Source organism: Hyperolius riggenbachi, chromosome 7, assembly GCF_040937935.1.
Source record: "Hyperolius riggenbachi isolate aHypRig1 chromosome 7, aHypRig1.pri, whole genome shotgun sequence".
In the NCBI taxonomy this organism is placed as follows: Eukaryota; Metazoa; Chordata; class Amphibia; order Anura; family Hyperoliidae; genus Hyperolius; species Hyperolius riggenbachi.
In genome coordinates, this window is record NC_090652.1 from 197,661,055 (window position 1) to 198,237,770 (window position 576,716).

The 576,716-nt window shown below is 43.8% G+C and overlaps 1 protein-coding gene across 10 annotated transcripts; it reads right to left on the reverse strand.

The window, feature by feature from the left end:
• Nucleotides 1-6,520: 6,520 nt before the first annotated feature.
• ADAM23 (ADAM metallopeptidase domain 23) lies at nucleotides 6,521-475,063 on the reverse strand. 10 transcript variants are annotated; one of them, XM_068244982.1, is made up of 27 exons: nucleotides 474,971-475,063; nucleotides 474,516-474,694; nucleotides 438,180-438,238; nucleotides 405,883-406,109; nucleotides 311,905-311,981; nucleotides 249,978-250,041; nucleotides 206,407-206,489; nucleotides 186,670-186,733; nucleotides 175,412-175,484; nucleotides 168,047-168,129; nucleotides 163,717-163,782; nucleotides 155,570-155,641; nucleotides 112,290-112,456; nucleotides 112,037-112,121; nucleotides 99,319-99,415; nucleotides 97,045-97,096; nucleotides 95,492-95,591; nucleotides 61,589-61,660; nucleotides 60,522-60,626; nucleotides 58,453-58,533; nucleotides 54,461-54,511; nucleotides 49,654-49,717; nucleotides 48,477-48,582; nucleotides 47,469-47,588; nucleotides 47,152-47,320; nucleotides 40,448-40,559; nucleotides 6,521-9,082 (listed from the first exon to the last, which is right to left on the reverse strand). In XM_068244982.1, exons 2-27 carry the CDS (start codon nucleotides 474,680-474,682, stop codon nucleotides 8,934-8,936), a joined length of 2,565 nt encoding a protein of 854 aa, XP_068101083.1. In that variant the 5' UTR covers nucleotides 474,683-474,694; nucleotides 474,971-475,063; the 3' UTR covers nucleotides 6,521-8,933. The 10 variants fall into 10 exon arrangements, with proteins under 10 accessions (XP_068101083.1, XP_068101084.1, XP_068101082.1 ...); XM_068244987.1 differs by lacking the exon at nucleotides 474,971-475,063 and adding an exon at nucleotides 32,668-32,758 and having other exon boundaries at nucleotides 8,948-9,082; nucleotides 97,045-97,093; nucleotides 474,516-474,960; XM_068244984.1 differs by lacking the exon at nucleotides 474,971-475,063 and adding an exon at nucleotides 28,191-28,281 and having other exon boundaries at nucleotides 8,948-9,082; nucleotides 474,516-474,960.
• Nucleotides 475,064-576,716: the final 101,653 nt, after the last annotated feature.

A 576,716-nucleotide genomic window follows, 5' to 3' on the forward strand; every position in this document is an offset into this window, starting at 1 on the left:
TGTAATATATTTATTATCATTTTCCAGCATTTACGTTTTTAAAGAGACACTGAAGCGGAAAAAAATTACGATATAATGATTTGTATGTGTAGTACAGCTAAGAAATAAAACATTAGGAGCAGAGACATACGTCTAATATTGTTTCCAGTACAGAAAGAGTTAAGAAACTCCAGTTGTTATCTATGCAAAAAAGCCATTGAGCTCCACAACTTTCAAAGTCGCAAAGAGCTTTATCTTCTGAAGCTTATTATCTCAAGTGCCTGGCACTGTATTGTTATTTTCCTGCAGAGAACCATTCAAAAGTTCACTAGCTTGCTCTGTAAAATCATTTAGAATGCTGAGTAGTGTGTAAACTGCAAATATTAGAGAAAGATGCAATGTTATTAAAAGAAAAACTATATACCGTATTTTTCGGACTATAAGACGCACCTAGGTTTTGAGGACAAAAATCAGAAAAAATATAATTAAGCCTAGGTGCATCTATGTGCAGGGATGTCTTAGGGACCTTTTATGCCTCAAAACTGTCTCAATCTAAACTACTGTATCTAAGTTGCCCTAACCCCTGCTGCCTCACCCCACCCCAGCTATCCCTACTGTCCTCCAGCAAAATTAACCCCCACAATCCCTCAGCTACTCTAACAAACCTGGAGATGCTACAATGTTGGGATGTCAGAATGGGGAGAGCAATCTACATGCCACAGATTGGAAGTGACATCTGGCACCTCTATTTTACCTTAGGGCTGTGTGGTGGAAGGTTTTGGTGGGCGTAGGTGCCACACTCACGCTGTGGGGAAGCCACTAATGCTCTCCATCCATGCAGGCTACCTGATGGACTCCCTCCCTGTGCGGAAGGTCTTGGTGGGCCATGTGCCGTGGTCACGCTGTGGGGCAGCCGCCAATGCTCTCCATCCACACAGACTCCCTCCATCCTCCTCCCAGGCAGGGTCTCTCACAGCTAACAGCAGACATTTTCTCTTTGGGGTAGGAAGCTACAGGATTCCGGAAGCCTGACAATGCTCTTCTCATCCTTGACAGGTACATCTCCCCGACAGATTCCCTCCGTCCTCCTCCCCTCCAGACTCCTCCCTTCTTGCATTGGGCTTCCTTCATGCATATTCCTTCCTGCATGCATGCGCTGGGGTCATGCTATGTGGACACTGCACACACTCCTCATTCTTGTGCCATGCCTGGCTTCCCGGTGTCTCCCTCCAACTTCCACCCAGCAGGCTCACTCTGCAGGAACGGCAAGTCATCGTTTGGAGAAGCACAGCTAGTGGTATACTTCCTCTGCACCGCCGAGCATAGAAATTGCTATTCCCATGAACACCGTTACCTAGCCAATCATTTTCCTTAACGGGGGACTTCCTCCAATCAGAGAGGGGACGGCTCAGTTGAACAGTGTGCCTGATGCTGCTATTGGCAGCGATACTCACACAGGTGGGACAAAGCTGCCGTTTCCTGGCCAATCATATCCCTTTTTAGGGGACTTCAACCAATCAGAGAGGGAGTTAGTGGGATAAAGCCTATCATTTTCCTTCACAAGCTTTGTACATCTACAGCAACTTACAACTTGTAACGATCATAAGAACAGATAATATATACTGCGATATGAATTGTGATGTAGGGGGAACACTTGGCGCCGGGCTGAATTGTAACATTCAGACCATAAGATACACCCACTACCCCCCCCCCCCCTACTTTTAGGGAAGAAAAAGTGTGTCTTATGGTCCAAAAAATACGGTAACTGAAAATAAAAATATGAGAATATTTTCTTTACTACTAATGTTCTAGTAATTATCCATACTACTCAACCAATTCATTATATCATATTTTTTTCACTTCAGTGTCTCTTTAAATTCACTGACAAATTTGGAAACATTTCAGTGACAAATAATAATTAAAAATGTATGTAACATTATTCCACAGACATTTAAAGATGTAAACTGCACATGTTTTGATAAACAAAGCGCAGACCTCTGCATCACCTTCCTGTATTTGCTAGGGAACTAAGATTATATATATAATGGAGTCTACCATTATGTAATTATTTCTGATATTGCAAACCTCAAAAGTGTCATTGTAATTAATTGAATTAGCAGAAAACTACCATGACTTATAAGAGGCAGTAGTATATTTCTCTGGAAGAAATTTCCCTTGATATGACCATGCATATATGTGTTTTCTTTTGATTTGTAAATATTTATGTCAGAATAACAGCTTCAAAATGAACTTTCATTCAAATGAAACACCATAAAATCTAACACAGTTATAACATAATCTTCAAGACATAACAGAAACCCAAAATAGTAACTAGCAATGTTTGCACATAGCAACATATAACACATGCAGTACTATAAGTTAAATGGATTGTTGCGAAATTTAAAGAATGTTTGAACCGTGTGTAGAATAAGCAGCATGAATATTGACTCCGTACTATCGTATGGTTGCTTTAGGATGCATCTACATTCTTTTGCAATTCAGCAGGGACAAAGAAAAATAAATTCTACATTGTTGTTCTTGAACTCGCATCACAAGTCTACCAAATGCATTTCTAGATAGATACATCACTGAAAAAATCAAATTAGATATTTGATTGTATTTCATCTTCATAAAAATCGTCATGAGCACTATGCTATTAATGAAGCAAACATAATATATTTCTATATAACTAGAAATATCTCCTTTAAGATCCTAAAAATATTTACTAATTTACATTCACCGCTGCCATATCTGGAGCAGTTGCAAGGAAAAAAGTTTGACATTTTTACATATTTAAGAAATATGATAGTGGGTAATGAATAAATGAAGCTTGGTATTCAAGTGCAATCAATGGGCATTCTATAAGTGAAAATGTAATACTGACAGCTTTGTCTTCCATATACTTCACCATGATTGTGTAGATTTTACATTTTTATAGATACCCAAACACAATGTTAAAATAAATCAATTCAATAGTAAGTTATTTTTTAAGAAGGTGTAAGTTATAGGGGAAAAAAATTGTGTAAATCATAAAACCTACAAAGCATCCTCACAGGTGTAACCAGTCTCAGCACATCCAGTGCACTGATCCCATTGAAGGACTCCTATTGTGAAAAATTTAAAATGCATGTGTATGCATACAGTATATATAAAATGTACATTTCTTCCAGAGTAAAATACATTGTAAATTAATATTTTTCTGCATCGCTGTCACTTGCAAAAGGTTTTAAAATGCCATCAGATCTGACAGGTTTTGGACTAGTCCATCTTATCATGGGGATTATCAGGGTTTTTTTTATTTTCAAAAGCACTTAATAAATGGCAGTCACTCAGTCCAACTGCCAGAATAGTCTGCAAGCAAGTAGGAAGGCATTTCCAGGGGGTGCTTCTGTAAAGGATAAAGAAAATACTGAGAATCCCCCATGAGGAGAGGACTAGTCCAAACCCTGTATGATTTGTCAGAATTTTACTGCCTACTGCAAGTAAGAGCATTGTAGGAGGACAGTAATGTATAGTGCATTTGAATCTGGGAGAAACTTAACTTTTATACACATGTACTTTAAATTTTACCATTGTGCATGATAGTGAATCTTTAAGTAGCCACAGGGCACAGAACAAGTACAGCATGGAGACTGAACAAATCAGTAGATATTCATAGACAAAGAGCCTTCAGAGAAGGAGATTTCAGTCCTGTCCTTTGGAAATTCTATCAATGATTAAAGGACCATGCAGAAAAAGTACTGATATTTCCATTAGTGAAGATATTGCCCATATATTTGAGTGCAGAAAAAGAAGGGGGGGGGGGTGAGTATACCTCCATCACACTTATGTCCTAGGGAGTAGGGTGGATGTCATTCATTAAAGATAAATTTGAGCTGGGAGCCTCATCCACATTTTGCTGCACTCCTGTAGTTACACCTCTGAACATCCTCCAGTATTTTAATTTCAGTCCCAACTATGTTTCCATCTCAGTCACAGTTAATTAATTCACCCATAATTTACAACCAAAATAAAATTTTATGAATTACTGCGCTTATTTGTAATCTTGTTGTTTGCATTGCTTCCCTAATTTTTTATGATAAATACTGATACTTATTTTGAATGTGTTTGCACTGTCAGTGTGCAGATTTTTGAAGGGCTTGTGATTCAAAATGTTAATGTAGGGCAAGCTATGCTTTTTAGAATAGAAGGTTAACTGTCAGTGTCCTACTTTTTCTACAATACTTACAACCATTGTAATTTGAAATATAAAGCAACATCTGTAGAAAATTGAAATCCAAGTTTCCAAATGTAAAAAAAAAGAAGGGGGACTCACAATCAGGCACTAATTTAATAAAGGGAATGGAGAAAAATCTTAGTTAATTGGAGAATAAATAAAATTATATAATTTAACCACTTCCTGACCAGCCCATTGGTGGCGGAAAGTGGCCACCCTACCTGCCACTAACCACGGCAGCCGCGGTTGTATTGTGATCGTCTCTGAAAATCGTCTGAAAAATGCAAAAGCAAGACAATTTAAATGTCCATTTTGCAGGAACTGGTTATTAAAGCAATGTGGCATGGGGTGTATTTGATATATTTGTTACGGCCAGAACCCGAAGTTTGGCAATTTCTAGTTCTGGCTGGCCACTTCGGGTTCTGGCCGGCCAATGTGCGAAGTGGCCGCTGCGCTGCGGCCAATGTGAAAAATGAAACGATTCCTGTAACATTAATGTATCTTCTGGCCGCAGCGCAGCGGGCAAATTTATCACAACTTAGTTAATTTCACGAAATTAAGCCGGCGGAAATGTAACAGATGAAGCCGCCGGCTTTTGCTCTGCCTCTCTCTCCTCCCCCTGCCTCTCTCTCCTTCTCTTATGGGCAGGCGGCGGGGACACGCGTGTCCCCCAGAGTCGTTTGTCGCGGCAGGGAAGCAGAGCGGGGAGGCTGCAGGCATTGCTTCTGCCAGCACCCGCTCTGGAAGAACGGCAGGATTCCCTGCCGTGACGAACGACTCTGGGGGGACATGCGTGTCCCCGTTGGCTGCCCATAAGAGAAGGAGAGAGAGGCGAGGGGAGGAGAGAGAGGCAGAGAAAAAGCCAGCGGCTTCATTTGTTACATTGCCGCCGGCTTAATTTTGTGAAATTAACTAAGTTGTGATAAATTTGATAAATTAATGTTACAGGAATGATTTAATTTCTCACATTGGCCGCAGCGCAGCGGCCACTTCGCACATTGGCCGGCCAGAACCCGAAGTGGCCGGCCAGAACTAGAAGTGGCCAAACTCCGGGTTCTGGCCGTAACATATTCACCACTCATTGCATGGATTACTCATCTTTAGTGCTAGATAGTTGTTTTTAGCTATAGAATAGAAAGGACAAGAAATAATATCTTTGCTGCCTAATTATAGGAACCACAGTAGTCATGTTCATGACCACGTCAAAAGATTTTCTTTAAAGTTTGTTGAAACAAAAAAAAGTTGTAAGTTGCTTTTACACTAAACCTCTAGTATGCACTGACATATGACACTTGTGGTAACGCTGCATGCATATTATCAAAGTCAGTAACCCTTTCCACACTTACATGCAAGTGTTCTCACTGGGGTACCTCTGCGTGGTGTAGGTGACTATGCAAGATAATGCATTCTTTTGTACTAAGACCCTGGCTTTTAACTTAACTGTAGGGATAGCAGTGGCTCCTGGATGATTGATTTATGTGAATGCATTTGTATGAACATTTGCATGTGAGTGTGCAAAGGGTCACTGACTTTGCCATTTTGCTGACCATACCCCCTTTAGCACCTCCCTAATAACATATTTAAATGTCCTAAATTGAGGCGATGTGCCTGGATGTATGTGTTTTTTCTTGCATGAATATTAGGACTATGACATTACAGCCTCAAAATAATATTCTGCTGAGCTCTGGTGAAACCCAAACATTTGGATGATCCCTGAATCCCATCCCTCTTAAAAGCCCCATTTTGGAAAGTGCAATGGAACAGACATGGTGGTCAGAATGCATAATGTTCACTCTACAGGTGCTTTAAGTCACCATTTTCACTACTAACTTGAAATCACTGACTGAACATGTTCAGCCTTATTTGTTTAATCCAAATAAGTTTGATAGTGATGAAAACACCTAATGTGTACAGAAATTTTGGATTTCAAAGTATTATTTTGGGTCTAACACATTTGATATCTCAAGCTAGTTTCAGAAAACAAAGTTTGTGCCAGTTGGACCTTATCAATTCCACATTAAAAAGTTGGTTATATTAAATTTTAGACTTACGTAATTTAGGACCTGGGTGTCTGGTGCCCCTAAAATCAAGTCATTATTGTGCATTTCAGCATTTACTTGTGAAATAAAAATGTTTGCTACATTATTTATGATGATAAACCTTTAAACATGGGTTTTACAATCTCTGCAATTTTATAATTTAAAAATATTTATCTATACATCTAAGTTAGGCATGAATATTGGGAAAAAAGTTTAAGAACAGCATAGACTTATTACGTACATAGAGGATTGTCAGACAATATGTCTGATTTTAAGACGTAACAAGAACAGTGAAATGCACTGAAATGCAATGACATTGAAATGTATAGTACAATGATCTTCCCATACTTATACATATAAATACATTCAAACCCCCAATTTGTACCTTTCAATGAAAAATTTGACAGGAAGAACAATTTGTATATTGCAGAAAAAATGGAATTCTGTCAAAACATAACTATGATGCTGCACCCTATACAGCAATTTGCAGCTGACCTCTGCATTACCCCTTTAGTAGATATAACCTAATGTTTGAAATTGTATTCAATAACTCCGTTCAAAGGTAAATGAGATTCTACACACAAAACTAGATTTCATTTCCCAGGACAATTGTGCATGTCTTTCCATGCACAGTGAGATATGAGTGAGACAATTGTTTACAGCCTTCATTAGCTTCCACGGGAGAGACTGAGAAATATAGCATGATGGTAGACCACTGATAGACCACTGCTTTATTAATTGGAGCAGATCACAAAAAAGTTGACTGATTAACTAAAGGCAATAAAGGGCACAACTGTAAAGATGTTCCTGTGCCCAATGTTGGGCCTAACTTGGCTTTTTTCAAGTCACAGGATCTTGAAAACATTATGTGTTCTGTGTGAACAAGAAGGCAGGAGAATATCCTGGCCCCTCATTAAAACTTTCAGCTATGAATGGTGGCCAGCAGACCAACCACCACTGAACCATTACTTAGATTTGCTTGTATTATTTTACTTTTACTATTATTTACTACTTTCTAGCCTATCCTTTTCTACTAAGCATTCAATATTGGTAATATACTATCAATTGCATCTTATGTTTTTTTTATGAATTAGTTTATGTGGATTCAATAACAGTCGGCCAATATTCATTTTGAAAACAACAGTTACTGTTTGACACTTACAGAGAAGGACATTATGGTGCAGGGGACAAGTCTGGCTCTCAGGGCATCTTGGGATGGAATTATTATTATGTATTTATTATTTTGCTACACTATGGGAGCAAGCAGAAAACGGTATTTACTTCTGTAAATATATGCAAAACTGAATTTTGCCTTCTTAAAACAGAAAGTATTTGCAATTATTCATCCCTGTGGAAGTTAAGTAGCAGAAGGCTGTGAGCTACTAAACAAGGCACCTTCGTGTTAAGATGGAAATAGTTTCTTGGACAAAACCCTTGAATGAAGATTACCTGTAAACCAAAAGGTTAACAGTTTATGATGAAAAATGTAAGAGAAATTTAAAATCAGAGTAATGCCACCTACACTGAAAATACAGTAAGTTGTAAAAGGAAAGAATAAATTAGAGGATTGACTGCATCATTTTTTGTTTACAACAGACACCTACATTACCCAGTGACATGATATGCTTATGGATAGAATTACCTATTTACATGCATGTGGGAGACAAGAAGTGAAAACAGTAATGTGCATATGAGCTTGGCACTTTAGTGATTAATTTGAATGTGTAGCTATATCTCTATTTTCATACATTATGTACAAAATCTCCATGAAGAAAAAAATGTAGCTTTTAAATTATTTAGAATTATTACATATATATTAATTTACAGTATTTGTTAATAAAGGTCTATTTTTTGGTTTCAAGCATACAAACCTTATATCATCGTTGTTGTGCCAAAATTTCCTGCATGTACATGCTTAGTCTTCTCTATTTATGAATGCAAGCCCAGCGTGCCTATCCTACATGCTAGAAAAAGAGAGGGAGGGTATATATATATATATGTGTGTGTGTGTGTGTGTGTGTGTGTGTAATACATATGTACATATATACATATGCATCATATATATTTATATGTACTTCATATATTATTTTTCATACACATAAAGCTTTTGACTTCTTAAAATCTTTGAATGTGTTATATTTATAGTCCTATTTTCATATTTACATGTCCTTAATATTTTGCTATTTGTATGACTTCATGTCCACTCTGTCGTAGCAGAGAAATCATGGCTTGGATATTGAGAAAGTTTGTTCTTGATTGAAAGACTACAAAGCATGTTGAAAAGCCATTCTTCCATGTTCCATGATGGTTCCTCTGTCTTGTATTCTGGAGCTTATTTTTTTCATTTGAGCTTCTGTTTAAAGCTATGCCATGCAACTTTGCTCTTTCTTCAGTAAAAATAGAAAGGTTATTCATGCCTTGGATTTTCTGCAGTGTTTTTTGTTTGTTGTTTTGTTTTTTAGAAAAATTAGTCATGCTTAAGTTTGATGATGCTTATTGAGTGCCACCATATGAGATATGAGAGTTCAGTACTTTCATTTTCAACCTTAGAATTTCTAAAAAAAAACTATTGCACCTTAATGTTGTATTGGAAGCTGGAGGTGAGTTTAAAGAGAGAGAGAGAGAGAGAGAGAGATCAATGAGCCAACTGGTACATTTTGGAGAAAAAGCCAGTGAAAATATGTTAAAATATCAAAGGCTCAACTTTGAGGCCATGGAAAAGATGGTGCGGAGATTGCCAATAAATGTGACCTTGGAGTCTTTGACCAATAGTGCACAAAAACAACATCCATTTGAGCTGCCTTATATTCCAGACTGAGATGGGTCATATCTTCTTTTTTTGACATTTCTTCCAGGACGTATCAAAAGAAGATTGAATACAGAAAAAAAAACAAAAAAATCATTAGTTGTGTTCAATAAGTAAAAAAATGGCAAATAATGGCTGTGTTCATGGCAGAGAATGCAGATCTCCATTAAGAAGTGCTGTACAAACTTCTTTATGCAAATCAGAATTTACAATATATTTTTTGGGCTGCACCACCAGAAAATAGATATTGATTCAGTAGTTATAATATATTATTATTTATTTTAGGTATGTGTTATTGTATGATATGTGGGAAATTTTCACTTTATTTTGAAAAGAGCATAGGGCTAATTTGGGGGGTGCTTTCTGCCATGGAATCCTGCCATTTTAAAACAGACACAGTCGAAGGAGAATGGATTCATCATGAGGTTAGTAAAGAAATTACAACAACGCGTACAGCAAATTTGTTAAAATGGTAAGTGCACTGAAAAGTGATGTCCATTCTCCTTACGCAGCATTAATAATACCAAAATATAGCATAACATTACAGTGCAACAACAAACACTTGGTGCAACCTCCCCATAATCTGGCTTTATGTGGGGCATCAAGCAGAAGGGCTCATGCATTCAGTCTGGTAACACTTGGCATATGCACCACTACCGCCACCAGGTTGGCATGCAAAAACACAGAACAGTAGTTTCAGAGTATGCATATGCAGCCATGTGTTCTGTGAAACACTTGTGAAAAGTTTTATTGGTTCAAAAAAAAAAAAAGTCTCAATACATTGTTCACAAACTAAAACAAGCAACTGTAAAATATATGTAAGAAACAAGCACATAAATGTGAGAATCAGTATTACAGCCCTCTCAGCGTTACAGATTAATAGTCCATAACACAATTTATACTACACCAAAATGAAAATTATAAATGAAAAGCAACCAAAGCAAGTCAAAAGACTAACAAAACACTAATGTATATAATAAAAGTGCATTCTATAAAAATATTACTATCAAGAGGATCTGTAAGAAAAAAGTGCCCATATGGGGTACCTACCTCGGGAGGGGGAAGCCTCTGGATCCTAAGGCTTCCCCCGTCCTCCTCCATTCCTGCGCTGTTAGCTGCCAAAGATCCGCGGGGGCTCCAGGATCATAACAATCCTATGTGCGCATCACGCAAGCGCAGTATCAGTTTTCCTTCGGGTTCAGATGGAGATAGCCGAGCATGATCGGATACGCTGTACTGCACAGGCGCAGACAATGATCCGCTTTACAGTGCAGGCGAGGTGTCTGCGCCTGCATAGTATAGTAGATCGGGTTCAGCTATGTCTGCCTAAGCTGAAAAGAAAACTGTTACTGTGCCTGCGTGAGGTGCACACAGGATTGTTATAATCCTGGAGCCCCGGTGGATCTGTGGGGGCTGACAGCGCTGGAACAGAGGGTCAGAAGAGGACAGGGGAAGCCTCATTAGCATCCAGAGGCTTCCCCTTCCTGACGTGAGTACCCAACAGGGACATTTTTCTTCTAACAGATCCTTTTTAAATAATATGCTGACTGGCTAGCTTAATATGAGTGTGGGAACTGATGTCACTGACCATTGAAAGAAAAATACTACTATTCTTCCATAAGTATGGTTTGGGCTTTGTGTATGTCAACATACTTAGACTTGTTTAGTTCCACCTTGCATAGACCAGAGTTTGTTTTTGATTTGTTTTTTAACAATGTTGACCCTGTAATCACCCTGTTTGACTCACAGTGATCACATAATTATGAGCCAATTAAAATGGCTCCTGATCCTTACATACAACTAAGCTGTCTAAAGACAGCTTAGTAAGTGGTGGTGTACATGCTAGATTGTAGTGGGTGCACCAAAAAAAAAAAAAAAAAGGCATAGTTAGCATCCATAAACATGAGAAAGTTTATCTATACTCGGGTTAGAGGAGGTTAAGTAAGAACAGGGGTGGCTTCAATTTCTGATATTAAAAAAAAAAAAACTTACATTTTAATAATAACTTAACTTAAAAGACACCTGAGCTGAAGGGGGATTTGGATGGATATGGAGGCTGCCATATTTATTTCCTTGTAAACAATACCAGTTGCCTGTATGTCCTACTGCTCATCTGCCTCCAATATTTTTTGCCACAGACCCTGAACAAGCATGTAGGTCATATACTTCTGACTGAAGTCTGACTGGATTTGCTGCATGCTTGTTTCGGGTGTGTGATTCAGACACTACTGCAGCCAAAGAGATCAGCAGGGCTGCCAGGCAACTGGTATTGTTTAAAAGGAAATTAATATGATATCCTCCATATTTCTCTCAGTTCAGGTGTCCTTTATTCAGTTATCACAGACAATGTCACTCATTGAGACTCATTATATTCAGTAACACAGCTTGAGAAAGGACATATTGGCCCTTATTCAATTCACTTTTTCTCTTCAGTTTTCTCCTATATGATATTTTCACATCTTGTTATCAATAAAATGCCTTTGAGCTGCCAGCAAGCAAGAAAATACTCAGAATAATTTTGATAGTACTCTTCACCTACTTTCTGGTACTTTTTCAGTTGCTGAATGCTTAAAAGTTATTTTAAATAGAAGTTGAAAATCTCATGGGAGAAAACTTTTGAGAAAACTGAATTAAATAAGGGCCATTGTCCAAAGCAGCAGCCAGTTGCTGCTTGTATTTTAATTACAGTACCTTTTTTCAAAAAACCTTTTTTAGGCCTGGTGCACACCAAAACCCGCTAGCAGATCCGCAAAATGCTAGCAGATTTTGAAACGCTTTTTCTTATTTTTCTGTAGCATTTCAGCTAGCGTTTTGCGGTTTTGTGTAGCGGTTTTGGTGTAGTAGATTTCATATATTGTTACAGTAAAGCTGTTACTGAACAGCTTCTGTGACAAAAATGCCGGCAAAACCACTCTGAACAGGAGTTTTTCAGAGCGGTTTGCATTTTTCCTATACTTAACATTGAGGCAGAAACGCATCCGCAATCCAAAAAAAGCCTCACCCCGGGAGTATGCGTTTCTGCAAAACGCCTCCCGCTCTGGTGTGAACCACCCCATTGAGATACATTGACCAAGCGTATCCGCAGCCGCAAGCAGCTGCAGAAACGCTGAAAAAGCCGCTCGGTGTGCACCAGCCCATAGATGTGACTATTTTTCTGATACCCAATAATTCTGCACTGTTGCATAATATTCCCTTTCAGTAAACACAGATCAGATATGCAGTTTTCTGTTTTCATCCCAGTAGTTGGATGTAAGGCTAAGATAAACATTCAAACTTCAGTTTACTTCTCTTTGAACCCACTAAAACTATAGGTACAGGTATGAGAGCTTTTTTTCACATGGCAACTTTGACTGTTAAAGAGGAACTCCAGTGAAAATAATTTAATATAAAAAGGTGCTTAATTTTTACAATAATTATGCATACATGATTTAGTCAGAGTTTGCTCATTGTAAAATCTTTCCTCTCCCAGATTCACATTCTGACATGTATTACATGGTGACATTGTTACTGTGGGCAGATTATGTAGCTGTTCTGGCTTTAACAGACAGCTATAAACAGCCATTTCCTGTGTGTGTCATTGTTACATTGTGGCAGTTTGCCCAGAGTACCGTACGGTACCAGAGCCTCTTGTGGGAGGGGTTTCAGCACAAAATCAGTCATACAGCGCCCCCTGATGGTCTGTTTGTGAAAATCATTATATTTTTCATGTAAAAGTGGGTATCAGCTACTGATTGGGATAAAGTTCAATTCTTGGTCGGAGTTTCTCTTTAAGTTGTGGCGGTCATATTTCCCTTGGTTCGGTTCCACAGCAGTTCACCTGAATCTGACCAAATGTTTGGGTTCATTCAGGAGCTTAATTTAAATCCCAATGAACTTAATTGGGGTAAACTTCAAGTTTGAATTCTGGTCTGTGGAGAGCTTTTAAAGCCACCAAATGCCAGCGGTATAGGTAGAACACCATCTGTGTGCAGAACACTCTGAAAAAAAAGTGGAGGGAATGTTTTTATTCACTGGGAGGGGCATTTTATTCAGCTTCAAGGGATACCTGGGAGAATCACTAATCGTTCAATTTACAGCATAGTGGGTTCCCTTAGACCTGTTGACGCTGTTAAAGGACAACGATCAATAACCAAGTGTTATAAAACTACAATGCACAAATAATGTCTAAGTATTATTTAAAAGCTGTGCAAAGTTTTTTCTACTTTTCATGTTAAAATCAAATAAAAAGCTCTGCTTTATTTTGTGTCAGTTTAAGCTGTGTTAGAACGATCCACTGGCAGAGATAATTCTGTTTTTTGTGGAATATGTGACAACACAGCCAGTGCTGGTGTCTGCATCTCTCAGAAGAGTACTTTTTTTTCACAATGAAAGATGTTTAGCCTGCCTTGGTATCAATTTCCAACACAATTAGCAGAGAGCGTTTACGTGGGTCTATATGAAAAGGGCGCCTGTAAAAAAGGGCCCCTGGTGGAGCCCATATATACCAACTTCGGCTACAAAAAAGGCGCCTGGTGTAGCCCATATAGAAATTCCGCTACAAAAAAAAGGAGCCTGGCATAGCCCATATAAAAACTTTGGCTACTAAAAAACTCCAGGATGTGTTAATTACTATTCCCCCTCCAGGCCGCCATGGATAGTGGAGGAATGAAATAATGCGGCTTCCAGCGCTTGTAGCCCATATAAAAACTTCGGCTACAAAAATGCTCCAGGATGTGTTAATTACTATTCCCCCTCCAGGCCGCCATGGATAGTGGGGGAATGAAATAATTTGGCTTCCAGCGCTTGTAGCCCATATAAAAACTTTGGCTACAAAAAAAAGGCAATAATATGGGCTACAGAGGGGCGCCCTACTGTAGCCGAAAACCTTGTAGCCGAAAAAATATGGGCTACAAAGGGGAGCCCGCTTGTAGCCTATATCAAAACTCGGGCGCCCTTTTCTACACCTTGTAGCCCATATTTCCAAAAATAACATTGATGTCTATGGCGGCGCCCTTTTCATACAGGCAGCTCAGGCGCCCTTTTCAACCGATACCGTGTACGTATTTAGGAGATAAGAGGTACATAACTTTCCTTCTGCTTAGCCTGACACATGGGTCTCAATGCATTATCTTCAGCCACTTAAAGGGACCCTAAGCACTGAATGAAAAGAAAAAACAAAATTTGGACTTAACTGGGGCCTCCTCCAGCCCCCCGTAGCCTGTAAGGTATTCCGGAATCTTCTTCTCCCCTCTCCTGGTCCCGCTGGCTGGGCCAGTAATCAGCGACTCTCTGGTGAACTTGCGCCACCGCGCCATCATGGCGATCACCGTAAGCCTCCTGCCCATGCGCAATTTAGTCTTTAGAGAATCACATATGCACAGGAGGCTAACAGCGACTGGCCTGATGGCGCCTGATGGCTGCGTGACTGGGGCACGAATGCACAACTTCACCAGAGAGTCACTGATTACCGAAGGCGCCAGCAGAATCAGGAGAGGAGAGAAGAGGATGACGGAGGACCTTGCGGGCTACAGGAGGCTGGAGAAAGCCCCAGGTAAGTCCAAATTTTGTTTTTATTCAGCACTCAGGATCCCTTTAAGCCATCTCTAGCAGTCCAGAATTTTATCTGGACAGCTCATTGAGAGAGAGAAAACCATCAGCTGCAGTAAACTATAGTGCGCTTGTGGGGTTTTCTTCCTACTAAGCCTTGTCTCAGAGCAAAGATAGAAGCTTTCCTTTATATATAGAGATATAGGCTTAAAATAGAAACAGAAGGCCCCCGGGGGTGTCTTCATAACCAAAAATTAGGCAGATCACAAAAAAAGACGCTAATAAAATCTTGTAGTGTTTTCACTTTGTGGAACTGGCCTTTTGCCTGGCTTACCGTTTTGTTTGTATTTTGATATCTCTCTGTATTTCTATTTATTGAGTGATAGGTGTTTTTGGTATATATTGCCCTGTGTGTAGAGGCCACCTGACCTGGGAGGTGGTCCCTGATTGCATTAATTATGATGACCAATGAAAGTAATGGGCTTCCTTATTGTTGGATGGTAAAATATGTTATGTGGGGGCGAATATACCTTGTATTCCTAGAGCTCATATGTTTAATATATGTGTTAACTTGTACTATGTTGTAAATTTCAATAAAACATTTTTGAAAAGAAAATTTCCTTGCTTAAAGGCAAAAGGTCCTTAAACGGTTCTATTTAAAATTGTACATAGACCTCAGCGTAAAGGCAGAATGTCCTTACAGGAGTTTCTTAACCAAAAATAGAGCCGGCCACAAAGTACAGGCAGAAGATGCTGGAAAGGTCTTTTGTGATGGTAATATCATAAATTTGACAGGCTACAGTTAGAGGGCTGATGGCACTTGGAAGGTGGTGTAGAAGTTCAAGTGAATAAGGTAGTTCACAAAGCACAAGCAGCAGGTATTGGAAGGGTTCCTAGTCATTGTGATGATAATTTTGGCAGGCTACAAAGCATAGACAGAACGTTTTTTAATCAGGAAATTGTCCAATCAAAACACTAGGTTTCAGTTAATCAGTGAAAACTCTGCAGAGGTGCTGAAGGCCTTAGAGATCCAAGCCTGGTTAATTTCATTAAGAACTTTGTCTACAAGGAATCCCCCCCCCCCCCCCCAGATAAACTGAATAAGCTTTCCAATAACACACTTGAAACAAGAGAGGTGTTCCCCTCTAAATCCTGATTTGCAAACTCTAGCCACTGGCCTGGTTTGGAACCCATCAATCCAGTGCTTCTTCACTTTAGAGCATTTGGATGTAAGATAGGTTCACACTGTGACATTACATTACATTGTTTTGCATTTTATTGGACAATAAAATCACATTACTAATGCAATGTAATTATATTGTTATAGTACATTCACCTCAGCACAATAGCAGTGCAGTGTGATAGAATCCATTGGCATAACCAGTGACGGATCTAGACCAAGTTGCGCCTGGGGCAAGGTCAGGTTTTGGCACCTAAACTGCCATTCCCCATCCAGTTTTGGCACCTAAAGGTCAAGTTTTGGAGCCTAAAGATCAGGTTTTGGCGCCTAAACTGCCATTCCCCATCCAAATGTTTCCGCCTTTTTAAGAATTCAACAAACTGCGCCTGGGGCAAGAGACCCGTCTGCTCCCCCCTAGATCCGTCCCTGGGCATAACTTGATGCATGCTGTGCGTTATCAGACAACATGCATGTTTACAGTTGAAGAGGCATGTTTTCATTGACTGTATGCTTCACTGTATGTGTCACATTGCGCATACTGCACATTGCGATTTTTCCCCTCCACTGCGTTGCCATCCTGTTTTTACATGGAATGCAATGCTTCAGTGTGAACCTACACTTACTTTAGATTTGTGTCAAGTGTTCTTTTTATTTGTATCCCTTTTTTTCAAGAATATTTATTAGAGCTTTGCATTAATGACAGTACAAACATTGAAGTAATGCTGATATATCAAACATTGTCCACATATAACATTTGACATATAATATTACTGAAAACCCTCACTCGACCCATCCCTACCCTCAAACTACCTTCCAATCTCCCTCTTTCCCTTTGCCTCTATACTCCTCGAACGCCTGGTCCACCAACACCATGCCCAATACCTTAACACCAATACCCTACTTGACCCACTATAGTCTGGATTCCGACCTGCACACTCAACTGAAACAGCCCTCGCCAAGGTGGTCAACGACCTTACCCAAAGGCAGTTATTCCATTCTGCTACTCTTTGACCTTTCCTTGGCATTTAATACTGTAGACTATTCCCTCATCCTCCAATCACTACAGTCCATGGGCATCCATGACTTTGCCTTGGCCTGGATCTGCTCCTACCTATCCATTCACTCATTCAACAGCTCCTCCTCAACCCCTGCTCCCCTCTCAGTTGGGGTCTATTCTGGGCTCTATTCTGGGCCCCCTTCTGTTCTCCATATACACTTCCTCAATTGGCAAACTCATCTCCTCCCTGGGCTTCAAATACCACCTTTATGCCAACAACACTCAGATTTACCTCTATACCCTCTACATCTTATCCACCACCATGGACAAGGTCTCCTCATAGTTACATAGTTACATAGTTATTTTGGTTGAAAAAAGACATACGTCCATCGAGTTCAACCAGTATGAAGTACAACACCAGCCTGCTCCCTCACATATCCCTGTTGATCCAGAGGAAGGCAAAAAAACCCTTACAAGGCATGGTCCAATTAGCCCCTAAAGGGAAAAATTCCTTCCCGACTCCAGATGGCAATCAGATAAAATCCCTGGATCAACATCATTAGGCATTACCTAGTAATTGTAGCCATGGATGTCTTTCAACGCAAGGAAAGCATCTAAGCCCCCTTTAAATGCAGGTATAGAGTTTGCCATAACGACTTCCTGTGGCAATGCATTCCACATCTTAATCACTCTTACTCATGCCTTTCAACAATGGCCTTCTGGATGTCAGTTAGATTCCTGAAGCCTAACCTAGACAAAACTGAACTCCTAGTCTTTCCACCCTACACTGCTGCACCCCCCCCCCCAGACTTTCACCTCACAATAAACAACACAACCATTCACCCTACCTCCCAGTCCCACTGTCTGGGCATCACCCTGGACTCTGACTTCTCCTTTATCCCCCACATCCAAAACATCACCAGAGCCTGCATTTTCCACTTCCATAATATCTCCAAGATCTGCCCCTTCTTAACCTCGGACAGGCGGACACAACAAAGCTGCTCATCCATGCCCTTATCATCTCCTGCCTTGATTACTGTAACTCCCTCCTGTCTGGCCTCCCCTTGAAACGCATTGCCCCTTTCAATCAGTTTCGCATCCAGCTGCACGACTCCTCCATTCTTCGCACCGCTCCGCATCCACATCTCCCCTCTGTAAATCCCTGCACTGGTTTCCTATTCAATTCAGATAAGTTTCAAGATTCTATGCCTGGCATATAAATCTGTGCACAAAACCTACCCTACCTATATCTCGGAGCTTGTTCACAGGTAAACACCAGGTCGTCCCCTCCAGTCCTCCAACGACCTTCGCCTCACTGCCCCTCACATTTCCCACTCCCATACGCGCCTGCAGGATTTCTCAAGAGCCGCCCCCACCCTCTGGAACTCCCTTCCACCACCCATCAGACTTGCTCCCTCCTTCAACACACTTAAGCAAGCTCTCAAAAGCCACTTCTTTAAGATGACCTACCCTCCCCCTACCACACAGTAACTCTCTACTGAAAATTTATTCCACAGCCCTACCTAGTGTTCCAACTCCCCCCCCCCTCCCCCACAGATTGTAAGTCTTTGGCAGGGTCCTCCCTTCCCTAGTGTGGTCTACATGATCATATGCTCCTTTACTATGACAGCCTCATACTTGTATTACTGGGCCTACTTAACCAGCTAAAAATTGCATGATCATGTATCTAGTACCGTTTGCCTTGTATAACTTTGTTCTGTGTTGTATAACCTTGTTACATCTGTCATCCTTGTATCATGGTATATATTTATTGTCCAGCACTGCGTAATATGTTGGCACCTTATAAATACAAGAAAAATTAATAATAATAATACGGTAATACATAAAGATACATCAAACCAAATATTAAAGGCTGGAGATAAAATTTCAATAAACAATAAAATTTGGGATTATCGCCATGTGACTTAAAATAAAAGAGCATTTCTAATGTAGGTGTAACTGTAAACTGAATTACAAATATAAGCTGTAAACTTTGAATATGAACAAAAGGACAAATAACCATAGAAACGTTAAGTAATGAGAAATTTGAATAGCAATGTTAAAGTGGCTTGTAAAATGTTATACAGATCATTCATGTGATCTAGTTGGTCAATCCTGTTTGCATTTTGAATCTTAATTTTGCTTGAGGGTTTTTCTCTAATATGTAAAACCCACTCAAGGATGGAAAACCCCTTACTAAATGGTGGATGAGGTGGACCCCGAAAATAAAGGTTCGTACACATGCCGAACTGGAGGCAACGACGGGTCCGTCGTCACCTCCCACTGGGTGGGCGTTCCAGCAACAGTCCGGCATGTGTACAGTCTGTCTGCAGACTGATACGGCTGTTTCTGAGCGATCCGCCCAGCGGATCGTTCAGAAACAGCCGTATCAGTCCGCCGACAGACTGTACACACGCCGGACTGTCGCTGGAATGCCCACCCAGCGGGAGGTGACGACGGACCCGTCGTTGCCTCCAGTCCGGCGTGTGTACGGACCTTAAGAGAAGTTACCTTTCCCTGCTTTTCAATTGTCATCTAATTTAGTAAATAACTTGTATAACTAAGGCTATGTACACACTAGCAACAGGGACAGTTTTGGGAGCATTCTTTTTTCTTTTTCCACCTCCTGATCACTGTGAGTGGCTTACGGTGATAAGGTTGACAGGCTCCTGACCGATGCATGGAACTCAGCTGTCTTTACATGGGGATTTGCTATTGTGTCCTGGGCTCAGGAGCCTCTGGCATCAAAACTATGCTGCATCAGGCTTAGGCAGCCACAAGTGTGGAGCAGTTTTAACTATTGATGATCCCAAGCTGCTTAAAGGACCACTGTCGTGAAAATCGTATGATTTAAAATATACATAAACACATACAAATAAGAAGTATGTTTTTTCCAGAGAAAAATAAGCCATAGATTACTTCTCTTGTATGTTGCTGTCACTTATGGTAGGTAGTAGAAATCTGACATTACCAACAGGTTTTGGGCTAGTCCAACTCTCCATAGGGGATTCTCAGCATGGCCTTTATTCTTTATTAAAACACGCCATGAAAAAAATGTATACAAAGATGCTGGCCAGCCTCCCTGCTCACCGTACATTTTTTCGACAGTTGGATGGAGCAACTGCCATTCAGTAAGTGCTTTTGAAAATAAATAAATCCCTGAGAATCCCCCATGAGAAGATGGGCTAGTCCAAAACCTGTCGGTTCTGTCAGATTTCTACTACTTACTGTAAGTGACAGCAGCATAGGAGAAAAATTATTTTTAGCTAATTTTACTATGGAAGAAATGTACTTCTTATCTGTATATGTTTACATATATGATCAATTTTAAGATTTTCACGTCAGTGGTCCTTTAAAGTCAATGGGAATTAAAAGAAAAAAAAATCAGCCAGATACTTTCCTAAGGAAAGGCTCTAGGGGCACTACACTGTCAATGTGCAATTTGACCTTTCAGTAATGTAAAATTGCAATTGAAGAATAATCACACCAGATTGAGCATAGTGTGTAAGGATAAACAAAGAACATGAACCGAGAGCCCCAATATGGTGTAGTATTTTTGTCAATCATGTAGTAGAAAGTATAAATTATGGTAGTTATACTCACAAACACAGGTTACCACACAGGCAAGCACTGGAAAGGCAAGTGGGGAGATTTGTGACCTGACCCTACTCAGGTTTAAGAAGTCGCTCTCTGTAGATAGGAAAAAATGGGGATACACCCCTCCACCTAGGGTGGACTAGCCTGGTAGCAATTTGTATACAGAGGCGCTAAAAAGGATGACAACGATTAAAAGCTGGAAGGGGAAGTATGGTGGACTTACCTCCTTTGAAGAGAAACAGACTAAAGCATGTTACTGTAAATCACATTTATTAGAATCGCCAAGGTGCAAGGAGATTGGAAATTCTAATAAATGTGATTGACAGTAACGCGCTTCAGTCTGTTTTTATACAAGGGAGGTAAGTCCACCATACTTCCCCCTTTTAAACAGCTTTTAATCCTTTTTATATTTTTTGGCGCCTCTGTATACAAATTGCTACATAATGTGTAAGGAGCCTAAGAATATTAATGAGAATCTCCCAGGAGTAGATGGACTAGTTCAAAATCTGTGATCCCTTACGAAGCCTTATTGGTGAAAAATATTGGTCATTAGCAATGTTGTATAGCACTTGCATTTATAGTATCCCCAGTACCTGGTCACATACCATCTGGTTTAACACTACAGGGGACATTTAGATTACTCTAGGAATCCCTGACATATATTTCTATGGTAGTTTATTTATATAAGCATTGTACTTTTTTCATTTGGTCCTCTGAACTAGTATCTCTAAACTTAAAGCACTTATGTGTCCGCTGCCGGTATATCTACGCCCCTTGAGATGTCATCTTAGCTACAGGGGGATGTATGTATGTACGTGTTGCAGGTGAGTTGGGCGCAGGACGAGCCGAATGACGGCTTTGCCTGCTGCCGCAAAACTCCCCAGCGCCGTTAAATAGTATTCCCCCTCTGAGTTGTCGCAATTCAGAGGGAGATGTAATCCGAAGTGCCGGAGCCCCAAATTACCATTACGCACCCTGCGCCGCATAACATTGCTGGTATGGGGTGCCTTAGTTTTGGTGCTCAGTGCTGAGTGCCATGCACTGAAACAGCCTGCTTTGCCAGGGGTTGTAGATATATTTACCTCCTGCACATGTTCTCGTCGCCATCTGTTAGTATACTGATGCGTGAATGGGAGCACATGTTCCCATTCACCGATCAAAGTGCCTGTGATCAATTATCACCGGCATCAGTGAGATGCCAGTGGTCAATGACAAAGTGAAAGTAAAAACACGCACACAACATTTACTATGTACTCACACAGTAGTACCCCACTTTATTCATATGTACTGTTCACAGTACAGGAATAAAGTGGGGGGACATCTAGTAGCCATAGTTACCAAAATTAAAACTTGTAAAAAAAAAGAAAAAAAAGTGTCATAAAAATACATAAAGAGTTACCTTAGGGACTCAACTTTTCATAAAAAATATAACATTAACAGTAAAATATTGTTGCCATACATTGCGTGTTCGGGATATAATTTAAACATAATAATACTAGTAGGGACAAATGAGCAAATAAAATGTGTGAGTTTTATCAACAGTAGCATGTTTTATTTTAAAGCTATAATGGTTTAAAACTGAGAAATAATGTTTTTTTTCCATTTTTTCTTATCTTAGCAAAAAGTACCACCCAAATTAAGCCTAATTGGTGGCGAAAAACAAGATATAGATCATTTCAGTGTAATAAGTAGTGATAAAGTTATTAGCAAATGAATGGGAGGAGTGCTGAAATGTGAAAATTGCTCTGGTCCACAAGCGGAACACCACCTGTAGTGGTCAAGTGGTTAAGAGGTGACAATTATATGTGTGACCCATTTCTGATGGTTTATAATTGTACAATAATGCGTACGTTTTAAATTTTGTCTATCGAGCATGATCCCCTTTCGGGGTTAGTTTTTCTAGCATATCTTCTAAAACAATATAATTAAACTGCATATTTCCCAGACAATATAAATATGGAGCATATCCCATTAAACAACATAAATAGGCAGTTTGTCCTCAACCAACATAAATAGGCAGTAATCTGAGTATGTGTAGAGCAGAGGTGCCCACACTTTTCGGCTTGTGAGCTACTTTAAAAAATTAGCAAGGCAAAATGATCTACCCATGTACAATTTTAGGAGCACATTTGTATATACAGAATGGAAAATGTAGTGGGGTCGGGATCTACCATGAAGTCCTTCGCGATCTACCTAATGGGCACCCCTGGTGTAGAGCCACCACTGTTTGAGTTGGGCGCCGGGTGGAGGCGCTAGTAAAAATATTGGTAATTTACATTAACAATATTTTACTATATGCCCACATTGTCACAAGAACCCCTTCTATTGCCTGCCCTAACACTAATCCCCCCACCTAATGCATAATACTAACCTCCCTCCTGGTGCCTAACATCAACCCCCCAATACGCCTTACACTATTCCTGGTGTCCAAACAACCATTATTTGTAGATGATAGATGATCAGCTGCAATCACTATTCCCTATGTAGTTGCCAATCAGCTACTATTTTTTATCAGTTACCCAACTCACTGCCTGGATGCCTGATTACTGATAATTTGTATTGGCATCTACTAGACGTCTGCCGATCATGCACCAATACGACCTGATTCAAGCAATCCCCAATCCAAAACAACTCAATTAAAAACTGTTGCCCTAAACAGCAGAATTAGTAGTTGTAGTGTCATCCAAAAAATATAGTAAGACAAGTAACTCCATACAGGTAGTATCCCGCCAAATACACAGTATAGCAATGTGCTCCAAACTTAATTAGGCAGAGATCTCCCTGCAAAAAAATACAGCCAGTACTATTCAACTACACAGAGAAACTTGGTCAATGAGGCCCAGCAAATATAACTGGAAGTTAGCAGAGAGCATCAACATGGGGTAGGATGATGTTCCATGTTGCCTCCTTCTGACCAAGGGCATATTAGAGATCAGGAAGGGAGGCTATTAAGACCTGGGGAATGACCTGGATACTTCTACTGGGGATTGGGGTAAAACCCTGAAATTCAGGCTTAAACAATATCACTGATCTTTGTCATACTTCTGCATCCATAGGTGTGGCAACTACCGGGGCCCTGCTAACATCTAGAAAACTTTGAATCAAGCAATTTTTTTTCTAAAATAACAATTACTGTAGGCCCTGAATACCAAACAAACAGCCATATGATATGTAATAAAATAGATGGTGTGTGTACTGTTTTATACAACAACCCATTCACACACCTTAGATCATAATTAGGCAGTTTGAACTGGCAAACATATAAATAGGCAGTTTTGTTTGTCTATCTAAGCAACATAATAAGCTAGCATATCCCCTCCAAACAGCATAATAAGACAGCATATCCCCTAAATAATGTAATTAGGCAGAATGTTCCCAAAACAACATAATTATGCAGCGTGACCACCAAATTATGTAATTAGGCAAAGTCTGCCCCAAAATAGCATAGCATATTCAGGCATTGTGTCCTCTCAAACAATTAAATTAGGCAATGTGTAACCCCAAACATCACAATAAGATGACATAATAATAATGCTACTCCAAACAACATTAGGTAGCATGTTTCCCCAAAACACAAAAGCACTGCGGCCCATATGCAGTTTTCTTTTTTTCCTTAGTTTTCTCCTAGGAGCTAATTTTAAAATTGTCAATAAAATGCCTTTTAAACCACCAGCAAGCAAGAAAATACTCAAAATAATTTTGAAAGGTCTTGTTCACCTACTTTTTGGTACATTTTCAGTTGCAAAGTGCTGAAAATGTATTTTAAATAGAACATGTAAAATTATCACCAAGGAGAAAACTCAGGAGAAAAAGTAAATTGCTTATGGGCCCAGATGTAATTCACTTTTACTCCTGAGTTTTCTCCTATGTGATATTTTTAAACTTGTCAATAAAAAGCATTTTAAGCCCCAGAAAGCAAGAAAATACTGAAAATAATTTTGATAGTACCCTTCCACCTACTTTTCGGTACATTATCAGTTGAAAAGTGGTGGAAAGGTCTTTTAAATAGAAAATGAAAAATTATCTCCTAGGAGAAAACTTAGGTGAAAAAGTTAATTGCATATAGGGTCCTGTCTCTTAAAGCATAGTGGCCCATATGCAATTCCCCTTTTCTCCTGAGTTTTCTCCTAGGTGATATTTTTACAACTTTTCATAAAGTGCCATTTAAGTCACCAGCAAGCAAGAAAATACTCAAAATACATTTGATAGTACTTTTTCATCAACTTGTGGGTACGTTTTCAATTGTAAAATGCTGAAAATTTAGTTTACAGAGAAGATGAAAATTGTCTCCTTGGAGATAACTCAAGTGAAAAAATAAATTGCATATGGGCCCGTGTGTCAAGGGAAATTTCTGCAGGAACAATAGCTATTGGACAAAAGTGACCCATCTTACTAAAAATTCAGTAAGACGGGTCACATTTGTCCAATAGTTATTGTTCCTGCAGAAATGTCCCTTGATTCTCTGTAGCAGGGTGTATTTCCTGCTTAGTCTGGAGGCCAGGAGCTTGTGCAGCAAATGTTCCACAACTACCTTCCAAAATTATTTCTAATGCCGGGCATACACGGTAGGATTATGCATCGGCAACGAGCCAGCGGCTTGATGCCAGCGCGTCAGCACTCGTCCGCGCGTGCGCGTGGATCGATTGCCGCTCGTCCCCGCGGGCGCTGCTAATGAGCCGCTCATTTATTGTCATTGTTCTCCCTGCCTGTATCGAGCACAGTATCGATCCGGCGGGGTATCGGACAGGTTGAATATTATCAATCGAGCCATCAGCGGCTCGACTGATAATATAAAACTGTCCGTGTATGCCCAGCATAAGGATTGTTCCAGGTGCTATTTATTTTAAGTAAGTACAGAGTTTAAGGGACTTGTGAAATCTCTCACAGTAAGGAATGAGGTTTGCTTTTATTTTATTTTTTACTGGTTTATTAATGCAATAAAAACAAATATGACAAGTAAATGCTATGTATTGTTTTGACATTTAATAACAGCTTGATATGCTTGCCGAGTAGAAAAACTACTGCAGTTCATAAATTAGACTTTTTGAAAGCATACACAAAAAAGTCTAACAAAAGCAACAAACAGCCCACACTAGTATTCTTCTACCATGTCACATCATAAATCTAAAACAGAAGTTTAGGATGCCAAATCTAATCCAGAATCTACATTTTAGAAAATATTAAAATACGTCCCACTCCTTCAAAATCAACATGCACTTTAAGCTGTGAGTTTAGGCCAGGCCAGTTCAGTGAGGTTCTGCTACAGTCTATACCCATATCAGTTTCATATACAGTGATCTGTCCAAACATATAAATACAATGCTTTTTTTTCTAATAAATGACACTTTGGTATAAAGATTAGATCTTATCAACTAACAAAGTTACACCCTGGCTTTGTTTAAAAATAAATTAATACATACATAGCAAATATTATAGCAAAATGTGTCTAAGATTACTACCTGGCTCTAGTCTTATTTTGTTTCATGTTTCACAACTTTGTTAGCAGTAAACAGACTTGCATTGTTGTTGCATGAAAATGCTCTAAAATTAAAAACCTATAGATCTGATGACTGCTATTCAGTATTCAGCTGCATTGTTTGTGGAGATTTCTTAACCTTATTTAACAAAAAATATATTTTTCCCCTCTACTGTAAAGATAAATTAGTAACTTTTAAAAACGTTGTGTTTTAATTTCAATATTATAAATAGTTTTTATTACAAAATAAAGTACACAAATATGAGAAAAAATAATTAGGGTATTACTTGCACCTGACTATAAGATGCACCTGACTATAAGATGAACCTAGGTTTAAAGGACAAGAACAAAAAAACAACAACATGGTGCATCCATAGTAGAATCCCCACAAGCTGTCTCCATAACCCCCCTACCCAGTTACAGTAATCCCCCATATAACACCCAGCAGTAATCTGATCTGCAAAGGAAACTGTATTCTGTATTCTTTTCGTGCAGTCTAGAAACAGATCTGGCTGTAATTAAACTGTCTAAGCACTGCTGTATGATGCTTCTTTTTTAAGGTAGCACAAGTGACTTTGCAGTTGAGATGTTAGTTAATTAATAAATGGGACGTTATGAATGGCATGCTCTGAGGGGACACTGAGCTTTAGCGGTAGATCAATACCAAAAACTGCAAAGTGAAAGCAGGGAACAGGTTCACCACAAGACTGCAGATATCAAAAGAAAAACAGAAAATGTAGGAACACCTAATAGTACAGAAACATGCCACACAGGCACAATACACTGTACCAAGGGACAATTAAAGAAGCAACAGAAGTACATGAGTGCAGAGTGCACAGCAAAAGCCCTCACTTGTCCAGGCATTGTGCTCTGAGTCCTCTGTCCTGTATTTTCTTCCACATTGTATCATTGCTGGCACCCTCTCACTGCGTGACCTGGTGGAACACATGCACAAAGAGGGGGCCCTAGCGATGATACAAACCCCCAAAAAAAACAGGACAAAGGACTTGGAGTGCACCAGCTGTACAGATGAGGGCATCTGCTGCGATTTAACTCTGCAGTTGCCGTGGAGGAATTATGGGGGCTGGACTGACAGTGGCTTTGGGTAAAATATGTATTTTTCAGACCATAAGACTTAGTGACTTTTTCCTCCCACTTTTAGGGAGAAAAAAGTATGTCTTCTGGTCCGAAAAATATGGTATACATCACTTTCGGACAGTGGGGAAAGGAGTTAACAAGTTGATTCAACTTAGACAGAGCATGCAGAATGTTTACGGGTTAATCCAGTCTAGAAAGTCTAGAAAATCTTGGGTGAAACAGTAATATATGTTATACCAGGTCTGGATTTACCAAAAGGCACTGTAGGCACGTGGTTACAGGTGCCTGAGGATGGAAAGGCAGCTCACTTCTCTTCCCAAGTGCATCCCTCCCACCTTAGTTATGCAAAGTGCCGAACGGAGTGTAAATGAGAGGTTACTCACCCGGGTCTCTGCATTCCACTGACCAGATCTCCTTTCAGTTGGGGGCACCTCCAGCTACCTATTACTTAGGGGCACCTCTATCTACTTAATACTAAGGATAGCTCTGACTACCTTATACTAAGGAGCACCTGTAGCTACCTATGACGGGAAGTGAACTAAAGGGAGAAGTGACAGCTGGACCAGCCAGTACACTTGTAGGTTTATGGAAGTTAAATTCTAAGATGCCAGGACATTTGTGCCTGTAGGCTCCTGTGATGTAACTCCGGGCCTGTGTTACACTATCTAGTAAAAACATATGAGTGCCGCTGCAGTGGCAATCAATACCATGGCATGTATCCACTATATCAATTTAAATAATGTGTTTGCATTGTTATATCATTAGAACATTCATATTAACCCTCTACCATTTACACAATCCCTTATCTTACAGGAAGTTAAAAAACAGAAAAGGTGTGATAAAGCTTCAGCTCCAGTTACCATTAGGTAGGAATAAATTAAGTTTAATTCCATTTATTTAGGAAAGTCACCATAGACACTGCTCTAGTAATGTGTAGTGTACCTTTCATCATAAAAAAAAAATCGAAATTAAATACATAATTTAGAAATACTTCTCATAAACTATGCCAATCAGTCAACAATAATTTGTTTACTGTGATGTACAGAGGTAAATATATGCAAACTTATCAGAAGATATATTTTCTTTCTTACTACTATAGATCTTTCTTGTCACCAAAGTGTCATCTACTTCTTCAGCACTTTGAAAATGAAACATATTATCATTTGTAATGTGAGCCCAATCTGGACTATGTAGCAGAAACTCAAACATTGTGAAAAACGGTAAGCAGTAGAGTCATGGCATAGCCACTGAAGAGAAGACATGCGTTGTTCCTTACTTAAAGCCCCATCCAGTCCCCCCAAGGACAATAGCTGCTACCAGGATGGCACCAGCGATGGACCCTATTATTAGGTTGGTAGCACTAGGACCTGTAGTAAAGGATCATGGGAAGAAAAACATAAGAACCAAAGACAAGGGAAACTCAAACAAGTAATCTTCTAGTTTGTCAGGATAATTCAGTAAAGTTTTGCAGGCGTATTAAATAAAGCAATGAACATAGTGCAGATTTCAATCTAATAAAAAAAAATTCAACAGTCAGAGTTCAATAAAATGAAATCTGGTTAGCTATGTTTTGCACGTCATGAGTGCTCTTCCCACTCCCATTCTTGCATAAGCCCAATTATGCTCTATTATCCTCTTAATATTATATCTATAAGCTGTTTAGTGTTAAGTTATAGCAATATACAGTAGTTTATATATAGTAAATTTGTACTGCTTAAAGGACTACTATTATGAAAAAAAATAAAATTTAAAATACATTGGTACATTTATTATAAGAAGTACATTTGTCCGAGAGTAAAATGAGCTATAAATTACTTTTCTCTTCCGTTGCAATTCCCCACAGCAGGCAGTAAAAATCTGACAGGTTTTGGACTTGTTCATCTCCTCATCTGGGGTTCTCAGTGTTTCAGTTATTATTTACAAAAGTACTCCTTGGAAAGGATCCATACAAAGATGCCTGCCAGCTTCATGACTTGCCTGAACACTATTTTGGCAGTATAACTGAGAAACTGCTGTTCAGTAAGTGCTTTCAAAAATAAATATAGCTTTTAAAATCCGATGAGAAATTGAACTAGTCCAAAACCTTTAGTTTGGACTAGTCCAAAATTTTTACAATCTCTTGCAAGTGACAGCAACATAGGCAAAAAGAAGTTTCTAGTGCATCTTACTCCCGAAAAAATTTACATTTTATATATAAACACGCATTTGAAATTTTGCAGCTTTTTTGCGATAGTGGGCCTTTAAAATCTAAAACATTGTTTGCTCTGTTGCTACACTCACCATATTTTTGAGGAGAGCAGCAGGTTAGCAATTTGTATAGATGTATATTTTAAGCACTGTAGCATATGATTGTTTTTTGGAGTCTAAAAGATTAAGGCATGATTGTTAAGAAGGTAATTTGACGGCAATATTAAACTGCTCTCCTGTTGTGTCAGCCAATTAGTTCACTACTTAAATGTTACATTTCAAATCAGAACATTTAAGTATCTCCCACTATGGGATCTTGGTTAATTATTATTTACACTATAAAAAGCAGGATAAGGGGTCTTCATAAATTCAAAGATATCATTTAGCATCTAAACACATTGGAACATTCTCATAGGACCATTCCAAACATCAAAGCAACCTATTTGACACTTATAAATAGCCATCAAATACTATGAGGAAATGAGCAAGATAAAGAAGAAAAGGGTGGTCCAAGTGACATCCATTTGTGCAATTTTCTCCAAAGAGCAGAAAACACTTGAAGAACTGAAGGGTCCTTGTTATAATTAATGTACACCTCAGTTCACAACTTCCATGACCTAGTCATCTTGCAATTACTTTTATACTTCATTCTTTGCTTCTGAAAATCATTTATATATCCCTGCATTAGATTTTTACTGCAGTTTTGCAGAAAGAGTAGGCATATTTTTCAGCCTTAAGCAGATGTATCTGAGCTAGAAGAATTGGCCTCAGGAATGATGATTATTACAACAGGTGAGGCACTATATTGTGCCTTTATATTAGCAGGGAAATTAATTAAGTCATATTTGCATGTAACATGTTTGCTGTAATACAGAATATATGTTAGACTTATAATCGATGCTGAGTGGACATAAAAACTAGGCCATTGATATCTGACATAGAAACTAGGCCATTGTGGTCTCTTGATCACCAGTAAACCTCTTGCCATTGCAAATGATAATATTAACATAGAACATAGAATATACACTTTTTTGACAAATAATAGAAACTGGTGTACTTTTTTTTAGTAACACTGTATCATTGATTTAGGCTTTGCTTTAAAGGCTGAAAGGTTAAAGATCATATATGATCCTTTAAAACTGACCTCAGTTCATAAATAATTACCAGTTACGTGACAAGCATGAGTGACACTTGTTAGTGTTAAATTAGACCATAACTAGTGTGGTTAACTGCAATAGAAAATTGCTAATTCATGTTCTCCGATTATCTTCAGCTCAGGAGAAATAAATCAGAATGGTTGAATTTTGGCTTTCGTAATTTAAGTGATCAGGTTTAAAAGCAGTTGGAAAAGAGCTTTGAAGATGCACATTTCTTAAAACTCTGTATGTTTACAGAGCATAAACTAGCAAGTTAGCAATATAGCACATGTTCATTGCTGTGCCACTTTTTCTTGTGGCTACTATACCAGTGGCCAGGACTGGAGTAGAGTCAGTTGAATATTGAGTGCTATTTTCATTCCATACCACTAGTTCAAATGCTACTGGTTTTTAAATGTGTACCACACCCATTTTAACAGTAAAACAATATACATAACATCAACTAGACAATGCAACTGGTAGGCAATATTGCAGTATCCATGCCCTTATCTCTTATATTTTCTGCATCATTATTTCTGTTAGGCCAAATGTATTCCTTCAAATATTAACTGGTGTACTGTCTTTGATTCTAACAGGTTTGACAAAAATACCTGCTTTAGGGGTAATAAAGAAACGTGTCTTGAAAAGTAACACACATGCATATAGTGAGTAGATGGTGGTCAAAATGAAGCAAGCCTTTAGTGTCCATTACAAAATAAAGTCTTGTAGAACTTACCTGTGGAAGACACATTTGGAAAATACCATTTACACATCAGCTAATTAAAAAGAGCTAATTATTTGTGAAGCATAATACAGTGTTATTACTTGGCATAGCAAGCCTTTAAAACATGCTATAAAATACATGTTGAATCAGTGGTGTTTAGAAAATTGTTGCCCTTTTTACAAAAAAGCTGCAGCTCAGCAACTTAGATCAAGAACTGGCTGTCTCACATATCTAACCATCATAAGCGGTGAAGGAGTTGTTAAGAAACCAAAATTATCCAACTAGGATCAAAGCCAAACACTTTATATTATATTTTTTAATGTTGTTATTGTTTAAAATGGGTGTTTATTATGACCTATTCAAACTATGTTGCCTTAAATTCCCCAGACTGAAGACTGAGTATTACACAATGACAAATAACTAACCACTACATCAACAACATATCACAAAAAGCAAACTCACAGTTATTCATTAAACAGTACCTTTAATACTACATTAAACAAAAAAGCTATATTTAAAATAGTAATGAACATGAGCTACATAGATACAAAATACAGAAGATTATGTCCAGACAACTAATATATAACAGAATAAAACACATGACCCTTTAAGGAGAATTCACTTGGTTCTATTAATTGTCCATAACCTAAGAATTATAATTGTGGTAAAACACTAGAGATCTGGTTTCTTGTGTGCAATTCAAATTTAAAATGAAATATGGTGCCCTACCAACCACATGTCTCAAATTCTGTAAATAGGTATTACTGAAACAATATGTTTTGTTTTATTAACATTTTTTTCTCACTGAAACTCTTAGCTTAACTCTAATAAGGAAAAAAACTAGAGGAAAAAAACTAAAAGTTTACAAAACACCTTAATATGGTGCAGTTAGACACTTACAGTATATATGGGCACAAATGCAAAATTCCCCTGTGTACAGTAATTCACCAAATTCATAAATTCCTGAATCATTAAAACTTTTCTATCAGATACTCTAAGCAAACTAGCCAAAAAAAAGCGCTGCTTTTGCATGACACTTTCTCCTGCTAGCAACCTCCCAAGAGGTATGCCTCCTACCCTTAATAATAATTCAGTGAGGCTTTTTAATTCCATTTTTATTGTGGAGGTGTTCAGTATTTAACAAATCTGAAGAGACCATCCACTGCTGACATTAAATATTTGCTAGCATGAACAATTTACAGATTTCTTCTGCCAAATTGTATAATTTGATAAACTGCTGTATATAGTGTTATATACTTTTTTATAAGTTACTTTAAGAGTCAAATGAAAATGGACATTATATACCGGTAATGTAAGGATACCGTAAAGAAGAAGAGAACACTTTGACAAAGTAGTTATAAAAGGACTACTGCTTTTAACAAAGGCTGCATTTTACAAAGCAAAACATAGGCATAACTTTATTTATTACTGTATACAATTTAAAACAACAAAAACAGCACATCTATTTCTGTTTAGGCTTGGGAAGAGACAAATTCTTAATATGCCCCACATTTCCCAGACAGGAGAGGATCAACACTGCATGAGCAAATCACATGACAAGGACGAGGTCAAATCACATGACTGTTACGGTCATCACCACCACGTGACACATAGCCAAAGGGACAAGTACACATAAGGCTCAGACACACAATATACTTTCACCTCACACACTTGGCACCAAACAAAAAACTTTTAAAAGTGCTTACTCTATTCCCCACCCTGTGCCTCCAAATATCACCCCCAGAGCCAGAATGGTCCCTGCCACTGCACCTATAAGTCTGTTAGTGGCCATGCTCACTGTGTGGAGGGAAAAGTAAGATTATTTTCACAAGAATAATAACTTTTAAATAATATAATGGAAATAACAATCATAAGTCTCTATCTAGAAAAAGACCCATGGATGTTTCTACAAGAGCATTAAGACTTACAGCAACTATAGTCTATGTATGCATAAATGATTGATCAGCATAAGGCTAATTATAGAGCTATGGCTTTCTAGTTTCTATCAAAGAATATCAATCTTTACAAACACAGTCATGTGAAAAAGTAAGTACAATCCATGCAAATATGTTTTGTCTCTTCTTTATAGGTGGGAATATCAATATTTTATTGTTATCCAAACAGTATATACAGATGATGTGATATAAAGAAACAAAACAAAAAACAAGGTATGCAATATCCTTATATACAAAAAGTAAATAATTAATTAGTTCTAATACTTGGTATTGTTGGCTTTTGTAGAAGCCCCTTCTGGAAATTATTTCTTTATACTTGTGTACCAGTTTGTGGCATCAAGTGGGAGAAATTTGTCTCAGAATTCTCTATACACAGTTTTTTCAGCTGTGCAATTCTTGAGGGATTTATGGCATATACAGATCATTGCAAATCGGTACACAAAATCTTGATGGGATTTAGATCCAGATTTCTGCCTGGCCAAATCATTCCTTAGTGCATTTAATGTTGCGATGGTCTCACATTATCTTCAAGCATCCTTAGATACGAAGAAGAATTTAAGGTGAGTTCCAAAGCATAACATTTTTCACATCATGCTTGTCAGGTGATACCATATTCTCCTGACAAAATGTTGATAAAATGCTAATGAGAAAAGGTCATTTGATATGGTGGCAAAACTTTACTTCTAAAAGCCTAGGTTTTTCCCTAGGTGTTTAAACTTTAGTCTTGAAGTTATGTTCTTCCCATACAGCAAAATGCTTTGTTGTGGCATATCTACCACATCAATCTATAGAGCTTCGTTATAATGCTAGAATCATGTGCTTGAGCTGCCTGTATGTCATGAAATAATGAAATTCAGGGGTTTTAAGTTTCCTTTCAGTATATTATTATTGATTTATAAAGCGCCAACATATCCCATGGCGCTGACATATTAGGCTGCATTAAATGGAAATTAGGATAGCCTTGCTTTGGAAAGCTGATAGCTGTTTAAAATTATCTGCATTAGTAGATTATATTCTAGACAGTGGAATTACTGATGTTCAATTGTATGGTGTTATTCTTAATTTCATATAAAGACTCATGAACATATATAAACTTTCTGGAGGCCTAGGAGAGCTCTTTTAAACTAGGAATGGTAATACCGCAATCTTAACACAAAGAATTGCCTGTGTTTTACATTAAAGTCAGACTCCTTAAAGATTCTTTCTAACAAAGCTCTAAACATTTGCACATTTAAAGTAAGTATTTAGGTAATGATACATATAAGGTATGCTTACTCTTTTCCAAAAGCTAAATTTGAAGTTATTTAAATTACTCAATTCATTACAAAATCTAACCAAAGTGTTTATTTTATTATTATTGTTTAGTCCTCTATTTACAATTGTTGAATAAACGATCAAATATCTGTTTGTTGAAATATGTATACAAAGTAAAAAAGTTTTCTTTGGATGCAGTTACTTATCAACATGACTGTATGTATCATTCATTGGAGCAACAGCTGAACCACCATAATCGCAAACAATGATAAAGGTCCATTTTGGAAGAATGTAAATTTGCCTTCTTTGTCTAAACATTTGATTCAGAATAGATTGTGATGAGTCATTTTCACCAGGCAACACATGTATTTGTCCTTAGCCATACTATTTAAAATATTATATTTGCACTGGTGGCTAAGGTGGAAGAAACCAATGCAACTTATAAAGCTACGTAGGTTGAAGAAAGATTTGTCCATCAAGTTCAGCCAATATAAAACCAATCCTGCACTCTAAGAGACCCCCATAGCTAATTTAGACAAAAGTTAAAAGCCCTTGAAAAACATGGGCTGATTAGTTTCAAACGAGAAATAAAAGCCTTTCTGATTCAAAAGGAAAATATTGCAAAATCCCTAGATAAACATTCTACTTTTAATAAAACTACTATGCAATGGAGTTGAAAAGGGATTTTATCCTCTTTCTTGCCTAATATATACAGGGAAACTTAAATTCCTAAGAAAATACATTTTTGATCAACATAGCCTGTTTGCCTCACAAGTTAAACAGCAAATTTAAAGCACAATTTTTATGGGTGTTTCAACTATCACAGGGTCCATTCAGGTGTTTGAAAAAAAAACATATCTGGGACGCTTACTCCCAGCTACAATGGCCTACATGGTCTTTCATAAGTGAACCAAACATTTTGAGGTTGCTGACCAAAAATGCATACTAAAAAATAAAAAGACTAAACTGTGACTGAAATAAGAATGCTCATTCAGAAATAATAATAGAAATAATATTTTCTATATAATGTTTACCCCTAACTGGCCTTCGAAGATATCAACAACAATATTTTCCCATTTGTTAAAATCACCTCTTCTCAGAAAGCATCATTAAAATATAATTAGCAATGAGCTACTGTTATTAAGTATACTGACACAATAGCATCTTGCAGTGCATCTTGTACCTTCTAAACATATAAAAAAATAAAAGTAAAAATGCTACCTTCATTTTAATTTTTTACTTAGCTTTACCCCAACTTTCTAAGGAAGAGTCATGTCTGTTAGGGGCAGCTACAAACTTTTTCCCTGGCCAACAAATATCTGTACTGAATTCTGTTATTAGATTAGATTTTTGACACTTAGGAGATGAGGTACATCCATTTTAGTAATCAGTCCTCTGAACTCCTGTCTGTGACTCATTGCACATGCACAGATAAAATAAATAAAAGGGGGGAGAGTGCAAAAAAGTATTGTAAATCACATTCTGCATACTATCAACTTATTGTTTTGTTTTTTTACAAGTGTAATTCTTATGCTGGTAATGAATTAAGACTGTTATATGAGCTCTTGTATTATGTTGGTCAGATGCATGATCCCTTAGTTTTATTAAATCAGAGGTAACATTGCTGTACTTATTCTTAGAGTCTAACACATTCATTTTTGCAACGTCTAAAGCCACTCGCCACACACAAAATTGACCTTTCAGTTTACCTTACAAATTATATATATTTATATTTATAGCTTGTCTCTTGGAAATTTTTGTCTTTAACCACTTCAGGACCATAGGTTTAAACCCTCCTAGTGAGAAGGCTATTTTTTACAATTTAGTGCTCTGCAGCTTTAATAGCTTGCTGCAGAGCGATACAACTTAGCACACAGAAGGATCCACCACTTTTCGGCCCACCAACAGCGCTTTCCGTTGGTGGGCTCTGAGTGCTGATGCAGAGGTTTTTTCTATTAATTTATTTGTATTTTTTTTTAAATAAAATCATGCCTTTTTTATGTATTTTCCCCTCCCTCCCCAGACAGCCAATCAGCTGGATCATCTCTCATAGGCATCAACCTATGAGAGCAATGCTTTGTTTTTACCTTCCAGGGGACAGCCGAGTGACACAGCTGTCCCCAGTACAGTGCTGCCATAGATTGCAGCACTGTACAATGTAAATAGACAGCAGTTTCACCGTCTAACAGTCTGATAGCGCCAATCGCCGCATGCAGACTGTTGACGGAGCAGAGCTCTGTCATTCACGCAGGGATTCTTGAGCAGTGGCGTGCGCAATTCCCTGCAAAACCACACCCCATGCCTTGATGCCTTTTGCCGTTGCGCGTTCCTGGGGCTGCCACCTTCCTGATGCCTATCGGCATTAGGCAGTCAGGAAGAGGTTAAAGGATACATACGGGAAATATAACAAAATAAGATTTACTTACCTGGGGCTTCCTTCAGCCTCTGGAAGCCTATGTGTCCCTCGCCGCTCCTAGGGTTTCTTCCATAGCAGCCACAGACTGGCCAGGTTGGCAGCCACCGTGCATGCCCAGCTAAGTAAATCTTATTTTTTTATATTTATCAGATGTACCCTTTAAGCCCAGCTTCTTCAAGGTGGCATTTGTTTTCTTGGAGGCTATGCAAACCCCAGAAAATAAGAAGAAGACAACAACACATTCATAATCTTAACAATACGACATATACAGACATAAGATAATCATTGTCAAAGAAAAACATGTACAGTCAGATTGAGAAATCATCACAAGACTGTACAATGTTTAAGTGTAGATGTTTCCTGTGGCTCTGCGTAGCCCTTGGAATGAAAGAGACCAGAAACCCAATGGCGCAGTATTTTAAGAAAGTTGGTAAAGCTGTAATTGTGATGTAAGTTTATACTCAGTAAGGTGGGTTGCAAATCCTTGCAACCACGGCATAAGCCTGCGAGAATATAACTGTCCTCACTTGGTTCTCTAGGTCTGCATACTGGAACGGGGCAGTGAGTCTCTTTTGGGTGTCTATAGTTTTGTGACAAGACTATAAAGCATAACCTCCTTTGGAGGTTCAGACTAAGAAAAACAATAGGGGTGGAGGCACCCAATATAGGATCTAACCGAAAACTTTTATAGGAGAGGCAAAGCTTTACAGAGAGGCATAGCTATACAGAAGCGCTCACACTGGCAACAGACCTCTCTATGGCACTTTATTGTTTGTTAAACTGGCTAAAGGAAGCGAGCTACTACCAATGAAGTGCATTATGCTTTGATTAAAAATTGATTTTCAGTTTAACTATTGTGATTTTAATATGTATGTCTAGAGAAAAAACCTTTGTGAAAAAAAAGTATCTGGTGCTTCCATAGCTGGTTGCCATCTCACATTTGTATGTAGCTTCATAGTTTAGTTCATATCTACTGATCATATAAACTGCCTTGAAAGACTTAAACCCATTGTAGATATTAAAATGCAGTCAGGCATTCTGATACATTCCGTTGATATTTGACTAGGTGACATACAAATAGCAGAAGCTCTACTTGGCCAGGCATTCACATTATATTTCTGGAAAGGGGAGGAATGAGCTAGAAGTTGGGAGCGGATTATTTCAAGAAAGTGAAATAGTGAATAGGCAATACTAAAAGTACAAATCGTTACATGATCCAGCTGTAAATGACTAGATTGAGAAATTGCCATCTAATATTTATGTGTAGCCTAAGAGTGGCCAAGCCTAATCTAATAAATTAAATTATTACAAATTGCAGCATTATTTGCAGCAATTGGGTAATATGGGTGATAATGATAGGGAGCTAGTTATCAATTCTGAGTACCATAGTATTCAGTGCATGCACTGATTTCATATGTTATAAAACCTCTTCAACTGATTAATCACTAATTCCACTAGGAAGTGAGCAATTCACCAGCTAAACTGCCAGAAAATATTAAGGCTACTGTTAGGAAAACATACGGCCAACAATCTACAATTTACTTGAGCTTCATGAGTCTTAGTAAAAAATCTTCCTATGTCTAACATCAGATGTTCAGTCTGGCAAACATATCAGAGTTGTGGTCACTTACGTTTACCATGTTCATTTCTGAAATATCTTTAACTGTTAACGTGTGATTTTGTTTCGTAGGTAACACTAATACTAAAATATTTGTGCTTAAATACTTATTGTATGCATTTAGAATGCATTTAAAAAAAAACAAATTAACCTTTTTGCATATGAACTAATCAAACACACTGCTTCCTATGGCATGAAAAGTAAAGCATGTTTTTTTTTTCATAAACAAACACTCCACTTTTGCTGTACTATTTTCTTCCTCAATTCGATACAATAATTTGAACGTTGTACACATGTACACTTAATAAAGTGATTAAAATGTTGAATGAGCTCTGGGAGTTTGTCTGATGCAATAAACTTTTAAAGTGATTTTTGTTCAGCAAGCTGTTAGTTTTCATTGAGTTTTTTTCTTTTGTGTTTCTTTTTTCTTTTTATTTATCTTTTTAAACACTGTTTAAAAAAAATCTTAAGTATATAACAGATGGTTTACTTTCAACATTTTTGTTTGTCCTTGGCAAAAGGTAGAAAAAAGATTGATAAAACTTAAACATTTACCATTTTCAGAGCCTTTCACACTGTCTTGTCAGTAAGGCGAGTTTAAATAAGATGTATATAGGAAAGTAAGTAATATTAGGCAGCCTTCGGTACAGTCTCCATACTCTATGTCTTCCCTTTCCCAATGCATGTCCATTTTCAGACTCATATTCTAGTGTATCACTGAACATATCCGTAGTCGCATGTCTGCATATTCCAGCTGTATTTTTTATTTTATGCTCTTTTTTGGGGGTGGGGGAGGGGGTGGGGGTGGGGGGGCTAATGCCTTACATTTTTAAAGCAGAGTAATTGTGCACTTTCCAATTGCTGATGCTCTGGGATATATTTCATTCACCTATTTTCTCACTGCATCTACACTTGGCACATTTACTTGCATATTTTTATATACTTTTACCGGCATAATGATTCTACTAAACTTTTAAACTGTTATGTCTTCTTTAATTGTATACACACAAATGTCTAGGAGGAATCTGATGAATCCAAAGTTTAAAGGGACTCCGAGCACCTCTCATGGGCATGCCTTTAAGCCAGACGACTTCCAACAAAGTTGTGCTATGATCCCTCTGGAGGAGCCTCTTGCAATGGCCATGCGTGTCACTTCCTCTTCCTGCTTCATTCAGTGATGCACTTCTCTAACAGAGAAGATGGGTGACCCGGAAGTTATAACATAGCCAAGATGGCAGCCGCAATTTAAATTTAAATTGAAGGAAAACTATTTGGTGTAGAATGGCGATTCAGTCATCAAATGAAAGAGGAGAGCACAAGCTACAGAAAGGTATCTTAAGTACTTAAGTACTGGTCAGAGTCTTAAAGCATGCCCACAAGAGGTGCTCGGAGTCACTTTTAAAATGTAAATTTAGTCATTGCTTTCACCACCAAAATAATATTGTTGTCAAGAAAAGATTTTTTTTAATTCAACACTTTCCACAGCTGCCCTTATTAACTAAGTGGCTGTCAGATTTCATTGACTAAAAGCGCAAAACTAAAACCCAAAATTGAACAACACAAGTTCTCAAAGCAATCATGCTGATAAGTGCAAATTATAAGCATTACATTTAGAAATTCACTTTTAAAATTTAAAAACTTAATGTAACTCTGGTTGCCTGCAGCAGCTGTTTACCAATCTATACAGGATTCAGACCTATTGTGCTTTGATATTTTCCTGTCAGCAGATTGAGGTTTTGCTCAATTGCTCGCCAGCATACTTCATGTAAATGTAAGTCCATCTTCTCATGTAGACACAAGATTTCTACTGTAATGCAAAGATGTTGGGCAATGAAGTCTGGCACCTATTGTTATCCCTACTTTGGATGTCACAGTTGATTAGACTGCCCACCAGCTGAATCCAGAGAGAAGAGAAAGCAAGCTGTACTGTAGTGGCAAGCACATTAAGTGCATAAACAGGTATGCTACTATCATCTCTTTGCTTCTGTAGAACAACCATACTCCCTTATCATCCTAATTATTTTTAGAAATTGTCTGTTTTTATTTTTGGATTTAATTGGGCTTTAAATGACCAGTGGAGAAACATATTTTGTACCATAAAATATATCGTTATCATAACATCTAATCTTTTTTTTTTCTTTTGGAAACTTGCATGTGACATTGACTCTATTGCAGTTACATTTTCACAGTGTAATATGACTTAATGTGACTGCTAATAAAGAACATAAGAAAATGGCACAAACCCTTTGGTACTTCCTCTTTTTTATTGTTAATCTCTTTCTTGGGGTCATAAATACTGCAGTCAGTTCCTGCCCAGGTTGAACTACATATACAAGTGGCTTCATTGCTGCAAACCTGAAGAGTAAGAGAATAGTATTAAAATTGGACAAAGTGAATCTGCTGTATAGAATGTCTAAAGGAGCTTTCCTGTAAACGTACAGACATGGTCAATGAGAGAAAGCAATGCACGGGACTGTGGCCTTACCCTTAATACTTAGAGTGTAGCTTACTGAAGAATAGTGGTATTGTCCATCAATAAGAGAAAGTGGCAATGCACAGCCATAAAAAATAACCTGTACCACTATTGCAAAAGTTAAAAGAATGTTATCAGGCACCAGCACTGCATAGGAGAGATTGGGATAAAGGCAGTTAGAGGATCAACAGCCCTATTGCACTGTCAGCATGCAGTGCTTCTTCAACGCTGCATGCTGGCAGTGCAAAACATCTGTTGACCCTCAAACTTACATATATGGTAGAACATTGTTTTAATCAAAGGGCACAATTTCACTTAAATCTATTATTAGTAATCTGGCACCATATTTCTCCATCTTTCAGATGTTCCATGTATGAATGAGCTTGAATTTCAACCAAAGTCACTTTTGCATCAGAATATGCATTTTGACATACGGATTTTTACAAAAATGTTCTCATTCCCATATTTTTTCCAAATATTTTCATCTGTGTGAAGTTATGGCAAAAAGAAAATGCCCACATTTGCTCATCAATAGTTTTGCATGTGTGGAATAAAACTCTGATGAAGTTATGCTACTTTTTGCATTTGTTTCTGATTTTTGAATTACTCTATTGAAGGTACCTACAGGTTCTAATAAATACTTTATGCACTTCAATGTCACTTTCAATTTTTTATACATAATGTAATGATGCCAGGTTTGAGGAAAAAAAAGAATACAGATACTAGCATGATTTGGCTGTAGTCCTCATTTCAAAGCAAATTATAATTGATTAAATAGTAGGATGGGCTGATAATCTAGTTCAGAGAAACACTGTGGGCCTGATTCAATTACAAGAGTAAAAACATTCACCTCATGTAAGTAAACTATAAGCCTGCAGTGCTGGCTGATCCAATTACTACTTTTTGTAGAATATAGAAGCCTCTTTTAATATGGGGCTAGAATTTTTGAATCAGGATGATACCATTTAATGGTTAACTTAGAAGAAAAGGAGTAAGCCTTTTTGGCTAATGAGTCTTCTACAGACTCAATTCCTGTAAGATGTTAGAACAGGCAGCTTATATACACTGCACATTTAAAGGAGACACATTCTTTTGCAAACATAAATAAATGTCATTCGATGCCTTGATTAGAACATCCCAATACACTGGTAAAAAGAGTGGCACTCTAGGCTGGAGGAATGGGTGCCCAAGCCTCAATGGATCCTCGCATCCAGGAATCCTATCCAGAAGTCAAGACGATGATGGAGGCTGGCACATCCAGATAAAAGCTCTTTATTATGAAAACATTAAAAGCAGTGGTAATACAGCGACAGCCCGCTGTTTCAGGTGTCAGCCCTTTCTCAAGCTGTTTCAACCACAAATCCTGAGTCAAACATGAATACACGTATTGAATACACGTAACTGGATGCCACCCACTGGGCGGAACTATCCACACGTAACTTGTAAACACAAGACTGCCCTATCAGCGGCAGTCTTAGCAGACATGGTGAGGTTGTTTATATTTATATATGGTAGTTGCCATGGGGACGCTGCGTTTGGGTTCGCCTGCTAAGACTGCCGCTGATAGGGCAGTCTTGTGTTTACAAGTTACGTGTGGATAGTTCCGCCCAGTGGGTGGCATCCAGTTACGTGTATTGTTTTCAGCGTAGTATTCAATACGCATGACGCATGAGCGCACCCTACGTAGCGCCGGCGTGGTGACGCCACGTGATAGTGTGTCACGTGTACCTACATCGGCGAATAGGAAGCCGGATGGTGTGTCTGTTGGGCGTGATGCCGATACAGAGCCTCCGGTGAATGCCATAGCGGCTGCATTTGCATGTTAGAGACATGTTTCCACTCAGGTCCGCAGAACAATACAGGTAACCGATTGGCTGTTGGGGATTTGAATCCATTGGTTGTTGCTGAGGGCAGGCAGTATATATACATGCATGTTTGACTCAGGATTTGTGGTTGAAACAGCTTGAGAAAGGGCTGACACCTGAAACAGCGGGCTGTCGCTGTATTACCACTGCTTTTAATGTTTTCATAATAAAGAGCTTTTATCTGGATGTGCCAGCCTCCATCATCGTCTTGATTAGAACATCAGGAGGGTCTCACACAGGGAAGCGGGAAAAAAGGGTGCAGGCCGCTAGTGGACAAAAAGGGCGCCGCCATTCACTCTCATAATAAATAACGTTTAATAGGCGGCGAGCAGGAAAAAAGGGCGCAGGACATAAATAACGTTTACAAACGGCGCCAGGAGATTTTTAATGATTTATAAGTGTGCTTGTGGTGATTTACGTTTATAAAATGCACTGTGCCAAATAACGTTTATAAAAATACTAAACATATTTATCTTATTTAACTAATTAAAACATTATTTAAAGTTTTATCCCTTACTGTTTCGAAAACACTATTATTCAGAAAATAAAGCGATCAGTACGTAACGTAAATTGCTAAATATTTTTTGCATCCACAATTAGTAAAACATTATTATCCACATAATAAAGGGGGGTCTTAGGTTTAGGCACCACCTGGGGGGGTCTTAGGTTTAGGCACCAACAGGGGGGGTCTTAGGTTTAGGCACCAACAGGGGGGTCTTAGGTTTAGGCACCAACAGGGGGGTCTTAGGTTTAAGCACCAACAGGGGGGTCTTAGGTTTAGGCACCACCAGGGGGGTCTTAGGTTTAGGCACCAACAGGGGGGTCTTAGGTTTAGGCACCAACAGGAGGGTCTTAGGTTTAGGCACCAACAGGGGGGTCTAGGGGTTAGGGGTAGGTACAGGAAGGGTTACTTAGGCACCAACAGGGGGGTCTTAGGTTTAGGCACCAACAGGGGGGTCTTAGGTTTAGGCACCAACAGGGGGGTCTTAGGTTTAGGCACCAACAGGGGGGTCTTAGGTTTAGGCACCAACAGGGTGGTCTAGGGGTTAGGGGTAGGTACAGGGAGGGTTACTTAGGCACCAACAGGGGGGGGTCTTAGGTTTAGGCACCAACAGGGGGGTCTTAGATTTAGGCACCAACAGGGGGGTCTTAGGTTTAGGCACCAACAGGGGGGTCTTAGGTTTAGGCACCAACAGGGGGGTCTAGGGGTTAGGGATAGGTACAGGGAGGGTTCTGTGTAAGAGTAGGCTTAGGTATAGTTTTAGTAAAATTTTAGTAATAATACTAATGTTTTACAACACTTATTACGAACGTAGTTATATTTATATCATCGTTATCAACCAAAATAACTATGTAACTATGTAACTATGTTATAAAGAATATTTTCAGATTTTATTATAAGAACAAACCATAAATGAAGGTTATTCACAATAATATACAATTATAACAATTAAACATATATTATTGTTTTTTTAATAAACGTAATTATAAGTTTAACTTTTGAAACAGGGAAGATTAACGTTTTCACAATTTCCGATTTCATAAACATTATTTAATGATTTATAAATTTGTTAAACATTATTTGTAAACGAAATATAGCACACTATTTTTATAAACGCTATTAAAAATTAATTGTTAATTAGCGTTTACACCCCGCGCCCTTTTTGTCCAGGCGCCCTTTTTGTACGTACGCCTCACACAGATGCTAGCTAATTTAAGACAAATAGATGAGATCACTTGTTTGCTTAAACATCACATGCCACAGACTCTGATTGACGAGGAGACATCATAAAACCAGAATTAAAAAGTAACTTTTGCAGAGTACATACAATATTTGTTATAGGAAGAAATAAGTGTGGCATTTAAAACCCATCTTACTGCACAAGAAATAAAAAAATAAATTGCGATGATGGCAAAAATTGTGTTGATGGCAGCTGGCACATTGTTTCCATGGCTACACAAGAAACATGTAAACAATATGTAAAGGTAGCCATACACTGGTCGATTTGCCATCAGATTCGACCAACAGATAGATCTCTCTCTGATCGAATCAGAGAGGGATCGTATGGCTGCCTTTACTGCAAACAGATTGTGAATCGATTTCAGCCTGAAACCGATTCACCATCTGCTGAGCTGCCGCTGTCACCTGTATCGCCCCCCCCCTCCGCACATACATTATCTGAAGACTGGTCCCGGGCATGTTCTCTGCATCATGACATCCGCGTATAACTTTCTGTCACTCCAGTGACAGCGGAAGTTCAAATAGAGTGCCCTCTATTTGTACTTCCGCTGTCACTGCAGTGACACAGGAAGTTATACACAGATGCCGGAATGCAGAAGGTGATGCAGAGAAGATGCCAGCCGGGAGGTGATGCGGAGAAGATGCCAGAAGCCAGCTTCAGGTAATGTATACCTGCGTTGATCGTACGCCGCTAGCGATGCGCTCCCTACCCGCAGGCGATCGACGGTAATTTCCCGCACGGAGCGATCGACGGGACCGATCTATTTTGGGACGAAATAGATCGAAATTTAGCGTTTAGCGTGAACGATGTGACAGCAGATTCGATCCCAGTGATCGAATCTGCTGTCGATCGGCGGGTAATTGGCCTAGTGTATGGCCAGCTTAAGAGTCTGGAGAAAGTATTACTATATATTGGAATCCAGGCCCAGATTTAGCACTAGACACTCTAGGCTTGTGTTGAGAGGAGGATTCAGTGCCTGTATTTATTGTCTACTAGCATGTCACGGGCTGGTTACTCTGAGCATGTTATTAAGGAACTATGGAAAAGATTAACAGTGGTGGCATCCTCATCAAGTCCAGTCAGTTTCACTGCAGGGGAGAGGGGGGAGAAAAATAATGTTGCTGCACCATCCTAGTCAGACCCACCCCAGACCTTTACTACTTTTGCCTACAACAGCCATTTGCAGAGCAGAGCAGAGAGCTGTGGAGGTAGGGATGTTTTCAGAATGATAGCAAAATGGGATTCAGGTTTTTTGGGAAGTTTTTTGGTATACTGTGGCTGTGAAAGAAAAGGATGGATTGAATCTAGTGCTAGTGGAGGTAAAAATAACTGCACTTATCTCCAAAGGGGTGGGGCTGTGACAGGAGGCTTCCAGATGGACCTCCTGCAGTGGATGAATAAAGATGGTGCCTGGGGAAAAAGCTAAGCACCCTCAACTCCGATACTTCACAGACGGGGGTTTTCTTGTGTCTGCACAGTGCAGCTGCGACCATTCATGGTCAAACCCTTGGTGAATAGCTTTAGAGCAAGGCTTTCCAACCCTGTCCTCAAGTACCACCACCAGTACATGGTTTGCAGGAAACCACAAACATTCACTTGGGAGGTAATTATTGTCTTAGCAGAGCCGATTAACTACCTCTGTGGATTTCTACAAAACATGCACTGTTGGTAGTATTTGAAGACAGGGTTGGGAAGCCCTGATTTAGAAGATTCCAGCACTGGAACTGGTAAGCTCAAGGGGGATGTAGAAAGCTTCTATTCCCTTTTCTAATTTGAGCATCTAATTTTTTTTGTGTGCAAAATTTGCCTTCAAGTACATTTTAATATATGTTATTTTATTTATTCAGTCCACTCTATATTTGCACATGTCTTAAACCTTTATACAACCATAGGAGGACTGTTGCTTGCAGGGAATGGGACTCCATCTCTCAGGCTACAGTTCGGGACCAACTGTTTTTAAAATGTGTGGTTTTATATCATTAGAAGAAAGGGGCATGACTTGGGGTGTGGCCTTGTTGAGGAGTGGAATTAAGGGTGCAAGAACCTTTGACATGCAAATCTGGCCCTGTTTGAAGGTTACTAATTGAATCTTTTTAAAGTTAACAAATGTTGTTCTTATTCAAAACTTTCTAAATATATTAATTATGTCTCCATGCATCTGAAACCAAAGTAGGTAAAAGAGTGATGACTAGGCCTTATTGCTCTAATATGCTAGTCATCCTGTGCAGACCTGTGGCACCAAATATTCAGTCAGTAAGGGCAGGTATGAAATCAAAACTTTCTTTTCCTGGATGTTGCCAGTTTTGGACCTATTACAAAGTTCGTTGGGTTGAAAAAGGACATAAGTCCATCAAGTTTAACCAGAAAATATATTTGAAGAAACAGGTGTCTATACTCAAGTAATTGAAGACATGTTTTTTTTTTTTTAATTGTAAAAGGCTATGCAGCACACTACAAGGTGTCCATACTACAGAGAGGGCAATAGAGTATAATCTACTGAGAAGGTGTGTTTTAAAATGTTAAATACCTGTTAAAAGCCACAGATTTTTAATCTGATTTGACTAGCATATATTTGTAATTAAATGAGTGTGAAAACCTGTTTGCTGTGGTCCAGCCCTTAAAGAACCCCTAAGAAAGCGTGGGGAGTTGACTTCTATGCTGTTTTCCTTTTGATACACAGTGGTGAGTGAGATGTATTATTTTCTATAGTATTGCTTTCAGCCCTACCACACTAGACCATGACTTGTGAATCAATCTAGCACTACAGATGGCATCTTTGTGATTTTCATACTTCTAGCTTCATGTGTAATTAGGCAAATGCAATTGTATATACTCTACTGTTTCAAGGAGACCTAAACTAATCTTACCCCATGTCCAGAACAGACTTTCTTGTTGGAACCTAATGGGCAGCTGCTGATGTTCAGGGTTGAAATAGGTAGGCACTTCCTGTCTAAGCACATCATTGATGGGCCACAGGGTGTTCCATCTTCTACATATCCCATATCAGTCTCATCATCCAAAAGAATATGAGCGCCACTGCAATAAATAAGCCATTACATTTCAGACCAGAAGATATTTATTTTTACAAATACTGCTGCAATACTAAAATAATATCTTTATTAATACTGACTGCAATAAAAACTGCAAAGATGCACATTATGCACACAGAAGTATGATTAAGTACCTGCAGTCTACAACCCTTCCTTGATAATTAATGTATGTTGGTGGGATGTCACCTTCCAACTTGCCAATGCGAGGGGTTTTAGAAACATTTGCACAAAGCAGAAATCCACAGAATACATCACTATGGGAAAAAAAACATTGCAAATGTCAGTCTCGTGGTATACAAACATTTATATACAGTTTGTTAAATATAATAATATTTTCTTGATGTATTGAAAGCCAATAGTACCATCTAGTACTGCACATATACTTCTTTTTATTATTTTAACAAGGGTCCATATGAAATTCATTTTTTCTCTTTAGTTTCCTCCAAGTTGATAATTTCACACCTTGTTAATAAAATGTCTTTTAAACCCCCAGAAAGCAAGAAAATACACAAAACCAATTTTATAGTACATTTTCTATTACTTTTGGTACTTTTTAAATTGTGAAATACTGAAAAAATTGTTTTAAAGAGAAGATAGAAACATATCACCTATGAGAAAACTTAGGAGGAAAAGTGAATAGCATATCGGTCACAGTGTTACATTTATACACACAAGCAGAGATGGTGAATGAGATGCAAATTACTGTGGCCTCCATACAGATTTAATGTAAACTGTTTGCACCTTAACGCTGAGTCGGTCAAAAATATCAGGAAGCATGTTCAACTGGCCCAATTCCAAACGTCATGCCATTTTCAATACATTTTGCATGCCATCTGCAATCCTTAGCATCTTATCAACTAGTTCTACACACAAAGTGCCTTTGTAAGGCATAAAAAGTTTGAATGAGTCTTGTAACACTCCATCAGATGTTTGGTTGGTTTATAATATAACATTTTTATAGACACTAAGCAATTCCATCAAACTGACAGCTGAAATTCAGCCAGTTGGCTGCCTGTTATGTTATGGAACAATTCTAGTTGTTTTTTTTTTTGGGGGGGGGGGGATAATTAATATGCAATCATATTAATCAGTGAATATTTGAGATACTCTACTGTTTAAAAAAAAAACTAAACTGAACTTACTGTTTGCTGCACTGGATCCAATTACCTCCATCTTTCCCACAGTTTCCTTTCTCCGTACCTTCTGTATTCAGTTTTTCATAGCAGTATTTGTCTGATCCTGAAGCTTCTGCCATGACAGAAAAAGGAAAATTTAAAGAGTTGTACGTGCAGGAATAACAATATAAATTCAATATTAGATATTCCAGATTTCTGCAGCATGCATCCGATTCCCCCAATGGTCTGTGTCTGCCAAATCCGAACTTCCGGGTATTCCTGGAAGACAACCGTGGGAAGACGTGGCCAGTTGCGAAGCAGAAAGAGATGCATCCAGCTAATGGAAATGGGCCCTAAAGGGAGAATCTGGATCCTGATGTACTTGGATTCATTTCCAGTGTACAGAAAACAAAAGTCCCTCAAAGTAAACTGCCCCTGATTAAATAAGGTTTAAGGCTTATGTATTATTTTGTTTTTATTTATTAGGGTTAGAAAAGGTAATATATATATATATATGGTGAGAAGTATTATAACTAATGAGAAAAAAATGTGTGCATCAGGGCCTGTAACATATATCAACACTGTGGACCCTTGCATGCAATAGCCCGCCGCGACCCCCGCAATTGCAGGGGGGCCTAAGGGCCTTGAGGGCCCCTTCTCCTTCCATCCACATGCAGAGTAGCATGGTAGTTATGCCCCTGCCTGTGCAGTAAAAATATCTAAGGCATTCAAATCGGAATCACTGCAGTCTTATAAATGGCTAAAAGTGGTTAAATAAAAACCATGTTGTATAAATGTTATGTAAATGTTTTGATAAAATAAACTTCTTGAGGATCATTTTGATTTTTAGTGGTACGGCATGGCTTAGTCGTATGTACATGAAATGTGACCAATAAATAATGTATTTACCATACATGGGGCCATATGCAATTCAGTTTTTCTCCTGAGTTTTCTACAAGGTGATATTTTTACAACTTGTCATAAAATGCTTTTGAATTTACTAGCAAGCAAGAAAATACTCAAAATACATTTGATAGTACTTTTTCACCAACGTTTGGGTACATTTTCAATTGTAAAATGCTGAAAATTTAGTTTGCAGGGAAAATGAAAATTATCTCTTAGGAGATAACTCAGGTGAAAAAAATAATTGCATATGGGCCATAGAGACACAAAACACAACACAATGAATATAATAATAACCTACTTTGTCCCCAGATGTGTTTGCATTGATTGTCCCTTGTCTTGCATTCACCATTGTAACATCGTCCCTAAAACATATTTTATGTAATAAGAACAGACATACATAACTGAAGAATAAAGTTTAATACATAAATTGATAAAACCAACTCTTCTTGGTTCTTGTAACATATTTACAAGTTGAGAATCACAACAGATGGGGATATTTTACCAGTTAACTGGCTAAGGTAAACTTGCCAAAAGTTTAAAGCTATGGGGAAATCTGCAAAGAGCTGGAGTTTTCAGTACAGTCACATGACAGCTGACCAACCCCTAGAAACAGTGAAGGCTAGGAATGGGACCTTTAATTCAGAGACCAGAATCTGCCTAATTAGCTATTTCAGAAATAAGTCTTTTTTTTTAAATCCAGGACTGTAATATATGCCTATATACCAAAATGGCACCTTCTTTTCTTCATTCTTGTTCTCCCTATTCTTTGTAATATTATTTCTTGATTAAAGAACCAGTGAGCAGTCATCTGCTTGTATCTTTTTTTTTTGTAACTGACCAAAAATTGAAGATTTTGCATATTTTAATTTCAGGCAGAGGCTATCCATCGGTCCAGACTAATAAACCAATGGGAATGTTTAGTATCATGTTTGCAAAAATAGATTAAAATTCAACAGTTCTTCAATCAAGAAACAATAATAACGAGGTAAAGCACTGCACGAAAAGGTTGGTGCTTTATGAATAAAAGATAAAAGCAATAAAAATAAGATGAAAACAAAAATACGTTTTTGGAAACCTGATAAATGTATTTTACTTTTGTGTAAGTAGTTGAAGGAACAATTACAACTGCATGGTGGTGTAAGGGGTCATTGCCTTTTTGGGTTGGTGAAGGGTGTTCTTTATAAATAAAAACATTTTAAACAGATAAGAAGTTGATACAGTATTATTTGTTGTTTTATAAACATTTCCAAAACAAGTCCATGGTTAAAAAGCAACATAAACATATTTTCTGGTGGTTACTGCAATCATAAAGTGAGGCATAAAACCCCTTAGTAATTGGTTGAGAGCAGTTGGAGAACATGAACCCCTGGACTGACACTGTGCTAATTTTTTATAATTGTTTAAAGAGCTAAAACACAATTAGAAATATATCATCTGATGGCCTACCAAGCAATCCTCACAAGCCTCCTTCAGCTAAAATAACTGTCAGACTGTAAGAGGGAGACAAACTTTCTGGGAAGAATGCAGACTACGCTTTTGCAAGTCTATCCCACAGAAAACAGCTGGTTATGGGTTTGTGACCAGCTACTTTTCAAATGATTTATTTGGCATCAATAAATCAAGTAGCTGATGCACAAATAACTCATGCTATGCTCACAGAGGATTAGTAAGAGTTATACCTGGAGTTTGGCTTCAGTAAAACAGAAGGAAGAAATATGTAAATTGTTGCAATTAATGAGTAATCTTTATTGTAATTGTAACTTCTAAACTATGCTGCACTTTGTTCTGCACTATTGCACAATCTTGTGAGCTTTAATAATCTACAAAAAGGTTTTCACATACATTTTGACATAAATATATGTACATATGGCATGTATATTATACACTGTATAAATGTAAACTATATTTACACATACAGTATTTGTGGATCTCCCATAAAAACCATAAAAATACCTGGGAACTTCTGCTTCAAAGGTCAAATATCACTTTTATGAGTGGCAATCAACAGTTACATAATATTTATTCACTTTCCTTTCCAACATGAAGCCTATAACTGCATGAAAAATACAGGTCAGGAAAGTAACATAGTTTGATTTGATAGTTAATTTGGTTGAAAAAAGACATCTGTCCATCAAGTTCAACTAGGAAAAAAATAACACCATCCTGAACCTGCACATACCCCAGTTGATCAGGGGGAAAACGAAAAACTTTACAAGGCCTGGGCCAATTAGGGAAAAATTCCTTACCGACTCTAGATGGCAGTCAGAAAAATCCCTAGATCAACTATTCTGGGAATTACCTAGAGTTACAGATTGCCCAGAAAGCTCATGGTGTACCAAACTCCCAAGGGGCTGCAAAAGACCAAAAAGCCTCCTTAGCAAAATGTTATGCAATATAAAAATTTGCCTTCTAAAACAGAAGGTATTTCTGATAATTCAGGTTGGAGTGAGCTTTGAGGTGCCCTACAGTGAATTTGGGAAACTTGTTTGTGGAGGATATTTCTAAAGCGGACATTTTAAATGTTTGCTTTGCTTCTGTCTTTACCAAGGCGATACCTTAAAGAAAACCTGAGGGGTAAAGATATAAAAGTTTTATACATACCTGGGGCTTCCTCCAGCCCTCTCCACACCGATCGCTCCCACCCCATCCTCCTTTGCCTCCTCCTTTGCCCGGTAGAAGCCCTGTTAGCTTGGCCAGTCGGGGTGCACTGCGCAGCCGAGTGTGCATGCCATGCCGCACTCCCGTAGCTGGGACTGCTCTACGCCTGCACCAGCCGCAGGAGCGCAATTGGGATGTGCATGCGGGCGAACTGCACCTGCACTGATTGGCCCCGGCTGACCAAGCTACCTGGGTATCCACCGGGCGAACAAGGAGGCAGAGGAAGATGGTGTGGGAGAAATCAATGCAGAGGGGGCTGGAGGAAGCTCCAGGTATATATAAAACTTTTATATCTTTATGTCTCACGTACACTTTAAGCTCATAATATGCCCTTGGTTGTTCCCACTCTACCTCATTCAGCATGAATTGCCTAACACAGGAATGAGTGCTGGTACAAAAAGTAAGATCAAGATAGACAAGGCACTTGGTCCAAAAGGCATCCACCCCAGGTATTAAAGAAAATGAGTGAGCCAGTCAGAGGCACATGATGTTGATTGTAATTAGCTCATTTTTGAGATGACAGAATTATTAGCAACTTGTTGACCAACTCTAAATACATCCCATTACTATTGCAAATTCAGTGAGTTTCAGACATTTCTCCTTTACTCTCACCCTCTAATTCCCCCTCCCCTCTTTCCTTTCCAGAACCTATATGAGCCAAAACCAATTCCGCAGCTACTATTCTGACCAGTGTTTTTTTTTTCTTGTGAGGCTAAGATAGGAATCTCCTACCTTGTACTGCATCCCTGTGCTGCTGACTGAAGGCTCTGTGAGCTAAGCTGATTTTCAAGGCCCCCTGCAGTGTTGCAGGCACAGCCCTTGACACCTAGCCTTGCTCTGGCTATAAGCTGTCTCTGCTCCTTTTGATCCTTGTGTGTGCAGGGGGCCTAGGAGATCAGCGTTGCTCACATAGCCTTCAGCCACCAGCATGGGAATGCAGTACAAGGTAGGAGACTCCTATTTCAGCCTCACAGGGAGGGGGGAAGGAGTGAAAAATACTGGCCAGAAGATGAGTTGCTACAGTTACACATCAGTAACTTAGCTGGCAATGAGATTCTCACTGTTTCTGTAATTCATGTCAGTGTACAGATTAGCTTTGACCAGCCAATTTAACTATGTTAAATCCCATTTATCTTCCTTGCTCATCTGGTTGCCCCGCTAGATAAGCCAAGTTGCACCTTACTGTGCATGTGTTGGCTCGGGTGTGCCTTCATGATCATGCTCCTGTGGCTGGGAGCACTTTGTGCATACACAGCACGTCTAGCCTCATATGTGCAGAACTCTTCCAGCCACAGGAGCGCAATCAAGGAGGCACGTCTGGGCCAACACATGCACTGTAAGGTGCGACTTGGTTATTCAGGGGGGGGGGGGCAAACAGCTGGGTGAGGAGGAGGACTAGGAGGACAACGAGGGACATACAAGCCTACAGGGGATGGTAGAAGGCCCAGGTAAGTATAAGAGCAGTCTTTTTATTCCCCTAGGGCATCCTTTAAAAGGAACCCGAGATATGAGACCTATTTAAAGGATACCCGAAGTGACATGTGACATGATGAGATAGACATGTGTATGTACAGTGCCTAGCACACAAATAACTATGCTGTGTTCCTTTTTTTCTTTCTCTGCCTGAAAGAGTTAAATATCAGGTATGTAAGTGGCTGACTCAATCCTGACTCAGATAGGAAGTGAGTACAGTGTGACCCTCACTGATAAGAAATTCCCCTTTTTATCTGTTTCTTGCTCTCAGCAGCCACTTTCTGCTAGGAAAGTGTTTTATAGTTGTAATTTCTTATCAGTGAGGTTCACACTGTAGTCACTTCCTGTCTGAGTCAGGACTGAGTCAGTCATTTACATACCTGATATTTAACTCTTTAAGGCAGAGAAAGAGAAAAAGGAACACAGCATAGTTATTTGTGTGCTAGGCACTGTACATACACGTCTATCTCATCATGTCACATATCACTTCGGGTATCCATTAAGCTGCCATATTTATTTCCATTTCAATAAAACCAGTTGCCTTGCAGTCCTGCAGATCTTTCTAGTCAGTAGGGTCAGATTTGTCATAGAAATCGGTTCTGCATGCTTGCTCAGTGTCTAAAGGTGCGTATACACGCACTACGGCCGCCAACGACAGGGCCTTCAGACCCTCCCACTGGGCGGACGTTCAGCCGACAGTAGTACTTGTGTACACGCTGTCGGTGGACTGATAAGCCTTATCAGTCCACCGACAGCGCGTACACACGCACTACTGTCGGCTGAATGTCCGCCCAGCGGGAGGGTCTGAAGGACCCGTCGTGGCGGCCGTAGTGCGTGTATATGCACCTTTAGGCTTAAATTATTAGAGGCAGATTATCAGCAGAACAGCCAGGCAATGTGCATTATTTAAATGGAAATACACATCTCAGCTTCCATATACTGCTCACTACGTACCTATTAGAAGGTGTTTTTACCTGATTTGAATCACAGATATTTCCATCTTGTTTACGAAGATTAGGTGGACACTAGAAGTAAAAACAGAATCAGAATGTTTTTGTTTTATGGAAGTACTACTTTTGCAACAACATATTTAGAAATGGAAGTATTAAAGTAATAATACTTCTTCCAACCAATGTCTGAATAATATATTGCCTGACAACAAAATTGCGATTATTATTCCTCCTCTGCTCCAACACATTGGCCACACTACAATCAAAACAACCTGGTTAAAAAAAAAGTGTCAAAAATGGTTAATAAAATTCACTGCTTTCTGGAACTTTATCATGTAATGGTTCCACGCTCAGTTCTCCCTGCTTACAGGGGTTTTATCAATTCAAAGTACTAGATAAGACTACTTGGCAATTAGAGCAGGGAGACCGGTAAACAAAGAATCTCCTAGGAAGGTTGCATGAAAGAGTGTGGAGATCGGCATCAGTGAGGCACATATGCATGGTGGACTAGGATGGGTATGTATATATTTTTTTGGTGCAGGCTGCAGAAATTCATGGGGGTAATAAGGATAATTCTTTCTGAACTGTGCATGAGTAGAAAACTTCCGGCCATGGCTGCCACACACAGCCTCTCAAGAGCACAATCGAGGAGACTTTGGATAGGAAAGAGGATGCCAGTCATATGTTTTTAAGAAGGCTAACAGCAGCATGATGGAGAGGAGCCAAATCTGCTGAGGGGCCAGAAAGTCTATAGGGGGAGGGGGGCTAGAAGAAGCTCCAGGTATGCATAACTTCTGCTTTATTTTTTTAGCTCAGGTTTATTTTAAGGGGAAAGGGGGTTGTTTATTCTGCCCACACTACCTACTTGTGGGCTCAGGAAGGAGTTCTGTTGGCCAAACATGTTGTGGGGGAGAGGTGTCCTGATACTTATAGGTCCCCTAGTTACGCCAGCTTCCTTTCCATTCCACCACCACTTTGCCAACCTAAATTCATTGGACAGACAAAAGCCAAAGCTGTGTCCTATTCCGTGCTCCTTGTTTGGATGTGCTCCCACTAGGCTGTGTTCAGTCACTACACCCAGGAGTGTTATGGGCATGAGCACTTTACAAGTGCCACTTGTGTGCAAGCAGACGGAGAATGGGCTGAAGAAGCTCAGTTTAACTAGTTTCAGTTGGACCCATTAACAGGAGGCAATGTGCTGCAACAAAAAGGAGGCTGGAATAACCAGGGGACCTGTGAGTATTAATAATAAACATATTTATATATGTATTTTAGGGTATTTTCGATCAGTTCAGGAACTCTTAATTATTTATTATGGGAAGGGTAATGGTGCCTGCATGTGTTGAGGGGGCAACCCTTGTATGCATGGGGCCGGGTGGAACCATGGGCAGGGGCACAATGCAGATTTTGCAGAGGGACGCTAAGAATTTTAGTTACACCCTTATAGGGAACGTATCTTACACACACACACGCACACGCACGAACACACACACACACACACACACACACACACACACACACACACACACACACACGTATCTGACTAAACTGGACTGAGCCTCTTAAACACACAAGAGTATTGTCACCTACAGGTATCAGGACTTGATACAATGCGTGGCTATTCGGGGCTGAGTGCTGTGGAGAAGAATTGCTAGGTAAGAGGATAGCCAGACTTGTTGCTCTGAAGGGTGGACGACACACAGCGCAGGATGAAGTGGTTTCTGGTGGGCAGGATGAAAAGAAGAGCAATGCATTTGGGAGTCGTTTGAGCATTGTTGTCGCTAAATATTTATTATGCCAGATATCTAGGCAATTTCAAGCGCCTCCTACACACATACTACAATCTCCAACTGTTCTTAAAGTGAACCTCCGGACTAAAAATCTACTCAGCAGAACTGAAAAGGCTTGGTGTTTCTTTAACAGTTTCACAGCATCAGAACTTTGTTTTTCTTACCAAAGCATAATTTTTAGCTGTATTTTTATCTAAGCTCCACCCATCAAAGAAAAAAAGCCCGGGCTTTTTTCCCTGATGCTGTGCAGAGCATGATGGGATTTTCTATGTTGTTGTTCACGTTGCTTAGCAACTGGGAGAGGTGATCAGGACACAGGACAGTTGGAACTGTGTATCATGCTCCCTGTCACCTCCTTTCAACCAAAAAGATGGCTGCCATCATGAAATCAAACATTTGCCTGTTCTTTAAAACAGGGTGGGTAAGAGATTATATTACCTATCTATTTTAATTAACATAAGTAATGTAACTTAATGAAAGTATGTTTGTTTTGGCTGAAGTTCCTCTTTAATGTCCACTTTGGCCAAGTTTAATCTTGTGTGTGTACCTACCTTTAATTGAGTAAACACCTACACCACAGAACACACAAACTCAATGCACATAGTGCTTTGGTCCAGATTTGGGTACCCTTGTGGTGCTAGTCAAGAGTGCTATCCACTACTCCCTCATTTCGGCATTTATTATCTAATGAATGGGAAGGTGAATAATGAAGATGAATTTAATGGTCACAAAGATGAGAATTACTTGAAACAACTTTGGATAGGGCATCAGAAGATTGTTCCATGGACACTATAAGAGAATGGGGTAGCTGAAAGAAAAACAGAACCCTAGCAGAAATGTATGCTGAACGACGAAATACTGGGTGACAGCGGCATTGACAGCTACAGAACTTATCTACAAAACAGACTGTAGTCTAAAATCATGAAATCATCTCTCCTTATGAACCAAACCTGGAAGCTAAAAGATCTACCAGCAAGTAGAAAAGCTACTGGCGATAAATGGACTAAAGTCAAGAACAGCAGTGATGGTGTACTTAAAGAAAACCTGAACTGAAAATTAAAAGTCAAAATAAGCATACACAAGTCATACTTACCTTCCATGTAGTCTACTCCTCAATCTCGTTCTCCTCTCCCGCGTCCTGTTTGTTCACTGTGATCAAGGGAATTTACCGTCCTCCATGTTGAAAATGGTCATTACCCATAACAGCTTTCTGGTCAGCACACAGTTAAACTGTAACATCGCCCACTTGAGCCATAGGGAAACATGGACATTACCTGGTACATCAGTTTTCCTCTCAGCTATAACTGACAGCAACTGATATATTACTGACAGCAACTGATATATTTCAGATCTGACAAAATATTGTCAGAACTGGAAGGGATTATTGTCAGAAGAAAATGGTGAGCTTCTGAGAGGAACTGATGGCAAGGTAACTATGTAATGTTCATTTGAAGTTACCTCATGTGTTTATTTTAAATATTTTTACTCAGTACAGGTTCTCTTTAAGCAGCACAGAGTAAAAAGGGGATCACCCCAAGAACTACAAACTATAAATGAGGAAACTGCAGAGATAGACTAAGTTTTAGTATTATTTACTATAACTAAGGACAAGGGACCATAACCTATTTTCAGTTGGTGATAACGTCGCCTGATCTTATTCCTCTTAATTCCCGGCAAGGTGTTAAAAAAATGGATTAAGCAATGTTATCGCCAATCAAAATTTTTACACCCTGTACCTATTCCTGCTTTAATGCTACTGGGAAGCAATGCTTCCCATTAGACATGACGTTAGCTCAGACCACTGGGAGGGCCAAACACGGGTAGCAACAAACAGTGGGGAATATTCTTCAAGCATGATTAATAAGTAAAGGAGGAAATAAGTGAAAAATGAAGAAAAAGAATAATACAGAAAAAAGGATTTTATTTTTCCCTAATAAAGTTTTTTTTATTCTATTCTTAACACTAAATAGTAGGTAATAGGTCAAGTTTTACAACACAGACAGACCACCACTTATGTAGTAGTTCTTAACTACTTTCTTCCAAATCATTGCCTTCACTCGTATGATGGATGTAAATACTGTATATATCTAACATAGATTATAACTAATGATCTGCAAGGGATATAAAGCATGAAAGGTATCTGCATAATGAAAAATTAGTGAAACAAAAAAAAGTCCAACAAAAAACACAGTAGATATGCAGTACAAATGCCTAATCTTGAATTACCTGGCCTGAGTCTCCTGAGCACTGCTCTGTAATGTCACAGTCATTAACTGCACTGCGGCACTCATACTCACGAGGTAGAAACTGCAAAGGTAAAAAAAAGTATAACAAGACATTATTTCATGCTTTTTTGAAGATTTATTATTTTACAGGAATATTCCATTTCAAATACGTGCATTGAAATACCTCTGTAAACCTACATATACAGCGTACTAACAACAGTGATTATGTACTCCTAGTTATAGACTCGTCAAGATGATAGGCTGAAAAGGTAAGCCCAAGTAAGGGAACTCCCAAAGTGTTTCTTTGCCGTACTCTATTTGTATGTTTCGGATATACCTTAGGGCTTGAAACATGAATAAAGGAAGTGTAGTGGTATGGCAGTTCACTCCTCCAGTTTTAGATAAGTTAAGTGACAGGTGCTGTTAAGTGGCAAGTAGATGATGCCTCCTAAGATTGTAAGTGAACCCGAGGTGAAAGTGCTATGGAATCTTCCATATTTGTTTCCTTTTAAACAATACCAGTTGTATGGCAGCCCTGTTGATTAATTAGTCTGCAGTAATGCCTGAAGTACACCAGAAACAAGCATGCAGCTAATCCTGTCAGTTCTTACAATATTGTCAGAAACACCTGATCTGCATATGCTTGTTCAGGGTCTATGGCTAAAAGTTTTAGAGGCAGAGGATCCACAGGACAGCCAGGCAACTGGTATTGCTCAAAAGGAAATATATATGGCAGCCTCCATATAACTCCCACCTCAGGTTCACTTTAAGTACTGAAATATTTTCAAGAAAGCACTCTAAATAAATGTTATCAAGAAAATAAAATGCTCTATAATGCTTTATAGCGCATTGGAATTTCAAGTTTCAGAATCATAGAGAAGGAAGCAGGGTAATTGAGACCATACTACAGGCATATACAGCTTGCTGTTTTATTAGGAAATTGGTGTTCTGGTATTGAATGGCTGAACACCATCTGTCAGCTGCAGTACACAATTACACAAATGTAGCACTGGTATTGTTATTATAAAACCAGCTGCCACTATTGGCCACAATACACAATTTTTTAGCACCTCGCGGGTAACCAGGGCAATGGAAGGTAACTGTTGGTTAGGGTTATTGGTTAGACAATATTTTAGAATGGATAATGTTAATAGATAGGCTGGGGGCAGGATAAAAGTAACAGGATTAGGAGGTTATAGTTAGGTATGGATGGTATGGAGGTAGGTGGCCATACTCCAAAAATGATAAAATGCATTTTAAGCATTTCATTTGCACATTAAGCACAGCATAATAAAAATAGAATATTTATTTCACAGTATTGCAAGGTGTGGACATATTATACATTTTTTTAGTGGATTGCTTCTATTTTGGTCCAGCGAAGTGTGGCCCTAACTCAAAACTTAAAGAATGTATTTTAATTGTTTAACAGTGGGCACACTTAGCAGCTGACTAATATCTCCCAAAAAAGTGTATTCATTTTTTATCTTAATTTATTATTTATGTATTTGGCTATTTTGAAAAATCAAAATGAGATCACCCTAATACCCTAACAATGACATAATATGACATGACAATTTTTGTGAGAGCTGGTAAAATACATTATGCGGTTAATTTTATTGACCAGAGAGGTATAACATAGTAATAAGCTGCCAGGTCCCACTGGTGTTACACTACAGGATGCACACATTGCCCAGTTCCAGAACTTCTTCCATTCCTAGTATTGGAAATCATGATCCCCTGTCTGAGTTGCTGCTGGGTAAAGAAGAGCAGTGACACTTCTGTAATGGCTCTCCCCTACACAGACCACATGGAGACATCACTTTTAGAACATGAGATGAAAGGCAGCTAAGCTTCTCATTATGGGAAACAGTTTATAGTTTCCATTTTTCCAATCTATTTAAACTTTACTGGCTCCAACACATTGGTCCAAATGCTATTAACGAGAGCTAAGCATCTTTAAATCGATAGCGATCTCTGGCCAAACGGTTGAAATTTCAATATTGACTAAAATTACATTTGAGTCTTTGACATTGGACTCCATAATAAAACAGAAATCAAATATGTGCTTACCAAACAAGATGTGTTGCAGCATGGCCCATCACTACATTGCGCCTCATTTGACAGAGAACATTTCTTGCAGCAGTCTCCAAAACAGTCTTGCGTAAAATGTTTTGTCTATAAAAAGTAAAAAACATTGACATATCTAAGAGCAGATCTGATGATGCACACACAGTTTGTGCTTCACAGCATGTCACCAGTAAAATAAAATCTAATCTCCATACATTGATTTTACTCTAGTCAAAATAACATTTCACAGTAACAGCAGAGCAGACCAGAGCTTGAAACCTCATTCTTGTGATGGTAGTGTAGAATATGTAGATATATAGGCTATCTAAAATATAATTAAAATAACCACAAACTGATTTTTTTAGAATTGGCTTGCCAAAGGACAAAATAGCTTTGTTTATGTGATCCCAATATTTGGAACAGAACTAAACACAAGACACCAGCAACTAAGCATTAGGCCCGGTTCACACTGGAAATAAAAACCGGTCCGGTCGCAGATCGTAACTGAACAGATCATAACAGATGTGGACAAATCCAATGTTAGCCTAAGGATCCGTTCACATTGGTCCAGTTCTGCGCACTCTGCTGTACAGACCACAAGTTTGGTGCCGCAGCGATTTTTCCGGACAGCATCGCAACAGCAGAACGGAAATGGACGCTGAAGCACTGCATGGGAGGCAATAAGAAACGGATCCTGTTAAATACACTGGCTAAAAATGGACCATTCTAGCCAGCAAAATCTACTTTGGTGATGTGGGTCTGGGGAGATATGGGGAAATGGAACTGAACCAACTGAATGGGAACGGAACAACAACGGATCCATTCTAATGGAAATCGGTTTACCAGATAAGTGCCAGTGTGAACCGGCCCTAAAGCAAAATTCTTTTTGCCATAATGTAAAAGTTCTACATTGAGAAACAGAGGCTTGGGCTGTGGAGTTTAAATTCTTCATTGCCAGCCCTTGACTAAACCACTTTAGAGCTTTATCAACATCTTAATTGAAAAAAAACCAGGGTTTTGTGCTACAGAAATGTAAGGGTTCAGAACTATTCTTACTACTTGTGACTTACTGTTCGTGAACCACAGTCACATTCTTCTCCTGGCTCCACATAGCCATTTCCACACTCTGTCTCTTCAAAGAGCTGTCAATGTAATAAGAAAATATACATTTACCTTTTGCAGCACTGGTAGACATGTTGTATGCCATGATTTGGAATAACTTCTTAGCTAAGTTTAATGTAAATGAAACATGTAAATGACAAATCAAGTCCTGATCTAAAAAAAATAAAAATAAATCAATTTGCTGTTTAGATCTTTAACAAGAACGTACTAATGAATCTGCAGAGGCTTCCCTCTGTTGAGGTAATGTAAACATCAGGCTCAGGATCTCACAGGTTTGCTTTAAGGTTATTGGTCTCTTATCATGCAAATCTTTACTGCTCCAGGAAAGGGATTACATTCAGAAATCAAAACTTCTAACTGCTGATCATTTAAGACTAGGTAGAAAGAATTATTTTTATCTTTCTTGGTCAGAGAAAGCTTGCAGGTTAGGAGAATTTGTACAAATTTCACATCATCACTAGTGGGATGGTTGCCATTGTTTAAAGTGACACTCCGGTCGCATTTGCAGTGGGATTTTGCGGAGCTGCGTTATAAAGTGTTATAACGCAGCTTACCACACTGCAATGCTAATCCTATGGGATGTTCACAGTGCGACATTAGCGTCGCATTGTAACGTGTAGCGTTATAGTAACTCACTGCTTACAGTGTGTTACCTCTAAACACACATGTTACCAGGTACAGGAAAGCATACTTTTCACTGCCTGTATGCTTTCCTGTACCTACTGTATGCGACGGGAAGGCAGCGTTAATGTGTGTTACCACCTTATTTTGCGTTGCAATGTTGTGTTGTCACTTTAACGTCGCATTACAATGCAACATCTCATTGTGAATGCGACCTGAAGCAAAAAAAAAGTATGATATAATGAATTGTATGTGTATTATGGATAATTAATAGAACATTAGTAGCAAAGAAAAGCTTTTTAGATTTTTATTTTCAGGCATATGGCTTTTTTTTTGCATAACATTGCATCATTCTCTAATATTTTCAGTTTACAAACTATACTCTGCAATTTAAACTATGAATTAGAGCAGAACTAATATCCCTTTGAACGTCTCTGCAGTAAAATATTATCTGAAGTTGTCTTTCATTGTTTCTTTGATGCAGAAATGCTTTAGAAAATAGCATTGCTCTCTGGCTAAATTAGTCGGAGAGCTCAGAAAAACTCTTTTGCATAAATAACAAGTTAAGTAGTCTTAACTTTTCCTGTACTGGAAACAATATGAGACTCATATATTTGCTACTGATGTTCTTTTTCTCAGCTGTACTACACATACAATTCATTACATCATAAGTTTATTTTCTTTTTTTAACAAATCAATTTTTATTTTAACATGAAAAAGGAACAGATACAGTAAGGGAAATACTGAGCTCCCACAACCGGGAGTTATAACAAAGTCATATTATCTTCACGTTTGACATTCCAAGCACATGTAGGAAAAGGAGATATAACATACATAGGTCATGGCAACAAGTGTTCCTACATTTCTTTGCATAGTGTTGATTACCGGAGGTAGTATTATAATCCGCCATTAAAGGGAAGGTTCAGGGAGGGTGGAGGAAAAATAAAAATCAATTTCCACTTACCTGGGGCTTCCTCCAGCCCGTGGCAGGCAGGAGGTGCCCTCGCCGCCGCTCCGCAGGCTCCCGGTGGTCTCCGGTGGCCGACCCGACCTGGCCAGGCCGGCTGCCAGGTCGGGCTCTTCTGCGCTCCAAATCATGCGCAGTACAGCCCGGCGGACGTCCGATGACGTCAGCGCGCCCGCGTGGGACGCAGAAGTACCAGGACTTGGAGCGCAGAAGAGCCCGACCTGGCAGCCGGCCTGGCCAGGTCGGGTCGGCCACCGGAGACCACCGGGAGCCTGCGGAGCGGCGGCGAGGGCACCTCCTGCCTGCCACGGGCTGGAGGAAGCCCCAGGTAAGTGGAAATTGATTTTTATTTTTCCTCCACCCTCCCTGAACCTTTCCTTTAAGTGTCAAAGTATATGCCTCTCAAAGTGTGATGATAAACCACAGGTTACGTGTAGAATACCAGTATCTCCACAAGAAGAAGGGAAGAAGACAGAGAAAAGATGAAAAAGGAGAGATAGAGTAAGAAGGAAAAAGAAAGGGAAGAAGAAAAGGAAAAGAAAAAGACTAGCTCCAAACTCACCCACCGGCCACTGCACAGACAGTACCAGCGTTTATGATTCCGGTTAATGTCTTAGGAAAAGGAGTATGAGACTAATCGGGTTCTATATTCAATCCAGTTGTATTACTGTTATCACACCATGGTGCCCATATTTTATAAAATCTTAATGGACAGTTACGATTCTTGTATGTCATTTGATATAATGGAAGGGCTCTGTTAATGGTACACTTCCACATATTTATGGACGGTAAAGCATCTCCTTTCCATACTCGCAGTATCTATTTCCGTGCATAGAAACACAGTATACGGATTAGGTATTGTGTAAATTTATTGTAGGACGATTCTTCAAACAGCCCCAATAGTGCGAGTTTTGGTGTACAATCAACACATGAATCTAGAATTTCATTTATACTATCAAATATATTCGCCCAGAATGTCTTAATTTTATCACAGCTCCAAAACATGTGGTAGAACGTGCCGTCTCCAGCAGAGCACCTCTGGCAAAGTGCACTATTTGCATTGCAGATGTTGTGCATTCCTATTGGGGTAAGATATATTCTGTGCAAGAATTTGACTTGAATTAACCTATCTCGGGCTGAGATGGGAATTTTCACAAAATCTTCTAGAATACCTTCCCAATCAGTGTTATCTAAGCCCGGAATGTCTACCGTATGTTCGAAGGATTTTTTCATTGTTTTTAGACACAAGAACAGAATAGATCACTGATAAAGATTTTTCTAAGTGTTTGGTCAGGAGAGTATTTTCAAGATCGTGCACAACCAGTTCCGGAGTGCCGCCAGGGAACTGTGCCGTGAAGGCATGCCGAAGCTGTAAATAACAGAAGAACATCTTGTTCGAAAGTGAGTATGTTTGTTTCAGTATGTTAAATGAGGATAGTGCACCATCCTTAATAATATGTTGTAAGCTTTTGATTCTGGCCTTAGCCCATATTTTAGGGTCTGGAATCTGGGTAAAGTGTGGTAGGTTAGGGTTATACCATATAGGGGTATGTGGAGAGAGTTGATTATCTACACCCAAGTATTTAATGGCTGCAGACCAAACCTTACAGACTGTTTGCATTGGGGTAGTACACCGCTCATCGTTTGCGGTCCCTCTAAACAACAGGAGAGTCAGTCTTTCGTAAGAACCCAAACGTGCCACTTCCGACACCACTGCAGGATTATAGTTATCCTGGGACATCCACCATCTAGCTGTGACTAGTATCACTGCATAGTAATATAATTGCATATTGGGAAGTGCCAAACCTCCTTGATCTATATTTAGTTGTAGTGTAGTCAGGGCAATTTTAGGGGTTTGGCCTGACCAGATAAATGTTGAGATTAGGGAATGTAGATTTTTGAAGAATTTTTTGGGAGCCATAACTGGGGAGTTACGAAATACATATAGAAATTTGGGCAAGAAGATCATTTTAAATATATTTATTTTCCCAATAAGTGAGAGCGGTAGATGTTTCCAAGTTTGGGATTTCTTTCGGAAGGCCTCCATGACTGGCTTAATATTAAGTTTAGTATAATCGCATATCGAGTTAGTTATTAGAATACCCAAATATCGAAATTCGGACACCCATCGTAACAAGGTAGAAGGTGTATGGGGTTGAGAACCGTCCAGTGACATGATAACAGACTTATCTCGGTTGACCCTGAGGCCTGAAAATGAGCCAAAAGTCGTGATGATATCTAGGGCCGAGGTCAGGGAGCTTTCTGGGTCGTTTAGATATAGTAAGGTATCGTCTGCATATAGTGATATTTTTTACTCAATACACCCCACTGGTATCCCACGGATCTGTTCGGTATCACGGATTAGAGTAGCCATGGGCAAAAAGGTATGGGGACAATGGGCACCCCTGACGGGTACCACGTTGCAACTGGAACGGTTCAGAGATGTTATTTCCAGTGCGGATTTTTGCTTTAGGAGTTTGATATAGAGCTTTGATCCACTTAATAAAATTAGCGCCAAACCCATATCGGTCCAGGATTTCCCAAAGATAAGGCCATTCTATTGAATCAAATGCCTTCTCAGTGTCCAGCGAGGCAACTATCCGACGGCTGGGCACCAAGGAGGATAAAGAGATGTTAGTAAAAAGCCTGCGCAAGTTAATGCCAGTGCCTTTATTCGGCATAAAACCAGATTGGTCGCCATGGATTAGAGAAGTTATCACTGGTTTAACCCTGTTTGCTAACACCTTGGCTAGGATCTTAGCATCCGTATTAAGTAGTGAGATTGGTCTGTAGGATCCACATTGTGTTGGGTCTTTCCCGGGTTTAAGGATGAGAATGATAATTGCTTCGGAGAAAGACTCAGGTAGGGGTTGCCCCTCTATAGCTTCGTTAAACAGAAGGGGCAACTTAGGCGCTAGGATGTCAGTATAGCATTTATAAAATTCAGATGGAAAACCATCTGATCCAGGAGTTTTGTTGGGTTTGAGCTCAGCTATAGCTTCCTGAATTTCTTTAGTGGATATTGGTTTGTCAAGGATTATTTTATTTTGTTCAGAGAGAGTTGGCATATCTATGTTATTCAGGTATATATTTAGTTCTTCTGGGGAGTAGTGGGCTCTTGAGGAGTAAAGGGTTTTATAGAAGGTAGAGAAAACTTTATTTATTTGTTCTGGGTTCATTTGAATAATATTGTTCTGGTCTGTTATAGCAGGGATAGCTGTAGGTATACTGGAGTCCTTGAACAGCCAGGCAAGCAGCTTGCCGTTTTTGTCTCCGAACTCAAAAATACGCTGTGTTTGATGCAGCATGGTATTCTTAGTTAGGGATATTTGAGCAAGCCTCCATTTTCTGATAAGCTGCTGCCAGGATCTCCAGGACTCCGGGGAGTATGAAGACCTTTTCAGCCTCTTTGGCCTTGTTTTCAAGGTTTAGTATATGTGCTCTAGAGTTTGTTTTATATGTCTTAAGTTCTGTCATGTATTGCCCTCGAATAACCGCTTTCCCTGCGTCCCACACGATTGGATCAGAAGTGGACCCAGAGTTTGTATCTTAGTAGTCCCGTATAGCTTGAGATATTTGGGGTTGTATAAGAGGTTCATTTATATAGAAGCGTGATATTCTCCATAGTCGGTCTTTAGGTTTAGTGGAAATAGTCACTGTAAGCAGGACAGGAGCGTGATCAGATTTGCCTGATGGTAGAATATCAATAGAGTGTACTTGAGGTAGTACAGGAGGGGTAGTAAAGGCTAAATCTATGCGGGACATGGAGTGGTGTGCCGCGGAAAAACATGTAAAGAATTGTTCTGTAGGATGCGTCCACCTCCACAGGTCATGCATGTGATTACTATCTGCCCAAGTTTTTAAGTCAGTGCCATCTCTGGAGGAACTACTAGTTCTGTCTACTGCGGGGTTCATAGTTAGGTTGAAGTCGCCTATTATAATAAGTCTGTCACCATGCCACCTGGAGGATCTAGTAATTATATCCTATAAGATTTGTTTGTTCACTGGCGGTGGTATATACACTCCTGCAATAATATACTCAAGGCCGTAGAGCTCAATATTAAGTAAGACAAAGCGTCCCAGGCTATCACAGCATGAGTCTATTATCCGCAACAGGATAGATTTATGAATAAGTATTGAGACTCCCCTGGAGTAGGAGGAATATGTTGAGTGATAATGCTGTGACACCCAAGGGCGCCTAAGCGATAGAATTTTATTTCCGACCAAACAAGGCTTGTTTTTATATCAACATTGACGGTTGAGCCATCACCTAGCTTGAATGGGTAATCATAGTCCTGTATGATCAGATCATGTACATATGGCATAGTAAGGACTTAGTATTTCTGGACAACCGAGGAGACCGTATACTAGGGCCAGGCACATTTAGAGTGAGGGATTTATGAATGCAGCATTTATTGTAGCTGGCTGTTACAAACACCGCGCATGCGCCAAATAAGTTAGGGGCGGGTAAAATAGAAAGGTCAACACCATTATTGGCGCGCCAGCTAGAATTCAACGGTAAATCAGGGTTTAAGAGATTTATCCATTGACCCAGTATCTTAGGACCCCTGAGCTATCACGTGAAGCAGTGCATATGTACATTCATATAGGACAGATATAAAAGATACACATTGACCACGATTACTAATAATACTAATCACATTCTAGGATGAATATACCAAAGGGTCAGAAAATAAACCTTACTGCGAGAGCAATACTATAATATAAAATTATAGACGACAGATCCAGTCCGTAGGCTTAGGAGCTATGTAGTATAGAACAGTCACTTAACTAATTTACAACAATTCCAGAACGATAGATCTTTCACCTGCTGAAGGGTAATACAGATTACGCTTTGACCTAAAAAAAAATAAAACATTTTTTCATCCAACAGCAATTACAGAGTATACTCCGAATCAGAGCACCGACCGAGTCCAGTATATCTTGGGGAGAGCCTGGGGCGATCCCTTATTAGTTATATACCTCAGTAGTGAAGGATATACGTTGTATAGTCATTAAAGGCAGATTGACTCAAGCGGTGCCCGATAGTCAGTATCTAAGCAGGAATGATGCTGTACTTACAGTTTAAAAGACAGGGAACAGTGTGTTATTTCTCGGGTGGTAGTGGTTGAGCATCCACCCAGGTCATAGCCTCTGCCGGTATCTCAAAGAACTTGGCTTCCTCCTCCGCCTGAACTTTGAGCTTTGCTGGAAAGAGCATGGCATAGGGGATGTTGCGGTCACGGAGCTTCTGTTTAACTTGCGAGAATGACCGGCGCTGCTTCTGTGTCTCATTTGTAAAGTCTGGAAAGATCATCAGACGGTGGTTTTCAAAAAACAGGTCTCCAACCTTCCTCGCAGCCGTTAAGATGTTATCACGATCTTTGAAGTTTAGGATCTTGAAGATCAGGGCTCGAGGAGGTGCTCCCGAAGGATTCTTTTTGTTAGTAACCCTGTGGGCCCTTTCAATCACGAAGAGAGGAGAGAAAGTGTCCTCGGGGAGAAGCCATCATAGCATTTGTTCCACATATGCAGGCACGTCATTCCCTTCGCAGTCCTCTGGAAGGCCGACCAGACAGAGGTTATTACGTCGTTTCCTGTTTTCGGCATCTATCGATTTTTCTTCCAGAGTCTTCATCCATCTTTGCATAGCAGGGATATCGTTGCTGTGTGTCCTGACCGTGTCTTCGGTATCCGAGGTACGTCTCTCCACTGCCGTTACTTGTTAGGGGAAGAGACACAGAAACCACAACAGTGGGAGCGGGCAGATGTCTCCCACCAACAAACAAACATACAGGGAGCTGCATTGCTTGCTGCCTGTCCTGACCGTGTCTTCGGTATCCGAGGTACGTCTCTCCACTGCCGTTAGTCGTTCTCGGATGTTGCACATGTCCTGTCTGAGTAATCCCAGGCCAGCATCCACATGGTCGATTTTTGCTGTGAGAGCAGCTTGGCAGGATTGTATTGCCTCCATGATTGTACCCACGTATGGCGGGAGTGGCTCGGGCTCTTCATCCGCGGCCATGATGTCTGGTTGTTTGTCGCTTTTGTCTTTCAGTTTCTGTGCAGACAGAGTAGCCGTGAGCTGGTCTGGCTGCTTAGATTTGTCGCCTTTCTCTTTGTTCTGCTTGTTGCGTTGCGACATTGCTGGGCCCTCGTAGGGGTGATAGCGGGAGGATGATGCTTTTTCACGGGCAGGGCCTGCAGTATCTCCCCAGTCAGATGCCGTGGTGTTGATTTCTGCTGATCCCTCCGTCGGAGGATCGAACCAGTTCTCCAGTTTGCACCTGGGTGAATCTCAAGCTTATAGGGTGCGTTCTGGGTTAAGTTCAGCTATGTTTGAGCAGTGATACTCAGAGAAAAGAAATCTAGGCAGCGGAGCCTCTTCACCACACGTCCGCTCAGGTCGTCATGTTGACCACGCCCCCATAAGTTTATTTTCACTTCAGATTCCCTTTCCAGAGGAAGAAAATCAGCCTTGCAGACCATCTGCAGAGTTTTAAAATCTGTGGAATTGATATCCTGTTTCAAAGATAGTGAGACTATGAGTAGAGATTAAAATTAAATGTTTATCTAGCATTATTCCGTTTCTGTCTGAACACTCTGCAGCATAAACAAGTCAGCCCTTATGAGTCAGACTGCTGACGAAATGCGTAGGGCGGAGCTACGCCAGACGTGACCAGCTAGAGGACGGCGGGCGGAGACGCGGGAGCATGAGGCGGATTTGACATGAGCGGTTACCCGGCTACCAAACACGCTCTGTTATACACGCTTTAATGAAGGCCCGTTTGTGAGTGCAAACTTTTAATTTACTTTTTTTATTAAATTAAACTATTTTACTCTATGGAGACTATGTTTTAGTTTTGTAGTGACCAGAAGGATTGTCATAAAGATCTCAACTGGATGCAGTGACCCCCACTAAGTTTTCATTCCTACCTCCGGATAGTGTTGGAAGGCAGCTGGGTGAGTGCGGGCATTGTGGGTGTGTCTAGGTCACAACGTGGTGTTAAGTGTGGAAACAGTGAAACACAGGGAAGGTGGTGGTGGATAAATTTATCACACAGAGTTACACTATTGGATTATGTTTTTTCTTCTTTGCATATGCTGTGTCGGCCACTTGAAAAGTTACACCGCTGAGTCTTAAGACTGTGGAAGATTGTAGTGGACTGTTCTTCTGGTGGTAATGTGGACAATTAGACATCCAACTGTTGTATATGAACATTTCAATTTAACCAGATTGATTGGGAGAGCGCACAACAGACATTGCAACTAGTATTTATACTGTGATCTGTTGACAGGAGCGCATACCTATTTGAATTTGTAAGCATAAATTAGCCAGTTTGTCACAGAGAAATACATTATGCCCCTTTCCCACTCACTGTGGATGCACTGACAGAAACCTTCCTGCTGGATACCCTACTCACCAGTAGAACACATTAGGGTATACTGCTCAAACCAGAGAGCAGATTTAGACTTGGCTCACAGCCTCACACTGTGTGATGTATGTGTGGGCTGTAGACGGTTGCCAGGTCTGCTACCACTCATCGGATGAATGGTAATTCAGTTCGCTGTATTGAAATACTGAGTTGGTTGCAGAGCCGGATTAAGGCTGAATGGGGCCCTAAGCAAAGTAACTGATTTGGGCCCCCCCCATCATGTCGTAATAGAATCAGAAGATGCAGCTGCACAGCCAAATGCCGCACTCACAGGGCCGGTTCAAGTAACAATTGGGCCCTAGGGCAAAATTAGCCTGGGGGCCCCCCAACAGACATCCTCGATCCAAAAAGCGTCATTAGAGGCCCTTTGTTGCAGCCAAATTTCCCTCCTGGGCCCCTGAGTTGGCTACTGACCCTCCCCCAATCACCTCCCAACTTAGACTCTGCAGAGTCCCTGGGGAGCAATAGTTAAGATGGGGGAGGGACACCTTGGGGGCCCCTACAGGCTCTGGGGCCCTGGGGCAATTGCCCATTTTTTCCTATGGTAGCTCCGGCTCTGCGCACACATCGGGGCAGCCGAGCTACTGGTTGCTATGGGCAACAGCCCGTTTTCCTCTGTGGGTGCACAATGCAGGGAATAGCAGCGGCAAAATGCAGAGTGAGATGAATGGCTGGGAAATTTGCACTCAGGGGCTGGGGCACCCCTGTGAAAAGGGTGCCAGATATCACAGCAGCAGCATTTTCCCCCTGCATCTCCAGCCTGGCAATAGCAGAAAGCTCTGGACACCGCCAAACAGGAAGCCGTTCCCCAGACAGAATTACATAACCACCCCCACCACTGAACAACCGATTTCCTCCCAAACTAGACAGCCACCATGCAGCCTCCATCCCAGTGAATACGATAGTCCAGCAGAGAAGGCAGCCGCAGCGGGGGAGAATGACAGCACCAGATCACTCACATTCACCTATTGCAATCCAAGCAATAGAGGTCCCGTCATCCGGAGCCCATCTGTCTCCTCTAGAGTGCTGCCGCTATGTTACTACTACTATTTCTACTCCCTACTTCCTGTCTGATCTGAGAATCAGGAAGTTCAGAGCGAGCGGCTGCACTGTAGAAGACACAGATGGGTTTCAGATGATGGGATCTCTATCGCTTGGATCATGGATAGGTGAGTGAGCGTTTGCCATCTGCTGCTATCATTCTTCCGACAGCTGTGGTTCTCTGTGGGAAGGGAGGGAGGAGTGGGCAACGGCAGAGCGCACAGTAGCAGGAGGGGGTCCTAGGAGGAGAGCCTGGCTCTGAAGACAATCAGCAGCGCACGGCACCATTTAACAAGACAAGTCAAATAACATTTATATCGCGCTTTTCTCCTGGCAGACTCAAAGCGCCAGAGCTGCAGCCACTAGGACGCGCCCTATAGGCAGTAGCAGTGTTAGAGAGACTTGCCTAAGGTCTCCTACTGAATAGGTGCTGGCTTACTGAACAGGCAGAGCCGAGATTTGAACCCTGGTCTCCTGTGTCAAAGGCAGAGCCCTTAAAGGGACTCTGGGCAGTGCCTGTGGGTATACCTTTAAGCATACCCACAACTAATTAATTACATCCTCACACCTACCAGCATGATGTTTGTAATTATATCCCCCTGGGTTCCTTATATTTCATTGCATTGTGCTGAATCGAGCTGCCGACTTTGGAGAAAAGTCATCCTGTGTAATACAATGTAACTATGGAAAGATGCATATCATTTTGAAGCTCTCTTTCTACTCTTTCCAATGATAGATAAACTGCCACCCTAGGCCTTTTAGTTTTCGCTATTTTCGCGATCGAAATTGCCGTGGCCGCGATTTCGATCGCGAAAATAGCGAAAACTAAAAGGCATAGGGCAGTGGTTTATATATCATTGGAAAGAGGAGAAAGAGAGCTTTAAAATGATATGCATCTTTCCATAGTAACAGCACTGCTCAGAGTCCTTTTACCATTATACCATCTAGCCACCGCTGACAGGATGGCGAGGGCTGCTTTATGTGCTGATGGGGCCCCTTTGACTCTGAATGGGGGGCCCCAAGCGACTGCTTTTGTTGCCTGGTTGGTAATCCGGCCCTGGATGGTTGGGTTTGTCCATTGCAAATAGACAAGTGCAAACAGGCTTGTAAGAATGCATGAGCTCTTTCTTCATGCCCGTTTGTCAGTTGAGGTAAATTGGAAGGCAGCAGACCTAGTATGAATGGAACCTAAATTGTATTTTTTTTTCAAATGACTGGCATAGGAACATACTAATTTACATGTATGAAGAGTATGGACTGTTTGACTATGACTGTTCTTATACAGTTTATACCATCCATAGGTCCACTCATTCATCTCTGCACCTTCTCATTGTAGTCATTGTGCTAATAATTATGTATACCCTTGCTTGTGTGTATGTTTTAGCATTAATGGTGGTGTGGCTGCAGGCTGTGGCTTTTCTGTCCCTATGGCAGCACATCCCATTTATTAATAGTGTAAGTAGTTGTGATTAGTACAATTTGTTGCTCTCTGGAGAAATGAGACTTATGAGATTTATGTGCATGTGCATGCATGTGGTGTTCCATGCAATGGTAGAACCTGACATTGCCTCCGTGTGAATATCAGGCTGAAGAACATGAAATGTTTGCTTGCTTACTGAATAGCGTAGGTAGAGCAGGGACCATGTCTACAGAGTGGATCTCAATGCTGATGAAATGGTCCAGTACATGTCAGGAACTACTTACTGCCATTTTCTTCTAATTGCCAGGACGTTGTTGCTCCCAGGCCCGAGTCTCTGGACATTTCCTGAACCCTTATCTAGCCCATTGCTGAACCTGTGTATCCTGTTTTTGACTTTGCTTTTTGACTGATCTTTTGTACTGTGCCTTGTCTGCTAAACCTGTAGCTGCTCCTGTTTTCATTGTTGACCCTGCAATTGCCTGCTCCTTTGATACCATGCTGATTGTATATATTTGCATGTTGTAAATGTTTGTATATATCCTCTGTACATAATGTTGTGCACATAGTTAGATAGATTAGTCAGGATTTTAGATATATGTGTGTTCAATTCATGCCCTGGTTGATTGATGATTCCCTGTATATAGCGTTTTGCGCATGTGGTTTGCATGTAATTTTCACTGCCATTTTGTATGCACAATATGGTCTGTAATAAACTCTTTATTGCACCTTATTCCCTGTTCTCAGTACCTGTATTGCTGCAAACTGTGATCATTCCTTGTTCTTCCGATCAGGCTTGTGTCAGAAGTTCTGGTAATTAGCAAGAGGAAGAGGCAGTTCTTAAATAGTCCATGTGATTAGCAAACACAGGATGCAGCTGGCGGTGAGCAATCGCAATTCTGCTGAAGCCATCTGAAGGATGAACAGGGAACTGCAAGTCTTTGCAATAACAGTAACAGGCCACCTGCTGGTGGATGGTGGAGGTTCATGATGATGTAAAGTCCTCAGAGCCATCTGTTGGTTGAGCAATGAGTTTCCAGGGCTGTCCAAGTCAATACTGCCACCAGCAGGTAGGAAATGGCAGTACATAGATCCTGACAGTACAGATTGGTGTTGCATGAAATCCATTTTGGAAGCGTATAATATTTTTGCAATCTAGTTTTTTTATTGTTACTAGAGTTCGATCTTGCTGTGAGGGTGTTTTAAGTGCAGAAGGTTAATGATTGTTTGTATTTAGTCAATTCGTCAATACCAATCTCCTCAGTACTTGCTTTACCCTTAAAATCCAAGTCCCAGCAGGATGAGCATGGCTACACTTGCTTGTGTGCTTGTGCTTATAGAGACTTCCCCTAGAACAGTCAGGCTGGCTACTGTTTTTTCCTCAGAAGTGTCTAACTTGTAGCTCTGAGGAGTAACATAGGCAGGTGACACACAAGCTAACACATATACACACTAGAACGTCTGGGCTCAGCCATAACCCTAACTTTCATCATGGGCAAGCATCCATTCCTCCCTAACATGTGCAGCCTCTATGCATTTCTTCAAAATGTACAGGCAACCATTCCACTCCTTCACACATTTTCAGCCTCCATGCAGCCCCACAACAGGTGGAGGTGCAGCGTGAGCTGACCCCTATACATGTAATTCCAGGTCCCTCTTATAGGAAGTATGTTAGGATTCTAGATGTTACCAGAAGCATTTTGAGATAGGTATAGTCTTTTATCAACCATTGCATGCCTAGCTGTCCTCTTCTTCACCAACATTTTAACGGTTTTGTTATGAATATGAAGAATTGCTCCCCCCCCCCCCCGGGAAAAAAAATCACAAAGGACCCACAGAATATCTTGGAAGAGTCTAGTTGTAATGGTATTGTAATGATAGGTGTCAGCAACCAGAGAGAATCTGATTCTTGGCGATCTGCAGTATCCCCAAGAATACAGATATACCTGATTATTGAGGATGTGCAGAATCGCCAATAATCCAAGTATAACTAACCTCTAGACACCTGAAGCGTGTAAGTGTTTGGTGTAACAGTAGGAATTGGACCACTGGGGTAGCAGGTGGTCCAATAAGTAGAGAAAGACTCTACTGCAGTCAAGGGCTCCAGGAGGGGGAGTCCCTGACTGGTTTTGCAGCAAGGCCCCCTCTGAGGAGCAGGGGACCCCTGCAGGAGGACTGAGCACCCAAGGGGTGGGTGACAGCCAGAAGGTCGGGCAGGCCGGGTCAGCAACACACAAGCAGATAAAGTACAGAGACAGGAGACTGATTCGGTAACCAGGGACAAGCAGGGTCGGCAACAGTAGATCAGATGTGCGAAGGTACCGAATCAGAAAGCAGAAGAGAAGTCAGGAGAGCTACAATTCATAAACAGATATCCAATAATGCCTAGTCTAGAGTGTGAGGTCCGTGGTCCCACACCCAGGAACTGGTCTAAGAAATAACACAGATGATATACAGTATGCCTAGTCTGGGGTGTGAGGTCTGTGGTCTCTACACCCTGGAACTGGTCTAAGGAATAACACAGATAATACACAGTATTCCTAGTCTGGGGTGTGAGGTCCGTGGTCTCTACACTCTGGAACTGGTCTAAGAAATAACACAGATGATACACGGTATTCCTAGTCTGGGGTGTGAGGTCCGTGGTCTCTACACCCTGGAACTGGTCTAAGGAATAACACAGATAATAATACAGTGAACTGGCTAAGTGTGGATTCCCAGGTCCACCTGGTTCCACCACACTGAAGGATCTGACTAAGGTCTGAGTGCTAACACATAGGTATTCGCAACGCCAGACAACCAGCAACTGAACGGCAAGAGATATATATAGCAAAGCGCTCCACAGCGCCGCCTGGCTCCCATCAACCGCGCGTAGCTCTCCATCTGTGTGCACTACTAGGTCCAGACAAACCAGACGCATGTTGCTGCGGGGAAACCGCCGTTCTGTACGCAGACACCGCCGCCTCACTGTCAGAACGTGCGGCGGTTTCTCTGCAATCCATCACAGTACCCCCCCCCAAGTAGTGGTCTCCGGACACTCTCCACCAGGCTTTCCAGGATGTAAGTCATGGAACTCTTTCTTTAATTCTTCCGCATGCATGCGACAATCTGGCACCCAAGATCTCTCCTCTATGCCATATCCCTTCCAGTGGACCAGATACTGCACAGAATTCTGCACCAGGCGAGAATCCAGAATCTTTTCAATCTCATACTCTGGTTGGTCATCCACCAACACAGGAGGGGGGGAGAGGAGTCCACCTGTACTGCTGGTTTTAACAGGGACACATGGAATGATCTCACACCTTTCATACTGGCTGGGAGATCAATAGCATACGTGACATTATTGATTTTCTTGGCCACTGGAAAAGGTCCTATAAACTTAGGACCCAGCTTGGGTGACAATTGCTTCAAGGCCAAATGACGAGTGGACACCCACACCAAATCTCCTGGAGAGAATCTCCACTCTACAGACCGATGTTTATCTGCCTGCTTCTTCTGTGTTTGGAAAGCTTTCCCTAGGTTCCTCTTAACCATTCCCCAAATCTCTTTCAGGGCCCTTTGCCAATCCTCCAGAGCTGGAAAAGGAGTAGATGCGACCGGCAAATGAGCAAACTTAGGTGATCTCCCTGACACCACCTGGAATGGGGAGAACCCAGAACAAGAGCTCTTCAGGTTATTGTGCGCAAACTCTGCAAACGGCAAAAACTTTACCCAATCGGTTTGCGCATCAGCAACATAACACCTGAGAAATTGTTCCAGAGATTGGTTAACTCTCTCGGTCTGACCGTTGGTCTGTGGGTGATAGCCTGATGAGAAAGCGAGTTCCATGTCTAATTGATGGCAAAAGGCCCTCCAAAATTTTGAAACAAATTGGACTCCCCGATCTGACACTACATTTTCCGGAATGCCATGCAGCCGGAAGATGTGCTGGATGAAGAGATCAGCCAATTCCTGAGCCGAGGGGAGTCCTTTCAGAGGGACAAAGTGTGCCATCTTACTGAAAAGGTCCACTACCACCCAAATGACCGACTTGCCTTCAGACCGAGGGAGTTCACCCACAAAATTCATGGAAATATGAGTCCAGGGTTCATTGGGTACTGGCAAGGACTGTAAAGTGCCAACGGGGGCCTGACGAGAGGGCTTACTCCTCGCACATACAGCAAACTCTCTTACAAACTCCTTACAATCTGTAGCCAAAGTAGGCCACCAGGCACATCTAGCTAGTAGATCCTGAGTTCTGGTGGCTCCAGGATGACCAGCATTTTTGTGAGAATGAAAGAATTGCAGGATTTGTAAGCGGAAAGGCAGTGGCACAAACATGACCCCCTCAGGCTTCCCCTCTGGAACATCCTGTTGGTAGGGACTCAAAGTGGCTGTCCAATCTCTCCATGTCTCAGTGGCTGCCAAAACTACCTTTGGAGGTAGGATGGTCTCAGGGGCTGCAGGCTGCACTGACTCGGGCTCAAAACACCTGGAGAGAGCATCGGCTTTGATATTCTTACTTCCGGGAGTATACGTGATTACAAATCTAAATCTTGCAAAAAACAGGGACCACCGGGCCTGGCGAGGGCTAAGTCTCTTAGCCCCCTCAATATACTCCAAGTTCTTGTGATCTGTATAAACTGTGATAATGTGTTCTGCACCCTCTAACCAGTGTCGCCATTCCTCAAAAGCTAATTTGATGGCCAGGAGCTCCCGGTTGCCGATGTCATAGTTTTTCTCGGCGGGTGAAAATCTGTGAGAAAAGTAGGCACATGGGTGCAGCTTGCCCTGCAAGCCTGACCTCTGAGACAACACAGCTCCCACCCCCACCTCTGAGGCATCAACCTCCACGATGAAGGGAAAGGCGACGTCAACATGCCTCAGTATCGGGGCAGAACAAAACAGGTTTTTAAGGGTCGAAAAGGCCGCATGAGCCTCTGGTGACCAGTGATGAGTGTCAGCCCCTTTCCTGGTGAGACTGGTGAGAGGGGAGATGATGGTAGAGTACCCCTTAATGAACCTTCTGTAGTAATTGGCAAACCCCAGGAATCTCTGAAGTGCCTTCAGCCCCACAGGCTGAGGCCACTCTAGGACAGCAGAAACTTTCCCTGGGTCCATCGAGAGGCCAGAAGTGGAGATAATGTACCCCAAGAAGGCTACTGACTCTACCTCAAAGAGGCACTTCTCCAGTTTGGCATAAAGTTGGTTCTGTCTTAACTTCTTTAACACCCATCTGACATGCTGGCGATGTTCAGAGAGACTGGACGAAAAGATTAGTATATCGTCCAAGTAGACCAGAACAAACTTCCCCAACACTTCCCTGAACACCTCATTAATTAACTCCTGGAAGACGGCCGACGTGTTACACAACCCAAAGGGCATCACCAGGTACTCTTAATGCCCGTCGGGTGTTGAAGGCCATCTTCCATTCATCACCATCCCTGATACGGACTAGGTTGTATGCACCCCTGAGATCTAAATTGGAAAAAATCTTGGCGTTGGTCACCTGTGTGAACAAATTGTCAATCAATGGCAAAGGGTAGCGGTTTTCACTGTGATCTTATTCAGGCCTCGATAATCAATACAAGGGCGGAGGCCTCCGTCTTTTTTCTTTACAAAAAAGAAACCTGCCCCTGCTGGTGAACGAGAGGGACGGATGAACCCTTTCGCCAAGTTTTCCCTGATGTATTCCTGCATAGCTAGTTTCTCCGGCCCAGACAGGTTATAAAGATGACCCCTGGGCGTCATACAACCAGATCTCAGATCGATGGGACAATCGAAGGCACGGTGGGGGGGAAGTTTGTCCGCTGACTTAGGACAGAAGACGTCAGCAAATTCTGCGTATTGTCTCGGTACACCTTCAACCTGAATGTTGGTATTACCCATGGTTACTTTCGCTAAACAATGATGATAACAATGGGATGACCAGCTCGTTAGCTGACCTGAAACCCAGTCTATCTGAGACGAGTGAATTTGTAACCAGGGCATGCCAAGAATGATGGTAGAGTTGCCATATGCAAAACCAGAAATTGCAGATTCTCCCCATGTAATAAACCCACACTGAGTTGCAAACTTGGAGTACGGGATAAGGGGTGTCTACTCTGCAGAGGAGAGTCATCTACAGCAGTGACCAGAATCGGCTGATCCAAGGGGAGCATGGGTATTCCCAATTTTTTAGCAAACTCGTAATCTATAAAATTAGCCGCTGAACCGGAATCAATGAAAGCTTCAGTGGAAACAGTCTGACCTTCCCATGTGACAGAACAGGGAAGTAGCAGACGATTGTTATGTAGAGGTAAAGACTGCGCGCCTAGGGTATTAACTCTGACTACTCCTAGGCGGCAGTGTTTCCCGACTTCCTATGGCAATTCTGCACTCTATGACCCTCCTCTGCACAGTACAAACAGAGCTGTTCTGTTTTCCTGCGATTCCTCTCTGGCCGCGTTAATTTGGACTACCCAATTTGCATTGGCTCAGGTGTCGGTGAGGCAGGCGGAGGAGTGGCATAGGAGACATATCTGATCCTGTCTTTACCACGGGTTTGTTTTTGATATCGTAACCGACGATCAACCCGTACTGCCAAAGAGATTGCTTTATCAATAGTTTTCGGTTCAGGGTGTCTCAACATCAATTCAGAGACTGCGTCTGACAACCCTGATAGAAAACAATCCAGCAACGCAAAAGTCCCCCACCTAGCCGACACCGACCACTTCCTGAACTCAGCTGCATAAACTTCCACTGGATCCTTGCCTTGGCGCAAGGTCTTCAACTTCCACTCAGCGGTAGAGGCAATGTCTGGATCATCATAAATTATGGCCATGGACTTAAAAAACTCCTCAACTGACCTGAGTGCTTCATGCCCTAACGGTAAACTATACACCCAGGTCTGAGCATCCCCTGAGAGTAAGGTCTTAATAAAGGTAATTCTCTGTGCCTCTGTTCCTGACAGATTAGGCCTCAGTTCAAAATATGACATTACACGATTCTTGAAATTCTGAAAGTCAGATCTATGGCCAGAAAACCTTTCGGGTACAGACATTCTTAAGTCTGTGACTGGAGGGGATCGCACTGAATTTACAGTCGTCTGAAGGACTTGTAGTGACCCAGATAAAGTAGAGATCTGGGCCTGCTGACCGTCCATCACTCTGATGAGATTTTCCACCGAGGTGGTGAGTGTGTCAAGACGACTGTTAAGTGCGTACATATTGTTTTGGTCTGGCGTTCTGTAATGATAGGTGTCAGCAACCAGAGAGACTCTGATTCTTGGTGATCTGCAGTATCCCCAAGAATACAGATATACCTGATTATTGAGGATCTGCAGAATCACCAATAATCCAAGTATAACTAACCTCTAGACATCTGAAGCGTGTAAGTGTTTGGTATAACAGTAGGAATTGGACCACCGGGGTAGCAGGTGGTCCAATAAGTAGAGAAAGACTCGACTGCAGTCAAGGGCTCCAGGAGGGGGAGTCCCTGACTGGTTTTGCAGCAAGGCCCCCTCTGAGTAGCAGGGGACCCCTGCAGGAGGACTGAGCACCCAAGGGGTGGGTGACAGCCAGAAGGTCGGGCAGGCCGGGTCGGCAACACACAAGCAGATAAAGTACAGAGACAGGAGACTGATTCGGTAACCAGGGACAAGCAGGATCGGCAACAGTAGATCAGATGTGCGAAGGTACCAAATCAGAAAGCAGAAGAGAAGTCAGGAGAGCTACAATTCATAAACAGATATCCAATAATGCCTAGTCTAGAGTGTGAGGTCCGTGGCCCCACACCCAGGAACTGGTCTAAGAAATAACACAGATGATATACAGTGTTCCTAGTCTGGGGTGTGAGGTCCGTGGTCTCTACACCCTGGAACTGGTCTAAGGAATAACACAGATAATACACAGTATTCCTAGTCTGGGGTGTGAGGTCCGTGGTCTCTATACCCTGGAACTGGTCTAAGGAATAACACAGATGATACACAGTATTCCTAGTCTGGGGTGTGAGGTCCGTGGTCTCTACACCCTGGAACTGGTCTAAGGAATAACACAGATAATAATACAGTGAACTGGCTAAGGCTAGGGCCACACTAGCTCCGGGTGCGGGACGCATCCGCGGTCCAGGCTCCGATTTTCAAAACCCGGAACGCAAACGGATCCGTGCTGCCTTTTTTGCAGCACACGTTTTGGATCCGCTTGCGTTTTTTGTTTTTTTTTGCTAGAGGGGGTAGCAGCCAGGACGGGGGGCTGCGGGCAAAGCGGCGGGCAAAGCGGCGGCCAGGGGGGGTCACATCCCCCCCCCCTTGCTCACCTGGGTGCCCCCCGTCCCCGCTCCCCCTCCAGCTCGCATATAATGTAATAATTTGTACCTAATGAAGTTCGGCGAGCCGGGCACTTCCGCCCACACCGCTCGCCGTCACTTCCTGCGATGCCGCCCACTGTATTTCAGTGGGCGGCATCGCAGGAAGTGACGGCGAGCGGTGTGGGCGGAAGTGCCCGGCTCGCCGAACTTCATTAGGTACAAATTATTACATTATATGCGAGCTGGAGGGTGAGCGGGGAGGGGGGCACCCAGGTGAGCAAGGGGGGGGGGATGTGACCCCCCCTGGCCGCCGCTTTGCCCGCAGCCCCCCGTCCTGGCTGCTACCCCCTTCAGCATGGCGGCCCCCTCCTTCACCATGGGACACTGGAAACTGATCCGTTTCCAGTGTCCCAAAATGTCAGTGAAGAGGGAGGCCCGTTTCCCCATTGATTTTCACTACCCGTACGTGTATACGGGTCCGTGAAAAATGCTGCAAGTCCGGACTCAGCGTTCCGGGTTTAAAAACGTATTCCGCGGATCGCACGCGGATACGTTTTTAACTTGAGTGTGTGCTGTTCCTATTTTTAACATTGGTATCCGTGGCTACGTTTTTCGTCCGGGACAAAAAACGTAGCTACGGATACGTTTTTAAATTAAGTGTGAACTAGCCCTAAGTGTGGATTCCCAGGTCAACCTGGTTCCACCACAATGAAGGATCTGACTAAGGTCTGAGTGCTAACACATAGGTATTCGCAACGCCAGACAACCAGCAACTGAACGGCAAGAGATATATATATAGCAAAGCTCTCCACAGCGCCGCCCAGCTCCCATCAACCAATCACCTACTGAGCTGGGATCAGCTGACCGCCTCGATCAGCTGACTCTTCTCCTATTGGCATAAAGAGCCTGTCTTGCGGTGCGCGCGCGCGCGTAGCTCTCCATCTGTGTGCACTACTAGGTCCAGACAAACCAGACGCATGTTGCTGCGGGGAAACCGCCGCTCTGTATGCGGACACCGCCGCCTCACTGTCAGAACGCGCGGCGGTTTCTCCGCAATCCATCACAGGTATGATGCTAACATAATTTATGGGTGCTTAGAAACAAAATGCCTTTTACTTTTAATAGTCTAGACGTATGCCCTGAAAATAAATAAATTACATGTATTTGGTATCTCCATCATATATAAGAATGCAATTTTAAAGATATATATGCTGTAATTTTATATATAAAAACACACATAAAGTGTATGTATATATATATATATATATAAATATATATATATATATATATATATATATATACATATATATATATACTGTTTATACTCGCGTATAAGTCTAATTTTTCGGCATAATAAATGTGCTGAAAATGTACCCCCTTGGCTTATATGCGAGTCAGTGGAACAAAACAGATGGTGGAGCAGGTTTTGTTACTGGCAGAGGAGCGTAAGGATTGTGCATTAGTGTTCCTGCTCTTGCCAGCTGGCACCCTGCTGTGTCCAAGCCCTCCATCCCCTGTAACATGGCGTGCAGAGTGCACTGCTCAAGACTATCCATGTCCCCTGGTTTGTGGAGCGGAGTGTGTAAGCAATGTGTCAGCGGTGCAATGATTGGGGATTCTTGCTGTGTGGCAATCGCTGTTTCTCATATCTATGATGCCATCTAGTGGCTTCTTGAGACACAGCTGTACGATCCTGAGGCACATCTGGCATGGGTAGGGGGGCTGACTTGTACTGGGGGCACATTTGGCTTTGATTTTAAAATGCTTCCACAAATATTTGGTAATAGTATTATTACAGTAAATGCTACCAAAAAGCAATGTTCCAACTGTCCTGTAAAAAATACCAGATTTGTTTGTCTACTGTAAAAATGAAAGAGACACGTTAAGTTAAATGGTCGCGTCACCAAAATGTGACAAATGGCCTGATAAAGAAAGGGATTTAGCATGTCAATAGTAAAGATGTTAAAAGGATATACAAGGACTTGGCATATGAGAACTTTGAGAACACAAGTGAATTTTCCAAGTAGATTAAAATCTGCATGGTACTTCGGAAAACAGTATATCTGCACCACCCGATCAGCTTCTCATGCAGTTTTCTCTGCATGTACTGTAAAATCATTATTATTATTTTTTTCAATCATGTGATCATTTTAAAATGAACACTGACAGTCTCTTTAAATTCTAGCATAAGTTACAACAGATCATTCTATCACAGTTACAATAGTGTGAACTGAATTTCTGCTTGAAATATGAACAAAGTGTGAGGAAACGCGGAAAAGCCGCCATCTCTCGAGGTGAGGCGGCTGTTTCCGCGTCCAGCATGGCGTCACAACGCGGAAAAAACGCCGCATGCCGCATGGGCAGTGCGGCGGAATCCGCATTGGTAAACGCGGAATATACATCAGAGGCGACCCCCGCATTAGATACATTGCAAAACAGTACTGGTGTGGCTGGGACTGATAGTCCACCAAGATTCAGACTTACACGCGCGCGAGCACAGAGGCAGAGTTTAAATAGCAGTTAGAAGGGTGTCGGCTGGCCAGCTGGGTCAGCTGACAAATTCCACTGCTCCCATTGGACCAGCAATTAGGGAGGTCCTGGAGAGGTCCTAGAGTATATATATACTGCTGGTTGTTCACTTGCTCCTTGTCTGGCGTTGCGTTCACTTATGTGGGAGCACCCAGATCCGTAGTTAGATCCGTTAGTGTGCCGGGACCAGCTGGAGCTGTAATCCTACACTAAGCTAGATTCTGTTGATAGCTAAAGTACTAGTTTGATTGTGATTATCTGTTATGACTTTTGCCTGCCTTGACTATCCTCCTGAACTCTGATCTTGCACCTCGATATTCTGATACTCCGTTGCCGAACCCCGGCTCGTTCCTTGACTCTGCTTCTGCCTCCTGATTTTGTACCCCGATATTTCTGATACCCCGTTGCTGAACCCTGCCTGTACTTTGACTCTGCCTTTGCCTCCTGATCCTGTACTTTATCTGTCCGTGTGTGTATGACCTGGCTTGTCCGACCTCGAGAACCGACCTTACCGTTAGAGGCGGTTCCTCGCTCTGTTAGCGATCCTTCCTCCTGAGGGTCACTTTCAGATATCCCTTCCTACTGTCAGTCTGACTCCTCCCGTCTTGGAGAGCTCAGGTCTGCGGAAGGAATCTGTACAGTACTCCTTACTGCATTGAGGCCTTGTCCTCTTAGTGTTACAGTTACACCAAACACTACACTCTACTCAGGTGATCAGAGGTTAGTTTGTATATCGGATTATCGGTGAGACTGCAGTTCACTTATAATCTGGTATATATCTGTATTTCCGGTGATACTGCAGATCACCGGTAATCAGATACTCTCTGCGCCCACCGATCGTTACAGAACGCCAGACCAAAAAACAAAATGGACGCAAACACTGGTCATCTGGGTATGCTTGCCACTTCGGTGGATAACCTCCATCAAGCACTGGGCCAGCACAAAGCTTTGATTGATGCCCTTTCAGGCTCTGTGCAAACCCTCCAGACGTCAGTTGATTCAGTGCGATCCCCTTCTAGTGATGACATACGTATGCCTGTACCTGATAAATTTTCCGGCCACAAGTCTGACTTCCGGAATTTCAGGAGTAGAGTGTTGTCATACTTCGAGTTAAGACCCCGATCCTCGGGGACTGAGACCCAACGGGTCATTTTCATTAAAACACTGTTAACTGGTGATTCCCAGTCCTGGGCATACAACCTGTCCCCCACTAATTTAGCTCTGACCTCAGTCGAGGAATTTTTTAAGGCTATGGCCGTAATATACGATGACCCTGACCTTGCGGCAACTTCAGAGCGGAAGCTCAAACTTTTGCGGCAAGGCAGAGGGTCGGTCGAGGATTACGCAGCAGAATTTCGTAGGTGGTCTGTTACCGCCAGATTCGACAATTTTGCTCTGATGGATTATTTTCTATCTGGGTTGTCGGAGGAGGTCTCTGATTTGATGCTAACCTTACCCGAGCCCGCAACAGTCGATGAGGCCATATCATCGGCCATCAGAGTCGATCGTCGACTACGCCATCAGAGGCAGACTAGGGGCAGTCATCGGGTCAGGGTGACTTCGTATGTGGCACCTTCTGGTACACCCGCAGTAACGGCATCTCCACCGGTGTCACCCTCTCCAGCCTCACCACCACCCGAACCCATGCAAATTGGTCGATCAAGATTGACCCAGGTGGAACGTAGGCGGAGAATAACAGAACAACTGTGCCTGTATTGTGCAGAAGCAGGGCACAGGGTGCGAAACTGCCCTAACAAGTCGGGAAACGGGTCTGCCTAGGAGTAGTGGGGGGTGACACCCTAGGCACTTCATTCTCACCCCAAAAAGAGAAGAAGTTACTTCTCCCCTGTACTATTACATGGGATGATAAGTCTGTGGACACTGAAGCTTTTATTGACTCTGGCTCAGCGGCCAATTTTATGAACCTTGAATTTGCTCGGGAGTTGGGTATTCCTCTCACTCCAGTAAGTCCCCCCATTCAGGTCACGGCAGTAGACGATTCCCCGCTGCAACGGGATCGTCCCCTGTCTCAGACTCCGCAGGTGAGGGTTACGATAGGGGTATTGCATGGGGAACAGCTACAGTTTTTCGTTTTGAACATGTCAACCTCCACTATTATCTTAGGCATGCCTTGGTTACAGGCCCACTCTCCACAAATCGACTGGGCCACGGGTGAGATAACCAGATGGTCTGATCGTTGTCACCAAGAGTGTCTAGGAAAGGTGACATTGGGTCAGACCAAGGTGTACGTGGAGGGTGTTCCCGAGGTGTATTCCGATTTTTCTGATGTCTTTTGTCCCAAGTCTGCTGATCAATTACCTCCTCATCGCCCGTTCGATTGCCCCATTGATCTCCGTGCTGGTTGTATGCCCCCTAGGGGTCACCTGTATAACTTGTCCGGTCCCGAGAAGTTGGCCATGCAGGATTACATTCGTGACAACCTGGCCAAGGGGTTTATTCGGCCCTCTCGGTCACCTGCTGGGGCCGGTTTCTTTTTCGTTAAGAAAAAAGACGGGGGTCTTCGACCTTGTATCGACTACCGAGGTCTCAATAAAATCACGGTGAAGAATCGCTATCCGTTACCATTGATAGACGACTTATTCACGCAGGTCACTACTGCAAAGATCTTTTCTAAGTTAGATCTGAGGGGGGCATACAACCTAATCCGCATTAGAAGGGGCGATGAATGGAAGACGGCCTTTAACACACCCGACGGGCATTACGAATACTTAGTGATGCCCTTCGGGTTGTGCAATGCGCCCGCCGTCTTCCAGGAACTAATCAATGAGGTATTCCGGGAGGTATTCGGTAAATTCGTACTGGTATACCTCGATGATATATTAATTTATTCCAATAACCTCCCCGAACACAGGGTCCATGTGAAATTTGTCCTAAACAAATTAAGACAGAATAGACTCTACGCCAAGTTAGAAAAGTGTATTTTTGAGGTGACATCCGTCACGTTTCTGGGGTATGTGATTTCTACCTCAGGTCTGTCAATGGACCCTGCTAAAGTCACAGCTGTCCTAGAATGGCCGCAACCTGTGGGCCTGAAAGCCCTCCAGAGATTCCTGGGTTTTGCAAATTATTATAGGAGGTTTATAAAAGGGTACTCCACGATCATTGCACCCCTTACCAGTCTCACAAAAAAGGGGGCAGATACTACCCACTGGTCTCCGGAGGCTCAGAATGCATTTTCTAGTCTGAAAAAATTGTTTTGTTCCGCACCAATCCTGAGACATGTCGACACCGCTTATCCGTTCATTGTTGAGGTCGATGCCTCGGAGGTCGGGGTAGGGGCTGTGCTGTCTCAGCGATCAGGGTTACAGGGAAGACTACACCCCTGTGCGTACTTTTCCCGTAGGTTCTCTCCGGCGGAGAGAAACTACGATATAGGCAACAGAGAGCTCCTGGCCATTAAATTGGCATTTGAGGAGTGGCGCCACTGGTTGGAGGGGGCAGAGCACACGATCACTGTTTACACCGACCACAAGAACTTGGAGTACATGGAGGGGGCTAAGAGGCTTAGTCCCCGTCAGGCCCGGTGGTCCTTGTTTTTTACGAGATTCAGGTTTATAATCACATACACTCCAGGTAGCAAAAACATCAAGGCAGATGCCCTCTCCAGGTGTTTCGAACCTGAGACAGCACAGCCCCCCACACCTGAATCAATCATTCCGCAGAAACTGGTGTTAGCCGCCACGGAGTCTTGGGAAGAGTGGACAGAGATCTTGGGTCCCTTTCAGCAGGAGGTTCCTGAAGGGAAACCCGAAGGGGTCTTGTTCATACCACTACCATTCCGGTTACAGGTTCTGCAACTCTTTCACGCCCATAAGAATGCTGGTCATCCTGGAGCTGCCAGAACACAGGATCTGATTGCCAGGTGTGCTTGGTGGCCTTCCTTGGCAACAGATTGCAAGGAGTATGTTAGGGAGTGTGCGGTGTGCGCCCAGAGTAAGCCCTCCCGGCTGGCACCTGTAGGAAGGTTGCAGCCTTTGCCCACCCCGAGTGAGCCATGGACCCACTTGTCCATGGATTTTGTGGGGGAATTGCCCAGGTCTGAAGGCATGTCGGTCATTTGGGTGGTAGTCGATCGGTTTAGCAAAATGGCCCATTTTGTGCCCCTGAAAGGACTCCCCTCGGCTCAAGAACTGGCTGAATTGTTTATCATTCACATCTTCCGGCTGCATGGCATTCCGGAAGACATCGTGTCTGATATTGGAGTCCAGTTTGTGTCTGGATTCTGGAGGGCATTTTGCCACCAAATGGGCATGAAATTATCTTTCTCGTCAGGCTACCACCCACAGACCAATGGGCAGACAGAACGCATTAACCAATCCCTGGAGCAATTCCTGAGATGCTACGTTGCTGAGGCGCAGAGTGACTGGGTGAAATTTTTGCCCTTCGCGGAATTCGCTCAAAATAATTTAAAGAATTCCTCGTCTGGGTTTTCCCCATTTCAGATTGTAACAGGGAGGTCACCCAAATTTTCCCCTTTTCCAGTTGTCTCGTCTCCATTTCCAGCACTGGAAGATTGGCAGAGATCACTCAGGGACAATTGGGGAATTGTTAAGGGGAATTTACAGAAGGCGTTCCAGAGTCAGAAGGGTCAAGCAGATAAGAGACGGTCCGTGGAATGGAAGTTTCGGCCAGGGGATCTAGTCTGGGTGTCCACACGTCACTTGACCCTGAAGCAGCCATCTGCCAAACTGGGTCCCAGGTTTGTGGGCCCATTTTCCGTGACCAAGAAGATTAATAATGTTACTTATTCCATTGACCTTCCCACCAGCATGCGGGGGGTGAGGTCCTTCCACGTGTCCCTTCTTAAACCAGCAGTCCAGGTGGGTCCCACTCCTCCTCCTCCCGTGTTGGTGGATGCCCAACCCGAGTACGAAGTGGAGAAGATCATAGATTCACGTACTGTACAGAACTCGGTACAATACCTCGTACATTGGAAGGGGTACGGGATTGAGGAGAGGCAATGGGTACCTAGGAACCGCATGCATGCGGACGAGTTAGTGAAGGAATTTCATGCTGTACATCCCGAGAAACCTGGTGGGAGTTGTCCGGAGTCCACTCCTCGGGAGGGGGGTACTGTGAGGAAACGCGGAAAAGCCGCCATCTCTCGAGGTGAGGCGGCTGTTTCCGCGTCCAGCATGGCGTCACAACGCGGAAAAAACGCCGCATGCCGCATGGGCAGTGCGGCGGAATCCGCATTGGTAAACGCGGAATATACATCAGAGGCGACCCCCGCATTAGATACATTGCAAAACAGTACTGGTGTGGCTGGGACTGATAGTCCACCAAGATTCAGACTTACACGCGCGCGAGCACAGAGGCAGAGTTTAAATAGCAGTTAGAAGGGTGTCGGCTGGCCAGCTGGGTCAGCTGACAAATTCCACTGCTCCCATTGGACCAGCAATTAGGGAGGTCCTGAAGAGGTCCTAGAGTATATATATACTGCTGGTTGTTCACTTGCTCCTTGTCTGGCGTTGCGTTCACTTATGTGGGAGCACCCAGATCCGTAGTTAGATCCGTTAGTGTGCCGGGACCAGCTGGAGCTGTAATCCTACACTAAGCTAGATTCTGTTGATAGCTAAAGTACTAGTTTGATTGTGATTATCTGTTATGACTTTTGCCTGCCTTGACTATCCTCCTGAACTCTGATCTTGCACCTCGATATTCTGATACTCCGTTGCCGAACCCCGGCTCGTTCCTTGACTCTGCTTCTGCCTCCTGATTTTGTACCCCGATATTTCTGATACCCCGTTGCTGAACCCTGCCTGTACTTTGACTCTGCCTTTGCCTCCTGATCCTGTACTTTATCTGTCCGTGTGTGTACGACCTGGCTTGTCCGACCTCGAGAACCGACCTTACCGTTAGAGGCGGTTCCTCGCTCTGTTAGCGATCCTTCCTCCTGAGGGTCACTTTCAGATATCCCTTCCTACTGTCAGTCTGACTCCTCCCGTCTTGGAGAGCTCAGGTCTGCGGAAGGAATCTGTACAGTACTCCTTACTGCATTGAGGCCTTGTCCTCTTAGTGTTACAGTTACACCAAACACTACACTCTACTCAGGTGATCAGAGGTTAGTTTGTATATCGGATTATCGGTGAGACTGCAGTTCACTTATAATCTGGTATATATCTGTATTTCCGGTGATACTGCAGATCACCGGTAATCAGATACTCTCTGCGCCCACCGATCGTTACACAAAGCTAACAATTATTGTAGGCTATTTATAATATACTATGCCAAAACATGGTGAATTGGTTTGTAGTTACTTCCTTCTTCAGTTACTATCTTACTTATCACCAGCACTGTTTATTGCACTGTTGTACGTGCAGTACAAGGAATAACTAATCCAGGTGTATAAAGCAATCTAGGTTTTGAACTGTTCTCTTTAGCAGTAGCAGGTGTATCGATTAGCGTATACATAGGTAGTGATCACAAATCTCACATTTCAGTCCAGAATAAAAAGCAGCTTTTACCTTTTTAAAATACAGTGTTATTGCTTCAACCTGTCTGAAAAGCAAGACCTATGAAATATAGCTTCAAGACAGTAGACAGGGTTATTCAAATCATTCCTTTTTCCTTTGCTAGCAAGGCATACATCCAGAAGCATTACTTTATGAAATAACTGGGAATCCCATATCACTATTTCCACGAGCCTTACAATTAGGGGAGGCTATGGCCTGACTGGAGATCAGAAAGGGATAACAATAGATGTCTCACTAGTATTAAACCTGCAAAATGCTACCATTTGAAAAACTACACTTTTTTCCTCTTTTTCTGATATGATATAAGGGGCCACAAACTATATAAGTGGGAGTGATCATACTATAAAAATTAATATCTGTGCTTGAAGCAAAGTCACCTTGTGGCAATCTCAGGTGCCTCATTATTTCACAAACTGGTTGTTACCAGGTTAATTGTCAGAGAAACCAGACCTTTCTGCAGGTTTCCCAGTAGTCAGGATTTGTACAGGAAACTAAAAGCATTTGGGTTTAAAGCACTTTAGTAACATCTACCAGAGACATCTCATAAATAAACAGACAGCATGCAATGTGATGACAAGTGATGTTTGGCATGACAAATGTGTCTCCCATTTTCTAGGTGTGGTTAGTGGAACATATATGTAAGAGAGCAAAGGATGCCTCAACCCAAAGGTGCCATGAAATTGAGTGACTTCCAAAGAGGGTAGATTGTTGGACAACATGAACGAGGTGCAAGCCACAGGGAAATAGCCTGTGCCCTACACATTTCATTGTCCACCATCATTCAGGTGATTCTCCAGTTCAAAAGGGAAAGCAAGCTGTGTATTACAGTGTAAAGAACTGAATGTGTCATAAAGCAAAAAAACTGAACGTACATGCAATCTGTTTGAGTCTAGGATTTTAAAGTCTGCAGTGTTGTACAAAGCAGATGATTTACCAGTTAACAAGGATGACTGGCACCAAAATATAACGCATAAAAACACAAAATTAAAAAGGAAAATTGTACACCAATCGTGCACAAATCGAATGGCAAGAACTATCCCAGAAGTAGATGTTATTAAGAGAAATCACCTTGTCAAGGCTAACCGTGTAAATTATTAATCTCTTATCAAGCCATACCAAATGAGTTGTCAGTAGGATCATCGTTGCAATATTATTGACTGAATCCATACTACACCAACAAAATGGAGGAATACCATTGTGCATACATCTAATAGAGGCACCCTAGTAAAATGGGTGCTTGGTAAAACCACATATTACTGCTCTCCTTACCTTACCTTGATTTCTGGTGCCCAAATCACATAGCAGGCTATGGCGGCACCCTAAATACACGCCCATTTTAAACTATTCGTACCATTGCATACTCCATTATGAGGTGACAGCAAGCTTTAGAAGTATAGAGTCTTGCTATTTGTAGCTAAACACTGGAGGCAATTTGTTATATTGCCTAAGCCGATTTCTGCTTTTTACTGATATATTTTTTTATGAGGGAAAAAATCCACTATACCTAAAAGGTTATGAGCAAGGTTGGAGAAAGAACCCCAAGTATCTATAAGCAAGTATCAAGTAGCTTATTTCATTTTTATTTTTATTTTTACTCACTGGATTGAATGTGTGTGTTTGTGTGTGTTTTTGGGGGCTCATTAACTTTTAAAAATGTGTAGCAACTTTGATTTGTGCAACATTGAAGTTCTAAGAAATATTAACAATCCGAGATATGCTAATGGTTCCACTTTGATGGCTGAAACTGAGAAAGAATTAAAGAGCCTAGTTATGAATGTCAAACAAGGAAGTGCCAAAGCTGGTCTACTGCTTAACATCAAGAAAACTAAAGTCATACTATCTGCTTCAATTAACCATCTGCAAACAGATGAGGAAAAAGTAAAGTTGTAACAGATTTCCTCTTCCTGGGATCGAAGATCACTGTAGATGGTGACTGCAGCCCTGAGATTAATGGCCCATACTCACGAGGGACTTTTGTCGCCTCAACATGCGGCGCGCGCGTGTTGCGGCGACAGGTCGCCCGTGAGTATGGGCCGCGCGCACCCCGAACTGTCGCCCGCAACGGGCGCGCACCCCGAACTGTCGCCCGTCGCTGATGTCGCCTGGCGATTGAAAAGTTCAATCGCCTGGCGACAGTCGCCGCCGCAACTCCGCCGCAGCTGTCGCTAGTCCGCGTGAGTACGCGGACTAGCGACAGCAACCTCCATTGAGGTACACAGAGCTTCCGGCGAGCTTCCGGCGGGGGGAGGAGGAATGTCGCCGACAGCTTCCGTCATGCCGCTGGTCCCTCTTCCGCGTGTGTACGCGGAGGGACCTGGCGAGGAGCTGTCGCCGGCCTGTCGCCCACACGCTCACGTGTGCTGGCGACAGGCAACATTTGCTGCCCGTGAGTATGGGCCATTAGAGATGCTTGTTGCTTGGAAGGAAAGCTATGGCAAGTTTTAACAAGATATGAAAGGGCAGAGTTGTCACTTTACCAACAAAGATCAGAATAGTTAAAGCTATGGTCTTCCAAGTAGTAACATATGGCTGTAAAAGTTGGACTAAAAAGTTGGACTATAAATATAGTAATGCATAGAAAAATGGATGCTTTGAAATTGTGGGTGTGGAGAAAGCTGCTATGAGTTCCCGGGACTGCTAGAAGATCTAACCTGTCAATACTAGAAGGGCTGACAGTACTATTAAAACTCCTATACTTTGGTCACATTCTATGGAGAAATCCTTGATGTGTGGAAAAATTGAGGGTAAAAGAAAAAGAGGACAACGGAGACTGATATGGATAGACAACGTATGTGAAGCAATGAACATGCCATTGCAACAGCTGAAAGAAGCAATGATCGACAGAGACATCTGGCATGCAGACATACATATGATCATGAAGAGTTGGAGTCAACTAAACAAATGAGGTGGAAAAATTCAAAGCAACGTATTTAGTGCTGTAGGAATATATGTTGTATATATGAATTACTCTAGTATGTTTAAAGGGAACCTAAACTGTGAAGGATATGGATTTTTCATTTTAAAATAATACCAGTTGCCTGACTCTCCTGCTGATCCTGTGTCTCTAATACTTTTAGCCACAGCCCCTGAACAAGCATGCAGATCAGGTACTCTGACTGAAGTCAGACTGGATAAGCTTCATGCTTGTTTCAGGTCTGTGATTCAGCCAGTACTGCAGCCAAAGAGATCAGCAGGACTGCCAGGCAACTGGTATTGTTAACAGGAAACATCCATATGCCTCTCAGTTTAGGTTCCCTTTAAGACCCCTTCCTCCCCAATTTTCTTGAAATAAAACTTTGATTGCTTGTTCTAGCAACCATTATTTTCTCTGAATTGTCTTTAGGTGCAGTTGGCCAAATGACAGTCTACAGAGAGGCGATTTTGTCCAAAAAAAAAGGAAAAGGATCAGGGCCATTTCACACTATACTGTATCTGTGCATTGTTTTGTATCCTAACATGCACAGTTTTTTCCAAGGTAATGTGGGTGCCAGCCCTATGGGTGAATGGAAACATATCTGCTGGCCAAAAAAATGTATGCAACAGAGCAATAAAAGTTCAGAAAAAAATTATGCACGAGTGCAATATGCAAGGAAAGACCATTTAAAACAGTGGGTCTGTTCTGTGCTGTCTGCTGAGTGCACGAAATCTGAAAAGAGGCTAATGACACTGTGTTAGGAGAGGTGGCACACTGCTTTATATTCTTAAATTTTTTGTGCATTTTTCTAAAGACCGGTACTTTATACACCATTCACCAGTCAGTGGTATTGGTATCGAATCCTGGCAATCTTGTTCGCGACTTCATACTATGCCAAAGGATTACAATTTATAGTTCTTCAGTTTATTCCAGGCTCAAGGAATATGTCTACTCTGGAAGGAAAAAAAATCTCTGTGAAAAAGGTAGCAACACTTTTGGTTAGGTTTTGTATAAATAGATGAGAGTCCAGAACTTCAGCAAGGGACTGAGGAAGGCAGCAATTTAGTTAAGACAGTGTGACGACTGAGCTAGCACTATAATCTTTTCTGTTCATTGTTGCTTCAAATGTCTGTTACTAGTGTCAATAATGGTTTTGACTAATATGGTGAAGTGACAGCTAATTTCCCATTTTTATGTACTGTCAGGACACAAAGGTCCCCTCTCCAGTTCTCTAGAAAGTGCTACCTTTACCAGGAGATGGAAATCACCTTTGTTCTAGTCCACAAGCCCACCCCTGTAGAAAGCCATCCTTTTGAAATATTAATTTCACATTTTATTGTTATCTACTTCATTAGTGCATGCCACCATACTACTGTATTTCTATGAAGTCATATGAAGCTCATTTATCATTTTAGAGAGCAAGACCCTTGTTCACCCTCAGTGTGGTTAAATGAAAGCACTTGTAATATGGTTAAGTGGAAGCTACTCTATAGAGGAGCAGTGAAGTGAACTACTAAGTCATCTTTTAAGCCTCATCTACACAGTACAATTTTCCATCAGATAGACGGATCTATTAGATAGATCTAATAAGAAATTGCATTGTGAGTAGACGTCCAAATTGTTTTAGATCAATTTTGCGATACATTTTGCTTTGATAAGTACCCAAATCCTATTGCAAAATCGAACGCAATCCGATTGGAGCAGTTGGAAATTGTCTAATAGATCCGTTTAATAGATCCAATCTGATGGAAAATTGTTCCGTGCACCTGTTCTAGTTTACAATATAATTCAAAAATAAGTAATTAAAAATAAAATCATTCTACGCTCATGCAAACTTGATATAATGGAAAAAAGTGAAAATCCTTCATCCTGTTCAACACAAATCTAATTTCTTTATGAAGAATTTCACTCAAATTCACGCCTTGGTAAATTACTCCAGAATCCCTTTACATTGTCTTGAACGGCATACTGCATACCATGTTAAACAAGACACAATGAATAAGAGCTCACTTTAGACTATAGTCATAACTTCTCCTTACTTTCTTCTTTTGACTACACTGATTACAATAATCCTTAACTAGAGAGACTAGTGAACGAGCTGAAAACCACAAAGCCACATGATTAAAATGTCATATTAATTAGCATGTGGTTCAATGGGGATATTTACCTTAGTTGGCCTATTAAATAGGCATGATCCACCACCACGTGAAAGAAATTCCTTGAATTCAGCAATACTGCATTTAGAAAATCTCCTGGAATGGTACACTCTGAAACAAATGTCAGATAAAATACATCAGTTACTCAAAAGTAAAAAAGTAGGATAAGTTTTTAAAAGTGTGCTTCCATCTTCTAACAAGAGCAATTGAAGTAAGTAGCATAAACAATAATGGTTGCCTGGCAGCTACAGTATATTGACCATTTTTTCTAAACTATTTTAATATATTAGCAAGTTAAGAAGTGGATAAATGATCTCTGTTGTAGGGTAAAAAAAAATGTACGTATTTTATAGATTCACCTTAATATTATTCACCTTAACTGATTTACTGACTTATCATAGGTAAAGATACTACGGTTTTTATTTAGATGAAAGTGAGAATTTCAATGTGTGTATCCCACAGCAGAAAGGTTTTCGCCATTACAGAGCTATTTGCTAATGCTAATGGCAATATGTTGTTCCTTAGCACACGCTGAATGTTTGGGCACCAGAACTTGAATATTGTACCTGAAATATACACTATAACAATATCTGGCACTGAATATACAATAACCAGCTACTAGCAAAGACAACAGAGGGTGAGTATACTGTAAGTTAGTGTTATCAGCTACTGTATTGTACAAGGGTTAATGTTCGGGTATAGGGTAAGGGTAAGTTAGATTTCATAATTAGCATTAAGAAGTTATAGTTAGTTGTCAAGAAAGAATGTTCCCTGGGCCGAGGTAAAGATTAGGCATCAGAAAGGGGTTTACATTAAAGGGTGGTTAAGGTTGGGGTTGAGGAGGAACTATGAGGTTGGGGTGGTAATGGTTAGACATCTGGAATGGTTTTTCATAAGAGGGAGAAGTAAGAGTTAGCTGTGAGAAAGGTTAAAGAGGCAAAACCCATATGAAACTATTACTGTCAAGCTGATAGTAGAATATCATAGCAGTTTAACAATATTGTAACTAGCAGACTCAGCCAGCACCCAAAAGAATCAGCACTTCTGTCTTACAGATTCATACTATGACCGTGATGCACTATGGGAATAAATATTTGCTTTAAGAAAATGCTGTTGAATTTTAAGGTATTGGTTGGGAAGAAAAAATTTAATTTTCACCCAGGTCATATTGGAGCACAGTGAGAAGTGAGTAAATTTGCACCAATGTGGTTGAGGTAATGCGTAAAAGTACCTGCAACAAAAAGGCTGTCAATTAAATCAGACTGCTTGAATTTATTTCAAAGCAATTTTTATTGTAGATGCATGTATGTGACTAGAATTGCAAAAATACGAATTCACTAAACTTTCAATCAACCCTTGCTATGCCCTTATATGACCCAGGAAAGAGATGTAAACTTTTGCTACCTAGTGCAAGGCAAAATTTGAAGGCTCATTTAAGCTCACTAGTAATCTCCACATCCATACTTATTATTCCATCCTGGGAAAACCTTAGAAAGCCAGGCCCAGAGCTTAAAAATTAATCAAAAGAAGATCTTAACAATGTTGGTCATAAACATGTACTTACCCTGTCTCCTCCATAATACATCCACCAAAGTTCTCTGTACAGTCACATTCTTCTGAAAAGACAAAGGAAATCATCATGATATCGCATTTACAAAATGAATGCATGAATAAATGGATTCAAAAGAGTAGAATTCTCACTATGGAGAATTTCTATTAGGCCAGAGGACAACGCGTGCATGTAATAGAGGCTCCATGAAAGGTGGATGCCTGGGAATAGCTCATAGTAGAGTATTGGGTATTGTATCATAATTCTATTTTAACAGTGGTATTTTTTTGTTAGTAAAAATTCTGTAAAATTGACAGATATTTTACCACAGCAAAACCTAGCACTATTCTCACACAGAATACTCCCTCAGCGATACCTAACCTTAAAGTGTACATGAGACGAAAATGTAGAAACGTTTTATACATACCTGGGGCTTCCTCCAGCCCCCTCCACACAGATTGCTCCCTTGCCACCATCCTCCGCCGCATGGATGATCCAGTAGAAACCCTGTTATTTTCAGCCGGTTGGAATAAGCACGGTATGCCTGCGCATGCTCCCATGTCACACTCCTGTGGCTGGGAGCATTAGGGCTGGTTCACACGGGCGTCTGCTGAGCTTTTGCTTGGCATTGCGTTCAAACGCCAGCGTTTAAACGCCAGTGTTTAAAAGCTAGCTTTTGAAAGCTTTTGAAAAGCGTTCAAGGCTAGCAGTTCTGGTCTCTGCTATTGTTTCCTTGCGTTTACTGCCTCTGAAAGCAGCATGTTGCTTTTGAGACTAGACGCAACGCTGGGATCTACTGCCAGGCTTTCATGAAAGCCTGCAAAAGCCAGCTCTAAACGCTCCCATTCACTTGCATGGGATGGCAGTAGATCCCAAAAAACGCTGCGTCTGAAACGCTGCGTTAAACGCCACAAAAACGCCCGTCTGAACCAGCCCTTATGTGCCTGTGCAGTAGTACTGCATAGACGCAGAACGCTCCCAACGTTGATAGCGTGGCAGGACGCACATGCGGCTGGGCTGCGAATGTGCAGTACGCCTGATTGGCTGAAGATAACAGGGCTTCTACCAGATCATCCAGGAGGTGGAGGACAGTGGCGAGGGAGCTGCTCTCTCTCTCATATGTATCTCCTTCTCTTTCTCTCTCTGGATACACTGAGGGACATCTGTATCGCTGCAAGCGGTGGAGCGGTGCAGCCAAATGTGGCAGTCCCTCTCGTATAGCACTCAGATGACCCCTCCTGTCCTTTTCAACTATGCCTTATGGAACGTGTATATGCCTGTATAGTCTGCTTTATCTAAACTGTACATTATACTGTACCATCTGTACATTTAATGTACCATTACCAAACCTATATGTGCCAGAAGCAATTCCAGGTCATGCTGTACTTGCAAAATAAAGTGATTCTGATCTGTGTGTGTGTGTGTGTGGGGGGGGGGGGGAAGGGGGGTGTCTGGAGGAAGCCGCAGGTATGTATAAAACTTTTCTACATTTTTGTTTCAAGTTTACTTTAACCACCACACCCCCAGATGCCTAACCTTAACCCCCTATGGCTGACCTTAACCACCATCCCCAGCTAACCTTAACTACCCCCACCCTAACTGTAAGTGAACTGTTTACTTTTTCTCTGCTAGAGGAGAGGTCATTACTTCACAGACTGCTCTGAAATAATCATTTTGAATGCTGAGTGTTGTGTAATCTACACATATTATAGAATAATGCAATGTTAGAAAAAACACTATATACCTGAAAATAAAAGTATGAGAATATTTTCTTTGCTGCTAACCTTCTAGTAATTATTCATAGTACACAACCAATTCATTATATCATTTTTTTTTTCGCTTCAGTGTCTCTTTAACAACTGCAGGAAAAAAGACACACTATACATACTGTACATGACATAAATAGGAGTGATACAGGTAACACACAGGTACACAGCATATATGGTAAGAGGTACACAGGAGAAATGGAAAGACATTACAGTAATACCATCGAATATACTTGAGCTAGCTTATTCTTTCGAGATGGTAGATGGTGGATAGTGGATGAGCCTAAATCCACTCAAGGCTTAAGTGCCTCTTTGATGATGAGCTGCTCTATTGGAGCTCCCAGAAGGGTCAGATTTAAACAGAACTATTATTCCTCATCCTATTTAGTCCTCATAGACAACCCTTCCACAACCATGCTACCATCTTCAGAGTGAAAAGACAATCTACATTTAATATAAATACAGTACACAAATATAAATAAATGTACAAAATTGAGTTTCTCCATTACAATCTTATACTCACTCGGTTTCAACTTTCGAGAAGCTGGTTCCCACTGAATACCAAGGTTTTGGGCTAAACTTTGAGTAAGCTGTTGTGCCATAGCCAATACAAAACCATACTGTAGAAGTAAAGAACATCGTTATTGTGAACATTTCTCAGGAACTGCATTGTGGATACATCAATTCCACAAATCTCAATTCCACATATCTGCTAAACCTTTACATACAGCACCAAAGGATTATGTAATATAACACACACACACACACACACTCAGTACAGAAGGCATGGTGTTAGATTTGAACACAGTTTCATGTAACCTTATTCAAAAATAATTGTAAAATAATCTACAGCAAATTGGCACTTCCAGTCGGAAATCGGAAAATGGAAATGCACCTCGATATTTTTAGCCCAATCACAGAACTCAAAAGCATTGGACCAATCAGAGAATGCAGAATTTTTCTGCAAAAATCAGATTATCATGGTAATTTTAGACCAATCACTACCGAGTATTCCAGCATTTTGTGATAGGCCAAAAATGTACTTAGTATTCTGATAAGAGCAGTAAGAGTTTTCATTCTGACAACTGACAAAAGAAATGGCTCCTCAGAAATTGGAAATCAGAAATCCGTGAAATTGGTAATTGGCATTGGCGGAAATTGGAATTTCTGCAAGATCGGAAATCTGCATTTCCGACCATCCCTATTCAGCTTCTCCCACGCACTGACCATGCACTTTCTAGTGCCTGGTATGGGGGTAAGACCATCATACAATCAAATAATGCATAGAACAACCAAAGGTGCTGCTCCAAAAACTGTAGGGCTTTGGACAACAACAAAAAGATTTGAAGGGAGTGCTCCAATGGTGCATTGAAAGACTTCTTTATTAAAAGACCACTAGAGTTCCACTTACAGAATATGATGTTAAAATGCATTTTAATAAGGATGTGACTAATATGGTCAGACTTGATCAGAGTACCTGATCTGCATAATCATTCTGGTTCAGTGGCTTAAAGCAAACCTGGTATGTTTGCAAAGCAGTGTTTTTGATACTTACCTTGGGAGGGGGAAGCCTCTAAATCCTAAAGAGGCTTACCCTGTCCTCCTACATCAAGTGACTCTAGCACAAGGATTGGGCATGCGCAGGAGGATGGGGAAGTCTCTTTAGGATCCAAAGGCTTTCCCCTCCCAAGGTGAGTATCCAGTTGGGGCACTTTTGTCCCTTTCATGTACATTTTAAAGCAGGGGTCCCCAACCTTTTTAAGCCCGGGGCCCACTATCCTGACCAAACTTTTCTCTGGAGCCCCCCGGGGGGAGGGGGGGCGTGGTTAGTGGCGGCGGCAGCCCCCCCTCTTTTCCCTGATTTTGAGTGTAGTATATAGGTAAGTAGGTATCTAGGTATAGTTGCCCCCAGTATAGGTAGCTAACACAGTTGCCCCTGTATAAGGACTATACTTGCCTCAGTATAGTTAGTTAGGTAGTATAGTTACCCCAATATAGTTAGTATAGTTACCCCAGTATAGTTAGTACAGTTATCCCAGTATAGCAAGTACAGTTACCACACTATTGCTAGTACAGTTACCACAGTATAGCAAGTACAGTTACCACAGTATAGCAAGTACAGTTACCACAGTATAGCTAGTACAGTTACCACAGTATAGCTAGTACAGTTGCCACAGTATAGCAAGTACAGTTACCACAGTATAGCAAGTACAGTTAGCCCAGTATAGCAAGTACAGTTAGCCCAGTATAGCAAGTACAGTTAGCCCAGTATAGCAAGTACAGTTAGCCCAGTGTAGCAAGTACAGTTAGCCCAGTATAGCAAGTATAGTTAGCCCAGTATAGCAAGTACAGTTAGCCCAGTATACCTAGTACAGTTAGCCCAGTGTAGCCAGTACAGTTAGCCCAGTAGTTACCCCAGTATAGCTGCCCCAGTGTAGCTAGCAGAGGTGCCCTCTCCCCCCCTGCGGCCGCCACTCCTGTTACCTTATGAGCGGGAGTCCGCTTCCTTCCTTATATTCCTCCAGCCTCGGCTCTCCTCTTCGCAGCATGTCGTATTACAGCAGCACTTCCTGCGCGGCTGCTGTAAGGAGGGAAGGAGGTGGGGTAGCGGCTTCCTGTAGCTGCGATACGCATCACCATTACTATGGGAACCGCTGTCCCGGCTCCCTTGGCTCCTTACAGCAGCCGTGCAGGAAGCGCTGCTGTAATACGACATGCTGCGAAGAGGAGAGTCGCGGCTGAAGGAACATAAGGAAGGAAGTGGACGCCCGCTCATAAGGTAACAGGAGCGGCGGCCGCGGGGGGAGAGGGAGAAGCCGCGGCCCCCCAGAAATCTGCCCAAGGACCCCCAGGGGGCCACGGCCCCCAGGTTGGGGACCCATGTTTTAAAGTATTAGAGGCAGGGGGTCAGCAGGAAAGCCAGGAAAGTGTTGTTGAAAATGAAATAAATATGGCAAACTTCATAGCCCTCTCACTACATTGACATTTTAACCACTTCGCCATATCTGGACGCATATATCCGTCCAGATAGGCAGTGGTGCTGCAGCCGTGTGGTGCGCGCGATCGGGCGCACGCCCGCGCGCGCTCCCGCTGCCTCCCGCTGCCCCCCCCCAATCAGTGAATGGGAATATAATTCCCATTCACCGATCTAAGTCCCCGGCAGAAATACCGACGCTTTCTCATCAGAGAGCGTGGTATTTCTGCCCCCAGGAAACAACTTCTCTTCATTTTAGTTCCTAGATGCGACATCGTTCGCATCTAGGAATTTTTGAATGTGGCCATCTTGTGGCCAAATAGTAAACTGCACCCACATACCTGTATTAAATAAAAAAATACATTATATTACATCTAAAATTGGCTATTTACCTCCCAAACTAAAATTACCTAAATACATTTTTGTATTAAAAAAAAATAAAAAAAATTACAATTAAAAAAAAAAAAACTACATAAATAGTTACCTAAGGGTCTGAACTTTTTAAATATACATGTCAAGAGAGTATCTTATTAAATTTTTTAAAATTATAAGCTTGTAAATAGTGATGGACGCAAATTGAAAAAATGCACCTTTATTTCTAAATAAAATAACGGCGCCATAAATTGTGATAGGGACGTAATTTAAATGGTGTAATAAGCGGGACAAATGGGCACATAAAATGCATGGGTTTTAATTACTGTAGCATGTATTAATTTTAAACTATAATGGCCAAAAACTGAGAAATAATGATTTTTTTCCATTTCTATCTTAATCTTCCTGTTAAAATGTATTTACAGTAAAGTGGCTCTTAGCAAAATGTACTACCTAAAGAAAGCCTAATTAGTGGCGGAAAAAACGAGATATAGATCAATTAATTTTGATAAGTAGCGATAACGTTATTAGCGAATGAATGGGAGGTGAACATTGCTCGGATGCATAAGATTTTCGAAGCTGTAGGCTGAAGTGGTTAAAATTAAAACTCAGTACGCAATAAATAATAATCGTATGCAAACAGGGCTGAATGTATGCACAGTCAAAACTTACAATACAATGCAGATTAGGGACGGATTTGAACTTTTGGTCTCCAATGCCAACTTTTTTGTGTAGCCCCTGCTTCAATGTACAGCAACCTTTCCCTGAAGAGCAGAATACCTTTCTTCCATGAGGAGCACCATACTTTCCTTCAGCCCTCCTTGTGCAGGGCTATTCTCTCTCTTTTTTGATAGACAGATACATTTTTTTCTAACCAAATCACTCAATCAGTAAATGTATTATTTCACCACTATAAGTGTTAATGTTTTATCCATTATCTCAGAATTATTGCTTTGCTTATATTAATGACCAGAGTGTTTCTCTAGGCTTTTTTTTTTGCCAATAATGGGATTGCAAAATCTGATTTTTACTTTTGAATTATCCATGGTAATTCTTACTCTCTTTTCCATTTTAGAAGTTGAAAGGTATGCTTCTCCTTCAATCTTTACACTCCTCCATGTCCAGAAGCAGCCTCTATTTCTGTATCTTGTATCACCTTTACTCCATATCCAGCCTTCTTCTTGTGCAGTATCTATCCCTTCCTTACTCTCCCCAGTGTCTAACCTTTCCCCATAGACTGTGGCCTTTGCAGAGCTCTGGGCCTGATGTAGTGGTGATTTATACATCGGTACTAGTAATTTACTCAATTTACATCAGTACTAGTAATTTATTCAAGTACTTGGTAATTGTTAATAAACAGTCTGAAAGATGCATTATTACTTATTGTCTGAAAGATGCATTGTTTGCTTGCCTGAAAAGAAATAAAAACAAAAGATAGGGTGTACCACCTTCCTGTTCTAGTCAGATCTGATAATAAAGTACAATCCAAAACTAGAAAACAAAAGACAGAAAGAATACCCAAATTAAACAGGCATTACTAGATGCCAGGGTAAGGACTTTTCATGGCACTAAGTAGATAGATGGTTACCGTATTATTTTCTGCAGTTTTCCCAAATTAAACAGACATTTCACTAGATGCCAGGGTAAGGACTTGTCATGGCACTTAGCAGATAGATTATTTATTGCACAATACTGCAGTTTTTAATTATTTGCTTTAATTTATTTGATTTTAGTAACTTGATAGATTTTTTTTTTTTTTTTGCACAGTTGCACATTCATTATTTGGTACATGTGACTGTAGGATATAATGGTCTTAGGACCTCTGTTCATTTTATCACTTTGGCACTCATTGGAGTATGTTTATTTATTTATTTAGGATTGTGAAATGTGTCTTTTTTGGACTAAATCTGTCTTTTGTTCTTTTGTTTTGGATTTACTGAAAACAGATTTTTTTTTCTAAAATTCAATTACTGCATCTCAGCAGAACCTGAATTTATAGCATACTCAAAGTCATTTGACTTAAAGCTGGATTGATTTTACCCGCTCCAGCCATTACTCTGTAATTCCCAATGCACTTTAATCAGATGAGTGCACATTTCAACAATGATTATGCTGTTCCTCTTTGGGTATACTGCATTACCAAATCAAAGGAGAAGTGACAAAATGGAAAAAAAAATCTGAATCAGCAATTTAGGGCTAGTTCACACTGCAAGAGCTTTTTCTAAGCGCTTGTGATTTTAAAAGCTCTTACTAATGTAATGCTATGAGTTTGTTCTCACTTGAGCAATGTGATTTTATAAAAATTCCCCATAGCATTGCATTAGCAAGAGCTTTTCAAATCACTAGTGCTAAGCTCTTGCAGTGTGAACCAAGCCTTATTTTACATTTGTACACTCCAGCAAGCACTCACGTTATGTAAGTTTGCTTAGACTCACTGAAATAGGTAGAAGTAATTTCAGTAAAGAACTCATGGACTGATTCCACTTTCTGCTTACAGAAGCAGTGTTGGAAGTGACTTTGTGAAGGAAGACATGTTTGAATACACCTTTTCTGTATCAGCTGTTAACACTAAACCACTCTGAGGTACACATTATGAGATTTTAAGGCCCTTTCACACTGTGACCAGTTAACTGCATTAAAGGACACCGAGGTGAAAATAAACGAATGAAATAAACAATTTTATCTATCCTACTTCTCCTAAAATAACTTTTTTTAAGATATCCCACAGTTTTATTTTATATTTAAATTTACTTTTTAAGTTTTTACTGCTATTGTTTGTGCTAGGAAAGTGTTTTATAGTTGTAATTTGTTATCAGTGAGGGTCACACTGTAGTCTGACCCAGTCCTGACTCAGACAGGAACAGCCGCTTACATACCTGATGTTTAAATCTTTCAGGCAGAGAAAGAAAAAAAACACAGCCTAGTTATTTGTGTGCTTGGCACTGTACATACACATGTCTATCTCATCATGTCACATGTCACCTCAGGTATCCTTTCAAACACAGCTTCAGTGAACCAGTGACTAGTGAGCCGCAGCACCAGTGAATAGTGAACTGCATTAAATACAGCAGTCAACTGATGCATAGTGGACATAAAGAACATGCCCATGGTTTCCTGTGGTCACTTGTATTACTGTGTGCTGCATTACAATGCAGACATGCATATTTTCCAGGACAACAGAGTGCACTGCCACATATCAAGCAAATGGCATGCCTCCTGAACCCATTCATATGCTAGTCCTGTTATGCTAGGAGATACAGACATCATTAAACAATTTGAAGTGATTTTCAAAGTTCAATTGGAAGTAGATATGTACAATATACAACCCTGCTGTTTTATGAACTTTGGCCTCGATTCACTAAGCTTAACTCCTGTCTTTAATAACTCTTCTGAGCTGTTTTACAGTTATCACAATAATATCACCATGGTGGTAACTGTAAAACAGCTCAGAAGAGTTATTAAAGACAGGAGTTAAGCTTAGTGAATTGAGGCCATTGTCCGTATTACTTATCAGAACTGTCAGGACTGTCTAAAGGCCCATCAATTCACCATTTTCCAGCCCCAGGTAGCATCATACACTGGCCTCTGCATCAGGGAAAAGTTTAGGAAATGATCACATGGGGTAGAGCAAGCCTCTATTTGGGATTGAGGTCACAAACTCACTTAGCTTCAGGAAATCATGTGGGCTCAAGAATCTTCAGTAAAGAAAATGAGCAATGAATTACATACAGTAGAGTATTAAACACTTATATACTACTCCTTTAAGCTACTCACTCCTAATCCTTCTCTCTCTCTACCATCCTAAACTCTATGCAGTCTGACTATACTCTACCACTAACCTCCAAATCTCAGTTATCAACCACCCTCCAGGCCCTGCTTCTGTTTTCTTAGATCACTCCTCTGCATGGCCCCTCCAGCTCCAGTCCTCTGAAATCCCTACCATTATCATGGGTGAGTTTAATATTCCTGTTGATACTAAAAATTCTGTCCCCACCAAACTTCTGCCAATCACCTCCTCCTGTGGCTTGCCTCCTCCTGTGGCTCCAACTCACACTGGTGCCATATGCTTTACCTCATATTCACTTGTCTCTGTTTCTCACTGATTTCACTAATACTCTGCTTCCTCTCTCTGACCCTAGCTTACCAAAGCTACAATACGGATGAAAAGATGCTCTAGAGTAGCTGAACGGCATTGGAGAAAAAGCAACACAAGCAAGGACTTCATTTCATACAAAAAAGCCTTAAACAACTTCAGAAATCCACTCTCTGTGGCCAAACAGTCCTATTTTTCTTCCCTATTTTCCTTCAGCTTCCACAATTTCATTATTTTAACTCTCCATCTCTCTTTCTCCATCTCCCTCCTCATCCTCCTTCTTCACGCTTATCAGCTGAAGAATTTGCAACATACTTCACTGATTATATTGACAAAGTCCAAAGTGTTTTTTCCATGCAGCCCTCATATTACGTCTCCCAACCTCTCCATTGACTGCTATCTCTGAACATCCTCTTTCCTCTCTCTCGCATCTGACCTTTTCTCACTCAGTACACAACTAAAATGTTAATATATGCTCTTCTACTATCTCGTCTGGACTATTGTGCATACTACTTTGTGGACTACCGACTAGCAGACTGGCACCGCTCCAATCTACGTTGAAATTGGCTTCTCGTCTAATTCATCTTTGATTTTGCTCTTCCTCTGTCAAGCTCTTCATTGGATATCAATCAACCAACCAACCAGAGGATTCCGTTCAAACTCTTAACCCTAACCTACAAAGCCCTCCACAATCTATCTCCCTTGTACATCTACTCACTAGTTTCCAAATACCAACCCAATTGCAATCTCAGATGTGCACATGCCCTTCTTTTGTCCTCCTCTAGCATAACCTTCTCGAATTCACATATACAAGATTTCACTTTTCACATTTTTAACCACTTTACCCCCAGTGGTGCGGATTTCTCCGTCCCTTTTTCCATCCTTTCACCCCCAGGGACGGAGAAATCCGCACCTCTCGCCGCTCCCGCCGCTGTCCGCACTCCCGCTCACTCGTCCGCGCGCCCCCGCGCTCGTGCACGCCGCCGCCCACTCGCCCAGAGATCAATGAACGGGAAAAACTTTTCCCGTTCATTGATCTAAGCCCCACGCAATGATCAGCTGCTTCTATGAGAAGCAGCGCGATCATTGTGAAAAAAAGAACGTTTCCCAGCCTCCCTGAACTTCCTGCAAGCGTACTTCATGTACGCTTGCAGGTCGCATAACCAAAAAATTACTGTGGCCAAATAGTAAAACTACACCCTAAAGCATTTTTCATATACAAATATATTAGTTATACACTAAAAATTAACTCATTACCTCCCACACTCCCCAATTTTTATTTTTTTTTGTAATTAAAAAAAAATTACAATTAAAAAAAATACATAAATAGTTACTTTATAAACTATGGGCTTGTAATTAGATTGGATGGACGCAAAACTGAAAAAAATGCACCTTTATTTCCAAATAAAATATTGGCGCCAAACATTGTGATAGGGACATAATTTAAACGGTTTTATAACCGGGACAAAAGGGCAAATAAATTTCATAGGTTTTACTCACAGTAGCATGCATTATTTAAAAACTATAAAGGCAGAAAACTGAAAAATAATAAATTTTTTCCCACATTTTTTCCTATTTTCCCATTAAAACACATTTAGAATAAAACAATTCTTGGCATCATGTCCCACCTAAAGAAAGCCTAATTAGTGGCGAAAAGAACAAGATATAGTTCCTTTCATTGTGATAAGTAATTATAAAGTTATAGACGAATGAATGGAAGGAGCGCTGAATGGTAAAAATTGCTCTGGTGCTCAAGGGGTAAAACCCCTCAGTTGTGAAGTGGCTAAACTCTACCTCAACACTCACTTTTCCGACACGCATACGCTCTATCTTAGGCCATCCCCCTTTGACCTAAGGCCAAGATGCACTTCTACTATACCTCTTGCCCCCCCCATTTCTTTAGATTGTAAGCTCACAAGGGCAGTTCTCTCTCACCTTTTTGTGTCTTGGAATTGGTTATACATTTTAATCATCATGTTACTTTTGTCACTGTAATTACTAATTCTGTATTTGTACCAATTCTGTATTTTGTACCAATTCTGTATTTTACATATTGGTGTATACCATTGTCTGTATAATTATGTACCCATGTTTGTTTCTTACTTTGTACAGCACCATGGAATATGTTGGTGCTTTGTAATTTAATAATAACACTGTAGATCTTAATGATCAGGTTCAGGATTGTTTTAGTAAACTTTTATTTCTGTAGAGTTGAATAATAGAAATCGTTTCATTGGAGGAAGAGTACTGTAATCCATTAATGCCCAAAAACTGATCAGATAGGTTGTTGTTTTTTATCAAAGAAAGATCTCATATCTAGACAATGGTCACATTATGTGTAGTATCATGAGCATTGGCTGATTTTATCCCCCTATCATTTGTTGCAATTCCACGGGGCACTTTATTGGCGTACAGCTGATGGCATTGGCAAGAGAACCCCAGTAGCCACTTGCAGCCTGCAAATGGCAAATGTAAGTTTAACATATATGGGTATGTTTAAAGTCACAAAACTAGTCTAAATAATACTAATAATAATGCTATAACCCAACATTATAACTTTCATTAGCTTTTCACTATTTGGAATTTCTGGCAAATGCAAATCCAGAAAGGCTCAAAACACTCCTGTGGCTCCCACCCCTCAGGCTGTGGGATTCCAGGAAAGTTGTGTTTAGGATTAGGACTGTAGGATACATAGAATACAGTTCATGCAAAAAGTCTATTTTGACATTCCTCTACCCCTGTAGTCATTCATGTAATAGATAAAATAAAATCCTCAGTGCACTTTTTCAGTATCTGACAGCCCCTTATTTGCCAGCAGGGTTGCTATTATAAACATGGATTCCTCTGTTTAGCAGGTCACATACCCTCTGGTACAATCACAAGCTTATGCTATATTCTATAATAGGAAGCTGCACATGCCATGAAGCTACAAAGCAATATCAAGCCACACATTTTCCATAACTATCGTTTATGATTGTTTTCAAGATCTCCTGTGAAAATGTTATTTTTGATGTTCAACAAACTTCTTCTGGTTCTACTTCTTGAGGATTTTTGCTTCTTCAATGGTCTAGAAATTCTGTTTTTTGCCTGGATATTTATGGGCACATTTTATGCTTGCCCTTATGTGGCTTTTGGTAATCTTTGAGACTTCACTCCACATCTTGTTTTCTGCTCTTGGACTGAATTTCTGGTCTGGCTTGGACTGAGCACATTGGCAGTTCCTTGAATTGTTTTCCACAAGTAGAATATCTTCCACATGATGTCAGAATTGATGTCCAATTGTCTCGGTACGTTTTTTAATCCCTTCCCAATCTCATAGGCATCTAAAGCCTTATTTTCTAAGGGCCAAATGGAGTTATTTTATTCATCTGGAAACGATGATATCACCTTTTTAATTATCAATGAGCAATTTAAACTGTCTGAAGTTGCATACACACGCACAATGGTTGTTGCCGACAGGGATTGGGAATTTGTCCCTCAGGCAACAGGTTGGGGGCTGAGTGCTGTAGAAAACATCTTGTCTTACTATACCACAGTGATGCAGCTATTTCTATGAAAAAGGGGAGTAGAGACAATGGTGTGACGCTTGATAAAGGAGCTTCCTGTAGGAGGGCTAAGGAGGAGAACAATGTGCTTGGAGGTTGCTGTGATACTAGATCTTAAGGTCCGTACACACGCCGGACTTTAGGCAACGACGGGTCCGTCGTTGCCTCCCGCTGGGTGGGCGTGCCAGCGACAGTCCGGCGTGTGTACGCTCTGTCGTCAGACTGATACGGCTGTTTCTGAGCGATCCGCCCGGCGGATCGCTCAGAAACAGCCGTATCAGTCTGACGACAGAGCGTACACACGCCGGACTGTCGCTGGCACGCCCACCCAGCGGGAGGCAACGACGGACCCGTCGTTGCCTAAAGTCCGGCGTGTGTACGGACCTTTAGAACAAGCTGGAGGGGCAAACGCGATAATTGCCTAATAGTGTACACAATAAGGCTTAAATGAGACAGAGTACTCTAATGCTCTTTTAGTCATTTGAATCTGATTTGATGCAACTGATTGACATTTTAGATATTAGAAATAGCTTTTTGCATGTATGTATATTTTATTTTCTCAATGCACGTCAACATGTAAATTGTACATATTTGTTATACCACATCATCGTTATCTCTCAGAATTGTTAAAATGATAATCAAATATCTGTATGTAAAAATGTAAAAAAAAAAAATTTTTTTACATGAAATACCTTTATATTTTATATAAAAATGTATATACTATAACTTCAGCTTAAACATTATTATTATTTTTTTTTTTTTTTTGATACAGTGAAAACAAGTTAGAACGTCTGTCAATTTTCTGTTTCTGTTTGTGTACCTGTTTTGGAAATGTTCTCCTCTTCTGGACACTCTAACTGGAATAATTATGTGTTTGGGCGGAAGTGAACAATAATACAATTCCAACCCCTACTTTATTGAAGATCACTAGGACATTGGAAAAGAATAGTAGCTGAGTCAAATGGTATTACCCTGTGAGTTTTAAGGGTAAAAATAATAAATAGGCAGTATATATACTGTAAGTAAGGCTCCTGCACCACTCCTCTGTCATGACACAGAAATGATGCACACTCTGCACTTCAATCAAATAATTATTTCCCCCACTGTAAATATAGGCAACATTACAGCCACAGCACCATTTGTATCATGTGTTTTACAACTGATGTACAACTAATGTACAACTAATTGTCAAAGTATGACTTGATACATACATTTCAAAAGCACCATTACTGGGCAGCACAGTGGCATGGTGGTTAGCACTCTTGCCTTGCAGCACTGGGTTCCCAGTTCATCCCAGCCAGGGTACTATGTGCAGAGTTTGTATGTTTCCCCCTGTTGGCATGGGTTTCCTCTGACATTCCAGTTTTCTCCCACACCCCAAAAACATAAAGATAAGTTAACTGGCTTCCCCCTAAATTGAACCTATATTATAATACATACACTACACAATACATACATAGACATATGGCCATGGTAAGGATTTGATTGTAAGCCCCTCTGAGGGACAGTTAAGTGGCAAGACAATATAATCTGTACAGCGCTGTGGAAGACGTCAGCACTATATAAATACTTAATAATATTCTGTATGTGCAGTGTCCCTATTCTAATATTGCATACAATCTATCCAAGAGTTTGTCCACATACAGTTGTTACATATATGGCAATCTTTCTTTGAGTATCTCCCTCACACAGTTGAGCTTCTGAACTGTTCACCAGATCAATGGACTGTTCAGTCATAGGTGTGGATGATTTTATGTTGCTTAAGTGGAAATTTGAGCTACATCTTAATGGTTAGCTATCGAAAGAGGTAGTTATTATTAGGGTCTCCAATACAGATATACGTTGTAATTAAACACCTTGTTATTTATTCTTTGTAATTCCCTTTTTTATGTTTCCTAACTGGGAGAGGAATTGGAAATAATATCCCCAGTAGAAACACAGTCCACAGTAGAAATCATGCAGATGTTCTAATACTTTCATATGCCACAAAATATGGTGTTCGTATATTCATATAAGTCCTTACTGGAAAACTACACATCACTTCTGGTTTCTGGACACCCTGTAAATGGAATAGGAAGTCGAAAAGGAGGGAAAATCTCACAATCTGGCACCCAAACAGAAATAAAAACTCAGTAGAAGTTCTAGCTCTATCTCACTGTATCCAAAATTACAATTAAAATTAAAGTTTGGCTGGTCTAGTACTTAAAATATACACAACAATCCAAAATAAACGATCTATATTATATAAGAATATTACCTCATTGACTCCAACGCCTCTAGAGAGAGAACACACTCCTCCGAAATAGCTCATACTGCTTCTCTTGTAATGGAAAGTTCCATTCCTTAACATTCAGGGAAATAAACACGGAAACACATTTTCAATTTATAGAAACATTTTATTTAAATAAAAATGGTACATCTATTTAATAGCAATATATTATTTACAGGTACAACAAATGGATTTTACTTATCTGAGTCATATGGAAATGAAAACATTGTTGGGTACATACGAGAGAAGGTGTACAGCATCAGCATGTTGTTTAATGTGATTCTGTCTATATTTGGAGAAGTCATGTAGCATCTTCAGAGGGTCCGGTCCAATTGTTATGCGATCTTTATCAGTCCACGTTTCTACAGCAACCAGAACTACCCGAGTGTTTAGTTGTTCTTTATAAATCTGTGAGTGTAGAAACAACAGGTAAAAAAATGCATCCATAGGCATCAATAGGCAAGGCTGTTTTGATATAAAAATCCTATAACAGGAAATAGTATTATATACATGTTACTTACTCACAACATTCCACACCATTTACCTGAATTTCTGTAACCTTGCAATACAAATGGATCAAATATTCTTTTGATAAAGCTAGCACTATAATGGTTTTGAAACATGAAACTAGGGGCTCCCTACATTTAAAAACCTGGGGACAAGGTTCATAAGTAATTTATAGAATACCTGAATCATGGTAGACCTGTGTAGGCCTATAGGGAAAATTATGACAATCCCAAAAATGTATTTGTTCATTGGTCATGTGACATAAACTATGATTATATGAAAGTAACATGTCCTATGAATATGTAATCTTACAAATAAGAGGATATGCATGCTTGCCTAATGAAGCAATATGAATATCATAGCTTTAAACTGTCAGGTTACAGACAGACACAGTAACTATTGTTGTTTTACAGGAGAGGAGGTGACACAGTAACTATTGTTGTTTTACAGGAGAGGAGGTGACTGCTGGAAAGTTACACAAATCTACAATAACCGCTGATCTATTACAACCAAACAGGTATAGACCAGAGGCGCCAAAAGTATAAAAACAATTATTAAAAGTTCTAAAATGCTTAGGAGGCAGTGGTGGACTTACCTCCTGCAAGCAGACCCAAGAGGCTGTATAATTCAACAAAGTGTTTATTGGGTATACTCCAGGGGGATTTCGCAACGCGTTTCACAGGCTTTGCACCCGCTTCCTCAGGCAATAAACAATAGGAGCATACATCAGCATTTGGTCAGGGACACACTAGGCGCCGAGTGTGTCCCTGACCAAATGCTGATGTATGCTCCTATTGTTTATTGCCTGAGGAAGCGGGTGCAAAGCCTGTGAAACGCGTTGCGAAATCCCCCTGGAGTATACCCAATAAACACTTTGTTGAATTATACAGCCTCTTGGGTCTGCTTGCAGGAGGTAAGTCCACCACTGCCTCCTAAGCATTTTAGAACTTTTAATAATTGTTTTTATACTTTTGGCGCCTCTGGTCTATACCTGTTTGGTCATATATATCCACCCTGGTGGAGGGGGATACCCCCTGTTTCTACTGTCTACAGAGTGCGACTTCTTAATCCTGAGTGAGGACAGGAGAATCTCCTCACCTGCCTACACAGTGGTTGCCTGGAGGTAACCCTGGTTTGTGAGTATAAAATTTATACTCTTTCAAATACCCACTTGTTTTGAACATATTACACTATTGGGCTCTCGGTTTCTCTTTTACATATAGCTGATCTATTACAGTTCTAAACTGTCATTAGACATTTAAATCTGATTATCCTCAAGAAAAATAACAATTCCTGTTTCTGGAGATAATATAAAGTTGAATTATATGCTCATCCCTGTTGACCACTGGCATGTTGCAGGAAAGCACTGACCTCTGAGCTGTTACAGGAAGGTACAGTGGCCACTGACATGTTTCAGGAAGGTTCACTGACTTCTGATATATGAGAAATTACAGAAAACAACATGAATTGGTGTTATGTTACAGGAAGAGAAGTGAATGCTGACAAGTTACAGAAATGTGCAATAATCACTTAGCAGTGATATGTCCCTGCTCTAAGCTGTCAGGCAATAAGTCATTAGCCTCTAAGGGCTGATTCACACTAAAAGAGCTTTTTAAGCACTGGAGATTCTAAAGCTCTTGCTAATGCAATGCTATGGGGGATTTTTACAAAATAACATCGCTCCAGTGGGAACACACACATAGGATAACATTAGCAAGAGCTTTTAAAATTACAAAGCGCTGAGAAAAGCTCTTGTACTTTGAACTAGCTCTGACTAGGGATGATCAATGAGATGCAAAAATGCCCAAGTTCATGCCGAATTATGTACATTTTTATGCAAATATATGCAGCTTTAAATGGACCTATTAATTTAAACCTTGGTGGGACTTGATTGGTCCATTTTCAAGATGCATATATTTGCATAAAAATATGCATAATCCTGCATGAACTTGGAAATATTTGCATCTCATTAATCAACACTACCTCTGAATAGTCTCTGGTGCAGCCGCTGTAAATTCCACTGATTGTAAAGCAAAATCAACTAAGAAATTGAATTTCAGATGACACCTCTAGTGGTCACCGTACTATCCTGTGACATGTCAGGGGTTGTTCTGTCTTCTTCTGGTCACTGCATCTTCCTCTAACATCCCAATAGCTTCTACATCTTCCTTTAACATCTGACTGCCTGCGGTGTCCTTATTTGCCTGCTGTGTCTTTATTTGTAAGGCTGTCTAGGTTTAAAATGACTGGAATAGCTCACTCCTTGGACCATATCCCATTAGCTTTTCTTCTGAGTTTTCTCCAAGAAGTTACAGACTACCCAGTAAGCTCATGGTGAACCAGAACTCCTAGAAGTGTGTAAGAAGGAAACTTTTGCTTTTCTTCAAAATTATTTTTCATTGTATACCCCCAAACTTAGTTTTCAGTACTTTCAGCAATCAAAAAAGTACTAAAAACTAGGTTAAAAGGTGATATGAAACTTATTTTAAGTAATTTCTTGCTCAGTGGAAGCCTTAAGGTGGCCATACACTTATACTGTAGATTTGCAGCAGATTCAACCATCAGATAGATTTCTGTCAGATGCCTGTCAAGTCGAATCTCACAGGAATCTATCTGATGTATGCCACACACCAGGAACAGATTCTGAAATCTTTTGAAAATCTATCTAAATGCATTATTGCACCATTAGATCCAATTCAACCCTATGGGCCATCGATCTGCTGAGCAGATCGTTCTAGATTTTCCATCCTGTCAGATAGATCAAATCGATCGCAAATCGCTGATTTGAAAGAATTGATTTCTGATCGATTGATTCTACAGAATCGATCAATCGATCGATGGCTGAAATCAACCAGTGTATGGGTCCCTTTAAAAGTACTTTATTGCTAAGGTTTGAAAATATCTCCTTGGAGAAAACTCAGGATACAAGTTAACAGGATATGGCCAATTGACAATAATATCCAAATTCAATAAGCATATTTTCTTAATATAAACAAACATAGAGTATATATAAAATCACATAAATCGTGAATGTTAGTATACTAAATTAATTTACAAATTGGAGAAAGCGGAAACAAAAGAAGAAAGAGGGATATTTGTGCTGACCATTAGTACCAATAGTGTTAAATTAGATAAAATTCCACTTTGAAATAAGATTAATAAAGGATTGTTTTTTTATACAAACATCATATAATATGTATTAAACATTAGATCATTGAGGCCATCATTTCAGGTATCATTCACCCGGCTAACTCTGAGCTTCTTAAACACCTGACACACATTTCATTGATATTAAATCTGCTTCTTCAGAGGCCACTAACAATCTTTTTTTTAAACCAAACTAACTTTATTTGAAAAAGAGATAATGTATATGTAACAGAGGACATTAATAAAGTTATTTTAAAAGCAAGTATGTTTGTCTTTTTGGTTTTTTTTTAATTATCTATTAATTATAACCCTGCATAAAATGGATTTTAAAAAGACCCATTGGGGCTCTTTTACACTGCAAAATGCAAACATAAAGCAATTGCATTTGAAAATGTCACGGTGCCTTAGATTTATTTTTTTCTCAAATTGAGCTATGTACATAAACTTACATAAAACTTCCACCTGATTTTTTTGAAAGGGGGAGGAGTGAATCCTTAGTTTCAGAATACACTTAGCTGCTAAGAAAAATTGCTTGTTGTTTGAGAAGAGTAGGTAATTGAGCACATCCTCCAGAACTTTCTCCTAAATTTTAGAATTTTGCGACACAGCCATAGAAGGTGAAAGGGATCTCCACACTGTATATACTATCAATATACTATGTTTTGTAAACTGTATATAATTGTGTACTTTGTCAGAGACTTCATTAGCACACACAATTGCATTCCCCTAATACACCTCAATGGGTATGATCATCTCTGCAGTGCAACAGATTCCCTTATCCTAACAGAAAGCAGGTTTCTGAGCAACCTAAACAAAAACGGGCTCTAGGTCTACGGCCCCCGCCGCCGCCAGTGCGCATGCGCGTGCACGCTGTGCACGCAACCGCCGCGCACCCGACGCAGGCGCGTGCCCGCCCACCTTGCTCGCCCGCACCCGCCCACCTCGCTCCACCCACACCCGCTCACCTCGCTCGCCCGTCCAGCCCCCTGGTCCCAGCTGTCAGTTACTGTGCACATGCGCAGTAACAAAAGTCCTGGGACACAGGGACAAAACTGCTGGACGCAGCGACAGTTAGCTTTTATTAGGTAGGATACATATATATATATATATATCATAGAATGGAGCAGCAGGTAGCAACCACAGTAGTGCAGCTATACATTTACAAAACGGTGGTGTAAGAGGAGCAAATGTAAAAATCAGGCATCCAGAGGTTTCTCAAATCACTTCAGGTTTAAATTAGTTATTCAATATAAATTAATGAATGATAAGTAGGAAATCCGGGAAATAGTTAGTGTATTCATACTTTTTATTTTAATATCAATCTTCCATGATGCAGGCTCTTTCCAGAAAAAAAAAAATCTCAGCGCCTACTGAAAATGGTATTAGGATATCCTCTGCTGTTTTCTGATTTGTTTTTTTGTTTAGTTTTTGTTTTGTTGTTGTTGCAATGTCTGGTTTATGAGAGTGAACTGCACTGTTAATAACCATTTTCTACACAAGAGGATGTAATCTAAACTAATCTCTCAAAGTACAGGATGTGTGAAATCAAATGTCTCAGAGGTCTGAAACAAACACAGTGTCATTCACTGAAGTCCTTTGATAATGTCAATTGCTCATAATAACCCTAATCCTGAAATGCTTTGAAATACAAGTGTGGCAGCACACAAATATTTCCAAACATCTTTCAGAGACTAAAGACTAATTATTTAATATACATTTCTACAGATTTATATAGTGCCAGCATATTTTACAGTGCTTAACAATTGCAATGGCATAAACAGACAATTCCTAATTCAAACCAGGCTAATATAGATAATATAGATAAAGATATGTAGATAAAGTCCCACAGTATACCAAGTAGGTGGTGCATAATAGCAGAAGCTAGGCAATACAGATCAATTACACTTTCATAGTGATGGCTCTGCCCATTCAGTCTAAAGGAAAGTGTCCCAAGTTAGATGTATCTGAAAAGGTGACATTTAGGCAGGGGTCACACTTGTCAGCTTTCATGCACGTTTTCTGCACAGAAAAACTGATTTCAACTGAGAACTCATGTTAATCAATGGGCTAGGTAACACTTGAATGCAGATTTCGCACGCAGAAAAAAAACTGACATCTTGCACAATTTGTCACTTTTCTCTATAAATTACATTAGCTGCTGTAAGGCAGGGGTCACACTTGTCTTTCAGTTTTCTGAAAAGTGTAGAAAACTGAAAGACAAGTGTGACCCCTACCTTCAGGTTGTGCTCAGTTGTTGGTAAGTGCCAAATGGATTATGCCAGGGCTGCCCAATAGGTCGATCGCGATCTACCGGTAGATCGCGACCGCCTGATTGGTAGATCGCGGCCTCCTGGCCGCATCCCATTGACTTTTGTGGCCAGCAGCTGTAGAACGCGGCCAAGCTTGGCCGCGTCCTATCAGATTCTGCTGCTGGCCGCTGATGTGTGTCCAATCAGGAGTGGAGAGAGGCGCGGCTGAGAGGCCAAGGGCGGCATTGTCATGGCTGGGGGCGGCGCTGGAGGCAACACTTTCGCCTCCTCTCACGCTGCCCGCCGAAGCACTCCCTCAGCCGCCTGGTGATGTAAAGTAGGCTGCGCGCACGAGGTGTCGTGGCTGCCCGCATCGCTGCTGCACATGGCCTGTATGGGGAGATGACAAGCCGCAAACTCCACAGTTGAAGGGAGGTAAGTGATTACATGTGCCAGCCCTATACCTAGCCAACCTGTACTGAGGGGACCTATACCTAGCTAACCTGTACTGAGGGGACCTATACTTAGTTAACCTGTACTGAGGGGACCTATACCTAGCTAACCTGTACTAAGGGGGCCTATACCTAGCTAACCTGTAGTAAGGGGGCCTATACCTAGCTAACCTGTACTGAAGGGACCTATACCTAGCTAACCTGTACTGAAGGGACCTATGCCTAGCTAACCTGTACTGAGGGAACCTATACCTAGCTAACCTGTACTGAAGGGACCTATGCCTAGCTAACCTGTACTGAGGGGACCTATACCTAGCTAACCTGTACTGAGGGGACCTATACCTAGCTAACCTGTACTGAGGGGACCTATACCTAGTCAACCTGTACTGAGGGGACCTATACCTAGCAACCTGTACTGAGGGGACCTATACCTAGCTAACCTGTACTGAGGGGACCTATGCCTAGCTAACCTGTACTGAAGGGACCTATGCCTAGCTAACCTGTACTGAAGGGACCTATGCCTAGCTAACCTGTACTGAAGGGACCTATGCCTAGCTAACCTGTACTGAGGGGACCTATGCCTAGCTAACCTGTACTGAGAGGACCTATACCTAACTAACTTTCGGGGGAAGGGGGGGGGCGGGTGCATTTAAAACGTCGGTAGATCTCCTGGCCTCGGCGAATTTTAAAGTAGCTCGCGAGCCGAAAAAGTGTGGGCACCCCTGGATTATGCAAAGGCGTTTCAAAAGAGAGAAGCTCTCAAGAAGTCATGAATTTAGGTGTGTGGGGAAGTGATTAGAATGAACAAAAGAAAAAGTTTATTTTCAGAGTGGATATTACATCATGGCTAGTATCTGATGACTAGTATGGTAATGTATAAAGGGGTTGCAATATATAGAGCTTTATAAATTACTTTTAGAAGGCCAAACTGGATTATATACTGTATATGTAATAGCCAGTGGAAATAATGGCAGAAGGGAACAACTTTTGAGGAGTGAGTAGAAAGGTGGATGGGTAACACAGCAGAGTTCAGGATGTATCTGAGTGGGGCCAATCGGATACCTGGATGGCTGCACAAAAGAGTGTTACAGTACTCTATATTGATATGAGGAGAGCAAGCACTACAACATTTTTCTTGTGCACTGTGCAAGGACGGGGAAGACATGGGAGATTTTTTTTTAATAAGAAGACAATGGGAGGTGGTTAGTGTATTAATGCAAGGTTTAAAGAAAAGCAGAGTCAAGGTTTACTCCAGGACAACGGACATGGTTAGGTGACGTTACTGGTATGGCAGAGGCGTAGCTAGGGTTTTCAGCGCCCGGGGACAAAGACTATTAATGCGCCCCCTAAGGTGAAGGGTCGTGACCAAATGTGGGCGTGGTTATGGGTGCTGCACATTTGGTCACGCCCCTTCAAATGTACATGGAGGTTAGCAGGCTCACGCTCACCCACCCTCCCTCAGTATGTACCTTCCAGCATGTTCCAAGACAAATTCAGCAATCATGAGCCCCCCCCCATCAAGACAAATTCCGCAATCATGAGCAAACATGAGGCCCCCAACATGACCAACTCAGCAATCATGAGGCCCCCATCAAGACAAATTTAGCAATCCTGAGGCCCCCAACAAGACAAATTCAGCAATCATGAGGCCCCTAACAAGACAAATTCAGCAATCATGAGGCCCCTAACAAGACAAATTCAGCGATCTTGAGGCCCCCAACAAATCATGAGGCCCCCAACAAGACAAATTCAGTAACCATGAAGCCCCCAACAAGACAAATTCAGCAGTCAGGAAGCACATAAATAGACAGCATTTCGCATAAATAAGCAGAATGCCCCCTTAATATGGTAGACACCTCTCACCTGGCAGCAGTTCCCCAAAATACACTCAATCTGACAGCAGTGCTTCCCCAAAAATAGGTAGCCCCAGGTCTATAGGTGTACCCAGAATAGGTGGCCAGCAGTATAGATGTCCACAGAACAGGTAGCCAGGGGTATATGTGCCCAGTATATGTAGCCAGGGGTATATGTGCCCAGTATATATAGTCAGGGGTATATGTGCCCAGTATATATAGCCAGGGGTATATGTGCCCAGTATATGTAGCCAGGGGTATATGTGCCCAGTATATGTAGTCAGGGTTATATGTGCCCAGTATATGTAGCCAGGGGTATAATATGTGCCCAGTATATGTAGCCAGGGGTATATATGCCCAGTATATGTAGCCAGGGGTATATGTGCCCAGTATATGTAGCCAGGGGTATATATGCCCAGTATATGTAGCCAGGGGTATATGTACCCAGTATATGTAGTTAGGGGTATATGTGCCCAGTATATGTAGGCAGGGGTATATGTGCCCAGAGTAGGTAGCCAGGGATATATGTGCCCAGAGTAGGTAGCCAGGAGTATATGCCCAGTATATGTATGTGCCCAATATATGTAGGCAGGGGTATATGTGCCCAGAGTAGGTAGCCAGGTGTATATGTGCCCAGAGTAGGTAGCCAGGGGTATATGCCAAGTATATGTAGTTAGGGGTATATGTGCCCAATATATGTAGGCAGGGGTATATGTGCCCAGAGTAGGTAGCCAGGGATATATGTGCCCAGAGTAGGTAGCCAGGGGTATATGTGCCCAGAGTAGGTAGCCAGGGGTATATGTGCCCAGAGTAGGTAGCCAGGGGTATATGCCCAGTATATGTAGTTAGGGGTATATGTGCCTAATATATGTAGGCAGGGGTATATGTGCCCAGAGTAGGTAGCCAGGGGTATATGTGCCCAGAGTAGGTAGCCAGGGGTATATGTGCCCAGAGTAGGTAGCCAGGTCAGGTGTCCACCTCCTCAGCAGGAGGGGAGCAGCGTAGAGAAGAGGAAGAGCTGCTCTCCCTTCCTCGCTCTCCCCTCCAATGTCCGGGTGGCTGGCAGCGGCGGGCGGAACTTACCTACGTCTCGTCGCAGCGCCGGATGGATCTGCCACTACTCTGGTCTGGTCCAGACCAGAGCAGTGGCTGCGCACCCGAACTTCCGGCCGGCGCTGGAGCGAGACAGAGGTGAGTTCCGCCCGCCGCTGCCAGCCACCCGGACATTGGAGGGGACAGCGAGGGAGGGAGAGCACCTAAGGTGAGGGAAGGAGGGGGGAGATGGCCCCCCTTCCCCACAGCTCTCCCTCTTCTCTGCGCTGCTCCTGCTCCCCCCGCAAAAAAAAAAAAAAAAAAAAAAAACCCCGGAGCTCAGCTGGGCGCCCTTGGGGACCAGGCGCCCCGGGGCACTTGTCCTACCCCGACCCCCCCCTAGCTCCGCGCCTGTGGTATGGCACTGATATTGATTGTCATTTAATTAAAGACAATAGGTTTAGAAGTTGGAAAAATTACAAGTTGCAAGATGTTAAAGAGGGGAGATCAGGAGCAGCAAGGTTGATTAAAGTACCAATAGCAAGAGTATGTGATGTTCCGCTCTAAACCTCCGTCCCACCAACTGTGCAGGAACCAGGCTGCTCAGGCCCCCAATATCCGATAGTAAAAGTGTAGTCCACACAAGACCAGATAAGGATAAAAGTGCTTTTATTCAATCAGGCATAATACAAGCTAAAATCGAAGAACACCACATGCTAGTGGTTTGCATGTGGTGTTCATGGATTTTAGTTTATATTATGCCTGAATTAAACACTTTTATCCTTATCCGATCTCGTGCGGACTACACTTTTACTATTGAATTACGAATAGCATACAGGTAATACTAGATAATTATAGAAAAGAGATGGGTACCGAGGCCTGGACCTTACAGCAAGTGACAATGCTAAACCCTACATTGTCAAGATAAGAAAGGACAAATAACATTTATATTGAACTTTTCTCCTGGAGGACTCAAAATGCTTAAGCTGCAGCAACTGGCACTAGGGCACGTTAAGTAAGCAGTAGCAGTGTTAGGGAGTTAGGGAGGACTCCATACTGAATAGGCGCTGGCTTTCTGAACAGGCAGAGCCAAGATTCAGAAGATCAAACCCATGTCGCCTGTGTCAGAGACAGAGCCCTTAAAGAGTAACTGTCAGGCTGCAAAAGCTTATTTAAACCTCTATTCTCCTGTGTTAAACAGTTTAGAAGGCAGCCAAAAAGGCAATACTGAAGTTAAAAATCTCTCTTACTTTGATGTTTGCTAAACAGCAAGGCTCTTTATTCCCAAGCTCCTAAGGAGGCCGGCAGGCCGCATAACAGATACTGCAAAGCATTCTGGGGCTGCTTCTTCTCCCCACTGCACTCCCTTGGTCCTCCCCTTCATTTCCCTATCCCGCCCTAAGGCTGCTTTCACAGTGAGAAGTTACAGGCTCATGTTACAGCAGCTTGTAACTTGCAGCCCAGCTCACAACACTGAAAAATCAATGTGCTGTTCACAGGGCACATGTTTCGTTAGAGTATACTGCAGGAGTCCGCTATTGTTCCTAGTAGTGTTGGGCGAACATCTAGATGTTCGGGTTCGGGCCGAACAGGCCGAACATGGCCGCGATGTTCGGGTGTTCGACCCGAACTCCGAACATAATGGAAGTCAATGGGGACCCGAACTTTTGTGGTTTGTAAAGCCTCCTTACATGCTACATACCCCAAATTTACAGGGTATGTGCACCTTGGGAGTGGGTACAAGAGGAAAAAAAATTTAGCAAAAAGAGCTTATAGTTTTTGAGAAAATCGATTTTAAAGTTTCAAAGGGAAAACTGTCTTTTAAATGCGGGAAATGTCTGTTTTCTTTGCACAGGTAACATGCTTTTTGTCGGCATGCAGTCATAAATGTAATACATATAAGAGGTTCCAGGAAAAGGGACCGGTAATGCTAACCCAGCAGCAGCACACGTGATGGAACAGGAGGAGGGTGGCGCAGGAGGAGAAGGCCACGCTTTGTGAGACACAACAACCCAGGCCTTGCATGAGGACAAAAAGCGTGCGGATAGCATGCTTTGTACCGCCATGTAGTCATAAATGTAATAAAGATAAGAGGTTCCATAAACAGGGACCGGCAACGGTAACCCAGCAGCAGCAGCAGCAGCAGCAGCACACGTGATGGAACAGTAGGAGGCGCAGGAGGAGAAGGCCACGCTTTGTGAGACACAACAACCCAGGCCTTGCATGAGGACAAAAAGCGTGCGGATAGCATGCTTTGTACCGCCATGTAGTCATAAATGTAATAAAGATAAGAGGTTCCATAAACAGGGACCGGCAACGGTAACCCAGCAGCAGCAGCAGCAGCAGCAGCACACGTGATGGAACAGGAGGAGGCGCAGGAGGAGAAGGCCACGCTTTGTGAGACACAACAACCCAGGCCTTGCATGAGGACAAAAAGCGTGCGGATATAGCAGCAATGCTTTTTGCCGCCATGCAGTCATAAATGTAATACAGATGAGAGGTTCAATAAACAGGGACCGGAAACGCTAAACCATCCCAGATGTTCATCGGTCATGTTACTTGGTTGGGGTCCAGGAGTGTTGCGTAGTCGTTTCCAATCCAGGATTGATTCATTTTAATTTGAGTCAGACGGTCTGCATTTTCTGTGGAGAGGCGGATACGCCGATCTGTGATGATGCCTCCGGCAGCACTGAAACAGCGTTCCGACATAACGCTGGCTGCCGGGCAAGCCAGCACCTCTATTGCGTACATTGCCAGTTCGTGCCAGGTGTCTAGCTTCATGCCCGGTTTCAGGTCCAGCGGTGCCAGCCACAAATCCGTCTGTTCCTTTATTCCCCTCCAAATTTCCTCCCCTGTGTGCTGCTTATCCCCAAGGCAGATCAGCTTCAGCAACGCTTGCTGACGCATGCCAACAGCTGTGCTGCACTGCTTCCACGATCCTACTGCTGCTGGTGCTGGGTTAGCATTTCCGGATGAGGTACAGCTTTGAGATGCGTTGGAGGAGAAGGAGTCAGAGAGGTAGGTGCTGCTGTTGTTATCCAGCTGTTTGCGGCGTGGGCAACACCCGCGCCGTAGCAGGTGAGGAATCGCTGCCAGGCTCCACAAGGTTCACCCAGTGCGCGGTAAGGGAGATGTATCGACCCTGGCCGAACGCACTCGTCCAGGTGTCAGTGGTGAGGTGAACCTTGCAGGCAACGGCATTCTTCAAGCTTCGGGTTATTTAGCTGACCACGTGCTCATGCAACTCAGGCACTGCAGAGCGCGCAAAGTGGTAGCGGCTGGGAACCACGTAACGTGGGATGGCCACTGACATCATGCCCTTGAAGCTGTTTGTCTCCACCACTCGATATGGCAGCATTTCGCAGGCCAGAAGCTTGGCTATGCTGGCTGGCTGTTACTGCCACGGCCCGGGGGTCATTTGCTGGCAATTTCCTCTTGTGCTCAAACATCTCAGAGACAGACAACTCAACCGTAGCGCTGCACACCGAAGGGCTGTTGGTTGTTGTGTTTGATGAACACTGGGAGACCTCAAGAGCACTAGTCCGGAAAGTGACAGTGTCAGCATCGTCTGATGTTTGTGAATGTTGTGAACCACGCAATGGCTGGGCTACTGCTGCTGCTGAGGCGGGTCTGGTGGTGAGTCTGGTGAACCCAAGGGAGGCAGTGTTGCTGGTGGTACCCTGTCCTGCCGCGTTTGCCCACAGAGTGGGATGTTTGGATAGAATGTGGCGGCTCATGCTGGTGGTGGAGAGGTTGTTAATACTTTTCCCCCTGCTCAGGCGGGTCTTGCACACCTTGCAAATCGCCATGGTAACATCCTCAGTGCAGTCTTCAAAGAAAACCCAGACTTTAACTGGCTGAGGACTCGGACCTCGTGCGTGATGTGCTGGTGCTGCTTAACCCACTGCTGGACGCTTGAGAGGTCATCCAAGTAATTATCTGGTCCTGTTCTTTTGGATCTGTGAGGGTTGTTGTCCTGGACAACATGGGCAGTATTGAGTGGGTTTTCTTGGGTGCTCCCCTGTGGCCTGTACGTGAACCGTCAGGGGAAACACCTCTTCCCTTGCCCCTCCCTCTTTCACCGGATTTCTTCCTCATTTCACTTATCCTTAAAGTACACGCTGACTGGCAGCAGTACAGTGGCAGTACAGAAATGCTATACAGTGGTGGGTGAGCGGTGTACCACTATTGTCAGCAGTGACACAGAGCACAATGCTATACAGTGGCGGGTGAGCGGTGTACTACTGTTCCCAGCAGACACAGAGTGGAAGTAAACACAATGCTATATAGTGTGGCTGAGCCGTGTACACAGAGTGGCATTAAACACAATGCTATATAGTCTGCTATATAGTCACCCCGAACAGGGTGATGTTCTGCAGAACCCAAACAGTGGCAAACACTGTTCGCCCAACACTACTGGGAGGGAACGCAGATTTTAGTACCTAAACACACGATACAACATGTTTTCCGGGGTCGGACTCTGAGGCACATACAGATGGTCCCGATCATCATCCTCATCATACAACTCTTCTCCTGAGTCTGACCCACCCACCACCTCTGCCACCCCAACATCCCCAGACACAGACCCCTCATCGTCCTCAACATTAACTTGGGATGCTGGCCTGAGCCAGACCTCCTCCTCCACATCAGGCCCCATCATCTCCTCAATGGCAGCCCTCATTAATCGCTCTGGCGACGGACTGATGGACACAACGTTCTCCTCCGGGGAGGGCTGCTGCTGACCACTGGCTGCTGGGGTGGATGTTATAGCTTGCGTGGGGCGTTGGCTGTTGCTGTTGTTGGGAGTGCTGCTCACAGCGGAGGTCTCTGGGGAACTCATGTTGAGCTCATATAGTGGTTGACGGTGAGTGGAGTATTACTGATCCCAGCAATATACACACTGACTGGCAGAGTACGCAATGCTATATAGTGTGGCTGAGCGGTGTACACAGAGTGGCAGTAAACACAATGCTATATAGTCTGGCTGAGCGAGCGGTGTACTACTGTTCCCAGCAGAATCAGAGTGGCAGTAAACAATGGTATATAGTCTGGCTGAGCGGTGTACACAGAGTGTCAGTAAACAATGGTATATAGTCTGGCTGAGCGAGCGGTGTACTACTGTTCCCAGCAGAATCAGAGTGGCAGTAAACAATGGTATATAGTCTGGCTGAGCGAGCGGTGTACTACTGTTCCCAGCAGAATCAGAGTGGCAGTAAACAATGGTATATAGTCTGGCTGAGCGGTGTACACAGAGTGTCAGTAAACAATGGTATATAGTCTGGCTGAGCGAGCGGTGTACTACTGTTCCCAGCAGAATCAGAGTGGCAGTAAACAATGGTATATAGTCTGGCTGAGCGGTGTACACAGAGTGTCAGTAAACAATGGTATATAGTCTGGCTGAGCGGTGTACACACAATGCTATATAGTCTGCTATATAGTGTCAGTAAACAATGGTATATAGTCTGGCTGAGCGAGCGGTGTACTACTGTTCCCAGCAGAATCAGAGTGGCAGTAAACAATGGTATATAGTCTGGCTGAGCGGTGTACACAGAGTTTCAGTAAACAATGGTATATAGTCTGGCTGAGCGGTGTACACAGAGTGTCAGTAAACAATGGTATATAGTCTGGCTGAGCGGTGTACACAGAGTGGCAGTAAACACAATGCTATATAGTCTGGCTGAGCGAGCGGTGTACTACTGTTCCCAGCAGAATCAGAGTGGCAGTAAACAATGGTATATAGTCTGGCTGAGCGGTGTACACAGAGTGTCAGTAAACAATGGTATATAGTCTGGCTGAGCGGTGTACACAGAGTGTCAGTAAACAATGGTATATAGTCTGGCTGAGCGGTGTACACAGAGTGGCAGTAAACACAATGCTATATACTCTGGCTGAGCGAGCGGTGTACTACTGTTCCCAGCAGACACAGAACAGTAAACAGAATGCTATATAGTGTGGCTGAGCGAGCGGTGTACCACTATTCCCAGCAGACACAGAACAGTAAACAGAATGCTATATAGTGTGGCTGAGCGAGCGGTGTACCACTATTCCCAGCAGACACAGAACAGTAAACAGAATGCTATATAGTGTGGCTGAGCGAGCGGTGTACCACTATTCCAAACAGACACAGAACAGTGAACAGAATGCTATATAGTGTGGCTGAGCGAGCGGTGTACCACTATTCCCAGCAGACACAGAGTGGCAGTAAACAGAATGCTATATAGTGTGGCTGAGCGAGGTACACAGAGTGGCAGTAAACAGAATGCTATATAGTGTGGCTGAGCAAGCGGTGTACTACTATTCCCAGCAGACACAGAGTGGCAGTAAACAGAATGCTATATAGTGTGGCTGAGCGAGGTACACAGAGTGGCAGTAAACAGAATGCTATATAGTGTGGCTGAGCAAGCGGTGTACTACTGTTCCCAGCAGTGACACAATGACAGGGGGGACCCTGGCTAGCGTGGCTGGAGCGCGAACTACCCTGCCTGCCTACCCAAAGCTAAACCCACAGACAAATGGCGGAGATATGACGTGGTTCGGGTATTTATTTACCCGAACCACGTGACCGTTCGGCCAATCAGAGCGCGTTCGGGTCCGAACCACGTGACCCGTTCGGCCAATCACAGCGCTAGCCGAACGTTCGGGGAACGTTCGGTCATGCGCTCTTAGTTCGGCCATGTGGCCGAACGGTTTGGCCGAGCACCGTCAGGTGTTCGGCCGAACTCGAACATCACCCGAACAGGGTGATGTTCTGCAGAACCCGAACAGTGGCGAACACTGTTCGCCCAACACTAGTTCCTAGCCACATGGCTAATTAATATTCACTGCACAGTAGTGTTGTCCGGATCATGAACCATTAGGATCTTTGATCCTGATCTTTTTTGTGAGTTGAATCATCAGCAAGCAGGGTAAGGGAGGATATTACATCACAATTGGCTTCATACAAGACAGACAAACATGGAACCTGCCATGAGCTGTCAGGAGCATCATTCTCTGCAAATACTATATAAAAATTCTGTGAAATCCAAACGTGGACAGTGAAATGCATATGTAATGTAAGTACAGCCAATATTTAGCTACTGATATATGTGTTTTTTTTCTTTGAGACCCTACACCTAACAGCTCCTCTTTAACCAGTATTCTATCCAGCCAACATTGTATACCAAAAATATCAGAGGAAAGCCATGTCAGAGTGAAACCCTGGATTCCTATAAAGCAGTGCTTCCCAACTCCATCCTCAATTACCTCAATTATCCTCAATTAACTCAGTGCATGTTGTGTGGAAATCCACAGAGGTAGCTAATCAGCACTACTGAGACACTAATTACCCCACCATTGAACATAAGCAGTTTCCTGTAAAGCGGCTTTGAGGACAGGATTGGGAAGCACTGCTATAAAGGACATACTTCGAAGTGAAGGAGAGTTATGAATAGTGATCAAAAGAAAAGTTGGTGTAAGCCATACAGGAGGTACAGAGAAGGTCAACAATTGTTTCGCCCCTTAACCATTTATGCCTCCTGGACGTAGAAGCTACGTTCAGGAGGTCATGTGCACTCCTGAGCGCTCCCGCGGCCAATCGCGCGTGCATACGCGCTCCCAGCTGCGGATTGTTAGCCCAGGAATCAATCAATTGAGACGTGGTGCCCGATGATTGATTCCTCTCCCCTGCTGAAAAAGCGACCACTTCTCTCGGAAGCCTCGCTCTTTCCGCCTCTTGTGTCCCCCTACGTCCCTCTAAGCGTACAAACTCATGGCTGTCATCTTGTGGCCAAAAAGTAAAACTATATCTAAATGTAAAAAAAAATAAAAATACACATATATTTACATAAAAAAATACTATTTACATCCCACCCTCCCAAAAATACCCAAATAAAATGTTTAATAAAAAAAAAAAAAAACATTACAATAAAAAAAAATGTAAATATTTACCTAAGGGTCTACACTTTTTAACCACTTCCCAACTGAGGGGTTTTACCCCTTGACCACCAGAGCAATTTTCACCTTTCAGTGCTCCTTCCATTCATTCGTCTATAACTTTATCATTACTTATCACAATGAAATGAACTATATCTTATTTTTTTTGCCACCAATTAGGCTTTCTTTAGGTGTGACATTATGCTAAGAATTATTTTATTCTAAATGTGTTTTAATGGGAAAATAGGAAAGAATGTGGGAAAAAAAATATTATTTTTCAGTTTTTGGCCTTTATAGTTTTTATATAATGCATGCTACTGTAATTAAAACCCATTAAATGTATTTGCCCTTTTGTCCCGGTTATAAAACCGTTTAAATTATGTCCCTATCACAATGTTTGGCAGCAATATTTTAATTGGAAATAAAGGTGCATTTTTTTTAGTTTTGCGTCCATCCCTAATTACAAGCCCATAGTTTATAAAGTAACAGTGTTATACCCTCTTGACATAAATATTTAAAAAGTTCAGTCCCTAAGGTAACTATTTATGTATTTTTTTTAATTGTATTTTTTTTTTTTAAATTACAAGAACAAAAAATTGGGGAGTGTGGGAGGTAAGGAGCTAATTTTGTGTGTAAAACTAATTTATTTGTATGTGAAAATGCTTTAGGGTGTAGTTTTACTATTTGGCCACAAGATGGCCACAGTAACATTTTGTTTATGCGACCTGCAAGCGTCCGGAAGGACGCTTGCAGGAAGTACAAAGAGGCTGGGAACTTTTTTTTTTCCACACTGATCGCGCTGCTTATCGGAGAAGCAGCGGATCATTGCGGGGCTTAGATCAACGAACGGGAATGGATTTTCCCGTTCATTGATCTCCGGCGAGCGGGCGGCGGCATGTTTACGAGCCGGGAGTGCGCGCTAGAGCGAGCGGGAGCGCGGGCAGCGGCGGGAGCGCGGAAAGTACGCATTTCTCCCTCCCTGGTGGTGAAAGGATGGAAAAAGGGATGGAGAAATGCATACGCGTGGGATTAAAGTGGTTAAATATCAATGTAAAGATGAAATATTTCTATTTTTTTTCATTATAAGCTTGTAAATAGTGATGGATGCAAAACGGAAAAAATGCACTTTTATTTCCAAATAAAATATTGTCGCCATACATTGTGATAGGGACATAATTTAAACGGTGTAATAACTGGGACAAATGGGCAAATACAATACACGGGTTTTAATTATGGAGGCATGCATTATTTTAAAACTATAATGACTGAGAAATAATGAATTTTTTCCGTTTTTTCTTATTCTTCCTGTTAAAATGCTTTTAAAGTAAAGTGGCTCTTAGCAAAATGTACCCTCCAAAGAAAGCCTAATTGGTGGCGAAAAAAACAAGATATAGATAAGTTCATTGTGATAAGTAGTGATGAGTGATTATCAGCTAATGAATAGGAGGTGAACATTGCTCAGATGCATAAAGTGAAAATGACTGAGGGCTGAAGTGGTTAAAGAAAATGGCAGTATTTGTATTTGTATAGCGCCTTTCTCCTGTCGGACTCAAATCGCTTGCGAGGCAGCCACTAGAGCGCACTCAGTAGGCAGTAGCAGTGTTAAGGAGACTTGCCCAAGAAACTCCATACTGAAATAGGTGCTGGCTTACTGAACAGGCAGAGCCGAGATTTGAACCCAGGTCTCCTGTGTCAGAGGCAGAGCCCTTAACCATTACACTATCCAGCCACTGCTGGGGCATAAAGATCGCCAACCTCCTTCACACCTCCTGTGTGGTAAAACCTTCTGTGATCTGTACTTATCTTGTTTTTAATCTGTGTGAACACTCTACAATGAAATTTTAAAGTGTTTGAATAAAAGATGTCTTTTAGCCTGCTAACAATGTAAAGCACCTGAATTATATTCTCAATATGACCAGTGTGCCAACTACCAACATATATAAATATAAATAAATAAAATATATGCAGAAATTGACTTTTGCGTGCATACTGGTAAACAATAACACTATTGCGCTGTATTACGTATGAACAAATATATTTATTTTATTGCTTCATGAAAGATATCACATAAATATCATACAAAAATGGCTGCTTGCCCTTATAAGTCCAAAAAAGTAGAAACACCACTCAAAAAAGTAGTGTCCAGGATCCATTTAGATACATTTTCATGCAAACCGTTCCCACCTAGGTTCTGTGAAATTCTGTGCAGATTGTTCAATAGATGCTATGTCAATACACCAACTTCAGAAATAGTGGCCTATTACAGCTTCATTCTTTCTCTGTTTTCCCATCTTTACTTCTTTGATCAATAGGAAAATATTCCTGCTGGATTCCTAAAAGCTCACCTACCAAGCGGCGTGTTTGCATAAGCTGACAATAGACATGCCTCCAGTTGTCCAGACAGTAAAACTGTACACTCCTCATACAATCACAATCTTTTTTTCCACAGACGTATATGCAGATAAGGAGGACAAAGTCTTGGTTGTATCACCTCAGTGAAACCAGTCGCATTAATCTGAGGCTCACATTATTGTCCACAAATCCTCGTAATATAGTGAAATCTCATTGTATCATTGATGAGGCCTCAGAGACTTTTAACAGCATAACACATTTCTGACTACATTCTTCCTTGTATGCACCATTCCATTCCATGGTCAATTCTGAGGATGACAGTCCAGAATAAATCCCAAGAGATCTGCAGTGTTTGGCCACATGTGCTCCTATATATTTGATCCGGACATCCTGGTCAAACATTCACCTTACCTCGAAAAGGCATCCTCGATTTCAGTAATTCAAATTGGCCTGCGGGTACAAAGAAAAACAGAATTAACATTTGTAAGTCTACATAACAATTGAATAAAAATCAGACTTCTCTCTAGCAATGGTTTCAGATGCATATTATTTTCCTGGCTCCTTTCTGTACTAGGTACTATCGACACTCCAAAGTCTTTTCATCTTTGTTAATAAGAATCAGTATTTCATGTACAATCTTATCTTGATCTACCTGCATCATTTCTTTTCTCCAGTCACACCAAATCAGTGTTTTCATGTGAGGGAATTAACTCTAGTGCCGTGTCATTATGCACCATGTGTATGTCTGTGGGTGTACCTCTCAGTCTCCCAAACTGTTTCCCTAAATGATCTGCCTTGAATAGCTTTTATTTTAGCTCTACCCTCTTGTGCTTTTTTTTCTGTGATGTTCATGACTAGATCAGCTGTTGTATTGCAAGTTTCAAGACTAAGCATTCTGACTGCTGGTGTCAGACTCAGGACTTTGTCCCACCCTCTGAGGGTACGTGTATGAATTAGCTTCTTGATTTGTTCTATTAACAGTCTATTCTTTCTTTCAGTGAGTCTATTGGTTTGTATGTTATAAGTAATATGGTAAATCTAGATAACAGTATTTCCTTTTAGTGAGTCTTTAACTCAGTGAAGTTAGAATTGTTATCTCAATACACTTCCATTGGCAAGCCACAATACTGTTTAGACAATGAAAGAAATTTCGGTATAGTTGCTTGATCCACACATTTGGTGGGTTTAATAGTTGGAACCCTGCTGAAGGTTTCCTTCTCACCAAAGGAAGTCCACCTGCCATATTTCTAGAAGTCGTGCACTCCTCTAAATGTTGTGTGCCCCTGTAAAACCATGTGCAGGTTCTCACACTGGGAATTTTTGGCAGTTATCTTCTTGTCAGATAAGACGTATTGTAACAATATACTGTGCATGAATACAAGTCGGAGGATCCCTTTCATGTTGAGCCCTTCCAAGGTGCTCTTTGCCTCTTGATGTTGCCTATGGTTCCACTTCCATAATTTGGAAGGAAATGTCTACCAGATGGTAAGTTACTTCTTCATGGGCATCTGCAGATTGTGAGCTGCATTTTCCTTGATTTCCAGATTCAAATTGACATTTCTAGACCTCCCAAGACTTCATTTGCATTCACAGTTTAATTATCATTGTGCCAAGTTGTAATCCTCTTTGTAAGTCCTGTAAAAATAGCCCAGCTATTCCTGTAGATCATCATTGGGCCTGTAGTCTCCTCTGTATCCCTCAGGCTACTAGGGCAAAAGCAGGCAGCTCTGTACACTGGTTGGATCAACTCTTGCTGGTCTGGCATGACATAGTTTCTGAGGTTGGCTTGTATGTAGCTGTATTCCAGAGCTAGCCTTTTAAAGTGAATCTAGCTTTGTGTGCCATTTAATCCTCTTGTCATACCCACCCACAAAATAGGCAAGTCAGTCCTTACCACCACCAGTTGTTTAGTAGTAGATACTGTTTACAGCCATGCATTGTAAGTAGTTAGAAATTGTATCTCCAAGGGGCTGTATCTCCTTTGTGGACTGGAAAATTGGAATTCAATTAGCATTTTGCAGTCTCCTGGCTGTGAGTATCTTTACAATGGTCACCAAGAAAGCCCATGTCCTGGCAAACACATTCAGGGAGTTTTACATTCTCCTTTTCTCTGTGTATAAATCAAGTGCGCTTATTATGACCCAAAGTGGCCTTTTTGCTTTTGAATTCGAATTTACTTTGCATTTGCATACAGACAGAACTGTTCTTCAATTTGCCCATGTAATCCATAGGACTATGACACATTGAACTGGACGATTAACTGAATCCATGGTCCAATTTATCCGTGGCATATAGTCCAAACCTTTTTGTAAGTCTTTTTTCAATAATATTTTAGGATTCTTCTAAAAGCATTACATCTGTGTTATAACAGATGACGGGCAAGAAAGCTTCCAGGTTTCTGGTAACAAGCACATGAAAAAACCTGTCCTTTTAATGCTTGGTGTGATTTTCCTTCTTAAAACAGAAGGTACTTGTGAAAATTCAGCTTTAAGTGAACAATCTGTGGTTATCCACAATGCACTGAATCTACTGAATATGCAAATGATCTCTTTATGCCATTGTAGCCAGGCTTGCATCCAGAACCTCTGATGTATAGCAAGCCTATAGCATTACATTTTACACAGCCATATCAACTCCACATGTAGACAGCCTGTTTTGGACTTTTGGTCCTCATCAGTACATGGTAGGGATTGTATGGCTGTATTGGCTAGTAGGAGGGCTTTTCAGTCTCTTTTAGTCTCCTGTACTTTTCTAGTGGTTTGGGTCACCCCGGACTGCTTGATTACTCTGCTGTCCTTTTAAGAAATCATTTTCCAGTATGTTGTCAGGTATTTCTAAAACAAGAATCTGAACTTTGAAGATAGGATCTGTCTCTTTCTGAAGTATGTAGTGTAATTGAGGTGCATTTGTGATTTGTTCTTAGAACCTTTTGGCTGCATTACACATGGTGTCTGAATCTCTAAAGCTGCAATTACTGTAGAATTAAAAAATAATCCTTTTGTGTCCCTTTGAGTGGGTGGGCCTGATTTATGTCATTAAAAATAAATATTATATATTCAATAGTAATTGTTTTCCATTACTATAAAATCTTTAGTCCCACTGTGTGTACATGATTTGGTGAGAAGATTTAAAGACAACTGTTTCTCTTGGTTTTGTTTCATCATATATTTACTGATGTGATATTTGATGGCTATAGTCTCTCACTAAAAATGTCAGCAATGGAAAGAGAAACTGATGATGGATAATCATGTGTTCAAGCATATCACCTTTCTATTTGAGGCTTTGAGGTATTACCATGTCTAGCTAAGCTCTCTGGTCAGATGTTGTGATGGCAGTGTGGTATTATCAACAATAGCGGCTGCTAAAAGCAATTAGTCTCTCAACAGTTTTTAATCTAATGCTGGGCATACACAGGGTCGAGGCAGGCTTATCAATCAAGCCGCTGATGGCTCGATTGATATTATCCGACAGGTCTGATGACCCGCCGGATAGATTCCCCGCTCAATCCCCGCGGGCGGACAATAGCGGGGAATCGAACGGAAGATAAGCAAGCCCCCGTGGGGATGAGCAGGAATCGATCTGGACGGCGGCGGGGACGCGGCGGGGGTCGAACCGGCGGTATTCCCAGCATAACATTTATCTTGAATCATCTCCCCTGAGCTGCTTTGTGTTGATGTATTTGAAAGTTCTATTCTTTGGATTATATTTTATAAAGCAGCAAGAATATCCCACCTCACAACTCTGGGCAAAGTCTTCTCTGAATGCAACCCCTTGTCCATGCATAAGTTAAACTGAAACAAATGCTGCATTTGGTTTTTCATGCAAGTCAGTCATGAGAGTGCACTGCTCTGAATTACCAGTGATCGGGACAATCAATTGTCCTTGTAGGCTTTGATTTCAGTCACTCTGTCCACATGCAAAATTTCCTCATTGATAGGGTTGTCAATTTAATGAACGACTGATATATTTACCACCACATGTGAGTTCGCAAGTCTCAGGAGACTTGTGGAGAGCAACCTCGCATTCCTAATTGAACAGTCCAATCAATTCAATCTATAGACAGCTAAAAACAACATAACAAACGTATTTCAGACAGAGTTGGTTTTACAATCTGGCTATGATAACCTACAGCAGAGTTCATGGTTTCCAGCACAAAAGTAGGTTGAAGCATTTGTGTTTAGGTGCCCATACTGCATGAAATAATTCCAGTTTCTCAGTGAAATTGAAGTGTTAATTTTCAGAACTTGGCCATAAAGGGCTACATAGCAATGATGTGCACAGCTAATTCACATTTAAGAATGTCTTAGATGAGAACACAGCAGACTGTGAAAAAAAAATCATCTGACGCCATTAATCATATCATGTTGACTCACTTCTGGTACCATAGATGGAGCAGCACAATATACTTCTGGTACCATGTGGTTTATAAACAATAAATTCACCAGAGTGCTGATTGTGATGATTATTATTCTATGAATGGAAGATACAGTTACAGAAAGACACTCTAGTGGCATAAGCTTACAATAATGTTATTAAGGAATTAAGTTACTCAACTGGTTCAGAAGAAAGTCTTATCCAGGCTGGAGGCCTCTCGTTGGGTATCTGTCCAGCTAATGACCAAGGAGTTAGCTATTCCCGCATCCAGCAAGTGACAATAATTATCTTACTCCACCTCTAAGGTCCTTCCTATGAGATGGGAGCAAAAATGATAGCGCGCATAGCCGTTTTATATGGCATAGTAGATGAAAATAAGCCTCAAACCATTAGGAGTGGGGCTTACCTGAAATAGATGTGATTACATAGAATAAGCTTGATTATGAAGGATATTAACTTGTTTTGCAGTCCCTATGGCCTAATGTGTTCCCATATTCATTTAACTTAACCAGATCCTTGCCAAAAAAAAAGACCACACACACATAGGAACCGTCAAGGGATCAGGAATGCATTATACCCTAGAAAGATTGTTTAACCATTTGCATTATAAATTTGTGTCTTAAAAATGTAAGGTGCATTATAAAAACATATAAAACTGTTATGACAAAATGATAAAAGAGTAAGTTTGGTAAGTTTGGTCAGGTGATAGATATGTAAGTCTCTGCCTTCTAGTCATGGTCATATGCTAAAGCAGAACGTGATCACAAAAATCAGAGCATTGCAAATCTATCAGCTGATCAAACAAATCATATGCTTCTCATTGAGTTCTCTTAGATAATGCCTTCACAATACCTCTCCAGCCACTGTGTTAGTGCTAAAAAACAAATATGAACTTGCAACACAAACAATTGCCAAAAGCAGAATAAATCCACAGTTTATTTTTGTCTTTTCAGTCTTCTTTGTTAGTACCAAAAAAGCACAACCCACAGGACTTACACGGTTTTTTGTTGTTGTTGTTTTTTGTGTGTACAGATGTGGTTCTTATTCATAGCCTAATGTTCAACAGCAATGAAAATCATATATATCTTCATAACCCCAATGAAGTAATTACATGACATAGACTGGATTAAAACAATAATACATATATAAAGATTGCATGCAAAAGATAGAGCAGAAACAGATGCACCAGGGTCCCAATGCTGTAGGAAACATTTAATATATCATACGTTCACATTCTTACATTCTAATTTGAATACCACTTAGCAAACTTTCCTGTGATCTGATATGACTCAGGTGAGTAGCAAATCTAAGCCACCTGGCAGTAGACAATTTTCAATATACCATGTGATCAGTTGGGACACATGGCGGTAATTAGGTCCTGCATTAGTCTCTGTAGGAATAGAAGCCACACGTGATGTTGACCAGAGCATACAAATCTACCATCTGATTAAACTGATCACATGCTTCTTCATGAGTTATGCTATAACCAAGCAACTACAATATGCATTCACAGTAAAAACCTAAATCAGATTCATATTTTATATTGCCAATATACAAAACTTCTTTTGTTGCCTTCAGTGCCTGTTTAATCGCATATTTTTAGGTTTTTGCAGACTTTATTTTATCTCATGCTTCAGAAAGTTTGAAATAGGCATAATGCTATTTAATGGATAATTTAACAAAATAAAAAGTGAGCTTTCAGCGTATTATATCGTTTTTTCTTTCGGCTCTCATCCTGTATACTAAACTGGATCCTTAAAACACTTATGCAGATTTGGATATCAGAAAGAAATACAAAAATTATTTTGCTAATATAATTCAATGTTGTTAGTAGGTGCAAAGTTTCTTATAACAGTCTGCCAATAATCAGAATCTGTCCACTACAGGAACTACCACTGCATAAGAATTATTCTGACACCAGTGGGTTGGGCGCAAGGTGAGCCGATTGACAGTTCATCCTGCTGCTGCACAAATTCCCAGCGGCATGAAATACTATTCCCCTGTGCTGAAAGTGATTTACATTACCTGCCCTACTCACATTTATTCCTATCCTACATACATTTGGATATGTCTCACCATATTTCTTTCAAAATACTGAACCATTTCACTGATTACATTCTGGACTGCAATGGCTAGTTTCATCTTTAAAATCTCTTTACTGAAGGAGTGACTCTTAAGGCCCATACACACGTCGGATTTTTGCGAACGACCCGTTGTTTGAACGTTCCGTCTTTCAGTCGTTCGCACGTCAAATCCGACGTGTGTACAGACTATCGTTCGCGTGATAAGACTGCTGGAAACCAGTCTTATCACGCGAACGATAGTCCGTACACACGTCTGATTCTGCGTGAAAACGACTGAACGACGGGACGTTCAAACGACCCGTCGTTCGCAAAAATCCGACGTGTGTATGGGCCTTTACTCAATAAAGTAAAATGGCCCATGATTTTTACTTTAAAATTCTGCATGACACTTGACAGATATTAGCTATGATCATGTCTTCACTTATGTTTAATATACATGTTTAATGTATACACATTTTATGACAGTTTGCCTTTTGTTAGCTGTTATACCTACCTGATTTATTTTAATATAATGTATGTATTAGTTTATATTATTATTTGGAAAATATTCTCCTACTGTGTTTTTTTCTTTGCCTCCATACTACCTGCCATTGCATTTTTTCATAAGGCAAGTACTGGTACTTGCTCTAACACTCCTCTGTAGCTTTTTAAACATTTTATTAATACAGAGTGCTTCATATTCAAAACTTTTAAGTGTTTTATATCCATTGTATACTAAAAACAGAAGACAGCTAAATAAAAGATATAGGACGTAGAATAAAAGAACAATGGATGAGAGAGCATTTTGTATTAAGTCCTTGTGCTGCAAATAACACTTAAACATCTGAGCAATAAAAGGGATTTAAATCTGATGCATAATAGGATTACTGTACAGGTGTATATATATATAAGCTCTTTCCATTATTTACTTAAATAGCCTGATAAGAACAAAGTTAGTCCAATAGATTATTATCTACATTTTCTGTTATGTCACATTTATACATTATGTTGATTGAATCCCTTTATACAATTTTCCAGTAAATGTTATTTATTTAATCCATAGATCTCTGCTTACATACATAAGTGAGCCAGGTGGCGTCACTCAGTATTTATTTACTTTGAATGACTGTGAATTTGTCATGTGGCTGTTGATTTATGTATACCATTAAGCTTGTCATTTTAATAACACCAAGTATACCAAGTACAACAGCATCTATTCTGCTACTGAGTGCATAGCACCTTATGACAATGATACGGACCTAGTTGATCTAATAATGCCTACAATTAATATTATTCTTTCTAGTCTCCAAAAAATTGCTGCAACAACAGAAATCCACCAAGAAGCATAAAGGATTTAACTAGTGAAAAACAGCATTTCTCTGACTCCATGTGCCCAGTGCTTTATAGGTAACTGAGCATAGAGAGAAAAGAAACAAAGAACCGATGTCCAGGGATGGTTCCCCCTAGACATCGGCCACATCTGGGGGGTGTACCAGTTATGCTTCCTCGCTCCCGCCCTCCAAGGGGCAGTTGCAGTGCTCCTGGGCAGCAGATGCTTTGTGGGGGCGTCTGCGCTGCCTCCCATTTCTTGGGGATACAAGGAGGTGTACAAGCGGCACCTCTGTTGAGATGACAAAGTATTTTGTGTGGGCTAACTCCTGCAGGAATGGCAGGGAGTTAGCTTTAGATCCTGCAAATTCTGGTAGGGGAATGAAACATGCAAATGCTGTGCCATTTTTATAGAGTTGGCCCGAACTGTTCGCTGGCAGACAGTATTCTGCGCATTTGCGGCGACCAGCGAACATTTGGCGTGTTCACCCCGCCCCTATACATCTTCATTGAGCTAAACTTTGATCCCTTACTTCACAGTCAGCAGACACATGGCAGCCAATCAGCTAGCCCTCCTTCCCGTGACCCCCGACCCATCTACCAATAAGCAGTTGCGGTAGTCATATTGGATTCATTCTCTGCTGGCTGCTGACTGTTAGTGAGAGCAGGGTCAGGCTTGCTGCAGATAGGTAGGGAAAGCATTAGCTAGGCCTGTGTTCTTGTTCCTCACTTGCTGTGAAAGTACCCAAAACAGTCCTATTGTGGACTAGCACATCGGTCTCCTGTGTTTTTTTGTGTGTGACACTCCACAACCATACAAGGCCTGTGCAGTACGCTCCTGGTGACAAAAGCGGGAGCGAGGACACGGCAACGCAGGTGCAGTGGTTTTCAGACTTTAAAGTCTGAAATTCCAGAAGTGAACCGAAGGCGGGGCCGGAGCATCGGTAAATGGCTGCGCGGGCACAGGATGTCTGCGGGGGACCATTAGAAGCCCCAGGTAACTTCAACTAATTTTCCCCTGACCCCCCTACAGTGTCCCTTTAATGTATGCATGTATTGGTACTTTTTCAGTCTATAAATCTGTGTAACATACAACAAAAGTACTATAAGGGATGGATACTGTCTTAGAATGTGTCATATATCTTAGCATATCTCAGCTGGATAGCATACTAGTTATGGCTGCTGACTTTGATGTAGGATTTGAGCCTTTGACCAGGGTTCAAATACCGACTCAGGTCAGTATGTGAAACGGTAAGCAGTATTTGTGCAAGGCTTCCTGATCCTAAGTGGCTTCAGCCCTGAAATGCTTTGAGTCCCTCAGGAGAAAAGTGCTCTATAAGTGTTACATGTCTTGCCTAGGATGGGACAAAAGATGGTGGATGGGACAAAAGAAAGTTGACTGTTCCTGAAGTGTTTAGGTGTCTCCTGGTGTTCTGTTCACTGGGGTTCTTTATAGTTGTGACAGATTTGGGTGAAGGGATACATTCGTTTTTAGCCCTCTCAGACTAGTTTTGTGTTTGGGTTGTCTGCCAGGGCAGACATCATGGCATCTGATGCAGTGTGTTTCACATAAAGCCAAGCTGTACTTTTTTTTTTTTTTTCTTCACAATTCAAGTTTATTGAAAAACATGTTGAATACAAACTGTAGCCATAAATGATACATATTATGCCGCTAAAGTCAATAAAGAATTACACAACATATTTGTAGTCCTTATTGAAGAATGCGTAACATAATTTCCTAAATTAGCTCAATAAGTAATATAAAGCTTCAATCTATTTAATTGCTAGGGTCATAACAATATTACTGTCGTCCTCTCATACAGAAAAAAGTGTATTATATAAAAAGTTGGATTAACCTCCCTGGCGTTCTATTAACCACCTTAGCGGTATGGACGAGCTCAGCTCGTCCATTACCGCCGGTGGCTGCCGCTCAGGCCCTGCTGGGCCGATTTGCTCGCTGTAAAAAGCAGCACACGCAGCCGGCACTTTGCCAGCCGCGTGTGCTGCCTGATCGCCGCCGCAGCGCGGCGATCCGCCGCGTGCAGCGGCAAAAGAGGGTCCCCCCAGCCGCCCGAGCCCTGCGCAGGCAGAACAAACAGTTCCGGCCAGCGCTGAGGGCTGGATCGGAGGCGGCTGACGTCAGGACGTTGGCTGACGTCCATGACGTCACTCCGCTCGTCGCCATGGCGACGAGCAAAACGAAACAAGGAAGGCCGCTCATTGCGGCCTTCCTTGTTACTGCGGATCGCCGGAGGCGATCAGAAATATGGGTTAGGAGCGCCCTCTAGTGGGCTTTCATGCAGCCAACTTTCAGTTGGCTGCATGAAATCGTTTTTTTTTATTAAAAAAAAACCCTCCCGCAGCTGCCCTGGCAATCTTAATAGAACGCCAGGGTGGTTAAAGATCGCCAGGGGGCAGCGCAGCGCTATTTTTTAATTTTTTTTTTCAATCATGTAGCTAGCCTAGCACTAGCTACATGATGCCCCCCTCCCTTCCGCATCCCTCCCACCCCTCCGATCGCCCCAGCGCTGTAATCCATAAGGAAATCCCGTTCTTGAACGGGATTTCCTTTAGGGCTCTCCCCGTCGCCATGGCGACGCACGTCGTGACGTCATCGACGTCGGCGATGTCGTGACGTCACAGGGAGACCCGATCCACCCCTCAGCGCTGCCTGGCACTGATTGGCCAGGCAGCGCACGGGGTCTCGCCTGGGGGGGCCCTGAATTGCGGCGGGTAGCGGCGGATCGGCGGCGGCGATTGGGTGAGACACGCAGCAAGCAAAGTGCTTGCTGCGTGTTTAAAAAAAAATTATTCAAATTGGCCCAGCGGGGCCTGAGCGGCAACCTCCGGCGGTAATGGACGTAACAATGTGTCCATACCGCTAAGGAGGTTAAGGGCAAAATGACTATGTTCCATGTACCAGTATAGAGACTCATATTTAGTATTTCCTTAACTTGTGTAATATAGGACTAGAGGAGTATGGGAGGTTAACCACATGCCCAGCGGAGAGGGTCAATGTATGTCTGCTGAATTCATGATGGTCTTGTAGCTATCTGAGTGTTGGAAATCCACCCATATAGCCCAAGTCATTGTACATTGTTCTGCACGGTCCTTGGAGCGGGAGTATCAAGTCCTCCATTCTGGATTCGTGAGTTTCATGCTAAAGAAATACCGCAGGGGAAAAAGGTATCGAGGAGCATGTGACCTTTTCAATGAGAGCATGTACCTCCTGCCAAAATTGTGTGATTCTGGGGCAGGTCCAAAAAATGTGTAGCAAGTCTCCAACTCCTGAATTGCATCTCCAGCATTGATTATTTGCATGGGGGAACATTTTCTGTAGCGAGGATGGTGTCCTATACCATCTAGAAAGAATCTTGTATCCCAGCTCTTGAGTGGTTACATTCAGAGAGCCTTTATGGTTCAAAGCAAATATTTTTCCCCATTGTTCTTCATAGCTGTACTTTTTTAAACTTATACTTACATTTCTTATAAGGTGAAAAGTAACTATAATTTTAAATAAAAGCTTCTGTGAGTGAAATGTGGAGGCTGTTTTTAAAAATGCTGTGTTGGTCACCTTTGAATAAAAAGTGTTAAAGGGACTCCGAGCACCTCTCATGGGCATGCCTTCAAGATTCTGACCAGATTCTGCAAAGTACTTGAAGATGCATACCTTTCTGTAGCTTATGCTCTCCTCTTTCATTTGATGCCTGAAACGCCATTCTACACCACGTAGTTTTCATTTGATTTCAATTTAAAAATCGTGGCTGCCATCTTGGCTATGTTATAACTTCCGGGTCATCCCTGTCTTCTCTGTTAGAGAAGTGCATCACTGAATGAAGCAGGAAAAGGAAGTGACACACATGGCCATTGCAAGGGGCTCCTCCAGAGGGGTCATAGCACAACTTTGTTGGAAGTCGTCTGGCTTAAAGGCATGCCCATGGGAGGTGCTCAGAGTCCCTTTAAAGGGAATCCGAAGTGAGAGGCATACGTAGGCTGTCATATTGATTTCCTTTTGAACAATACCAGTTGCCTGACCTTTATAGCATCAGTGGTGTTTAAATCATACCACTGAAACAAGTAAGTCAGATTTCAGACAGACTACTTACACACTGCTCGTCAACAGCATTTCAGTCTCTGTATTGTTCCCTCACAATAGCACACTGACATATGCGACGCCATTAGTATCCATAACTTCATGTAGTTTTTGTTCAGTGTGCTTTTGTGGATCAGTAATGACACTAGGCATGGGATATTATTAGAGGTTGGACATATAAAATAATTCCCCTTTTTTGTTCATTACTACCCCGTTTCCCTGAAAATAAGACCTAACCTGAAAATAAGCCCTAGCATGATTTTTTTTCAGGGTTTTGGAAAAAGCTTGAAATATAAGCCCAACCTCCAAAAATAAGCCCTAGTAATATATTTGCAATATAAAACTACATATAAAAAAATATAAACAAGTCAATTTAAATAGTGTCCAGGCAGCTACGGCATAATCTATTGGCCTTATAATGTAGTGGGACAGATAGAGCCTTCACCAAAAAAAGCAGATACCCCCAAATAATTCACACTTAGATGACCCAAAACAATAGGGGTTTGCAAGTGCTGGACTCTTGGTAAATATGTTGTACATAGAAAAAGGAAAGAGTCAATAATAGGAAATTTAAGGATTTCAGGGTTTGGAAAGTTAGGATGATGTCTCAGAAAAACATAAAATGACTATATATATATTTTTTTTCAATAATAAATGTAGATTGTTGTTTATAGAAAGATAAGACACCCACAAAAATAAGCCATTTGGGACAAAAATTAATATAAGACCCTGAATCACAATATATAACACTGCCAGAACCAGAAAATGGCTGCATTCATAATAGCTGAATCATTGGTTTTGCTTTGATGTTTGGTTCTTTCCTTTAAACCTTTTTATTCCATTACTGTAAAATTAAGAGTAAATAAACATTTTTTCTGCATTACTGAATCAATTGAGTACACATCATGAGCATCTGGTGCAATAAACTCTAAAGCCAAACAGACATTGGTAAACCGGATGGTGCTATAATGATAATAATTTTATTGACATACATTCATTTGCTACCAAATGACAAGCATTCATACTAGTCAGCTAAATGTGAATGCATATTGTAAGGTTGATTCATTAATTCTAGATAACATTGGAGAATACTGGAGAACAGTGAAGAATACTAGAGAACATCATTTAGGCGTACATTGGAAATCGCCACAGACAAATTTCGGCGCAGGTTGAAGCTGAAAGATGGCTCACCCTGCTGTAAGCAAGTACTTGGGTGGTGTTAAAGTGAACTAGAGCTGATTAAAATAAAAAGTTTTATACATACCTGGGGCTTCCTCCAGCCCCACCTGCACAGATCGCTCCCACGCCTCGGTACTCCGCTGTCTGCAGCTCCGATACCGGGTCCCGTCACTTCTGCCAGTCGGAGCCAGTGTAAGCAGGAGAAGTGCGCCCTCTATGTATCTCTCCAGCGGCTGCTGGAGAGATATGCAAAGAGCACACTCCTTTTACGTCAACCTGGTCCCGGCTGACAGAAGTGACGGGACCCGGTGTAGGAGCTGCAGACAGCGGTGGACGGCGGAGTGGGAGCGATCCGAGCGGATGGGGCTGGAGGAAGCCCCAGGTATATATTAAACTTCTTCTTTTCGGCCTCATTCACACTGTGTCCCCTTCTGTCCGCTTTTTATCAGCACATCAATGTTACAGATTGATACATGTTGCTGAAAAGCAGATAGAAGCAGACAGAAGCGGACAGAAGCGGACAGAAGCGGACAGAAGCGCACTAGTGTGAATGAGGCTGCTCTAGTTTCCTTTAATGCTATCCCCTCTCCGAGTTGTTGCAACTTGGGAGTAATGTATAATTCGGGCCCAAAGAAAATCAAAAGGCAGTACTACATAAACTATTTACATTAGCATGTAAACTGATCAATTTTAACTAGGAGCTCAATGTTTAAGTGACTGAAATATGCAATAAAACCTAAAAGAAGGACTGATAGAGGAGAGGCTGACACTAGATGCTTACTGGTAGTCTGGAGTGGACATTGGGCTGGAATTTGTGCTCTTCAACATGTGTACAAGAGAGGAACATTCATTGCAAATGAAAGAGAAAGCATGGCAATATGTCTAAAACCACATTCAAACAGCAGGGTACAGACAAGTGGTGTGCAGTGGGGGGTGAGGGGAGCCTGACAGCTATTTTGCGAGGAGCACGCTTCCTCAGAGGCTATGGAACACAGCTATAGGTAATAATCTGTTGGAACAATTCTGCTCTTATCTGGCTAAAAGAAGCAGTATATAAAATTATTAATCATACATGTATAGCAAGCATGCAACATATCTAAATCCATTTGATTACAAAGAGGTTTGACCCTGCAGGTTGTTTACGTCATAAGGTTTTCTACAGTTATGCAGTCTACTTTTTCCGCAAGGTGACTCAAACAATTAGCACAAGCCTCGTAGAGTTTCATGGCACTGTGATGACAGGATTAGTGTAACCATCTATGCATAACATTGTAACTAAGCAGCTATTGCTTTGGAGCTCTAATATATAAATATGGCAAAGCATTAGCCTGAACAAGCAGAGTGACTGCTATGAGGCCCAGCTAAAGGGTACGTATAATTATCTTACCCATTGATTTGGGTTTTGTGTTCTGCCGATAGAATACTGGTGTGTAATGTATACTAATACTCTACTATTGGCTTTGTGAAGGTTCTTTTGTCTGTGTTATTGGTGCTTCTCCCCCATCATCTGGCTCTCCATAACTGATTCTCTTCACCTTCCTGATATACCCAAGGCCTTGTTTGCACTTGCAGAGCATTTACACATACACATTATTCCACATACCATGCGTCTCATGGAAAAACATACACATTTTCAGCAGCTGCACAATGTGATTAATAGAAAATCTGTGCAGGGTGTCCAGAAAAAGAAGTAGGCTGTCACAACAGATGTGAAACAGCTCAACGGTTAACATAGGCTGACATATCTAAATATCGAATGCATTTAAAATACATCTAGTGGAAATAAGGCCTAACCCTTCCCTCTTCCCAGAAGTACCTGCCTGACACATCCTCCACTAACATAAACCTGTTACATATGCCTAATCCTTATCTCCTAACTAGGGATGAAATAAAGTACACTGCATTGACGTCAATCCCTCCATTCTGCCTTTCCCATTTACTTCAATGCAGTCAGCCTAGTTCTAAATTCCATCGACCTTTCCTTTTCCTACTCCTTCACGTACCCTATCCTCTAACACTAACCCTCCTAAAATGCCACCAAACCCTAACTTTTTAATGCTAGCAGATACTTCAACCTTAGTGCCGTAGTGCCAAATTCGCGCACTGAGGGCCCACAACCAAATATTCTCCTAATATTCCTAGGATTCACACACAAAAATTAATAGGATCATGAAAAAGTCATGGACAACCCAGTTGTGGTGGCAAAGCAGTTCATTTTGGGGCTGTGCATTACAGTGCTGTCAATAGCATGGTGATACTTCCTAAAAGTTGGTGGCATAGCTAGTTTGCCTACAGGCAAGGTACTAGTATTACATTAATATACTCACCTGAGGTCTCTGGTAGGCTAATGTGACTGGTCACATCAGACACACCAGGAACTTTAAGTAAGCTTCCGGGGTTTTTTTTTAAATACAGTAAGTCTTTATTTGAATTTCCCAGCTTAGCTGAGGTAGCCTGCCATGAAAGCCTGAGCTGGTGCCAGGAAGTGTGGACTATTTTCAGAGATTTTTCAAGCAAGCTGACAAAACTGCAGTCAACAAAATAGATGCCAGACTCCAATGAACATTTAAAACGGACTTTAACTCCGAACTTCCTCTCTGCTCTAAAAGTTAAGCAATACCATAATAACCTTTCAAGAAAAAAAGTTTCTTTTATACATCTGATACAAATCCTGCAATAAATTGGCAGTGTGCCTACTTCCTGCTTTCATGGAAGTAGACGTATTGTTAACATCCTGTATTTACCAGTTAGCTGCTCTGCCATGGCAGTCAGCTGACACAGGTGAGAGGTCAAATTACAATACAACTTGTGATCAGTCACACATGAGGGGGAATTACACAGGCTAAACTCTTTAAATACATACTGCACATGGTGCATTTTTCTATGTTTCCTTCTGTCCTGTGCAAGGGTTCAGGTCCACTTTAAAGAACACTGCAATAAATAGGACAGGAGTGCATATCAAGAGGAGGGTCCCATAGTAGAGCTGTGAAGACTGCTAGCAAATTATAGACAATAATATTTTACAACAAACAGTGTTTTTATTGACTTCTCTTTTACACACTTTGGACCAATATTCACGTACAGTAGTCACGAGAGACTCTTTTACATGTTAGTTGGGCATGAGCGCTTATTTATTCTCATCAATTAAAAAGAGTGATCATATAACACATAAACCTTTGCCCCCTATTATTGCGTAGCCTGCTAAGTCAGAAGAGTTCCCATCCACACCAGCAGTGGGCACAGTGCTTTGTGAGACAAGAGTTTCTCCTGTTAGCAGCGTAGAGATGGCTCGAACTGTTCGTCCTACAAATAGTTCACACGAACAAGGCGTGTTTGTGTCTGTTTGCGAACTTATGGTGTGGTCGATTCGCCCTCTATGCATTGTAATGGAGCCAAAAATTGACCCCTCACCCCAGAGTCAGCAGACACGGCAGCCAATCAACTATCCCTCCCACCTGGACCACCCCCAAACCTATCAGAAAGCCAGCACAGCAACCATTTTACATTCTGACTGTGGCTGCTGTGAAGGAGACTAGGAACAGAGCATTTATTCTGATAGGGAAAGTGTTAGTTAGGCCTGTGTTCTGTGTCCCCAGTGGAGTGGAGTGCTGCTAGTGCTGCAGTACCAAATCACCATCTACATAGCCCCAAGAGCCCTTCTTAAGGCTGTGTTTTGATCTTGTGATATTGCTTTTCAGTGTGTCCACACCATTCACTTTAGCTGTTGCAGACAGGTGCAGTCAGTGTTTAGTGCTACAGTAGCTCACCCTTCTAAGGGCTGTTTTCTTTTTCTTGCTATTGTTATATTGCAATTCTGTGTGGCCAGTACACCCATTAGCTGTTGGAGACAGGTCTGCTGGTCCTAGTAGTGCACCGACCATAACCCAATAATCCTTTACTACGACTACTGGCATCTAGTATCCACTACTGCCCTCTGTATACGGCCTCAGTGCAGAATCAGTGTGTTTTTGGTCACTTGTCTGTCACTGAACTACCTCAGCCCGACCATAGGGGCTGGAAAACTGCGATCGCCTGCAGTCCCGTGAACGTGTGCACAAGCACGATGGCCACTGCACACCACTACACAAAGATTGCCACCGAGAGGACTAACATTTATGCCCTGGATGTGTCAACTAGCAAAAACAATGATTTGCTCATCTGATGTTATCACCAAAGCTCTTTGTGGTTGTTTGCAGTGCATTAAACGCAGCGTTTTGTCTGTCAGTGTGAACCCTGCCTAAACCTCACACTACCTTATCGCTGTGTATGCATGCCGGGTGTTTTAAAGCACTTAATTCCACAAATTTAGAAATGTACTGTGATTTCTGCTCTTTAGAAATTAAAACACGACTCTGTGTCAACTATGTAATATTTGGTGGGACTTTTGCCATGGATCTAGGCATGCCACGATCCAGGTGTTAGGCCCCTTGAAACAACTTTTCCATTACTTTTGTGGCCAGAAACAGTCCCTCTAGGTTTTAGTATTCACCTTCCCATTGAAGTCTATGGCAGTTCGCCTGTTACATAGTTATTTGGGTTGAAAAAAGACATACGTCCATCGAGTTCAACCAGAGTTGTTTGTGAACTTCTGCTTTTTTGCGAACTGAAAATGTGATGTTCGCTACATCACCATGGCAGTGTTGCTTCACCCTGCAGATGCCTACAGTGCCCTCTTATAAAAGCTAGACAGAACCCCCATGCTCACATGGATTCCCACTGCTTTTTACCAGCTACTATGCTTCATGGAGGAAGGCAGGGATCACACCAATTCTTATGGGTTTTCATGGAACTGAACATACTCGGCATCGTAGAAACATTCCTGGACAACATTCTCTGAGCAAATATACTGGCTGAGTGTATGTTTGCTAAATTAGGCATGCAGTAAGCTGTGATAGAAGGACATAGACAGTACTTATACTTAGAATATGTATGCTGAAAAAGAACCAAGCATCCCAATGAGTGAAGTCAAATGGGCATTAGAAGGTCTTGCTAATAACAAGGCTCCAGGAAGTGATGGAATCCCAGTAGAACTTCTGAAAAGCCTGCATGAGGATGCTGGTGGAGTGCTGTTGGCAATTTGCAATTAATTATGGAAAACACAAAAGTGGCCTTTGGACTGGAAAAGACCAGTTTGTCAGAAAATTGCACTTATCTCACATTCTAGCAAGGTGATACTCAAGTTCTACAAGCCAGACTGCAGCAATACATGGAGCGAGAACTGCCAGATGTGCAACCTAGTTTTAGAACAGGGAGAGGCACAAGGGACCATCTTGCCAACATTTGATGGATAATAGAGATAGTAAGGGAATTCAAAAAGAATGTCTACTTTTGTTTTAATAACTATTCTAGACCTTTTGACTGTGTAGATCATGATAGACTGTGGCAGATTCTCATGGAAATGGGGATATCAGGACATCTCATTTGCCTTTTGAGAAATCTATATGCAAACCAAGAAGCAACAGAGAGAACTAAGTATAGAGTAACAGACTGGTTCACAATTGGTAAAGGAATGTGACAAGGTTGTATTTTGTTGCCTTATATATTTAATTTGTATGCCGAATATGGTATTCGGAAAGCTGGTTTAGATGAGTCATTCTAGAATTCAAACAGCGGGCAGGAATATGCCATCTGAGATATGCCAATGAAACCACTTTTGGCTAAAACTGAGGAAGAATTAAAGAGCCTAGTCATGAATGCCAAACAAGACAGTGTCAAAGCTGGTCTATTGCTTAAAGGAGAACTGTAAGGAGGGGGATATGGAGGCTGTCATGGGGGTAGCAATCACCCCTGCGACCCCTGCGATCGCAGGGGGGGGGCCAAAGGCTTTGAGGGCCCCTCCTCCTCCCTCTCCCCAAACCGCAAGTGCAGCCAATTAGCAAAGAAACCTACCCATTCACTCACAAAATCTATGTGCAGGAGAGTGTGTAATTTTTTCCTGCTTCCAGAGGCTGCTTCACAGCAGAACACTCTCTGCTGCCATTCGTTGGCTCCCAATCCAATGGGGATCGAGGACAAAGAGGGTCCTTGCTATCATTTTTGCAGTGGGCAGTATGAAGTCTAGTTATGCCCCTGGAGGCTGCCATATTTATTTCCCTTAAAACAATACTAGTTGCCTGGTAGCCCTGCTGGTCTATTTGGCTGCAGTAGTGTCTGAATCACACCAGAAACAAGTATGCAGCTAATCTTGTCAGATCTGACAATAATGTCAGGAACACCTGATCTGCTGCATGCTTGTTCAGGGTCTATGGCTAAAAGTATAAGAGGTAGAGAATCAGCAAAGCAACCAGGCAACTTGTATTGTTTAAAAGGAAATAAATATGGCAGCCTTTACATACTTCTCGTTACAGTTCTCTTTTAACATCAAGAAAAGTAAAGTCATGTCATCTGCTCCAATGAACCATCTGCAAATAGATGGAGAAAAAGTACAAGTTGTAACAGATTTCATCTTCCTGGGATTGAAGATCACTGTAGATGATAACTGCAACCTTGGGATTAAGAAAAGCTATTTGCTTGGAAGGAAAGCTATGGAAAGTTTGGACAAGGATAGAGATGTCACTTTACCAACAAAGATCAAGAAAGTTAGAGCCATGGTCTTTCCACTAGTAACATACGGTTGTGAAAGTTGAACTATAAATAAGATCATGCATAGAAAAAATTATGTTTGAACTGTGGATATGGACAGAGCTACTAAGAATTCCCTGGACTGCTAGAATATCTAACCAGTCAATACTTAAATTAATAAGGCCAGAGTGTTCACTACAAGGGCTGACACTACTATTAAATACTTTGGTCATTGATGCTTGGAAAAATTGAGGGCAAATGAAGAAGAGTACGACAGAGGCTAACTTGGCTAGACAGCATATGTGAAGCTATGATCATGCCCATGCAACACCAGCTGAAAGAAACCGTGATTGACAGAGACATCTGGTGTGCAGAAATACATATTGTCATTAAGGCCCGTTCACATCTGAAAATAGCAAAACGGAAGCACTTAGTGGTTTGCGCAAGTGATTTTACCACGATTATCGGGAATTGCGGGATTACCGGGATATTATCGGGATTACCGCGGGAATCGCCGCTAATCGCCCAAGTGTGAATGAGTCCGAAGAGTTAGAGTTGACTTAAAAGGGCACCAATTCGAAACATTTTCAAATTTTAAATATGTGCAAACATACAAATAAGAAGTATGTTTTTTCCAGAGTAAAATGAGCTATACATTACTTTCTCCTATGTTGCTGTCACTTACAGTAGGTAGTAGAAATCTGACAGAAGCGACAGGTTTTGGACTAGTCCATTTCTTCATGGGGGATTCTCACGGATTTATTTATGTTCAAAAGCACTTATTGAATGGCAGTTGCTCTGTCCAACTGCTAAAAAAAACAACTGTGTAGCGAGCAAAGAGGCTGGCCAGCATCATTGTTTAAATCATTTTTAGGAAATATCTTTATAAAGAATAAAAGGCTTGCCGAGAATCCCCTATGAAGAGATGGACTAGTCCAAAACCTGCCGCTTCTGTCAGATTTCTGCTACTTAATATAAGTGATGGCAATATAGGAGAAAAGTAATGTATGGCTCATTTTACTCTGAAAGAAACGTACTTCTCATTTGTCTATGTTTGCAAATATTTAATTTTTTTTGCCATAGTGCCCCTTTAACACGAATGAGGAGGAAGGAGCAGTGATATTTAGTATACAGTATATATATATATATATATATATATATATATATATATATATAAATATATATTATACAACAGTTTACTGTAATGCTAAATCAGCACCAAATGTTATGCTGGGAATACATGGGTCGATCCGGCGGCCGATTAGCCGCCGGATCGACCCCAGCCGCGTCCCCGCTCTTCCGCGCGGTTCGATTGCCGCTCGTCCCCGCCGGCGCTTCCTAATCAGCTGCTCGATTTCCTGCCATTGTCCGCCAGCGGGGATCGAGCGGGCGGCAGTCGAGCGGCATGATCGGGCCAGCTGAATATTATCAGCTGGCTGGATCAGCTGGTCGATACACGGTACAGAAACGTACCGTGTATCCCCAGCATTAGTAATGTTAGATCTGAATACCATGTGTCTTAAGCTGGTCATACAGGAACGTTTATTGAGAAAAAAACACAAAAAAGTAAAATAGTTATAAAAAAAATATATTGTACAGCAATAATGTGAATCTGTGCTAACTTTTTACTTGGGCCTAATAAAAAAAAACTTACCGTAGCTATTATTAATGTAATGTCTATTCTCTATTTCAGACACCAGACTCAAAGAGCAAATAGTTAAATCTGTTCAAAAAATATATATCCACAGCGCTATTTATAAAAGTAATCAAACCTTTATTTATATGCTGATAGGGTAAAATAATTGATCTAAAACCAATTGGCACCTACCCCTACCACTACGCCACCACTAGGCCACCTGCAAACCTCACACACACCCTCACTGCAGTGAGTTGGGTGCAATGGCACAAAATTGGGACACAGTATAAGATAATGAATTTAACCAGATGGCTCGAGCAAAAATGTAAAATGTAAAAAATAGGTGAAAATCAAAAATAATTATAAAATCAAAAAGCTTCAGCGAAGGCCGAGCATAACAGCTTGAAAGCAGAACAATCTGTATGTGGATATAACCATAATATGTATTCCTCAGCAGTGGACTTGTGGGACTTGTGCATATAACATCTGCATTAACCTGGCAACCCCTGACCTTCCCCGACACTGATAATGGTAAAATTGCTGTGCGATATCTATGCACAGCAACTTTACTGTTGCATAGTGCATCAGGCCATATTCAATACACTTCTTCTAAGTTTTCTCGTAGGTGATATTTTCACACCTCTTGGGCCATTTGCAAATCACTTTTTCTCCTTAGTTTTCTCCTAGGAAATAATTTTTATCTTCGATTTAAAATAACTTTTTAGCAGTTTGTGATGAAAGTACCAAAATAAGGTGAAAACGTACTGTTAAAATTATTTGGAGTATTTGTTTGCTTGTTGATGGTGAAAAAGACATTTTATTTACAAGTTGTGAAAATATCACCTGGGAGAAAACTCAGGTGAAAAAGTGAATTGCATATGGCTCCTTATCAATAAAATGCCTTTTCAGTCCCCAACAAGCAAAATACTATGAATAATTTTGATAGTACTTGTTAACTTATTTTTGCTACTTTTCTAATAGCAGAGTGCAGTAAAGTTATTTTAAACAAAAGACAAAAAATTATCTCCTAGGAGATAAGTCAAGTGAAGAAGGGCACATATACAATTACTGTAACTTTTTCATCTGAGTTACCTCTTACAGATAGTTTTCATCTTCTCTTTAAAATAACTTTTCAGCATGTTATAATTGAAAAAGTAGTTGAAAAGTACTATCTTTGAAAAGTACTATCTCTACTAAAAGTTGTTGAAAAAGTACTATCAAAATTATTCTGAGTATTTTCATGCTTTCTGGTGGTTTAAAATGCATTTAATGACAAGGGGCAATATGCAATTCACTTTTTCTCCTGAGTTTTCACCTAGGAGATAATTCTTCATCTTCCATCCAAAATAAAATTTTAGCACTTTGCAATTTAAAAAGTACCAAAAAGTAGATGAAAAGGTACTGTCAAAATTATTTTTAGTATTTGTTTGCTTGCTGGTGGTGTAAAAGGCATTTTATTTACAAGTTGTGAAAATATCACCTTGGAGAAAACTCGGGTGAAAAAGTGAATTACACATGGCCCCACGTCTCATTATGGTTAAACTTTGGCTGGATCACTGACAGATTCTGGCACAACATGGCTTATTAAATAAATACCATGGAAGTAGATCTGACATCTGACACAATATATTTTGTTGTGTTTGCTTCACATACATTTAATTCATTTGTACACATCTTTAAAGAGAACCCGAGGTGCAGCAGAGCACAGGGGGGAGACTGGGGCAAACAGTATAGCAACAGAGGCTGGGTATTACATGCAGACCCAGCCTCTGTATGCTAATTGGATTCTTAGAACCCACCTCAGATTCTCTTTAAATCAGGATTGTCAGCCATCAAATTCCATTTACCCACTGCTCTATGTATATTATGTAGTCTACATTCTGACCCTGCATTGCAAACACTCCAACAAAATCATAAATGTGCCTGCTGTAATCAATCTTATCTCAACCCTGCTAAATTCTAGTTCATTGTCGGGAGAGGGAAGCTTGTTAACTGATTGGCTAAGGGCAGTTCAGTGTGACAAGAGGCTGAGACGGGATATACACCTCACCCTTCTTCAGAAGCTACTGAAATATGATCTATGCTCTGCTTACATGTGTTTACAGAGCAAACTAGATATGACAGTGCAGTTTTTAGTACAGAGCTTAGTGGGGAGGTGGGCTGGCACAATGCATACACCATATCAAGCAGGAGAAAAACACAGTAGGGGAGGAAATGACACCAGGATTGGCTGCAGTCAGAGGCAGTAAAGATGGAAAATGCCTGTAACAGTTTTCTCTTTATTTACTACTAGTTAAAAGGCCCACCCATTAAAAAAAAGAGCTACGGCCTTGGAACATGCGCATGGCTGTGACTCGTGCGTGTGATCAAGACCCGCGTGCGCATGTTTTGCACACATTCCCATCCAACCTCCTGCACCCATCACTGTCAGAAGTCCGTCCCCATGTCACGCATGCACACCAGGCACAACACACGGACACAGGAACACAGGAAGATGCAGCGACAGGGCAATTATTATATAGGATATAAAATTCACTGAAATCAATGTGGACAGTACAAAGCATTATGTTATGTTCTGGGATAGTATGGCTGTCCCCGCTGCTTTAATGGAACTAGGACACTCCCCTTCTGTGACCACAACATAGTTACTGCAGCATAAGCAAGAGCTGTAAAACTTGAGAATAATTTCATCATTCCAATGTTTTTCATACATATCTATCAGTTGTACAGCTGTGTAAAAACTGTTATGTCAATGATCTGTGACTACTATGGCATATACTCACAGAATCCACCACGTTCACTATAGATTTTGCAAAATTGCTGGTATGTATATGTGAAGACCGTTGTTTTTTATACTGAAAGAAATCAAGAAGTAGACGTTTTAGTTATAGAATAAATATATTACATGTAAAATATTGGTAGCATTCTGCTTTTATAGACAGATACATCTTCAAAAAAATTTAGAAAATATAGAATATGCAATACTGCCACCAACTGTTCAGAAGAAACAACTACCTCACAACATAATCTGCAAAATGCTGTTATCTTTAATTACTGTAGGAACCTTAACATAGTTAAAAGTGATCATTTCAAATACATTTCTATAAAAAAGGAAACTCCAGGCATTTTAGAGGGAAAGGGTTAGGACTAATGGTGGTTTCTTTTCTGTTACCTATGGTGACATAATATCTGAAATTAATTTACGGTACTTTTGCACTAGAACAAAGGTTAACTAGACCTTATACAACACCGAGTTTACACAGTGGAATATATTTTGCAGTGCTTTTTTACTTACATAATGTCACCTACAATGTTACCTACAGCATTTCATTGTTAGGTGAAACAAGACAGCATAGCTAGTTGGAAACTTGTCAAGTTTTTATTGCAGCCTGCACCCTCACTGGGCAGATATCCTTTCTATTGCTGCACCTGAGGTTAGTGGTAGCTCCACATTCTGCTTCTTAGGGAAAGTAGTAACAGATAGGGGCCATATGCAATTCGAGGTGATAAAAAGCTCAAAACATGTGAGCTTCATATCACCTCACATCGCTCAGGTTCACCTGCAAATTCAAATGCCAGTTTCACCTGAGCGATGTCCTAGCGTAAAGGAGCATCACTAGTGCTCCTGTGTTGCGGGCAATGTGGAGCGAGGTATTTATGTAACTTTTATTGACAGACCTGCTACTTTCTTACTTTTCCAATATATGTTTGGATGTGATGTCATGGCTTATTAAAGACTCATTCCCCTTCAGGATCAATAGACAATTTTTAATTAGCATGAATTAGATGCTGAAGGGTTCACTTGAATTCTGAAGGCTGAGATAAATAGGAAACATGAATGTATTTGGTTGCCTTGACACCTTAAAGAGAATCTGTACTCTAAAATTCTTACAATAAAAAGCATACCATTCTATTCATTATTTTCTCCAGGGCCCCTCTTTGCTGTTTCTGCCACTCCCTGCTGCAATCCTGGCTTGTAATTGCCAGTTTTAGGCAGTGTTTACAAACAAAAAACATGGCTGCTAACCAGCATGTGATAGGCTGAGAGAAGCTCAGTCTGTGACTCATACAGAGCCTGGAAGGGGCGTGGAAAAGGTGTGTATAGCTTCTACCTATCACAGCAGAGCAGCACATTCCTTCCTGAGCCGACAAAGCTGACAAAGGAAAGAAGATTAGATTATATAACAGAGATAATACATCCACTGTGCAACTAGGTAAGGCTGCAGTAACACAGACCACTTTAGAACAGATACAGGAACTTATAGGATAGAAGAAATAAGGCTAAAAATTTTGTTACAGAGTCTCTTTAAATAAGCACAAAGACAACAGGAGCCAAAATAGCACAATATGTCATACAAGGTGGTAATTTAAATAAGACAAAGGTTTACTCACAACGGTGGGTTGCATGAGGGGCAACCGACCATTTGAGGCAGGTAAAAATGTATGATCTGTCTCCACTAGTGTGTCCAGCCTGCACTGGATATGGTCGCCCTCTTGAGTAAAAATAGTTGACCTCCACTGTGATAAAAAGAGTGAGAGGCAAACCAACTGGGGTGGCTGGGGGGGGGGGGGGGGGTGTATGTAAGCTCAGAGGGGTAAGGGGTATATAAAACTGAGTTAAATCAGATTTAAAAAAAATCAGATAAAAATGAAAAGGGAGGAGGTGGCTTACCTCAAGAATGGCAATCTCATAAGATAATGAAATGTATTTAGCATAGACGCATGACCCACTTCGTCAGAGGCAAAGTATGTAACTTTGCTTATGACAAAGCAGGTAATTTGCCCGCGAAAAGGCTGTCAGGTCATTGATACTGCAATTTATGTCAGGAATGTTTGGGATGGAATAAAAGTAACGGTTTGATTGCATCCTTTGTAGTTGGTCCCTGGATTCTTTGTGTCTTATGCATCTACTTCATTATCTTATGAGATCGTCATTCTTGAGATAAATAGGACGTTTTCTGCCAATGAGTCCTTTTTTCCATAATACTGGAATTGTCATTCGTTCAAAAAATATTTTGAGAAAAATGTTTCAGATTATTTCTAAAAAGCTATGGCTTTCTTTTATAAAAAACAAAAACAAACCTCTTGTAGAATTTATATTATATTAAAAAATGTTGTAAATTATATAAAATATTACTACCAGTAGAGAATGCTCTGGCAGGTGTTTAATTGCTGTGATAAATACAGTTTTAAAGTGGTGTAGGATATTCCTCACACTTTATTTAACATATTGATGAACTGTTATTATTTACTGCCACCTAGTGGAAAGACAATGTTCCTGCTAATAGTACTTGAGTATGCCACAAGAAATGCAAACGTTCAAACATAGAATTGTTTTTTGTTATTTTATTTTTCCAGCAGATTTCTTTGGTTTGTGACATGAACAATATAAATCGGGTAGTAAACTGGCAACATAAAGTGTGTTGCAGATCTACTATGAATAAAAACATTTTTTTTTTACAGCAATGTTCTCTCAGCTCCCATGGCATCTTTATTCCTATACTCTACTTAAACCTTGAGGCCTGTAATTTTGCTATTTTAGTTCCCTAATACACCGAATACTACTATATTTTTTTTTATAATTTGACCACCTACAAGGGGGTATGTATTCATCTTCGCATACCAGCAACATAGCCCCTCCCATTCAGAAGGTAGTGGAGGTCCATTTTTATAATTAGATTAAGCCACCTTCATCATTTGATGCAAACTAACCAATGTCAAAGTGAAAAATCTTCCTCTGAAAAATGAAAAATTGACAGCCAGGAAAAGGTAAAAGTTATTGAGTTAAAGTTTTATGTTACAAATTTTTGCAGCAAATTTGTGATACAAATTAGGGTGACATATAAACTGACCTATTTGAGACATTATTAAAGGACCACTATCGCAAAAAAAAGTACATGCAAACATATACAAATTAGAAGTATGTGTTATGATCGCTTCTGCAGCAGGTACTGCTGGCAGTAGTAGTGCTGCAGCTCAGGCAGTTCTGATCTCTTTCCATGCAAGCTGCATAGCTTTGTCTGCCTTTTCCTGCTGTCAGCTTGTGACTGATTATCATTCACCTGTGTGGGAATCCGCATGTCTGCTCCCATTGGATGACCTCAGTATAAAGATCTGCTTCCTGCAGGGCTCCTTGGGCTATCATAGCTTCAGTTTAAGCCTGTCTTGCTGTTGCTTCAGCCCCAGATCGTGTTTCTTGTTCTAAAGATACTTTGCTGGTCTTGCATCATATATTGGTTCATTGCCAATATATATGCATACCAGCACGTTTATTATTTTCCTTGTATTCGTGTTACGTTGATACATCAGTGTCGCTGATGTATACGTACACGAACTGTTTATATCCTGTGTTCAGTTAGTCAGCTTTCCAGCACGGTTTGGTAGTTTGCGCGTATCGTGATCACCCGTGCTGAGTTAGTTATCCTGCTCCTGGTTCTGTTTGTGGATTGCGTTCATCTCTGCGAAGAGATAACGAATCCTTCTGAATCCTGTTCTGTTACCGTTTGTGGATTGCGTTCATCTCTGCGAAGAGATAGCGAATCCTTCTGAGTCCTGTTCCCTGTATTGCTCCAGTCCTAGTCAGTGTTCCTGCTTATGTCATATATCGGTTCATTGCCGATATATACATATGTTAGTCAGACGTTACAAATAGTTTCATTGATAGCTGTAATTGTAATACGCTAGGAAAACATACTTATTGTATTTTTGTCTGTGTTACGTTCATCTATCTTGATCCTGCTATTTCCTGACTATCCTGTCCTGTCTTTGTGAGGCACGCCATCGCTGCAAACGCATTGGCTGCCTCATTCCAGTCTGTCTTGTTGTGGACGCTTGCTGTCACTAAGTAGAGGCTAGTTAAGCAAGCGTTCATTCTGTCTACCTGTCCTGATCTCCTCAGTTCTGGTTTACTTTCTACTTTGCGCTGAGACGTTTTCACGAAAGTATTGTTTGTGGCTGTTCGGATCTGCACCGGCTCTGTGCGCCACAATCTCCTATTGGAGTCAGTCCTCTCCTCCACTAAACTGGGGATATCCTGATTCCTTGTGCTGGTGTGTGTACCTCCTTCACGTCAGCTTATGTGTTGCATGCTGACTGTGGAGAATACACCACCAAGCCTGACAGTATGTTTCTTGCAAAGTAAAATGAGGAATTAATTACTTTTCACCTATGTTGCGGTCACTTACAGTAGGTAATAGAAATCTGATAGAACTGACAGGTTTTAGACCAGCTCATCCCCTCATGGGGGATACTCATTGTTTTCTTTATTTTCAAAAGCACCTAGTAAATGGCAGTTGCTCCATCCAACTGCCAAAAAAACTGTGCAGCGAGCAGGAAGGCTGGCTAGCATATTTGTATAAATCCTTTTCAGGGAGTGTCTTTATAAAGAATAAAGGCCATGCTGAGAATCCCCCGTGAGGAAATTAGCTGGTTCAAAACCTGTCGGTAATGTCAGGTTTCTACTACCTACTGTAAGTGACAGAAACATAGGAGAAAAGTAATTCATGGCTCATTTTACTCTGGAGGAAACATACTTCTTATTTGTATGTGTTTACATTTATTTTAAATTTTAAACTTTTTCGCGATAGTGGTCCTTTAAATTGCCTACTAATGATGTCACACTAATTTCTGGACACAGGCAACATAAACAAGTAGCATATTACTGCTATTGGAACAGTAGTTAGTTTTTAATGTAAATAACAGTTTACTGCAGATTCTGTTTTGTGCCAACAACTTTTAACCCTTCTTAAAAAAAATTGTGGTGTAGAAATGAGATAAATAAATTGGTTACAACACATTTCTTACGATTTGATAAAACACTGCCAGCATGGATGTTAATATTTTTTCAAGGCCTAAGTCACTTAAGCAAGTAACTGGGATATAACCAGATGTGCCCCAAGTGTTCCAGTAGGTAGATTCCCCTTATAGGTAGCCAGATGTGCCCCCAGTATTAGGTAGCCCCCTCCCTAGTACAGGTTGCCTGATGTGCACCCAATATTTTGTCCCCCTCAGTATAGGTAGCCAGATGTGTCCTCAGTATTAGGTAGCCTCACTCTGCCCAAAATAGGTAGCCAGATGTGCCCTCAGTATTAGGTGTCCCCCTAACCAGTATAGGTAGCCAGATGCGCCCTCAGTAGGCTCCTCTCCCAGTATAGATGGCCGCCTGATGTGCACTCATTATTTAGTAACCCTCTTCCCATTATAGATAGCCAGATTTGCCACCAGCACCCCAGTTTTTGGTAATCCCCTCCATCCCCAACATGCAGACTAGCAAGTGGAGCATGCTGGAGAAGTAACTTACCTTTCAGTGCCCAGATCTCTCTTCAGCCATGTCTCAGCATTCCCTCTCTGTAACTCCACTTAATTTGAGATGCCGCTGGAGTAGTCATAGACGAGGGGATGCTGTGAAACTGCTGAATGAGATCTTGACACTGAGCAGTGAGTAATGGTTCCATAATGGTCTGCTTGCGCCTCTCCCTCGGCCTGGCCCTGTCTACAGATTTTAAACATTGCACATGTTCAGCTTGACATTTTCTGCCCTGTTGGTGCTGCTGCACTGTGTTACTGGAGAGTGTGGGCAATTGCTGATGTTTGCTATCTCTTTACCACAACACCATCCATACAATATGAGCCATAGAGGTTTTGATGGTGAAAAGGTGGGGTAAAGGACAAGAAAAATGCATGGTATTAAACCATTAGGTGAAAAAGCCTCCATCTACAAAACAACCCCTATTAAAGTGCCACCAAGTATCAAATGGATTAATGAAATTGCAATATGCAGGTAAAGTGCAATGATTATCTCCAGCAGGTATGAAGGTGCTCACTAATAATACAATCTTCATTGTACAATTTTACCAAATTTATGTAGTAGAAGGCTACCATTAGAGAGTATACTTTGAGTGGATACTTTAGGTAGTCCCTTATATTGCACAGAAGTGGTAAGATTGTACATTCAAGATTGTATTATTAGTGGGCACCTTAACCAATTTGGGTCCACCAATAGTTAAAACGATGCTGCACTTGTGGCTGCCTAAGACTGATGCAGTGTAGTTGTAATGCCGGTAGCTCTGAAGCATAGGACACGATCGCGTGTCCCCACCAGCATAGATCTCTGCTGTCTAAAGACGGCAGAGTTCCGTATTTGGATCAGAACCCATTTTCAGTGGCTCCTGACCTCCTGATCACTGTGAGCCAATAACAGTGATCAGGAAGTGTAAAATGGAAAAAAAAAAGGCTCCAGTCCTTAAAGAGAAACCGTGACCAAGAATTGAACTTCATCCCAATCAGTAGCTGATACCCCCTTTTACATGAGAAATGTATTCCTTTTCACAAACTGATCATCATGGGGCTCTGTATGGCTGATATTGTGGTGAAACACCTCCCACAAAAAACTCTGAGGATCATGGTACTCTCGGCAGTTTCCTGTCTGTGAACCTTGTTGCATTGTGGGAAATAGCTGTTTACAGCTGTTTTCAACTGCCAAAAAAGCAAGCAGCAGCTACATCACCTGCCAGCGGTAAAAATGTCACCATGTGATAAATGTCAGAATGTAAATCAGGGATTTAAAAGATTTTACAATGGGCAAACACTGACTAAATCATTTATACATAATTATTGTAAAAATGAAGCACTTTTTTATTACATTATTTTCACTGGAGTTCCTCTTTAAAGGGACCTGTCATCCCCAATGAGTTAAAATGTATAGAGTAAACAGATTCATCAAATACTGTATATCCATTCTATCATCTAGCCTTTTCAGAAAGGCAATATTTAATGCATCTGCTTATTCTATGTATTTTAGACCAGGGACCATATGCAATTGACTTTTTCACCTGAGTTTTCTCCCAGGTGATATTTTCACCTAAATAAAATGCCTTTTAACCACTTGCCGATCGTGTCACGGCGATGGGCGTGGCCGCGGTGTCAGCCCCAGGACCACCTAACGCCGATCGGAGTAAGGTCCTTGGGGCGTGGTTTGTGGGTGATCGCGCATCCTCGCTCTGATGGCTTCAGTCTCCCAGTGGCGATCGACATTACTGACTTTTATTACTGTACAGCGCTGCAATCTAAGGCAGCGCTGTACTGGGGACAGCCGTGTGACACAGCTATCCCCTCCAGAAGCAGGAAAGCGATCAGCTGTCATAGGCTGAAGCCTATGGCAGCTGATCACGCTGATTGGGTGGTGGGGGGAGGGAGGGTTCACTACAAAAATAGAAAAACAAATAATAGGTATACTTATTTAAAAAATAATCAAACAAATATTTATAAAAAAAATAAAATAAACATCTGGGGAGAGATCAGACCCCACCAACAGAAAGCTCTGTTGGTGGGAAGAAAAGGGGGGGGGGATCATTTGTGTGCTGTGTTGTGCGGCCCTGCAGCGAGTCCTTAAAGCTGCAGTGGCCTAATTACCAAAAAATGGCCTGGTCTTTAGGGGGGTTTAACACTGTGGTCCTCAAGAGGTTAAACCACCAGCAAGCAAACAAAAACTCAAAATAATTTTTATAGTACCTTTTCACCTACTTTGTGTTACTTTTTCTATGGAAAAGTGCTAAAAAGTCCTTTTAAATTGAAGATGAAAAATTATCTCCTAGAAGAAAACGGAGGAGAAAAAGTGAGTTGCTTATGGGCCCATATGTAATTCACTTTTTCTCCTGAGTTTTCTCCTAGTTGATATTTTTACACCTTGTCAATAAAATGCTTTTTAAGCCACCAGAGAGCAAGAAAATACACTGAATAATTTTGACAGTACATTTCCACGTACTTTTGGTATTTTTTCAAATGCAAAGTACTGAAACGTTATTTTAAACAGAAGATTAAAAATTACTTGAAAAAATTAACTGCATATGGGCACCTAAATGGCTGAAAGGGCTCATGCCATATGTATGTCTTGAAAACATAAATATCTCACAAAGAAATACAATTTGCTTACCATTTGGTTATCATTTACAATCATGAGTTCAACATATTTCATTTCTTCAAATACACCACCACGAGCCTGTTTTGGAGATTGAACACATCATATATTATACTGACAAATATGTCCCAGTCACTGAAAGAACTGGGGTCACAGACAGACATACAACCTGCAGAGTGTAACAGCTGTACTTTTCTCAAGTATGCCAAAATACTGTAAGCTTTCTAGTGGATGTATGCAGTGAACTGTGTTAAAGGATATCCAAGCTAAAAGAACAAAGTTAGAGTACATACATTGTTCCGCAATGGTATCCAGTCCAGGAGTGCTTTCTCCTTTCCCCCTGAAAGCCTCTGCCAGTGGTCATGTCCTTTGCACCAGATATACTATCTTTTCACACAAGTGCAGTTGGTTCATTGACACCACTCTGGCCACGCTCCAGTCCCTACATGCACTGCTGATAGTGCTGTGAGTGTGCACACCTCGATAAGGAAGCCACCAGGGGCACGGCCAGAGAGGCATCCAGGATAAAATTGTGATCCTGTGAAGCTCGAATATCCATTAAGCAGAATGACAGTATGTGTGTTAAGTCTTAAAGGAAACATCAGGGAATAAAAACAAAAAAAAAAAGATTTACCGTATATACACGCAAGCAAGCCGACCCGCATGTAAGCCGACCCCCCCAACTTTTACCCGAAAAAACAGGAAAAAATGATTGACCCTCATATAAGCCGGGGGTAGGAAATGCTGGCCGCGTGATCCCCCCAGTGTGTCCCGGTAGAGCTAGCATAGTGTCCAGTATGGGTAGGTAGTGCCTCAGTATAGCTAGTAAAGTGCCTAGTATAGCTAGTAAAATGCCCAGTATAGCTAGTATAGTGCCCAGTACAGCTAGTAAAGTGCCCAGTACAGCTAGTAAAGTGCCCAGTACAGCTAGTATAGTGCCCAGTATAGCTAGTAAAGTGCCCAGTATAGCTAGTATAGTGCCCAGTACAGCTAGTAAAGTGCCCAGTATAGCTAGTATAGTGCCCAGTATAGCTAGTATAGTGCCCAGTATAGCTAGTATAGTGCCCCAGTATAGCTAGTATAGTGCCCAGTATAGATAGGTAGTGCTCAGTATAGCTAGTAAAGTGCCCAGTATAGCTAGTATAGTGCCCAGTATAGCTAGTAAAGTGCCCCAGTATAGCTAGTATAGTGCCCAGCATAGCTAGTATCGTGCCCAGTATGCTAGTATAGTGCCCCATTAGAGCTAGTATAGTGCCCCATTATAGCCATTAGAGCTAGTATAGTGCCCCATTATAGCTAGTATAGTGCCCCATTATAGCTAGTATAGTACCCCATTATAGCTAGTATAGTGCCCCATTATAGCTAGTATAGTGCCCCAGTATAGCTAGTATAGTGCCCCATTATAGCTGGTATAGAGCCCCAGTATAGCTAGTATAGTGCCCCAGTATAGCTAGTATAGTGCCCCATTATAGCTAGTATAGTGCCCCGTATAGCTAGTATAGTGCCCCATTATAGCTAGTATAGTGCTCAGTATAGGTAGTGCTCAGTATAGGTGGACCCCCCCGCCGCGGCAACCGCCGCTGCAATTAGCTTACCCGGCGGCTTCCTCTTTTCCCCTCTCCGTCTCCGTGCAGGCATGTAAATAATTCACAGCAGCTCGCCCCACGGCGGCTGCTGTGTTATGAGGGAGGAAGCAGGAGAGCGGCTTTCTGTAGCGGCGATGGATGTGTATCGCCGTTACTATGGGAACCGCTCTCCCTACAGCTTCCTCCCTCATCACACAGCAGCCGCCGTGGGGCAAACTGCTGTGAATTATTTACATGCCTGCACGGACACGGGAATAGAGGAAGCCGCCGAGTAAGCTAATTGCAGCGGCGGCCGCGGGGGGAGCGGACAGGGGAGGGGACCACGGACCACATCACTCGCAAGCAAGCTGACCCCCCAACTTTTGGCCCACTTTTGGGGGGTCAAAAATTCGGCTTGCTTGCGAGTATATACAGTATTTACCTGGGGCTTCCTTCAGCCCCTGGAGGCCTATGTGTCCCCGGCTGCAGCTCCTCTCTCACCTGATGTTTTCTTAAAGCGGTTTAAAACCCTGACATAATATTCAATAAAAACATGTTTTCCTACTTTTTATATGCCATACAGTTATCATATTTGCATTTTTGCATAAGTATTATTATTCACTTAGAAGTTATAGGTTCCAAAAAGTACAGTTTTTTGCTTTGTAAGCTGACTTTGCATTTTATTAATAACTGGTTTTATTCATTCATTCATTCAGGCAGACATGCTTTGACTGTCTGTGTTGAGCAGCTTCTCCACAGTCAGAGAATGTGTCACATTCGTCACTTGATACATTTAAGTAAACACAAGATAACATAATCTACAAGTTCGGATGCGTCCACATTTCACTACACTGAACTTTCAAGCTCTGTATGTAACCCTTCCAATTCTGGTCTAGTAAAAAAAAAAATGTTTGTTGCATATAATATGCTGTAAATAATGTTTTAGAGCAAAGATGAAATGCTGGGTTATATTCCGCTTTAAAGGGACACTTAAGTCAAACAAAAAAAATGAGTTTAACTCACCTAGGGCTTCCAATAGCCCCCTGCAGCTGTCCGGTGCCCTCGCCGTCTCCCTCCGATCCTCCTGGCCCCACCAGCAGCCACTTCCTGTTTCGGTGACAGGAGCTGACAGGTTGGGGACGCAAGTGATTCTTCGCGTTCCCAGACACATTAGCACCCTCTATGCAGCTATATGGCATATGATATATGCTATAGCAGCATAGATGGCGCTATTGTGGCCAGGAACGCGAAGAATCACTCGCGTCCCCAGCCTGTCAGCTCCTGTCACCGAAAGAGAAAGTGGCTGCCGGCGGGGCCAGGAGGATCGGAGGGAGATGGCGAGGGCACCGGACAGCTGCAGCGGGCTATTGGAAGCCCCAGGTGAGTAAAACTAATTTTTTTTTTTGTTTGACTTAAGTGTCCCTTTAAGGCCTCTTTTACAGTGGGACGGTGCGTTTGATGCGACGTTAAGGTCACATAACGTGCCCCTAATGCAATGCATTGAATGTACTATAACTTGGACATTATAGTACATTCTTTAGCCCTGTGTTTGGTGCACCGTTTTCGTCGCACAGTGATGGAACAAAAACGGCGCATGCGTTACATTAAAAAACACAAAAAACATTACTAAGCATGTGCAACATACACAACGCAGCAGATTTATTGCTAAACGCACAGCATGCAGCACTTTCTAAGTATTGCTACACGTTACACTCAACGCAACTTGTGCACTGTGAATGTTGCACAGACTTAGTGTTGCTGTGCGTTAAGCCACGTTAAAACATTTTCTAACGTGCGACTTTAACGTCGCACTGTGAAAGAGGCCTAAACCCGGATGAGTAGAACGTAATCCATGGCATGTATTGGATTGCATTCTGTTCTACTCATTGTGCAGTAAAACTTTAAGCATGTTATTCTGCTTAATGCAGTTCAGTGCTTACAACCCTATTTGGCGAGCTGCTGTACAAAGTAGCTTACATATAGCATTGTGATCCTGAACAATTGCATGACTAAATAATATCTGTGCCATGTTGGGGAGTTCCATTATGAGAACTCCTGAAGCCAAAATGCATTGCTATGGTCATTAGTTAAGTTAGGGCAAGTGTGAGGTTTCCATTATTGCTAGCTGCTAGTTAGTGTATTGTAGTGATGATTGTAATCTACTAATTCCGATTACACAAAATTTCACATAAAATTTCACTATTATGACTACTCGTAAACACAATTTGGAAATTCAACTGATTTTTACGTAATTTGTTTGTAATTTTGCATATTTTTCCGCTGATTTTAGCAGTTAACAGCAAAGTCCCCATATATGGGATTATCACCAAAATTATGTGTATTATGGGGAATAGTATGTACAAGTAAAACATTGATATAGAATTACTAAAAGGAATCTTTGGTGACACAGCCAGTAAGGGCAAGATCCTCATGACTACGTTGAGTGTCCTTGGTGATTGCAAGGGCCAGATTTACCACAAAGCACCCTAGGCACATGCCTACAGACACCTAATTAATCAAAGGCGGCATTTCTTTCATGTCCCCTTTAAATTTAAAAGAATGAAAAGCAATAGCGGCCGCTCACGTCCTTATTTGCATGATAATCCAGCGCGTGGCCATTTTGGTGACAATAGCATGCATGGGGGCTTTGCTATTAACTGCTTAAATCATCCCAAGATTAGCATATTACAATTATCACTACTTATAGCACCCTGTATATGTAAAATGAGTTCTGCACATGCATAGTTCACAGAATGCATTTTTTGCCTATTTATACTTACACCGACTGTTCTTTTCCTTCTCCTTCTTAGCCACTGTGTTTGTGCAAAAAATGGCTGTTGGCTGGTGGCTCTCTCCTCTAAATCTGCAAAGAGAGTAACAGATATTTTAGTAAATACCTATTTTTTACACTAGGTATGTAATCAGTATCATATACATTGACCCACAAAACACACACTATAAATTAACACCAAAGCACCTCAACCAAAGAGACATTGCAAAAGCATTGCAGTAAGTTAAGGTTGCTGTAGAAATATTACCATTGGGTTAGTGCAATCATATGAAAGTCAGTGATTTATGAATGAGCACCAGTGAACATGTATCGTTAGTCAACATGTGCTGCACCCGGATGATGTACCATGCTTAGTAACTGCAGCTTTAGAAGGTTTCCATGATGCTAAAAATGAGCATAATCCCTGCACAAAGGAAGTCTTGATGGACAACCTAATGTTAAAGAGCACTTGAGGTGTAAATGACATGACAGCCTCTGTCTAAATGATGGAGGAATTAAGGGGTAAAATACTTACTTGTCTGGATTTCATCCCTCCAGGCAGGTAAACACTTTGCCTGCCCTTCAGGTTGGGCCCTGGCAGTTTTTTGTTAAACTGACCATCAAGGTGCTGGCCACGACCAGCTGTGTGGCCGCGGCACACCCAAAGCTCAACAGCTGCTGCCTGATTAGTGGCTTCTGAGCTGGGGGTGAGCTGCGACCATGCAAGTGGATGTTTTCGAAGATCATTTGCAGTCTTCGGAAACATTGCTGCTGCCATACTGCCGAGGAGGGGGTCAGAGCGTCTTCTGTGCCCCAAAGACATCAGGAAAGGTATGTATTTATCCCTTGCGACCCTCCCCATCTGTTCTTATGACAGGCTCAAAGGGTAGTGGTTAAGATGTTTTGTTAGCACTCTTGAGCACGGAAAAGGGGAGAGTTTAGGGCTTGGTTAAAACTAGGGAGAAATTATGGCTAGAATAGGTAGGGGAGCATGTTACACTACTTCCTCTACATTTCTGAAAGACAGTAAGCTAAATGAAAATGGTCTACATTTCACATCAGAAATCTGAATGTTCTTATGTGACATAAGAGACATTTACGTACACACGTCTTAAAACATTCCAATACTGGTCCTGTAAAAAGGATCCAGTGCTGACACAGAGCTTATGCCCCTCCCATTTACGGTACCTCAGGCCACATTGGCTCACCTGTCAATACCTGTGCTGTATGACAAGATAAAGGATTCCACACCACACCACTGGCTACTTTATATATGGAGCTAACAGACATCACAACCTCAAATGTACAATTATAGAGCACCATGGGTGAATTTCACACATTGCTGTACATCATAGCACAATGTTTTATTTTGGGGTATTCAATAAACTGAAAGGCTGGAAAAATGAGAGTAGACACTGCAGATTTCTATTATTAAAAGATTATACTAGGTATGAAAATAACTTTTCAGTCACTTGAGTACATAGACATATCCTCATTTTGGTTAGATTGTTTAAGTGCCCAAAGTGAGTGTTAGAATTATCCATTATTATATTTTCTTTTGGTTATTTTCCTTTTGATAACCCATGAATTGGATACACGAGAATCATCTCAAAAGTGAAAGCCAATCACAACATGGAAGACGTTTTACATTAATACAGTGGTGTGAAAAACTATTTGCCCCCTTCCTGATTTCTCATGCTTTTGCATGTTTGTCAGACTTAAATGTTTCTGCTCATCAAAAACCGTTAACTCTTAGTCAAAGATAACATAATTGAACACAAAATGCAGTTTTAAATGATGGTTTTTATTATTTAGTGAGAAAAAAAAACCTCAAAACCTACATGGCCCTGTGTGAAAAAGAAATTGCCCCCTGAACCTAATAACTGGTTGGGCCACCCTTAGCAGCAATAACTGCAATCAAGCGTTTGCGATAACTTGCAACGAGTCTTTTACAGCGCTCTGGAGGAATTTTGGCCCACTCATCTTTGCAGAATTGTTGTAATTCAGCTTTATTTGAGGGTTTTCTAGCATGAACCACCTTTTTAAGGTCATGCCACAACATCTCAATAGGATTCAGGTCAGGGCTTTGACTAGGCCACTCCAAAGTCTTCATTTTGTTTTTCTTCAGCCATTCAGAGGTGGATTTGCTGGTGTTTTTGGGGTCATTGTCCTGCTGCAGCACCCAAGATCGCTTCAGCTTGACAGATGGCCGGACATTCTCCTTCAGAATTTTTTGGTAGACAGTAAAATTCATGGTTCCATCTATCACAGCAAGCCTTTCAGGTCCTGAAGCAGCAAAACAACCCCAGACCATCAAACTACCACCACATTTTACTGTTGGTATGATGTTCTTTTGCTGAAATGCTGTGTTACTTCTACGCCAGATGTAACGAGACACGCACCTTCCAAAAAGTGCAACTTTTGTCTCCTCGGTCCACAAGGTATTTTACCAAAAGTCTTGGCAATCATTGAGATTTTTTTTTTAGCAAAATTAAGGCGAGCCTTAATGTTCTTTTTGCTTAAAAGTGGTTTGCACCTTGGATATCTGCCATGCAGGCCATTTTTGCCCAGTCTCTTTCTTATGGTGGAGTCATGAACACTGACCTTAATTGAGGCAAGTGAGGCCTGCAGTTCTTTAGACGTTGTCCTGGGGTCTTTTGTGGCCTCTCGGATGAGTTTTCTCTGCGCTCTTGGGGTAATTTTGGTCGGCCAGCCACTCCTGGGAAGGTTTATCACTGTTCCATGTTTTTGCCATTTGTGGATAATGGCTCTCACTGTGGTTCGCTGGAGTCCCAAAGCTTTAGAAATGGCTTTATAACCTCTACCAGACTGATAGATCTCAATTACAGTACTTTTGTTCTCATTTGTTCCTGAATTTCTTTGGATCTTGGCATGATGTCTAGCTTTTGAGGTGCTTTTGATCTACTTCTCTGTGTCAGATAGCTCACATTTAAGTGATTTCTTGATTGAAACAGGTGTGGCAGTAATCAGGCCTGGAGGTGACTACAGAAATTGAACTCAGGTGTGATAAACCACAGTTAAGTTATTTTTTAACAAGGGGGGCAATCACTTTTTCACACAGGGCCATGTAGATTTGGAGTTTTTTTGCTCACTAAATAATAAAAACCATCATTTAAAACTGCATTTTGTGTTCAATTATGTTATCTTTGACTAATAGTTAACGGTTTTTGATGAGCAGAAACATTTAAGTGTGACAAACATGCAAAATAATAAGAAATCAGGAAGGGGGCAAATCGTTTTTCACACCACTGTATGTTAGGGAAGTTAAAATTTGATAATTTACTGTGATTCAGAAATACTTTGCACACCCTCATTTATCTACATAAAATGGACAAAAAATAAAAAATGCTCATCTTCCACAAAGTCGCAGTTTACTGTGAGCACTGCAAAAAGGACTTTAGTAAAATACACAACTACGTTTATACACAGTAATTTTAGATAAATTGTCTTAATTTAGCTTGGAAAGAAAAATAATATTTTATACATTGTTCACATACATATAAACATATACAAGACCAATATAAAGGCTTGGCACATCGTTATACCCAAAGGACAGAAGAAAGAAATTCAGCCAAAATTGAAGGAAAGGATATTTAACACCAGTAGTTTAGAAGAGAGTTCTGCAGGGTTCAAGTGATAAAGATAGAATCTATTACTCTGGAAGTACTAATAGCAAAATCATGTATACAATGAGTGGCGCTGGACTTGTTCACTAAAATCTTTGTGAATGAACAGGTCCGGTGCCACTCTTAGTATACTTGTTTTATTTAATTGTTTGGAGGGGTAATACAGGGATATCCCAAATCCTGAGAGATTGGCAGCAGGAAGAAGTTTATTGCTTTGGTTCTAATTGATATAGAGTGCATAGGCAAATCACATTAGAAAACAGAGGGCTATATGTATGTGTACAGCAGCATCCTTCAATTCTTGTTTTTTTACACCTAGCAAAATGAATGAATGAATTTTAAACTACTCCATGTCCTTATTCTGAATGCGCTTTCATTTTATTGTTACCACAGCATGGTGGTCAGAAATAGCATGTTGCTTTCAACTTTACAATATATTTAGTGAACATTGGCCCCTATTCAATTAACTTTTACTACTGAGTTTTCTCACACAAGACGTTTTCACACCTTGGGCCATATGCAATTCACTTTTTCACCTGTGTTTTCTCCTAGGAGATAATTTTTCATCTTCGATTTAAAATAGTTTTCCATCACTTTTTAACTAAAAAAAGTACCAAAAAGTAGGTGAAAAAGTAATATTAAAATTACTTTGAGCATTTTCTAGCTTTCTGGTGGCTTCAAAGGCATTATATTGACAAGTTTAAAAATATCACCTAGGAGAAAACTCCTGGTGAAAAAGTTAATTGCATATGGGCCCTTATTGCTAAAACACTTTTAGTTTGACATGACTTTTTTACCGATTTGTTGGTACTTATTCAATTGTTAAGAATTGATAATTAAAGAACTGAAAGTAAATAAGATACAAAATTATCTCCAGGGTGAAAACAGAGGAGAAAGGTTAACTGAATAGGGACCATCATGTTTTGTAACTGAAAAAAACATTGCATCTTTGCAAATGCAAAATACATTGAAGTGCACTGGAATGGATTTATTGGATGAATTAAAATACTTTTAAAAATGAGAAGCGAGCAATATTGTGCAAAATAACTTTGAAAGGCAGTGGCACCTCTTTTGAATTTGGTTATATATTAGATAGGACCAGTCTAAAATAATTGTTAAGGAGGACTTTTCATCACAGGGCAATACAGCAAATAATAATGAGTGTTTTCACCGGGATTCATTTTAGTTTTAGAGATGGTTTACACCTGTGTAATGATGCTGGTATGGTACATGCCCAAACAGCATCCATACCAGTACCAACAGTGCTTTCCCAGAAAACCACAGAATATGATTATTTGAAGAAAAAAAAAGATGTACTGCAAGATTATTTTAAGTTTAGAAGTATAGTTGTGTGGGTGTCTTGAAGCTAGACTTACTACAGTTCTCCCAAACCAGAGAACACCGGTGACCATTTAAGGATCTAAGTGACCCTGTAGTAGATAGAGTCTGCAAACTCATAACACCTTGAAGTGTAACTTTTTCCTCTAAAAAACTCATCTGTAGCACAGACAATAACAACATGTTATTTACATTAAACAAAAAGGGAATCCACATATTCCCGAAATGCTTATCTGTGCTACAGATGTGTTCTCATGACTGAAAAGTTGCACGTCAAGTTATTATGTGTGTGCAGACTCTATCTGCTATTTTGATTATATGTTGGAATAGTACCAGTCTTCCGGACTATGAACCTCATACACATTTGGGCAATCCATTTTCACTAGCAAAGACATTGGTAGGATGTGCTCAGTTCTAGCGTCTCACTCTCATATGCCTCTAGGATCAATGCAGAATTAATGTCACAGATAAACAGATAAAGTCCACTACCTTTGAATCTACACAACCTGCTGAGTATGAAAAGCAGGACTGATGGAGAGAGCCACCACTGTGGTTTCCAACATAAATGGTAAAGATTTCAGGATAAGAGGTTTTTCGACATACAATTCAAAGTTTGTGGTATACATAATAAGATGTCCATGCAGCTACTAGTATATGGGGAGTGTCATTAAGACCTTGAAGACTACTTTAGATGAACACCTCTATAACATTGAAAAAGGCCATAAAAAACACAGAGTGCCAAGGCACTTTAAACAGATTGATGATTATAAGCATGAGGGAATCAGAATGTGTGGAGTGGAAATGCAAAAACCCTCCTAGTGGTGCTGTAACAAAGAGAGAGAAATTTTAAAAAAAGGAACAGAGTGGATACATGAGATGAGGACACTGTAACCTAAAGGGCTAAACATCTGCATCGATCTAAATTGTTTTATAAGCAATGCATCAGACTGTTATAGGTCTTGCTCCTTCACTGAGATACAACAAAATAATGAATCCCTTATAGGAATGTATGCAGGGGAGATCAGTATGTTCGGGTAGAATGTGGTGCTATCCAAGTTTCTTCATTTATTAACTTCAGTCATATAGGTAAACAATATTTTATGCAATTTCTATTATCTACGTATGATATGTATAATCAACTATGATGCACTTTACAATTGTTAGGATCTAACAAATTATTGTGCTAATTCAGGATTGAGGTTGCTAACACTAATGTAGTCACTATTTTTATGAATGGGGTGACTATTGCTGGTCTATTGTTTTATATAATCTTTTTTTCAAAATGTCATGTTATTATAGTAGATTTTATGTAATGATATTAGTATGAGTGCTAGGAGTTTAATTGCATTGTAAACGTTGTGCTGTTTCCCATGAAAACCACCAGTCAGAACAGTGATCAGGACATTTAAGCATTGAGAGGCATCCCAATGTATAGCTCCTAATGAGTTGCATAGCAATGAAATGCATAGGGTGGGCTAAGGAGCAATGCTGAGGATCACGTGACCACCAATGCGGTAAAATCACAGACAGTGAACTACTGTAGCAGCAGCAAAGGTGCAGGCATGGACAGAGCAGTGTAGTATAGGAAAGTGGTCACCTGGGAGCCAGCGTACCCTACTAAGTGCAGATGATTATCTCAGCACCTGTGAGTGTGATGCTTTTTAACTTGTTATAAAACAAGATATTATGCTATTGGAGGTGGTCTTCTTTAAAAAAAAACAAAAAAAACTATTTTTATTGGAATATAAGACACAAAATGACAACCAGTACAAACATCAAATTGCACTCAGTGTATCATACTAAAAATGGCAAATATATCCCAAAACATTTTCTATTTTCTGTATAGAATCATATAACCAAGATGAAAAAAGATAGATGCAGGAAGTGGTCTTCTTTTGAGGTGATCAAACAACATCCCAGGCATTAGGACCAGCAGGGACATTTGTTTGCTGGAGTGGGCGACGGGGGAGTCAACACCCCGAAAGCGCAACAAGTCCTATTTACCCCTTTTAATCACATGCAAAATGAGTCATAATTTGCAGGGGTTTTATTTTGCCTACTTCCGCATCAAATACACCAGTGATTGTTGAAAGTTAACATGACAGGCATGTGACTATTCCATCCAAGATTCTTGCATTTAAAATATTGAAAATAAAATAAAACACAATACAAATTCCTATTTTTGCAAATCCGGTGCTAGCTAAGAGACCAGACCCTTGTTTTGCATCTAGTTTGACTGGAGTTCTTCTTTAAAAGGAGTGGAAATCAGATTGGCATTATTAATTCCTATTAGATACTTTTATTAAAGTAGGGTGTGCTATCCAGTTGTGTAATCAGGAAATAAGCAATGAATGTGTGTTATGTAATGCATAATTGCAGGTGGGACATACCTGAATGGTGCGGTAAATTAGATATTTGGGATCCTGGTGTTCTCTCTATGACATGTGGGCGACTTGTGCTTTCCTGGAGGACAAAACAAAAACACCAACAACTCCAATCAGATATCAAAACCTAGAACAATAACATTTAATTAAAGGTGCTGATACCTAGAGATAACCTCACCAGAAAAGAGGCTTGTAATAATGAGGGCCTAGGAGACACTGTTTACCATCACACCCTTAAGAATCAAGGTATGTCAAGTGAAATACATTGCAATTACTTAAGCTGTTTGACAACGTTAAAGGGAACCTAAATTTAGAAGGATATGGAAATAATACCAGTTGCCTGACTCTCCTGCTGATCCTGTGTCTCTAAAGCTGGCCATACACTAGGCCGATTCCCGCCAGATCGACAGCAGATTCGATCACTGGGATCGAATCTGCTGTCACATCGTTCCCGCAACACGTCGAATTTCGATCCATTTCGTCCGATCCCGTCGATCGCTCCGTGCGGAAAATTACTGTCGATCGCCTGCGGGTAGGGAGCGCGTCGCTAGCGGCGTACGAGTACCCGACGACCGACGCAATAGAGCCCGCATACATTAGTTGCTCCGCCGACACTACTGCCCCCATTCACCGCTGCTCCGTCTTCGCGCTGGTCTGGTCTCCGGGTTCCGGCATGCTTCACTTCTTCTAGCCCGGCAGGAAGTTTAAACAGTAGAGGGCGCTCTACTGTTTAAACTTCCTGCCCGGCAGGAAGAAGTAAAGCATGCCGGACCTGGAGAGTGGAGACCAGAGTGGAGACGGAGCAGCGGTGATCGGGGGCAGCCGCGCCGGCGGAGCAGGTAATGTATGGCGGTGGCGGGGGGGAGCGACGGCAGCAGCAGCACCAGCACCACCACCACAACAGATTGTGAACGGTTCACAATCTGTTTGCAGCAAAGGTAGCCATACGATCCCTCTCTGATCAGATTCGATCAGAGAGGGATCTATCTGTTGGTCGAATCTGATGGCAAATCCACCAATGTATGGCTACCTTAACACTTTTAGTCACAGCCCCTCAACAAGCATGTAGATCAGGTGCTCCTCTGACTGAAGTCAGACTGGATTAGCGGCATGCTTGTTTCAGGTGTAAGACCCAGATACTACTGCAGCAAATAGATCAGCAGGACTGACAACTGGTATTGTTTCAAAGGAAACATCCTTATCCCTCATTGGTTTAGGTTCCCTTTAAGCACGTATTCACCAATAAGTAGTAAAACACAGTGATTAATCAATAGCATTAGTTAGAGCGAAGATGAAAGGGTACAATTATTGTTATTTTGTATTTATGAAGTGCCAGCATCTTCCATTGCATTGTACAATATACTTTCCAAAATGACTCCCAAGGTTCTCTGTTGGGGAACCACTCCAGCAAGGACTTGCAACTGGGCAGACTAAAGCCATGTGCGCGTGCTCATATGCCTCAAGAACCAATACGACCACCTCAGCCAAGAATCTAGCAAGCACAGTAGCTGTCACATAAAGATCTGGAACTCCAAGCACATTATTTTATTCACCCACCCCGCCTGTGAGAAGCCACTCCATTATGCAGTATACACAGTCCTCTGCTCCCCTCTATAGCCTGCAGGCTACTGACGTGTCTGTGAAGCATTGTGCTCCAAGCTGTTGCCCAGGGGATCAATTCTGATTCCTGGTAGAAAATAGAGAGTTGCTGCAAGCAAGTATGGTGTCCAAACACAACGGAGTCTGTTTGGACATCAGAAACTCTCTGCCATACCTTGACAAAGGAAGGCCACTTCTGAAACAACAATTTTGGTAATGGTCTCTTGCACCCAATTAGCATGAATGACCTGTGTTAGAGCTATGCTCCAGCAATGTGAGGGAGATCATGGGCCACATAGTTTGCATGTACCTGACATGTCTGTGCTATGCCCGGCAATAGCCTTTTGTTTGCTATTATGCCACTAATGACATTTTTACGCTAATTCATTTGTTTTCTTGCAACATTCCTTTAATTCATGTTGGGTATCAACAGGTTCTATTTGCAGTCCCATTGGGATATATGTTAGGCATATGTATCTTTTCAAGCCAAACCCCATTGTCTGATTGTTGTACATTAATACAATTTGTATACATGCCACTGTCACCTGTCATCTTTCAGACTGTTCCATGTCAAGCGCTGTTAAAACAGCACAGGAGATTTGGGCGCAGATGGTGCCACCATAGGCAGTAATAGGAATTACGGCTACGGCTATAGCAGCGCACAGTGAGTAACTTCGGCGCTGTCAGAAGACGAAGCTTAACTTGCTTTTAAAACACTGTAATTCGTCCGCCAGCAATAGCTGGAAGCCAAATTACATAATTCCCTGCAGTCCACGTTGACCTGGTGGGGGAATAGTAATTAACGCCGCCGAGACTTGTGCAGCAGCAGAGTAAGCCATATATCGGCTTTACCCTGCACCCAAGTCTTCCAGTGGCATATTCATAAGTATGCGTTCCATGTACCCTTTTACAAGAAAAGTAAGTTTCTGCAATTCCAGGTATGTCAAGATAAAATAAAGTGGCCAAGAACGCCCTAGTGATCCCCCAGTATTATGTAGCAAGAGATGTTCCCAGTAGCTCCCCTCCTCCCAGTTTAGGTAGTGACAGCTGCTGTCAGTGTATGTAGCTTCCCCATCCAGTTTAGGTAGTGAAAGCTCCTCCAGTTTAGGAAGTGATGGACCCCCCCAAGATTAGGTAGCGATGGATCCCCGCCCCCAGTTTAGGTAGTGACAGGTTCCCCCAGTTTAGGTAATGACAGCCCCCCCAGTTTAGGTAATGGTGGACCCTCCAGTTTAGCTGGTAACAGGTGCCCCCCCCCCCCCCAGTTTAGGTAATGACAGCCCCCCCAGACAGCTCCCCTCAGTTTTGGTAATTACAGCTCCCCCAGATTAGGTAGTGATGGACCCCCAGTTTAGGTAGTGACAAGTGTATTTCCCCCATTTACTCACAGATGAGTGCAGCCCGCCAGCCTGTGTGTCTCATTCCCACTGCTTCCATCATGTCACACTTCTGCATGTACAGTACTGTGGCCGTGGGGTACTATTTGCCCTCTTCACACTTTGTTCACCGCTGATTGGAGGTCTGAGTCTCGCTTCCTGTGACATGATAGAGGCAGCTGAGACAGGACACAGAGGCTGGCGACAATAGGAGGCAGTGATGGTAGCACAGGAAGGGGCAGGCATGACGCCTATGGGTGTTGGGGCGCCATGGCACGAGCCATGCCTGCCCCCCACAAAATACACCACTGCTGACAAAAGGAATAAAATATTTTTCAGCTTTCTGGAAATTTTTTGTGTGGTCTTCATTGCTGTCTGCATTTTAATATTTAAATTTCAAACACTGTTTCCCTTTCCTGTTTCAGTGACAGGATCACTAAGAACAGGGAGTAAGGAGATACCGCTTCTTGTCAGCCACAGAAATTAGTATAAACAGTAAACAACTAAAATTACAAACAAAATAGCTCAAGCTGAATTTTCCTATAAGTAAGCAGAAGTGGAGCACACATGCAGGGCTCGTTCACACTAGGGGCGTTTTTGGCCTTTTTTCAAGTGCAGGCGATTTTTTTAAATCGCCCACAAAACGCTTGTGCAATGAATCTCTATGAGAAGGTTCATATCAGTTTGGTTTATGCGTTGAGCAAAGCGGTGCCTGTACCATTTTTTAGGCATTTTTGCTATAATGGAAGGTATAGGAAAAATGCAAAACGCTCACAAAATCACGCATTTTATTATTTTCCGGGTCAAAGAGCTCACTGCCTGACTTGCGTCACGGAGTGAATTACAAAACCGCTCTGGAAAAGCGTTTAGTAAAGCACTTTTACCAGAAACACAGTGCACAGGAGAGAGCCGGGAGAGGAAGCGCACAAAAACACAAAACGCTTGCGTTTGCATTTTCGATTTTAGGTGTGAATGAGGCCTTAAAGGCTTGTCTTCAAAAATGGGACATAGATTTTTTTTATTCTGCAAAAGGCTAGGCATTTTTTTTCTTGCCATGGATAATAAAGGATTTATGTAAATTTACGTAAAGAAATTGTTAAAAGCTATAAATACTGAATAAATGGTTAAAAGCTATTAATAGTGTACAGTACTTTGTGTCATGAACTGTGGCAGTGTCACTATGATTAATGTCTTTAGCCACAAAATGCATCCAGAGAATGGCCAAGAGCACAATGGTAATGATAACTATACCTCTGCAAATGAGAAATAAATGTGCAGTGTATTAAGGTTTCTCTACTTAACTTCCTCAGCCACCCAGCTATTAACTGGTTTCAGAATATCACAACATTTTCTCAGAATATAATATACGGTAAATTAGCTTCACACTAAGGCTGGCTGCAATTATTAAACCATTTCATAATACTACTTGTTTTTTTGTAATCTCGAGCAATCAAAATGCAACTATTTTTTTTTACTACTGTATGTTCTTTTGACAAACGTATATGGAAGAAAAAATCCTCAGAGAAACAGAGAGGCAGTCATCTGCTGACTTCAGAACCATTTCTAAAGTTTTGGATGGTGGATTTCTAATGTCTCTGGAAACATCCCATTCCTCTGAAGGGAGCCATCAAGCTTAGCTGACAAGAATGAATCAGCACAAACATTCTTTGCATAAGCTGATGTGCTCCCCCAAGCAGAACATTCACTGTCAGATAAAGTACAATACTCCTAAGAATACCCAAATAGTAGACTAGAATGTAAAACCACCATATCCAGAAAAAAAACACGTTTACCATGGTAGTATTTCATTTACAACAGTGCATACATAGGTTCATATAATCAGTATGACCTACTTGTACAAATTAAACATTTGTGTGTTACTGTCAAACAAATAAAGAAGAATATGACTGTGTTGTATTTATTCTGTTCAAATAAATGTATATGAGGACAAGATAGTTCTATTGATCTAATTGTAAAGGAACTGTAAAGCCAATTGTTTTTTTCTTAAGATTTTTTCGTTAGTTTAAGGAATTAAAATGTTTTTGATATTCCATAAAAAGAACAAAAAGGTAGAACACAATATGCTTAGCTAGATATGGAATAGGCAAAGTTACTAAAATGAAGAAATAAAAAGTAGACGGGTGACCACCCTTCATTATCTAGCTATCTGGGCCTATACAGACAGTCTTTTGCCTCTATGTCATCCTTTAAAAAAAACAATTGACCCAGTTGAACAAATTTCTCTGCGCAATTACTTATCATTAAAAAAGTGTTTTATTCCTTCTGAGAAGTGAAAATATTTTTCCCATGTATTCCTACATGCCTTTGATGTGTCATTGTTCAAAGCAAATCAAGTGCGAAAACAGAAAAGGTATTGTTGATTCTGGATAGATGTTGTAAAATGTCCTACTTATATTTGTTCGTACCCTCTAATAGAGATGGGCCAAACAATTCGCCAGCGGACAATTCCTGGCGAATTTCCGATGTTCACGTTCTCTGCAAACTGCGAACATATGGCGTGTTCGACCCGCCCCCTATACATCATCATGGAGCCAAACTTTGACCCCTTATCTCAAAGTCAGCAGAAGACACATGGCAGCCAATCAGCTAGCATCCCCTCCTGGACTCCTGGACCCCCTATTACAAAGCAGTTGCGGTGGCCATATTGGATTCATTCTCTGCTGGCTGCTGACTGTTAGTGAGAGCAGGGTCAGACTTGCTGCAGATAGGTAGGGAAAGCATTAGCTAGGCCTGTGTTCTTGTTCCTCACTTGCTGTGAAAGCACCTTTTGAGGGCTAGTACATCGGTCTCCTGTGTTTTTTTTGTGTGACACTCAACAGCCCACTGGCACCCAGAGCTGTGTGCACACTACCGCTGTTGCTACATTAAGTTGCACTCACAGTACCACTACAGTGCATTATAATTTCACTGTATTCTGATAGTACTATTGCATTTCTCTGTGTGTGACACTCCACAGCCGACACATACGTTAAAAAAGGGCGCCGGGAAAAAAGGGCGCAGAGTTTTAAACGATAAACATGAATAACGTTTAAAAAAACATTGTCCTATATTTTGTTTAAAAATAATGTTTTATAAAGTTAGAAATCAAAAAAATAATGTGTATGAAATCGGCAATTGTAAAAACGTTAATCTTCCATGTTTAAAAAGTGAAATGTATAATAACGTTTTATAAAAGATTAATAAGAATTTTACTAAAACTATACCTAACCCTACTCTCACACAGAACCCTCCCTGTACCTACCCCTAACCCCTAGACCCCCCTGGTGGTGCCTAAACCTAAGACCCCCCTTGTGGTGCCTAACCCTAAGACCCCCCTGGTGGTGCCTAAACCTAAGACCCCCCCCCGGTGGTGCCCAACCCTAAGACCCCCCTGGTGGTGCCTAAACCTAAGACCCCCCTGGTGGTGCCTAACCCTAAGACCCCCCTGGTGGTGCCTAAACTTAAGACCCCCCTAGTGGTGCCTAAACCTAAGACCCCCCTGTGATAAGCATTAATAATGTTTTAAAGAAATATTGTGCTGTTCTTCGTTTAAAAATAATGTTTTAAAAAAAATATTGCACTGTTTTTCGTTTAAAAATAATGTTTAAAAAATTATAAATCATTAAATAATGTGTAATCATGAGAAGCAGTTATAAAACATTAAAAGTCTCCGGGCGCCGCTTGTAAAACGTTATTTTTCTCCGGCGCCCTTTTTTCCTGTTGGGCGCCCATTAAACGATATTTATTATGGGAGTGAATGGCGGCGCCCTTTTTGTCCACCTGCCTCATGCGCCCAAATTTCCTGCTTCCACAGCCGACACCCACAACTGTGCATAATGTGATTTCTGCCCTTTGGGGTTTAAAACCCGACTTTGCGTCAACTTCATAATTTTGGGTAGGACTTTTGACATGGATCCGTCTCTGGCATGCCACAGTCCAGGTGTTAGACCCCTTGAAACGACTTTTCCATCACTTTTGTGGCCAGGAACAATCTTTGTAGGTTTTACAATTCGCCTGTCCATTGAAGTCTATAGTGGTTTGCATGTTCGCAAACATTTGCGGAAGTTCGCATTTGCTGTTCACAAACGGAAAATTCTATGTTCTTGACAACTCTACCCTCTGATCATAAAAAAATTGTGAGGCACTCCTAGCAGTGCAATACTTGCCCCAAGGTAAGTTCCTCTTACATTTTAAACTGTTTTTAAGTGTTTTATACTTTTTAGGGCACCTTGTGCTCTCCTAAAACAGACAACCAAGTTACTTGTATCCTAATTTGCTAAGTTTTATAAATAATATGCTGTATGGAATTTGACTTTAAGGAAATAAATCAGTGTCTAGTCACTAATATGGTGAAATACAGGAAATCAAAAGTTAAGGTTCTCTATTAACAGGTGCCTTTTAGAGATGGCCCAAGCGGTTCACCGGCGAACGGTTCCCGGTGAACTTCAGTGGTTTGCGTTCGCAGTGAACCAGGAACTTTTTTTCAAAAAAGTTTGGTTCGCATTTTTCCCATAGACTTTAATGCCCGCCGACTTTAGCGGTTAATAGCAAATTCCCCTTACATAGTAAAAACACCAAATTTGCAGGGTATGTAGAGGAGGACTACAAGAGGATTTTTTTTTTCAAAAAGACCTTATAGTTTTTGAGAAAATCGATTTTAAAGTTTCAATGTAAAATCGCCTTCTGACCATGGGGGTAATATACCCTCGCTGACTTTAAGGGTTAATGGCAAAGCCCCTTTGAAAGCTAGAAACACCAAAATTGCTGGGAATGTTAAGTACAGTGGGAACAAGAGGGAAAAAAAATTCAAAAAGACTTTATACTTTTTGAGAAAATCGATTTTAAAGTTTCAAAGAAAAAAGAGTAGATTCATTAAAAAAGAATGATTCATTAAAAAGATCCGGCTCATTCATGAGCCGTTAGTATAGCAGAGAATGAGTCCTGAGCAGGACGTGAAGCTGCTGGCTCCGCTGCTGTCTCTCCCCACCTGTCTGCACCTGTCAACCCCCACCTAGGCTGGCACCTAGTGAACCCATGGGTGCACTAGGTGCCAGCCTAGGTGAGGGTGACAGGTGAAGGCAGGTGGGGAGAGACAGCAGAGCCAGCAGCTATGCGTCCCAAAGGACACATTCTCTGCTATGTGGGGTGTGTCAGAGATCTTCAATCAACTTCATTGAAGATTGCAACATAAGAGGATACATTATTCGTTGGATCGTTTACCGAGGATATTGGCGTGGGAAATTTTTTTTAAAGGTACAGGTAAGTATTTCTGGTTAATTAAGAAAATTAAAGGACTTTTTTTGTGGTTGTGTTTTTATTTCATTTAACCCTTTGTGGAAATGGTTAAGGGGTACTTTGTACCCCTATACTCATTTCTCCTGGGAGGGGGGTGGGCATCTGGGGTCCCCTTCTTACAGGGGACTCCCAGATGCCACCACGAACCGCCCCGAGGTGGGGAAGAGTCCTTTGTCCATGGATTGGACAAGGGCTCGGGGGGAGGGGAGGGCTTGGCCACCCCTCCCCCCCGGAGCCCCCCCATACCATGGACCATGCAGGCTGGTATAGCTCAGGGTGCGAAGCCCCAGTCGACCGGGGCTCCGCATTCTTGCTATCCCAGCCTGCATGGGGGACAAGGGGTTACAGAGGCTCGGGAGGGGGAACCCCATGTCATTTTTTTTTCAGATTTCCCACTTTCCTTTCAGATTTCCCACACTCAGCACAAAAAAAAATAAAAAAATATAAATATATATATATATATATATATATATATATATATATATATTTTTTTTTTTTTTTTTTTTTAAAGGACTTACGAGGCGATAAGTGTGAAAAAAGTTAAATACCATTTCATAATCCAGATCCGTAGAGGAGGCCATCCTCGCCCTCCCGTTCATTCCGCCATAGCTCTCGCAGTAATACCGGCCCTGGTCGGGTCCCGACCCCTCCGAACGGGTCGGGTTCTCATTCCCACCTCAATATGGCCGCCACAGATTGCTGCGGCTGTGCCGTCCGCATAAACGCGATTGCGGCTGCGCAGCTCTAGGGCCTCCTCTCACCGCGTCATCAATATGCATGCATACATCGGACACATCGGGAGGAGGTCCTAGAGCTGCGCAGCCACAATTGTGTCTATGCGGACTGCGCAGCCGTGGCAATCTGTGGCGGCCATATTGAGGGGGGAATGAGAACTTGACCCGTTCGGAGGGGTCCGGACCCGACCGGGGCCGGTATTACTGCGGGTGCCATGGCGGAATAAACGGGAGGGCGCGGATGGCATCCTGCATGGATCTGGATTATGAAATGGTATTTAACTTTTTTCATACTTGTGGTCTCGTAAGTCCTTTAAAATATATATATATATATATATATATATATATATATATATATATATTATTTTTATGTGCTGAGTGTGGGAAATCTGAAAAAAAAAATGACGTGGGGTCCCCCCTCCCGAGCCTCTGTAACCCCTTGTCCCCCATGCAGGCTGGGATAGCCAGAATGCGGAGCCCCGGTCGACTGGGGCTTCGCATCCTGAGCTATACCAGGCCGCATGGTCCATGGTATGGGGGGGGGGGGCTCCGGGGGGAGGGGCAGCCAAGCCTTCCCCTCCCCCCCCTCCCCGAGCCCTTGCCCAATCCATGGACAAGGGGCTCTTCCAGACCTCAGGTGCCCCAGGAGGAGGTGGGGGCGACGACTCCCTGGGGGGATTCATGGTGGCATCTGGGAGTCCCCTTTAAGAAGGGGACCCCAGATGCCCACCCCCCCTCCCAGGAAATATGAGTATAGGGGTACAAAGTACCCCTTACCCATTTCCACAAAGGGTTAAATGAAATAAAAACACAACGAACCATGAAAAAAAGTCCTTTAATTTTCGTAATTAACCAGAAATACTTACCTGTACCTTTAAAATATTTTTCCCACGCCAATATCCTCGGTAAACGATCCAACGAATAATGTATCCTCTTACGTTGAGATCTTCAATTACGTTGATTGAAGATCTCCGACGCCCCCCACATAGCAGAGAATGCGTCCTTTGGGACGCATAGCTGGCGGCTCCCGCTGTCTCTCCCCACCTCCTCACCTGTCACCCTCACCTAGCCTGGCACCCAGTGCACCCATGTGCCAGCCTAGGTGGGGGTTGACAGGTGCAGGCAGGTGGGGGAGACAGCAGCGGAGCCGGCAGCTTCACGTCATGCTCAGGACGCATTCTCTGCTATACTAACGGCTCATGAATGAGCTGGATCTTTTTAATGAATCATTCTTTTTAACGAATCGACTCTTTTTTCTTTGAAACTTTAAAATTGATTTTCTCAAAAAGTATAATGTCTTTTTGAAAAATTTTGTTTTCCTCTTGTTCCCACTATTCTTCTTAACATTCCCAGCAATTTTGGTGTTGCTAGCTTTCAAAGGGGCTTTGCTATTAACCGTTAAAGTCGGCGGGGGTATATTTTCCCACGGTCAGAAGGAGAATTTACATTGAAACTTTAAAATCGATTTTCTCAAAAACTATAAGGTCTTTTTGAAAAAAATGTTTTCCTCTTGTTCCCACTGTTCTTCTTAACATTCCCAGCAATTTGGTGTTTCTAGCTTTTAAAGGGGCTTTGCTATTAACCACTAAATCGGCGGGCGGTTAATTTTCCCATGGTCAGAAGAAGAATATTCAAATCGATTTTTTCAAAAACGATAAGTTTTTTTTTAGATTTTTTTTCCCCTCTTGTAGTCACTGAAAAAACTCAGGTGTTAGACCCCTTGAAACATCTTTTCCATCACTTTTCTGGCCAGCATAAATGTTTCTTGTTTTCAAAGTTCGCCTCCCTATTGAATTCTATTGCGGTTCGCAAAAGTTCCTGCGAACCGAACTTTCATGGTAGGTTCGCGAACCAAAAATCAGAGGTTCGGACCATCTCTAGTGCCTTTGCCTTACTGCTTCAGTTCCACATATGTCTTTGGTTTGATTCTATATGGATTGCCCTGCTTTACATGCATGGATTCCCATTCAACATACACAGATGTTCACTACCTATAGTAAAGCATTTGTCCATATCATAACTAAAAGTGATTAATGAAATACTAATGATTCCGAATTGCATGCAATTGGAATGCAAATTGTATGCAACTTGAAATTGAGCCAATCAAAATCAATACAAAGACCATGTCACAGGCCAAATTCTGAGCTGCCTACAATTTGCATTAAATATGCACGGAAGCCCATAATTATTAGTATGTAAGCGACCACCTCACCACCACAAGTGTTATAAATATTAGCTTTTTATCATTAGGAATACTTACACAATTGTGATTTATGTCTATTGGATGTATCGTGTAGGTGTGAGTGCCATCATCAAACATTCCACTGGAAGACAAAAAAACAGATAAAATTCAGCAAAAAACATGTAAGTCCTCTGCAGTCAAAAATGTAAACAAAGGAGTTGCAACAGCTAAGAGTGAAGATATGTTTTCAGGGAAATTCGGGTTATCTAGTGATTTGGTTTGGGCAAAATTAAGTTCAAATTGACTTGGCATTTATTTCAAACTAGCTTCTGAAACACTTTGACAGTGTTGTTTTTAAATAAATGGATTTCGCATAAATTGGAGATGCCATCTGCTGCTGAAGATCTGGGCTTGAAATTTTAATATCTGTGTCACTAAAATGGAGCAAGCATGCACAAGCCATGGATCTATTCTTATAGCGCATAGCATAGAAACAGACTTCAGAAATATAAATTATTTATTAACATACAATAAATGTGTTTAAAAGTACTTTCATATCGCCATTCCTTTTCTGTTCACAGTCACATGACATGGTTGCTAGGAGTGGTAAATTACATAATGCAGGTATAAAGCTAGATCAACTCAGAATTATTTACATCTCAGTTACTACTCCTAGCAAATTTAGCATGTAAATATTTGTAGTTTGAAAATGCACCCATCAAATTCTGCTGAGGTGGGAATCTACTAGTCCATTTTCAAGCTGCATACATTTGCATGAAAAGTGCATAATTCTGGCAAAAATGACAGTCTCTTCACTTCTTTTAATATATGTTTCCCTTAAAGTGCCGAGACTGATCCTAAAGAGAACCCGAAGTGTGAGACATATGGAGGCTGCAATATGTATTTCCTTTTTTAAAACACCAGTTGCCTGGCAGTCCAGCTGATCTTTCTGGTCAGTAGTTTCTGAATCAGAAACCTAAAACAAACGTAGCTAATCTTGTCAGATTTTTGTCAGAAATATCTGACCTGCATGCTTGTTCGGAGTCTATGTTTAAAAAGTCTAAGAGTCTATTTTCACTAAGAGCCATGGGCGTTTCCTGTCCTGCAGCGGCTCCCATACTACTGCAAAACCGCAGCCCGAATCGCTTAGCCGTGCCATACACAGCCATAAGGATCCAGGGGCATGCCATCCCGAGTTTCACAGCAGTGCCATCTGGATGGCAAGCCATTACAGGAATAAGCAGGTTTTCCCCGTGCAGCTCGCATGCAGGGAAATTGTAACGATCGGTGGGCGCAGAGAGTATCTGATTACCGGTGATCTGCAGTATCGCCGGAAATACAGATATATACCAGATTATAAGTGATCTGCAGTCTCACCGATAATCCGATATACAAACTAACCTCTGTTCGCCTGAGTAGAGTGTAGTGTTTTGGTGTAACAGTAACACTAGGAGGCCTAGGCCTCAGTGCAGCAAGGAGAACTGCACGGATTCCTTCCGCAGACCTGAGCTCTCCAAGACGGGAGGAGTCAGACTGACAGTAGGAAGGAAAGTCCGAGAGTGACACTCAGGAAGAAGTGTCACTAACAGGACTGGGAACCGCCTCCAATCGTGAGGTCGGTTCTCGAGGTCAGACAAGCCAGGTCGTACACACACGGACAGATAAAGTACAAATACAGTAGGCAAAGGCGGAGTCAAAGTACAGGCAGGGTTCAGCAACGGGGTATCAGATATATCGGGGTACAAAATCAGGAGGCAGAAACAGAGTCTAGGAACGAGCCGAGGTTCGGCAACAGAGTATCAGAAATATCGAGGTACAAGGTCAGAGTTCAGGAGGATAGTCGAGGCAGGCAAAAGTCATAACAGAAAATCACAATCAAACTAGTACTTTAGCTATCAATAATCTAGCTAAGTGTAGGATTACAGCTCCAGCTGGTCCCGGCACACTTAAGGATCTGACTACGGATCTGGGTGCTCCCACATATGTGATCGTACGCCAGACAAAGAGCAAGTGAACAACCAGCAGTATATATACTCTAGGACCTTTCCAGGACCTCCCTAATTGCTGGTCCAATGAGAGCAGTGGAATTTGTCAGCTGACCCAGCTGGTCAGCCGACACCCTTCTAACTGCTATTTAAACTCTGCCTCTCTGCTCGCGCGCGTGTAAGTCTGAATCTTGGTGGACTATCAGTCCCAGCCACACCAGTACTGTCATGCAATGTATCTAGTGCGGGGGCCGCCTCTGATGCGGATTCCGCCGCACTGCCTATGCGGCATGCAGCGTTTTTTCCGCGTTGTGACGCCATGCTGGACGCGGAAACAGCCGCCTCACCTTGAGAGACGGCGGCATTTCCGCGTTTCCTTACAGTACCCCCCCCCCCCCCCGAGGAGTGGACTCCGGACAACTCCTTTCAGGCTTTTCTGGATGTACCGTATGAAATTCCCTCACTAACTCATCCGCATGCATGCGGTTCCCAGGTACCCATTGCCTCTCCTCAATGCCGTACCCCTTCCAATGTACGAGATACTGCACCGAGTTCTGTACAGTACGTGAATCTATGATTTTTTCCACCTCATACTCGGGTTGGGCATTGACTAAGACAGGAGGAGGAGGAGTGGGACCCAGCTGGACTGCGGGTTTGAGAAGTGATACATGGAAAGACCTCACTCCCCGCATGCTGGTGGGAAGATCAACGGTATATGTGACATCGTTGATCTTCCTAGTCACAGGGAATGGGCCCACGAACCTGGGACCAAGTTTGTCAGAAGGTTGTTTCAGAGCCAAATGACGTGTAGACACCCAAACCAAGTCTCCAGGTTGGAAGCTCCACTCTACTGAACGTCTCTTATCAGCTTGACCCTTTTGATTAACAAAAGCTTTTCGTAAATTATCTCTCACCGTGCGCCAAATATCTTTAAAAGATCTCTGCCAGGCTTCCAAAGCTGGAAACGGAGAGGAGGCCACTGGCAATGGTGAGAACTTGGGCAATCTTCCAGACACCACCTGGAATGGAGAGAATCCGGTGGAGGAGCTTCTTAAATTGTTTTGTGCGAACTCCGCGAAAGGCAGAAATTTGACCCTGTCGTTCTGTGTTTCTGCAACATAGCACCTCAAGAATTGCTCCAAAGACTGGTTGATTCTCTCCGTTTGCCCATTGGTCTGTGGGTGGTAGCCCGATGAAAATGACAACTTCATGCCCATTTGTTGGCAGAATGCCCTCCAGAATTTAGAAATGAACTGGACTCCCCGATCCGACACTATGTTTTCCGGAATGCCGTGCAGCCGGAACACATGTGTGATAAACAGGTCAGCCAATTCCTGGGCCGAGGGGAGTCCTTTCAAGGGCACGAAATGGGCCATTTTACTGAAGCGGTCGACTACCACCCAAATGACCGACATGCCTTCTGACTTGGGAAGTTCACCTACAAAATCCATGGACAAATGGGTCCATGGCTCACTCGGGGTGGGTAAAGGCTGCAAGGTACCCACAGGTGCCAGCCGGGAGGGTTTACTCTTAGCACAAACCGCACATTCCCTCACGAATTCCTTGCAATCAGCTGCCAAGGAAGGCCACCAAGCACATCTAGCTACCAGATCCTGTGTTCTAGATGCTCCAGGATGCCCAGCATTTTTATGCGTATGGAACATCTCTAGAACCTGGAGACGGAACGGTAGCGGAATGAACAGCACCCCTGCGGGTTTTCCTTCTGGGATGTCTTGTTGGAAGGGAATTAAAGTCCCCTTCCAATCCTCCCAAGTCTCTGTTGCGGCCAGTACCAACCTCTGGGGAACAATAGTCTCTGGAATGGAGGGCTGTGCTGTCTCTGACTCAAAGCACCTGGACAAGGCATCCGCCTTAGTGTTCTTGCTACCCGGTGTATACGTAATAATGAAAGAGAATCGAGAAAAAAATAATGACCAACGAGCCTGGTGAGGGCTCAACCTCTTAGCTCCCTCGATGTATTCTAGATTTTTATGGTCAGTGTAAACCGTGACCGTATGCTCCGCTCCCTCTAACCAGTGTCGCCATTCCTCGAAGGCTAACTTAATGGCTAAGAGCTCTCTGTTGCCAATATCGTAGTTCCTTTCCGCAGGGGAGAATCTACGGGAGAAGTAGGCACACGGGTGCAATCTACCCTACAAGCCAGATCGCTGAGACAGCACAGCCCCCACCCCGACCTCTGAGGCATCCACCTCAACAATAAAAGGAAAAGACGTATCCACATGCCTGAGGATGGGTGCAGAACAAAATAAGCCCTTCAGGGTGGCAAAAGCCTGTAACGCCTCGGGAGACCAGTGAGTGGTATCTGCACCCTTCTTGGTGAGACTGGTAAGTGGAGAAATCACCGTAGAGTACCCCTTTATGAACCTCCTATAATAGTTGGCAAAGCCAAGAAACCGCTGAAGCGATTTCAAGCCTACCGGCTGAGGCCATTCTAACACAGTGGAGACCTTGGCCGGATCCATGGACAGGCCAGTAGTAGAGATTATGTACCCCAGGAAAGCGACAGATGTTACCTCGAAGATACATTTTTCTAACTTAGCATACAATAGATTCTGCCTTAGTCTGTTCAAAACGAACCTCACATGGGTCCTATGTTCAGAGAGACTGTTGGAGAAGATAAGAATATCGTCTAGATAAACTAGAACAAATCTTCCCAACACCTCTCTGAAGACCTCGTTGATGAGTTCCTGGAAGACGGCCGGGGCATTACATAACCCGAAGGGCATTACCAGGTACTCATAATGCCCGTCTGGTGTATTAAAGGCCGTCTTCCATTCATCGCCCTTTCTTATGCGTACCAGGTTGTACGCACCTCGCAAATCCAGCTTAGAAAAGATCTTGGCGCCAGTGATTTGTGTAAAAAGATCGTCTATCAAGAGTAGCGGATAGCGATTTTTTACTGTAATCTTGTTGAGACCGCGGTAGTCAATGCAAGGCCGCAGACCTCCGTCTTTCTTTTTTACAAAGAAGAAGCCTGCCCCAGCAGGCGACCGGGACGGCCGAATAAAGCCTTTGGCCAGATTCTCCCTAATGTACTCCTGCATCGCCAATTTTTCGGGCCCCGACAAATTGTACAAACGACCCCGGGGGGGTACACAACCAGAACGGAGATCAATGGGACAGTCGAAAGGGCGATGTGGAGGCAATTTATCGGCAGCTTTAGGGCAGAAAACATCAGAATATTCAGCATACTGGTCTGGTACCCCTTCCACCTGAATTCTGGTTTGCCCCAATGTTAGCTTCCCCAAACACTGATGAAAACAATGGGGAGACCAGGAGGTTAACTGACCCGTGGCCCAGTCGATGTGCGGTGAATGGACTTGCAACCACGGCATGCCTAAGATAATAGTGGAGGTTGACATGTGCAGCACAAAAAATTGTAATTCTTCCCCATGCAGAACCCCTATGGTAAGTCTCACCATCGGAGTCTGTGACAGGGCACGATTCCGTTGCAGAGGGGAATCGTCCACTGCCGTAACCTGAATGGGGGGTCTCACAGGAGTGAGTGGGAGGCCCAACTCCTGAGCAAATTCGAAGTTCATAAAATTAGCCGCTGAGCCAGAATCAATAAAGGCTTCAGTGGATACAGATTTATCCTCCCATGTAACCGTACAAGGGAGAAGTAATTTTTTCTCTTTAAGGGGTGCAATTTGCGTGCCCAGGGTGTCACCCCCCACTACTCCTAGGCAAACTCGTTTCCCGACTTGTTAGGGCAGTTTCGCACTCTATGCCCTGCTGCTGCACAATACAGGCACAGCTGTTCTGTCATTCTCCGCCTTCGTTCCACCTGGGTCAGCCTTGACCGACCAATCTGCATTGGTTCGGGCGGTGGCAAGGCCGGGGAGGGTGAGACAGGCGGAGAAGGTGTCACTAGGGGTGTAGCGGATGGTGCCGCGTACGATGTCACCCTGACACGGTGACTGCCCCTAGCCTGCCTCTGGTGGCGCAACCTGCGATCCACTCGAATGGCCGATGATATGGCTTCATCAACCGTCTTGGGCTCAGGCACGGTTAACATTAAGTCGGAGACCTCCTCTGACAACCCAGACAAGAAGTAATCCATTAAGGCAAAGTTGTCAAATCTAGTAGTGACTGACCACCTGCGGAATTCTGCCGCATAATCCTCAACCGAACCTCTGCCTTGCCGCAAAAGTTTGAGCTTCCGCTCAGAGGATGCAGCAAGGTCAGGGTCATCGTAAATTACGGCCATAGCCTTAAAGAATTCCTCTACCGAGGTTAGAGCTGTATCGGTAGAAGGCAGGTTATATGCCCAGGACTGGGAGTCGCCAGTCAGCAGGGTTTTAATGAAGATGACCCGTTGGGCCTCAGTCCCTGAGGATCGGGGTCTCAACTCGAAATATGACAACACTCTACTCCTGAAATTCCGGAAGTCAGATTTGTGGCCGGAAAACGTATCAGGTACAGGCATACGTATGTCATCACTAGGAGGGGATCGCACTGAATCAACTGACGTGTGTAGGGTATTCACAGAGCCTGATAAGGCATCAATTAAGGCTTTGTGCTGGCCCAGTGCTTGATGAATGTTATCCACCGAAGTGGTAAGCACAGTCAGAGGATCAGTGCGTGATTCCATCGTTTTTGTGGTCTGGCGTTCTGTAACGATCGGTGGGCGCAGAGAGTATCTGATTACCGGTGATCTGCAGTATCGCCGGAAATACAGATATATACCAGATTATAAGTGATCTGCAGTCTCACCGATAATCCGATATACAAACTAACCTCTGTTCGCCTGAGTAGAGTGTAGTGTTTTGGTGTAACAGTAACACTAGGAGGCCTAGGCCTCAGTGCAGCAAGGAGAACTGCACGGATTCCTTCCGCAGACCTGAGCTCTCCAAGACGGGAGGAGTCAGACTGACAGTAGGAAGGAAAGTCCGAGAGTGACACTCAGGAAGAAGTGTCACTAACAGGACTGGGAACCGCCTCCAATCGTGAGGTCGGTTCTCGAGGTCAGACAAGCCAGGTCGTACACACACGGACAGATAAAGTACAAATACAGTAGGCAAAGGCGGAGTCAAAGTACAGGCAGGGTTCAGCAACGGGGTATCAGATATATCGGGGTACAAAATCAGGAGGCAGAAACAGAGTCTAGGAACGAGCCGAGGTTCGGCAACAGAGTATCAGAAATATCGAGGTACAAGGTCAGAGTTCAGGAGGATAGTCGAGGCAGGCAAAAGTCATAACAGAAAATCACAATCAAACTAGTACTTTAGCTATCAATAATCTAGCTAAGTGTAGGATTACAGCTCCAGCTGGTCCCGGCACACTTAAGGATCTGACTACGGATCTGGGTGCTCCCACATATGTGATCGTACGCCAGACAAAGAGCAAGTGAACAACCAGCAGTATATATACTCTAGGACCTTTCCAGGACCTCCCTAATTGCTGGTCCAATGAGAGCAGTGGAATTTGTCAGCTGACCCAGCTGGTCAGCCGACACCCTTCTAACTGCTATTTAAACTCTGCCTCTCTGCTCGCGCGCGTGTAAGTCTGAATCTTGGTGGACTATCAGTCCCAGCCACACCAGTACTGTCATGCAATGTATCTAGTGCGGGGGCCGCCTCTGATGCGGATTCCGCCGCACTGCCTATGCGGCATGCAGCGTTTTTTCCGCGTTGTGACGCCATGCTGGACGCGGAAACAGCCGCCTCACCTTGAGAGACGGCGGCATTTCCGCGTTTCCTTACAGTAATGCTGCAGAATCCAAATGAAGTGAAAACGGGTCCTTAGAGTCAGTGGATAAGAAGCTCAGCTGGCCAATGTCAATTGTTTAAAAGGAAATTAATATGGCAGCCTCCACATGTCTCTCACCCTGGGCTCCCTAGGCTGGTTTCACACTGTGGATAACATGCACATGACGCAATCAAAAATATTTGCAGTGGCATGCAATGAATGCTGGCAAAGAAGCAACTGACCAATAAGTGCATTCATTATATTAATTATGTGATCCTTTTCTTTTTAAAAATGTTTGGGTCCTTGACCCAGAATAGATAGGGCAGATAAAGTGATCTAATTCAAGTCTGATTCCTCTGGCTGGAGGTTTGTTGCAGATGTGAGACTCAGAGACTACCAAAGTCTACATATCTGCATGACAGTCAGGCAACTAACATTTCTAAAAAGCAAAGATAGCAGCCTCCACATTCCTTTGACTACACATTTTCTCAAATAAAGCAATATCTTATTAGTGACACATCTTAAGAAGTGCTATTTCCCATAATGGTAGATGACCAAGGTAAGGCAGAGTTATTAAATGCTTTCTTTGCTTCTGTCTTCACAAGGGAAACATCACTGTTGCAAATTACAGATGCAGAAGAGTCTCAATCTTCCAATTGTAATATTAAATACTTAACGCAGGAAGAAGTGAAGGCAAGACTAAATAAATTAAAAATAGACGAGGCACCTGGCCCGGATGGCATGCATCCTTGGGTCCTAGGGGAATTAAGTTCCGTTATAGATAAACCCCTTTATCTTATCTTTTGTGACTCTCTTTCAACTGGCAGAGTCCCAGTGGATTGGCGTACAGCCCACGTTTTCCCATTATTTAAGAAGGGCAAAAAATCAGATCCAGGAAATTAAAGACCTGTAAGCTTAACATCAGTTGTATGCAAACTATTTGAGGGGTTACTAAGAGATACTATACATGACTTCATAGTAGAAAATAAACTAAAGATAGGTCCTGTTTGGCTAACATGCTCAGCTTTTATGAGGTAGTGAACGCTAATGTGGATATTGGGAATGCTGTAGATGTGATATACTTTGACTTTGCAAAGCCCTTTGACACTGTTCCCCACAAAAGTCTGGTGCAAAAGTTGAGGATGCAAGGACTGGGGAAGAGTCTGTGTGCATGGATAGGGAACTGGCTAATGGACAGAAAACAAAGAGTTGTGGTCAGTGGATCATACTCAAAATGGGTGACTGTTAGCAGTGGGTTCCCACAGAGGTCTGTACTGGGTCCAGTGCTCTTCAATGTATTTATTAATGACCTAGTAGATGCAGTAGAAAGCAATGTTACTATTTTTGCAGATGATACAAAATTGTGCAGAATCATCAACTCTCAGGAAGATAGTGACATATTGCAACAGGATCTGGATAGGATGGCTACATGGGCACATAAATTGCAGATGAAATTCAATGTTAAAAAATGTAAAGTCATGCATTTTGGTCATACCAATGGTCCAGCACCATACAAAATAAATGGAATACAGTTGGGGACATCAAACTTGGAGAAGGACTTAGGAGTACTCATCGACAACAAGTTAAATAATTGTACCCAATGCCAAGCCGCTGCAGCAAAAGCTAACAAAATTTGGGAAGCATTAAAAGGGAAATAAAAACTTGAGATGCTAGCGTAATATTGCCCCTGTTTAACTCTCTAGTAAGGCCACATCTGGAATATGGAATTCAGTTCTGGGCACCACATTACAGGAAGGATATTGCAGTTTTAGAGCAGGTGCAGAGACGAGCAACAAAATTGATACGTGGGATGGAAGGTCTCACTTAAGAAGAAAGGTTAGATAAACTAGGTTTATTTAGTCTAGAGAAAAGACGCCTTAGAGGGGATCTAATTAACATGTAGAAATACATCAGAGGGCAATATAAAAGCTTGGCGGATGAACTTTTTGTCCCTAGGCCTTCTCAAAGGACTAGAGGACATGATCTGCGCATGGAGATAAAACGTTTTAGCCATTTATTTAGGAAAGGGTTCTTTACAGTAAGAGTGATTATGATGTGGAATGCATTGCCACAGGAAGTAGTTATGGCAAATTCTATACGTGCATTTAAAGGGGGCTTAGATGCTTTCCTTGCGATGAAAGACATCCATGGCTACAATTACTAGGTAATGCCCAATGATGTTGATCCAGGGATTTTATCTGATTGCCATCTGGAGTCGAGAAGGAATTTTTTCCCTTTTGGGGCTAATTGGCCCATGCCTTGTAAGGGTTTTTCGCCTTCCTCTAGATCAACAGGGATATGTGAGGGAGCAGGCTGGTGTTGTACTTTGTTCTCTGGTTGAACTCGATGGACGTATGTCTTTTTTCAACCCAAATAACTATGTAACTATGACATAGGTATGGATTTTTTATGTTGTGAGGAGATATGTTGGGGATGCTGCTGGGACATGAAGGAGTAATTGTATTTTACGCAACAGGGAGGTGGACTGGGAGGATTGCTAGCTTATAGAGGGGTAAGGATATTTTACTTTGGAGGGGAAAGATGGATTGTTGATAATTCTCTGTACATTGCTGTTCTGAAGACATAGTTTATTGTATTGGGCTTCTCATCGCATTTTTGTAATAATACTAGCAGGCATCTAAAGGACTTAAAGGATCACTATTTAAAAATAATTGTAAGAAGTACATTTTTCACAAAATAAAATGCAACATAAACAACATTTCTCCTTTGTTCATGTCACATACAGTAGGCAATACAACTCTGACAGATATGACGGGTTTTGGACTAGTTTAGCTCTTCACCGACGATTCTAAGTATTTCCTTTATTCTTTAAAAAAAGAAGTAATTTATAGCGCATTGTACTGTGGAAAAAAATGCAAGTTATTAATAGGCATACACATTTATTTTGGCTTTGAAATTTGTTTGTGATAGTGGTCCTTTAACCAGACCATCGCTGCAAACCAGGTGCATCAATTATTTTACAAACATGAAAATTCACAGTTAAAAAAGATTTTGGAAAAATTGTTAATTACTAAGTATTACAAAATTAAAAACATACTTTCATTAAAATGGAATGGTTTGAGATCTGGCTTATTGTTGCTATATATCAAACTACTGTATATGCCTTCAGATTTTTTTTGGCATGACAAAATAATCAAAAATGGATAATGACTGCTATCCATTATACAGCCAGTAGAGGAGTCATTTTAAAGTGGTTATTTTCCAATGTCCTTTAGTATAAAAACTGCATTATTAAAGGTGTTTAACAATACTGAAGTTGTCAGACTAGCAAAGCATGCTTTCCTACACAGCAAAGCACACAAAACAATACACTTAAAGATGTATCGTGGAACAGGCTGGCACATAATTAATAATTTAACAGTTTGATTTCTGAGGTCAGCTCACAGAAATAGCTGTGGCTTTAGTGTGATAAGTCAATGTCTAAAGAATTGTACAACTGATACAAAAAATATTAATCTACTTGCAGGGCCAGTTCTAGATTTTTTGCTGCCTGAAGCAAATTTGTGCAGTTGTGCCCCCGCCCCAATTTGAAATGATCACACAGCACCCGGCATTTTGAAGCGTGCATTATAGCCGTGGTGCAACCAACAACAAAAAAATTCCCTCAGTATAGGTAGGTAGCCAGGCATCAGTGACCAAGTATGGGTAGCAAGACATAGATGCCCAAGTATAGGTAGCCAGACATAGATATCCAAGCATAGGTAGCCAGGCAGACATAGGTGCCCCAGTATAGGTAGCCAGGCATAGGTGCCCAAGTATAGGTAGCCAGGCAGGCATAGTTGCCCCAGTATAGGTAGCCAGGCATAGGTGCCCAAGTATAGGTAGCCAGGCTGAACTAGGTGCCTAAGTATAGGTAGCCAGGCAGGCATAGGTGCCCAAGTTTATGTAACAAAACATAGGTGCCCAAGTATAGGTAGCCTGGCAGACATAGGTGCCCAAATATAGGTAGCCAGGCATAGGTGCCCAAATATAGGTAGCCAGGCATAGGTGCCCAAGTATAGGTAGCCAGACATAGATGCCCAAGTATAGGAAGCCAGACATAGATGCCCAAGAATAGGTAGCCAGGCAGGCATAGGAGCCCCAGTTTAGGTAACAAAACATAGGTGCCCAAGTATAGGTAGACAGGCTGACATAGTACAGGTAGCCAGACATAGGTGCCCAAGTATAGGTAGCCAGGTAGGCATAGGTGCCCCAGTATAGGTAGCCAGGCATAGGTGCCTCTGTATAGGTAGCCAGGCAGGCATAGGTGCCTTTGTATAGGTAGCCAGGCATAGGTGCCCACGTATAGGTAGCCAGGCAGGCATAGGTGTCCCTGTATAGGTAGCCAGGTATAGGTGCCCAAGTATAGGTAGCCAGGCAGGCATAGGTGAGGTGCATTAGCATATACTGATGCCAAAGCTGCTAACCATGAATTCTGTGTGAAGAGAAGCTAGAGATAATCCGCCCCCCTATTGCCGACTTCAAGCAGCAGCATGTGTACAGAGCAAACTTCTGTCTCCGGGCTTCTGACACAGTTACCAAGTGCGGTAGTCTTCTTGCTCTGCTACTTGCACTCCCAAAGCTAGCAGCTAGTAGGTAGGCTATGTGCTGGCAATGTTTCTTCTTCTTCTTGCGTCAATTTAATCCTGCACCAGCAATGTACGTGTGTGTGTGTGTGCATGCGTGCGAACATGCATATGTGTGTGTTAATGTGTTGTTTTTTTCCCAGGGGCTTTCCCCATCCTCTTCAACCACACCGACCGCAGTCTGGGATCCGCCAAACTTATCTAACAAGAGTTTGTCAAAAATGTTCTTGTGTCACACTCCCATCTCTGCACAAGTGAGGCCACACAGCGCAGGTACAAGTGCCTGCATAGAAACACAAATCCACTTGTGTATGGAGAAGAAAAGCCATGCACAAGCAGCTTTGTGCGGTTGTGCAGGTGTGGGCTGCACTTGCACCTGCACAGTGTGGCCTCACTCGTACAAAGACGGGAGTGTGACCACGGGAACATTTTTGACAAACTCTTGTCACATTTGTCAGGAGGGTTCTAGGCAGCATAGGTGCAGTGGAGGAGGATGGGAGAAGTTTCTGTGCTCTCATAGGTACCCTTTAAAGAGACTCTGTAACAAATTTTTCAGCCTTAGTTCTTCTATCCTATAAGTTCCTATGCTGGTTCTAATGTGCTCTGGCTTACTGCAGCCTTTCCTAATTGCACTGTCTCTGTAATAAATCTTATCTCCTTTCCTCTGTCGTGTCTGTCAGGCTAAGGCTTGAATGTGTGGAATGTGCAGGGCTGCTTGTGATTGGATAGAAGCGATACACACTCTCTGCAGGCCCCCTGCACACTCTGTATGACTCACACACTCTGTTTATGTGAGCCTATCACAAGCTGGTTAGTTTGTTTGTAAACACTGCCTAAAACTGTTAATTACAAGCCAGGATTGCAGGAGAGAGTGGCAGAAACAGCACAGAGGGGCACAGGAGAAAATAAGGAATAGAATGGTATGCTTTTTAGTGTAAGAATATAAGAGTACAGATTCTCTTTAACATAATAATATGGTATATTATTTTCTGTGTTTTAAAGAAAAAAGTGCACTTCCCATTACTCTTCCCAATCCTTCTCTCTTTAGGGCAATCTGTGAAATCTATAACAATAATAATCTGTGTAAGTCTGGAAAGGGGGGGAGGGGTTATGTTGATCAAGGGGTGGCTGGTGATGGTTGGCCTTGGGCGGTAAAAGTAGAAATCCGGCCCTGGCTGCTTGTAATATTTTTAGAATGATTTTTCTTAAAGGAATGTGAAAGAAATGTCAGTTTATCAGCAGGCAAGCAATAAAGTACATGATGACTGTCAGGGGGCTCTTCAATCAACAAAGAAAAGAGCTGGCACATCCAAAGTTAATCCATATTGGCCATATTCTTTTACATGGAACCAATAAAGATTAGCTTTGGATGTGCCAGCGTGTCACGGTCTATTACCTGCTGTCTGGCGGCTGGCACATACGGATGCCCATATGCATCCGGGTGGTGGTTGGGTCTTCTGTTTGATCCGGCGGCTGTCTCCGTGCATGCTATGTGTGGCATTGTTTACCTCTGCACCGGAAGTTGTGGAGGTGGACGTGCTGTTCATACGCATGCGGACGGATGTACGCGAGTGCATGAAGTTACGTAAGTAAATACGCGTGGGATGTGCGCATGCGTGCGTAATGACGCATGACGTCATGTTCACGCCAAACGGCCTATATAAGATGGCAGAGAGCAGTACTCAGTGCTGTTGTATTGCAGCAAGTTCTGGGTGCTCTCCCGTGACGTGACTTATTGTCTGCCTGATTCCTGCTATGCTATTGACCCCGGCTCATCTGACTACCCGATTTGGCTTCGACCCCGGCTTTGTACGACTACCCGCTCCATTGCTGACCTTTGCCTGTCTGAGGACCTACCCTGTTGCCGAACCCTTGCTTGTACGAGAACCACCTGTGTTGCTGACCCGGATCTGTCTGAGAACCTGCTCTATTACCAAATCATCGCTTGTCTACGGATTTGCCTGACTGTTGAGTCATTGCAGTACCAGACTCGACCTGTGGGAGTGCTCCAGAACCTCCTTGGTCATGCCAGTGGTCCAGCGAGCGCTCCTGCCCCTTGTTTACTGGAGATTCCTGTTCCCAATCCAGGAGCTTCAGTTGACGAGCCGCAAGAGTTGCTGCCCTCAGCAAACCGGTCTCCAGCATCTGAGGTACGTGACAGAATACAACAGCCCACAAATGGAGACCGCTGAGGCAGCAAATATTCTCAGCACACTGTGCAAGCAAGTAACCTCTCTGACCGAAGCAATCAAGGAACTTCAATCTGGTCATGTTCAAATAGAGGGGCGTCTGAATACCTTAGTCAGTGGAGAAAATCCAACCCCACCAGCAGTGCCTAATCTAGCTCCTGCAAGTAATCCAGCTCCAGCTGAACCAGTACCTTTAGCAATAGTTCCCACTCCTGAACCACGAGTACTAATTCCGGAACGTTTCTCAGGAGATCGAACACGATTTCGGGCCTTCCGACATTCATGCCAGCTTGTTTTTGCCTTGCAACCCCGAACCTTTTTGAACGAAGAAACCAAAGTCGGATTTATAATCTCACTGCTTCAGGGAGAACCTCAGTCTTGGGCTCATCATGTAATGGATCAAGAACACACGGCTCCCGCTACCTCTCAGGGGTTCCTTGATAATATGGCTATCCTATACAATTATCATCAACGTGGTGCCACAGCCGAAGCTACCCTTCAGCATCTGCGACAGGGTCAAAGACCTGTTGAAAAAATCACTTCTGAGTTCCGACGTTGGGCAGCCGACACAGATTGGAACGAACCTGCCTTGAAACATCAGTATAAAATGGCGCTTTCAGAATATATTAAGGATGAGTTGGCTCGTGTGGGAATACCTGCTACCTTGGATAATCTTATCTTGTCCGCTATCCAGATTGACCGACGCTATCGGGAACGTCAGTTGGAGAAGAGCAGTTCTGATGTTAATCACTCTTTCTGGTCACCCACCACCTTGCCACCTCCTCCTGCTCTATCAGGTTCTAATGATCAACCCGAGCCAAGGCAGATTGGACTTATTTGGTCACCTCTCTCAGAGGAAGAGAGGACCAGAAGAAGACATGGGAATCTTTGTTTCTACTGCGGAACCACTGGTCACTTCCTGAGATCTTGCCCAGTCCGTCCTCAGGGTAAGGAAGATTATCCTGATTTCTTCAAATTCCAACCAGCCGTTCCTCCTTCAATTTCAACTAATCATTTTGTTGTCCCTATCTTTTTTCAGTTACCTGGAAGAATCCTGGAAATCTTAGCAATCATTGACTCTGGAGCCTGTAGTTGTTTTATGGACATTTCCTTTGCCACTAATCATTTATTTCCAACTCAGCCCGGAAAGAACCCTCTTCAGATTCACCTTGCCGATGGTACAACAGTTAGTTCTGGACCTGTAACCTTAGAAACCATACCCATTATTGCTTCAGTTCTTGGAAGACATCAGGAAGTACATAAATTTGATCTTCTTGCTTCCCCTTTTCATCCAGTTATTCTGGGATTACCTTGGTTTCAAGCTCATGATCCTGTCATCAAATGGTCCTCTGGAGAAATAACATTCCCTTAATCATACTGTAAGAAGTACTGTCTATCAGAACAAACAACCATCACCGGCTCTCTATTATGTACTACTGCTCTACAAGATGTAATTCCCAAACAATATCATGTATTTTTGGACGTCTTTGACAAAAAGAAAGCAAATCAGTTGTCACCCCATCGTCCATACGATTGCCCTATAGACTTACTTCCAGGTGCAGCGATTCCTTTTGGTCGGATGTTTTCTTTATCTGAACCTGAACAGGATGCTCTAAAAGAATACATTGAAGACAATTTAAAGAAAGGCTTTATTCAACTCTCCACCTCGCCAGCAGGGGCAGGTATCTTTTTTGTTCAGAAGAAAGACAAACCACTTCATCCTTGTATTAATTACATGGAATTGAACAAAATAACAATCAAGAACAGATATCCATTGCCCTTGATGCCGGAACTTTTTCAGAAATTAAGGGGAGCCAAGATTTTTACAAAACTAGATTTAAGGGGTGCATACAATTTGGTAAGAATTAGAGCTGGTGATGAGTGGAAGACAGCTTTCAGATCTTGATTCGGGCACTATGAGTACCTAGTAATCAGGGTCAGACTGGGACACTAAGGGCCCACCAAGGAAATTTCAGCCTTTGAATATTCAACCTTACTTCTCATCAGCTTACCATCCGCAATCAAATGGTCAGACGGAACGCACCAATCAGATTCTGGAACAGTGCCTCAGATGTTCACCTTCTCTCAAGACAATTGGGTTCTTTTACTTCCCTCAGTGGAATTTGTATATAATAATTCAGTCCATTCATCCACTCAGCAATCACCATTCTTTGCAAATTATGGATTTCATCCATCTTTTCTGCTTAATATGATTATTGAGACATCAGCTCCTGCCACCAGTGTGATGGTCGATTTTCTATCCCGCAATAATCAGTTATTACAAAAAACAATGTCCCAAGCTCAAGAGGATTTCAAGAGGAAAGCCGATCATCATAGGAGAGGTGACTTGGGATTTAAGGTGGGTGATTCAGTACTACTTTCTACACTAAATCTAAAGTTGTCCTGTCCATCACGGAAATTAGGACCCAAATTAATTGGGCCGTTTTCCATTAAGAGGAAGATTGGAAAAGTAGCCTATGAACTGGACTTACCAAGAAAATTCAGGATACACCTGGTTTACCATGTGTCTTTATTAAAACCTGTACAGCCGGATGCTATATCTGGACAGAATGCATTACCTCAACCTCCTGTTATAGTTGATGGTGAGGAATAATTCGAGGTGGAAGAAATTTTAAATTCCAGATGGAAAAGTAGTCATCTTCAGTATTTGATCAAGTGGAAGAATTATGGGCCTGAAGACAATACTTGGGAACCAGCCTCAAATGTTCATGCGCCCCTACTGGTCAAAAAGATTCATAAAAATTTTCCTGACAAACCAGCTTCAAGGGCATCCGGAGGCTGCCCCTAAGGGGGGGGGGGGGGGGGGGGGCATTGTCACGGTCTATTACCTGCTGTCTGGCGGCTGGCACATACGGATGCCCATGTGCATCCGGGTGGTGGTCGGGTCTTCTGTTTGATCCGGTGGCTGCCTCCGTGCACGCTATGGGCCTGATTCACAAAGCGGTGCAAACACTTTGCACGCCTGTGAAAAGCCCTTTATCACGCCTAAACTTAGTTTAGGCGTGATCTGAAGGAATTCGCACGAACTCCCGCGCGCAAAGTTTTGCGCGCGCAGCAAACCTTCTGATTTGAAGGAACCCCATTGGTCTGCTAAGGACCAATGGGGCTCCTTGGAGCCCAAATTCAAAGATGCTTAGAGAGCTCTGAGCTATATAGCTCAGAGCTCTGTCGGGTCTGTGCAGCGCAGACGCGTATGCGGCGGCTGAGTGGCGAGTGACGTCGGGTGCGGCATAGTTACAATGTAACAAAGTTGTTACATTGTAAATAACTTTGTTACATTGTAACTGATAGAACATTTCCGAGGCTATTTCGAGGGATCATTTATTTAAAGGGACAGGTAAGTATTAATGGTTAATTAAGAATATTAAAGGACTTTTTTCGTGGTTATGTTTTTTGTTCACTTAAAATACTTTTTCTAAGTGTTTGTGTGTTTATTTACTTTTAACTCTTAAAGGAAATGGGTAAGGGGTACAAGTACCTCTATACTCATTTCTCCTGGGAGGGGGGGTGGGCATCTGGGGGACCCCTTTTTAAAGGGGACTCCCAGATTCCACCATGAACCCCCCCCCCAGGAAATCGCGGCCTCCACCTCCACCGCCCATCGGAGGTGGAGAAGAGCCCCTTGTCCTTGGATTGGACAAGGGCTCGGAGGGGGAGGGGAAAGCTTGGCTGCCCCTCCCCTTCCGAGACCCCCCAATCCATGGACCATGCGGGCTGGTATAGTCAGGGTGCGGAGCCCCACGCGGCCGGTGCTCCGCATTCTGGCTATCCCAGCCTGCATGGGGGACAAGGGGTTAAAGAGGTCTGGGAGGGGGGACCCCACGTCGTTTTTTTTTTTATATTTCCCACACTCAGAACGAAGTAAGTAAAACTCTTCCCACTTGGGGGAATCTATGAAAATAATACACTATTGTTACCTGTGCAAAAAAAACTGACATTTTCCGCATTTAAAAGACATTTTTGCCCTTGAAACTTAAAAATCGATTTTCTCAAAAACTATAAGGTCTTTTTGAAAAAAAAAATTGTTCCTCTTATTCCCACTGATCCCCTTAATATCCCCTAGGAATTTGGTGTTCCTAAACTTTAAGCAGGCTTTGCTATTAACCGTTAAAGTCGGCAATAGCAGCATAGGGGGCGATATACAGGCTGGGAACGCGAACAATCACTCGCGTTCTCATGCCTGTCGGCCGGTGACGGCCAAACCGGAAGTGCTCGCCGGCGGGTCCTGGGACATCGGAGCGGAACTGCGAGGGCACCGATCGGCTGCTGGGGGCTGAGGGAAGCCCCGGGTGAGTTCATCTCATTTTTTTTAGTTGACTTAAGGTTCGCTTTAACAATAGGACAATATGCCATAAACACACTTTCATTATTAAACTTTACTTGACTCTGAGAATTCCAGGAGACCCATGGATCTTAAAAAATTATTTTAAAAAAGTAAAAAAAATAAATAAAAAAAAAGACAGGGTCATCCTCACCCTTAATAGTGCAAGTCCTTTTTTTTTCATTTATTTAGATTTTATTTATTTTGTATTTATATGGTATGGTGCTGACATCTTCTGCATCTTCGGCATATTGCCTGGGGTGCCAGTAAAGAGAGAACAGACTGTAGGTTCCCATCCTGAACCACACCAGGCCACGAGCATTTTAAAACTGTAAGGGGGAACTGGTGAACCCTCTCTACCTAATCTGAAGCTGAAACTCAAACCCCCCAAATCCTCTCTGCTCCATGCGCACCTTGATTTATAATAGAATTCCCATGCTTATCCTACAATGTTGTACCCCTCCACTGTATCATACACACTGTATTCAAGATCCCACTGATCAACAGAGTGTACTAATTGCCAGTAAACTTTTGGGGGTTTTGGGGGGTTGAGGACTCTTCATAGGGGTTTTTGGGGGGATTGAGGACTCTTCATAGCAATATAGCATTAGGTACTAAGGCATTAGGGAGGAATCCTATAAAAATCATGTAGATAATGTACATGTGTTATCAACCTGTGGGTTGGATGCATACGTAACTCAAAAAATGAGAAAATAATGATTTGTTTGGTTCTATCGGGAAGTGATAACCTGCGTTTACCTTCTGTATAGTGGATGTTATGTTCTCTGTTTTCATTCTGTAAGTATCAACACTGCACAGTAGCTGCTTTGTTACTCTGCAGATTTGGTGTAATGTTTTAAAATTTTCTCTAATTAGGTATATATGTATACACATTGCACATTACTTATTTTCGTGTAAGCAGTATAAATTCAGCTTTTTATGTATGCAGTATACATTCAGCAATATTATCAGATTAAAAAGTAATCTAATTTTCTCCTTACTGTAAACCATTGCAGGTAGATAATGCCACTCTTGAGTTCTTCACATCTCTTATGGTACCATGATAGTAGCAGTGCTCGCCCCCCTGCAGAGTAAGAGAGAGTACAGTATAGCACATTTTTTAATTACAAACAGCTGAGGAAACAAAAGCCACTGTTAATTAAATTTACCTAAAGTATATTAATCAATCAGTCAAATTTGAGAACAGCCAGCTATGCTAATACTAAGCATCATTATACATTAAACCCTTACCATTAGAGTGAAGAATTTATCAAAGAAATGTCTTCAAATATGGTATGCCCTCAAACATGTTGTTATGCTCATGCCCTAAGTCTATGGGCACTGTGTACTGATTGTCATGGATATCAATGCCCATTACAGTGCCACAAATCTCTCCATTCTCCTCCTCCTTGACCTTTCAGCAGCTTTTGACAAAGTGGACAACCCCGTACTTCTCCAGTCCCTCCAGTCTATGGGCATTCATGACCTCGCCCTGGCCTGGCTCTCATCCTACCTCTCCAACCGCACCTTCATGTCCTCCTTCAATGAGTCCTCATCCACCCCCAACCACTTCTTAGTAGGAGTCCCCCAAGGCTCGGACCTTGGTCCCCTACTGTTTTCCCTATACACATCCTCCATTGGTAAGGTTATCTCCTCCATAGGTTTTAACTATCATCTGTATGCAGATGACACCCTGATCTACCTCCACACCCTTTACCTATCCACCACTAACATGGCCAAGGTCTCCTCCTGCCTATCAGCCATCTTCTCCTGGATGTCCACTAGGTTTCTGAAACTAAACCTGGACAAAACGTAATTTATGGTCTTCCCACCCCGGCCATCCCTGACCCTCCGAGATGTGTATGTCACTGTTAACCACACTACCATTCACCTTACCTCTCAAGCCCGCTGTCTGGGTGTCACACTGGACTCCGCACTCTCCTTCAACCCCCACATCCAAAACCTCACAAAGTCCTGCAACGTCCACCTTCGTAACATCTGCAAGATCCGCCCTTTCCTGACCTCTGTCACCACCAAACTCCTCATCCATCCCCTCATAATCTCCCACCTTGACTACTGCAACGCCCTTCTGTCTGGTCTCCCTATGACCCAAACTGCCCCTCTGCAGTCTGTCATGAATGTAGCAGCCAGAATTATCCACTCCTCCCATCGCTCCACCACAGCGGCTCCCCTCTGTGAATCCCTCCACTGGCTTCCTATCCAGTCCAGAATCAGATTCAAGATACTGTGTCTGGCCTACAAATCTGTCCACAAAACCTGCCCAGCCTACATTTCCAATCTTACCCAGAGGTACACACCTAGCCGCTCACTCTGCTCCTCCAATGAACCTCGCATGACTGCCCCCCCCCCACCCCCGCAATCACCCAATCCTATGCATATCTCCAGGACTTCTCAAGAGCTTCTCCAACACTATGGAACTCCCTACCTCTCCCCATTAGTGTTTCCCCGTCCTTCAACATCTTCAATAAGGCCCTCAAAACTCCCCTTTTTACTCTGGCCTACCCCCCCTCACTAGTGCTCTAAACCCACAGCTGAACTCTGGTCCCCTACCTTTCGTGTCCCCACCTCTCCCTCTAGACTGTAAGCCTTCAGGCAGGGTCCTCCTCCTCCTTATGATTCCTACCTGATCACGTACCTCTATTACCATACGCCCATCCTATGGATCTGAGTGAACTCGACTTGCCTAATCTCCATGCTCCCATTCAGTGACTGACTAAGCATTACCTTGTACTCATACTGTGCTGCGTGATCTGATTTGCATGTATTCATGTATTGTCATATTGCTGTATGTCACCCCTAAATATTGTCTGTAACCTTAACTAATGTACAGTGTTGCGTAATACGTTGGCGCTTTATAAATACATTAAATAAATAAATGTCTCACATGCACAAATTCACCTGTCTGCACTACAGCGCTGCATCTTCCTTCAATTTCAACTTCCCATCTCTATGACTACAGCGACGTCACTCTTCCTGTTACCTGCCAGCATGTATCAGCATGTTACGTGTTGAGAGACACCGTCAGAGCCATAGAGATGTGGGTGCTAAAAAGGAAGAAGGGAGATTGTATGACTGGTGCACAGTCAAGTAAGATAATGTAAGCATGACACCTTTGATGGTAATGGTGCCTGCTTTGTTAATTATGAATTATCAATACCCATATGTTTCACCAGTAAAGATATAGGGCAGCACGGTGGCGTAGTGGTTAGCTCTCTCGCCTTGCAGCGCTGGGTCCCTAGTTCGAATCCCAGCCAGGGCACTATCTGCAAAGAGTTTATATGTTCTCTCCGTGTCTGCGTGGGTTTCCTCCCACATTACAAAAACATACAGATAAATTAATTGGCTCCCTCTAAAATTGGCCCTAGACTACAGTACTTACACTACATAATATAGACATATGGCAATGGTAGGGATTAGATTGTGAGCTCCTTTGAGGGACAGTTAGTGACAAGATATATATATACACTGTACAGCGCTGCGTAATATGTCGGCGCTATATAAATACTAAATAATAATAATAAAAATAATAATAATATATGTACTACTTGTTAATTTACAATGTGGATGTTTTCTTGTATTATACAAATGGAGAGTCTAGTAAAATATGGATTATTTATAATTAAACTCGACTTGCAGCGGTGTTCCACCTTAAGCTTGGTTGTGTGGCCGTTCCTTTGACCTAGACACGCAGAGATTCGGTTCTCCCCTACCCTCCCTCCCTTCTCCTTCTGTCCCTGCCCTCACTCCTACTGTCTCTGTGTGTTGTGTCTTGGTGGGAGCGGCTATACAAGGGCGCCGACAAAGGGGGCGGTGCTGCGGGCGTAGTCTACGCCCTGGTGTCCGCCCCCTGCCTTCTACTGTCGGCGCTTACCAAATGTGGAGGCTTGAGCTGGGCTCTGGGCATGCGCCACCCACGTCACTTCCGCAATGGTCCGAGCTACGTGGAGCGCATAGACCGCGCCCCTGTGTGGAGCGCGGCAGACGCACTTCCGCGGACATGCCATGTTTGCCGTGGGGTGACAACGTTGTACCCACAGGCAGACTTCGCACGGCTAGGCGCCCTGAAGAGCCGGGTATCCCGGCGAAACCGGTCGGCTGTTCTTCCATCTCCACCGCTCACACACTATCAAGCTCCCTTGGCTCCTTTTGAAGATCCGGACACCGCGCTACCATGCTTCCAAACGGAAAGTTCCTCCATCAGTACAGGCCTGTACCAACATTGTGGTAGCTATACAACTCCACTCACTATCTTTGCAGTTTGGAACTTTGATGTTTTGGATCAGTATCTCTGCTTGAGACTATATTCAAAGTCCCTGAGAAAGAAGATGTTGCGATTGGACATCTGAACTGTTGCCGAATGAATTCATTGTTTGCACAAACTTGCTTTTTGCAGTGTGGATGCTGCGAGTGGGCATCATTACAACATAGACTGAGCAATTGATATCAAGTGAATTGTTGCTAGCACTTCTTCAACCTTTGACAATATTGTGCAAACTTGTCTGCATATTCCTCTATTCCACTGTGGAGGTTACTATCAGAACAATACATATGCATACTAAAAGGCAACTTGGGCTTTGTTCAAGCATATTAGGCTATTTAACTGACACAGCTATTTGAATTGGCAATTCAGTTTCTATATATGGTGGTCCTTATATTACTACTTTATGCCCTATTAGCTGGACAGTGAGCGTTGTGAACCAATAGACCGTGCCTTAAAACTGCCGTTTTTTATGGGTCTTTTTTTAGGTGTTTACAATTGAATATTTTTAAATGTATTAATAAAAGCTTTATATATTTTTATAAGATCCACGACTCATTGAGTGCTTTGATTTGCTGACTTTGGTCTGCTTTTTTTTCCTAAATCCTTAGTCCTCAAACCACTCTGAGCCATGTTTTGGTTAATAGATACTTTGTTGGCTTGTGGTGATTGATGTTGGTTGGAGCTCACCGTTTGTATCTAAATCAAGTAAGATAACGCACTGCTCATTACACAGCAATGGAGGGCACTTATGACGACCTAATACTGGGGGCTCCTGAGGCTACCTGATACTGGAAAATAAAATATACATATTTGTGATGACTACTGAAAATGATTTTACTGTTTACATTTGAAGTCGCATCAAGAGAGCGCAGAAGTACCGCGATGACGCGAACGAGGGTACGCGTCATCTACATGATGACATGTACCCTCGTACGCGTCATCGCGGTACTTCTGCGCTCTCTTGACGCGACTTCAAATGTAAACAGGAAGTGCGTCAAGAGAGGGCGGAAGTACCAGATGGTACTAGCGCCTAGCATCTCCGGCTGCCCGCTTCCTGCCCTCCTCCTCAGGTACTTTTGGGGGGCTTAAATTTAACATTATAGGGAACCGGCAAAAGGGAGAGCTTAGCGGGGAGGGGTGGTGGGCATTCAGTTGTGCAATGGTGAGCAACACAGGTGCCAAGTAGAGATGGCCCGAAAGGTTCGACGGCGCAAGGTTCCCGGTGAACTTCAGTGGTTCGCGTTCACCAGCGAACGCAAACTTTTACGGAAGTTCGGTTCGCCCCCATAGTGCATCACGAGGGTCAACTTTGATACTCTACATCACAGTCAGCAGGCACATTGTAGCCAGTTAGGCTAAACTCCCTCCTGGAGCCCCCCCTTTATAAAAGGCAGGCAGCGTCAGGCATTGGACTCACTCGTGTGCCTGCATTAATCAGAGAAGGGAAAGCTGCTGCAAACTCTCATAGGGAAAGCTTAGTTAGGCTCTTGTAGGCTTCTTAGCTTGCTCCTTGCTGATTCTTATTGCTAAAAAAAGCACCCCTCAACAGCTCTTTTGAGAACTAATCTTGTTCTTGTGATCTATTTTTTTTGTGTGTGTGTCCCACTGACACTTGTGTTGCATAGACAGCCTTGATAATTCCTACTGTGTGTGCCACTGCCAGGCCCAGCACATTCAGTGACTACCTGTGTGTGTGACAGGTGCACATTGTAATACCCATCACTGCATATACCTACCTGTTGTTCACAGTGTACCCACCTACCAACGTGAGCGCACGCAGTGTCACTGTGCCTGTCCGGTACCTGTGTGAGTGTGTGACAGGTTCACATTATAATACCCATCACTGCATATACCTACCTGTTTTTCACAGTGCACCCACCTACCTACGTGATCGCACGCAGTGTCACTGTGCCTGTCCGGTACCTGTCTGTGTGTGACAGGTGCACATTTCTAATACCAGTCATTGCATAACTGTCCACAGTACCTGTGTGGCCGCACGCTGTGTAATATACCACTCCGAGCATACCTGTTAACTGCACCTGTGTGACAGCTGCACATTCTATTGTAATACCAGTCACTGCATACATTTCACTGCATCTGTGACTGCACATTGTATTATACCTGGCAGTCAGTGCATACCTTTCACTTGAATGGATGGCAGACTTGCCCTCCATAACAGATTCTCGTTAAAGGATTTAAAATTGATTCGTCTCATATACAGCAGGGCCTTGAAAGTCCTCCTGTATTGTTATTTTTAGTCATTACCTCGGAACTTGCATGCCTTGCCTGCTGCCTTCCTTGGATGTGTGGTGGTAGCCGTTTCTCAGGCTCCAACTCCGGACAGGAATTGAACCCTCACCCCCCAGCCGTACGCTTTCTTTAACAATGGTAGAGAAAGAACCATTGACAGTATGAGCAGCGATGGACTACTGGGTGCGCAGGCTTGACCTGTGGCCAGAGCTGTCACAATTTGCCATCCAACTTTTGTCTTGCCCTGCCTCAAGCGTCCTGTCAGAAAGAACCTTCAGCGCAGCTGGAGGCATTGTCACTGAGAAGAGAAGTCGCAAGTCACAAAAGTACCTGACCTTTATCGAAATGAATGAGGCATGGATCCTGGAGGGCTACTGCCCGCCCCAAGACTAAGTCAGTCCCCGCACACCGCATCTCTGCCTGCATGCTGTGTGACTGCCTTCCCCAAGACTAAGTCGCTCCCCACAAAGCACCTCTGCCCTCAGGCCGCTTGACTGCCTTCTCCGCCACCACCAACAGGGTCCAGGACTCCAGGTGGATTCCTGAATTTTTAAGGCCGCTGCTAGCAGTGGCCGCTATACTACTTTTTCTGGTGCGTGTACATGCCTGCCTAATTTTTCAGGCATGTACATTGTACATGTGCCAATTCCCCTTCGTGATCATTACCTTGCCGCGGGGAAGGTACTTGCGTATCACAATGAAGCAATGACCGCCGGCTATATGAGTGTGTCGGGAATGAGTGTGTCTGCACACCCACGATAATAAGGTCGTTGCTTCATTGTGGACAGGCCAAATTTGATCAGCTGGATAGTCACTGTTCTGTCATTCAGCTACCTCAGCCCGGCGACCATATGGGCTGGAAAGCCGCCATCACCTCCACTCTCGTCATGGTGCACACCAGTCCAGCACGGTCGTCACTACACAAACAGCTGTTTGCAGTCACTGCATACCTTTCACTGCATCTTTAACTTCACATTGTATTATACCTGGCAGTCAGTGCATACGTTTCACTTGGATAGATGGCAGACTTGCCCTCCATAACAGATTCTCGTTAAAGGATTTAAAGTTGATTCATTTCATATACAGCAGGGCCTCGAAAGTCCTCCTGTATTGTTATTTTTGGTCACTAACTCGGGACGTGCATGCCATGCCTGCTGCCTTCCTAGGATGTGTGGTAGCCGTTCCTGCTACTTTGCCCACAGTGTGCCTGCTGCCTTCCTTGGATGTGTGGTGGTAGCCATTTGTTTTGACCAGCTGGGCAGTCACTGTTGTTCTATCATTGAGCTACCACAGCCCGGCGACCATATGGGCTTGAAAACCGCCACGGCCTGCACTCTGGCCATGGTGCGCACCAGTCCAGCACAGCCATCACAACACAAACAGCTGTTTGCAGTGCGTTACAAAGTGAGTTTGGTGTGTCAGTGTGAAGCAGTACTCTAATTACACTCCCTGGTTGATGTATACACATGCAAGATGTTTTAAAGCACTTTAGGCCTCCAATTTAGCATTTAATGTGATTTCTGTAAAACGGTGCTTTGCGTCAAATCCAGATTTTTCCCCTGGACTTTTGGCATCTATTCCAATCCGCCATGCCTCCTCCAGGTGTTAGACCCCTTGAAACATCTTTTCCATCACTTTTGTGGCCAGCATAAGTGTTTCTAGTTTTCAAAGTTCGCATCCCCATTGAAGTCTATTGCAGTTCGCAAAAGTTTTGCGGAAGTTCGCGAACCCGGTTCGGGCCATCTCTAGTGCCAAGCATTGCAGAGCAATGTGATAGTGTGCCTAGACCCTTCTTATGTTGACATAGATCTGACATTCCATAAAATTATGTTTTGAGTGGGGGGGGGGGGCACTGCTGAGTTGTGTTTGGGGGTGATTTACTTTCTAATTGTTATTAAATACTGGTGCATACGGCTGCTGATTCAATGATCAAACAAAACTTGTAAAGAAATAAGAAAAACAGATTAAAAGTCACTTGCCTAAATGCAATTAACTTTTTTCTCCAGAATTTTCTCCTAAGTGATATTTTCAGACTTGTCAATAAAATGCCTTTTAAAGGAATATTATCTATGTATGCATTTATTTTTAAATGCTGTATGTTGTAGCACACATTAGGACAAGTACTAGGAGCAATTTGATTCCTCACACAGCTGTTCCTCTCAGCTGTAAAATCCTCTGTCAGTTTTGGCATCCGTGTTGGATACAAAATGTATCTAAATACTGACGGCTCCCAGAGGGCTAGACCATGTCTCTGCACAGGGGAGTTGCTATCAACTCCTCAGTTTATAGTTTAATTATCACCTTGCTGAAAGAATCTTATTGATATGGTGGTAAGGGGTTAAAGATTCTAGCAATGCGTGTTTATTATCTTTGCTTCTCTTGACTGATAAAGATACTAATAATGCTAATTGTAGACAGTGGTCTGCCCCTCTCAGCAGCTTGTAAAGTGGATGCAGCCTGGAGTGAATCACCACTAGCAGGCAGCCAGGCAACCAGTCTGAGTGTAAACACAGACTAGTGTTATAGCTAGTTATTTTCCAGCAATATTACAGCTCATTAAGTTACCTGTTACCACCTCAGATCAGCCTATTTCTCCTCATGTCTGCTGCATGCTGTGAGTGACACAGTGAAATATATTTGTGAGCTGTGTGACAGAGTAACCAAGCAGCTCAGGGTGACCCATACTACTATGAGCTGTGTGAGAAATGAATTTTTAAGCAGGGATAGCGAGAGAGAGACCTGGGTGAATAAATAAAGTGCCCCTAGCACTAGTGGTAATGTGTACACTAATATAGAGTATTAAAAAAAAAAAGTCGTTTCAATCGATAGTATTCCTTTAAATCACCAGCAAGCAAGAACATACTTAAAATAGTTTTCTTTTTAACATCTTCAATTGAAAAGTGCTGAAAAGTTATTCTAAATAGAAAATGAAAAATGATTTCCAAGGAGAAAACGGTAATTGCATGGGCCACTAGATTCAAAAGAAGGATGGGAACAGTGGTAAATTTTCCCAGAAGGTGCCAGCCTGTCATGCTTACTACAACAGTGTAGTAGCAATTCATCTAGTAAATCCCTTTCATGTGCGTTAACCCTACATGCAGCTATCTTTAACCAACCCATACAGTATTGCATCATATAAGCATATAAGCATGATAAAAAATAACTAGGATAAAAAGAAACAGGTATATCCTAAAAGTAAGATAACCTTGTCTTTAACATTTAGTTTTTTTAAGTTTTCCATATTTGACAAGAAAAATAACATTTATACTGCACTTTTCTCCTGGTGAACTCAAAGCACCAGAGCTGCAGCCACTAGGGGTGCACTCAATAGGCAGTAGCAATGGTAGGGAGTCTAGCTTGCGGACTCCTTACTGAATAAGTACTGGCTTACTGAATAGGAAGAGTCGTAGATAGAGTAGAGCAGTGGTGCTCAGCAGAGCTCGAATATTCGAGTAGCTCGAATATTCGAGCTCTTTTTCAGCTATTCGAGCTCGGTATTCGAGCTCCGAATAGCTGGAGCTATTCGAATGCGCTATTCGAGTGAACTCGAATAGCCCATTCACTATTCGCGCTATTCGAGCTAACAGCGCTATTCGAGCTCGAATACCGAGCTCGAATAGCGTCATAGCCCAGATTGATGTCCTTAGAGCCAATCAGAGGGCTCCCAGGCCCTCTGACGGCGGCCAATCACTGAGGGGGACCCTGGCCAGCCCCTACCCTATAAATAGCGGCCGCCATGTTCCGTTTCTCTGTCCTTGCCCGACTTTGCACAGAGAGAGATTTGCTCCTTTGTGCGTTGGCTTAGCAAGAGCTTTATTGTGGTCATTTACCTAGCGTTTTTGCTCACATACACCTCCTATATACACCTATATTGTTGTTAGTTAGATAGACATTGTATTTTAGTTAGTAGCTTTTGTGTTACATAGAGAGAGACTCAGACAGCTGCTGCAGGCTTACAGCTTTAGGCCTCAGGGCCTTGCCTGTGTGGGCAGCTGTTCTCTCCTGTCCTCTGTTTATTTCTCATCTATACCAGTATTTCTGCTGTCCTTTAGTACTGATTGATTGTATTTTGTATTGTAGTTATATACTGTAACTGTACTAGGACACTCATTCAGTCACTGTTCATAGGCTACTAGCTCCTGCGTGTGCGTGCACTCACTGTCTGTGTACTGTACACACACTCTATTTCCTTCTGAATAGTTATATACTGTAACTGTACTAGGACACTCACTAACTGACACTGTTCATAGGCTACTAGCTCCTGCGTGTGCGTGCACTCACTGTCTGTGTACTGTAGTGTACACACACTCTATTTCCTTCTGAATAGTTATATACTGTAACTGTACTAGGACACTCACTCACTGACACTGTTCATAGGCTACTAGCTCCTGCGTGTGCGTGCACTCACTGTCTGTGTACTGTAGTGTACACACACTCTATTTCCTTCTGAATAGTTATATACTGTAACTGTACTAGGACACTCACTGTCACTGTTCATAGGCTACTAGCTCCTGCGTGTGCGTGCACTCACTGTCTGTGTACTGTACACACACTCTATTTCTTTCTGAATAGTTATATACTGTAACTGTACTAGGACACTCACTGTCACTGTTCATAGGCTACTAGCTCCTGCGTGTGCGTGCACTCACTGTCTGTGTACTGTACACACACTCTATTTCCTTCTGAATAGTTATATACTGTAACTGTACTAGGACACTCACTGTCACTGTTCATAGGCTACTAGCTCCTGCGTGTGCGTGCACTCACTGTCTGTGTACTGTACACACACTCTATTTCCTTCTGAATAGTTATATACTGTAACTGTACTAGGACACTCACTCAGTCACTGTTCATAGGCTACTAGCTCCTGCGTGTGCGTGCACTCACTGTCTGTGTACTGTAGTGTACACACACTCTATTTCCTTCTGAATAGTTATATACTGTAACTGTACTAGGACACTCACTGACTGTCACTGTTCATAGGCTAGCTCCTGCGTGTGCGTGCACTCACTGTCTGTGTACTGTACACACACTCTATTTCCTTCTGAATAGTTATATACTGTAACTGTACTAGGACACTCACTCACTGACACTGTTCATAGGCTACTAGCTCCTGCGTGTGCGTGCACTCACTGTCTGTGTACTGTAGTGTACACACACTCTATTTCCTTCTGAATAGTTATATACTGTAACTGTACTAGGACACTCACTGTCACTGTTCATAGGCTACTAGCTCCTGCGTGTGCGTGCACTCACTGTCTGTGTACTGTAGTGTACACACATTCTATTTCCTTCTGAATAGTTATATACTGTAACTGTACTAGGACACTCACTGTCACTGTTCATAGGCTACTAGCTCCTGCGTGTGCGTGCACTCACTGTCTGTGTACTGTACACACACTCTATTTCCTTCTGATTACTGATTGATTATTGTAATTTCTGGTTGTACTTACTGTTACTACTTACTGTACTAGTAGGGACACTCAGTCACTGTTCATAGGCTAGCTCCTGCGTGTGCGTGCACTCACTCACTGTCTGTGTACACACACTCTATTTCCTTGTGATTATTACTACTGATTATTGTAACTTCTAGTTGTACTTACTGACTCTGTTACTACTTACTTACTGTACTAGACACTCACTCAGTCACCTCGCCCACCAACCCACTCCATTAAAGTACCCCACTTTTCACCCGCCCTTTTAAAAAACTTTTGTGTTTACGCCCAAAACATCGAAGATGTCTGGAAGTGGCAGCCAGCGCGGTCTGGGCAAGGGGAAGGGCAGCAAGGGAATCAGGAGGAGAGGGAGCAGCATTGTGGCAAGCCGCGGGCGCGGCCGCGCCACCATGCACAGTTCCGCAGCAGCAGCAGCAGCGTCAGTGGCTAACATTCCTCCTGTAGCCACTGGCCGTGGACGCCTTGGGCGCCGCCCAGCAGGAGCATCTGCAACTCACGCTGCAGAGACACAGCAGCAGCAGCGTGTAGCACCTGCTCCGATTTTCCTCCAGCGGGGTCGGAAACGTCCCATTGAGGAAAAGGATGCAGACACTGTGGTGCAACTGATGACGGAGGATGAGCAGCCCGCCATCAGCTCTGCATCCGAGGCCTCCACCCTCACCACCACCACCCCTGTTCGCAGCAGCCGCCCAGCAGGGCCTGGGGAGGAGGCCAGTTCACCGTCAGTCGCCGACCTGTCACTCAGCACTCTTTTGACCCCAGGCATGATGAGTCAATTGTCTGCTGTTGTTGGCGATTTGGAGGAGGAGATGCTGATGGGCACTTTGGGGGATGAGGGATTGGACAGCACGACTGTGGCGACAGTCAAGCAGCCCATCCATGCATCAGGAGAGGAGTTTGGGGGGTCATCATCCCAGCAGGACATGTTTCAGGAGGGGGAGGATGATGATGATGACGTGGTGACAGACAGAGACTGGGTGCCACCAGCTCCAGGGGATGTCGTCATCAGCAGCTCTGAGGAGGAGGAGGAGGATGCGCTTGTGGGCCTTGCAAGGAGGCGCATCATTGCAAGCATTGGCAGCAGTAGGCAGGTCCCCCAGCCTGCTGGTGTCTCAGGCTCAGCAGCAGCAGCAGCAGCATCTGCCAGTACCACCACCAGCCGCACCCAAGCCCCCCCCCCAACCACCACAGGGAGACAGGCAGCAGCGGTTCCATGCCGTAGGGGGTTGTTTTTGTCACCAATCTGGCGCTTTTTCACCATGCCCACAGTGTACAGCAAGTACGCCACTTGCAACCACTGTCAGCGGAAGTTGAGCAGAGGTGCAGACCCCTTAAAGTTCAGCACCAGCTCGCTCATCAACCACCTTGCTGCGAAACATTTCCACCAGCATGAGGAGTTCCAGAGGCTGAAGGCATCTGGTGCTGGCAGTGGCACCACACCCATCACTGCACAGCCTTCAGCAGCAGCAGCAGCAACAGCAGCCACCCGCCCTCCTGCTCCTCCAGCAGCACCAGCAGCAGTGCGGAAACGCACTGCTCCTCCCCCCTCTGCAACTCCTGCCGCCGACACTGAGGCCTGTTCTGGCAGCCAGTCCTCAGTGGCCTCCTCTGCTGTGTCTGCTGATTCCCGTGCCAGCAAAAGGCCACGCCAGAGCCTTTTGAGCGAGTCCTTCCAGGGGGTGGTTAGAGCTCTGCCTCCCAGCAGCCGTCGCGTGCGGCAACTGAACGGCTTGCTGGCACGGGCCATGTGCTCCCAACTCCTGTCGTACACACTCGTGCAGGAGGGGAGCGACATTCGTGCGCTGCTTGCTTGCGCAGCCCCAGACTGGCAGCTCCCCAGCAGACACTTCTTCGCCCGCAAGGCCATTCCTGCACTGCACCGCTTTGTGATGGCCAATGTGGAGCGAGGGCTGGAGCACGCGGTTGGTGAAAGGGTCCACGTCACCATGGACTCCTGGAGCAGCCGCTTCGGGACAGGCCGCTACCTGTCCTTCACTGTCCACTGGGTCAGCTTGGTGGAAGGGGGTGAGGATGGGAGAGCAGCAGCGGGCACAGCAGCAGCAGCAACACAGTGGGTGGTGCCACCCCGCAGGGTCGGGGGAACTGCAGCAGGTTCCTCCGATCCTCTGCCATCCTCCGGCACACCTGGCCAAACCCCCCGCCTCAGCAGCAGCGTGAAGGCCCGCCACTGCCAAGCGCTGCTGCACTTGGTCAGCCTTGGGAAGACCAAGCTGACGGCAACCCATGTGTTGGCCAAACTCCAGGAGCAGGAGAGGATTTGGCTGACCCCCAGAGGCCTCAGAGTCGGAGAGGTGGTGGCCGACAATGGGGCCAATCTGGTTGCCGCAATAGACAGGGGAAACCTGACCCACATCCCCTGTCTTGCCCACGTGCTGAACCTGGTGGTGCAGAAGTTCTTGCGCACCTACCAGGGGATGGGCGAACTGCTGGAAACGGCAAGGAACGTTGTGCGTCACTTCCGGCGCTCGGCTGCAGCCTGTGCGAGCCTGGAAGACGTGCAAAAGGAGCTGGAGCTGCCACGCCATCGGCTGATCCTTGACGTTCCGACTCGCTGGAACTCCACCCTGGCGATGTTAGAGCGTCTGGTTGAACAGAAGCACGCTGTCAACCAGTACCTTGCCCTGGCCACTGTTTCCGCCGCTCAGAGAAGGGACAAGACCAGCAACATCCCGTCCATCGTCCCCGATGATGACTGGAGGCACATGCAGCAGGTGTGCTTAGTGCTGGCTCCCTTTCTGCAGGCCACTAACATGGTGAGCAGGGACCATGCTATGGTCTGCGAGTGGGTGCCCCTGGTTTGTCTGCTGAACAGGGCCCTCGATGCTTTGCTGGAACAGGGAGCGGCAGCCTTGGACCAGCAGGAGCGGCAAGCAGCTGCACAGTCCACCTCTGAGGGGGAGGAGGAGGAGGACTTGGTGGAGGTCCCTGACCTTGCTGCTGATGAGGGGGATCAGCACAGCGCAGCTGAGTTGGTGCGGGGGTGGAGAGAGGATGAGGCGGCAGAGGAGGAGGATGAGGAGGACAGCACTGCCGTCGATGTGCCAGCACACGTGGCCCGCCTCTTCCCAATGGCAGCGCACATGCTGACGTGCCTGCGCAAGGACCCCAGGGTGATCCAGATGAAGCAGAGGGAGGACATCTGGATCAGCATGATGTTGGACCCACGCCTCAAGGGGAAGTTGAGCCAGTTCCTGCCGCCTGCAGGAGGAGACCCAGCGCAACAAATAAGGAGCTTGCAGCAGGCCCTTGTTGAGCGCTTGGAGGAAGCCTTCCCCCAGCCTTCCACCCCCACTGTCCAGCCAGCACAGAGGCAGCAACAGGTGCCTGCATCCAGCAGCAAGTGCCCCACAGACCTGCTGTCTCTCAGCAACGAGCTCTACAGGACTGTAGAGGCTCCGGCAGCAGTGACTAGAGAGGAGGTGCATGCAGCAGCATTCTCCTCCGGTCACAGCCAGCGCCTGACCCGCATGGTGGCTGACTACATGGGGTCCTACAGCGGGCTTGACAGCGATGCCCCTGTTGATCCCATGAAGTATTGGGTCAAGCGCCTGGAGATCTGGAGCGAGCTGGCGCAGTACGCCCTGGAAGTGCTGTCCTGTCCCCCTTCCAGCGTGCTGTCCGAGCGCTGCTTCAGTGCAGCTGGTGGCGTGGTCACAGAGAAACGCTCACGTCTGTCTCAAAAGTCTGTGGACAGACTGACGTTTCTCAAGATGAACCAGGCGTGGGTGGAAGGCGAGTTCCTGGCCCCTGTTGTTGGCGAGAGGGGGACATGAACTGAAGAACCATCGTTAATGTGCCTTACCACCCTTTACCACCTCCTGGCTCCTGCTCACTAAGCCAGCCTGGTTCACTTTGACTATTACGTCGCCTGCAGCCACACATTTTACACCTACAGTGGGCTGCTGTGTACTGCCCTTCTGCTTTCTGTCTGTGTTTCCCACTGCCAGGGTACACAGAATTACCTTCTGCTGCCACTCTGCCACCAGCTATTACGTCAAACAATAGCTGCTCACATAATTACTCCTCCATTCCTCCTGCTGCTGCTGCTGTCTGTCTGTGTTTCCCACTGTCAGGGTACACAGATTTACCTTCTGCTGCCACTCTGCCACCAGCTATTACTTCAAAAAATAGCTATATCTGTGTAATTGGTTGTAAAACCAAAACTACAAAACCATTAAAAAAAAAAAAAGGTTTAATTTTTCTGAGGTGCCCGGGTTGAAAACTGTGTTGTCCCAGTTGTGTATTGGACACAATGTGGGCTGCATGACCGCTGTCTGGGACCTCCTGTTGTGTTTATTTACAGCCCTGGTATCACCCGCTAGGTACCAGGGCTATTATGTCACGCTGCCTGCCTGCTGCCACACTCACACTACTCCTCCATTCCTCCTGCTGCTGCTGCTGTCTGTCTGTGTTTCCCACTGCCAGGGTACACAGAATTACCTTCTGCTGCCACTCTGCCACCAGCTATTACGTCAAACAATAGCTGCTCACATAATTACTCCTCCATTCCTCTTGCTGCTGCTGCTGTCTGTCTGTGTTTCCCAACGCCAGGGTACACAGATTTACCTTCTGCTGCCACTCTGCCACCAGCTATTACGTCAAACAATAGCTATATATATGTGTAATTTGTTTTACAAACAAAACCAAAAAACCATAAAAAAAAAAAAGGTTTAATTTTTCTGAGGTGCCCGGGTTGAAAACTGTGTTGTCCCAGTTGTGTATTGGACACGATGTGGGCTGCACGACCGCTGTCTGGGACCTCCTGTTGTGTTTATTTACAGCCCTGGTATCACCCGCTAGGTACCAGGGCTATTATGTCACGCTGCCTGCCTGCTGCCACACTCACACTACTCCTCCATTCCTCCTGCTGCTGCTGCTGTCTGTCTGTGTTTCCCACTGCCAGGGTACACAGAATTACCTTCTGCTGCCACTCTGCCACCAGCTATTACGTCAAACAATAGCTGCTCACATAATTACTCCTCCATTCCTCTTGCTGCTGCTGCTGTCTGTCTGTGTTTCCCAACGCCAGGGTACACAGATTTACCTTCTGCTGCCACTCTGCCACCAGCTATTACGTCAAACAATAGCTATATATATGTGTAATTTGTTTTACAAACAAAACCAAAAAACCATAAAAAAAAAAAGGTTTAATTTTTCTGAGGTGCCCGGGTTGAAAACTGTGTTGTCCCAGTTGTGCATTGGACACGATGTGGGCTGCACGACCGCTGTCTGGGACCTCCTGTTGTGTTTATTTACAGCCCTGGTATCACCCGCTAGGTACCAGGGCTATTACGTCACGCTGCCTGCCTGCTGCCACACTCACACTACTCCTCCAATCCTCCTGCTGCTGCTGCTGTCTGTCTGTGCTTCCCACTGCCAGGGTACACAGAATTACCTTCTGCTGCCACTCTGCCACCAGCTATTACGTCAAACAATAGCTGCTCACATTACTCCTCCATTCCTCCTGCTGCTGCTGCTGTCGGTCTGTGTTTCCCACTGCCAGGGTACACAGAATTACATTCTGCTGCCACTCTGCCACCAGCTATTACGTCAAAAAATAGCTATATATCTGTGTAATTTGTTTTACAAACAAAACCAAAAAACCATACAAAAAAAAAAGGTTTAATTTTTCTGAGGTGCCTGGGTTGAAAACTGTGTTGTCCCAGTTGTGTATTGGACACGATGTGGGCTGCACGACCGCTGTCTGGGACCTCCCGCCTGCTGTGTTTATTCACCGCTAGGTACCAGGGCTATTATGTCACGCTACCTGCCTCATTGACTGCCTGCTGCCACACACTCATCCTCCTCCTCCTGCTGCTGAATTTACCTCCTGCTGTCTGTGTGTTTCCACTGCCAGGCCGTATCACTATCAGCTGTCTCCAAAACGTCAAGGGTGAATATATATTATCCCATTCTGTGCATCTTAAGTGTGTATCAGGGAGCTATAGCGCGGAGTTTCTTTGAACTCAAACCAGCCATACCAGGTTTTCCAGAATTGCTCATGCCTATCCTGAATAGTGGAGGTAAGGTCCTCCATTTTCTGAATTTGGTCAATCTCTTGCAGCCATTCCCGCACAGAGGGGGCTTCTGTGGATTTCCAATGTCTAGCGATGAGAATTTTGGCAGCATTAATCAGATGCCTGGTGAGGGTTTTTTTGTACCTCCTGATTGACCAGTTGTTATGGTGCAACAGAAAGAAGGAAGGTGAATCAGGAGGTAAAAAGTCAGTCATCACATGCATCAGCTCCCTTACATCCATCCAAAAGCGAGCAAGGCCCGGACAGGACCAGAATACATGTAATAGAGTTCCCAACTCTGCTCCACATCTCCAGCAGGCGCCCCCAGACCCCGGGAACATTGCCTGAAGTCTAGCGGGTGTCAAGTACCACCGGGTAAAAATTTTATAACCTGCCTCCTGGTTTCTCGAGGAGATTGATGATTTATGTGAGAAAATCAGAATTTTGTTCCACTGTTTGTCAGTGAATTGTTCACCCAGATCTGCCTCCCATTTGGATCTGAGAGCACCAGCCGGAGACCCAGAGGAGTTCAAAAGAGTGTATACTAATGAAATCATGCCCCTAAGTGCTCCCTTGCCCAGACATGTTTGTTCAAAATTAGTGAGAGATCTGCTAAGACTTTCCTTTGATCCTTGGGATCGGAGAAAGTGTTTAAATTGGTTCCAGCTCCAGACATCTAAATTAGGTGAGTTAAATTGTGCTCGCAGCCCAGATAATTGGACCCAGTCTCCATTGGCAATAAGGTGACCGGCCCTAAGCGGAGGATCCATCCGCCAAGGAGCATAACTCCTTGCAGGCAGACCTAGTGGAAATATTGGATTACTGAGCAGAGGAATAAGTGGGGTAGGCCATGGAGAGATCAAGGGATTAATCCTATACTTTCCGAGCATCTTAATGGTATATGCGATCAGGCTCGCTGCAGGATCCGTTACTTTAAATATGGGCGAAGACCACGGGATTAGCTTGAGTCTACCCGACATTAGTTCATTTTCCATGCCCACCCATAGTTTCTGATCTTCATGTCTATGCCAGTCTATGACTCTAATTAGTACTGCTGCCGCATGATAAAAACGAGCACTTGGCACAGCCATCCCTCCCAGTTCCTTAGGGGCAATTTGGAGAGAGTACTTTAGTCTGGGCTTACGGCCACTCCATATAAAGATAGAGAATAATTGTGTGATCTTTTTGAAGTATTGGGCCGGTATAAAGATCGGTAGCGTCTGAAATAGATAGAGCACGCGGGGCATAACCGTCATCTTTAGGATATTTATTCTCCCGAACCAGGAGAACTGAGGTTTATCCCAACGTTGCAGATCTCTCTTAATCCTTTCTAGGGCCGGTATGAAGTTATATGTTAGTAAGTCTTTAGGGTCAGGGGTAATCTGAACTCCCAAGTATTTCAGGGAGTGTGTAGGCCATTTAAATGAAAAATTGTTTTTCAGCAGAGATTTTAAGGGCTCAGGAAGGAGCACCCCAAGGGCTTCACTTTTATCATAATTTATAGAAAGGTTAGACAGTTGGCCATAAGTAGTGAATTCTGCTAGGAGGTTAGGGAGAGAAATATGGGGGTTGGTTAGATAGAAAAGCATATCATCTGCATAGGCAGCAACCTTGTGGGAGGATTTAGGAAAGGGCACACCCTGTATATCTGGGTTGGCTCTAATTTTACACAGGAAAGGCTCAAGAGAGAGAGCAAAGATTAGGGGGGAGAGGGGACAACCCTGTCGGGTGCCATTTCGTATATCAAATGTGTCTGAGAGAACCCCATTGGCTTTAACTTTGGCATTAGGGCGAGAGTATAAGTTCAGTATGCGCTTGCGCATTTTGCCTCCCAATCCCACATGGCGTAGGGTGCATTCTATGAAGTCCCAGTCCACCCTATCAAATGCCTTTTCAGCATCAGTAGAGAGTAAAAGCGTGGGGGTGGACCGGGACCTCACCCAATGCAAGACATCCAGGGTGCGAATTGTGTTGTCCCTAGCCTCTCTTCCCATTATAAACCCGACCTGGTCAGGGTAGATTAGTTTTGGCATTAGGGGGGTGAGCCTATTGGCTAACATCTTAGCATACAATTTAAGATCCACGTTTAATAACGAGATGGGTCTGTAGCTTTGGCATAGAGAGGGGTCTTTTCCCTCTTTAGGTAACACAGAGATATGAGACTCTAACATCTGGGGGGAGAACCAATTTTTATCTAGAGGTACATCTGTGATTGAGTTAAAAGCATTCAGCATATGTGTGGACATGGTACCCCCAAAAATCTTATAGTATTCCGGGGTGAATCCGTCCGGTCCAGGTGATTTGCCCGAGGGGATCTGTGACAAGGCTGTTCTTAGCTCGTCTAATGTGAAAGGATCCTCTAGTTCCTCAGATTCAGAACCAGAGAGAGAGGGTAAATTAGATTCTTTAAGGTAGGACATAATCTGCTTCCTGTGTGCTAGCCTCGACCCAGATCCCTGTGAGGGTGGGAGGTTATATAACCCAGCATAATATTCTTTGAACAATCTAGAGATGTCTTCATATTTATGATGTAGAACAGAGCGTTTATCTTTGATGCTAGCTATGTAATTAGATGTTTGCTGTGCCTTTAAGGCTCTGGCCAGCATGGAGCCGCACTTATTACCATATTCGTAAAAGGAGCGTTTGCACCTATCTGCCGAATAGCGCGCCTTATGGAATAGTAAGTCTTTAAGAGAAGCTCTTTCCTTAGTGAGGGCCTCTAAGGTCACAGGGGATCTGTCATTTTTATGTTTCAACTCTAAATCCCTGATACGCAGCAGTATGTCATTTATTTCTTTCTCCCTAGTTTTCTTCCTTTTAGCCCCTTCCCTGATTAATATGCCTCTCATGAAGCATTTGTGCGTCTCCCAGACTATCTGTGGGGATATATCTTCCTGTGCATTGATCCTAAAGAACTCCTCTAGTTCCCCCCTGAGTTTCTGAGCTATTTGTTTATCTCTAAGCAGGGAGTTATTTAAACGCCAGAAAGCAGAGCCTCGTTTATTATCCCCCAGAGCAAGGTTCACCCAGACCGGAGCATGGTCAGACAATGACATATTGCCAATGGTTGAAGATGAGGATATGGACAATAAATTTTGTGAGATAAATAGATAGTCAATCCTAGTATAAGAATTGTGTGGGAATGAGAAAAAGGTATAGTCCTTCACCGTGGGGTTGTGGAGCCTCCATACATCCACTTGTAGGTCGTGAAGCAACGATCTACACTTGCGAATTAGTTTCCCAGAGATAGGAGTTTTTTGGGAAGAGGCATCAAGCATAGGCTCTAATGCTATATTTAGGTCTCCTCCCAATATTATACTTCCCTCGGCAAAGGACTTTAGCTTACATAAGAAGGACTGTAAAAAGGTTACTTGCTGAGAGTTAGGTGCATAGAAAGAGCCAATTGTAATCTTTTGTGCCAGTAGCGTACCTTTAATAATATTAAATCTTCCGGAGGGATCACAGTATTCCTCCATTAAACTAAAGGGAGTATCTCTGGAGATTAGAATAGCTGTTCCTTTGGTTTTGCTGTCCTGTGGGGTACTAAAGAAGGCTGACCTATAATACTTGTTAAACAGTTTCGGGACTTGAGGGCCCTTAAAGTGGGTTTCCTGGAGAAAGATTACATTGGCTCTTTCTTTATGGCATAGTCGTAAGACAGAAGTTCTCTTCTCAGGAACATTCAATCCCCTGACGTTTAGAGTCAGAAATTTAAGTGACTGCGGAGTCATAGAGCAACCACCGCCCCCTGAGCACCACGCCCCACCGCCCTATAGAAGAGTAAAAAGTAAGGTAAGATAAGAGAGAACAACATAGAAAGGAAAAAATAAAGTAGACAACAAACACAAATAAACGTGTAAAAGGCCACGTATAGCATCTAAGTGAAGTATGAACCATACTTCACTCACCTTCAGACCGTAGGTCTGTAGTATGAGGAAATGATTCCTTTAGCTCACTGGGGAAAAAACAACCCAGTGACTAGATGGCACTAAGCCCTGGGGTGTGGAGACCAATCAATAGGGATCGGTGTGCTCTCCCCTCCCAGACACCCATGTGCCAGCATTAAAGTTGAATATTAAATTTTCGTAACCGAACTGTAATGATCGCTGCTGCAGCAGCTATTGCTGGAAGTAGTGCTGCAGCTCAGGCAGTTCTGATCTATTTCCATGCAAGCTGTATAGCTTTGTCTGTTTTTCCCTGCTGTCAGCTTGTGACTGATTATCATTCACCTGTGTGGGAATCTGCATGTCTGCTCCAATTGGATGACCTCAGTATAAAGATCTGCTTCCTGCAGGGTTTCCTTGGGTTTTCATAGCTTCAGCTTAAGCCTGTCTTGCTGTCGCTTTAGCCCCCGATCGTGTTTCTTGTTAAAGATACTTTGCTGGTCTTTGCATCATATATTGGTTCATTGCCAATATATATGCATACCAGCACGTTTATTATTTTCCTTGTATTTGTGTTACGTTAATATATCAGTGTTGCTGATATATACGTACACGAACTGTTTATTTCCTGTGTTCAGTTAGTCAGTTTTCCAGCACATTTTGGTAGTTTGCGCGTACCGTGAACACCCGTGCTGAGCTAGTTATCCTGTTCCTGGTCCTGTTTGTGGATTGCGTTCATCTCTGCGAAGAGATAACGAATCCTTCTGAATCCTGTTCTGTTACTGTTTGTGGATTGCGTTCATCTCTGCGAAGAGATAACGAATCCTTCTGAATCCTGTTCTGTTACCGTTTGTGGATTGCGTTCATCTCTGCGAAGAGATAGCGAATCCTTCTGAGTCCTGTTCCCTGTGTTACTCCATTCCTAGTCAGCGTTCCTGCTTATGTCATATATCGGTTCATTGCCGATATATACATATGTTAGTCAGACCTTACAAATAGTTTCATTGATAGCTGTAATTGTAATACGCTAGGAAAACATACTTATTGTATATTTATCTGTGTTACGTTTATCTATCTTAATCCTGCTATTTTCTGACTGTCCTGTCCTGTCTTTGTGAGGCACGCCATCGCCGCAGCGCATTGGCTGCCTCATTCCAGTCTGTCTGGTTTTGGACGCTTGCTGTCGCTAAGTAGCCGCTGGCTAGCAAGCGTTCATTCTGTCTACCTGTCCTGATCTCCTCAGTTCTGGTTTGTGCGCTCAGCGCTACTTTGCGCTGAGACGTTATTACGAAAGCATTGTTTGTGGCTGTCAGATCTGCACCGGCTCTGTGCGCCACAATCTCCTATTGGAGTCAGTCCTCCCCTCCACTATACTAGGGATAGCCTGTTTCCTGGTGCTAGTGTGTGTACCTCCTCCACGCCAGCTCATGCGTTGCATGCTGACTGTGGAGAATACACCACCAAGCCTTACATTATGAAAACCCCATTACCAATCCCCATTGTGGGGGGGATTCCCAGAAAGTATGACACTGTTAATTATGGTTCCTGTTCCTTTAAGAAATTTGAAGAACTTAGCTCTGAAACAGAAAATGAGTTTTTCTCTGAATGTGCCAGGTTCCTGACCAATCCTGATCTCCAAGCGACTCCTGTTTCAACCTGGGCACTCCAACTAAGTTATATTTTGTTTAAAGGGGAATTATTCCAGTGGGCATTTGATGTTCTCAATCATTCCGATTTGAAAGATAGACCGCTGGAATTTCTAGCGTTTGTGATCCATAACTGGTTGCGCATAGATACATTGCCTTTTCCTCTTAATGAACTCCTGGCAGCAGGCCAATCAGCTGCTCCTTCAATTGTTTGCAAGAATGAGCAGCAAGCAGAAAGTGTTACTGATAATTTTCCTGCAGCTTTGAATAAATCACCAAAAACCGCAAGGTCAAAGGCAAAACGCAAACGTTCTAAGAAACGTGTCCAATCTGCAGAATCGTTATCCTTAGCGACTGAGACCTATAATGAGATTCTGCCATTAACAGATAATGAAATGCAATTGTCTTTCAGGGGAGTTAAATGGACTTATGAAACTACTAATGAACTTTCCTCCCTGGCTAGGGAAAATAAAGATTTTTGTTTAAAAGAATTATCTGAGTATGATTATGAGGAGATATTACAGAGTATTGAACAAATCAACTTATTTGTAAAGCAAGGAAAGTTTGCATACACTACAGTTCAGCACTTGCTACAGGTATTGGAGATTCTTAGGAATAAGGAATCTGCCAATCACCTGCTAATTAACCCAATATATGTCCCTGCTACAATCATATCTGCAAACCATGATCTGCCTGTTAAGTATGCTTGGAATCCTCCATTTGAGAAAGGAGAGATGGAAGCTCTGGTCAATGAATGGAAGAATGATTCAAGTTCATTTTGTCAATTTTACAGTGCAAAAAGTGAATTGGTATTGAATGCATGCATTAAGTCTGCCTATAACCTAATAAAAACTGGTGTGTGTGAGTATGACTTTGTGGCTCCATTGATTGATGTGTGGGAACTGATTTTGGATGATTTTTTTGTGACTCCGAATTCGCAAATTTGGCGTTCTGACCCGCCTGCTTCAGCACCTTTGGCTGATTCAGCAGGTGATTCGGAGCTCTTTTTGTGTGAAGTTGAAGTTCCTGCAATTCCACCCTGTACCATGGATAACTCAGTGTTACTTCCCAGTAAAACAGAAGCCACTGATACTTTCTTAACTTTGCCCTGCACAAATTTCTCAGCAGAGAATCCAGAGGTCCTGCTGACTTCCGAGTCCAGCCTAGCCAGTACTCATGACTCTTTGTTCAGTGAAACAGACACCAGAAAAATCTTGCCTGTCTCTGCAAACACTTCTGCAGAAATTACCTGTGTTAATAAAGTTCAACTCCTGTCTGATCCAGCAGATGCCAATAGATGCACTACATCAGTTTCCGAGTCCCAGCAATCCTGTCTAGAATCCTCAGAACCCCAGCATCTGAATTTTCCAATTTTACAAATGAATGGTGATTCAGATGCGCAAACATTGTGTCTTGATCTTCCTGTTTCTACACCTCGCTCTAGTTTCGTGAATAGCTCAGAGCATCTGCTATGTGAACCTGAAATCGCAGAATTATTACCTTGTTCGGAAAATTTTCCAATAAATTTGCCCTGTACCATGAATTGTGCAGTAGATCTCTCCAATGAAACTCAGGTCACAGAATCATTATGCTGTCCAGCAGGTGCTTCCATGGTTTTGCCCTGCAATATGGACTGTTCAGTGATCCTGTCCAGTGAAGCTGTGGTCGCAAAGTCTTATGCTTCACCCAGTACTTTGGATACTTTAAACCCTCTAGCAGAGGAGGCTGAAGCACTGCTTACCTCAGTTGGTGTTGCAGTAATATTCACTTGTCTAGCAGCTGTTTTGGAATTACAGTCTGCTCTAATAAAACTTGATGAATTTCTGCCCAGCAAAGCAGAAGCCATTGAAATATTGTCCTCGTCAGCAATTGTGTCAGATACCTTGCCCTGTACACAGTCTGATTTAACCAATGTTGAGTCCCTCTCCAGTGTTGTAACAGCCGAGGAACTCCAGCCCTGTCCTCTGAATGTTTCAGAAGTCTTGCCCTGTAACATGGATAATTCTGATTCTCTGGTCAAAATAATAGAAATCTCAGAATTTCAGTCCGGTCTGATGTGTGTTCCTGAAACCCAGCCCTGTATCCTGAAAGATTCTGGTTCTCTGGCCGCTGTGGCAGAGGTTCCAGAGTCCCCTTCCTGTCCAGGGAATTCCTCAGTTTTGCCTAGTCCAGTGGGGGCTGCTGCAATGCTGACTTGTTCTGCAGCGCCTCATGAGCTCCAATCCAGTGTATTAGATGAGTCTCTGTCCAGTCCAGAGGTAGTTGTGGAGTCCCTATCTGGTTCAGTGCATACATCAGAAGATTTGTCCTGTCTTGTTAGTGCCCCTGAATCTGATTTGTTACTGACTTTGCTGGAATCAGCGACATCTAAGTCTGATCCTGCATTCTCGTGTAAAAATCCAGTAGTTGCGAAGTCTAGTCATGATGATTTTTTTTTGGCCAGTCCTGGTTTTGGTCCTGTCTTGGCTGACCCTGAGGCTCACAGTTCCTTGACATGCCCAGAGGTTTCTCTTGTGCCGGTGTGCCCAGATGTTCTTTGTGTGCCAGAATGCCCAAGTGTGTCTAAGGTGTTAGCGTGCTCTGATGCTTCCTTAGTGGGAACACGTTCTGATATTGCCAGTCTGCCTGCATGCCCAGAGATGGTTCTGGTCCCTGAAAGCCCTGATATTGATGTTTGTCCTTGTGGCCCTGACTCGGGAATTGCCCTAGGTTCCATAGGGGTTCTTGATAGTTCTCCATGTGAGCCTAAGGGGCATTCTGACCTATGGGGATCTCTTTGGAGCTTCAAGGTGTTCTGGGAGGTCTCTGAGAAAACTTGTCCTGGTGCCTTGGACTGGTTCAACAGTGGGTTTTGTGTTGGTAAAGACAGTACCGGTGGGCATTGCAAAGGCTTTGGCGTTTCTGAACTGTTCCTGGAAGGCGGTGGGTATCGCTCAGGGAGTTTCGGAGGGCTTTCTTCTGGAAATCATGGTTCTGATGGGTGTCACACTGGGGCTTGTAGTACTGATGGGCATGGTTCTGTAGGTTCTGGTTCTGATGGGTCCAGTCTTGTGGGGACTGATTCTGGAATTCGGTCTTGCCGGGCTGTCCCGGTCATCATGAATTATCAGTCAGATTGTTTTGTTGGAAATTTCAGTTTTGAAAAGCGTCTGGAATCCACTTTTAAAGGCGGGGGTACTGTAATGATCGCTGCTGCAGCAGCTATTGCTGGAAGTAGTGCTGCAGCTCAGGCAGTTCTGATCTATTTCCATGCAAGCTGTATAGCTTTGTCTGTTTTTCCCTGCTGTCAGCTTGTGACTGATTATCATTCACCTGTGTGGGAATCTGCATGTCTGCTCCCATTGGATGACCTCAGTATAAAGATCTGCTTCCTGCAGGGTTTCCTTGGGTTTTCATAGCTTCAGCTTAAGCCTGTCTTGCTGTCGCTTTAGCCCCCGATCGTGTTTCTTGTTAAAGATACTTTGCTGGTCTTTGCATCATATATTGGTTCATTGCCAATATATATGCATACCAGCACGTTTATTATTTTCCTTGTATTTGTGTTACGTTAATATATCAGTGTTGCTGATATATACGTACACGAACTGTTTATTTCCTGTGTTCAGTTAGTCAGTTTTCCAGCACATTTTGGTAGTTTGCGCGTACCGTGAACACCCGTGCTGAGCTAGTTATCCTGTTCCTGGTCCTGTTTGTGGATTGCGTTCATCTCTGCGAAGAGATAACGAATCCTTCTGAATCCTGTTCTGTTACTGTTTGTGGATTGCGTTCATCTCTGCGAAGAGATAACGAATCCTTCTGAATCCTGTTCTGTTACCGTTTGTGGATTGCGTTCATCTCTGCGAAGAGATAGCGAATCCTTCTGAGTCCTGTTCCCTGTGTTACTCCATTCCTAGTCAGCGTTCCTGCTTATGTCATATATCGGTTCATTGCCGATATATACATATGTTAGTCAGACCTTACAAATAGTTTCATTGATAGCTGTAATTGTAATACGCTAGGAAAACATACTTATTGTATATTTATCTGTGTTACGTTTATCTATCTTAATCCTGCTATTTTCTGACTGTCCTGTCTTTGTGAGGCACGCCATCGCCGCAGCGCATTGGCTGCCTCATTCCAGTCTGTCTGGTTTTGGACGCTTGCTGTCGCTAAGTAGCCGCTGGCTAGCAAGCGTTCATTCTGTCTACCTGTCCTGATCTCCTCAGTTCTGGTTTGTGCGCTCAGCGCTACTTTGCGCTGAGACGTTATTACGAAAGCATTGTTTGTGGCTGTCAGATCTGCACCGGCTCTGTGCGCCACAATCTCCTATTGGAGTCAGTCCTCCCCTCCACTATACTAGGGATAGCCTGTTTCCTGGTGCTAGTGTGTGTACCTCCTCCACGCCAGCTCATGCGTTGCATGCTGACTGTGGAGAATACACCACCAAGCCTTACACGAACAAAAGAACATATTGTTAACACTCTCCCTCCTTTATACACAGTCCCCACATAGAGTGATGCTCAATCCACATATAGGGTAAGTATATCCCAACCACATCTCTACGTCTCCCCTGAGGTCGTGAACCGAAGGACAGGGTGTGCATGCCCTTCTTAGGGGAAGATACGTCAAAGCCCGTGCCCCCAGTCCAGGCCCCCAGAGGTGTCAGCAACTAACTAAAAATTATTTGTGGTTAAACCTCCATTGCAGCATGAAATATATATACCTTCCTTCCTATATCCTTACTTGGAGAACCCCCCGTCCCGGGCCCCCCCCCCCCCTCACCCCCCCCCCCCCGAACCCAGCTAGGAACCTATAACCGGGCCCCCCAAGCCAGCCACACAGTCCCCCCCCCCCTTTTTTTTTTTCTTCCCCCCCCGGCTACCCATGTACCATACATAACATATACTACATTGTGATATTATAAGATCTGTCATCCATGGTGCATAATCACATTTAAAGAGGCAGTACTGAGAAGATTTTTTAGAGAGATTTGCCCATTAGGCCTGGTAGAGGCATATGGTCTTATTGCTATAGCACTGGAGAGACTGCATGGTCCGGGAGGGGGACCCGAGGAGCCATCATCACATGGAGGGGGAGCAGGGCAGCACCCCCCCAGACAGGAGGCCAACCACGGCTGCTGCTCGATTCCAAATGTCACGGGTGTGGTTGTGCCAATCCTCCGAAAGGCATCTGTAGCTGGGGCATAATTATATGGAGCAGGGCAGTAGATTTATGAAGAAAGAGTAAAGTCTGGTTCTATGCGAGGGTAGAAGGGGGCAACATAGGGAATGTCACAGTACTCACATCAGGCTCCTCTCATTGAGGCCTGCGTTCACGTTGAGGACGGGCCGTAGGTAAGCCATCAGGGTCCCATTCCGGAACAGCCACCGTGGGTATTTCGAGTCCTTTGAAGAAGTCGGGCAGCTCACGCGGATGGCGCAGTATACAGGAGCGGGTCCCCTTTTCCGCAATTAGCTGGAACGGGAAGCCCCAGCGATACGTCGCGCCCTCCTGCTGAAGTGCCTGTATCAGTGGCTTTAGGGCCCGGCGTTGAGATAAAGTAGAGGGGGCTAAGTCCTGATATAGTGAGACCTGGGTTCCCTCAAAGCTCACCGATCCATGAGTGCGTGCTGCTGCCATAATCCGTTCTTTATCCTGGAAATTGTGCAGTCGGCATATGATGTCCCGAGGGGGGGCTTGCTCTTTCGGCATGGCCCGAAGGGCCCTGTGCGCTCGGTCTATCTTCAGCTTATGGTCTTCCGAGCGGTTTAGTAGGCCATTAAACAGGGCTCTCATTGATGCGAAAATATCGTCCGCCTGGATCGATTCCGGAACCCCGCGAACGCGGATGTTGTTTCTGCGCCCCCTATTCTGCAGGTCTTCTAGGTTCACCCGTAGGGTTTGGGTGTGAGTGCGTTGCGTGACCCCCTCCGCCTTCAGTCGAGCCAGTTCAGCACGCAGTTCCGTTATGTCGTTCTCAGCGGCCGTCACGCGGCCCGCCAGGCCAGAGATGTCTGCTCGGATCGCTGCTATTTCTGAGCGCGTGGAGGCCACTATGCGCTCGGTCTGCTCATCTAAGTCGTGCTTCGTAGGCAAGCTGCGGAGGTACTTCCATATATCCTCCAGGTTAGTGAGAGCTGCCGGACCAGCTTTACTTAGGCCCGCTGCCTGCGCGGCCTCCGCCATCTTGGGTGTTTCCTGCCCAGTGTTCTGCGCCTGAAAGTATCTTGTCAGCGGGCGCTGAGATGGAGTCTGTGACTTCTGGCTAGCTTGTCCACCCGTATTCTTCTTTATCTTACCCTTCTGGGTGCTCATGAGGGGAGGGAGAGAGGCTTAGAAAGGCTTTAGTAGCACACGAGGCTGGGAGCTCAGGAGAACACGTCCTCACTCTTCCATCGCTGGCTCCGCCCCCACCGGATGTCTTCTTATGAAAGGATGCCAGTGACTCAACTGAGTTGCTGCAAATACCGCAGCCTGTACTGGGGAGACAGAGGATCTCAGGCGGCAACAGACACATATGATAGTGTCTGATGTTTTTACTAAAATGGTTTAGGCATCAGCCTGCTAGATTAAAAAACAAATCAGGCCGGATATGGCCCCGCAGGCTGTAGTTTGTAACTACAAGTACTGTAAGTAAAATAATCATATTTAAAGCTTTTTGGTTTTAAAATACTACCATTTATGTAGTCTACAGGAGCGAGAAGAGTGGGAAGCTGTGTGGGAACATTCCTAGAGAGAAGCTATAAAATTATCACAAGGATTATTTTTAAATCTACAGTATCTAAACTGGGATGAAGAACATTATTACTATTACCCATTAGCAAAGGTGGCACATGAGTAAGAAAAGAGCTGCACAATTCATTATTTCAGCAAGATCATTAACTGATATCGCTGGGGAACTGTGGTATTTAACTGGAGTACACGTAGATGTAATACAGACAAATGCATTACAGTAAAAAAAAACAAAAAAAAAACTACTAAAGATTTAAAAGTGGAAACAACATTAATACCATTTCATATTTAATACCATTTTATCAGACTGTCCCCATACTTGCTACATCGCATTTAATAGCTGTTTAAATTTTTCTGCCCTCATGCTTTTGTTTTTTTAATATATATTTTGTATATTTTCTGGTAATTGTTACACTAAGCTTACCATAGTTTTTAACCACTTGAGGACCCACCCTTTACCCCCCCTTAAGGACCAGCGCTGTTTGTTTGGATCTGTGCTGGGTGGGCTCTGCAGCCCCCAGCACAGATCCGCGGCCACACAGAGCGATCAGATCGCCCCCCTTTTTTCCCCACTAGGGGGATGATGTGCAGGGGGGGTCTGATCGCTCCTACCTGCAGGCATGTTGCGGGGGGGGCAACTCAAAGCCCCCCCCGCGGCGACATTCTCCCCCCTCCCTCTCCTACCTGCTCCCCCGGGAGATCTGGGCTGCACAGGACGCTATCCGTCCTGTGCAGCCAGTGACAGGCTGTCTTCTGTCACATGGCGGCGATCCCCGGCCGCTGATTGGCCGGGGATCGCCGATCTGCCTTACGGCGCTGCTGCGCAGCAGCGCCGTACAAATGTAAACAAAGCGGATTATTTCCGCTTGTGTTTACATTTAGCCTGCGAGCCGCCATCGGCGGCCCGCAGGCTATTCACGGAGCCCCCCGCCGTGAATTGACAGGAAGCAGCCGCTCGCACGAGCGGCTGCTTCCTGATTAATCAGCCTGCAGCTGGCGACGCAGTACTGCGTCGCTGGTCCTGCAGCTGCCACTTTGCCGACGCACGGTATAAGCGTGCGGTCGGCAAGTGGTTAAACTGTCACATGATTTTTTTTTTCCTTCCTAAAAAAATTTAGGGTATTAAAAGTTATAAAAGTTCAACTGACACTGGATGAATAATTTTTTACCTATAGGACCACTGCAGAATATGAATGGCAGAACATGTGCGCCAGCGAACGGTTACCGGCAAACATGCACTACCCGCGTACTCGCGAGTAGTGCAAATGATGCAGGCCATTCATGCCCGCCCTATACTTTCCCATAGTGCCATTTTTTGCCGCTTCACCCTGAAGTCAGGGGGGAAAGGACAGCCAATCAGACCTGATCACCACCTGGGCCATACCCCCTTCCTCCTCATAAAAGGCACAATCAATGGCCATTTTCATTCTGCATTAGTCAGTGTAAGGAGAAGAGCTACTGCAGCAAATAGAACGAGAGCATTGAGAGATAGGCTGTATTGTGATATTGTGCTGTGTAGCTGCTTTTTAGGTGCTCTGCTACTTGCAGTTCACCAGCTAGGAACCCCCCAATAGTCCTTTTGAGGACTCTTCCAGACCAAAAAAGTCCTTTTGAGTATTCACAGTGACATTGACCCTACTGTACTTATTATTTGTTGTTGCTTTTGTGTGGTGTGTTGTAGCAACACAACACCCCAATATACAGTGTAGTGTGTGGCTGCATAACCGTTATAAGCCACCGTCACTGTGAAATGTAATTTATTGTCTGACATTTGTGACACGCTTCGTGCTGTGTTACCCCCACACAGTGTCACAACACCACTCGCTTGACTGACCGTACTGTGTTATCACTGATATCAGAGTGCCACAAAAAAGTGTGACAGATATTTGTGACTTTATCCCTTTGCTGGTGACTCATTGTACCAAACATGACAGGCAGAGACAGGCCAAAGCGTAGAGGTATAAGTAGGGGCCATGATGGTATGTCATCCTGTGGCAATGGCATATGTGATCATATGCAGAAGAAGAAAACTATAAATTCCCAAAATGCAGAAGACGTGGTTGACTGACTCTCCCACCACTCTCCCACCTGTTCTACCCCTTCCACCTCTTCTGCAGCCAATGTTCCTGAACCCTACTCCTCATCCTCTTCTGCTGCTACCGGCTTCCAGTACTGTGCTACTGGCATGTTCAGCCACAGGTCAATCTATCTCTGGCACAAAGTGTTGGGGCTAAGGACAAGGTCCATCTTACCACAGACATCTGGTCTTCAAAACACGGACAGGAAAGGTACATAAACTTCACTGCCCACTAGGTAAACATGGTGGTGATGGTGGGGAAAGAAAGACTTCGTGACTGTAAAGTGGAGTCAGTGGGTGGAGAGCAGGTGTAGCGCCTCAGTGACAGTGACTGAGGCGCTACACCTGCTAATGCCGAAATTCTGTTTTGTCCCCACGTTTATTGCCTGATGAAGCGGGCTGGGCCTGCGAAACGCGTTGCACTTTTTTGGGGTACTATTTAATAAATGTGATTGCTACTATTCAGACAGTCTTTCGTGTTTGCTTTATGGAGGTAAGTCCACCACTTCCTCCCAGCAAATTTTAAAGTTTTTATCCGCTTTTATCCTGCTGGCGCCTCTGTTCTCCTACTGCTATACTGTATTGCAGATGCTGTGCCTGGAGACAAAAAGCCACACCAGAACTGCACTACCATCCACTCTGCAGACACAGGCCGATGAGTGGCTGACCCCACACAAGTACCCCGGATTCCAGGACGTCTTCAAATAGGCCAGTAAAGTGGCTGCCTATTTCCAATGATCCTACATGGCCATGGCCTCACCTTGCCAAGATTCAGCAACAATGCAAAATGCCTGTGAGATGCCTCATTTGCGACAGCCCCACCAGATGGAATTCAATGTTGTTGATTGGCTTTACCAGCATCAACATGCAGTGGATGAATATTTCCGTGCACTTACTAATAGGACAGTCTTTGGGGAGATGTTTGTTTTTTTTTACCTGTGGCAATGGGTACCTATACACGATACCTGCAGACTGATGCATCCTTTCAAGGAGACCACTAATCTGGTCAGTCGCAGTGCGGGCAGCATCAGTGACACCATGCTGTACATTTTTTTCAGAAGCGTGCCGTGGGATGTGTGCTTGACCAGGCCCTGAATGAGCAGGATCGTGAAGAGGAGGAAGAGTTTACGCTGTCACAATTTAGAGAGGGGGCAATGTCATTGGCTGTGCATTGGGCAGAGGCTGCCTAGCACAAAGCAGTATTGATTACTTAACCTCCTTGGCGGTTATCACGAGTCAGGCTCGGGGTGGAAAAAAACAAGCCAAGAGCCATAACCCCTCTTTTCCTCCTTTCCTTCCCCTCTTTGGGATATAGGAGTCCAGATTTGTGGAGAGGAGTGTTGCAGCATTAAATGCTCACTGTAGAATTTTGGCAGTGAGCCAAAGAGGACCTGGCAAATGAAGAGTGATCCAAAAGTCCACTAGAGAAATGTGAAAGACTCACTGGCCCTTATTCAACTTTTTTTTTCTCCTAGAGATAATTTTTCTTCTTCTGTAGAAGAAGAAATAACTTCAAATAACTTGTCAGCACTCTGCAATTGAAAAAGTACCAAAAAGTATTTTCTTGCTTGCTGGCGGCTTGAAAAGCCTTTTATTGATAAGGTATGCAAATATCCCCCAGGAGAAAGCTCAGGAGAAAAGGTGAATATAATAGGGCCCATTGAAAGTCAAAGAAAATGATTAAAGTAAGCCTGAAGCAAGCTGTCAAGAAACGTTGGATACTCACCCATTTAGAGGGAAAGCTCTGGATCCCTTCCTGGCCCTTTCTCTACTACCTCATTCAAAACTGGCACTCAGAAGGCTTTGGAAGGACTCACGTCCCTTCAAGGCCAGATTTTCAACTCAGGAGCCTGTAGGCATAGGAGTTCTGGGGCCCTAAATTCTGCACAGACCACACCCCCTAATAAAAATATTCTAAACTCTAATCCTTGCATAAAGTCACCAGCTGTCTTTAGAATCTTACACACTAATCACTGTCTTATGCTACTAAACTGTCCTTAGGATCTTACACTGTAATCACTGTCTCGTGTCACAAAGGATGACATGATGAGACAGTGATTAGAGTGTAAGGATCTAAGGACAGTTAGTGACAGGATGCAGAGATTCAGGTCCAAAGGGCGACCTGACAAAAAGGTGTTGTAGTATGACCTCACCAAGCAAGGAAAGCCTTCTTAGTCACTACATAAGGCACCTGTAGGCATGAGCCTAAAATGCCTTACGGCAAATCCGGTCATGAGTCCCTTAGTGCTTCCAAAGAACGGTGCACCCATACTACGCATGCATGTGGGCAGACTGGCTTGTGTGCAGTGTGAATCTGCTTGTCTTTGGAAGTACTTGTCAGGGTTCTTGCGAACTGTTGGGATTCTGTTAATTTTGTCACTGGTATCAAGGGGCGGCAAGCCCTAGGGCATGGGGTCTAAGCGAGCACAGGTCTTCACCAAAGCACCCCGCAAGGGATGATGGGCCATCATTCCTAGTGGGTGGCAGACTACTTTGCTGCCTGGCTCGCCAGGTCACGACCCATAGGACTACCGCACCAGTGACGGCAAGAACAGAGGGTACCTGTCGACCTGAGGACAGACTAGCAGGACCGGGTTAGCAAGACAGGAAGGCCTAACCAATAGGGATCCCAGGAAGGATGGGGAAAACCCAGGTAGGGAGCTCACCGTTTGGTTCCCGGGAGGCAACGGACAGACAGGCCGGGAGGTGCAGGCCAGGAAGTGCAGGGAAACAGGGATGCATGGATGGCAGACAGGAGTCTGACAGGGAGTGCAGGGATCCTGGTTGGGCTGCAGATCAGGCAGGCAGGCAAGTGTGAAACAAGGGATCACCAAAAAGGCGAAAGACTTGAAGGGGAGATCCTGGTAGTAGGGAAGCCAAAAAGGGAAATTACTTGGACGGGAATGGCGACGGAACACCGTGGCTGATGACCAGGGATGCAACAGCATTCATCTGTAAGAGTGCAGGGTTTAAATACCCTGCTTCTCAATTAGGGAGGATGCAGTACCTCCTCCGACCACTGCAACATAAGGGCAGCAGAGAGGTGCGCAAACCTAGCAATAGAGAGGAGGAAGTCGGGCTGGAGTCTCTCTGCCATTACAGGATGGAGACGAGAGGTGCTGCGTGGCACCTGGCAACTGGAGTGTAACGAGCGATCATTATACTCCGCTTCCATTACAGGAGAGCCAGCGCAGGAATGAGGAGAGGTAACGAGCATGAGCAATCGTGACAGTACTCAGGGACATGAGTACTTCCAAAGCCTAACCGAGGAGGGCCAAAGACTAATTCAACCTGTGGGTCAAATCATTTCACCAGGGGGACAGCAGGGGAACAAGGAAACTGAGAGAAGACTGGGAAAGCCCTATTGGATACAGAGCCTTCCCTCTAAATAAGTATTTCACTTTTTTCTACAGCTCGATTCATTGTTCACTTTAAAATTAGTTATTTATTCCAAAGTGTGTGCTACTAAGTATAAAGTTGAGGTTTCCAACAATTTTGCCCAGGCTCTTTTTGATGATTTGTGTGGAATTATTTTCTTTCTAAGCTCGTTTGCATTTTTCCAGTGCCAACAAAAGTAATAAACATGACAATACCAACACAAGACAAGACAAATAACATTTATATCGCGCTTTTCTCCTGGCGGACTCAAAGTGCCAAGGCATTTGTAACTGCAACAAGTAGATAATTTTCTGACATAAATGCAAAGCTGCCAATATTTCTGGTCATCATGACTGTATCTCTCCTGGCACTCCTTTTTTTTATCATAAAAAACTCACCTCAACTATGGAACAGGGCTAATAATCATGCCCCTCTACAGTTAATTCCCTGTACTGAGTAAAAAAGGCTCATGTGATATATCTGAACACTCCTCTTTTCTGTTCTGGCTCATCTCTGTTTTGGTTTGCCTTTGTTACGGTACAGCTTGTCTTAGTTCTGTTTATATCCATTTTCCAACACCACCTGCTGGTGCTCCACTGTGCTCTGTAAGACTGAATGCAAACAAACCCATATTGTGTAACAAAACTTTACAAAGGGTCCAGACTGTGACACTAATCCTACTTACAGGATGCTGCACTTGTCAACATGTATATTGCTTGTTCAGGAAATTTCCTCCCCTCCCTTCCCTCTTTTAATTCTGCAGTAATCCGTACAACTGTACGATTGTAAGCCCTTATTATATTTCCAATATGTTCTCCCCATCATTTTTCAATACTTGTGTGGTCCTTTTATGCTCATGTTGTCTATTGTTCTCTTGATTGTACATTGAATAAACAAGCTTAATGGAGAGGGAGACAAATGGGTGTTTGAATTTGAGTGTTGCTCCATTAGGAACGACTATGGAGTTCAACCTCAGCTGTTCTATTGAAAATGAATTTGGTGCTTGTGTTTGAGAATAACAGCTTTTACTATATTTTATGACAACAATTATCTCTTATGCCTGTGTTCTAGTGTTTATAACTTTATGTTGTATTTGTTTACAAGGAACTTTTTGAGTTTTATGATGCAGTAATTTGATACTTACTTAATGAAGTATTTTATGTCTTAATAGGATTTTATGTTTTAGATATGTATCAGTTTAAGGGAAATGGCAGGGAAGGAACCTTGGATATATAATGACAATGGGGATGCTGTGAAGCTATTGTCATTAAATTAGTACTTAGGAGCCTAAAATGTCTGGGGACAAGTCTTCACGCCTGATCATTTTCCTACACTAAGCGGCCGAGGGGAGCAATTTGTATGTTGATAAGTGGAGTATCAGTGTAAACAGTTTCAGTTTCACTCTTACAAAAATATTGTTATGCAATGTAGGTGTGTTTGAAGTAAATAATAGGTCCCCAGCAGAGTGGGGCAATGATCCAATTCAAAGTTTTTTCATACATTGAACCCAATAGCTCAAAGGTTTAGGGCAAACATTTAGCCCTTAGTTATTGTGTGTTTGCATTCAGTCTAACAGAGCACAGTGCATCACCAGCATTTAAAATGTCATTTTTTTTTATTTTGCATCATAGCTCTTGATCACCACAAACCCCTGTTTTTTTACCTCAACTTCATTGGAGTTTTTTTTTACTTTCTTTGCTATATTCATACATTATTATTCAGGAGCACATTTATAACAAAGCTGCAAAGAAGTGAAGTACCTTTTGCTACTGAGATGGTTACCAAGAGCCAGGGGAGATACATTTTAAAGGCTTTTGTTGTCCTCGGTGGCTTGCCAACTTGGAAACACAATCCAATGCAAGATTCTGAAGACAAAGACCTTTGCATGTAAATGTCTTACCAAACACATTTCTAGCGTGGTTGGAGAGGCAGAGAGGATGTGAACTGGGTTATTCATGTAACTGTATTCTTCCTGAAGGATACATCAGCCTAGATATTGCTTTGATGAGTTACACTAACATCTAACTGTCTGCAATTCCTTTGTGCATGGCTGCTGGAGATTCATTAGAGTGGACTGCCTGGTGTAGGATTGATCTGGTCAGGTTTCTGTTTCTCTTAAAGGGGATTTATGTAAGGGGGAGGGGATTATGCATTAATTTGAGAGAGGTTTTTTTATGCAGCCAAATTCGGTAAATTTTTGGTCAATTTTCACCAAAAATCGATTGAAAGTATCGATCGGACAGGAAACAAAATTTTGGTTGGTGGTGGCAGGGTGAGAGAATTGGTAAGAGCTGTCCTTGCCATTCACAGAAATGTACAAATTTTACATTGCTTCTGGCAATTATTTTTATGATTTTTTTTTCTGAAGTATTGATTTTTATGTCTTATTTACTTGAGGAAATAAAATAAGTCTACAGTCATGTAAAAAGGTAGACACAAAGGAGACCAGTAAATCAGATGTAATGGGTTATTTATTTACATGCCTTACAAACTCACTCTAAAACTCACTCTAAAAGAGACTATTTAAACCCTGGAGGCCTAATTAAAGCTAGAAGTAATCCCCTTTAAACTTGGGAGAAAATTGTTTCAGCCAATCAATGTATACAATTTAGGTGTTGCCAGGATAGAAAAGAGAGTGCTTGCATCATAGGTTTAGGTTCATAGGAATGATCATACATGGGGAAAACCTTCAGAAGGCACAACTTACAGAAGAAATTCTCCAATACAATTGTGTCCCTTATAAAGTGAAAAATATTTTGAAAAAAATAATGGCCTTTAAAAAAAAAACATGCATTAAACTAACACAGCAGTGGACATTTGTAAAAGATACACAAGAATGGAACAAAGGTGAACGTTTTCAATTTTTACCTAATCAACTAGTAGTAGGTCTAGAAGTGCTACAACTAGTCAGAATGATGTTAGAATGCAATATTGTGCCAATTAGAACCACAGAGCAGCGTCTGCGTGATGCCATAGTGGGCAGAGGAGCAAAGAAGTTTGCCCCACTTAGCCAAATTTATCTGCCGGACAGATCACTTTCCGAGCGGTCATCGCTGGTTGAGGGACTCTGTACTCACACCTGACTATCGACTGACGCGGTTGTTGTCGGCTGCCTTGGCCAACTTTAGTCAGACGTGTATACTAGGCTTTAGACCTCATATGCTATTTTCTGGGCCGCAAATCGTGCTTCAAATTTCTGCTTCCCACTAGAGCCACAGATACTGCAGTTGAAGCTGGAAGTGGAGCAACTGCATTCACAATAATTGTCTGGATTTGGTTAAGGTGGTCAGCATACATATGAAGAAAAATGATGATCTAGTCTTATTTGGCAACTTGCTTTTGCACCCAGTAAAACATGTTCTGCAAGACTCCAGACAGTGGGACAGTGGTAGGATCTATGACATAAGAAAACTGTAATGACTAGATCAGGAGCATTGTCCTTCTGCTTCACCTTCAGATAGTGACAGCTGATAGCAGGCAGAAAGGATGCAATGTACAAAGTACTGGGGCTGAAGCAGGCAGAAATGGCTGTGGTAGGCAGCAGACAGGAGGTGATGTCAGATTCAAGCAATAGGTCAGGGTTGGTGTCAGACAGGAGGTTGTCAGTAAACAATACAGGTTATTTAAAAGTGAACAGAAGGCTAGAACAAACACCAGTGTTGTTCAAGTACCAGGGCAGTGATCTAAGCTTCCTTAATCTAGGTTGCATAGCCATGTGGGATGAACAAAGGCTGCAGTTGCCATTTTATTGCAACTGCTTAAACAAGCCCTGTAATGTAATAGCAGACAATCAAAAGATGAAAGATGAGGTGATCTGTTCAAGGACAAGCATAAATGGCATTCAAGGCAGAAGACAGGTAGGAATCCATCCATTACCCTCCATTCCCTTAGCATGAGCTCAATGTGACACATCCATCGATCTGGAAAAATCACTGTAGACCCAAACTTACGGTCCGTTCAGAGTAATGGGCCAAACAGATCTGTTTGAACGGAACAGTGTGAATCCGTTCACCTGTCAGCGTCAATTGCTTTATGGTCCACTAAACAAACCACTTTTTTTGTCCAATATGAAACGGGCATAAGATGTTCCCGTGAAGAGAAGTACAAGCAAGTGTATATAAGTTGGTAATGTTGTGACTAGTTAAGCTCCAGGTGTAGTTTTATCCATCTGATTTTTCTTAGTCACAGAAGAGTAGTAGGAATGCAGCTCTATAGAACTAGAGATATGCTGCACATACAATAAGTGTAGTTGTAAATGCAGTCTTCTTAAGATATTCATTTTAAAAATTGCAAAAGAATCTAAATGTAAATGTCTTAAGATGGTCTGTTTGAGTTCAGATCTAAAATTTCAGTTTCTCCTATTGAACTATTTATCCCTCTATACATTCCTAGTGGTTTGGGTCACCCCGAGCTGCTTGGTTACTCTGTTGTACTGGTCCAAGCCCTATCCCATTCAGCCATATCAATTCCTGCTGTGTACTGATGAGGGCCAAAAGCCCGAAACAGGCTGTCTACATGTAGGGTTGGTGTGGCTGTGTAATATTTAACGCTATAGGCTTGTTATACACCAGCGGTTCTGGATGCTTGCCTGGCTTACAATGGTGAAAAGGAATAATTTGCATATTTAGTAGTGGTGCACTGTGGGTAACCACAAATGTTCACTTATAGCTGAATTATTGCAAATTTCCTTCTGTTTTAAGAAGGCAGATTTCTCCAAGCTATTGAACTATTGAATCACAAATTCAGCTGAACAATAGCTATTGAAACATGTGGTAAGCAGGTGGCCATACATGGTACAATAAAAACGTTCGATTATCCCGTTTATTTGATCTAAATGATCAAATCGAATGAAAGTTGAAAATATTTTTTTTTCCAAACAAGAAATTTGAACGATTATCCCGTTTTTTTGAGAAAAATCATATCGGACATGCTGGAAACATCTTTATATTCGATCTAACGGAATAATCAAACTAAATTATCTAATTGAAAAAAATGAAAAATTGTACCATGTATGGCCACCTTTATTATGCTGAGAATACACCATGAGTTTTTTTTTGGGCAGATAGATGGCTCGATAGATCATTTCCAACAGGTCCGATCTGATGTAGATCACTTTCCTGATCGATTTTCTCACAGAAGTGAATAGAAATCGATCAGAAAATCGATTGACCAGTAAATCTGCCGGAAAAAAAACATCCTGTATTCCCAGCATTAGTCTTGTGTTCCTTTTTGTAGCCCTGTTTCTGTATTAGTAAAGGAATGAAAAACAATGAGCCCCATCTGACCGTCTGTTGCATTACCTTAGCAAAAAGAAAATAGAAGTAGATAAATTGCCGAGTGCATTGTTGAAAACTGCTATACTCGCATGATTGGCAATACTTTGAAGCAAATGGTATATGTGCCTTGGGGGTAAGTCTAAGCATCTTAGAGGTATATTCACTAAACTGCCATAATGAAAATAAGGTACATAAAGTTGTTCGGAATGATGAGTAGAGCAGAATGCAATACATTACATGCAATGCATTACACTACTCATTGGGCCTGATTCACAAAGCGGTGCAAACACTTTGCACGCCTGTGAAAAGCCCTTTATCACGCCTAAACTTAGTTTAGGCGTGATCTGAAGGAATTCGCGCGAACTCCCACGCGCAAAGTTTTGCGCGCGTAGCGCGGTGCGCAGCGCACCGTGCTTCGCGTGAAGTGCCCATTAAGCCCTATGGGACTTTGCGCGCACGCGTACGCGCGTACGCGCAAGTTAGAGCACAAAGCGGTGATAACTTTGCTGGTGCAAAGGTTATCACGCCTAAAGTCTTTTAGGCATGATAACTGAGTTATCACCGCTTTGTGAATCAAGCCCATTGTGTGTAAAATTTTAGTAGTTCTGATTACTGCAATATAGTAAATATACCCCTAAGTATCATATAATGGTCACTCTCTTGACAGAAATAGACACTCGCTGGGATGCAGGTGGGGGTTATAAATCTAGTGCTAGCAAAATATCAACAGATCTTCAAATTGAATCTAATGATGAGTAACTCTTACTCACACTGGCATAAACATTGTGTTATAAGACAATGCTCATGTCTATGTTGCTCTCGTTCCCTCCCTCAGCCCCAAAACATACTAAAGCGAAGTACACACTTTAGATAAAAGGCTTTGGAAAATGAAAGATCACAGACCAATTTTACCCCTTACATGTAGTATAAGAGCATATCTACACAGTCTATTCAATTGAGCTGAACTCCCATCAGACAAAAATCTTTGCAAGATGCTGCACACAAAGATGCTGTACACATATAAAAGATCAGTATCTGCAAAAGATCCGTTCCTGCAAAATATCAGTTCCTGCAAAATGCATTCATAGTCTATGATATCTGCAGATCTCATACACACCTTGTTTAAAGAGACACCGACGTCTCTTTTTTTACCTTATTTTCTTATAAAGTCCTCTTCAGTATTAAATTCTAAGTAAATTTGCTGCATTCCCATGGCAGAACAAGTGATTTATTGCCCAGAAATAGACCTGCAAAGTTCCACTACTTTGCAAGTTGCATATTTTGCTGCCCAGGGAGGCAGAGCTTTTCTCAGTAGCTCTGCCTCCTATCCAGTCAATCTCCGCCGATCTCCGCCACTCCGTGCCCCTCTCAGTGAAAGAAGAAATACCCCAACAAAGTTCCTGGGCTCACAGATCTTCCTTCATGGTAGAGGCAGAGCTGTACGCAGTAGCTCTGCCTCCTCTCCAGTCAATCTCAGCCAATCTCCGCCTCTCCCTGCCCCTCTCAGTCTTCTTTCACTGAGAGGCGCAGGGAGAGGTGGAGATCGGCGGAAATTGACTGGATAGGAGGTAGAGCTACTGCGAAAAGCTCCCTCTCCCCGGGCAGCAAATTATATTTCTGGGCAATAAATCACTTGTTCCGCTGCGGGAATGCGGCAAATCCGCTTAGAATTTAATGCTGAAGAGGACATTATAGGAAAATAAGGTAAAAAAAGACTTCAGTGTCTCTTTACTGGACACTCATCTGCAGATCAGATGGATCTTCAGATCTGCAGATGATTGTCTGACTTTCAGATGAATGTCCGTTAGACAAGGTGTGTATGAGATCTGCAGATATCATAAACTATGAACGTATTTTGCAGGAACTGATCTTTTGCAGGAACTGATCTTTTGTATGTGTACAGCATCTTTGTATACAGCATGTTGCAAAGATGTGTATCTGATGTGGAGTTCAGCTTAATAGAATAGACTGTGTAGGTATGCTCTCGTACTACATGGAAGGGGGTAAAATTTGTCTGTGATCTTTTATTTTCCAAAGACTTTTATCTTAAGTGTGTACAGGTAGTCCCCAGTTAATGAACGAGATAGGGACTGTAGGTTCGTTCTTAACCTGAATCTGTTCTTAATTCTGAACATTGAGCCATTTCTGTCCCCTGTACCTCCTCTCTGCCCCCCTGTGCCTCCAGTGTCACCTCTGCCCTGTGTACCTGTTTATACAAGTTTAAAAGCCATTTTTTCTTGGATTTTTTTAAAATCGATTTTCTCAAAAACTACAAGTCCAATTTGAAAAAAATGTTTTTTTGACTTGTTCCCATGGAAACACAGAATCCATGCCGTTCGTATCAGCGGGTCGTTCGTAAGTCAGGCATTCGTAAGTTGGGGACTACCTGTACTAGCTTTAGATAATTGGTTCCCCAGTAAATCTGGTCCTATAACATGGGCCCTTTGACAGGCAATAAGTAAACAATGTCCTATATAAAGCACTGTGGAAAATGTGAAAGGTGCAGGGTGGGTATGTGGGAATGTCCTGTATTCTCTCCAGTTTCCTGCTGCACCACCAATACAATAAAAACCTCTCTATATTCACCTCTAGGGTTCTTAAATGTTGTGTACATGTGACTCCACCTTCCGGCCTAACAGCCGTGGTAATGTTTTTTCTTTACCCTCAATCTACAGCAACAGATCTGCAGGGAGTTTGCACCAACAATATTGAATAAGTGAGCTGGACCTCGAAGTAGTTATGTCACAATGTCTTAACCTCCTTAGCGGTAATCCTGAGTCAGGCTCTGGCCGGAAATCCGCAGCTCAGAGCGGTAACCCCAAGCTGAAGTCATGGAAAGTGTGTAATGTGCACGGCCGCCGCAGATCTATCTAGCAGTATGATTTTTAGGGTCTAAGACAGGCATGGGCAAACTTGGCCCTCCAGCTGTTAACGAACTACAAGTCCCACAATGCATTGCATGAGTATTACAGTCATAGTCATGACTCATAAAGGCAAATGCATTGTGGTACTTGTAGTTCCTTAACAGCTGGAGGGCCAAGTTTGCCCATGCCTGGTCTAAGACCATGTGAAAAAATTGCACCACTTTGAGACACTAAAATCCAGAAATAATTAGAACACCAAGGAGGTTAAGAACATCCCAGTGGTCTGGCAATGATGAGCATTAACAAGGATCTGCCTAAAAACGGTAATACGATTATAAGTCCTACATTTACAAACCAAGGTATCAACAGAAATGAAGGATGAACTGGGTCTCAGAAGGGACCTCATACTGAAAATAAAAGTGGTCAGTGTTTAGCTGCTAGGGCTGCATGGTGTGCAATCTTACCACCATAAAGCAAACTATAGTCAAAATAAACCCTCTAAGTGAATATGAGAAATTCTAGGAACAAACTCCTGTTTAAAAGAAGAAAAATGTTAGGGAAATGGTCACTTCACTTACCAGTCACTTTGTCAATACAGCAGAAAGCTGCCACTTATGTGAATCATACACAAGGTGAGGATGATATATTGTAGGGCATAGGAGACAATGTTCTTTTATGAAAATATGTACAGAATAATGAAGCAAAGTTACCTTGTTCAGTTTTGGTTTTCCATTGTCGTATTCAATCTCCACATAGTCTGAGGACAATAGACCACTAGAATATAAAGCATAGCACAAATAATCTTTATATTAGACTTATAGACACTAATAGACTTATACATGAAATGTTTGTATTGTATACAATGCTAAAATGTATACTATGCTAAAACGTAGTACAATAAACTTTGAATTAGTTGTAACCAGCCCATTCAGGACCTGTGGAAGCTGTACTCTGGTATTAGAGACCATACCATAGGGCATGCTGTAGGATAATATATGTTATTTTAAACCGGAGAAAAACAGTTAATTTTTACTTACCTAGGGCTTCTTCCAGCTCCCTCCCCGTTCTTTGAGTCACCTCCATTGTGCTGCTGTCACCCCTGATTTAAATCTCCCACCCGGCGGGTTTGTGTCTACAGTGCCATGCTCTGTCCCGACCATGTTATATGCAGTGAGGTGGGTTAGTTATATGCAGTGAGGTGGGTTCACTGAACACAAAAGGTAGTTGTGCCTTCTCGGTTGCACTTTCATAGCTAGGAGCATTTAACAAATACGCAGTTACATGCCTTTATGAACCGTACATGAACAGAAGGACCCAGGACAAGCTCGTGAGCAAGGGCTGTACATGCGAAACGGCTGTTGTGCTGTCCAACTACCCCCTGGTCACCCGACCCTCTCCATCGCAACACATGTAAAGGACACCAGGTTTGAAATGAACTTTGTTTTTCATGTCACTCTGGAACTGCTTGTAATTCTATGATGGCAATCTTTTTGGATGAATAAAAGGTAAACAGAGAAATGCTGCCCAGATCTTTCTCTTCAGTATATCATGAACAGAATGCTCCCGCCCATGGGAGCTCAATCGAGGAGACGTATGGCTTGGGCAGTGCACAAGCTGTGGCCACGACCCAGCCAGCTCGGAGATTTTAATTAAGCTTGACAGCGGGACAACGGAGGGAGCACTAAGGACAGTAAGGAGCCTCAAAGACTATGGGCGCTGGTAGAAGTTCCAGGTAACTAAAAATCAACTTTTTATCCAGGTACAGGTGTGCTTTAAAACAATGCAGTCAGGTGAAACTTTATGCATACATCCTAATAGGTACTTGTCAAACATGTTATCAAAACATTGTTTTTGTATCCCACTAGTCCTTTGATTTTGACAGCCAATGCAAACAAATCAGTTTTGTGATCTCACTTTCTTCCTAGCATAGCATGGATAGTGGCCTTCATAGCCTGCTGTCTAATATATTTTGCTATTTAGATTATTGTGAGTTTTCAGTGAAAATCTTGAGTGAGTACAGGTGTCCCCAAATGTCATTTTCCTCTCCTTTAGTAATTCAGTGTGCTGGAATACTCAAGCCCACTTATTATTTTGAGTTACTGTAGTTCCCACAGCAGGATGCATTGCGCTCATGCTCCAATTTCCCCAGAAAAGAACAAGCGGCTTGGCAGACAACCAGCGCATCTGCACAGTGATCATTCCTAAACTAAATAATATTTCAGTGTGCACATAGCTTTTCGAGATGGCCCGAACCTCCGATTTAAGGTTCGTGAACTTCCGCAAAAGTTGGGTTCATGCGAACTTTCGCGAACCGCAATAGACTTCAATGAGGAGGCGAACTTTGAAAACTAGAAACACTTATGCTGGCCACAAAAGTGATGGCAAAGATGTTTCAAGGGGTTTAACATCTGAGTTTTTGCATGGATGAGTGGGATAGACGTCAAAAGTTCCGGGGGAAAAAACTGGATTTGACACAAAGCAGCGCTTTAAGGGCAGAAATCACATTGAATGCTAAATTGCAGGCCTACAGTGCTTTAAAACATCTTGCATGTGTATACATCAATCAGGGAGTGTAATTAGAGTACTGCTTCACACTGACACACCAAACTCACTGTGTAACGCACCGCAAACAGCTGTTTGTGTTGTGATGGCCGTGCTGGACTGGTGCGCACCATGGCGAGATTGCTCTTCCTCAGTGATATCAGGTAATGTCTGACTGCCTTATCAACTTTCGATGGTTCTTTCTCTACCATCGTTAAAGCTTACATCTATTTTTTTAAAATTACATTTTCTGCTGGCTGTTCAGTACCTGTAACGAGAATCTGTTATGGAGGGCAAGTCTGCCATTGTGAGTGACCACGGGTAATGGCCGGGGAATCAGGGTTCGATTCCGGTCCGGAGTGGGAGCCTGAGAAGCTACCACCACACATCCAAGTAAGGACCCATTTGCTGTATAAGTAAGGTACCTGCCCTGACCGTGCTTTGCAGACCAGGCTTCTGTGGTCAGATGGACCCTTTACTCAGCGCAAGACGAACCAAATCGAAAGCATTTGCCAAGAATGTGTTATGGAGGGCAAGTCTGCCATTTATTCAACTGTGTGAAACTTTCGATATTACTTTCTCAGGAGCATGGTGACCACGGGTAATGGCCGGGGAATCCTGGTTCAATTCCAGTCCGGAGTGGGAGCCTAAGAAATGGCTACCACCACCACACATCCAAGGAAGGCAGCAGGCACGCTGTGGGCAAAGGAGCAGGAACGGCTACCACCACACATCCAAGGAAGGCAGCAGGCACGCTGTGGGCAAAGGAGCAGGAACGACTACCACACATCCAAGGAAGGCAGCAGGCATGGCATGCAAGTCCCGAGGTAGTGACCAAAAATAACAATACAGGAGGACTTTCGAGGCCCTGCTGTATATGAGATGAATCAACTTTAAATCCTTTAACGAGAATCTGTTATGGAGGGCAAGTCTGCCATCCATTCAAGTGAAAGGTATGCACTGACTGCCAGGTGCAGTATAATACAGTGTGCAGTCAAAGATGCAGTGAAAGGTATGCAGTGACTGCAAACAGCTGTTTGTGTAGTGACGGGCATGCTGGACTGGTGCGCACCATGATGAGAGTGCAGGTGATGGCGGCTTTCCAGCCCATATGGTCGCTGGGCTGAGGTAGCTGAATGACAGAACAGTGACTGACCAGCTGATCAAATTTGGTCTGTCCACAATGAAGCAACAACCCTATTATCGTGGGTGTTGGGTGTGCCCCCCCCCCCCCACACACACACTCATATAGCCGGCGGTCATTGCTTCATTGTGATACACAAGCACCTTCACCGCGGCAAGGTAATGATCACGAAGGGGAATTGGCACATGTACATGCCTTTTGTTTTGTTGTAGAAAAATTAGGCAGGCATGTACACACACCAGAAAAATTATTTACTTAAAAATTCAGGAAGCCACCTGGAGTCCTGGACCCTGTTGGTGGTGGCAGAGAAGGCAGTGAACCGGCCCGCGGGCAGAGATGCTGTGTGGGGAGCGACTTAGTCTTGGGGCAGGCAGTCACACGCGGTGCAGGCAGAGATGCTGTGTGTGGGGACTGACTCAGTCTTCGGGCAGGCCTGAGCATGCTTTGCAGACCAGGCATCCGTGGTCAGATGGACCCTTGACCCAACGCTGTGTGCCAGAGATGTCATCACTTGCCTTTCAACATCACGGGACAGTTTAGGTATCGCCTTTTTTGAGAAAAAATTGCGGCCTGGTATCTTCCACTGTGGTGTGTGGCTTTGCTTTTGTGTGCTGCTTTTCCTCAGGTGGTCACCCCATTGCAGTTTGTGCTTTGTAATCATGTGCCTTCGTAAGGTAGTTGTCCCTACGCGGGTCTTGGTCTTTCCACGGCTCAATTTTTGGTGGCAGAGAGTACAGATGGAATTGCTCTCATCTCAGGCAGACACACAAAAAAAGTTCCACACAGCTGAGCCCTTTGGTGGAGGCAGCCGACTGAGTGTTAAGTGGGGTGCCAGAATCAGAGCAGGAGGAAGAAGATATGTCACGCTTCCGTGCGGAAGCTGAAAAAGATGAGGTGTTCTGTGTTAAATAGTCAACTACGTCATGACAATATTGGGGGTTGATGGCACATGCCTTCTTCTGAACACTGTACTTTGGTCGAGGGCCGCACGAAATCACACTAGCGCAACCTCGAACAGACCTGCCAGGTGGCCTGCCTCTGCCTTTTGTTTTGTCCATATTGGGGGGGGATGAAGTGAAAGGTATGCACTGACTTGACTAATACAATGTGCAGTCACACAGGTGCAGTTAACAGATATGCACGGAGTGGAATATCACACTGCATGCACTCACATAGGTGAGCACTGAACACAACAGGTAGGTATATGCAGTGATGGATATTATAAATGTGCACCTGTCTCACACACACGTACCATGAACAGGTACAGTGACTGGTGATATTAAATATCACACTGCGTGTGCGGACGTAGGTAGGTGGGTGCACTGAACACAACAGGTAGGTATATGCAGTGATGGGTATTACAAATGTGCACCTGTCACACACACGTACCCTGAACAGGTACAGTGACTGGTGGTATTGAATATCGCACTGCGTGCGCTCACGTAGGTAGGTGGGTGCACTGAAGTGAACAACAGGTAGGTATATGCAGTGATGGGTATTACAATGTGCACCTGTCACACACAGACAGGTACCGGACAGGCACAGTGACACTGCGTGCGCTCACGTAGGTAGGTGGGTGCACTGAAGTGAACAACAGGTAGGTATATGCAGTGATGGGTATTACTATGTGCATCTGTCACACACACACAGGTAGTCACTGAATGTACTGGGCCTGGTAGTGGCACACACAGTAGGAATTACCAAGGCTGTCTATGCAACACAAGTGTCTGTGGGACACACACACAAAAAAGAAGATCACAAGAACAAGATTAGCTCTCAAAAGAGCTGTTGAGGGGTGCTTTTTTTTTAGAAATAAGAATCAGCAAGGAGCAAGCTAAGAAGCCTACAAGAGCCTAACTAAGCTTTCCCTATAGGTCTCTGCACAGCAGCTCTCCCTTCTGTAATTACTGCATACGAGTGAGTCCAATGCCTGACGCTGCCTGCCTTTTATAAGGGGGGGGGGCTCCAGGAGTGAATGTAGCCTGATTGGCTACAATGTGCCTGCTGACTGTGATGTAGAGGGTCAAAGTTGACCCTAATGATGCACTATGGGGGTGAATCAAACTTCCGGAAAAGTTTGCAGTTTTCCACGAACGCAAACCACCGAAGTTCGCCGGGAACCATTCGCCGGCGAACCGTTCGGCCATCTCTAATAGCTTTAGGATTATAGATAATGTAGATACTGTATTTTATGTTTTAGATATTTTAAGTACAGAAAGTAAACTGGAAATTAAATACATGTGATGAGAAAATTGATTGTATTTTTGTAGTACTACGGTAATAATAAATAAATTGAAAATACAAATTTGAGACTCCAGTAAAGTTCTAAGGGCTGGATTTCTAAGAGTGAATTCTAAACAGCAACCATGACTTTGTAATGTAAAATCTGCTTCATTCACCTGCAAAACTGAAGTAACAGCCTTTAAACTTTAGAACCCTGTCTTCTAATTAGGATTGTTTCCTCAGCCAAATAGAAGTGTTTAGGGTTCTGTTTACTTTTAAGGAATCCAGCTGAATTCAGCTGCTGTTCTACTGTCTCATTTGTATAGATAAAGGCACTTTTTTAACTCTTACAATATAAATAAGTAAAAAAAAATGGACCATCACACAAGTTATGAGGAGGACTAATACTATATGTACCCATTTATCTCATTATGGGACATGTCAGTACAGGTGTAACATCTGCAACTTTGGTGGCTGCGGACATGCAGGGTATACCCGCAGCTGCCTTTGTTCCCTGTTCACAGGCCTCATCCGTTCCATCGGCGTCTAGCACGCCGGGAATGGTACTGTCTCGTGCTCATAGGGTCGCTGTATCGCGAGGCGCGCGCGTAGACAGGACCTTTATGCTGGAATAAGGCGCGTCAGCTGACCTGCCGGTCAACTGACATCAGAGGTGGCTCATGCCGCTCGGATTGGCTGATTGGTAAGGGGCGCGGTTGTGAGCTCTCCTCGGCTTCTTAAGCCTTCACTGGTCACTTGCAATTTGTCTGCTGTTGCGAATACACTCGTGTTAGCGCTCAGACCTTAGACTAGTATCCGGTGTGCTTTAATCTGGGAGGAAACCAGGGATTTCACACAAGACTAGGACTATTGTTATATTGTATTACTGATTACCTGTGTATGATTCTGGCTATACTCTGACCTTGCTATTGCTTATCAATTCTGTACTTCTGCCTATCTGACCTTAGTTGCTGAACCTCTGCCTGATATCTCACTATTCTTCTGCCTCACGTTTCTGTACTGTATTCGCCTCTCAGTTGCCAAACCTTGCCTGTCTAACCTCTCTACTCACCAGTGGGCCCTCGCCACTAGTGAGGTGCTCTTTTGACTAAATACCCACCAGCTCCTCTGGTGAGGTTTAGTTTAAGTTATACAGCTCCTGTGACTGATAGTACCTTGCCAGCCCCTCTGGTAAGGTCTAGCCAAACTTTGTTGTCACTGTTGCTGTTAGTACTTTACCACCTCCTCTGGTAAGACCTATTATTTATACTACTGTTGTTGCAGCTAGTACCCACCAGCTCCCCTGGTGAGGGCTAGCACTGTTGTTACAGCTAGTACCCACCAGCTCCCCTGGTGAGGTCTAGCACTGTTGTTTCAGATAGTACTCACCAGCTTCTCTGGTGAGATCTATCCATTTAATCTACTGTTGCACCAAACACTTAACACCTCTGTTTCTCAGCCTTCTATACTTGCATTATTGGTGATACTGCAGATCACCACATAATCGGGTATAGAATCAGAATCAGAATCAGAATCACTTTATTCGCCAAGTGCGACAGGCGCCGCACCCGGAATTATTTGTGAACACAAGGCATATTGGCAAGTGCAAACAGTACAAGTAACATTACACATAGTACAATTTATAAGGAAAACATTTCGACATAGCAAAAGACACATAGAGCGGTTGTCGCTTAGTTATGCAGAGATGAACATGAGTGACAGCCTATGGGCATGCATTCGTCCTCTAGTGCCCCGAGGAGCAGAAGGGGATTAGGAGATGGCATTGGAGAGAGATTCTGAGTTGAGGAGAGTGATCGCTTGAGGGAAGAAAGTGTTCCTACGCCTGGTGGTTTTGGTGTAGATGGACCTATAGCGACGTCCCGAGCGAAGAGGACTGAAGAAGTGATTGCCAGGGTGGGAGGGATCGAGTGTGATTCTATTTGCCCTGGACCTCATTCTGGATGTATGGAGAAGGTCTAAGGGTGGCAGGGGCGACCCAATGATCTTCTCAGCCACATTGATGACTCTCTGGAGTTTGAGCCTATCCTTCGCATTTGCCCCCGAGTACCAGACAATGATGGAGGAGCAAAGGACAGATTCGATGGTCGCCGTATAAAAACTGGTCAGTAGCTCCCTGGGCATGCCAAACTTCCTTAGTTGCCTCAGGAAGAACAGTCTCTGCTGGGCCTTCTTTTGGGTAGTAGAGGTATTTTCGTCCCATCTCAAGTTCTCCGTGATGGTGGTGCCTAGGAACCGCGCGCTATGTACCCTGGTGACTTCGGTGCCATCAATGATGACCGGGCTGGGTTGTGGAGCGTTCCTTCTGAAGTTCACTATCAGTTCCACCGTTTTTGCAGTGTTTAGTACAAGTTTGTTGTCTGAGCACCATCTGAGAATCCGTTCGATCTCGCTGTGATATTCCAGTTCCGCTTTATCACCCATGAGTCCTACGATGGTGGTGTCATCTGCAAACTTAATGACCTTGACGGTATCCGTGGAGGAGGTGCAGCTGTTTGTATACAGGGAGAAGAGCATCGGAGACAGTACACATCCTTGCGGGGCGCCTGTGTTTGTGGTTCTTACACTGGAGGAGCAGCCTCCGAGTCTCACTAGCTGTGTCCTGTTCGTAAGGAAGTCCTTGATCCAGGTGCAAAGGGTTGGGTCGACACCAAGCTGTTCCAGGTCGTCGTGCAGAATGTTTGGGCAGATGGTGTTGAACGCGGAACTGAAGTCCAGGAGGAGGATCCTTGCGTAGGTCTTTGGTTTATCCAGGTGTTCAGTGATATGTGCAAGGCAGATGTTAATGGCGTCTTCCACAGACCGGTTTGCCCTGCATGCAAATTGTAGAGGATCCAATAGGGTGGCAGTGTGAAGCTTCAGGTGGGAGAGGACCAGTCTCTCGAAGGTCTTCATGATAATCAGGGTTAGGGTGACAGGTCTAAAGTTGTTTAGGTCCGTGACTCCTGGCTTCTTGGGGACCGGGATGATGTCGGCTTTTTTGAGGCAGGAGGGAACTTTGCCCAGCTCCAGGGATCTGTTGAAGATGGAAGTGAGGACCGGGGATAACTGTCCCGTACATGTTTTTAGACAGGATGGGGATATGCCATCTGGGCCTGAGGCCTTCCTAGTGTTTAGCTTCCGGAGGTGCCGCAGCACATCGGTCTCCTGGACTGTTAGCTGTATTGAGGGAGTATGACCAGCGTGTGGAGGAGAGGAGGGGGGTGGATGCCTGGGTGAGGATGTTTGATCCTCCGGGTGGGTGGGCTGGGCCTCGAACCTGCAATAGAATTTGTTGAGATCCTCAGCTAGTGCAGTGCTCGGAAGTATGTGTTGGGAAGGAGGCTTGAAGTTGGTGGCTGCCCTTAGGCCTTTCCAGACCTCCCGGACATTGTTGGACTGGAGATTGCGTCTCAGCTTGTTGGAGTAGTCTCTCTTTGCCACCTTCAACTCTCTTTTCAAGATGTTCCTGGCTTCCCTGAAACTCTCCGGTGTTCCAGATTTGTGGGCTTCCTCTTTTTGCCTCCGGAGCCTGCGTAGCCTTCCGTTGAACCAGGGCTTGTTGTTCGGAAAGACCTTGATGGTTGTCGCTGGGATGCATGTCTCCTCGCAGAATCTAATGTAGGAGGTGACATTCTCTGACCATTCCTCCAGGCAGGGAGCTTCCAGGACTGACCAGTCGGTGCTGTCGAAGCAGGCCTGAAGTTGCCCCTTTGCCTCCTCTGTCCACTTCTTCACAGGCTTGACTAGCGGCTTTGTGGTTTCAAGGTGTCTTCTGTAGGTGGGGATCATGTGGATTAGGTAGTGATCAGAGCTGCCCAAGGCAGCTCGGCTAATGGCCTTGTACGCGTCTTTGAGGACTGTGTAGCAGTGGTCCAGGGTGTTCTGGTTCCTGGTGGGGCAGGTGATGTGTTGTTTGTAGCGGGGAAGCTCTTGGCGTAGGTTTGCCCTATTGAAATCCCCCAGAAAGATGAAGAGGGAGTCTGGGAGGTATGTCTCCCACCTTGAGATGGCATCACTGAGTGTGCCCAGTGCATTACTGGTGTCAGCATCCGGGGGGGTGTAGACGCCCGCCAGGACATAGGAGTTGAATTCCCTGGGAGAGTACTGAGGCCTGCAGTTAATCAGTAAGAGTTCGATGTCTGGCGAGCAGCCTTTCTGCAGGATGGTCGTGTTGGAGCACCAGGTGGAGTTGATGTAAAAACAGACACCTCCGCCTTTCTTTTTCCCCGAGAGTGCCTGGTCGCGATCTGCACGAAAGAGGTCAAAGCCCGGAAGATGAAGGGAGTTATCCGGGATGTTGTCGTTCAGCCAAGTCTCTGTGAAGCAGAGTACCGGGGAGTTGCTACTAAGCGTGGGTTTGCTGCCAAGCAGAAGAAGCAGCTCGTCTAGCTTGTTCGGGAGGGAGCGGACGTTCGCTAGCAGAATGGCTGGGATAGATGACCGCAGTCCTTTCTTTTTAAGCCTTACTTGTGCGCCTGCTCTCCTCCCCCTGGGCCGGTATCTGGACCTACGGGTCCACTGGTCTAGGTGAGCCTGGACTGTGTCCCACAGGGGCAGTACCTGGGCCTTGGATTCCCATACCAGGAGCTCAGCTCTGGTATAGGTGATGGTGCCCTGAGATGGAAGGGAGTGCATCGAAGATATTGCGGTTTCGACACCGCACCCGCAGCGTGTCAGTGGCATCACGAGAGGATTGTAACTCGCTAGTTTACAGTGCCTATTGCGTGAGTTGTAACAGTTGACAGTGAGGTATCATACAAGAGTAAGACATGTGTGAGCTGTGCTGAAAGGCAGCATCAGTAGGTTTGTCATGCAAGTGATTATTTGAGATTATACACAGCAGTTAACAGTTCATCTGTAAAAGTCCATATGGGAGAGGGGGGTAGGGGGGCGCGGCAGGCTCGTGACAGTCTGACGCAATGTAACAGTCCGTGTGGGGGGCAGTGGCAGGCAATATCACAGGCAATAAAAGTCCATATGAAATAGTCCGTGCATAGCAGCTAAGTCGCAGGCTGATTAGCAGTCCATATGAACAGTCCATGCTTAGCAGTTAAATATCACAGGATATGTCTGAAACATTCCTTGCATAGCAACTGATATCACGGCTAATGAAAGTACATATGAGGCAGTCTATGCATAGCAGCAATCAATCACTAATTGTGCAGGGGAAATACTCACACAGAGGCAGGTAGAGGAGCAGGGCAAGGGTTCTGCGGGGTGTTCTGGTTGCCAGGCTTGTGTTGGTAGGCCGCACACCATGTGGCTGGAGCAGGGCAGAGGTTGTGTTGGTAGGCCGCACAGACCACGTGACGAAGCAGCCAGCAGGAATGGAGGTGCCTGTCCCTGGCTTGCCCCCGGAATGGAGGTGCTTGTCCCTGGGTAGTTTGCTGCGGCTGCGCTGGTCTGTGCTGGCAGCGGCGGGGGTCCCGCTCGGTGTGGTGGTGGTGGTGATGCTGTCGGCGGCAGGAGCCTTCTGTGACGGCCCGGAGCTGGCTGGGAGGGCAGCAGAGTCGGGTCTCCGGAGTTGTGGCGGGTTTCCGTGAGGGCTGATGCTGGCTGACAATGGGAGCCAGCAGCGGAAGGTCTGCGGAGTCGGCCCGGCTGAGGCTGGGCGGTTGGAGCTCCGCTGTCGCAGACTGAAGATCTGCAGTGTCTGGAGATCTGCAGCGGTAGGTCTGAGGTGGCGGCTCAGCCGAGGCTGGGCGGCAGGAGCTCCGCCGTCGACTGGGAGCCAGCAGCAGATGGTCTGCAGCGGAAGATCCAGGCAGCGGGAGATCAACAGTAACGGCCCGGCAGGGTGGACGGCCGAAACTCCGCTGTCGGCTGTGTCCGTTGCGTCGCTTCCGAGGAGCCTGGGCAGAGGCTCGAGTCAAGGTCGCTCACTGGGAGCCGGATGGGATCAGACCGAGCCAGCCACGGCTGTGGAGCGGCCCCGGCTTTGGTCACTGCAGGCAGCGGCAGCGGCGGGGGACCCGCTCGATGTGGCAGTGATGCTGTCGGCGGCAGGAGCCTTCTGTGTCCGGCCCGGAGCTGACTGGGAGGGCAGCAGAGTCGGGTCTCCGGAGTTGTCGTGCAGGCTGGCGGTCTTCAAACTAAAACTACAACTACACTACATCTACAACTACAACTACAAGCGTAACTACAGCTATCTGTGAGTACACAAAGCCTATGTACCTGATCAAGTAAAAAAAGTAAAAAGAAAGTTGCCAAAAGTAGCTATTTCTAGCTAAAAAACTAAAAGTTTTCTGGGAGCCATGTGTCCGCACATGGCTCCCAGAAATCATCACACAATAATCAGACGTCTGTGTGCTACACCAATCGTTACAACAGGTATGTGAATCATTCACAACATCGATTTCTAGCAGATTCGATCAATTGATTGAATCGGCCAAGTATTAATGCAAAAAAAAATCGATAAGTATATGGCTGCCTTTAGTTTAACATATTTCCCCTCCACCACTTTTTTCATAAATGAATATAGATATACAATTACCTGTGTCCGTGCAGTGCCTTCATACCGTAAGGTGCCAATTAGAAGGAAGCGCTCTGCTAGTTATACACTTCTCTGCACCCAGGGACGGATCTAGACCAAATTGCGCCTCGGGCAAGGTCAGGTTTTGGCGCCTAAAGGTCAGGTTTTGGCACCTAAACTGCAATTCCCAATCCAAATTTTGCCGCCTTTTTAAGAATTCAACAAACTGCGCCTGGGGCAAGAGACCCGCCTGTGCCCCCCCCCCCCCAGATCCGTCCCTGTCTGTGCCTTCCCCTTTGTAGTGACACACTGCCATGGCAGAGCTTGATGCATCACTCAGGAGTGGACTCAAACTTCGTGGCTGCCACTGACCCAAACAGGCTGTCAGTCACTGTGATACCAACGTGTTTGGGCTGGTGGTGGCCGTGGAGTTTGGGCCCATTTCCGAATGCCACAGCAACACATCACTACAAGGGAGAAGGCAGGGAGGAGAGAAACATAACCAGTAGAGAGCATCCTTCTGATTGGCACCTTCTGGTATGAAGGCATTGCAGGGACACAGGCAATTGTAAATATTTACAGAATCTATTTATTAAAAAAAAAAGTGGTGGAGGGAAACTAATAGTTAAACTAATACTCTTGTACCTAGCAATAGGTATAAGAGTTTTCAAACACTAGTTTCATTCATTAAAATATAAAAAAGAACAGATGATTAACTTCAGCTGGCTAAAGGTTAAGATGCAATTTAAATGTTTTTGTTAGTTTTGATAAGCTATTTTGAGTCATTCTAACAAATTCACAAGTTATAGGGAAGTGATTCTATCATGCTTAGAGAAACAAGGGGCATGATGCACGAATGTCTGGTAAATTTGCTGTGTGCAGACAGTGCATGGCAATTCAAAGATTGCACAGAGCAGTTCTACAAGTATTAACACTAGGGGAGCAGAGCTTGTTACACTATTAAGCTCCGTGCCTTCCAGGTCTCCCCTCTTCGGGTTCTTTATACTGCCGAGCAACTGCTCCATACTTCCACACGTCACATCGCTTGCCGCCGCCGCCTTATGGTACGCGAGAAGCCTTTTGTACGCGAGCATGTTCTATCAATCTGGGGCTACCTTTACCCGACTTCACTGATTGTATATGTTCCTCTATCCTTTTTCCCATCCTCCTAGTTGTCATTCCAGTGTAGAACCGTTGACATGGGCACAATATAATGTATACCACAAATTCAGTTTGGCATGTTATAAAGTCTCTCATCTTATTCCCAACAGGCCCAACCTTCAAATATTTACCCTGCTTCATTAGGGGACAAAGAGAGCAGTGGCCACATCTGTAATTTCCTTTCGTCTTCCACTGCTCAAACCATATCGATTCTCTTGGCATGCGAAATTCGCTTGTAGTAAGTTTACTTCCGTCGGTGCTCTTTTAAATGTAATCATCAGAGGATCTTTATATATTTCTCTCAGAATTGGGTCTCGTTTAATAATTTTCCAATTTCTCAGGATACTTTCTCTCACTTCTCTATGCATTGGTGTGTTTTCAAAAGAGAAATTAATCTTTCTTTTTTTTTTTTTTGCCTCTGCTTCTTCCTTTCTCCTGTTTCTCTTTCCCTTAATCAACTCCTTCCCTGCTCTCTACCTCACTAGCCCGTTTTAACGCTTACTCTAAATCATCTGAGCTATATCCTCTCCCTTACAAATTCTGTTTCAGTTCTATTGCCTGCTCCATAAAGTCCTTTGTTTTTGTGTTATTGCGTCTCATCCTGAAAAATTGTCCATACAGTAAAGATTTAAAGGTATGTTCAGGATGGTAACTTTGACGATGCAAGTATTCCCAGTGATTGGTTTCTTATATCCTTTTGAAATAATTCTGCTGTTATGGATGACTAGCTCCAAGTCCAGATAAGCTAACCATTCTAAACTATATTCATATGTACCGTAAATTGCATGTTCTCCTTTCCATCATTAAGACATCAGAAGGAAATGGCAGCGCTTCCAAACAGACGCTGCACCTGAATTTATTAGGGATAATTTGTGCACAACTTATGCTGAAGCTAACGCCCCCTTTACTGTACCTGTTTTGAATGCAAGGTGTGTAACCTGCCCGTTAGTCGAGCTCTGCATACTTGTGCAGGTAGTCAATTCAGGTGCAGCGTCTGTTTGGAAGCGCTGCCATTTCCTTCTGCTGTACAAAACTTAAGTATACTTCAGGCTAGCTGCCTCCAGGGGTGTCAGCTTGCATTCAAATTTTAGAATTTAGATTAGTGTTAGCACATAATTTGCATCTGATTTGTATTCAAGGTATGTATTTAGCCCCAAGGGGCTGGGCATATCTCTGGAGCTTTCACTTCACTTGCAGCCTGTGAGCGCTGCCCATTGCTTGCCATCATTAAGACATGTCATAAATTCTTCTAGGGCAGTAAGTGTCCTGGGCCAATATACCAGGACGTCATCTACAAATCTGGACCACCTTCTGAGGCAGCCCCCATCGGGAACTCCAGGGCCATACACATACTTCTCCTACCACCATGCCAAGTGATGAATGAAGGTTTAGACTCTTTTTAGACTTTGGCACCATCTAGTGGTTATGGGTTGAATAACCCTGTGGGTGAATGCACTGTAACCACCGTGGAGCGCATACCGCTTCCTGGCCGGATTTACGCGTACAGCAGGTTTCACGCGTGCCTGTGCGTCATACGTACCAGGAGGCGACAGCAAGCGGTGTGACGTGCGCAAAAGTACGGAGCAGTTGCCTGGCAGTATAAAGAGAGTAGCAAGTAGAAAAAAGTATCCGGGCACCAACAGCAGCAGTAATGCTAGTACACCTTTAATACATCCCCAAACCGCTTGACATACAGGTAAAGCCTAACAGCCGTTTCACAGGAAAAACCTGCTTCTTCAGAGGCAACCAAAAGTGGCTTTTGGTTGCCTCTGAAGAAGCAGGTTTTTCCTGTGAAACGGCTGTTAGGCTTTACCTGTATGTCAAGCGGTTTGGGGATGTATTAAAGGTGTACTAGCATTACTGCTGCTGTTGGTGCCCGGATACTTTTTTCTACTTGCTACTGTTGGATGTTGATGTACTGATCTGGAGGCACAACTTGGGTCACCTGTTACCCCCTACCTATCTACAGTCCACTGTCATCTTGTGCCAATCAACCTCTACTTCTGTTTGAACAGTATAAAGAGAGACCTGGTGCGCACGGAGCCTCTGAAGATGCTTGATTGTAAGGCGGACCGCTGCTCCCACATTGCTCCACAGCGTGATACTTTGTCTATATCATGTTAAATGTTGCTAAGGTGATAGCTCTTATATGCAATACAAGGCATTTTAACCTCCTTGCCGGTTATCCCGAGCTCAGCTCGGGGTAACCTGCGCAGGAGGATTTCTCAGGCCCCGCTGGGCCGATTTGCATAATTTTTTTTTTCCTACACGCAGCTAGCACATTGCTAGCTGCGTGTAGTACGCGATCGCCACCGCTCACCGCCGATTCGCCGCTACCCGCCGCACCAAGCCGCCCCCCCCCCCCCGCCGCAGACCCCTGCGCAGCCTGGCCAATCAGTGCCAGGCAGCACTGAGGGGCGGATCGGGATTCCCTGTGACGTCCCGACGTCCATGACGTCATCCCGCCCCGTCGCCATGGCGACCGGGGAAGCCCTGCAGGAAATCCCGTTCTCAACGGGATTTCCTGCATCTTATGTTACACGTAATGTCTGTACAGCGCTCACTCCCCACAGTCATATATCCACAAGTTGACCACACAAAGTTCCACACTCTGCAACTTTTTTCCAATCTCTGCCAGAAATGAATACTCTCACCGATGTATAGAGGCTGATTTGCCACAGATCAGCTAAATGCGTATTTCAGATGAACTTTAAGTCTGCTTTCCTCACAATGGCACCTCAACTCTGGTTCCACTTGTTCCTCAGAAAGAAAGTTCAAACATAGCGTAAACCTGTGGTTTTAAAGTGCTCCAAACATGCGATAATAAGTGCACCTTTGCACCATATGTGTTCCCCACTCCGTTTGCCCGTACTATTCCCGTCACCGGATAATTTGGGAGAAATTCCTGCTCACCAGATCTCTATGCTGCCCCGTCACAGACCAGCAAACAATCGCATGGATGCCACAACTTCAATTTTCCCTTCACAGGTCTCCAGTATCTTTTGCCTTAGGTTTAGAGGAAAGGAAAAAGGCCAATGCCCGTGGGCGTGGCTTCAAGCGGCAGACAGGAAGACGCTTGCTGAGCGGCGGTAAGGACGTCCAAATGGTTTTATGATATGCGCATACTATTTTACTAAATGTGAGTGTAACTTTTAATCTTTTATGACGGAATAAAGACAGTATTACGCTATGAGAGTTATATATTAGCCCTGCAGGTATTACATGTCACACCTGGCTGAAAACTCCTAAACTGACACCAAAAGCGCTGATTGCTGGTCCATGTGAGGTCAGCAAGATATCTGGTGAGCGGTTAGGGGTACGTGTTTGTCCGGTGGCAGTTGTAAACACGGGCACTAAGTGTGGAGGTCGCTCACTGTGAAGGGGTGTATTCACTTTGCACGATAGAGTTCTTAGAGGAATTGTGAATTTTAACAGATTCACGCTATGTGCATTGGCCTTTTTCCTTTCCTCTAAACCTAAGGCAAAAGATACTGGAGACCTGTGAAGGGAAAATTGAAGTTGTGGCATCCATGCGATTGTTTGCTGGTCTGTGACGGGGCAGCATAGAGATCTGGTGAGCAGGAATTTCTCCCAAATTATCCGGTGACGGGAATAGTACAGGCACACGGAGTGGGGAACACATATGGTGCAAAGGTGCACTTATTATCGCATGTTTGGAGCACTTTAAAACCACAGGTTTACGCTATGTTTGAACTTTCTTTCTGAGGAACAAGTGGAACCAGAGTTGAGGTGCCAGTGTGAGGAAAGCAGACTTGAAGTTCATCTGAAATACGCATTTAGCTGATCTGTGGCAAATCAGCCTCTATACATCGGTGAGAGTATTCATTTCTGGCAGAGATTGGAAAAAAGTTGCAGAGTGTGGAACTTTGTGTGGTCAACTTGTGGATATATGACTGTGGGGAGTGAGCGCTGTACAGACATTACGTGTAACATAAGAAGCAGGGGAATTGCTATCCCCACTGTAGAGCGATCCACCCAGCAGTTGTGGTGACTTTTAAAAATCAAGGGAGTGAACACTGTGACATTTTTGAGGAGCGCTCATACCACCTTTTTCTTACATTTGGGATTTCCTGCATACTCTGATCGCCGAAGGCGATCGGAGTGGGTGGAGGGATGCCGTCGCTCAGCGGCTATCATGTAGCGAGCCCTGGGCTTGCTACATGATTTAAAAAAATAAAAAAATTTTAAAAAAGTGCGGCGCTGCCTCCTTGCCGGATTTTTTAGACCGGCAAGGAGGTTAAGGAAGCCTGTCACAATAAAGCTTTTTAACCTCCTTAGCGGTAACCCCGTGCTGGACACGGGGTAAGCCGCCGGAGGGTGCCGCTCAGGCCCTGCTGGGCCGATTTTCATAATTTTTTTTTTGCTGGACGCAGCTAGCACTTTGCTAGCTGCGCCAGCACTCTGATCGCCGCCGGCCCCCGCCCGATCGCCGCTATCTGCTGCGGCGCGCGGCCCCCCCCCCAGACCCCAGCGCTGCCTGGCCAATCAGTGCCAGGCAGCGCCGAGGGGTGGCCCGGGACTCCCAATGACGTCCCGACGTCAGTGACGTCGGTGACGTCATCCCGCCCCGTCGCCATGGCGACGGGGGAAGCCCTCCAGGAAATCCCGTTCTATGAACGGGATTTCCTGATCGGAGATCGCCGAAGGCGATCGAAGCGGGCGGGGGGATGCCGCTCAGCAGCGGCTATCATGTAGCGAGCCCTGGGCTCGCTACATGATTTAAAAAAAAAAAAAAAAAAAAAACATTGCTGCGCTGCCCCCTGGCGGGATTTTTCATACCGCCAAGGGGGTTAAAGGAGTTATCAGCCAAAATTTAAAAAATGAAGTTTACTCACCTGGGGCTTTTTCCAGCACCTTGCAGCCGACTGTCCCACGCCGACCGCTCCGCTCTGCGCCTGCGCAGTGTGCTGCGGACCACGTGGCCATGATTGACAGCAGCGCTTTGCGCAGGAGCAGTAAGGTTGACCCCGCAGTCGGCCTCTGCACCGTGCGGGGAGCCCGGGACGGCGATGGAGAGTGGAGCGGTCGGCGTGGGATAGTCGGCTGCAAGGGGCTGGAGAAAGCCCAAGGTAAGTAAACCAAATTTTTTAAATTTTGGCTGATGATTTCTTTAAGGAGAAAATTACCCTGTAGTGCCAGATGCCAGATATATATGTAGTGCCAGATATAAGTATCTTCTATCAAGCAATGTGTCTATTCTGATATCCAGAGCACATGGTGGGAAGCATTACCCTAAACAAACATTCCTGAAAGCCTCCATATCAAATTTATTACCGCAGTGTTTGTTACTTTCGTTTCTGAGTTTACAAAATTCAAATACGTTTTTGTAACCTCACACACAACCTATGTGCTTTCTCAGATCAGTTAAATTCAGGCTGGGTCGATTAGCTTTTTATTTCCCAGATTATCAATTCTCTCAGTCGAAACAGCCAAATCCTGGTATGGATTTCTTTCCTCACCTGAGCACTTTTCTCAGAGAGGACTGAAATGTCAGATTGGTTTCAAACTCCAGTGCAGATGAGAGGAATCTGGGGCATGGATACACACCATTTTTTACTTTACCAATTCCAATCTGCAGGTACCACACTCTTCTCTTCTATCTTGAGTCTCAATTTATCTCCCCTTGAGATTTGTCACTTTTTTTTTTCTTACAGGTATTGTCATACCTTATTAGTAACATACTGTATTTTTAAGCCCCCAGTATGCAAAAAAACCCCTAAAATAATTAGTCCCAAATTAAGGTAATTTTGGTATGAATTATCTTGCCTAATATAAACTTATAATTTTAAATCAAAATATAATTGGGAATGCTGTAGATGTGATATACTTAGACTTTGTAATGGCCTTCAATACTGTTTGGTGCAAAAATTGAGGAGGCAAGGACTGAGGAAGAGTCTGTGAGCATGGATGAGGAACTGGCTAATGGACAGAAAGCAAAGAGTTGTGGTCAATGGATCATATTCAAAATGGGTGACTGTTGCATTGGGGTCCCACAGGGGTCAGTATTGAACCCAGTATTCTTCAATTTACTTATTAATGCCCAGATGAAGTAGAAAGTAATGTTACTATTTTTGCAGATGATACAAAATTGTGCAGAATTATCAACTTTCAAGAAGATAGTGACATATTACAGAAGGGTCTGCACAAGTACTGCTCAAGTACAGCCATTCCTGTGCAGTAAGCCGGAGCCTCTCTTGCTACTGCACAGACACGACCATGCTCACACAAGGGCAGAATGAGCGCACTCGTGATTGAAGGGGAGCACAGCCTGGATCTTCTGGAGGATTGCGGTAAGTGGCAACAAGAGTGAAGAGGACCCGGGCAAGCCTTTATATGATCCAGGGGCTTCCCTCTTCTTATGTAAGTATTTCCTTTTTGACCCGTGCTTTGACTCAGGTTCACTTTAATGAAGATACCAACAGCCAGATTCATTTTAGACTAAGCATTGCTGTTTGATATTAAATAATTGCTGCTTGATATTAAATGATTGTATTCAATGCCAATCAGTTACAGATAAAGCAAATAAAAATGCTGTGATGCATAAAAATGGAAAAAAAAAACCTCAGGATGTTAGCATAATACTGCTCCTGTGGCTCTCTCATAAAGCCACATCTGGAATGTGGAATACAGTTCCTGCATTGCAGGAGAGGCATTGTTGGAGTTTTGGAAAAGGTGCAGACAAGCCAAATGATCAGAGGGATAGGAGTGACAAAGACAAGCCAACTGATCAGAGGGATAGAAGGTGTCACTCACCAGAAAGTATTATATAAACTGCTCTTCTTTAGTGTACTGAAAAGACGCTTTAGAGGAGATCTAAATAACATGTATACTGTAAATACATCAGAAGGTAATATACAAGCTTGGTAGATGAGCTTTTTGTAGGCTTGTGCAGACTCAATAACATAATCTGCATACAGTATGCAGTTTTTTTCCATCTATATTTAGGAAAGAGTTATTTACAGTATAAGTGGATAAAATGTGGAATAGCTTACCACAGAAACTAATTATGGCAAAATCTATATCTGTGTTTAAAGGATGCTTACCTTCCATTGAAGGACATCCATGACTCTAATTACAAGGTATTCCTGGTGCTGTTGATGCAGCAATTTTATCAGATTGCGATCTGGAGTCAGAAAGGTTTATTTTCACTTTAAGGGCTTATTGGTTTAAGCCTTGTATGGGTTTTTGCCTTTCTCTGGATCAACTGCGATATTTTAGGCTAGTATTCTACCGTATTTGCTGGTTGAACTCAATGGACAGATGCCTTTTTTCAACCCAACCAACAATGTAACTATGTCTTTTGTGATGGCTGGTACTTTTTTTGGAGGGGAGGGTTATTAATTTTTTTGAAAAATAATGAGAAAAATCTTACAACAGTGATCAATGACCACGTATCATACATACAATAATTTGAGGTAAAACTGTAAATCAGCAAAATATACATATTAATAACAACATACTGTAATATCAGTAAAAAAAAAAAAGAGAGAAAGAATCTGTATATACAATTCAGCTATATATTCACATAATGAATACAGTGTGAGCAGGTTTCAGAGAATATGTGATCCATTGACCATGTTATCCAAAGTTCTTAATATAAATCGGATCAGCAGCAGATAAACAAATATAAACGCTAGAGCAACAGCTCATACGTAACTAAAGAAAACAAAAAACAACCCGGTGGTGGGGCAACTATGGCGGGTAGTAATAAACGAATTATAGGAGAATTGGGTAGCAACAAGGGTTCAAATTGTGCTCTGGGAATCTAGCCACTTTGCCATACCTTCCCAAATTTAAGGGGACACTTACGAAGTGAATATAACACCTTTTCAAATTACATGATCTCTGGAATCAGTGACTTCCAATGCGACAACTGAGGTTCATCTGGGGAAAACCATTTTAGAATGATTGTTTTCCTTGCTAAAAATAGACATTCTCTCAGAACTATCCATTAAACCAAATAGACAAAGCTTGGTTTGTACATTTGTATCTAGTCATGTGTTTGCCACATCTATTGAGACCAAACTGTTTATTGAACAGAGAGCAGTTTTTTCATCCATACTACAGAACAAAATTAACAAGTGTGTACAGAAGACTTTAAGGATTCCACTAGGTTTTTGTGAGGAAACGCGGAAAAGCCGCCATCTCTCGAGGTGAGGCGGCTGTTTCCGCGTCCAGCATGGCGTCACAACGCGGAAAAAACGCCGCATGCCGCATGGGCAGTGCGGCGGAATCCGCATTGGTAACGGCGGAATATACATCAGAGGCGACCCCCGCATTAGATACATTGCAAAACAGTACTGGTGTGGCTGGGACTGATAGTCCACCAAGATTCAGACTTACACGCGCGCGAGCACAGAGGCAGAGTTTAAATAGCAGTTAGAAGGGTGTCGGCTGACCAGTTGGGTCAGCTGACAAATTCCACTGCTCCCATTGGACCAGCAATTAGGGAGGTCCTGGAGAGGTCCTAGAGTATATATACTGCTGGTTGTTCACTTGCTCCTTGTCTGGCGTTGCGTTCACATATGTGGGAGCACCCAGATCCGTAGTTAGATCCGTTAGTGTGCCGGGACCAGCTGGAGCTGTAATCCTACACTAAGCTAGATTCTGTTGATAGCTAAAGTACTAGTTTGATTGTGATTATCTGTTATGACTTTTGCCTGCCTTGACTATCCTCCTGAAATCTGATCTTGCACCTCGATATTTCTGATACTCTGTTGCCGAACCCCGGCTCGTTCCTTGACTCTGCTTCTGCCTCCTGATTTTGTACCCCGATATTTCTGATACCCCGTTGCTGAACCCTGCCTGTACTTTGACTCTGCCTTTGCCTCCTGATCCTGTACTTTATCTGTCCGTGTGTGTACGACCTGGCTTGTCCGACCTCGAGAACCGACCTTACCGTTAGAGGCGGTTCCTCGCTCTGTTAGCGATCCTTCCTCCTGAGGGTCACTTTCAGATATCCCTTCCTACTGTCAGTCTGACTCCTCCCGTCTTGGAGAGCTCAGGTCTGCGGAAGGAATCTGTACAGTACTCCTTACTGCATTGAGGCCTTGTCCTCTTAGTGTTACAGTTACACCAAACACTACACTCTACTCAGGTGATCAGAGGTTAGTTTGTATATCGGATTATCGGTGAGACTGCAGTTCACTTATAATCTGGTATATATCTGTATTTCCGGTGATACTGCAGATCACCGGTAATCAGATACTCTCTGCGCCCACCGATCGTTACAGAACTCCAGACCAAAAAACAAAATGGACGCAAACACTGGTCGTCTGGGTATGCTTGCCACTTCGGTGGATAACCTCCATCAAGCACTGGGCCAGCACAAAGCTTTGATTGATGCCCTTTCAGGCTCTGTGCAAACCCTCCAGACGTCAGTTGATTCAGTGCGATCCCCTTCTAGTGATGACATACGTATGCCTGTACCTGATAAATTTTCCGGCCACAAGTCTGACTTCCGGAATTTCAAGAGTAGAGTGTTGTCATACTTCGAGTTAAGACCCCGATCCTCGGGGACTGAGACCCAACGGGTCATTTTCATTAAAACACTGTTAACTGGTGATTCCCAGTCCTGGGCATACAACCTGTCCCCCACTAATTTAGCTCTGACCTCAGTCGAGGAATTTTTTAAGGCTATGGCCGTAATATACGACGACCCTGACCTTGCGGCAACTTCAGAGCGGAAGCTCAAACTTTTGCGGCAAGGCAGAGGGTCGGTCGAGGATTACGCAGCAGAATTTCGTAGGTGGTCTGTTACCGCCAGATTCGACAATTTTGCTCTGATGGATTATTTTCTATCTGGGTTGTCGGAGGAGGTCTCTGATTTGATGCTAACCTTACCCGAGCCCGCAACAGTCGATGAGGCCATATCATCGGCCATCAGAGTCGATCGTCGACTACACCATCAGAGGCAGACTAGGGGCAGTCACCGGGTCAGGGTGACTTCGTATGTGGCACCTTCTGGTACACCCGCAGTAACGGCATCTCCACCGGTGTCACCCTCTCCAGCCTCACCACCACCCGAACCCATGCAAATTGGTCGATCAAGATTGACCCAGGTGGAACGTAGGCGGAGAATAACAGAACAACTGTGCCTGTATTGTGCAGAAGCAGGGCACAGGGTGCGAAACTGCCCTAACAAGTCGGGAAACGGGTCTGCCTAGGAGTAGTGGGGGGTGACACCCTAGGCACTTCATTCTCACCCCAAAAAGAGAAGAAGTTACTTCTCCCCTGTACTATTACGTGGGATGATAAGTCTGTGGACACTGAAGCTTTTATTGACTCTGGCTCAGCGGCCAATTTTATGAACCTTGAATTTGCTCGGGAGTTGGGTATTCCTCTCACTCCAGTAAGTCCCCCCATTCAGGTCACGGCAGTAGACGATTCCCCGCTGCAACGGGATCGTCCCCTGTCTCAGACTCCGCAGGTGAGGGTTACGATAGGGGTTTTGCATGGGGAACAGCTACAGTTTTTCGTTTTGAACATGTCAACCTCCACTATTATCTTAGGCATGCCTTGGTTACAGGCCCACTCTCCACAAATCGACTGGGCCACGGGTGAGGTAACCAGATGGTCTGATCGTTGTCACCAACAGTGTCTAGGAAAGGTGACATTGGGTCAGACCAAGGTGTACGTGGAGGGTGTTCCCGAGGTGTATTCCGATTTTTCTGATGTCTTTTGTCCCAAGTCTGCTGATCAATTACCTCCTCATCGCCCGTTCGATTGCCCCATTGATCTCCGTGCTGGTTGTATGCCCCCTAGGGGTCACCTGTATAACTTGTCCGGTCCCGAGAAGTTGGCCATGCAGGATTACATTCGTGACAACCTGGCCAAGGGGTTTATTCGGCCCTCTCGGTCACCTGCTGGGGCCGGTTTCTTTTTCGTTAAGAAAAAAGACGGGGGTCTTCGACCTTGTATCGACTACCGAGGTCTCAATAAAATCACGGTGAAGAATCGCTATCCGTTACCATTGATAGACGACTTATTCACGCAGGTCACTACTGCAAAGATCTTTTCTAAATTAGATCTGAGGGGGGCATACAACCTAATCCGCATTAGAAGGGGCGATGAATGGAAGACGGCCTTTAACACACCCGACGGGCATTACGAATACTTAGTGATGCCCTTCGGGTTGTGCAATGCGTCCGCCGTCTTCCAGGAACTAATCAATGAGGTATTGGGTAAATTCGTACTGGTATACCTCGATGATATATTAATTTATTCCAATAACCTCCCCGAACACAGGGTCCATGTGAAATTTGTCCTAAACAAATTAAGACAGAATAGACTCTACGCCAAGTTAGAAAAGTGTATTTTTGAGGTGACATCCGTCACGTTTCTGGGGTATGTGATTTCTACCTCAGGTCTGTCAATGGACCCTGCTAAAGTCACAGCTGTCCTAGAATGGCCGCAACCTGTGGGCCTGAAAGCCCTCCAGAGATTCCTGGGTTTTGCAAATTATTATAGGAGGTTTATAAAAGGGTACTCCACGATCATTGCACCCCTTACCAGTCTCACAAAAAAGGGGGCAGATACTACCCACTGGTCTCCGGAGGCTCAGAATGCATTTTCTAGTCTGAAAAAATTGTTTTGTTCCGCACCAATCCTGAGACATGTCGACACCGCTTATCCGCTCATTGTTGAGGTCGATGCCTCGGAGGTCGGGGTAGGGGCTGTGCTGTCTCAGCGATCAGGGTTACAGGGAAGACTACACCCCTGTGCGTACTTTTCCCGTAGGTTCTCTCCGGCGGAGAGAAACTACGATATAGGCAACAGAGAGCTCCTGGCCATTAAATTGGCATTTGAGGAGTGGCGCCACTGGTTGGAGGGGGCAGAGCACACGATCACTGTTTACACCGACCACAAGAACTTGGAGTACATCGAGGGGGCTAAGAGGCTTAGTCCCCGTCAGGCCCGGTGGTCCTTGTTTTTTACGAGATTCAGGTTTATAATCACATACACTCCAGGTAGCAAAAACATCAAGGCAGATGCCCTCTCCAGGTGTTTCGAACCTGAGACAGCACAGCCCCCCACACCTGAATCCATCATTCCGCAGAAACTGGTGTTAGCTGCCACGGAGTCTTGGGAAGAGTGGACAGAGATCTTGGGTCCCTTTCAGCAGGAGGTTCCTGAAGGGAAACCCGAAGGGGTCTTGTTCATACCACTACCATTCCGGTTACAGGTTCTGCAACTCTTTCACGCCCATAAGAATGCTGGTCATCCTGGAGCTGCCAGAACGCAGGATCTGATTGCCAGGTGTGCTTGGTGGCCTTCCTTGGCAACAGATTGCAAGGAGTATGTTAGAGAGTGTGTGGTGTGCGCCCAGAGTAAGCCCTCCCGGCTGGCACCTGTAGGAAGGTTGCAGCCTTTGCCCACCCCGAGTGAGCCATGGACCCACTTGTCCATGGATTTTGTGGGGGAATTGCCCAGGTCTGAAGGCATGTCGGTCATTTGGGTGGTAGTCGATCGGTTTAGCAAAATGGCCCATTTTGTGCCCCTGAAAGGACTCCCCTCGGCTCAAGAACTGGCTGAATTGTTTATCATTCACATCTTCCGGCTGCATGGCATTCCGGAAGACATCGTGTCTGATAGGGGAGTCCAGTTTGTGTCTGGATTCTGGAGGGCATTTTGCCACCAAATGGGCATGAAATTGTCTTTCTCGTCAGGCTACCACCCACAGACCAATGGGCAGACAGAACGCATTAACCAATCCCTGGAGCAATTCCTGAGATGCTACGTTGCTGAGGCGCAGAGTGACTGGGTGAAATTTTTGCCCTTCGCGGAATTCGCTCAAAATAATTTAAAGAATTCCTCGTCTGGGTTTTCCCCATTTCAGATTGTAACAGGGAGGTCACCCAAATTTTCCCCTTTTCCAGTTGTCTCGTCTCCATTTCCAGCACTGGAAGATTGGCAGAGATCACTCAGGGACAATTGGGGAATTGTTAAGGGGAATTTACAGAAGGCGTTCCAGAGTCAGAAGGGTCAAGCAGATAAGAGACGGTCCGTGGAATGGAAGTTTCGGCCAGGGGATCTAGTCTGGGTGTCCACACGTCACTTGACCCTGAAGCAGCCATCTGCCAAACTGGGTCCCAGGTTTGTGGGCCCATTTTCCGTGACCAAGAAGATTAATAATGTTACTTATTCCATTGACCTTCCCACCAGCATGCGGGGGGTGAGGTCCTTCCACGTGTCCCTTCTTAAACCAGCAGTCCAGGTGGGTCCCACTCCTCCTCCTCCCGTGTTGGTGGATGCCCAACCCGAGTACGAAGTGGAGAAGATCATAGATTCACGTACTGTACAGAACTCGGTACAGTACCTCGTACATTGGAAGGGGTACGGGATTGAGGAGAGGCAATGGGTACCTAGGAACCGCATGCATGCGGACGAGTTAGTGAAGGAATTTCATGCTGTACATCCCAAAAAACCTGGTGGGAGTTGTCCGGAGTCCACTCCTCGGGAGGGGGGTACTGTGAGGAAACGCGGAAAAGCCGCCATCTCTCGAGGTGAGGCGGCTGTTTCCGCGTCCAGCATGGCGTCACAACGCGGAAAAAACGCCGCATGCCGCATGGGCAGTGCGGCAAATCCGCATTGGTAACGGCGGAATATACATCAGAGGCGACCCCCGCATTAGATACATTGCAAAACAGTACTGGTGTGGCTGGGACTGATAGTCCACCAAGATTCAGACTTACACGCGCGCGAGCACAGAGGCAGAGTTTAAATAGCAGTTAGAAGGGTGTCGGCTGACCAGCTGGGTCAGCTGACAAATTCCACTGCTCCCATTGGACCAGCAATTAGGGAGGTCCTGGAGAGGTCCTAGAGTATATATACTGCTGGTTGTTCACTTGCTCCTTGTCTGGCGTTGCGTTCACATATGTGGGAGCACCCAGATCCGTAGTTAGATCCGTTAGTGTGCCGGGACCAGCTGGAGCTGTAATCCTACACTAAGCTAGATTCTGTTGATAGCTAAAGTACTAGTTTGATTGTGATTATCTGTTATGACTTTTGCCTGCCTTGACTATCCTCCTGAACTCTGATCTTGCACCTCGATATTTCTGATACTCTGTTGCCGAACCCTGCCTGTACTTTGACTCTGCCTTTGCCTCCTGATCCTGTACTTTATCTGTCCGTGTGTGTACGACCTGGCTTGTCCGACCTCGAGAACCGACCTTACCGTTAGAGGCGGTTCCTCGCTCTGTTAGCGATCCTTCCTCCTGAGGGTCACTTTCAGATATCCCTTCCTACTGTCAGTCTGACTCCTCCCGTCTTGGAGAGCTCAGGTCTGCGGAAGGAATCTGTACAGTACTCCTTACTGCATTGAGGCCTTGTCCTCTTAGTGTTACAGTTACACCAAACACTACACTCTACTCAGGTGATCAGAGGTTAGTTTGTATATCGGATTATCGGTGAGACTGCAGTTCACTTATAATCTGGTATATATCTGTATTTCCGGTGATACTGCAGATCATCGGTAATCAGATACTCTCTGCGCCCACCGATCGTTACAGTTTTGGGTGTGTTTTTTGTGCCCAGTTTTCCAGATACCATGCACATTTGTACACAATGTGATCCTCCATTGGGGTGCAATGTCCGTCAATGAATAAACAAGTGAGGTATCTTTAAAAAAAAAAAAAAAAAACCTGCTACAAGTTTTTTTTTTCTTTTAAACACAAAACAACACATTAAATTGAAACAGATTATTGATTTTAAATAGGTTCTAAGTTCTAATGTGTTTTCATGAGCAGAAAAATGCTGACAATCAGTTCTGGTGGAAATGGGGCCTAACTACTTAAATTCAAACAGAAGTATGGGTTTTGTTTTATCAAATGTAGATGTTTTGGTTTCTATATCTGTAACCATTTTTATTACTAACTGGGAATCCTGCACTAATTATAACAGCGCCAGTTTCATGAAACCATTGCAATTTTTACAGCTAATTTTAATCTGATTTTTAAACCAATGGCACAATATTAAATATTAAAATAAGCAATAATAAAATACCTTCTATGAAAAATGTAAGCAGCTTTACACGTCAGATGTCATCGACACGAAAGATGCAATTGTAAAGTTTATGCTGATTTTCTTCTTATGCCATATTAGGACTACACTCATTTATCTGTTATGAAAATAATCTATAAAGTATAAGACATTTTCCATCAGCACTTTCTCTGCCCAAATGGGACATTTTTAATTCTGCTGAACAAGTAACCTTGAATGTGAAAATAAATTCTTATTAACCTCCTCTGTGCCAGTGTCTTCCCAAGACTGACTACAATGTCCATGGAACCATGAAATTAGCTAATGTAATACAGAATTATAGACATTATTAAAGAGAATAAGGAACATCTGGACACAGAATTCTCTGATAGCTGCATGTCGGCAGCTATACCCTATGGACTGCAATAGACTAGATTTATTGCTTTTCAAGGCTGCAAACCAGTAATGTTGTTAACCCTGGCAGTGTGGAGATGTGCACCTGCTTACACCATCTGTGTGACCTGATGGCACAGGGCTGACAGCCTCAGCATGGCTGACCTTCATCTTTCACTAGGGCAAGCACATTTGGTTGCTAACAATTAAATATGTCAAAGAAATGCAGCCTAATTTATCTGAAAATGTAAAATCATCATTATTCACAACTAATTCAACTATATTTGGCTATGTATACATCAGACTCAGAAGCAAGGCACACTCAGAAGAACGCTTGACTTCAAGAAAATATACAAAGATACAAAGCAATTTTTGTACATTTACGATGAATTTGGCATCTACGGTATTCACAATGCATTCTTACTGAAATACAAAAATGATAAAATTCAGCAAAACTGGAAATTCTTAATTTACAACAATATAATGTAATGCATGGGCAAAACAAATGCAAACCTTCTTTACATTGCCATATTCCCAAAGTGTGTTAGCTCATTAACACCTGACACCTTTCCATTAACCATGTGAATTAGTGTTGTAGGGAGTGATAGCTTCTATTCCCACATCGTGTGACATCCTTAAAAAGAACATGAGGTAAAAATAAACTGAGATTTAAAAAAATTGTTTCTATCCTCTATCTGCTCCTAAAAATGACATTTTTCTGATATTCCATTGCTTTATTTTATGCTTAAAAAGTAGACTTAATATTTTATTTTCTCTGCTCAATGACATAGTTTCCCATCATATCAGACAGACATTTTGATTGATTGGGGGCAGGGCATTAGCAGCGGAAGATCGTCAGCCTGTAGTGTTGCACTGCTTGATACTGCGGTTCGATATAAATATACAATATATTGCTGAAATCTATTGACTATCTACAGGCAGTGTGTGGAGGGAAAATATTCCTCTCTAGACTAGATGAGATCCCATTTAGGGAGGGATCTATTTTTGTGCACATCAGGTGAATCAATATAAATATACAATAGATTGCTGAAATCTATTGAATACCTACAGGCAGTGTGGAGGGAAAATATTCCTCTCTGAACATATCCCAGTCAGGCAGGAATCTATTTTTGTCCACCTCAGTTGGCATCTATTAATGTATAGCCATCTTTAATAAGTTTGGTGTCCAGCATGGAATATGACCAAGTGTTTAGATAGCATTATGATAGAGTAAAAGTGGTACGGTGTTATGTAGTGTTGCTTGAATATCCCTCTATTTGGTGTGAGGGCTGTTTAACCAAAAAGGGCAACATTTTCAGGATTCAAACAACATTAAGGTCTCTGGAAGGGAAACGACAGTAACCAAATACAGCAAAATGGCATGGAAAGACCATCCAATGCCTAGGAAACGTTATTTACAGGACAGCTATAAAAAACCAAGAGTTCTAAAATTGCAATGTATAAATAATGTCTAAGTATTATATAAAAGCTTTGTAAACATTTTTCTACTTTTCATGTTAAATATAAGAGTCGAAAGCTGTACTTCGTTGTGTGTAAGTTTTTGTTGCATTGGAATGATACATTAGCAGAGAAGAGTCTGTGCTTCATGAGAAATGTGACAAAACAGCCAATGCAGGTCTTTGCATTTCCCAGAAGAGTAAACTATTTTTCTTTGACAGCAAAAAACTTTGTGTGTGAAACCTGATACCAAGGCAGGATTTTTTTTTTACTAATAAGCAGAGAATGTTTACTCATAGCAGATAAGAGCTACATTCCTTCTGCTAGCTCTCCACATGTCAATACATGATTCTCCTTAGACAACCATCTGTGATAGCCCAGGCATCTTATCTGGACACCAGAGGTACAAAACTAGCAGTTGCAATGAAAGCTAGTAAAACTTGTCATCTGCAAAAGACATAAAGCACACACAGATGTAGGGAGAGGGACAACACTCCCGACCTTCTTCCCTCATGATTCACTGGTCCAACACCCATTGCCTGAATTCTGACAGGAATTTTTATAACGTGAAAGGAACAGATAAGCAGGGAAAAATATACAACTGTACCTAGGAACACATCGACAAGCTATTCCCAACCAAGTTTAAAAAACATGTTAATCAAGTAGTCCTTTAGAGGAATGAAAAATATGTATAGCAGTAGGGAGGGACCATTTAAGATGACTTCTAGGCCAGCGAGTAAAAAGTTCAAATCATTCAATTTACTGCTTTGTGGGGTACATCCATGCAGGACACAATGTTATGGAATTATTAAGAGCCATTTCTGGAATACCCAAAAGCAACACCTTTCCTTGGCAGTGCATAGTTTTCTCTATACTAGCTGAAGACCTCGATTTGCTCGGTATGTATTTGTTTGTTGTTGGGTCCGGCCACTTTTTTCTAACCTTGACACAGTCACTCAATTACCAAGTTTGTGAGCTTTTGGGGTCCTTGGCATCAATAATGTGAGCATGGAAGCAGTTTAAAATTTCCCATTGAAATCAAGCAAACAAATCTGATTGTTGGACGCTCTGCCCCCTTTTCTGAATTCGAACCCCAGTCACCCAATGATTGCCTCTGCCATTAACAGTGTAAGAATGGCAGTAATTTTAATTTTCCCCTTGAAAATTAATAGGTGAAATTCTGTGGATGCCACAGGGTTACAGCACTGACCTGTAATATGGTCCTTTAAGATCCACGACGACTCCCGCACAAAGTACTGAGATCATTTGACCTTCCTTTGCACCCGTCGTGCGCCGACACATGTTCCAGCTGGTAGAAAGATGGATCGAGGAACACTCGTTTGTCAAAAGGCATCGCTGTGGGGTTCCCCGATCCATCTTCCGGCATTTTCAGGTGAGTAATAAGCTTTAGAGGGATCTTCTGTTCACAAAACTGGCAGTACAGATGATGAATGAAATAGAAACGCAACTTGAAACTTGAAATTCCCTTCTGCTTGCTATTTACTTTAAAAAGCCATAATAATTGCATTTAATTGGCCATCTCTATTGGGCTAGCCTCAGAGCAGAGGCATTGCTTGTGCATAAATAAACTTCTCTGTCCCAAGAGATTGTTGTTTTTGAGGTAAGCCACCTCGTTTATTCTTTCAAATTTTATCCTTGGTTTAAACCTAGTGTTATATATATCTGGGTGCCTCCTCACCCTAATTGAGTGTTACCCCCTAACACTTAGTGGTGAGAGGGGTCCGTCCTGGCCTCACATGGTGGACGCCAGGTTGGACACCCCGAGTGGAGTCAGGTTTGTTGTCTCCACCTGCCCCAAGTGGTCGGTTGCCCCTCTGCTACCTGCCTTTGTGAGTAGCCATTTTTATATTATTGTTTCCTCTCCTTTATTTTGAACATGCTATGCAATCTGGGCTCCCAAATTTGTTGTTTCTGTGTCCTTTTCTTTAGGGTGTCACTACACCCCACCCCACTTTGTCTATATTTAAAAAACATCCTCCTCAATCAATGTTCAATTTGTTAATCAAACATTGTTTGGAAGCGGTACAAAGCTTGTGTCAGCAATCAATAAAAAAAACTTCTGTTCTAGTAGGAAGAGAGATAATAGATAAGGTAGTAAATTATCAATATCAGGTAGATAATCCACCTACAGGCAGCACAAAGTAATGATGGGCAGTAAAAAGTACCAGGGGCCATAATGTGCCAGATATCAGTGGTACTCTGAAATGCTTGGTGGATTTTGCACAAAAGCTAAAAAAAAAAAACATGCTTTTTATCACTTCACATCGCTCAGGATTTAATGGTAAATTCAATTGTTAGCATGATGTGAATGCTGTCTAGCATAAAGAGCATACAGTTACCCTACTGCACTGCAAATACTATCCATTTGCCTGAGTGATGCTCCTGTGTCCCATGTGATGCAAGCTTTGGCAAGCAAGGCATATGTGTCGTGGAGCTGTCGTTCAGCATCACGGCACTGCTACCTCGCTCTCCTGAGAGATGCGCGCATACCTGATCTCCACCGCTAGAGCCAGCACTTACCAGACGTTCGACTGGCATTGTTACTCCCCATCACCTCACATCTTTCTGTGTCACCCGCTCGCTCTGCATAGTACGCCGATGCGGTCTCCTTTTCTGCTTCTAACACTGGAGCCCCCACAAAAGCATCTTCGAAGCTCCTGCTGGGGCTCCTCATTTTTCTATTAGGTGGACCTATGAAAATCATTCTGAATCCTAAGTTATGTATGCAAATAAAAACATAAGATAAAATATGTGTTAAAGCACTTATGACTTTTAATGAAACCCTTATGTAAGAAATCAAAGTCAGATAATGTAAGTTATATACTCTGAGTTTGCATTAATGAGACTCTGTACTAAAAAAAAGTCCCCTGGGGGGTACTTACCTCAGGAGGGGGAAACCTCAGGGTCCCAATGAGGCTTCCCCCATCCCTGTTGCTGCAGGTAATCCAGCGCTGGCTCCCTCGAAGCGCCCCGCAATCCTTGCTCGACAAGCCTTGATATATTTACCTTCCCTGGCTCCAGCGGGTGGCGCTGTTGCAGCTCTCAGCACAGAAATAGCTGATCTCTATCGGATCTGCTCTACTACGCAGGCACAGGAGACTTGCGCCTGCGCAGTAGAGCAGACCAACAGCTATCGGCTATTTCCGTCTATCTCCGAGCAGAGAGCCGATACTGCACCTGCGCTGGAGTCGAGAAGGTTAATATTTACATCCCAGCTGTTCGGAGCGGCACAGCGAGACCGCCGTGGGACACAGGAGGACAGAGGAAGCCTCGATAGGATCCGGAGGCTTCCCCCACCTGAGTTGAGTTCCCCCAGGGGAACTTTTTTTAGTTACAGGTTTTCTTTGAGACTACTATCGGTCTTTTAGAAAATATATTTGAGTTTATTATATATTTGCAATCAAGGAGATGCAAAGAAAATACATCAATACATTCTACTGTGAAATAGCAAATAATGTACACTGTTCAAAAAAATAAAGGGAACACAAAAATAAGACATCCTAGATCTCAACAAATTAAATACTCTTACTAAATACTTTGTTCTTTACACAGTTGAATGTGCTGACAATGAAATCACACAAAAATTATCAATGGTAATCAAATTTAAAAACCCATGGAGGTCTGGATTTGGAATCACACAAAATGTGGAAAAAAAAAACTACAGGCTGATACAACTTTGATCTTATGTCTTTAAAACAAGACAAAATGAAGCTCAGTAGTGTCTGTGGCCTCCACGTGCCTGTATGATCTCCCTACAATGCCTGGGTATGCTCCTGATGAGGTGGCGGATGGTATTCTGAGGAGTCTCCTCCCTGACCTGGACTGCAGCATCCACCAACTCCTGAACAGTCTGTGGTGCAATGTGGCATTGGTGGATGGAGCGAGACGTGGTGTCCCAGATGTGCTCAATTGGATTCAAGTCTGGGGAACAGGTGGGCAAGTCCATAGCAAGTGGGCAAGTCCACACTCCAGCCACATGATGTAAGCACAATCACCACCTGTGGGACTTCATACCACCTTCATGGATTCTGTTTCTGACCGTTTCGGAGGACACAGGCACATTTATAACCAGCTGGAGGTCATTTTGCAGGGCTCTGGCAGTGCTTCTTCTGTTCCTCCTTGCACAAAGCCGGAGGTGCTGCTGGGTTGTTGCCCTTCTACGGCCTCCTCCATGTCTCCTGATGTACTAGCCGGTTTCCTGGTAGCGCCTCCATGCTCTGGACACTATGTTACATACACAGCAAACCTTCTTGCCACAGCTCACATTGATGTGCCCTCCTGGATCAGCTGCACTACCTGAGCCATTTGTGTGGGTTGTAGATTCCATCTCATGCTACCACTTGAGTGAAAGCACCGCCAGCATTCAAAAGTGATCAAAACACCAGCCAGAACCACTCCTTTATTAGGGATGTCTGGCCAATTGCCTATAATTTCCACCTGTTGTCTATTCCATTTGAACAACAGCATGTGAAATTGATTGTCATTCAGTGTTGCTAACTAAGTGGACAGTTTGATTTCACAGAAATGTGATTGACTTTGAGTTACATTGTGTCGTTTAAGTGTTCCAATTTTTTTTTCAGCAGTATACAGTATTTAGGTAATCTACCATTTATAAGATGTTTACTTCAGAAGCCTCATCAGTTAACTGGTTATCAGATTCTTAACCCAATGTGTGTGCTGATAGGATACCACATAAACCAGTCTAGTTATTTTGTATTTTTTCTTCATCAGTATTTGTCACCTATTTCAAGGCTGCTGTTGTTTCCTAGCCGATTGCAGAATTCATCATGTTCTGCTTCTAATTTCATGCAGTCAAGGGAAATAATTTATAAACCAGTAGAGTAATTTGAAGGTCTGGCAAAATGCTTCTGTAGCAAAATGAAATATTTTCGTCTATGTTGCACCTGTTTTGGTTTCAGTAAGAAACAGCCGATCTATGCAGTGTACATTTTAAAGAGGACCATGCATTAAAAGAATGACAATATTCCCACTGGCAAAAAAAACTCCTTTGTAAGTAAATGTGTATATATTGTCATGCTCCAGTGTAAAGACACTCCATGTTGATGACTTTAGCTCAATATTGACATTGACGAATTGATAAAACAGTCATTTCTGCTGGACATACAGTATGATATCTAAGGTCTCTCTGTCTCCCTGTTTTTGCAAGTTTGGGTTTCACAAAGTTATCAGAACGTCAAACTCAGTTGAAATAACATAAAACTAGTTAAAGACACATTCTAGAAATGTCTTAAAGCACGAGTAAATCCTGGCAGCAAGATTTCTGGCTGGGTTTGTTTTCCGCAGGCTTTGCAAAGAAAGGTCTTGCATGATATCAGTGATTATTATTTAATACATTATCTACTGCAAAGTTGGCAGCAGTGGACATACCTCTTCAGGGGCACAACAGACCTCTGAAGCGAGAGCTGCTTCCACTTAGCTCACAGCTTACAGGTGGGGATGGTCAAGTAACTGAAAATACTGTATTTTTCAGAATATAAGACGCTCCGGCATATAAGACGCACCTAGGTTTAGGGGGCAAAAATCAGAGAAAAAAAATAAACTAATCCTAGGTGCGTCTATGGTGCAGGGGTGTCTTATGGACCCTTTCTTCCTAAACTGTCACTATCTAAGCTAAACTGCCCATCTACACCACACTACACTTCACTTCACCCTGCTGCCCCCACTACACTACTCTACACTACACTTCACTAACTAACCCCTGCTGCTGTTACCGCCTACTACACTACACTACACTAACCAACCCCTTCTGCCACTACCAAATACACTACACTGGCTAAACCCTGATTAAACATCTCACCTGATCCTGTCGCCACGATCCTCTCCTCCCCATCTGGCTTTCTTCATCAGAGGGTGTCCGTCATTCAGGATGCAGGTCTTCAGGGTCCCAGCTGCTGCGCTCCTCTTTAGCTGCAGTCTCCTTGTCTCTTCATCCCAGGACATCCTGTCATCCTTTTTGAAGGTCTTCAGAGCCCCATCTCCCCGCTCTCCTCTTCGCAGCAGTCTTCATATAGACTGCAGCCTTGCTGTATACATGTGCTGCTGCCGCCATCCTTCCTAGTTACGGCATCCCCCCCCGACGTCCTCCCTAGTTACAGCGTTCTCCCCGACGTCCTCCCTAGTTACAGCGTCCTCCCCCGACGTCGTCCCTAGTTACAGCATCTTCCTCTGACGTACTGCCTAGTTACAGTGCCCTCTGCTGGTTGATCAGTGGCGCACGCGTGCGCGTGACGTCAGAGGCACTGTAACTAGGCAGGACGTCGGGGGAGGACGCTGTAACTAGGGAGGACGCCGGGGAGGAAGCTGTAACTAGGGAGGACATCGGAGGAGGACGCCGTAACTAGGAAGGATGGCGGCGGCAGCACATGTATACCGCAAGGCTGCAGTCTATACGAAGACTGCAGCGAAGAGGAGCGCGGGCAGCTGGGGCTCTGAAGACCTTCACAGTGACTGACAAGACGTCCTGGGATGAAGAGAGCCAGACGAGGAGGAGAGGATCGTGGCAACAGGATCCGGTAAGTATATTCCGGGGCCACATTTACCGCATCATTGGAATATAGGACGCACCCACTTTTCCCCCTCATTTTTGGGGAAGAAAAAGTGCGTCTTATATTCCGAAAAATACGGTAATTCTGAGTAGATACAGAATCATACAAATTTGCTGTGGCAATGTATGCAGCTAGAAAATAGACTAATTAAATGCCATCTCAAATTCTGGATCATTTTCAAGCTGCATACATTTGTATAATTCTGCATCAACTCAGAATTATTTGCATCTCTTTGACCATCTCTTTTTGCAGACTCCTTTTTACTTGGGTAGAATGCAGCAATGCACTAGTATTTAAAGCTACTAAGCTATGTTCGTATGTGAGTGAGTGTGTGTGTCATGATTCTGGGTACTTCATCACTCAGCAATTACCTGCAGACAAGAAACTTTAGTCTACAGATGGCAACACATATACACACACAGAACTGACTTTTATCACTTGCAATCGTCATTTATGTTCACTTTTGGTGACAATTTACCGTTATTAAAGATGTACAAAGTAGGAGCTCATTACTTACTTTCCAAACCTTGACTAATTCAATGGATGGCAGAAACCTCATAAACTCTCATATCACACTCACTGTTAGGAAGCCTATGGAATAACTATGTTTACATGCACACATTTTATATGTTTACAGTAAGCAGGCAGTTTACCCTTAATCCCTGCAAAGTGCAGAGCTAAAGGGAATGCATTTTTCTCCCAGCAACAGTGAAATTTCACTTTGAGAAAACACTTTTGCATAATGCAGACTTTAAATAAATGTGACGTTATCTGCATCTTGCAGTATCAGACATTATTATCACAGTATATCTTTACAGTTTAGTATTCCCCATTGTTGATTGCAGTCTTTTTTTTTTTCGTTTTTGCCGCAGAGAAGTTTCCATTCTGCTGATGATGTCAACAGTATCCTTCAAACAGTGAGAATTCACAGTATTTTTGCCCAGATACTTTGTGCAGTCAGCTGAAAAGTGTGCCCCAGGGCAGGCTTACATTCACCCTGGCAGGTTTTGTGTGAGGAAACTGTCATTTACTGTATATACAGTATTTATGAGAAATTCATAGTACGATAACTTAGTTTGGCAGAAAAAAAGACATCCGTGCATGCCAGGGCTGTTTCTAGTGTGAAGTCTAAGACCTGTAATATAAATTTAAAGTGAGGCCAAACACCTCTACTCATACGTTGGCTAACGGACTCCGAATTTTAGGCCCTTAGGAAGAAGATCACACGGACACCAGCTACATGTTTGCAAACCAGATCTTCTTAGTTTAATAATGAAAGACTTCAAGTTTTTATAGCATTATGTCATTAAGTTAATAATTACAATATGGCGTGATTGGTTCCTATTTCTGACTTTCATACCTGTCAGCTAATAATTTTGCTAAACACTGCAGAAACATACATATCTATCTGACATGTCCTAAGTCCTTTATTATCTGGTTTCAGTCAGCTAATCTGTTATGATAGAGGGAGAAAATTAAACTTTGAAATCATTAGACCCCCTTATCTAGTTTCTATTGCTCTGAGCTGCTGCTAGAGAGAAACAGATTTCTGTCTATATTCCTATTATAACAGAAACTTAAGAGAACCTGTCTCGTTATACAAGGAGGATTCTACAGTTAGGTATATCTATATTAATGTAAACCTCACATTTCCCCCCTTTTGGCCATATGATGGCCACATAAATTAATAAATCAATTATAACAACAATTAACAAACAAGAATTTTACAGAAGTAATTCAAAGCTTTCTAACATAAACTTCTGACTACACTACAGCTAAACGCGGTCACCACACGTTAAGCGCAACAGTGACAAGCGCGTTCAAGGCACGGTCACCGCACGTTAAGCGCAACAATGACAAGCGTACCAACCCTGATAGCCAATTGGCCTTCAGGCACAGGATCTAATAGTTAGACCGACGATGTCGCGCAATTTTCATACTCCTGGGTAGATATTTCATCATAGGAGCTTCTTCTTTGAACTAGGTAGATGTGAGCTTCAGATGTGCGAGTGCACCTGCTAATGAAACACATAATGAATCTATAGCAAAGGTAAAACATCAGAACTGTGAGCAGGAACATCACCAGATAGGCAACTATTTGCTTAAAGAACCCTCCAATTGAACCAAATAAATTCCCTATTTAATGTACCTTTAAAAGGATTCCATCCCTCATTGCCTATTTCCCTAGCGGTGTTTTGCAATTCTTTTACTTTTTGTAAGTGATTAAGGACAATGTCACCACTGTTGTCAATCCATGTACAACAATCATCCTGGACCACCATGCACATCCCCCCCTGGGCCGCTAATATATAATCTAAGGCCAATTTTCTTGTAGTGCCAACTTGCGTACTTGGGCTATTTCAACTGTGTTAGCAGTGACCGCTGCAATGGTCTTATTAAACATATTAGTCCAGAGTAGTTATTTAATCTTATCATCATTTGCATCCCCCAACCTGTCCGTGTAGGGAAAAAGGCCTATGCATAATCATTGGCGGTAAACAGACTCCTTTTATATAGATTGTGATGGGGCAATAAATATTTCTTTGCAGTTATAGCTTTTTCTTCTACAACAGCTACTCCTGGAGCTAAGGTGGCTACAGTACATTGACCATAGCTTCCTCTTGGCAGCCAGGCATAAGCCCAGCGTCCACAAACAAAGTAATAGGGTGGTTGCAATGACATTATACCTCGTGAAAACATTTCCTTTGTTACATTAACATGTGCTCCTGCTCCTATCATAGCAAGCTCTATTCCTAACAAGTTTGCACACTCCGGGATCCGGATGGCATCTAATACAGTGAAATTACATAAAGTTTTATTAATACCTTGATCTGAGGGAAAATTCATATAACCAGTGTTACCCCCTAGGAGCATAAGTAAGGCTATTCCTAGGGACCATGCATCAGTACCTATATCATTTATGCTTACAATTTTCCAGAGCATAGTAAAGTTATATGTGGTGTTATTGCAATATGATTTGGGCAGTCTACCTATAGATACTAGAGGTGTCTCAGGGATTTTTCTATATCCATGCATATTGTGGGCTTTGAATTAGGCATTGGTTTTAACACAGGGGTTCTCCAGACAGCTCTGGCTCTATCTGCAGTATGGTTTTGTCCTAAAATGTCCTCTTTACTTAATGCTTTATTTGTTATGGGGATGGCTATTAGTGGCAACCCCTTTGAATCCTTTGGCCTCATACCACATACTCAACATTTTGTTTTATTCTCAGCTAATGCCACTCTCCTTTGCAGCATCATATACAGGTTTGGTTCTTCCCAGAACAAGTCTTGAACCTGAAATACATTGAAAAAAATACACAAATAACACAATGTGTAAGCCTATCAGTTTAACCATTGTTGTCTTTGGTCACTTTCTTACAATGACTGACGTGAGTCCAGTTAATGAATTCCTCAAGTTTTACTGAAGTAGCTGTCACAAGGAGAAATAATTTTTATGAGTCTCAGCTAAATGGTTCTGTATGGTAATGACATATTCTGCTAGTTTTGAATGAAATGATTGGATTTGCTGAGGCAAATGTATTCTGTTCTAGGTACCTGTCAAACAAGATTTCATATGGACTTAACCTAAGTCTGTGTTTCATTGGGGTAGTTCTTACGCTATACAGGACGATAGGTAAACATTCTGTCCACAGCTTACCTGTATCTTCACACATTTTCCTTCCCTTGTTTTAATTGCACCATTTAGTCTTTCTGCTTTCCCACTACTATTGAGAATGATAAGGAGTATAGAAAGCCTGTGTGATACCCATAGCCTGCATTATTTCCTGTACCACCTGTCCTGTGAAATGAGAACCTTGTTCACTGACAATTACCTCCGGCAGTGAATATCTGCATATTACCTCTGTTAGGGCTTTGTTTTTGCTTTTTTATGTTTTAGCATTTGCTTTGATTACTGGCCAACACTCAGGCCAATCCTGAAAAGACATCAACACAAAGCAGGGCAAACTCATACCCTCCCACATTTGGTAGCTATATGAGGTCAATTTGTAACTTTTGCAACAGGTACTCTGGCCTAGGCATATGCCTTTGCCTTACCTTCACTACTTGTCCAATATTATGTTGCATGCAGATCTCACAATTTGCTGTGACTCGGGCAGCAACGAAGCTGAACCCAGGTGCTATCCAGTATTTACCTACCAGAGCAACCATATTATTCTTACCCATGTGAGTTGGACCATGTGTTAGAGCAGCCATCATTGGGTATAGAGATCTAGGAAGACAGAACAAAGATCCTGCCCTCCACACTCCATCTTCTTCTTGCTGTGCCCCCTTACTACTCCATGCAGCTTTGTGACTGGTAACTTCTTGTCTTTGTAGAGTTTTCAGCATCTCCACATCCACTGGTACAGGTGGAATCTCTGAGATATTGAACAGTGCAACTTCCAACAGGGGGTGAGAGCTGCGGCTTTGGCAGCGGCGTCTGCTCTTCGATTGCCTTTAGCTTCCTTTGACTGCTCTTTTGTGTGTGCTTGTACTTTTAATATGGCTACCCTGGATGGTAACTGGGGAGCCTCAAACAAGTTACTTACTAGATCAGCATTTTTAATTGGTTTACCTGCAGCCGTCATAAAGTTCCTGGACCTCCAAATCGGACCGTAGTCGTGTGATATGGAAAATCCATACCTGCTATCTGTAAAGACATTGGCAGTCTTACCTGTGGCCAGAGTACAGGCTTCAATGAGAGCATAAAGCTCAGCTTTTTTGGGCTGATTTATTTGGAGGTAAAGATTTCTGTACCACTGTTTCCTCCAGTGTTACAACAGCATAACCAGTGTGTGGCTTACCATCCTCAGTGTAGTACCTAGAACCATCAACAAAGAATTTAAAATCTGGATTTTGCAAAGGTGTATCTTGGACATTAGAGGTTTGGATAGTTTCCATGTCTATTAACTCCAGACAATCATGTTCCTCTATCAGTTCAGTTTCCTCATTTGGTAAGAGTGTAGCTGGATTTAGGGTGTTACATCTTTTTAATTTTAGGTTTTCTGGTGTAAGCAATGCAACCTCATATTTTGTTAACCTTGCCATTGACAAATGCTTAGTCTGTACCCTGTTTAGGATTTCAAGTACACTGTGGGGTGTTAACAGATTAAGAGTATGTCCTAGCACCAAGTCAGCCGACTTAGTAAGCATGAGGGCACAAGCTGCTACACTCCTGACACATCCAGGGGACCCCTGAATCACTGGATCAAGTTTGGCTGAAAAATAGGCCACAGGCCTCTGCTTGGAGAAATGCATTTGAGTGAGTACTCCTGTTGCATGTCCTTTGCTCTCATGGCAGAAAAGGAAAAATTCTTTCTTGTAGTCAGGCAGCCCCAACACTGGTGCTGTGACTATGGCTTGTTTTAAGGCCTCAAAAGATGCTTTGCCTGGTTCAGTGATTACAAATGGTTCCCTGGAGACACTCTCATACAAAGGTGTCATCAGCTGGGATGCATTGGGAATCCAATCCCTGCAGTAACTTACTAAACCCAGAAATGTCCTTAACTTCCTGACAGATGTTGGCATTGGGTAATTTTTAACATTGGATACCGTCCTGTCTGCTGTTAGACGGTTTGCTCCTTGTGGAATGCAGTGACTAAGAAATGTTACACATGGCAGACAGTATTGAAACCTTGTTAACTTTTTTTTTTTTTAGAGATAACATAGCAAACTGAAATGTAAATGTAATACCACTTCTGATGTGCAGGTGATGCTTTAACACTTGTATTTATGTATATTCACCAACAATCCTCTATGCTGCTTAGTCACTGTACTATATTCCTCTATTTGTCTCTTCCTTTAAATGCTTATTGCTTCAACAAATATGATACTTGCTGCCGTATTGCCTCTCCATAGACAGTCTTTGCTCCTTTTCAAACCTTCCCTTTTCAAGGCTGCACTACCAGCAGATGTTGTTGCACCCCTAGACATAGCTGCTCCAGCTCCAACACCTTACACCTTGATGCTTTCATCTGGCCACCCAGCAGGCAGTCGCCTCCTATGGGGAATACCTATACTGTCCAACATAGAAACATTCTACAACCTGTTCTGGCTTTTTCTGAGATTCTGTCATCCACAATTTAATCTGAGTAATTAGCTGTTTCCTTTCTAGCCACTTCTGATGCCTGGCTATAAAATCCTTCCAAAAGTCATAATCTAATCTTCCACCATCTGGCACTTTAGTTTTCTTGCAAATACTTTTAAACGGGGCTGTAGCCCACGTACCATGGGTGTCTGTCATCCACTCAACTGCTGTCTTACCAGGAGGTTTAGGATCAAGACCTGCTTGATTCGAGCCAAGAGGGGTAGATACATTATTTCCCATCTTTAGCTTACACACTTACTACTTTAAAAAGTGCACTTTGTATCACGGGTTGGCCAACCACTTACTACAAATACATGAGATAAAACCTCTAGACACCTTTTTATCAGACACCCTTATTCTATCTAGCAAACGTAATTTCTCAAGTGCCTATAAACACAACGTTCCTAGCCCTCTACCTGCAAAATATATTTAGACCAAGAGATATGATGCTGCAATATGTTCCTAAGCTATCTGCTGGTTCAGTCTACAAAGAGTTAATTTCTGTGTTAGCAATGAAGCTTTTACACAGCGAGGAAAACTTACAAACCAGGGGCCCTTTGACCTGTAGGTTTACCTCTTATCTCAGGCCGGTTAATGAGAGATATATTCTCTCTAGCAGCAGAGGCCTGTTAATTATTAACTAATATAGACTGAACTGAAACAAAAAGCTTTGGCAGACGTGAGGAGTGAAACACTGCTACGCAGCGTTTATACACAGTCTTATATTATTGACATATATTATGGTCTAGAATTTGCGTAAAAACCACTTCCTAATGCCACCTCAATACAGCCACTGATTAAATCAACAAAGCTAAAACCGCAGCAACCTGTCTATGATCTATTTATAACACTTTACAACCTTTTTTGAAAAGACATGCATAAACAACAAAGTTACAGCTACAAATTACATCAACACTGCACTGTAAGGTATTACACATGCATTTTCAGAATGACCGTTAATAAACCCCAAATACAATGTTAGATTACATAAAAACAAGCACCACAGACAAGACAAATACATCCAAGTAGCCAAGGTTCAGTTTTTGCGAGGCATTAATACTCACCCAGACCACAAGAGGCTGTGAGAGAGAGGAGACAAAGATATATAGGAGCTAAGTCAAGAGGTTCTTACCAAGTTGACAGATCTTCCACTAGGCAGCTGTTGTCCTGCTATCTCACACCTCAGACAATCCTAGGTGAATATTATCTGCTCGGTCCCTGTTCGGGCGCCAAATTGTGAAGTCTAAGACCTGTAATATAAATTTAAAGTGAGGCCAAACACCTCTACTCATACGTTGGCTAACGGACTCCGAATTTTAGGCCCTTAGGAAGAAGATCACACGGACACCAGCTACATGTTTGCAAACCAGATCTTCTTAGTTTAATAATGAAAGACTTCAAGTTTTTATAGCATTATGTCATTAAGTTAATAATTACAATATGGCGTGATTGGTTCCTATTTCTGACTTTCATACCTGTCAGCTAATAATTTTGCTAAACACTGCAGAAACATACATATCTATCTGACATGTCCTAAGTCCTTTATTATCTGGTTTCAGTCAGCTAATCTGTTATGATAGAGGGAGAAAATTAAACTTTGAAATCATTAGACCCCCTTATCTAGTTTCTATTGCTCTGAGCTGCTGCTAGAGAGAAACAGATTTCTGTCTATAGTCCTATTATAACAGAAACTTAAGAGAACCTGTCTCGTTATACAAGGAGGATTCTACAGTTAGGTATATCTATATTAATGTAAACCTCACACTAGTAATTTTGGTGCTCCAGGTGAGGCAAGGCACCTTATTGTCCCCCAATCTTGTGAATAGATAGATCATAGCCTACATTCATTCTAAGGGAACCAATATCAAGTTGATAGGACACACCTCTCAAAATTATGGAATCCACATAACAAACACCTCCTTTAATTGTTATAAGGGGTGTGTAGCCACATTAAAGATATTTTATGAAGAACTTAGGTCTTTAGAGGTCGATATATTGTCCTGGAAAGTCAAAAGATCTGCACCAATCAATATGAACTGTCTAATGCTGGGGATACACGGTACGACCCGGTGGCTCGATTAGCCGCCGGATCGACTCCCGCCGCGTCCCCGTCGCCGTCCGGATCGATTCCCGCTCATCCGCGCGGGCACTTCCTTATCTTCCGCTCGATTCCCCGCTATTGTCCGGGTGGGGATCGAGCGGGGTCATCGGACCTGTCGGAAATTATCAATCAAGCCATCAGCGGCTCGATTGATAAGGAGGAAAACGTACCGTGTATCCCCAGCATTAAGACAATAGTGGCTCAATTAGATAATTAATAGTACTTGCCATTTCATTGTTCTGCTGTTCTGATCTCCTTTCTTATGCTAATCAACTGTGCCCATTCAGGTGTTAAACTCATCCCCTATCCCTGTCTTAATCAAACTAGCAGTCGAATGTAAATTTCCTAAAATTTGTGGTGCCCCCTCCTGCAAGTGTCTCTCTAGCAGTGGCGTAGCAATAGGGGTTGCAGGGGTTGCGACCGCATTGCCAGAGGGGCCCCGTAGGGCCCTCCCTCAACAGCAGCATTAGCTCTTTATTGGTCCTGTGCTTGTAAAAATCACTTCTATAGATGCTTTGAATGGTAGTAATTATTAATAAACTGTTCCCCATCCCCTTCTTGCATCTCTGACACTGTGGTTGTCCTTGGCAGGTTTTTGGTATGCCGTATCAATGGTTATGTATAGAGTGCTTGGGGGGCCCGATGTAAAACTTGCACTGGGGCCCAGAGCTCCTTAGCTAGACCACTGCTCTCTAGGCTTGTGCCTGGTTTGTCTATGCCTAAAAATGGCCCTGGTCCATGCAGTAACATAGCCAATATTGTATCTAGCCTTGTATCCAGTACATAGCTTAATTTGTATCTATTATATTGCCAAGTGTGTCATTTTTTGCCAAATTACTATTTCAAATTTTTGTTTTTTAACCCAGCCTGTTATGGCAGAAATGTAGAAGGGATTACTGTATTTCCTATATAAACCCGTTCTTTTATGGAAATATGCCATGCTATAAACTATTATTCAAGTTGTGACATAAATAACCCTTTGGTAGTGTCATTCATTAGATCTTCAATAAAGTTATGAATGTATCCCACAAGGCTTATGTAGAGTGTTGGCTCAACCTATCAGATTTATCCAGTTTGTACTAATCATAAGTATCCTATTAAAACATCAAGGCCAGCTGTATGTGCTATCAAAGGCAAAGGGGAGGGCAGGGGGGATTAAGATGGAGCACTCAGCCTTGTCCTGCTCTGTCATAGGTCAATCAATATTAAGGTTGTTTTGTATTTTCTTGTTATTAATGATGCAATGTCACAGGTGTTGAAGAGCGAAAGACCAGCATGCCACTCGTGTTTAAGAGCTCTGTCATGTCCTTGCCTAAAATGGAAGCTTTCATGTGTAAATAGATAAGTGCTCTTTAGATGTAATTAGAAAGGTCCTAGATAAGACCTTTATAACCCTAGTTCATATTCTAGATCGTAAATAATAAGGCACAGTTAGGAAAAAATTAAATTACATTGACCAATATGGACTTCGTAGGCTCCCCACGACTTAAGCCCAGTACACAGGTACGAGGACTGTCCCCAGGCCGAGATGGGGACCCAAGCCTCTAAATCAATGGGCTGCAGACTATGGAGGAGGAGGGGTGATGCTCCCTCCAGCAGGCAGGGTGAGTGGGGAAAACAATGTGTTCAGGATTGCTTGCACATCACTAAAGATCTAGCATGCTTTGGTGACATTGGGGGTTCCTGCATACGTTTTACAGTTATTCACTATAGATCTGGATTTTTTTCCTGCTGTAATTGAAAAGGATTCATGATTCATTAACATGCCACACAGATATATACTTAATTGCAATGCAGTTGTTTTTTTCATGTTTTTAGGCTTCTGAATGTTGCCATGTAAAATATGTGGTGTCAAATGTTGTTATATGGCAGATTGAGATAGTAGCTAAATGTTTGCAGAGCGGTGGGCTGTTCCTTATGAGCCAGAGGTGAGCTACTCCCTCCAGAAACCAGTGTTGTGATTGGTGTGACAGTACACAGTAAACCTGTAAATCTACCCCCCTTTTAAAGAAGCCAAATTAAATACTTCTATTTACCTGCAATTTGTCTGAAGCAATATGAGCAGTGCTGAAATGCCACATTTCCACGGCAGACCAAGGTCTTTATACCCCCCAAATCCCCAGGGTAAAAATCGGGGAGAGCTTCCTGGTAGAGGCAGAGCTTTGCGCTGTAGCTCTGCCTCTACTGGAGTCAATCTCAGCCGATCGCCGCCTCTCCCCGCCCCTCTCAGTCTTCTTTCACTGAGAGGGGCGGGGAAAGGTGGAGATCCGCAGAGATTGACTCCAGTAGAGGCAAAGCTACAGCACAAAGCTCTGCCTCCCTGGGCAATAAAATCCATGACTTGGAAAGTCGTGGAATTATGCCCTGGGATTTGGAGGGTATAAAGACCTCGTTCTGCCGCGGGAATGCACTGTTCATAGTGCTTAAGATAAATAGCAGGTAAAAAGAAGTATTTAATTTGGCTTCAGACTCTCTTTAAGTTTGAACCTGAATTGAACCAAAGCAATAAAACTAAACATGTCAATATTTCACGGGAGATTTGTTATATAACAAAAGTTAGAGGGAGCCTAAACTGAGAAGCATATGGATTTTTCCTTTTAAAATAATACCAGTTGCCTGACTCTCCTGCTGATCCTGTGTCTTTAATACTTTTAGCCACAGCCCCTCAACAAGCATGCAGTTCAGGTGCTCTGACTGAAGTCAGACTGGATTAGCTGCATGCTTGTTTCAGGTGTGTAATTCAGCCACTACTGCAACCAAAGAGATCAGCAGGACTGCTAAGCAACTGATATTGTTTAAAAGGAAACGTCCATATCACTCTCAGTTAAGGTTCCCTTTAAAAAATGTGTTTGCATTTCAATCTTCAACCATTTACAAATTTCCAAAACAAACAGTAAACTCAAACTGGTCTTTTTTGCAACTATGGCAATAGTACTGTCTGTACTCTGCTTGGATAACTGTTAGGAACAGTTAGCTGCACATAGCAGCAATATCTGTTACACATTTTCAAAATCTGCACTATACTTAAAGAGAAACTCCGACCAAGAATTGAACTTTATCCCAATCAGTAGCTGATACCCACTTTTACATGAGAAAAATAATGATTTTAACAAACAGACCATCAGGGGGCGCTGTATGACTGATTTTGTGCTGAAACCCCTCCCACAAGAGGCTCTGGTACCGTACGGTACTCTGGGCAAACTGTCACAATGTAACAATGTTCAGACAGGAAATAGCTGTCTGTTAAAGCCAGACCAGCTAGAAACAGCTCCATAATCTGCCCACAGTAACAATGTCACCATGTAATACAAGTCAGAATGTGAATCTGGGAGAGGAAAGATTTTACAATGAGCAAACACTGACTAAATCATGTATACATAATTATTGTAAAAATGAAGCACTTTTTTTATTACATTATTTTCACTGGAGTTCCTCTTTAAAGCAGACCACTTGTGTAAATTGGGAATTTTTGGGGTGTTGCATTCCTTCTCTGTTATATCCCCACCAGAGCCAAATAAATGGGAATGGTATTGGAAATATTAACAGGATTATTACCTAAACTGCAGTATGGTAAAACAGCCAAAATATGTCACTGTCTGTAAAATATGATGATCTATATATAGGGTTTTTTTTTTTTTGGTGATTCTTGTAGGGGTCAAGAATACCTAGGTGAGAAGAAGGAAGAGACCAGGAGCCCAATGGTGCAGTCAGGTATAGGGAGGATAAATTAGATCGATATATACTCACAAAAGTGGGTTGCAGTTCCTGCAACCACCGCATAGGCCTGCAGGGAATTAACCATCCCTGCTTAGTATTCCAGGTCCTGCTGGATACTGGATGGTTGCTCTCCTGTAGTACAATAGACTTTCCAGTAAAACAGCAAAGCTATTACCTCCAAAGGAGGTCTGACTGGTAATGGGTTGGATGGAGGTGCCCAATGTGTGTTTTATTTTAGTATTTTAAAATATAAATAAAAAAGTATAATAAAAAGAGAGGTAATCACATGTCTCTCCAGAAGATATAGACACCAGTTCAACTGGAAAAAGGTTTTTTTTCAAAAAGCAATCAGACAACGCGTTTCACGGGTCATGGCCCGCTTCCTCAGGTCAATACAAAATGCCTTGATAGCATGGGGATGGAGTGTAGGTGTCCCTGTTGTCAGATTGCTTTTTGAATAAAAACTTTTTCCAGTTGAACTGGTGTCTATACCTTCTGGGTAGGTAAGTGATTACCTCTGTTTTTATTATATTTTTTATTGATATTTTAAAATACTAAAACAGAACACACATTGGGGAGCTGCATCCTACCTATTACCTGATGATCTATATGGCACTGTTATTTCCTGTATTCATTCTGTGTTGCTCTCAGTTCTAATTATGCTGCATTTCTTGATGGCAGTGTATGTTCTAGTTCTGCACGGTTTTTTTTTAGTAAAGAGTTCTAACTTCTATCTTCGTGTACAGACCACTCTGCTCCAACAAATGGTTTGCTTCACCCTGAGGTAAACTCCTCACAACAGTTGGCCCTGTGCCTGCGCCGGCCCTCAAAGATCCTACAGTCCCCCACCGCAGTGCAGTTTCGGTATCACCAACTTCCAAGTCAACGGTGACTGTGTCTGTGCGGTCCTGGCCGTGCACCTCCTCGTCTGTGCTCCTGATGACGGGAGCCTCCTGCACAGGCACAGTATGAGAAAATCTCTCAGTGGACCGCAACTGAATGAAGCAAAATTGAGCCGCAGTGGGGGACTGGAGGATCGTTGAGGATCGGCGCGGGCACAGAGCAGCTGCAGGGGGCTGGCAGAAGCCTCAAACTCTTTTTTTTTTTACTATCTTTAGGTTCCCTTTAAGCTTTATTGTATCCCTTTTACTAGAGGACATATCAGTATATTAAATGTATTATTTTCAGTTCAAAATGTTTTCTTCCAAATGAATGATATATGAAAGATACCTTTTACCTCTATAAATCGAGCCATACCTGGAGTAAGACTGTTTTGCTGAACATATGCTTTACCCCCTTCTGTAAACAAACAATACTTCCAATAGCTAAGAAGCTGCTCTATTATTCTGAGACAATTATCCCATTCTGCTGATTCATTTTATTTAAAAATGCTGAAACTAGACAATGGGATCAGAAATTGCTGACTTAGCAAAGTATTCCCATCCTACAGCTCTAGTACATAAAACAAAAGTTTGTATTCAGTTACTATTCTCCACTGATCTGCATGAGAATTTGGCTGTTATATTACAACCCTGGCACAAGAAACACTTGGCCAGTAGTAATGTGAACACAGTGTGCCAAGAAGCGTGTCTGCATGCATTGACATACATTGCTATTTTAGAATGTTTAACTTAATATCAGGTTTAGTATGTTCTGGGCATGACACATCTATTAATACTTTCGTGTGCTAAGCTATAAAACCTTTAATCTGCAAATATGCAAAGGTCAGTTTGTAAAGAATATTTGATAACTACTCTTTCTTCCTGTGCAACTAGTATTGGCAAATCAAACATAATTATAAACATTCTGCTAAAGAACTGTAGTACAGAATGACTGTTGATGGTCCCTCCATAAACCTTATATGTGACTCTTCATTGCCCATAGATATTAGAATTTTAGTATGCAATACTGAGGCCAATATCACATGAGCATCTCTTAGTGAAACACTGCCGTAATATTGCTGCTGCTGCTGCTGCTATTATAATAATATCAGCAATTAGAATGCTTTCTTGCTCTATTGGATCTCAGTACCCTCTCAGTTAATTATACAACAAAAAATCACTGCGATCGCTAGAGATGGGAGTAACTCAACACAAAGCCATTCATGTTTAAACCAATGGCAAACAGAGTGAGTACAGCCCTAAGTGAAGAACATCAAAATTCTACCCAAGGTTTCAATATTTAGTGTGCCCACCATTATTTTCCAGCACTGCCTTAACTCTTTTAAGCATGGTGTTCACTAAAGCTTCATAGGTTGCCACACCTCTATGATGACATCGCAAAGCTGTTGGATGTTAGAGATCTTGCGCTCCTCCACCTTCTGTTTGAGGATGCCCCACATATGCTCAATAAGGTTTAGGTCTGCAGACATGCTTGGGCAGTCCAGCATGCGTACGTTAAAAAGGAGCGCTGGGAAAAAAAGGCGCGGGGTTTTAAACGATAAACATGGATAACGTTTAAAAATATAATGCACTATATTTCGTTTAAATATTCGTTTTATAAAGTTATAAATCATGAAATAATGTTCATGAAATTGGCAAATGTGAAAACGTTAATCTTCCATTTAAAAAGTAAAATGTATAATAACGTTTAAAAAAAAATTAGTAAGTAACCCTCCCTGTACCTACCCCTAACCCCTAGACCCCCGTATTGGTGCCTAAACTTAAGACCCCCCTGGTGGTGCCTAAACCTAAGACCCCCTGGTGGTGCCTAAACCTAAGACCCCCCTGGTGGTGCCTAACCCTAAGACCCCCCTGGTGGTGCCTAAACCTAAGACTCCCCTGATGGTGCCTAAACCTAAGACCCCCCTGATGGTGCCTAAACCTAAGACTCCCCCGATGATGCCTAAACCTAAGACTCCCCTGATGGTGCCTAAACCTAAGACTCCCCCTGATGATGCCTAGACCTAAGACTCACCCGATGATGCCTAAACCTAAGACTCCCCTGATGGTGCCTAAACCTAAGACCCCCCTGATGGTGCCTAAACCTAAGACCCCCCTGGTGGTGCCTAAACCTAAGACCCTCCTTAGTGATAACTGTATTGTGTGTAGAATAATGTTTTAGAAACAGTAAGGGATAAAATATATTACAATTTACGTTACGTACTGATCGCTTTATTTTGTGAATAATAATGTTTTACAAACAGTAAGGGATAACATTTAAAATAATGTTTTATTGAAATAGGAAACGTAAATCATCACAAGCAGTTATAAAACATTAAAAATCTTAGGGCGCCCTTGGAAAACGTTATTATACGTTATTATTCTCGGGCGCCCTTTTTTCCCGTTCGGCGCCCAGTAAACGATATTTATTATGGGAGTGAATGGCGGCGCCCGATTTGTACACTAGCCTCCTGCGCCCTTTTTTACTGTCACCACCGTCCAGCATCTTTACCCACAGTTTCTTTAGCAAAACAGTTGTCATCTTGGAAGTTTTCATCTAGGAGATCATTTTCATCTTCTGCTTAAAATACTGTAACTTTTCAGAACTCTTCAATTGAAAAAGTACTGAAAAGTAGGTGAAAAAGTGCTGTGAAAATTATTCTGCGTATTTTCTTGATTGCTGGTGGCTATAAGGCATTTTATTGATACAAATAAATATAAACTAGGAGAAAACTTAGGGGAAACAGTGAATTGGATCAGGCCTCCTTTGAGAGCGATAACACCAAAATGAACCAAAATTTACTCCTGAGACCTTGTAACACTAATGAGCAACATAACCCCAAGAAGGAAAAACGTCTAATGAGTGAATTTTACATTTCTCACTTAGGGGTGTACTCACCTTTGTTGCCAGTGGTTTAGACATTAATGGCTGCGTGTTGAGTTATTTTGATGGGACAGCAAATTTACATGTTATACAAGAAAATGCACTAGCTACTTTACATTGTATCAAAGTGCCATATCTTCAATGTTGTCCCATGAAAAGGTATAATAAAATGTTTATAAAAATGTGAAATGTATACTCACTTTTGTGAGCTACTGTATGTCTGACTTTGGACTTATGCTAGAAAAGACCAATGTTGGATATAGTAGCATTGGAGAAAGTTAAGGTGGCAACACATCTGTAAATTTGACGGCTGACTTAGCCATCCGTTCCGATAATTATTATCGAATTAGATGAAAATCAGTACCGCCAAAAGCATGCCCGATTGATGATGCGATCAATTTCGTTCTGAAATTGGTCACATGTATCGATCGAACATGCAGGAAAATCTAGGGCCGACATGCTCGATCAGGTGCACGGCAGAAACAGCGTGCAATAATCGTGAACAATGAACGTGATGGAAGCCCTTAAGCACATCCCCCAAATGTACAAGTACCCCCTGGTGCCCTGCAATAATACTTTATCTGTCTGGTGACCACCACAGTGTCCACACGTCTCTTCCGGATTCACACCCCACGTGGTTGCCAGTACTTTGCAATGCGCTGGCAACCATGTAAGGTGCAAATCCGGAAGAGGCATGCGGACACAGCAGCAGGTAAAGTATTAATGCAGGGGCATCAGTGGGGTACATGGACATTTGGGGAGTCATGGGCAGGGGAGGGCAGGTCAGGTGACGTCATGAGGCAAATGCCCGAAAGTTTTCATGCTGAAATTGACTGGGAATCAGCCTGTGGTTTATGACAGCCAACAGTCTCTCTCCAATCCCCTAGGGGACCATGGGATCGTTTTGTCCCGGCGCAGGCACAGGACGTCTGCCAGGGACCGGTAGAAGGCCCAGGTAAGTTAAACTCGCTTTTTTTCTCATTACAGAATTCCTTTAATAATTGCTCTGCTTATCCCTTAGTTTAGAGAACGGTATATGCAAAAACCATTGACTGGGTCTTATATTAACTATCATTAACACAAAATGAACAGCTGTCTTGTGCCCGAGCTAATGCTGACACATTTGGCAACAACAACATTAAAGCTCTTGGACAAGGGGTGTGGTTTTAGAGGAATAAACTGTAAGAATAAGAGTGTGATCCATTACCGGACATCTGATATTTTGTCTCTTGGAGTCTCTGTTCACTTTGGCTGCCAAGGGCTGCTGTAATGGAATTGTGCTGACTGTAATGAAAGTGCGCTGGTATGAATAAAGTGTGGCAGTGCTCATAAAAAGTTTGTCACCTGAAAGATTTGTTTGGGAGACACAACAGTTTAATTGATGAAGCCAATTATGTCTCCTTTTAATAAGTGTGTAGATAGTGGCTGATTTGAGCTGGCAATCTATCTGAAAGCAAGAATCAACATTCCGATAAAGATTCTTTTTAAAAGGCCTTAAGTCCCTTTCTCTCCACAGGGGAGGAGAACTGAGATACATGATTTTTATATTGCTTTAAAATATTTTTCACTTTTGCCACTCTTCCGCATCACCAGAGATTTGTAGTGAAATCCAGTAGCAGAGACCTGGGCATTTATGGATGTTGCTATTAGGGTGTACTACCTTACACCTATCAGACACTATTAGCTTTATTAAGCCAGTTTACCTGCTGACACTGTGTTTACCCTTTATGTCAATCCACTGTTCACACCTACAGTGAATGAGAACCATAATGAACTTAGAAAATGAGTAAACATTAACATGCAGAACTGACCACACAGTGATGGATTCAATGCTAGACAACTTGCTGTAAATGCAATCACTAAATATTTTTAGCAGAAACCTCAAAAAGATCCTCAACAAAACTGGTTACTGAACACATACAAAATAAACTTAAAGAGAAACTCCAACCAAGAATTTAACTTTATCCCAATCAGTAGCCGATACCCTCTTTTACATGAGAAATCTATTGCTTTGCACATTCAGACCATCAGGGGGCGCTGTATGGCTGATATTGTGGTGAAACCCCTCCCACAAGAAGCTCTAAGGACCGAGGTACTCTTGGCAGATTCCTGTCTGTGAACCTTGTTACATTGTGGGAAATAGCTATTTACAGCTGTCTTCAACTGCCAAAACAGCTAGCAGCAGCTACATAACCTGCCCACAGTAAAAATGTCACCATGTACTAAATGTCAGAATGTAAATTGGGGAGAGGAAAGATTTTACTATGAGCAAACACTGACTAAATCATTTATACATAATTATTGTAAAAATGAAGCACTTTTTTATTACATTATTTTCACTGGAGTTCCTCTTTAAGTTAAAATTTTCCAATGATTGTTTCTGCAACTGTAAATGTAGAGGTAAACTGCACATGTGCTTCCCAAATTGTTTTAATTTTGGATGAAGATTCTTTTGAATATCATTTCAAATATTTTCACAGAATATTTCCTAAGACAATAAGTTAATACTTAACTACTTGCCGACCGCGTCACGCCAATGGGCGTGGCCGCGGCGGCAGCCCCAGGACCGCCTGACACCGTCTGGGGTCAAGTCCTGGGGCTCTGATTTGCAGGAGATCGTGCGCAGGCTGCGCGCGCATCTGCTGTTCGGGGGGGCGGAGCTCCACCCCCTCTTCAGTCTCCGAGCAGCGATTGCCGCTCGGGAGACTGTTAGACGGCGTGAACGCCGTCTATTTCCATAGTACAGTGATGCGATTAGCAGCAGCGATGTACTGGGGACAGCCATGTGACACGGCTGTCCCCCTGGGGACAAGAGAGCGATCGGCTCTTATAGGCAGAAGCCTATGACAGCCGATCGCATGATTGGATGGGTGCAGGGAGGGAGGGAGGGAATAACAAAATAAAAAAGCATATTTTGTTTTAAAAAACGCAGATAAATATTTATTTAAAAAAAAAAAACAACTTGGGGGCGATCAGACCCCACCAACAGAGAGCTCTGTTGGTGGGGGGAAAGGGAGGGGGGGGGGATCACTCGCGTGCTGTGTTGTGCGGTCCTGCAGCTTGGCCTTAAAGCTGCAGTGGCTATTTTAGTTAAAATGTGCCTGGTCTTTAGGGGGGTTTACCACTGTGGTCCTCAAGTGGTTAAATTGTGCTGACTGTGATATTTCACCATAAATCAGTGTAAAGCAAGCACCCAAGGATGTGATATTTCACCAGACCTGCTGCAATAAGCTTAAAGCGGTTTAAAACCCTGACATAATATGCAATAAAAACATGTCTTGTCAGTTTTGTATCAGTTTTGAATGTGTTTCTATGGGTGTGTTCACACATAAAAGGTGTACATTTCCAGTCCAGTCAGGTAAAACTGATGGAAAACGGATACAAAATTGACAGAACCCGGACAATTCTGGACCGGACATGTGCAGATGTATGTGTGAACCAGACCTAAGAGGAGAAGAACAGACTGGAGAGACAGGACAGGATTATGACTGGTGTGACAGGACAGACTGAGGAGCAACTGGGTTATAGCCCTGCCTCAACGTGACTACAATAACATCTTAGAAGCGTGTGCACGCTCCATAGAGCGTGTGTCCACTGCCGTAAGTGGGCGGCAGCGTCCACGCCATTCCCGTAAGTCTGCCGGGATGGCATTCAGGGACATCTTCACTGGACCAGTGAGTATGATAGACAAGATGCCATAATTTCCTTAATTTCACTCTTGTTCATTAAACCATGTTTTAGAACAAATTAAAATGTATAAGCAAGGCAAGGCAAGTGGTGAAACGGACTGCGTTGTAAAGCTACTACCACATTAGGACCATTGTCTCTCATGAAACACTTAACTTTTTGTAAGAAATTACATTCTTTCATAGTGCTAGTAATTAAAAATTATTTTGCAGATGCTGTATGTGAAACCTCAGGAAAGAGAATACATTCCAAGCACAAGTGCAGCACAGTGCCTTAGTGGGTAGCCCTCTCGCCTTGCAGCGCTGGGTCCCCGGTATCCCAGCGAGGTGAACACCTGCAAGGAGTTTGTATGTTCTACCATGTCTGTGTGGGTTTCCTCCGGGCACTCCTATTTCCTCCCACATCCCAAGAACATACAGATAAGTTAATTGGCTTCCCCAAAATTGGCCCTGGAGTATGATACAAACACTACACGATGAATACATAGACATATGACTGTAGTAGGGATTAGATTGTGAGCTCCTCTAAGAGACAGTTAGTGACAAGACTATATATACTTTGTAAAGTACTGCGGAAGATGTTGGCGCTATATAAATACTAAAAATAATAATAAATAATAAACCAATGATACTCAAAGTTGTCATCTAAGAAGTGAACTGTCAACCTGAGGTAATCATCAGAAGATGTAGATAGATGTCCACATGTCTGTTGTGACTCCAATAAAATTGTTTTTTCCTAGAAGGTCCTCAACATTTGTCTTTACCTCTTCATACATTTCTAGAATTACCATTTGTGCACAGTGTTTCCATCTTGGGAGGACATATCTTGGATCTAGGTGGTCTAACACGTTTCTGACACCTTTATCCTCTACTATGGATAGTGGTTGGGGATCTTTGCAGATTGTTTCAGCGACAAATTGTGTCATTGTTTTACCTCTATTGTCTCCAGGTTTAAAACTTTGCATTTAGTCAAGAAAGGCTGCCATAGTCCATCTGTAAAAGATGAATCAACTGATCCTGGACTAGTAACTGGACTACACATTGATGCAGGGCTCCTAACAGAAGCTAGTTAATCTAAAGGCCCATACACACGTCGGATTTGCGCGAACGACGGGTCGTTTGAACGTTCCGTCGTTCGCACGTTTCCGCATGAAATCCGGCGTGTGTACAGACTATCGTTCGGGAGATAAGACTGGTTACCAGCGATCTGCGATCGCTGGTAACCAGTCTTATCTCCCGAACGATAGTCTGTACACACGCCGGATTTCATGCGGAAACGTGCGAACGACGGAACGTTCAAACGACCCGTCGTTCGCGCAAATCCGACGTGTGTATGGGCCTTAAGGCTGGGTAGTCTTTGTCTTTAGATGGTAATCTTCACAGATAGACAGAGGTCTTGAGGTTTAGAGATGTCACGAACATCAAATTTTCCGCAATTGTTCGCAAATATGCAAACCCAGCAAACCTCCATAGACTTCAATGGGCAGGCGAATTTTAAAACTTACAGGGACTGTTTCTGGCCACAAAAGTGATGGAAAAGTTGTTTCAAGGGGTCTAACACCTGGACTGTAGAGATGGCCCGAACCTCCGATTTTCTGTTTGCAAACTGGGTTTGCGAACCTTCGCCAAACGTTCGATTTGCGCAAACTTTCGAGTGCCGCAAAAGACTTCAATAGGGAATTTGAAAACTAGAAACATTTATGCTGGCCACAAAATGATGGAAAAGATGTTTCAAGGGGTCTAACACCTGGAGGGGGGCACGGCGGAGTGGGATAGATGCCAAAAGTCCCGGGGGGAAATTCTGGATTGGACGCAAAGCAGCGTTTTAGGGGTGCTTTAAAACATCTTGCATGTGTATACATCAATCGGGGAGTGTAATTAGAGTACTGCTTCACACTGACGCACCAAACTAACTGTGTAACGCACCGCAAGTTACCAGCTGTTTGCGTAGTGACGGCCGTGCTGGACTGGTGCGCACCATGGCGAGATTGCTCTTCCTCACTCAGTGATGTCAGGTAATCTCTGACTGAGTTATCAACTTTCAATGGTTCTTTCTCTACCATTGTTAAAGCTTACATCTATTTTTTTAAATACTTGTTATGCTTGCTGTTCAGTACCTGCAACGAGAATCTTTTATGGAGGGCAAGTCTGCCATTGTGAGTGACCACTGGTAATGGCCAGGGAATCCTGGTTCGATTCCGGTCCGGAGTGGGAGCCTAAGAAACGGCTAACACCACCACACATCCAAGGAAGGTAGCAGGCACGCTGTGGGCAAAGGAGCAGGAACGGCTACCACACATCCAAGGAAGGCAGCAGGCATGGCATGCACGTCCCGAGGTAGTGACCAAAAGGAGGACTTTCGAGGCCCTGCTGTAGATGACACTGATAAACTGTACTACCTGTAACGAGAATCTGTTATGGAGGGCAAGTCTGCCATCCATTCAAGTGAAAGGTATGCACTGACTGCCAGGTATAATACAATGTGCAGTCAAATATGCAGTGAAAGGTATGCAGTGACTGCAAACAGCTGTTTGTGTAGTGACGGCCGTGCTGGACTGGTGCTCACCATGACGAGAGTGCAGGTGATGGCGGCTTTCCAGCCCAGATGGTCGCCGGGCTGAGGTAGCTGAATGACAAGACAGTGACTGTCCAGCTGTTCAAATTTGGTCTGTCCACAATGAAGCAACGACCTTATTATCTTTGGTGTGCCATCCCCCGAGACACTCATATAGCCGGCGGTCATTGCTTCATTGTGATACGCAAGCCCCTTCACCGCGGCAAGGTAATGATCACGAAGGGGAATGGGCACATGTATATGCCTTTTGTTTTGTTGTTGCAGCTGCACTGCAGCCAGAAAAATTAGGCAGGCATGTACACGCACCAGAAAAATTATTATAGCAGCCTTGCTAGCAGCGGCCTTAAAAATTCAGGAATCCGCCTGGAGTCCTGGACCCTGTTGGTGGTGGCGGAGAAGGCAGTCAAGCGGCCTGCGGGCAGAAGTACTGTGTGGGGAGCGACTTAGTCTTGGGGCAGGCAGTCACACAGCGTGCAGGCAGAGATGCTGTGTGTGGGGACTGACTTAGTCTTGGGGCGGGCAGTAGCCCTCCAGGATCCATGCCTCATTCATTTTGATCAAGGTGAGGTACTTAACACTTCTGTGACTTAGGTGACTTCTCTTCTCAGTGACAATGCCTCCAGCTGCGCTGAAGGTCCTTTCTGACAGGACGCTTGAGGCAGGGCAAGACAGAAGTTGGATGGCAAACTGGGACAGCTCTGGCCATAGGTCAAGCCTGCGCACCTAGTAGTCCAAGGGTTCATCGTTGCTCACAGTGTCTACATCCACACTTAAGGCCAGGTAGTCGGCTACCTGCCGTTCCAGGCGTTAGTGGAGGGTGGATCCGGAAGCGCTAAGGCGAGGCATTGGACTAAAGAATGTCCGCATGTCCGACATCACCATGAGATCGCTGGAGCGTCCTGTCCTTGCCTGTGTGGACATGGGAGAAGGATTACTGGCAGTGGTACCTTTATTGCGTTGTGCTGTGACATCACCCTTAAACGCATTGTAAAGCATAGTTGCCAGCTTGTTCTGCAAGTGCTGCATCCTTTCTGCCTTCAGGTGAGTTGGTAACATGTCCGCCACTTTGTGCCTATACCGAGGGTCTAGTAGCGTGGCCACCCAGTAATTGTCATTCCTCTTGAGTTTTTTTTATACGGGGGTCCCTCAACAGGCTGGACAGCATGAAAGATGCCATCTGCACAAAGTTGGATCCAGACGTAATATCCATCTCCTCTTGCTTTTCCTCAGTGACGTCAGGTAAGTTTTCTCCTCCCCCCAGCCACGAACAATACCACGGGAACGTCGAGCAGCACAAGCCCCCTGCGACGCCTGCTGCGGTTGTTCTTCTGCCGCCGCCTCCTCCTCCTCCAAAGAAACACCATTATCATCATCCGAGTCTGACTCCTCTTCCCCACACGACTCTTCCTCCTCCTCCCCCCTCTGTGCTGCTGCAGGTGTTGAGGAAACATCTGGTTCTGTTGAAAATTGCTCCCACAACTGTTCCTCCCGTAACTGTTCCTCTTCACGCTCCTCCACAGCTTGATCCACCACTCTACGCACGGCGCGCTCCAGGAAGTAAGCGTACGGGATCAAGTCTCTGATGGTGCCTTCACTGCGACTCACCAGGTTGGTCACCTCTTCAAACGGCCGCATGAGCCTGCATGCATTTCACATCAGTGTCCAGTTGTTGTGCCAGAACATCCCCATCTCCCCAGATTGTGTCCTTTTACTGTAATTGTACATGTACTGGGTGATGCCTTTCTCCTGTTCTAGCAGGCGAGAGAACATGACCAGGGTCGAATTGCAGCGAGTCGGGCTATCACACATCAAGCGTCTCACCGGCAAGTTGTTTCTCCGCTGAATGTACGCAAAGCGTGCCATGGCCGTGTAAGACCGCCTGAAATGCTCACACAACTTCCTGGCCTGCTTCAGGACATCCTCTAAGCCTGGGTACTTTGACACAAATCTTTCAATGACTAGATTCAGCACATGTGCCACGCAGGGTACATGTGTCAGCTTTCCCAAATTCAAAGCGGAAAGGAGATTGCTGCCGTTGTCACACACCACATTGGCGATCTCCAGCTGGTGCGGGGTCAGCCACTGATCCACCTGTTTGTTAAGAGCAGCCAGAAGAGCTGGTCCAGTGTGACTCTCCGCTTTTAGGCAAGACATGTCTAAGATGGCGTAGGCCCTGGGGAGATGGGGCTGTGTAGTTGGAGAGGAGATCGCAGCACCAGTAGAGTTGAACTGCCATTCAGCCAAATACAATTTTTTATGTAAATTGAAATACTGAATGCTCTGATTCATTTTAAGGTTTACCATCAATTTATAATTACGGTTATAGAGGGCTCAGACCCCGCTATGCTGTACTTATAGGATAGCAACGCTTTAAAGGCATGATCCTTTACTAAGTTAGCGTTCATGCAAAACACAAGAACCGCACAGGTTTTTGACAAATACAGTGCTCTCCCATTCAGTGTCAGTCAATGGGACCAGCACTGTCAGTACTGTAACAGAGAGCGACACAGGTGCTGTACTGTCATGACTTAAATGTCCTTCGGCGGGCCAGGGACATACTCCTTTCTAGAAATATGCGGCACTAGCTGTCCTCTTTTATGAGTCTAATCGTCTGACCTGTGCATAAGTGGGCACAGCGCATGTGCAGTCTAGGGGCTGTGTCATGAATGCGCACATCTGTTAGAGAGGCTGGCTCCCAATTACGTCTGAGCTTTTATACACTCACTCCTGACTGGCTGCTTTATTCTATGCAGCTTTAGTGTGTGATGCCCTTGCCACCCACTATTAGCATTTAGTTCTTTGGGTGTTGACTTGTACCTTGGCCTCACTTGAACTCTGTCTGTCCTCATATTTGGCGCACATACTGATTACAATTGTACTCTGCCTGCCCCGACCTTTGGCCTGTGAGACAACCTTGCTTGAGCTCCACCAGTCTTTGGCTAGTCTCTGATCATGCTGTCCCTTACACTTTCAACAAATCAGCCTGCTGTCTTACACCTTGCCTTGATGCCACATTCTCTTGTTTACTGGTGGGGTTAATACCGGGATCACGATCAGGTCGTCACTTAGCAACAAATATTCTTGCCACCCATCGTATCTTGTGAGGTGCTTTAAGACATGTGGTCACTTAGGCTCCCAGCCCTGGAAGAGCCCTTTACCAACCATCAGTGCATGGTGGTGGTCAATGCAGTGGTCAAATCATAACAACATGCGTTGTGATGTAAATGTACAGCCACCTGCTTTGAAAGGTATGAAAGAGCATGGCATGCGGCCTTCAGAATTTGTAAGCATCCATCAAAGTCTCCCATACTTACAGGAAGTTAGGCTCTTCTCAGGGATCCTCTCTATGTTGCACTTTAAGAGCCATGATTAGTACTGACCTAATTTATTGTTTACAAAAACTATTATTACAATTACTAACAGCTACAGCATGTCATAGGAACCATGAAATAGTATTTGGTGGTGTATAATCCAGTAACAATCATGACAAGAGGGAACGTAGGGGGACTTGTTTCATGCAGTATTGCTTATCAAATGTCTAGAATGTGAAAGCAATAAACAGACATGGAATTTACTATTCTAATAAGTAACTATAGCCTGAAATACACATTTTAGCTACCATTAGACATTGGATAACAGTGATAACATCAGGAAATCTTTTGATCCTTGAAAATGTATTTACCAAGGTCTATTAATATAACTGTTTTAAGGATGAAAAACTTACTTGTTCAGTGAAAGGTCAAGGATAAACTTGGAGCCAAAGGCCTCTATCTGGAAGCTGGCCTGAGCAAGATGCACTGCCTGCAAGAAAAAATCAAAAGTATCCATGTTTTAATTTTGAGCTAGAATTTTGTGTTTAGTAAAATCTTTGACTTTGATTTTAAACTACAGTTAACCCTGTTCTTCCTGTCAGTCCAGACTCCCTCTTCCTCAGTTACCCTATCCTGCCAGTCAGTCCTGTTACCAAATAGAGATGGTTTGAACATCCGATTTTAGGTTCGCGAACCTCGAACGTGAACTTCCGCAAAAGTTCGCGAACATCTGAACTTCGGGAACCGCAATAGACTTCAATGGGCGGGCGAACTTTCAAAACTACAAACACTAATTCTGGCCACAAAAGTCATGGAAAAGATGTTTCAAGGGGTCGAACACCTGGAGGGAAGCATGGCGGAGTGGGATACACTCCAAAAGTCCCAGGGAAAATTACAGATTTGACGCACAGCAGAGTTCTAAAAGCAGAAATCACATTGCATTGCTAAATAGGAGGCCTAACGTGCTTTAAAACATCTTGCGTGTGTGTACATCAATCAGGTAGTGTAATTAGTGTACTGCTCCACAGTGACAGACCAAACTCACTGTGTAACGCACCGCAAACAGCTCTTTGTGTAGTGATGGCCGTGCTGGACTGGTGCGCACCATGGCGAGAGTGCAGGCGATAATGGTTTTCAAGCCCATATGGTCGGGCTGAGGTAGCTCAATGACAGTGACTGATTGTCCAGCTGATCGAATTCGGTATGTCCACAATGAAGCAACAACCTTATTATCTTGGGTCAGGTGTGCCCCCAACACACTCATATAGCCGGTTATTGCTTCATTGTGATACGCAAGCCCCTTCACCGCGGCAAGGTAACGAAGGGGAATTGACACATGTACATGCCTTTTGTTTTGTTGTTGCAGCCCCAGTGCAGCCAGAAAAATTATGCAGGCATATACACGCACCAGAAAAATTATTATTCTTTTTGTTCAGGAATCCACCTGGAGTCCTGGTCCCTGTTGGTGGTGGCAGAGAAGGCAGTCAAGCGACCTGTAGGCAGAGATGCTGTTTCGGGACTGACTTACTCTTGGGGCAGGCAGCAGAGATGCTGTGTGGGGACTGACTGATTCCCTGGGTACGGCCAGGGAATCAGGGTTCGATTCCAGTCCAGAGTGGGAGCCTGAAAAATGGCTACCACCACACATCCAAGGAAGGCAGCAGGCACGGCACGCAAGTCCCGACTCAGGGAGGTAGTGACGAAAAATAACAATACAGGACTCTTTCGAGGCCCTGTATAATGATGAGTACACTTGAAATCCTTTAACAGGAATTTGTCATGGAGGGCAAGTCTGCCATTCATTCATCTGTGTGATCAACTATCTTTGGTACTTTCTGCACCATGGTGACCACGGGTAATGTCAGGGGAATCAGGGTTCGATTCTGGTCCAGAGTGGGAGCCTGAGAAACGGCTACCACCACACATCCAAGGAAGGACCCATTGTGCTGTATAAGTAATGTACCTGCTCTGACCGTGCTTTGCAGACCAGGCATCTGTGGTCAGATGGACCCTTGACCCAACGCTGTGTGCCAGAGATGACAGCACTTGCCTTTTAACATCATGGTACAGTTTGGGTATCGCCTTTTTAGAAAAATAACTGCGGCCTGGCTGACTGCTGGTATAATACAATGTGCAGTCACAGATGCAGTGAAGGGTATGCACTGACTGGTATATAAAACAGTTTGAAGTCGCACAGATGCAGTGACTGGTATTATAATACAATGTGCAGCAGTCACACAGGTGCAGTGAAAATAGATGCACTGACTGCTGGTATAACAATGTGCAGTCACACAGGTGCAGTGAAAGGTATGCAGTGACTGCTGGTATAACAATGTGCAGTCACACAGGTGCAGTGAAAGGTATGCAGTGACTGCTGGTATAACAATGTGCAGTCACACAGGTGCAGTGAAAAGGTTGCAGTGACTGCTGGTATAACAATGTGCAGTCACACAGGTGCAGTGAAAATGTATGCACTGACTGCTGGTACATAAAACAGCATGCGGTCACACAGATGCAGTGAAAGGTATGCAGTGACTGGTATATAAAACAGTGTGTGGTCACACAGATGGAGTGAAAGGTATGCAGTGACTGGTATATAAAACAGATTGCAGTCACACAGATGGAGTGAAAGGTATGCAGTGACTGGTATATAAAACAGCATGCGGTCACACAGGTGCGGTGAAAAGGTATGCACGGACTGGTATATAAAACAGCGTGCTGTCACACAGATGCAGTAAAAGGTATGCAGTGACTGGTATTATAATACAATGTGCAGCAGTCACACTAGGCACTGAATGTGCTGGGCCTGGCACAGTATAGCAATTAGCAAGGGCCAGCTGCGACAGACAGGGTTGTATATGCAAGAGTCAGTGGGCCACACAAAAAAAAAACACATCACAAGAACATTAGCTCTCAAAAGAGCTGTTTTGGGGTGCTTTTCATCAACAAATATCAGCAAGGAGCAAGCTAACAGACCTCCTAACTATCGCTTTCCCTATCTCTCCAATGTCTCTCCCTTTTCTCACTAATACAGCAGCAGACAGAGTGAGAAAATGGACAACGCTGCTGCCTTATATAAGGGGGGGGGGCTCCAGGAGGGAGTGCAGCCTGATTGGCTGCCATGTGTCTGCTGACTGTGATGTAGAGGGTAAAAGTTTAGCCCAATGATGTAGTATAGGGGGTGGGTCGAACTCGCATAAAGTTCACGTTTCGACGCGAACCTGCGTTGTTCACCTGTCTGGTCCGTACCTGTTATACTTGTCCTCATCCTGCCAGTCTGTCAGTTCTGCCTTGACTCCAGCCAAAAATCTATGCTTCTGCCCTGGCTGCTATAAAGAATGTTTAAAGTGACCCTGAGATGGGATAAAATATACATACCTGGGACTTCCTCCTGCCCCCTCCGGCCTGATCGCTTCTACGTCATCCTCTTCTGACTTCCCATTCTTCTGCAATTGGCCCTGGAAAGTCAGCTGGTCCAGGGCCAACTGCGCATGCACAGCCTGGCTACTAGGGATGCTCGCTGAATTCCGCGGAATTGTTAATGCCGTGATTCCGGCCGGAATTAGGTCATTTCCGATTCCGGTAGTCGGAACGGAATTGCTAAACCTCTCAAACGGAATTCCGCGGAAATTTTATTATTTCCGCGGAATTTTCCGGCATAACACAAAAAAATATCTCCTTCTCCTCCTCCTCCTCCCATCCATCCATACATCCATTTGTATCATCCTGCAGAGAATTGCAGTTTTTCAAAACAGCTTACATACCTTAGCCAGGATTTGAACCCAGGTCTCTGTGTGTAGTTGGTATCTGTCTGACCCCCTAGACCACCAACCACACTACATGCTAAAGCTGGCCTAGCATGTATCATTATGATCAATTCAATAGAAAAAGTAGCATGATTAAGGATTTGTACTTTTTTAAAAGCCAGCTTACATACCTTAGCCAGGATTTGAACCCACGTCTCAGTGTGTAGTAGGTATCTGTCTTACCCCCTAGACCACCAACCTCCTCCTCCTCCTCCTCCTCCACCTCCTCCTCCTCCGCCTCCTCCTCCTCCTCCTCCTCCTCCTCCTCCTCCTCCTCCTCCTCCTCCTCCTCCTCCTCCTCCTCCTCCTCCTCCCATCCATCCATCCATCCATCCATCCATTTGTATCATCCTGTAGGGAATTGCAATTTTTCAAAACAGCTTACATACCTTAGCTAGATTTGGTACTGCGTACACAGGTGCAAGTATTTGCACTTTTTATTGGCTGAAAACTTTACAAGGCTGTCTGTGGACCAATTTAAATGGCAAAGTGCTGTGTGGGAGTGAGCAATAGCGTCTTTGAGTTTAAATTATTATTACTGATTTATTATTTTTATTATTGATTTATTCCGTGGCACTGTAAATACAACCAGGTATACAATGCAAAATACAAGGATATGTGTATGAGTCCTCCATAAAAACAATGACCTGAGTCAAAAAGCTTTTATTAGTCAATGGCTCATGTTGTCAGTTGTTCTGAGAAGCCTTGGGCAGGGAACACACTTAGCAGAATTGCATGCGTCTTCCCCATAACACATAGGGCTTTATTCACAAAGCCGTGCAAACTGTTTAGCATGGGTGTGCTAAACAGTTAGCACGCGATCGTCGCGAATCGCGGCACTTTGCACGTGCAAAAGTCCGCGAACACCCGTGCTAAACAGTTTGCACGGCTTTGTGAATCAAGCCCATAGTGTCATGTCCTGTCCTGTTCTGTCAGTTTTGCATCCATTTTCTATCAGTTTTGCCTGACTGGACCAGGTACGTACAACTTTTATGTGTGAACACACCCATGGAAACTGGAAACACATACAAAGCTGATACAAAACTGACAGGACTGGACTTGACTGGAAATGTACAGGTTTATGTGTGAACACAACCATAGAAACACATGCAAAACCAAGGCTCATTCTAGCTACAATGTGGCCCAAAAGTAACCTGGGGGCCCCTGACACCCACTACCCTCCCCCTAGTATAGTAGTCAGAGGAGTCCCTGACTATCGACCCCCCCCCCCCCCAGAGTTACAGAGGCATGGGGTAAAAGGCAGACACTCACCTCCTCTGAGTTCCAGGTGCTGGAAGTCCCTTCTGTCTTCTCTGTAGTGTTGCTGCTCTGCACTTCCTGCCTCTTACAACAGGTACTAGAGCCAATATAGAGAAGCACAAGTGCAAAGCAGGAATGCTAAAGAGAGGACAAACTGACCTGCAATGACTGCCTCAGACTGACTCAGAGAAGGCGAGTGTATGCCTGTCACCACTGCCTCTGTAACGAAGCGGGGGAGGGGGATATAATTTAGCGGAGGGGGGGGCATATGGTTGCGCCGGCCATGTGAAAAACGTATGCCAACTGTCAAAAACTCACAAGACTGGACACCTTTTTTGTGTGAACCAAGCCTAAGTGAGGAGATGAGTGGTGTTTGATTTAAGGGAAGGCTCAGTTTGAAGTCAAGGATCAATATAATATGTCAGTGCCCTTTAAAAAAATGAGGTAATGAAAGAAAACTTAATGTGGGTGGAGACAAGGTAATTGGCCAAAGGAAAAGCAAGTATATGCATAAAATGACTATAACAAATGACTATAACAAAATAAAAAACTTCCGTTTAACTACTTGCCGACTGCTCCACGCCAATTGGCATGAGCAGTGCGGCAGCCCCAGGACCGCTCTATGCCGATTGGCGTGAACAGCCGTCTATGGGGCTAGCAGGAGATTGCGCGCAGGCTGCACGTGCATCTCCTGCTTGGAAGGTGATCGCTGCTCGGGAGACTGTAAGACCGCGAAACCGCCGTCTAATTACTTTGTACAGCGCTGCGATCTGCAGCAGTGCTGTACTGGGGACAGCCGTGTGACACCACTGTCCCCTCTGTCAGTGTGGACGCGATCCGCTGTCATAGGCTGAAGCCTATGACAGCCGATCACGCTGATTGGCTGGCGGGGGGAGGGAGGGAGCGGGGACAAAAACAAAAAAGAAAAATGTTAAAAATTAATCAAATAAATATTTATTGAAAAAACAAACAAGACCGCACAAACAGAGAGCTCTGTTGGTGGGGAGAAAAGAGGGGGGGATCACTTGTGTGCTGAGTTGTACGGCCCTGCAGCTTGGCCTTAAAGCTGCAGTGGCCAATATCATGAAAAAAAGGCCTGGTCTTTAGGGGGTTTAACACTGCGGTCCACAAGTGGTTAATCAGTGGCAGCCAATTAAGTGTCCCAGACTTGGAAAAAAGTCAATTGTTCAAGTATTTTATCTTTTCCTGCTCTCAGAAGTTGTATTCTGCCAGGAAAACTTTTATGGCTGTAATTTGCTTATCAGTAATATTTACTATATTCTACTATACAAGGTATACAAGACAGAAGCTTTCACTTCCATGCCTAGAAATTAACTGTTTCAGGCAGCAAAATAAAACAAGTTAAACAGCCTGGTTATTAATATGTTTTGTACTGTACATACACATCTATCTCATCATGTCACATCACCTCGGGTACACTATAAGGGCTAGAACCCACAAGGGCGTTTTTATTGGCGCAAACGCAGGGCATGCAGCATTTTCTGAGCGCTTGCGCTTCAATGTAAAGTATACAAGCGCTGTGTAAACGCTGTGAAAGCGCTATGCATAGCGTTTGGTGTGCGTTTTTACTGGGCGGAAAATACCCAGAAGGCTTATTTATTCCCACAATTCTCACAGGCAAGCTTCCTGTTGATGTCGTTCTGGCTGAACGGAAGTGTGACAGAGCTGCAGGCTGTGTGTTGCGACCATTACATGCCACAATGCCAAGGAATAAGTGGTTTTCCACCGAGGATGTCATAGCAAAAGTGCAGCCGCATGATGTCTTGTATACCAAGACAAACAAAGACCACAAACTGAACCAGCTAGCTAACCAAATCTGGTCCAACATTACCAAAGAACTGTTTGAGGAGGCTGGTTTGACTTGGAATAATCTTTCACCCAAGCTTCAGGATACTAAAAGTGAGTACCTTTTTGTTTAGTAGATAGATCAAACTGTGTATATATATCTATATATATATAGAGAGAGAGAGAGAGAGAGACATACATACATACATGCAATCGATTGATGATGTTTCATTGTCTGAAACCCTGGAGGAGGTATATAGTATGTAACATCATACATCGATACTGCTTGTGACATACATGTTTCCATGTCTGCAACAAACCAAAAGGCTGTGTAAGGTATGAAAAAAACTTTAATTACAGAAAATGAAAGTAATATTAAGCAAACTGCTCTTTTGGTATAATTGAAACCCCATAAGCGACAACATTATAATGTTTCCACACAGCTCTCCGGCGAATTTAAATATAAAGTGAGCTGTTCACGGAGGGTGGTAGCAGATATTGTGCCTCTTCTAGTGGATGCTGTTAGTGCTTCCAGTGGAGGTGGTGGCACATCTTCATCCACATTGATGCCCTCTTTGTCCCTGACGAAGTTATGGAGGACACATGCAGCCTTCACAATTGTTACAGCACTTGCAGTGTCCATCATCATGCTGGTGTGAAAGATACGCCACTTATTAGCCATTATGCCAAAGGCACACTCCACCACTTTTCTTGCCTTACTCAGGCGAACATTAAAAACAGTCCTTTGAGGGTTCAAACTGCGCTGTGGGAAAGGCCTCATCAAGTGATTAGACAGGGCAAAAGCCTCATCCCCAATAAAGACCAGTGGCCTATCTGGTCCATTTGTGTGTGGCCAGGGGCGAGGAGGAGGGAGGTTGATGTTGCCTTCTTGCAATTTCACACCAAAACGGCTGTGCTGGAATATGCCGGAGTCACTGCTGCTTCCTTGCGCACCCACATCCACATAGCTGAATCTGTAGTTGGCATCAGCTACTGCTAGCAGCACAATCGAGAAGTATTTCTTGTAGTTGAAATACTTACTGCCAGTATTTGGAGGCATGACAATTCGGATGTGTTTGCCATCCACAGCACCCACACAATTAGGGAAATTGGTTTTCACCCAAAAGTCCTGACAAATCTTTTCCCAATCTTCCATATCAGGGAACTTCAGAAATTCAGGTTGCAAATTCTCCCAAATTATGCTGCATGTGTCCAAAACAATTCGCCGAATAGTTGTCCTTCCAAGTCGAAACTGATAGTGTAAAGACACATATGTATGGCCAGTAGCAAGAAACCTGTGAAAAGAAAACATATATTAATAGTGTTTGTGTTTATTTGTCCTTAGTACAACAAGTGAAAACAAGATGGAAGTCCATTAAGGACAACTTTCGAAGGGAACTCCTTGAAGAAAAGAAAGAGAGCAGAAGTGGTTCAGCTGCCTCAAATCGAACCAAATACAGCTACACTACGGAACTTGCCTTCTTAAGACCCAGTATGGATTTGGATGAGTAAGTAATCTATCGTTTGTGTCCAATAGTGGTCGCCTACATTAGACATCTGTATATCCCAACACACACATATGTGAAGACATGTAATGTTGAAACGTCAAATCCTTATCTAACTTTCTACTTCTATAGGACACAAGATAACATTCCTGCAGAACCTGTGGTCCCAATTGTGGATGATGATGCCGAAGAAGGACTTGATAACAGTACTTTATCGCTATTAAGCACATCTGACACACCCAGTGATGACACGTCTAATACTAGTAGTGTTAATGTGTTTTCTCCGGTGCAGCCAACTACCTCCACAACCAAAACTACAACAACCAAAGTAACTGCAAGAGGAAGGCGACAAGGTAGTGAAGGGAGATCTCAAAGTTCTTTTGAAAGTGGTGTGTTAAATTCGATGCAGGAAGCTGTAGGTGTGTTACATCATGCTAGCTGTGACCACTACAATTTTGCTGTAAGTTTGGTGCCATATATGAAAAAAGTGCCAGAGGATCGCATTTTAGATCTAAGACAGGCTATAATCGATCTAGTCAAAAAAGCCATTAAAAATACACCATCTGCCTCGGTAGAACATTCCCAAAGCTCATCCTCATCTTCAACACCATCACCCTCACCTCCAGTGTCCAATGCACCATATCATAGACAGCAACCTTATTCTAATTTGCATTACCACCACAGCTATTATCAACCTGAGCTAGATTATGGGTACCACAATTATCCATGTAGACCACCAAGCAATATGGGCTATGTGCACCCTTACCAAGGCCAAAATAGTAATATGGAACAAACACAAGATCAAGTGTTCTATGCAGATATTGGTCAGACAAGGCCTCAGCAACAAACTGAAAATGCTGCAGCCAAGCCAACCTCTTTTCTTGAAATGATGAGACGAGAGGACAATTAGTTATCTTGAATGCTATCTTCTAAACCGCTATGTAGCTCTCCATTTCTGTTGCATGTGTCGGGCGCAAATAATACACCCATAGGTTTCATGCAGTTCTTAGTAAAGCCTCAATCTAACCTGACTGAACCAATTTACTCTAACAATGCGTGCACAATTAAAAACATAGGTCTCTTAGCAATTCCGTGGGCCGGAGATTTGTTAGGTATGTGTATCTTCCCTTACCTAATTATGCTTTGACGACATGAACATGATGTAATTTTTTACCTAATATATATGCAGCCTTTGTGTTATTACTCGTCAGTGTAGTAAATGGTTCACATCTCGACTGTATGGGATAGAAACACACACATCACCCCACCAGCAAGTACAGAAATGGTGCCATAATGACCATGAGGTCATTGCCACAATGACTACAATATGAATACCCACCTTTTACTGCCGAGACAACTGGACAGAATCTGATTGTTCAGTCACAAACTCGATTTGACTTCAATGGCTGTTAGGCATACTTAATTAGGTAGTGTCTATTTTTCACCTACTCAAGATGAGCATTGCAACATTAGTATGCTGGGTCATGGGCTGATTTATGTGTTTCTACCCATACAATACATCTGTTACATCGTGACCAACACTCTGCACACATCTGCCACCCCCCTGGCCCTGTCTATCAGTGCATGTAGTGGTCAACAAACAACTGCTAGTCCTGTAGACCATCTGTACAGTACTCTATTATTTGGCTGCAGTAGTGTCTCTTCTACAAATAGAGATGTTCAGTTGTGCACACATTATTACAGTAGTCATGGCAAGTATTATGAAGATAATTGTTTACAGTACATTAGTTCACAATCCCTTGTTGAACATTATAGGTTGCATATGGTATTAACAAAAATAGTTACCTCAAAGTAAGCAGTAAGCGCTCCGTCGGAGAAATAGATTTGCGCATCTGTGTGTCCTGGTGCCGCAAACTATCTCTCAATTTGGCCATAAGGAAGTCAAAGCTAGAATAGCAACACAAATATACATTATTTGCAAGAAAACATTGCATATTTGGATAGATCTGTAAAAAAATGAAAAATTACTACTGTAGCATTCTCACATACTTAATATATTACTCGGGGGATTTGGCTAGGATACGTGTTCCCTAAACAGGATTATGCCCCTACCGCTGACAAACATAAGTTTTCATCCTTCTATTAAAATGTGGTATATAAAAAGGTACTGCATTTATCAAACATAACCCGCTGCGTTTGTGTTTGACACTATTGGGTCACATATGTATCATATCCCTGGGATGGATAATTTTCCGGCAGATAAAGATAGTACATCTATGTGCATGTGTCGTGGAGAGGAAAGTGATCTCCTCTCCAGCACCTATGCACACCTAGTACATGCACATATAAGACCTGCTGCTCACACCCTCTTGGCCCAAACACAGGTATATTGGACATTAGGGGATGCCACCATGCAAACAGTGTAGTAAATGTCAAACAACTCGACATGTTTCGGCTAAACGCCTTCGTCCACAGTGAATACACATATACAGTGCCCCTGCCCCACAGGGCAGGCCAGGGGCACTGTATATGTTTGTTGCACAGCACTGTATATATGTATTCACTCTGGACGAAGGCGTTTAGCCGAAACGTGTCGAGTGGTTAGACTTTTTGAATGCTGTTTGCATGGTGGGATCCCCTAATGTCCAATATACCTGTGTTTGGGGCTAGAGGGTGTGAGCAGCAGGTCTTATCTGTGCATCTACTCGGTGTGCATAGGTGCTGGAGAGGAGATCACTTTCCTCTCCACGACACATGCACATAGATGTACTATCTTTATCTGCCAGAAAATGATCCATCCCAGGGATATGATACATATGTGACACAATAGTGTGAAACACCAACGCAGCGGGTTATGATTGATAAATGCTGTACCTTTGATATACCTCATTTTAATAGAAGGAAGAAAAGTTATGTGTTAGTGGGGTAGGGCCATAACCCTGTGCAGGGGACAAGTATCCTCTACTGTAGCATTATGTCTGAAATATGTGGCTGAAAGCACTTTATGTGATTTGTAACTATGACATAAAACATGCTTGTTATAATTTGGTTAAAAACACAACCCTATTTGGTTGACCAGTTTACAATGTATAACACAACATTGATGTTCCTAAGGGGACTCATGTTTGTGGGATTGGTTCCCTTGACAGTTTCCAAATAAAAACAATCCTACAACCTTGATGTGCTTAATTTTGTGTGTGTATGTTCTCCATAATTTGGAGATATATTGATGACATGTATTTCGTGAGTTTTGAAACAGAACTGTGAGGTTACACATATTATGTAGTCCTTTTACACATACTACAGTGTTATTAGACATTTGAACGCATTTATACTTCTACCATGTTGATGATGGCCATCAGTATAAACACAATACTAATAACAACTTCACACATGGTAAACATACAAATAAGGGTAAATATTTGTAATATAAGCAGCCTTCTTACCTGGAAATGGACATCCTGGTATATCCAAAAAACTTCTCTGCATCTGCACGCAGGTCATTGTAGAGAGTCCTAAACTGGCCCTTTCTCTCCCTTTCCTGAAGCATGGGGTGCACCCAGTACCTATGTGCCCTTCTCCTGCGTCTGGCCACCAAAGCAGCTCCAGTCATCAGGATGGTCAAAGCACATGCCTCCATGATGAAGCAACACAAACCACACAACCAATCTCTCTCTCTGTCTCTGTCTCTCTCTCTGTCTCTCTCTCTGTCTCTCTCTCTCTCTCTCTCTCTCTCTCTCTGTCTCTCTCTGTCTCTCTCTCTGTCTCTCTCTCTCTCTCTCTCTGTCTCTGTCTCTAATTACTCCTCTACAAAACCCACACAGGATGTTGTGTCAATCTACTTCTTATAGTCCCCATGATCCCATTAGCACCATCAGGTGTGTAAAGCTAGTAACATCATCAATGGTCACCTGATAGTGCCTTTAATTGATGCCTCAACAGACAAATTTGGAAAGAACCAATGAAAATGGAAAACGCTGGCACAAAAACGCTAATCGCTAACGCTTACAAAACGCTACACATTTGTACAAAACGCTCTCAAAAACGCCGGAAAACGCTTCAGTAACCGCTACAAAAACGCACATACAAAACGCTAGCGTTAGCGATTAGCGATTGCGCTTTGCAGTGGGTTCCAGGCCTCAAGCTGTTTGTCTGTATTTTCAAACAGGTCCCTACAAAAATTCACATCTTTCACAAAAACAAATGTTTTCAAGAATCGTTTCTGAAAGCAGAAAGCCACTATTTTTCCCACTGTGAAATGTTATCCTCTCTGCAAAACATAGCAATAAGCAGAAAGCAGTTATTTATAGATGCATAATTTCTACATACCGTAATTAGGTACAATAACAAAGGGGATAAGACTTTTTTTTTCTTATGTTATCATAGAATAATACTGTAGAAAGTGAATTCCGCACAATGTCGTTAGAATCAAAATGGCTTTATTTAATCACTACACATGACAAGATAAAATCCAGCACCACATGCTGACATGTTTCGGGCGTACCCGCCCTTAATCATAGCATAGGTGCAAGTGAACAGGGGTGACCCTTACATAGAATAGAGCCACACCCGGTAACACCCGCTCAAGAGCCCCACCCACAAGGAGGAGTGTGTATAAAAAATTGGGGAGGAAAAACCCACAATCAGCAAAAGCAAAGTTCATAATAACAAAATACAAAAGTAAAAATGTAAATGCATACGATTGAACATGGCACACCAATGTACAGCAATGAATGTAATAATAATAATATTCATCAGATTCCCCACATGGCTTGTGGCAAACTGCAAACAGGACTTCTTATGCTTTTCTGTTAACAATGGTTTTCTTCTTGTCACTCTTCCATAAGAGCCAACTTTGTGCAGTGCACGACTAATAGTTGTCCTATGGACAGATTCCCCCACCTGAGCTGTAGATCTCTGCAGCTCGTCCAGAGTCACCATGGGCCTCTTGACTGCATTTCTGATCAGCGCTCTCCTTGTTCAGCCTGTGAGTTTAGGTGGACGGCCTTTTCTTGGTAGGTTTACAGTTGTGCCATACTCCTTCCATCTCTGAATGATCCCTTGAACAGTGCTCCGTGGGATGTTCAAGGCTTTGGAAATCTTTTTGTAGCCTAAGCCTGCTTTAAATCTCTCAATAACGTTATCCCTGACCTGTCTGGTGTGTTCTTTGGACTTCATGGTGTTGTTGCTCCCAAGATTCTCTTAGACAAACTCTGAGGCCGTCACAGAGCAACTGTATTTGTACTGACATTAGATTACACACAGGTGCACTCTATTTAGTCATTAGCACTCATCAGGCAATGTCTATGGGCAACTGACTGCACTCAGACCAAAGGGGGCTGAATAATTACGCACACCCCACTTTGCAGTTATTGATTTATAAAAAATATTTGGAATCATGTATGATTTTCGTTCCACTTCTCACGTGTACACCACTTTGTATTGGTCTTTCACATGGAATTCCAATACAATTGATTCATGTTTGTGGCAGTAATGTGACAAAATGTGGAAAACTTCAAGGGGGCCGAGTACTTTTGCAAGCCACTGTAGGTTCATTTATTTTAAAAAAAATTAATAATTTTAATTTAGAGGCTGCTTGACATTGCAGAATTCTAGGAAATGGTGACAGAGATTTGCACAGCTAGACATAGCTTAGAAATAAATGGATCGGTTTCTATGTTACATAGTTCAAAGAGTTTGATAGGTTGGAGCCAAGTGACAGTTGTTCGTAAGAGTCTCTCAAGTTCTAAGATGGTGGCCCAATGCCCAGAAATTAGGATCACATGTGACATATTACACTGGCATCACCAGATAGTCACATATAAGCTTATATATACGACTATCATCTGGAAAGTAGCAGCCATTTTCAATGAATCATTAAAGTAAAAATTTAATTTTAGACAATCTTTTATTTCCCCACATAATCACCTTCTTTATTAAAGCATTTTTATATCTTTTTATATCCTTTTATCTTTTGCTGTAGTAGCATCACACTCCTCACCTAAGATTAAATAAATTGCAAGGGTTTTTTTTGTTGTTGTTTTACTGTAGTTTCCTATGCACTGTTATGTTTATCCTTTTAATGTAATTGTTTGCAATAATGCAATCTCAAGACAAGTGGAACACAAGTTCAAGCCAGAAAACCACTAGGAGCGCTTTCTAATCGCTAGTGATTTAAAAAAGCTCTTGCTAATGCAATGCTATGGGGGATTTTTATAAAATCACTTCGCTCAAGTGGGATCACACCTATAGCATTACATTAGCAAGAGTTTTCAAATCGCAGAGCACTCAGAAAATCACTCCTAGTGGGTTTCTTGCCTCAGGTACAAAATTCTGTTCTGGCACTACTAGCCTGGTCAATTAAACCACTGAAGTAATAAGCTGGAATAAAATGTGCTGGCATGTTTATATTGCATAGTATGAGTGTTTTGTTGAGACCCTGCTGCATGAGTTGGCATGAGTTTACATTATTAATATTTTTTTCACTTTTAAGCTTTATTAAGTGATAATAATCATATAGCATACAAGAATATCAGAGCATATATGCAGTTGTATACATTATTAATATTTTACTATGCACTTACCCAACACCCATTTTCACTTGAACTCACCCCCACCTAGTGCCTAAAACTAACTCCCCCACATAATGCTTAACACTACCTCCTCCTTCAAGTGTCTAAAATTAACCACCTCTCTTCTTTTTTTATTATAATCTTTATTTTAAATTTCCAATATATTTTTAACAAGTATACAAACATCTGTCACATAGTAAACTCAAAAGCAATAAAAAAAAGTATTTTTCGGACTATCCATATAATACTAAAAATAGAAAGAAAAAAAAGAAGAGATAACAGATCATAATAATAAAAAATACATTCTCCATAATATTATGATCATAATATGTTTATGTAATGATCCACTCAGCTGGCTGCACAGGCAGACAACTGTTTGACCACTCCTCAAGTCTGTGGGCTGCAGGTCTCTGGAAGAGACACCTGTCTTTGCTTTGCAGGTTTCAGACCTGTTCTGTTGCTGAGGAATTTGCATACATTCGTTATGCAAATCGCCTACCTGCCTCCTTTGAAGGCTGGCAGTATAAAAGCCATGTTCTCCCACAATCCTTTGCTGGTCATGATGGTTTGTTAATTCACTCCTGGAGTGTCAGCCTTGCTACCGTTTGCTAAAGATTATCTTAGAGTAATTCCTGGGGACTGCACTAGGCAATCCTTTTAGTGCAGTCAGGTTGTATTATTTGTATTGCCTGATCTGTCTTCTGTTTGTCCTTGCAATTGCACTGTCGCCAGCGGTGGGCGATGGTGAATCGTTTGTTCCAGAACTTGGATCACACTTGCTCTGGCAGAAAGAGCAGTGGATCCTGCTAGCCTGTTTCTGTACTTGGATCACACTTGCTCTGGCGGAAAGAGCAGTGGATCCTGCTAACTTTATTTCCCTACTTGGTTCACACTCGCTCTGGCGGAAAAAGCAGTGGATCCTTCCTGTCCTGTCTCTGAACCTAGATCGCACTCGCTCTGGCGGAAGAGCGGTGGATCTTATTTGACCTATTCCTGTTTCTGTTCATTTGTCTGTCTGGATCGCACTTGCTCGCACAGTGGTTCCTTTTGAACTCCGTCTGGGAGTGTAGGCCAGAGCTGCGGTTGCTGCTGGCTGCTCCTTCTCTCTGTCTTGTCTGATACGAACGCTTGCTGTAGGCTCGGTGAGATAACCGTTAAGCAAGCGTTCGCGTTCTCTGTTTCGTGTTTGTGTGGCGTTGGTTAGTTAGGGTGGTGTGCTTGTCTCTGTTGTGCTTATCGTGCGGAGACCGCGCCGTAAACGCGTTCGCTGTTGCGAATGAGTGCGGTGTTCGCATTTAGCTGGCGTTTGTTATTTTCCTTGTCTTCTCATTGTGGTTTGCTGTGCCTTTGCTACTCTCGTGCTCTGTCTTGCTCAGTCTTGTGTCACTTCTGGCAATCGCCTCTCTCGCGATTGTGTTCCTACTTTGTTTCTGCTGTTGTGTGTTCACCGTCGCGGGTAGGCGACTAAATTGTGCACACACATACATTCTGTCGCTGTGCTCATTCTTATTGGCAATCGCATCTCTTGCGATTGCGTTCTTACTTGGTTTCCCTCGTACAATTCCTATCTGGCATCTGTGGCTGTGCAGAGGATCTGTTCCTCTGCACTCCACGGCTCCATCTGCCGGCAGGAATTCCCCTCTACAGGTGCATTGCACCTTTTGCTGGGTTCTCTCAGATTATATGCTTGTGGAGGATTTCCGCAGTGTCAGCGCACATCCTGTGCGCTGACCACAGAAAGAATTCCACAATCGTTATAGTTTACATTTCATGTTAATATATTTACATTTACTATAGCTCTCTACGACAGGACACAAAAGAAAATACAAAAACAAAAATAAAACTATGAAAGATGTACCAAAACTTGTAGAGAGAGGAGAAAGAGGAAAAAGGCGAAAGAAAGAGGGAAAAAAAGAAAACTTCCTCCCTTCATTTTGTAACTGTACAGGGATGTGGAAAATGTCATAGCTATCTAAAAACTAAATCAATCAATCAATCAATCAAATAATTGTAAAATTAAAGAAAAGATGAAAATGTAGATGGTGGAGAATCGGTCAAAACATGGGCAGAAAACAGATTATACAAAGATCTGACTGAGCTTTGTGATCCCACCTTCATTCCTTTTCAGGGTGATACCTACAATACGGAGACATTAAAAGCAAGCCTTTCTAGTGAAGGCGGGTGCAGTAGAACCAATGACATTGCTTCCTTAGTGTTTTTTCTGTTTTGTGTTAATATATGTATAATGTGTTAAAGACAAGAAAAACTCAAACTAAACGTCAAAACACAAAGCACAGCCTTAATACGTACAGACAATAAACTCGGCCACGCCAACTAAAGTTCACCTTGAACGAGAATCTAGCATACATCTAATGTGCGTACATCGGCCACCTAACATCCCTTTTAGAATGGGCATGCTGTATCCTTAGTGACCCCTGACGCTCTAGCTACTGCCAAGCACACTGTTCTTCCCATTCCCCGTCCACAAGTAGCCTCTTCATCGAGTTCTGCTCATTGTCTGGCCACCTCCCTCCAGAGTAACAAGCTTGTCACCAGCCCCGATCCCTAACAAGTGACAAAAATTGAAGGTGTGTACTTAGTTTTAGGCATCAATAGTATGTGGAGTATGGGGAAATCCACCCAACAATAACACAGGCAATAATAACATCTGACAGAGCAGCTCACCCTTCCTGGGTCAGCACAAAAAGGCACAAAGACAAAAAAACTGAAGTAATAGTTGCATACACACACACATACATACACCCATGCGCATACAAGTAAAAGGGTGCCTGGAAAAATGGGCATTAGATGTAGCCGATAAATGTGTTTTCGGTTATAAAATGGCGCAGGATATAGCCGATAAATGTGAAGGCTTAAAGGCACAAGATGTAGCCGATAGACATGTTTTTATTTATAAAAGGGTGTTGGATATATATGACTAATGTGATTTAATTTATAAAAGGGCACCTGTTTGTAGCTAATGTGTGTGATTCCATATACAAAAGGCACTGGGTGTAGGCACTATTAGAATATAACTTTTATACTAATCCTAACCTTATTCCCCCGTGGTGGCACCTAACCTTAACCATGGTATTCAGAGAGATTGTTGTAGCTGCAATTTTTTAAAGTGGAACTGTAGTGAGAGGTATATGGAGGCTGCCATATTGATTTCCTTTTAAGCAATACCAGTTACCTGGCAGCCCTGCTGAGCTATCTGACTACAGAATCACACCAGGAACAAGCATGCAGCTAATCTTGTCAGATCTGACAAAAATGTCAGAAACACCTGATTTGCTGCACGCTTGTTCAGGGTCTATAGCTAAAAGTATTTGAGGCAGAGGATCAGCAGGGCTGCCAGACAACTGGTATTGCTTAAAAGGAAATCAATATGGCAGCCTCTATATAACTCTCACTACATTTCTCCTTTAAAGAGAACCTGTACTGAGTAAAAATATTTAAAATAAACACATGAGGTAACTTCAAATGAACATTACATAGTTACCTTGCCATCAGTTCCTCTCAGAAGCTCACCATTTTCTTCTGACAATGATCCCTTCCAGTTCTGACAATATTTTGTCAGATCTGAAATATATCAGTTGCTGTCAGTTATAGCTGAGAGGAAAACTGATGTACCAGGTAATGTCCATGTTTCCCTATGGCTCAAGTTGGCGATGTTACAGTTTAACTGTGTGCTGACCAGAAAGCTGTTATGGGTAATGGCCATTTTCAAAATGGAGGACAGAAAATTCTCTTGACCACAGTGGACAAACAGGACGCGGGACAGAAGAAAGACACAGAGGAGTAGACTACATGGAAGGTAAGTATGACTTGTGTATGCTTATTTTGACTTTTAATTTTCAGTTCAGGTTTTCTTTCAGGATTTTTACTGGTATTTGGTGTGATCATTTTAGACTTATTTTTTGCAAAAAGATATAAAGGGTACTCAGTGAGATTGTTGTAGGGGCAATTCTTAAAAGATATAATCATTATATGGCATGATCATTGTAGCCAAATAAATACTGTATATACTCGCAAGCAAGCCGAATTTTTCACCCCCCAAAAGTGGCCCAAAAGTTGGGGGGGTCGGCTTGCTTGCGAGTCATGTGCCACAGTGCCAGTATGGGTAGGTGGGTGGGTAGTTAGTGCCCCTCCCCGCTCCCCCCGCTGCTATTACCTTAGGCGGCGCTGCATCCTCTATCCCCGTCCTGCTCCAGTAACTAATTCACAGCAGCGCACCCCTCGGCGGCTGCTGTGATGACGGAAGAAACCATAGAAAGCGGTTCCCATAGTAACGGCATCGCCGCTACAGGAAGCCGCTCTCTATGGTTTCCTCCGTCATCAGAGCAACAGCCGCCGAGGGGCGCGCTGCTGTGAATTAGTTACCGGAGCAGGACGGGGATAGAGGAAGCGGCACCACCTAAGGTAATAGCAGGGGGAGCGGGGAGGGGCACTAACTACCTACCCACCCACCTACCCATACTGGGACTATACTAGCAATACTGGGCACTATGCTAGCTATACTGGGGCACTATACTAGCTATACTGGGCACTATGCTAGCTATACTGGGGCACTATACTAGCCATACTGGGCACTATGCTAGCCATACTGGGCACTATGCTAGCCATACTGGGCACTATGCTAGCCATACCGGGCACTATACTAGCCATACTGGGCACTATACTAGCCATACTAGGCACTATACTAGCTATACTGGGACACTATACTAGCTATACTGGGCACTATACTAGCTATACTGGGCACTATACTGGGGGACTACCTACCCATACTGGGCACTTTACTAGCTATACTGGGTCGCTACCTACCCATACTGGGCACTATGCTAGCTATACTGGGACACTATACTAGCTATACTGGGCACTTTACTAGCTATACTGGGGGACTACCTACCCATACTGGGCACTTTACTAGCTATACTGGGCACTTTATTAGCTATACTGGGCACTATACTAGCTATACTGGGACACACTGGGGGGGATCACGCGGCCAGCATTTCCTACCCCCGGCTTATATGGGGGTCAATAATTTTTTCCTGGTTTTTCAGGTAAAAGTTGAGGGGGGGGGGGGGGGGGGGTCGGCTTACATGCGGGTCGGCTTGCTTGCGAGTATATACGGTATATAAACGGTATGCACAGAGACCTTTGTAGGTGCAATATTGAAAATATATAACTGGTATTTGGCTTGATCAAAACAACTGGTATTTTGTGTGGATTGTAGCAGCCACAAATAAACAGAAACAAATAATGAGGTCAAACTGTAGTTGTAAAAATATAGCCATTATTATATTAAGGAGGAGCTGTCAGCCATACTAGCTCAGAAAAAAACTCCACATATTTAAGTAGATAAATACTTGCTCTACTTACTTAACATATGTATTGCACTGTCCATGTTTTGATTTTAGTGATTTTTCTAAAGTAAAAAAAAGAGAAAATCCATCTTAGCATTTCCCATTTTAAGTGTGGCTATTTCGAAGCCAATCTTGATGTAATTTCCTCCCTTACTCTCCTCAGCCTGCCTTTGCAGCCCGCCCTTCACTATAGAAAGTGCATTGTCTCAGCATGAGAAATACTGGCTAATCAGAGAGGAACGGAGGTGTGGGAGGGGAAAACAAGAGGGAAAGAGGCTTCTGGCAATCAGGCTGCATTAGTTAAGTCTGAGGGGAAGTAGAGAAGCAAAAAACGACAACCCAGCATGCCCTGCAACTTCCTTTTTGTGTACCAAATTTTGATGTACCAAATAAGAGTCAGGTGAACTGAGGAATGATTATTTATCAACAAGAAAAGTAATAGTGATTTTAACATACGGATTGCCTGGTTAGCACCCTTAATACTTGTTTACCAGATACAAATAAAGAATTGATTTTGATTTTATGCTCAACAGTTACACTTTAAAGAGAGTCTGAAGCCTTAAAAAAATCCTCCTTTTATTTGACATTTATGTTAAGCAGTATGAGCGTAGCTAAAACACAGCATTCCTGTGGCAGAACAATGTAATTAAGCCCCCCAATTCCCCAGGGCAAAATTCAGGGCTCCTTCCTGGTAGAGGCAGAGCTTTGTGCAGTAGCCCTGCCTCTACTCGCGTCAATCTCCGTGAATCTCTGCCTCCTACTGCCCCTCTCAGTCTTCTTTTACTTAGAGGGGCGGGGGAGGCAGAGATCTGCAAAGATTGACGCAACTGGAGGCAGAGCTACAGAGCAAAGCTGCCTCCCCCGGGCAGCAAAATTCACGACCTGGAAAGTTGTGGAATTTTGCCATGGGATTGGGGGGGTTTAATAACATAATTCATGCAGCATTTTAGCTATGCTCATACTGCTTAAAGGGACACTTAAGCCATGAATAAAACATCAGTTTTACTTGCCTGGAGCTTCTACCAGCCTCCTGCAGCCGTCCCATGCCCATGCAGTCATTCACGAGCCTCCGGTCTCCACCGCCAGCTAGTTTCATTTTTCGAGGACAGGCCCTGACAGGGAGTTGGTGGGCTTTCTGCGCCTGCGCCTGCCTGGCCACGCGTATCCTTCTTCATGTTCCCATCCTCAATAGCATCCTGCACAGGCGCAAGACGCTATTGCGGACGGGAACGCCAAGTCCCAAGAAAAATATGTGTAGACAGGCCTGTCAGTGAAAACGAAACTAGCTCGTGGCGGGGGACTGGAGGCTCCGTGAGTGACTGCGAGGGCAGGGGACGGCTGGTGGGGGCTGGTAGAAGCCCCAGGGAAGTAAAACTGATTTTTTTATTCCTGGCTTAACCACTTGAGGACTGCAGTGCTAAACCCCCCTAGTGACCAGGCCATTTTTAGCAAAATTGGCCACTGCAGCTTTAAGGCCAAGCTGCAGCACAACACAGCACACAAGTGATCCCCCCCCCCCCCTTCTCTCTGTTGGTGGGGTCTGATCGCTCCCGCCATGTTTATTTTTTTTATAATAAATGTCATTTGTTGTTTGTTTGTTTTTTAAAACCCTGTTTCTTTAAATTTCTTCCCTCCCTCCCTCCCTCCCCACAGCCAGCCAATTATAGCGATCGGCTGTCATAGGCTTCTGCCTATGAGAGCCGATCGCTCTCTTGTCCCCCAGGAGGACAGCCGTGTCACACGGCTGTCCCCAGCGCAGCGCTGCTGCTGATCGCAGCACTGCACCTTGTAAATAGACGGCGATCACGCCGTCTAAGAGTCTCCCGAGCGGCAATAGCCGCTCGGAGACTGAAGGCGGGGGGGAGCTCAGTCCCCCAAGCAGGAGATGCGCGCGCAGCCTGCGCGTGATCTCCTGCAAAGCAGAGCCCCAGGACTTTACGCCAATTGGCGTTAGGCGGTCCTGGGGCTGCCGCTGTGGCCACGCCCATTGGCGTGACGCGGTCGGCAGAAGGTTAAGGGTGATTCACACTGCAAGAGCTTTTTAAGTGCTAGAGATTTTGAAAGCTTGTGCTAATACAATGCTATAGGGAATTTTTACAAAATCGCATTGCTCTAGTGAGAACACACACATACAGGGCAGCCATCAGGGGGAGGAGGGGGACACTGACACTGAAGTGAGGGGCCCAGGGCTTCTGGCAGCCCTGAGCTCCCTACAAAGCGTTGGAAGGGCCGCATGTGCAGGCTGCGGGCCTGTGGTTCACTAACCGGCATACCGCATTCCAGCACGTGGGGAGCAGATGAGTGCGCCAGCTACAGCGGACTTTCTATACTGGGGCACCACCTATATCTGGCTACAGGATGCCTATACTGGGCCATCACCTATACCTGGCTACCTATACTGGTGCAGGAACCACCTATACCTAGCTACGTGTACTGTGGCACCACCTATACTTGGTTACCTTTACTGAGGGCACCACCTGTACCTGGCTACCTATACTGGGACACCACCTATACTTGGCTACTTATACTGGGGCGGCTATAGCTTGCTACCTATACTGGGGGCATCTGTACCTGGCTAACCTATACTGGTGCACCACCCATACCTGGCTACCTATACTGGGGGCAACTATACCAAACTACCTATACCAGGGCAGCACCTATAGTTGAATACCTCTACTGGAGCACCTGTATCTTGCTGGCCTATACTGGGGCACCTGTATCTTGCTGGCCTTTACTGGGGCACCAGCTATAACCAGGCTATCTATACTGGGGGCATCTACACCAGGCTACCTATACTGGGGCACTACCTATAGCTGGCTACTTATACTGGGGGAACCTATACCTGACTGCTGATACTGGTGGCACTTATGCCTGGATACCTATACTGGATGGCACCTATACCTGGCTAGGGCAGGGGGACAAGCTGAGACAGAAGGGGACAAGAGGTAACACAGGGAGATAAAAGAGGCACAGGGGGAACAGAGGCAGACAAAAAAGGCACATGGAGAAAAGAGATGACGGGAACCTGATGTCACACAGGGGGACACAAAAGAGGCACAAACTGAGGTGAGACAGAGGGGGATAAAAGAGGCACAGGAATAAAAGAGGGGGACAAAAGAAAACGGAGAAAGGATAAAAATTGACCTAAAAGTCCCTATCATTTGTTAACCAGGGACTACCTGTATTTTGGATCCACCCACAACATGCCACTTTTTGCCGCATCACGCTGTGCATGACATTTTCTTCAGTGTCGGAGCCATGCACATTTTTTGCCGCAGCGCACTTTGCGCACAGACATGGGGGTGGGGTAGCTAGTGGGTGGGAACAGCAACCAGTGGGTGGGCCCTGGGAGGGGGGGCCCAGGCCTGATGATGTGTGAGGGGCCCCAAAATTTCTAGTGGCAGCCCTGCATAGGAAGAACAAGCCTAAGTGTCCCTTTATAGAGACTCTGAAGTCTTTTCTTCCCTTATTTTCTCATTTCAGCTTTTTAAGAGAGTTAATGCCTAAGTTAAATTGCTGCATCCCCACGGCAGATGACAGATTTATTGCGAATCTCTGCGGATCAATGCCTCTCCCCGCCCCTCTTAGTCTTCTTTCACTGAGAGGGGCGGAGAGGAGGCGGAGACCCGCAGAGATTGATTGCGGAGAGGCTGAGCTACAGCTCAAAGCTCAGCCTCTCCAGGAAGAAAAGCCCTGCGAGCCAGGGCAGCATGATCTGCGACATGCGGCCTTTTTTTAAGGCTTCAGACTCTCTGTAATATATACCGGTAGTTATAGCGTATTTAACATATAGTTTAAGCGTAGCTGAAATCAGGTCCTTTATTGGAACCACAAACATTTCCATGATACAGCTGATTTAAACATGATTTAGCCGATATAAAATAATGGGCATCCTTTTCATCGCTTATATATGATAATCAAAGCAAATAACATTGAAGTCTATGGCAGTGCCCTTTCTACACAGATGGCTCTAGCGTGCTTTTCAACTGATACCCACACCTAGTTTTCTGTACTTCAATTTATCATACTATATTTAAAAAGCACCAACTTAGTACACTGATATATTATTTGTAAATGCTACAATCCTTTCTGCAGGCGCTACTAAGGGCCGGTTCACACTTGCGGTTTTGCAAAAACCGCACCGGATGTCCGGACCGCACCGGAGCCGGATCGGACCTGAACCGTACGGTTCCTGTCCGGATCCGGTCCGGTTGCATACGGTTTCCGTGCGGTATGAACACGGTTGCGGTCCGGATCCGGATTCTTAAAGAGTAACAACCTGTATAAAAACAAAAAAAAATGTTGGGGTCTGGGAGGTCAGCAGAAGGGGGACCTGTGGAATCAGGCCCTCTGCTGTTTAGCACTCACCTCCACCTCCGACATGCTGCCAACATCTCCGGATCCGGATCCAGCTGTGCTGCTCCACTCCAAAATGCTTGCCCATGTGTCCCCAGCCAATATCGCCGCAAAAATCCGCATAGGAAGTGGGGTAGAACATCCGGATTTTTTGCCAGTGTGTTGTGCGCTCTCCGGTTCTCATTGGTTTCCATTGGCCGGATGGTGCAGTCCGGCTCCGCCCCGGATACGGCTGCCGGAGGAGCCGGACCAAAAAATAGCGCATGTTGGAACGGACACCGGAGTCCGGATCCGGTCCGGCTCCGGTCCGGACGAAACGGACACATGTGAACCCTGGCATAGATTTACATTGCTATGCCGTGCGTCCGTTTCGTCCGGCCAGCATGCGGTGCGGCTCCGGCACGGCTATTCCGGATAGCCACCGCTAATGTGAACCGGGCCTTAGCCAAAGTACACTGACGTTGTTAAATATGAAATGCTGGCATAGACAGAAGTTTTATTTGTTATGTCCGTGTGACTGAAGGTCAGTAAAGAGGTTTCAGCAGCGCTAGCAAATGAAATCATGCAGAGTGTGCACACAAAAGACCTTGAGAACTCCTTCAATGAAATTATTTGTCATTTTAGGCTAGGTTTACAGTGATCAGATGCACAATGCTTGTGTTGGGATGATTGTGAGCTGAGCTGCAGTGGAGTGGACTGGACAAAGACTTTAATACAAAATCTACATGCAGTGAGTTAGAATAATGCCTGCAGTTACAATGCAGTATTATGAAAAGCTGCATAGAATTGTATGGGCAATGGGTTGATATGCATAATTATTCTGCGTCATAACTGAGCACTATGAACTAGCTCTAAATGAATGCAAATCACTTTTTCTCTTGTTTCATTATTTCCTTCTCCATCTCTGTCTTTTATCCAATCCTCACTGTGCAGTGACATTATTCCAGATAATTTCAAATTCTTTGCTGCATTTTTTAAGACAGTATATTCCCTAGCTTGTTCATAAAATTAAAGTAATATAACCTAACAGCATCCAATATAATAACGTCCCTGTCACTGCATCCTCATGTGTCCCTGTGTCCATGCTTTGTGCCTGGCATGCATGCGCCGCATGCGGACGGACTTTAGAGAGCAAAAGAGCACAGGCCGCAAACGTGCGCGCATGGGTTGCGAATGTGTGTGTGGGGATCATATCCGAGGCCTAGTACCCGTTTTTCAATGGGTGGGCCTTTTGTCTAGCATGATATAATATGAAATATTCAATGTACATGTATTAAGTTGACTGCTAGGCTTAAAGCATATTAGAACTGGAAGGCTCTGGTAAAAAGTGAAGCTGTACTGGGTAAGGGGGGGGGCATAATGAAATATTCACCGCACCTCCTGTTCCCCTCCGTCCCCTGCTGTTCTCCTCCAGTCAGTCTCATTCTTCTTGGGCAATTTCGGCGATTCCAAACCCGGACATACTGCGCCGCGCATGCGCTGTATGTCTGTTCTGCTCTCCTGTGTCCGCATAGTGTTGTCACAGAACAGGAGCGGGCTCGCTCCTGCGTAATGGTGTGAGCACTGACTGGAGATGCAGGGGGAGCGAGCGCGCTCCTGCCCTGTGACATCACTCGCCATGGCCACAGGGGAGCAGAATAGACATACTGCACATGCAGTACTTTCTTTTTTTATTACTATCATTACAGATTAAAGCTGGATCCAGGGCCGGTTCTCTCATGAGGCAAGGTGAAACATTTGCATCAGGCGGCAGAGATTACAGGGGCAGCATTTTTGTACTGTGTTTACACTAACAGCATGCAGTCAGAGTAGGAAGAGAACGAGAGTCACAAACTCACAGCCAGCCAGTACGCTATTGTGTTGAGTTGCAGCATATCATGTTAGAACATTAATCGAAGGTACGGTGCGATCATTCCACATTGGGTGGGGGGGGGGGCGCATCCTCACAAGTTTGCATCAGGTAGCAAAAAGTCTAGAAGCGGCCCAGGCTGGATCCACACTTGTCTATTAGTTTTCTGCATTTGTTTTTTTTTTGCATGAGCTGTCTAACAGTGCTGTATTGCTGTCAATTGTTTTTCTGCATGTGAAAAATGAATGCAAGTGTGGATTAGCCCATTGAATAACATTAGTTCTCTGTTTTCCTGTGCAGAAAACACACACAAAAACTGATGAATGTGAGCCCAGCCTTTATAGCAACAACATCTTCTGTGGTGCTATACAAATACATTTTACCTGAATAAAAATAAGTTACAAATAGAAACAAAGGTAACACATATTTGACACTTCTTGCGCAATGTATACATGGATATGATGGCAAAGTAGAAACAACTATACCAGTACGCAATGGAAGGATGCAAAGCTATTTTTAAAAATAAAATCAGGTAGTTTTCAAGGGCTTCGTGAGCAGGCAGGGCACCAAAGACCTTTGCCAAGCCCATTATTATATACTAGTAAAGAGGCCGCCTGTTAAAAAATGGGCGCTAGGACACGTCCGCTAGCCCCCCCCGCAATGTGTGCACAGATGCATCACGATTGCCTATCCACCATTGCTGTCCAAAGTATATACACACAGGGAGATGTTGCTTGCTTGGCAGTTGGAAAAAGCTGTTATTTCCCACATTGCAATGAGGTTCACAGATAGCAAACTGTCAGGTTTGGAAGCAGAGACACACACACACAGGGACATGGGATGCAGAGACACTTGCAAATTATTATATAGGATGGCATTACATAGTATACACAGCTGTTGGTTACACGATGGAAGAGGTGGAAAGAAACTGTGATGCAAGTATGAGGCACTAAGATTTGGTTAGGGTTAATCACAGAGGCAGAGAGAGGTTACAGTTAGCCTCAGGGTAGGGGGTAGGTTTGGGCCAGGTTCGTTTTTGGGGAGAGTCAGGAGTCTTAAAGGATGCTTAAAGCCAGGTACCAGTGAAAGCCACCTCTGATCCCAGTACTTGCTGCCTGAATTATGTAACACCAAGTTCACCTGCACCTTAGGCACCTCAGTGTAAGGCTTGGTGGTGTATTCTCCACAGTCAGCATGCAACGCATGAGCTGACGTGGAGGAGGTACACACACTAGCACAAGGAAACAGGCTATGCCTAGTATAGTGGAGGGGAGGACTGACTCCAATAGGAGATTGTGGCGCACAGAGCCGGTGCAGATCTGACAGCCACAAACAATGCTTTCGTTATAACGTCTCAGCGCAAAGTAGCGCTGAGCGCATAAACCAGAACTGAGGAGATCAGGACAGGTAGACAGAATGAACGCTTGCTAGCTAGCGGCTACTTAGCGACAGCAAGCGTCCAAAACAAGACAGACTGGAATGAGGCAGCCAATGCGATTGCAGCGATGGCGTGCCTCACAAAGACAGGACAGGATAGTCAGGAAATAGCAGGATCAAGATAGATGAACGTAACACAGACAAATATACAATAAGTATGTTTTCCTAGCGTATTACAATTACAGCTATCAATGAAACTATTTGTAACATCTGACTAACATATGTATATATCGGCAATGAACCGATATATAACATAAGCAGGAACGCTGACTAGGACTGGAGTAATACAGGGAACAGAACTCAGAAGGATTCGCTATCTCTTCGCAGAGATGAACGCAATCCACAAACGGTAACAGAACAGGATTCAGAAGGATTCGTTATCTCTTCGCAGAGATGAACGCAATCCACAAACAGTAACAGAACAGGATTCAGAAGGATTCGTTATCTCTTCGCAGAGATGAACGCAATCCACAAACGGTAACAGGACAGGATTCAGAAGGATTCATTATCTCCTCGCAGAGATGAACGCAATCCACGAACAGGACCAGGAGCAGGATACTAGCTCATCACGGGTGCTCACGATACGCGCAAACTACCAAAACGTGCTGAAAAGCTGACTAACTGCACACAGGATATAAACAGTTCGTGTACGTATACATCAGCGACACTGATGTATCAACGTAACACGAATACAAGGAAAATAATAAACGTGCTGGTATGCATATATATGGGCAATGAACCAATATATGATGCAAAACCAGCAAAGTATCTTTTAGAACAAGAAACACGATCGGGGGCTGAAGCGACAGCAAGACAGGCTTAAACTGAAGCTATGAAAACCCGAGGGGTCCTGCAGGAAGCAGATCTTTATACTGAGGTCATCCAATGGGAGCAGACATGCAGATTCCCACACAGGTGAATGATAATCAGTCACAAGCTGACAGCAGGAAAAGGCAGACAAAGCTATGCAGCTTGCATGGAAAGAGATCAGAACTGCCTGAGCTGCAGCACTACTACTTCCAGCAACACCTGCTGCAACAGCGATCATTACACTCAGCCATGCATACACCACCACTAAGCAGTACATGCCCATGTTGTTTGTCCACTACGGAGATAAACTAAGATATCCTACTAGGAGGTACAAAGCCAAATTTGTGGCATTCAGGGAGACAAAACAAGGTGCTAAGATGCAAAAAAAAATCTTTAACATCGTATTGTTAGGTCTGCTTATCTCCTAGCTAATGCTTGCACATTAAAAGTAGGCACTAATCAGTAATGCAGTGGCATAGCAATAGGGGATGCAGAGGTTGCAACTGCACTGGGGCCCTTGGATCAGAAGGGCCTAGTAGGGGCCCTCCTTTATCTATCTTATTAGCTTTTCATTGGTGCTGGTAATGTAAACCTTTATGTACATCGCATAGTGGCAATCCTTAACAAACTGTTTCCTTACTTTAAATACACCTCTCGGACACTTCAGCTGTTCTTGAAAAGTTTTGGGCTCTATATTAATAGAGTGCTTGGAGCCCCATGTAAAACTTGCACTAGGGCACCAAGCTCCTTAGTTATGCCACTGCAGTAATGCTAATAATCTGCAAATACAAACATCCTGCTTTTGCTAAAAATCATCTTCACTGAAAATCTGTAGTGAAAATAACATAATGGATAAAATTGCTTACTACAATATTCATATATAGATTATTTAGTCAGTGTTTGACCATTGTAAACATGTTTCCCTGATTTACATTCTGAAATTTATCACAGGTGGCAACAGCTGATGAGGTCTCTTGTAGCTTTGTTCTCTCCTTGTTGTTTTGAGCTCTATGCTTAAGTTCTGAGGCCCACGGTGAGTTGATTGTGTGGGTGAGGAATTTTTCTCTCCCCCTAGATATTGTCAGATTTGATCCTTTTTTGAAGACTACGCAAAATTTATTTCACTTCTGTAGATTTAGGTTTTTTAAAAAAAAACGCATTTTTTGTGGTCCCTACTTTTAATGCTTTGTTTGTGTGCAATCCTCACAGTGCTCTGATAGAGGAAAAGTTTGATATTTTATCATATTATAGTCAGAGGGGTAGTGACTCTCATAATGGCTTATAGATTGCCAGATACTTTTGAACAGGAAATAGAGCTAGCATTTTCTGGATCTCAGACAGGTGGTGGTAGTGATGGATCCAATATGGGAAGAGAACCACTCTGGCAACTGTTCCACAGTCACCGTAATCTAATGGAAAAACTGCTAAAAAGAATGTGGAACATCTCCTTCTTGCAGACATATCTTAAGGCCAAAGTTATTCCTCATGGTATTCGAGAGGGAATAGCACCAGCTGAGAACCTCCAAACTGAAAGGGTTCAAAAAGATATGGCAAGAGGACTGCTTGAGGAGAGGCCTACACATTCTACAGCTTTTTATAGATGAGGAAAAATTACAATTGGAGGAGCTGTCAGAGCTAGTTGAGCAGAGTGGGGCCCAATTGGATGCATATAAAGATGATCCAGATTTTTCCAAATTAAATAATAATCTCAAAACATACATAGAGAAGGCCCAATTTACTATCAAAATGATGAAGCAGACTAAGTTCCAAAAGGATGTACAGGAATGGAATGTAGCAGCAGCATTTGATCCATCCCTAAAGCCAAAACGGGGACGATCAATATCAAAAAGAAGGGGGAGTGGCAGTCGTCCCCGACGCCCCCCCCCCCCTCAGTCTATACCCCAAATTGAAGTGGAGAACAAAAATGAGGAGGAGCTAGATGGGATAGAAGAGACAAGTTCAAAACAGGTCAATTTTTTAGATGGAGAAGAGCTAGAGGAACAAATAAGCGACGACCAGGACAAAGGAAAAGGTTCAGGGAAAGATGCCAAAGGGAAAGATCAGAGGGGGAGCAGAGGGCGGAGATGGCAAAGGAGGGATTGAGGAGAGGACGCAGTCAGAACAAGGAGAACAAGGACAGGTAGGAGTCGATGTGGTCAATCTCACTAACTTCAGGCTTGAATCAAGGCATATCTCTCTTCTGTCAAAGGGATTGTCTTTTGCGCCGGTACAAAAAGGAGATGAATTTACTGTCTATAAGGATATCGTGTTGTTTCTGAGACAGGTCATGCTAAAATTAATGTATAAGGATAAGCAGACATCCCAGAGAGACCTGCCTGAACAAAGTTATCAGTGCCTGAATTTGAGTGAGAGTGAAGCACTTATGACTCTAGAAAGCATATGGGATGAGGGGAATAATGAGTTTGTAGGGGGGGAATCAGGACTGGACGATCTAAGTTCTGGCGCTGACCAAATACCCACGACAAGTCTAAGGAAAAAGTCTCGTTTTATGCCCCCCATTAGTTCTAATATCTGACGGTGTTCCTAGAGACCTTTGAGAAGGAGGTGGGGGCTCTGGACTTGGGCCCCAAGATGGCACACAACCTGTCCAAGGAGGAGCAGAAAGCATTAAAAGAACTAAGAGAAGCAAAAGGAATAGTAATCAAACCTAGTGACAAGGGGGGGAATGTGGCCCTATGGAGGGAGGAAGATTATCTTGAGGAGGCCCATCGCCACTTATTTGATGGTATTACCTATAGGCGCCTCCAGGGGGACCCCTTTCCCCCCTTGATTGATAAAATTAATGATAGCCTAGAGAAGGCATTCTCTGAGGGCTTGATTTCCAAACCTGAATTTGAATATCTGAAAGTTTTTGAATATGTAAGGCCAACATTTTACCTCATCCCTAAATTACATAAAAACAAGGAACGGCCTCCGGGTCGCCCCATTATGTCAGGGGTAGGAGGGCCCACGGAGAAACTCGGGCAGTTTGTGGACAAAAAGTTGAAGGGCCTAGTTCAGAGCCTACCCTCCTATGTACAAGACACATTGGATGTCCTTCGTGTCATCTCTGACATTAGGGTTCTGCCGGGGGCCCTTCTGGTGGGGATAGACGTTGAGTCTCTATATACGTCGATTCCTCACCAGAGGGGTCTCGAAGCGGTGTCCTTCTTTCTAAGAGAAACATACCCCAATCTTCCTGAACATAACCAATTCTTGGTGGAAATGCTAGAGTTGGTCCTCAAGGAAAATTTCTTTCTGTTTGGGGGTACGTTTTTTCACCAGGTGACCGGAACATCGATGGGGGCGGCATGTGCACCGGCGTATGCCTGTCTCCATCTGGGTTACTGGGAGAGGCGGGATGTTTACGTCATGGATATGTTCCGGTGCCATGTCGCCCTCTGGATAAGGTTCATTGATGATGTGCTGGTGGTGTGGACAGGTGAGAGAGAGGAGCTTGAGGTGTTTCTGGACACATTAAATGCAAATGATAGAAATATCAGGCTGACATATACAGTGGTGTGAAAAACTATTTGCCCCCTTCCTGATTTCTTATTCTTTTGCATGTTTGTCACACTAAAATGTTTCTGCTCATCAAAAATCGTTAACTATTAGTCAAAGATAACGTAATTGAACACAAAATGCAGTTTTAAATGATGGTTTTTATTATTTAGTGAGGAAAAAAAAACTCTAAATCTACATGTCCCTGTGTGAAAAAGTGATTGCCCCCCTTGTTAAAAAATAACTTAACTGTGGTTTATCACACCTGAGTTCAATTTCTGTAGTCACCCCCAGGCCTGATTACTGCCACGCCTGTTTCAATCAAGAAATCACTTAAATAGGAGCTATCTGACACAGAGAAGTAGACCAAAAGCACCTCCAAAAGCTAGGCATCATGCCAAGATCCATAGAAATTCAGGAACAAATGACAACAAAAGTACTGTAATTGAGATCTATCAGTCTGGTAAAGGTTATAAAGCCATTTCTATAGCTTTGGGACTCCAGCGAACCACAGTGAGAGCCATTATCCACAAATGGCAAAAACATGGAACAGTGATGAACCTTCCCAGGAGTGGCCGGCTGACCAAAATTACCCCAAGAGCGCAGAGAAAACTCATCCAAGAGGCCACAAAAGACCCCAGGACAACATCTAAAGAACTGCAGGCCTCACTTGCCTCAATTAAGGTCAGTGTTCACGACTCCACCATAAGAAAGAGACTGGGCGAAAACGGCCTGCATGGCAGATATCCAAGGCGCAAACCACTTTTAAGCAAAAAGAACATTAAGGCTCGTCTCAATTTTGCTAAAAAAACATCTCGATGAATGCCAAGACTTTTGGGAAAATACCTCGTGGACCGACAAGACAAAAGTTGAACTTTTTGGAAGGTGCGTGTCCCGTTACATCTGGCGTAGAAGTAACACAGCATTTCAGCAAAAGAACATCATACCAACAGTAAAATATGGTGGTGGTAGTGTGATGGTCTGGGGTTGTTTTGCTGCTTCAGGACCTGGAAGTCTTGCTGTGATAGATGGAACCATGAATTCTACTGTCTACCAAAGAATCCTGAAGGAGAATGTCCGGCCATCTGTTCGTCAACTCAAGCTGAAGCGATCTTGGGTGCTGCAGCAGGACAATGACCCAAAACACACCAGCAAATCCACCTCTGAATGGCTGAAGAAAAACAAAATGAAGACTTTGGAGTGGCCTAGTCAAAGTCCTTACCTGAATCCTATTGAGATGTTGTGGCATGACCTTAAAAAGGCGGTTCATGCTAGAAAACCCTCAAATAAAGCTGAATTACAACAATTCTGCAAAGATGAGTGGGCCAAAATTCCTCCAGAGCGCTGTAAAAGACTCGTTGCAAGTTATCGCAAACGCTTGATTGCAGTTATTGCTGCTAAGGGTGGCCCAACCGCGTACATCAAAAAAGGGCGTCGGGAAAAAAGGGCACGTGGTGTAAACGATAAGCAGTATTATCGTTTATAGAAATATTATGTAGAATTTCGTTTACAAATAGTGTTTTAAGAATTTATAAATCATTAAATAATGTGTATGAGATCGTCAATTCTTAAAACGTTAATCTTCCCTGTTTCTAAACTGAAACTTATATTTACGTTTGTTAAAAACCCTCCCTGTACCTATCCCTAACCCCTAGACCCCCTGGTGGTGCCTAAACCTAAGACCCCCCTGTTGGTGCCTAAACCTAAGACCCCCCTGTTGGTGCCTAACCCTAAGACCCCCCTGTTGGTGCCTAAACCTAAGACACCCCTGGTGGTGCCTAAACCTAAGACCCCCCCTGGTGGTGCCTAAACCTAAGACCCCCCTGATGGTGCCTAAACTTAAGACCCCCCTGGTAGTGCCTAAACCTAAGACCCCCCTGTTGGTGCCTAAACCTAAGACCCCCCTGTTGGTGCCTAAACCTAAGACCCCCCTGGTGGTGCCTAAACCTAAGACCCCCTATGGATAATAATGTTTTACATGTTTAAAATGTAAATAAAAAATGTAAATAAAAAATGTAAATTTTTTGGGTGGATAATAATGTTTTAGAAATGTTTTAGAAATAGTGATTTAGTATCTTTATAAACGTTATTCGTCACGGGCTCATTTTGTAAAGTTAAATCATCACAAGCACAGTTATAAAACCTTAAAAATCTCCGGGTGCCGTTTGTAAAACGTTAATAATCTCCGGCGCCTTTTTTTCCCTGTTCGTCGCCCATTAAACAATATTTATAATGGGAGTGAATGGGGCGCCCTTTTTGTCCACTTGTCTCATGCGCCCAAATCTCCTGCTTCCGGCCCAACCAGTTATTAGGTTCAGGGGGCAATTTCTTTTTCACACAGGGCCATGTAGGTTTTGAGTTTTTTTTTCTCACTAAATAATAAAAACCATCAATTAAAACTGCATTTTGTGTTCAATTATGTTATCTTTGACTAATAGTTGACGGTTTTTGATGAGCAGAAACATTTAAGTGTGACAAACATGCAAATCAATAAGAAATCAGGAAGGGGGCAAATCGTTTTTCACACCACTGTACGTGTGATGCTGGTGAACTACCCTTTCTGGATCTTAAAATTGGGGGGATCGCCTGGTTAGCACCACGCATAGAAAGTCCACATCCGGAAACACCATTCTCCACGCCTCCAGCCATCATCCCGGTCACCTGGTGAGAAATATCCCTTACGGTCAGTTCCTCCCTTTAAGGAGGAACTGTACTGATAATGAGGATTTTAAGCGGGAATCTCGGGAGCTTTATGGGCGTCTAAGAGAACGAGGATATTCCCATAGGACCCTCAGGAGGTGCCTACAGAGAGCTAAAGGCCGTGATCGGGAATCTCTTCTTGTTGAAGGCTTAGGGGATGGATCAGGTGCTGCTAGAAAGGAAGGAATTGTGACGCAATTCAGCTCCCATTGGGACAATTTGAGAAATTGTCTAACAAGGATTTGGCCTATTCTCCTGGCATCACCTGACATTGCCGAGATTGTAGGACCAACTCCCGTATTAACAGCAAAGAGAGCACGGAATCTCAAATATCCGCTGGTGTGCTCTGAATTTCGGAGTAAAAAAAATGCAGGAAGAGAGGAAAAACTGGCTCTCAGCCACTCCACCCCCAAAGGGTATGTACCGATGTGGGAAATGTAAGGTGTGTCCATTTGTGGATAGAACAAAAACATTTTGGGATGCTAAACACAAAAAAGAATTCCACATTGGAGCTTTTATGAACTGTGAGACCACGGGGGTGGTATATATGGTGACGTGCCCATGTGGGTTACACTACATTGGCATGACCACCCGCATGTTTGAAAAAGGTATTCTAGAGCACATCTCTAATGTTGGTAACAAAAATGAGAATTGTAAGGGCCCTATGAGACAGCATTATCAACAATATCATTGCGGGAGGTTTAATGGAAGCAAAGTAAAGTTGCTGTTTTCTATGAAAACAGGATGTAGAAAGGTAAATATAGAGAGAGAATTATGTCGTGTAGAAACGATGTGGATTTATAAGCTAGGCACACTAGTGCCATTTGGCTTGAATTCAGAAACTGATTTCTATGTCTATTTAAACTAGATCTAATATTCATGTAGCGTTCCCCCTTAAGGTAAAAACAAGATTGAGTGCTGTGCTGTTTGGACTGTCTGTGAGTAGGCAATTTAGTGACTAGGAGACATAGGAACACTGGGGGCATCAGAGAGAACATTATGCAGATATTGATGCTCTCTGAAGTAGAGCTGGGGCTGCCCGTTATCTATCTGTATCTTTAAATCAAGTTCGGATGATTTGCAATATTTCCTTAATGATATGGGAAGAGACATTAGTGATGCTATAAGCTCCAGTCTAAAATCTGCAATATAGGAGAATTTGGGGCTGCTAGGACGCTATGAGAAGCAATGAGTGGGCAAAATGAATACCTGTTTTCAGGAAAAAAGATGGCCGCACGGATAAAGTCACATGATTGTCTGTCATGTATAAAGAGCCTGAGAAATACTCCACCACTCCCCCTGACGTCACTCTGAGGAAGCCCATTGGGCGAAACATGTAAGTGGGAGGAGTTTCGGGAGGCCGGCCTCAGTCCTCACTCCAAGCCGTTTACACGCTGGATCCCCACTGCCATGCCATGATGCGGATAAGTTGCCGCTATGAACGGGTAGATCGCGTGCATCTCTAAACTCAACATACACTCGCTAACTACAGACACCACTGCAAGACGTGTAAGTAGCAGAGCACGTGGAGCTTCAATGCCGCTTTAGCGTGGGCCGCAGAGCGTGGGGGACCTGCAGCTATGCGCATATTGAAGGTAACTCCTACATGCCTAAAGTGAAGAGTTATAACGCTACAATGCTGTGACACTTTGAGCCTGTTCTTATGCTGAGCTGATGAACTGCATATGCTTGTTTTGGCCTGATGGAAAATGCTTCCTTGATCTAACCTCAGCACTGGTGCTGCAAATGTATGAACTGTGATCTGTGAGCTCTGACTTGCAAGTAATTAACCCCATATTGGACTATGTGACCAGATGGAATATATCAGCAGATATCATTTTTGAGTGCACTCACATATACAAATTTTTGCTGGCTATTTAGTGCTTTGAAATTTTGTGAAGTAATCCTATTCAGGACTATGCAAATAGTTGATTAGACAGCTGGAATTGAGATCTCAATTGCACTAGGTTATGCAGTGTGATAGTTTGCATTAGAGAGTAGTTTGAGTGTATGGAGTGTGGTAAGTGAGGGGGTCTGGGGTTCTTCAAGAAACTCCATTTAATTTTAATTGCTTTTAGACTTGGGTGCTGGGGGGATTTTTGTGTACAAATAAAGCATTGCAATTTTTTCATGGATCTGATGAGGTCTCTTGTAGCTTTGTTCTCTTCTTGTTGTTTTGAACATTTTTAGTTCTGCCAGGTTATCTGTACGGAATGTTTCACAGACAGCAAACTCTCAGGACCTTGGTCATGACATCACACTCTGAAAGGGGTTTCACCACAATAACAACCATACAGACCCCCTAATCAACTATTTGAGAATAGTTATATAGCTTTTTTGTGGAAAAGGGGGTATCAGCTACTGATGGGGATGAAGTTCAGACCTTGGTCAAAGTTCCTCTTTAAAGGGAACCTCGAGGTGCACCTCAGGTCTAAAATAAAATACTTAAATAAGGAGAGATAGGCCTTTGGACCCTCCTGAACATCACAACTGCACTACTCTATATGCAAAGGTGCTGCCACGGGAAGGGGGGTGGGTGAGGGACAGAGACAGTCCGCAACTGCACAGTAGCATGGAGCTGATTTCAGCAAGGGGGCAATGGAGGACGGTGTGGGAAGATACAGATGCTTCCCTCTTCTTATGTACCATAAGTATTTGATTTTTCAACAGAGGTTCACCTTGGGTACACTTTAAATTTGTCTAATGATACTTACGTTAAACTCACGATAAAGCTGCTAAAGTATACATATTATTTTGCACTCACATGTTCTAGAACGATCTGGCTGCTCTCTATAGCACTCTAACTGCCAAGAAGAACATTTACTTTAACCACCTGAGCGGTCTGGACGAGCTCAGCTCGTCCAACACCGCCGGAGGTCGCCGCTCAGGCCCTGCTGGGCCGATTTTCATCAAATAAAAAGCAGCACACGCAGCCGGCACTTTGCCAGCCGCGTGTGCTGCCTGATCGCCGCCGCTCTGCGGCGATCCGCCGCGAGCAGCGGCGAAAGAGGGTCCCCCCAGCCGCCTGAGCCCAGCGTAGCCGGAACAAAAAGTTCCGGCCAGCGCTAAGGGCTGGATCGGAGGCGGCTGACGTCAGGACGTCGGCTGACGTCGATGACGTCACTCCGCTCGTCGCTATGGCGACGATCTAAGCAAAACAAGGAAGGCCGCTCATTGCGGCCTTCCTTGTTTATTCTGGGCGCCGGAGGCGATCGGAAGATCGCCTCCGGAGCGCCCTCTAGTGGGCTTTCATGCAGCCAACTTTCAGTTGGCTGCATGAAATAGTTTTTTTTTTATTTAAAAAAAACCCTCCCGCAGCCACCCTGGCGATTTAATCAGAACGCCAGGGTGGTTAAAGAAAACCTGAACTGAAAATTAAAAGTAAAAATAACCATACACATGTCATACTTACCTTTCGTGTAGTCTACTCCTCAAGCTCTTTCTCCTCTCCTGCATCCTGTTTGTCCACTGTGATCAATGGAATTCTCTGTCCTCCATTTTGAAAATGGCCATTACCCCATAACAGCTATCTGGTCAGTGCACTGTTAAACTGTAACATCTCCCACTTGAGCCATAGGGAAACATGGACATTACCTGGCACATCAGTTGCACTCTCAGCTATAACTGACAGCAACTGATATATAACTGACAGCAACTGATATATTTCAGTTCTGACAAAATGTTGTCAGAACTGGAAGGGATCGTTGTTAGAAGAAAATGGTGAGCTTCTGAGAGGAACTGATGGCAAGGTAACTATGTAATGTTCATTTGATGTTACCTTGTGTGTTTATTTTAAATAATTTTACTCAGTTCAGGTTCCCTTTAATGCTCTGCTTGGACAAAAGTCTTTAGACATTGTCTATGTAGAAGAGGCTACTGAAGAGTTGTGAAGCAGCTCTTGCTGCTGATAGTCCGGTTTTATCTTGGGAATATTACAACTGAATCTGATACCTATTGTCACAGGAGCCCTAGTGGTCAGACCGCAAATTGCCTTCCAATCGGTTTCAGCACACAGACCATGCAAGCTGCGGTCGCGATCTTTGCGCAGAAACCAATGGAAATTTGGGCAGCAGCCCGACCAGAAGGGAGCCTGTGAGGTTGCGGTAATTACAACTTGCACACTATCTCAGGGTATCTGCTACCACCACTGGTATGGGCCAGTGGACCCGACTGACTGACTGGTCCTGCAAATAAAAACGGTTAAACACACTCTATTCTGTCTGGCTAGTAACAACAGTAGCGTCTCTTCAGAAGTCTGGTTCAGTTTGCGCGGCTGAGAAGCAGGGTAGCGGAACAGTGAAGGACTTTGATAAAGTCTTTATTCACGGGCAATATAAATAATTAATATATACAGACAATTATTAACCACTTCTCTACCACGGGGTTTTTCACCTAAAAACCACAGCAATTTTCACATTTAAGGGAGGCAAGGGTTAATGGGCTTAATGGGGGTATAATTTATTTAAAAAAAACCTCACTGATGCTGATCAGTCACTAATGCTGTGTTAGTTATCTGAGATCCTCTCACGAGTGATCTCAGTAACTGTAACAGCATAGTGACTAATACAATGTTTACACACATTCTGCATGAATAAGCATTGTCATTGGTTTTGTGAACACATGTTCACATCAGCCAATCACAGACCAGCGGGTGCCCGACGCGTATGCACGTCCGCGTGCACGCGAACGCGAACGCGATCGCGCACAGCAGGAAAATAAACAGGAGTTGCCTATCTACGCCCCTGTGACTCAGGTGAATTTTAAAGGGGCGTAGATAAGCGTGGCAGAGGTTGTTAAGTGGTTAAAATCAACAATTATTGAAACATTAATAGCCAGTATGAAAAATAAAAGAAAGGGAGAAAAAATACTTAGTTTCATGGAAAGATGTCCTTTTGTGAGAAGAATCATAAAGTCCTTGATAAAGTCCTTTTGTTTCAGTTCAAAGTTCAGAGTTCAGACCAGGTGGATGCCAGCATATCCTCAAGCTGGCACAGATGTGATCAAGATGGAGTTTCAAGGTGGAGGACCCTTGCGTTTCAGTCTGTCACTAGTTTTATTACCCCTCGCTGCGGGGAGTGGCTATAACAGGCACCAGTCCAGCCTCAGGAGGATGGAGCAGGGGCTGTCCCATCCTTACAGACCCTCAGACTGGCAGAATTCTAGTTCGGCCCGTCTTGGGGTGCACGTGGGGAAAGTTAAGACCTATACCGCATATTCACACTCAGCATGATTGTATGAATCCTAGGACATGAAATATGACAGGTCTATCATGAGAATTTACCCCCCGTCTCTTCAAACCCATATTGCTATGAGAGTTTAGGGGACAGAGTTCTGGGAATTTCACAGAACCAGCACTGGGACTCATGCTACACTTTCTCCACGTTTGGCAAAGCTGCCATCTTAGAAACCCCAGAAATATGACAGATCTGGGAAGTTATGGATTATGTTATGAGCCTCAGGTCATTCAGTGTGTGCGCTGGCAACTGGCTCCCTTTGATCCTTCCCAGGGAGCAAGGTGTCAAGACCTCCTGGAGATTCGTAGCCTGCCTGACTGAATCTAGGCCTCCTTTTTAGAGCTGAAACAGCTGGCATATCCTCTGAGAGGGGCCATTAGCTCTCCAGGGGGCCAGGGAACCAGCTTGTTACAGCTAGGTGTTAAACGCAGTTAACTTCCTTTCCCAGAACTGTCTACCTTAAAACCAAAGTTTGTCATTCTGAGCCCTGCAATAGATGTGCGATCGATTGAGGTGATCAGAAACGACTGCTGGATCTGCGTTTTTTGTGCGTTTTGGACGACTGGGCGTCACCTGGCGTCACACCTATTCTAAACTGCATGACAAAACTATCAATAACACTTAATATGGGTTTAAATTAGTATAGAATGAAAATCTCTAAGTCAGCCTTGGTCTCACCAAGCATCCCTATTATAGATTATTGTCAGTGCTGGTTCTAGACTTTTTGCTGCCTGAAGCAAACATTGTGAGCCCCCCCCCCCCAATCCTGTCCACACACTTGAAAAACAATAATTATCCCACATATGACACACAGCAATCACCCCGCATATAAACTGCAATAATTGCGTCCCCGTATCAACACTTATCATCACTGGTGTCAGTGGGCATTACAGAAATTACAGAAATATAAAAATCCCCCAACATGCTGCACATCATCCTCCTAACCAGCCTCCACCCTTGGCCATCATTGGTGTTCAGTGGGTAAGTGTACCTGCTCCCTCATCATTCCTGCTCAGTGTGTGTGTGTGTGTGCGTGTGTGTGTGTGTGTGTGTGTGTGTGTGTGTGTGTGTGTGTGTGTGTGTGTGTGTGTGTGTGTGTGTGTGTGTGTGTGTGTGTGTGTGAAGGGGGGGGTGACTCAAAGTTACAGAAAGTCAGAAACAGTGACAGTTTCAATACTTATGCAAACTCCATGCAGAGCCCTGTTTTAAAAATTAAAGGCTATCCCAGGATGTTTACACATACACAGGCGTTTAGTAACCAACACTTCTAACAGGCATCCTCTGCATGCTGCGTACAGTACATGTGCTGGATTGGCACCTTGTAATTGTTGTCGCCGCCCTGAAGCATGTGAGTAACCCTGCTTCATGGAAGAAGTGCCCCTGATTATTGTGATTGGCTTCATTAATTAGTAAGTCTACCTCCAGTGCTTCTATGTAGTACTTTTAATGTCATGATTAGCTTCACTAAACAATAGGGAATGGAGGAGCTCACTTTTCTTTCTCTTTGCCTACAGCAATCTTTATCAACATGAACATGCAGTTTTCACAGGCCTCATGCTAACAATCCTTGACATTAACCCTGGTTTCCCACTTATTTAATTTAGCTGTATTGGAACAAAAAAAAACACCTTCCAAGCATGAGCATAACAACAAATCAGAAGTATTGAAAAGAAAAAGGTTTGACCTGAATAATATATACACCTTGTAAGTAACAGGCCTAAAGCCTTCAATAGGGTGCTAAGTCAATAAACCGGACCTAGACAAAGGTCCTACATATACCATAAGAATAAAATAGACTCACACACCAGCAGGGGATTACTTTGCAAAAAGATATGTATTGAAAGAGGTAGAACACTAGCCCAGCATCTGGGCAAATCACATAAATAGCTAAATAGCAGTATACATAAACATACACCAAGGTAGGGAATGTATCAGCACAATAACCCCTGGGAACATCGTATACAATGAAGCAAACAAACAAAATTACATGTCACGCACAGGGTACACAATAGATGCAAACAGCAATGCAAATGGTCAGAGAAATGACATGCAATGTAAAAGTCCCAAAGGGCTTAATACCCTGACGTTTTGGGGGGTCCCTTCGTCAGAGGGTATCAAGTAGGTGCTCCTCCAAGGCTGCTGCAGTAAGATCCTGTGAATAGCAGCAATAAATAGCTGAAGATACATCGGCGCACACCCCAATGGACACCCGGGCCAGCCTGTCTTGCGTCCGTGACGTCACGCGGCGTACGCCGCGTGTGTCACAACGTCACTTCCGGTTCCGGCTGTCTCCATCAAGCGCAGCTAGCCAAGCAGGGATGGTTGGAGCCAGTCCCAACATGGCCGCCGCGCATGCCCGGACGGGGACAGGGGACCAGGAACAGTGCAAATAAACAATAGATGCTGGAAGCATAACAGAAGCAGGGGAAAAGTCCTCAATGCGGGTCTTTAGTTCAAATAGTGTCCATACGCCAGCGGGGTCATGCGTGCAGAATCTAAAGCATGAGCATAACAACAAATCACCCCTAACAAAACTTTGGTCACAATCTTTGCATCCTCTATTACTAAACCACTTGTTTGCAGTGCAGATACACACCCTGCTTCGATCTTAGACAAGAAAACAGCTAATGAAATTCACTGTGTGGGACTTTCAACTATTACCTATCACTTGCTTGACTTACGAGGTCACTTCCTTATTACAGGAGTAGAGCAGCACATTACTGCAGGTCTCATATTTGAACTCCCCAGCCAAGCAATTGTAAGCAAATAATTTCAAAATACACAATGAATGACATTTGCTATCATTCTATATAGGAGTTAAGAAGGATATACTTATAATATAGTAGAGAACCAGTTGGGGACGATCCAGAAAGAAGAAGCTTTTTGTATGTCTTGACTGGAGCAAAATCAATAATTCATTTAGACTAGGTATTGATTTGGAGCCAATGTCAAAATATTCTGTACAAAATATGCAAGTTGTGCTTTAGGCTGCTAATTACAGAAGAAGTGTTTACATTAAAGATGCACTGTAGCGACATTTTGTTAAATTTTGACTTGATATACAAGCAACATCTTGATATACAAGCAAAAAATAGTATACATGCTGTGACAAAGTGGCTGGCAAAGTGCCGCTCTCTTTGTCACAAGTGGTGTGCGATGGACGGTATGTTGCACCCAGGTTCAGGCGCTACATCCTGTAGCAGCTCCGGAGGATAGGCTTTTGCTGACTGTCAGGAGTGACAGGGGTTGAAGCCTTGAGAAGGGTCCGGAGCTGACCAGATGTAGAGCAGGGTGGGTGCATCTGGTCGCCAGGTCCTGGGTGGGATATATTATACATTGTATTTGTGGACTGCTGCCTGTCTAGCCCACAGAGGGTTAACAACAGAGCTAACAAGTCTCTGGAGAGGAAGAGGTGAGAGGGGGGTGTGTCCAGCAGGTTCTGTCAGTTTGCACAGAAAAGGTTTTCATTTGTTTCCAGGAAGTGGTTCTGCTGAGAAGCTGCTGCAGGGGACTGCATGTGTTTGGACTAACGTTTGTGTGTTACTCAACGCTGAAAGTAAGCACCCGGCCGGAACTGGCCTTACCCTTGTTTTGTGGAATTACTTACTTTATTACTGAACTGCAAACTGTTGTTTGTGAACCTGCTGCAAATAAACTTTGATTTATGTTTGCATACAAACCTGCTTGGAGCTGCTCTGTTCCTGCTAAATGCTTACCATCTGAAGCTGGTCCCTCACAATGCGTCATGTCATCACAACTGGGCCGATAATTCTTCTACCTTTGGCGCTGCAGGATTGTACTTAATTGTACTTAATTTAAGTGTAGGGACTGTGCAAAAATCACATTTCCATGAAATCCTCAAAAGTAACTTTTATTGAATCAGACTCAGAATAATTTATTTTGCCAAGCATTACTGAATCTTGCCTGGAATTGGGTTTGGTACAATACACAGCACAAGAAGAAGACATAGACAGCCAATGGAAATAAAGAGTTCCAGTGTCTAGTGGTCCTTGTGGAGATTGCTTGAAGCTTCCAGGCCAATGGAAGGGCTGCAGTAGCAGTTGCATGGGTGAGAGGGATCATTGGCGATCCTCAGTGCCCTACAGCGCAGACTTGTGTTTTATAGGAGGGCAAGTGAGGGGAGGGGTCTCCCAATGATTCTCCACGCCGACCTGATGACCCTCTGTAGTTTGTGCCTGTCACTGGCAGTGGCACCAGCATACCACACCAAGATGGAGGATCAATTCAATGGTGGCGGAGTAGAGGTTTGTCAGAATCTCTTGGGCCATGCCAAACTTCCACAGTTGGCAAAAGAAGTAAAGTAAAGTCTCTGCTGGGCTTTCCGCTGGGTGGCAGTGATGTTGGGCTTCCAGCTGAGATTGCTGGAGATGGTAGTGCCCAGAAGACAGGCACAGGGTATACTCATCACCTCCGCACTGTCAATGTAGACTGGGGGTTGGAGCAGACTTCCTGAAGTCAACAATCAGCTTGATGGTTTTGTCCCGTTAAGCACCAGTCTGTTCTCCTTGCACCAATGGCAAAGTCTCTCCACCTGCTGACAGTACTCCTGGACATTATCCTTGGTGACCAGGCCAACAATGGTGGTGTCATCAGCAAACTTGATGATCTTCCAGTCACTGCAGTCAAATCAGGTTTGGAGTTGGAGCTTGGCCTCGTCTGACCACACTTTGGTGGGCTTAAGAGTCGGTTTTGCTGATTCCAGGCGCCTCCTGTAGGTGGGGATAAGATAGATGAGACAGTGGTCAGATGAGCCAAGAGCCGCCCATGGGACCTCTTTGTATGCGTCCTTCAGTACCGTGTAGCAGTGGCTTAGGGTGTTCAGTCCCCTAGGGGGGCAGGCTACATGTTGGAGATATTGGATAAGTTCCTTGTTAGAGCCACACACACAAAAAAAAGGTTGGGGCGAGCCAACTGATGGCAATGATGCTGTTAGTCATAGTGAAACTCTTGTTTACAATTTTATTTTTTTACTATAACTGTTTTTGGATTGTGGAATGAATCAACTGAGTTTCAATTACTTCTTATGGAAAAATTTGCTTTGACATAAGAGTGCTTTGGATTACAAGCATGTTTCAGGAACAAATTATGCTCTGAAACCAAGGTTCCACTGTATATTGCTGTATATTGGTATGTAACCTCACCCTCCCAGTCAAGTTTAGCTATGCGGAATTCTTACCTCAGAACATTCAGGGAGATCAGGCATTATTTATACTGGCTTTGGAACTGTCAGCAAACAAACATTCCCCATAGATCACCTAGCAGGCCTAAAGATTTTGCAACCTTTGATACATTTCAGAATGTAACTCAGGGTGAGGAAAAAATTTACAATGGGCAAACATTTATAAATGAATAGTATAAAAAAAAATACATTTTATTCATTACATTATTTTAACTACAGTTCCTCGTTAATTGGTTGGCCTGTTTATAAAAGAGTGATAAAACAATAAAAAGTATATACTAGCGTTTTATCTTTTTATTTTTATTGCTGCATCCTTCTATGATTTACAAATGTATGTGATGTTTTCACAACTGTTTATAGAGCAGTGAAAGTCCTTTTGCTGCCACAACTGTCTGCATTTAATTGGATGACCTGAAGGTGGCAATACTAATAGAAATCATGGGGAGAATCAGTGAACTGTAACACTGCTTTACTTTTGTTAAATCGGGATTCGAGAATAACTACAGTATGTCATTAATGGGCCCTAGTACAAGAGTGCTGCTATTTTTAGACTGTTTTGTCTGCAATTGTTAGAAAGTGTTGGGTTTATTCAAGCAAAACTCACATATCTCTTTCTGAATGCACATCCAATGCCCCAGTAATTCTGGTCTTGGGTAGTCCTGCCAATTTATGGAATATATGAAAAGTTATTTTTTATCTGATCCATGACCTTTACAGACTACTAACAATCCTGTTTTGACATATGAATGAAAGGCTTCCACATACAAGCAGAATCATTAAAGAAAACCTGAAGCTAAAATAAACTTATGATATAATGAATTGAATGTGTAGTAAAAAAAATCTCATACTGTTTTCCAGTACAGGAAGAGTTAAAAAAAATTGGTTGATATCTATACAAAAGAGCCCTTCTGAGCCCTTCGAACCCACTGGGTCGAACACAGTCCTGTTTTCTGAAGCACTTAAATAGAAAAGAAACAGCGAGACAAAGCTTGAGATAAGGATTTACTGCAGGAAGGTTCAAAGGGTCATTATTTCTGCTTTGTTTTATAGTTTGAAAGACAGAGCATGGTTTCTAAACTGCAATTATGACAGAATGATGCAATGTTATTAAAAAAAGCTATATATCTGAAAATAAAAATATGAGACTCTTTTCTTTGCTACTAATGTTCTATTCATTATCCGTACTACACATACAAATCATATCCTACGGTTTTTTTTTCCTCTTCAGGTTTGCTTTAAGGCATTGGACAGCATCATGGTTGTAAGGGGAATGTTTGCAAGTCCAGGTTACTGGTGTCAGAGGCAATATGGCAGTGCACGTGACATAGGATTTCACAGCTCTAATCTGCACAGAACACAATCTTGTTATGAGACAAGCATTATACTGTACATGAATCGTACTGATTGTAAAGATTTGTTTTTAATTGCGGTGGAGAGATTTTTCTTTAACCAGTTCACCCCCAAGGGTTTTTATCCTAACGGACCAGAGCAATTTTCAGTTGTCAGTGCTCCTCCCTTTTATTCCCTAATAACTTTATTACTACTTATAACAAGAAAATGATCTATACCTCGTTTTTTTCGCCACCAATTAGGCTTTCTGTGGATAGTACATTTTGCTAAGAATTTTTTTATTCTAAATGCGTTTTAATGAGAAAAACAGAAAAAAAAGAAAAATCATTATTTCTCAGTTTTCAACCATTATAGTTTTAAAATTAAACATTCTCCTGTGGATAAAACAAACACGTTTTATTTGCCCAGTCGTCCCGATTATTAAACAGTTTAAATTATGTCCCTATCACAATGTATGGCGACAGTATATTATTTTGAAATATAAGTGTTATTTTTCTGTTCTGTTTTATTTTTATTCTGGCCATAATTACAAGCCCCTATGTAATAAATTAAAATTAATTTCCCCCCATAAAATATAAATTAACAAAGCTGAGTTTTTACAAGTGTTTTTTTTTTTTTTTTGGGGGGGGGGGGAGGGTTGGAAGTGTAATTTTATTAAGATCTGTATGTACTTGAAAATGAATGTATTTTGTAGGTGTAATATACTTCACTTTATTTAATTGTTACATTTCCTGTTATTGTGAATGGACGTAGCCGCTGTTCGCGGTCACGTCCATTCACTCCAGGCACTGCGATTGGGTAGAGGACCGTTCGGTCCTCTTGCCCAATCACCCAGCACGGAAGCCCGACGGTAATGACGGCGGTAGCGGCGCACACACGGCGGTAGCAGCGGCGGGAACGCGGGACGTATTAAAACGTCATGTTGCTGTTAATAGCGGTAAGCATGACGTTTTAATACATTAGAATGTCAGTAAATGGTTAAAAGACCACTATCGCGAAAACTGTAAAATTTCAAATGCATGCGAACAAATACAAATAAGAAGCACATTTCTTCCAGAGTAAAATGAGCCATAAATTACTTTTCTCCTATGTTGCTGTCACTTTCAGTAGGTAGTAGAAAATGTATTTAATTTTTTTTTTTTTTTTTACTATTGTGGTCCATTAAATACTAAAGTTATATATCATCGGCTGAGTTAGCATTTTAAATTTATTTAGTGGTGAATAATAAGTCGAAACGTGTAAGAGACATAAAAACATGCCGTACACCAATCCAACAGTACTCACTGTTTTAGTGGTCAGTTTAAAGGTTTAGGAATGTCTTCAAAATTCAAGGGCTGATCAAGTTCACTTCTAGAAAAAAAAATCCAGAAGCTCAAGTCCCTCTTTGTCTGTCTCAAGTGGCATTAACACTGGTGATGTCTGTCAATATACATTCCAAACCACACTCTAGGTATTTTGTGAACTATCATTACTGTTCTAAGTCCCTGCAGCACACCATTTAGGAGAAGCCACAGCACAGAGATATAAATAGACAAGCTTGGACAAAATTGGATTCCAACAAATTGATGAAATATTTCTTGACATTTCATTTGCACTCAGGTCCATCATCCACCTGGAAGACAAAGGCTGCTGATGTAGTGGGGTGCACAGTGGTGCTGACATGAATGCACTTAATTCATGATCCTGTGACAGTCTAAACTACCTCAGGCACTAGCTTGACTGAGACCAGAGCATTTCTCATTGTTTAGATGCCACAGGCAAGATACTCACAGCCCACCTTCCCAAAGCCTAACGCCCCCTGCTGCACACACTCATCCTCCAGGCCCATCTCTATATAGTTATTGGTAATGTCTTCATTAACCAGCGTGACACTGTTAAGTGAGAAATGAATATACCCAGAATATTATTACATTGTTGACAATCAAAATAGGGCATGGTGAAACAAGCAAAATGGAAGCTGAGATTTGCTTTAAAGGTAACCAGAAGTACCGGTAAAAAAAAAGGTTCACTTACTTATGGCTTCTGCCAGCCCCCTGCATCCGCCCTGTGCCCGGGCCTTCCTGTAATGATCCCCCGGCCCCCCACATGGTCCTTGATATGGGAGGCTCTGTAAGGGGGTGGCGACAAAGTCTCTCCCTCTCCTACATAGTCCTTGTCAAAATCATGGACAAGGGACTCTTCCCCATCTCTGGTGCCCAGGACGAGGTGAGGGGCCATGCAGAAATCCTGGGGGCTTATGTGGAATCTGGGAGCTCCCTCTAATAAAGGGACCCCCAGATGTCCTGCCCCTTCCAGGTACATAGGTAGAGAGTGTCACATTTAACCCTATACCTATTTAATGTATAATAATAAAAAAAGACAATAACTAAAGTGTTATTAGGAAAAAAAAAACTTCTTTATTATTCAGTTTTTTATCTGTCACTTCTTCAGAATGATTCTCATTGGGCCACCTTGTGGATGAAGGGGGAGGCCCAGCTGGACATTCAAAGATGCTTCTTCTGGGGCTCCCAGTAAGAAGAGGATGGTGGCGGCAGCGGCGATGGTCTCGGCAGGTCCCGCAGGCAGCGAAGAACGGCCGGTAAGTGTTGCAGCGGACTTCGGGTGCACGCCCATCCAGCAGGGGAGTGAGGCAGCAGTGTCATGGTGCTGAAGGACAGCTTGATGGCAAAAATGTCTCACTCCCCATCGCTCGGCACACAGGAGCTACAACATCACTCAGGTGAAACTGGCAATTGAATTTGCTGGTAAATCATGATCGATGTGAGGTGATAAGAATCTTGCATGTTTTGACCTCGAATTGCATATGCCCCATTAACCACTACCAAACTACAGACAGAAGCAGCAAACTTCAGTAAGTTGCAAAATGAGTCAGTGATTGGTAACATGTTTCATGAACATGTCGTAATTATCATCCTGGTTACCCTGCAATAACACAAGATGTGAGACCTGCCCTTATATCTTGTGCACAAGCCAAATACAAATACCAAACTCACAGAAATATCAAATATCAGACCAATTTTCCTGTGAATCATCCAATGTTGTATACATGATACGCTGCATGAAATGCCCCTCAAGAGGAATCTATATAGGAGAAACAGGACAAAAACTGCGCACAAGAATGAACCATCACCGCTTTAAAATTAATGAGGGTAAAATGGACACACCAGTGGGCCAACACTTCTGTGAACCAGGACACAGCATGCAAGATCTAAAAGTACTTATTCTCAAGGGTAACTTTAAAAATGAACAAGCAAGAAAGATTTCTGAGTACAAATTTATGAAAATGTTCAAGACATTAACAGAAGATTTAAATTGTGGAATGGGATTCATGACTCCTTATGTAACATGATTGACTTGGCTTCACTATCTTCAGAAACCTGCTAGATTTCATGTTTGCTTGCATAAGCTCACTGGCTCCAGCCTGCTGACCACCTGACATCTAACTGCTGAACAGCAACCAGTACGTTCAACTGCCATCTTCATGCAGCTTCCCTGCATCAGTGTTTTACTACAGCTAACATCTAGAAATATGCCTGAAGAAGGGGACTAGATCCCAGAAAGCTTGCATTATTTAACTTTAGCAGTTAGCCATTAAAAGGTATTACTTTTACAAGACTTTGTTTTTTTCTACCTACATATATTGTTTGGCTAACACGGTACAGAAACATTTTTACTACTATCATCCTGGAACAGGAAATTAAGTGATCACCAACATGTTTAACAGTACACAGATTTTGCCCACTAGATTTTGAAGGTGGGCAGCAACATGTTACAGAAGACAGAATGACCCCACATCCCCCACATCCTTCTTTTCCCACATAAATATACACAGTACAATCATAAAAGTACAACTTTTTTTAGTAATTGGTGGGAGAGGGTGCCCAGAAAGATGAAAAAAAATAAAAACACTGAAAAGGAGATAAAGAGTTTGGCTTCCTTTCCTGATGAAAGAGACAATCGTGCACCCACTGATGAAAAAGGTTTTTAAAGAGAAACTGTAACCAAGAATTGAACATCCCAATCAGTAGCTGATACCCCCTCTTACATGAGAAATCTATTCCTTTTCACAAACGGGTCATCAGGGGGTTCTGTATGGCTGATATTGTGGTGAAACCCATCCCACAGGAAACTGAGGACCATGGTCCTGGCAGTTTTCCTGTCCGTGAACTTCGTTGCATTGTGGGAAATACCTGTAGCTGTTTGCAGCTGTTTCAACTGCCAAAAAAGCAAGCAGCAGCTACTTCCAGTGACATCACCTGCCAACAATAAAAATGTCACCATGTGATAAATTTCAGAATGTAAATCAGGGAGAGGAAGCTTTTACAATGGGCAAACACTGACAAATTATTTATACATAATTATTGTAAAAATGAAGCACTTTTTTTATTACATTGTTTTCACTGGAGTTGCTCTTTAAGTCACAATGGAAAGATGACAATGCATTTTGCAGGATGACCCTACTTCCTCATGTCAATGAGATATTGTGCTGGGTGGCTGCTATGAAGAAGAAACAATTGCCTCTAGAGTGCCCCCAGTATAGACAGCTAGATGATCTCTGCAGTATATGTAGCCAGATGTAGCCCCCACAGTGTAGATAGCCATATGAACCCCCCTCCCCCTTAGTATTAGTAGCTAGATGTAATCCCCCCGTATTGGTGGCCAGATGTCCCCTTGGTATAGGTAGCCACATGTAGCCAACCCCCCAGTATCGGTAGCCAGATGTCCCCTTAGTATATGTGGATATGTGTAGCTCCCCCCCCCCCCGACACACACACACACCCTCCCAATTACAGATAGCTAGATTATCCCCAGAGTCTAGTGACACTGGGAGGTGGCCCAGGTTCTATCCTCCCTCCCTCTTCTTCTTCTGTGATCCCCCAATATGCAAAGTTACAGTGGAGTGGGTGGGGATTACAGTAGTCACCTCCTCCAGGCTCCATGCACTAGAGGTCAGGTCTCATCTGTCTTCTCTTACTGCAGTAGACTGAGTGACACTGCAGACAGAGAAGACAAATGGGACGGCGACTTCTAGCACATGAAGCCCAGAGAAAGTGAGTGTCTACTGTAATCCGCGCTCGTTGCACCCTAACTGGGTTGATATGCATATGGGGGAGCACAGAACAGCAGGCCCGAGGAGAGGGAGAGAGGAGTTGGGTCCCCCACTCCACAGCTCTGCAGCCACTTCTTCCGAGCTCTTCTCTCCCTGCTCCTCCCTCCTTCACTGCGTCCTGCTGTACTGGGCAACTACCCATCTTGCCTGCCCCTAAAAACGGGGCTACTTGAAACAAGAATGCAGCTAATCCAGTCAGGGTTCAGTCAGAAACATCAGATCTGCATGCTTGTTTAGGGTTTATGGCTAAAACTACAGGGTGGTGCATATATAACCGGCCCCGGCTGCCTGCCACTAATGCTAGTATACAGGCAGATGCTGGCCAGCTGTTATCTGACACCTGTAACTCATTCCCTGCTGTGTATATGTCCTCTCCAGCTTTAATGAAGCCTGTGTCTTCTGTGTTCACTGCTGTATGGGAAACATATGGATAATGCAGGCAACACTGACTTTAATAAAGCCTTACACACACAGTAAGGAGCGAGTAAGTTTTTAGCTGATCACGGGTACTCCTGCCTTTACATATCCTTTTTATAACTTAATCGCTAATTGTTGGTGTACTTTTCAGCTTCAGAGAAATAAAAAAAATCTGAAGTATTCATTTCATGTTCATATAAAATGGCTGTAAAATAAGTGCAGAATAATTGAAATATGTCTGACAGTCAAGACGTTTATAACACCGCATGCCACATGGTCACATTAGCAGAGCGATAAAGATCTATTGGGCTGAGTAATTTGATGAATATCTGTGTACATACTGTATATAAACAGTAATCACATTAGTCTGGCCGATTCTCTAGCCTGCAGGGTGAGCAGTGGACCTGTGTGAAATAATAACTTCCTGCTCAGTATGGGCACAAGCTTTGCCTTATTTTATGGACCCTTTCCATTAGACACTGTGTAATGCGGCTACATAGCCGCATCGCACCGCAGGAGTCCTGAAACACATGCACAGCAATGGAATAGTTTCCATTGCGTGCCTGTTGTGTGGAGCGATTTGGAAGTGACACGGCTAGCAGCGGAAGTGATGCAATGCAGCTAGGTAGCCGCATTTGCATCACTTTATGAATGGAAACTGGCACTTAACAGAGGTAAACACAGATCAAATGGGCGTTTTATAGTGATGGAATCCCCTACCCTGTTATTACTGGATTCATTTACATCACATGATGTAATGATGACCCCTTTAATCTCCTTTACTGTCATTATAGGGGTCTACTTTCACAGGTTCCCCTGAAGCAGGGTGGAGCCATGGGGTTGATAGTAATAATGGGTGATAGCAGACTCCATAGGTTGTGTGACTTCATTCTTTTTATTGCTACTCCATGCAAGTAAAATTAACTTACAGTGGGTTGCAAAAGTATTCGGCCCCCTTGAAGTTTTTCACATTTTGTCATATTACTGCCACAAACATGAATCAATTTTATTGGAATTCCACATGAAAGACCAACACAAAGTGGTGTACACATGAGAAGTGGAACAAAAATCATACATGATTCCAAACATTTTTTTACAAATAAATAACTGCAAAGTGGTGTGTGCATAATTATTCGGCCCCCTTTGGTCTGAGTGCAGTCAGTTGCATATAAACATTGCCTGATGAGTGCTAATGACTAAATAGAGTGCACCTGTGTGTAATCTAATGTCAGTACAAATACAGCTGCTCTGTGAGGGCCTCAGAAGTTGTCTAAGAGAATATTGGGCGCAACAACACCGTGAAGTACAAAGAACACACAAGACAGGTCAGGGATCAAGTTATTGAGAAATTTAAAGCAGGCTTAGGCTACAAAAAGATTTCCAAAGCCTTGAACATCCCACGGAGCACTGTTCAAGCGATCATTCAGAAATGGAAGGAGTATGGCACAACTGTAAACCTACCAAGACAAGGCCATCCACCTAAACTCACAGGCCGAACAAGGAGAGCGCTGATCAGAAATGCAGTCAAGAGGCCCATGGTGACTCTGGACGAGCTGCAGAGATCTACAGCTCAGGTGGGAGACTGTCCATAGGACAACTATTAGTCATGCACTGTACAAAGTTGGCCTTTATGGAAGAGTGGCAAGAAGAAAGGCATTGTTAACAGAAAGCATAAGAAGTCCCGTTTGCAGTTTGCCACAAGCCATGTGGGGGACACAGCAACCATGTGGAAGAAGGTGCTCTAGTCAGATGAGACCAAAATGGAACTTTTTGGCCAAAATGCAAAACGTTATATGTGGCAGAAAACGAACACTGCACATCATTCTGAACACACCATCCCGCTGTCAAATATGGTGGTGGCGGCCTCATGCTCGGGGGGTGCATCTCTTCAACAGGGACAGGGAAGCTGGTCAGAGTTGATGGGAAGATGGATGGAGCCAAATACAGGGCAAACTTGGAAGAAAACCTCTTGGAGCCTGAAAAAGACTTGAGACTGGGGTGGAGGTTCACCTTCCAGCAGGACAATGACCCTAAACATAAAGCCAGGGCAACAATGGAATGGTTTAAAACAAAACATATCCATGTGTTAGAATGGCCCAGTCAAAGTCCAGATCTAAATCCAATCGAGAATCTGTGGCAAGATCTGAAAACTGCTGTTCACAAACGCTGTCCATCTAATCTGTTCAGTCTCTAGATGTGCAAAGCTGGTAGAGACATACCTTAAAAGACTGGCAGCTGTAATTGCAGCAAAAGGTGGTTCTACAAAGTATTGACTCAGGGGGCCGAATAATTCCGCACACCCCACTTTGCAGTTATTTATTTGTAAAAAATGTTTGGAATGATGTATGATTTTCGTTCCACTTCTCCCGTGTACACCACTTTGTATTGGCCTTTCACGTGGAATTCCAATAAAATTGATGCATGTTTGTGGCAGTAATGTGACAAAATGTGGAAAACTTCAAGGGGGCCGAATACTTTTGCAACCCACTGTATATAGCAGTGCAAGATTTATAAACAGGGGATCTTTCCTTTTAAAGGTAGGGGCTATGAGCCACCACAATCAATAAACACATAGTAACGGTTACTTGAGGAGCAGTAGAAATAGTATTGCTTGGCAAATGCACCTGTTATACCTAGAAATATTCATGTAAGATGACTCTGGGACATCTAAGCTCAAATGAATATCCTGCAATTGCTAATCATACTTGTAATGCCATGCAAGAACTAGAAAAAAATCTGACGTAATCCAGCCTCAAGTGAATGGGAATATAAAGTTCCTGGTAGGCTTACACTCTCTGCTACATATCTCATGTAAGACACACACTTTACTTACTTCAGGAAAAGTAAATTAAATTGTACATTAAACTAAGAAGATATTGCAGATGATGAAATAGGCTTTGATTTCAGGCTGGAACATTGCAGTGCTGAAGTGAACAAAGTCTCAATAGAGCAATCAGAGCCACAGCGGGCACAGCTTGGTACATTCTCAGGCAGCAAAGTGTTTCTGCTAGTAGCTATTATTGCACAGCATATTTCACTGTGTAGGAGGAAGTGTTTTTGTGAGATTGTAATTTCTATTTTAGTTCTGTAAAATTCGAATGCATTTCGGCTTTCTAGCTCTTCGGGAACCTGGGTATATGGGTCCTAAAACCCTCACAACAGGATACCGAAGACATATGTTATTGTGCAAAAACCATGTACAATATCATATGCTCGAGCAGAAATAAAAATGGAAATGTTTAACGATAATTAAAATATGTGTGAGCCTTGTTATCGCATGCCAGCATTTCCTAACAAAATCAATGGCTTTCAATTGCACCATTTAACCTCTATCTCACAAAGAATAATGTCTTGCTTTTACACAGTTACGTACCACATGAAAGGCTCTACTTACAAACAGGTTCTGTGAGAATGTTTATGCATTGAAGTTGTTTGTAACTTGAGTCATGTGTTATACATAGTGAAATGCAAATAAAAGATTTACTGTAGGACAACTCTGGATTTGGACATAGAGTGACATAAATGATCAATGTTTTTTGGTTGTTTTCAATGTGCTTTTAATCTGTTTTCAACTATTTACAACAGTTTATACAATACTTTAACATGTAACAACAAAAATATGTAATGAAATAAAACAGTACAGTACATTTTGTACATGACCATTTTGTATGTATGAAATGTTGTAACTCGAGTCCTTTGTAAGTAGAGAACTGTATATATTTTAATAATGAATTTAAAATTTTGTTCTGATCTAATTCAAAAACAATTCTACTCCCCTAAAACATAAAACAAGGTCCTCCTCCACAAATTGGCCATAGTAATATGAGACAATTACCTTTCTATGGTAGGGATTAGATTGTGAGCTCTTCTGTGGGATAGTTAACAACATGATTACATACACTGTTTAAAAGACCACTGTCGCGAAAATCTTAAAATTGAATATATGTGTAGATATATACAAATAAGAAGTACGTTTCTTATAGAGTAAAATAAGTCATAAATGTATGTTATCCTATGTTGCTGTCACTTACAGTAAGTTTTGGACTCGTCTATCTCCTTATGGGGTTCTTCAAGGTTTTCTTTATTTTCAAAAGCACCTAGTAAATGGCAGTTGCTCCATTCAACTGCCAAAAAAGTGTAGCAGGCAGGCTGGCCAGCATCTTTGTATAAATCTTTTTTCCAGGGAGTGTCTTTATAAAGAATTAAGGCCATGCAGAGCAGGGCCGGGCCGAGGCATAGGCTGGAGAGGCTCCAGCCTCAGGGCGCAGTGTAAGAGGGGGCGCAGAATTCATTCAGCTGTCATTCCTAATTGTGTTTGAAGCAGAAAGAAATAAGAAAAGGGGATACATGGCAGTGACTGCAAGCCAGATAACTACATATTAAGGTGTTGGGGAGGTTGTGGGCCCTGTGGCCCTCTTAGTCTGATAGCAATCAGTGTGTGACGGCCGGGGTGGCAGGGATGGAGGGGCGCACTTTGCTGTCTCAGCCTTGGGTGCTGGAGGACCTTGTCCCGGCTCTGATGCTGAGTATCCCCTATGGAGAGATGGAGTAGCCCAAAACCTGTCGGTAATGTCAGATTTTTATTACTTACTGTGACAGCTTATTTCTATGTGTTTACATATATTTTAAATTTTATGATCCTCGCGACAGTGATCTTTTAACCACTACACACCCGCCCGCCATTTTAAAATGTCCTGTTGGTCCCTCTTAATGGACCACAGGACGTTTTAAGATGTCCTCCCCTGCCGCCGCTACTGTCCTCGATCGATTACCCCCGCTGCGCTTACCTGTCATAACCCGAAGAGCCATGATTAGTGAAAGAGAAAGAAGACTTCCCTGAACAAATCAAAGTGCCCGTAAGCAAAGCTTATGGCTTCAGCTCTTGTAAGAACACTGTCTCTGTCTCACAGAGTAAAAGTAAAAAAAAATACATTTTACATTACATATTGCACATTTTACATGCTGTACTTTAAATTAAATAAAAATGAATTAATACCTCCTCCCCCCAGGGGGCTTGGCTTGCCGCGATGGAGAGCAGACGTGTGTGAGCGAGCTCTGACCCCGGACTCTCACTAAGCACCTTATCAGCAGCATTTAGCTAACTTACGGACAGCCCCGGAGCGTGGACATGACCTCCAAGAAGGGGAAGATCAATAAGAGAGGGGATACGGTGCCGCGCCAGCAGCAAAATAACCACTACTTTCAAGACGGGAGAACGAGGTCCCACATGCTCTCCAAGATGGCGACGGACCGCAGCCCACAACGCACTCAGACAGAGAGAGGCTCCCGGAATACACGTCCTCACAACAAAGACAGACCCGCTCTAAGAGCCAAGGCAGCCAACGGAGAATATACAGGACGGACTCCGAAGACGAGGGAGCAGACAATCTCTCAGAGGTGGGTGAAACATCAGGAGGCTACAGACGCAACTCAATACAGGCGCAGATCTCACCACCTAGGCCTAGGCCGCATATAGCAGATGCAGACCTTAGAGATTACATTCTCAGGCTACCTACCCTCAAAGATCTAGACTCCTTTGCAACAAGGATAGAGAAATCATTCCGCAGAGAGCTAGATGAAATACATAGAGACATTAACAGTATCGGGCACAGGGTGGTGGCGTTGGAGGAGAAAGAAGAGTCAGCGCATACAGACATGGCGTCCATGAAGGAACACATAAAGGTACAAGACAAGGAAATGGACATCTTAAAAACACAACTAGACGACTACGAAAACAGGGCCCGCCGCAATAATATCCGCATAAGGGGCCTCCCGGAGGCGACAGGGACGGAGGAACTACGCCCAACGGCCACAGACATCTTTAACCTAATACTGCAGAGGCCCGCACAAACCCCCATTGATATTGAACGGGTGCATAGGGCCCTATCTGCCAAAAACCCAGATCCACAAAAACCCAGAGACATTATCTGTAAACTCCTCAGATTTACAGATGTAGAAACTATCTTCGCTAAACTGCGAGACAAAGAGGGACTAGACTTTGACGGGGCCCAACTAACATTTTTCCCAGATATCTCGAGACGCACTCTGCTACAAAGGAAGGCGGTTAAGCCCCTTCTAACCGAAATTAAAAAAGCTGGAGGAATATACAAATGGGGCCATCCGTTTTCCCTCATAGCAACTGTTAACGAGCGCACAGCCATTCTACGCACGAAGGACGACTTAAAAGACTTCCAAGAAAAACTGGACATCGCGGATACGGATTTCCCTGACTGGCGGGATACCCAACCCCTCAATCCGTTGACACAAAGAGACAGATGGAAACAACAGGGCTCTAATAAACGGAAAAGCACCAATCCACTCACCCCGAGAGACAACAGCTCCTGAAAAGCAACTTGTAAAGTACAACAGACTTGCCTGTGTAGGAGTGCTCTGTAAATACTTAATCAGACGCTCCCACAGACAGGTCAACCGAGAACTAGAGACTGTACTTGATTTATCCTTCCTTCCTACCTTTCTGTCCCTTTCAGACTTCGTGGAGGAGAACCCGAGATCCCGAGTCTGGGGAAACCTTCTGGGGAGACTGCACGAGACGTGGACACTGGTAAAATCAAACCACTTATTTGTCTAGACTGTGTAATTTACCGCAGGGGCTAATCTGAGTATCACTTTAAACCTTAAGAGCCAGAGCAATAGGAAGAACGGTTATACTCTTAAAGGTCAAGATTGCGAACCCTTTGCTCCTGATACGAAATAAGATTAGGTTTGAGCCGGGAGGTGGCGCTCTGTGAGCTACTAAATCAGATGCTCCTTCGGGTTTAAGCTTATGCGCCAGCGCTCTTATCACAGGAGTAAACTGAGGAGAAATCATTGCATAAGAAAGGAAGCAGATAAGCTATGCACTTTGAGATAATCCATGTCTGTATACGTCAAGGGCAGAGGGGTAGATGAGGCAGTTCACGATTCTCCTCTGTGGGGACGGGAGGGGGAGTGGGGCCCAGTGGACATTTGTCCCAAGAGGCCGGACTCCACCTCAACCTACGCACAGCACGAGAGCCGGGGTCGGAAGCGGCTTACATCTTCTGCCGCTCACATCGTGAGACACATTTACCCCACTAGGAACTCCCTGACAATAATGGGATGTAGAGCTTCAAGCTCAATAGTTATGGCAATTTATGCCTTGTTTTGGTTATATAGTTTGGAATCCAGGACCCATAATAGCTGTTCTTGGAAGAGTCTACAGTGGAAATGCAGATGTCCAACTTAAAAATATTGTCTTACAATGTGAGAGGATTAGGGTCACCAGTCAAAAGGGGGAAATTGTGGTTTGAAATGCATAAGCTCCGCCCACAGATCATACTTCTCCAGGCAACATATTTTAAGCAAGGCCACCCACCATACCTACCCCATAACCAATTCGATAGATGGTTTTTAGGCTCCTCCCCAATACGAAGGGCTAGAGGAGTAGCTATAGCATTAAGCAGAGATTGCCCACTATCAATAACAGATTCAATAATAGACAAACTGGGCAGGTTCATCATGCTAAAAGGAGAATATGAGGGGAAAAAATACACAGTGGTGAACGTTTATGCACCCAACATAAAGCAATCACAATTCCTGGCGAAAGTCCTTAAAAAGCTAAGCTCCTTTAGAGAAGGGTGCCTGATACTAGGGGGGGGATCATAATTTAATTACCAACCCAGAGATGGACTCCTCCTCCGCTACAACAACGACCCCAAGGTCTATGACAAATAGGTATTCCCACCTCCTCAAAACAACCCATTTGATAGACGGATGGAGATACATGCATCCCCTAGAGAGGGATTACACGTATTTTTCACACGTACACAACACGTACACCAGGATTGATAGGATATACATAGATCAATATTGTCCAATATTGTAGATAGCGCTCCACTTCACTCAATACAACAGAAAATGGGGGGTCCCCTAGGGACTGCACTCACCCGTCCAATCTGACCACTGCTAGACTGGTCAAAATGCGCAGTAGTATCCTCCTCGATCAGGCTCCTCTGTTGCTCAGTATACCTCGCTGTAGATGGGAGTGCTGTCCTGCATGGGTCCCCTTCAGGCTAAATGCCTTCCGTTTTACCTCATAGAGAATAATGACATTCCATAGCGTAATTCCGTAAAAAGTGATAAAAAGTTTATTCAAACTTAAAATACTCACAAGAGTAGAATGGTTAACAGCCTTTAGAGTAAGTAACGGGCTCTCCCCCGTGCCTCCCGGGTAAGGCCGAGTGGTTTCACCGCTAATTCACTATCTGGCTGGCCGTTCATGTAACTTTGTGCGCTTCCGTGTTGTCCTGGCGTGTCTTACGGCTCCACCCTACGCGTTTCGTCACTCCGAGTGACTCATCAGGGGCGTGGTTTGCCGTAGACACCAGGCGCATTTATATTATCCGTTGGGCAGAGAGGTTACGTAATTCCGCCTCCCGAGTGGCTGATCACGTGTAAGCCAAGGAGGAGGTGGCATGCCTCCGTAATAGTATGAGGCTACCGTATAAGGGAGGAGAATCATTGAAAACGTAAGGGCGCCGCTGCGTGAAGGCACCGGTGCATCTTGGGAGTATGACGTATAAACATTTACACTAAGTCCCTCAAGCTAGTGGCGACGAAGATCGTCGTAAAAAGATGACGCTTATGGCAATGGAGGGGATCATGCGTTCCAGCACGATCTCCCTCCTTGGTTGAGAGCCCGTCATGGATATTCCACAATACATTTGAAATAGTTCTTAAAATCATTACATAGCATAATCTACCCAATAGTCAATACCATCATAGTAACATTATCACGACAAAATACAAAAAATTCTGATAAAAAATAATAATAAATAAAAAATATACAAAATACAAGGTTTCATGCCTTACTTTGCCACATTCTTTGCCATCTTGTGGCCAAATTAGATATTGCACATATCCATTCACTTGCATACATAATAGCACAATTATAATAAAAAGTTACAGAGTCTCATGTTTTGCTTTTCCCCATTCTATGCCATCATGTGGCCAAACTAAATATTGCACATATCCATTCACTTCTACTAAAAATAATCAGCATGGTTTTATATAAAGCTTCTTCCTTGTGGGCCTCAAGATTCGATTTAATTTGTATTATCTCCCTCCCTAATCGCTCAAGGCGGGCTGTTTTCCTTTTGACCAATAATTCCATTAGACCTATACCGCAGCCATCAAAGTATTCTCCCCATTCCTTATCGTTTTCCTCTCCTTCCTCTCCGTCATCTGGGGTAAGGTCCCATCTCAATTTCTGCGGAATTATACCTTTGTTTATGTATTTGGTTAGGGTGGTGACATCCCACCAAGTGGTCTGCTCTTTCAAGAGGGTGTGTTCTAAACATCTGAATTTTTCTTCCAATTCCTTCTTAATGTCGTCATGATTGTCATCCTCAACATTAAATATAACCTCTAAATCAATGTTATGTTTAGCTCGATATTCAAAGACATCTAGGTTGCCTGCTGCCATTTTAAAGCTAAAAGTAAACTGTATGTATATATAAACGGCGCTACAAAGGCAGAGTAAAGTCCACTAAAAGTCCACTTTCCCTTCAAACAATATATTCAAAATGTTCTTGCGTGTTTGCGCTTCTTGCTGAGTGTAGCTGCACCCTTCTAGAAAATGTCCAATATTGTAGATAGCGCTCCACTTCACTCAATACAACAGAAAATGGGGGGTCCCCTAGGGACTGCACTCACCCGTCCAATCTGACCACTGCTAGACTGGTCAAAATGCGCAGTAGTATCCTCCTCGATCAGGCTCCTCTGTTGCTCAGTATACCTCGCTGTAGATGGGAGTGCTGTCCTGCATGGGTCCCCTTCAGGCTAAATGCCTTCCGTTTTACCTCATAGAGAATAATGACATTCCATAGCGTAATTCCGTAAAAAGTGATAAAAAGTTTATTCAAACTTAAAATACTCACAAGAGTAGAATGAGGATAGGAGAACATATAGGTAATATCAGGAGGGGATTCACAGGCCATAGTGTCTCGGATCACTATAGGATACACCATAATTCAGACCCCAGTTCTCTTAAATTCTGCGGTTTGGAAAAAGCCAATTATTCATGGAGGGGATGTAATAGGACCAGGGACATATCTAAACGTGAAACTAAATGGATTTATGATATGGGAACTTTAAAACCAAGGGGACATAACATTGAGTCTCATGTTTTGCTTTTCCCCATTCTATGCCATCATGTGGCCAAACTAAATATTGCACATATCCATTCACTTCTACTAAAAATAATCAGCATAGATCATATGGGGGCATCTACCCTTCAGATCAGGCCATATATTAAATATCAGTTAATTTCGCACACTTCTCAGCATAAATCAGAAACATTTTGGATGCCTAACTGTTGGCAATAAAGCAATTAAGGTCCAGTTCAATGTTATGTCCCCTTGGTTTTAAAGTTCCCATATCATAAATCCATTTAGTTTCACGTTTAGATATGTCCCTGGTCCTATTACATCCCCTCCATGAATAATTGGCTTTTTCCAAACCGCAGAATTTAAGAGAACTGGGGTCTGAATTATGGTGTATCCTATAGTGATCCGAGACACTATGGCCTGTGAATCCCCTCCTGATATTACCTATATGTTCTCCTATCCTCATTCTACTCTTGTGAGTATTTTAAGTTTGAATAAACTTTTTATCACTTTTTACGGAATTACGCTATGGAATGTCATTATTCTCTATGAGGTAAAACGGAAGGCATTTAGCCTGAAGGGGACCCATGCAGGACAGCACTCCCATCTACAGCGAGGTATACTGAGCAACAGAGGAGCCTGATCGAGGAGGATACTACTGCGCATTTTGACCAGTCTAGCAGTGGTCAGATTGGACGGGTGAGTGCAGTCCCTAGGGGACCCCCCATTTTCTGTTGTATTGAGTGAAGTGGAGCGCTATCTACAATATTGGACATTTTCTAGAAGGGTGCAGCTACACTCAGCAAGAAGCGCAAACACGCAAGAACATTTTGAATATATTGTTTGAAGGGAAAGTGGACTTTTAGTGGACTTTACTCTGCCTTTGTAGCGCCGTTTATATATACATACAGTTTACTTTTAGCTTTAAAATGGCAGCAGGCAACCTAGATGTCTTTGAATATCGAGCTAAACATAACATTGATTTAGAGGTTATATTTAATGTTGAGGATGACAATCATGACGACATTAAGAAGGAATTGGAAGAAAAATTCAGATGTTTAGAACACACCCTCTTGAAAGAGCAGACCACTTGGTGGGATGTCACCACCCTAACCAAATACATAAACAAAGGTATAATTCCGCAGAAATTGAGATGGGACCTTACCCCAGATGACGGAGAGGAAGGAGAGGAAAACGATAAGGAATGGGGAGAATACTTTGATGGCTGCGGTATAGGTCTAATGGAATTATTGGTCAAAAGGAAAACAGCCCGCCTTGAGCGATTAGGGAGGGAGATAATACAAATTAAATCGAATCTTGAGGCCCACAAGGAAGAAGCTTTATATAAAACCATGCTGATTATTTTTAGTAGAAGTGAATGGATATGTGCAATATTTAGTTTGGCCACATGATGGCATAGAATGGGGAAAAGCAAAACATGAGACTCTGTAACTTTTTATTATAATTGTGCTATTATGTATGCAAGTGAATGGATATGTGCAATATCTAATTTGGCCACAAGATGGCAAAGAATGTGGCAAAGTAAGGCATGAAACCTTGTATTTTGTATATTTTTTATTTATTATTATTTTTTATCAGAATTTTTTGTATTTTGTCGTGATAATGTTACTATGATGGTATTGACTATTGGGTAGATTATGCTATGTAATGATTTTAAGAACTATTTCAAATGTATTGTGGAATATCCATGACGGGCTCTCAACCAAGGAGGGAGATCGTGCTGGAACGCATGATCCCCTCCATTGCCATAAGCGTCATCTTTTTACGACGATCTTCGTCGCCACTAGCTTGAGGGACTTAGTGTAAATGTTTATACGTCATACTCCCAAGATGCACCGGTGCCTTCACGCAGCGGCGCCCTTACGTTTTCAATGATTCTCCTCCCTTATACGGTAGCCTCATACTATTACGGAGGCATGCCACCTCCTCCTTGGCTTACACGTGATCAGCCACTCGGGAGGCGGAATTACGTAACCTCTCTGCCCAACGGATAATATAAATGCGCCTGGTGTCTACGGCAAACCACGCCCCTGATGAGTCACTCGGAGTGACGAAACGCGTAGGGTGGAGCCGTAAGACACGCCAGGACAACACGGAAGCGCACAAAGTTACATGAACGGCCAGCCAGATAGTGAATTAGCGGTGAAACCACTCGGCCTTACCCGGGAGGCACGGGGGAGAGCCCGTTACTTACTCTAAAGGCTGTTAACCATTCTACTCTTGTGAGTATTTTAAGTTTGAATAAACTTTTTATCACTTTTTACGGAATTACGCTATGGAATGTCATTATTCTCTATGAGGTAAAACGGAAGGCATTTAGCCTGAAGGGGACCCATGCAGGACAGCACTCCCATCTACAGCGAGGTATACTGAGCAACAGAGGAGCCTGATCGAGGAGGATACTACTGCGCATTTTGACCAGTCTAGCAGTGGTCAGATTGGACGGGTGAGTGCAGTCCCTAGGGGACCCCCCATTTTCTGTTGTATTGAGTGAAGTGGAGCGCTATCTACAATATTGGACATTTTCTAGAAGGGTGCAGCTACACTCAGCAAGAAGCGCAAACACGCAAGAACATTTTGAATATATTGTTTGAAGGGAAAGTGGACTTTTAGTGGACTTTACTCTGCCTTTGTAGCGCCGTTTATATATACATATAGATCAATATTACCTAGGAGCGCTGCAAAAGGCAAAAATTGAAACACTCACCCTATCAGATCACGCAGCAACCTGGGTCGAACTAAGGTTAAATAGAATGCCTAACAAACAGAGACACTGGAGGCTCAATGACTCCCTCCTGGATAACACGGAAAACCTAAGCATACTGTCTAAATGCCTAAAACATTACTTTAGAGAAAATACAACAGAAGGAATGTCAACAGGGATAATATGGGAAAGCCACAAAGCGGTAATAAGAGGGGAGCTGATTAAACTAGGGGCTAAAAAACAGAAGGAGGAAAGAATGCAGATTCAGACTCTGACTGATACTTTACACAATATGGAACAGGCACACAAAAGCAACAGAACAGAGCAGGGGCTCAAACAGGTAAAAGAAGCTAGAGAAAAACTACTCAAAGCAATAGATGAGAGGGTTAAGAGAAAACAGAGACTCTGGATAGCAAAAGCATATGAGTTTAGCAATAAGAGTGGGAAGCAGCTGGCAAGAGCCATCGCCAAAAAAAGAGAGAAGACATTCATACACCACATTAAAGACTCACAGGGCCTATTGGAACAACATACACATAAGATAGCGGAAATCTTCAAAGATTACTATGCAACATTATATGATATCTCAGGCAACATTTCACAGAGGGGCCAAAAGAGACTGCGCTCCAAAATAAAGGAATATCTTCAGAGAGTCTCAATGCCCACGCTAGATGGCGAATGCTGCAAAGAGCTTGATGAACCGTTCACAACGGAAGAAGTGATGAGCATATTAAACGCCCTCCCAAATGGGAAAAGCCCTGGCCCAGATGGGCTCACAAAAAGATACTACAAATCATTCTCCTATCTGTTAATACCTCACCTGGTAAAATTCATCAATAACATAGCGGAGGAGGACACCATCCCCAAACAGGGGCTAGAAGCGCACGTAGTGGTGATACCAAAACCTGATAAAGACCCTGCCTGGTGCCAAAGCTACAGGCCAATTTCACTAATTAATCTAGATATAAAACTCTTCTCAAAAGCAATCGCAAATAGATTAAGTACATACCTACCGCAATTAATAGGCCTGGATCAAACCGGGTTCATCAGGGGTAGAGAAGCACGAGACAACACCAATAAGGCTCTTAACTTAATCCATTGGGCACAGGGGACCAGTTCACCCTTAATGCTACTGTCAACTGACGCAGAAAAAGCTTTAGATAGGGTGAACTGGTCCCTAATGGATGAAACTCTAGCCCATATAGGATTACAACAGAATATGATTAAGTGGATTGGTTCCCTGTATTCAACCCCCTCGGCAAGGGTCAGAGTAAATGGGGTTTTATCCGCACACCATTCCTCATTAAAAATGGCACCAGGCAGGGTTGCCCATTATCACCACTACTGTTTGCATTATCCATAGAACCTTTACTTAGAAGTATAAGAAACAACCCAGATATACAGGGGGCAATAGTGGGAGAAAGGGCATTCGCTGATGACGTGCTTTTTTACATCAGTAACCCCCACATCTCAATTCCCAACCTCCTGGAAGAATTTAGAATGTATGGGGCCATATCAAACCTAAAGATTAACCTCTCCAAATCAGAATTCATAGGAGTAAACCTGGACCCTCACGAGCTGACTAGACTACAAAGTAATTTTCCATTCCCTTACCGAGATAAAGCACTAAAATACCTGGGGATATATCTCCCCTCTGATCTTAAGGAGCTGTATAGCCTAAACTTTCAGCCACTTATAGATACATTAGCAAAAGATCTTCAGAAATGGGATCGGGACCAATTCACTTGGTTCGGCCGCATAAATATCCTGAAGATGAACGTGATGCCAAGAGTCCTGTTCCTTCTGGGGACTATCCCGATACACCTGCCAAAAACATTTTTCAATAAACTCAGATTTCTATTCACCCAATACGTCTGGAGAAAGAGACCTCCTAGGTTAGCGCACTCCACACTTATCAGGACAAAAAACTACGGGGGACTGGGCCTACCTGACCTCAAAACGTACTACAGAGCTATGGCACTGAACAGATTACTTGACTGGACCCACAATCTGACTACTAAAGGGTGGGTGATACTGGAGAAGACCCTAGCAGGGAGGGACTTAGCTAAAGCCCAATGGGTACCTAAAAAATCCAGAGGACTCTCAATATTATGCCCACCATGGGTAACCCACGTCCTAAAAGTAGGAGACCTTGCCAACAAAAAATACAAATGGTTTCCCCCAATATCACTATTAACACCATTAGAAGGATTCCCACTATTTTCTCCTGGCCTAGAAAGGGGATTTTTTTGGAACATGGAGGGGAGACCAACTAGTGTGCCTAGGCCACCTCTGGAAAAGAGACAGACTCAAAACGATATTCGAACTTAAAGCTGAAAAGAATAAATTCCCTCTGGATATATGGCATTTGACCAAAATAAAACGTGGTGTAAAACACACATGATCTCTCTAGACGATGAAGCTCAGGCAGGAGAGTGGGTAGCCCTATTCATCAGCTCCCAAAAAAAGGAACATGCAATCTCCCACCTATACAAACTCCTTAGAAGCAGAGATGGCTGCTCTAACCTACTATACCTCAGAACCTGGGAGAGAGAAATTGACACCCCACTGGTAGCTGGAGATAAAGAAAGTATTATGGGAAATACATTCACCACAACAATCAATACTAAAATGCAAGAGACTAATTTTAAAATACTATCGCGATGGTACAGGACCCCAGTCAAACTGGCACAGATGTCCCCTGATAATTCAGATAGATGTTGGAGGGAGTGTGGGGAAAAAGGGACCATGCTCCATTTGTTCTGGTCCTGCCCTAAGATAAGAGACTTCTGGACTCAAGTACTAGACATCATTAGAAGGGTGACTACCTGGAGGGTGCAGGACTCACCTTGGCAAGCACTGCTACACCTCAATAGCTCCAGAAACTATAAGAAAACTGCTCTACCACACCTGCTCAATGCAGCAAAATGCCTTATCCCAATTAAATGGAAATCCAGTAACCCACCCTCGGTAAGGGAATGGATTACGAAAGTTAACGAGATAGAGGCGATAGAAGATACGGTCATGACAAGTAGGGACCAATACCGAAAGCACTACACTAAATGGGCTCTATGGCTGGATTTTAAAGAGTCTCCGGAATATCATAACTTAGCGCAATGACAATCTAAGTAGTAAATAACACCTAGACTCAGACTGAAAAACACTAAGACACCTAGGGTAGTGGATTCCACAGTTTTGTTACAAGTTAATAGATGTAGAATGTTGAATAGATATATTGATTTGTTCAAGGTAATAAGGGGGTACAACACCATCATCAGAACCACCTAAACTAAAATACCAGGCATAATAGAAAATAAGGAAGAGCCTACAATACAATATAAGAAAGATTAAGATGGAAAAGTACGATTCAAAACAAGCTCATAACAAGTATATTTGCTAAACGCATCAATAAATGCCTTGACGGTCACTGTTAATTCTAACCACCTGATATCAAGCTAACGGTCCCCTGCGTGGGATTATATGATGTGTAAAGACTATGTACCACCCTTTTCATTCATAATAAAGATTATATTAAAAAAAATACCTCCTCCCCCCCACCCCTACCATAGTTACCAAAATGAAAAAAATACATAAATAGTTACATTAGAGACTCCGCTTTTTTTTTTTTACTATGTATGGCATGAGGGTATATTACTGTTAAGCTTGCATATATGGGGTTGTAATTAGTGACAGACACAAAACTGAAAAAAATGCAAATAAAATATTGTCACCATACATTGTACTAGGGACATACTGTAATTTAAACATTGTAATAGCCGGGACAAATGCGCAAATAAAATATGTAGGTTTTATTCATAGTAGCACTTTTTTTTAAAACTATAATGGCCAAAAACTGAGAAATAATGAATGTTGTCCATTTTTTCCTTATTATCCCTGTTAAAATGCATTTAGAATAAAATAACTCTTAGCATAATGTACCACCTAAAGAAAGCCTAATTGGTGGCAAAAAAACAAGATATAGATCATTTTGTTGTGACAAGTAGTAATAAAGTTACTGGTGAATGAAATGTAGGAGCCCTGACAGGTGAAAATTGCTCTGGTCTGTTACAGTAAAAACCCCTTGGGGGTGATGTGGTTAAAGCACTGTGAAAGATGCCAGCACTGTATATGTGCCGGATAATAATAATGATAATTTTTGTCATTAAATTATGCTTTGCCATGACACACTGATATAGAGCCAATGAGAGGCACAGCCAGGAATGACTCAAGCAGGGAGGTACAATTTATTTGTACATATGACAATCATGTCCCCTTGGTACAAAAAAAGTGTACGAGATGCTTGGACGCTTGTTGAAGTGGACCCCCTTTTATCCAAGGTATTTCACTCACCCCATCCTTTACGTTTAGGTAGGGGAAAAGTCTAAAAGACATTTTGGTACGAGCCGATATAAAAAGGAAGTCTACTTCATACGATTGGCTCCCAAAAAAGACAGGCACATTCCTCTGCTTGAGTTGTCAGAACTGTCAGAGCATCCTTAGGGGTGACCACGTAACCCACCCTAGAAGGGGGGATAAGATTAAAATTAAAGGAAGTATTTCCTGTGTTACCACCAATGTTGTATATTTTCTAAAATGCCCCTGTGGGCTGGGTTACGTGGGCCAAACCTCTAGGGATGTTCGCACTTGGTTAGTATGGGGTTATTATGCGGGAGATAGGCATTCTTAATTAAATGTTTATGTTGAAATTTCTTCCTATGACCTCTTCTGGGGGATTACTTTTGGTATCTCTCTTTCTTCAAGTCACTAGGTGGCCCTTTCACACTCTTTACATTCAGTTCCAGAAAAAGTTTACAATAATATATATGGAAAACAATGTACCATTCTCTGATATTTTCTTCCAGGTCTGGAGACTCAGCCTGCCAGGTCATTGTTCCCCCTGGTAGATCTGGAATCCTGTAGGTGGCAATATTTTTGCTAATGGATCAGCAGCATAATGTATCCCATGCAAATGTACTGGCGTATGGAAGGCAACGTTCAGCCGTGGGAGGCAGCTGACCCGCAAACGTCACGTGCGCATGCGTACCTTTGTCCGCATGCGGCTACGTCACGTTTACAGGTTAAGTGGATTGGCCGGTGGGATCGTGTATGAGCAACCGGAAGTCCTATAAAGGGAAGCGCGGTCCTGGTGGCGTGGAGCCCCGTTCCTCACCGCCGAGATCACTAATGGTCTGTGATGATGCATCTTTGATGCGAAACAATTGTTGACCGAGGGGTCTCTATGCTGGGTGCACCTGGAGTGGGTGAAGTATTGCCTTTCATTGTTATATCTGCTGGAAATGTTTGCTGAACGGAACAATAAACACAGAGGTGTGCATTTTACTGGTGCCCACCTTTTCTTTGCTATTGATGGAGAACATCTTAGTAATATTAGACTCTACAAGAAAAAAACAGAGGTGGATGATAGTGGTGATTCCCCTATAGGTCGCCATTATTTCGAGTGTCGCCACGCAGTGAGCGATCTTCGCTGGTGTGTGCTTGAAAAAGTGACTGCGCGTGAAGGTATGGATAATGAGACAGCCCTTCTAAGAAGAGAGAGCCACTGGATTGACAAATTAAATAATCTCAGTCCTGACGGCCTTAATGAGGACTTTAATTTAAAATGCTTCTTGTAATTGCTCTGGATGTGTATGGATAAGATAGTACTTTCCCTTTAAGATCTGTGCCCACCCTCTTTTAGGGTGTGTTTTTGTGTTGTGATTTTATAATGATGTCACTGTGGTGAATGAGTTAAATTAGCATTTGATAAAGAAATGGACAAAAAGTATTTTTTCTAAATATGCTAATCCGATGGTGTACACATACTGTATATGGTGATATCCCTTTGTAGGTGCACTATGAAGATGCTTCTTACTGGGTGGAATTAGGTACTAGAAACAGTTAAACATAAAAAGGAACAGAAGCGCTCCAAAAGTGCTTTAACTTCTTTTTAATCAGCAAAATAAAGTATTGCACTTGCATTTCAGTTGCTTTAAAACGAGCGTGTATGTGGCCTGCCCACAATCCTTCCTCTATGCCTGGGTCTGGCCAGGACCCAGGACCGTTCTGCAGATTCCCCACGATGTTCAGCGGTGTAGCGTGACGGGAAGGAGTGGGCGTGACCACACCACGTGACGTAGTGCCGTACTGGAGCGCTTCTGTTCCTTTTTATGTTTCAGCATTTGATAAAGACCTGCATGCCGAAACGTCGTGCTATCTAGTGGCTGTGCTACTAATAAATCAAGCTATAATTGCATAAATACAGGTCTAGACCCAGTAGTTTGTTCTTTTCATAGTGCCAATGAGATTCATGAATTTAATGAAAAAGTAATTCCTAAAAATGATGTACAGTTAAAATAAATACATTGACTGCTCTGCAAATCAGTACACGCAGTCCTACTGTACTCATAGATGTGATTCCTGCATCAACAACATGGGATTCAGTGTACAGTTTTAGGACGAAAATGTGCTGAGTGAGCAGGTCCATTGTGACAGGAAACAATACTGTTTAGGCTCTTTTCTAGGCTCTGTTGAAAAACACAGTGGGCCAGATTTATCAAAGCATTAGCAACAGTTTTTTTTCTTCTTAAAGAGACACTGAAGCAAAAAAAAAATATATGATATAATGAATTGGTTGAGTACTATGAATAATTACTAGAAGATTAGCAGCAAAGAAAATATTCTCATACTTTTATTTTCAGGTATATAGTGTTTTTTCTAACATTGCATTATTCTATAATATGTGCAGATTACACAACACTCAGCATTCAAAATGAGTCTTTCAGAGCAGTCTGTGAAGTAATGACATCTCCTCTGGCAGAGGAAAAGTAAATAGTCCAGGAACAGTTGAGATAATAAAAGTCAGATAACAGCCCTCTCCACGACTAACTTAAGGTGCCCATACACTCGTCAGATTGGCAGCAGATAGATAAGAAATGCATCTGATGATCTATCTGATGCATTTTTAGAACATTTTTTACCAGGATATAATTCCAATAGATTTCAGTTTGAAATCTATTGGAATTCTATCTGATGGCATTTTTTGCCATCAGATTTCCATTAAGGCCAATGCAAACTGATAAGCAATCTCATCAGATCGATCTAAATTTTCCATCCTGCCAGTTCGACAGAAATCCATCGTAAAATCGATCGAAATCGGCCATCGATCGGTCGATTGGCCAACCGATTTGCAAACGATCAATCGATCGATCGATCGGGATCGATCGGTCGGCCAGAAAATCGGCTGAGTGTATGGGCCCCTTAAGTCGGAGAGCTTAATGGCTTGTTTGCATAGAGATAACAACTGGAGTTTCTCAACTCTTCCTGTACTGGAAACAATTAGACTGATGTATCTGATCTTAATGTTTTATTTCTTAGCTGTACTACACATACAAATCATAATATCATAATTTGTTTTTCGCTTCAGTGTCTCTTTAAAGATAACCTGAACTAAAAATTAAAAGTCAAAATAAAACATACACACGTCGTACTTACCTCCAGTGCAGTCTACTCCTCAATCTCTTTCTACTCTACTGTGTCCCCACTGTGATCAATTGAATTCTCCATCCTCCATTTTGAAAATGGCCTTTACCTCATAACAGCTTCCTGGTCAGCACACTGTTAAACTGTAATATTGCCCACTTGAGCCATAAGGAAACATGGGCATTACCTTGTACTTTCAGTTGTAACTGACAGCAGTTCATATATAACTGACAGCAACTGGTATATTTCAGTTCTGACAAAATCTTGTCAGAACTGGAAGGGATCACTGTAAGAAGAAAATGGTGAGCTTCCGAAAGGAACTGATAGTGAGGTAAGAATGTAATATTCATTGGTAGCTACATCATGTGTTTAGTTCAAATAATTTTACTCAGTTCAGGTTCCCTTTAAACAGTTCTAACCAGCAGGTGTAACTGTTCTGCATGATAATAAGAAAATTCATAAAACCTACTTAATAGCGGCAGTTTAATATGAATTTCTAGAACTACACTACAGTTAAAAAAAAGTGCAAATCCATTCCTAAACTAACGCAGCAAGCAAACAGTGATGTGCAACCTTTTCAGGTAAACTCTGTTTTACTGACTCATTGCCGCACAATCACAGTACAGGCAGACAGGCACAACCTTTTGTGGCACCTGAGGAAGGGCACTTACCAGAAATGCTGTTTTTAGCTGTACTGCGTATTATGCAATGACAGGCCAATAAAAGGGAAATTATCCCAAAAGGTTGAGTCTCAGTCATTTCATTATTTTTGGATCTGAACTTGTTGCAACAATGATTGAGGGGTGCAATTAAAATAAACAGCATATTAGACAATGCTAGGTTAAAAAAGGATGACACCTGCCATGGTGGCAAAGAAAAAGAGTAGCTCCCAAAGAACACCCAATTACATGGCAAACTGGTATTACTGACAGGCATACAATAACCCAGAAAAAAAGGAAACCCAGTGCCTATGGCTATACTTTTGTCTAGTTTGGAAAGTTACTTAAAATGGATCAAAAATTTTAAAGATGCAAACTAAAAAAAAATTAACCTAATTGTAAATAGAAAATGTACAATACTACCGAATCAGGTCATTTTGCCACCCAGCACCAAAGTCAGGCGCAGCCATAGCATTAGTGCTAAGCTGCACACCCTGCTCAGGGGTAATTCAGGGCTCCGACGATTGCCAGACCCTGAATTACATCTCCTTCCAAGTTGCTACAACTCAGAGGGGGAACAGTATTTAATGCCACTAGGGTATTGAGCGGCAGCAGGGTGAGCCTTCATTCGTCTCATCCTGCGCCCACCTCAAGTGTGGCCAAATGACCCGTACGCCAATACTAGCTAGCTACTCTTCCACCATTGTTTAATTCTTGATGGGTTGCTGCATCAAATTCAGGCTACTGCATAACTAAATGCATGACAAATGAATGAAAAATGTAACAGCAAAACTCAAACGCATGACTTTTTTTGCAATTGTATTTGTGTTTGTGATTCTGGGAACCTGTGTAGGAGTTGTCCCAGCATGCAATACAATCCTGCCTTGGTATGATGCCCGGGGGAGAGAGGCTTCAGTCTACAATTAGTTAAATGAATATTTATACTTAAAAAAAAATAGAATTTCATATTAAAACATAATGTTAATTATTTTGCAAGCCACAATCAGGGGCCTGATGCACTAAACTCCCATAAAGTTGCCATGTCCAGTGAGCGCACGGGAATTTTACTGTTACTAGTATAGGGAGAGCATCATCCGTTAACTAATTAGTGCCGCGTGCGTGCTAAGGTAACTCATGGGGTAATGCACGTTAGCGCAGTAATGCATGTGATGCTAATGGGTTAACGGCCGCTGCCTCCCCTGCACTAGTAATTGTAACATTGCTGTGTGCTCCCTACGTACGGCAACTTTATCAGAGTTTAGTGCATCAGGCCCCAGAACTAGGGAAGATAAATGAGATTCAAATACTTCTGAAATAATGCAAATTTGTAGGGAAATATATGCAGTTTGAAAAAGGACCAATCAATTTAAACCTGGCTTTAAATTTATTGGTCCATTTTCAAACTGCATACATTTGCATAAAAATTTACATAGATTTGCATCAATTCGAAAGAATTTGCATCTCTTTGATCATCCCTACCCAGAACTGAACCAGAGGTGAACTGAGGAGAACTGGCAATACACTTTGCTTACCCGCATATGTGTTTGTTAGTTTTCATTTAGTGTTTAACTACTTTTTACTATACTTATTGTATTACCTCTAAAAGAGGCACTGTAGAGGCATACTGTATAGTGGAATGCAGTAAATATTCAGGATACCCACTTTTATGGTAATATCCTGGTTTCAGCATCAGAAACACTTCCTACATATAAATATTACTGTATATTGGTATATAACTCCACCATCTCAGTGATGCTTAGCCTAGGCTAATTAGACATGCAGAATTCCCCCACCCACCCAGAGCATTCTGGGAGACCAGGTATATTTTGTACTGGGTTCAGAACTCTCAGTAAACAAACATTCTGCGGAGATCACCTCTTTATCCAGCAGTGGCTGGAAAGTGTAATGGTTAAGGGCTCTGCCTCTGACACAGGAGACCAGGGTTCAAATCTCGGCTCTGCCTGTTCAGTAAGCCAGCACTTATTTCAGTAAGGAGTTTCTTGGGCAAGTCTCCTTAACACTGCTACTGCCTACTGAGTGCGCTCTAGTGGCTGCCTCGCAAGTGCTTTGAGTCCGACAGGAGAAAGGCGCTATACAAATACTGTCATTATGTGAGAAAACGTGGAAAAGCCGCCGCAAGTACTCAGAGTAAGGCGGCTGATTCCGCGTTCAACATAGCAGCTTGCGCGCAGGGACCTGCATTCACTGGCCTGACGGAGCGCGGAGAAACCGCCGCATGCCCAGAGAAAAGGGCGGCGGATTCCGCGTCCGACGCGGCGGTTTGCACGCATAGGCCTTCTTCTGTCTCTACTGCTGAACGCGGAGAAAACGCAGCACGCTCAGACAGCGGTGCGGCGGATTCCGCATCCAAAACAGCAGAGGCATTACAACACATGTCTGGTGTGGCTGGTGTCAGGAATATATTGGGGTGCTTATGATGTAAGGATAACAGGAACATATTCTTTCATTTTTCTGCCTGTGTTCCATGTAGGTCTGCTAGAAGGGAGCTGTTACCTTTGATTGCTTGGGGCAAGGAAGTGGGTATTGTCTTGACCATATGAGGTGCTTTGAGTTTCTGTATGCAGTTCCTCTGAGAGTGCTAATGGGATTATCTGCCTGGCTTTTTGAACTCAGGAGACAGCCCATTGTCTCAAAACACAAAGCAAGAGGACCAGAGTCTGGAGACTAACACAGGAATGTTGGAAATGTACATGACAGGCTACTGGAAATTAAATTATTAGTGGAGGTGCAAACGATACCCTGTAAATTACATCTATTGGAAGGGGGTTGGAATCTCTGCAGACTTTAAAAACGGAGACAGGAAAAAGCCTTAATCAAGTTTTCACCTGGGGTTGAAAGCCTCACTTCACAATCTTTGATGTATAGACTTTTACCTGGAAATGGAATATGTCTGAGATTTAATTAAAACCTAGTTCCTCCCCTCCCCAAGGAAGTTGCAGCCTCCAGGCGTAGCTCAGAGTATAAAAAGCAGAGGCAGATACCTAGTAAGAATCTTCTCTTGGAGGTAGCGCTTTAGCTAGAGATGATCGCGACTCCTGGTCGAAACTGCGTCCTCCAGTCAAACAACGTTCTAAGCTGGTAACATTCTTTTTCCCCCCGTTTATTTTTACGCAAATATCCGTGTGTGTATTTTTGTAACTTTTATCTTGTAACATTTTTACTTTGTCTTTTTGTAATCTTTTGTATATATTAAGTTCTGCATTGTTCTATGTTTTATGGAATATTAAATCATTATTTAATAAGCTTGACTTCTGCTGTACTAAACTAACACTCATAGCCTAGAGGAGACTGCAGTGTAGCTGTGTATAAGTCCGTGCCTAATTGTATGTTTGAGCAACACTACCATATGAAATTGTAATTGCATTGTGTGTATGGGGCACTTCTGCGCTCGACAGCCGAGTGGGAAATCTAACAGTATCGTTCGGAACGACTGTTAGTGGTTTTGCTGCACGACAGTGTAACTTGCATTACAAATAATAGTCTGATTGTGCTGTGTTACTGTACAACTGTACTGTGTGTGTGGGTGCGTGGCGTTCTCGTATTCGGCCTAAGCGCAAAGCTGACCCAAATACAAAAACGCAGATTGCGTGTTTAGCCCTCGACAGCTGAGGGGACGTGTCTAGCAACGCTAGTGGTGGCAGTGGGAAGTGTTTGAGGGGTTCCAGCCTTGTTTGTAGCTTAAATAAGGCTGTTCCCCGCTTAATCTGATCAAACCCGCAGTTGGGAACCGTATACGCAGGCGTGCCGCGGGCCGGTTCCTGACAGCTGGGACTGATAGTCCACACAGGTTCAGAAGGACGCGTGCGTGCGCGGAGAGGCAGAGCATTTATGACAGCCAGAGGGGTGTCAGCTGACCAGGCCGGTCAGCTGACAATTCTTTCAGGTTTCATTGGTCCAGCACTTAGGGGAGGCGCTGGAGAGCGCTGGTGTATATATACTGGGTGCTGGTCATTCCTCTGGTGTCTGGTGTTGCGATCACTATGTGGTAGCACTCAGACCTTGTCAGTATCTGTGTTATATTAGACCAGTTTCCTAGGTGTTGATGATCAAGGACCTCACACCTTAGTCTAGGAATTCTGTTAATATCTGTGTTAATATCTAGACCAGTTTCCAAGGTGTTGATGACCAAGGAACTCACACCTTAGTCTAGGAATTGTTGATTATTTGTTATGACCTTCTGCTTTCCTGACCATTCTTCTGGTCTCTGATTTTGTACCTTGTCTTTCTGATACTCTGTTGCCAAACTCTGCTAGCCTTAGGATTCTGCATCTGTCTTCTGACTCTGTACTTTATCTGTCCGTGTGTTAACGACCTGGCCTGCCAGACCTCGAGAACTATCTCTCCTGTTAAGAAATAGTTCATAGATCTGTCAGTGACACTCCCTCATTGGTGTCACTAACGTTCTGTCCTTCCCCTCTCAGCCTGACTCCTCCCTGCGGAGAGTTCAGACTAACGGAAGGAACTTGTTGCAGAGCAGTACTCCTTATTGCTCTAGCACCTGATTCAGGTGCGGTCCTCAAAGTATTACTGTTGCACCAATACACTCATCTCTCAGGTGTCCAGAGGTTAGAGATATATCTGATTATCGGTGATACTGCAGATCATCAATAATCGGGTATATATCTGTATTCTCGGTGATACTGCAGATCACCGGTAATCAGATCCTCTCTGTGTTACACCGATCGTTACACATTATTATTATTATTATTCAGTATCAGCCTGCGTTCCCATATCCTTAAAGCATGTAGAACACTATATCCTCTCATTGCTGACCAATCGCTTTACATTTCTTCTCTTTTATCCTCTTCTCAGCTTTTCTTGTTTGTGAGATTACACTCTTCCCCTGCCAATTCTAACATGACTGTAATTTTCTAATACCAGCCTGATCTTCGTTCTCACTACCTCCTCCTCCTTGCAGCTAGTGACATTTCACCAAATTCTTGCTCCTCTCTGCCAACTCACAATCTCTCCTAACCCTCTGCCAGACACACATCTAACTGCAAATCACATGTAACCACTGACAAATATATCCTGAATAACCTTATTATTTATACTAGTTCTTCCCATCCTTCCACATGTATTATATATGGTGTCCTTTGAAATGTCCACTCTGTTTGCAACAAACATGGTTTATGGCAAGCTTTTGAAAAGCTGAGTTTCTTCTTCAGGCTTTATATAGAACTAGATCAGAACCGTACAGTTCTGATCCAGTACTGCATGATGCCTGAAGAAGAAACTTAACATTTCGAAAGCTTGCAATAAACCATGTACAGTTAGTCATGAAAGGTATTACCGGAATCAACGTTTGTTGGCTTGATGTCTGCATTTCTGCTCCATGACTAACACCGGACCATACTTCATCAACCTACCTGTCACCTCCAATTTGAGAAATAATCAGTGTCTCATATCAGTCATGTTTTTACACAAGACACTACTGAAATGCAAATGCATGACCTAATCATATCCTGCCTGGTTTGTTGCAACATCCTCCTCTGCCAATTCACAGACTATTATCTATCCAATCCATTATTATTGTGTATTTATATGGAGCTAACATATACGAAAGATTTTCACAGAGTACATTGAAAAAGTCATGTCACTAATGGTCCCTCAGAGTTGCTCACAACCTAATACTTATGATAGTCATAGACTGCTATCCATTGCAGACTAAAGCCCATGCTGCAGGAACCAATTATTAGCTTAACAGTTTGATTTTGGGATGATGAATAGAGATGGCCCAAACAGTTCGCCTGCGAACGGTTCCAGGTGAACTTTCGGTGGTTCGCGTTCGCCAGCGAAGGCAAACTTTTGCGGAAATTTGATTCGCCCCCATAGTGCGCCATTAGGGTCAACTTTGATCCTCTACATCACAGTCAGCAGGCACATTGTAGCCAATTAGGCTACACTCTCTCCTGGAGCCACTCACCCCCTTATAAAAGGCATGAAGCTGGCTTTTACACTCACTCGTGTGCCTGCAGTAATTAGTGAAGGGACAGCTGCTGGCAGACTCTCATAGGGAAAGATTAGTTAGGCTCTTGTAGGTTTGTTAGCTTGCTCCTGGCTGATTGTTATTGCTAAAATAGCACCCCTCAACAACTCTTTTGAGAGCTAATGTTCTCCTGATGTGTTTTTTTTTGTGTTGCCCACTGACACTGCATTATTCAGCCCTATCTGTTGCAGCTGGACCTTGGTAATTGCTATTACTGTGCCAGCCAGGCCCTGCCTAACTATCTATACTGGGACACCTACCTATGCCTACCTAACTACTGGGGCACCTACTTACCTATACGGGGACACCTACCTATGCCTACCTATCTACCTATACTAGGGCACCTACCTATGCCTACCTACCTATACTGGAACTCCTACCTATGCCTAGCTAACTACTGGGGCACCTACCTATGCCTATCTACCTATACTGGGACACCTACCTATGCCTACCTACCTATACTGGGACACCTACCTATGCCTACCTACCTATACTGGGACTCCTACCTATGCCTAGCTAACTACTGGGGCACCTACCTATACTGGGACTCCTACCTATGCCTAGCTAACTACTGGGGCACCTACCTATACTGGGACTCCTACCTATGCCTAGCTAACTACTGGGGCACCTACCTATGCCTACCTACCTATACTGGGACTCCTACCTATGCCTAGCTAACTACTGGGGCACCTACCTATGCCTACCTACCTATACTGGGACTCCTACCTATGCCTAGCTAACTATTGGGGCACCTACCTATGCCTATCTACCTATGCTGGGACCCCTACCTATGCCTACCTACCTATACTGGGGCACCTACCTATGCCTACCTACATACAAGAAGATAATAAGTGCGTTGCTTCATTGTGGACAGACCAAATTTGATCAGCTGGACAGTCACTGTTGTTCTATCATTGAGCTACCACAGCCCGGCGACCATATGGGCTTGAACACCGCCATGGCCTGCACTCTCACCATGGTGCGCACCAGTCCAGCACGGCCGTCACTAAGCAAACAGCTGTTTGCGGTGCGTTACACAGTGAGTTTGGTGTGTCAGTGTGAAGCAGTACTCTAATTACACTCCCTGATTGATGTATACACATGCAAGATGTTTGAAAGCACTTTAGTCCTGCAATTTAGCATTCAATGTGATTTCTGCCCCTAAAACGCTACTTTGCGTCAAATCCAGATTTTTTTCCCAGGACTTTTGGCGTCTATCCCAGTCATCCATGCCCCCCCTCCAGGTGTTAGACCCCTTGAAACATCTTTTCCATCACTTTTGTGGCCAAACCGAACCTTTTGCGGAAGTTCGCAAACCCGGTTCGCGAACCTAACATTGGAGGTTCGGGTCATCTCTAATGATGAAGGAAACTGTAGTGTCAAGACCAAACCCACACATAAAGGAGCACCTACAAACGTATACATACTGAACTATACTGCTCAACTCATCTGCTTTTCTTCCCATACCTCAACAGCTGCTCCTGTTTTCCAAGCTCTTCTACAGTTGCCCAGAGGATCCACATCAAACTCCTACTCCTAAAACTGGAAGGGAAGCATTCTCTCTTTTTTTTCTTGTTGTTAGTGATGTTTGTTCTGTTATATAAAATATATCAGTCACTATGGCTTGTTTGCCTACCACCTATGTGTGACATGGGGGCATAACTAGAACATGCCCACAGCATAGCTCTGCAGGCTGGGCCCCTCTCCTTTTCATCACAATATAGCAGAGCAGCATCAACTGAGCTTTATACTATATCTGCTTCTGAGGCAGGATCCCTCACTCCTCTTATAAGTAAATTTTTGCACCGTGTAGCCTATCTACTTGCAGCTCCTGTCTCTTCATGCTATGTGCTACACCGAGGAGAGGATTGAAGAACTTTCCTGCCCAAAAAAATAGGTAAGTTGTGATGCCCCCTTCACTACCATTGCTCTGAGGACTGATCTAATTTTTAGTTTTTTGTGATATGGTATAGTACACCATCCATGAGTCACACTGTGCAATGTTTCACGTTTACACATTTAAAAAAGCCTCTATGTAAATTACTATTTGGGGGGAGGGGGGATTTATTTATTTATTGTATTTATAAAGCCCCAATATATTGCGCAGCGCTGGACATTAGTTTAGGTTACAGACAATATTTAGGGGTGACATACAGCAATATGACAATACATGAATACAAGAAAAACCAGATCACGCAGCACAGTATGAGTACAAGGTGATGCTTAGTCAGTCACTGGATGGGAGCATGGAAATTTGGCAAGTTGAGTTCACTCAAATGCACAGCATGGGTGCACAGTAATGGAGGTGCATGATCAGGTAGGACACAAAAGGAGGAGGACCCTCCCCAAAGGCTTAAAATCTAGAGGGAGAGGTAGGGACACGAAAGGTAGGGGACCAGAGTGCAGCTGCGGGTTTAGAGCACTTGTGAGGGGTGGTAGGCCAGAGTGAAAAGGTGAGTTTTGAGGGCCTTCTTGAAGACGTTGAAGGAGGGGGCTGCCCTAATGGGTGGAGGTAGGCAGTTCCATAGTGTTAATCTATACAGTTAACAGGGCGCTCAACAGTACATTTTTACAATCAGTGCTTCCACATAAAATATTCAAATTTCTGTTAAAATTTACTAAATAACATAAAAAGTCCCACTGTAATTCAAAGATCACAATGTCCACATTCTAACAGCTGTATGACGTTCATGGAATCTTCCCGATCTAAAATAACCAGTATACGCTCACCAGATGCTAAGCTGCCTTTTCAGGGACAGCTAAAAGCGCTTGTGGCCCAGCCAGTATGCAGGGTATCCCGAGTACATCCAGCTTTCTCCTGGCTCCTTGACATAGGGACACAAGACAAAAAAGCACTGGGATAGTGTGATACTGCTTCCGTAATAGTGCCAATTAGGACAATACACCCGTGCTCCCAGATTTTACAAAGCACCTCGTGTTCCTCCACCTTACACTCAATATGGCCTCTCACCAAATCTCATGGCTGACCCAGCACAGACCAGCAAACACACTTGACAGATAGTGTCCACGATCCTTTTCCAGCCTTAATGTCCCTAGGACTCAAACAGGGACCAGCATAGTGTAAAACCGTTTTTTATTTAAAAAATATATAAAAGAAGTGCACTCACAAACATCCAGTACAATTGCGCATATCAAAAATCATCGAGCTCGTCTAAGCGTCCCTCACTCCTTAGGCTCCGCCCAACTAGTTTCGTCGCATGACTCATCAGGGGCTTGAGCCAGTCAGAGTGAGAGGACGCTATATATCCACAATCCATAATCACGTGCTCAAAGGTGTCAGCACAGTTCACTCGTCAGTTTAACAATATGTTCCTACATCTTGCGCTCTGATTGGCCAGGATTAAGCCTACATTACCTATCCTGCTCTAGCGCTGTGAGAAGCTATCTCCGGATTGGCGCAACGCTATAATCAGCTGCTCTTACACCTGCAGGCGTGTGTTGCTTCAGCCTGCGCTGTGATTGGTCAGGGTTAGGCCTACATTACCCATCCTGCTCTAGCGATATGAGAAGCTACCTCCGGATTGGCGCACCGCTATAATCAGCTACTCTTACATCTGCATTCCGCCTTCCACTCACGTGGTTTTAGCAGCCGCCTCCTGATCACTGCGCACTGCCCTCCTTTTCTCCTCCTACTATCTTGGGCAAAACTCAAATCCTACATTTCCCAGCTGCCTCCAGGGCTTGAGCTTCCGTGATTGGTCCATTTTTTTCTTTTTAGGCAAATATAATTCTCAATGGACACTCCCACCTTACATCTCATACGTAATCCTCCTTACTAGCTTGCGGGACTACCCCTATTAGCCACCCCAACTACATTACCCATGAGTACTTCTGTTTAGACTACGGCGAGTCGTTTGACATATTTTCCTCCTCAGCCGAAGTCAACGCTAATGGAGCTCCTATAATGTTACAAACCCCATTACTTTGGCATTTCATCTCCCTTTCTCTATGGGAAACAACCTCCCTTCCCTTTTGCCTCAGCTTGCCAAGATCATTCATTTATGTTAACTATAACAATAAAAATGATAAAAAGTAAAAACAACTCATGAATTGTGCATCACCTTCTATTAACCAGATTTAAAGCAATAGCATGTCACTACACAGTAACTCAAATTACCAACAGTATTAACAGTATTACCAGTTTCCACCCCCACTTAGAGCACCTTCTACCCAAAATCTCATACCACTACCAGAACACACAACTATATCTTTATTCCAATTCAGTTGTCCCCAAATGCTAAACAACAACTGTTCATCTGGTAACATCCAGATGGAGCGGGCACATTAAGTACAAATACTCTGACCTTGTATGTACCCATACGTTCCCACCATGCACCAAACCCCCTCACCCACCCCAACGCACATTGCAGGTGGGGTTGAGTCGATGCATGCTTACCCCCTACATACCCAGATTTAATCATCAGCTATGAAACAATTAATGTCCAGCTCGACATTCAATCCACCCGGCACCAGTGTTTGTAGGTCAAAGATCCATCTAGTCTCCATTTTAGATATCTCTCTAATCTTATGACACCCTCTCCATCTTGTGGTGAGCTTTTGAACACCACAAAATTTTAGAAGTGCTGGATTACTTCCATGCTTCTCTTGAAAGTGTTTGGACACATTATGGGCCCTAAACCCCCTACTTATATTGGCAATATGTTCACCCACTCGTGTTTTCAAGGCCCTTTTGGTCCGCCCCACATACTGCAGCCCGCACGGGCACCATAACAGGTACACCACGTGCGTGCTGCAGCAGTGGATGAATTCATTAATTTTGAATTTTCTTCCCGTTTGTTTTGAGGTTATTTCTTTAATCTTTATACCTTGTGCCTTTTCACAGGTGGTGCATTGATGACATGGATAGAAGCCTACATTACCCCATGCATCTGTTTTATTTAGAACCCTGGGGCCGTCCACATATGTTTTTACTAGCCTTTGCTGCAAATTCTGTGCGCGTCTATAGATACATTTCGGATATTCCGGGAGTACTTTTCCCAGAGTAGGGTCATTTTTAAGCACGTTCCAGTGTTTTTTGTACACACCTTCAATTTGCTTATATTGAGAATTGAATTGTAGCATCACCGCATATTGAAAAGCATTGGAGTTGTCATTATTCACCTGTCGGCTATTTGTCCTCCTCGATATTTGCAGTAACTCCTCCCTCCCTTTGCACATTACCTCCTCTGACACTCTTTCCAGATGTTCCCGATTGTATCCTTTCTCAACGAATCTTTCAATCAACATTTCTGCCTGCATGATATAATCACTAACCGTAGAACAATTTCTACGTATCCTACTAAGCTGGCCTTTTGGGATGTTAGCCATCCACCCTGAGTGTAAGGTGGAGGAACACGAGGTGCTTTGTAAAATCTGGGAGCACGGGTGTATTATCCTAATTGGCACTATTACGGAAGCAGTATCACACTATCCCAGTGCTTTTTTGTCTTGTGTCCCTATGTCAAGGAGCCAGGAGAAAGCTGGATGTACTCGGGATACCCTGCATACTGGCTGGGCCACAAGCGCTTTTAGCTGTCCCTGAAAAGGCAGCTTAGCATCTGGTGAGCGTATACTGGTTATTTTAGATCGGGAAGATTCCATGAACGTCATACAGCTGTTAGAATGTGGACATTGTGATCTTTGAATTACAGTGGGACTTTTTATGTTATTTAGTAAATTTTAACAGAAATTTGAATATTTTATGTGGAAGCACTGATTGTAAAAATGTACTGTTGAGCGCCCTGTTAACTGTATAGATTATTGGTTTAAAGTGATACACACACTTAATTATAGGAGCGAACCAGTAAGTAAAGAGCATTTAGGAAACCCTAATTAGGTGAAAGTGATTGAGGAGCGCACATTAGAGGTTAATGTTTTAAAGTTCCATAGTGTTGGAGCAGCTCTTGAGTCCTGGAGGCGTGCATGGGAGTGGGTGACGCAGGGGGGCGGGCAGGCGAAGTTCATTGGAGGAGCGGAGTGAGCGGCTAGGTGTGTACCTTTGAGTAAGATCTGAAATGTAGGTTGGACAGGTTTTGTGGACAGATGTGTAGGTCAGACACAGTATCTTGAATCGGATTCTGGACTGGAAAGGAAGCCAGTGGAGGGATTCACAGAGCCGCTGTGGTGGAGCGATGGGAGGAGTGGATAATTCTGGCTGCCGTAGTCAAGATGGACTGCAGCGGGGCTATTCTGGTCATTGGGAGACCAGACAGAAGGGCATTGCAGTAGTCAAGGCGGGAAATTATGAGGGCATGGATGAGGTCAGGAAAGGTCGGATCTTGCAGATGTTACGGAGGTGGAAGTTGCAGGACTTTGCATGCCAGGGTTCTCCCTGGCATGCCATTGTCCATGTTTTGGGACGTTTTGGCACCTTTTTAAAAGAAATTGTGGTGGCAAATATGCCCTGAAGGTTTTCAAAGTTCGCCCGCCATTAAAGTCAATGGGATCTGCCCCTAACGATTGCGATGTTTGTCCATCACTATTCTGCAACTGACCACAACATCATCAAGATAATGGTGCTATTTAAATTAATATTAAGTAGAATGTATAAGAAACATTTACAGTGGTTTGCAAAAGTATTCGGCCCCCTTGATGTTTTCCACATTTTGTCATATTACTGCCACAAACATTAATCAATTTTATTGAAATTCCACATGAAAGACCAATGCAAAGTGGTGTGCGAGACGTGAGAAGTGGAACGGAAATCATACATATGTAAAAAAGAGAACCGAGAGCCCAATATAGTGTAGTAAGTATTGGTAAATGGGTTTATGAAGAGTATAGAATCATACTCACAAACCAGGGCTACCTCCAGGCAACCACTGTATAAGCAGGTGAGGAGATTATCCTGTCCTCACTCAATAAGAAGGCGCCCTCTGTAGACAGGAAGAAAAAGGGGTATCCCCCTCCACCAGGGGTGGATATTGATTATAACGTAAAGAAGAACAGCTGCGCCAACAGGATAAAATCAGTTCTTAAAAAGTTTAAAAGTGCTTAGGAGGCAGTGGTGGACTTACCTCTTGCAAGCAGACACAAGAAACTGTGTATTCAAGACAAAGTAAATTTATTGGTACACTCCAGGGGCTTTTTGTCATTCTGCTCTTTGCCTTGACAAAGGGGACCCCTAGTGGCCCCGAAACGGTTGTCAGCCTTGCAGGTCTGACATCTGGTTGCACATGTATGTGATGGGACAATAAATACTTGCACCTATTGTTCCTGAAGCCTGTGTGCGAACTTTTCTTCATAATCTAATACACATAGGCAGGGCTCCTCTCCCCTCCCCCCCCCCCCCCCCCTAATCGCCCTGGTGCTGCACCTGTGAAAAAAAAGGATTTACTCACCTGCAGAGGACTCCTCTCCCAGTGCAGCTCCTCTGATTCTCTGTGCAGCACTCCAGCTTCAAAACTTCTGCGCTGACAGGCAGAGCAGGGCTAGGGGAAGATGGCGCCCGAAGCCCTGAATTGGAGACGCAAATAGTCTCCAGTGCAGGGCTTCAGTTTCCCGTAGCCCTGCTCTGCCAGCCATAAACTACAGACTCCCGCAGGCTGTAGGTGAGCTGCGGGATGTGGCCGGTGAACTGGCGTGGTGTCTATTAAATGCTGCAAGCCAGGTCACCACCTGGGGGGTCACACAATCTGGTAGGGAGTGGGCACAGTGTAAAATAATGTGTATTAAAATGCAATAAAAATACTAATCCGTGCATACCATGACTGAACTTTCATACATGCTGTTGACTAAGCAAAGCTTAATTTTTATTTTATCTTTGTCTGGCTTGTCCCTGCACACTTAAATCCTCAAGTGGAAATGAATGGCATGAGGACATAGGTATTACAAGTAACAAGCATCTGTCTCCTATTTCTGTACACATTATTAATTGGTTGAACATCCACTCTACAAATAGCTTATGTATGATTAATGCAGAGAGCAGGATTCTATTCAAAAAGTGTTCTGGTTTCACAATAGCCAGGTAACATGAACTGCGATAAAAGGGTGGAGCCCGGCAAGCTCTCAGCACGGGATGCTTGCTTTCACAGCTATCAGTTCTGGCACCTAACAAATATTGCCTAAGGTTTTATGAGATTAAATCTTAGGTTTAGTGTAATGGTTAATATTAACTTAGGGCCTGAGCCCACTAACGCAATTGTGCGTAGTTGTACGCAGTTGTGTCATTTTACGTTGTACGCAGTTGTAACATTGATCTGTTGCTGAAAAGTGGACACAACTGTGCACAACTGCGTTAGTGGGCTCAGGCACTTAGTGTTAAGGTCATGCTTACCTTAATTGTCAGTTATAATAAATACAGGTGTAAAGGTTAGGAAGAGCATTATCTTACATTTAGGGTTAGTTTCAGGATAAAGAATAATAAAAACATTTTACATTGCTCTGGAACTTACAACAGGAACTACAACCATACTCCTGGCGCAAAAATCTTTATTTTTTTTATTATTCTTTATCCTGAGACTAACCCTAAATGTAAGATAATGCTCTTCCTTTACAAAGTACCAACACAGTATGTTGGTACTCTGTAAATAAAGAGTAATCAAAAAAAAATTCTCATGATAAAAGGGTCTTTCATGATCATGATGCGTGCCTATGGTTGAATGCTCTCCAAATAAATGCATACTTGTATAGTAACAATCTGTTTTAGTGCACTGACAATCTAGGACAGGATGCATCTAAAAGGAAGAAAACTGCTGTTCCCAGGTAATCCACCTGATGATAATCTCAGCATTACTGACAGATTTGACAGCTTGCAATGTAAGGGCCTGAGCATGCATATAAAAGTGTACAGTGCATTTGGTAAAGCCTGGCTGTAACAGAAAGGTCAGATGTTAAGTTGACTGTCTCTGTCATCAATTATTTATCACCAAAGCACCAGAACGAGGGACCAGCAGTCTCCTATCCCAAGAGACAGGGTAACGTCTGCATCTGTTTCCATTTGAGGAGCAGTAAGCAAAGACTGAAACATACTGGAGACATCATTAATCCTTGTCTCTGCAGCTCAGCAAAATTACTCCAGTCTACACCTTACACATAACTGAAAACTGGCTATTTATCAAACTACTGTGGCAGGACTGCAGTAGACTGTAGAATTTGTTAGCATGTCACAAAGTTTAAAGTACTATAGTATTTTGCACACACTAAGCAAACAGCATACTGTACAAGCTAACCACTAGCACATATCCTATTGAGCAACTGTAACGATCGGTGAAGCACAGAGAGGTCTGATTACCGGTGATCTGCAGTATCACGGGGAATACAGACGTATACCAGATTATAAGTGATCTGCAGTCTCACCGATAATCCAATATACTAGCTAACCTCTGTTCACCTGAGTAGAGTGTAGTGTTTTGGTGTAACAGTAACAAGCCTCAGCGCAGTCGGAAGTACTGCGCTGATTCCTTCCGCAGATCTGGACTCTCCAAGACGGGAGGAGTCAGACTGATAGTAGGAAGGTTAGTCTGAAAGTGACACTCAGGAGGAGATGCCACTGACAGGACGGGGAACCGCCTCCAATAGTGAGGTCGGTTCTCGAGGTCGGACAAGCCAGGTCGATACACACGGACAGATAAGGTACAAGATCAGGAGGCAAAAGCAGAGTCGAAGTACAGGCAAGGTTTGGCAACAGGGTATCAGATATATCAAGGTACAAAATCAGGAGACAGAAGCAGGGTCTAGGACGAGCCGGGGTTCGGCAACAGAGTATCAGAGATATCGAGGTACAAGATCAGAGTTCAGGTGGATAGTCGAGACAGGCAAAGAGTCAGAACAGATAATCACAATCAAACTAGTACTTTAGCTATCAACAGAATATAGCTAAGTGTAGGATTACAGCTCCAGCTGGTCCCGGCACACTTGCGGATCTGACTACGGATCTGAGTGCTCCCACGTATGTGATCGCACGCCAGACCAGAAACAAGTGAACAGCCAGCAGTATATATACTCAAGGACCTTTCCAGGACCTCCCTAATTGCTGGACCAATGAAAGTTGTGGAAAATGTCAGCTGACCAGCCTGGTCAGCTGACTACTTCTGGCTGTTATATAAGCTCTGTCTCTGTGCACGCGCGCGTGTCACTCTGAATCCTGGTGGACTATCAGTCCCAGGCACACCAGAACTGTCTTGCAATGTATCTTGAGCACCACGTGTGGGGGCCGCTTCCAATGCGGATTCCGCCGTTTTCAATGCGGATTCCGCCGTTCCCGATGCGGATTCCGCTGCTCTGCCTAAGCGGCATGCGGCGGTTTTTCCGCGTTGTGACGCCCTGCTGGACGCGGAAACAGCCGCCTCACCTTGAGAGACGGCGGCTTTTCCGCGTTTCCTTACAGCAACTAACTTATTAAGCTGATATACAGTTGTTTTTAAAATTATTCAACCTCCAATGCTGTAAAGGGTTTTAGGGAATTTAGTGTACATGTGTAATTGTGTTCAGATTGAAATCTTACAAGGACCAAGGACTTTTTAAAGAACCAAATGCAACAAAAATGACATCAATTGTTTTTGTAATACAGTATTAAATGTTTTTTTTTGTGTGATTTATTCATTGACACAATTATTCAACCCCTTAAAGACTACCACTCTTAAGAACAGAGGTTCATTCAAGTGTTTTCGATCAGGTATTGAAAACACCTGTGGATGTTAACGAGCAGCAATCAAGCATAATAAGCACCAATTAGGCAGATTTAAAATGACTGTGATACTCAGCTCCTTCTAGACATTTACTGGTGTGTTTAAAAACATGTTGAAGTCAAGAGAATGGTCCAGGAAGACAAGAGAAGAGGTGATTTCTCTTCACAGGAAGGGCAATGGCTATAAGAAGATTGTTAAACATACCAAGAGACACCATAGGTAGCATCATTCGCAAATTCAAGGCAAAGGGCACTGTTGAAACGCTACCTGGTCTTGGCAGAAAGAAGATGCTGACTTCGACTGCTGTGTGCTACCTGAAGCGCAAAGTGGAGAAAAGTCCCAGTGTGACTGCTAAAGGAACTGAAAAAAGATTTGTCCGATGCGGGTACTGAAGTTTCAGCTCAGACAATAAGGTGCACACTGCGTAATGAAGGCCTCCATGCCAGAACTCCCAGGCGCACCCCCTTGCTGTCTCCAAAGAATAAGAAGAGTCGACTGCATTATGCCAAAAGTCATGTGGACAAACCACAAAAGTTTTGGATAGTGTTCTGTGGACTGATGAAACAAAATTAGAACTGTTTGGGCCCATGGATCACGCTATGTTTGGAGGAGGAAGAACAAGGCCTATGAAGAAAAGAACACCTTGCATACTGTGAAGCATGGCGGGGGGTCAATCATGCTTTGGGGCTGTTTTGCTTCTGCAGGTACAGGGAAGCTTTAGCGTGTGCAAGGTACCATGAATTCTCTTCAGTACCAGGAGATATTGGATGAAAATGTGATGCAATCCGTCACAAACCTGAGGCTTGGGAGACATTGGACCTTTCAACAGGACAATGATCCCAAGCATACCTCCAAGTCCACTAGAGCATGGTTGCAGATTAAAGGCTGAAACATTTTGGAGTGACCATCGCAGTCACCAGACTTAAATCCGATTGAGAATCTGGTGGGACTTAAAGGACCACTATCACGAAACATTTAGTTTGTATCCCCCCCATAGTAATTACAGCAACAGTACAGAAACTTAATTGTGAAATTATTTTCATTTTCTAGCATGTACCTTTAAAAATTCACGCATTACTATATCCTGCAGCGTCAGCCCAGGCCCTAAACGCTGACGGACCTCTGCAACTAGAAAGTCAGCATAGGGGAAGCCTTGTCAGGTAAACTACAGCTGAAGTGAATTTTTTTGAAGTGAATATTGTTACCAACTACAAATATTCACGTGTTGCTTGATGGTGTAGAAGTAAGACTACAAAGGTTTCCATAGAAACAGCTCTATGTAGTGTACATAGCTCCCATATAAGCAACATTTGAGCATTGTTGTCCTTGTGTTGTCAGTCCTGAGGTCAGCTGACTATACTGTTACCCCACCATCCTGCCTAACAGTGTAGTGACAGAACTAGTGACCAGAAGAAAGCAACACAATAGCGCTAATTAATAGTAATTCAGGGGCAAACCCAGGATTTTCAAGGAAGGGGGGGGGGATTCCTGAAAGGTCCCCCTCAGCCACGCACAATACAGTATAATAATATGGTAGGACATGCTGGGTACACATAATGCAATTTCCCATCCGACTGAAATGATCTGACAATAATTTCCTAAATGTCCGATCTTCTCCCGATCAGCAACGGGATCGATCAGGAGCAGTTTGGATACAGACAATAATGAGCGTCAGCCGACATTGGTAATGAAGAGGAAAGTGAAGCATTCGCGCAGCAGGAGCACAGTGCTGTGCTCATATTTGGCTCTGTGCTCTGTTAAGTTCCCCAGAGCTGCTCCATGCTCCGTACACACGCTGCTGCTCCATGCTCTGTACACACACTGCTGCTCCATACTCTGTACACATGCTGCTGCTCCATCCAAAGTCAACTGTAGCAGGGAAAGAAAGGGGGCAGTGCTGTGAGCTGCAGGATGCCTGCAGATATTCTGGTGTCTTAACTTGTGCCTGTCCAAAGACACTGCACCGGCCCTGGTCTGAGGGAGGATTCTGAGCATCTGTAACCCCCCCTTTCCTCCATTTGCCTATGAGTAATTGTATACTGTACTGAGAATGTAATGATGGTACAACCAGTAAGTTATACGGTAGAAACCCAGACAAAGGATGTGCAAAATTTAACAAAATAGGAAATACCCAAGAAATCCACAAGAAAATCCTACTTACTACAGATTTGCAAAACAAAAAAAACTATTCATACAACACACAGAAACACATTTCACACGCTTAATGCTCCGTTCATCAGAAGTACCAACTGCAATTAGGATGAGCAATTAGCGTGAGAGCCGAGCTCCTCTGCAGGTACCGAGACAACTACTGACAAAGTCAGAAATCTCATTTGTTAACTGTCCATAAAATGACACCTGAATATGCTTGCAAACACTAAAATGAACTTCAAATTTGTGTGACTTGTTCTGATACAGTCATATTCGTTTTCCTTTTAGGCTTTCTAGGGCGCTTGCTCACGTGCTCTGTGTCCTTGTACCGTGTATGTTACAAGTGACATCACCCTACCACAATGCTTAGGTGAGACAGATTAGGATTTTTTTTTGTAGGCAAAGTAGCTAATTGGTTAACAGTTTTGCGGAACTAGAGTTTTAGGTTCATATCCCACCTGAATATAATCTACCTGGAGTTTTTATGTTCTCCTGTTGTTTGCATAGGTTTCCTTCTATGCCCAAAACATACTAGTAGGTTAGGTGACAATACTTCAAAATTGACAGTGCACACTATGCAATCCACATCATATCATGACCTACAATAGACATAACATAAACTTATATCTACAGTGCTACTGTCCTTTACACAAGCCACACACTACCCTCTTATTTCTTGTTTCTCCTTCCTTCTCCACTATACAACCTGTCTTATCTCATTGTAAAATTAAATAACACTTATGGTGCCCGTACACGCCACCATTTTTCATTTTTTTTTTACGGTCACAGAATTTCGATCGATTATTCCGTTTGGTTAAATAGTTTTTAAAATTATTTTTGAGGCACCATACATGAACGTTTGATGTTTCCGAGAAAACAATCAGATATGAAGAAAAAGTTGCTTTATCTAATAGTATCTTATGCAGTCTACCATACAGTATACAATTTCACATTCAATTAGATTTTTCCAACATTTCCGATCAGATTTTTATCGAAAAAAATGAAATAATCGTTCATTTTTTCTCAGTCAAAAAAAATTATCCTCGATTTTCACTCTATTCAATTGTTTTGGTCGAATAAAAGGGAAAATCGAACATATTAATTGTACTGTGTATTTGCACCATAACACTTACTTTTCTGTAATTCTCCCATGCTGTTTTCTGCTTTCATTTAAGTCTATATAAGGATCACATCTCTACTCTACTTATGGAGAAAATTGTAACTGTGCAGATGCGGCCTGGGTTTTTTGTGTTTGATCTGCCTTTTCTAACACATAAGCATTTCCACTTTTGTGCCATGAGTACACACGCATGTTCGCCCGAGTGCTTCCGAAGACTGCCGACGCCCCACCAAACCGGAAGAGAGCAGTCTATGACCCATGGGTCGTAGACTGCTAATAGGGGAGCCTGCGGGGGAACGCACACAGTGGATTCACAGTGGACCGTTGTTATAATAAGTATGAACTGCAATCACGAGTTAGATTGTTCATGCAGTACTGTGAACAGCACCATAGAATTGGATGGGCAGTGATCTGCCATGCAGAATTATTCTGCAATGCAACTGAGCACTGTGAACTAGCACCAAAGTATGATTTGAAAGAATTTAGCTAGGACTTGATGTCATAAAGGAAAATTGTGAGCTAAACTCACAATTGGAAGTAGAAGGGAAAGGAAGTGCAGTGGAAATATATTATCTATGGGTAAAATGTATGAAGTATATATAAAATGCAATGTTTTTGCACAGGTGACATTACTTTGCAACAAAAGCAAGTAGGATATCTACTGTGTATACTCGAGTATAAGTCTAGAAATTTAGGTCTGATTCAGTTCATAAGAGTATAGGGGCCGACTTATACACGAGTCATGGGCAACACTGAGCACACTGAGTAATGTGTGTGTTAATAGTGACATTCCCACAGTTCAGAAAGTCCAGGCCACAACAATTAACAAGGAAAGGGGCGGGGGGAAATACTGGGCTGCATAAAAGGGAGTGAATAATTGCAGCAAATGGGGCCTGAAGGAGGTATTGGCAGCACTTAAGGGACAGGAGGGGTTAATGGCTGCAATACTGTATGCAGCGTAGTCATTTACCCCTCCTGGTAGACTTGTACTTGAGTCAATAAAAAATTCCAGCTTAAGAGGGTTGAATATTGGAGTCGACTTATATACAAGGTTGACTTGTATTCGAGTATATATAGTATATGACCAATAAAGTGTAGTAAAAAGGTTTTTATTGTATGTTACGCCAGACTGCAATTCCATTTTAACAGGTATGGAAAAAAAAATGTGACCGCTGGTGATTTAATCATTTATCTTTTCTTTAATTTTTCATACCTTGTTATGCTTTTGTTGGTCTCTTGTCCTGGTGTCCAGTATATGATATGGACTCTCAGACTCCTTGTTAAGGTAATATACCAGTCTTGAGGGCAGTGTGATCTCCCTGTGCACTTGATTGCTACGGTTGCGATTGGTAGTCTCTCTATTGCTGCTGTTACGTTGAGATGCCCGTTCTTTTTCTGCCAGTGTACCAGCAGTGCCTGCAGTGTCATTGCGGTTTGGAGCTAATGAAGAAAAACAAAAACAAAAAAACAGTGACTATTCAATATTGGCACGGTGGGAGAATATAGCATGGCAGGAAAATGTAGCAATGAAAAGACCAATGTGGTTTATAAAGCATGTGTTTGTAAATCCTGGTCTCCTCTTGTATGACATCTAAAATGAGACTTAAAGAGTAGCTGCAAGCAAAATTAAAATAAAAGTTAGATACTTACCAGTACCTCAGTAGAGGGAAGCCTCTGGATAGTCCAGAGACTTCACCCATCCTCCACAACCTCAATGATCTAGCAAATGGAGCTTCTGAACATGTTAAACAAAAACGCTTCTGTCTGTGTATCAGTGCAGCCCTACTGCCCAAGTATGGTTCACGCCTGCACAGTAGCTTAAGGGGCCTTTCACACTGGTGCTGTGCGTTAGGGGTTTTTACCGCACCTCAGCGCTATGCTAATGAACGTCTATGGGTGCTTCCATACAGCTTGCGGTGTGGTGCGCTGGAAGTGTTCAGTCTAACGCAAGCACCTACCTACATCGGCAAGTGACTCCTGCGACGACCTGCAGTGACGTGTAGCGGACTGGAAGTCATGTAAGTCTATGGCAACATGCGTGATTTAAAATGGCGGCCACAAATTTTATGCATCATGCATGGAAACATATTTTAGCAATACGCGCACATCGATTCGGCCACAGGAAGTGAGTGTCATTTCCTGCTTGGCCTGCTGCCAGATGGGGATAATTGCATATTAACGTGGTAATCTTCGAAGGCTGTTTTCGTGCAGCCATCGGGCTGCACGCAATTGCAGATTCGCAGTGTGAAACCGGCCTTAAAAAGAACTTTGTGCATGGCTTTATCATTCATGCATAAGCAGGATCATGCTACTGCGCTGTTGCAGACCGTACTGGCACTGGAGCAGGATGGCCATGCTCGTACACAGGGGGATTGGGGCCACAAAGAACAAGAAGGCCCTGGCTATCTGGGGTGGGGTCGAGGAGTACCTGGAAAGCCTCTGGATCATCCAGAGGTTCCCACTGCTAATGGGCCCATGACTAATAATTGTCAGAGATCTTTCTGAGAGGGACAGCAGCAGAACTAGGGGGGGCGGGGGGGGGGGGGATGCCTGGAGACACAAAGGGACTTAAAAGACTACGGGGGGCTGGAAGAAGCTCCAGGTACGCAAAACTGATCTTAATTGGCACAGTTCAGTTGTGCTTTAAGGGGAACTAATTAAAAAAAAGGAAAAGTAGATGGTCCTCTGCATTTTGACTTGGTATAAATGGTCTGAAGAACATTGTGTACCACTTATCTCAGTCATTTAAAGGAGATCTATAATATAGAAAACTTCCCCTGCAGTGTACCATCCTCCTAAGCCTCAGCAATCTAGCGATGGCATCTCCCAAACAGCAAACATGTCAATATTTACCATCTGTACTGCTGCTATTTCAATGGAAATAACCAAGCCCGATCAGGTCCACTCCACTTTGCAGCAACTCAAGCCTGCACAATACACTATTTCCGCTGGAGCCCATCGAAAAGCCTCTACTGAGCCTGTGCAATAGCCCAGATTGTAAATATTGCTGCACGCTGCAGGCGCTTCTGCACCTGCTTGGACTGCTGTCCCGCCACCCATGTCTCTTTGTCGAATCTGCCCATAATCGTCGGGTCTATGGCTACCTTAACACCAGAAACAAGCATGCAGCTAATCTGACAATAATGTCAGAAACAACAAGCATCGGCATATACTTGTTCAGGGTTGCACAAGCTAGCACTTGCCAAGGATGGAAACAATAGCAATCATGCAAGGTTTACATCTTTGTCCAGATGCTTGTTTGTAACTGCTCTACCCAAAAATGACATCATTCCTGGTTCCCAGTACAGTAAAACAGCTGGATTAGATGCATGCCATCTCATGGTGGCGGGTACTTTAGATTTTTTATACTTTAAAACACTAAGATACATTATCAGGGCTGGTTTATAAATAAATAATTTCATCAATTTATACATAATTTAGTATAGATTTACGCTGTAAGAAATTTGCACACACATTCATCTCTACTGAAAACGCTGCAGTTGTAGGATAGTTTTACTTTTGCACCTGGATCACTATTGCCACTTTTGCTATAAAAAGTTTATGTGTGTCAAGTAGGAATAATACAAATCGCTGAATTTGAAGCATTTTCTCATGCAAATTTTTAAATTTTTCAGATACCCAGTTTCCAAATAGTGTTCACAATAGACTACAATTACGCTTGGAATCTCTGCATATTCAAATAGAACTTTTTTTCGCATTCAAGTCTCTCGAGAATGTTCAGTAGACTTTTTTTTGCTGTTTATGTGAAAATTACAGCAAAAAAGCTAACATTGTAAAGAAAATTGTTTTGGAATCCTGTGAATTCTGAATTTCATCTCGAAATTCTGATGCAAAACTTGGAATTCTGTGAAAACTGAGAGCTCAACCCTCGTGTCAAGCTTGGACACAGATATTTGAATAATTTAAGCCAGTATTATTTGTCAAAAAATAGGTTTTTAATTGATTTGTTCCAGAGCTAATACATGCTGAATGTTAGTGAGTAACTGTGGATTCCCATGATGCATCACTCCAATAAATGGAAATCATCTCTTTATTCCCCTGACAGTAAGGATGCACATCCAGAATCGCTGGTGTATAGTAAGCCAATAGCTAATATATTGTACAGAGCCACACCAACTCAACATGCAGCCTGTTCCGGACTTTCTGGTGCTCATTAGTAATTGATATGGCTTGGACCAGTACTATGAAATATCCAGATAGCTTATGGTGACCCAGAACCACTGGGAATGTATAAAAGGTTAAGGCCCGGTTCACATTAGCGTTCCCTGTCCGGATCCACCTGATCGGATCCGGACAGTATGCTGTACAAACGGAACGTACGTTCCGCATAGCAATGCAAAGTCTATGCGGACGTTCACACGCGTACGTTCCATACAGAACGGAAACGGATCGTATCCGGACTCCGGACACTTTTCCAACATGCGCTATTTTTCGGGTCCGGATCATCCGGCCCACGCACTCGGACCGGAGCCTGACTGCACCATCCAGAAGTAGAAACCTATGGGGAACGGAAAGCACAGAACACACAGGGTACAAACACCGGACGTTCTACCCCACTTCCTATGCGTATTCTAGTGGCCATTTCGAATGGGGACACATGGGCAGCAGTGGAGCAGCAGTGACCTTACGTGCTGGAGCTGTTTGGCAGATGTCGGAGGTGGAGGTGAGGCCTAAACAGAGGAGGACCTGATTCTACAGGTGCACCAGGTGCACCTTACAGTTTCCTGTGGGAGGGGTTTCACTACAATATCAGCCATACACGATGATCCATTTGTGAAAAGGAATAGATTTCTTAAGTAAACGTTGGCATCAGCTACTGATTGGGATGAAGTTCAATTCTTGGTCACGGTTTCTCTTTAAAGGTTATGATGCTGTTGCATATCTTTTAGAGCATAGAGGAATTTCTGAGTTTAGGTCGGCTTTAAAATAGAAAGTATTTGCGATACTAGGTTCATTATACACCAGCGGTTCTGGATGTGCAGCTTTCAGGGGCATAAAGAGATGATTTGCATATTTGGGATTGATGCATCATGGGAGACCACAGGTGTTTACGTAAAGCTGAATTGTTGCAATTGTTGCAAGGAGGTGGTGCAAGTGGTGGTGGCAGTTATACCCTGGAATCGTGTGTAAGTTGTAATTACCGTACCTCACAGGCTCCCTTCTGGTTTGTCTGCGGTTTGTTCCCAACGGTTCCTGCGCATTGACTGCGACCAGAGTTCGCACGATCCGTGCGCTGGCACCGCTTGGAAGGCCATTTGCGGTCTGACCACTAGGGCATCCTGTTGCAAGGAGACCTTAGGCAAGTCTCCCTAACACTGCTACTGCCTATAGAGCGCGTCCTTGTGGCTGCAGCTCTGGCGTTTTGAGTCCGCCAGGAGAAAAGCGCGATATAATTGTTATTTGTCTTGTTTTGTCTTGTCTTGCAAATCCCTTTTGTTTTAAAAAGGCAAAGTTACTTTTAGCATTGTTTTTTAATAGAGGACTTTTTGGTCTGTTTTAGCCCTTTATACTTTCCTTGGGGTCCTGGGTCACCATGAGCTATCTGGGTATATCTTAGATCCCAGAGCTAATAGTGCCTAATCATTATACTGCAATCAATATCAGGTTTTGCTTCAAATACAAGCTTGTCATTAGATTGAGTGCAAAACGCTGTTCTTAGGTTTGGCTGAACTCTCTCCTTATTACCATTAAAGTAGATGTAAACTGAAATATCATTAAAGCTGTCATTAAAAGCCATGTCAATTGTTTGTTATGCTGATTTTTTTATAGTGTTTACTAGTCAAAACGGGCAACAACATTACAAATGAAGACATCACAGCTATATTCTTAGCCGGAAAAGGAGGTGTTTTGCTTTTGTCAAGTTTTTGTGTGGAAATTGGCATTTTCCTCATCTTCTTCTTTTTTTTTTTTTTTTTTTTAAATCAATGGGCAAAATGATAGACAGGGATAAATGATGAGAACCTTCTTAGGCTGGATAGTGTACTGGTAAGGCTGCTGCCTGTGATGTAGGATTTGAGCCCCTGACCAGGGTTCAAATCCTGGCTCAAGCAATTATGTAAAACAGTAAGGAGTCTTTGGGCAAGCCCCCCTAATGAGCCTGGTTCGCCTGTGGCTGCAGCCCTGAAGCTCTTTGAGTCCACCAGGAGAAAAGTAGGATATAAATGTTTTGTGTGTTGTCTTAGGCATTCCGGCCTGGGGCACACCAGAGGAGTTTTTCTGAGCGTTTTGAGTTTTTAAATCTGCTGCTAATGTTATCCTATGTGTCTGTGCACACTGGAACAATGAGGTTTTGTAAAAAAAAACCCATAGCATTACATTGGGAAGAGCTTTTAAAACCTCTAAAAGCTCTTCCCAATGTAATGCTATGGGGTTTTTTACAAAACCTCATTGCTCCAGTGTGCACAGACACATAGGATAACATTAGCAGCAGATTTAAAAACTCAAAACGCTCAGAAAAACTCCTCTGGTGTGCCCCAGGCCTCCAAGTACATGATTAATAGCTTTGGCTTGTATGGCTGTTCTCCAGCCACGAAAATATGTCAACTTAATCCCACCTGTAAATACTAGATATAGATGCTCGTCAGCTGTTTTGGATGGCTTGAGTAATGATCAATCAAGCTCACTCCTTCTCGCCTCCTCGATCATAATGACGCATTGCCGTGGCAATGGCCGATGCATCATTCAGAAATGTACCCAAACTGCACAGCTTTCCACTAGCCTGATATTGTTGTCAGTCACTGTGATGTCAGTTGTATTGGACCACTGGAAAGCCATGCAGTTTGGAACCATTTCCAAATGAGGCACCAGCCATTTTTATGGCAATGCTTCACTACAAGCGAGAAGGTGGGAGGAGTGAGCTATAACCAGAAGACAGCTTCTTTTTACTCAACACCTTCCAGGACACAGGTAATTGTATAAAATTATGTATTTACAGATTTATTCAGAGCAAAGACTTTAACACCTAAATGGACATTGCTGATTAGCATAGCAAAGGAGGCTTGAATAGCATAAAAATAATATGACAGCAGTGGCGTAACTAAGGAGCTTGATGCCCCATTGCGAGTTTTACATGGGGCCCCAAGCTCTCTATTGACATAGAGCCCAAAAACCTACCAAGAACAGCTGAAGTGTCAGAGAGGTGTATTTAGAGTAAGGAAACAGTTTGTTAAGGATTGACACTATACATTACACATATAGAGGTGTTCATTACCAGCATAGCACCAATGAAAAGCTAATAAGATGGATGAAGGAGGACCACTAAAGGGCCCCTCTGGTCCAGGGGCCTCAGTGAGGTTGCAACCTCTGCATCCTCTATTGCAACGCCACTGCATGCCAGGTGCTATTAAAGGATACATCCACGCTACATAAAAAATCAAAATCCACTTACCTGGGGCCTCCTCCAGCCCCTGGCAGCAGTCCTGTGCCCTTTCCGCAGCTCCGGTGGCTCCCGATGTCCTCCGCTGCAGAAGCCAACCTTGCCAGGTCGGCTTCTTGTGCGCTCCATTGCGCGGGTCACGTAGTCTAGCCGACATCATCAGGTCTGTACTGTGCAGGCGCCGAACTACGTCGGCTAGACCACGTCAGCTGATGATGTCGGCTAGACCCGCGCGGTGTAGCACACAGGAAGCCGACCTGGCGAGGTCGGTTTCTGCAGCGGAGGACACCGGGAGCCACCGGAGCTGTGGAAAGGGCACAGGACTGCTGCCAGGGGCTGGAGGAAACCCCAGGTAAGTGGATTTTTGATTTAGCTTGGACCTTCCCTTTAATGTGCTAATTACAATGTAATAGTTTTTGATTTGGTCTGTATTGATTGTTGCAAATCTTCTGGATTCCCAGGACAACATTGTGACCTGTAAAGACTCAAGCTGTAAGGCTAGGTTCACATTCAAACCGGATGAACAATGATGCGTTCACAGTGTATCCTAAGAAAATACACTGTGCCCCGTTGCAGCATCCAGCAAAACGTTCACACTCAGTGTTGTGCATCTGAGCCTCCACTGTCTTCACCATTTGAGTCCTCCCACTACTGTGACAGTACTGCTGGACTCGGGGACAAGCTCAGAGCTCTAGTAGAAATATAGGGTTAACATTGGATAGGTCAGGGGTAATGTTAGCTAGCAATGGGGAGGATTCTCATTGGTCCATCACTTAGTGAACATAGGATCCATTTACGTATGTGCTTCCACCCCACTGGATCAGAGTGTTTTTTGACCCTGTGTGAACAGGCCTTTAACAGTGTTTTCATAAGGTAGCTACAGTGGATTCAGTAAGTGAAACGTTTTTTTTTCAAAGGAATTTACAGTTCCGCTTTAAATCAGAGGGTATAAACAGACTGACCGTTTTTCATTTTGGGAAAGCTGTGAATTGACAGAAGAAGCAAAGAGTCGGCACTACAGTATTGCACTGCACTGTTAGTAGTAGGGATATAGCAGAAAACACACACCTCTTCCACAGACTCTGGTGCTGTCAGCGGGCTCTGATGATGACAGATAGATATGACATGATGAAAGGAAGGAGGGAGAGACAATCGGCACTGCTGCTATTGCTTTTTATTCCAGAGTGCAGTAAGGTTCATTATTCATTATACAGGATGGTGAATCTTTCAGCGTGAAGTGCATTCAGCGTGAAACGGCCGTAAGGCTATCTGTGCCCAGCACCCACCGCCACCACACCACCTCTGAACATGGTATGTCTGCATAAGTTTTATTGATTGAAGTATGTGATGTATCACTTTGAAGATTCACCATCCTGTATAATGAATAATGAACCTTACTGCACTCTGGAATAAAAAGCAATAGCAGCAGTGCCAAATGTCTCTCCCTCCTTCCTTTCATCAAGCTTTGAATTGAAACAGACTTGTCCAGGACTGAATGAAGAGCTGGATTGCTCGCTAGTGCCATACATACTACAGGTAGTCCCCGACTTACGAATGCCTGACTTACGAACGACTCGCCGATACGAACGCAATGGATTCTGTGTTTCCATGGGAACAAATAAAAAACAATCAAATTGGACGTGTAGTTTTTGAGAAAATTGATTTTGAAAAATTCAAAGAGAAAAATGGCTTTTAAACTTGTATAAGCAGGTACAGAGGGCAGATGTGACACAGTGGGGGGCGCTGGAGGCACAGGGGGGCATAGAAGAGGTACAGGGGACAGAGATGGTACAGTGTTCCGACTTAAGAACAGATTCAGGTTAAGAACGAACCTACAGTCCCTATCTCATTCGTTACTCAGGGACTACCTGTATTTTGATAGTGTGCAGCTCTATCTGAGATGTTAATCTGGGAGAGCCATTCTGGGACAAAAAGCTGTAATGCTGTTAATACACGGATCGATTCTGGAGCTTGATTCTGCACCTGATCGTTTTGCCGGCTCTATTCTCTTATCTTCCGCTCGTTTTTCTTATCTTTTTTCAATTCACTTCAATAACAAATCGAGCGGCAAAACAATCGAACATGTCGGAAATTATCTATCTAACCATCTTATCACCTCAGAATCGAGCTGTGTATTCCCAGCATTAGATTTTGCTCCCAGTGTCCTTGTGGCAGCTGGGTCCAGAACTGAAGGACAATTTCAATAGTGGGGTTTCAGACAGAAGTTACACATTTCCACTGTTAAAGTGAACCTCCAGACTAAAAATCAACTCAGCAGAACTGAAAAGGCTTGGTGTTTCTTAACAGTTTCACAGCATCAGAACTACCCAGGCATTTTTTCCCTGATGCTGTGAAAAGCATGATGGGATTTCTGATGTTGTTGTTGTGTTGGCACAATTTTTTTTTTTTTAATTTGAGATTTGAAGCCTAGTGCGCGCAACTGAGAGGGGTGATCAGGACAAAGGACAGTTGGAACGGTGTCTCATGCTCCCTGTCACCTCCTTTCAACCAAAAAGATGGCTGTCCCCATGAAAAATATGGCTGCCCCATGAAATCACAAACATTTGCCTGTTCTTTTAAAACAGTGTGGGTAAGAGATAATATTACCTATCTATTTTAATTAACATAACCAATGTAACTTAATGACAGTACGTTTGTTTAGGCTGAAGTTCCCCTTTAATTCTAACCTCTCCCCTATCAATAAGTAGAAAACTTTTTTGTTGGATTATATATGCTATGTTTGGGTGCGTTGTAAGGCTGATCTATCTCTCGTAGTTTGTATACCCATGCATTTTGCATCTTAGAGAGGAACTGTACTGAAAATAATGTGATTTATAAAATAGCTTATTTTTTACAATATTCATATATTAATTATTACAGTATTTGCCCATTTATCACAGGTGGTGATAGCTTTACGGTTGGCAGGTGCATTGCTACCGAATGTTTATTTACTCTGTGTCCCAAAGCCAGTAGAAATAATACCTGGTCTCCCAGAGTGTTCTATGGGGGAGAATTCTGCATAGCTAAACAGCCTAGGCTAAGCATCACCTGGAGGGTGGGGTTACATAACAACATACAGCATATAGATATAGGCCTGGTGCACACCAAAACCCGCTAGCAGATCCGCAAAATTCTAGCAGATTTTGAAACGCTTTTTATTATTTTTCTGTAGCGTTTCACCTAGCATTTTGCAGTTTTGTGAAGCGTTTTTTGGTGTAGTAGATTTCATACATTGTTACAGTAAAGCTGTTACTGAACAGCTTCTGTAACTAAAACGCCTGCAAAACCGCTCTGAACTGCCGTTTTCAGAGCGGTTTGCGTTTTTCCTATACTTTACATTGGAGGCAGAAACGCCTCCGTAATCCAAAAAATGCCTCACCTCGGGAGTATGCGTTTCAGCAAAACGCCTCCCACTCTGGTGTGAACCACCGCATTGAGATACATTGACCAAGCGTATCCGCAGCTGCAAAAACGCAGAAAAACCTGCTCGGTGTGCACCAGCCCATACAGAGTGTTTCTGATGCTGAAACTAGGATACATTACTGTAAATGAGCAATACGTTCTACTATATATGCCTACAGTGCAGCTTTAAAATACAATACAAATTTTCAAGAGTGTCTATTCGTATTTGCTTGGTAAAATCTGCACCACGGTACTTGCTAACATCATGCAGAATCCGATCAGCAGTGACACACAGGTCACTAAATCAAGTTTGAATATCTGGTGGCATTCCTGTACATTTGCAGACAGGCCTTCATTAATTTTTTTATAAACAAAAAAAGTGCCCCGATCAGCTAGATGTTCCAAAGATTTTATTCATTCCTCATCCAGCAATGCTGCAAAGCCTTTCATGCATAAAATTATACACATCCAAGATAAAACCTGAAGCCATTTAAATGCATGAATGTCAGGTAAGAATTCTGGGCAGTAATAGATTTCAGTCCTAAAAGAAGTAGAAATGCAAAATAAATAAATAAACAAACAACCCAGAAACAACAGAACAGAGGAAAAAGCAAATAAAAGTAATATCTGCTATTTGAATATATCAAAGATACTAAGCTATCTCTGGTATTTTAGAAAGTTTAAATGTATAATGTAGGCACATACCATGCATGGGCAATACGTGTGGGTTAATAAAAAAAAATAAAGAAGTTGGACGTCTAAATATAAGGTAAGTAGTGTGAGGGGAAAAAAACAGAACGGGGGGTTGCAAAATTAATGAGGTATATCATCCTATGTAAATATGTCAAAATCCCATTGGTATTAAAGAATTCCACTTTTTTTATTAACATCATTTCACTAAAATATAGCCAAATTGATTTTTGGTATAAACATGCAACAAACAAATAAAACCAAATAATACAACTCCCAATAGGATTAGACACACAGAAGCAATAAGTGCAGTGTTGCACATACCACTCAACCCTTACCTTGGTTACTATTGGAGGATGAGTGTGGCTCCTACAGCCACTCCTCAGCCATTCCTGTTCAGGTAAGTGTTGGTGGTGTTACCTGAACAGGAATGGGCCCTGCTGCATCATAATGCAGCAGGAGCAGAAATGGTGGGTTGCAGCATGAGAGTATCAGGATCTCTCCTGTAGCATGTTCTGTCGCTTGCAGTGGAGCTGCAACTGGACAGCTCTGACTTGTCTGCTTGCATTTGGTTGTGCATTGGCAGTGAGTCTTGAGGTGCGTACACACATGCGACTATAGTCGTTTGTAACGATCGTTCCCCGATCTTTACCAACGACGATCGTTACAAAAAACGAACACTGTTACAAAAAACGTACATCGTTGGAAACGGTCGTTCGTACTAGGCTTGACATGCGCATTTCACAATTTCTCTGTGAAACTTCTCATTTTTATGCGCAGGCGCAATAGTTGCTTTACGTGATGTAACGTTCGTTCTAACGATCAGATCGTTACACACCTTTTAAAACTATCTTTACTTAGGTCGTTCTTTCATCAATTAAAAGTTCGTTCGTCGTTCTCAACGAACGATCATTGTCGCATGTGTGTACGTAGCATTATTGTCATTTGCAATCACTCTGCAGTTCAGGATGCTGTCAGGATTCCTCCTATGGTTTGCTGCAGTTGAACTGCAGCCAGATAGCCCTGGATTTCCTGCATGCATGTTGTTGCATAATACTGCATGCATTTGTTATGTTAGTCTTTCAGCTAGCAAATGGTAATCAAGCCAGCTCAGGATTGAATGATTACCAATCAGCTGTGTGGGAATTTGCATACCTGCATCCACTGGCTGATGCCAGCATAAAAGTCTGCCTCCCATTTCAGACCTCGCCCAACATAGTGTTCAGCTCTCTGAGTTGTCGTTGGGTCTATGCTGTGAAAGTTGTTATTGTAAAAATGTATAATGACTTGCTCTGTATTTTCATGTCTGCTGGACATTTGCTGACCTGAGAGGGTCAGTGAAGTCCTTCTGATCCTGATGGTTTGGATTCTGCCAGCACCACGTTGGTGACTGGTAGTATTCCTTCTAGTCTTGTTCTTGCCTTGTTCTTGAGGATGAACTATAGCAGCAGTTGCCATTAGTTTCGCTCCTACTCAGTCTTGTCATTACTTGTGCTTTAGCTAGTGAGTTATTTGAGAGCTAGATTTCATATATTGCGCATCAGCACAATATACAGTGGCTTGCAAAAGTATTCGGCCCCATTGAAGTTTTCCACATTTTGTCACATTACTGCCACAAACATGAATCAATTTTTTGGGAATTCCACATGAAAGACCAATACAAAGTGAAACGAAAATCATACATGATTCCAAATTTTTTTTTACAAATCAATAACTGCAAAGTGTGGTTTGCATAATTATTCAGCCCCCTTTGGTCTGAGTGCAGTCAATTGCCCATAGACATTGCCTGATAAGTGCTAATGACTAAATAGAGTGCACCTGTGTGTAAACTAATGTCAGTACAAATACAGCTGCTCTGTGACGTCCTTTAGAGTTTGTCTAAGAGAATCATGGGAGCAACAACACCATGAAGTCCAAAGAACACACCAGACAGGTCAGGGATAAAGTTATTGAGAAATTTAAAGCAGGCTTAGGCTACAAAAAGATTTCCAAAGCCTTGAACATCTCATGGAGCACTGTTCAAGCGATCATTTAGAAATTGAAGGAGTATGGCACAACAGTAAACCTACCAAGACAAGGCCGTCCACCTAAACTCACAGGCCGAACAAGAAGAGCGCTGATCAGAAATGCAGTCAAGAGGCCCATGGTGACTCTGGATGAGCTGCAGAGATCTACAGCTCAGGTAGGGGAATCTGTCCATAGGACAACTATTAGTCGTGCACAGCACAAAGTTGGCCTTTATGGAAGAGTGGCAAGAAGAAAGCAAGTGTGAACAGAAAAGCATAGGAAATCCCGTTTGCAGTTTGCCACAAGCCATGTGAGGTACAAAGCAAACATGTGGAAGAAGGTGCTCTGGTCAAATGAGACCAAAATGGAACTTTTTGGCCAAAATGCAAAATGCTATGTGTGGCGGTAAACTAACATTGCACATCACTCAGAACACACCATCCCCACTGTCAAATATGGTGGTGCCAGCATCATGCTCTGGGGGTGCTTCTCTTCAGCAGGGACAGGGAATCTGGTCAGAGTTGATGGGAAGATGTATGGAGCCAAATACAGGGCAATCTTGGAAGAAAACCTCTTGGAGTCTGCAAAAGACTTGAGACTGGGGCGGAGGTTCATCTTCCAGCAGGACAACGACCCTAAACATAAAGCCAGGGCAATAATGGAATGGTTTAAAACAAAACATATCCATGTGTTAGAATGGCCCAGTCAAAGTCCAGATCTAAATCCAATCGAGAATCTGTGGCAAGATCTGAAAACTGCTGTTCACAAACGCTGTCCATCTAATCTGACTGAGCTGGAGCTGTTTTGCAAAGAAGAATGGGCAAGGATTTCAGTCTCTAGATGTGCAAAGCTGGTAAAGACATACCTTAAAAGACTGGCAGCTGTAATTGCAGCAAAAGGTGGTTCTACAAAGTATTGACTCAGGGGGCTGAATAATTACGCACACCCCACTTTGCAGTTTTTGATTAGCAAAAAATGTTTGGAATCATGTATGATTTTCGTTCCAATTCTCACGTGTACACCACTTTGTATTGGTCTTTCACGTGGAATTCCAATAAAATTGATTCATGTTTGTAGCAGTAATGTGACAAAATGTTGAAAACTTCAAGGGGGCCGAATACTTTTGCAAGCCACTGTATATGTACTCTAGTCAGTCAGTATTGTATTATTTGTAATATTGTATATTGTATTGTGTACCGCCCTTTGCCTGCCTCTTGACTACAAATCTGCCTAATCCTTCCAATACTACCAGGAAATCTGAAAACATATGGGTACTCAGGCCACCTTAATATACAAAGTATCAAAATTTATTATTAATAAATCAAGGACATACAAATGCTCAAATGGTCACAAAGGAACAAAACACACATGATTCAAAAATATGCAGGCTGCCATTAAAAAAACAAAAAGAGCTAAAATTCCAAAGAGATTTAGCACGTTGGGATTTAGATGAGGCCCTTAACCCCATTAAAAGACTTGAGAAGAAAAGAAATAAAAGACGAAAAAGATCAGGATCAGAGGGACAGAGCAGTTTGGAGGCATCTAGTTTTGACACAGATGTATCAGAGGGATCAGGAACTAGTGGCAAAAAGTCAGTTACTTTTTTAGATCAAGACCGTACGAGCAGACGAAAAAACAGAAGAGGAAGAGGAGGAAGAGGAGGAGGGAGGGGAGAAAGCAGCAGAGAAAGGTACAGGACGAGGAGAGAGCAGAGAGATATGGAAGAAATGGAACAGGTTCAGATAGAGCTAGGGAAAGAAATGGACAGACGCTTAACGAGAAGCGAGACAGCAAGGAAGGTGACTGCCTAAACATCTCTGGGAGTCAAAATGTGGTCAATCTATACACTTTCGAGCTACAGGATAAACATATTACCTTGCTTAATAAAGGACTGTCCTTTTCACCAACAACTTCAGGAGACGTATTCGAAATATATAAAGACATTTATTTATTTTTGAGAAAAGTACTCCTTAGAATAACTCATGGTAATTCTAGTTCTACAGATGATCAAACCAAGGAGAATTATGTGAGTCTAACCGTGAATGAAAGAGAGACATTGTCAGCATTGGAATCTTTGTTTGATGAAAATCAGTCTGAAGTAATGGTTGCCAATGAGGAAGCATCATCATTGATATCAGATCCTGATGAGTTGAATGCAGTAAGACCACCTCCATCAGGGTTGCATGTCAGGTCCAGTTATATGCCCCCCCTGTCTCAAAATAAATATATTAAAGTATTTCTGGATACTATAGAAAAAGAATTGTGGAAAATACGTTTTACCTCATTTCCTGAAGACAGAAATTTAAGTAAGGACGAGGTAGATGCCTTAAAAGAACTAACCTGCGCACCTAAAATAATTATTAAACCGAGTGACAAGGGGGGCAATATTGTGGTACTTGATGAAGAAGCATATGTCAATGAAATAGAGAGGCAACTCGGGGACAGAGATACATACCTGCCCCTGCGAGATAACTCTTTTCCCTTAATAAAGGACAGGATTAATGATCTACTTGATGATGGTCTTTTCTTTAATCATATCTCCAGAACCGAATGGGAGTATTTAAAGGTTGACACATATAATATACCTACTATATATATTCTACCCAAATTGCACAAGTCTCCCCATAATCCTCCTGGAAGACCTATTGTCTCCTCTGTTGGTAGTCCCACTCAACGGGTGGGACAATTTATTGATAAGAAATTGAGTCCCCTGGTCCAGTCTTTGCCCTCCTATGTTCAGGATACCCGTGACGTCCTGGGTGTCCTTGCTGGTCTCGAGCTGCCCCCGGGGTCCTTCCTTGTGGGAATCGATGTTGAGTCCCTCTACACGTCGATTCCGCATGAGGATGGGCTCCGGGCAATGTCCTTCTTCCTCCGTGAGAGATATCCCTCCGCGGGGGCCCATAACGAGTTCCTCGTCGAGTGTATGCAACTGATCCTGACGCAAAATTGCTTCAGTTTCAGTGGTAGATATTTCCGCCAGGTGCGCGGTACATCCATGGGGGCGGCGTGTGCCCCGGCCTATGCGTGTTTGCATCTGGGATTCTGGGAACGCCGAGATGTATTCCCGAACCCAGATTTTGGGGCGCACGTCGCCCTATGGATCCGATATATAGATGACATACTGGTGGTGTGGAGTGGCAGCTGCGACGAATTGGATGTATGTATCTCAACCCTTAAAGGGACACTTAAGTCAAACAAAAAAAATGAGTTTTACTCACCTGGGGCTCCCAATAGCCCCCTGCAGCTGTCCGGTGCCCTCGCCGTCTCCCTCCGATCCTCCTGGCCCCGCCGGCAGCCACTTCCTGTTTCGGTGACAGGAGCTGACAGGCTGGGGACGCGAGTGATTCTTCGCGTTCCTGGCCACAATAGCGCCATCTATGCTGCTATAGCATATATCATATACCATATAGCAGCATAGAGGGTGCTAATGTGTCTGGGAACGCAAAGAATCACTCGCGTCCCCAGCCTGTCAGCTCCTGTCACCAAAACAGGAAGTGGCTGCCGGCGGGGCCAGGAGGATCGCAGGGAGACGGCGAGGGCACCGGACAGCTGCAGGGGGCTATTGGAAGCCCTAGGTGAGTAAAACTAATTTTTTTTGTTTGACTTAAGTGTCCCTTTAACTCTAATGAACGCAATATAAAACTCACCTATTCTTATGGTAAAGAGATCTCATTTTTGGATCTGCGCCTTAGAGTTGAGGGAGACAGAGTGGTGTCCACATCGTTTCGAAAACCTTCAGCTGGTAATACGCTTCTCCACGCCTCCAGCCATCATCCATCCACATTAAAAAGAGGTATCCCCTATGGACAGTTTCTCCGGTTACGAAGGAACTGTTCCAATGACAATGACTTTCGGAAAGAGTCTAGGGATATGTATTTACGATTCCGTGAGCGGGGATATACACATTCCGTCTTGCGGCGAGCCCTGAAACGTGCATGGAATCAGGATAGAAGGGATCTCTTGGCCACTCGCGTGGGGAGGTCCGGTGCGGAGGGAGGGGGACATATGCGGCTCGTGACCAGCTATGGCACCCATTGGGAGAGCCTGCGGGAACTTTTGTCCACGTTTTGGCCAATTTTGACAGCCTCGGATGAGATAGCCAAAGTAGTGGGTCCACGCCCACTGCTTACTGCCAGAAGGGCCCCTAACTTGAGGGATAAATTAGTACGCAGTGAGTACAGTGTTAGTAATGATACCTGGCTACAGAGGGGAGTACCTAACGGGTCTTATAAATGTGGCAAATGTAAACTTTGTACATTCATTGAACGTACAAAGAAGTTTGAGAACAGTTCAGGGGACGTTGAGTACGATATAAGAGCATTTATTAATTGCGACACGACTCGTGTCGTTTACATGATTCAGTGTCCCTGTAGGCTCAAATATGTCGGGAAGACTAAAAGAGCATTAAAAGAACGGGTCCTTGAACACTTCTGTAAGATTAAAGGGGGTAAAGCAATAGGGGGTATTTATGAACATTATAGGGAATGTCATAATAATGATTTAAAAGGCACCCTGGTTAAAGGCATCTATAGGTTAAAGGTATCCACAAGGAGGGGGGATTTTGATGAAGTATTGTACTGCAAGGAAGCATCATGGATCTTTAAATTAAATACGGTAGCACCATTTGGCTTAAATGCCGAATTGGATCTGACTCCATTTTTGAGGATCCGAAGGTACAATTAATTGTTTGGGATATGTGTGGATCCGCAATGAATGATTGGTGCCATGCAGCGAAAGTGCCAAAAATCAAAATCAAAAATGGAATACATTGATCTCATATTGACCAATCTAGTCTTATCTTTAGGACTGCACATGTGAATATCATTGATGAATTAAGCATAGGCCTGTGGACTTATTTTTATTACTAATGACCCTGTGCGGTGAAGTGGATTATGGGTCTTTATCTGATCGAGGATTGGCCTTCGCTATATGTCTCCTATCTATATGTGGAACCATGGACCTTTTTGATGCCGCAGTGGCCCCCTTTAAGATGAAGTCATGATGTCTGATCCGTAGGAAAAGTACTGACTTGAAACCAATGCGAGTACATGGAGCTGTCAGCCCATCCCATCGCATGCTGTGCAGTGAATCACTGAGTGTGCGCAGAGAGGAGGCGGGCTCTTTGGACTGTTTTTAATCAGTTGCTGCGTATTGTGAAGCCACACCCTGATGAAGCGTCGCAAGTGACGCGAAACGTCGGTGGGCGGAGCCACACAGCCCGCTTCTCGGCTGCGCTTCCGTGTTGGTGAGCGTATGGAGTGGCGTCCCAGCTTGCTCGCACGTCGGGTTGGATGAAGCAGCTAACTAGACTGCCAGGTTGAGGCATCACAACCACTGGGGAGTATAGGTCGAGACGCGGCCTTTCCTTCTATCCAGTTACTCCACAGCGGTAAACGGATGGCTAAACGAATATCCGGAGAGCAGGACGGGCGTTAGTGACATCATGTGGTGAGACCCATCCTTTATTCCTTGCTGACAAATACATGAACTGACCATCCTTGGGGGAATGAACTTTTGCTAAGCTCACAAGTCCACTTATCAAGTTATCGTGGTGGACTACAATAGGAACTTTTATCTTCGTCTTTATGAGGAGGGGGGCCCCCACTTTTTTCCATCCATAGTTCATGGCACCAGTACGGAAGCGCGGCATGCTTGGGATGTATGAATGGGTAATTTCCTCATGCACCGTCAAGCTGGTACATTTATCATAGTGGCTGATTTATGGCTAAATTGTAGTTTTGCATACGCAATTTTATTTTTGAATCATGTGTGTTTTGTTCCTTTGTGACCATTTGAGCATTTGTATGTCCTTGATTTATTAATAATAAATTTTGATACTTTGTATATTAAGGTGGCCTGAGTACCCATATGTGTTCAGATTTCCTGGTATTATTGTTGTATTAGGGTTGGCCCCGCCCACTATCATTTATTTGGGTAAGATAGCTAAGTATTACAAGGACTATATCCACAGGCATCTTTTTGCCTTTGCACTTTTTTACAATAATCCTTCCAATACGACTGACATCTGAATTAACGTGTATGACCCAAGCCTGTTACCGACTACGTCTGTTGTGTATTGTATCACTTAGCATCTAGCCTGATAGGCGGCCCAGAGATGCAGTTGCTCTGGGCAATCTTGCTCCCTTGTTTATTACTCCTGTGTCCATTTGTTGAGCCTCTTCCATTATCCAGCTACTTAGCCTTGTTGCGCTGGGTGGTCAAAGTATGCCCCCCCCCAGCATTACATTATTGTAACGATTGCGGAATTGTTTCCGGGGTCAGCGTACAAGATGCACGCTGACACAGCGGAAATCCTCCACAAGCGTATAATAAGGTAGAACCCAGGTTAGGTGCAATGCACCGGTAGAGGGCAATTCCCACCAGCAGATGGAGCTGTGGAGTGCAGACGAGCACAGCCTCTGCACGGCCACAGATGCCAGTTGGGAATTGTATGAACAGGAGCAAGCAGGGCAAAATAGCCCTCAAAGAGAGAGAGCACAGAGACAGGATTAATGTGTGTCCCCCAATTTAGTCGCCACCCAGCGACAGTGAACACACATCCGCAGAAACAAGAGTGGGAACGCAATCGCAAGAGATGCGATTGCCAGAAGTGACAATTGCCAGAAGTGAAGGCAGAACAGAGCAGAGTACGAGAATAGCAAAGGCACAGCAAACAACTTATCAGAAGGTAAGAAAAATAACAAACGCTAGCTAAACGCGAACACCGCACTCATTCGCAACAGCGAACGCGTTTCAGCACGATCACCACGCGTTAGGCACCCAGTGATAAGCGTGCCACCCTAACTAACCAATGACACAAAAACACAAGGTAGAGAATGCGAACGCTTGCTAACGGTTACCTCACCGAGCCTACAGCAAGCGTTCGTATCAGACAAGACAGAAAGCAGGAGCAGCCAGCAGCAACCGCAGCTCTGGCCTACACTCCCAGACAGAGTTCAGAAGGAACCACCGCTGCTACCACTAGAGCGAGTGCGATCCAGACAGACAAACAGATGGGGCTACCAGTAGCAACCCCTGCTCTGGTTAGCACCCCTGAGGCAGAATACAGAAGGAGGCACTGCCACTACCACTAGGGCAAGTGCGATCCAGACAGATGAACAGAAGGGGCTACCAGTAGCAATCGCTGCTCTGGTTAGCACCCCCAGACAGAATACAGAAGGATGCACTGCCACTACCACTAGGGCGAGTGCGATCCAGACAGATGAACAGAAGGGGCTACCAGTAGCAACCGCTGCTCTGGTTAGCACCCCCATACCGACAGAACGATTTCCTGTCGACCACCGCTGGCGACAGGACAATCGCAGCAGAGAGACAACACAGACAAAACAGATAAAGCAACCTGACTGCACTAGAAGAGCTGTCTAGTGCAGTCCCAAGAATTACTCTTACTCTAATCTTTAACAAACAGGCAAGGCTGACACTCTAGGAGTGTTTAGCAGTAACAAACCATTATGACCAGCAAAGGATTCTGGGAGAACATGGCTTTTATACTGCAGGCCTTCAAAGGAGGCAGCTAGGCAATTTGCATGACAAGTGTATGCAAATTTCTCAGCAGAGCAACTCTGAAACTTGCAAAGCAAAGACAGGTCTCTTTTCCAGAGACCTGCAGCCCTCAGACTTAAGGAATGGCCAAACAGCTGTCTGCCCGTGCAGCCAGCTGAGCAGATCATTACAATTATGTTGGGCCAAACACAAACCCACATGGAGGAGGGCTCCAAATTTATGTCAGAATTGGTTAGATTTTTGTTAAACCCAGATTTTCAGGCCACAACTTTTTCTACCTGGGCTGATCAGCTAGTTTGCACTCTGTTCAAAGGCAAACTCTTTGATTGGTCAGTTGATGTTTTGAATCACACTACACTGAGAGAAAAGCCTCTAGAATTTATAGCTTTGGTGATCCATAACTGGTTAAGAATATCCTCATTACCATGTCCTCTCAATGAACTCCTGATTGCTAGACAATCAAATATGCCATCAGCATGCCATCAGCAGCTTTTAAAAGCAATCAATATGCAAGAAATTCCACTAAAAATATTCCACAGTCACCCAGTGTAGCAAAGTCTTATGGCCCGTACTCACGGGCTGCAAAAGTGGCCTGTCGCCAGCACACGTGAGCGTGTGCGCGACAGGCCGGCGACAGCTCGTCGCCACGTCACTCCACGTACACACGCGAAAGAGGGACCAGCTCTGCGACGGAAGCTGTCGCCGACGTTCCTCCCCCGCCGCCGGAAGCGCCGTATTGTAGTAAGAGGTTGCTATCGCTAGTCCGCATACTCACGCGAACTAGCGACAATTGCGGCGGAGTTGCGGCGGCAACTGTCGCCAGGCGATTGACCGCGCCAATCGCCCGGCGACAGCATCGACAAGCGACGGTTTGGGGTGCGCGCCCGTGCAACGGCTCATACTCACGGGCGACCTGTCGCCGCAACACACGCGCGCCGCGTGTTGCAGCGACAATTGTAGCCCGTGAGTATGGGCCATAAAGCTAAACGTAAACATTCCAGAAAATGTTCACAGCCAGCAGTGTCGTTGCCCATAGTGGCTGCGCATCAGACCCATAGTCAGAGTCATTGGCAGATAATGAAATCTAGTTGTCATTCATGGGAGTCAAATGGACTTATGAAACTACCAGTGAACTTTCCTTGCTAGCCAGGGAGAATAAAGATTTTTGTTTAAAAGAATTGTCTGAATATTCTTATGTAGAAATATTACAGAGTATTGAGCAAATCAAATTGTTTATGCAGCAAGGAAAATTTACATATACTGCAGTTCAAAAATTGTTGCAAGTCCTGGAAATTCTTAAGAATAGGAAATACCCTAGTAATGATCCAGTTAGCCAAGTTGATTCTCTGTCAGGAGTAAACCAAGCCAAGTCCACTCCAGCTAGCTTCCTGCAGACTGGTCCAACTGTAAATTATGCCCAGAATAATTGTTTAGTTCCTGACAAGAATGAATGGGATCCTCTGTTTGAAAAATGGGAAATTGAAGCTTTAATTTATGAATTGGAGAATGATCAAGAATATTTCTATGAATTTCACACTGCTAAGAGTAACATAACTTTGCATGCATGCATTGAGTCTGCTTTTTCTTTGATTGAAATGAATCTGTGTGTGCATGACTTTGTGATTCCTTTAATTGATGCATGGAATGAGATCTTGAATGATCGCTCTGGGAGTCAGTGTGAGCAACACTCAGTAACCAATGTCAATTCTGTCTCTCCGTTTCCCCTAACAACGACATCACCTACTAGTCTTGCTTCAGATGCATACCTTGCTTCTCTAGCCCGGTGTAATGGTGGCAATAAGTCTTTTTTGAATTTCTTGCAGAATTGCAAAATTTTTAATTCGTGTTCTTTTTTCAAATCAGCTACTGCATTTCAGCAGTCCAGGTTTATTATCTTATACCTGCTTGATAGCAAGATGAGAACTTGGGCTGAGGAAGTTGCTGATGAAAACGAGGAGGTTTTTGGAATTTGTTAAATTGATTGCAAAACGTTTTGTGAAAAAATACAAACAAAATCCTAATGATTTGTTTTCTGCATCCTGCAGACACCAATAGAGGCACTACATCAGTTCCTGAGTCTCAGCAATCATGTTTAGTAGCCTTAGAACCCCTGCATCTGAATTTTCCAACTTCACAGTTGAAGAACTGTGGTTCAGATTCGCAAACGCTGTGTCCTGATCCTCCTGTTTCAGCACCTTGCTCTAGTTCCGCAAATGGTTCAGAGCATCTGTTATGTGAACCTGAAATCACAGAATCATTGCCTTATCCAGAAAATGTTCCAGTAAATTCACCCTGTACCATGAATTACTCAGTAGTTCTGTCCAATGAAGCTCAGGTCACAGAATCATTATACTGTCCAACAGGTGCTTCCATGGTTCTGCCCTGCAACATGGATTGTTCAGTGATGCTGAGGTCGCAGAGTCTTATGCTTCACCCGGTACTTTGGATGCTTCAAGATCTCTAGCAGAGGACTCAGAGGCACTGCTTACTTCAGTTGCAGTAATATTCACCTGTTTAGCAGCTGTCTTAGAATTACAGTCCAGTCTAGTAAAGCTTGATGAATCTCTGTCCAGTGAAGCAGAAGCCATTGAAGCATTGTCCTCCTCAGCAAGTGTCTGATGTTGTAGCAGCCAGGGAACTCCAGCCTTGTCCTCTGAATGCTTCAGAAGTCTTGCCCTGTAACATGGATCATTCTGACTCTCTGGTAAAAATAATAGAAATCTCAGAATTTCAGTCCTGTTTAGTGAGTGTTCCTGAAGTCCTGCCTTGTATCTTGGAAAATTCTGGTGCTCTGTCCAGTATGGCAGATGTTCCAGAGTCCCCTTCCTGCCCAGTGAGTTCCTCAGTCTTGCCCAGTTTAGTGGGGGTTGCTGTAATACTGATTTGCTTTGCGGCTCTTTTGAAGCTCTAATCCAGTGTAGTAGGTGATGAGTCTCTGTCCAGTTCAGAGGAAGTTGTGGAGACTCTATCTAGTTCAGTGCATACATCAGAAGATTTGTCCTGTCCTGTTAATGCCCCTGAACATGACTTGTTAATAACCTTGGTGGAACCAGTGACACCTAAGCCTGATTCTGCATTCTTTAGTGAGAGTCCAGTAACTGTAAAGTCTAATCATGATGATTTTCTGCCCAATCCTGGTTTTGGTCCTATCGTGACTGACTCTGAGGTCCGCAGTTCCTTGACATACCCAGAAGATTCTCTTGTACCAGTGTGCCCAGGTGTGCTCTGTGTGCCAGAATGCCCAAGTGTATCTTGTGTGTCAGCGTACTCAGATGCTTCCTTAGTGGTGACATGTTCTGATATTGCCAGTCTGCCTGCATGTCCAGAGATGGTTCTGGTCCCTGAAAGCCCTGATCTCGATGTTTGTCCTTTCAACCCTGACTCTGGAATTGCCCTATGTTCCATAGGGGTTCTTGATAGTTCTCCATGTGAGCCTAAAGGTTGTTCTAACCTCTTGGGATCTCTATGGAGCTTCACAGTGTTCTGGGAGATTTCTGAGGAAACTTGTCCTGGTGCCTTGGACTGGTACGACAGTGGGTACTGTGTTGGAAAGGACAGTTCCGGTGGACATTGCATTAAAAGGTTTGGCATTTTTGGACAGTCCCTGGAAGGTGGTAGGTATCGCTCGGAGAGTTTTGGGGTGCTTTTTCCTGAAAATCACAGTTCTGATGGGTATCCCACTGGGGCTTGTAGTACTGATGGGCATGGTTCTGGAGGTTCTGGTTCCGATTGGTTCAGTCTTAGTGTGACTGATTCTGGAATTTGGTCCTGTCGGGCTGTCCCGACCTTCATGAGTTATCAGTCAGATCAGTTTGCTGGATTTTCTGCATCTGATTTTCTGGTTTGGGTAGTTCAGGAGAATTATGCCAGCTTCTATAGGCGTCTGGAAGCCACCTTTAAAGGAGGGGGGTACTGTCAGGATCTCGCCTGTATCATGTTCTGTCGCTTGCAGTGGAGCTGCAACTGGGAAGTTCTGGCTTGTCTGCTTGCATTTGGTTGCGCATTCGCAGTGAGTCTTTTTGTCATTTGCAATCACTCTGCAGTTCAGAACAGTTCAGGATGCTGTCAGGATTCCTCCTATGGTTTGCTGCAGTTGAACTGCAGCCAGATAGCCCTGGATTTCCTGCATGCATGTTGTTGCATACAGGGCCGGTTTAAGCAACAATGGGGCCCCAGGGCAAAATAAACCTGGGGGTCCCCCCCAACAGATACCCTGGAACAAAAATCGGCATTAAGGGACCTTTTTTGCAGCTGGTATAGTCAGGGTGTGAAGCCCCAATCGGTCGGAGCTCCACATTCTGGCTACCCCAGCCCACATGGGGGACAAGGGGTTAAAAAGTTTCAGGAGGGGGGACCCCACATAATTAAAAAAAAAAAAATCCCACACTGTAAACATAAAAAAAGATTGGGAAAATAGGAAAAAATGCCAGGGATCTTCATACAGCCATATTGCGGCTGTATAGCGATCCCTGGCCAAAGCGCTGCGGCTGAGTATGGACCCCCTGGAAACCTCGTCAGGAAATGTATTGCTCTTTCTTTTGGTGCATGTAAAATTACACTACCGTTAGGTTTGCTACGAAAAGTGACATTTACCGCATTTAAAAGTATACTTTTTTCCTTTGAAACTTTAAAATCGATTTTCTCAAAAACTATAAGGTCTTTTTGAAAAATTGTTTTTTCCTCTTATTCCCAATGCTCTCCTTAACATATCCTTCGAATTTAGGGTTTCTAGCATTTAAGGTGGATTTGCTATTAACTATTAAAGTCGGCAGGTTTTTAAATGTGTATTTTTTTCCTTTGAAACTTTAAAACCGATTTTCTCAAAAACTATAAGGTCGATTTGAATTTTTTTTCCTCTTGTAGCCACTGGGGGCCCCTACAAGCTCTGGGGCCCTGGGGCAATTGCCCCCTTTGCCTCTATGGTAGCACCGGCCCTGGTTGCATAGTACTGCATGCATTTGTTATGTTATGCTGCATACACACTTGAGATAAAAGTCTTTGGAAAAGGCAAGATCACAGACCAATTTTACCCCATTCCATGTAGTATGAGAGCCATACCTACACAGTCTATTCTATGGATCTGCACTCCCCATCAGATAAAATCTTTGCAAGATGCTGCACACAAAGATGCTGTACACATTCAAAAGATCATTATCTGCAAAAGATCTCTTCCTGCAATAGATCCATTCCTGCAAAATGCATTCATAGTCTATGAGATCTGCAGATCATCATACACACCTTGTTTAACAGGCAATCATCTGCAGATCATCTGCAGATCAGATCCACCAGGATGGATTTTCAGATCTGCAGATGATTGCCAGATATGCAGATGAAGTCTGTTAAACCAGGTGTTTATGAGGATCTGCAGATCTCATAGACTATGAATGCATTTTGCAGGAATGGATCTATTGCAGGAAGAGATCTTTTGCAGATAATGATCTTTTGAATGTGTACAGCATCTTTGTGTGCAGCATCTTGCAAAGATTTTTATCTGATGGGGAGTGCAGCTCCATAGAATAGACTGTGTAGAGTATGGCTCTCATACTACATGGAATGGGGTAAAATTGGTCTGTGATCTTGCCTTTTCCAAAGACTTTTATCTCAAGTGTGTATGCAGCATTAGTCTTTCAGCTAGCAAATGGTAATCAAGCCAGCTCAGGATTGAATGATTACCATTCAGCTGTGTGGGAATTTGCATACCTGCATCCATTGGCTGATGCCAGCATAAAAGTCTGCCTCCTATTTCAGACCCCGCCCGACATAGTGTTCAGCTCTCTCTTAAGTCTATGCTGTGAAAGTTGTTATTGTAAAAATGTATAATGCCTTGCTCTGTATTTTCATGTCTGCTGGATGTTTGCTGACCTGCGGGGGTGAGTGAAGTCCTTCTGATCCTGATAGTTTGGATTCTGCCAGCACCACGTTGGTGACTGGTAGTATTCCTTCTAGTCTTGTTCTTGCCTTGTTCTTGAGTGAAAAACCAAAAATGGACAAGCACCATCACTTATTTGAAGTAGAAAGGCTAATTAATATGCAAATAAATTCATGTTGGTATAACACTGTGTGCAGAAAGGGCCAATGAACACTGTATCCTAAGCAAAAGAGAAAGAATTGGCCCTACAAAAACCGCACCACAAGGATTGTAGAAAAATACAAAATAGCCTTTATTGAACCATACATGGTTGTATGGTTCAATAAAGGCTATTTTGTATTTTTCTACAATCCTTGTGGTGCGGTTTTTGTAGGGCCAATTCTTTCTCTTTTGCTTAGGATACTTGCCTTGTTCTTGAGGACGAACTATAACAGCGGTTGCCATTAGTTTTGCTCCTACCTGTTGGTCTTGTCTATCTCAGTGTGAATGTTGCCATCACTGAAACAGCGACTAGATTGGCTGAGCATTCCGTCTGTCTGTCTGTTGTCTGTCTTGTTAATTGTCATTACTTGTGCTTTCGCTAGTGAGTTATTTGAGAGCTACATTTCATATATTGCGCATCAGCACAATATATATGTACTCTAGACAGTCAGTATTGTATTATTTGTAATATTGTATATTGTATTGTGTACCGCCCTTTGCCTGCCTCTCGACTACGAATCTGCCTAATCCTTCCAATACGACTGATATCTGAATTAATGTGTATGACCCAAGCCTGTTACCGACTACATCTGTTGTGTATTGTATCACTTAGCATCTAGCCTGATAGGCGGCCCAGAGCTGCAGTTGCTCTGGGCAATCTTGCTCCCTTGTTCATTACCCCTGTGTCCATCTGTGGAGCCTCTTCCATTATTCAGCTACTTAGCCTTGTTGCGCTGGGTGGTCAAAGTATGCCCCCCCCCCCAGCATTACAGGGAGATTATGGGATCAGGCATAGTAACCCTGATTGGGAAACAGGTGTGGCCCAGGAACAGGGAAGCATGCATACAGCAGGGAGGAGGCAAACGGATAGTGGCATTGTGGCTTTGAAGCAGAGAACCATTTTTAGGTGAGTATGCAGTGTTTTTTTAAGTTCGTTTTACGGTTAAGTTTAGGGTGCAGGTGGAAAGAGGAATAAAAAAAAAGATGCTTTAATTCAGTGATGGCTAACCTTGGCACTCCAGCTGTGCCAAAACTACAAATCCCATCATGCCTCCCTGAGTTATGCTTAGGGCTCTTTCACACTAGGGGCTGCGGTAGAAAAGGCTAAAACGCTGCCTTTTGCTGTCAGCGTTTTGGTGCTATTGGAAGGAGTTTTTATACTTTTCAACACCAATACATAGCTTTTCCATAGCGTTTTCAAAGTGTTTTACAGCTCTGAAAACGTCTTTTTTTAAATTGAATTCTGGGGATTTTTTTTTCAGCGGTGAAACGTTTTAAAAACACTGTAGTTTGCGTTTTCCATTGACTATCATTGAAACACGAAACGCTGCGGTTGGCCCTGAAAAAGCGCCAGGGAGCTTCAAAACGCAACGCTCAAAAATGCGGCGTTAAGTGTCTATGTCTATGGACTTTCATTTTACCATGAAAAAAGCAAACTATGGCCGTGGCGGTAAAACGTTGAAAAAGGCCTCTAGTGTGAAAGAGCCCTTAGAGCTGTCAGAGTATTGCAATGTCTCATGGGACTTGCAGTTCCAACACATCTGGAGTGCCAAGGTTAGCCATCAATGCTTTATTTGAATTGCTTATGCAAATAAATCTAGTGCGGCTGGATAGTTGGTTGGTTCGAATCTCAGCTCTTCCTCTTCAGCAAGGCAGCACCTATTCAGTAGAAGACCTTAAGCAAATCTCCCTAACGCTGCTACTGCCTATAGAGCAGGGGTGTCAAACTCAATTACAAAGTGGGCCGACTTTGAACACTGAGACCAAGTCGCGGGCCAACCTCAATGTCTAGTGACCACCTTATAGACTTCTGTAGTGTCTAACAGTTCCCCTCCTCTATACAATTCCCTGGTGTCTAGTGGTCCTCTCTCCCCTACACTGTTCCCTGGTGTATAATGCCTCCTCTTTCCCCTATAGAGTTACTCGGTTTCTAGTGCTTTTCCTTCCCCATATGGCTTTTTTGGTGATCTAGGGCTTCACCTCAAATACAGCTTTCCTGGTGGTCTAGAGTGGGCCAAACATAATGCAAAGTGGGGAAACCACTTAGAGGCCAAATTTGATGGCCCTGAGGGCCAGATTTGGCCCGCAGACTGGAGTTTCACATGTATGCTATAGAGTGTGTCCTAGTAGTTGCTTTATTTCACCAGGAGAAAAGCGCAATATAAATGTTATTTGTCTTTTGTATAAATCCACCCAGAATAAATCATGTAATAATTTTTATATATAACTAGAGACATGAAGCTAAAAAATCCCTATTTCATCCAAGTATACATATGCATAAAGATGCATGTGCAGTCTAAAGGCTCGTACACACGTCGTACTAAAGGCAACGACCGGTCTGTCGTCACCTCCCGCTGATACGCCCAGTGGATCGTTCAGAAACAGCCTTATCAGTCCGCCGACAGACTGTACACACGCTGTACTGTCTGCTGAAAACCCGCCCAGCGGGAGGTGACGACGGACCCGTCGTTGCCTTTAGTACGGTATGTGTACAAGCCTTAAGAAATCAAAACACAAGTCATATACAACATTCTCAAGAACCTCTATATTAATAAATAATGCAAATGTCTTTCTTAAGTAGCATTGCAGTCACTGGTCCATACTAACTACTAGCGCCGCATAGACTTAGATTATATAACGTTATTTAGAGTTATAAGTGTTAAAAAATAGCGTAACTTGCAATGCTAAATAGCGTTATACATGTTAAAAATGCAGGGGGGCTAGTGCTAGACAGCAAGGGTCGGGGGAAGGGGGGAGGCAGCGAGACACTGGTGTTAGGCAGCGGGTGAAGGAAGTAGGATCAGGTGGAGGGAGGATGTGTGCATTGGCATACATTGCCTTGTCCCGGCCGGCGACCGCTCCTTCACTTCTTCAGTTAGTGTGCTGTAGTCCTGCATCCAGCCAATCACCATGTGGCTTCAGTCCCCGCATAGTGATTGGCTGGCTGCAGGACTCCTGCAAACTAACTAGGAAGTTAAGGAGCGATGATGATCGCCATCCGAGACAAACTAATGTATGCATATGCACACATCCTCCCTTCACCCAATTTTACTCCCTCCACCATGCTTCCTAACACTAGTGTCCCGCTGTTTCTCCCCCTCCCCCCCCCAACCCGCTGCCTAACACTAGCCCCGCTGTAACAATTAGTGTCAGCAGGATAACAGATTTCTGATTATGTGGTGATCTGCAGTATCACCAATAATGCAGATACTATATCTGATTATATGATGATCTGCAGAATCATCAATAATACAAATATAGTAAGCAAGTGGTGTGTAAGACGTGACAGAAGTCACCAGCTTTATTGCACAGAGTGTAGTGATTGGTGCAAACAGTAAGTTACTGTTAGAATCTCAGCGGTAACCTCACCAGTGGCGATGGAGGTTACAGATAGAACCACAGCGGTAACCTCACCAGTGGCGAGGGCCCACTGATGAGAGAGAATAGTCAGACAGATCAGGTAGGCAACAGACGGGTAGATAAGGTACAGAATCGACAAGCAGAATCAGAGTGAAGTTCAAGCAAAAGTCGGCAACAAGATCAGATAAAAGGTACAGAATCACTAGGCAGAAAGAATAGTCAAGGCAGGCAAAGAGTCAAGACAAGACAAGACAAGACAAATAACATTTATATTGCGCTTTTCTCCTTGCGGACTCAAAGCGCCAGAGCTGCAGCCACAAGGGCGCGCTCTATTGGCAGTAGCAGTGTAAGGGAGACTTGCCAAAGGTCTCCTACTGAATTAGTGCTGGCTTACTGAACAGGCAGAGCCGAGATTCGAACCCTGGTCTCCTGTGTCAGAGGCAGAGCCCTTAACCATTACACCATCAGCCATACACAGATAAATACAATTGGTATGTTTTTCACTACTGATTACAGCTATCAAAGGTCTGAGCGCTAACACTAAGTATTCGCAACAATAGACAATGAGCAAATGACATCTCCCAGCTTAAATACAGAAAGCAAATACAAACCGCCCGCCCAGAGGGCTAAACCAATCAGCAGCGTGTGATTGGCAAGTTGGTGTCAACTGACCACAAGATCAGCTGACCCGTCTCCTCAGATTATAAAGATCCTGCCGCCCCGCCCACGAGCGTGCTCACCTAATCTGATGTGCAGAGGAGAGACCTGTCCTGCCAGGGGCTGTGCTAGATGTCTGAGAGGATGCGGCCACCGCCGGGGTGACGTCAGACGCGAAAGCGGTGGCCGCAGCACTCTCCGCTGGTGAGGTAATACTGCTATACCTGACACCCGCTGCATTTTTTAATGGCGCACTGTTCTGCTGATAAATGTATCATAAAATGTTATTTACTGTTTTAATGTATTTACATTAAAACAATAAATAGCGTTTTATGATACATTTATCGACGGAACAGTGCACCATTTTTAACTGAACCCTAGTGATCGCATTTGCCATGCATAATTGGATCCATGCATTATTTGTGAACTCCAATTGTGCATGGCAAATGCAATCACTAAGGGTGGGGCAAACAAAAGGATTGCTTTTTGCAGTCTTGAGGCTTGGTAAATAAACCTCCTCCGCACAAGATACATTTGAAGGCAAACACCATTTTAAAATTATTTTATTACCCCTTACAGCTTATGTTCTTATTCATGGAACTTAACCCTCTTGTCGTTCCAATTATTGCGGCAAGGGGGCAGCGCAGCACCTTTTTTTTTTTTTTTTTTAAATCATGTAGCTAGCCTAGCGCTAGCTGCATGATAGCCGCTGAGCAGCGGCATCCCCCCACCCACTCCGATCGCCTCCAGCGATCTGCGCAAGCAGGAAATCCCGTTCAGAACGGGATTTCCTGCAAGGCTTCCCCTGTCGCCATGGCGATGGGGCAGGATGACGTCACCGACGTCATGGACGTCAGAGGGAATCCCGATCCACCCCTCAGCGCTGCCTGGCACTGATTGACCAGGCTGCGAAGGGGTCTTGGGGGGGGGGGAATGGGCTCGGTGCGGCGGGTAGCGGCGAATCGGCGGGTAGCGGCGGCGGTCGCGTACTACATGCAGCTAGCAAAGTGCTAGCTGCGTGTAGGAAAAAAACAATTGTGAAAATCGGCCCAGCAGGGCTAGAGCAATCCTCCTGCGCGAGTTACCCCGAGCTCAGCTCGGGATAACCGGCAAGGAGGTTAAAGAGACTCTAAAGCGAGTCTAAATTCACTTTTTTAACTTGTAGCCATGTTAATCATTATAAGCCCTACTAAACCGCCAACATCCCGTGGAAAAACTAGGGGTTTATACCCCCAAATCCTCTCTCCTGTGTCCGGGGAGCGCTTCCTCATAGAGGCAGAGCTTATGGCTGTAGCTCTGCCTCTTGGCGCGTCAATCCCCGCTGATTGCCGCCTCTCCCCGCCCCTCTCAATCTTCCTTCGCAGAGAGGGGCGGGGGAGAGGCGGAGATCCGCACAGTGGTTGACGTGCATGGAGGCAGAGCTGCAGCTGAAAGCTCTGCCTCCATGAGTAGCAAAATCCACAACCAAGAATGTCGTGGATTTGCAGGGGGATTTGGGGGTATGAACTCGTTTTGCCGCGAGATAGCGGCGGTTTAGCAGGGATTATAATGATTAACATGGCTACAAAAGTGAATTTAGACTCGCTTCAGGGTCTCTTTAAAGGGACACTTAAGCCAGGAATAAAAGATCAGTTTTACTTGCCTGGGGCTTCTACCAGCCCCCTGCAGCCGTCCAGTGCCCTTGCAGTCATTCATGGAGCTCCCGGGCTTTCTGCACCTGTGCAGCAGGCCTGGACACGCGTATCCTTCTTCATGTTTCTGTCCTCAATAGTGTCCTGCACAGGCGCAGGATGCTATTGCGGACGGGAACGCAAAGAAAAATATGCGTGGCCAGGCCTGTCGGGCCTGTCAGCGAAAACGAAACTAGCTGGCGGCGGAGGACCGGAGGCTTCCTGAGTGACTGCGAGGGCACGGGACGGCTGGAGGGGGCTAGTAGAATCCCCAGGAAAATAAAACTGATTTTTTTATTCCTGGCTTCCCTTTAAAGTATATTACACAGAATAACAGATACTATTTTTAATTCCAGTGGTAGTAGTATATGCCTTTCACATTTAGCTCTCTCCAGTGTCTAAGTGTGCTTGTTGCTCTCATGTGTCTATATAATACTATTACAGTTCACAGAGCCATCAAAAAGCTTCAAAGAAGTGGTACTTGCAGCGTAATTGGTACCTAATCTTGTCAATAGATTCCTTCATTAAAGGCATAATAATGTAATCCTTTCTGGTTCAGGACATATGAAATAAGGGTCTGAAACATGATTTGAGATAATTATGGAGGCTTGGTGCCGCACTAGCAACTGCATCTGGGCAGCTTAGTCCTTTCCATCCAATACCTGTTCTAATTGTGCACCCCAATGTAGAGTTTTTGCAGCAAACACACTTAATAGTGTATAATTACCAACCTGAGTTTGAGACCGCACTGTGTAGAAAGGACAGGATCCTCAAACTGTAGAGGAACCATCTGCAATATGAATAGTAGTTATGTATAGAATGCAGAGTTCACCACACTTACTGCACAAAACCCTGCTTTCAGTGGCGTAGCTATGGAGATATGGGCCCGGTACGAGTTTTACACTGTGCCCCCGGCACTCTATACGTAACACTTGATGTGACACAACAAAACCTGCCAAGGTCATCCACAGTATTAGAGGTGCAAGAAGGGGATGGGGAACATTTTGTTAATGATTACTACTATTCAGAGCATCTATAGAAGTGATTATTACTAGGCACAGGGTCAAAAAACAGCTAATACTTTGGTTGAGGACGAGCCCCATGGGGCCCCTCTGCTCCAAGGGCCCCAATGCGGTTGCTACCTCTGCAACCTCTATTGCTACGCCACTGCCTGCTTTGTGAGCAAGAAGGTCTGCATGTAAGAGAAGGCTGCCAATCTTACATGGAGGGAATGGCAGCTGCATGTGCTGTTTGAAGCAGGGGCCTAACTACACATCATGGAGCAAAACTTTGAAGGGGCCCCTAATGTTCACAACCCTTACTTTGCTTCTTTGCCTCTTCTTGGTGACGCTCACAGCCTAGGGCAGTGGTGGCAAACCTTTTCGAGACCAAGTGCCGAAACTTCAACTCAAAAGTCTCTTGTCTCTCGTAAAGTGCCAACACGCCAATTTGAACAAAATGATCCCCCCCCCCCCCCATAAGAGATGACAAATACCAGGCCCTCAAAACTACAGTGACCACATTTTTCTGGGTTCAACACGGGGCGGGGGGGGGGGGGGGGGTTGGGGGCGCCGAAAAATGAGCGTGGCCATGACATTGTATGGGTGGAGCTAACGTGATGATGTAACAGCGAGGCATAAGAAAGCAGTGTTTCCACTGTGATGTGGTGAAACGAGGTTTCGCATCATGGGTGTGCAGAAACTGTGTGATGCTATTTATTAGTATACCGTAACCCCAAAGCAGCAAATATAGCCAACTATGACCATTAAATAATAAATGCAGCAACAGTTACCCCAGACACCAGAAAATAAATGCAATGTGGGCAGCATTTCACCAGAAAATAAATCCAATGAGTGCAGCATTTCATCAGAAAATAAACACAATGAGTGCAGCATTTCACCAGAAAATAAATGCAACGAGTGCAGCATTTCACCAGAAAATAAACGTAATGAGTGCAGCATTTCAGCAAAAAATAAACGCAATGAGTGCGGCTTTTCAGCAGAAAATAAACACAATGAGGGCAGCTTTTCACCAGAAAAAATGCAATGAGTGCTGCATTTCAGCAGAAAATAAATGCAATGAGAGCAGCTTTTCAGCAGAAAATAAACGCAATGATTGCAGCATTTCAGCAGAAAATAAACGCAATGAGTGCAGCATTTCACCAGAAAATAAACGCAGTGAGGGCAGCTTTTCACCAGAAAATAAACGCAATGAGTGCAGCTTTTCACCACAAAATAAACGCAATGAGTGCAGCATTTCACCAGAAAATAAACGCAATGAGTGCAGCATTTCACCAGAAAATAAACGCAATGAGTGCAGCATTTCACCAGAAAATAAATGCAATGAGTGCAGCATTTCAGCAAAAAATAAACGCAATGAGTGCAGCATTTCAGCAGAAAATAAACGCAATGAGTGCAGTTTTTCAGCAGAAAATAAACGCAATGAGTGCAGCATTTCACCAGAAAAATAAACGCAGTGAGGGCAGCTTTTCACCAGAAAATAAACACGAGTGCAGCTTTTCAGCAGAAAATAAACGCAATGAGGGCAGCATTTCACCAGAAAATAAACCGAATGAGTGCAGCATTTCAGCAAAAAATAAACGCAATGAGTGCAGCATTTCAGCAGAAAATAAACGCAATGAGTGCAGTTTTTCAGCAGAAAATAAACGCAATGAGTGCAGCATTTCACCAGAAAAATAAACGCAGTGAGGGCAGCTTTTCACCAGAAAATAAACACGAGTGCAGCTTTTCAGCAGAAAATAAACGCAATGAGGGCAGCATTTCACCAGAAAATAAACTGAATGAGTGCAGCTTTTCACCAGAAAATAAACGCAATGGGCTCTATTCATAAAACATTTGCGGGAAAAATAAATCTTGGAGGGAAAACACAGCATCTGTATTTTAGAGTTTTGTGTGCTAATTCATAACATTTTTTACACTTGCGATGAAAGGTCGGGGAATTCCCGCACTAACATAGGGGTGATGGCTGAGTTGATACATTTTCTCTGTGCAGAGACAGAGTTACTATAAAGGAGGCAGCCCCAGCACCCCTTTAGATGTGCATTTTTTTTTTAAACTGCCTCTCCTTGCCCTGAATCTGCGCTGAATCTGTCTATTAGTCTTTCTAAACAATCTATTTAATTGCCGCAGCTTAGAAGAAAATGTTACACATGCAGGATTTCTGATGTGAAATTTATCTTAAAACAAACTTAAAAAACACAGCCTTGGTATTCCTGGATGCCTTGTTTGCTCTGTTTCTCTGCTGCTGTCTGGGAGGTCTGTCTCCATTAGCTTGGCTGTCATCCGCATGCTTACCGCATTATCTAAACAGCCGGTATTCTCCGTTCCCATTCCGCCTGCTCTAATCTTTATAAATTGACATTAGTGACATGTGTTGTGATAATAATCACCGCACAAGGCGGTAATTTCCCGCACTGCTCAGGAATTGTAGCTTTTCATGCGAAAACAGCTTTTATGAATGGACACTTTTCTAAATGGTCGGTAAAGTCAGCTGTTTTGAGCATTACCGCATGCGGGAATGCTTTATGAATAGAGGCCAATGTGGGCAGCTTTTCACCTGCAAAAAAAAAAAAAAGAATTTACTCACCTGACAGAAGTCTCCTCACCTGGCCGGCCTCTGACGTGCAGCTCCCCGGACAATCCTCCTGCAGACTTCCGTGCTGAATGCAATAGCAGGGCTACGAGAAGATGGCTCCCGAAGCCCTGTACTGGAGACACAAATAGTCTCCAGTACAGGGCTTCGGACGCCATCTTCCCGTAGCCCTGCTCTGCCTGCCGAAAGACTCTGCAGGCTGGAGCGGGGCTGCGGGCTATGAACTGGAGCGGCATCTATTAGACGCCGCAGCCAGTTAAATTTCCCGGGACATAGCGCAGCAGCGATGGCGTGCCTGCAGATGAGGCTATGCGTGCCAGGTCTGGCACGCGTACCATAGGTTCTCCATCGCTGGCCAAGGGGTTCATCTTACAGGGCTCATAAAACAAGTGTGGCCATCAGGATCTTCTCACCCATAACATGTGTAGCCACAAAAACATTTGATTTGGAGTTGATTGTAGCGAACACTCTTTCTAATTATGTTTTGGGGGCACACACTGCTAATTGTGATGTTTGGTGCACATAATATTTAAATTTGTGTTTTGGGGTTTCATTGCTTAATTTTTTTGCAGAATCTGCCTGCTTAAAGTGCACCAGAGACAAAAGAAAAGTTTTACACATACCTGGGGCTTCCTCCAGCCGATCGCTCCCACGCCAGCTTCCTCCACCTCCTTGCTTGCTTGGTAGAAGCCCCGTTAGCTTGGCAAGTTGGGGCCAGTAGGTGCCGATGCAGTTCACCCACATGCAGTTCGCCCGTGTGTGCACCCATCTCGCTCCTGCAGCTAGGAGCGTTCTGCACCTGCGCGCAAAGCACTCTTGGCCACAGGAGTGCGGCAGGGTGCGCGCTTGGGCCAGGCCATGCATGGGCAGTACGCCCCGACTGGCCAAGCTAATGGGGCTTCTACCGAGCAAGTGGAGTGGGAGCGATTGGTGCGAATGGGGCTGGAGGAAGCCCCAGGTATGTATAAAACTTTTATTTTATTACATCTCAGGTTTCCTTTAATTACAATCAAAGAAATGGATGTTGTGGAAAATATCTGTATTGTTACATCTCATATAGCTGTTTGTATGGTAACTAGGGTTAGGCCCTCTATATTTTTATTGAAGGAGAGGGGGTGTCATCCAAAGTTTTACTGTGCGGGTCTACTGTCTTTGAATCCCACTGCTGGTAGCTTCATATACATTTGGCTCTGCCCATGAACCACCATGACCACACCCACTTTTTGGTGCCCAAGGGTACCTCAGATTTTGCAGAATGCTACCAACACTCGCATAGTATACTTTAGGGTTTATTTTTCCCTCATTGCAGTTTGAACCCTTAAAAAAAGAACAAAGGAGTCTACATAGCAATTACATTGTATTATACTACCAGGAAAGTTCACTAAGCACATGAAATAGTTTTCATATGTATCATGGAAAGTTAGGTTTTTCTAATTATTACTGTGCAGCATATTAGTTTTTCATAATTATTACTGTTTCCTTATTATTAGTAGCCTCTTTCTTACAATGTCCTCCATCATTGCTCCCTTTCTTACAGTGCCTGCATTCGTACAGAGCCCTACACAACCCTCATTAGTGCTCTATTTCTTGCATTGCTTCATTAAGACCCTGGTCCATATGCAATTCATTTTTTCTCCTGAGTTTTCTCCTATGTGATATTTTCACAACTTGTCATAAAATGCATTTTACACCATCAACAAGCTAGAAAATTCTCCAAATATTTTTGTTAGTAATTATTCCTCTAGTTTTTGGTACTTTTTCAATTACAAGTGCTGAAAATGTATTTTAAATAGAGGATGAAAAATTATCTCCTAGGAGAAAACTCAGGAGAAAAAGTTAATGGGCCCTTCTGTCTTACACTGCTTCCATTATTATTTTATACTTCTTTTTTGCTCCCAATAATGTTCCCTTTCTTAAAGCGTCACTTTATATAAGGCCCGTACCCACCATGCAATTTCTACGATGATTTTTCTGACGACCCACGATTTGAGCGACGAGCATTTGTTTTTGCAATCTTGCAATGTGGGTACATGCACGTGATTACTCGAACGACACGTGTGGCTATAACGATAAAGGCAGATTGGATCTTTAAGATCCCCAACGCACGGGGGGCATGGCTGCCGGCGGAGCGGATGGTAGCATAAGAGGAGAGCTCCGTCCTTAGTGTCCCTGATAGCGGCAATAAAGCGACTTTTACCACTCTGCACGCATCCACAGAGATGGAGGAAGACAATATGGAGACAGACACCTCCAGAAAACGTGGGAGATCCACCGGCAAACCGCAGAAATTGACGGATTAACCCAAGATTGCGCCGGCTCTAAAAAATGAGTGCCAGCGTCTGCAACACTGCCTTCCGAGAGCGGCTCCCCTACAGTATCTGGAGCAGATACCTCGGCCAACGGGCCGGGTGACTCTTCCCTTGAGTCTGCATCTCGCTCATCGAGAAGCCCGGTGAAGTCCAAGCAAAGAACGCAGGAACAGGAAGAAAACACGGTGGAGGTAGGCCCTATATTTAATAAGGAGCTAAACCCCTCATAACAACCCCGACTAAATATAAAAGGTTTCCCCACCTCTCCCCAGTCTGTTTCACAAAACTTTATTAAAGAAATCGTGATATCCTTTAAACAAGATATCTCTGCAGAGATTAACACCCTTGCCTCCTCCTTCCATAGCTCTCTCTCCTCCTTGGGAGAGAGGCTGTCACATACAGAAGATCAGGTGTCAGCTCTCACTACAGAGCACAGCAAGATGATAGAAAGCATGGACGATCAAACAAAAGAGATCTCTTGGCTCAAATCTATGCTCATTGATGCTTATGGTGCTCATAGACTCCCTAAAGCTAAATTTCTCCCGCATTCCACTCCTAGGGATGTTATAGCTAGATTTGTTTTTTTTCCAGACAAAAGAGGCCCTGCTGCGCTATAATAAAACCAACGGCTCTCTTCCATCTCCCTATCACCAGCTACAGTTATTCATAGATCTCTCCCAAGTGACTCTACAAAACCGCAAGGCTCTGACGCCTATCACCAAATTCCCTACAGATAGGGATATCCTACTAAAATATTAATTTCCTATGAAGGACGCAAATTTTCAATATCCAATACAGCAGAAGGGGTGGCAGCCCTTAAAAGCTTGAAACTTCCTTCACCGCAAGATCCTCCTCCTCCAACTCGTGAAAAAATCACCTGCTACCAAGCTTCCACAGGAGTGGCAACGAGTTAATAACAGGTAGACACAATATCTCATCCGTGTCCACCTCCTGCCAAGGCTGAACATTACCTTAACCCAAACTCTTAATTTTTGAGATTAAGAGCTGGCTCTGACTCCCCCACCTGATGCCTTACAGATTTAAGGTGCCCATACAGTCGTCAGATTGGCAGCAGATAGATAAGAAATGCATCTGATGATCTATCTGATGCGTTTTTAGAACATTTTTTACCAGGATAGAATTCCAATAGATTTCAGTTTGAAATCTATTGAAATTCGATCTGATGGCATTTTTTTGCCATCAGATTTCCATTAAAGGGAAGGTTCAGGGACTGTTAAAAAAAAAAAATCCGCATCCACTTACCTGGGGCTTCCTCCAGCCCGTGGCAGGCAGGAGGTGCCCGCGGCGCCGCTCCGTAGGCTGCCGGTGGTCTCCGGTGGCCGACCCGACCTGGCCAGGCCGGCGGCCAGGTTGGGCTCCTTCCACGTTCCAAAATGCGCCTCACGGCGGCGCGCTGACGTCATCGGACGTTCTCCGGGCTTTACTGCGCAGGCTCAGAGCCGTGAGGCTCATTTTGGAACGCGGAAGGAGCCCGACCTGGCCGCCGGCCTGGCCAGGTCGGGTCGGCCACCGGAGACCACCGGCAGCCTGCGGAGCGGCGCCGAGGGCACCTCCTGCCTGCCACGGGCTGGAGGAAGCCCCAGGTAAGTAGATGCTGATTTTAATTTTTTTTAACAGTCCCTGAACCTCCCCTTTAAGGCCAATGCAAACTGATAAGCAATCTCATCAGATCGACCTAAATTTTCCACCCTGCCAGTTCGATGGAAATCCATCGAAATCGATCGAAATCGGCCATCGATCGGTCGATTGGCCAACCGATTTGCAAACGATCAATCGATCGATCGATCGGGATCGATCGGTCGGCCAGAAAATCGGCTGAGTGTATGGGCCCCTTTACTGTGGGTCTTCAGCCCTTGCAGCATCACACATGGTGATGTGTCCAGTTTGTTATAAGTCTCTATGATCTACCCCACTTCATAACCAAGCACTACTGCTCAGTCTCATTTCTAAAGGGGCCCATACACTCTGGCCGACCGATTGATCCCGATCGATCGATTGCAAATCGGTTGGCCAATCGACCGATCGATGGCCGATTTCGATCGATTTCGATGGATTTCCATCGAACTGGCAGGGTAGAAAATTTAGGTCGATCTGATGAGATTGCTTATCAGTTTGCATTGGCCTTAATGGAAATCTGATGGTAAAAAAATGCAATCAGATCAAATTTCAATAGATTTCAAACTGAAATCTATTGGAATTCTATCCTGGTAAAAAAAATGTTCTAAAAACGCATCAGATAGATCATCAGATGCATTTCTTATCTATCTGCTGCCAATCTGACGAGCGTATGGGCACCTTAAGCCTATCCCAGCTCCGGTCCCACTGCTTCTGTTCAGCGGACTACAAGCTATCTCATGTCACTTAAGCTACTTTCAATCAACGCAAACAGCCTCAATACTACTTTCAAGCGCAATATGCTTTAGTGGAGAACTATCTCCTCAAAGGCTTCAGTTCTTTTTGTCCAGAAAACACACCTAATTGACGCCCACTCTCACCTTATACATCACCCGGTCTTTCCACACAGTTCCCTATCTAACTTTCAGAAAAAAAAGAGGAGTCCTAATAGCGTTTTATAAAAGTCTTTCACTATCCATTGCAGACACAGTGAAAGATCCTCAAGGAGGGTTTATTATTATCATCTGCAAGATTAATGATTATCCGTACACTCTTGTTTGTGTGTACGCCCCAAATAGTGGCCAAATCCCCTTCTTAAGGAAGCTCTTCCGTCTTGTGGACTCTGTTAAACAAGGAGATACTATCTATGGAGGAGACTTCAACTCCTGCTTGGTACCCTCTTTGGACTCTTCCAATAGCTCTACTAAATACACCTCTCCATTGGGCAAGCTACTACATAGAGAAGGATTGTATGATCCTTGGAGAGCACTACATGGGTCAGAAAGAGACTTTTCTGGAGTTCACCATGTGTATACAAGGATTGATTTTTTTTCCTAATGGACAGTAAAGTATTACAATTAGCCTCGGACGCTAAGATAGGAGTAAGAACATGGTCGGACCATGCTCCGATCTCTTTGACTATATCTCAAAGCGCAGTTAGCACTTCTCGGCCACCTTGGAGAATGAATATCTCTGTCTTTAATTGCGAGAACAGCAAAACATTCACAGCCGACTCCATTAGGAATTTTGTTTAAATGGAATGAGGGGGGTGAAACTGGCGGGGTGACTATCTGGAGTGCACATAAGGCCTTTGTAAGGGGGATCCTTATAAAAATCGGTTCCACCCAAAAGAGGCGCAGACAAGCGCAGATCTCAGCAGCCTTATCAAAGGTTATCCTCCTTTAACAACAACACAAGGCTAATCTAGATCATAAACTAATGTCCGAGCTATTCCAGGCACGCCATGAGCTCCGCCTGCTTTTATTGCATCAATATGAGTTAAATATGCTGCGCACTAAAACAAAATATTATTCTCAAAGCAAGAAATCAGGGGCTCTTTTAGCCCAAAAATTCAAGCGCAGACAAGCTAACACCTGGACACCTTTTATTATAGACCCTCTTACAAAGAGCAGAGCTACGAATCCCAAACAAATTGCAGATATATTCGCATCATATTACCACCGACTATACAATCTAAATAAAGACCCTTCCACCCCCCAACCCACTACCACCCAAATTGAACAATTCTTATCTTACTTGAAACTTCAGGCTTTCTCTAATCCCAGCTGGTATTCCTAAACTCTCCTATCACTGCCCCAGAGATAACCTTACTTATCAAATCCTTAAAAAGAAACAAAGCCCCAGGCCTGGATGGATATGTAAATGAATATTACCAAGCTTTTTCCTCAATTTTGTCCCCTAGGTTAGCCAAATTATTTAATTCATTTAGATCTTCTGGCCAAATTCCCTCAGAATACTTATCAGCAAATGTGGTGGTGCTTCCAAAAGTTGGGAAAGATTTAAGCAATCCCGCCAGTTTCAGACCCATCTCTCTGCTAAATGCAGACACGATACTATATGCCAAAGTAATAGCACACAGATTGTTAAATATTCTCCCCTTACTAGTTAAGAACGATCAGGTGGGTTTCACTAAACACAGATCGACTTCAAATAGTACTAGGAGGATGGTTTCCTTGCTACAGCATTTGGAGAACGGTCGAACGCCTTCTCTCTTTCTCACTTTGGATGCAGAGAAGGCATTCGACCGGGTCCACTGGTTATTTTTAGATTTGACTCTACAAAAATTTGGTATATTTTGAGAGGCATAATGGCGCTATATACCTGCCCGTCTGCGAAAGTAAACGCTTCTGGATTAGAGGTGTAGCGAACGGTTCGCCGGCGAATGGTTCCCGGCGAACATTGGGGGTTCGCGTTCGCCTGCGGCAGGCGAACTTTTACGGAAGTTCAATTCGTCCCATAATGCACTATGAGGGTCAACTTTGACCCTCTGCATCACAGATCAGCAGGCACATTGTAGCCATTCAGGCTACAGTAAGCCCTGGAGCCCCACCCCCCTTATATAAGGCAGGGTCCGGCGGCCATTACACTCACTCATGTGCCTGCTAGTGAGAGGAAAGGGACAGCTGCTGCAGACTTTTTGTTCTAGGGACAGATTAGTTAGGTTCTTGGCTGCTTACTTTGCTCCTGGCTGATTGTTATTGCTTTTATAGCACCCTAGTTCTTGTCAGAGCTCATCCTGTACTATTTTTTTTACTGTGTGTCAAACTGACACTTTTGTTGCATGCACAGCCTTGCTAATTGATAGTGTGTGTGTGCCACTGCCAGCAGCCCAGCACATTCAGTGACTGACTACCTGTGTGTGTGACAGGGAGCTGCACATTGTACTACCCAGTAATGCTTATACCCAGTACCTGTTGTGTTTACTTAACCCACCTCATCACTGCATATACCTAGCTTTGTGTTGAGTGAACCCAGCTCACTGCATCCTACTACTACCTGTTGTGTTTACTTAACCCACCTACCTGTAGTGTTGAGTGAACCCAGCTCACTGCATATACCTACTACCTGTTGTGTTTACTTAACCCACCTTATCACTGCACATAACTACCTGTAGTGTTGAGTGAACCCAGCTCACTGCATATACCTACTACCTGTTGTGTTGAGTGAACCCAGCTCATCACTGCACATAACTACCTGTAGTGTTGAGTGAACCCAGCTCACTGCATATACCTACTACCTGTTGTGTTTACTTAACCCACCTCATCACTGCACATAACTACCTGTAGTGTTGAGTGAACCCAGCTCACTGCATATGCCTACTACCTGTTGTGTTGAGTGAACCAAGCTCACTGCATATACCTACTACCTGTTGTGTTTACTTAACCCACCTCATCACTGCATATAACTACCTGTAGTGTTGAGTGAACCCAGCTCACTGCATATACCTACTACCTGTTGTGTTGAGTGAACCCAGCTCATCACTGCACATAACTACCTGTAGTGTTGAGTGAACCCAGCTGACTGCATATACCTACTACCTGTTGTTTACTTAACCCACCTCATCACTGCACATAACTACCTGTTGTGTTTACTTAACCCACCTCATCACTGCACATAACTACCTGTAGTGTTGAGTGAACCCAGCTCACTGCATATACCTACTACCTGTTGTGTTTACTTAACCCACCTCATCACTGCACATAACTACCTGTTGTGTTGAGTGAACCCAGCTCATCACTGCACATAACTACCTGTAGTGTTGAGTGAACCCAGCTCACTGCATATACCTACTACCTGTTGTGTTTACTTAACCCACCTCATCACTGCACAAAACTACCTGTTGTGTTGAGTGAACCCAGCTCACTGCATATACCTAGCATCCCCCCGAGATGGACAGAATGGACAAACCAGGTAGAGGAAGAGGTAGAGGCAGACCCAGAGGAAGGCCACCAGGCACCGGCAGGTCTGTGCAAGGTGGTGTTGCTGTGATTTCGTGCGGACCTGCCCCAATATACAGTGCTCAGAAGAAGGCACGTGCCATCACTTCCCAAAATCATGAGGAGGTGATTGAGTTTTTAACACAGAACACCTCATCTCCCGCAGCCACCAGCGCTACAACAAGCACCACATCCGCTGCATTTGACACTTCCAAGGAGTTATTTGGTGGTGGTGGCGGTGGTGAAATCACAGATTCACAGCCACTACTGCAACAACAAGAAGAAGGCGCAGGTACACTACCTCCTACGGCTGAGTTAGGTGGCGATAGTATGGACGTAACGTGTGTGAATGTGGATGATGTACCACCTGAAGTTGGTGTAGTTGAGGAGGTTTCTGAGGAAAGCGCAGCTGGCCAGGAGGATTATGATGACGATTATACGGATACCACATATATTCCCGCTAGAGGATATGACCAGGGGGACAGTTCAGAGGAGGAGTCAGAGAGGACTAGGAGGAGACGAGTCCATGATAGAAGCAGAGGGAGCTCGTCCTCAGAAACAGCTGGGGGCAGTGTCTGGCGCCATGTATCGCCAGCTATGGCCAGACAGCCAACATGCCCTTCAACGTCAGCTGCTGATGACACCGTAGCGCCATCAGCCCAGGGGGGCTCAGCGGTTTGGAAATTTTTTAACGCGTGTGTCTCAGATCGGAGCAAAGCCATCTGTTGTCTCTGCCAGCAAAAATTGAGCCGTGGAAAGGCCAACTCTCACGTAGGGGCAAGTGCCTTACGAAGGCACCTGGAGAGAAGGCACAAACAGCTATGGCAAGAACACCTGAGGAAAAGCAGCACCCCTCAAAAGACAAGCCACCCTCCTTCTCCTCTTCCTCCTTCAGGTGCATCGTCTTCATCCACTTTCTCCCTTGCACCTTCACAGCCACCCTCCTCCACACCGCCTCTTTCCTTCAGCGGTTCCTTCTCCTCTGCCCACAGCAGTACCCAGCTGTCCGTGAAGGAAGTATTTGAGCGGAAGAAGCAAATGTCTGCCAGTCACCCTCTTGCCCGGAGTCTGACAGCTGGCGTGGCGGAACTATTAGCTCGCCAGCTATTACCATACAAGCTGGTGGAGTCAGATGCTTTCCGTAAGTTTGTGGCCATTGGTACACCGCAGTGGAAGATACCAGGCCGCAATTATTTTTCACAAAAGGCCATACCCAAACTGTACCGTGCAGTTGAGAGGCAAGTGGTGTCATCTCTGGCACACAGCGTTGGGTCAAGGGTCCACTTGACCATGGATGCCTGGTCTGCCAAGCACGGCAGGGCCACTACATTACATACACAGCCCATTGGGTCAACCTGGTGACCGATGGCAGCAAGCAGGGAGTACGTGGCTGCGCAGAGGACCGACTTGTCACACCTCCACGCCTGGCAGGCAGGTCTCCAGCCACCTCCTCTCCACCTGCTATCACCGCTTCGCTGTCGTCATCCTCCTCCTCCTCCTCCTTGGCTGGTGCCGCCATCTCCTCTCCAGCTACACAGCCCCAGCACCTCAGGGCCTATGCTGCATGCCAGGTGCGACGGTGTCACGCAGTGTTAGACATGTCTTGCCTGAAAGCTGAGAGTCACACTGGAGCAGCTCTCCTGGCTGCTCTTAACAAACAGGTGGAGCAATGGCTGACCCCGCACAAGCTTGAGATCGGCAACGTGGTGTGTGACAACGGCAGCAATCTCATTGCTGCGTTGAATTTGGGAAAGCTGACACACATACCCTGCATGGCACATGTGCTTAATCTGGTCGTGCAAAGATTTGTGTCCAAGTACCCAGGCTTAGAGGACGTCCTGAAGCAGGCCAGGAAGTTGTGTGGGCATTTCAGGCGCTCTTACAAGGCCATGGCACGCTTTGCGGAGATTCAGCGTAGAATCAACTTGCCGGTGAGACGCCTGATTTGCGATAGCCCGACTCGCTGGAATTCTTCCCTGCTGATGTTCTCTCGCCTGCTAGACCAGGAAAAAGCCGTCACCCAGTACCTGTATCATTACAGTACAAGGACACAATCTGGGAGGATGGGGATGTTCTGGCCCAAAAACTGGACACTGATGCGAAATGCATGCAGAGTCATGGAGCCATTTGATGAGGTGACCAAACTGGTGAGTCGCGATGAGGGCACCATCAGCGACTTGATCCCCTACGCCTCCTTCCTGGAGCGTGCCGTGCGTAGAGTGGTGGATACAGCTGTGGAGGAGCGTGAACAAGAAGAGTTACGGCAGCAGGAGTCGTGGGAGACATTTACACCCGAACCCGATGTTTCCACAACACCGGCGGCAGCACAGAGGGGGGAGGAGGAGGAAGAAGAGGAGTCGTGTGGGGAAGGAGAGGAGTCAGACTCGGATGATGGTGATGATGAGGAAGGTGTTTCTGTGGAGGAGGAAGAGGCGGCGGAAGGAGAACAACCGCGGCAGCCATCACAGGGGGCTTCTGCTGCTCCACGTTACCGTGGTATTGTTCGTGGCTGGGGGGAGGAAGAGGATTTGCGTCCCGTCACTGAGGAAGAGCAAGAGGAGATGGAGAGTACGTCTGCATCCAGCTTTGTGCAGATGTCCTCTTTCATGTTGTCCAGCCTGTTGAGGGACCCCCGTATCAAAAAACTCAAGACGAATGACCTGTACTGGGTGGCCACGCTACTAGACCCTCGGTACAGGCACAAAGTGGCGGACCTGTTATCAACTCAACAGAAGGCGGAAAGGACGCAGCACTTGCAGAACAAGCTGTCGATGATGCTTTACAATGCATTTAAGGGTGATGTGGCTGCAAAACGCAATCAAGGTACCACTGGCAGTAACCCTCCTCCTCCCAAGTCCACGCAGGCAAGGACAGGACGCTCCAGCGATCTCAGGGTGATGTCGGACATGCGGACGTTCTTTAGTCCAACTCCTCGCCATAATCCTTCCAGATCCACCCTCCACCAACGCCTGGAGCGGCAGGTAGCCGACTACCTGGCCTTGAGTGTGGATGTAGACTCTGCGAAAAGCGACGATGAACCCTTGGACTACTGGTTGCGCAGGCTTGACCTGTGGCCAGAGCTGTCCCAATTTGCCATACAACTTCTCTCTTGCCCTGCCGCAAGCGTCCTGTCAGAAAGGAACTTCAGTGCAGCTGGAGGCATAGTTACTGAGAAGAGAAGTCGCCTAAGTCACGACAGTGTTGCGGCTGCAACAAAAAACCAAAAGGCTTGTACATGTGCCCATCCCCCTTCGTGATCATTACCTTGCTGCGGTGAAGGGGCTTGCGCATCACAATGAAGCAATGACCGCCGGCTATTTGAGTGTCTCGGGTGGGGGTGGCACACAAAAGATAATAAGGTCGTTGCTTCATTGTGGTCAGACCAAATTTGATCAGCTGGACAGTCACTGTTCTGTCATTCAGCTACATCAGCCGGGCAGGCATATGGGCTGAAAAGCCACCATCACCTGCACTCTCGTCATGGTGCGCACCAGTCCAGCACGCCCGTCACTACACAAACAGCTGTTTGCAGTCACTGCATACCTTTCACTGCATCTGTGACTGCACATTATACCTGGCAGTCAGTGTATAACTTGCACTTGAATGGATACACTTTTAAACCATTTAAAAATACAACCATCTAAACTTTTAAACCATTTAAAAATACAACCATCTAAACTTTCAAACCATTAAAAAATACAACCATCTAAACTTTCAAACAATTTAAAAATACAACCATCTATCATTTTCAAAAAATTAAAAAAAAAGGGCAAAAAAAACTTGCCCTCCGTAAAACATTCTTGGCAAATGCTTTCGACTTGGTTGGTCTTCCGCTGGCTCATGGGTCCATCTGACCACAGATGCCTGGTCTGCAAAGCACGGTCAGGGCAGCTACAACATGGGTCTCAGCAGGCTCCCACTTCGGGCCGGAATCCAACCTTCATTCCCCGCGGTGACAATGGCAGACTTGCCCTCCATAACGGATTCCCGTTAAAGGATTTAAAGTTGATTCATTACAATTAGGGCCGCAAAAGGTCCTCCTGAGTCCTGTATTGTTATTTTTGGTCACTACCTCGGGGCGGGCGTGCATGCCTGCCTGCCTCCCTCCTTGCCTGGATGTGTGGTGGTTGCCGTTGATCAGGCTCCAACTCCGGAACGCAATACAAGAGGGAGCTCGTCCTCAGAAACAGCTGGGGGCAGTGTCCGGCGCCATGTATCGCCCGCTATGGCCAGAGAGCCAACATGCCCTTCAACGTCAGCTGCTGATGCCACCGTAGTGCCATCAGCCCAGGGGGGCTCAGCGGTTCGGAAATTATTTAACGTGTGTGTCTCAGATCGGAGCAAAGCCATCTGTTGTCTCTGCCAGCAAAAATTGAGCCGTGGAAAGGCCAACTGTCACGGAGGGACAAGTGCTTTACGAAGGCACCTGGAGAGAAGGCACAAACAGCTATGGCAAGAACACCTGAGGAAAACCAGCACCCCTCAAAAGACAAGCTGCGGTGAACAACCGCGGCAGCCGTCACAGGGGGCTTCTGCTGCTCCACGTTCCCATGGTATTGTTCGTGGCTGGGGGGAGGAAGAATGGATACACTTTTAAACCATTTAAAAATACAACGATCTAAACTTTCAAACAATTTAAAAATACAACCATCTAAACTTTCAAACAATTTAAAAATACAACCATCCATCATTTTCAAAAAATTTAAAAAAAGGGCAAAAAAAACTTGCCCTCCGTAAAACATTCTTGGCAAATGCTTTCGACTTGGTTTGTCTTCCGCTGGCTCATGGGTCCATCTGACCACAGATGCCTGGTCTGCAAAGCACGGTCAGGGCAGCTACAGTATGGGTCTCAGCAGGCTCCCACTTCGGGCCGGAATCCAACCTTCATTCCCCGCGGTGACAATGGCAGACTTGCCCCCCATAACGGATTCCCGTTAAAGGATTTAAAGTTGATTCATTTCAAACACACAGCAGGGCCTCGAAAGTTCGCCTCCTGTATTGTTATTTTTGGTCACTACCTCGGGGCGGGCGTGCATGCCTGCCTGCTGCCCTCCTTGCCTGGATGTGCAGTGGTAGCCGTTTCTCAGGCTCCACACCGGATTCCATCACTCATTCCCCGGCCATTACCCGGGGTCACAAATGGCAGACTTGCCCGCCTCCATATGATTCTCGTGAAAGGAATGTGGTGTCATCTTTGCCCACCATAACTGGTTCTTGTTAAAGGATTTAAAGTACATTCATTTCAAATACACAGCAGGGCCCCGAAAGTCCTCCTCCTGTATTATTTTTGGTCACTACCTCGGGGCGGGCGGGCGTGCATGCCTGCCTGCTGCCCTCCTTGGATGTGTAGTGGTAGCCGTTGCTCAGGCTCCACACCGGATTCAAACCCCTCATTCCCCGGCCATTACCCGGGGTCACAAACAATGGCAGACTTGCCCGCCTCCACAGGATTCTCATTGTAGCGGTACTGAACAAGTACACAGCAAGTAGAAAATGTAATTTAAAAACAAAACGTAAGCTTTTTAACAATGCCATGGAAAGTTGAGAAGGAAGTCACACATTACCTGACATCACTGAGTGAGGAAGAGCAATCTCGACATGTTGCGCAGTAGTCCAGCATGGCCGTCACTACACAAACAGCTGTTTGCGGTGCGTTACACAGTGAGTTTGGTGTGTCAGTGTGAAGCAGTACTCTAATTACACTTCCTGATTGATGTATACACATGCAAGATGTTTTAAAGCACGTTAGGCGTGCAATTTAGCATTCAATGTGATTTCTGCCCTTAAAACGCTGCTTTGCGTCACATCCAGATTTTTCCCCGGGACTTTTGGCATGTATCCCACTCCGCCATGCCCCCCTCCAGGTGTTAGACCCCTTGAAACATCTTTTCCATCACTTTTGTGGCCAGCATAATTTTTTCTATTCTTCAAAGTTCACATCCCCATTGAAGTCTATTGCGGTTCGCGAACTTTTACGCGAACCGAACCTTCCGCGGAAGTTCGTGAACCCGGTTCGCGAACCGAAAATCGGAGGTTCGCGACATCTCTATTCTGGATACTACTCGGACCCCTTCCATATTACGAACAGGACTCGGCAGGGATGTCCATTGTCCCCATTAATCTTCACACTGATCATGGAGACCCTTGTTGAGTCTATCCGTAATGATCAGAACATTCAGGGGTTTAATATTGGCGGTAGAGAACATAAAATCGGATTATTTGCCGACAACGTTATATTAACCTTAACCAACCACGAAGCTTCTCTTCGCCATACAGTACATGCTTTACAAGCCTTTTCAAACGTCTCATACTATAAAGTGAATCACTCTAAATGTCTCATGTTAGACGTCTACCTACCCCTTGAAGCTAAGCATTCAATCTCTAAAAAATATAACTTTCCATGGACCTCAAAGTCTATTACATACTTAGGCATTCAATTAACTAGATCAGTGGGGGGACTTTTTGAAGCGAATTATGCCTCTCTGCTCTCCTCTGTTAAAGCAGAATTAGAAACAATGGCTAAGGTGGAAGTATCATGGGCCAGCAGGCTCAACGCCTTTAAAATGTTGGTATTACAAAAAATGTTGTATTTGTTTCGCTCCATTACTATCCCCCTGAAAAGATCCTTCTTCACTAATTTGAACAGCATAATTTTTAAATACCTCTGGTCAGGAAAAAAAACCTAGAATTAAAATGAAGACCTTATATATTCACAAATCGAAGGGAGGGATGGGATGCCCCAACCTGGAATATTATTATCACGCTTGTATCTTGGATATATCCAGCCAATGGTGGAATAACAGCCAACATAAAACTTGGGTAGATATTGAGAAATCTCTTTTCCCGATTCCTCTTAAGGACGCTATTATAGGCGCATTATTGGATGCAAAAATTCCAAATGCCAAGCTAATTACTTGTAACGATTCTTTAAACTCATTGACATTTTTTAGAAACCTATGCTCTCCTTCACCCTCTCTCTCCTCTCCTATTTTAATAGAGATGAGGACAATAGCGAAAATTTATAGGAGATATAGATTTTTCTGGTTGGCAAGTATTGGGAAGCACCAATATAAATAATATCTGGGACGGCAACAAACTATGGAATTTCAAGGAAATCCAACATATATATAACATGGGGACAGACCAAATTTTTACATATTTAAGACTCCAACACTGGGTGAAAGCAATAAACTTTAAGGTTCCGTCTCTGCCCAAGAAAATACTTTCCTTTTTAAACAGTAAGATCCCACTGAAAGGGGGTATATCACTGTGGTATAGCACCTTTATGCAAAACTCAGACATTTTACTATCAGCTTATGTAAAAAATTGGTCCTGAGACCGAAAATCTTCAGTTGGTCTAGTAAGTATTTGCCGATCTTTCCACTTCGCTTCTACATTTTCCAAATGTCCTGCCCACTGGGAAACTCTACAAAAAATATTTTTAAAGTGGTACCTTACCCCTAGAAAACTTGCAACCTTTAACTCTTCACAATCTCCTTTATGTTGGAGACAGTGCGGGCATGCCGGCACTCTCCTCCACATTTTCTGGGAATGCCCTAAAATAAAACAATTCTGGCAAATGGTACAAACCAAAATGGCCTCTTTCCTAAATTGCCCTTTCACCCCGTCCCCAGCACTTGCCGTATTAAATGTAGGCCTTGAGAATATTGCAATGACGTACAGATTGGCTATATTCCACGTATTGGCTGCAGCTAGATACCTAATACTCTATAATTGGAAATGTGCAGACATCCCCTCACTTCTTCAATTAACTCATGCAACTCAACAAAACCTTTCATTAGAAACACGCCTGAGGCCTCTCAGAGGCCCCTGCGAATCAGATTATATCATGACCTTCTTTTAAATGACTAGTCGGTTAAGTACTACACTCTCCACTCACTTATGGAGTATTGACATACGGCTCTACAACAGTATAGAATTTTATCTACGCATACATACGTGTATGTATATAGGTTTGCAAACATGTGTGTGCATACATGTATGTGAGCGGGTATCGTACTTACAATCTTAGCAGTTGGAGGGAACTGGGACACAATTTTCTTGGAGTGCTTATTATCTGCATGGCAACTAAAGATTATAAATTCAAAAGTTGCTGCTGCGCTCTGCAAACCTGAAAGAGATAAATCTCCACATAGGGCAATAACGTTCAGTCTGAGTAGATCATCCCTCCACTTATTCCACGTGCCACATGTGAAGTGCTCTCCCAAACAACACCAAATCCGTGTCCCTCGTCCCCTCTCACTAAATGCTCACCAGACTCTAGCCACCCCAGCTTTCAGGTGGATCACAGGCAGTATAATTATATGTCACTTCACTGGATTCTGCAAAGAGGGAAGAATCTCCACATAGGGTAATACAGTTCAAAACTCAATATACTTCAAACATTAATTCCACCGTGTGTCCTTCAAATCACCCTGTGTTGGTGCCAATCCGCTGTGCTACAAATCACACTGCTCACCAGATGCAGCCCACCTCTATGACCAGGTGGAAGTTGCGCTGTGTGTTATAGCCAAACAAGTTTCACACTCCTGCATCCTTTAGACAGGCCTTTTCAAGGACTTGCTTTTTATTCCACTCTTAAAGGGGAACTTCAGCCTAAACAAACATACTGTCATCAAGTTACATTAGTTATGTTCATTAGAATAGATAGGTAATATAATCTCTTACCCACCCTGTTTTAAAAGAACAGGCAAATGTTTGTGATTCATGGGGGCTGCCATCTTTGTCATGGGGGCAGCCATCTTTTTGGTTGAAAGGAGGTGACAAGGAGCAGGAGACACAGTTCCAACTGTCCTGTGTCCTGATTAACCCTTCCAGCTGCACACGCTAGGCTTCAAATGTCAAATTCAAAATGTAAAAAAAAAAAAAAATGCACCAAAACAGCAGAACAAGAACAACAAAATCAGAAATCCCATCATGCTTTGCACAGCATCAGGGGGAAAAAGCCCGGGCAGTTTTCTTCTGTGCAGCTAAAAATGAGGCTTGTATAAGAGAAACAAAGTTCTGATGCTGTGAAACTGTTAAAGAAACACCAGGCCTTTTCAGTGCTGCTGAGTCGATTTTTAGTCCGGAGGTTCACTTTAAAATTCACTCAATATAAAACATAAAAGAACACCAACATAGCGTAAAACAGTTAAAGATGCTTCTCTGCACAAAATCTCAGTTCCACTTACGCCTCCAAGTGTGTTCTGCACATGTCATACATAAGCCTCTGTCAGTGCCCATCCGTCTGGAATCCGTCTGGTGTCCGGGTGCGCCCGAATAGATACACGCTCTCCCGTTTCGCCTCCTCCCTCGGTCGCAGGGTGTAGATCGGTGCGCTTCTGTACAGGGTGTAGATCGTACAGAAGCGCACCGATCTACATCCTGCGACCGAGGGAGGAGGCGAAACGGGAGAGCGTGTATCTATTCGGGCGCACCCGGACACCAGACGGATTCCAGACGGATGGGCACTGACAGAGGCTTATGTATGACATGTGCAGAACACACTTGGAGGCGTAAGTGGAACTGAGATTTTGCGCAGAGAAGCATCTTTAACTGTATTACGCTATGTTGGTGTTCTTTTATGTTTTATATTGAGTGAATTTTAAGAGTGGAATAAAAAGCAAGTCCTTGAAAAGGCCTGTCTAAAGGATGCAGGAGTGTGAAACTTGTTTGGCTATAACACACAGCGCAACTTCCACCTGGTCATAGAGGTGGGCTGCATCTGGTGAGCAGTGTGATTTGTAGCACAGCGGATTGGCACCAACACAGGGTGATTTGAAGGACACGCGGTGGAATTAATGTTTGAAGTATATTGAGTTTTGAACTGTATTACCCTATGTGGAGATTCTTCCATCTTTGCAGAATCCAGTGAAGTGACATATAATTATACTGCCTGTGATCCACCTGAAAGCTGGGGTGGCTAGAGTCTGGTAAACATTTAGTGAGATGGGACGAGGGACACGGATTTGGTGTTGTTTGGGAGAGCACTTCACATGTGGCACGTGGAATAAGTGGAGGGATGATCTACTCAGACTGAACGTTATTGCCCTATGTGGAGATTTATCTCTTTCAGGTTTGGAGAGCGCAGCAGCAACTTTTGAAATTATTACCCAGCGTGTGGATTATTTGCAGCGATCCCAGTGACTGTGACTTTGTGATTTGTCATTTGCGAACTGTGGCGCAGTGTGTTGACAAGTGTTTAAAAGGAACTAAAGATTATAGAGACACTCATTGTTACTGTGTTATGGTTATTTGTTTTAACTTTGTCTGTTCTGCTTGTGAGTCTTATGATTACCTATAATGATGCTTTTTCTTCTTCATATCAAGACGACATATCTACCGTAAGTAGCTCATTCTCTTAGTAAAGCCGAACTCTGTGCTTCAACCTCAAAACATTAGCTCCAGAGGTTAGCAACAGGCTCCACAAACCTCCCTTCCTTACCCAACAACGTTTTGTAGGCTTTGCCAGAAAGCATATATAGGACATAATGATTATATCCAGGTTGGGATTTGTGAGATTTGATTAAAGCATACAGGATTGATGTTAGTGTTTATAAAATTCTGTTTGTAAACCGAACATTGTTCTTGTATGGCTACTGTTCCCTCTGTAATTTTCAAAATTGTTTATTAAAGAATCTTTGAACCAAAAAAAAAAAGATCACTAACGCACAAAGTATCGCATTCGCTTGACTTCCCGTTCACACCCATCGTGTGCCGTCACGTGCCGTCGCATGTACCCTCACGCAGGAAGATGGATCGGGGAACACTCAGTGCTATGATCCATCTTCTTGTGTTGTCAGGTGAGTATTCAGCTTTACAGTGCTCCAATTAATATTTGACCTGATGTTATGTCACCTGTGCAACAGTCGTGGCAGAATAAGACAGCAGCGGCAGTGGAGGTCAAAGATACGGTATACATACCAACCCAGTATGCTCCGCCAGCTCTACACTTTTATTTCTGGGAAGAAAGCCAAAGATCAGCCTGGGCTAGAGAGAAGTCAGCAGACTGGGCAGAGAACTGACATTGCTGGCTCATACCTGGCCAGTTCCCAGGCATGACTGTTTCAAACAACTCAGCCAGGGAAGTGATGTTAGTACATGAAAGATGAAATACTTCTTGGATGTCCCCTCAGATTAATTCTATAGCATGAAATAACTGACCATACAAGAGGCATACCCAGTAGCAGCACTGCATCTTTACATCTCAGAACACAAATAAGAATAGCAAAACAACACAGATCAATAGCACCACCACTCAGCCTTACTATTATACTACACCCAGACATCCTGTTATTTCGATTACCAGAAAGACAACTGCATAGATTTGCATTAGCCTCTCTAAAAGCTTTCTCAGCTTCCACCCAACTTCTGATCAGCAAGTACAAGTGACTATAATATGTCAAACACTCATACAAATGCTGGTAACATTTATAGGGCTTCTGTAATTACAACCAGTCTGCGAATAAGGCCTTAAAGCAATTCTGAAACAAAAATGAACTCATGAGAAAATGAATTGTATGTGTAGTATGGATAATAAATAGAGCATTCGTAGCAAAGAAAATAATCTCATATTTTTATTTTCTGTTATATAGCTTTATTTATAACATTGCATCAGACTTTCACAGCTGCAGTTTTGAATCAACACTCTGCATTTTGAGCTGTAAAACAATGAAGAGCTAATGACCCTTGAACTTTCCTGCAGTAAAACCTTATCTTAAGCTGTCTATCACTGTTTCTTGGTTGTTTAGGGCTCTTTCACATTAGACAACGCATGCAGGAGCCTTTCTCCTGCACGCGTTGTCTGCCTGCGGCGTGTCGTCGAGTATCTGCGGTGCGACGCAATCAGCTGCGGCAGCTGGTGATTAAACCCAACGGAAAACGCCGACTCGCGGGTGCGTTGGATGAAAAACTGTGCCCGGGTGTGTCGGAACCGCAACGCATCGAAACGCAGCGTCGGGTGTGAAAGGCAAAATGAAAGTCTATGGACTTTCATCTTACCTTGGTTAACGCAAACGGCTGCCGTTTGCGTTAACGCACAAAATCTGCCCTAATGTGAAAGAGCCCTTAACCTTTCCAGAAACAGGACTGAGTTGGACCAAGTTGGTCGACTAGCTCAGAGAAGCTCTTTTGCATGGATAACAAATCTTTAACTGTTCCTGTACTAGAAAACAATAGAAGACTCTTTTCATTGCTACTAATGTTCTATTTATTATCTGTACTACACATACAATTCATTATATCATGAGTTTATTTTTGCTTCATATTTACTTTAAACTGAAGAATAAATAAATGCAAAAATTTTGTGGCAATCAGTGGTACCCTCTTTCCCCGAAATTAAGACATTCGCCGAAAGTAAGCCCAAGTAAGGATTTAGAGCATGCTCGAAATATAAGCCCTACCCCAGAAATAAGCCCTAGCGGCAGTAAGGGGGAAAAGTATGGCAACTTGTGTTATTACTGGAGCCTGGAACCACAAGATGCCGTACATCTTACCCACGGGCTGAAACGCAGGACACAGCGGAATGGAGCTGGGGGAAAAGAAGAGGATGCAGGGGATATTGAAGGACACTGGGGAAAGCGGAGGACACAGGAGGTCATTAAAGGTACAGGGGGACACGAGGTGAATTCAGCAGAGAAAGAGGCAGCACAGTGGGGAAGGCAGGAAGACACACAGCACAGGAACTTGTGTGTTCATAGAAATATGGGGAGGTCTCTGCAGTAGGCTCCTTGTTTGCATAAATAATCATCCAAAGCAGGAATTTTGACCATCAATAGTAGTAAAGGCTTAATGCATTCAGTGAAGTATTAATTGGCAACAACACGCTCGTTTCGGGCATACAATGCCCTTCGTCAGGCCATAGACATAAGCACTTTCTATAAATCCTGTTGGCAAAGCATGGCGGGAGCAAGGAACAAGGCAGAAACTACATCTGGCCTAGCAGACGCATATCACACAATCCTGATGGCAGGCATAGAAATGGCCAAGCAGCTAAAAACAGGAGGCCATACACTAATAGATTTGCAGCAGAGTCAACCATCAGATATAAATCCACAAATCGATAAAGAATCGCACACCACCATGGACGGACCAGTAATAAATGCAAAAAAATCCAGAGGGTCCGCACACTCAATGAACCAAGTTCCAGGTTTATTCAAGTATCGTAACACAAATCCACTCCATACACCAACGATTCGTTTCGGGGCCCCGTGGGGTCCCCTTTGTCAAGGAAACAAGATACAGAATGGTAACAATATGAAAACAATCCATCTGGCTTTATAAGCAATCAATCAGTTGCAAGACCCTTCCCTCTCAAATTCAAACATGCCCCAATTTGCATTTGTAAACACATAGGGCTTGATTCACAAAGCGGTGCTAACTGTTTAGCACGGGTGTGCTAAACAGTTAGCACGTAAAGTGCCGTTCGCGGACTTTAGCGTGCGCAAAGTGCCGCGATTCGCGCGATCGTGGACTTTTACGTGCGCAATTTGCCATGATTCACTGCAAATTGCACGCGCAAAAGTCAGCGATCGCGCAAATCGCGGCACTTTGCGCGCGCAAAAGTCCGCGAACGGCACTTCACGTGCTAACTGTTTAGCACACCCGTGCTAAACAGTTAGCACCGCTTTGTGAATCAAGGCCTATGTGTAATGGTAAACAACAAACATCCTGCTACATAAGCTATATATCGTGGCCGTGTCAAACACTGACCTAATGATACCTATAATAAGTGACACAAATAGTCGTCCCCCTGGGGTGATATGTCCTGATTGTCTCCGTGATCTGCAGTGGGCGCCCTATCATTAGAGTGCCAGAATGAAATCTATTGGAAATCTATTGAAAATCGATCTAAAGGCATTACTGCACCATTAGATCCAATGCAACTCTCTGGGCCATCAATCTGCAGCCAGCTGCAGATCGACCTAAATTTTCCATCCTGCCAGAAAGATCAAATCAATTGAAATCGATCGAAAGAATTGCACACCACCGTGGAGGTGCTGGACCAATAATAAATGCAAAAAAAATCCAGAGGGTCCACACACTCAATGAACCAAGTTCCAGGTTTATTCAAGTATCGTAACACAAATCCACTCCATACACCAACGATTAGTTTCGGGGCCCCGTGGGGTCCCCTTTTTTAAAGAAACAAGGTACAGAATGGTAACAATATGAAAACAATCCATCTGGCTTTATAAGCAATCAATCAGTTGCAAGACCCTTCCCTCTCAAATTCAAACATGCCCCAATTTGCATATGCAAACACATAGGGCCTGATTCACAAAGCGGTGCTAACTGTTTAGCACGGGTGTGCTAAACAGTTAGCACGTGAACTGCCGTTCGCGGACTGTTGCGTGCGCAAAGTGCCACGATTCGCGCGATCGCAGACTTTTGCGTGCGCAATTTGCTACGATTCGTGGCAAATTGCACGCGCAAAAGTCCAAAATCGCGCAAATCACGGCACTTTGCGCGCAAAAGTCCACGAACGGCATTTCACGTGCTAACTGTTTAACACACCCATGCTAAACAGTTAGCACCGCTTTGTGAATCAAGCCCATTGTGTAATGGTAAACAACAAACATCCTATTGTTCCCTGCTACATAAGCTATATATCGTGGCCGTGTCATACACTGACCTAATGATACCTATAATAAGTGACACAAATAGTGGTCCCCCTGGGGTGATATGTCCTGATTGTCTCCGTGATCTGCAGTGGGCGCCCTATCATTAGAGTGCCAGAATGAAATCTATTGGAAATCTATTGAAAATCGATCTAAAGGCATTACTGCACCATTAGATCCAATGCAACTCTCTGGGCCATCGATCTGCTGCCAGCAGCAGATCGACCTAAATTTTCCATCCTGCCAGAAAGATCAAATTATTATTATTCTTATTATTATTAAGTATTTATATAGCGCCGACATATTACGCAGCGCTGTGCAGTGTGTATATATATATATTGTCTTGTCACTAACTGTCCCCCAAAGGAGCTCACAATCTAATCCCTACCATTGCCATATGTCTATATTATGTAGTGTAAGTACTGTAGTCTAGGGCCAATTTTTGGGGGGAGCCAATTAACTTATCTGTATGTTTTTGGAATGTGGGAGGAAACCGAAGTGCCCGGAGGAAACCCACGCGGACACGGAGAGAACATACAAACTCTTTGCAGATAGTGCCCTGGCTGGGATTCGAACCTGGGACCCAGCGCTGCAAGGCGAGAGAGCTAACCACTACGCCACCGTGCTGCCCAATTGAAATTGATCGAAATCGGCCGCAAAATTTATAGATTTGATAGAATAGATTTTTGACCAATTGATTCCATAGAATCGATCGATGGCTGAAATCGACCAGTGTATGGGCCCCTTTAGTCTTCTCCTAGAGGATATATTCACATCTTATCAAGATGTGATAGCAAGAGAGAGAATACTTTTTAAATTGCAGAGTGCTGAAAAGTTATTTTAAACGGAAGTTGAAAAATTATCTCCTAGGAGAAAGGAGGATAGAAAGTGAATTGGATCAGCCCCAGAGGATCAGCAGGACAGCCAGGCAATGTGTATTGTTTAAAATTAAATATATATGTCAGCCTCCATATCCCTCTCCCTTCAGGTTCTCTTCAATACAATACAATACAATACAATACAATAACATTTGTAAAGCGCTTTTCTCCCATAGGACTCAAAGCGCATAGCTGTGTCTCAGATTAATACAGGGTTTCAGGCTGGGTTGTGTTACAGAGGAGATAGTCAGATGTTCATGAATGCCAGACTGAAAAGGTAGGTTTTCAGTTTAGACTTAAATGCTTCCAGGGATGGGGCTGTCCTGATTGGGTGTGGCAGGGAGTTCCAAAGTGTAGGGGCAGCATGACAAAAGGCTCTGTCTCCAAAGGTTTTGAGGTGGACTCTGGGGGTGACCAAGGTGTTATGTCCTTTTGATCTAAGATTGTGGGGGGGGTGATGTAGTTGCAACAAGTCCTTCAGGTATCCAGGGCCCAGATTGTGCAAGGATTTGAATGTCAGTAAGCCAATCTTAAACAGAATTCTCAGAATTCTCCATTTTATCGGTAGCCAGTGGAGTGAGCTCAGGGTTGGTGTTATGTGGCAATGGCGGGGTTGGCTCGTTAACAGCCTTGCGGCGGCATTCTGTACTAATTGCAGGCGGCGTAAGTCTTTCTTATGCAGGCCTGTGTAGAGGACGTTGCAGTAGTCTAACCTTGATGTGACGAAGGCATGAACTAGGGTTGGAAGATCCTCTGAAGGAATTAGGTGTTTAATCCTTGCAATATTCCTTAGGTGAAAGAAGGAATGTTTCACAACAGCTGAGATTTGATTCCTGAAGCTTAATTTCCCATCAATCAGTACTCCCAGGCTGCGCACACAGTCTGAGTTGTTCAGGTCTGAGCTCCCTATCCTTAGCGGTGTTGGTTGAGACTGGAGCTGCTTTGCTGTTGAGCCCTGGCCCTCGATAACAAGAACCTCAGTTTTGTCAGCATTAAGTTTTAGCCAATTATTATTCATCCACTCTTCAACCACTTAAGTACCAGCAATCTCTGTCCCCTTAAGGACCAGAGACCGCTGGTACCAGAAACGGCAGAACACCGATGAATATCGACGAATACTCGTCACAACCGCCATCCATCCTGCACGCTGGGAATCTCAGGCCACCCACTCTGCCATCTCTATGACGGCAGAGCCCTATGAGCCGGTCAGGAGCCGCTTTCATTGGCTCCTGACCCTGTCTATCAACGTAAGCCAATAGGAGCTGCTTACATTGATAGACAGGGTCAGAAGCCAATGAAATCAGCTCCTGACCTGCTCACGGGGCTCTGCCATCATAGGGATGGCAAGACAAGTGAGCTGCGGCAGGGAGATAGGGACGCGATCTCCGGGAGCGACGAGAACTGCAGGAATGCACGGCAGCGGTGAGTTGAGATCTACGCCCTGGCAGCCAAATCAGCATCAAAACAGGGCATAGATTTCAACTAGCGACATCCATAAAAGAACACTATTGATTAACATGTTTTTTTTTACCTGGGATTGAGAGAATTCCTGAAGTGCTGGTAAATAATGATGTATACATTTGACTTGCTTATCTCTTTTGTTTACTGTATCAAATTCCTTTCCCTCCCCGTCTCCGTAAGCTTCCTCCAATCGGCTTACGGAAGCAGGGAGGGAAGGGACACAGGCAGGGAGCCGCGCTACAGAGGAGGCGGGGGAGCAGCGGTGACAGACAGCCTTCAGGTAAACAGCCAGCTAGCGACAATCTGCGTGTCGCTAGCCTGGCGTTGTTTTTTTTTTATGGGGAACAGCAGAGCACAGGGGGAGACTGGGGGGACACTGTAAGAACACAGAGGCTGGGCATTGTTTGTATGCAGAATGTGCCTCTGTGTCCTAATAGGATTTTTCAAACCCAACTTGGGTTCTCATTAACTGACGGCAAGTCTGCTCTAATCTGACGGTAGAGTGAACCGTAAGGGGGAAGGGGGGGATTTCCTCACAGTGCATCTGTTAACCCCGTGTTAACAAAAGCTCTCAGCAGCTGCAGCTTCCTGTGTACTGTGTCCTGTGTCTCTGACTAAAGTGTCCAAAGAGAGCAGAGGAAATGTAATTTGTTATAAACATTTGTAATTGTCTGTGACATCACAGCTTTTTCATACTTTTTTTTGCTTTAAGAGAAAAATACTCTGTAGTCTGATATGCAAAAAAAAAAAACCCAACACTGGCTGTGCATTGAAGCAGACACAAATTTTGAGAATGATTTGTTCCAATAGAGCTAAATCCTACACACAATGAATTAAAGCTTTTGCCTCTGATATTTAACATGAAAAGTAGGAAAATGTTTACATGGCTAGACATTATTTGTATATTGTCATTTTAGAACACTTGGTTTGGTAGTGGTTTTTTAAGTAGTTAAGTTAATTTGGAACAATGTATTTTAATTACTTATTTTCTCTTTTGCTAGATCAAGATGGAAAACGTATTTTAAAAATAAAAGCATCACCTGTGAGAAAACGCATAAAAGTATACTGAATCTAGCCATATGTCTCTTATGCTAGGTACACACGATACGTTTATTGGGTCAATTTTCCGTCTGATCGATTCTCCACTTGATTTTCCCGCTCGATTCTCTTATTTTTTTATTATCAATTACGATTCACTTATATGAAAAATCAACCAGAAAAACGATTGAAAATAATATCGGACATGACGGAATTTATCTATCGAACCATCTATCTGCTAAAAAAAACGTATGGTGTGTACCTAGCATTATATAAATAAACATATCATGTAACCTTACTCAAATCTCACTGCACTGGCTGCATGCTTGCTGGAGGTATGTAGCCCCAAAGCTACTGATTTACCCTTGTACAGCACTATAAATGATTCTATTTTTGACCATAGTTTCCTTTACCCTGAGAAGTGATATACTGATGTATTTATACCAATCTTTAGACTAATACAGCACAGTTTAGAAATTTAAATTCAATAAGACTTTTCTCTTGTATTTTTAATGTGTTCTTAAATTCACTTAAAATGGGACCCTGATCAATAAAGTATTTTTATTATTATTGATAATGAATATAGTGCCATAAACTTCTATAGCACTGTACACAGTAAGAAACAAACATGGGTATATAATACAGAGTGTCTATATAATGTGTCTAACAAACTACCCTTGTGAGGTTAAAATCTTAAGTAATAATGCTATAAAGTTGAATTACTGATTTTAAAGAGGAACCGTCGCAAATAAAATGTAGTAAATTATTCAGCATACCCACTAATACATTAATTACCCTGGTTTCAGCATCAGAAACACTTCCTATAATCTATATAAACTGTACTAGACCTTAGGCCCGTTACAATAACAGGTGCTAGTCCTTAAGGCCTTAACCGCTACAGCCCTCCCATAACCCCCCCCCCTCCACAACCTCCCCTGCATGGTCAGCGTACATGCGCAAGGCCGCTATGCATATATACCCGCACAACAAAACAGCCATGATGTGCACTTACGCCGCAACGTGTGCGCTCTCGCCCGACCCCTGCACCTGTCCTCCTGCGCTGTCTAAAGTCCGCCCACGTGCCGCGCATACACGCTCGCCTAAACTCACGGACACAGGGACACATAACGATACAGGCTGATTATTATATAGGATAATGGTATGGAAACCTGCACTCCCAGTGATGTTTAGCCTAGGCTGTTCAGTTATGCAGAGTTCTCCCAGAGCATTCTGGGAGACCAGGTGTTGTTTCTACTGACTCCAGAACACACAGTAAACAAACAATCCGCAGTGATGCACCAACCAGAAATAAAGGTGTCGCCACCTATGAGACATTTAGGAATGTAAATCAGGGTGAAGAAAGATTTTATAATAGGCAAAAACTGGCTAAATAATTTATAAAGTAATATTGTTAACCTCCTTAGTGATAATCCCGAGTCAGGCTCGGGATGGAAAGCCACAGAACAGGGTGATTATCCCGTGCCTGAGTGAGTTTCATGCAGGAGCTGATGCAGATCTCTCTGAGGTATGTTTTTCTTCTTGTTTTTAGGGTCGAAAAGCTTATGAAAAAATTGCACGGCTTTTAGACCCTAAATCTGGAAATAATCATAACGCCAGGGAGTTAATAATAAGTAATTTTATAGCAATTTTATTATTTAAGCTATATTTTGTAAAGTTCCTCCATGACTCAATTTTATTATTATGGCAACTCGCTCTCATTGTATATGGCTAACTCTGTGTTTTTACTGATACCAACACTAGCATAGTGTGTGTTTGGGCCTTTCCACACGTCATGCGCTTTAATACGATTTTTTGAAGCACTTGTGTTTTGGCGATTGCAAGTGCATCATGATTTAACATAGCCATTGCGGTGTCCTGTACAAAGTGGTATAATACGTTTTTAACCCAGTCGCAAAGGTAGTCCATGCTGTTGTTTGCCTGCATTTGCTATGCAATTTGCTTTGCGATCTCCCATTTGAAAAAAACTTTCCGTGGCTTTTTTACACATCGAGAATCGTAATCGCACCCGCCCACCACACCCGTAATCACAGTAAAATGAGTGCTCTAAAACAAATGGTAAAATTCGCGATTGAAGCACACTGTAATTGCAAAGGTGATTTTCAGTGTCAAATGGCCCTTTCTGTTCAATAAATTGTGCTTGCTCCTGAAATATTCCCCACTGTTTCTGTAGTTTTCAGTTACCTTCTTGCTCACAAGCAAAATAAACACTAATAGGCTTCTAGGTATGGAGTGAAAACATTACATAATGGCTAGTAGGGCCCAGGCATATAAGGGAAGGCTATTCTACCTACTATTCAGTAGCAGCGCTCCTATACAGCCAAAATTAAAAACCACTTTCAGTCAAACGCCAAGGATGTTTGATAAGTTAATGAAGCTTCTCAAAGTATCTCCACAGCGTGATATGCATACACATACATATTATAAGTCGCAAATGTTTCACTCAGTGTTAGTAAGTGAAGGGTACGTACATTGTAGAAAAATTGTTGTCTGAGCAACAGCAATATTGAAGCCTGGCTGGGGCACTCCATACACAGGAATTAATTAAAATTCAAAAACAGTCGTGGGCAAGCCTGACAACCATGCCATCCAGTAATGTCACATACTTTGCAGCCACATATTCACCACTTGCCCAGTTGATGGGAGTCCTGACCTGTGGTGGAACATTGGTGATCTACACCCTTGAATTCTGAGGGAGAGATGGAAAGCAGAGATGATTGTATAAGCCCCACAAACAACTTTTAAACAGGTGAAACAGGAAAGATGGATTTCTCCTGTTTATATCACATATGGAGTCGCCTTTCATCATATTTTGAAAAAGGGGTTTGTATAAGGAATATATAAACCCCCTCCCCTTTCTGTTTGAAGAGCAATTATGTGAGGAAGAGTTTGTTCAAAGGTAAATGATGTAGGATAATATTAGTTTCAAAGACTTTTATTGGGCACCAAGGTGCCAAGGTAGCAGAAAGAACATTACAGCAGAACATAGTTAATCTGTAATAGCCCAACATGGGAAACAGAAATCAAAAAGTACACAACGTATGAAGTTACAATTACGTTCTAGATAAATTAGCTATAGAGAACATAGAGGAGAGAAAAAAAATGGATATAACAAGAACACAGAAATAACATAGAAAACATGGCACGGTCAGTTCTATGGTATAGTTGGTTATAGAAAGGGATCTACAAAACTTGCGTATGGTATGAGGATCCATAAACACCTTTTAGGTGAACCTTCGTGGGCGAATATAATGGCCAGTTAAATTTATATTTGGACTGCCCAAGGTCAATTAGATGGAGAAGCAAGGTCCAGCTGCACTTGGACTCCTTTAGAGAGTTTGTTAGTGGACCAAGGGTCCCAGACTTTTTGAAATTGGGGCATTCTATCGTTGATGATAGCATTGATGCGTTCACAAATCATTGTGGAGTTTATAATATTGACTACTTGAAGGTAGAAGAGATGCGGTGAGAGCCAGTTGGCTGCAATGTGCGTTTTGGCAGCGCATGCTATGAATTGTATGAGTTTATGTTGGGCATAAAGTATTGTCTTTGGTTTGTGTCCTAGGAGGAATATTTTGGGGTCCAGAGTGATAGGTTTTAGAACTATACTGTTAATAAGGTGACGTAATCTTCCCCAAAGGCGAGACACTTTGGGGCATGAGAACCAGACATGATATAATGTGCCCGGGACCTTGCATCCCCTAAAACAGAGTGGGCTTTTCTTGGGGTCCATTTGATGTAGCCTGTGGGGGACCAGATATGTGCGATGTAATAATCGTAAAGATACTTCCATATGTGTTGTTTGCAGACTACCCCTAGATAAGGTCTCCAGGCACTGGGTCCACTCCTCATCTTTGAGTTGTGAACGGAGGTCATTTTCCCATTGTTTTTGGTATTGGTGTACATGATTCGCTGGCGGGGAGTTGAGGATCGAGTAAATATATGAGAGCACTCCTTTTTGCATGGGGTCGTGAAGACACGGGCTTTCAAAACGTGAGGGTTGGATGAAGGTTCCTGGTTTAGCTATGTAGGATAATATTAAACAGGATTGGATCTGTGGCCTATGATATATACTTTTATGCACATAACACTGTGGAGATGTTATAAAGAGCTCCAACTTTTGCTACAATAAAATATGTTATTGGAATATCCATGGTGAACCTTAATTATATTTGTTCTGATATTCCCAACCCTGTCCTCAATCAAGGCCCACCAACAGTGCATGTTTTGCAGAAAACCACAAACGTACACAGGTGAGGTAATTAGTGTCTCAGCAGTGCTGATGAACTACCTCTGTAGATTTCCACAAAACATGCACTGTTGGTGGGCCTTGAGGACAGGGTTGGAGAACACTCTACCTTTAGGAACCCCTCCACATTTTGTGACGGGATACTATGAAAACCAATCATTAGTATATGTAGCTCTTCTCAGTGCTTCGGCACACAGACTTTGGACTAGTGATGAGTCATTTTTTGACTACAAACCAGCAAAGCAAGTATTCTAAAACAGAGCTAAAATCATAATTCCAGTATACTGCATTAGTGACCAGAGCCTCATTTAAGACAATTTAAGCATAATTAAGCAGAAGTACACTAACAATTTTAAGACAAACTGGCTTAGTAAGTAAAATGCAAAATGGTACCTTTTTGTATCAAATGAGGCTTCTGCGGGTAAAAAACACTTTTAAAAAATGTGGCCATGTGACTTGACAGTGCTGTGGGTGGGAGCACAGGTGTAAACAGGCTCTTACACAATCTCAGGTTAGAGGGATAAATTGTTTGGCAATCATGTATAATGTAGGAATATTTGATCTTTCACTGTATTTGAAAAGTGTAAGGAAAATGATAATCATGTTGATGTTCACACTCTGAAAGCAATGAGTGGCCAAGATTCACACTAACTAGTGTCACATGGACTCCATGATCTGCTCTAGATAGATCTTAGATCAAACTAAACACTACTTATACCACAACGTTTCTATGCAAAGTGCAAACGCATACTCAGTCAGACTTTAAAGTGAACCAGAGGTGAGAATGATATGGAGGCTGCCATAATTATTTCCTTTTAAGCAATACCAATTGCCTGACTGTCCTGCTGATCCTCTGCCTTGAATGCTATTAGCCATAGACCCTGAATAAGCATGTAGATCAAATGTTTCTGACAATATTTTCAGAACTGACAAAATTAGCTGCATGCTTGTTTCTGGTGTAATTCAGACACTACTGCAGTCAAATAGACCAGCAAGGCAGCCAGAAAACTGGTATTGTTTAAAAGGAAATAAAATATGGCAGCCTCCACATAACCTCTGGTTCACTTTAATGTTGTCATTGTGCACAGTATATTTAATAATTTCCCAAACAATTCCTTGTGGATTCTATTTTTTTTCATGAACTGTAAAAATGCTACCGGAAAAAAAACAGTAGGCTAAATCTAGCTGCAAATACCTAGTAAAAAATACTAAATATCTGAATAAGGAGTTGTATAACTTCCTGACATAAAACACACTCAACACAAATAAATGTGGTAATTTACAGGGGTGCTGTTGTCTTAAAACTGGTTTCATAGGTCTAAGTGCAGTCTAGATCTATTCCAGGCCGCAGAGGCCTCGGATAAATATGTTTTGTTAAGCAGAGAGTAAAATTGATCTTACAGAAATGTGCCTTGCAGACATTTCCTCCTCTGAATATAGAAGAGTCAGCAGTGCTTTCTTAGAGCCATAATTGCAGATAGCCACTGCAGTCAGGGATATGAAATTGAGACTACAGCAAACCCTCATTTATTATCAATGTCATAGTAGCCATAGCGCATCTGAGGATAGGGCATCCTCAGTATTTACAATCCAATACCATCTGTCTTGTTCAATAAGGAGCCACACATTGGAGCGATGTTTTGTAAAAAGGAGTAAACCATAATAGCCACAGGAATGTCAGTGACTTGTAGTCACAGGTCACAACGCTGTCTTTAAATAAACCTTCATTTTATTGAGGTACCATGCAAAGTACAGTAACCCATAGCAACCAATTAGAACCCTTCTTATCCTTTAAGAATTTGACTTCAGATAACACAAATCTGATTAGTTGCTATGACTTACTGCATTCTGCAAGTCATCATTGTTCTTTGAGCTTCTGCATCAGTCGTTTAAGGCAACGTGCTGTAGGCCCAGGTATTTTTTGATTTTGGCATTATGGTTGATGTTGCAGTACTGTTTGCAGAATTCTTTCATGGAAAGTGCATGCTAATAATGGAAGACGTAAACCTATTTATTCTCAGAAATATACTATGTCACTGGCAGGAGAGCTGTACAGCATCTCAGAAGTGTATCTACACAGTGAAGGTTAAACTGCATAAGCATAAAAGAGTAATTCCTTCAGAACAAGATGATCAAAAACTATATGCAAAAATACTCGTTTACAAGGACTACTAAAGTTATTGCCTACAACAACCAATCAGGAAAACAAGAAAGTTGATTGGTTGATGGGAAAATCAGCTACATTGCTGCTCTGGATTTATTTCCTTAGGTTTTCCTAAATTCAGCCTCAAAGCTTGCTTCTTCAGATGACAAGACACATGTTCTAGTGATCTCCTATCACTTCACTGTCCCATTTCATTTGCTGCAGTACTTCCTTATGCAACATCACTCCACAACTACTTGGGAAGCTACAGCTCCTCCAACTAGATGACTTCTAAACATATCTGCGGCTGCAGCTGCTACACCTTGCAGAGGTCACTGCAGATTTTTACAGAGAACTGTAAGATTCACAAGTTGAATTGCCCTAAGAGATCATGCCAGGTGGTCAGTGAATGCAGAGCAGAAGGAGCACATGGCTGAAAATGAGCTTGTGTGCAGCAATTATGTAATGTTCAGACAGCTGCTAGAGTTATAGATATCACCCTAGCATGACTACACAAGTCATCTTTCATTTGGGATCGGGAGGAACTTGTTAATCAAAGCTTTCTATAAGCTTGTAAAGTGTAACTGCTCTTTTTACGTGTAGTGCCTGTGTGTATGCACATCTAATAACATGCCATAGACTAGCATTACATGCCACCACTTATGAAGCCTGGGATCTATACAACGCCATGGCAGTCATATACAAAGTGTAAGGTGATAAGTGACTTCATATGAGCCTGGTGGCATTCCACCCATCCCTACAGGGATAATGTGATCTGCGATGACTTGCGATCCGAGAAGAAATCCCATTTATCACATCGTTCTTACAGCACAGATTTCATTAGCAGAGAATGGATGTCACTCACCTGTCTGCCCGGCAGAAGCTCCCCAGTGTTGCGGGCAGGAAAGCAGCAGCAGACAGAAGAGGTGCAGCAGTGCAGGACAGGATAGGTAGTGGTGGGCTGATAGATGGGACATGAGAGAAGATGAGCGGGGATGCCGCAGGGAGCTGCCTGCCTCCTCCATATCTCATAGCTCTGCAGATCTGGGATACAGCAACAGTATTCAGTCTTTATATTGTACACAACAAGATCTTCATTTGCATGCTCCTGTCTCACGCAGCAAAGGGGCTCAAAAACCCCACCAGGGGTTATCTGGCTCCCATTTGGATTTCCCCTATAGCTGCTAATGCAGCACTTGTATCCCTCTTCAGCAGTATCCACCCGTCTGGCTCTCTCTCTTATTTTTTCTGCACCTTGCACCTCCCTCCCACCCCCCTTGACGCATGACACAGGATCAGGCAGCCTCCTCCTCCACTTACTAGTCTATGCAAGACAAGCTGGTATTGCTGCTGCTGCTGCTCTCTCCCTTGGGCTGGTGCTGATGCTTCTGTTGCTAGGAGAGGAGGCTGCTAGTGCACATGCGTGCTGCAGTGCTAGAGGAGGGTCCCAAAAGGATGCAGTGCCTCAACCTGGGGATCCTCCTGAGAAGAGAGATACGCAGACTAAGTAACAACACAGGGGATAAGTTGATAGGTTAGTGTTTCCAACTGTCAGGCAGTAAATTTACGGGTAGTCTATTAAAAATAAAGTGAATTATTTCCCATCTGTGTGGTCTGTAAGTAATTCATAGAGTTCGTGAAAACAAGCTTTCTGATGCAATGCTCTACTACAGAGATAAGGAATTACACAAGCACACACTGTGTTTCTCTCCCTCCTGCCTTCTCCTCTCTCTCCTACTCCTTTCACTTTAGCTCAGCTTGTGATCAGACATCAGACAGAGGCTGAGGGTTGCAATGACTAGTCTGTGACTTCTCCACACAGGAGCTGCTTCCTAACAAGGACTCATCCACCACAAGGACTCATACTTATTGGGATATACACCTATATAGAAGCTAATCAGAGCTGCAGGCTTCGACTGACTGCCACAGGGACAGAGGCTTCATCCACCACATGGGCAAGATACATATTGGGATACACACCCACATGCCAAATCGACAGAGCTGGAGGCTTCATCCGCCACAGGGCTGGAAACATATTGGGATTTCTACCTACATGCCAGATCTACAGAGCTGCAGGCTTCATCTGCCACAGAGCCAGATAAATATTGGATACACACAGGGCCGGGACGAGGCAGAGGCGAGAGAGGCTCCAGCCTCAGGGCGCAGTGTAGGAGGGGGCGCACAACTCACACAGCTATCATTCCCTTATTGTGTTTGAAGCAGAGCCAAATAAGAAAAGGGGATATATGGCGTGACTGCAAGCCAGATAACTAGAGATTAAGGTGTTGGGGGCCCGGGGCGCCTCTTAGTCTAATAGCAATCAGTGTGTGATGGCTGGGGTGGGAAAGATGGAGGGGCGCACTTTGGTGTGGCCTTGGGTGCTGGAAGACCTTGTCCCAGCTCTGGATACACACCTACATGCCAGATCTCCAGAGCTGGAGGCTTCATCTGCCACAAGGCCAGATACATATTGGGATACACACCTACATACCAGATCTCCAGAGCTGCAAGCTTCATCCACCACAGGGCCAGATACATATTGGGATACATAACTACATGCCAGATTCCCTGAGCTACATGCTTTGACCATCACAGGGCCAGATACATATTGGGATACAGTTTAGGGTGACCAGGCATCCTCTTTTGCCCGGACAGGTCCACTTTTTCTGACCTGTCCAAGGCGACCTGGCAGGTTTTTGAAATGTAGTGAAGAGCACCGCTTGGGAGCCGAACACAAGCCGGCTCTTTGGGAGCCGAGCGGCCAAGCCAAAAGAGCCGATGCTTAAAGAGCCGGAATTCCCATCACTACACTGAGACTCAGTCTAGTGATGGGAATTCCGGCTCTTTAAGCATCGGCTCTTCTGGCTCGGCCGCTCGCGGCTCATGGAGCGACTCATAGAGCGGCTAGTGGAGCGACTCACTCACTCGGGGCACTCAGGATGGCTGATTCATTGAACGGCTCGCAATCCAGCTCATGATCAGTAGCTCATGACTCAGAACCGACGGCCCACAGCATCCCCGGCACTCAGATCACGCATCAGACGTGACACAGATGGCACACACAGGCAGGAGTAAAGTAAAGCAGGGCAACGAATAACAGCAAGCGGCAACAGAACGACAGGTAGACAGGACAAGGCAGAGCACCGAGCCAGCAACAAGCGGGCGGCAAGCAGAGCGGAACACCAAGGATGAGCACCAAGCGGGCGGCACCAAGCGAGCGGCAAGCAGCAGCCCGGGCGACCTTCCACAACGTCTCACAGGTACGGCTCAGAGCGTCATGCCTGCACACGCCAACACTCCCACACTCCTGTGAACCTGCGACCTCCGTCCCGCCCCCTCCCTTTTCCCTTCCGATCACGGCTCGGATCAATCAGCCATCACCCCTGTGTGCCAATCTCATAGCATTTGTGGGGAAATCTGCTGCCAATCTCATAGCATTTGTGGGGGAATCTGCTGCCAATCTCATTGCATTTGTGGGAAAATCTGTTGCCAATCTCATTGCATTTTGTGGGGAAATCTTCTGCAAATCTGATTACATTTTGTGGTCGGCCGGACCTCAACCATGTGGTCTGGGAAAAAAATGGCCCTCCATGCTTGCGAAGTTGGACAACACACTGCTAAGGTCTTGTATATTTGGCCCCACCCATGACCACGCCCACATGCTGTTGTGATCGTCCTCTTTTTTGGAATTCAAAATATGGTCACCCTAGGATACACGCTTCTTAAAAGCCCTTTAATCCAGCTGGGTAATCACAGTGGTACGAAACAGTGTGGGTGTCAGAGCCTTACAGTTGTTTCACAGGCTAAACCTGCTTCTTCAGAGACAAAACATGTACATATTGGGATACACACCTACATGCCAGCTCAGATATCTGATATTTTAAAAGAGCTGGCATGTAGGTGTGTATCCCAATCAGTATGTGTCCCTGTAGCAGTCAAAGCCCGAAGCTCTGGAGATCTGGGATGTAGGTGTGTATGCAAATCAGTATGTATCCCCAAGGTGGTCGAAGTCTGCAGCTCTGGAGATCTGGCATGTAGGTATGTATCCCAATATGTATGTGGCCTGTGGTGGATATAATTTGCATCTCTGGAGATCTGGGATGTAGGTGTGTATGCAAATCAGTATGTATCCCCAAGGTGGTCGAAGTCTGCAGCTCTGGAGATCTGGCATGTAGGTATGTATCCCAATATGTATGTGGCCTGTAGCGGATATAATTTGCATCTCTGGAGATCTTGGATGTAGGTGTGTATCCCAATATGTACAGTATGTGGCCTTGTAGCGGTTGAAGTCTTCAGCTCTGGAGATCTGGCATGTAGATGAGTATCCAAATATGTATCTGGCCCTGTGGTGGATAAAGCCTGTAGCTCTGGCATGTAGGTGTGTATCCCAATAAGTAGGCATACCTGTGGCAGATAAAGCCTGCAGCTCTGGAGATCTGGCATGTAGGTGTATATCCCAATATGTGGTCCTGTGATGGATGAAGCTTGCATCTCTAGATATCTGGGATGTACTGTAGGTGTGTATGCAAATCAGTATGTGCCCCTGAGGCAGTTCAAGCCTGCAGCTCTGGAGATTTGGCTTATAGGTGTATATCTTAATATGTGGTCATTGCGCGTTTTCATGCGAAAATTCACGTTTGCACACGGAAACAATATTGTTTGCGTGCGAAAACGCACAATTGCATGTGCAAAAATGCGCGCGAAAACGGCCGTAATATGAGTTATTACCTTTTAGTGAATCAAGCCCAAAGATTTGTAGACAGTTCCTATTCAGTGTTCAGCAAGGTCTTGTGTACAGCACCCAGCCTCCAACCTCACTACTCCTCCACAAGTGCTCTGTACTGTAGTGATGCTGGAGAAGTCTGCAGAGCCAGTTCTGCTCCACCAGAGATGGACAGAGTTAGTGTAATAGGCCGAGGCTGGGAGTACACTCGTCTGTCGTTTTTTTTTTTATTCGTTTTGTGCACACCATGGGCTTCATTAACTTAATTGTGATAACTGATATCACGGTTGCGCTAGCGTTTTGCACGCATTATAATGCGCATAACGTTTTGCGCAGTAATGCAAATTTTCGCGTGGAGAATGCGAATTTTCGCGCAAAGACACGGCTATTTTTGTGGGAAAATGTGCGTTTTGCTCTCAAAAATTAAAAACATTACACACATTATAACTAGAGATGTCGCGAACCTCTGATTTTCGGTTCGCGAAAAAGTTCGCGAACCGCAATAGACTTCAATGGGGAGGCGAACTTTAAAAAATAGAAAAAATTATGCTGGCCACAAAAGTGATGGAAAAGATGTTTCAAGGGGTCTAACACCTGGAGGGGGGCATGGCGGAGTGGGATACATGCCAAAAGTCCCGGGGAAAAATCTGTATGTGACGCAAAGCAGCGTTTTAAGGGTAGAAATCACATTGAATGCTAAATTGCAGGCCTAACATAGTTACATAGTTACATAGTTACATAGTTACTTTGGTTGAAAAAAGACATACGTCCATCGAGTTCAACCAGTACAAAGTACAACTCCAGCCTGCTCCCTCACATATCCCTGTTGATCCAGAGGAAGGCGAAAAAACCCTTACAAGGTAAAAATTCCTTCCCGACTCCAGATGGCAATCAGATAAAATCCCTGGATCAACATCATTGGCATTACCTAGTAATTGTAGCCATGGATGTCATTCAACGCAAGGAAAGCATCTAAGCCCCCTTTAAATGCAGGTATAGAGTTTGCCATAACTTGCTTTAAAACATCTTGCATGTGTATACATCAATCAAGGAGTGTAATTAGAGTACTGCTTCACACTGACACACCAAACTCACTGTGTAACGCACCGCAAACAGCTGTTTGCGTAGTGACGGCCATGCTGGACTACTGCGCAACATGGCGAGATTGCTCTTCCTCACTCAGTGATGTCAGGTAATGTGTGACTTCCTTCTCAACTTTCCATGGCATTGTTAAAAAGCTTACGTTTTGTTTTTAAATTACATTTTCTACTTGCTGTGTAATTATTCAGTACCGCTACAATGAGAATCCTGTGGAGGCGGGCAAGTCTGCCATTGTGACCCCGGGTAATGGCCGGGGAATGAGGGGTTTGAATCCGGTGTGGAGCTTGAGCAACGGCTACCACTACACATCCAAGGAGGGCAGCGGGCAGGCATGCATGCCCGCCCGCCCCGAGGTAGTGACCAAAAATAACAATACAGGAGGAGGACTTTCGAGGCCCTTGCTGTGTATTTGAAATGAATGTACTTTAAATCCTTTTACGGAGGGCAAGTTTTTTTGCCCTTTTTTTAAATTTTTTGAAAATGATAGATGTTTGTATTTTTAAATTGTTTGAAAGTTTAGATGGTTGTATTTTTAAATTGTTTGAACGTTTAGATGGTTGTATTTTTAAATTGTTTGAAAGTTTAGATGGTTGTATTTTTAAATTGTTTAAAAGTGTATCCATTCTTCCTCCCCCAGCCACGAACAATACCATGGGAACGTGGAGCAGCAGAAGCCCCCTGTGACGGCTGCCACGGTTGTTCTCCGCGGCTTGTCTTTTGAGGGGTGCTGCTTTTTCTCAGGTGTTCTTGCCATAGCTGTTTGTGCCTTCTCTCCAGGTGCCTTCGTAAAGCACTTCTCCCTACGTGACAGTTGGCCTTTCCACGGCTCAATTTTTGCTGGCAGAGACAACAGATGTCTTTGCTCCAATCTGAGACACACACGTTAAAACATTTCCAAACCGCTGAGCCCTCCTGGGCTGATGGCGCTACGGTGGCATCAGCAGCTGAGGTTGAAGGGCATGTTGGCTGTCTGGCCATAGCGGACGATACATGGCGCCGGACACTGCCCCCAGCTGTTTCTGAGGACGAGCTCCCTCTTGTATTGCGTTCCGGAGTTGGAGCCTAATCAACGTCTACCACCACACATCCAGGCAAGGAGGGAGGCAGGCAGGCATGCACGCCCGCCCCGAGGTAGTGACCAAAAATAACAATACAGGGCTCAGGAGGACCTTTTGCGGCCCTAATTGAAATTAATTAACTTTAAATCCTTTAACGGGAATCCGTTATGGAGGGCAAGTCTGCCATTGTCACCGCGGGGAATGAAGGTTGGATTCCGGCCCGAAGTGGGAGCCTGCTGAGACCCATGCTGTAGCTGCCCTGACTGTGCTTTGCAGACCAGGCATCTGTGGTCAGATGGACCCTTGAGCCAGCGGAAGACAAACCAAGCCGAAAGCATTTGCCAAGAATGTTTTACGGAGGGCAAGTTTTTTTGCCCTTTTTTTACATTTTTTGAAAATGATAGATGGTTGTATTTTTAAATTGTTTGAAAGTTTAGATGGTTGTATTTTTAAATTGTTTAAAAGTGTATCCATTCAAGTGCAAGTTATGCACTGACTGCCAGGTATAATGTGCAGTCACAGATGCAGTGAAAGGTATGCAGTGACTGCAAACAGCCATTTGTGTAGTGACGGCCATGCTGGACTGGTGCGCACCATGACGAGAGTGCAGGTGATGGTGGCTTTTCAGCCCATATGCTCGCCCGGCTGATGTAGCTGAATGACAGAACAGTGACTGTCCAGCTGATCAAATTTGGTCTGACCACAATGAAGCAACGACCTTATTATCTTTTGTGTGCCACCCCCACCCGAGACACTCAAATAGCCGGCGGTCATTGCTTCATTGTGATGCGCAAGCCCCTTCACCGCGGCAAGGTAATGATCACGAAAGGGGAAGGGCACATGTACACGCACCAGAAAAACTATTGTAGCGGCCGCTGCTAGCAGCGGCCTTAAAAATTCAGGAATCCGCCTAGAGTCCTGGACCCATTTGGTATTGGCGGAGAAGGCAGTCAAGTGGCCTGCAGGCAGAGATGCTGTGTGTGGGGACTAGAGTGGGGCCTCCGATTTTAGGTTCGCGAACCGGGTTCGCGAACTTCCGCGTAAGGATCGGTTCGCGTAAAAGTTCGCGAACCGCAATAGACTTCAATGGGGATGCGAACTGAAAAAAAAAAATTATGCTGGCCACAAAAGTGATGGAAAAGATGTTTCAAGGGGTCTAACACCTGGGCCCCCAGGTGGAGGAGTGGGATACATGCCAAAAGTCCCAGTCCCAGCGTTTTAAGGGCAGAAATCACATTGAATGCTAAATGACAGGCCTAAAGTGCTTTAAAACATCTTGCATGTGTATACATCATTCAGGTAGTGTAATTAAGGTACTGCTTCACACTGACACACCAAACTCACTGTGTAACGCACCGCAAACAGCTGTTTGTGTAGTGACGGCCGTGCTGGACTGGTGCGCACCATGGTGAGAGTGCAGGTTTTGGTGGCCCCCCGAGACACTCATCTAGGTGCCCAGACCTGCCGGGTGGCCTTCCTCTGGCTCTGGCACTACCTCTTCCTCTACCTGTTTTGTCCATATCGGGTATGCACGGAGTGGTATATCACACTGCGTGCACTCACGTAGGTAGGTGGGTTCACTTAACTGCACTGGTATGCGCACTGATGCGGTGGGTTCACTGAACAGAACAGGTATGCAGTGGCGGGTTCAATGAACGGAACAGGTATACAGTGGCGGGTTCACAGAACAGGTATGCAGTGGCAGGTTCACTGAACAGGTATACAGTGGCGGGTTCACTGAACACAACAGGTATGCAGTGGCGGGTTCACAGAACAGGTATGCAGCGGCGGGTTCACTAAACAGTACAGGTATGCAGTGGCAGGTTCACTGAACAGAACAGGTATACAGTGGCAGGTTCACTGAACAGAACAGGTATACAGTGGCGGGTTCACTGAACACAACAGGTATGCAGTGGCGGGTTCACTGAACAGGTATACAGTGGCGGGTTCACTGAACAGAACAGGTATGCAGTGGCGGGTTCACAGAACAGGTATGCAGTGGCGGGTTCACTGAACAGTACAGGTATGCAGTGGCAGGTTCACTGAACAAAACAGGTATACAGTGGCAGGTTCACTGAACAGAACAGGTATACAGTGGCAGGTTCACTGAACACAACAGGTATGCAGTGGCGGGTTAACTGAACAGGTATACAGTGGCGGGTTCACTGAACAGAACAGGTATGTAGTGGCGGGTTCACTGAACAGAACAGGTATGCAGTGGTGGGTTCACAGAACAGGTATGCAGTGGCAGGTTCACTGAACAGGTATACAGTGGCGGGTTCACTGAACACAACAGGTATGCAGTGGCGGGTTCACTGAACAGGAATACAGTGGCGGGTTCACTGAACAGAACAGGTATGCAGTGGCGGGTTCACTGAACAGAACAGGTATGCAGTGGTGGGTTCACAGAACAGGTATGCAGTGGCAGGTTCACTGAACAGGTATACAGTGGCGGGTTCACTGAACAGAACAGGTATACAGTGGCGGGTTCACAGAACAGGTATGCAGTGGCAGGTTCACTAAACAGGTACACAGTGGCGGGTTCACTGAACACAACAGGTATGCAGTGGCGGGTTCACTGAACAGGAATACAGTGGCGGGTTCACTGAACAGAACAGGTATGCAGTGGCGGGTTCACTGAACAGAACAGGTATGCAGTGGTGGGTTCACAGAACAGGTATGCAGTGGCAGGTTCACTGAACAGGTATACAGTGGCGGGTTCACTGAACAGAACAGGTATACAGTGGCGGGTTCACTGAACAGAACAGGTATACAGTGGCGGGTTCACTGAACAGAACAGGTATACAGTGGCGGGTTCACAGAACAGGTATGCAGTGGCAGGTTCACTGAAAGGTATCCAGTGGCGGGTTCACTGAACAGAACAGGTATACAGTGGCGGGTTCACTGAACAGAACAGGTATACAGTGGCGGGTTCACTGAACAGAACAGGTATGCAGTGGCGGGTTCACTGAACAGTACAGGTATGCAGTGGCAGTTTCACTGAACAGGTATGCAGTGGTGGGTTCACTGAACAGGTATGCAGTGGTGGGTTCACTGAACAGGTATGCAGTGGTGGGTTCACAGAACAGGTATGCAGTGGTGGGTTCACTGAACAGGTATGCAGTGGCAGTTTCACTGAACAGGTATGCAGTGGTGGGTTCACTGAACAGGTATGCAGTGGTGGGTTCACTGAACAGGTATGCAGTGGTGGGTTCACAGTACAGGTATGCAGTGGTGGGTTCACAGAACAGGTATGCAGTGGCAGGTTCACTAAACAGGTATGCAGGTATCCAGTGGGCTCACTGAACAGAACAGGTATGGTGGGCTCACTGAACAGAACAGGTATGCAGCCAGGAACAAGCTAAGCCTAACTAATCTTTCCCTATGAGAGACAGTCTGCAGCAGCTCGCCCTACTCTCACTAATGCAGGCACACGAGTGAGCGTAATGGCCGCCGCTGCCTGCCTTTTATTAGGGGGGGAGAGTGGCTCCAGGGGCTAGTGTAGCCTAATTGGCTACACTGGGCCTGCTGACTGTGATGTAGAGGGTCAAAGTTGACCCTCATGGTGCATTATGGGGCAAACCGAACTTCCGCAAAAGTTCGCCTGCGGGACGCGAACGCGAACCACTGAAGTTCGCATGGAACCGTTCGCAGGCGAACCGTTCGGCCCAACTCTAGTGGGGACTGACTTAGTCTTCGGTCGTGCAGTAGCCCTCCGTGATCCATTCCTCATTCATTTTGATAAAGGTCAGGTACTGAACACTGTCATGACTTAGGCGACTTCTCTTCTCAGTAACTATGCCTCCAGCTGCACTGAAGGTCCTTTCTGACAGGACGCTTGCGGCAGGGCAAGAGGGAAGTTGTATGGCAAATTGGGACAGCTCTAGCCACAGGTCAAGCCTGCGCAACCAGTAGTCCAAGGGTTCATCGTCGTTTTTCGCAGAGTCTACATCCACACTCAAGGCCAGGTAGTCGGCTACCTGCCGGTCCAGGCGTTGGTGGAGGGTGGATCCGGAAGGACTATGGCGAGGAGTTGGACTAAAGAACGTCCGCATGTCCGACATCACCCTGAGATCGCTGGAGCGTCCTGTTCTTGCCTGCGTGGACTTGGGAGGAGGAGGGTTACTGCCAGTGGTACCTTGATTGCGTTGTGCAGCCACATCACCCTTAAATGCATTGTAAAGCATCATCGACAGCTTGTTCTGCAAGTGCTGCATCCTTTCCCCCTTTTGTTGAGTTGCTAAGAGGTCCACCACTTTGTGCCTGTACCAAGGGTCTAGTAGCGTGGCCACCCAGTACAGGTCATTCGTCTTGAGTTTTTTGATACGGGGGTCCCTCAATAGGCTGGACAACATGAAAGAGGACATCTGCACAAATCTGGATGCAGACGTACTCTCCATCTCCTCTTGCTCTTCCTCAGTGACGGGACGCAACTCCTCTTCCTCCCCCCAGCCACGAACAATACCACGGCAACGTGGAGCAGCAGAAGCCCCCTGTGATGGCTGCCGCAGTTGTTCTCCTTCCGCCGCCTCTTCCTCCTCCACAGAAACACCTTCCTCATCATCACCATCATCAGAGTCTGACTCCTCTCCTTCCTCACACGACTCCTCTTCTTCCTCCTCCTCCCCCCTCTGTGCTGCCGCCGGTGTTGTGGAAACATCAGGTTCGTGTGTAAATGGCTCCCACGACTCCTGCTGCCCTAACTCTTCTTGTTCACGCTCCTCCACAGCTGTATCCACCACTCTACGCACGGCACGCTCCAGGAAGTAGGCGTAGGGGATCAAGTCGCTGATGGAGCCCTCATCGCGACTCACCAGTTTGGTCACCTCATCAAATGGCTCCATGACCCTGCATGCATTTCGCATCAGTGTCCAGTTGTTGGGCCACAACATCCCCATCCTCCCAGATTGTGTCCTTGTACTGTAATGATACAGGTACTGAGTGACGGCTTTCTCCTGGTCTAGCAGGCGAGAGAACATCAGCAGGGTGGAATTCCAGCGAGTCGGGCTATCGCAAATCAGGCGTCTCACCGGCAAGTTATTTCTACGCTGAATGTCCGCAAAGCGTGCCATGGCCTTGTAAGAGCGCCTGAAATGCCCACACAACTTCCTGGCCTGCTTCAGGACGTCCTCTAAGCCTGGGTACTTGGACACAAATCTTTGCACGACCAGATTAAGCACATGTGCCATGCAGGGTATGTGTGTCAGCTTTTCCAAATTCAATGCAGCAATGAGATTGCTGCCGTTGTCACACACCACGTTGCCGATCTCAAGCTTGTGCGGGGTCAGCAATTGCTCCACCTGTTTGTTAAGAGCAGCCAGGAGAGCTGCTCCAGTGTGACTCTCCCCTTTCAGGCAAGACATGTCTAACACTGCATGACACCGTCGCACCTGGCATGCAGCATAGGCCCTGGGGTGCTGGGGCTGTGTAGCTGGAGAGGAGATGGCGGCACCAGTCAAGGAGGAGGAGGAGGAGGATGACGACAGCGAAGCGGTGATAGCAGGTGGAGAGGAGGTGGCTGGAGGCCTGCCTGCAAGCCGTGGAGGTGTGACAAGTCGGTCCTCTGCGCAGCCACGTACTCCCTGCTTGCTGCCATCGGTCACCAGGTTGACCCAATGGGCTGTGTATGTAATGTAGTGGCCCTGCCCGTGCTTGGCAGACCAGGCATCCGTGGTCAGGTGGACCCTTGACCCAACGCTGTGTGCCAGAAATGACACCACTTGCCTCTCAACTGCACGGTACAGTTTGGGTATGGCCTTTTGTGAAAAATAATTGCGGCCTGGTATCTTCCACTGCGGTGTACCAATGGCCACAAACTTACGGAAAGCCTCCGACTCCACCAGCTTGTATGGTAATAGCTGGCGAGCTAATAGTTCCGCCACGCCAGCTGTCAGACACCGGGCAAGAGGGTGACTGGCAGACATTTGCTTCTTCCACTCAAATACTTCCTTCACGGACAGCTGGGTACTGCTGTGGGCAGAGGAGAAGGAACCGCTGAAGGGAAGAGGCGGTGTGGAGGAGGGTGGCTGTGAAGGTGCAAGGGAGAAAGTGGATGAAGACGATGCACCTGAAGGAGGAAGAGGAGAAGGAGGGTGGCTTATCTTTTGAGGGGTGCTGCTTTTCCTCAGGTGTTCTTGCCATAGCTGTTTGTGCCTTCTCTCCAGGTGCCTTCGTAAGGCACTTGTCCCTACGTGAGAGTTGGCCTTTCCACGGCTCAATTTTTGCTGGCAGAGACAACAGATGGCTTTGCTCCGATCTGAGACACACACTGTGAGAAAGCGCGGAAGCACAGCCGCTCACTCTCAGAGCAAGGCGGCTGCTTCCGCATCCAGCATGGCGGCGCCGCATGGAGGAGCCACCGCACGCCGCGTGAGCAGCGGTGAACGCGGAAAGGCCGCCGTGTGCAGTGCGGCGGCTCCCGCGGTGGACGCCAGGGACAGTGCTGGTGTGGCTGGGAACCATAGTCCACCAGCGTTAGTCGTGACACGCGCGCGCACACTGAGGCAGAAGATATGATGGCCAGAAGTGAGTCAGCTGACCAGGCTGGTCAGCTGACTCTGGCTCCACTCCTCATTGGTCCAGCACTTAGGGAGGTGCTGGAGAGATACCTGTGTATATATACTGCTGGCTGTTCAGTTGCTGGTTGTCTGGCGTTGCGAACACATACGTGGGAGCACTCAGACCTGTAGTCAGATCCTTAAGTGTGCCGAGACCAGCTGGAGCTGTAATCCTACACTTAGCTAGATTCTGTTGATAGCTAAAGTACTAGTTTGATTGTGATTATCTGTTATGAACCTTTGCCTGCCTGACTATCCTCCTGAACTCTGATCTTGTACCTTGCCATTCTGATACTCTGTTGCCGTACCCCGGCTTGTCCTTAGACTCTGTTTCTGCCTCTTGATTTTGTACCTCGATATTTCTGATACCCTGTTGCCGAACCCTGCCTGTACTTTAGACTCCGCCTTTGCCTTCTGATTCTGTACTTTGTCTGTCCGTGTGGTTACAACCTGATCTGCCCGACCTCGAGAACCGACCTTACTGTTAGAGGCGGTTCCCAGTCCTGATAGTGACACTTCCTCTTGAGTGTCACTCTCGTTCTGTCGATTCCTACTCTCAGCCTGACTCCTCCCTCCGGGAGAGTCCAGAAGGAATTGTACAGTACTCCTTACTGCTCTGAGGCCAGTCCTCTCATTATTAATGTTTGCACCAAAACACTCTACCCAGGTGTCCAGAGGTTAGCTGGTATATCGGATTATCGGTGATACTGCAGATCACTTATAATCTGGTATACATCTGTATTCCCAGTGGTACTGCAGATCACCGGTAATCAGATCCTCTCTGTGCTTCACCGATCGTTACACACACGTGAAAAAATTTCCAAACCGCTGAACCCCCCTGGGGTGATGGCGCTAGGATGGCATCAGCAGCTGACATTGAAGGGCATGTTGGCTGGCTGGCCATAACTGGTGATACATGGCACCGGACACTGCCCCCAGCTGTTTCTGAGGACAAGCTCCCTCTGCTTCTATCATGGAGTCGTCTCCTCCTACTCCTCTCTGACTCCTCTTCTGAACTGTCCCCCTGGTCATCTCCTCTACCGGGAACATATGTGGTATCCGTATAATCGTCATCATAATCCTCCTGGCCAGCTGCGCTTTCCTCAGACACCTCCTCAAGTGCACCAACTTCAGGTGGTCCACCATCATCCCCATCCACACACGTTACGTCCATACTATCGCCACCTAACTCAGACGTATGAGGTGGTGTACCTGCGCCTTCTTGTTGTTGTTGCAGTAGTGGCTGGGAATCAGTGATTTCACCACCACCACCAAATAACTCCTGCGAAGTGTCAAATGCAGCGGATGTGGTGCTTGTTGTAGCGCTGGTGGCTGCGGGAGATGAGGTGTTCTGTGTTAAATACTCAAGCACCTCCTCACGATTTTGGGAAGTGATGGCACGTGCCTTCTTCTGAGCACTGTATTTTGGGGAAGGTCCGCACAAAATCACAGCAACACCACCTCGCACAGCCACAGACCTGCCGGTGCCTGGTGGCCTTCCTCTGGGTCTGCCTCTACCTCTTCCTCTACCTGGTTTTTCCATTTTGTCCATCTGGGGGTATGCTAGCTATATGCAGTGAGGTGGGTTCTCACTCAACACAACAGGTAGTTAGATGCAGTGAGCTGGGTTCACTTGACACAACACTAGGTATATGCAGTGATGAGGTGGGTTAAGTAAACACAACAGGTACTGGGTAGTCAGATGCAGTGAGCTGGGTTCACTCAACACAACGCTAGGTATATGCAGTGATGAGGTAGGTTAAGTAAACACAACAGGTACTGGGTAGTTAGATGCAGTGAGCTGGGTTCACTGAACAGTAAAGGTACTTAAGATGCACTGAGGTGGGTTCTCACTCAACACAACAGGTAGTTAGATGCAGTGAGGTGGCAAGGTGGGTTCTCACTCAACACAACAGGTAGTTAGATGCAGTGAGCTGGGTTCACTGAACAGTAAAGGTACTTAAGATGCAGTGAGGTGGGTTCTCACTCAACACAACAGGTAGTTAGATGCAGTGAGGTGGCCAGGTGGGTTCACACTCAACACAACAGGTAGTTCGATGCAGTGAGCTGGGTTCACTCAACACAACGCTAGGTATATGCAGTGATGAGGTGGGTTAAGTAAACACAACAGGTACTGTTTAGAGATGTAGCGAACCTCCGATTTTCGGTTTGCGAACCGGGTTCGCGAACTTCCGCGGAAGGTTCGGTTCGCGGAAAAGTTCGCGAACCGCAATAGACTTCAATGGGGAGGCGAACTTTGAAAAATAGAAAAAATTATGCTGGCCACAAAAGTGATGGAAAAGATGTTTCAAGGGGTCTAACACCTGGAGGGGGGCATGGCGGAGTGGGATACATGCCAAAAGTCCCGGGGAAAAATCTGGATGTGACGCAAAGCAGCGTTTTAAGGTCAGAAATCCCATTGAATGCTAAATTGCAGGCCTAACGTGCTTTAAAACATCTTGCATGTGTATACATCAATCAGGGAGTGTAATTAGAGTACTGCTTCACACTGACACACCAAACTCACTGTGTAACGCACCGCAAACAGCTGTTTGTGTAGTGACGGCCATGCTGGACTACTGCGCACCATGGCGAGATTGCTCTTCCTCACTTAGTGATGTCAGGTAATGTGTGACTTCCTTCTCAACTTTCCATGGCATTGTTAAAAAGCTTACGTTTTGTTTTTAAATTACATTTTCTACTTGCTGTGTACTTATTCAGTACCGAGAATCCTGTGGAGGCGGGCAAGTCTGCCATTGTGACCCCGGCTATTGGCCGGGGAATGAGGGGTTTGAATCCGGTGTGGAGCTTGAGCAACGGCTACCACTACACATCCAAGGAGGGCAGCGGGCAGGCATGCACGCCCGCCCGCCCCGAGGTAGTGACCAAAAATAACAATACAGGAGGAGGACTTTCGAGGCCCTGCTGTGTATTTGAAATGTATGTACTTTAAATCCTTTAACGAGAACCAGTTATGGCGGGCAAAGATGACACCACATTCCTTTCACGAGAATCATATGGAGGTGGGCAAGTCTGTCATTTGTGACCCCGGGTAATGGCCGGGGAATGAGGTATGGAATCCGGGTGTGGAGCCTGAGAAACAGCTACCACTACACATCCAAGGAGGGCAGGCAGGCAGGCATGCGAGGTAGTGACCAAAAATAACAATACAGGAGGCGGACTTTCGAGGCCCTGCTGTGTATTTGAAATGAATTAACTTTAAATCCTTTAACGGGAATCCGTTATGGAGGGCAAGTCTGCCATTGTCACCGCGGGGAATGAAGGTTGGATTCCGGCCCGAAGTGGGAGCCTGCTGAGACCCATGCTGTAGCTGCCCTGACCGTGCTTTGCAGACCAGGCATCTGTGGTCAGATGGACCCTTGAGCCAGCGGAAGACAAACCAAGTCGAAAGCATTTGCCAAGAATGTTTTACGGAGGGCAAGTTTTTTTGCCCTTTTTTTACATTTTTTGAAAATGATAGATGGTTGTATTTTTAAATTGTTTGAAAGTTTATATGGTTGTATTTTTAAATTGTTTGAAAGTGTATCCATTCTTCCTCCCCCCAGCCACGAACAATACCATGGGAACGTGGAGCAGCAGAACCCCCCTGTGACGGCTGCCGCGGTTGTTCTCCGCGGCTTGTCTTTTGAGGGGTGCTGCTTTTCCTCAGGTGTTCTTTCCAATCATAGCTGTTTGGGCCTTCTCTCCAGGTGCCTTCGTAAAGCAATTGTCCCTACGTGACAGTTGGACTTTCCACAGCTCAATTTTTGCTGGCAGAGACAACAGGTGGCTTTGCTCCGATCTGAGACACACACGTTAAAACATTTCCAAACCGCTGAGCCCCCCTGGGCTGATGGCGCTACGGTGGCATCAGCAGCTGAGGTTGAAGGGCATGTTGGCTTTGTGGCCATAGCGGGCGATACATGGCGCCGAACACTGCCCCCAGCTGTTTCTGAGGACGAGCTCCCTCTTGTATTGCGTTCCGGAGTTGGAGCCTGATCAACGTCTACCACCACACATCCAGGCAAGGAGGGAGGCAGGCAGGCATGCACGCCCGCCCCGAGGTAGTGACCAAAAATAACAATACAGGACTCAGGAGGACCTTTTGCGGCCCTAATTGAAATGAATTAACTTTAAATCCTTTAACGGGAATCCGTTATGGAGGGCAAGTCTGCCCTTGTCACCGCGGGGAATGAAGGTTGGATTCCGGCCCGAAGTGGGAGCCTGCTGAGACCCATGCTGTAGCTGCCCTGACCGTGCTTTGCAGACCAGGCATCTGTGGTCAGATGGACCCTTGAGCCAGCGGAAGACAAACCAAGTCGAAAGCATTTGCCAAGAATGTTTTACGGAGGGCAAGTTTTTTTGCCCTTTTTTTACATTTTTTGAAAATGATAGATGGCTGTATTTTTAAATTGTTTGAAAGTTTAGATGGTTGTATTTTTAAATTGTTTAAAAGTGTATCCATTCAAGTGCAAGTTATGCACTGACTGCTAAGTATAATGTGCAGTCACAGATGCAGTGAAAGGTATGCAGTGACTGCAAACAGCCGTTTGTGTAGTGACGGCCGTGCTGGACTGGTGCGCACCATGACGAGAGTGCAGGTGATGGTGGCTTTTCAGCCCATTTGCTCGCCCGGCTGATGTAGCTGAATGACAGAACAGTGACTGTCCAGCTGATCAAATTTGGTCTGACCACAATGAAGCAACGACCTTATTATCTTTTGTGTGCCACCCCCACCCGAGACACTCAAATAGCCGGCGGTCATTGCTTCATTGTGATGCGCAAGCCCCTTCACCGCGGCAAGGTAATGATCACGAAGGGGGATGGGCACATGTACACACACCAGAAAAATTAGTGTAGCGGCCGCTGCTAGCAGCGGCCTTAAAAATTCAGGAATCCGCCTAGAGTCCTGGACCCTGTTGGTAGTGGCGGAGAAGGCAGTCAAGCGGCCTGCAGGCAGAGATGCTGTGTGTGGGGACTGACTTAGTCTTCGGTCGTGCAGTAGCCCTCCGTGATCCATTCCTCATTCATTTTGATAAAGGTCAGGTACTGAACACTGTCGTGACTTAGGCGACTTCTCTTCTCAGTAACTATGCCTCCAGCTGCACTGAAGGTCCTTTCTGACATGACGCTTGCGGCAGGGCAAGAGAGAAGTTGTATGGTAAATTGGGACAGCTCTGGCCACAGGTCAAGCCTGCGCAACCAGTAGTCCAAGGGTTCATCGTCGCTTTTCGCAGAGTCTACATCCACACTCAAGGCCAGGTAGTCGGCTACCTGCCGGTCCAGGCGTTGGTGGAGGGTGGATCTGGAAGGACTATGGCGAGGAGTTGGACTAAAGAACGTCCGCATGTCCGACATCACCCTGAGATCGCTGGAGCGTCCTGTTCTTGCCTGCGTGGACTTGGGAGGAGGAGGGTTACTGCCAGTGGTACCTTGATTGCGTTGTGCAGCCACATCACCCTTAAATGCATTGTAAAGCATCATCGACAGCTTGTTCTGCAAGTGCTGCATCCTTTCCGCCTTTTGTTGAGTTGCTAAGAGGTCCGCCACTTTGTGCCTGTACCGAGGGTCTAGTAGCGTGGCCACCCAGTACAGGTCATTCGTCTTGAGTTTTTTTGATACGGGGGTCCCTCAACAGGCTGGACAACATGAAGGAGGACATCTGCACAAATCTGGATGCAGACGTACTCTCCATCTCCTCTTGCTCTTCCTCAGTGACGGGACGCAACTCCTCTTCCTCCCCCCAGCCACGAACAATACCACGGCAACGTGGAGCAGCAGAAGCCCCCTGTAATGGCTGCCGCGGTTGTTCTCCTTCCGCCGCCTCTTCCTCCTCCACAGAAACACCTTCCTCATCATCACCATCATCAGAGTCTGACTCCTCTCCTTCCTCACACGACTCCTCTTCTTCCTCCTCCTCCAGCCTCTGTGCTGCCGCCGGTGTTGTGGAAACATCGGGTTCGTGTGTAAATGGCTCCCACGACTCCTGCTGCCCTAACTCTTCTTGTTCACGCTCCTCCACAGCTGTATCTACCACTCTACGCATGGCACGCTCCAGGAAGTAGGCGTAGGGGATCAAGTCGCTGATGGAGCCCTCATCGCGACTCACCAGTTTGGTCACCTCATCAAATGGCTCCATGACCCTGCATGCATTTCGCATCAGTGTCCAGTTGTTGGGCCACAACATCCCCATCCTCCCAGATTGTGTCCTTGTACTGTAATGATACAGGTACTGGGTGACGGCTTTCTCCTGGTCTAGCAGGCGAGAGAACATCAGCAGGGTGGAATTCCAGCAAGTCGGGCTATCGCAAATCAGGCGTCTCACCGGCAAGTTGTTTCTACGCTGAATGTCCGCAAAGCGTGCCATGGCCTTGTAAGAGCGCCTGAAATGCCCACACAACTTCCTGGCCTGCTTCAGGACGTCCTCTAAGCCTGGGTACTTGGACACAAATCTTTGCACGACCAGATTAAGCACATGTGCCATGCAGGGTATGTGTGTCAGCTTTCCCAAATTCAACGCAGCAATGAGATTGCTGCCGTTGTCACACACCACGTTGCCGATCTCAAGCTTGTGCGGGGTCAGCCATTGCTCCACCTGTTTGTTAAGAGCAGCCAGGAGAGCTGCTCCAGTGTGACTCTCCACTTTCAGGCAAGACATGTCTAACACTGCATGACACCGTCGCACCTGGCATGCAGCATAGGCCCTGGGGTGCTGGGGCTGTGTAGCTGGAGAGGAGATGGCGGCACCAGCCAAGGAGGAGGAGGAGGAGGATGACGACAGCGAAGCGGTGATAGCAGGTGGAGAGGAGGTGGCTGGAGGCCTGCCTGCAAGCCGTGGAGGTGTGACAAGTTGGTCCTCTGCGCAGCCACGTACTCCCTGCTTGCTGCCATCGGTCACCAGGTTGACCCAATGGGCTGTGTATGTAATGTAGTGGCCCTGCCCCTGCTTGGCAGACCAGGCATCCGTGGTCAGGTGGACCCATGACCCAACGCTGTGTGCCAGAGATGACACCACTTGCCTCTTTCAACTGCACGGTACAGTTTGGGTATGGCCCTTTTGTGAAAAATAATTGCGGCCTGGTATCTTCCACTGCGGTGTACCAATGGCCACAAACTTACGGAAAGCCTCCGACTCCACCAGCTTGTATGGTAATAGCTGGTGAGCTAATAGTTCCGCCACGCCAGCTGTCAGACGCCGGGCAAGAGGGTGACTGGCAGACATTAGCTTCTTACGCTCAAATACTTCCTTCACGGACAGCTGGGTACTGCTGTGGGCAGAGGAGAAGGAACCGTTTAGGGAAGAGGCGGTGTGGAGAAGGGTGGCTGTGAAGGTGCAAGGGAGAAAGTGGATGAAGACGATGCACCTGAAGGAGGAAGAGGAGAAGGAGGGTGGCTTGTCTTTTGAGGGGTGCTGCTTTTCCTCAGGTGTTCTTGCCATAGCTGTTTGTGCCTTCTCTCCAGGTGCCTTCGTAAGGCACTTGTCCCTACGTGAGAGTTGGCCTTTCCACGGCTCAATTTTTGCTGGCAGAGACAACAGATGGCTTTGCTCCGATTCGAGACACACACGTTAAAAAATTTCCAAACCGCTGAACCCCCCCTGGGGTGATGGCGCTAGGGTGGCATCAGCAGCTGACGTTGAAGGGCATGTTGGCTGGCTGGCCATAGCTGGTGATACATGGCACCGGACACTGCCCCCAGCTGTTTCTGAGGACGAGCTCCTTCTGCTTCTATCATGGAGTCATCTCCTCCTACTCCTCTCTGACTCCTCCTCTGAACTGTCCACCTGGTCATCTCCTCTACCGGGAACATATGTGGTATCCGTATAATCGTCATCATAATCCTCCTGGCCAGCTGCGCTTTCCTCAGACACCTCCTCAAGTGCACCAACTTCAGGTGGTCCACCATCATCCCCATCCACACACGTTACGTCCATACTATCGCCACCTAACTCAGACGTAGGAGGTGGTGTACCTGCGCCTTCTTGTTGTTGTTGCAGTAGTGGCTGGGAATCAGTGATTTCACCACCACCACCAAATAACTCCTGCGAAGTGTCAAATGCAGCAGATGTGGTGCTTGTTGTAGCGCTGGTGGCTGCGGGAGATGAGGTGTTCTGTGTTAAATACTCAATCACCTCCTCACGATTTTGGGAAGTGATGGCACGTGCCTTCTTCTAAGCACTGTATTTTGGGGCAGGTCCGCACGAAATCAAAGCAACACCACCTCGCACAGCCACAGACCTGCCGGTGACTGGTGGCCTTCCTCTGAGTCTGCCTCTACCTCTTCCTCTACCTGGTTTGTCCATTTTGTCCATCTCGGAGGTATGCTAGCTATATGCAGTGAGGTGGGTTCTCACTCAACACAACAGGTAGTTAGATGCAGTGAGCTGGGTTCACTGAACACAACAGGTAATTAGATGCAGTGAGCTGGGTTCACTGAACAGTAAAGGTACTTAAGATGCAGTGAGGTGGGATCTCACTCAACACAACAGGTAGTTAGATGCAGTGAGGTGGCCAGGTGGGTTCTCACTCAACACAACAGGTAGTTAGATGCAGTGAGCTGGGTTCACTCAACACAACGCTAGGTATATGCAGTGATGAGGTGGGTTAGGTAAACACAACAGGTACTGGGTAGTTAGATGCAGTGAGCTGGGTTCACTGAACAGTAAAGGTACTTAAGATGCAGTGAGGTGGGTTCTCACTCAACACAACAGGTAGTTAGATGCAGTGAGGTGGCCAGGTGGGTTCTCACTCAACACAACAGGTAGTTAGATGCAGTGAGCTGGGTTCACTCAACACAACGCTAGGTATATGCAGTGATGAGGTGGGTTAAGCAAACACAACAGGTACTGGGTAGTTAGATGCAGTGACCTGGGTTCACTGAACAGTAAAGGTACTTAAGATGCAGTGACTGAGGTGGGTTCTCACTCAACACAACAGGTAGTTAGATGCAGTGAGGTGGCCAGGTGGGTTCTCACTCAACACAACAGGTAGTTAGATGCAGTGAGCTGGGTTCACTCAACACAACGCTAGGTATATGCAGTGATGAGGTGGGTTAAGTAAACACAACAGGTACTGGGTAGTTAGATGCAGTGAGGTGGGTTTACTCAACAGTAAAGGTACTTAAGATGCAGTGAGGTGGATTCTCACTCAACACAACAGGTAGTTAGATGCAGCGAGGTGGCCAGGTGGGTTCACACTCAACACAACAGGTAGTTAGATGCAGTGAGCTGGGTTCACTCAACACAACGCTAGGTATATGCAGTGATGAGGTGGGTTAAATAAACACAACAGGTACTGGGTAGTTAGATGCAGTGAGCTGGGTTCACTCAACAGTAAAGGTACTTAAGATGCAGTGACTGAGGTAGGTTCTCACTCAACACAACAGGTAGTTAGATGCAGCGAGGTGGCCATGTGGGTTCACACTCAACACAACAGGTAGTTAGATGCAGTGAGCTGGGTTGACTCAACAGTAAAGGTACTTAAGATGCAGTGAGGTGGGTTCTCACTCAACACAACAGGTAGTTAGATGCAGCGAGGTGGCCAGGTGGGTTCACACTCAACACAACAGGTAGTTCGATGCAGTGAGCTGGGTTCACTCAACACAACGCTAGGTATATGCAGTGATGAGGTGGGTTAAGTAAACACAACAGGTACTGGGTTAGATGCAGTGAGGTGGGTTCACTCAACAGTAAAGGTACTTAAGATGCAGTGACTGAGGTGGGTTCTCACTCAACACAACAGGTAGTTATATGCAGTGAGGTGGCCAGGTGGGTTCTCACTCAACACAACAGGTAGTTAGATGCAGTGAGCTGGGTTCACTCAACACAACGCTAGGTATATGCAGTGATGAGGTGGGTTAAGTAAACACAACAGGTACTGGGTAGTTAGATGCAGTGAGCTGGGTTCACTCAACAGTAAAGGTACTTAAGATGCAGTGAAGTGGGTTCTCACTCAACACAACAGGTAGTTAAATGCAGTGAGGTGGCCAGGTGGGTTCTCACTGAACACAACAGGTAGTTAGATGCAGTGAGCTGGGTTCACTTAACACAACGCTAGGTATATGCAGTGATGAGGTGGGTTAAGTAAACACAACAGGTACTGGGTAGTTAGATGCAGTGAGCTGGGTTCACTCAACACAACGCTAGGTATATGCAGTGATGAGGTGGGTTAAGTAAACACAACAGGTACTGGGTAGTTAGATGCAGTGAGCTGGGTTCACTCAACACAATGCTAGGTATATGCAGTGATGAGGTGGGTTAAGTAAACACAACAGGTACTGGGTAGTTAGATGCAGTGAGCTGGGTTCACTCAACAGTAAAGGTCCTTAAGATGCAGTGAGGTGGGTTCTCACTCAACACAACAGGTAGTTAGATGCAGCGAGGTGGCCAGGTGGGTTCAAACTCAACACAACAGGTAGTTAGATGCAGTGAGCTGGGTTCACTCAACACAACGCTAGGTATATGCAGTGATGAGATGGGTTAAGTAAACACAACAGGTACTGGGTAGTTAGATGCAGTGAGCTGGGTTCACTCAACAGTAAAGGTACTTAAGATGCAGTGAGGTGGGTTTTCACTCAACACAACAGGTAGTTAGATGCAGCGAGGTGGCCAGGTGGGTTCACACTCAACACAACAGGTAGTTAGATGCAGTGAGCTGGGTTCACTCAACACAATGCTAGGTATATGCAGTGATGGGGTGGGTTAAGTAAACACAACAGGTACTGGGTAGTTAGATGCAGTGAGCTGGGTTCACTCAACAGTAAAGGTACTTAAGATGCAGTGAGGTGGGTTCTCACTCAACACAACAGGTAGTTAGATGCAGCGAGGTGGCCAGGTGGGTTCACACTCAACACAACAGGTAGTTCGATGCAGTGAGCTGGGTTCACTCAACACAACGCTAGGTATATGCAGTGATGAGGTGGGTTAAGTAAACACAACAGGTACTGGGTAGTTAGATTCAGTGAGCTGGGTTCACTCATCAGTAAAGGTACTTAAGATGCAGTGACTGAGGTGCGTTCTCACTCAACACAACAGGTAGTTAGATGTAGCGAGGTGGCCATGTGGGTTCACACTCAACACAACAGGTAGTTAGATGCAGTGCGCTGGGTTCACTCAACAGTAAAGGTACTTAAGATGCAGTGAGATGGGTTCTCACTCAACACAACAGGTAGTTAGATGCAGCGAGGTGGCCAGGTGGGTTCACACTCAACACAACAGGTAGTTAGATGCAGTGAGCTGGGTTCACTCAATACAACGCTAGGTATATGCAGTGATGAGGTGGGTTAAGTAAACACAACAGGTACTGGGTAGTTAGATGCAGTGAGGTGGGTTCACTCAACAGTAAAGGTACTTAAGATGCAGTGAGGTGGGTTCTCACTCAACACAACAGGTAGTTATATGCAGTGAGCTGGGTTCACTCAACACAACGCTAGGTATATGCAGTGATGAGGTGGGTTAAGTAAACACAACAGGTACTGGGTAGTTAGATGCAGTGAGCTGGGTTCACTCAACACAAAGCTAGGCATATGCAGTGATGAGGTGGGTTAAGTAAACACAACAGGTACTGGGGTATATGCAGTACTGGGTAGTACAATGTGCAGCTCCCTGTCACACACACAGGTAGTCACTGAATGTGCTGGGCTGCTGGCAGTGGCACACACAATATCAATTAGCAAGGCTGTGCATGCAACAAAAGTGTCAGTTTGACACACAGAAAAAAAAAATGTACAGGATGATCTCTGAAAAGAGCTGTTGCTGGGTGCTTTAAAAGCAATAATAATCAGTCAGGAGCAAGCAAAGCAGCCTAGAACCTAACTAATCTGTCCCTAGGAGAAAAAGTCTGCAGCAGCTGTCCCTTTCCTCTCTCTAGCAGGCACACGAGTGAGGCTAATGGCCGCCGGACCCTGCCTTATATAAGGGGGGGTGGGGCTCCAGGGCTTAGTGTAGCCTGAATGGCTACAATGTGCCTGCTGACTGTGATGCAGAGGGTCAAAGTTGACCCTCATAGTGCATTATGGGGCGAATCGAACTTCCGCAAAAGTTCGCCTGGTGCAGGCGAACGCGAACCCCCTAAGTTCGCCTGGAACCGTTCGCCGGCGAACCGCTCGCTACATCTGTAATTATAACGCGCACAAAACGCTAGCGTGACCGTGATCTCAGTTATCACGGTTTAGTGAATCAAGCCCCATGTGTGTCTGTATGTGTGGAAACATGCACATTTTATAACAGAAGCTAATGTAGGTATGTATTCCAATATGTATCTTTTCCTGTGGCGGTCGAAGCTTGCATCTCTGAAGATCTACAATGTATGTGTGTATATCCCAATATGTATGTGGTCCTGTGGCAAATGAAGCCTGCATCTCTGGAGATCTGCCATGTATATGTGTAGTCCAATATGTATGTGGTCCTGTGGAGGATGAAATCTGGGATGTAGGTGTGTATTCCAATCAGTATGTGTCCCTAAGTTAGTTAAAGCCTGTAGCTCTGGAGATCTGACATGAAGGTGTGTATCCCAATATGTACAGTTTGTGGCTCTGTGGCACATGAAGCTTGCAGCTCTGGAGTGCTGGCATGTAGGTGTATATCCCAATATGTATCTGGCCATGTGTAGAGATGGCCGAATGTTTCGCCGGCGAACGGTTCCCGGCGAACTTCGGTGGTTCGCATTCGCGGAGAACCGCAAACTTTTCCGGAAGTTCGATTCGCCCCCATAGTGCATCATGAGGGTCAACTTTGACCCTCTACATCACAGTCAGCAGGCACATTGTAGCCAATCAGGCAACACTCCCTCCTGGAGCCCCACCCTCCCTTATAAAAGGCAGGCAGCGTCAGGCATTGGACTCACTCGTGTGCCTGCTGTAATATGAGAAGGGAGAGCTGCTGTGCAGAGACCTATAGGGAAAGCTTAGTTAGGCTCTTGTAGGCTTCTTAGCTTGCTCCCCCTTGGTGGTATAATTATTACTACTGTGCCAGGTGCACATTGCAATAACCATCACTGCATATACCTACCTGTTGTTCACAGTGCACCCACCTACCTATGTGAGCGCACACAGTGTCACTGTGCCTGTCTGGTACCTGTCTGTGTGTGACAGGGGCACATTATAATACCCATCACTGCATATACCTACCTGTTGTTCACTTCAGTGCACCCACCTACCTACGTGAGCGCACGCGTGTGATATTTAATACCACCAGTCACTGTACCTGTTCACGGTACGTGTGTGTGTGACAGGTGTACATTTGTAATACCCATCACTGCATATACCTACCTGTTGTGTTCAGTGCACCCACCTACCTACGTGAGTGCACACAGTGTGATATTTAATACCACCAGTCACTGTACCTGTTCACGGTACGTTTGTGTGACAGGTGCACATTTGTAATACCCATCACTGCATATACCTACCTGTTGTGTTCAGTGCACCCACCTACCTACGTGAGTGCACACAGTGTGATATTTAATACCACCAGTCACTGTACCTGTTCACGGTACGTTTGTGTGACAGGTGCACATTTGTAATACCCATCACTGCATATACCTACCTGTTGTGTTCAGTGTACCCACCTACCTACGTGAGTGCACGCAGTGTGATGTACCACTCCGTGCATACCTGTTAACTGCACCTGTGTGACTGCACATTGTATTAGTCAAGTCAGTGCATACCATTCACTTCATTCCCCCCAATATGGACAAAACAAAAGGCAGAAGCAGGCCACCTGCCAGGTCTGTTCGAGGTCGCGCTGTCATGATTTCGTGCGGCCCTCGACAAAAGTACAGTGTTCAGAAGAAGGCACGTGCCATCAACCCCCAATATTGTCAGGACGTAGCTGACTATTTAACACAGAACACCTCATCTTTCTCAGCTTCCGCACGGAAGCGTGACATATCTTTCTCCTCCTGCTCTGATTCTGGCACTCCACTTAACACTCAGTCAGCCGCCACCACCAAAGTGCCATCACCCCAGGGCTCAGTGGTGTGGACATTTTTTTGTGTGTCTGCCTCAGATGAGAGCAATGCCATCTGTACTCTCTTTCACCGAAAATTGAGCCGTGGAAAGACCAAGACCCGCGTAGGGACAACAACCTTACGAAGGCACATGATTACAAAGCACAAACTGCAATGGGATGACCACCTGAGGAAAAGCAGCACACAAAAGCAAAGTCACACACCGCAGTGGAAGTAACCAGGCCAAAAATTTTTCTCAAAAAAGGTGATACCCAAACTGTACCATGAAAGGCAAGTGGTGACATCTCTGGCACACAGCGTTGGGTCAAGGGTTCATCTGACCACGGATGCCTGGTCTGCAAAGCACCCAGGGCCGGGCCGAGGCATAGGCTGGAGAGGCTCCAGCCTCAGGGCGCAGTGTAGGAGGGGGCGCACAATTCATTCAGCTCTCATTCCTAATTGTGTATGAAGCAGAAAGAAATAAGAACAGGGGATACATAGCAATGACTGCAAGCCAGATAACTACATATTAAGGTGTTGCGGAGGTTGTGGGCCCTGTGGTGCCTCTTAATCTAATAGCAATCAGTGTGTGATGGCTGGGGTGGAAGGGATGGAGGGGCGCACTTTGGTGTCTCAGCCTTGGGTGCTGGAGGACCTTGTCCCTGCTCTGCCCTCAGGCCTGCCCAAAGAAAAGTCAGTCCCCACACACAGCATCTCTGCCTGCACGCCGTGTGACTGCCTGCCCCAAGACTAAGTCGCTCCCCACACAGCATCTCTGCCTGCAGGCCGGTTGACTGCCTTCTATGCCACCACCAACATGGTCCAGGACTCTAGGCGGATTCCTGAATTTTTAAGGCTGCTAGCAGCGGCCGCTATAATAATTTTTCTGGTGCGTGTACATGCCTGCCTAATTTTTCTGGCTGCACTGCAGCTGCAACAAAACAAAAGGCATGTACATGTGCCAATTCCCCTTCGTGATCATTACCTTGCGTATCACAATGAAGCAACGACCGCCGGCTATATGAGTGTCTCGTGTCTCGGGGGGGGGGGGGGGGGGGCACACCCATGATAATAAGGTCATTGCTTTATTGTGGACAGACCAAATTTGATCAGCTGGACAGTCACTGTTTTGTCATTCAGCTACCTCAGCCCGGCGACCATATGGGCTGGAAAGCCGCCATCACCTGCACTCTCGTCATGGTGTCCACCAGTCCAGCACTACACAAACAGCTGTTTGCAGTCACTGCATACCTTTCACTGCATCTGTGGCTGCACATTGCATTATTCCTGGCAGTCAGTGCATACCTTTCACTTGAATGGATGGCAGACTTGCCCTCCATAACATATTCTCATTAAAGGTATTAAAGTTGATTAATCTCATATACAGCAGGACCTCGAAAGTCCTCCTGTATTGTTATTTTTTGTCACTACCTCGGGACTTGCATGCTATGCCTGCTGTCTTCCTTGGATGTGTGGTGGTAGCCGTTTCTCAGGCTCCCACTCCAGACCGGAATCGAACCCTGATTTCCCGGCCATTACCCATGGTCACAATGGCAGACTTCCCCCCTCCATAACACATTCTCGTTACAGGTACAGAACAGCCAGCAGAAAATGTAATTTAAAAAAAAATAGATGTAAGCTTTAACAACGGTAGAGAAAGAAGCATCAAAAGTTGATAAGGCAGTCAGACATTACCTGATATCACTGAGGAAGAGCAATCTCGCCATGGTGCGCACCAGTCCAGAACGGTTGTCACAACACAAACAGCTGTTTGCGGTGCGTTACACAGTGAATTTGGTGTGTCAGTGTGAAGCAGTACTCTAATTACAATCCCTGATTGATATATACACATGCAAGATGTTTTAAAGCACTTTAGGCCTGCAATTTAGCATTCAATATGATTTCTGCCCTTAAAACGCTGCTTTGCGTCAAATCCAGATTTTTCCCCTGGACTTTTGGCGTCTATCTATCCCACTCATCCATGCAACAACTCAGATGTTAGACCCCTTGAAACATCTTTTCCATCACTTTTGTGGCCAGCATAAGTGTTTCTAGTTTTCAAAGTTCGCCTCCCCATTGAAGTCTATTGCGGTTCGCGAAAGTTCACGCGAACCGAACTTTTGCGGAAGTTCGCATTCGCGGTTTGCGAACCTAAAATCAGAGGTTCGGGCCATCTCTAGCCATGTGGTTGATGAAGCCTGTAGCTCTGGGGTGCTGGCATTTAGGTATGTATGCCAATAGGTATGTATCCCTGTGGTGGTTGAAGCCTGCAGCTCTAGAGATCTGGCATGTAAGTGTGTATCCCAATAAGTATGTGTCCCTGTGGTGGTCAAAGCCTACATCTCTGGGGAGCTGGCATGTATGTGTACATCCCAATATGTATGTGGTCCTGAGGCAGATGAAGCCTGAGGCTCTGTAGATCTGACATGTAGGTGTGTACCCCAATATGTATCTTGGCCTGAGGAGGTAAAAGCCTGCATCTCTCGAAATCTGGCATGTTGGCATGAATTCCAATATATATCTGGCACTGTGGCTGTTGAAGTCTGCAATCCTAGGGAGCTGGCATGTAGGTGTGTATGCCAATAAGTACAGCATGTGTCTTTGTGGTGGTCGAAGCTGGTAGCTCTGGAGAGCTGGCATATATTTGTGTATCTCTTAGTGTATGTGGCTCTGTAGTGAATTAATCCTGCAGCTCTGCTGAGCTGGCATGTAGGTGTGTATCCCAATATGTATATGTCCCTGTGGCAGATGAAGCCTGTAGCTCAGGAGATCTGGCATGAAGGTGTGTATCCCAATATTTATCTTGGCCTGTGGCAGTCAAAGCCTGCATCTCTCGAGAGCTGGCATGTAGGTGTGTATCCCAATATGTATCTGGTGGATGAAGCCTGTAGCTCTGGAGACAGGGGGGGTAACAATAGGGGATGCAGCCACTGCACCCGTGGGGGGGTCCAGGCTCTCCCCTCATGCTGTGACCCCTCCAGCCCCCCAAAAACGGCCCTGAGCAGGCCTCAGGGGGCATCAGAATTTCTACAGGGGGGCCCGGTGGGTCATAGTTACACCCCTGTCTGGAGATCTGGCATGTAGGTATGTATCCCAATAATAATATGTCCCTGTGGTGGTTGAAGCCTGAAGCTCTGGAGAGCTGGCATGTAGGTGTGTATCTCAATATGTACCTGTCCCTGTGGCAGATGAAGTGGGCAGCTCTAGAGAGCTGGCATGTATGTATGTATCTCCATAAGTATTTGTCCCTGGGGCAGATGAAGCCTGCAGATCTAGAGATCTGGCATGTATGTATCCAAATATGTATCTTGGCCTGTGGCAGTCAAAACCTGCATCTCTCAAGATCTGGCATGTAAGTGTAAATCCCGATATTTATCCTGGCCGGCGGCAGATGAACCCTGCAGCTCTGGAGATCTGGCATGTAGGTGTGTATCCTAATATAATTCTGACCCTGTGGCGGATAACGATTGCAGCGTTTGAGATCTGGCATGTAGGTACCGTATAGATCCCAATATGTATCTGGCCCTGAAGTCTGCAGCTCTGTTGATCTGGCATGCAGGTATATCACTGGCGCACGGAAGGAGGGGTTCCGGGTGTCTGGAACGCCCCCGCGAGGGGGCACAGCGCAGGAAGGAGGAGCAGCGGCGGGCACAGAGCAGCGGGGAGGGGGGCAGTCTACCCCTCCCTCACCTGGGGCCCCCCCCTTCCTCGCTTCCCCCTCCAAGCTACAATGTGCAGCGAGCGGCAGCGGGTGGGGAACCGATCAACTTACTACTTCCTGCATTCCTTCCCATTCTGCATGCCACTGCTCTGGTCTGGTCTTCTCTGCCTTACTGAATATTAATCTATGTTTTGTGCGCTCACTCTATGCAGTGTAAATAATCACTTTCCCAATGTGACAGGAATTAATACAAACATAAAAATATAAAAATCAAACAAATTAATAATAAACGTCCTTTGTACAGTCCAAAGACTTAATTACGAGTCCACGGATCGCTGCACCAATCATCAAACATAAGATGTATATGACAGTTCTCCTTTAAGATGCTGCACTCAAATGTACTTGCAATCTTCTTATAGTTGTGTCACTCAAAAACAAACAGAAATGAAACCATAGCGTAATACTGTATTATAACTGTTATAATACAGTATTACGCTATGGTTTCATTTCTGTTTATTTTTGAGTGACACAACTATAAGAAGATTGCAAGTACATGTGAGCGCAGCATCTTAACCACTTGATGACAAACCCTTTACCCCCCTTAAGGACCAGCGCTGTTTTTAGTGATCTGTGCTGGGCGGGCTCTGCAGCCCCCAGCACAGATCAGGGTGCAGGCAGAGCGACCAGATCACCCCCCTTTTCTCCCCCCATGGGGATGATGTGCAGGGGGGGTCTGATCGCTCCTGCCTTCCTGAGGTTTGCGGGGGGAAGGCACCTCGAAGACCTCCTCCGCAGTGAAATTCCCCCCCTCCCTCTCCTACCTGTCATCCCCGGTGATCCGGGCTGCACAGGACGCTATCCGTCATGTGCTGCCAGTGACAGGACGCCCCCTGTCACATGGCGGCGATCCCCGGCCGCTGATTGGCCGGGGATCGCCCATCTGCCTTAGGGCGCTGCTGCGCAGCAGCGCCGTACAATGTAAACAAAGGAGACATATGTCTCCTACGTTTACATTTAGTCTGCGAGCCGCAATCAGCGGCTTGCAGGCTATTCACGGAGACCCGCTCCGTGATCTGACAGGAAACGGCCGCTCGCGCGAGCGGCCTTTCCTGATTAAGTAGGGAGGCACGCGTCGCTGGTCCTCCAGCTACCACTTTGCCGCCGCACGGTATGAGTGTGCGGTCGGCAAGTGGTTAAAGGAGAATTCTCTGCCTTACTGTCCAATCACGCTCTCACTGTGCTTCCTGTGAGAGCATGATTGGACAGCAGAGGAGACCAGACCAGAGCAGTGGCAGGCAGAGCGGGATGCAGGAAATAGTAAGTAGACAGTTTTTGCCCGCTCTCTGCCAATCGCTGCGCATTCTAGCCAGGAGGGGGGAGCGGCGAAGGGGGGGCCTCCAGGTGAGTCCCCCCTCCGTGCTGCTCTTCAACCTGACATTTTGTGCGGCAATCTGCCGACAATCTGGTTGCATTTTTTGGGGGAAATCTGCCGACAATCTGTGTGCATTTTGAGGGGAAATCTGCCGACAATCTTGTTGCATTTTGAGGGGAAATTTGCCGACAATCTGGTTGCATTTTGTGGGGAAATCTGCTGACAATCTGGTTGCATTTGGAGGGGAAATCTGCCGACAATTTGGTTGCATTTTGAGGGGAAATCTGCTGACAATCTGGTTGCATTTTGGGGAGAAATCTGGCGACAATCTGGTTGCATTTTGAGGGGAAATCTGGCGACAATCTTGTTGCATTTTGAGGAAAAATCTGCCGATAATCTTGTTGCATTTTGAGGGAGAATATGCAGACAATCTGGTTGCATTTTGAGGGGAAATCTGCCGACAACAGGGGCGGACTGACAACTCATGGGGCCCCAGGGCAATAGGAGATTATGGGGCCCCCATACCAGTGTTTCCCACCTTTCACAATATATTTTTACAGACTAAGATATATATATAATTTACTGACAACAGTAAATATTTTATATTGTGATATTTTATACTGATAAAACCCCTGCGCCGTGGCGTGATGAAAAATGGGTGTGGTCACGCAACAGAATGTGGGCGTGGTCATGGGTGGGGTAAATATATACATGACCTTAGCAGTGGTGTAAAAGGTCTGCTGGGGAAGTTTGAACTCTGCCATAGTGTTTCCCCCCAAAATACATGTAATCTGACAGCATTTCACCAAAAATCCACGCAATTTGGCAGAGGTTCCTACAAAATACAGAAAAAATATCACATTTTGATTCAAAATGTTCCCCACTTTGTTGGAGGGGGTGTAACATGGCGGGTACTATAGAACATATATTATGGGAATGTCCCAAAATTAGAAAACTCTGGGATGATGTTGGAGGTTTTCTGAGACAGCTGCCAATGTCACTCCAGACGATACCACCTGGTATGGCACTCCTTCATTTGGGAACTAGGGACCTTCCCCCTCAGGAGAGACTGATTGCTGACCATATTTTTATTGTAACCAAGAATCAACTGGCATATCACTGGAAAACCCCCCATATACCGAGATTAGAAGAGATCCTTAGGAAAGTAGAGTCTAACTTGCTGGCAGAGAAGGCTTGGTCTATCAGATGCGGGAACTTACAATCTTTCATGAGGAAGGTTGATCTCTGGCCTACTGTGTACACAGCATCGAGGGTTCTGGAACTCTGAGTAGTGTTGGGCGAACATCTAGATGTTCGGGTTCGGGCCGAACAGGCCGAACATGGCCGCGATGTTCGGGTGTTCGACCCGAACTCCGAACATAATGGAAGTCAATGGGGACCCGAACTTTTGTGGTTTGTAAAGCCTCCTTACATGCTACATACCCCAAATTTACAGGGTATGTGCACCTTGGGAGTGGGTACAAGAGGAAAAAAAATTAGCAAAAAGAGCTTATAGTTTTTGAGAAAATCGATTTTAAAGTTTCAAAGGGAAAACTGTCTTTTAAATGCGGGAAATGTCTGTTTTCTTTGCACAGGTAACATGTTTTTTGTCGGCATGCAGTCATAAATGTAATACATATAAGAGGTTCCAGGAAAAGGGACCGGTAACGCTAACCCAGCAGCAGCACACGTGATGGAACAGGAGGAGGGTGGCGCAGGAGGAGAAGAAGGCCACGCTTTGTGAGACACAACAACCCCGGCCTTGCATGAGGGCAAGAAGCGTGCGGATAGCATGCTTTGTACCGCCATGCAGTCATAAATGTAATAAAGATAAGTGGTTCAATAAACAGGGACCACGCGGCAACGCTAACCCAGCAGCAGCAGACGTGATGGAACAGGAGCAGGCGCAGGAGGAGAAGGCCACGCTTTGTGAGACACAACAACCCAGGCCTTGCATGAGGGCAAGAAGCGTGCGGATAGCATGCTTTGTACCGCCATGCAGTCATAAATGTAATAAAGATAAGTGGTTCAATAAACAGGGACCACGCGGCAACGCTAACCCAGCAGCAGCAGACGTGATGGAACAGGAGCAGGCGCAGGAGGAGAAGGCCACGCTTTGTGAGACACAACAACCCAGGCCTTGCATGTGGACAAAAAGCGTGCGGATATAGCAGCAATGCTTTTTGCCGCCATGCAGTCATAAATGTAATACAGATGAGAGGTTCAATAAACAGGGCCCGGAAACGCAACACCATCCCAGATGTTCATTGGTCATGTTACTTGGTTGGGGTCCTGGAGTGTTGCGTAGTCATTTCCAATCCAGGATTGATTCATTTTAATTTGAGTCAGACGGTCTGCATTTTCTGTAGAGAGGCGGATACGCCGATCTGTGACGATGCCTCCGGCAGCACTGAAACAGCGTTCCGACATAACGCTGGCTGCCGGGCAAGCCAGCACCTCTATTGCGTACATTGCCAGTTCGTGCCAGGTGTCTAGCTTCGATACCCAATAGTTGAAGGGTGCAGATGGATGGTTCGACACAGCTACGCCATCTGACATGTAGTCCTTGACCATCTTCTCCAGGCGATCGGTGTTGGAGGTGGATCTGCACGCTTGCTGTTCAGTGGGCTGCGGCTGCATGGGTGTCAGAAAATTTTCCCACTCCAAGGACACTGCCGATACCATTCCCTTTTGGGTACTAGCTGCGGCTTGCGTTGTTTGCTGCCCTCCTGGTCGTCCTGGGTTTGCGGAAGTCAGTCTGTCTGCGTACAACTGGCTAGAGGAGGGGGAGGATGTCAATCTCCTCTCTAAAGTCTCCACAAGGGCCTGCTGGTATTCTTCCATTTTGACCTGTCTGACTCTTTCTTCAAGCAGTTTTGGAACATTGTGTTTGTACCGTGGATCCAGAAGGGTATAAACCCAGTAATTGGTGTTGTCCAGAATGCGCACAATGCGTGGGTCACGTTCAATGCAGTCTAGCATGAATTGAGCCATGTGTGCCAGAGTCCTACCAGAATCCTCATCATCCTCTTGTGAGCGTTGTGATAGTTGTTGTGATGCATCATAGTCGTCACCTTCCTCCTGGTCTGCTTCTGCTGACCATTCGCGTTGAATTGTGGAAGTCCAACGTGCACCGCTCTGGCCCTCGTCAGTGGTGGCATGAAATTCCTGCTCCAACTCCAGCTGTTCCTCCTCCTCTTCTTCGTCATAGCTGCTGGGGCCAGCGTTCCCTGAGGCGGATGGCCTGATGTTGGTACCATCACGCTGATCGTTTTCTCCTTCAGATTCCCCCAGTTGCATCATGACAGCTGTTTCCTTGATTTTTAACATCGACCTCTTCAGTAAACACAGCAGTGGTATGGTAATGCTGACTGAAGAGTTGTCACTGCTCACAAGCAACGTGGATTGCTCAAAATTTTGGAGGACTTGGCAGAGGTCCAACATGTTGGCCCAATCGGATCCACAGAAGCTTGGCAGCTGGCCGGATGCGCCTCGGTACTGCGCCGTCATGTACTGGACCACTGCACTCTTCTGCTCGCAAAAGCGGGCTAGCATGTGCAGCGTAGAATTCCAGCGCGTAGGGACATCACACAGCAAGCGATGGTGGGGGAGATTGAAGCGCTCCTGCATCTTGGCGAGTGCCCCCGAAGCAGTACTGGAATTTCTACAATGTTTGGACACTCGACGCACCTTCAACAGCAGATCGGGCACGCCTGGGTATGTCCTCAGGAACCGCTGAACTACTAGGTTCATCACGTGCGCCAGGCAAGGGATGTGTGTCAGCTTAGCCAACCTTAAAGCGCGAATGAGATTACTCCCATTATCACACACAACCATGCCCGGTTTCAGGTCCAGCGGTGCCAGCCACAAATCCGTCTGTTCCTTTATTCCCCTCCAAATTTCCTCCCCTGTGTGCTGCTTATCCCCAAGGCAGATTAGCTTCAGCAACGCTTGCTGACGCATGCCAACAGCTGTGCTGCACTGCTTCCACGATCCTACTGCTGCTGGGTTAGCGTTTCCGGATGAGGTACAGCTTTGAGATGCGTTGGAGGAGAAGGAGTCAGAGAGGTAGGTGCTGCTGTTATCCAGTGGGAGGGACGGCGGTGCAGCTGTTTGTGGCGTGGGCAACACCCGTGCCGTAGCAGGTGAGGAATCGCTGCCAGGCTCCACAAGGTTCACCCAGTGCGCGGTAAGGGAGATGTATCGACCCTGGCCGAACGCACTCGTCCAGGTGTCAGTGGTGAGGTGAACCTTGCAGGCAACGGCATTCTTCAAGCTTCGGGTTATTTTGCTGACCACGTGCTCATGCAACTCAGGCACTGCAGAGCGTGCAAAGTGGTAGCGGCTGGGAACCACGTAACGTGGGATGGCCACTGACATCATGCCCTTGAAGCTGTTTGTCTCCACCAATCGATATGGCAGCATTTCGCAGGCCAGAAGCTTGGCTATGCTGGCTGTTACTGCCACGGCCCGGGGGTCATTTGCTGGCAATTTCCTCTTGCGCTCAAACATCTCCGACACAGACAACTGAACCGTAGCGCTGCACACGGAAGGGCTGTTGGTTGTTGTGTTTGATGAACACTGGGAGACCTCAAGAGCACTACTCCGGAAAGTGACAGTGTCAGCGTCGTCTGATGTTTGTGAATGTTGTGAACCACGCAATGGCTGGGCTACTGCTGCTGCTGAGGCGGGTCTGGTGAACCCAAGGGAGGCAGTGTTGTTTCTGGTACCCTGTCCTGACGCGTTTGCCCAAAGAGTGGGATGTTTGGATAGCATGTGACGGCTCATGCTGGTGGTGGAGAGGTTGTTAATATTTTTCCCCCTGCTCAGGCGGGTCTTGCACACCTTGCAAATCGCCATGGTAACATCCTCAGTGCAGTCTTCAAAGAAAGCCCAGACTTTGGAGCACCTGCCTCCTTGCTGGCGATTTCTGTTTGCTCCTCTTTTGCCTCTCACTTGAACTTCCACGCTTGTGGTGCCTGAAATTGCGCGCCGCCTACCTTGTGGCACAAGGCGAACTCGTGCAGCAGTGTGTTCTTCAACAGACTCATCTGTGCTGCTGCTACGACGGCGATGTTCTCGTTCACAAACAAAATCTGGGTCTCTGTCCACATTGTCCATACCCTCCTCTTCCATTTCCTCAAACTCGTCATATGTCATTGTGGGCCACCGCCGTGGAGTAGAGCTCCCCACAACAACCTCTGCGCAGCACACTCCAACGTCGTCTTCCAGATCTTGTCGGCCGACCTCCTGCAATTGCAACCCCTCCTGCCCAAATTGCTCTGGGATTTGGGTTTCCGAGTCCTCTTCGGACTCGCCTTGTATTTCAGTGCGCGGTGCATTTCCCACAGTTAACGGTTGTGAATCCAGGCACAACATTTCTGGCTGTTCCTCCATTGACCTTTGAAAGGTGGAAGTTTGTTGGGCTGGGAATAGCTCCTGCGAATACCCCATTGTGTCCTGAGGTAATTCATCGGACTGGTTATCTGGCAGTTGTGTGCGTGGTGTCGCTGCCGGTTGTGTCAGCTTTGTGCCCACTGGCTCCTTGTAACTGGCTGAGGACTCGGACCTCGTGCGTGATGTGCTGGTGCTGCTTAACCCACTGCTGGACGCTTGAGAGGTCATCCAAGTAATTATCTGGTCCTGTTCTTTTGGATTTGTGAGGGTTGTTGTCCTGGACAACATGGGCGGTATTGAGTGGGTTTTCTTGGGTGCTCCCCTGTGGCCTGTACGTGAACCGTCAGGGGAAACACCTCTTCCCTTGCCCCTCCCTCTTTCACCGGATTTCTTCCTCATTTCACTTATCCTTACAGTACACGCTGACTGGCAGCAGTACAGTGGCAGTACAGAAATGCTATACAGTACCACTATTCCCAGCAGCGACACAGAGCACAATGCTATACAGTGACGGGTGAGCGGTGTACCACTATTCCCAGCAGCGACACAGAGCACAATGCTATACAGTGACGGGTGAGCGGTGTACCACTATTCCCAGCAGTGACACAGAGCACAATGCTATACAGTGACGGGTGAGCGGTGTACCACTATTCCCAGCAGCGACACAGAGCACAATGCTATACAGTGGCGAACGAGCGGTGTACCACTATTCCCAGCAGACACAGAACAGTACACAGAATGCTATATAGTGTGGCTGAACGAGCGGTGTACCACTATTCCCAGCAGACACAGAACAGTACACAGAATGCTATATAGTGTGGCTGAACGAGCGGTGTACTACTGTTCCCAGCAGACACAGAACAGTACACAGAATGCTATATAGTGTGGCTGAACGAGCGGTGTACTACTGTTCCCAGCAGACACAGAACAGTACACAGAATGCTATATAGTGTGGCTGAACGAGCGGTGTACCACTGTTTCCAGCAGACACAGAACAGTACACAGAATGCTATATAGTGTGGCTGAACGAGCGGTGTACCACTATTCCCAGCAGACACAGAACAGTACACAGAATGCTATATAGTGTGGCTGAACGAGCGGTGTACCACTATTCCCAGCAGACACAGAACAGTACACAGAATGCTATATAGTGTGGCTGAACGAGCGGTGTACTACTGTTCCCAGCAGACACAGAACAGTACACAGAATGCTATATAGTGTGGCTGAACGAGCGGTGTACTACTGTTCCCAGCAGACACAGAACAGTACACAGAATGCTATATAGTGTGGCTGAACGAGCGGTGTACCACTGTTCCCAGCAGACACAGAACAGTACACAGAATGCTATATAGTGTGGCTGAACGAGCGGTGTACCACTATTCCCAGCAGACACAGAACAGTACACAGAATGCTATATAGTGTGGCTGAACGAGCGGTGTACTACTGTTCCCAGCAGACACAGAACAGTACACAGAATGCTATATAGTGTGGCTGAACGAGCGGTGTACCACTGTTCCCAGCAGACACAGAACAGTACACAGAATGCTATATAGTGTGGCTGAACGAGCGGTGTACCACTATTCCCAGCAGACACAGAACAGTACACAGAATGCTATATAGTGTGGCTGAACGAGCGGTGTACCACTATTCCCAGCAGACACAGAACAGTACACAGAATGCTATATAGTGTGGCTGAACGAGCGGTGTACTACTGTTCCCAGCAGACACAGAACAGTACACAGAATGCTATATAGTGTGGCTGAACGAGCGGTGTACTACTGTTCCCAGCAGACACAGAACAGTACACAGAATGCTATATAGTGTGGCTGAACGAGCGGTGTACCACTATTCCCAGCAGACACAGAACAGTACACAGAATGCTATATAGTGTGGCTGAACGAGCGGTGTACCACTATTCCCAGCAGACACAGAACAGTACACAGAATGCTATATAGTGTGGCTGAACGAGCGGTGTACCACTGTTCCCAGCAGACACAGAACAGTACACAGAATGCTATATAGTGTGGCTGAACGAGCGGTGTACTACTGTTCCCAGCAGACACAGAACAGTACACAGAATGCTATATAGTGTGGCTGAACGAGCGGTGTACTACTGTTCCCAGCAGACACAGAACAGTACACAGAATGCTATATAGTGTGGCTGAACGAGCGGTGTACTACTGTTCCCAGCAGACACAGAACAGTACACAGAATGCTATATAGTGTGGCTGAACGAGCGGTGTACTACTGTTCCCAGCAGACACAGAACAGTACACAGAATGCTATATAGTGTGGCTGAACGAGCGGTGTACTACTGTTCCCAGCAGTGACACACAATGACTGGGGGGGACCCTGGCTAGCGTGGTTGGAGCGCGAACTACCCTGCCTGCCTACCCAAAGCTAAACCCACAGACAAATGGCGGAGATATGACGTGGTTCGGGTATTTATTTACCCGAACCACGTGACAGTTCGGCCAATCAGAGCGCGTTCGGGTCCGAACCACGTGACCCGTTCGGCCAATCACAGCGCTAGCGAACGTTCGGGGAACGTTCGGCCATGCGCTCTTAGTTCGGCCATATGGCCGAACGGTTTGGCCGAGCACCGTCAGGTGTTCGGCCGAACTCGAACATCACCCGAACAGGGTGATGTTCTGCAGAACCCGAACAGTGGCGAACACTGTTCGCCCAACACTAACTCTGAGGTGTCCTCCCTCCCTCCTTCTCTCTCTTCTTCCTCATGGTCCTTCTATTACCTTCTATCACCTTTATTACCTCTCATTACCTTTTTTCACCTCTATTACTTTTACTACAGTTATTACTTCCTCTACCCCTTGCATTGGAGACAACAGATACAAATTCAGGTTTGCTGGCGATCCCCCCCCCCCTGGAGAGAAGCTCTTCTTACGCACATGACCTATTGGAACTCACTAAAGGTAGAGTTGAACTTACACCATTAAACACTAATTTGGATAGTATGGAAAGCATAGTAGTTTAGTTATTAGTTTAGTTAGTTGTTTAGTTTTGTTTTGTTTAGTTTAGTTTAGTACAATATCATTAATCTACAATCTGCTAATTTTCAGACATTTATTCTGAAATTGTGCTTATTTCTTATCTGGAGTTAATTTACTGCATCTTATTATAGTTATCCTCAGTCAAGCGTTTATTCTGGAGACTGTGGGCTAAGATTCGCAGGCTCCACTCCCTGGAATCTCATGACCTGGATAGGTCCCATAGGTAACCCCTTTCCCCTAAAACATGAAGCTGCGACAATTGTCTGGAATATCAAGGCCACAGCTTTTATTAAACATTATATTCTGATTACAATCCATACTAGAAAAGTGTTAGTACACAATAACTATTTTCCTAAAAACACACCAATTTCTTTTACATAACCAGTTTCCTTTTCTTCTTATCTCGGCAACATTACTCATATCGTAGAAGAGTCCCCTGACAAGGCCGGCATCACCAAGTAGCCGCAAGCCATGGTACATCTCAGCTCTGCGGGTAACTTTATTCAGTCCTTGTTGTACTTATGGCTCCAAGTAGGCCTTGCAAAGGACCCGCCTGTTGCTGTGACTAAATGAACCTCTCTGCTGATCATTTCCCAGGATCCCAGCTCACTCCAAAGGGGAGGGTGGGTGGGTGTTGTTCTCCTGAAGTGAAAGGAAGTCCCTTTGTCCTCCCAATTGTAATTAACAAAGGCTAGCAGATTTCTGCCCGCCTTTGTTTGTCACCTTGACCCTAGATAACCTATCAAAATGCCTGGGGTCACCTTTCACCCGTCCAGGTCATGTGCTCCTGTCGCTTAACCCTTCCAGCTTTGGAGCTCTCTTGACAAGGATAGGTCCCATAGGTAACCCCTTTCCCCTAAAACATGAAGCTGCGACAATTGTCTGGAATATCAAGGCCACAGCTTTTATTAAACATTATATTCTGATTACAATCCATACTAGAAAAGTGTTAGTACACAATAACTATTTTCCTAAAAACACACCAATTTCTTTTACATAACCAGTTTCCTTTTCTTCTTATCTCGGCAACATTACTCATATCGTAGAAGAGTCCCCTGACAAGGCCGGCATCACCAAGTAGCCGCAAGCCATGGTACATCTCAGCTCTGCGGGTAACTTTATTCAGTCCTTGTTGTACTTATGGCTCCAAGTAGGCCTTGCAAAGGACCCGCCACAGCATTCTGGGAGTTGAAGCCTCAACCCCGAATGCCCCGCCATACGCTGAGGGCAGCTTCCATAGCCTCCCTCAGCCCGAAAAGGAATACGTCATTACCAATGTCATTCAGATGGACACCGTCGTGCCTGAAGAAAGAAGAGTCCTTTTCCAGTAATTTGTGTCGGACAGACACCCCACCTCTCTTGCATACGAACTTAGCAATGGCTTTATTCACCTTCCAACGGGCTCTATTAATTTTTGTGTAAGGGACTGGGGGGCGCCAACACATTCTAGGGATCATTTCAGACCAGACCACTAGCACCTTGGGGAAGAGCTCCCGCACCCGCACCATAAAGTATTTTATATCTGTCATCAACCGATACGTGGAGAGCCAGCCTAAATCATTCCCCCCTATATGCAGTATCACGACGTCTGGGGGGCCCCATAGCCGCGTCAACCTGAAAAATTTTAGTTTCAACCGCTCTATGGTGAGGCCAGGATACCCAAACCAGTGCGCCTCCACGTCCTCAGTACTCAGACTTAAGTTTCTCCCCCCGTTGCGTTGTGCTGCCCTTCTCTCCGCCCACACCACGTAGGAGTGCCCCAATATCCATACTCTGCATCTGGGTTTGGTTGTACCTGCAACGGCAATAATTGAATAACATAACAGAAAAAATGGTAATTCCTTGTTTGTAAGCCCCCCAAACGCCCCCCCTCCCCCCCACGCAGCTTTTTAATAGTGCTCCACGAGGTGAGGGCGTATGTACAGCTTGAACCTGTTCGACTTCCATCTACCCAACTTGCAAAGGGAATGCTCGCTCATACCCCTAGCCGCCCCCTCTGTGGCTGCTCCGATCCTAAATGAATGGGACCCATAGTCACCCGCCTTGCAACCCACCTCAGTTAGACATCGTTTTAGCACTGCAATGAATTGGTAGCGAGACAAGGACGCCCCATCCTCATGCTGTAGCAATGGGCCGCCCCTTGCAGCCCGTTCGTGTATGAACTGTCGAAATAGGCTGAGAGGGCATGCGGGGGAATTTGGAACTGCGCTCAGCGCTAGAGTAATCCCTCTCCCTCTCTGATCTGTCTTTGACTTTGGTATCCGGATGAATAGGGTACCCTTTTGTAGTGAAACATCTGTGACCTGCAATCCCCCCTGGCCGTCTTTACGCTTACTAACCAATTCACCCAGGCGTAGTGCCCCGTGGAACGCTAATGAAAAAGCCAATTTGAATAAATGTCTTTCATAGTCGGTTAGGCATATTTTGTCAATGCTGACCAAAATCCCCCGTAGTAACGGGAGGGTGATGGGACGTCTCTTATCTGCTGCTTTTGGACGCCTGCGATAACCCTTTATTGCCTGACGTATAAGGAAGTCCTTTGTCACATCCCTCCCTCCGTATAGCTTAAACATGAATGCTAAGGCCGCCATGCTTCTATCTATTACTGCTGGCGAACAGCCCTTTTGAAACATTTCCCCTAAAAATGTTAGTAGGCGATCCCTGTCCGTGTTCCAACCCGCTTGCCCGGGTCCTAATCTATTTTGCAACCCCCCCCATTGCCTCCATACCCGGGAATAGGCCTCCCACGTGGTTTCCGCTAATGAATGTTTCACCCAGTTTGCCATTACGGTGATATGATGTCCCAAAGATGATGTGGTACCTGTACTGGTAAGGCACTTGCGCGTGGGGCCAGCTCTCGGAAGCGTTCCTGCTGAAAACGAGATAAAGCATCTGCTATACCGTTAGATATTCCCGGTATGTGCACAGCCCTGAATTTGATATTGTGTCTTAAGCACTGCAGTACAAAGTGTCTGACCAGGTTGACCACTGGCTCTGAGCTGGACGTCAACTTGTTCACTATGGCCATCACTGCCATATTGTCGGTGTTGAATATAACCGATTTGTTTGCTAGGGCTGGGCCCCAAATCTCTGTCGCGACCACTAGTGGGAAAAATTCTAACAAGGCTAGGTTACGTATGAAAGGAGATCTTTGCCAGGCGGGCGGCCACCTGCCCTGGCTCCATTGTCCCTGGAAATATGCTCCAAACCCCACACTGCCTGATGCGTCTGTGAAAAGCTGCATTTGATCGCTGGGTAATGGCTTCTGCATCCACAGCGTTCTGCCGTTGTATTTGTCTAGAAAATTTTTCCACACCCTTAGGTCCTCCTTTCCCTCCGCCTTTATCCTAATATGGTGCTGCGGGTTTGTTATCCCGGCCGTTAGGAAGGCTAATCTTCTACAGAAAATCCTGCCCATTGGCATGACATTACACGCAAAATTTAATTTCCCTAACAAAGATTGTAGGGCCCTCAGAGTTATTTTCTTTGCAGATATTGCCCTATCGATTTCCCCCCTTAAATCGGTCAGCTTGTCCTGCGGGAGCCTGTACTCCATGGCCAATGAATCAATTTCGATGCCCAGGAACTTTATTATCTCAGAGGGGCCTTCTGTCTTTTCCGGCGCCAATGGTACCCCGAAACTCTGAAAGGAAGTGACCAAGTTTTCCAGGACTGTACTACAGTCATCTGAACCTGCGGGGCCAACGCACAAGAAATCGTCTAGATAGTGTACCAGACCTTTTAGGCCGGACCTTTTTCGTACCACCCATTCTAGAAATGTGCTAAAGGCCTCAAAATAAGCGCAGGATATGGCACATCCCATTGGGAGACAGCAGTCTATGTAGTACGAGTCATCCCATTTGCAGCCCAAGAGGTGCAAGCTATCTTGGTGTACAGGCAGCAGCCGGAAGGCTGATTCGATGTCAACCTTTGCCATAAGAGCCCCTTTCCCCATGTCCCTGACCAGGGCCGCCGCGTGGTCAAAAGTGGCGTAAGTTACTGATGACAGGTCGGCGCTTATTCCATCATTCACCGACTCCCCCTTTGGGTGGGAGAGGTGGTGAATCATGCGAAATTTACCGGGTTCCTTTTTTGGTACAACCCCCAGGGGAGAAACGTGTAGGTTGGGAATAGGAGGGGTCCGGAAAGGACCAATCATGCGCCCAAACTCTACCTCCTTGGCTAATTTTTGCTGTACAATGAGTGGGAATTCCAGGGCTGATTTTAAATTTTTACAATGTGTCGTTGGAGAAGCGGTTTGAGAGGGTATACGAAAGCCATTAGTGAAACCATGTATCAAGAGATCTGCCTGTTCCCTATTTGGGTATCTACCTAGCCACGGTAGCATCTCTACGATGTTCACCGGCGACCTCCCCTTTTCCATCCTGTCCGTGCGTTCGCTGCGCTGTTTTAAGTCGTTTGAAGCACTTTTCCCATGTATGGTTTTGTCCGCCACAGGCCGAACACTCGTGCTTATAGTGGCAGCTGGTGCCCCACTTGCATGCGCCATTATTGTAAAGCCAGCATGCTCCGCTTTTTCTTGGTGCCGACGAACCCGACTGGAGACCGCCGGCGGTCCCGGGAAAGGGGTTTTGGTTCCCTCTCAGTATCCCGTATCCAGACCCCCCTTGCGTGCCGACCGAGGTTGTTTTGGGGTCAGTGAAAAGGCGTGTCCACAGGGGGAGGTCCTTTTGGTCCCAGCCCAATGAGGGCCACAACGCCATGCGCTGGCGATACTGTTCGTCATATTTTAACCATGCTGTCCCCCCATAGGCTCGATACGCATCTATTATACTGTCTAGGTAGCAAAATAGGGAGGAGCATAGCTCTGGTGTCTTCTCCCCAATTATGCTCCCCATGGTAACAAATGCCTGCAACCAGTTGATAAATGTTCGAGGGATCAATCGAACCCTCCTCCTGAACTCATCCTTGTCTCTACGATGTTCCTTCCCTCTTTCCCATTTATCCATAGAGAAGCGATCCAGGGGGAGGAGTGAGAATATATCAAAGTATTCCCGCTTCCACACTTTTATCCTCATTTTCTTTTTTAAATGTGTACCTAGGGGGCCTTCGTAGACCACATAGGTATTTCTTTTAGCCGCGTCTGAAACGCTACGCTTCCGCGACCGTCTCTTTTTGCTTGCGCGAGATGATCTATCTACGCTGGCGCTGCTGGAACTTGAGCTGCTGCGACTCCTCAAACTACTGGGTGAATCCCCGCTATTCCCTTCCTCTTGCACTCTGCTCTGCATTCCCGCCAGCACCTCCCTCATGTTCTGTAACAAAAGTAAATGCTCCCCTAAGCCGGGGTCCGATGGTGGATCAGTCACCTGTCTATTAGGCTGAGTTTCGCTGGGAAAGAACCCGTGCCCCCTCCCCTCTCCCCCACAGCAATAGTCATTTTCTAAGAAATCTGCATCTGTATCCTCTTCTGAAGCATTCGCCTCACCTGCATCTGCCGCCAAAGGCGCCTCCATTCCGGGTCCTGGTGAGCATCTACCCCGAGCATCCTGCTCCAGGGGCTGTCTGGAGCCATGACGAATCATCCGCTGCAGCTGCGGTAGTAGCAGCGTGGCCACCCCCTCGACACATCCTAGAGCCTGCGGGTCCCCCTGTGTGTCGTGGCTCCTGGGACCACGGCCCTCCTGCGGCTCTGCTGTCACCGATCTCCGTGGTCTCCTGGCACTGCCCCTAGGGGAGCCTGCCTTGTCGTCCCTTGACCGGCTCCGATTTCTTTTCCTGGACCGGGTGTCCCTGTAAGCACGGCTCCGTCCGGAGCCTGCCATACTTGGGGATGGTTCTGACCCCCTCAATGTGTCCCCTCTAATCCCTTCTCTCTCTCCTCCCCGACTGATGGCCCCTGTTCTGCCCCTTTCCACCCCCTTTTTGTGTGTGGCTATCACCCCACCCTTGCTCCGACTAGCCCCCTTTCCTTTCTTTGATTGGGGTCTGGAACGTGTGGCGGGTGGTGTGGGTATGCTACCGGGGTGAGTTGGGTGGCTGGGTCTCTCGGCATATAGGCCTTTATTGTTGCGAGGCCTGCTGGAGCTTGATCGTGGGCGGGGGGTGCTGGGGAGGGGAGGACGGCTAGCGGAGGGGGCATCCGCATTGGTGGGCAGTGTATGACACTGCTGCAAGGTCCGTGCGTCCAGTGGAGTCCCTGCACCGTGGCCGGGCTGGACGGCATCATGGAGGACGCCATCTTTGCGGCGCCTGCCGTGACGCGCAGATGATGCGCGGGGCTTGGTGGGCGGGGCTATAGGCGGTGGAGCGCTGGTTAGGGAAGGAGGAGTGCGGGCTACGGGAGGCGTGGCCGGCGAGGCGCCATGTTTTCGGGGCCTGGCGCGCCCCGCAGCAGATTTGCTTGGTCCTGGAGGCGGATCCAAGAGGGCCGGCGGGGACGGATGAAGCGGTGCCCGGGGGGGAGGATATGGGGGGGAGGTCTCGTCCGCACAGGGAGGATTGCGGTTGATGTTACCGGCCGGCGCCGGGCCCACCCCCCTCTGCTGATCGGGCATGCGGTGGCTGGCCGCCGAAGTAGCCTTTGCCTGCTTTATGGCTGGCGCTCCCTTTTTATTTGGCCTTTTTCCCCCTTTGTTTTTTGCCGGTCCGGCCAAAGGCGGGCTGAGGGGGATGGCAGAAGCTGCGGGGATGGACTGCTGGGACCGAGGACTCTGGGCCTGGCTGCCATTCGTATTACCGGTCCTACTACCGACCGGGGAGCCCGATGGGCTGAATCGGGAGGGAGCCCTGCGACTTCTAACTGGAGGTAAGTGTGGGGCCTGCAGTTCCTGGGAGTCAAGGTACCCCATCTGGCCCACTATCCACCCCATACCCCCGGACTCGGCCTGCCTCTTGACCCTCTCCAACAACTCGGCCAGTGCTGCAGCCTCCATAATTATGCTTCCGAGGCTGCAATGTCCCCCTCTGGGCCCAGTTACTATCACCCCAGCTAAGATAAGATAGTGCCTTACTGTATTTGTGCGGGATGCTTGTGTGTCTGCCTGCCCTTGGGCCTTTTCCTGCTCCTGATGCTGCTGCTGTTGATGGTGTTGCTCTGTTGTTCTCCTGAAGTGAAAGGAAGTCCCTTTGTCCTCCCAATTGTAATTAACAAAGGCTAGCAGATTTCTGCCCGCCTTTGTTTGTCACCTTGACCCTAGATAACCTATCAAAATGCCTGGGGTCACCTTTCACCCGTCCAGGTCATGTGCTCCTGTCGCTTAACCCTTCCAGCTTTGGAGCTCTCTGTAGGGGGTTAACTCCCCCATTTTCCAGGTTGAGAGGATCCTTATTTCTCATTAATTTCATTCCATACTCTCTCAATATATCTTAGAAATGTACACTTTGAAATTCAAACACACATTATCAAGAATTTACTCCAGAGGTTGCAACTGTGTCAATATTATTTGACACAGATTTATTTCTAGTAAGTAAGTAAGCACAATTCATATCATATCAAGTTGAAGATGGTTTAAACATTCTATACACAGCATTTTAATAAGTTGTTATAATTTTGTAATTTTCATAGTTTCTATATTTTAGTGAAATTTCCCATCATTTTTATGTGAATATTGGTGCTTTTCCACATTTATAGGTAGGTCACACGCCTGGGTGCGTTGAACGCGTTTCTAGCACGTTTTTGCACCTGTTGGCGTTTCTCACGCGTTTCTGTGCGTTTGCGCGTTTTTCGCGCGTTTTCTGCGCGTTTGCGTGTTTTTTGCACGTTTCTGCGCGTTTGCGCGTTTCTGCGCGTTTGCGCGTTTTTGCGCATTTTGCACGATTTTGAGGCTCTTTAAATTCTAACGCGGAATTCCGCATGGTAGCATTGCATTTACGCATCGGGATGCGGATTCTGCACCTTTATGCGGATTTTATGCAGATTTAAGCGGATTTACAATCTATAGAGTACTATTGAGTGTCTCTTTTTTATTCTACACCATCTCAAAGTTACATTTAACTTAATAAGAAGCTAGTTATATGACTGAGTTTTATTTTTATAATGAAAATTTATATGTTAATGTGGGAAACTTTTTTATATATTGTTTATTTGCTACTTGTTATCATAGTTTTTATATCTTAGTGAAATTTCCCATCATTTTTATATGAATATTGGTGCTTTTCCACATTTACAGATAGGTCACACGCCTGGGTGTGTTGAACGCGTTTATAGCGCGTTTTCGCACCGATTGGCGTCTTCCGCGCGTCTCTTTGCGCGTTTTTGCACGATTTTGAAGCTTTTTAACCACTTGCCGACCGCACACTCATAACGTGCGTCGGCAAAGTGGCAGCTGCAGGACCAGCGACGCAGTACTGCGTCGCCAGCTGCAGCCTAATTAATCAGGAAGCAGCCGCTCGTACGAGCGGCTGCTTCCTGTCAAATCACGGCGGGGGGCTCCGTGAATAGCCTGCGGGCCGCCGATGGCGGCTCGCAGGCTAGATGTAAACACAAGCGGAAATAATCCGCTTTGTTTACATTTGTACGGCGCTGCTGCGCAGCAGCGCCGTAAGGCAGATCGGCGATCCCCGGCCAATCAGCGGCCGGGGATCGCCGCCATGTGACAGACCACATCCTGTCACTGGCTGCACAGGACGGATAGCGTCCTGTGCAGCCCGGAACACCAGGGGGAGGCAGCAGGTAGGAGAGGGAGGGGGAATTTCGCCGCGGAGGGGGGCTTTGAGGTGCCCCCCCCCCGCCACCCACAGCAGGTAGGAGAGATCAGACCCCCCCAGCACATCATCCCCATAGGGGGGAAAAAAGGGGGGCAATCTGTTCTCCCTGCCTGCACCCTGATCTGTGCTGGGGGCTGCAGAGCCCACCCAGCACAGATCAATCAAACCAGCACTGGTCCTTAAGGGGGGGTAAAGGGTGGGTCATCAAGTGGTTAAATTCTAACGCGGAATTCAGCAGGGTAGCATTGAATTTACGCATCTGGATGCGGATTCTGTACCTTTATGCAGATTTACTGCAGATTTAAGCGGATTTACAATCCACACAGTATTATTAAGTGTTTCTTTTTATTCTACACCATGATTATAAGCTGCAACTTTATTTCAAAGTGACATTTAACTTAATAATAAGCTAGCTATACGACCGAGTTTATTTTTATAGTGAAAATTTATATGTTAATGTGGGAAAAAAATTTTATATATTGTTTATTTGTTATTTGTTCTACACATATTGCACACTATGCCATTAGATACTTACATAACTTGTATGCTGAAAAAAATTTTTCAATAAAAACTATTGTGACCAAAATACAGATAATATGGCAGTCATTCCCCCAAAATAGACGTTATCTGGCAGCAGCGGTTCCCCCAAATACACATAATTTGTCAGCGGCTCCCCAAAATATGCGTAATCTGGCAGCGGATCACCAAAAATACATGTAGCAGCAGTGGTTCCCCCAAAATACACAGAATCTTGAAGCGGTTCCCCAAAAATACACATAATCTGGCAGCTGTTTCCCAAAATACACTTAATCTGGCAGCAGCAGTTCCCCAAAAATAGTTAATCTGGCAGCAGTTCCCCCAAAATAGGTGCCCCCAGTATAGGTAGCCAGGTCAAAAGGTATCCCCAGTGGAAGTAACCAGGTCTATAGGTTTTCCCAGTGCAGGTATCCAGGTCTATAGGTGTCCCCAGTATAGGTAGCCAGGTCTATAGTTGTCCCCAGAATAGATAACCAGGTCTATAGATGTCCCCAGTTAAGATAGCCAGGTCTATAGGTGTCCCCAGAATAGGTAGCCAGGACTATAGGTGTACCCAAAATAGATAGCCAGATCTTTGGGTGTCCCCAGTATAGGTAGCCAGGTCTACAGGTGTCTCCAGAATAGGTAGCCAGGCCTATGGGTGTCCCCAGAACAGATAGCCAGGTCTTTAGGTGTCCCCAGTATATGTAGCCAGGTGTATAGGTGTTCACAGTATGGCCAGGTCTGTAGGGGTCCCCAGTATATGTAGCCAGGTCTATAGGTATCCTCAGTATATGTATCCAGCTGTATAGGTGTTCCCAGTATATGCAGCCAGGTGTATAGGTGTCCTCAGTATAGCCAGGTCTATAGGTGCCCTAGGTATATGTAGCTAGGTCTATAAATGCCCCCAGTATATATATCCAGCTGTATAGGTGTTACCAGTATATGTAGCCAGGTCTATAGATGTCCCCAGTATATGTAGCCAGGTGGAGAGGTGTCCCCAGTATATGTATCCAGCTGTATAGGTGTTCCCAGTATATGCAGCTAGGTCTGTAGGTGTCCCCAGTATAGTAGACCAGAGAGAATACCGCTCCACACACAGAAAGAGACAGTGCTGGAACAAAGGGCTGCCCAGCCCAAACTGAAATCAAGTGAACAAGGGCCGCACGATGTCTCCACAATCCAACGTTTATTCAGGACGTATCCAAATCAGATAAAAGCACTCAGACTGACATGTTTCGAGCCTGCACGGTTCTTAATCATAACCATTTATGGCTTGCATCTACAAGGGTTTTATAGAGGATGGTGGGAGAAACCAGGGGAGGGTTAACAGACAAGCCAAACCCTTTATGGGTGGTAACCCAAAAGTCTGCACCCTCCAAACTGGCTGCCACACCAAACTTAAAGAGGAACTCCAGTGAAAATAATGTAGTGAAAAAAGTGCTTCATTTTTACCATAATTATGTATAAATGATTTAGTCAGTGTTTGCTCATTGTAAAATCTTTCCTCTCCCCGATTTACATTCTGACATTTATTACATGGTGACATTTTTACTGTGGGCAGGTTATGTAGCTGCTCCTAGCTGTTTTGGCTGTTACAGACAGCTGTAAACAACCATTTCCTGTCTGTGAACATTGTTACATTGTGGCAGTTTGCCCAGAGTACCGCGGTACTCAGAGCTTCTTGTGGGAGGGGTTTCAGCACAAAATCAGTCATACAGCGCCCCCTGATGGTCTGTTTGTGAAATGCATTATATTTCTCATGTAAAAGGGGGTATCAGCTACTGATTGGGATAAAGTTCAATTCTAGGTTGGAGTTTCTCTTTAACAATGCTATAGATATAAGTTTAAAATATAATAAAACCCAAAAGTAAATAACAAAAATAAAAACCAAAGACAAAACAGACAATCGCACTGTGAGATGAAAGCGCGTCACCAATTATACAATATTTTACACAGTAAATATATGTATATATATATAAGCATATGGTTCAAATCAAGCCTAGAAACAAGACAGGTGATGAAGTGTAATGTAGGGACATAAAAGGGAGTTCAAATGGGGTTAACCAGTCACTAAAGCTAAATCCCACCTAGCGTTCAAGCCCATAGGGTCCCTAGTCCCCAATCGAAAGATCCACAAAGCCTCTCTCTTCCGAATCATGGCTAAAAGATCTCCCCCTCTTTTGGGTAAAAAGACCCTCTCAATACCCTGGAAACAGAAGCTGGACATGTTGCCCCCATGTTCTACACGAAAATGTTTTGCCACATTCGAAATACTGTTTGTAAGCCACCCGGCCCCCAAATAATGTTCAGCAATACGGGCCTTTAGGGGCCTAGTGGTACAACCTACATATTGAACTGAACAAGTGTTACAAGTAATTAAATAGATAAAAATTTTTGTATTACAATTGATGAAATGTGTTTGGGGGAAACATATCCATTAGAGAGGGAAGCAATAGTCTGGGTTTTCAAATGCATGGAACAATAGTGGCAAGAAGCCACTCCACATCTATATGACCCCTTAAAAGTTAGCCATGTCGAAGATCCAGAAGGGGATTTAAATAAACTAGGTGATAAAATGCTAGCTAAAGTTGGTGCCTTCCTACTCGCAAAACTGACTCCCTCCCTCCCCCCCCCCCCCCCCCCGAAGAAAGGGCTGCAGACCCCCATCACCCTCTAGGATGGGTAAGTATTTCCTCACAATGCCAGTCACCTAATGGAATTCTGCACTGTAAGTGGTAACAAAGACCGGTTTCTCCCTGGACTTGTCTCTGGATCCACCCAGTCTAATGAATTGTTCCCTAGGGATGGCATTTGCTTTGGCTTTTGCCTTATCTATGCCTTATCTATAATCGATTTTGGATATCCCCTGGTCATCAACCATTTTTCCACTATGTCGAATTCCAAGTTCACACTAATTGTGTCCGAGCAATTCCTGCGGTTCCTAATGAACTCGCCAACAGGAATTGCCCGGACAGTGTGAGCAGGATGACAGCTACTGGCCCGTAGGATAGAATTTCCTGCACAAGATTTCCTAAAGGTCTTTGTATGGATAATCCCTTTGGCCCCATCGCCCCTTAGAGTGAGGTCCAAGTAGTCAATACTGTCTTGCTGCCACACATGAGTGAACTGGAGATTACACTTGTTTTTATTCAAATAGGCCATAAAAGCATCCACCTCACTCCCATCAGCCTTCCAATTCATCAGAATGTCATCTATAAATCTCACATACCACGCAATCCCTGTCGTCGGGCACCCTCCATCCCCAAAGATGTGGAACTCCTCCCACCATCCCATAAAAAGATTTGCCAGGGATGGGGAAAATTTTGCTCCCATGGAGGCTCCACACCTCTGGAGATAGAAGGCGCCGGCAAACATAAAATAATTGCGGGCCAGGAGATATTCTACAGCACTACAGAGGAATACCCGGAGATTCGAAGAGTAATCCGAATATTTCTCTAGGTGATACTGTAGTGCTGTGAGGGCCAGATGATGAGGTATACAGGAGTATAAAGATTTGACATCAATCGTCAACAAACTAAAATTACATTCCCAAGTCAAATTCTCAAAACTGGCCAACAGATGCTTTGAATCCCTGAGATATCCCGGCAGCCTCTTAACCAAGGGTTGTAATAAAGAATCCACCCAATCACTCAGGCGCTCACCCAGAGAGCCAATCCCAGCAACAATGGGCCTGTCCTCCGGGTGAGTGCCCGGTTTATGAATCTTAGGAAGGTGGTGGAACACCGGAACAATGGGGAATTGAACACCCAGGTACTCCACCAACCTTCGGTCCAAAACCCCCAGACTCTCACCAAAACTAAGCAGACCAAACAGCTGTTTCTGAAACTCTGCCGTAGGATCCCCAGGAAGTTGGGTATAAGTAACTGGATCCTCAATCTGTCTTAGAGCCTCTGCCCGATAATCCGACCTATTAAGGATAACCACTGCACCCCCCTTGTCTGCATTTCGTATGACAATGTTGTCGTTCTCCTGCAGACTTTTATAGCTAAGGATTCAGCCTTGGTCAGATTGTGTCTAATTTTATGGTTACTCTCCTCCGCCAACCTAACCAGCTCCTTTTCTACTATATCTTGAAATGTATCCACGGAGGAGGTTCGGGCCGTACATGGGTAAAAGTCAGGGTTTCTGATCCTCACAGGCTGCACATCATTCATGGAAACTAACCCTTTGCCCTCAGACATCAAGAAATCAAGAGTCGATCTGGCACACACATCTTGGAAGCTTCCAATGTCAGGTAAAGCAGCCTCAGATTGCAAACACCTGTCACCTGAATTCTCCCCAACGGTCCTGAAATGTTTTCTTAACAATAATGACCTAATGAATTTATTAATGTCTAAAAGAGTATCAAAAATATTAAAATGATGGACCGGGGAGAAAGACAAACCCTTGGCCAATACGCTAAGTTCAGCTTCTAAAAAGACGCAATCTGATAAATTGACTACATTATTGGGCACTGTACCTCCAGTAGAACCTGAGCCACAGCTGTATTTGTATTTTAAATCATGTTTTAAACCCGCCCTGCGTGTCCTCCTCCTCTGCCTCCTTTCCTGGGATGATTCTTGGGTTTCCTGTAATAGGTCGGGGGGTCCCGTACGTTTTTTTGAAGGGGAGCTATTTACCGAACTGGAATGTATATGTGTAGAGGGGACTTGCTGTATGGGCATGGGGGGGGGGGGGGGATGAACCAGGGCCTGGTTGCGGGGCTCTGACCCCTCAATCCGGTCTGACGCCGGAATTGATGGGGTGAGAATCCTCCGGAAAACTAACTGTTCTCCTGTTTCTGGAGCGTGATCTCCTTGGCCCTATACATGGTGATCTCGGTGTACTCTGCCACCGTCCCCACTCATAAACCATATTCGATTGATAATCTTCAGTATCCCTCAGATATTTAATTCTCTTGTTCTCTGTAATCATTGCCTCTAATTGCATTATATTGGCACACATCTTACTATGCAATTCATCATATTGTTGAAGTGTATTAGACTTTACTATACTCAAATTTAATTCTGTAATTTTCATTTTCATGTCCACCAACTTTTTTTCTTCATATTTAATAATCAATTGCATAAGATTAAGAGAACAGTAAGTTAGTATAGCATTCCATTCCACAACAAATTCTTCACTATATACTGTTGTTGGAATCTTTTTGATCCTTAAACCACGTGGGACAATTTTTTCTGCTACATACTGTTTAAGGGTGGTCAGATTCCACCAATCTTTAACTTCTTTGCCCAACAGATCTTCTAATTGTAAAAAAGTAGTCCTCAGACCCACATCAGACTTGACCAGTCCTGTATTCAACCTCTTTGAAAAGACTGCCATAAATTTGTCATACCGATCTGGACTGGAGTTCAAATCCTTCATGGGAATGATATGTCCCTCATATTGGTGTTGGTCATCTTGAAGGGTTTGTATAGCCTCTTCTTGTCCCCAGTATAGCCAGGTCTATAGGTGTCCTCAGTATATGTAGCTAGGTCTATAAGTGCCCCCAGTATATGTAGCTAGGTCTATAGGTGTCCCCAGGAGGGGAGGCAGCCAGTGAAAGATGGTGATGGACAGTGGCGGAGAAGGGGGGAAGTCTCCCCCCCCTTCCCTCACCTTGAATTGATGGGGTGAGAATTGATGGGGTGAGAATCCTCCGGAAAACTAACTGTTCTCCTGTTTCTGGAGCGTGATCTCCTTGGCCCTATACATGGTGATCTCGGTGTACTCTGCCACCGTCCCCACTCATAAACCATATTCGATTGATAATCTTCAGTATCCCTCAGATATTTAATTCTCTTGTTCTCTGTAATCATTGCCTCTAATTGCATTATATTGGCACACATCTTACTATGCAATTCATCATATTGTTGAAGTGTATTAGACTTTACTATACTCAAATTTAATTCTGTAATTTTCATTTTCATGTCCACCAACTTTTTTTCTTCATATTTAATAATCAATTGCATAAGATTAAGAGAACAGTAAGTTAGTATAGCATTCCATTCCACAACAAATTCTTCACTATATACTGTTGTTGGAATCTTTTTGATCCTTAAACCACGTGGGACAATTTTTTCTGCTACATACTGTTTAAGGGTGGTCAGATTCCACCAATCTTTAACTTCTTTGCCCAACAGATCTTCTAATTGTAAAAAAGTAGTCCTCAGACCCACATCAGACTTGACCAGTCCTGTATTCAACCTCTTTGAAAAGACTGCCATAAATTTGTCATACCGATCTGGACTGGAGTTCAAATCCTTCATGGGAATGATATGTCCCTCATATTGGTGTTGGTCATCTTGAAGGGTTTGTATAGCCTCTTCTTGTCCCCAGTATAGCCAGGTCTATAGGTGTCCTCAGTATATGTAGCTAGGTCTATAAGTGCCCCCAGTATATGTAGCTAGGTCTATAGGTGTCCCCAGGAGGGGAGGCAGCCAGTGAAAGATGGTGATGGACAGTGGCGGAGAAGGGGGGAAGTCTCCCCCCCCTTCCCTCACCTTGGGGCCCCCTTCCTGGCTCTCCCCTCCGGAATGTGTAAGTGTCGCACAGCGTCTGACAGCGGGCGGAGACTTACCACTGTTACAGCCACCGGAGGGAGCGCTGATCTGTGTGCCGCTAGTCTAGTCTACTCAAGACCAGACTAGCGGCACACAGATCAGCGCCTCCTCCAGTGGTTGTAAAAGCGGTAAGTCCCTGCGCGCTGTCCGCCGCTGTGCGACACTTACACATTCCGGAGGGGAGAGCCAGGAAGGAGGACCCCAAGGCGAGGGAAGGGGGAGGGAGACCTCCCCCCTTCTCCGCTGCTATGCCCATCACTCTCTTTCACTGGCTGCCTCCCCTCCTACTCAGGGTTCTCTGGTGCCCCCCCCCCCCTCCTGACCACGGGCCCTCGGTCTGTGCCCGAGTGCCCGAATGGTCAGTCTGCCCCTGACAATCTGGTTGCATTTTGAGGGGAAATCTGCCGACAATCTGGTTGCATTTTGGGGGGAAATCTGCCGACAATCTTATCATTTTGTGAGGAAATCTGCCGACAATCTGGTTGCATTTTGGGGGGAAACTGCTGCTAGATATTTTTTTTCTTTGGGGGGGGGGGGGGTGAGCCCCCCACCATGTGGTCTGGAAAAAAATATGGGCCTCCATGCCCACGAAGTTGGACAGCACTGGACTACTTATTATTTGACTACTTTATGAATTATCATGAGGCATGTAACTACTTCATTATTTTACTTATTTTGTGTGTTTTTTTGTTAACACCGAGATAAACCTTTCAGGAATCCCCCCCTTGAAAATCCTGGATTTGCCCCTGGGTATATATCCCAATAAGGGGAGCAGCGGAGCAGCGATCTTTGGCGGTCATACTGGGAGACCGTGCGGGGAAGAGCCTGCTGACTAAACTCAATGTTCAATAGCAATGTGCAATTTTTGAATTTATTTATCAGACAAAATTGCACGATGAACTTTTATTGTTACCCTGAGGTATAAAATGAACAACTAATATATGAAAATGTACAGAGTATATATAGTCTTGTCACTAACTGTCCCTCAAAGGAGCTCACAGTCTAGTCCCTACGATAGTCATATATCTATGTATGTATTGTGCAGTACATGTATATTTTAGTCTAGGGCCAATTTAGGGGGAAGCCAATTAACTTATCTGTATGTTTTTGGGACGTGGGAGGAAACCAGAGTGCCCGGAGGAAACCCATGCAGACACGGGGAGAACATACACTCCTTGCAGATGTTGACCTGGCTGGGGTTCGAACCAGGGACCCAGCGTTGCAAGGTGAGAGCGCTAACCACTACGCCATCGTGCTGCCCGACAGTGGTCCACCAGACTCGGTGAGTTTGTGACAAGAGGGTGCTGGTGAAGCAGTAGCACTGACATTGTGTGCACTGCACAGGAGAAAACGTTTGCACAGATACTATAGAGAGTTTCATCTCTGCCTAAATTTCCAGCGCACAAGTAATTATAGAGGATCCATCAGGGGACTTTTATGCATGGGCTGGCTTTGCATTGATAGTGTATCTATGTATTAGGAATCATGTCTTTCTTTAATGTGCATTCCTAGTTTATAAGGTTTTAATTTTGTGGTGATTATTAATCACCTGAGTGTGTGTGCGCAGGGTGCGTTGTTGAGATCACGTATCCCAATAAATATGTTTTCCCATTGGCAGTTGAAGCTTGCAGCTCTGGAGTTCCGGACTTTAGGTGTGTATGCCAACAAGTACATGGCCCTGTGATGGATGATGCCTGCATCTTTGGAGAGCTGGTACGTAGGTGTGTATCACAATACGTACGTATCCCTGTGGCATTTGAAGCCTGCAGCTCTGACATATAGGTGTGTATCCCAATAAATGTGTGTCTCTGTGGTGGTTGAAGCTGGAATCTCTGGAGAGCTGGCATGTATTTGTGTATCTCAAAGTATATGTGTCCCTGTGGCAGATGAAGCTTGCAGCTCTGGAGATCTGGAATGAAGGTATGTATCCCAATACATATCTTGGCCTGTGTCAGTTAAAGCCTGCATCTCTTGAGATTTGGCATGTACCTGTTAATCCCAATATGTATATGGCTTGGTGGTGGTTTAAGCCTGCAGCTCTAGGGAGCTGGCATGTAGGTGTGTAGGCAAATATGTATCTGGCCCTGTGGCGGATGAAGCCTACAGCTCTGGAGATATGGCAAGTAGTGTGTATCCCAATAAATATGTGTCTCTGTGGTGGTTGAAGCTTGCAGCTCTGGAGAGCTGGCATATAGGTGTGTATCCCAATACACACTTGGTGTATTGCACTTGGTGATGTAAGGCTTGGGTAAAGCTGAATGGCCATAAAAAAACTGATTCTATGAAGCTTTCCAGGCATTATTTTTGAGCTAATCTGAAGGCCACACAAAGATTGGAGGTCAGTAGCTATTGACAGAAATTTGACGACTCCTGTGCAAAGTGTGCCTCAAAAAATTGCTGACCCTGCTCTATGATTTTATGTACCCCACCACTTCATGGTTGAGCTGCTTTTGTTCCCAATTACCTCCACTTTGTTATATTGTAATACCACTATTAGTTGACCTTGGAATATTTAATAGTGAGGAAACCTCATGAATGGAATTTCTTGCATAGGTGGCATCCTACGATGGTACCACTAGAATTCACTGAGCTCCTGAGAACAATTCCTTTGTTCACAAATGTTTGTAGAAGTAGTCTGCATGCCTATGTGCTTGATTTTATGCACTGGGGCCCGTATGCAATTCACTTTTTCTCCTGATCTCTCCCCAAATAGATAATTGTTAATCTTCTCTTTAAAATAACTTTTCAGCACTCTGCAATAGAAAAAATAACAAAAAGTAGGTTAAAAATACTATAGAAATTATTCTCAGTGTTGGCTTAAAAGGCATTTTACTGACAAGTTGGAAAAATGTCAAATTTGAGAAAACTTAGGAGAAAAATTTAATTGCATAGGGGCCTGGGAATAATAAATAATCCTGTAAAATGTATAAACTGAGAGTTGTTAACATCTGGAAACTTTTTAAAGTAGATATTTTGTATAAAATAGTATTTTTAAAGTGCTTAAACTGTATCTCCATCTAAAACTGTTTTCTTTTAAGAATTGGTAAGTGTTTCTCAACATTTTATTGGTATGTACCCCTTCTAAAACCCTGTACTTACGAAGTACCCCCTAGCATAGTAAACATTATAGCAAGTACCCCTTGACAAATATATATTTAAGCATAGTACATTATAATTGGTTCTAAACAATTTCCAAGCATTTACTATTGCTTTTAATTAGCTACAATACTAATTTGGTGTTGTTTAAATAAGATTTATAATTTTCTAAGGCTCTAAATTTGTTATTCTTGGATAGGTATATCAAGCCCGAGTACCCCCTGGAACCATCAGACGTACCCCTTGGGGTACGCGTACCACACGTTGAGAACCTACTAGACCACAGAAGGTTAAAACATCTGTTAGGATTTTTGGCCATCTTTGCCTCCTTATATTTCATACGTTGAGGGTAACCTTTCCGGTTCCTAAGCAGTAAGCTTCTTGGTAAATTATGTGTATTTATTTTCATTCAGTAGCAGTAGGGTATTTCAGGAAATCAGGTAAGCCAGCATCATCCCCAGGACTGAACTCCTGAAATATAAGCAAAACCAGAAAGAGGACCGTGTCCCTTTGGTTGTCACCTACAACCCACACCTGGAAATCTTAAGGAGGATTGCTAAGGAACCTCATCCCATTTTACACAAGGATCACAGACTGATAAAGATATTCCCTAAACCTCCCCTCTTGTCATATCGGCAACCACACAATCTAAAACAGATGATTGTCAGGAGTTCTTTGAATAGGCCTCAACAAAACGGAACATCACCCTGCCGACAAAAAAGATGTGGGACCTGCAGATCCATTTATTCCACTGACAGGGTAACGATACCAGGTTCACAACAGGAGTACAGATTACAAGGTACATTTTCCTGTGGTTCCACCAATCTGATATATCTGATCATGTGTGCTAAATGCCCCAGAGAAACTGGACAAACTCTGCGCAAACGTATGAATGGACACAGGCACACTATTAATGATACCGATTCTGAACTCCCAGTTGCTACACACTTTTCGGTCCAACGGACACAGCATGTATGATCTTTGTGTCACTGCCCTGAAGGGTGGCTTCAAAATGCCAAATGATCGATTAATAGCAGAAACAAAATTAATTAATTGGTTTAAAGCTGTGGACAAGGGCTTGAATAAAGACAAAAACGTTTTATATTGGTATGAGGCTGACGATATTTAAACTCTTTCTCAGCCTATATAGCTGAACTTGTGAACTCAGAATTTACGATGCCTCTGTGTCAGTTCAACTCCCAGGTCTGTGAGCATGGAGTAAACAAGGATCCTTATCTCAGCTAACAACCTCCAACCCCATTAAGATGTTCTGTTTTACATAAGGCATCTCAATGACATGTTTTTATGCTTGAAAAAAAATCTGTTTTCCCTTTTGATGTTGCATGTATAAAGCTGTCTGTACCATCAGCCTGCAAACTAACAGGATGTAAACCCGACGAAGGCTGCAAGGCCAAAAGCTTGTTTATTCTTATTTATTTGTAGTTAGCCAATAAATGGTATCATCCTGATTTAAAACTTCTTATTTTCATTCAATGCATCAAATAATGGGGCTTCATGACTTGCCTTTTTCATTCTCCCACAGAACAAGACTAGTTACTACACACTACACTGAAGACAGGAAACCAACTTGATTAGTTCTTCAATACAGAAGTAGTAAAAATCTAAGTATCAGTAAAATTTATCCGCTACCTTTTCCCCTGTTGTTTAACAGAGCAGAGTCCCTGTAATGTGTGTCCAATATCTGCAATTCTGCATGCTAGCCTCATCCTATTAAATTATTAAAGATCTTACTCCATAAATTACAACCTTACATCAAATATATTATGCTCTGCAAAGCTCTCGAGACCGTCACATATATAATTATATATACGCTAATAGTTTTAAAAAAAGGCAAGATGTATATTATGTGCAAATGCCTTCTGTTTTAAGCCTGGAACCCACTAGGAGCGCTTTTCTGAGCGCTTTGTGATTTGTAAAGCTCTTGCTAATGTAATGCTAAGGGTGTGATCCCACTTGAGCAATGTGATTTTATAGAGATCCCCCATAGCATTGCATTAGCATTAGAAAAGGCTGCTAGAGGGTTTGAGTCCTTAAGATGGCAAACTTCTGTTTTTCATAGCATTTGAGTAAGAGGGCTTTTTGGTCCTTTTAAGCACCTTACACACTCCTAGGAGTTCTGGTTCACCATGAGCTTGCGGGGCAATATTAAACAGTAATAATGTCATCAAATGAACTTGTAGGAAATATAATGTTCTTATTTTTAATTGTGACACATTTTTATGATATTTACAATTAAAGCCAATTAACACATCTGTGCTTGCCAGCATTTATGCACACTAAAAATTAAATCACCTTACAGGTGACAGCATTTTTTACACACCTTAATATTTCACAAATAGACTTTAAAAAATAATTTACACTGCCACTTGCTTACCAGCACTCTCTGAAAGTTGAAATGAAAGATATCCTATATCCTAAGGCCTCTTTCACATGGTTGGCACAGCTATGTACTTTCTGGACTAAAAGCACTATCTGGTTGCTATAGAATGCTAAGGCATGCCAGTATTTGTAACCACATGCCATGTCTAGCAGGTGGCTACGTACCACGCTCAAATGCACATGTACATGCAGGGGACAGTCACCACCCCAGGCTTTCAGGGTAGATCAGTTCTTAGGTTTACAGATGCATGAACAGGGGCATAGGGGGTGCAGAGGTAGCGACCACATAGGGGGTGCAGAGGTAGCAACTGCATCGGGGGCCCTTGGGCCAGAGGGGCCCCCGAAGGACCCTACCTTAACTACAGTATTAGCTCTCTATTGGTCCTGTGCTCATAATAATCACTTCTATAGTGGTTATCAATAACAAACTGTTCCCCATCCCCTTCTTGCACCTCTGACACTGTAGTTGCCATTGGTAGGTTTTGGTGCATCATATCAATTGTTATGTATAGAGTTCTTGGGGGGGTCCCATTGTAAAACGTGCATCGGGGCCCACAGCTCCTTAGCTACGCCACTGTGCATGAATATGAACTGAGCTTAAAAATTTATATAATCCGTTCTTATTTCTTAAAGGGGCACTATGGCGAAAAATTGTAAAGTTTAAAATATGTGCAAACATAAACAAATAAGGGGATTCTCAGCAAGGCTTTTATTCTTTATAAAGATATTCCCTAAAAAGGATTTAAACAATGATGCTGGCCAGCCTCCCTGCTCGCTGCTTTTGAAAATAAATAAATCCCTGAGAATCCCCCCGTGAAGAGATGGACGAGTTCAAAACCTGTCGCTCCTGTCAAACTTCTACTACCTACTGTAAGTGACAGCAACTTAGGAGAAAAGTAATTGATGGCTCATTTTACTCTGGAAAAAATGTACTTCTTATTTGTCTATGTTTGCACATATTTTAAATGTTACAATTTCTCGCAATAGTGCCCCTTTAAATATAGTAAACTCTTGCGCTTGTATTTTATTTCAGGCAATAAAGATTTGCCATTTTGTGAATAAATTAGTTTTGTGGTGTTCAGACTTAATTCTGTGGTTTCAGAGGTCAGCCAGATTATGGAGCAATGCCCATTGCTTCTATGAAATTACAATACATGACTTCTCATCACCTTAAAGAAAATCTGTAATGAAAAAAACTCCCCTAGGGGGTACTCACCTCGGGTGGGGGAAGCCTCCGGATCCTATTGAGGCTTCCCCTGTCCTCATCGGTCCCACGGAGGCGGCGAAAATTCTCCCGGAGCAGCGGCGACATAAATATTTACCTTTTGGCTCCAGCGCAGGCGCAGTATCCGCTCCTTCCCACGGAGATAGGCGGAAATAGCCGATCTCTGTCGGCCGCTCTACTGCGCAGGTGCAAGTCTCCTGCACCTACACAGTAGAGCGGACCCGGCGGAGATCGACTATTTCCACCTTTCTCCTTCAGAAGAGCCGCAACAGCGCCCCCGCTAGAGCCTGGAAAGGTAAATATTGAACAGGCTGCGGATCTGTTGGGCCACTGTTTGGAGGGCTGCAGCGAGACCCTCGTTGGACAGAGGAGGATGGGGGAAGTCTCATTTGGATCCGAAAGGCTTCCCCCTCCCAAGGTGAGTACCCCCCAGGGGACGTTTTTGAATTAACAGTGTCTCTTTAAAGCCGAAAACTTTAAAGGACAACTGTAGGGAGAGGTATAAGGAGGCTGCCATATTTATTCCTCCTTAAGCAATACCAGTTTCATGGCAGCCCTGCTAATGTCTTTGGATGCAATAGTGTCACCAGAAACAAGCATGCAGCTAATCTTGTCAGTTCCGACATTAATGTCGGAAACACCTGATACGCTGCATGCCTGTTCAGGGTCTATAGCTAAAAGTATTAGAGACAGAGGATCAGCAATACAGCCAGGCAACTGGTATTGCACAAAAGGAAAAAAAACATGGCCGCCTCCCTACAGTTGTCCTTTAAATAAAGATCTGTCATGGTAGACTATCTTAGAAAAGTAAAAGGCTAAAAAATGTTCCTGCAGAAGTGTTGAATGGCCAAATGTTAAAAGGGGTGATGGGAGGAGTTTTCTGAGGGTCTGGAAATCCCAGCACTGGCACATGTCCGATTGATTACCATGATGACATTGGCAGAGATTTCTCAATTCACATGTAAAACCTTCTTATATCATTCCATTAATAGGAAAAATAAAATGCCTTCCGATTAATTAAGATCGTTCAAAGATCGCATCTGATGAAAAAATTGTACCATTAATGGGCAGGCACCTCTAGACACATTTTTAAAACAAGAATACATTCAAGTTTTATAAGATCATATATTTAACCTACAAGCTTGTGGGCAGCAGTAATAGGAACAGATTTATGTGTGCCTTGAAACTATGCATGGAACATACCTACATACCTACATTAATGAGGAAACAACACCATCAGTAGGTTGGGTCCCTGCCCAGCATCAGCAACAGCAGCCACAGAACATGACTCAAAAAAACGAATTCAATTTATTTTGAGAGGCAGAAACTTTAAAAATATACAACAATGCTAGCAGTGAAAATCCCATGGAAGTAATACTTCATAATAATAAAAAAAAATAGGTTATTTACATTTTTCTGAGTTGCCCATAGGTAATATTAGCTGAGCAAAAGGAATAAAATGAACAGCAGAAGTGGCTCCAAAGCATAAAAGTCAAATATACCACAGGTGCTGACTGTGAACGGTGACCAGGTTTTCACTGGGCTACTGGGGCTCATAAGAGCTTTCCACTGGTTATATAGGAGACATCTGCTGCTAGTGATGTCTTGCATATTTTCATTTACTTGGTTCCACCCTGCTGCACATTCTGCCGCCTTTCCCTTAGAACAGGAATTATTGTCAGTCCCATAATTACCTAGTTTTATATAACTCTTGTTATACTGTATCTGAGAATTCCTAGTATACTGCAAGAAGAGAAATTGCTACCAAACTTGTTCCCTGTTCTCTTCTTTAAATATACCAGTGCTGTTACCTTATCAATAGTGGATTGATCAATCTATGAAACTTTGCTGGGGCTGCTTTCCTCCTTTATCAGATCACCTAATTTGCTGTTAATACTTGCACTTTTGTACACACTTCCAATCCTGCATTGTATTTTAGCTCTTTCTTACATCTCTGATGTGATTAGGAAAGGTGCCCATTAACGGTACAATTTTTTCACCAAATGCCATCTTTCGATGCGATTTTTACGAACGAATTGTATAGAAAATTTGCCTTTAATGAATGCAATCAATAATGAACGATTCTTTAGTCGATTGCTTTGTAGGAAAAATCGATCCGAATGTTGCAAAATATGATCAAATTTGAAGAAAGAATCATTTAGTAAATGTGAACATTCCTTCAGATTACTTACGATCATTCAAATTGCATAGAAAGATCACATTTAGTGAACAATTGTACCGTTCATGAGCACCTTTAAGCGGATCTGAACTCAGAATGTCATCTCTTCTCTAAATGATACGCATCAGAATAACAATCTTTAAACAAGAAACATGTCTTTGTTACAGCTGATACAAATCCTAAAAAAAATCGACACTGTTTCTACTTCCGGATTTATGGAACCAGACATATTGTTAACAGCCTGTGCTTTCAAATGAGCTTATCTGCCATCTCTGCCGTGGCAGTCATGTGACACAAGGGAGAGATCAAATTACAACTCGTGATTAGACACAAATGTGGGGGAATTAAACAGGCAAAACTCTCTAAATATATACAGGGTGCATTTCTCTGTTTTCCTTCTGTCCTGTGCAAGAGTTCAGGTCCACTTTAAATGGTGACTAATTCATTGTCTCAAGTTTCAGAGGGTCTGTGTGAGGAAACGCGGAAAAGCCGCCGCGTGTGCCAAGAGCTAGGCGGCTGACTCCGCGTCCTACGCGGCGGTTTGCACGCGTCTGGTGGTGTGGTGGAACGCGGAAAAGCCGCCGCATGTCCTGACAGCAAAGCGGCTGTTTGCATGCAGCAGCATGTGCTTGGTGTGGCTTTATAACTGCAGGGGAAGTGTCAGCTGATCAGGAAGGTCAGCTGATTCCTGCAGGACTCATGATTGGCTGAATGGTTCGGGCGGGGCAGCAGAGTCCAGCAACTATATATTCTGCTGCTTATTCAGTTGCTGGTTGTCTGGCATTGCGATCACATACGTGGGAGCACCCAGATCCGTAGTCAGATCCGCAAGTGTGCCGGGACCAGCTGGAGCTGTAATCCTACACTTAGCTAGTTTCTGTTGATAGCTTAAAGTACTAGTTTGATTGTGATTATCTGTTTTGACCTTTTGCCTGCCTGACTATCCTCCTGAACTCTGATCTTGTACCTCGATATTTCTGATACCCTGTTGCCGAACCCTGCCTGTACCTGACTCCGCCTTTGCCTCTTGATATTGTACTTTATCTGTCCGTGTGTGTACGACCTGGCTTGTCCGACCTCGAGAACCGACCTCACTGTTGGAGGCGGTTCCCCATTCTATCAGTGACACTTCCTCCAGAGTGTTACTTCCTTCCTACTCGCAGCCTGACTCCTCCCATCTTGGAGAGTCCAGGTCTTCGGAAGGAATCCGTGCAGTATACCTTACTGCGCTGAGGCTTAGTCCTCAAAGTGTTACTGTTACACCAAACACTACACTCTACTTAGGTGAACAGAGGTTAGCTGGTATATCGGATTATCAGTGATACTGCAGATCACTTATAATCTGGTATACATCTGTATTCCCAGTGATACTGTAGATCACCGGTAATCAGATCCTCTCTGTGCTTCACCGATCGTTACAGTCTGATAGAATTTTCTGAAGCGAAGATCTAGCTGGTAGAATGAGTGATTCGGTTTGTACTCCTGATTGTCTTCTGGAGATCGGGCACCTCAGTAACAAGCACATTTTCTCCTCCTTAACCACTAGAAGCCACTCTGTTGTGGACTGCAATCATCCCTCCTCTCTATAGCAATAGTATACATTGCTGGGCTGTAACCGAGGAATGTGTCTGAATAAGCTTGTGCATGGAAGTGTTGTCATAGGGTTGCCTGTGTGTACACAGCCATAAACATCAATACAGTTTTATACCCCCAACATTTTGAGATCAGAAAGAGGGACACTTAGACCACACACCTAATCACACCCACGACACACTCCTAGTCAGGCATACCATAAAGATTTCATAAGAAAAATATGTTGTTTTGTAATTCAAACCTCACTGGTCCTTTCTATCTTGGTTCATTTTCCTTCATATTAACATTTTAAAATAAGAAACATATCAATTTAAAAGCTATACATAGATCTGTACATCAGTCCTGAAAGAGGGACAAATGAGGGAGAAAGAGGGACAGAGGGACTGGGGTCTCAAAGAGGGACTGTCCCTCCAAAAGAGGGACAGTTGGGAGCTATGCAGTTTTAAACAATGTACTGGACTGCACATTTGAAATGTAAATTAACAAAATAATTAAGGGACATATCCAAAATCACAGTGAAAAGGGGTGTTTATAAAAACATATCAAAAGGTCCCATCTTTTTTCTTAGTTTTTACACTTTATTACTCAGAACCCCTGATAAAGCACAATGACACGAATGGTAGCGACTGGCTTTCAATGAGCACAGAGGGATCAGTAATTGGTAAGTATCTCTCACCTGTCCTCGTTTCATCGGCGATCGGGGTCCCCTTTGTGCAGTACCCCTGTCAGCCTCACTACGCCTAATGATGACATAATCAACCCTGGACCTGGTTCATTAGGTATAGTGAGGTTGACAGCATACTAAAGGGAGGGGATAGCGATCATGTCAGAATTCTAGTGGTTTATTTATGCAGGAAAAGCTGTCATATGTGTATGTTTTAAGTTTTAATGTTCTATGCAAACTTTTATTGTAAACTGTAAAGTTAGAGTACTTCTTTAAATATTGCTCTGAGACATCTCAGCATATTCCAGGCTGTGATAGTTAGAAGATTATTTTAGTTACAGAAACTAAAACATTCTTATTTATGCTAGAGGCATCTTTCAAATGTCATGGTTGTAGATAAGCGTACTGTGTGAAGACTGGAAAGAAACACATTTAAAAGTCACATTACTGCAGCAATCATATATGTATATTTGCTCAGTTCTTACATATAAATATTAATAATCAATACAGTCTTTCCAAAGAAAGAAAAAATTATTGTTAAACCTATAATTACATATAAAAGAATGTAATACTTTAAAATACATTTAAATGCTGGATTCTGCAGTGAAAGTTTCAAAACATATTAGCTGTGCTCCACAAAGTTGTTTTGACTATGAGTGTCCTTTGGAATGTCAATACAAGTTTACAAGGTTTTTTCTATTGTCCCGTATTTAGGACAATTATGCCACCTGGCGGTTTCATAGTCTTATAAAATTAATATTATTAATACAGCTTGATATTTACATGATAAAATAATGACATCTGGTGGTGGAGATTATATTTATTTCTTCATCAGAAAGACAAATATACAGAACATGATTTTATATGATTAAGTTTTAATATGCAATTATATCTTATATGATTGTTTTAAGAAGTATATCATTTTTATATTTAAATAAATATATTAGAAGCCCTGTATGTTTCAATAAGTCTTAAATTGCTGAAGACTGTTTACAGTGTTACAGTGTCAACCTGACCAATCTTATGTCTGTGAAAGAACAGACACATTCTAAACTAATTAGCAGAAAGACACATTATCAGAAAAGCGTCTATGAATGACACTGTTTAATGTTTGAAAGTCCCAATGTCTGGGTCAAATAAGTCAACCTGCAGACAAGATGGCTGGTGACATCCATTTTTAAATAACTGCGACAGAAATTACCTAAACAAAATGTCAAACACTCCAAATGACGTTAATTCTCACAAGATAAAGTAATTAAAGCGGAATATAACCCTGCATTTCAACTTTGCTCTAAAACATTATTTACAGTATATTATATGCAACCAGCATTTTTTTTTTACTAGACCAGCATTGGAAGGGTTACACAGGGCTTTAAAGTCCCTAGAGATTTCTGCAGACGCATCCGAACTTCAGTTAGATACTTTTTGTTTACAAATATGTATCTTTTAAGTGTTTATTGTGACTCATCTCTCTCACTGAGAAGGAGCTTGGAGGACAGCCAAAGAGTGTGTAACTGTTTATCAATAGATACATCTAACTAAATAGAATGTAACTATCTGAACGTCTGCACGGAACTTAAAACCTCTGTGTTTAACCCTTCCAATGCTGATCTAGTAAAAAAAAATGCTTTTTGCATATAATATGCTGTAAATAATGTTTTAGAGCAAAGTTGAAATGCAGGGTTATATTCCGCTTTAAGGAGTTTATAAGGCAAAAATGTTATGGTTATTTTAAATGTCAACTATTTACAGTATTCAAAACCAAGATAGCAAGCTACGCACGGAAGTTTCAACCAATCAGAACCTGGGATTTAGGGAAATTCCAGATTAGGCAGCCATATTGCATACAATTACTATAAAAGTAGGAGCTGAAAGCTCATAGTTTGCACAAGCCTACCAATCTCCTGAGAAGACACATGAGGCAGAAGCTACCTTCCCACAAGTGGTTCTAGATGCTGAAGAGATGACAGAGAAGGGGTAATTTGCTTAATATTCTGGTGATTTACTTTATTAATTTTTCAGCATTAAGTTCTGTTAACATGTTAGCAAGAAGTTTTTTAGCAGCAATTTTTTATGCTATTTCTTTAAGAAGATTACTACAAGTTTTACACAGCTACTAGATACACAGCTATTAATACAGATGAGACTACTTTTGATCTTATTCTACATAACACAACTGTTATATTCTTTTTTGAATGTGCTTAGAAGATTGATGATCGCTTGGCTCTAAAGCCTTGATGAGATGGAATACTGTCAGAAGGAAATACTACTTGGAACTGTTCATATTTTGTATACATGCTGTATGATAAGCAAATACAATTTTTAATATAAAATCATATACTGAGTGCTCTGATTCATTTCAAGGTATACCGTCTATCTATAATTACTGTTATAGAGGGTTCAGACCCCGCTATGCCATATTTATATGATAGCAACGCTTTAAAGGCTGGTCCTTTACTGAGTTAGCAATCATGAAAAAGGCAAGAACCGCTTAGGTTTTTGACAATCACAGCTAAGAACAAGGACAGGTGAGAAATACTTACCATCCCTGCTTGCCCATCGCTGCATGGGGGGAGGGGGGCACCTTAACACACACCTGGTTAGAGGCGTAGCTAGGACTTTCAGCGCCCGGGGACAAAGACTATTAATGCGCCCCCTAAGGTGAAGGCTGCAGCGCGCGTAAGAACTATATTGGTTTCAATGTTTATGGTCATGGTGGAAGGTTGAGATTGTACTCACCCAGTTGAGGGCTTGAGGCTGCCTGGAACAGTTGTGAAGTCCTGTCCTGGAGAGCCCAGTATCCTGGTCTGCAAGAAAACTGGCTGGAGACGTGGTAGTGCAGAGCTGATGTTGTGGCTGAAGGTCTGGTCTGGTGGTGACAGAATTATAAGGTCAGGAATATTGAGAACAGATTGTCTATGCTATATGAATACATAGTGATATGGTAACACAGCTATGACTATAGAAGGATTACATTATGTGCCACTCTGAGGACAGTCAGTGACATGACTATGTACTCTAAAGTGCTGCAGAAGATGTCAGTGCTATATAAATACATAATAATAATATGCGAGGACATTAGCCTATGACTATGGTAGGATTAGATTGTGAGCTCCTCTGAGGACAGTCAGTGACATGACTATGTACTCTAAAGTGCTGCAGAAGATGTCAGTGCTATATAAATACATAATAATAATATGCGAGGACATTAGCCTATGACTATGGTAGGATTAGATTTTGAGCTCCTCTTAGGACAGTCAGTGACATGACTATGTACTCTAAAGTGCTGCAGAAGATGTCAGTGCTATATAAATACATAATAATAATATGGTAGGACATTTGACTATGGTAGGATTAGATTGTGAGCTCCTCTGAGGATAGTCAGTGACATGACTAAGTATTCTGTAAAGTGCTGAAGAACCTGTCAGTGCTATATAAATACATAATATTATGGTAGGACATTTGACTTTGACTATGGTAGGATTAGATTGTGAGCTCCTCTGAGGACAGTCAGTGACATGACTATGTACTCTGTTAAGTGCTGCGCAACCTGTCAGTGCTATATAAATACAGTACATAATATGGTCGGACATATGGCAGGATTACACTAGGAGTGTGGTAGGATTAGATTGTGAGCTCCTCATTCACCAGAAAATAATCGCTATGTGGTGAGCATTCACCAGAAAATAATCGCTATGTGGGCAGCATTCACCAGAAAATAATCGCTATGTGCGCAGCATTCACCAGAAAATAATCGCTATGTGGGCAGCATTCACCAGAAAATAAATGTTATGTACGCAGCATTCACCAGAAAATAATCGCTATGTGGGCAGCATTCACCAGAAAACAATCGTCATGTAGGCAGCATTCACCAGAAAACAATCGTCATGTAGGCAGCATTCACCAGAAAATAATCAATTTTTCCCTAAAATCGTGCAGCCCTAGTATATATGACATGATGATATGTATGCATGTCATATATACACCTTAACCCCCCCCCCCCCCCCCCACCTCACCTCCTCCAATCAACTATATACCCAACCTGGCTTTCAGCATGTTCCATTAACTGTTTATAGGAATATATGAAATGATTAACTGTTTATAGCCCCCCAACCCCCCCCCCCCCAGGCTCACGCTCACCCACCCTCAGTATGTACCTTCCAGCATGTTCCACCATAACTGTTTATAGCCCCCCCCCCCCCCAGGCTCACCCACCCTCTGTCAGTATGTACCTTCAAGCCTGTTCCACCATTACGGTTTATAGCCCCCCCCCCCCAGGCTCACCCACCCTCCCTCAGTATGTACCTTTCAGCATGTTCCACCATTACTGTTTATAGCCCCCCCTCCCAGGCTCACCCACCCTCCCTCAGTAACATATTCCAGCATGTTCCACCACCACCATAACTGTTTATAGGCCCCCCCCACCTAGGCTCACCCTCACCCACCCCCCCTCAGTAACATATTCCACCACCATAACTGTTTAGGCCCCCCAGCCAGCCCCCACCCCCCCTAGGCTCACCCACCCTCCCTCAGTAACATACTCCACCTCCACCACCATAACAGTTTTGGGCCCCCAGCCAGCCCCCCCCCCCAGTCTCACCCACCCTCCCTCAGTAACATACTCCACCACCATAACAGTTTTGGGCCCCCAGCCAGCCCCCCCCCCCCCCCCCTAGTCTCACCCACCCTCCCTCAGTAACATACTCCACCACCATAACAGTTTTGGGCCCCCAGCCAGCCCCCCCCCCCTAGTCTCACCCACCCTCCCTCAGTAACATACTCCACCTCCACCACCATAACAGTTTTGGGCCCCCAGCCAGCCCCCCCCCCCTAGTCTCACCCACCCTCCCTCAGTAACATAGTCCACCTCCACCACCATAACAGTTTTGGGCCCCCAGCCAGCCCCCCCCCCCCTAGTCTCACCCACCCTCCCTCAGTAACATACTCCACCTTCACCACCATAACAGTTTTGGGCCCCCAGCCAGCCCCCCCTCCCTAGTCTCACCCACCCTCCCCCAGTAACATATTCCACCACCTGACCACCATAACTGTTTAGGCTTAGGCCCCCACCGCGCACTTTGGTCCTGGGCTCAGCTCAGCTTCACCTAACCTGGGCCTCCACGCTCACGCTGTCTGCGGCCGGTTGCCTGTTTGTTTAGCCTCGCTCTGCCTCTAGGCCTAGGGATGGCTGGGGCTCAGGGGCCGGTGGGCTGGGCTGGCGGCGCCTCTTCCACTCACTTGCCGGCTGCCGCTCTGCGCAGCGTTCCACTAGTATATGGACGCTGCGCGGCGGTGCGGCGCCGGCGATCATGACGTGTGACGTCAGTGACGTCACTCGGTGAGTGGGGATGGGGGAGATCCGGCCCGGCGGTGAGCGGCTGAGCGCTGCGTAGCAGCGTATGATAAATAAATGATATAAAAAAAAAAACACTGCAGCTGAGGAGCTGGCGGCGCCCTCGGGGACCTAGCGCCCCGGGGCACTTGTCCTACCCTGACCCCCCCCTAGCTCCGGGGGTGTAAAATAAAGGGGCACATCTGGCTATCTATGGGGGCTAATAAAGGAGTGCATCTGGCTATCTATGAGGGGGCTAATAATGGGGCACCTCTGGCTATCTATGGGGGCTTATAAAGAGGCCCATCTGGCTATCTATACTGGGGTGGGGGGAGGCTAATAAAGGGGCACATCTGGCTTTCTCTATGGAATGGAGGAGAGTAAAGGGGCACATCTGTCTATCTATAAGGGGGGCTAATAAATGGGCACATCTTACTATCTATATGGGGTGGGGCCTAATAAAGGGGCACATCTGGTTATCTATTTTGGGGGTTAATAAAGAGGCTCATCTGGCTACCTGTACTGGGGGCTATAAAGGGGCCCATCTGGCTATCTATACTGTGGGCTAATAAAGGGGTTCATCTTGCTATCTATATGGGTGGAGCCTATTAAAAGGGGAACATCTGACCATCTATATTGGGGGGCTAATAAAGGGGACATTTGGCTATCTATACAGAGTCTAATAAAGAGGCACATCCGGCTATATGAGGGGCTAATAAGGGGAACATCTGGCTATCTATTGGGGGCTTAAAAGGGGCACATCTGGCTATCTATACGGGGACTTATAAAGGGGCACATCTGACTATCTATACTGAGGGTGGGGGCTAGTAGAAAGGGCACATCTGGATATCTATGCTGGGGGACTAATACTTGGGCACATGGGGCTATTTATATGGGATGGGCTAAAACTTCATGAAAAGTACACACTGTAGCAAAAATTCACCTTTATTTGAGAATCAAATATCATCAACAAACATTGTGACAGGAAGAATTTTAAGTAGTGTGGTAAATGGGGGAATAGCCAAATCAAATTTGTTTGTTGTTTATCTATTTATTTTTAGACTGTAATAGGTAAACACTGACAATTAACAACCAACAGCATTTTTTCCTTATTTTCCCACTACATTGCATTTAAAAAACAAAATTGTTCTCTAAAAAAAACACTGCCCAGTGGAAGTCTGGTTTGTCTTGAATAAAACTGTATATATATATATATATATATATATATATATATATATATATATATATATATATATATATATATATATATATATTTATTTACAAATCAATAACTGCAAAGTGGGGTGTGCATAATTATTCAGCCCCCTTTGATCTGAGTGCAGTCAGTTGCCTATAGACATTGCCTGATGAGTGCTAATGACTAAATAGAGTGCACCTGTGTGTAATCTAATGTCAGTACAAATACAGCTGCTCTGTGAGGGCCTCAAAGGTTGTCTAAGAGAATATTGGAAGCAACAACACCGTGAAGTCCAAAGAACACACAAGACAGGTCAGGGATAAAGTTATTGAGAAATTTAAAGCAGGCTTAGGCTACAAAAATATTTCCAAAGCCTTGAACATCCCACGGAGCACTGTTCAAGCGATCATTCAGAAATGGAAGGAGTATGGCACAACTGTAAACCTACCAAGACAAGGCCATCCACCTAAACTCACAGGCCGAACAAGGAGAGCGCTGATCAGAAATGCAGTCAAGAGGCCCATGGTGACTCTGGACGAGCTGCAGAGATCTACAGCTCAGGTGGGAGACTCTGTCTATAGGACAACTATTAGTCATGCACTGCACAGAGTTGGCCTTTATGGAAGAGTGGCAAGAAGAAAGGCATTGTTAACAGAAAGCATAAGAAGTCCCGTTTGCAGTTTGCCACAAGCCATGTGGGGGACACAGCAACCATGTGGAAGAAGGTGCTCTGGTCAGATGAGACCAAAATGGAACTTTTTGGCCGAAATGCAAAACGCTATGTGTGGCGGAAAACTAACACTGTACATCACTCTGAACACACCATGCCCACTGTCAAATATGGTGGTGGCAGCATCATGCTCGGGGGGGGGGGGGTGCATCTCTTCAGCAGGGACAGGGAAGTTGGTCAGAGTTGATGGGAAGATGGGTGGAGCCAAATACAGGGCAAACTTGGAAGATAATCTCTTGGAGACTGCAAAAGACTTGAAACTGGGGCAAAGGTTCACCTTCCAGCAGGACAATGACCCTAAACATAAAGCCAGGGCAACAATGGAATGGTTTAAAACAAAACATATCTATGTGTTAGAATGGCCCAGTCAGAGTCCAGGTCTAAATCCAATGGAGAATCTGTGGCAAGATCTGAAAACTGCTGTTCACAAACGCTGTCCATCTAATCTGACTGAGCTGGAGCTGTTTTGCAAAGAAGAATGGGCAAGGATTTCAGTCTCTAGATGTGCAAAGCTGGTAGAGACATACCCTAAAAGACTGGCAGCTGTAATTGCAGCAAAAGGTGGTTCTACAAAATATTGACTAATAATTACGCACACCCCACTTTGCAGTTATTTATTTGTAAAAAATGTTGTTTGGAATGATGTATGATTTTCGATCCACTTCTCACATGTACACCACTTTGTATTGGTCTTTCACGTGGAATTCCAATCAAATTGATGCATGTTTGTGGCAGTAATGTGACAAAATGTGGAAAACTTCAAGGGGGCCGAATACTTTTGCAACCCACTATATATATATATATATATATATACATATATATATATATATATATATATATATACATATATATATATATATATATATATATATATATATATATATATATATATATATATATATATATATATATATAGTGTCATAGGTAGGGACAAAGTTATTGCTGATTAAACAGAGACATAGCAAAAATGTAAAAACTGCTCTGGTCCACAAGGAGGAAATGAGGTCTTGATGTGAAGTGCTTTAACAGCGTACTATGCACACTATGTTAGGTATATTGGGTACCATTTTCATCGTGAGAAGTCGTAGAATAGATTGTGGTTTTTTTTGTTTTTTTTTAGTTCCAACTGTGTACCCAACCATCTAATACAAGCTTCACCGATGTCCACTTAGGTCGGGTTGTTGTTTTGCATCAATGTTGGTTTACCACTTTTTTAAATCTTTATTTGTTTATTAACCAAAGAGAAAACAAATAGAAAAAGCAAAAAAGAGGCGAGATAATAAAAAAAGATTATCAACTCTAAAAACAAAACAACACAAAACAAAAAAATAGTAACATTACCGCCACAGTGGTACTCCTAGGCTTTAGGGGTCATTCAAGCCTTTAAGCTATCGACCCCTTAAAGTATATCAATATAATACAAAAACGTGAGTTAGGACCATCCACACCACCCTTTCATCAGCATTCATTTCTCACCTCAGACTCATATTATGTAACACATATACTTTACTCACACTGTCCATTCACTATCACTGATGTACATACTCTCCAACACTCCATTGGTTGTCATTATCATTCTCCCCTGTTGCAGTCCCCAAATCACTTCATCAAGCTTAGTAGGCTTTCCCAAGAAGATCTACTTACATTTATTTTGTTTAAGAGTGAACCCTCTTCCCTAACTCCAGCACATTCTTCAAGAGCGTAGGACATCCCTGCAATCCAGTCCTCCCATGATGGGACTGCAATTTCTCTCCATCTCAGTACAATCACATTCTTAGCCTCCAAAACTCCTATTTCCTTCAGAGGGGGTGTCACCTTCATCCTTTAACCCCAGAATCACCAATTTTGGATCCAGATCCATAAATGGCTTGCTATCGTCCTTACCAATTGATCTTATGTTTATCCAAAACGTTTGCATTTCTAGACATGCCCAGATTATGTAAGTCATGCCGTCTTCCACCGCACATCTCCAACATTTATTAGACTGACATCTCTATATTCTAGCCATCCGTGCAGGGGATAGGTGTGGTGATATATTGGGGTGCTGATGCTGTTAAGGATAATACAGTAATATATTTTCATTTTCCAATTTTTATGTCTGCTGTGTACTACTGTATTATATGGGATTGTATGTCAGCCAGTCTGGCTTTTGGAAGGTGTCACCTGGATAATGTTTGTATGTAGATTAAATTTGCATTGAGGGCAGAGATCAAGGGAACTGCTATTGTCTTCATTGAATAGACCAGTCACCTTCAATAGGCAAAGAAACCTGGACAGTAATTAGGAACCGTCTACCTAGCCTCTAATTAGGAGATGGCTATTAAGGCCAATACTGTCAACAATGTGTTTGTCACCTGTAACATTGACTAGGGAAGTCTTTTCATGTATGTACGTAAAATACACTTTAACCTGGGGGAAATTGGAGGTTAAGGAAGTCTTTTGTTGTGTGTGGGCTATAGTACATTTTTCACATGTGGATGTTAGATCTCTGGAAATCAAATTATGTCTGAGGCTGTAATTAAATCTAGTTCCCCCATCCAAACAGGCTTACAGCCTCAAGGCAAATATTCCATTATAAAAAACCGGGGGACAGATACCTAAAATCAGTCCTCTTCTGACGGTAGCTTATAGTACAAGGAATGAGACGGCACACCACTGGCTTCTGACGGTAGCTGCAGCTGGACTCCTGGGCCAAGCTAAGGGGCTCCTGGTCAAGCCAGAGCTGTGTCCGTCCACAAAAGTCCAAGGTTCTTCTGTCTGGATCCCTGTATTTTGGTAAGCAAATCGCTTTGTGTGTATCTTTGTAAACTCTTAATTTTGTAACCTTTTATTTTGTTTTTTGTAATCTTTTGTATATATTCTGTTCTGCATTGTTCCACTTTTTTCATGGAATATTAAATTATTATTTAATAAGCTTGACTACTGCTGTACTAAACTAACACTCATAGCCTAGAGGAGACTGCAGTGTAGCTGTGTATAAGTCCATGCCTAATTGTATGCTTGAGCAACACTACCATATGAAATTGTAATTGCATTGTGTGTATGGGGCACTTCTGTGATCGACAGCCGAGTGGGAAGTCTAACAGTATCGTTCAGAATGACTGTTAGTGGTTTTGCTTCACTACAGTGTAAGATTGCAACTGTGTGTGTGTGCGTGGTGCTCTCGTATTCGGCCTAAGCGCAAAGCTGACCCAAATACGAAAACGCAGATTGCGTATTGAGCACTCGACAGCTGAGTGAACGTGTCTTGCAAACCGCTAGTGGTGGCAGTAAGGAGCTTTTGAGGAGTCCCAACCTTGTTTGTATCTCAAATAAGGCTGCTCCCTGCTTAATCTGGTCAAACCCGCAGTCGGGAACCGTATACGCAAGCATGCCGCGGGCCGGTTCCTGACAATAGGTACCATCTAATCAGTAACTTGTATTGAATTAATTGAATCTGGTTGTTTGGGATTGTCCAGAGGTTTTTAAAGGCTTTGGCCCCTCAATAGATAGGCTGAGCTCTGCTTCCCATTTTTTGGAGCTTTTTAGCTTTCCCTCTTACCCAGGAGTGATGAGCAGAAATTACGCCTATGCGTAATTATGCATCATAATTAGCAATTACGTATCGTAATCGTATATATATATATATATATATATAAAAACAAAAATTTGCTTTCCTAAAACAGAAAGAATTTGCGATAATTCAGGTTGGAGTGAGCTCGAGATGTCTCCCAGAGCACCACTGCTGAATATATGCAAATTAACCATTGTACCCTTAGAAGCTAAACACACCTCCAGAACCGCTGGAATGCAATGATGTGTCAGCTTGTTAAATTGTACAGAGCCATAATAATCCAACATGCATACAGACTGTTTCAGATTGTTTGATCCTCATCAGTGCATGGCATGGATTAATCTGGCTCTATGGAGTAGGGCTTGTAAACCGAGAGGTACAGACTAACCAGCAAGCTCATGGTGACCCAGAACTCATTGGAGTGTGTAAGGGACTACAATGGTCCTAAAAGCCCCCTTACTAAGATGTTAAGAAAAACAACAATTTGCTTTCCTAAAACAGAAAGAATTTGCGATAATTCAGGTTGGAGTGAGCTCGAGATGTCTCCCAGAGCACCACTGCTGAATATATGCAAATAAAAAATGAGTTCTGGGTCACCATGAGCTTGCTGGTTAGTCTGTACCTCTCGGTTTACAAGCCCTACTCCATAGAGCCAGATTAATCCATGCCATGCACTGATGAGGATCAAACAATCCGAAACAGTCTGTATGCATGTTGGATTATTATGGCTCTGTACAATTTAACAAGCTGACACATCATTGCATTCCAGCGGTTCTGGAGGTGTGTTTAGCTTCTAAGGGTACAATGGTTAATTTGCATATATTCAGCAGTGGTGCTCTGGGAGACATCTCGAGCTCACTCCAACCTGAATTATCGCAAATTCTTTCTGTTTTAGGAAAGCAAATTTTTGTTTTTCTTAACATCTTAGTAAGGGGGCTTTTAGGACCATTGTAGTCCCTTACACACTCCAATGAGTTCTGGGTCACCATGAGCTTGCTGGTTAGTCTGTACCTCTCGGTTTACAAGCCCTACTCCATAGAGCCAGATTAATCCATGCCATGCACTGATGAGGATCAAACAATCCGAAACAGTCTGTATGCATGTTGGATTATTATGGCTCTGTACAATTTAACAAGCTGACACATCATTGCATTCCAGCGGTTCTGGAGGTGTGTTTAGCTTCTAAGGGTACAATGGTTAATTTGCATATATTCAGCAGTGGTGCTCTGGGAGACATCTCGAGCTCACTCCAACCTGAATTATCGCAAATTCTTTCTGTTTTAGGAAAGCAAATTTTTGTTTTTCTTAACATCTTAGTAAGGGGGCTTTTAGGACCATTGTAGTCCCTTACACACTCCAATGAGTTCTGGGTCACCATGAGCTTGCTGGTTAGTCTGTACCTCTCGGTTTACAAGCCCTACTCCATAGAGCCAGATTAATCCATGCCATGCACTGATGAGGATCAAACAATCCGAAACAGTCTGTATGCATGTTGGATTATTATAGCTCTGTACAATTTAACAAGCTGACACATCATTGCATTCCAGCGGTTCCGGAGGTGTGTTTAGCTTCTAAGGGTACAATGGTTAATTTGCATATATTCAGCAGTGGTGCTCTGGGAGACATCTCGAGCTCACTCCAACCTGAATTATCGCAAATTCTTTCTGTTTTAGGAAAGCAAATTTTTGTTTTTCTTAACATCTTAGTAAGGGGGCTTTTAGGACCATTGTAGTCCCTTACACACTCCAATGAGTTCTGGGTCACCATGAGCTTGCTGGTTAGTCTATATATATATATATTATACATAATCTGCTCAGTAAATAGATGTGTGAATAAGAGGCAGAGAAAGGATCGGCACTGCCGTGTAAGCTGTTTAATTGCAGAAATACAACTCGTGATAAAGTTATGTCCATGCAATAAATAAAGTGGAGGGAGCGCACATATCAATCCAAACGGGCAAATAGTTGCAGTGGGTTCAGGGCAGTGGAAGCCCGCAGCTTCCTTCAGTAAATAGATGCCTGCAGAATTTGGATGCATTTCAAAAAGTCTGACAATGTAGTATTTTTTATATTTATTTTAAACTTAAGAATGAACGTTTACAAAAATAAAAAAATATGTAGTGAAAAGGCTATATTATTCATTAGTAAGATTTTTATATGGTATTACAGCCTGCTCAAGTTCCCATATCAGTTCCGATCTTCTTAAAACTAGGCATAGCCATTCTGCTTGGCTTGAATGGGGTTTACAGTATATTGCATAGTACATAAGGATTCAGTGCATGTAGTTTGGATGGTAGCCTGTGAAAAGCATGAAAAGTATAGGCAAAATGGTTGCCAATTTGGGATTGTAATGTTTTTATTGGAGTTTCAGCACATGCCCCTCATGATCATGTAACCCTTACCTCCCCCCATGCTAAATATGCTCCCTGATTCCCAACCCTAACCTTTCCCAAATCTAATGTTACCCCTTTCCCAAAGGCCCCTTCCCTTCATGTTAATCGCCACACCTACTTTAAATCCTTCATGATGCCTGAGGCCCCTTACAGATATGGTGTGGTGCAATTTGCGTGTGGCATATAACCCTTCTGCAATGCTGTAATGATCGGTGTCTGCACGCAGAGAGAATTTGATTATTGGTGATCTGCAGTATCACCAAGAATACAGATCTATACCTGATTATGGATGATCTGCAGAATCACCAATAATACAGATATAGTGCTAACCTCTGGACACCTCTAGATATATATGGTGAGTGTTTGGTGTAACAGTATGACTTTGAGCAACCCACCTGATGAACAGGTGACCCTAAGCAGTACAGAAGACACTGCTATGGAGAGTACAGAAACCTTCCAGCAGCCTGAGACTCTCCAAGGGGTGGAGTCAGGCTGAAGGTAGGAAGGACCAGAGAGTGAGTGACACTTGAAGGTGGATGTCACTGACTGATCTTGGAGACTATCTCTTAAGTGGAGAGAGATAGCTCTCGAGGTCGGGCAAACCAGGTCGGCAACACACGGACAGATAAAGTATAAAGACAGAAGGCTGATTCGGTATCCAAGTCAGGCAGGGTTTGGCAACGTGATATCAGATATGCGTGGTACCGAATCAGAAAGCAGAAGAATAGTCAGGAAAGCAACAGGTCATAACAAATATCAAACAATGCCTAGTCTTGGGTGTGAGGTCCGTGGTCTCTACACCCTGGAACTAGTCTGATGTATAACAGAATGATAACACAAGTTCCCTAGTCTTGGGTGTGAGGTCCGTGGTCTCTACACCCTGGAACTAGTCTGATGTATAACAGAATGATAACACATGTTCCCTAGTGAATTGAATTGAATTGAATTGAATAGTCTTGGGTGTGAGGTCCGTGGTCTCTACACCCTGGAACTAGTCTGAAGTATAACAGAATAATAACACAAGTTCCCTAGTCTTGGGTGTGAGGTCCGTGGTCTCTACACCCTGGAACTAGTCTGAAGTATAACAGAATAATAACACAAGTAATCTAGCTCAGTGTGAATTCCCAGGTCCTCCTGGTTCAAACACACTGCTGGATCTGACTAAGGTCTGAGTGCTTCCACGTAGTGATCGCAATGGCAGACAACCAGCAACTGGCTAGCAAGCTGTATATATAGTTGCAGGACTCTGCCGCCCCGCCCGAGCCACTCAGCCTGATACATCTCTTGATCAGCTGATACATCTCCTGTTGGTATAAAGGTCCTGACTTCTGGCGCGCGTTCACGTAGCTCTCCATCACTCTGTGTGAACTAACAGACCCAGCCACACCAGACGCCCGCTGCAGCGTGCAAACCGCCGCGTTGGACGTGGAAACAGCCGCCTTGCTGCCAGTACATGCGGCGGCTTTTCCGCAATCTCTTACAGTACCCCCCCCCCCCCGAGGAGTGAACTCCGAACACTTCCCACCCGGGTTCCCAGAATGTGGGCCTAGAATCTTTTCGGTCTCACATTCCGATTGGTTTTCTACCATCACAGGGAGCGAGGGAGGGGAATCCACGTGTACTGCTGGCTTCAATAGAGACACATGGACTGATCTTATCCCTCTCATACTGGCTGAGAGATCGACAGCATAGGTGACAAAATTAACTTTCCTGGTCACTGGGAATGGTCCTATGGATGTAGGACCCAGTTTGGGTGATACTCGCTTCAGGGCCCCATGCCGAGAGGATACGTACACCATGTCCCCAGGGGAAAACTCCCACTCTACAGACTTCTTCTTACTAGTCTGATTTTTCTGAGTCCGGGGTTTCCTTGACACTGGTAAATGTTGCAATATACCCGGTGAGGTCCGACGAGATTTTTTACCCCCTAGAATGTCTCGCTGGCAAGGGCCCAGATTAGGCATACAGTCCTCCACCGTCTCCGCAGGTGCCCTGACCACCTTTCGAGGTAGGCCGGTCTCAGGCTCGGAACTTTTAACTAAAGCTTCTGCTTTGACCTGCACTGCCACTTCTCCGACCTGTATCTCGGTAGCACCAACTCCAACTCTCCCCAAACAATGCCGATGACAATGGGCTGACCATTTCAGTAACTGTCCTGAAGCCCAGTCAATCTGTGGGGAATGGAGTTGCAACCAGGTCATACCAAGAACAATGGTGGAGGTTGCCATAGGCATCACAAGGAACTGTAATCTCTCTTCATGTAACGCCCCTAAACAACATGACAACAAGGGGGTTTGGGAAAGAGATTGACCACTCTGCAACGGAGAATCATCCACTGCAGTGACCAGAATCTGCTGGTCAGGTGGAGACAAAGGTATCCCCAATCTTTTAACAACATCGTAATCAATGAGGTTTGCTGCAGAACCGGAGTCCACAACGGCTTCTGCAGAACTAGTCTGACCCTCCCATATAATAGAGCAGGGAAGGAGCAGACGATCATTGTTTAGAGGTAAAGACTGCTCGCCTATAGTGTTGACCAACCCCAGACGGCAGCATTCTCCTTGCCCCTTAGCACCATATAGATCGCGTTTTCTTGGCTTTTTGTGACTCTTCTTCACCTGACTCAGCCCTGCATATCCGATTTGCATCGGCTCGACAGGGTGACGAAGATCGAGAAGAGTCGACTGAGAGAGACCTTATGGCATTCCTACCACTAATCTGTTTCTGGTAGCGCAAACGGCGATCTATCTGCACGGCCAAAGAAATTGCCTCATCTACAGATTTGGGCTCAGGATGTCCTATCATTACGTCATGGATTGCATCTGACAATCCTGCCAAAAAACAGTCTAATAGAGCATATGTTCCCCATCTAGCCGAGACAGCCCACTTCCTAAACTCAGCAGCGTAAACCTCAACCGATTTACGACCCTGTCTGAGCATCTTGAGCTTCCTCTCAGCAGTAGAGGAAATATCCGGGTCATCGTATATAATGGCCATGGCCTTAAAAAATTCTTGAACTGATGACAATGCCTCATGCTCAGCATGTAGGCTATATGCCCACGTTTGAGAATCACCTGACAGCAGGGTCTTTATAAATGTTACCCTTTGGGCTTCAGTTCCGGACAAGGTAGGCCTCAACTCAAAATAAGACAGTACCCGATTTCTGAAATTTCGAAAGTCAGATCTATGGCCAGAAAACTTTTCAGGTACGGACATACGAATATCCGTGACTAGAGGAGATCGCACTGAGTTTATAGCTGATTGAAGTTCCTGAATAGCCCCAAATAACTGGCTAATCTGGGTCTGTTGGTTCAGAACTGTGCCGGAAAGATTGTTTACCGCGGCGGTCAGGACTTCAACATGGCTATATAGTGCGTCCATTTGGTTTTGGTCTGCCGTTCTGTAACAATCGGTGTCAGCACGCAGAGAGAATCTGATTATTGGTGATCTGCAGTATCACCAAGAATACAGATCTATACCTGATTATGGATGATCTGCAGAATCACCAATAATACAGATATAGTGCTAACCTCTGGACACCTCTAGATATATATGGTGAGTGTTTGGTGTAACAGTATGACTTTGAGCAACCCACCTGATGAACAGGTGACCCTAACACATGTTCCCTAGTGAATTGAATTGAATTGAATTGAATAGTCTTGGGTGTGAGGTCCGTGGTCTCTACACCCTGGAACTAGTCTGATGTATAACAGAATGATAACACAAGTTCCCTAGTCTTGGGTGTGAGGTCCGTGGTCTCTACACCTTGGAACTAGTCTGAAGTATAACAGAATAATAACACAAGTAATCTGACTCAGTGTGAATTCCCAGGTCCTCCTGGTTCAAACACACTGCTGGATCTGACTAAGGTCTGAGTGCTTCCACGTAGTGATCGCAACGGCAGACAACCAGCAACTGGCTAGCAAGCTGTATATATAGTTGCAGGACTCTGCCACCCCGCCCGAGCCACTCAGCCAATCAGGAATCCAGCAGGGATCAGCTGATCATCCTGCTCAGCTGATACATCTCCTGTGGTATAAAGGTCCTGACTTCTGCAGCGTGCAAACCGCCGCATTGGACGCGGAAACAGCCGCCTTGCTGCCAGTACATGCGGCGGATTTTCCGCGATCTCTTACAAATGCATTGCACCATTAAAGTATTCTGTTCCCTTCAGCAGACTGCGCCGACAGGGAAATCGCTGTGACTCCGCTACCCGCTCAGTGGCAGGCGACCTGCCGGAAAGGTAGCATGTCACGCCAATTTGATCAATCTGCACATGCACAGCACACCGCAATTTTAAAATTGTTTTCGGTGCCATTGACTTACATTGCATTGTGTACCACTTGCTGGACCACTTGTGTCACACCGCATCATGTTGCAACAGGTGAAAATGTTCCATTGAGTTTGATGGCCCCTGTGACAAGCAACGGCCGGTGAGAGTACCACCACGCGACAAGGTAAGTATGAAAGGACCCTGACCGTAACTCCCCCGGCATTACCTCTTTCTAATAGCTAACTTTCTAATACTAACAAATAATGTTAACCTCACTCTACTTTATCACTTGAAATTAACTCTCCTACACTCAGCGACAAGCCCTAACTGATACGCATTTTCCATCATATTCCCATTTTGGTGTAAACATTTTTGTGTCTGCAACTTCTGATAACAGATTTATCATTGCCTTCTAATTGCAATGGTATTGAGTCTTCAAACCATGCACCTTCTACCAAATTGTACACAGCTTCCAAACCTATTGGAAAGGTTTGTTGAGTTTATTAGCTCCTCAGATGGCTCCACAGTTAGCAGATGTTCACTTGACATCCTGAAGCTCTTTATTTTGTACAGAATCCTTTGAGTGTTCTGTTCTCCTTCTTTTTTTTTTTTTGGTAGCCCAAAGTTCTTTTTTGGTAGCATAAAGTCTACATTCCTCTCCACATTCCCATTCAAAGTTATTACGTTTATAGTGGTGCAGCGAGATATGCAGTGTAAATCTGGTGCCTGTGATAGCTGGACCCCGAATAACATCTTCCTCCAAGTTGCTACGACTCAGAGGGGGAATAGTATTTAACGCCACATTGTCAGTTGGGCGCAGGATGAGCTGAAGGATGGCTCTCCTTGCTGCCGCTGAAATCCTAAGCAATAAATATTACTCCCTTAAATACTAATTCTGGATGGAGTATGTACATATTCCTGGGACAAGCTTCTTAAAGAGGAACTGTCGCGAAAATCTTAAAATTTAAAACACATACAAATAAGAAGTACATTTCTTTCAGAGTAAAATTAGCCATACATTACTTTTCTACTATGTTGCTGTCACTTACTGTAGGTAGTAGAAATCTGACATTACCAACAGGTTTTGGGTTAGTCCATCTCTTCATGGGGGATTCTAAGTATGGCTTTTATTCTTTATAAAGACATTCCCTGCAAAAGATTTATACAAAGATGCTAGCCAGCCTCCTAGCTCGCAGCACACTTTTTTGGCAGTTGGATGGAGCAACTGCTATTCAATAAGTGGTTTTAAAAATAAACCCTGAGAACCCCCCCATGAGAAGATGGCTATTCCAAAATCTGCTGGTAATGTCAAATTTCTACTACTTACTGTAAGTGACAGCAACATAGAAGAAAAGTAATTTATGGCTCATTTTACTCTGGAGGAAATGTACTTCTTATTTGCGTTTACATGTATTTTACATTTTAAGATTTTTGTGACAGAGGTCCTTTAAGTACTAGAGGTTTACAAAGTGCGCCCCCGGACAAGGCTTTTAAGTACTAGAGGCAGAGATTATAAAGTGTGCCCCCTCCCCCTTTGCTGAACTGTACCCTCCTCTGAATAGATAGCAGATGTGCCCTCCTGTATTAGGTAGGTTCCTACCCCCGGTATAGGTAGCCAGATGTGCCCATAAGTATTAGGTCGCCCTCCTCCCCAGTATAGAGAGCCAGATGACACCAGTATTAGGTAATCCCCCCCCCCCACACACACACACACACACACACTCACACACACATTATTCAATGTCATGAGTACAGCGTGCTGGAGAAGTTACTCATTAGCATAAGGATCTCAGCACCCCCTCTATATGACTACTCCAGCAGCATCACGTAATGAGAGATACCGCTGGATGAGTCATCATGGAGAGGAGATGCTGTGATGAGGCTGATGTTGTCCAGAGGTGAGTAACATCCCCAGTATGTTCTTTTTGAAACTCATGAACTGGGAGGAAAGGCACTCGGGAGGGGTAGGGGGACAGGCCGCAGGTGCACACTCAGCTCTGCGCCCAGAGGCTGGCACCTCTACAGCTTGTGCCTCAGCCCTAATATGGTACTACTACTTACTGCAAATTCCAATCCAGCACTTTGCACAGATCTGCCAAATTGAACATACCAATGGAGAAAAATTTCCTTCTCTCATCACTTTATAATTTGTGCTTGTAGCGCAGTATTTTCCTCAACTACCATTCCTAGGTTTTCGTCTACTTCAATTTACTACATATAACAACAAACCATAAGGTTAACAGCATATTGGCAGAAGCTGACTCAAGACTTCTCTAATGTCTTCACGAGTCTCTTGGTGATGGGTAAACATTACAGCGGGAATCTGCATGCATTAAAATTGGCTGCATGGAATTGGCTCCTGTACAAGAAGAACATCTCACCTTTCAGAAGGGACACATAAAGCTATAAGCATGTGGATGGATCAGAGCTAACCAATCAGAGATATTTGTTCTTTCTTTCTCTGGGTTCTGCAACTATACAAAATGTTGACTCTTTCAAAAACCTTGGTTAGAAAAAATTCTTCTCAATATCTGCCATATGCTTAGCAAGGATGTTTAGGAAATTATACTTCATTACTCTTCATTAATCTAAATTACTCCATCTCTGGCTAGATGCAGCCTGAAATGGAAAGATAATCTGATAATATTAAAGTAAACATGAGGTGGGCATTTTTGATTAAAAAAAAAAAAATGCTACCTGATCCGGGGGGCTAGCAACACAGTGACTGGCAACGGTATCAGGCCAGTGGAAAACATGCAATTCGGGTCCATTTCCGAATGGTCAAACAGCATTTACCATGGCAACACATCTCTACAAGGGAGGAGGCAGGAAGGAGTGATCTATAGACAGTTAAGAGCTTTCTGAAAGTTACTTGCAATTCATGATTATGTGGAATGTCATTTCAAAAATGGGACCATTTCAGGTACTCCATTTTTTCCAAACTTTAAAGTTGTTCATGGCATATTAATGTGGCCTTTCAGGCTGGTAGACTATTTCAATCTGTTTCTCTACGAAAATGTATTTTATATGCAGAAAATCACTCACAATTTCTATGTGAATTATGGATATAATAGCAATACTTAGGAAGGGATCACACTTAAGGTAATTGTACGTGGTTTTCCCGCATGCAGACAGGCTCCAAAAGTGACACTCCATGTTTGGAGTCAATGGACTGGGTATCATTAGTGTGGTTCTTGCATGCGGGAAAATAATTACTGTCAACACAACTTTTTTGCACACTGCGTGCAATTCCCATTGACGACAGTCAAAGCAGTCAGCTCATGCATGTGGAAAAAGCACATTAGAAACAAAAAAAGTGTGATCCCTTCCTTAAAGGGATACTGTAGGGGGGTCGGAGGAAAATGAGTTGAACTTACCCGGGGCTTCTATCGGTCCCCTGCAGACATCCTGTGCCTGCGCAGCCACTCACCGATGCTCCGGCCCCGCCTCTGGTTCACTTCTGGAATTTCAGACTTTAACCTCTTGCCGACCGCGTCACGCCGGCAGGCGTGGCCGCGGCGGCAGCCCCAGGACCGCCTAACGCCAATTGGCGTAAAGTCCTGGGGCTCTGTTTTGCAGGAGATCGCGCGCAGGCTGTGCGTGCATCTCCTGCTTGGGGGGCGGAGCTCCGCCCCGCCTTCAGTCTCCGAGCGGCTATTGCCGCTCGGGAGACTGTTAGGCCTCGCTCACATCAGGGCCGTTTCTGTGCGCTTTCCACAGCGCACTGCCCTGTGCGATCAGCAAGGTATTCATTTTTCCATGTAACTAAATGTAGCTGGTTCACATCTATGCGCTGCGCTGAGCAGCGTTACAGAAACATAGTGTTGCATGCATTTCTGTGCGCTGAGCTGGAAAGCGCACAGCAATGCAAGTGAATGGGTCCGCTTTTTTAGCGCATAGAAGCGCATGCGTTTTTTAGCCCTAATTGGAAAAAAAATACATTTACATACAAAAACAAAGTTTTATTGACAACTGCTGCTGCTACAGTAAGCAAAACGTGCTTTAAAGAAGCACAGCGCAACGCATAGAAACGCGGACTAAAGCGTGCACAAGCGCATGCGTTTTTTACCATGCGCTTTAACACGTTTTTCAGCGCAGCAGATGTGAACGAGGCCTTAGACGGCGTGATCGCCGTCTATTTACTCTGTGCAGCGCTGCGATCAGCAGCAGCGCTGCACTGGGGACAGCCGTGTGACACGGCTGTCCCCCTGGGGGACAAGAGAGCGATCGGCTCTCATAGGCAGAAGCCTATGACAGCCGATCGCCGTAATTGGCCGGCTGTGGGGAGGGAGGGAGCGAGGGAGGGAAGGGATTTAAAGGAAGAGGGTTTTTTTTTTTAAAAGCGGCAACACAAATATTTATTTAGAAAAAAATAAACATGGGGGGAGCGATCAGACCCCACCAACAGAGAGCTGCAGTGGCCTTTTAAACTAAAAATTGCCTGGTCACTAGGGGGGTTTAGCCCTGCAGTCCTCAAGAGGTTAAAGTCTGAAAACCACTGCGCCTGCGTTGCCAAGTCCTCGATCCCGCTGACGTCACCAGGAGCATACTGCGCAGGCACAGACCATACTGGGCTCGCGCAGTATGCTCCTGGTGACATCAGTGGGATCGAGGACACGGCAACGCAGGCGCAGTGGTTTTCAGACTTTAAAGTCTTAAATTCCAGAAGTGAACCGGAGGCAGGGAATGGAGCATCGGTGAGTGGCTGCGTGGGCACAGGGTGTCTGCGGGGGACCATTAGAAGCCCCGGGTAAGTTCAACTCATTTTCCCCCGACCCACCTACAGTGTCCCTTTAAGAAGAAATAAACAAACTTACTTATCACCCCACCTAAAAATACTTGTAAACTCAATCAGGTGTAACTAACCACCTTCTCTACTGCACACCAAGCTAATTGACTTCAACCCTTGAGATGCAAATAATTCTGACTTTTTCTGTACATTTTGTATGTAAATGTATGCAGCTTCAAAATAGACCAACCGGATTGCGCAGAGGTGAAATTCAATCCAGCATCAACTCTGAATTAAATACATCTTGTTGACCATCCTTAGTAGCAAGGCACTGTGAAAAAATCTCAGGTATAAAAAAGTAGAAAGGCACCAGTCAGGAGGTGGAGGTGGATACGAAAAGAAAAAAAATCAAATGCTTTATCAATTCCTATGAACACAGCAAAGTCTGTAATTAATAAGCGCTTGATACTGCTGGGATCCCTCCTATGTTATCCTGTTGTGGGGTTGTTTCTCTACTGCAAGGACTGGGGGACATATGAGAAATATGGATGGGACAAAACAATGTCAAAGATCTGCTCTGCTCTGCCAAGAAGCTGCAAACCTAAAGAAGGGTTCTCTTTTAAAGTGCCCTATTAAAGCAATGTTCTTACTTATTGGGAGTGACTACTTATTAAGGTAGGATCATTCCACATTTCTATATTAATAATTTGTCCAAACCTTCGCTTATACCACTGGTGTATACACCACCAGTATTGTTTATTATTTCTTTTTTATATATTTACCAATTGGTTTATAAACCACTCCATGAGCCCTCTAGGGCGCCTCCTATCCTCCCATTTCGTGCTATCCTCCCCTGGGACCAGGGGACACCACCTTGGCAGGTGGCATCTTTCCTAAGGAGCAACGACCACCAAAGCAACATCACAAGGCCGAGTGGGGACGGTACTTCCTCACATGCGACATAGATTGGTTGCCCCTCACGCAACCCGGCTTTGTGAGTATATACGATCATTTCTTACATCGACCAAAAAACGCACGTGTGATAATACACCAGATCGGGCTCCCGGTGTCTTCCTGTCCCTTTTCTTTATTCTATCAGCGCATGAAAGAGAAAAATGTCCATGTTCTTGCATGGCCTAGTCAAAACCCAGACTTAAAGAGAAACCGTGACCAAGAATTGAACTTCATCACAATCAGTAGCTGATACCCCCTTTTACATGAGAAATCTATTTCTTTTCACAAATGGATCACTAGGGGGCTCTGTATGGCTGATATTGTGGGGAAACCCCTCCCACAGGAAACTGTGAGGACCATGGTCCTGGCAGTTTCCTGTCTGTGAACCTTGTTGCATTGTAGGAAATAGCTGTTTACAGCGGTTTTCAACTGCCAAAAAAGCAAGCAGCAGCTACTTCCACTGACATCACCTGCCAGCAGTAAAAATGTCACCATGTGATACATTTCAGAATGTAAATCAAGGAGAGGAAAGATGTTAGAATGGGCAAACACTGACTAAATGAAGCACTTTTTTATTACATTATTTTCACTGGAGTTCCTCTTTAAACACCATTTAAAATCTGTGGAATGACTTGAAGATTGCAGTCCACCAATGTTCACTATTAAATTTGAGCTTGAGGGCTTATTCATGGTGGGACGTTGCGTTGTAATGTGACGTTAAAGTCACAACGAGGTACTACAACGCATTGCAAAAAAAAAAAAATTATATACAGGATCTTCTCAAAAAATTAGCATATTGTGATAAAGTTCATTATTTTCTGTAATGTACTGATAAACTTTAGACTTTCATATATTTTAGATTCATTACACACAACTGAAGTAGTTCAAAGCCTTTTATTGTTATAATATTGATGATTTTGACATACAGCTCATGAAAACCCAAAAATCCTATCTCAAAAAATTAGCATATCACAAAAAGGTTCTCTAATCGAGCTATTAACCTAATCATCTGAATCAACTAATTAACTCTAAACATCTGCAAAAGATTCCTGAGGCTTTTTTAAAACTCCCAGCCTGGTTCATTACTCAAAACCGCAATCATGGGTAAGACTGCCGACCTGACTGCTGTCCAGAAGGCCATTATTGACACCCTCAAGCAAGAGGGTAAGACACAGAAAGAAATTTCTGAATGAATAGGCTGTTCCCAGAGTGCTGTATCAAGGCACCTCAGTGGGAAGTCTGTGGGAAGGAAAAAGTGTGGCAGAAAACGCTGCACAACGAGAAGAGGTGACCGAACCCTGAGGAAGATTGTGGAGGAGGACCGATTCCAGACCTTGGGGGACCTGCGGAAGCAGTGGACTGAGTCTGGAGTATAAACATCCTGAGCCACCGTGTACAGGTGTGTGCAGGAAATGGGCTACAGGTGCCACATTCCCAGGTCAAGCCACTTTTGAACCAGAAACAGCGGCAGAAGTGCCTGACCTGGGCTACAGAGAAGCAGCACTGGACTGTTGCTCAGTGGTCCAAAGTACTTTTTTCGGATGAAAGCAACATTTGCACGTCATTCGGAAATCAAGGTGCCAGAGTCTGGAGGAAGACAGGGGAGAGAGAAATGCCAAAATCCCTGAAGTCCAGTGTCAAGTACAGGTCAGGCGCTTCTGCCGCTGTTTCTGGTTCAAAAGTGGCTTTACCTGGGGAATGTGGCACCTGTAGCCCATTTCCTGTACATGCCTGTACACGGTGGCTCTGGATGTTTCTACTCCAGACTCAGTCCACTGCTTCCACAGGTCCCCCAAGGTCTGGAATCGGTCCATCTCTACAATCTTCCTCAGGGTCCGGTCACCTCTTCTCATTGTGCAGCGTTTTCTGCCACACTTTTTCCTTCCCACAGACTTCCCACTGAGGTGCCTTGATACAGCATTCTGGGAACAGCCTATTCGCTCAGAAATTTCTTTCTGTGTCTTACCCTCTTGCTTCAAGGTGTCAATGATGGCCTTCTGGACAGCAGTCAGGTCGGCAGTCTTACCCATGATTGCGGTTTTGAGTAATGAACCAGGCTGGGGTTTTTAAAAAAGCCTCAGGAATCTTTTGCAGGTGTTTAGAGTTAATTAGTTGATTCAGATGATTAGGTTAATAGCTCGATTAGAGAACCTTTTCATGATATGCTAATTTTTTAAGATAGGAATTTTGGGTTTTCATGAGCTGTATCCCAAAATCATCAATAATATAACAATAAAAGGCTTTGAACTACCTCAGTTGTGTGTAATGAATCTAAAATATATGAAAGTCTAAAGTTTATCAGTACATTACAGAAAATAATGAACTTTATTACAATATGAAATTTTTTTGAGAAGATCATATATATATATATATATATATATATATATATATATATATATATATATATATATATATGCATTTCCACTCTTGCTTGTTGGTGATCTTTCACTCCCATTTAATGATTTAATCCAATGTAAAAACATGTTAACCTAAATCTGGTTAGAGCTACACAACATCAGACTTTTTAAAATTTCCCTCTTTAATAAGAAAAGGGTTAAGTTAATGGACTTCTGAATGAGCAGTACAGAAACAGACTTCAAGCAGATGGCTTTTGTATTTCCCCATCTGCTACAATAAATATTTCCAGCCATGCATTTTGGACAAGTAACTTTGTAACTGGTTTCTGTATGTAGCTAGCAGAAACATTACTGGTATTCACATCATCACAAGCAATAATTATAAGGAGATGGACAATTTATTGTGCACTGGTACAGAAAGCTTTTTCTGAACAAGGCCCTTAGGCAATGAGAGGGTAAAACTGATGCACAGTAAACCATACACATCAGCCTAGTCTCTTATATTGGAGTTAACGTTTTGCTGATAGGACACTGACTTTTACTTGACATTTGACAGAGCTCTTGATGACCCTTTGGCTCTGTCATTTCTCTGACTAATTGTTTTTCGCCTGCACTCAAAAAAGGTAATGATTTATTCTCCATGCCCTCTGCATCTCTCAGATGACCCTTGGGAGAACACCTCCCTCCATTCTCTCTCCACCTACATCCTTCCCCATCCAGACAGCTGTTAAATACAGTCCCAGAGGACTCTATATGTCAGCAAGAAGTATTTTCCTATACCTAATCATATATCCGTTATGTGTTCTTGCTAGGGTGGAAGAGGAAACTGCATACTTTTTTTAAAACAGTGTAATATATTAATGGAAACAAAAACTGGTCCAGTGTAGTAAGAAGACAGCTAGATAGCTACAAGGCTCCCTGCACAATGCAATTCTGATTTTCCCTAAATGTTATCAACAGAAAACACAGAAAAAAACACAGCATGCTGTAACGATTAAAAATCGGAATCACATGTAAAAAACGATTAAAAAACGGAATTGGATGCAGTGTGCAGGGAGCCTTAGATAGACACAAACGCATGTGACTACTTTAGAAAGAGAGTACTTGCGTTAGTTACAAAAACAGTTTTGAAATGATAGCATGTTAATAATCTGTTAACTTCAATAGTGTAATCAGACACATTATCAAAGGACCTACCTACAAGATCTCCATAATTTTTCACCCTTTGTCACTAAGGCCAAGGAAAATCTCTCTCTCTCTATATATAGAGAAGCATCTTGGTTATCTTGCACTGACATGGAGTGGCTGATGCTGGATAACTCTGTGCTCAATGTTAAAAATAGGCCTAGCGAATACAGTACTAAACCTCACACTGTATACATGCCCTGCTGTGTAAAATACAGTATCTTTTTTTTATGACTATAAGAAGATTCTGACCATAAGACGCACCTAGGTTTAGAGGACAAAAACCAGGGAAAGAAAATATACTAAACCTGGTGCGTCCATAGTGCAGAGGCGTCTTTTGGACCTTCTCCCCCCAATTATTATGCCCCCACTGTACCTCTTGAGTCCCCTTTGTATCTATTGTGTGTCCCTGTGTCCCCCTTGTACCTATAGCTTCCTCCTGGTGTCCCCCAATGTCCTCCTCTTTCCGTGTCCTCCTTTGTCCCAATGTCCTCCTGTGTCCTCTGTTGTTCCCCATGTCCTCTGCTGTCCTCTGCTGTCCTCTGCTGTCTCCATGTCCTCCACTGTCCCTCATGTCCTCCACTGACCTCCTCTGTCTCCCAGCTCTATACCACACTGTGTTCCCTAGCGCAGTTTCAGCTCATAGAAAGAAGTATGGTAACTTGTATTACTGTGTTTTTACTGGAGCTGGTGGTCTTGTGGGTAGGACCATGGCTCTGTCATTGGGGCCAATCACTGCACTCACTGCTAATCAGTGAGTGCAGCGATTGGCTCTAATGACAGAGTCGTGGTCCTGCCCGTGAGACCATCGGCTCCAGTAAAAACACAGTAAATCAAGTTACCCTACTCCTTCTCCATGGGCTGAAGCTGTGCTCAGGAACACAGCGCTGCATGGAGCTGGAAGACAGAGAAGGACGCAGGGGGACAGCCAAGGACACGGGGACAGTGGAGGACAGCAAAAGACATAAGGAACAGCAGAAGACACAGGGACCCCAGGAGGACACAGGGGACAGCATAGGACACGAGGAACAACAGAAGACATGGGGACACCAGGAGGACAGTGGAGGACATGGGAACACCAGAGGGACACAGGAGACACAGGAACAGAGGAGGACACGGGACTCCAGAAGGACACGGGAACACTGGGAGGACACAGGACTCCAGAAGGATACGGGAACACTGGAAGGACACAGGAGAACATGGGGACAGAGGACTATTGCAGCTTTGTACAGTATGTACCATACTTGTGGGGAATGCCAGGCGTCGGCCTGAGTTGTATTATTTTGGGGAGAATATGTTTGTCCCATGGTCCGAAAAATGCGGTGACTGAAAGTATAACATCGGAGGAGTCGCGGAACCAAGTCTTTGAGCACAGCTGAGCCCACAAACAGCCTATAAGTTGGCCTTCACCACTGTGAGTACTGTCGGCGTTTTGTGCTGATTAATTAAGACTGCTGATTAGCTGAGTTACAGATAATCAGGACTATATTGTCTATCTATCTATCTACAGTATCTATCTATCTATATAGATACATATACACAGCCACAGCTGTATATTGTCATACTTTGTAACACAGGGGATAGAAATCGTGTGCTTTTGCCTTCTGTGACAAGCAAGAGAGGGAAGCAAATCTGAAAAGACAGCCTCTGTGATTTACCAACACCAAGCTTTATTTATGCCATACAAAATATAGCCCAATAGATGGGCTACTAATTGAACTTAAAGCTGAGAAATCCTTTTTACATAGTACAAGCCTAATGCTTGTCCTGGTCCAAAAGCAACTTAAAGTCATTGGGAACCACTTTATAAAAAAATAAACCAGATACTTACTTAAGGAGAGGGAAGGCTCTGGGTCCTAATGAGCCTTCCCTCTCCTCTCCCGCTGCCCGCAGTGCTGCGCTGTCCCCGGGAGCAGTATTTGACTAAATTGGTCAAATACTGCTCCTTCTGCTGGCAAAGGTGACTTCGAAAAGTCTTCGGGAGCCAGAGTACTCCTGAAGACGGGCAGCTCCATACTGTGCACGCGCGAGCGCCCTCTATCGTGCATGCGCAGTATGGAGCCACCTGTCTTCGGGAGGACTTGGCTCCCGAAGACTTCCAAAGTCCCCCGGTGGCGAGGGATTTGAACAGGGGAGCCAGCACTGCACCGAGGGCACTGGCAGAGGAGAGGGAAGGCTCATTAGGACCCAGAGCCTTCTCTCTCCTTAGGCAAGTATCTGGTTTCTTTTTTTATAAAGTGGTTCCCAATGACTTTAAATACAGCAGCCTCTATCAGCACAATTCACAATGCCTTCCTAGCCTAGCACATAGCCTGTGTGCTCTCCCAGATCAGGCCAAACCAGGAATGACTGATTAGTATTTTATTCCCCAATCACTCATCTCAGAAGGACAACAAAAACTTGGTGCGGTGGATCTCTTCCTTACCTAAGCACCTGTCTCAGGGAGGAAACAGAATGCCAGAGCAGATTATACAATAAAGATTACACACAGAGTGATATATTTCAAGTGTTTATTTCTTTTCATTTTGCAGATTATGGCCTACAGGCAATCAAAACCACAAATTCAGTATCTCTGAAAACTGGAATATTACATAAGACCAATACAAAATAAATATTTTCAATGCAGCAATGTTGGCTTCCTGAAAAGTATGTCCACGTACACACTCAATATTTGGTCGGGGCTCCTTTTGTATTAATTACTACAGCAATATGGGGGCACATGCACAGCATGCAGGTAAACAGATGCAGCTTAATGTAGCTCTGCTCTCCCTTAGCTTGTTTGGCCATGATACGGGGACACTAGCATCCAATCTGATCTCAGGGCCGGTTTAAGCAACAATGGGGCCCCAGGGCAAAATAAACCTCCCCCCCCCCCCCCCAACATATGCCCCAGAACAAAAATCGGCATTAGGGGACCTTTTTTGCAGCTGGTATAGTCAGGGTGTGAAGTCCCAATCGGTCAGAGCTCCACATTCTGGCTATCCCAGCCTGCATGGGGGACAAGGGGTTAAAAAGTTTCAGGAGGGGGGACCCCACATAATTTGTTCAGTAAGCCAGCACTAATTCAGTAGGAGACCTTTGGCAAGTCTCCCTTACACTGTTACTGCCAATGGAGCGCGCCCTAGTGGCTGCTGCTCTGCTCTGGCGCTTTGAGTCCACAAGGAGAAAAGCGCAATATAAATGTTATTTGTCTTGTCTTGTAATTTAAAAAAAAAAATTCCCACACTCTAAACATAAAAAAAAATTGGGAAAATAGGAAAAAATGCCAGGGATCTTCATACAGTCATATTGCGGCAGTATAGCGATCCCTGGCCAAAGCGCTGCGGCTGTGTATAGACCCCATGGAAACCCCGTCAGGAAGTTTATTGCGCTTTCGTTTGATGCATGTAAAGTTACACTACCGTTAGGTTTGCTACTAAAAGTGACATTTACCGCATTTAAAACTATACTTATTTCCTTCTAAACTTTAAAATCGATTTTCTCAAAAACTATAAGGTCTTTTTGAGAAATTGTTTTTTCCTCCTATTCCTAATGATCTCCTTAACATATCCTGCAAATTTATGGTTTCTAGCATTTAAGATGGATTTGTTATTAACCATTAAAGTCGGCAGGTTTTTAAATGTGTTTTTTTTTTCCTTTAAAACTTTAAAATCGATTTTCTCAAAAACTATAAGGCCGATTTGAATTTTTTTTTTCCTCTTGTAGCCACTGGGGGCCCCTACAAGCTCTGGGGCCCTGGGGCAGCTGCCTCCTCTGCCTTAATGGTAGCGCCGGCCCTGTCTGATCTGAGCACCTTCCACTCACCTTACTTCCCGCTCCCACCGCTGCATGTCCAGGTGGAGAAAAGCCGGTTCCCCTCAGCGGCAGAAGTTGGTACCAGATTACTTCCTCAGGCTGCGTGGTGCAGTGATGGCGTCCCAAGATGGCCGCAGCTCCCCTGCCTTTTCACAGGGCTCTCTCCCTGATACTGGCCCAGACTGGATTTACTCCAGACATGAATGCAGCAAAGCCCTGACAAAACAAGACCTGGAAGAGAGCCTGGAGAAAATGTACAACAGACTGGCAGGTAACTTTCAAACGGAGCTGCGCAGGGTTGAATCCTCCCTAACCCAGGAAATACTTCTTCTCATAGAGAGTTGCAATTAAGAGCATAACTCCTTAAAAAGATTCAGTACATGCCTTACAATTGCAATCAGAGGACCTTAATAATCGCAACCGCAGAAATAATCTAAGAATCCACGGTCACCCTGAAACTTTTCAAGACCTCATACCAACTGTTAACACCATTTTCAATTCTCTTTTGCCTGATGTAGCTGAATCTGCTTTCATTTGCGATAGGGTTCATTGTGCGTTTAGGGCTCAACCAGCCTTTGATCAGCTGCCTAGAGACGTTATCCTTTGCCTTAAGGACTTGTTAATCAAGGAGCAAATTATTCAAGCTGCCAGATCAACCCCAGATTTAAAATATGAAGACCACGCTATACAAATCTTCCAAGACATTTCGCCCAATTACCTTGGAGAAACGCAGGAAGATGAAGCATATCACAGCTACCTTGTCAAAGTCACAAATTAGATATCACTGGGGTTTCCCCTTTAAACTTATCGTGTTGCATAACGGAGTCACACACGTGGTGCAATCTCCAAAAAATGGCTATAAACTGCTCAGTAAATTGGTAATCACCCATGCCCTCACCTACTAAACCTTCTAGACGGCCTCTATCTCCTATCTGGATCCCAAGAACATCATAGCAAACCAGATCCTCTCCTGAACCATCGTGAACTTCCTCATGTCACGTGATACTTTTGCTTTTATCCCTCCTAGGATAATTTGGGGATTTTACCTGCGGACCGATTTTATATGTCAAACTCATGTTTGTTTGGTTGCCTCTTAAGGTTAATCGTTATGTTGTTCTTGTTTTTTAACCAATTGTTTATTTAACCTTTAGGCTACTTTCCCACCAAGACGTTGCGTTTTAGGGGACGTTATGGTCGCATAACGTGCCCCTAACGCAACGCATGGTGGTGTTGAAGTTGGACGTCAGATTGAGCTGCCATATGCAGCTCTCAAAGCAGCCGCTCCAGGTTAGTGATAGGAAGTCCGGATCTTTTGAAGGATTCGGATCATTTGAATCGGATCATTGAAAAGATCTGGATCTTTGAACCGAATCATTTGAATCATTTTACTAGGGAAGCAGACTGGGTGAAATGATTAGTAGGACAGGACTTTCCCTGCACTGTACATTCTGTATGTTCCTGTTTCTTCCAGACAGACATCCACTGTGAACCGAATCTTTCATTGTGATGATCCGGATGATTCGATTCACAAAAAAGAGTCCACCACTCGTAGGAGCTGAACATCAATTTGATAAGCAAGATATTCATGAACATTAGAGAACTGTATAATAATAGAAGAAAGCCTTAACTGGTATTTACGCACAAAATGTTTATACATTTTGAGCCTAATTGAATCATTTTTATATATTATTAATTTTTATTTGCAGAATTGCAGATTTTTATTGGCCATTTTCCCTACTGCAGAGGGTTTTTATTTGGATTTTGTATTGTTTTAAAAAGTGTATTCAATCTCAACTCATAATTAAAGGAATATTACTCAATTAAGATTGGAAGAAATCTAGCGGGCAGTCTGATATTATTCATATATACAATTTTGACTTTAAATGGGTCCCTTCTAGCATTTCGTACCTGGGTATTAAATTAACGTCATCCTATGATACTTAATTTAAAGCCAATTACCCCCCACTCCTAAAATCTATAGCCCGTACGCTATCTGATTGGTCAGAGGGAAAATCACAGCCTTGAAGATGTTTATTTTGCCGCAAATTTTATACTACTTCTGACTTCTGAGCACTCCCTATGAACCTAGTTCGCCCTCTAATTCTTAAATTTTATTTTAAAAACATCTACCTTTATAGACGGATAACTGACGGTGGAGTGGGTCTTCCTAATTTGTGGTATTACTGTTTGGCAGCAAGATTTGTACAAATGTTGCGCTGGTTTGCTGTTGAATCATACATCCCATGGGTTCAATTTGAAATTGACTCAGTACTTCCCTACAATGTAGCTTCCATTTCCACTTTACAAAGTAAGGTCAGAAGTCAACTACAACATTAAATCTAATAGTAATGGATAACTTTGTTTTATGGTCCACATATAGAGATACCATGAAGCTTCGCTCTTCCAGACCCCCACAACTCTTATTTATTGGCCATCCTGATTTTCCTCCTGCTTTTCGGGAACACTCTCAATTTGAATGGTGGATCTCCAATTCAATGACAATCTCCAATCGTTTTTGGATGGCAGACAAATGTATCGACAATTCTTTACTCCAATACAATAAAACCTGCCTTCCTCTGAATATTTCCGATTTATCCAAATTAGACACTTTCTCTTGAAACATACTGGTAATTGCACTTTTTATGAAAACTTCTATCCATCTTCCGCCCCAACAGAAGGTGTAACTGCTCACCTGTACTTACATATGATTGGATTGTTACAATATGAAAAAACTAAGAGTATGGGAGACTGGGAAGCTGAGCTACATCTTGATTTGTCTTAATATGGTGAATGATACTAGAACTCCCATGATTAGGGATGCAGCTATTAAACTTGCAACCAGATGGTATAGAACACCCTCTAAATTACATAGGATCTTTCAAAATGTATCACCTTTATGCTTCCAGGGCTGTCAAATTGAAGGCTCTTTCCTTCATCTATTTAGTGCCCTGCTGTGAATGTTATATGGGAGAAATTCAAAAATGATCAATTAAATTGAAACTCAACATAGGCCTTCTTCTAGTACCTAATGAAAGTGTTCTAAAAAAAAAATGGAAGCGAGTCTGTTATGTTTTTATTTGTGCTATCTTATGGGCTGTAGCTAGAAACTGGAAAACTACAGGGATTCCGATTCCACAAATACTACATAGAGTGGACTATCTGTACCATTTTTTACATGACACCCTCCTGGTGTACCAAGCTAACTGGGAAGACTGGTCTAGAACCAGCATGCTCTAAACTGTTAATCACTATGCCTATGATCGACATGGGAAGCTTTTTCTCTTCTTCTGTGATTATTGGCCAATGTTTTTACTCCATGAGATAACATTGTTTATTGTTATGATTTTTGCTCTTTTGGGTATACTATATGGTCAAATTGTACATTTATTGTTGTATTATCATATGTAAATTTCACAGTTTTTGTTATTGTGCATCTGTGTCTGATTCTGACTTTCTTTGCAATAAAGACAAGGTGAAAGAATTGCTACAGCAATGCAATATAATACAATAACATTTGTAAAGCCCTTTTTTCCCCGAGGACTCAAAGCACATTGATATGTCTCAGATTAACACAGGGTGGCAGGATTGAATGTGTTACAAAGGAAATAGTCAGGTGTTGATAAACGCCATACTAAATAGGGGGCTTTTCAGTTTGGACTTAAATGCTTCCAGAATGCAGATGTCTTAATTGGGTGTGGCAGAGAGTTCCAAAGTGTAGGGGCAACATGGCAAAACACTCTGTCTCCAAAGGTTTCGAGGGGGTGACCAAGGTATTAGATACTTTTGATCTAAGATTGTGGGGTGTGTGATGCAGTTGCAACAAGTCCTTCAGGTACCCAGTGCTGCATAATATGTTGGCGCTTTATAAATACAATAAATAAATAAATACCCAGGCCCCAGATTGTGCAAAGATTTGGATGTCAATAAGCCAATCTTAAACATATTTCTCCATTTTATCGGTAGCCTGTGTAGTGAGTGAAGGGTTGGTGTTATGTGGCAATAGCGGGGTTGGCTTGTTAACAGCCTTGCAGCAGCATTCTGCACTAATTGCAGGCGGTGCAGGTCTTCGTTTGGAGGCCTGTATAGAGAACATTGTAGATGTCCAGCTGTGTTGTGATGGAGGCATGAACTAGGGTTGGAAGGTCTGCTGTTTAAAGAATAACGTGCATGTTTACATTGCCAGTGAGGCATATTTTCATGGTCAACAGAAAAGTCCAAAACGCTCTGAAACTCCATTAACACACACCCAAGCCAAGCCATGTAGACAAAGGAAAAGTATCCACACGCCACAGTGAGATAGGGAAAAGCGCATATTCTTTTATTGATAATTCCACTCAAAAGGACAATACATCCACAGGATCAACTGACGCGTGTCAGGTTTAGAATCTGCCCTAGGCATAGTTCATGACTATGACTATCACTGTGGCCTGCGGACACTTTCATGGTACTGTAGGCCGCACTGCATGGTCGTACTGCACTGTTAAGGTGTGATGCCGCTTTTATGAACCTTCTTATTATCTACATAGTGTAAAAGGAGCCTAAAGGTATTAGAGGAAGAAGATCAGGAGGGACGCCAGGCAGTTTGCACTGGTTAAGAGAAAATAAATATGTCAGAATCTATATCCCTCTCATTCAGGATACCTATAATGGAGAGATTCTTATTTTTTTCATTATATATAAAACTTGTTGAGAAAACAAATACATTGTGAGCTGTAAATATAATCTACTATATACACAAGGGCTCCCTGATTTCTGGGAAGTTCTGAAGGGTAAAATGATTGAGAATAGCTGATCTAACATTTACAGTACATGTACAACAGCATTAATGGTAAGACT

What these genes read in the sequence shown, in the direction of transcription:
- ADAM23 (XM_068244982.1), bottom strand. Translation starts at nt 474,682, where the DNA reads ATGAGATATGGAGGAGGCAGGCAGCTCCCTGCGGCATCCCCGCTCATC. An exon ending in AGCTTCTGCCGGGCAGACAG is followed by an intron (nt 438,239 to 474,515) that starts GTGAGTGACATC and finishes TTCATATTGCAG; the next exon opens with ATGGTTCCTCTACAGTTTGA. An exon ending in TATTTAATAGGCCAACTAAG is followed by an intron (nt 61,661 to 95,491) that starts GTAAATATCCCC and finishes TTACATTGACAG; the next exon opens with CTCTTTGAAGAGACAGAGTG.